This window comes from Aquila chrysaetos, chromosome 1 (assembly GCF_900496995.4).
Source record: "Aquila chrysaetos chrysaetos chromosome 1, bAquChr1.4, whole genome shotgun sequence".
In the NCBI taxonomy this organism is placed as follows: domain Eukaryota; kingdom Metazoa; phylum Chordata; class Aves; order Accipitriformes; family Accipitridae; genus Aquila; species Aquila chrysaetos.
In genome coordinates this window covers 81,305,970-81,882,685 of record NC_044004.1, presented here as the reverse complement: position 1 = coordinate 81,882,685, position 576,716 = coordinate 81,305,970, and the positions used below count along the sequence as shown (strand labels likewise).

General features: G+C 39.6%; 2 protein-coding genes and 2 long non-coding RNA genes across 37 annotated transcripts; 1 reads left to right on the top strand and 3 right to left on the bottom strand.

Moving 5' to 3' along the window:
- Positions 1-101,346: 101,346 nt before the first annotated feature.
- ANK2 (ankyrin 2) lies at positions 101,347-368,197 on the top strand. The gene is made up of 52 exons (XM_030020810.1): positions 101,347-101,488; positions 203,473-203,574; positions 217,579-217,677; positions 219,164-219,262; positions 234,661-234,759; positions 238,904-239,089; positions 239,565-239,588; positions 241,730-241,828; positions 242,984-243,082; positions 251,462-251,560; positions 253,675-253,872; positions 256,887-256,985; positions 257,157-257,255; positions 259,777-259,875; positions 261,007-261,204; positions 263,196-263,294; positions 263,862-263,960; positions 265,327-265,524; positions 266,388-266,486; positions 266,594-266,692; positions 269,364-269,462; positions 271,604-271,702; positions 277,171-277,243; positions 290,762-290,906; positions 292,805-292,816; positions 296,182-296,284; positions 296,902-297,005; positions 300,595-300,636; positions 301,545-301,580; positions 308,945-309,169; positions 310,879-310,977; positions 312,175-312,329; positions 313,273-313,484; positions 314,351-314,555; positions 316,417-316,513; positions 321,239-321,467; positions 323,971-324,096; positions 326,223-326,345; positions 327,888-327,920; positions 330,757-330,778; positions 334,552-340,326; positions 341,786-341,860; positions 343,966-344,097; positions 344,619-344,765; positions 346,150-346,429; positions 348,813-349,098; positions 350,892-350,984; positions 351,449-351,532; positions 353,162-353,338; positions 357,686-357,689; positions 359,993-360,102; positions 368,144-368,197. The coding sequence occupies exons 1-52, from the start codon at positions 101,408-101,410 to the stop codon at positions 368,195-368,197; spliced, it is 11,730 nt and encodes a 3,909-aa protein (XP_029876670.1). The 5' UTR covers positions 101,347-101,407.
- LOC121233171 lies at positions 304,403-308,401 on the bottom strand. Its single transcript, XR_005932032.1, has 3 exons — positions 308,168-308,401; positions 306,832-306,902; positions 304,403-304,820 (listed from the first exon to the last, which is right to left on the bottom strand). It is a non-coding gene; the product is annotated as an uncharacterized LOC121233171 (long non-coding RNA).
- A 12,851-nt stretch (positions 368,198-381,048) lies between the features above and the next one.
- On the bottom strand, positions 381,049-547,265 carry CAMK2D (calcium/calmodulin dependent protein kinase II delta). Of its 33 annotated transcripts, none has more exons than XM_030009396.2 (24): positions 547,085-547,265; positions 546,469-546,776; positions 545,399-545,493; positions 480,790-480,849; positions 449,781-449,835; positions 441,277-441,342; positions 438,552-438,624; positions 432,472-432,574; positions 426,338-426,421; positions 425,245-425,339; positions 423,580-423,702; positions 422,452-422,535; positions 421,693-421,735; positions 417,554-417,591; positions 415,965-415,997; positions 411,613-411,672; positions 409,979-410,020; positions 407,383-407,431; positions 402,408-402,491; positions 390,654-390,729; positions 389,379-389,473; positions 387,910-388,138; positions 383,627-383,676; positions 381,049-383,089 (listed from the first exon to the last, which is right to left on the bottom strand). In XM_030009396.2, exons 2-23 carry the CDS (start codon positions 546,534-546,536, stop codon positions 383,670-383,672), a joined length of 1,662 nt encoding a protein of 553 aa, XP_029865256.1. In that variant the 5' UTR covers positions 546,537-546,776; positions 547,085-547,265; the 3' UTR covers positions 381,049-383,089; positions 383,627-383,669. The 33 variants fall into 33 exon arrangements, with proteins under 33 accessions (XP_029865256.1, XP_029865164.1, XP_029865413.1 ...); XM_030009304.2 differs by having other exon boundaries at positions 546,469-546,769; XM_030009553.2 differs by lacking the exons at positions 438,552-438,624; positions 547,085-547,265 and adding an exon at positions 437,417-437,489 and having other exon boundaries at positions 546,469-546,971.
- A 4,866-nt stretch (positions 547,266-552,131) lies between these two features.
- LOC115340579 lies at positions 552,132-570,656 on the bottom strand. Of its 2 annotated transcripts, XR_005932031.1 has the most exons (6): positions 570,554-570,656; positions 562,411-562,544; positions 559,919-560,120; positions 558,722-558,843; positions 557,008-557,236; positions 552,132-552,458 (listed from the first exon to the last, which is right to left on the bottom strand). It is a non-coding gene; the product is annotated as an uncharacterized LOC115340579 (long non-coding RNA). The 2 variants fall into 2 exon arrangements; XR_003923100.2 differs by having other exon boundaries at positions 552,132-557,236.
- Between the last annotated feature and the right edge of the window lie 6,060 nt (positions 570,657-576,716).

Below are 576,716 nucleotides of genomic sequence, written 5' to 3'. Positions count from 1 at the left end.
GGCCGCCGCCGGGTCGCAGCGAGTGGCCGCGTCGCGGGGCCGGGGCTGGCGGGGCCCGGGCGTCCCCACCGGCCGGCGGCTGGCCGCGGGGGCAGGAGCGGGCTCCGCGCCGTGCGACGTGCTGGCGTTTCAGATTTGGCGTGAGGTGGCTTTGACATACCGGGAGCGGGAGGGAGGGAAGGGGAGGGAAGGAGGGGAAGAGGGAGGGCTTCCCTGCTCGGCGCTGTCACTTGCGAGCAGCAGCGGGAGGAGGGCTGCCTGCGCCCGCGGCTTGCGGCAGCCAGCCTGGGATCACCGGTTTTGCGAAGGGAGGCTTTCCAGAATGCGGCGCTGAGAAAGGAAATACACCAGCGCGTAAGTTAGCCGGGGTCCCCTTCCGTCTAGAGCAGTTGTAAGGGTGTTGTGTTTTTTGGCAGCGGCTTGGGTGGTGTGGGGTTTTCGGGTTGGTTGTTTTGGTTGGTGGTTTTTTTTTTGTTGTTTTTTTTTTCTTTTTTTTTTTTTTTTTCCTCCCATTGGTCTTTGTTGATGGCAACCCCAGAACTTGCACTCTGTAAGAAACCATTAAAATAAATAGCAGGGAGTGATAATCGGAACTCTTTTTCTTTCAGTAGAAACAGGAAGTCTGCCTTCTGGCAAAGTAATACGTCAGGCAGACGGGGGCATCGGATAGTAAGCCCCCGTTTGAACCGCTAGATGCGGAGAGGTTTTTCTGTGACATCCCGGAGCAGTCTAAGGACGGTAGATGCAGGTGCTCTTGCAGCATCTCTGAAAGAACTGCATGGAAGGGGGGCTTGCTTCAGCTGTGCCAAACTCTGCATTTCTGCAGTCCTTGGGTGGGAATGATCATTGTGCTGATTGGGAAGACACAGAGTGAGATTTGTCAATAATTCCTGTACCCTCTGTAAAGAGTTGTCTGAAAGAATTTTACCCTTACTGTGGTGGGAGGTGGTTGCTAGAGGAGATTGTCAGGGTTTCTGATTCTCCCGTTTAAATGAACAAGGGCTCGGGGGAAGCAAAATGTCCTCAGTTCCTGAGGTTTTCTTCCTTTTCTTTCTTTCTCCTCGAGGAGCCTGAATAGTAGACAAGCATGTTAAGTTCCTTGCTCCGTATTTAATTTCTCTCGTAATATGATCAAGCAACACTAGTTAGTGTTTCTGATATTAAACGACTGAATGTAGAGGCTGTTCATGTGAGGTGCTTTACTGAACGATTTACAGGCTTAGGGCTTCATTGGCAGCAGCGTACAGATTCTGACTGTGCAGAAGCTCAGGATGGAGCATTGAATAAGGCCCTTGGGCGTGTCAGCTGTTCCCAATACAGATTGTTTTAACCTTTGCTTTTGCTTCTAGCTTCCTATCTTTTTGTAGGGGGCGGGGAAGAAAGGAATTACCAGTGATGTAAATTCATCTTTCCTAATTTTATCTCGGTTATTTTACTCTTGTTTTTCTGTCCTAGAGTGTTGAAGAGGGAAAACACATTCTAAGAACATGCGTAAACTGCCATGAGTGACTTTATATGGAGTTGTGTCTGTGAAATAGTCCTGCTGCTGTTTGCTTGTCTCATTTTTCTGCAAAATGGGCTTGATCTTTGTGGAGATGTTACTGGAAGCAAAGTAGCATGTCGTAGCTGCTGGAAAATGCGTTCTCGAGTCTATGTTGCACTTCTTGCTCAGAAACCTCCGCTTTTTTTGGTAGCACAAGGCTGAAGAGTTGGTTAAGTATAGAAAAGCAAGAAAACACATCTTAATAAGCTCTTTTGCTATTTTATGTTCTATGTTACTTTATTTTTGCATTGTATATCGTTTTTATTTCCACATCTACGTGCTTTCAAAAGGGCAGAGCCATGCAAGGATTGGCACTTGATGGTAATTATCACTTGAGTTGAAAGAAAAACCAGTACTAGTCAGGTCAGCACTGGTATTCTAGGGCTTGATCTGAGGGCTGCTATGGTTGATAAAAAGCACTCCACTGACCTGGATAGATTTTTGGATCGGCTCCCCAGCTGCCCATCTGGGTAATTAGCGACTCTGGATTCCAGCAGGGTGTCTTGGTAATGATTCTTGAACTTGTTTCTAAGCATTTAAAAATAAAAATAAATCTTACCTTTCTCTTATTTCACTAAAAACCAGTACAAGTGAAGTATGGTTTTGTTATAAATCTTGCTTATGGTTTTGTCAGATTACTTCATTGGCTTGCAGCTATCTGCTTACCCTTGCAAGCTGTGGGTAATTCAGGGGTCTGGATGCAATCCTTGAATTGTCTTTTCAGTCTGCGCATTAAGCTACACTGATATGGGCAATAAATTATCACTTCCAATGCTGCTTGGGTATTTGGAGTGTAACTGGACCCCTCCTAGGCCTGCTACATTTGTAACTCTAAAGAAATAAGAAAAGCTTCTTGTTACTGAATGATGTCCTCTCCCACAGAGTGATTTACTCTGGTACCTCTATGACCATGTGGACTCTGTAATGCGTTTAAACAGCTGAAAGAGCAGAATTTTTGGTGTTTTTCCTGTCTTGCTCTCCAGTAGCTTAAATCAAGGGTGGCTTTGCTGTAATCTGTAGTCATGTGGATGCAAGACTGGAGTCACATTAATCCATTTCAGAAGCAGCAGGAGTGCACCCAGTTTCTAATGCTTTTGGAACCACTTTTTTGTGAAGGTTTTGAATGTAAATCATGACAAGTCCATGACTGGAAAAGAAAAAGGTGACTGTCAGACCATTACGCTTTGGAGGAATAAATACCAGCTAAAGTTTACTAAAATTTGTATTAGTGGGTAGCTTTAGTCTCATGTCGTAAACTGTTCTGTAAGCTCTGTATTTGGGTCTGTTTAATTGGTATCACTTAGGCATAGAGCAGAAGCAGATATCTTGTATAGTAAACAAAGCAGCAGATTTAAGTTAATGCTAATGTGTTTGCAGCCTGAGCCAGAAGCTTTTCAGGGTTATTATAACATGCTGGGCATACAGCCCATCTATCTAAGTGTCTGAAGGAGACAAAAGTTATGGATTGACTCATTGTACAAATCAGCTCATCTGAAAGTCAGATTCTGCTATTTGTTGCCATCAGTAATTTAGTCATATTAAGTATGGCTGAGGATGGATGGCAGTGTTGTCAGAATATTGAGATGGGATTTCTGAGATCCCAGGAGCCATTCCCTGCATCATGGCAGATTTCCTGTGTGACCTCAGGCAAGTCATTAAATGTTTCAGCCAAATAGCATCGATGATACTTCCTACTTTTTTACAGGGCACTGTGAAGGTTAATGTGTTACAACCATTTATGAGGGGAGCACGTAAATACAATATCAAACAAAACATTTGAAGAGCGTGTGCCCCATACATAACTAGCTAATATGTGCTTTGTAAACCTGTCCTAGAAATGTGGTTCATACTATAATATAGTTACATGTAAGCAAGCACAGCTAAGGGGGCTAAGTCTTAATTTTGGCAGTAAATCCTGAACACTGATTTGGGGCGACTATGAGAAGAGCCTTTGTTCAATGTCAATTACGAACTAGTATTCAGAGACCATTCCAGTTGTTAAATGTGACATTGCATTTTGTTGTGTTGTAACTATGACAAGATAATGCAGACTCTGACAAAGACTTAAACATGTAATTCCTATGCATCGGGGTTAAATTGCATGCAAACTTCTCTTTCTGTGACTGCTGCTATTATGATCTAAAATTCTTTAGGCATTTAGGTTTTGGAAGACTTAACTCCTGAAAGTAGTTCGGTTGCATTCATTGAGGGTGCTCAACCAAGTGGAAAGAATTTGGTTATCTTGAACAACAGAAACTCTGATATTCAAATTAAAATGTAACTTTGTATATCTTCATAACCTCAGCCGTTCCTTAGGAGAATAAACTGACAAGACCGTGTAGATCTTTGGGACATGTGTCTGCTTGGGAGCAAAATAATTGTTTCCACAGAACAACTTTATCGAGGCTGGTTAATTACACAGAACAGAAAGTTCTTAAAATCTGTGCAGAAACTTTAATTATAAGTTAGGCCTCCTAAATGGGTCATGATGCACAGTAATTAGTCATAGACTGTTTAAGATAAAAATGGAAAAAAAATCTTATGTCTAACAACTTATTATATAAATGGTGTTAGAGTTTTATGATCATACAAAATACCTACCAGTCATGCAAATGTGGTTCTGTTGCCTTTTTGATCCATTGCTTTTCAGCATGTATTCCCACTTTTGTCACAAAGCTCAGCAATGTTGGCTGTGTGGCTGCTGCAGAGGGAAACCTCACACTTGAGTGTTAACATGTGCTGGGCATTTTGAGCAGGAGGTGGGATGGACATGGTACTGTCTGTCTGCATGATTCTCATGCTCTTGAAGTACAGTTGTAGCCCAGGGAGCGCAGGGCACCGAGCCTTCCCAGCCTCCCTCGGCAGCGCTGGCTCTTTGGTTTCTTCCCCTCCTGACAGGCGTAAACTGTGTCTCCTTTCAGCCAAGTCCGCTAACATTGTCATCTGGAACGAGTTTATTTTTTGATAGGTTCTATTTGAAAGAATGTCAGTAATTGGTATATTTGGAGCTCAATGTTTTTACTTGGCTAGCTATGCCATTTTAGCTTTTCAGCCGAACACCTGTTCCTCTTCCAGAGACAACCATTTGCCTTCCCCCCCCGCCCCCGCCAAGATCTCTTCTCCATCCCATCTTCAACCTTTGCAGTGAAACCAGAAACTGAGACTTGTTACTTGACTGCTTTCCTGTGCTGTTTCATTGACCTTTATCTGGGCCCATAGGTTAAATTTCAGAGATGTTTATATCATTTGTTTTGGTTTAGGTTGCAAAAGTCTTTTCTTGTTAAACTAGTGGCCTGAAAATGCTTTTCATGTTGTTTCTAAAACTTCATTTCAACGTTATTTTGGAATGTCTTCATCTTCTCCCATTCCCTTTTTTTCCTGACAAAAGCTTTCATTTTGTACCTTTTCCCAACTTTGCAGTGTGGCTTGGAGAGAAGAAGAAAATGATTTTTAAAAATATGTATTTTTATATATATATATTTAAAATATGTACACATACATGTACATATATATAAAATAGAAAATTTCACTCACCATCTCTTAGCTCACTTTGAAAATTCATTTTGGAAGGTAAGGGAGAGAGAACTTTTTAAAACAAGCAACATATCTCATTAAAAACAAGGCAGTTAATTTTGAACATTTTCTACAAAATTCAGAAATCTTGAAATCCTTGGTTATCAAGATGACTATTTTGAATCTAAAGCCATTTCTCATGTGTTAGGAAAAGCATAAGATGATGATCCCTTAGTTTTATTTTGACCTATGGTATGCTGGTTCAACACATGCTGTTAAAAATAGTTGAGCTTTATTGTGATTTTTATTTTGTGGCTCAGCACAGGTTTGAGGTTGTAGTAGTCCTATAGTCCTATTCAAGTTCTTGAGCTTCATTGATGGCACTATATTTTTTTACTTGCCTAAGAAACATCTCCACTAGGCATTTTCCCTTCTGCTATTTGAAGTTCTGGAGAGAGAGCCTAATGCTGTTTCTTCTTGTTTTTTCTGGGAAAAGGTGTATGGCAGTGGTGAGCTTTTAACTTGTGCAGATTACTTAAAATGTTATGGCTTACAATTATAATCTACCTAGAGGGAAACTACAAAATAAGGTGCAAAGGAATTTTGCATATTGTACCTTACACAAAGTGTAGTTTTCAGGACGGTTTTGATATTAAACAGGAAGCACCTATTTATAAGAGCTCCTATTTTCTATTTGTTTCTTGAACAGTAAGTTGATGACTACCAGAAATAAGTATTTATCAATTTTTAAAAAGGTGAACCGATTCAAGAGCTGGTTTGTAAGTACAGTAATCAATGTTAAGATCTGAGCTGACATAAACATGGTATTATGGGCTCTTTTAATTTCTCGGTCTTTTTAAATAGCGACAGTGAATTAAAATCTTCATTGCCTGCAGTTAGAGAGCGCTGCTCTTTATACGTCTGTGCTCTGACCTGCAGAACAGCTGGGCTGATTTCATACCACATTAGCTTTGTGGTTCTGATCTGATGATCATAAAGACAAAAAGGTACAACCAGTCCTACAGCGTGGAGCTCGGTGCTCCGCAGCCAGCTGCTGTACCTGTGTTGAAATTCTCCTCGCTGTGTGAAGCGCAGCCGCTGCTGGCTGTTCTGCATGCTTCCTTGCTGTCGCCTGTGGGAGTGAAGTGTGCTGAACGAAACAGCTGAAGGCTGTGCTGCGGGGACGGGTGTAGGCTGCATGCCTGGAAAGGAAGATGTCAGTTAGGACGCCTTCCAGGATACTCCTCAGCTTTTATAGACATGCTGCTTTGATGCAGAGAGACAGCAGACACCTTTATAAATACAATTAAATCCATTAATCAAAGTGCTTCTTGCATTGGTGAGTTTTGTTTCGGTAAGTCATCTTCACTGGCTTGCTTCTTTGCTCTTTTGTTGGCCTGAGTGCTCACCGCTCCCAGGCGTTCACACACTTGTCAGCTTCCTACAGTTGACACATTAGGTTCTTTGCTATATGTGGTTTAGGAAGATAAGAGTGTTTCAGCTCTGTCTTTTTTTTCTGTAAAATGGATTTTGAATGATTGATTGAAAGGCAATAGGTGGAGTGCATACACTGATTAAAAAAAATTATCATGTACTATGGAACAAATTATTGGTTTAATTTTGAAAAAGTGTGGGTTTTTCTTCTGGGAGGTGAAGCAGTGTTCAGCTGTTAGTGTTCCATAATAATATCGGGTAATGGTGTACAAGCACTTAAAAGAAAAAGGTTTCTATTTCTAGTCTTTGAAATGACTCGCTAATAATGTAGAGCTGCGGCTACAGGAATTCCTATGGCATAGCGTATGCCACTGCAGGAGATGTCTGTGTTTGTCCTAAGGGATACGAAAATATCCTGTGTTTCTACTCTGATTTCTATACAGCTCTGTACCTTGAGGGAGTATAATGAGTGATCCTCTCTTAAATTACCCCCAAGCCTCTCTGCCTGCAGTCCAGCACAAGGCGCTAAGTATATTTTGGGTACTGGGGGCTGAGGGGTGTCCAGCAGTGAAGCGTGTGCAATGCAGGAATGACTTTCAAGATCTTCCTCCTGTCCCTTGCCTCATTTTGTGATTGCAAGAGAATGGTCATTGAGTAGCAAATAAAAATGTTTTTGAATATATTTAACTTCACAAACTTAATCTACTGTTTGTGGGGTGGTTTTTTTCTGGTTTTTAGTGCCTGAAGTGTGTGACCTTTACTGGGGCCCAGGTAAAGTGCTAGATTCGTTTAGACCTGATGCAGGGAAGTGCACGCTTGAAGTGCAGCATACACACAGGCTCGCTTATTTGAGCTGGATTTTAGCTTTTAAGGATCTGATTCTTAAGAACTTCCATGTCTGATTCTTTACCACCTCTGGCTCGTTTTGCTGCTTTTTAGACAATTGTTCTGTTATGCGCTCTTGTTAATTGCCAATTTTTGAGTTGTGTATAATCTTTGGTGGTGGTTCTCTGGAAAGATCTTGGCGTTGTCCAAGGGTTTTATCTTCTGATTCCTTTTGGGTTTTTCCCCTAATCAAAGGGGTAAAAACCATCAAAACATTTGATATATTGGCTCTTTTCCCCGCTTCATCTATATGAATTTACAGAGTGGTAGGTGCATCTTATACTAGCTTAATTTCTACAAATTTTTAACCTATATCTGAGTGGTGCTTGAATGACTATAGATCAAATGACCGTGGTCATGTTACTGAAACCAATTCTCAGCAATCTTGAGTAAAATGTGTTGCATTGCCAACTAACACAAAATATTATATTAGCTATAAAAAAGAGGATAAAACAGTGAAGAGATGATGTACGCTTGAGGCCTTTTTGTCTGAAGGAAGAGGAAGGAGTATGTAATGGGCGCAAAGCTTCCAGCACATTAGATTAGCGACTGCAGCAACTGTCTGCTCTAATGGTGGTCAGAACGCTTTAGACTAAATGCTTTTTCTTGAAAATCTGCTATTTTCACTAGCTGTCTGGACTCAAAAGGAAGTTTTTGAAGTCCAGGATGCTATGGTCTCAATGAAAGACGGGGAGAATCTCTCGGCCATGATTCTCTTGACCTCCATTTATTTTATGGAAGCAAAATTTGATTATGTCTGTGCGTAGTTGCTGTCTAAAGGGTATTAGTATCTGGTCAGTCCTCTGCTTGTCATAATTGTCCTGTGGCTGACAACATCTTGTCTCAGTGTCCTATAGCTTAAGTCTTAATTGCTGCAGCCTAAGCAAAAGGAAGAATGACTGCAAATTTTACAGGCTACAGGATGTGTATCCATTGAAGACTTTTTTTTTTTTTTTTTTTTTTTTTTTTTTTTGAATCATGTAGTTAATAGCCTCTGGCAGCATGTAGGTAGTTCCACTGTTTTCCTACTTGGCTAAAGCTGGGGTTTCATTTTGTTTTTAAAGGGCTTTTTCACAGCAGGAGTGAGGGGAAAAATACATTTGGACTATTTGAATATAAAATCCTATGAAAAACAATGACATAGAAACATGTTAAAACTTCAAGTATTATATGCTTGTAAACTGGCTAGATCATAAGTGACTTGCATTCTTTCACTACTTATAGGATGGTAAGCAGAGAGAGCGAATGGGTGACAAACCTGTTCTGTAATAACTTTTGAGGTTTCAAAACTTGCTTTTATATTATCTTGTTTTTACTTTTTTGCTGATAACACTAACCTAACCTTGATGGCGAAGGCAAGTGCTTCGGAGTATATTTGCTGTTGCCCCTTAAGGAGTTAAACTACACTGTCTCCACTTATTTCTCAAGAATGAGAAATACATTTGTGTGTGTGTATATACATGCATATTGATATATAACAACATTTTGTGTGTGTGTGTGTGTATATGGAATGGCAAGATGCGGAGGTAATGCTTTATTCTCTTCTTGCCCTTCTTTCCTTATCTCCTGTTCGTAAAGTCTGCTAACAGACTCTATGTACATAGTTCATGCTTTTCGTTGACATAAAGGGAATCTTATCAAATGGATCTGGAATCACCTTTCTTATGTACAAACAAGAATGTTCATGTCTACTACTTTCATATGACCTGCTTCTTGGAAGTCACTGCAGTATTGTATGTACAGTGTACAATCTGTGACTTGTATCCAACTATTAATTTGTATTGTGCACAAAGTTACTGAATATTTATCAAAAATTCACTTATGTTGAAAAATAATGTTATTGTGGCAACTTTCCATTTTGAGGAAACGAAAAGAAAAGATAAACATAATACGGAATGATATAACGGTATCAGTCCATCTTCCGAAATGTCCTTATGGTGTGAGTGATATGCACGAATTGATGCACTATCTTTTCTTTGTCACCTCAGCTTATCTTCATTCTTCTTATTGCCACCTGCCTACTCTAAGTGAGCATTTGATGTGGGTCTTAGGATGGTTTCGAAATGCAATGAAGTGAAGCTAGTCTCAGCTGTTTTATGACTAGAAGGGGGACAGTACATTTAAATGTATGAAAGACTTTATTTCATTAAATAGTCTTTGATGTGTGAGTAGGATATGCAGAATTTCAAGTTATTGTGAAATAACTGACCTCTGCAGTGTAAGTTAATAGATATGCTGCAAACTGTTTGGGGCATAACTATTCAAGATGTGTTTTTGATCATAAGATTGTGGTCACTTTGGCAGAGAATACTAAAATGAAACCTCAAAGAACTTGGAAAATACTACAATTCTGATCTTTGGGGCCAAGAGCGAAGACCTACTTGAAAACGATTTTAAATTGTTTCTGCTGAAAATTAAAATTACTTCTGTAAAAACTGAATCTAGTATTTAGATTACATTGCTGTCTGGATTTGATCACTCCACGTAATTAATGTCTAACACTAGCAGTACCAAGTAGAAGATAAGTGTGAAATTGTAAAAAAATTTTTTTTGCTTCTGCTTCAGTTGATATTAGTTAAAAAACCAAAAAGCAAAACACTGCAACGTGGTATTGGACGTTATGTGTGATAAACAGAATTTGCTGTTGCTGACTGAATTACTGCCAAATAGCAGTAATTTCTTAGGATTTGACAGCATAGTCTATTGTTTATCTATATCCTGGTATTTTATGTCCATGTTAATTTAATTCTAATGGGTATGTTGGTAATAACCACTGTAACACAGCATATTCAAACTCTTCCGTGCATTTTCTGAAAAAATCCATTGTTTTCTATGCTTATTTCCCCCCCTGCTGTACTTGGGTACTTGTGATTTGCTTTTTGAACCATTAAATGTTTTATGACTACACAATATCAGAATATCCTTAAATATAGGAGAATCTTTAGCCTTTCTTGGGAGCAAAGAAAATGCAAGCTATCTGTATTCTGCATTTAGTTAAAATATTTTAGCTACCGTTTACTTATTTCCTTGCTTCAGTGAGAATTAGCATAGGAACCACTGAAGTCTGGAATCGCTAAAACTTGATGAAGAGCTTTTGCCAGTGATCAACACAATGTTCCTAGAGAAATCCCTAAATGAGGTGAAGATGGTTTGATATCACAATTTCCAAACCAGTTAAGATGGTCATGTTTACTTTATCTGCTCAATTCTACAATCTCTGTTGCAATTTACTGGTTTTAAGCTAGGTTGATGTGTTCTACTTTAAACCGTGACCCATAGACAGCTTAAATATCAGGAATGGAACTTAAATTGAATAAAAGGAAGACATCCTAGTGAGCCTGTGCAAACAGGACAAGACTGATAATGTTAGTACACTCACTCACAGTTTTGTGAAAAGGGGCAAGATTTCTAAGGTGTCTTGAACATTAATAGTTTAGTTTCTAAATGTGCTATGCTGCTATTACAACTTTAACTGGCTTTTTGAGGCTGTTTTAGGCCTTCTAGTTGACTGTTAGTATGTATAGCATGTAAAGTCATCAAACATGGTTTTAAGTACTGTGCAGTGACAATTACATTAACATGTCATAAATTTAGGCCTTGTGAAATAAAATAACTTTAATTCTTCTCATGGGAAAGTAATCACTAGTTAAATGATAATCTCGATGTTTCAGAAATGTAGACCAAAGAATTCTTTTCAACTAAAGATGTGTTGGACTTCTAATAATTTTTTTCATTTAACTTTTTTTAAAAAAAAAAAAGTGTCTGTTCTTTTTTTGGCTCTCCATATACCTGTCTGCTAAAAATTATAAATATTTAGAACCATCTATGGCAATATGAAAGATTGTTTTAAACTAAATATTTGGATAGGTGGATTTTTTTCAAGATACAGGGCTGTTTGTATGTAAATAAACAACACCAATTGTTTGAACATCAGGGAAGGAACTTGCACCTGCCTTACCTTATGGTCCCAGCTATTTATGGACTCAACTTCCTTAAATTGGTCTGAATGATAGCATTGCTATTACTCTGTTGCATCTCTAGCAGCTTTAAAAAATTTTTTTTTTTTTTTTTAAAGAGGGGGTAGGGGAAGATGTCTGAAAGATATTTCTATCTGAACTGATTAGACCAAACATGCAGTTCAGAAATTTGCCTTTCATTTGCTTTATCTAGGTTGGACTTCTTCTGTTTTGCAGATGAAAGATGGTAGGTAGAAAGGGAAAACAAGCACTTAAGTGTTACAGCTTATGCAGAAATGAGACAGTTTTTAAATTTTATTGTGTTCATATCTTTATAGAGCTTTGTTGCAAAAGCAAGCATACTGTATGGGGAGGTTTTTTTTCTGTGGGTAGAAAACAAAGGACAATTGCAGCATCTTAAAAAGCTCACTTTGAGAAGTCTTTCCATTGTACATCACAGATAATGTTATCAATTTATTACTCTAAATTTACTACTCTTAAACTGGGAAAATATTTCATAGAATAATGAAGTATCTGAAATTGCTTAAGAGATTCAGACATGCAGTTTCTGTTAATTTAAATGGGAGCTGTGTGGGCTCCATAATCATTTAAGTAGCTTTGAAAAAACTCATCCTTAAAGTATTGTTTCTCTGCAGTAGTCAATGTCTGCTTTGTACAAGATAAAAAATTCTTTTTCATTGTACTGAGAGTTTACCTGAGAGAATAGAATTGCCATTTTGTACTTAACAGAAGTGTTATGAATAAGTACTGTGTTGTTTAAAATCAGCATGAAATATTTGTCTAAAAATGTCAATAAACATTGAAAGGTGATGTGACATTTTCATGCATTTTAAAGAGTAAAAAATAATTAAAACGTTATAAGGAGTGAACTATTACAGTTAATAGAAGAGTTGTACTAATATCTGTGAAATTTGGATCAGATTTTTGATTTAGTTTGGTGAAATATGCAGGAAAACGTGGTGACTTCTTATTAACCCCTCAATTTCTGTAACCTGGAATTAGGACACTAGTTTAAGATATGGAAGACCCAGAGCTGCTTGTCTCCTTGGAGAGAGCAGAAACTCCTTGTGAGTCCGTGACTGAGGTATATCATGTATTTACCAATGTTCCTAATATCAGGATTCTCCTTTTGAATTAAGACCTGTATTTGGGCAGAATGCAGATATGCCATGGCAATTCTGTCCTTTAGTGGAGGAGGGAGGGAGGATGGGATATGACCCAACTCAAAAGCAAATTTTGAAAGTCTTAGAGTTGCTGGAAAATAGCTTTGCCATCCTTTTCCAGTCAGGGCTATTTTGGTGGGTGGGTTGGAGAGAGAATAGTCTGCTTTTATTTAAGAACCTATGTTCCTGTGGCTACATGTGCCTCGGCAGCATGGAAGACTAAAACCTTTTGCCTTTGGAGTCACGGGAAGAGGGGAATAAGGAACATTCTGAGTAAGTGGAAAGCTTGGGGGCAGGTTTTCTGCTAATATCTGTAGCTTTCCACTGTCAAGTATAGGACTGCAAGCTACCTGGGCTGGCTTATATTTAGGCAATATCTTAATTTTTTATTTGCTCTTGGGCAGCCCAAGACTTCTGACCATGTTTGTCTTTCATTTGTGTGTTTCCATGCAGTTTGTGCATGAGCCATTCACATGGCTTTTGTGTCCTGTTCTGTGTCACCTGCATCGAGTGATGCTTTGAAATATTCAGAGTGCAGGTGTTTGGGTTTATTGACTGATATTTTGCATTGTATCATACTAGTGCTCCAGGGCCTGCAGTGACTACTGAGTATCTTTAAGAAATATTTTGAAGTAGAAAGGTCCTGCATGGCCTTGAAAGGTTCTTAGTCAGGGCAGAAGTGCCTGCATATCCTTGGTGACGTTCAGCTGCACAAACGTACCACAATAAGAGACTTCAGGAGAGTAGCATTAGATGCCAGAATGCCTGCACAGCCTAGTACTTCTGCTGGGGTTGTAAAGGCTGTGAAAGACAAAAGAGGAGGACGACATGGGGAGAGGCATATCTCTTCTTAGACAAACTGGTAGAGTTAAAAGCACATGAGCTTTGTCCCTTGTCCCGTCATCAGTGAGGACTTTGAGGTGAAAATATTGACATATAAAGAGACAGCTTCCATCCTGGATGCTGCTATGACAAATTTTTCTCCTGTGGTAACATTGTAGAACACAACTCTTCTGCAGTTAAAATTTACTATTGAAGTTCAGTTTCAGACTTCAAATATTAAAACAAAACTTTTAAGGACCGTGTGCCTGATAAATTTCAAGCTCTGTTTACTCTTTTACACTGATTAAATAAAAGGGGTAAAAAAAACCCCTAAATAATGGTGGAAGAGATACAGGGAGAAATGTGTACCTGTATCTACTAAGAGTTGAAGGGTGAGATTATGAGGGATGTATCTGGATAAGGAATTATTTTTTTGTGTGACCTAAAACCCATGTGTTTTTCTACCAAATGTTGAAGAGCAATATGGAAGAGACCCTGGAGACATTCCAGAGTAGTGTAATAGAGGTACAAGTTAATCTTTAGCACAAACAATTTAGTAACTGTTCACTCTACCAAGTTGCCTCTTTCTCTGTAGCTGTCTTGAGTGCATGCAGCCATTCCCAAGTCCATCAGGAAGGAATATATTAGTTTGTCAAAACTGAAGAATGAGATTAAGATCTGCTAGTTTGAACCAATATGAAATTTCCAACTATTTTGGGGGAAAAATTCTTGACCAACTTTAATGGAAGTTTCTCCATGAACACAGAACATTGTTTAAGAAAGTTACTTTAAATCTAAAAGTAAAGCCATTGCCTGATGTGTGAGATGAGGACTTCTCTTTATTGATCATGAGGAGATTATCTAAAAGAGGTGTTTGAGAGATGTAGGTGTGTGTATTCTTTCTAAATAGCTACAGGCACCCTTTTGAAAGTTGACCGCATATAACTTCTTTGTGGTAGCCTACTATTCCCTTCTTCTTGCAATAAAAAATAACTGTTATTTCAAATGGGTAAAGATAATCTTTTTGAATCATAAGTTTGCATGGCAAGCTGAGATATATGAATATATGCAGGGAAGCCTACAGAAGGTGCAAAACCCCTATATACTGGAAAAGGAATTTGACATTATTTTGGCAATAGTATATATCTGGTGCAACCTGATAGGCTCTTGCAGCCTTTCAGAAATGGAGTTCTCATCTTTTGGTAGCTTGTGTCCCTGAGAAGGACATAGAAATACATGTGGTCTTTGCATGTGTTCAGTAAGGTTTTGTGTGTTGTGTGTGGTGTTCCCCCCCCCCCCCCCCCCCCCCAGAAGTACACAGCACTGCTTTTATTGCTTGCTGGAATCAATCTCAGTTTTTTGGGATCAGAATAAGGGCAATGCTCAGGACTTTTGAATGAAACTCCTACTGTAAACTGTTGTTTCCTTCCTGGGTATTGGGAGTTACTAAATAAAGAGAAATTAAGTTTGTTTTAAATGAAAATTAATATTGTGATTAAGAAAATAATAATTAAGGAATTTAAGGAAAGATGTGTCTGAGAAGACAGACGAACAGTCATTCTTGTGTTTCTTTTGACTGGATAAAGATGAAATTTGACTATTTCGGCAGGTTTCTGTGCCAATACAGATCAAAAGTTTAATTTCTGAAACAGTAAGGAAAGCAGCTGTACTCTAAAGTCCCAGTTGTTTTCACAGTGCCGAAAAAAATATATAAAGGGAACTGAAGAATAAATATTGGGGAAATTGGGAATGAGTTTTAGAGGAATATTCTCCCTCCTCATTTTTAAAAATCTCTTCTGAAATTGTGTTGTCAGTTATATTTTTGTCTGTGGTGTTAATGTTAGCTTAAGAGGACATTCATTAAGATTTGTTCCACATGGGTACTCAAAAGGTTTTTGAAGTGTGAAGTAATAAATGGTGCATTTTGGGGTGGGGGGGAATGGAAAATAAAACACTTGACACAAGCGAGCTTGGAGATGTGCATGTCTGGCTCGCAAGGAAAGCACGCGGGTCCCTTCTTACTGCAGCTTGGTGCAGCTGGTGACTTAGGTGGAATTGCTCCTGGCTTTCGTTTCCTGAGGGAAAGAAAACATTGCCAGCTTTATTCCTGCTTGGCATTTTTGGCCCAATACTGTTCTTCTCATTTGGCCTTCTTTGCTCCTTGGTTGCCATCTTTGCTTTCAGTCTCCATTCATGTCACTTTCCTCCGAGATTCCCCAGGGGCTGGCCCTGTGATTTTGGCTCCCCTTTTGAAGAGGCTTCTGAAATTCTGGTGTTAAGTCTACAAAACCTGACCTGCTTGCAAATATTTAAATTACTGACAGAAGGAAAATAAAATGTATCTTATATGCTAAGGAGAGATGTCGTTGTAGTAGTTATTACCTTACTGATATTATTCCTGCTCTCATTGCTTCTCCTATCCCATGTCTCAATTCATGTGTTGGCCTATAAGGTGTTTAGAGGTGACCCTACTGCATTTTTTGGTATTGATGCCAATTTATTGACGATATAAAGTATCTGGAAGAAGTTCAGCTTTCAGCTTTAGTTTTTCTCTCTACTAGGCTGGCTGCTATTGTCTTCTAGAGAAAAAGCTCACTTTCAGAAGCGTAAAAGTTGATTAATAATCTAAGAACTTTATAAATTTTTATTAAGTTGGGAAAGAAATAGAGGCTTACATGTGAGTATAGGTTTATACTGTAGCAGAAGTGAAGTCCACTGTTCAAATACCAGTTCAACCAACCAAGCCATGAAAACTAATACCAGTTAAAATGGTGTGATTTAGTATTCTGTATTTGTTATGTAAAAGTTGATCGGGCTGATTTTATTGACCAGTTAATAGTTTTCTGTACTTTAAAATGCAGATATAATAAATTGTCTTACTATTCAAATAAAGCATATAATTTTAACTTATAGAACATAAATGCGAAACAACAAAGAAACTTTTAAATCTTTCTTATAATGTGTAATTTTTGAGCATAAAGCTGTTATTGCAAGTGTAAAAATCAATTAAATGGGAAATTGTTTTTCCAACCTGAAGGCATTGAAATAAATTATATTAAAATGAAATAAATGAAAGAAAAGTGGTTTGTGTACTCTGCTAACTAATGTAGAATGCTGCTTAATTAAAACAGTACAACCAGAAACAGTGATGCAGGAGAGGATGCCTCTATTGACAAGCGAACGCTTCACGAACAGTGGTGAAAGATTTCACCTGCTTTAGCAGGCAATGGAAGACAGCAGGAAACACTCCACTGAGGATGTTAGTGGCAAGAGGATCAGACCCTCAGGCCCATGCTACTGATATTCTGACTGGCCTGCTGTGGAGCTGGAATCAGAGAGACATGTGGCACTCTACAACCAGAAGCACAGCAAGTGTTTTCCTTGGATGCAAATAAAGCATACCGCGGTTATGGCATCACACAAGAATGCAGACATCTGACTTCCACGTTTTTGAAGTTAATGTAAAAAATATCAGATTTTAGGTGGCTTTCTGGCTGTTAAGGATAAAATAAATGGCAAGGCGTTTCTGAAGTGGTTCTGACATTTCTCCTAAAATACAAATTCTCCAGTTTGAAATCAAAAATAAACATATAAAAGTTGCTGAGCCTGTTGCATTATAAAAATGAGCACCATTTTGGTGGGCCTGGGTTCAGAAACCAAATGGTCTGCAGGTGCAGTGAGGTTCCAAACAGTTTAAAACGCTGTATTGAGGCTTTATAACAGATTTTTAAGTGCACATTTTCTGCAAGTCGCTTTGGAGGAGTTGCTTTCGGGTATTGTGTTTTCCCTCAGTGTACTTGAAGATGTGTCCGTATGAAATGTATGCCAGTCTCGGGAGGTATCCACAAAAGTGAGTTAGGTCTCTAACAAAGTCTAAATTTGTTAGCTTCTGTAACTGTTGTATGTCCTGGATGAAGGACTAGATGGATATTGGTGCCTGTAGGTTTTCAAGTTAAAAAAAGATAGTAAATCTTATCTAATGTTAATAAATACTGTCCTGTGTAAAACCTGATTCTGGGAGGTAAGGGTTATCTTCAGAGTGGATCAAAATATCCCATACCTCTCCCTGACTTAGCAGAACTTGGGGACGGTGCTGCACCTTTCAAAAGGATGTGCTTTGTTCTAGTGGCTCTCTAATTAGCGGAAAAAAGCAAATGGGAAATTCCTTTAGCACAGTTGGAGTGAATGTTGAAACACTTCATGCAGGGATGAACTCCAATTCATTAATGTACTGTAGGCAGCTTTCAATATAGTAATGCCAAAATCAGGGCTGCGTTGTGCCAAAGAACCAGCTATACCAGCGCGCTCTAAACAAAATCCAGGCGCCTCTTTCTCTGACCTTTGGCAGCCACTTAATTAAACCTCGGTGAGATTTAAACTGTTACTTTAAAATAATGCAAGAGAGTATCAATGCATCAAGGCAACATTGTCAGCATCCATTCTCTTGCTAACTAAACCCATTTGGTTTCCTGTTCTCTCTGATGGGGATGTAAAACTCTGAATTTTCACATAGGATTTTCTCTAATTTGGGTCCCTTGTTTTTCAGCTTGTGTCTCATGGTCTAATTGAAAGATAAGTTGTGTTTCTAGTCCTTCCTCCATCCCAGTTTGTAGCAGGTCAGAACCACAGTTTGACTTTCTAAGCCATTCTAGTTGTGGGGCTCCTTCTTGCACCAGCATCCTCTTAACAAGGTAGGACTTCATGATGACAAGGTTTTGGTTTCATGTAATTCCACAAACTGCCTAAGTTGGAGCTGTGTATTTTTTCATTCGCTATTGGGGGTTTGAAGTGCTACAAGCCTCCCAAATTGATTTTTGGGTATATGAGCTTACTATTTCTCTTCTGAACTTAAATGTGTTCTGAACTTAAGTGTGGAATGACTATCAACCAAAAGAATACAAAGAGTATGAAATATTATCTTGGTGGCTATGCAAAATGATGAAGACTTCATTTCTTTTAGTGGTGTGTTTCATGTGGTCTCTGACATGAGCTAGAAGTAGTACAATGTGTTTTGTTATGACTTCTGAGGAATTTGGGGTCCTAACAGAATATTTTGGAGGATCATCTCTCCAGTGTGGGGACTGTCATCCATTCTGATTAATTTTTTGCAGCTTTATTGCTGGATGTGACCAGATATCAGGTGATGCTTATTATTTTGGAAATAGAGGTAGCAGTAGAGTACAGAAAGGTATTCCCCTCCATCTTAGTAACATTTGAAAGAGGGACATGGAGTTTCACTTTGTCAAAATTCTGACAATGGTGCTCTCAGCTGGCAGGAGCATCCTGCTGGTCACTTAAGAACAGTTATTTTCTGGCTTAACTGTAATGAAAACGTTGCGTTCGTTTTCCTCTCCTCTTGAAATTCCCCCTTGTGCATTCACAAAGATACACTGCTGCTCCCTGCCCAGACTCCCAGAGAGATAAATCCAGCTTTTGTTCTACCAAATTCTTTCAGCCTGGCACTGAAAACGCCAGTGGCCTCATCTGATTAAATCTACTTCACTGCCATGCAACATGACAAATGCTTTTGGTTCAAGTTGAATGGTAAATCTTTTGCAAACAGGAAAAACAGTTGTCAGCTGTCACTGTTGTGGTACCAAACATGCATTGTGCTAGAACAAGCAGACAAAAAAGCCTATGAGGCGTACAGCAGATCAAATGGAAAACGTACTTAGGGTACATCCAGTTCTATTAAGACTTGAGTGTACTTTTATCAAGACTTGTTTAACAACAGAGGGGAGAACATCTGTCAGCAATTCTTAATGCAGAAAAATACTGTCTTCTGCTCTCAAGAAGGCCTAGAAATTGCCAAATTACATGATACTATATCATTTTCAAGATAGGAGGTTTTGAAATCTTAATTTGTTTTGCTTACAAATACAGCTTTTGACATAATTTTGTTGGGAAAAAAAGTTTAAAAGAAAAAAAGCTGTTTCAAGGAGCTCTGGAGAAAGCTATTTGGGTGCAGAGTGGTGGCTCTGCTTCAGAAATTAAGATGGAGTGGAACGGGGTTGAAAGTGATACCTGGGTGTTTGGCATGACCCTGTTTTTTTGAGTTCCTTGTGCAAAAGCACACACGTTTTTAAGACAATAGACTTATCTAAGCAGATATATTTTTCTGGCTAATGCAAAATATTTATTTCTCCAGTGTGACTGATGCTTAGTCACTTGTTATCACACGCTTCTGAAGACCTGCTGTGGTAGGTAGTGGTATCATTGTCCAATCAAAGGTCTCTGGGAATATTTCTTACTGTTCCAGAACTCTGGACCAAATCTTTCCAGGTCCTCTGTTTTATTATTCCTTCCCACCCCACTCCCCACTGAAGAAAGAAGTAGAGAAAGTTTGTTTATTACAGGACATGGGACAAATCGGGACATTTCTGAGTTTCATCTCTGTGTGTGTGTTCTCCATTCTATTCCTTGTTTTCTTTGATTGGATTAAAAAAAGGAGCAAATACTAGCTTTTTGCTTTTCTTAAATGACTTGCATCAGAATAAGTAGCTTTTAAATTAGAGCTTGTTTTAACCTCTTTAATCTGGAATATTACAAGTCAGCCTCAATGCTATGCTAATTTTATGCTTAATCCCAAACCAGATGAGATTCAATGAGATTCAGTTAGGTATCTTACCCTTCATGCAGAAAGTCCCACGCATGGTACAGTGCATGTTGATGCTTCTTTTGGGGGCTATTCTCGGAGGTTATTTGTTCAATCTTTTTTTTGTTTTGTTTTGTTTGTTTTTTTTTAAGTTAAATACAGGCAAAGTCCAAATAGATCAACTTCCAACAGAAGTTTCTGTTTTAAACCCAAGTCAAACAGCAAATGCTTCTACCGGATTCCAAATTCAGAGATTTCCTATCTGGGAGGTGGAAGGGGAGCAGCACCATCCTCGAATTACGGCCATCACTCTGAATTTGGCCTTCCAAATATAGGCCCAGAAATTATCTCTGTAAATTGCTGTGCTAACCGCTTTGTACAGTCAGACTGTGGTCATGTCTGCTTTGCTGTTTACAGGCAGACCTGCCTGCTCACTCCATTTTCCAGGCTGGCTGGACACCAGCCAGTTCTGACCCACAGGCATAATGTGCAAAAGGTAATATGCTGAAAGCATGGGGTAACCTAATGAAACTGGCAGGCTTTCAGAGTGGAGCTTGTTCCTGCTGCGGATGAGTCAAAACCAGGGGAGGTGGGCAGAGTGCGGCAGACACTACACCTTTAAATATGACAGCTAGTAGGCAGGCTGTCTAATGGTGAATGATAGCTCCTTTTTCTAGAAGGCCAAATATAAAAGGAAAACACGTGGCCTTTGCTCAGGCAGATTGTTCCACTTTTGTTCTAAGAGATGGTTTTGAGTTTTTCTTTTTTATGAAACACTTTTTTTCAGGGCGGGAGGGACGGTGGGTGGGGTGGGCAATGAAGGAAGTGTGTTACTGCTGCTCACTCATTCCTTCCCTTTTGACCCTATTCTTCCTCCTCACCTCTGTCTTAGGAAAAGATTTCATCCTATTTATGCTTTAGGAGTACAAAATGGAAGAGGTGCTGCAAATTATAATTTGAATTTCTTACCCCTGTGGGTTTTTTCCTGTTGTCATTATTGAAGGAAATAAGGGTTATTAGTATCCTTTGGGGACCCCTTGTTTTTCTAACTTATATAATAAAAATAATGAATTAAAAGATAATGAAAGAAAAATTGTGATGATGATGATTAAAATAGTACTACAAATTGTAATCTCTGTGTCTGCCCTATGGCACTTGCCCTTTACACCTCCCAGACCGTAAGGAAATTTTCCTTTACTAGGCTTTTCACACTGAACAAAGAATTGTTGACCTGAAGGTCGTAAGTGGCTTAATCCTCAAACTGTGTTGTGTGGAGCCATCCTTATGGCTGTATTTTTATAATATCCTAATGGCTTAGTAACTAGTGAGAGGAGTGAAATACCTATGCCTGTCAGCTGAAGAGCACTAAAAGTCCTATTTGGTCCTTAATATAGTAAGGACATACCTTCAAGGATTTGTATTCCTTCCTCCTCAGCTAGAGAGCTTTGTGACTGTCCATTGAGTTTATTTTATATTACAGGTGTTCAGGAATTGCTAGAGCTACCAGCTTTGGGGGAGTTGTATAAGTGAAATAAACCAGAAATTTTTGCCCCCTTGCCTCATGAGTTGTCATCTCTCCTGGCTCCCCAATAATCTCTTGTCATAGAGCAGGCAGTAACTTGCAAGTCTAGCAAGACTCAGTAAGGAAGTTTTTGTTTTTGTTTTTTTTTTTTTCCCCAAGCTACATTTATGTTCTGCTTCCTTTTTAAAAAAAATTAGATCAGCATCTTTATTTTAATTAAATAAAAGACTGCTAGCTAAAGCTTCTTGAGCACGTAGCATAAAAAATAGGAAGGAAGCCAAACAGAAATGACTGCTGAGATAATTTCATCTCACAAGTAAGGGCCCCAACTGTGCGTCCTTCAGCTTAGTTTCCTTAAACCATATATTGAAGTCTGAACCTGCTTGGCACCCAGTGAATGTCACAGTAAGCCACTCTGTTGCCCTGGGGCTCAGGAGTCCTTGTGATACCATGAGCACGGTCATGAGAGGACACCTGTCCTGAGAGAGCTAGTAAGAAAATTTTCTTGGGTCACATAGCAAGAAAGCTAGTGAGGTGTCTCAGAAAATGTGTCAAAATACGTTAATGCTATAAATGCAATAATTTGGAAATGAATTAGCAGTCATTCCTGCTAGGAGTTTTTTCAAGTGTTCTCAGCATTAATCTCTCTGTGCCCTCAGTGGAAGCAATAGTGTATACTTAAGGTGGACAGTTATCTAATTACTGGCCACTAATGAGTATCGGTAGTCTCTGACCCTACTCAGAGACATGAGGAATGTCAGACTGATTGATTATTCCCTCTATTCATTATCTCTCCTTTCTCCTTTGTTCAATATTACAGGCAAGGAAAAAACACCATAGCACTCACTGTTGCTGAAGATGGAGAACAACTTTCAGAGAATCATCTCTGTGTGGGATTTGTTTTCTGATGTGACTGCTCAGGTGCTGAAGCTGGCCTTATGCCAGCTGCTGCTTCTCTGTCAGGGATGAAAATCAGTGTGTTGAATCAGGGCTTAAGCAGGAGAGGAAGGCAGATGCAGTTTTTCACTACTGCGCATTGGTACTGCCCCATCTTCCGTGACTGGGTAGCTTTGTGGAGATCCTTGTTTGGCTTCATGTTCCAATAGTTATGAGCTTTGATGTTGTGATGAATGAGATCTCTGTCCCTCTCGAATGTCACTGTTGGAGAGAAAATAACAGGTTTGGAATTTCAATATTTCAAAGTAAAAAGAGCTAATGGTCTGAGTAATAGCTGCTAGTTTTATGTAGCCATCTTTCAAAACTGAGTATTCCATGATGTGGAGACCTAAAAGGTACAGAAAACATTGAGGTATTTACAATGTTGGGTCTCTAGTCCAAACTGAAATACATCCTAGCTACTTCTAGACACCTTGTCTATGTTTGGATTGTCATGTCGACATGACTACAGCAGAGCTTTTGCTTTTTTCCTTTTCTCTTTAATGCCTCCACTCTTGATTTTTTTTTTTTTTTTTCTTTTTTAACCCCCCCCCCCCCCACCAATAACTCAGTTGTGCCTGTGACTTATGCCTGTAACTTAAGCACATCTTGCACTGGGGGTGGACATGTGTGTCTCTGTAGGTATGCCTCTCCTAGTGTCAGTCTGGACTTAATAGGGTTTAACCCAGTGGCATGATTAGAACCTGAATGCTCTGGGTTTTTCTTGCAGGGTGTTGTTGGCATGTGCCTTTCTTGATCATTCTCACAGCTCTTGTTCAAGTTTTTATCATGCTGATGAAGGCAATGGTTGTCTTTGCCAAAATTAGGCTTTTGGTGTAGTGTGGAAGTGAAGTGTTACCATGAAACTAACTTTATGCTTTTGTTTTAACTTCTACTGGGTCAATTTTTTCATCTAGCGTGGAGTATTAGAGATATCACTTTAAGAGTTCTCCAGAGCTTCTTCACTCCCCACTTCAAAACAATGCTGTTTGGTTACTAACAAACTGTTGACTTGTCTCTCTAATCAGATCATAATATGAACTTACAATATTCATTGCCCTTCAAACAAAAGCTTACAACTGTTTGCCTTCTGTTTTCCTTGTATGCAGATATGTGCAAAGCCATTTCTTTTTTGGCTAGCATTCTTCTGATGGTGTTATAAGATGGTTTCTATAGAGCATGCTTCTCAGTGAGTGTGTTTTATGATATCGTGTGTTCAGCCCTGTCCGTTTGTTATGATGTTGAACAGCGCTTCCTCATTTCCTTGGACTTTGCTGTCGCTGTCCTGTTGCAGTCTAGAATCAGTCCTGGATTCCCATCTTCTGCAGCAGAGATGGTCTTCTGCTGAGGTGTTAGTTGGTCCTTGAATAAAGATTGTGGTGCAACGCTTGTAGAAATAGGATCAACTATAGCAAGTCCTGTCTATTGCATTAGAAAAATCCCCAAACCCGAACAAACAAAAACCCTGAAAGATGGTAGGGGTGACGTGAGGATATGTTGCCCAAGGATCTTTTCCTTGAAGCCTCTGAAATAATTTGTCCTGGAGCAGGAAAAATAAGAAGTGATTTGGAATGTTTTGTCAAGTTCAAAAAAGAGAACTCTGAAGGTGAGATGTTTCAGAAGAAACTGGTAGCAAGCCTATGATTGTCAGCTAGCCTGGACAAAGTCAACAGGTACTATCCCTTCACTAATGAAAGGTTAAGCTGAGGTGGAACTGCATCATGTAACTGTACTACTATTAACACTACATGTACTTGCATCAAAATAAAACAGTTAAAACAGACATAATGGTTGACATCAGTATAGCTCTTAGTAAACGGTTTCTAGGTTTTTCCACAAAATTTTTTGCTTAATGTATAGGTTGCATTAAGTGAAATTGGAATTAAGTACCGTTCTACATGAGGAGCAGAAATTTCAAATTGGTTTTTTGTATATGAGTTGCAACAAGATGGTATGGCAGGAGAATTCAGAGCGGCTCTGGAAAGAAAGATGTCATGAGCTCTTCTCTCTTGCTTGTTCTTTTTTATGTTCTTTTTATGTTGGAGGAGCAGATATATTCTATCTCCCTTTCCCTAAAGGATTAAATAGATTACTTTGCTACTAGTGCCTAGTTTTACTTCAGTAGGTACCTTGGATCCAGATATTACTCTTGCACTTCAGTGCTTTTAAGGTTAATGTAATCACAGTAAATGAAACCAAATACAAAATACTGCACTATAGCTTTATATATATAGTGTTTATATATAAAAAAGTGTGTGTATATATATAAAAGTATATTGGGTTGCCACCCCACTCTCAAGATTTAACTGGAATTTGCAGGACCATTAATCGGCTGTTAATACAAAACTTAGTCATTCTCTAAGGTAGACAGCTATAAGTACATGGTGGATTTAAACTATTCAAAACCTATTAAAATATCTTTGGTGATGCTCAGGGTTAGGAGGAAGAGAGAGTAAATTACTTTTTTGATGCAGTTCATATTCTTATAAATAGTACTGATGGCTTGAATGAGTTTGCAGAATTGGGCCCTGTAATGTTAAAGGCCCAATTATACACAACAGCAATTTTTTTTAGGATTTTTTAAAAAGTGAAAATATTGAGAAGAGCTTTGGACTTCGAAAGCCCGTGTCAAAGTGAAGGAGTTCATGCTATCGGTGCTTTGAATATCGGGCATGTTGTCCCTGACAGTATTGTATCCGTGAGCTGAGCTCTCGCTGCCTTCCAAGGAACCTGCACAAAGGCAGTGTTTGTTCTCCTTCTCCGTGACCCCGGTGACTTGGTGCCCTGCCAGGGTGCTGAAACCATTTGCTACAGAAAAAAAGAAGCTGGCTGTAGAGCTCTTGAAGAGGAGGATGCAAAGGCAGTTGGTTTGAAAGTGCTTTAACAGAATAATAGGTAAATTTCTTTTAATGCATCACTTCCAACAATTTAGGCAGTGGATAATGGTCTCAAGGATACAAATTAAGATTTGTATTCAATGTTTACTGTCCTGTAGGGTTCAATATTGAACTTCATATGTTAGAAATGGTAACCAGATGTGGATTTGAACCACTATGAGAGGGTGAAGAACTGAACGATGCTAAGTTAAATCTCGCTGGCTATGTTTTTGCTTGGAAAATACGAAGCAAAGGTTCTTACAGCTAATGCACCCCTACTCCTATGTCTCTGATAACTGTAAGAAGAGTCCCACTCACAAGAAGTGCACCAAGGACCATCCACTCAGTATCAGAATGCTATATATAAATTAAAATTATTCTGTCTTCTGGTAGGCAGTTGTTTTGGCTTGCAACTTGCTCTGTGTAATGGCTCTTTGGAGTGACTCAAAGGCGCCTCACTGGAGTTAAAAGCAAGATGAACTGAGCGAGCTCATTATTCCTGTCACTGCTCCAAGTTGCTTGATGTGATCTTAGTGATTTGACAGGATTCATACAACTTGCTCATGTATAATTGTTGGTGTTACTGTCACAAGTATGGGCCTGCAGTTTCTTCCTTGCTTCTTGTCTTTCCTGTCAACACATGCAGCTATCTAAAAAGCTAAGATTAAAGCAGTAGTACAGATTTTTGACTCTGAACTGAATGCTGTGATGGAACTTGGTCTAAAGGTGTGAAAACCACATGCCTGTTCCAAGCTTGAGTTCATATGAAGCTGTATCATCTTTCAGAAGTAAGTATACCAGGATTCCTCTTGTTGGTGGAGGAAAAGAACTTTTTGCCACATAATAATTATTTTTCTCTTAATTTCATTTTCTCCCAAAGCTTGCCTTTTTTTGTCTCTCAAGAGCTGAAAACTCCAATGAGAGACAAGAAGATCTGAGGCTTCAATTTCTGGTTTGATACGCACTTTTTGGTGTCTTTCCAGTGTGGAAAGTGCAAGAGTGAGACCAACTAAGCTGGAGGGGTCAGGGCAGCGATGTCTGAGTGCAGTGAATGTGTGTGACGTGAGCTCCTGGCCCCTCTCCAACGTCCTCCGTGGCCTCTCCCACACCCTGCCCATCCTGCCCGTTCCTGCTGGTCTTCTCTCCCCTGGCACCTGCTTTCTCTTCTCTCTCTGCCTTCGGCGCTGCGCTCGCCGCCGCCCTTGCCTTTCTCTTCTCCAGTGCTGATTATTAGTTCTCCATGCAGCTTTGGAGAGAAATGCGTGTAAAGGAATCCCACATATTAGTGTGCTAATAAGTATGTTATCTCACGTAGTGATTGCTTGCTCATCCTTAACTTCTGTTCCTCAGAACAGTTCATTCTTGTGTTTTCTTGATCTCTTTTCTTATGCCTCCCACCCCCATAAAGTTTTTTTCTGTGCTATCTTTGTTCTCTTGCCTGTTTACCTCCATTCTAAGTTTCCTTTTCCAGGCTTTCTTTTTGCCTCGATCATGATACCCACTTCTCTAAAAGCAGGAAAATGCTACTAGGCCAAGTGCCTGCTTCTCCCTGTCATCTGTCCTCTTTGTCCCAGTGGCCATATGCAGAAAGTTAAGGTATTAACCACAGAGACCCTGCTTATGGAAATGTACTTAGAGACATGTGGATATGCCAGGTGATATCCAGTAGCCAGAGACTATTTCCAAAATGTTTTAGGAACATTCATACAGGTGTTTTTTGTACATGGAAAGTCTCCTGTGAATCTGAAAAAAAACAAAGCAAAACCCAAACCCTGTGGAGAACAAGAGTTCTGTTTCTTCTCCTCTCTTTCAAGCACCCAGGCAGAGCTATACAGTCAGAGTGTTTGGAGGATCACTTCTAACGGTTAGACAGAGAAGAGACAGCTTCATCCATTAGCGCTAATCCTATTTCACAAGAAGCTCAGTGTTTAAGCTGTTACACTTATTTTCTCCTTGATTCATAGTAACTATTGCATCTTTATCCTCTAAAATTGGAGGAAGGTGTGGCTTAGAGTCTCACGGCTAAAGGTGTTACTATGACACTTGTTACTAATGTGGTCATTATTTCTTTCTCTACAGCGGATATCATATTTCTCTTAAAAAGTTAATATTAGAGAAGAAGAAAGCCATGCTTACCACGTATGGTAACATTTCTGACAGTCCTGTTGTTTGTAATATGCTGGTATGGTAATGAGAGAGTGAGGAGGGAGTGTGAAAAGACATAATCAGCTCTTCATACAAACGGTGAAACCCAACTTGCAGATTAGTCATTTTACATCTTTTACCAGCACTACTAGATTCACTTCAATTGCCTAAGGAAACAGTAATGTAGTTTTTAATGGCTCATCAATTACTCTGATTTCTTCACTGCTTTGACACACTTTAAGCATCCTCTTTCCCCAACCCAATAAATATTTAACTCTACAAAGTGGAGCAGCTCTGCAGGAAGAAACGGAGATGCCTGTCCAGAGTAACTTAGAGCTCAGTGATCAGGAAGGATTCTTGCATGGCGTGTTGGCATCATAAAGCTCAAATGCTTGTTTTACCTGATTCAGAGCAGGATCTTCAACATAGCACCCCCCCCCCCCCCCCAAACTCAAGCCTACAATCTAATCTAAGTATGAAATTTGCATTTGACTGGTTTAGATACAGAATGCTACCCAGGACCAAATAAATCTTTTCTTTTTTTTGTGGTGGTGGGGAGTGGTGGTGGGAAGGAGCGTACTCTTCAACAATTTTTAAGTGTTCTTGAAACAAATCTGTGGAGATCTACTGCACGCTTTGGCAGCAGCTGAGTTAAGAGAGGTGGTTCTTCTGTGGGGCAAAGCACACAACGAATTTTCAGAACTTTGTTGGTCAAGCATTTGCTTAACCGCTTTCTTGAACAAGTAGACGTTCAAACCATGTCTATATCCCATTTAATCATGTGCTTAAGTGCACAGAATTGGGTTACTTCCACAAGTCAAAGTCTTTAGCTATTGTTGTCAGCTAGAAGTAGTGACAATTGCAAAACCTGGGAATAGCTGAGACAGAAAAATCTAGGAGCAGTGAGTGACAGCTGACCTCAAGCAAGCATGCCATCAGCTTGACCTTGGCTTGGTGTTCCCTGAAGGAAGTGGTTGAGATGCCAAACTAAGTCTAACAGCTTATGTCCGGTATCTGCGCTAAAGGATTCCTGAATCAGCACAGGCTTCGATGCCTTGGGTTGCGAAGGTGCAAAATGAAGGACATTACATGAAAGAAATGGTATGGGATTCATTATCTGTGGCTGAGTCACCTCATTTGGAGTCTGTCTGATCGTTGTTTCCTGCATAACTACTTTTCACTGATAAAAGAGAAATGTACACCTCATTTGAGTGGAATGCTTGTGATCTGCAGCTAAAATGGGCAAAGGACAGCTGAGGTATGTGCATTCTTGATGATTACTCTTAATGCACAAGGGGTGCTTGTCTTGATTTCAACTGTTCTGGTATAAGCCCCAGGCAATTGAATCGGTGTAATGCTTGCTGAATGGCAAAGGGCAAAGATACTTTTCCACAGAAGTAAGCTTTAGCCATAGTACTTGAATTTTAATGTGTACTTTTTGCATGGGGCCCTCCCAACTTTTTAAACTGCAAAAAAGTCACTCAAGTTTTTGTTATTGCTCAAAATTACTTGTGGAACAGGTATGTGGGTAATCGTTGCAAACGACTGTAGGAAAACTAGCAATGAGAGTGCCTGTGATAAACAGGATTAATGTGTTTTCTTGCTAAACTTGAGAACCATGCTTCCTCTTAAAGGGGAAATGGGTGGGGAGAAAATGAACCAAACCTAAAAACTGGCACATTTTGTCAGGTGGTTCTAGTCAGATGGCAATAATACATTGAGCTGTCATTTTAAGGACAAAAGTATATAGTAGTACATTTTAAATCCAGCAAGTACACGCTGTAGTTAAGCACTAAGACTAAACATGTACATGCATATGGACTAGAGGATCAAAATTTTCTGCTTTGAAAGAGGATGATAATATGAGTTCTGCCAGGAAAAAAAAAAGTGTTCATTCAGAGGCATCACAGAGTAGGCTGACAGGAGGTGGAAGCAGCAGAACTTGTACAGTAGATGTCTGAATTTGGCAGTGGTTTAAAACTCAGTCTAAAATAGACTTAGTTGAGTACAGGCAGAATAATGTTGAGCCTGTACACTCCCTTCAGTGTAAGCACATTATGTGAAAAAGTGAAATTTCTATCTGAAAATTTTCAGAAAGCTTGGACAAGCATCTAATGCTGGGAAGTATGGGGTTATGATTACAAGAAATTCAGATAAGTTTTTGACCGAATATGAAAGCTATTTATTTGTTGTGGGTTTCACCTATGTTTCTTATAATTTTCAACTTGTGATATTGGTTAAGAAAATGTCTGAAAAGTCAGCGTATGGCAAAAGTGGTGGTATGGATGCAATATAAAATATTTTTCTTTTCAGAATCAGTGCTTATAAGGATATATTTTGGGTAGTTTAAGGAGCATCTAAGACAATCGTATCTTTTATAGTATGTATTGTAAACTTCTAAAAATATTTTCAGCTTGAGTATAGAAAAGAAGGAATAATAAATGCAATTCAATCATAGAAGAGTGATGGATGATGTGCACATAGGAGAAATAGGAGTTGAGATTCCTTTGAGATTTGCAGGTGTTGACACCTGTGGTTGTTGCCCAGTCCCCTTGTATGGGTTATGGAGGAAAACAGGTGCTGTCACCTAGATTTAAGCAAAGATGCTTCTGCCTGCATAGTGGTGCTGGGCACCTGCAGGTTGGTTCCAGGCTGCACAGGAGGTTTTTCTCATCCAGGTGCTCAAGCTCCAGGTTAAGTGCTTTTGGGTGAGAAGGGGAGGATGGGACCTCTAGGAGGTTCTGCACTCATGCCTGCCTGATTTGCAGGGCTGCTTTGGAAAGGTTTTGTTGAAAACAGATGCAGTGTATAATGAAATAGAAAACCATGTTTCTGTGGAAGAGAACTGTGAGCTTGTTGTGTATAGGCTGCTCTCGCTGATCCTGACTGGAGGGTGTAGAACTATTACTGGTTTGGGGGGCTTATACGTACAGTTGCTCCAGTATCTTCCAGATGAAACTTGAATTTAGTCGTGCCAATAGTCTTTGCTTTGCTGGGATTTCACTTTAGAATTGGTAAAACCATTACAGCTCTTCCTCCCAAGAATATATGCTTACGTGACTCTTTCAGGTTTTGATTTTTCAGATAAGTTTTTGGTTCTTTTCCCTTAAGCAAAAAGCCTGAAAGACATGATCCTCGTAAAGCAAGGAAGCAAACAAAAACTTAAAGTAAAAAAATTCATGCCCCTTCATACCAAACCCAGGTTTATGAGTTTGCAAACCAACTCGCCATTTTGACTTGTTGGAGACAGGAGCCTCGTGAGATACCTGCTTGGTAAATCATGTGTGCTGATCTGTCTATCTTTATCGTGGCTGTTATATATTGCTTGCTAGTGTTGCCAAATACTTTTTAAAAAGTGTCTATTCTGTCACAGAAGTTGTGCTTTAATTTGCGGTCATTTCTAAAAGTGCTTTAGGACAGCAGTTAATGTTGTAAGTAACTAAAACTGTTTGTGTACAGTGTAGGGAATGACAGGACTGCAGAATGGATTTATTTGTTTTATCATTTGGGCAAACATGAAGTACAATTCCAATCCCTTGTGATAATTTCAACTTAGTCACTTAGGAATTACAAATTTTGGCTATTTCTGGATGTTGACACTGTTACAATTAAGAATTTGAAGTTTGGGAGGGAAAAGCCATGAATACAACCATCCTTTTCTAAAATGAAGCATGGTAAAAGCAAGAAAAGAGCACCAACTTCTGAAATGATTTTGATGGCTTGGGAGGAAAAGGGAGGGCCAGTAAGGAGGATGAAATCATTGAGTAGTGAATGAGTGAAGAGGCAAGAATTGTTGACAGCAAGCTTTTTTCCTACTTTTTCAGTAGTAACTAGTAACTAGTTACTCAGACAGGCAGTGGCACCTACTGTTATGTGCTATTGTTTAATCTCCAAAGCCATGAGAGACTAATGACAGAACTGATAAGAAACTTAGTGGTTATAATATGGATCCCATTGAGATTGGTGGGAAAGCTGTACCTGGGTTCATAAAACTAGTCTGTCAACTAGAGTCTTATGGTTAGCTGTCTTGTCCTCTGTCTGCTCAAAATATGTTTTCTTGCCAGTAGCTGTTAAGAAGTTGCACAAATGTCTGCACCAATTTCTGTACTGAAGACCACCTTGGGGTACTTTTGCTGAATGTTTTATATTTCCATTACTGCGACTGCAATTATGACTTTTTTTTCCCAGAGTAAATACACAGAATGTGGAAATCAAATTGAGGGCCTCAAAGTAGCTTTTATTTAGAAATAATTTACTGGGAAGGAAAAAAGCAACAATAAGAAAAAAATTCTTAAATTCAATTACTGAATGCTTAGCTGAAGCAAAGTGGAAACGTGTGATGTAAACTAATAATATAACCAAAAGCCATTACACTAATAGTCTTGCTTAACTTACTGAAAACTTGCTGGGGAGCAGTGGAGAGCAAGGTATGTATTCATGATGGATTTGAGAATGTGGGAAATTAATGTATTTTTTTCTTTTCTTTTAGGTAAGTAACTGAAGGGGACATGAAGAATTGACAATTAAATGGCCAGCATGTTGCAAAAGGTATTTCATTTTAGATTGAAGAAGAATGCACAAATAATTTGAGTACATATTTAATGAGTATTTTCCTCTTTACAAAAAAAAATCAAAACCCAACAAACCTGATTAAATCTTCTTTTGTTTACTGGATGATTGAAAGAAGTAAAAATCAGCAAGCTCATGTTTGGTGTTCATGCTATCCTTAAGTGACATCAGCATCTAATGGGAAATGAGATGCTGTTCTTAACTTTTTATCGATGTAACCCGTGACAATCAACCAAATGCCAACCTCTCTGAGGTCCTTCTACTTCTCTGGTTGGCAGTGATGCTATTGAACATGCAGGTAAAGTGTTTGCGATGCTTCACTAGCAGGTCGCAGGTTATTTCCAGGTAACACACGCTGCACCATTCAGTAGTGGGATGTAGCTGTGGGCAGGGAGTCTTCTTGAGCTCTGCTTGCTGTGTCCCTATCCAGGGGTTTAATCCTTCTTCACTATCAAGTGACATCTAGACTGTCAGGAGAGGTCCTCACTGTGTCATTGCAGAGAAGAGAAAAGAACCTCGTTTTGCCTAGGTGGCTAAAATTATTTTATTTACTATAAAAGTAGTAGGAATAATAATGTGATGACTGGAATATGTAAGTATCATGCTTGAAATCTTTTTCTGCCCCATGGACTTTGCCTGAGGTCAGATGAGGTATTGCTAATTTTGCTGTTGGTCACTGGAAAGTCTGTTTTAGATGTGATCATAAAGTTGATAGATGTGTCACATCTGATTTCTAAGGGATGATATCATTAAGTAACTTTGAGAAACCTAAACTGGTATCTGGTCTCCAAACAGCTTCTTCCTTGCCAGCCAGATGGTTATGTAGGTATGCAAGGGCTTACCATGCATTGGGAAGCAGTATCTCTAAATATGCTGCTAACAAAATTCTTGAGCTTCTGCTGATGACACCCACACGTAAGGTTTAAAGCACACCCTGCTATATTTTGTTTGCAATAGCTGTCCTACTGATTATTTTTTAAATCGCTGGTAATCGATTATAATTTTGTAGCATGTTTGTTGTCAAATGCAGTAGTCTCTGAAATCCATCAGAAGTGTGTAGGTTGATGGGAGAGCAATGGTTACATGGAGTAATTCCAGTTAATACCTATTAGGGGTGGTAACATAAAGTTATTTGGAAGAATCTTTAGAAAGGCTGGCTAAAGAAGAATTTTGTCTTACAAAAATGTCTGTTTCCTAATTATTTCTGTTAGAATGAAAGTTGTACTACTTAACATTTTTGACACATTTTCTGCTGTTCCTCCTGACTTTCCTTTCTCTCCACTGGGATTTTACTGACATAGAAATGTCATGGAGAAACAAAGCCTTACCTGAAGCTGATTTAGTGAACTGGAGTTTGTGACTGTTTCAGCTTAAAAAAAACCAAACACCTGTTCAACTAAAACTTCAATTGCACTTGATTATTCTGATTTGCATTTTAAGCAAAAAGTATTTTGAAAGCTGGCATATAAATGTGTTGCAGCTAAGCAAGAAAACAAATCAATTTTTTTTTTCTCTTCTGAAGCTTGTTGTAGCTTTACTAGCTCACAGGTCCTTCTGAACAGAAGCACAGACGTACCAATGTGTAGAAGGTAGTGATGGTGGAGTTCTGCTTATTATCAGTGAATAAATGCCTTTGTGGGCACTAAAAGTTCTTTTAAGTCCCCAGGGAATGCCACAACATCGTTTTAGCCTTTTAGAAGACAAATCACTTGGCTAGCATTAAAACAAAATGCTGCCAATTGTGCCTACTTTAGAATTTTTCTTTCAGTTTGAGCAGCTAAACATTAAGAAAACCTCCAGCTATGAACCAGAGGCAAAACTTTCAGTAACTTGGGAATGATGGGTGGAGCCTGCAGCGCAGTATATTTGTTGCTTTCTGAAAGTGGGATTCTGAGCACCCCAGATCATTCACTTATTCTTGACATTTACCTTCCCCACTGTATGGATGCTGATGTGGAGGCCTGAGTGCATGAATGATACACCATTGCTTAAAACTGGTTTCAGGCTTTGAAAGAGCTAGGGTTCCCTCTTCAAAGTTGATCCTTTCAGTAGGCCAAAATGCATCCCACTTAAGGGAGTGGTTCCCCTTTAGTCCATGAGATGAGCTTAGGATTCATAGTATAGTGGAGACACAAGTGCATGGAAAATACAGTAGAGTACAACTTTTGCATAACTGGGATTTTTCTTAAGCAGTTATTCAGAACTGATAAAATCTATGTAAAAATCAGCACTAATTACTTGTGCACTAGTTTTATATGCCTAGCAAAAACATTAGATCTGATGCAATGCTTACTGAATACCTCATGTATTTGTAAGTGTAGAATTAATACAAGTTTGTCCCATATAGGTTTATGTCTCGTGAGTGACACTAGGATTGTAGGGAAACAGATATAATGATCTAAAAAGATGAAATTAGAGTGATTTGTTTCAGGTAATTTAGTTTATTACATTTGACATGTTACTGGGTCTCCGAAACATAACTGGAAGCTTCCTCTGGGTAACATGTCGTGTCCTGTCTGTCTTAATGATCATCTGCAGTGTGTTATTATTCCGTCGTTGTAACTATGTGCTTTCTATCAGAAGCCAGCAGAGACTGTGCTGCTGAGAAATACAAAATGCCTTTAATTTTTATGGGAATAATAATCTAATTTTATATTATGTCTTTGAAAGTTTTCAGAGGTCATCTCAGTAAACTGGGCATTGCTCTATGAGCTGCATCATTACCATCTCAAGCAACCTGCCACGTTGGTTCTTGAAGTACAGATGCACTTCCTCCCCCCTCCCCCCCTATTTTCATGTTACATATGTTTTTGTCTGTCGAGCCATATGCACACATTTAAGCTCTCAGTAAAGGACTTTAAACATTATAGTGAGATGGTACAGTTCATTTAGTTAAATGCCAAACAACATGGTAAGGTCAGGGTTTCTCAAAAGTAGGTCAAAATCCTCTAAGATTTCAGAGTGTCACTGTTCTCTGGTAACTTTGCCTTGCCTTTTAAAAACACAAGTTTCTAGCTTGTATGATTGTAGAGATACCAGTGGAAATATGAACTTTGTTCACATGGATTTTTCCCCAGTGCTTAACTGAGCCTTTGTACTGCCTGAAATGAGAGGTAGGTGTTGTCGTCTCTTTCAAGACGCTAAGGACTCAGCAATCAGACCTGTATGTGTGCGTATATATATATTTCTTATATCACAGAACAAAATGTGTTTATTTGCCATTGGTGGGTAACAAGGTGGCTAGAGTTGTGCTACGCAGCAGGGAAATGCTGCCCGGTCTTTAACTCTTCAAGCTTTTGATAAGAGATGCTTACTGGGTTTATGGCACATGCTCTCCACAGCTTTCCGTGGAGCCAGGCCGCAGAACAGGCATCACCCTTTTGTTCCTTTCTTGTCTCTGGCTCGGCTGTTAACAGCCACTTTTTTTTCTCATTGGTGATCCAGAACTGGGGTAATTGCTACAGCACCTGATAAAATGCTGACAGATGCAGTAATTTTTTTTTAAAACCAAGTCAGCTGGTGGGGTGTTCAACATCCAGCTTTACAAGAGAATCTGCCTGGAATCTCTTATTGATTGTCCTGATGGTTTTTCAACATTAGAGAACCCCAAACCTCTGTGAATAGAAGCTGAATGGCAACATCTGCCCCATCCTCTACCTGAGAGACATCTATTTTGTCTTATGATTTAGATATGATAGAAGAACCTCTTTGCAGTCAGCTCAAAATAGTTATCCTTTCCAAGTGATGCAGTTTCGTATCTGATATATGTCCAAACAAAGAACAGAGGTACACTGGACTGGATTTCTATTATTAAGGGGCATAAGAAGCTATTTTTTGGACTTCTCTGAGTTATAATACATTTTATTTCTAGTACCATATTTTTGGAAAAAGCAGGGATCAATAGATCTCCACTTCCTTGTTAGTAAGTTTACACAGGTGCATTGGAATGCAAAGGGGCTACTATGAGACCATGAAAAAATATACAACTGTAAAAGTGGTCACCAGGACAGCAGATCTCACTGGAGTGGCTTTCTGTCTGCTCTGCAGGCAAATACTTTTTTTTCTTAGGCGTCTTTTATTAACATACGTATTCCTTTATGAACTAATGGACTATACATTGTAGTGTGCAATTCCTACATGCTAAGCTTTTTCAGTCACTATGATTTCTGTTCCACGCTAATATTACAATCTTTTCATCCACTGGCAAATATGGTATTAAAATCTGAGCAGGACAGACCTAGCAGGGAAGGAAAACTCTCCATGCAGTTTGCTGCAAAACACGGGTACAGATTTAATGGGTCAGTGTGGTGCAAAGTTCCTGTCAGTGGCATTTATCTGCTGAAGGATCTGTCCTGGATCCCTAAAGACACAAGTTATAGCTGTGTTTGATGTGTCTTATTGTTTGTTTGAAACATCTGGTGAATTCTGTAGCTTGACAGTACACTGCTTATATTCATGCTAGTAAAATTTTGAAGAGTGATTTGGTGCTTGTAAGAATCACTGAAGTATTGAGACGTTTGGCAATTTGCTTTTCTGTTTAATGCAAAGAACGCTAAAGAATATTAGGCGGATACAACAGTAGTTAGTATTGATAACTGTAAGCAATATAGTGTCATTTTGAGTGGAAAACCCCATGCTTGTTAGATTCAGTTTCTGTGGAACTAAGAGGGTAATTCTGCATGCTAAATTCAAGTAACTTCAAAGGAGAGGAGATAAGTTTCGGAACTGGAGCAAAGGGAGGATGTAATTTTGTTTTCTGTTGTATGTCTGCCTGACTTACAAGAATTGGGAAGGCATTGTGTAATGCCTAATTAGTTTAAAACTATCTCATGGTTAGTCCTGATAACTAGACTGATAAGCATTGGGAAAGATTTCTTTACTGAAATGAATACAGAATTGGATCCTACACTTTGTTTTGGAAAGTTGAGAATTGGTCATGCTCTACAGCCTGGTTTTACCTGGAGAATTGTGTTGATTAACTGTGATCTATAATGGGATGCTTCCATATTTTTATTTGTATATGTTGGAAGGTTTGATTCATAGGTGCTCAGTAACAAATGCAATGCTACTTTTCCGCTTTACTTCAATAAGTAGTGAAGATCACTCTGTTATACTACAGTGTGAACAATTGATCATCTTACCAAATATTTCTGAGCCTGAGATGACCTCTTATCCAAGTTGATTCTGAGTACGCAGCTATTTGACTGTGTCACACGCTCTGTTGGTGGTATTTTCCTGTAGCTAACTCCATTGTCGTATTAGTGAAAAGGGCTGTAAGCGGAGGACATGTATGCTTGTATGAAGATTTTCAGAGTGAGCAATGGAAGTTTTAGAACTGGCAGAAAGATCTTATGTCTGCACCTTATCTTTATTTTATAATTTTTTTTTTTTTCTCCTTAAAAAGTGGATGCAGCACTTCAGGATTTCTTCTTTGTTTGTTAGTGTACATTAAAAGGTAAATTGCGTCTTCTGAGGTCTGTGTCTGAAATGCTTGTATGCACAAACACAAAACATGATGTCCCTGCCCGTGGCAGGAGGGTTGGACTAGATGATCTTTGAAAGTCCCTTCCAACCAAACCATTCTGTGATTCTGTGAAAAGTCAGTTTTAGCTGTACTCCTCCTTTCCTTCCAGCTGTGTTGCTGTAGCTTCATGTTTATTTTTGTGCTGTGTTTAAAAATGGTACAAAATGCATATCTTCAAATTCTCACTAGATGTACGGTGATTTTAAGTTGTGACTATTATCTGCCTGTTTGAATTTTCTAAGGAACTGATACCTACATCTGAAAAAAACCTGCACAGCATTTCACATTAAATGGTACTTTTGTTGGCAGCTTCAGGGCACATGAAAGTTTAAATGGGCATAATGAATAAATTACCCATTGACTTTAGACTGTTCCTTCAAAACAAGAATGAATGGTGTATGGTGAGTTGCACTGCTTTTTGCCCTCTTCCTATTTCTTTGTAGGTATGCAAGAGGCTTATTTTCTTCATGATTAATTTAATCCATCAGGATCTGGCCTGTGTTACAAAATGCAAGGAAAAGCATATTTTTATCGTAACCAAAATGAGCACGGAGAAGTCACGGTTATTTTCTTTTTATCTTCTTGGGATCTGTGACTACAAAATGGGAGAAATTCCGGAGTCTCTGTGAAGACTTAAAAGTATTTCACTCTTGCTATTGATTTTTACATGGAATGCTTTCAGATGCTGGGGCAATTAGCAGCTAAGCTAAACAGAGCTGAAGAGGGACTGCTCCATCAGAAGTTGAAACTAATGGGCTGTAAAGGCACACAGGATAATTCAAGTGTCCAGTAGTAGGTTTGAACCTAGACTGCCACCAGAAGGGGTGGGAGGCTGGATATGTTGGCCAAGGGCTGAATGATGTACTGTGAACGAGTATTAGCTGTTTTTTTTGACAACTGGTTCTGCAATCATATCATGTAATGCTTATTCAGCAGCACTACAAATTTTTATATACCTGTAGCACTAAACGGACAAGCTCGGTAAATCAAGCAAGGATAATCCCTGGTGTCTTTTAGAAGTTGAAATTCAACTATTTTATGCTGTTCTTGTCTCCAATTGGTCTTCTCTCCAGCTAGACAAAACCTTTTAGGAGGCAATGCTATGTCTTCTGCCCGGTATATTAACTGTTGCTGGGAGTAGAAGCTAGAACGTAGGTAGTAACAGTCTTAGATGAAATGTAAAGGTGGAATACTGTTGTCTCTGCTTTTCTCCATCCGTGTTCCAATCCTTTTTGTAGCACAGGTAGAGGTTGAAGATAGGGCCAAGGTATACAACTTTGTCAGGGTTTCAAACACCATGAAAGATTTAGGGGTATCAAAAGTCATCCTTTTAAGCTTGTGCCTATGTTTAAGTGTATTTGTATACTGGAGAAACTTCACTCTTTAGTCTTTAAGTGCCACTTAAAAATGCACATCTAATCTTCTGTTGATCTGAGTGCTTCATGACTGTCCTGTTTTCTCTGAAGATTGTTTCATTGGCTGTATTTCAAGAGTCAATGCAAAATCGATTGGAAGTGAGGTTTGTGTTGGATGTAAGTGTTAATGGTAGAAAGGTTTCCATTGACACGTTTGAGGGTGAACTAGGTCAGTCTCATCACTCTTTTTGCTCTAATGGACAGGGTAGGTTTTTTCCTTCATAAAGCATCAGTGGCATGTAGTTAATATCTCTGGTTTTATAAATCTTTGACTTCCCTAGACTACTTTACAATGGTGTGAAATAATAATTAAAAGAATTATAATAGCCCCAAACTTTTCATCTATTAAAAGGGAGCAAGCTGAAGTAACAAAATATTGCCCCCAATGTATGCCTCAGGTTAGGAACACAAAGCATTCCATGAAGTGTTATAATAGCAATCTATTTACTCCCTCACCAAACCTATTCTCCAGATTTACTTGGGTAGTGGGAAGGAGGGAAAGGGCTGACATATACTGCGTATATTTTAAAGTGACTGCAAACCTGCTCTATAGTTTTTACAACCATCTGTGGATGTAATGTCTATGGTTCAGAGGCCTGCATTGCTGCAGAGGTGGGAATGTAAAGGTAGAGGAAGTAATTTTTATTTCCTTTGCGTACTCGGAGCCTTTTAGCTGATGAAGCTGAAGAAAGCTGGTCTGCCTCATTGTCTGCTCTTGTTTTGCTCAGACTGTAATGTCACAGCAATTTGTCTCATTAGTTTTTAGCCACAAGAGCAAATTATGATCTGTTGTAATGGTAATTAGATTAACTAAAAAGGTCATAAAAATGATAGGGAGGCAGTTGTGTATTCTAAATATCAAAGCTGTGCAATTCAATTTGTTTTTTTCCCCAAACATTTTTAATTAAATATATTGAAGGGTGGGTATATATATATGTATGTATATGTACACGCATGTGAGTGGGTATAGAGTGTATAAGTGTACGTTAAATAAAACAAAGACCATATTTTTGGTTGAGTTTAGCAAATGTTAATGAATCTCTATGAATTCTCAGAGGGGAGTCAGCTGATGCGTTTGAGTTAAACTCAAAGCACTTGGATAAAATCCTGCACACTACTACGCAATAGACACTTTCTGCTACATTTTAGCTCTTTAATGCTTAGACAAACAGACTTTTTTTTTTAGATGGGAACTGGGTACTTTCCTAAAGATTCTGTTTACAGTTTGTTATAGAAGAGATTTTTAAGTGAATGCAAATAGAGGAATTAAAAAAAACAACTAAGTGTCTTTTGAGTGATGCAAAATTTAGGTCAGTGGTTATGAAGTTGCTGAGAACCTACAGCTGCACCTTCTGGCAGGAGAAATTTCTTGCAGGTGGATATGAGGTAACATGCAGTGGAAGAAGTTGCTGGGGTCCCCATTTAGTAACTATTCAAGAAAAGCAGTTAATGATTTTTGGAATGAGCCATTAGTTTTCCAAAACTTAAAAATGGAGTAGCAGCGGGAAAACCTGAATTTTGCCTTGTGTTAAGAATTGGACAAATACTGAAACAAAAGTCTGATGTAGGATCCTCCATAAATAATGTTCAACATTGGATGCCTGTCCTTAATGCATCAGAAATGGAATAACAGAAATCATTCTAGGAAGGCTAGTACCATCCAGGCGAGCACAGATGGTGTTTTCAGAGGAGGAGGAAGAAATGATCCTCCTATTTAGGAAAAGGTTAATGTCAGAGTACGTGACAGTTGTATTTATACCTCCCTGTTAGGAGGGTTAGCTGGGAGCTGCCATTTGCTCCGTATCTTCTCATAACTCTACAACAGGAGTTTGTCTGTATGAAGATTACGATCTCTAATGTGGCCAAAAATTTACAAAACACTCTACTTTGTTCTTGTTCCTCTTTCTATTTTGTTAACTGATGTTTTTAAAATCACTTCGTTGGTAGTAATAGTCTTGAAACTGTAAATACACTGTTAATTGATGAACTGTTGCTTGCCTTATTCTTCAGACAATCTGAAAGCATGCAATGAAATAAGCTTTGCCTGGGCATTCAGATCATAACTACATTTGTCATCCATAAAAGCTGAATTTCAAGATCAGACCCGAGGGTCTGTGTTTCTCGGTGTTCTCTCCTCAACAATAGCCACAGCCTGATGCTTGGGGAAGAGTAAGAACAGGGCAAGCATATCTCATACTTCCCATGAATCATCTCCCAGCCTCCAGCTGTTTTCAGCTCAGGGGATTTCCTGAGCTGGATATTGTCTCTGTGTGTTTAATAACCCTCAGTAGTTTTCTCTTTGACAAACTTGTCCCTCCTTGAGCTGAGGTAAACCCCTTCCATATTGCTAAATGAAGGGAAATTCCTGCCACCACCTCTATTCCAGCTGCTGGGGTGGGACATACGAAGCCTGATGTCTTAAATTCAGGGTGAGTAAATACGAGGTTTAAGAAGGAAAACAGTGATGTTAAAGACTATGGATAGTTATTGCTACAGTTGAAGTAGTGTGCTGAATACGGGCATATGATCAAGAACAAAACCAAAATGTTAAAAAAAGAATACTATGTACCAAAGACAGAAATTTGACTAGGCATTTGAGCCTTTGCAGTAGCTGACTGTCTTGTTAGTTCTCTTGCTCTCATAAGTATGCCTTTATGAAATATTAGCTTTCCAAAGGAAGCCATCAGGAAATTAATAACTTGGTAGTCACAGCTGGGTTAAAAAGTGAAGGCAAAATAGCAAGCTCTTACTGAGGCGCTCCATCCATTTTGTGTGCTGAATGATGCAGGGGTTTTGTGAAAAAGCATCTATTGATTCTGTAGCACAAGAAATTAATGTACTCTATTTTCTGATTTTTGGCATTACATGTTGTTCCCATCTTTCATTTCAAACATTGAAAATGATTTTTTTTTTTTTCCTTAGCTTCCTGATTTTAAAGTAACTTTGTTGAAGTGTAGAAACTTAGAAAATGCATCAGAAGTGGGGGACAGAGCCTCATCCCATTGAGTCAAACCAATTTACTTTAGCTAGGTCCCTGGCAAGGTAGGACTCCTCAGCAGTATAGCACAGCTTTCTTCCATATGCGCTAAAAGTACACCCGCAAGCGCCGGGACACTTCCACCCAGTCTGAGAGCCTGTGGCACTGGAGGGATAAGACAGGAACTGTACCACGATTGGAACTGTAGGGGAAGGTTTGGTAGCATCTGTAAGGGTATACAAAGTATTCTTCTTGCTTTGTGCCCTGTCCTGGTCCTCACACTTTCCTTGCGTGTTCTTCCCTTCTCTTCCTCTTCAGCCCTTCACATGCAGGGCGGTCTGTCCTTTCCCCTGATGCGTAGCACGTGGCAGGAGTATCGAGGGAGACCATCTTCCTTTTGCTCTTCTCTGCGGGAGCCCAGTGCCATGCGGAGCACTTGCCAGCTGTGTGCCCTGCTTGCAGGGGGCAATGTGGAGCGAAGCACAAGCACAGTTCAATAGTCAGCTGGGATGGAAGGGGACAGATGATGCTGAATGCAAACTGAATCTTATAGAAAATTATTAATCACCTTTAAACTTCTGTTTAAAGAAATGGCAAAATGATAGCGAAGTGCTCATTTCCAAGTGCTTTGCGAACTAGTAATGAAAAGCACTATACACAGGAAAGGCACTCTAACATTAAATGTAAGCTGTTTTTTTAGAGGCCTGGGACTTGCTCAGTTTTGGGTGAATTTTCATGGGGATGGCAGAAAGCTTATCCCTGACATGGCTGCCAGATTTTTAAGTCTGTGCTCCAAAGCATGAATATTCTAGAGGTTTTCTGTGAAATAAATGGTGGTAAGAATTTTCTTAAAATAATCTGTTCTGCACACACGATTTCTTTTTTTTATACGGCTAGACTGTCAGCCTGAGAGAGCCTCCAAGCACTGACAGTGTTTGAAGTTTTGTACAATAACAAGTAACTTGCCCTTATACTGTAAATTGTTAGATGATCTGCAAACATTGCTCTTTACACCACAGCAGTAATATCTGTTAGTGTATGAATTTGGTCTAGTTTGTCTAGTTCCTACTTCGGAATTTTTAAGATGACTTTTTGCTCTTCTTTAAACAGTTTCTGCTTTAATTGCTCTTGTGGTTTAACTCCAGGCAGCAACTAAGAACCATGCAACTGCTTGCTCACTCCTCCCCTCTACCTGTGGGATGGGGAGGAGAATCGAAAAAAAGAAGTGAAACTTGTGGGTTGAGATAAGAATGGTTTAGCAAGTAAAGTAAAATAAATAATAGTAATAGCGATAATAATAAAATATAATAATAATTGTAATGAAAAGGAATATAACAAAAAAAAGGTAAATAAAACCCAAGAAAATACAAGTGATGCACAATGCAGTTGCTCACCACCCACTGACCGATGCCTGAGCAGTGATCTGCCCCTCCTTGCCAACTTCCCCCAGTTTATATACTGGGCATGATGTTCTATGGTATGGAATATTGCTTTGGCTAGTTCGGGTCAGCTGTCTTGGCCATGCTCCCTCCCAGCTTCTTGTGCACCTGCTTGCTGGCAGAGCATGGGAAACTGAAAAACCCTTAACTTATTCTAAGTGCTACTTAGCAACAACTAAAACATCAGTGTGTTCTCAATGTTATTCTCATGCTAAATCCAAAACACACTGTACCAGCTACTGACAAGAAAATTAACTCTATCCCAGCTGAAACCAGGACAACTGCAAGTGGGAGAAATTATGAAAGTGCTGAGAGCTGGATTGATGTACTATGCGGCAATTTTAGAAGGAAGGAAAGCATAGTCCCTGAAACCTACATCTGGCCTTCTGGGCTGCAGCATGTCCTCAACAGCAACAGTGCAAGTCTAGTAATACAACTTTTATTTGTGTGCGACATCTGATATTTTCTAGATCTCCTTGGCAGTGCTATAGCAGCACTAGGAGTTGCTTGAACGTTGCTCTTCGTGCACCCTGTGGAATCATAAGCTCATCCAGCAAAACAACTGGGTGCTAGTGTTAGTAGGGAACAAGACTCTTGTTTAAGTAGTTTGGCACATCAAAGTATTACCAATAAATTATCACTGTTAAAATAAATATTGCCAAAAGGCATCGGTATAATGACAGGAATTGGATTTGAGTCATATGTGACTACCTTTTAAGGGCTGTAGCTACAGTAAAATACAAGTCCGTGTATTTACGTAAGTATTGTGTTGATTTGAAAGTATGCGCTCAAGCTGAGTCAATGAAGTTTCATTTACTTTCACACATGTATCGAGTATAAATGTTTTGACACATCTCCCATTGCTGTTTCTTTAAAACTCATGCTATCTGTCTTTGGGATATGCTCTCAGAGATGAGCTGCTCTCTCCAAACATACATGTCAGGGTTTAGTTTTGGTTTTGGTTTTTTTGTGTTATGTCATTAGTATAAAATTGGCTTGAAAATGATGTTTTTTCCAAGGTTTGGGGTGGTGGTGGTTGATGATTACTAAGTGTAGTTTTGGATGTGTGACAGTTCTTTTCACGGCATGTAAGTCAATTTTGACTTACTGAAGAGATGGGCACAGAGAATTAAGAAAAATAACGTTTAGGACTTATTAATTCTTTTCTTTTTTTTTTTTTTTTTTTTTAAGGAAATGTTTTTCATACCTTTCTTACTTTCTTTCATCTGGTTTTAATTAGTCTGTGCTGTTTAATCTACTTTATAGTTACTAACCACCAAAGAACAAAATGTATCTTACTCATCATTTCCCTTAAACTGGACTCCCATATTAAGGCAATTATAGCATATAACAAATTCTGTTAATGCCCAAACTGTGTCCGAGTCCATGCTTCAAGGGGAAGCCAAGTTATTTATATGGGACTGAAGTGCAACATTTCTCTGATAAAGGCCAATGTTCTGGAATGAAGTCTAAATGGGAACGATGGTCCCCTGCCAGCCTGTCGGAGAGTTGGGGTCATGTAATTTTGTCAGTAAGCCAGACAACAAGCCAGGGCAAGAAATAGCTTCTGAATAATTTTCTTTATCTGTTAACCAGTCAGGAAGCTGTAGCTGTGACAGTAGTGAAGCTAAGTTATTTAAAAACACTGATAATTAAGAGATTAGTAAGTGTTGGTTGCTATGCTGTGGAGCTTACCTTTTTAACTATTTTTTAAAGAATATCCAATATTTAGTTAATAGGTTTTTTCCTGTTTTACGTTTTAGTTTTTTCATTTTGCTCAGTAATAAGTTACTAATATTTCAGCAAACCAGACTGTGTTGTTCAGAAAGTGTCTACTAATAATTATATTAGTTGCTGGTGAGGGGATTGTTGTCCCTTGATTTTTTTTTTAACTCCTTAATCTCAATGGAAGAAGTATGTGCTATTTAGAAGAGGTTTTCAGCTGTATGATGAGAACATGGTCTTGAAATTGCCTATCTATTAATATGAATAATATCATGTGAATAATTTGTCATAACTTCCTGATGCACATTGATTTGAATTTTTTAAAGGGGATTTTAGTTCTTTAAATCACGAGGAGAAAAAAGGAAAATACTGAGGTATTTTTAGGTTGATTGCAAAACTGGAAAGCTAGATTAATTCATAAATAATGAATGTATAGAACGATTCTAGGATAAAAAGCTGAATGTGTGTACTTTAGACCAAATTCATGGAGCTGTACTCATTTACAGCAGCTGTCTCCAACCTTTCCTGCCTTTATCAGAAAATTGGTATGCTAATAAATGAAGTATAATCAGTCAGAAGACTGCAATAGGGTAACAGTGACTTAAGTGTTGAGGTTACCGCTGTGGAAAAATAGTCTCCGAGGATGCCTTAAAAATGTGCTTTCACGTATTTGAGTGCTCAGCAGTAACAGCTTAGCTAGAAACAGTGAGGGAGGCAGGTGAGCGGCCCTGGGGTCCCGGCGCATCAACTCGGGTGGCTGGGGCGGGCAGGAGGTCGCTGTCCTCAGACGCCTCCCTGGGTGGGCACGTGTGTGCGGGTGGACGTGTGTTCTTGGCATAGTGTTTGAGCAAGCTGAAATGATAGCTGCTAAGGGGTATTTCTTTAATATTTTAGCAGAACGTGTGCACATGTGAATACCGAACTATGGCTTTTATACGTGTTCATTTTCCCTCCAATGCTTGTTCTGCATGGCTTATGGCATTTAAATGGTCAACTTATAAACTCTGTATCAATATTAAAATACTGTTTTAAAGATTGCTTTCAGGTACATTAGGCAGCTAGACACCAGTGCACTTAAATGTTCAGTCATTTGAAATCTTAATTGAGGATCTTGTTCTCTTTGCCACTTCAATAATGTTTGCTAACACTGTATTTAAGTCTGGTAGGCTTTTTAGGATGTTAGATGTTTTGACTATTTCCACTTGCTTCGTTTTGTTGGGTTTTTTAAAATATGATCTTTTACAGTGACACAGAGAAAATGATGTGTCCAGCAATGGATATGCTCATGGGATCCTTTTTGTGGTGGATGAGCAGTGACTGAAGTCCGCATATGTATTTATAGCTTGGTATTCACACAGATCTGCACCTGGCAGTGCTGGGGTCCTGATATACTCGCAGACCGTTAGAGCTGTTGCCAGAGATGGTTACTTAACATGGTATAATCACTGAAGAGACTTGAAGGAAGACATTATTGCTGCCCATTATGTATCAGTTTCCAGCCTCCCGTGATTGATGGTAAAGACGGAGACCTGCCAGTCACTGGCTGTGGTCACTGCTAAATGAGCCAGGGAGAATTTCACTCAGGCTTTGCTTCTCGGTTCCCCTCCGCTTGCTGTTGAGGTAGGAAGTTCAGCCACTGCCCCTTTTTAATCAGGCTGCTTTCACACGCCCTCCCTGTCTTCGGCTGGTTGGCACGTAGTAACCATGGTGTATTTGTAAGGGGGGAATAAATGCGTGTAACTAAGATACACTGCTTGGGTTTCAGCTCCTGGTGCCTGTAACGTTAGCCCTGAAACCTAAATAATGGCTGGTAAGCATGGTTCTGCGGGGCTGAATTTTTGCGTGGGTTATCGGGGAAGACTCGTGTCACCCCACACCTTGACGGACTGGAGCTGGGGCCGAGCCATGGCAGCGCCCTGGGCAGGTACTGCCACCTGGGGGGGGGGGGGGGGGGGGGGGGGGAAAGCCGCCTGCTCTGTTGCCACCTCGATGTTATAAAGCAGCTTTATTCTGAGAGGTTTGAAACCGGAAGACCTATGCAGAGCTTCAAAATAATGACGTCAAATGTTTTGCAGCTTTAGAAAAATGGTCTTCTGCAATGCGTGAAGATCAGTGTTTAAAAAAGGCTTATCTTGGCTTGCAGTATAACGTTTTGCATCATTGAAACGTGGCACATGAGGTACCGGTAAAAATGTTCCCTCTCCCGTGTTGTTTTATCCTGTTGTATTTGTCTACGTCAGAACCGTGGGGGGAGAGGAAAAAGAAAAAAATACTAGTTGCCTTCGAATCGTCATCTTCTTTAAGGCAGCGTGCGGCGGCTCCGCTTGCTTCGTGTCCCTTTGGCCGAAAGAGGGAGGCCTTGCCTTCTTTCCTTCCTTCCCTCCTTCCCTCCCTCCTCCCGGCCCGGGGGCGGTTCCCGGGGGGGCGCCGGGCTGGGTCGGTCGGTCCGTCCCGCGGCGCGTTCGTCACCCTCGGGGTGCCCACCCGGCTCTCGACCTCCTGGTTTGCGGAGGCAACGTCTTCCCTCCTTTTCAAAGAACGATAATAATAATAATAATTATTGTTGCTCTTTGCTTCTCGTTAAAGGCAGGTTACGGATTTGAGAGGACTCTCTACGAAGCGGTATGAAATGCCCGTTTGGGGTACGGACGAGCTGATGTTTACAAGCTTAACTACAAGCTTCAGATGAGCTTAATTTCTGTGTGGTTACCCGATTAGCAGCTAAGTGTTAAGCCAAAATATTTTGATCTTGGAAAGAGTAAAATGAAGTTTTCTGTACACTTTCCACCAGTGCTCAAGAGAGGATGTTTTGGAAATGAAGGAGAATGTTATTGCAGAAAATGTAATAACACTTTTCAACCCCAGCTTTAGGATAGGTGCTTAAAATATGGCTTTTTAGCTGGAGGTACCCAGGCTTATAATAATTTTTTTCTGTTGACGAACTGCACAAAACCCCCTGTTCTCAGTATTTTTTGGGTAGATATGGGGAACTGTGTAGGCAGCATAGTGAAGTGGTTAGGAAAGTCTTGTAATTATGCCAGCTACACAAGGAGAAAGGCAGTTTTCTTACATTTACTTTTACCCAAGACTAATGTAGCCATAAGAAATTGTGCCTAAATGATGTTGCATTTTCAGTGGAGGTGTATGACCCATCTGTATGTGTGTGTTTCATCATGACAGCAAGCATCTAATTATGAATAAAATTTATACAGATTTTGATTTGATGCTTTATTGCCACCTTCTGCTCATCCATCTTTCCACCACACACTTGTGAGGCAGTAGTATGTTGCACTAGGTAACTTGCATTAGAGGTGACATTTGATTATACAGTGTTTTAAGGAAGCAGTGCCAAAAGGAAATGTCAGTTCCTCTTCTGAATTCCTGAATGCAAAGCCCTGTTTAAATAACACAAGGAAAATGTCTTCTGTAGGAAAATGAACGGTAGTTTTTATAATTTTGAAAACTAAGATGTAAGCCATTTCTCTGACATGGGGTAGCTCAGTCTGACTTTGATTAGCTTAAAAGCTCATGAATCACAAACTGAAGCAGACTGCATTTGTGTTATTGCTTTGTGAATTGCAGAATTTGAGACTAATTTAAACATTTGAACATTTTAATAGGGAATAGAAGCAATTGTATAAGTATTATTGACTCCTTTAAAGTGTATTGATTTGTTCTGAAGATTTCTACTTGGTGGTCTCTGGAAAGCATGCCCCTGAATGTTTATCCTGTCAGCATGTATGACTTATTATATGGCCCAAACACTTACTTTAGCTCCTCCTGCTCCATTAGGAGCTCTATTCAGGCAGAGGGAAATAGAAAATATCAGCTACCTTGGGATACTACTAGTAAAAATCTGTCCTTTTTAAAATGCTGGAAATAAGGTGCAATTTAAATTATAGCTGAAAGGCATATTGATCCTCTAGTAAAACTCAGGATACAGACGGAACAGAGGAAGCTTGATGGTGTTCCGAACAGGTACTTTTAGCTAGGACAATTAGGTAGGAAGAGTAGCAGCCTTAAAACTTCACAGATTCTGAGATCCATGAGGAAGCAGGTGTATCATTATACACTAGTTTCTTCTTCTTCCCCTCTTTTGGCATGGCTTACCTAGAAGCTATCTTGGTAGCAAATTCTTTTTGTCTGAACATGCTCAACACCTGCAGATTGTGAGGATAAAGAATGTGAAGTCAGAGTTGTAGAAGAAATAAATCTGGCTAGCTAACAAGTGTACTATGGAGGATAGCAGGTCCCCAACTTCATTGTATTTTATGCGTATTTATAAACAGTGCAAAATAGGCTCTTCAGGCTTAGAAAGGCAAATGGGTTACATCTTTGATAGAGATTAATGACCTGGATGTTAAAGGCAAAAAGAGTGATTTGCTTTGTTACGCTATGGTAAAAATTCCTGTTGGCTGCTGAAGCCAGCTGGATGCTGAGCTCAGATGCCCAAGTACCTACAGTAACTCAGACAATGGTGTGAGAAACATGCGAGCGGTCATTCATTATTTCCTGACAACTTTTTGTTCAGTTTGCCTTCATCCTTGGAAAAAAAAAAAAAATCTCTCTGCATCCACCTTGATGTCATTTTACCTAAATGAGTCTCTAAGCATGAAAGCTTTGTGCAAAGCAGGAACTGAGCTAAGCGTTGCATCTAACTTGCCCTGGCTTTTTATGTGGAGTAGGTGAGATTCTGAACACGCTTACAGTGTGAGTTTTTGCCTACTGAGGACCACGCTTGCTTTTGCCTGGACCTACAATCTTGTGGCCCATGTACTGAAAAGGCTGTAATGTAATGGCACTTACTGATCTGTGGTACCTGCCCAGGGGTGTGCACAGGTATGTATTTAGTTGTTTTGACTTGCTTACCACAGGCTATGAGAAGGGCAGAGTTATTGGTCTACTATAGATTATAACTTTTTATCTCACAGTAACTTATTCCTCTGTTGTAAAACTGATGCAAAACCCTTTTAAATCTGTATGCTATCAATTTATTTTAATTTACTAATTTAAGTCAAATTAACCTGTTTAAAAATGGTCTATATGAGTGCCCATGCACATGGCCCTGGCTTCTGCTTTGCTCTAGTGAAGAGTGGACTCCAGTCCACCTGGAACTTGAATGAACACTTTTGGACCTGTGGTTCTCATTCAGAGTTATCTCCCACAGGTGGGTTGCTTTTGCACAGCTTCACAACACTTTTTTTCTGAAATGGATTTATCAGGCAGATGCACTGAGGCACAGTTTAAAGTCCTGCTTATCGCTGCACACAGTTCACTGAAGCTTTGCTAGTCAAAGGATCCTTTGATAGATGGAGCTTGCTGGGTATGTGTCACTTTTAGCTTAAAGAACAAATCTTTAAAATTCAGATAAAGCCACAAAATATTTATTTGCCTGAAGGTGAACGTCCATATTAGTCATGGACATGTTGTATGTAAAAATGAGGAATGTGAGCTTAATTTTGCAGTACAGGTGGGATTTTGAGGTTTAAGAACTAGTTTAAGAACAAAAGATGCTATAGAATTAGTCTTGAGACAGATGCACCAGCTGTGTGGTTAAATAGAGTGTTTGTGTACATAGATGCAGTTATTCATAATCTGACCTCTTGAGTGGCCGCAGTTCAACCCACTTCAGCCCCACTAGTGTCCAGCTGCTTTTATTGGAAGGGTGGCATCTCAAAGAGGAAAAGGGCCGTTCAGTTTCAGTGCCTCAGAGGTGGCACATGATGGTACTTGTTACAGTTTTCTTTGATTTGCTATCTGTTCCATAGGAATTGAAGTGACAGGACAAAGGTAGTGCTTAGGCTGCTGGGCATCTCAGCAATGGACTAAGAGCATCCTGGCTACATAGTACATGCATTTTTTTTTCCATTTTTGTGGTTTTTTTTTTTTTTCTCTCATGTTTTCCTTAAGTGAAAATAGACAGGAAAAAGACATTTACTGAGAGCATAAATGAGTAATATCATATCAATAATTATTGCAGTAATGTAAAACAATATTTGTTTTGCAAAAGTTATATAATTACACATCTGATTGCTGGGAATTGGTCTTCAACTTGTCTATTATTAGGAATTATTTAGGTTTATGTGTTAGTTGTCAAAATATGACAGCATTTTTTCAGTGGTTCCTATTTTGGCTTTCTTTGCCTTCCTGCTTGGGGAACTTAAGTTTTGTATTTCTTGGGTTTCAGTTTTTGCTTTATTTTCATTTATATTCCACTATACAACAGCCTCGTAAGTATCTGGTCTTTACTGGTAAATTTTATTTTGAAATTATTTTCCTAACTCCTAAGAATTACAAATTAGATTGAGATTGTCACAAAATGAAAATAAGTAGGGAATCAAAAAGAGTCATTTCAGTTTTAGTAAGAATCTGGATTTTAGTTACGTTATGTTTGGGGTTGTTTTTACTTTTTTGTGTGTGTATTGTCAATAAGTGTATTTAAAAATTGCGTCTCACTTGCAGCTATTTTTCAGGACACTGTTTCAGAGTGTAATGAAATCTTGACATTTAGTCAAGCTTTGACATTTTCTGTTAGACCAGATTAAACCTTCCTTCGTGAAGGTGCATTTCAATAGACCAGAAAATGGCAGTCAGAGGGTCACCTTTATTTCTGATAATGTCTGACTTTAAGGCAACAAAGTAACATCGGGATTGAACTTGGTCTCTATCTGGAGCTGCAGAATGTGTCAAATGCCTTCATGGACTGAAACTCTGAAATGCCCTTTTACTTCTTGTTTTTACTGTAAAACTAAGTTCTAACTGAGTCAATTCAATTAAATAGAAACAGTAATTTAATTACTATGTGTACCTAATGTTCCCATCAAAGCTGTGGAGAGAGTTCTTCAATATAGATCATGTTTCATTTTATTTGTGTCACTGAAGTAACTCAAGAAGGAAGGCCTGTCCTATTAGAAAATATCAGCTACTTGTAAGGTAGCTGGGAATTTGCTCTGGGCAAACCTAAAAATTATGACAACCCAAATCTTGGATTGATAGCTCTTGGGGTTGCAAGCCCTTCTGTTCTTGTATCCTATGTATCTACACAATGGCTAAGAATTTCCTTCTCAGGCTCCACATTTCTTTACCCGAAGATTAGAAGAAAGGTTTGAATTAGGATGCCTCTGAGTTACTCCTGTTTTTCAAAGGCTGTATGTTAGAAGATGTCTGCTGTTGCTGCTGCAGGTGGACAACCAGTATTAAAAAAAAAAAAAAAAAAAAAAAAAAAAAAAAAAGCCACAAGTATCGGAAAGGCAGTGTATTCAAGCACATGAATTTCTGTGTGTGACTGGTGATTGTTTCTTGGCCTCCATTGAAACAATTTCTCTGTTTGACCAGGTTAGCTCAACCTTTATTGTGTGGATAGAGGTAGCATGGTAATATGAATTCAAACACAAGAGCATACTCTGTTCATCTGTATAGTTTCCTGAATTTGCATTATCTTCTTGCACACAGCTAGCTTCTGTCTGGGTGTGAAGAAACTTGAGTGTTTTACCTCTTCAGACATATGAATCGTCAGACCAATGTCTGCTTCCCTTCGATGCATTGAAAAGAAGAGTCTTCTGAATCATTATCTGCTTGACGCGTTGTGGTGATTTCTGTGGGCATGTTGTCTTCTATTGTGCTGCAAGCGCAATGTTCACGTCAAATTGTTTCATCAAAGTTGTCAGAAAACTAGATGAGGCCTCCTGTCTTTGGTTGTCTGCTTGGGCATTTCCTTAGGTCATTTCTAAGTGATACTGGAAAACTCCCTTATGATCATCTAGGCAGAGCAAACAGGGATTCCAAGTTACAGAATCTTTTTGCACCATGGAAAAAGCCCTAACTATATTGAAATGGAATTCTACAAACTGTTTCTGGATTAAGTTTTTGTTTAGGAAGCAGAGGAGGTGGGAGAAGCATTGATGAGCTTTTGATGCTCTGTCTCTGGGAACCTGCGTGCAAGCTGCTGTGAAGAAAATTTGTATTTAACTTTCCTGTCTCAACATGTAGGACACTCTTTTGTATCATATTTGCTGTACAGATGAGTAAGTATAATTGGATTCTGCAGTCTCGCTCCCATAAGGAATAGAAGGAGTTAAACATCCTCATCTGATGAGGATGTTATCATTCCCTGTTTATCACAGAGAGACTGCATCACAGATGCATTTTTGCGCATAGACAATCAAAAGGCCAGAGGAGGGCCCAGTCTGTTTCTGCCAAAGAAGTGCTTGTGATCTGCAAAACAAGATTGTTGTATGCTTTTAGTGTGAACTGAAGTAAGGAGTTGTGCTGTTAAGAAAGAGATGGCTGTTTAATGTCCTGGTATTTAACACTGAGGAGTCAGGATCTAAAAGAAGAAACAGACATGTTTTTGGGTGATACTTGCCAAGGCTCTTTGGGAAGGCAACAAAGAAAAAGGCAGAGAAGCAGAGGATTTGGCATGTTCAGGGACCGAACTTTCCTGGAGCTCTGGATCGAGTGTCTTAATCCAGTTGTTTCTCAAATTCCCAGTGATAAAACTGAAGAAAGATGTCAAGCTGCCTGCTAAGATTAATTTTATCAATGTTGATGTTCAAATATGTTTATTCTGCATGGGAAGTCTGCTTTGTGCTCTGTGTGTAGCTCTCTCTTCCCCTGGTTTCCTTCTGGGCACCCTTTACCCTGGGCAGTGTAGCAGCCACAGTCACACATCTTGCTTTCAGCGCTGATTTACACTGGGTGATGCTCCTCCACTGCGGCTTCCCACATATGCTTTGAAAAAGATTTTGTTGTTGTTGTTTTTGTCTTTGGCTGATAACATTAGCTTTCAGCCTGTTTAACAGGAAAGAAAATGCCCCCAGGATGCTGGTCAGGGACAGCATCCTATTGTGTGAAACACTTAGGTTGAGTCTAGGCCCTCCTGAAGTGAGGGACAGAGCTCTCGTGGTAGCAACGCTTTGTACAGGTTGCAGAATGAAACATTTGCTTGGATTTTTTGGATAAGCCAGTACTAAAATAGAGCAAACTTTCACCGTTTGCTCAGGTTTTATTTTAGTGAGTGTTGAGGTAATGTTTTCCTTCAGTGGAAATTGTGGAGTATATTCTTGCTGCCGATAAGAAATTATGGAAGAAATCTTTAAAGGACTGCTTGTGTCTGATGTAGGAAGCTCTGCCAGCGGATGGGTTTGAACTGCTGCTCGTTTCCTCTCATCTGTGCACTGGGTTGCTCATCAAGTCATTGCTGGGTCAGAAGATAAATGGCCATTAATGCTTAGGCTGTATCCTTGAACCTCCCTCTGTGGTTAACTCTTTCAGAGCTGTTTGCAGGTGCATGAAGGCACAGGCTTGCTTCAGTACAGCCTTGTCTTCTATTGGCAAAGCAAGCTGTGATAAGCGGATAGCTACTTTAGAGCTGTGCGTGACTTAGGAGTGTGGAACTAGGAAAAGAACTAATCAAGGAAAAGACAATAACACCAGAAATGGAGGTGGAAAAAGGATAGGAGTGGGGAAGAGTGAGGGCAAGATAGGAGAAAAAGGAAGAATGGAAAAACGTCAGGGGAAGAGAGAAAGCCCTAGACTGATCTTTTTCTATCTGTGATAAAAAAAACCATAAACATAGTGAAAGATTGACCAAGGTTCATCCTGCTTACTAATGCGTTACATGAGGGGAGTTGAAGAGGAAGAGGGCATAAGTCCCTGGAGTAACTATATACCTTATCCATAAACGAAAAAGGAAGAGTCTAATTCGTACTTAGTAATCATTGATGATGTGCTGTGGTATCTAGGTATGCATGTGTTAAAATCTTTTTCGAAGCTTTATCACTGTAATATTTCTTTGAGTGTAGGTCAGTGAATCCCAGTTAAGACCTTGTCTTCATTGCAGTGATAAATAGTGGACTTCCAATCTAATATGCATCTTTGAGAAATGTGCACTATGGATAATAAATGAAAGAAGGTCAATGGGAGAGTGACCACAGCAAAGACAGCTGACATCCACTATTAGAGTGCAAACCTATTCCCTTATATTTTAGAACAAACACTCTTCTTGTCCTTCTGTGTGATGGAAGGTCAAGAAAATGGCTCCTTGTTTTCACAGATGTGGCTCCTGGATTGATTGGCAGGGTTGAAAATCATGTCATATGCTCTTTTGGGCAGTTACAGACATCCATTAGGAGGCTTTGTGTGTAATGGTGCAGTGTGTGAGTTCTCTTGTTTTTTATGGTGTCTCAGTGGTCATTCCACATCTATACCTGTGAACTTGGCATATTTTCCAGACATCCAGATATTGCAGTTAATGGCAAGTCTTAGCATCTGTTTGAAAGACCTCAGTGTTTGCGATTGTATCTATCTAGTGTCTCTTCAGCCAAATGGGTGGGATTTTTCAGTACAGCGTTTTGAGCCCTAGATGGTTTCCCATGTTGTATTGCAGCTGTCAAAAGTGACAGTAATGAGTTTGCAGCTAACTACGGATCTGCCGACAGCAAGGGAAGAAAGGAGCTGCATAATTTTGTTATCCTGTTTACCTGTAGAGAGCAAATGCTTTATAACCTCCTCTCTTCATTGATACTAATATCTCTAGAAGCCCTTTGTTATATTAAACCTCAGCCAGTTGAGGATACCCCTTTGAGGCTCTAGTAGCTCAAATCTGAGCCTGGGACAGAGCTATACATAATTTCAGGGGTCATAATCCTAACATAGCTCTGCTTTTCAGTTTCTGTTCGGTTCTAGTCTTTAATTGAAAAGGAAACATTTAATCCCTAATTGTATGATTGATGCTATTCCTATCCTGTCCAAACCAAGCACAGTTCTTTCTTAGCAGTCTCAGCTTTTTGAATTAAAAAATGCTTGTCTTCTTATTCTAGAAACTTAGTTTTTAATGATTTTGGAGTTGTTCCTTACGTTATAACTTGAGTTGTGTGAGCCAAGAACATTGTTTTCTGGGAAGTCATTGGCTTTCCATTCCTAACTCTCTGCAGCATCACTCAGATTATCACAAGGCATCTGGTGAGATGGTGGCTTTCAGTGTCCTGTGGAGCCATTTCTGCAAATAATATGGCGTCTGGTCCCACTTTGTGCAGGTTGGCGGTAAAATTCCTACGAACTTCAACAGGGTCATTGTGGTTTGGGGGGGGGATTGTTGTGGGGTTTTGGTTTTCTGTGTGGTTTTTGTTTGGTGTTTTTTTTTTTTTTTTAAAGTTTTTTCCACTACTTTTTGTTTAATCTAGCCAGTTCTACAAGTGTCAATATGATACCCGCACTAAGATCTACAAATACATTTTTCAAACACTTTACATTTAATTTCTTACCATGGTGGATGGTAAATGTGACATCATTGTACTCAAACTGCTGTTCTTACTGCCAGGCAATTGCTGTGTTGGAGCATAATGCCGTTCTGGTGAGGTGAATTTGTTGATAGTTGTACTTAGAGGGAATGTTTAGTTGCAGTCACCCTACTTTCTAACAGCCTAGGTGCCTGAAGAGTGGACTAGGAGAGGACAGCGTTCTCCCAGCCGGCTTAGTGTTGTGGCCATTGATTTGCTGGTAGAGCTCCTGCTGGCATTAAAAATGCCGGAGCAAATCTTTCCCCCTACCCTGATAAGCTGAAATATCAGCTTTTGTGGGACTCCAGCCCCTTCCTCGACAGACAGGCAGCGAGGGGCAGCTGTAGGGAGAAGCGAGTGCTGAGCCAGAGAAGTGTGACCTTCCAGCATGGAGTAATTAATTCTCTGGTGTGGACTTGGCCAGTATGGCTACGTGCTGTCCTTCACTAAGGGCGAATACTCCACGAGCCAGTGCAGCTCGCTGCTTTTACCTAACCAGGAAATAACATGCTGTATACTGTGTGAAACAACTTTGTGGTAGGAAGTGGTGCCATCTAAGAACACTGAATCTTTCACTTGCTTTTTAAATTCTGAATAGGCAGTATTGTTGGATTTGAATGGAAATCTTTATGAATATATTTAATTGAAGATACCGGAGGCTTACAGGAATACAGAACATCCTATATATGTTAATTTGTAATTAAAATTCATTATTAATGAAATACTTATTAACAAATCACTTTTTTTAGCGATTATGTTATTAGACTTTTATGAATTTCTGAGTAAACCTTGTGATCAGGAGCTTGTTTGCTTACTTGGTTCTCTTTATTAAAGTAAATTTCCTCTAATAAAGTTTTTTTTTTTTTTCTCTCCTTCCTGCCCCCACCCTGTCATGTTTCAAGTCCTTCTGGATAAGGAAGGATCTGTTTATTAGGGTTATTCAAGGGCAATCTAGACTTAATTTTTATTGGTTTCTGGTTGGGAGCAGGAGATGGCTTAGTAATTTTTCAAGAGGAGACCTATGTATGTATAAACCCTGACCCTTTATGATGCTGTCAGCCATTTGGTAGAAGGATTAATTGACTCATAATATTTTGCACTATTAAGGATCCTGACACATTTTACAAACATGATCTTGGTTTTGTTCTGTGCTGCCTGCCAGCCAGTATCTCCAGTTAGTAGGTAAGGAAAGAAGGATGAGGAGATGTGTCTGTATAGAATGAGGACATTAGGCAAAAACACATGAGCTTTATCACGTAGAATTGGTTTCATCACAACCGTAATGCCAGTCTTTCTTTCTTCACACACAGTCACAAATCTAAAATTTAACTATTTTTTTTCCCTGCTGTTTCTTAAGTAACACGTGGCATGACTAAGTTGCGAATTACGCATCAGCGCTTCATTTTGTTTGCATTCAGAAGTATTTCACTGGTCAAGTTTTAGATGGATAAGATCTGCATGCAAAAAAGAGGAACAAAGAGGATGCCCTAAATCCAGATACTGTTTTCTCTCTGGATGCACGCAGGACACCCTTTGGAGATAAATTTTTTTTAAGGTGCTAGAATTCATTGGTCCTGCTCAATGTTTTGTCAGGCTGTACATAGATCTCTGAAAACTATTTGAAGATGTGACTATAGGAATGATTTCTTTTTTTTCCCTTAAATAATATTTTTGAAAGGTGTAAGTATATCTCAGATGTATGAGAACGTTTCAGTCGTGTTCAGTATGTGCCAAGAAGAAAAACAGACGCTTTTTTTTTTCTGTGGCAGCTGAGCTGAAGTCAGTGCTGACGTTCTTGTTTACAGCATGTCATCCTAGAAACAGACTATTCAGAAGATTTCTTGTTTTCTTTAAAGTCTAATATTTGAAGTCTTAATTGTTGTATTTCTAGTCTTGACATACTGAAATTTAATACTGACTTTGGGTGTTGGGGACTACAACCCTAAGATGCTAATGAAGTCACATACTGTAATTACTGGTTAGAAAATTATATGTAAAGTAGTCACTGACCAGAAAGGTCTGATGTATCACTCATTTTAAAGAGGGGGAGGGTTGGGGCTATTTTTTTTTTATTTTTTTTTTTTTAATGAGCTTTAGAGTTGTGTTTTTCAATCCCACTCAGTTTGAATGCAAGACGCCTGCTGTGGGAGGAGGTAATGGGAAGAGACAATGGCATCTGCGTTAGTTGCTAATCTTAACCTCTAGCTGTCTTTTCTCTCAGGATGCACTGTGCAGACAGAAAAGCTTGTAGGCGAGTAGGGAGCAAATACTTTTCCCCAAGTAAACTAATTGTATGCCAGACAGAAATCCTTCTGCCAAAATGACTGATCTTGCTTCAAAATCATTGCAGAATTTTTTTCAGCTTCCAAAATGGAGTAGGAGTCTGGTAGGTAGTAGCTCTGTTCATGTAAGCTATGACAGAATCCAAATAAATATGACAGGTCTGAGCTTTTAGTGGGTGTATGCTATGTTAGACAGTGCGAAAGCCACTCTGAACACATCTTCTTATGGGAAGCTCAAGTTCTTTCTTACTAGAAATTCTATGCTTTTTGGTACTCATTCTACATAAAAAGTTCCTAAATTAAATTTACATTTTGGGACAAGTGGATAAAATAGGGAATCGGTGCTAGGACTCACTGAAGTCTCTTAACTCAGTTTCCAAGTGCCCTGGTTATATGAGAGATTGTAGCTGAGGAAGACAATTTTCAGTAACAATTTGCTTGATGAATTAGCCTTCTTTCTTGATTGCAGATTGTCTGCAAACAGATTGCAATTTTAGCAAACTTGTTTGCTATTTATAATAATTTTGTGCATAATAATTTTTTTCCCCTGGAAATTGCTGTTGGTAGTAAGATTTACTTTGTGGTCCTGAGAGAATGCTGAGAGCAAACTCTTCCCATAAAACATCCGTGATAATCAAATAGAAAATGTGGGAATGCAGTTGGAGCAAAATCATACAGAAGTCACTGGGATGTTTGCATATCATTTTTCTCATTATTTGTTCAGCTGTAACAGTGAGTGAAAACTGACACCATCTGATAGCTCTTCAGTAGTCTGTGTAAAATGAGTCTGATAGGCTCCAGGGAGTTCCCAGCAGACGTATCCCCATCTCTTGGATAACCTCCACAGTTCATATTAATTGACAACCTCATTGCCGCTAGCTGCAGAGAGACCAAGCAATGGGCGGCTCTGGAGTCTGAAAAGTGTTTTCATGCAGGATTCAGTTCTTCTCAGAACTCACTGGGGAAATGCTGCTGAAACAGTGCAGAAAGGTCTGATACCACTTTTCCGACTGTGCCTGCTATTATATTCCTAAAACTGTTTTGATCTTCACGAATATTGGTATGATTTTTTTCATGCTTCACCATTCCTCCACATGCACTGTAATTTTATTTTGCTACCTAGCTATTTTCTAGGCAGAACCAAACCACTACCTTTTCTGTTGAGTTTGTTTGGTGGGGCTGGGGGAGGATTAGGGTAAATTGAATAGCCATGAAGGCTTCTATCCACTAGAACCACAGATAGAACTGGTACCAACTTCCTAGGTAGCTTTGACTTGGCAAAGCTATTAAAGAAGTTAAAGAACACACCATTCAGTTCTTGTCTGATCTTCCTGCTAAGGTTGCCGACAAAGACTGTGTTTGCAGTTGTATTTCTTATGACAGTTACTTGGAGTAATGAGAAAGAGATCACTAGCTTGTCACAGAATGACCCTGTCTTTGCATTGCTGAAGGAGCTTTGATCCAGCTATCCTTGCGTGGGTGATCCTACAGCCAGTTACCAATTTATTGAGCTATTGTGCCTCTTATAATTAAAAAAAAAAAAAATTGTATTCACATGATATGTATGAGAGTTGTATCTGTCCGAAGGTACACTAGGAAACATTTTATATTAGTTTTTTCATTCACTGTTTGGGTTGCCATAATAGACAACACGAAGTGTAGGCTGGAAAGAGGCCAGGAGACCCATCTGCTAAGAAAGAGGTATCTTTCTAATTACAGTCTAGTAGGCAGAGCCTGGGGATAATGACATACCTTTTCTCCTATGAATATTTTCATGAACTTTGCCTGTCTCAGGAGATTCCCTCAGTGCTGTGCTAAATTGGGTCATTTGTGTGTATACAAAAGAAAAGGACAAAAGATGGGTGTGTTTTCCAGTGTTACCGTAAAACTCTATCTTCTCACCAATTAAGTAGTAAAAGGATTTTGCTCGGATTTATGGGCAAAACAGTTGCTAAAGGTCAGGGCATTTTCTTGTTCTATGCAGGTATGTATTTTAATGCTCTGCAAATTGGATTTGAGAAAGGAAGTTTATTGCTTTGGTTGCTGTTTTAAAGTTTTCAGTAACTGTATACAGAATCAAAAGTATGTTAAAACATTCCTCCTGGAGTGACTACTAATGTGTCTATCCACCTGTTTATACATTTCTAATTTGACCACCTTGGTATGATCTCTTTGTCATATTTTAGTTTTGATTTTTAGCTTCAAGCAGTTTCATGGTTAAAAAAGACATGCATTTGAGCAGTGGAGTCTTCCTGCATGTTGGAAAACTAGTCCAAATGGAGATACTTATTAAAAATAAACAGAAATGGGTATTGCAGTGCATATATCCAGGTGACCTCCAAGGAAATTCACAACAACTCTTGTTTTGTTCAGGACAATAAAAATATCTGTAAATATGCATAGCTGCACGCATTCAGTAGGAAAAAAAAAAACAAAACAAAACAAAAAAAAACCACAAAAAGAAAACCCCCAACCAACCAATGCAACCTTGCAATCCTACTCTCTATGACCTCTGTTTGTTGTAATTCTGACTGCTCTGATTCCCAATGCTCATAAATATTCTACTGCATCAGAGACACAAAAGAAATTCCCTTGTAGCATTTCACATAAAGACCAAGTTTCTTAATAATTTCATATAAATAATCTTGCTCCTGATGATAAACACTAAATGCAGTAAATCCTAAGCGTCGTTTTGATTGGCTTTGTTGGTTTCCTTACTTTGTAACAGAACTAATGGGTCTGTTAACTACAATGGTTCCTCCATGTATTCCTGTATTACTAGCAGCAGTTCTCTTCTTACTACTTTGCTTTTTCATTTGCAGCTGATCACTCAGGGTTCAGTTAGAACTTAACACAAAGTTCAAAAATAATAATTAAATAAAAAAGGGGGGGGGGGGGGATAGAGCCACAGCTGTAGCAAAGCAATTTCTAATCTTCATGTGCTAATGGATCAGATCCTCTAGATGTAGAATCAAAATAGCTAATCTGCCCGTGCAGCTTGTGTCTTCTTGACACTTGCTGTGTTTCAGGACTTTTATGTTCATAGCTGGTCCTGCAAGATTACTTACAAAAGGTGTTTTGACAGGTTTTTGCTTTTTCACTCTTCCTGTGGAGAACAATTATACCATTAGAGTATGAATAAAATAATGAAGTGATTAAAAACACATTTCAGAGACCTACCCTGCACTTTTTATCGCTTTTATGTTTGACAGAAGAATTGAAAGAATTTCCATTTTGGCTCTAACTGCATGATTTTATTTTTGTCTTTGTTCTTCTGTGTGATATAATGCTGTCACTCGATGTTCTTTTAACTAATGTTTGCTTTGGTATTTTACAATAGTGGATTTTCTATTCTCACATTTTTGCCTCATTTCATGGTCGTGTTGCAAATTATTGTAGAAAAGAGGAGCTATTCAGTAGGAGGAGTTCTAAACTACTTTTAGCTCTTGTATTTTGAGGAAGTAGCATTTATTTCAAAATTTATAGTTGACTTAAAAACTATATTATATGCAGTTACATGTTTCCACTTGAAGAAATAATTAAAGGTTTTTTTTAAGTTACATGTAGGTTATGAATGGTGGTAAGATGCATAAATCACATAACTGTCTGGGGTAATATAATTAGCAGAAGTGTTCACCTGCTTGAAGCCTGTGGCCTAGAGGATTAAGTTTTTTTCAACTGGTCATATTCAATAGCCTTTACTCAAGTAAGTAATTCTATTGAAACTTTTTTTTTTCCCCCCACAAACAGCGTTCGGTGTTAATGAGATGTGCAGCATCAGACTCTCCACATTACAGAAACTACAACCATTTATTGTTTATAACAAAAATTAAGAAAATTATGATTATTGTGAGTTTTGTGCTGCTTGGTTCCTTTGCATCCTCATTGCAAAAATGTTTTCCAGACGGCTTCAATTTTTACTGTTAAAAGAAATAGCGAACCCTTTGGGGCACAAAGCACATCTTTCTGTTTATCCTACAGCTAGCAGCCTGGTATCACGGCTGTTGTAAAGGTATGGGGGAGCAGTTAAACACCCCTCCAGGTGCTTTTGTTTGTCTAGAAGACAAAATAGTAGAAGAATGAACTTTGGGTGGCTAATTCATTATGTATCGCTGTTTTCCAACAGCTGTGGTGAGCAGAGGTTAAGCAAACTTTAAATGTGGTGTTGACTTGTCCTCATTCTTTAAGAGCAGTCAGCTCTTTTTTTATTTCCATCTCTCCCATGTCCACTTAAACAAAAACCCCCAAAACCCCAACCAAACAAAAGCAAAGAACCCAAAATGCAAACGAATCCCAACCAAAGCACCACCAGCCTGACACCAAACAACCTGTGTCTACGAACGTTTTTGAAGAGGCCCCTGTAGCTCCTGGCAAGCCGGGTTTGCTGTGGAGAGGCAGCAATGCTGGTCCAGCACGGACTCTGTTCTCATGGGTTGTTGACAGGGGTGAAGACATCTGGACTGGCAGGCGGCCGTGTGCTTGCTCTCTGAGCTCTGCTGCTGGAACAGAAATATTTCCTAAAGATGGGAGTGTGGCCCAGCATCCATTGCGCCAGCCTCGCTGTTGTTTCACAGGGAACAGTCTAAAGCACTGCCCAGTAACGTCCATAACGAGCTGGCTCAGTTTGTGTCCCTGTATCTAGGATGACTGTTTACTGTAGCTAGAACGCCAAAATACTGCTACGCAGTTGAAGGGATATTTGGGTGTTTGTAGCTGTAACACTTGACAAGCAAGTTATTAGTGAAGACTCCACGCTGCTGGTGTGCAGCAGCATATTCTTTTGGACATTACTGTAGGGGTTGTAGATGTCCCTCTTGTAATACAGGGACCTGGGCATTTCTGTGATTCTGGACCACATCTTGATGACTGACTGAATGATGATTTCCATCAATAGAAATGAGCAGTTATGCACTGTTGTCCTATTTTTTTTTTAAATGCCCACAAAGGCATGCCTCTCTGCTACTCATAACTGTTGTTCTTACCAGTTTTTGTATCTATTTTTTAGAATTTTTGTCACTGGCCTCTTCAAAGAGGCCTGCTGCGGTTTTGTACTGCTGTTGCAGTAAGAGGGTGCTTGTCTTGGAATGAAGTGAGCGTCTGTTCCTGTAGACCCCCAGCATTACTGCAAACCTATCTAGAGACCTAGTTGGAAGCCTTTCTTGTGTTATTTAGCCTTAGTTTAAATACCTGCTGAAAACAAGATAAAGTAGAAGAAATAAAACCTGCTTCTGTTCTAATGGTTCAGTTACTTGTTAGTAGGAAACTCATGTTGTCTCAAAAGAGACTTTATAAAAATTGTAGGAGATTTATTTTAAGTCACTCTTGCAAGTTGTTTACAATATTTATTTTTTTTTAAAGGTTGAATAATGCCTCTTTATTTTGCAATTGAATTCAGGAGCTGTGAGACTTCAAACTGTCAGTGTTAACAGACTAATGTGTTTAAGGAAAAAAAGTGTGGTGATGTTACAATTTAATGAGATTCTCTTGCATTATATATAGTCAAGTTAACAGCTGATTGTTCCAGTCCATAATCACAAAGGGGAAGAGCCTGTGACCATGGGTTAAATTAATTTTGTGGTTTGCCAAGTTCAGTTTGTGTATGTGAGGAGAGAGCCTCTGTCAACCAACTTCTCATCTCTGTGGGTCTGTGAAATGAACATAGTCTTAATTTTTTGTTTTCTTAAAGGACTGGCAATCTCTGATGAAATAACTTGTTTGGCGTTTTCCATAACCAGTACAGGAGGCCAGATGCATCAATTGTGTAAAGCAAACCAACAACCTCATTCAGCACCCCCTGGTAATTTAAATTCGGAGGGAAATGAATTCTAGCGGTTTGTGTTTCTGAATTGCCAAAAAGTTACCTAAAGTATGAGTTATAATGAAGATGGCATTGGGTTGAATTCCCTGTTCTGTAACTTTAGCAGAGTTCTGTGGGTTTTTTTTAATTGGTGTACACAATAAGTAAGTGTATGTATTGAAATGGTAATACAGAACACGTAATTGTACATATGGGAGAATCTACTTATAACGTTATGACTTACCCTTCCTGCCATAAAAGCCTATGTCTTGAGCTTTTCGGGTGCTTAAAGAACAAAATGGTATGATACTTCTAAATGCCCAGAGTCAGTAGAAAAAATGCAGCTCTGTTAAGCAATCTGTCAGCCCTGGGAAAAATTCAATCAGCAGAAAGCGCTTAGCTTTGCTCAATTTAGCTAGATTTTAATGAAACGCTTTCCACTGTACACTTAGCTGTGCTATGAGGTGACTAGAAGAAAGCAAATAGGAGGTCAGGGAGCTCTCCATATTTTTTGATTTGGAACAGTAGCACAGTCTAATATGTGTAAAATGAGGCCAAGTTTGACAGCCCAGAGAAAAAGATGTGTTAAAAGCAACATGGAATAGCTAGATTGAAGTACGTCAACTCTGACTGCTCTACAGCATATAGGTGCTTTATGGCGAACGTTTTTTGAATTAATGTGTGACAAAGTTTTAGTGTGTGCTCCAATAGTAATGTATAAGACAGACATAAAACTGCTTTTTTGGTGTTCTATCTTTACACTTTTGTTAGGTAAATGAAGAATTTGAAAAGAAAATTTAATAAATGTGCCTTTCTACTAGACTTTGTAATCTCAATGCGTTATAAAGCATCTCCCTATGGCACTTGAGTGAGGTTTTTGAAGTTATTTAAGCTCCTAACTGCCATTCATTTTGACTGTCAATACAATATGTGCACTGGCACATATCCAGTAAGTAGGAAGACAAGGCATGGAATTACAACCTAGTAGTTTCTAATGATTTTGTAGCTGAGTGCATCTACTCTGATTTATAACAGTGCATCATCTTAAACATTAGGTCTGATATGCAGAGTAGACCGAATATTAAGATTGCCTATGAATAATACAGATATCTTTGAATTCAAATTGTGGCATATTGTTTGATTAACATGGTTCAATATTGTTAGTATTAATTAAAATGACAGGAAAAGCATATTCTGTCACATCTCATCTCCTCATTTTTGGTTTTGCAAAGCCACCTTTCAGTTCACAGAAAATCCATGTGTCAGGATTCTTTTTACAGGAAAGAAATTTTTTTTGTTTATTCAGAAAATCTACTTGAAGCCTAAGGAGCCCTCTGCTATGTTCTGTCATCTTACCAAATCAGTTTGGGTCAGTCACTGTACAATGAAATGGGGGGGGGGAATCATGGTCTTGTTCATTAGCAGTCTTGCATCCATAAGCACTACTTTTAATAGATTTTCAGGAACACTTTTGTATTTCTGCATAATGCTCCCAAAGCATCATTGAGGACAGATATCTGTGTGCACTATTTATGCAAAGTCCAATGTACTGACTGCTTCAACCCACCAATGGAAAACTTTTTAAAAACCCCACAGAAGAAAGATAGATAATATAGTGCAAGGTGAGTATCTGTCATTCCAATGGGACTTCAGATGGTTTAACCTGTGAATTTTTTTTTTTTTGTCATATGTATGAGATTTGAGTCCAGGCTTCTAGCCTTAACCTTGTTGAATAAGTATCTTCTTAGACATAGTACATCTTGTTCCTGGATGGAAGAACAGCTGCTTTATAAGTTTTCTCCTCAAATCTTACCAGAACTGGATAGAAGGTGATAGAGTTCATCTCTTCAGTTTGCTCTAACACATTTGGGACTTGTAGAGCACAGTGGTACAGGTACCAGGAGGACTTTGATGATTTAGCCCCCACAGCAGCCTCTGTATCCTTATCTTCTGCTTTGTTGATGGTACCACTCAAGTGGAACTTGGAAATCGGCAGACAGCAGCGTTGTTGTGTGATAGTCCGGTATGCCCGGTCTCAGCAGCCCCACTGTTGAGTAGGGTTTCTTCCACTGACTGTGAATGTCTACTGCTCTTCTCTCTGAGCAGGTAGCAGGTCAGCATCTGTGTTGCCCTTCAGTTGGTTCCTTGCAGAAGAAGAAGATTGTGTGTGCGTGAGAAGGAAGGGGAGGGCCGGGGGGAGCACACATGCTTTTGGGCCAGCTTTACAGGAGCGCAGCGGCACCCTGAACAGGACTGTAGGTGCCTAGTTGGCACCAAGTGACTCGCCCTTTGCGTGTGCTTTTTGGATTGCCTTTCTGATGTGTCTGGATGTGACAGAACTACGGGCTGGTTGCTGTAGTGTTGAACACAGGCTCAGGGCTCACCTGAGGAGCCCTGGGCTCAGAGGAGTTGTGACCTTTCACTGGAGCTGGTCCCCACAGCAGGCAGGCACTGGTATGTACCCCCTGGTAATGGTGAATAGGGAATGATGTTTATTTGTAAAGGCGTTTAGCTACAGATAATAGTTTCCTTACAGGTGTAATTACTATGACAAAAGGCTTGATAGCATAGCTTATATTTTTACAGATCTGGCATAAATTTTACTTAAAAAAATAAATAAATATGCAGTTGTACTGGCATAAAGTGAATCTAGATTAGGAATGCTTACTGGATATATAAACTAGATGATGGATATTTAGATACTCAATAGTAGTAATGATCAATGGTGATTTTTTTATTTTTATATCATCTGCCTCTGTCGGTAGCAGTTATCTGCTTTAAAGAAAATGCATAGCAGACAGATTTAGTGCTTTGATGAAAAATCTGGAGGCTTCTAGTCATATCTTTCTTGCCTTTCTCATGATTCTTCAGATACACTTACTGCTATTTATAGAGTAGAAGAAATAGGAGAGCCTAATACCATAATGATTCTTTTTTCCACTGTGTACATATGTAATTGTTCCTGAAGATGGCATTACACTTGCCTTTCTCACAACACATACTAGATAATGTCTGCTTTAAGATGGACTCGTCGTACTACTGGCTCATTGTTGAGGTCCATTTTGGAGAGATTCATACCACTTTCCAAATCCAATATTCTTTCTACTGTCATCTCAATCTCCTGAATACTCTGTAAAAGTACAGAGAAGAGGACTCACAGAATTCTAAAAATAAGTAATTTAATTACTGATATTGTAGGAGCTGGGCCACGGTTGTTTGAAAAGAATGTTTATGTCAAAACTTGCAACGTCAGCAATTTTAAAATGTGTGGGTTTTGTGTAGTATTAAGAATCTTCCTATAAACTCTACGGAGCCATTCAAAGCACAGTATCTGTTTCCCTGGGAGGATGTATAACAGACTCTGAAACAAGATGAGTAGTGTGTCAGATAAATCACAAGGTTTTATTTCACATAGCCACAGCTGAAGAAATAATCAAAACCAAATGTTTGTAGTAACAGGAAGTTGGATTTAAGTATTCTTAATTACGCTTAGAAGCACAAATATCTGTATGCCAATGAATAGATGGTTCTCCAGGCTTTCAGGAGGTTGGCTCCTACTATTTTCTTAGTTTCAGAGTAATGCATAAGAGTGCCTTCCAAGCTCTGTGCAAAGCTATAACGTACCAGTTTTCTCACCCGGGAGAAAGGTAGACGTTTTCTGATAGGCTTCTAGAATTTCTTTTACCTTAAGCCTGTGGCATATAGCTCATGTCCGTTACTAGCAGGCTGCACCAGACCGGCTTCTGTCCATAGGCACCTTGTATTTCCCTCCTTGGCCCAATGCAAGCACGAAGTATGTTTGGAAAAGCTGAATTGCACAAAGTGGACTGGATGAGAACTGAGGGGAAAATTTCCTTTCCTGCAGGCTTGCAGGAAAAGCAAAGCGCTGCTTGGGGAGGAGCAAGAGGGGAGGCTCGCTCCTCCTGCCAGTTAAGCTGTTCCGCTTCTCAGCTTATGTCTTACTGTGCTTTTTCTCTGATGTTACATGCCATTGATTCTGGCCATGAAAAAGAGAAGGGAGCAACTGGCTGAGGAGTTGCCAGGGACTGTAGGTGCTAACAGCTACCTTGGTCTTTGAGGGGAGCGTAGCAAAAAGACCACACATGGATGCCCTCTAAAGGCCTGTATTTTTCTGTCCATATACCGAAAGAAGGTACCAGGATTTGTCTCTTGAGCAGGAATTTAACTGAACATCCATAGAGCACAAAGATGTAGATAAAAAGCACAAAGCAAACAAAATGGGTGTAAGTAAATAACGTGAGCTTCTCTGTTCTTTCTGTATAGAAAAGCCCCCAGCTTCCAACCTCAGAGAACTGGTGCTGTGAGTTATGAGATGTAGCTGGCTTGGAAGAAAAGTAAAACATTTCAGAGAGGGACCAGGGTGAAAGATATTTATAAGTAGTATTAGATAATATGCAGTGGCATTGCATAAAAACTTTTTTTTTTACTATTTGGTCTTGGTTTTTGCAATTTGAAATACTGTCAATCTACTTACTTTTTCCCTATACTGTACCTTTTTATTTTGTGTGTTGCTATTTTATGGGTTTGTTGTCACTGCAAACGAGCCTGTTGTTGTTCTCATTTTATTATCTCTGCAATAACTTCACTGTAAAATTAACTTGGACTTGCGTGGTTTCTGACAAGCCTTTGAATTTTGGTATTAACTATTCATCATCAATATTCCCAAGGCTTTTGTTCTTCTGGACTTCTTGAGCATTACCTTACTCACTTTACAGTGATGTTCATAATTTTTTTTCCTTTTGAGAGTTCTCAGGGTTATGAACCTTGTGAAATAAAGATAGAGGAAGAGAAAGGTGTATTTCCATACTTGCAGAATAGTTTTATATATATGAAAATAATAATATTTAATACATCATTCCAAAACAAATACTCATTTCTGGGAAGCTTGAGCAAACTAAAGTCATAACTATTCTTAATTTACAAAATTCTCTGGGTAAAGTAGTCTAAGTCCATTCTTGTTATTGTGCATCAGGTTGACGTGGAAACACACCGGGACTCTTGATATTTGGCTGTTTATATATACTCTGGAGTAGGGGGTATATCTTTTAACAGATTTTTGTAGTATTGTTGTGATTTACTTCCTCTCTGCCTTATCAGGTTTTGTTTTCCATTGCATAGTGCCCAGAATGCTTCCCTCAGTCACCAGAAAGCTCTGACGGACTGCTGCAGCCGCCAAGTATAACCTGGGGACAGCAGGTTTGGCTCTGGACAGCTCTGTGCGAGCAGGTCACCAGCAAAGCACCACTGTTGCTTTGGTAGAGGTCTTTGTTTTATACAGATCCATATCATGAATGTGGTGAGAGAATTCAGCTTTTAGATGTAAATGTTTTTAAGTACCATTTTATTGCTTTAGCCATGACAAGTACATGCTACTGGAGGCATTACTAGAAAGCCTGTCAGTCTCGTTGACTGAGTCATTCTCATGTTAGTGGCCAGAGAAGCAGCAGAATGAGGTTTACTGAAACTGAGGAATGGAACTGGTTGGAACTTGTATGTTATTTGCTCCACATCTTAGTGTCTAGTTTTAGTATGAATAAAAATCATTAGCAACTTGCACTCAGCTCTCTTCTTACGGAGGAAAGAGCCATGGCAAACCTTGTAGCATTCTGCAGTGTAGCCACTTTGGACAATGCTTTAATATTTAGAAGTTGGAATAAGGAATTAATTTTGACTAGTTAATAATTTTGCCAGAATTAATGAGTATTTTTAGTATCAACTAAGTATTTTCTGGAATTGAACTAGGCTTATGTAAGTTTTTCTACTTCATTTACTAACCAGAACCTAGAATCTGTTGCTTGATTTTAATGAGGTTGCTTGAGTTGAAAAGGTGCTGCTCAGCTAAGTTATAGAATCTTTCTTATAAGCTATTATTATCTAAAGGTAAATCAATAGTTATTGATTATGGCATAGAGCCGTAAGGCCATTGGTGGATAACAAAACCAGGAACATTAAAGATGGTCTCTGTTTACAGAAGGGATCTTTCTGGCACATAGTCGATCCAATGATCTCAGTTCTATGCTTCTGCTTTCTGAGCATCTTGGCTTTGGTTTTTGAAGGAAATTTCAAAGTTAAATTAACTTGACCTGATAGGAGACTAGAGTGGCTGAAATAACATTACTCCTATAGACATATTTCAAGTAAAAAGTTTTGCATGAAGATTGTTTACCACTTGGGTAATCATAAGTAGGTAAATTATATCCTTGACCTGTTTCTGTGGAGCAATGCAGTTTTCAGTTACGCAGTACATAACATGCTGGCAAACCCTAATTGTCAAAGTTTTAGCTGAAAATTGTTAGGCAAAGTACAGCTAGATCAGTTTTCAGGTTATTTACGTGTAACAAAAGAAGCTGTCCTCTGACAACTGACATGGCTAAGGATCAGTTCAGTTTGAAACGAGGGGAGTGTGTCCTGGAGAATTCCTGCTTCTTTCTTTGGAGTTACTCTGTATTTCTGTGATAGCAAAATTTTGCCCTGTTTTTTAGTAGCATTTTATTCCCTGGGTTCCCTGCAGCAACTCAGTGGAAAGAATACATCAAAAAAGAAAGGAATAACATTAATGTTAATCTCTGTCATCTTAAAAAACACCAGGTGTTCCCCATTAGTATGTAGATGTCACTCCAAGGGAAATGAAAATTTACTTAAGAAATCTTTTGACCCAGAGTCAAATCTCGTGTGAGCCAAAACTGAATATACTATATCACCCACTCAACTCTATTTTCCACGAGCCTTTTCAATGTCTGGAGGGAAATTAGAGTGGGAAGAGGAAACTGGGGGAAGGGAAAACAGGGTCCTACACACCTCCTGAATTTCATTTTTTTCTGCACAGTTCCTTAAAGAGCCATAATCTTAGGGCAGGGTGGGGAGATGATATTGTTTCTTCCCCTGTGGCAGAACCATGATACCCTTAACCACAATTAATACCTACGAGTAAACTGTTTTCACCTTTATTGACTTATTGCATTGAGTAATTGGAGTGACTGGGCCCCACAAAGTCAACTGGTTTAAACTAGTGGAGATTTGGTAGAGCTTCTGGCTCGATGGTTTTGTATGGGTCCAGGAGTGAAAGAGGTTTGAACCAGGGACAGGAGGTTCCAGATCCTCCCTCCTTCCTCACTGTCCTGGGGATGCAGCAGTTGGGCCTTTCCTGACCTGCATTGCTGCGTTGGTTCTGCTAGTCTCTGCCTCTGAAATAACCCTGCAACATGCTGGCGTCTCAGCAGGATGTGCCTGCAGGGCATCAAGCTAAATGAAGCACCAATGTTAAAATAACATCAAGATTCACTGGCTTTGTGACAGAATTTATTCTTTTTCTACTTAAGTTCCAAGTAGAACAGCAGGCAGTTTCCTAGACACAGTAATATGATGTTTATGTGATTCATGTGGCCACATGATTAGCTATAGAATTTATTGTCTAAATTCCCTAACTATGGTATTGCGAGTAGTAAACAATTAAAATAATCAGAAACAGCAGTCTAGTATGAAGAAACAACAAATCCATCATGAGGTTTTAGTTGCCATTAGATTTTTAGGTCATCTGAGTTATAGCTTGCTGACATTAATAATACTACCATTGAATATTCTTACTACAAAATATTTTATAGCATATCATTTATGTGCCTTCTGCTTGCATGGAGGGATTTTCCATATAAAGGAAACTAAAGGCAATCCACTTTTGTTTGGTTTAATGAATTTTCTTAATAGTTGGAAGGTTTAAAAAGATTGCTGAAGTGCTGAGTTGTCGTTTGAATGTTTATTTATAGTTTAATAAGAGTGTAGCTGGTATCCTGAGAATACTGTCTACATTGTCATTTCATAACTGCTCTCCTCAGGATTAGTCTTTAAACTTCTTTTTTGCTTTGTAAACATCTTGCTACTCCACCTGGATATTTTTATTGTCTGATTTTCTTTGTTCTTCCAATAAGTCTTCCCGTTCTTAACTCTTTGCTTCACTCCTGCTCCTGCTGTGGCACCTGATGCTTCGGTTCGTCCTTGGTACCAGCCTGCTCTTTCCCACTTCCCGTGGGAAGCAGCCATCACGGCTGCAGACCGGAGAGTGGAACCAAGCAGGGCCCTGGCTGCGCAGGGAGCCCACCCCGGCAGAGGCTGGGGTTAGCGGGACTGTTGCCCTTGTGCCCTGATTCGGTGCTGTTTGGATGGAAGTGGTTCCCTGCAAGGCTCCCTCTTCATGGACTCCAGCCCTCTTTCACCTTGCAAGCAGAGTCACGAGAAAGATGGTAAAATACAGGACCAAATTATTAGTTTGTTCTGGTGATTTAATTCGTTTTACCTCACATCTCTGTTATCAAGGAATTTTTAGAATAATTCAGCTAAATACGTATAAAATCTTGGCCTCTCTCAGCTATATAGGGCATATCCCAAAAGAGTTTCGATAATAATCTTCCTGTATTTGTGTATTTATTTATTGACTTTGGGTTAGAGCTCAAGGCTTAACAGTTACTGAAAAACTGACATCCTGAAAAATTAAAATCTGCAGAAAAAACATTTAAAAACCTGGGGAGACCCCTATCTCTTCCTTTTAGCTCTTTGTTCTCAGAGAAGTATATTCTGAAAACAGAGCATTCATCAAGCACTGCAGGGCAGGGTTTTGTTTTGTTTTGTTGTGTCTTTTTGGTGTTGTTTTTTTTTTTAATACTCGAGCACTCCAGGTTAACATCACCATCCCGTGTTTGCTCCAAAAGATCTAGTAAGTAGGTCACTTACGGTCTTTTTGCAAACACAGAACTTCCAGAAAATAAATCTCAGGCTTCTGTCCAGTTTAAAAAATATTTTTTCCAAGTTATAAGTCTATGGAGAAATTCATATGAGCTCTATAGCTTTTATTTTATTACAGCTTAAGGTTTACAGTCTTAGGGGATAAGACTTAAAAACCCAAATCTGTTTCTTTCCTAACTAATAACAGATGGAGCTAAATTTGCAAAAGCATCTTCAAAGATAAAAACACAAAGCTATGCAGGTTTGCAGGATCAAACTCTAAACATGCTCCCAGAATTAGGAGTGATTTTCATGTGCGAAGTGAAATTATGTGCTTCACCTGCCCATAGTTCACAATACATTCCCAAAGCAAGAATGAAAAATATTTCTTCGTGCAAGGGTAAAAGATTGTTAGGAGTTTCTGCTTGTGGCTGGCTGCTTCAGAGAGATGCAGGTTGTTATGGCACTTGTGCTCTGCCAGTGAAGAAAGGGGATTTGCGTCAGCCTTAAAGTAATCCAGTACATAAAGGAGTCAAGATGACTTTGGGGGGGAAATTTCACTTAGTGACTGCATCTTAATTGTCTGTATTTTTTAACATTAATGCAACTAGTAGAATTTGGGACTGCAAGGACGTACTGTGGAGCTGGTGATCTGACCTAGTAAGTAACACAGGCCATGGAGTGCAGTTGTGTGGTGCTCACCGTGAGGCCAGTGATTTGTAATTGAACAGGCACGTGTCCTTTACATCATCTTCTCATCACAGTGTAAAGATAAATACAATAGTTGGCTGTCTCTCTTGCAGTAGTGTTTCAACTGCTAGTGACCTTTTCTGTTAACATATTTCCAGCCTGAATTTTTTTCCAGCAGTGATTATGTATGCTGTGCACGTAGTCAATGTTAAATTGCATAAGGAGCTGGATTTGCTGGACTCTTATTCAAAAAATTGCCAAATAATAACCTTTAATAGGAACAGTATGCCTCACTGAATTGCTGAAGGTTTGAGAATCTTCCCTTGCTAATTTATGGAGGTTCTTCTGTCTTTGCGTGAATACCGTATGCTTTAGAAATCCCTCAGTGGTATGCCTGATTTTGCTACCGATAAATGGGCACTCCTTTCGATGAAGCTCAAGGCAACATCTTTCTTGGAAAACCTGACTGTGTAAGCCTCGTTTGCTCAGTTGGCAGGGTCCAGAAATCAAGTTTACTATTTTGATCACGTGACAGGCAATGCACATACTCTGTTTTTTAAATCTGTGAACCTGTTAGTTACAGTGACTTAAAGAACCATTGCAAAATCTTTCTTTTATCTGTAAACAACAAGTATTATAGGTTAGAAGAATTAACTTTTTTCTTTGAGAAGAACGTATGTCAAAATAACCATTCTAGAGTTGGTGCAAGCTTTTCAAAGCCAAGTAACTTGTGCCATACATGTATTATTTTTAATATAGTGCTCCATTCAAATCCGTAAAAAAAATCCAATTAACAAGAATCTGAAATGATTTGGCCATCTGCTGGCAAGTAAATTGTGATTTTTTTTTTTTTTTTTTTTTTTTTTTAAAACCAAACAAATCCAACCAACCCCCCAAACAAAAAAAACCCACCACCCAAAAAACCAACAACAAATTAAAAAACCCCTCAAACCATAAAATGTTTCTGCTGCATTCTCTCTAGTGAGCTGGATATGACTGTAGCATAGTTTCCAGATATCCCTCCTTTGCCCCTTTCCTAGCAGCGTGCAATGTATGCTGATTATTCTTGATTTCTGGTGTTTTGCCATTTGTGTCTTGAAAGTCATCTTTGCCATTCGCATAGGAAAAAATTGCCATCATCTTAGTGTTAGGAAAAATAAAAAGGAATAAATGTTGTTCTTTATTTTCCTATGGAGAATTTTCAAGAAAGAATATATATGGTTTAGATTAGCATGCATTTGCACGTCTCCTTAGAACTTTGAGAGGTTTTTTTTGTTTTCTAAATGTTTCACTTTGGTTTTTGTAAGTCGGCCTTAGGAAAAGAAGCCTGAGGGGAGATTGTATTACTGTTTTCAGCTGCTTAATAGGAGAGAGACAGAGCCAGAGCCTTCTCAGGCGCACAGTGCTAAGACTAGGACAAGTGGCATTGGGCATGAGTTGCAACACAGCAAATCCTGATTATATACAGGGAGAAAATTTTTCACCATGACAGTGGTGAAACATTGGAAAAGTCTCCTTGGAGAGGCTGCGGCATCTCTGTTCTTGGGGATGTTCAGTATTTGACTGGATGCTGTCCTGAACAGCCTGGTCGAATTGGACCTGTTCTGAGTGGCGGTGAGATGAGCTCCACCAGTCCCTTCCAACCTGACTTTTTTCTACCACTTTCTGGTTCCTTTAATTTGGGACCGAATTCCCTTTGCTTTTTCAAAGGGCAGAGGTTTAATTTTCCTCTACTTGAACTGCTGGAATAATTAGTTTTAATGAATCTAGAATCTGGTTGGAGATTGTTATGTCAGATTTATATCAGTGAAACGAGGCTCGAGTTTCTGCCTCGGAAACAGTTGCCATGGTTCATTTATGTCTAATGCCGTGTACAATTTGCATCACTTCAACAACTTTATTTTCAACACAGTTTATTTCCACTGACCTCTTGCAATTCAGATATTTGGAGACGTTTTGATGTTGCTATACACAAACTGCATATCAGTTGTGATGGATGAAAAAGAGATAAATTTCCCACTGTGGTGCTAATGATTTGTGGAATCCATCACAGTTCTGACTGGAAGGATTGCTTTAGAGTTGCATGTGTGCAAATAGCCCTAGGAGTCATACTAATGAGCTCCAAATTTGCTTGAAGAAATTCTCAGGAGCCTCATGTGTGATTTCTCTGTGGGAGTTTCTATTGAAAATAAGCCTTCATGCATGATATGCAAATACTGTCAGGAGCGAGGGGCTACCTTCTGCTCCCCTGTAAAGTGGAGTAGTCTTGCTCTGCTAACTGCAGCAACTTGCGGAGGCAGAAAAGTCAGGGAGGCTGTAGGTAACCTTACTAACCATCTGCAGTGGGATGGAGCCAGGAAGGGAGAACTGCCCGGGAGATGGAGGGTTGCACGGGCGCGCTGGGCCAGCAGCGGGTGAGGGCAGAGAGCGGGCGCAGCTGGGAGGCGGGTGCGTGTGGACTGGGTCAAGAGGAATAACAGCTTTGATGCTGGAAAAAGACACTGTGTTAAAAGACAGATAAAAGAATAGGGCCAAAAATGGAGCCAAGAAATGGAGATTGGATGAGGCGTCCCCTAATTACTATGGGATCTTGCTGAAAAAATACTCTGTTCTATGGTATTGTGATACACAATATTGGTATACACAAAAGGGAAGATTTAAACTGTGTAATTCCAGCTTTCCTTCTGTTTGAGCTTCTAGATTTGCAAGCATAATGTTCTTTTAGCACTGTTTCTTTCAGTGTGGCATGAGTAAGTTTGTTTAATGCACCATACGCTGCTAATGGAGAGCTTTTAACATTTTCTCACCTTGAAAAATAGAGCTTTATAAGGAGATTATTGAAAGTAAGGAGGATAAATTCTGTTGGCTAGATGGTGGCATCTTCAGCTTTTATTTATTAAAAACACTTTGAAAAGGATGAAAAAGGAAAAATTGCCATGTTTAATATGGAATCTTTAAAATGTCTCTTTTCACCTATTCAGAATGAAAATGACCTGAATAAATTATGTAAGGATTCCTAACGTGTTGGTTCTGGCTCAGCACCATCAAAGTGACATAACTGTGAAAGGTTGTGTCAATTGGCATTTCTTTGGTCTTTAAAGAAAAAAAAAAAAAAAAGGCAGGGGAAAAAAAAAAAAAAAAGGTCTGTGTATAAATTGGATACCGCAATATATGCAGACTCTGCTTTGATTCTAGACTGAGAATATATTAAGCCCAACAGTTAATATGGTATGCTATGTGGAATCTCTTTTTTGTTTCTGGATTAAATTGCAAATATGATAAATTGGTAACTGACCTGAAGCACTGATATTTCTAGCATTTCCCTTTTGTTATCTGTACTTAATTTTGGAACAGAAAACAATGTATGGTAGTAGTCCAGTGTGTGGTCAGAGCACCTGCAACCACAGGACTATGCTGCTTGTTCTTCACTGTGGGAGGAGATCTGCAACCAGGACTTGCAGGCAACTGCTGAGAAGAAATCTGTGTCAGCTGTGATTTTCCTTTTCTAGGCTAGAAGGAAAAATAATCAGCTATATTTAGCACACTTGAAAGAAACCACAAAATCTGTCCAAGTAAATACAATATAGTTGGGTGCTTTGCAATGCCATGTCTTGCATCTTCCCAGGATCCCTCTGAATAGAAATATGCAGGAAATGAAAAAGTAAAGCACTAGCTGATATTTATCAAATCATCTGTGTATTAGCTAAGCATCTGGCAGAATTCTGCCTAATTTCCACTTGATAAAAGGTAGCAAAGCTGAAATGTCAGGCCTAATCTCGATTTTATTTATGTATGTTGAGGTCAAGCTAGTGTGATTCTGAAAATCTGATGAAAGTTTCCTTTGGTACATGTTGGTATGGAGTCAAGATCAGGCTACTTGCCAAGCTGTTGTTGTTCTCCTGCTATGTTTCTTGCTAATTGCAAATTTCATGGTGTCAAACTAGGGGTGCTTATTATTACAACAGGGAACATTTTGGAGGTTTCTGTTTAGGAAGGGAGCCAGAAATTTATCAGGAGCTTTCTTGTCGAGAAACACTGAAGTACCTCATTTAGCGACAGTCTTTTATTCTACATTTGTATTGTGAATGCATTTTTGGACCCGGATGTTAGTTGAGGCTTACAATTGCTATAGCAATAGAAAAGACTTTAACATGACACTGAGAACATATTTTTCTTGAAAACTGCCATTCTTTGGCTTTTGGAAATAGAGCCAAGAAGGCATTCTAAATTATATTTTTTTGTAGTTCGGTTCTTTTATTTCAGAATGTGCAGTTAGGTAGTACTTTCTGTTTGTTTGCTTGCATCTTGCAAGCTTTATATCTACCTTCGAAGAGACCTCCCTGAAGGTCTACTTTCATGTGGTTTATGCTTAGTAATGCATTGTTTCAAGCAGATGCAGTTTTTTTTTCTTTACAGGTCTTGTAAATGATACCTTTAGTGAGTACCTAACCAGAACAGAGCAGTTGGCCCATCAGTGCTTTGTGGTGCAGCTGTCAGTCTTGTCAAATTCACTGCTCTTGGCACCATCTAGTTTTTCTAGTGGTATAGCACATCCAGGTTTGGTAGTGGGTAGCAGGTCCAAATCTGTTTTTAAGTAGTAGCTGCTCTATCCGTTTCACTTCCTCCTCCAACTCTACTATGAGTACTATTCTCTACTATTCCCATTTTCATTCCCAGATGAAGTCCATAAAGCATCACCTGAGTGAAGGGTTGTGAATCACTCGGTCCTAAATTGAATCGGCATGAAAATTCAGATTTTATTTTGGGTCTGAGTACTCCTGTTTTTTGTCACTGCTGCTCTGAGTGAATAGTGAAAGCAAGCCCAGCCGTAAGTAGCAGTGGCAGCACGCAGCTTCTGACAGGAGTTGAAGGTGGTTGCCAAACACGGTATGTGTAGTTGGAGTAACATAGGTTTTGTGGTTTGTCAGTTCCTGATTTATCTTCAGATGGCTTAGAAGCATGCCTGTTAATACAGTTTGCGTAGTTCTGTACAAGAGACAATTGTTAATAGTGTTAGTAGTTAACTGCTTCATTGCTCTATGATATAAAACCCGAGATGATGTCTTGTGTGCATCTTCTTGTGATTTCAGTGATGCAACTTTAGATTGACTTTATCTAATGCTACTTCAGCACAGAGGAATGATAGTGAACTAGGTATGCGTGTAAAAAATAGTAGCGTGGATTTTTATGGTCTTGGAACCTCACAGACCCTGTTTGCATCCTGAGGATTTGAAAACATGAGGTGAGTAGGCCCAGCATGACTTTCCTTTCTCTTTCTTGGAGGCCGTCGGCTAGGGCCAGGGAAGGCCTGGCAGCGAAGGTCCTGCTCGTTCAGTAGGGAATTGCTCTACACACCCAGTGTAGAGCATATTGAAAAGGGCAATGCTGTGCTTCCTCTATGGTTCTAGCTGTCCTGCACAGAGCTTCCCGGCAAGTGCTATGGGGGCTAGTGAGCCCAGTCTAAGGACCATCCCATTGCTCACCAAAGTATTGCATTTTAGAGAAATAACGGTAAACGCTGGAAGACTCTCCAGCCCCTTACAAGATATTGTGGAACTGTAGGAGAAATACAATCAAAGAGAAAGTTAAGAAGATATCTTGTTATATCTATATAAAGCTGGAACCGAATTTCAGGATAGCGGTAATAACTGACCCTACTCAAAAATAACAAATGTGTCGTGTCTGTCCACCGCGCCTCCCGGAATGAACCAACATGTTTAACTGGTAATAAATTCAGTCTGCAATTTTGTGTGAGGATAATACACAGCGTAATTCACAATGTTCATATAATTCATGTAAGAATTTGAGTTTCACGTAAATGACATCTCTCTGAAGACGCCATGAGATTTAGGATCTTAGCTCACCAAGGTATTTCTGGAAAAGCTAAACGCAAAGTTACCTTTTCCTGGGCAGCACCCAGAAGCCAAGCTTTCTTTCCATATCCTCCCATTTGCAAAACGCACTTTGTACTAGCGTATCAGATGGCGTGTGTGGTATTTGCAGGGAAGGCACTTCAGTTCATGAGCTCGTGCTACTCTAATCGTTCTTCTGGTGATCGCTGGGGCTTTGGAAATGAGGTTATGCAGCTTAGTTTTGGAGGAAACCAGGGAGTGCTGGGGATCGAGAGTTATGAGCGGTTGCTAAGAATATCCGATCAGCCAGGATCGCTATGGCAACACTGTTGCCAGGATGAAAAACTTTCACTGCAATCAATCTGAATTCATAAGTACTGTTGTCTACCTATGTCGCATGGGAAAGTGAATCTAAATTTTCTGATCCAAAGCAAATCTTTCATTAAATCATTAAGGATCCATATTCTCTATTTGCTAAATAGTCTGGTACAGAGGGCAAAGAAAGCCTCTGTGTCAAGTCAGAGAGAGCTTAAGGGGCGAGGTCAGAGAAAGACATTTACAGAGATAACCATATGAATAATCAGATTGCATTTATGTTGTTCATTGGTTTGATGTTTACGTTTTTCATTCTAGGTGATGAGGTCAAGTAAGTCTCTCTTGATTTTGGACCAAGGCTTGTTTCTAGCTACCAATTCCTTCAGGTCCATTTTGCGTTCAGTCTCCTTTATGAGTATAACATTGAGAGATTTGGATTGTGATTACTGGTGGGGATTATTTAATGAAAATAAGCACACAAGCTGTAAGAATTTCTGTTATTTCTACTTGAATTTTACTGCTTACCTCGGTTCGCTGTTTTTAATGCAATTTAATTTCACAGACAAAATAGACTTAAGAATGTCTAATGATGTGCCTGCCAAAGGTTGACTTGCTTTTTTGGGATCTGATGTTCTACTTTCTAGGCTAAAGTTAGTCATAGCCGATATTTATTAGTGAGCGTCTTTGAGATTAAACAATTACATAACTGGCAAAGCATTTCACATCTTGCGATCAGTGCACTTTTCTATTTTATGCCAGTGACCACAAATTTACTGAGACTTCTGCAGCGCTTATAAACACATTGACATTAAAGTGATCCTCGGATATCTTTAGTTTGGGGGATGAGTGGATGAGCACAAATTGGAAAGTTTTTTTCAGGTCAGGTCCAGCCACAGAACTTGACTTGGCTTGTGATACCCATCACATGGATAATAGGAAATCTTATTTTCAAATAAACATGTTCATTTGCATGGAGCTTGAATATTCACCTACCCATGCATAGCCTAAATCCTGTTCTTAGCTTCCAGCAGCAGCTCTGCTCTGATTAGTGTTAAAGACAATCATTGCTTTGAAAAAGGACTTTCAGCTGGGTTAAAACTTAAAATTTACATTACCTGAGAAATTCTAACATATTATCATTTGTTGTTATCTGGAATTGGCACAAAATTGCTTTAAAAACCAACTAAGCAAAATAACAGACCTGTTCTATTTTGATGAAAAAATGCTAGCTTGGTTCTGATTAGGATTCTTAATATAAACTTAACATTAGATACTATATGTACAAGTGTATATATATTGTATGTAATACATGGTGTTTATATATATAAAAATTGTAAATTTTAAAGCTGTTAAAATTTAGCATGTTCTTTGCTGATAGTATTCTGTGTGAATACTGTTAATGTTTAAATTCAATTAACAAAAATTCCCAAAATTTTTGTTTCCACAGATTAGGATTTTCTAACAAAAAAACCCCAACCAAACAAAAAACCCCACAAGACAAAACACCTTTTAATCAGAAAACCTCAAAGCAATGGCTGAGTGAACTCTTCAGCCACACCTACAGTATAAGACCTATTTCTGCCTCACATGAAGTAGAAATCTTCATTTTCTAAGTAATTTCTTTTCTAGAAATATCCTTTTCAAATTGTAGATTAGGAAAGGGTTGATGGAAATCGTGCGTGCAAGTCTAGTCTCTAACTCCTCCAATTTCTCTTATCATTTACTGGTGCATATCCTCAAAACAAAGGATGCAGATACGTGTCTGATTTGTCTTTTTTAGACACTAATTTTCTTACTGCGGTACTGTTTTTACCCGTTGGAGGTAGCCACCTTCACAAGAAAGACAGATTGATCTGATCGGTCAAGATCTGGCCAGTCCAGTCTGTAGAATACCCCTGTTCTGACCTCAACAGCAGAAAACTGTGAACAAACCAATGAATTGCACCTAACGCTGTGGTGATACCTTTCTGTGCCAGCTCTCTCTCTGGTTTTGCTGCCAGTCAGTCTCTCGTCTTGTGTCACTCATGAAGAACTGACACTCGTTTAGTGTAAAGAAGTGGTTCAGCGTTTATGGTGGGTAATATTGAAAGCTCTATAGCAAATTACAGTTCAGTATATTGCAGGATATATCCTTTGGTAAGGAATTGCCTGCAGGCAGCTTCAGTGAAAGTACAGGTCAAGACAAAGATTAACTGTAGGCTAACTGCACACTGTAGCAAAGGCTTTCATGAAATTAGCTTATTTACAGGTGACACGCGTGAAAACTGTTGTCCAGGGTTGATGAGAGACTGCCATAATTCCCTATCGGGTTTCAGTACCTCAAACCATAACTAAAAGCATGGCTTTTAGCCTGAAATTTAAAACTGCTTTTGTTGGTTCTCTAAAGGCTCTGTGGTGTTTGAGGTGTACTAAAAGCTATTTTTTTTATAAGTGGATTTTCTTAGCCTGTTGGCAGGAGAAGTAGGTGAGTTAATGACTTTGCCGTGTCTTAGTTCTGTTGTGTATGTTTAGCTTGTTTCGAGCATCCTGTGTTTCAGGAAAAAGAGCAGCATTCTTTTACTGAGGTGGTATTTTTTGATTGACATGTATAGTTATCACTCTAGGAATTAAAGACAGAAATAAGATAGGAAGTATTATAATAAAATATATCTTGTCTGAAAGATAGCTGTGTGTTATTTGTAATGAGATTTCGTGTGTCTTCAGTTTCTTTTTTTCTATTTCTGTCCTTGTGTATTTTTCTTGTATAGACACATCCAACTGTTTATACTTAGAACAATTTACAAAAATTGGTTCAAAAGAATTGCTTTAGCCGTGTTTCATTACCAGGTAGAGAAGCGAGTATAATATCAGAAAAGTCCAACAGAGAGAGATGCAAAAATTTATTTTTATTATTTTCATCTAAGAAAAGAGGGTATGTCGAGGGCCCTGATGGGAGCATTTGTGTCAGTTTTCCATTGATCTCTTCCATTGCAACGTGTGCTGCGCTCAGGTGCTTCCCAAAACTGTTCAAAACACATTCAGCTGGCTCGTAGTTTTTCGGAAGTCACTGCCAGCTTCTATGATTTGGAGCAATCCTTCACACCTATCCACAGCCAACTGAATTCCTATCCTTGTTTCTTTCCTCTGGTAGGTGCCCCAGTCCATTAGTTAAACAGGAAGGTGAACTTAACCTCCAGAAGGAGATTGCCCAAATCCTTGTGTGTTGACAGAACAGGAGAGGAAAAATGTTGCTCCAAGTGTTTCTAGCTTAGTAGGCTTGGTTGTAGAAATACTAAAACAAAGGTGGAAGCAACTCGTGGGAAGAATGTCAGCGAGAGCCTTCAGTTGAAAAATCACTAGCACAACTTATTTGTTCATAACAAAATACAAATATTTTCCTTAATTTGGAGCTTCCCTCAAAGTCTGCAATGTAGGATTTCCCTGCCTAAGGTTAAATGTGTGCTTGTGTTCTTAAGGCTGTATTGCTGTTGGGTTATGTGTGTTTCTCAAAGCTGACGTGCGTGCATGTGACACAAAAGAAAAAGAATCACAAGGATATGTATGGAGATATCTTTGGAAAAATATATTATTTACTTGTGGAAAAACAAAAAAGGGCTGGTGCGACTACCTGTTTTTCCTTATTAATTCTGCCAATGTACCTCTGTTCCTATTCGCAAATTATTCCTGTTTTCATATTCAGGGCACCTGTTGTACACAAACTTGATGATGAAATTGGTTTTTTATGTATATGATGAAATGGTAGCGTTAAAATATTTTCTCTACAATATATAAAGCTCGTTACAGTTTTCCCTTGGAAACCTTGGCTCTAATTAGGGGGTGAAAAAAAAAAGGTATGGTGACTTGTTCGGTGGAGAGATGCCCAGGTTCATTGTAACATTAACACTGTAGGAGCAGGGAAGGTTTCTGCTGTGTTTTTGTTTCTTCATTAGACGAGTCATTATTAGAAGGTACCCTAGCCACCAATTAATAAAGAGTGTAGATGAAACACTCCCAGGAATTCTTAGTTAACAGTCATTTGACCAGCCCAGTAGAAAGCTTGTTTTCACTAAAATCTTGAAATTGAAGAAGCAATGATGTAAGCCCTTCAAAGGTTAGAGAATAAAAGGGGATTTTTTCCACCCTTTAATGAAAAGAAGCTTTTGTTAACAAAGGCAGAACTCAGAGTGTCCTACAGTGTCCGGGAGTGGGAACATGCCATTCTTTTCTCTTACTGCCGCCCCTCCACCAGGGTTTGGATTTCAGTAGTTCTTGCTCGTGCAGTGAGGGCTTTATTTTCCTCACACACTGCATGTGAAATTGCTGTGGATGTTAACAGGAATTGCACGTATCATCTAAGAAAAGAGGGTATGTCGAGGGCCCTGATGGGAGCGTGTGTGTGTCAGTGCTCTAGATGGTGCTCTGTGCGGGGAGAGCGCGCAGAACCGGTTTTGGTCGCTGCTGTGCTCCTCTTGGAGCATGAGAGCCTGCCTTGCACTGCCATCAGAATTCGTTGTAATTACAGTTGTGCAAACGGTATCTTTTTATAATTACTACCCCCCCCCCCCCCCAAACCAAAGCAGAACAAAAACATTGCAAGTTTTTCTAGTGTAAAGGGTATCATTCTGAGTGGGTGTGCTTTCAACTGCCAGAAGTTGCAGGGTAAGGTAGTAGCTGATCTACAGCAAAGATTTTCTACAGAGTTTCTGCGTCAAACAAAAAGCTTTGCTTTATCACACATGCTGTTCAGTGTATAGGTAAAGGTGGTTATATTTTTATCTTAAGGATTTATTAGAGAACTAAAGGCATGCAAAGCAAGCATCCAACAATCCAGAAGGGAGAAAACCAAAAGCATTCATGAAGTTATTATAATAATTAAGAATGGGGCTCTATGTGCTAGGCACTGTACGAATTTAGAACAACAGGCAGCCCTTTTCCTGAAGAGTTTACTGCCTAAATGGATGATTCACACACAGGGCAACAGAAGGCCTAGAACAAACAAGCTGCAGGAGGGTTGGTAAACAGTCACAGCATGTTATTATTAAACATATATATATATTTGGGTTCAGTTTTGCTAAAAGGGAAATTGCTAAGGGGAAACACAAGAAGATGGAATGAGGGAGAGAAAGGAAGAGTTTATAGGGTAAAAAATAGGACAGAAAAAAATGATACATAGGACAGGAGAAGTTAGACAAAAGTCAAAACACTTTAAATGACAAATCAAGGGAGGAATTGCAGCAAACAACAGGGTACTGTGTTTCGGGAAAGAAATATCAAGACAGTTTTTGATCTTCTTGAGAGAGGATTGTGCTGGCTCCTGTATCCCTATGTAAGACCCAAGAGCTGCCTCTACGGCCACTTCTGCTGGATGAATTTGACTTTAGCTGCCCACTCTTTTCTGGAGTCCGTTTTTTCAGAATTCATGGGGCTTTTGAAAACATGGTAGGGGAACAACACAGGTTCTAGATTTGCCCTTCTAAGTTTATGCCTACTAGTGTGAACCATAGGCACCCCTAGCCTCAGCAGACCTCAGGTTTTCCCCTCTGCCCTCAGTAGAGCGTTGCCCGCTGAAAGCGTATTTTCTTTCAGCAGTTCTTACATCTGCTGAACTTCTAGATCCCTGGATCCATTCTTCCTAAAATGCTCATCTTCTGATCAGCTTGACTTTTGCAGCTGTCGGTAGGGAGACATATCTGGTTTATATTCCGAAGCACACTGTTGATTGGAGAGAACAACAAAAAGCATCTCTTAAGGGAAGAAGTCCTGTTTTAATATAGAGCTGCATGTGGGACAACTGACTTGTCAGTGTTTTCTGTGTGAATTTGTCCCAGGCCTCTAATAATATCAGTAATATCTCAGTGTTTGATGTAGTTAAACTACCATGTATTAAGATGAGACAGAAATATGTAATGGTAATATTTTAATCTGTGTTTAAGAGTCCTTCTCCTTAAGGTGTCCTTGATGAAAGGACTCGATGCTAAATTTTCCTTTTGTATTGAACACTAGTCCATGACTTTGCTGAGAGCACATAACTTATGAAACCATATACTACAGTATGAAAACTGCAGAGGTGGTCTTCATCTGTGATCCATTCAACAGAGTACACTCACCCACAGGGACTGCTGGAAAAAAAAAAAAGTAAATAAAAGCCTTCACCAAGGCAATATTTAGTGTTTTATGCCCTGAAATGAACTTTATATTTAAGTATACGCTTTCTAAAGTGAGCACTTCTACTCCTATGTTATAAGCCATATATGAGATTATTGTTTTTTGCCTGCTGATGTTGATGTACAACTGGAATCATGCAGCAGTGTGGGTTGAAACCTAAGCTGGTTTCGTGTTTTGTGTTTTAAAAATGAAATAAGTGGAATTCTATATTGAGAAATTGTGCTCACCATTGGCTTTTCACCGTTTTTTACGGTAGCCTTTATTTCATTCAGATACACTATCTAGGTTCCATGCCAATGACAGCAGTGCAGACATTTGAATGAAACCAAGAAATAGAGAGTTACAAAACTTTTTTTCTGCATTTCTCAGATGTTAATCAAAACACTGAGTGTGTTTCTAACACCACAAATACAGCAGGGAAGGAATAAAAACCTCATTATCGAGTGAAAAATTAATGAAACCTTTTCTGCTGAAACAAATCCTGTGTGTTTGACATAAACCTTTTTAACTTCTCTTCTTCGTATTTCAGATAAAATTCTCTACCTCTGTATTTAGAATCTGAAAACAGTTGTCTATTAGCATCTCAACAATGTTTGTCTACGCTGTTAGGAAGTGAATACCTCATTTGACAATTGCTGAGGTTTATTAGTTCTGTAGGTGCTTGCACGGAATTGAAAGTCATTTTCTCGTACCAGTTTTTGGTTCTCAACCCATGTAGTAAAAAGCAAGAATGTGTTTGTAGAAACAAAGGGTGAAGAACCTGTGTAAGATAAGATACACATCTGCTGCAGTAAGAAATTAATCCTGCAGAGAAACTGGTTCTGACTCACTGCTAGAAACAGAACCAAGAAACCTGAATCATGCAGTCAGTAAAAAGATGTCTGGAGTGAGCGTTGCAAACTGTTAGACAAGACTGGTGCTACCTGGATGCTTTTTTTTAATGCTACCATGTGATTAAGGATCCTTTTCGTCTGTTATATGGTGGTTTCCATATTGTGTTGACTGTTGTGCTTGAAAGTGTGTATTAGACCCTTCAAATACGAATTTATGAAATTCAGAGTAGGTTCCAAAGTATGGTAGAAAGAAATACTGCTGAGTTTTCTTTCTATGAAAGGCTTATCACAAAGGAAATGAAAACCTATGGCTGCCACTATGTGCATTGATTTGCAAAATAGCTACAAACCAGTCTGCTTCTCCCGTAGCTAACTGCTCCCAGCTGTTGTTTCACATTCCAAATTTTATGAGTATTTTTGCTGGCAACAGGAAATATTTTTAAGTCTTTGCAGGATAAGATATCAATTTATTTTACATAAAATGTTTTGTTTATCTTTTCTGGTTATTCTGCAAGTGGAAATTTTGCATATGTTTCCAAAATGAAAATTTGCCATTACAGTTACAGAGAGTTAAAAATAACCTTTTTCCTAACTGCTATGTTAGCTCTGATGTTTAAATCAGATTAGGTTTCAAAGTTGTCTTTGCTATTGTAGCTGGTTTTCCAAGAAAGAAACACTGAAGCCATTTTATATTCCTTCTGTTCTCATTAAGAATCCTGATGTCAGTGCAGAAGGAAAAGAAGCTCTGTCATAAAAATGCAACAAATCATACCTTAAATGTATATTGCTTTTTTTAGTGGAAGTTACCCTTTCATATTATAATCCAAATTTATTTGCTACCTGTTGTCCCATCCTTCAGTTGTGTTCAAATATTTCAGGCTGTTTCTCACCTAATTGCACGTGTTTGTTGCTAACCTGCAAGCAAGTATTGCATTTATAACCCATAGTTAATAGACAAAATGTCTTTCTTCAGTTTCCTAGATTAACTCTAAGATTCAGTTCAACTCATTAACTTCATTGTGTTTTATCAATTATGTAGGAGGGTAGAACTGTCTTTGGGTTTATTGGCTTTCTGTTTTTCTTCCTCTCGATTTCATCGGTTTTCTTTGCACCAGTAGAAGATTTGTTGTTGTGCTTGGACTGACACCAGTATCTTTCATGCTCTTGTCTCAAGGTCAAGTGTATCAGAGGCTCTTGTGGCTGCAGCAGAGCTGTCCCTGTGCCGTCAGGCTCTTCAGGTGGCCTTGTTCCCTCCCAAGCTCCACTTTCAGTGACTTGTCAAGTTGGACTTTGTACCACATTGTAACTCCACTGTTCAATACCACCAGAATTGCAGCAAAGTAGTTACTATCCCAAAGTCATGCTTAAAGAAAAGTACTTATCAATTCACAAGATACACACCTTTTGGGTTTTTTTTAATTGACCAAAGTATGGACCATTTACCAAAATACTGTTGGTGGATAGTGTATATAACCAAAAATGTTGCGGATTTTTTTTTTTTTTTTGACTTGAAAGCTATTCATAAATGCATTGAGTTTAGCAAATAGTTTTGGAGGGAGAGAAAAAAATGTTGAATGTGATGCACAAAAATAGGGAAAAGAGGTTGCTTTCCCTGCTCTTGAACTAATGTAGATTTTAGTAGAAGTTTAGCTCTCGCTTCTAGAGGGAAATGTACTCTTTTCAGATGAAGTATGGATTTAAACAGCAAACCAAAGTTTTGTTTGGAAGAATACTCTGATAGTCTTTTTCTTCCCAAGTCTGTTTTATTGCCCCTACTGTGGAGTGAAAGGGTTTCTATCACACAAGCAGTAATTTCTGAAAAGCTTTTCAATCCTACTGTCTGAGAATCAACTCAGTTTTTGTGCTCTCCTCCTCCATTTCCCACAGCAGGTGTCTCAGACGGTGAAGATTTTGGACTTTACTTATGGGCAAATTTATCCTATATCTTGTTCACATTTGCAAGATGACCTTTGTCATCCAAAGCTTTGTCAGATTAATGTTTCTCCAGCACTGTTTTTTTTTTTTTTTTTTTTTTTTTTTTTTTTTTTTAAACACTGAACTGAGCTCCTCGTGTGCAGCAGAGGAGTCTAACCTCCCTCTGGACCCCATGCCTATTTTACACAGCAAGGAAAAGATTTCTCCTGACTGCCGAAATGATCAGATATAGTGAGTTAGGTTTGCCACGATACAGCTGTCTTGAGTATCTGTGTGGGCAGCAATCACGCCAACACAGCTTTTGAGGAGAGCATTTATTGAGGGAGACGATGTGAAAATCATCTCCGGTTGCTGTGAGTGGCTGATCTGGACACCACTGCCTCCCCAAAGCAGGCTGTCGGGGGGGCCCCACGCCACCCCACAGGCTTGGCTCCAGAGTAAACAGCGTTCTGGAGACTGTCCTGGCTCTTCGCTGCCAGAGTTTCCCTATTGAGGCAGGGAGTTAAAAATAAATGCATTCATTTCTTTATAGGCTTTGGCTTAAGATACTATAAACAGAAAAATTATGCTAAGATCGAATGTATCTGGGCTGTTCACAGTACGGCATATGAAGGAAAGACCTATTTTAAGGCAGAAGAATATACAGTGTAGCCATTTTCCTTGAATTTTTTTTTTTTTGCTATTGCTAGAATGATTCATCCTGTTACTCACCGTGGGAGGGTTAATTGCCACATTGTAAGAGAAATGCCATTTCCTTAAGGTGAATCCAAGAGAGTAGGACTGCTACATGCCGGAAACTAGCAATTTCTTTAGAGTAAGTGTCAGCTATAAAAGATGGTCTCTTCCAGTGTGTTTCAAAAATTGAGCTCTATATTGGGAAGTATGTTCTAATGTTAAACCCGATGTTTATACTTAAGACTCATCACTGATTTGATTATTAAATGTTATTTACTCGCAAGTTGTTATATATCATGAGCAAGTCCTGCCTGTCCAGTGCACCTTCGAAAGCCAATGACTACATATTTTGACGGAAGTGGCAAGGTTATAAAATAAGAAAAAAAAAATCAGTTTAGTAAGTATCCATTGTCTCTAGGAATGAACAGTATTTGTTTCTTGCATATTTGAGAATTTTGACCTAAAAGATTTATTGTTTAAAGATGATTAAATGAGGTAAAAAACTATGCAGATCTGATTTTTCATTGTTTTACACTTTATTTTGTAGGATAGGTAAGCTTACAGGCTGATGTATAAGGTTATTTTATATTTACACCACTCCAGCATGCATTTTAAGATCATCACGGTACAGAAAAGCACTTAAATGTGATTAAATGCTTCACTGAATTGAATTCACTAAATGTTGTACTTGTCTGAGGACAGAGCTGTAAAAGGGCCATCTGAAACTCAATTTCTTCCGTGCAATTTGCCAGCATAGCTCAGAGCAAACTCTGGGACCTATGGGGTCTTTTTTGTCGACCATAGATGACTGAGGCACAGAGAGCGCTGCCTATGTCCATTTGCTACAACAGCAAAAAATCCCATCACAGCCTGGGCCTCAGTTTGTCTTCAGTCTAGCACTTAAGAGCAAAACTGAGGACCTACTTGTATCTGTGCACCAAACATCTTATCTGAACACAAAGAGAACGTCTTATAAGTCGTATTATTTCCTAATATTCTGAAAGTGGTTATTTAAAAAAAATTTTTTTCTTTTTTTTTTTTTTTTTTTTACAAAATACAATACCTGTGGGTGAAAACAGGAAGTACTTCTGTTTTTTTAAATGTGTATTTCATTGAGTACAGTTCCAAAGAGAATATTTTCTAACAAGATAGATTTTCAGTAGAACAATGTCAGATTGATGTGCTGAAGTGTTCTTTTCCAGTAAGGGAAGAACAAATTTTTTGTTAAATTTTACTCCAGTTTTTGTTGCTAAATATATAGACATGCAATTTTTCTCAAAGTTGGAGGAAGTGTTTTTTCACTCAAGGCAAGAAACTGTCCCAGATATTTGACTAAAACACTTCGAAATGGAACATTGTAGCAGGAAAAAATGGGGTGCAGGAAGATGCCAGTATAGTCAGGCAAAGAATGGGAAGTTTTTTAGGGGAAAGCCATCATTCAAGGTCTCGGTATTTTGTGATACAGTGATTTCATTGGTTAAGAAAGCATCAGGATTTTCTCCTGCAGGCGTTAGTCTTTGGAATTGCGGCTTGGAGAGGGGCTCGTGATCAGTGCTCAGATGCTTTCAGTCCCACTTACCACAGAGGCTTACACAGTATTACCTCCTTGCTTTTGGGCCCAGAGAAACAAGACTGTGGAATAGCTTGAAGGAATCTATTGTCTTATAGTAATAATAATCACTGAAAACAAAGTCTCACGAAGAGCAGTAAAATCTTATAAAAGATCAACTGACTTAGCAGAACATCTCCACTGCTGTGCAGAGCTCAGTACTGTAAGTGGCTGCCTTGTGCGTCTGAATCATTTCCTTTGCTCGTCGGTGGACTCAAACTGCTGTTGTGTCCTGTACTAATAATTGTCTCTCCGGTTCACAATATCAGTTTATAATAGGATGCATTTAGTTATATCCCTGTGACAGAGTGGTATTTCACGGGGTCGGTGTATGGAGTTGAGCAATTGGGTAGCTTCGGAGCCAGTTGGCAAGCTCCTATGGTGTCAGGGATTTGCTCTAGTAATGATTAACAAAAGCCAAAGGAGCTGGTGTCAGTGTTGGGATTAAGTCAGAAATGCTCGTGGTTCCTCATCTTGCCTGGGGAATACATATTTTCAGTTAACTCACCCTTTCTTTTCTTTCTGAAATAATTCTTGCTGGCCCTTTCCTGTTTTGAACAAGTTTCTAATGATGGATTTGATATCATCAAGTGAAAGCTATCTCTAAGATATGAGATCACTGAAAATGGCAGTGACTGTCAACTCAGAATGTCTCACTTTGATCCTATATTATATTTGAGTCCTTTCTTATTTTTTCATATGTATACTTAAAAACTATGCTGAAATGAGTTAACTAAGAGTGCAGAGTTAAAAGATGCTTTTGCAACCTTTGTTGGCCCAGTCATGGGTATACATCATGATACAGTCTTCAATTACACATGCTCATAATACTTTTTCCACAGACTCCTGCTGTATTCAGTGCACAAAATAGATGACATGCGTTTAATGAACAGCTATTCAATAGCTTGTTTCCTTCTCATTGTTCGATTTGTGGCCCTCGGCCTTATTTACAACATGTTGTTCAAACCCCCCTTTGAAGATAGAATTATTATTCCCTTGGGGGCTCATCTATAGCGCTCATCAAAGTAATATCCAGAGTGTTGAAAAATAATTAATTTTCGTTACATTTCTGTTAAGTGAAGAGACACAAGTATTCCTATTTAATAGATGGGAAGCTGTAAGAGAGAGAGAGAAATGATCTTCGAAAGTTTTGACCGTTTGGACCCTTAGTTCAGGAAAATGGAGGCTTTTGTTTTTCAGAGTAAGTGTATTTCCTCTCACTGATCCCAGTTATAAACTCTCCTTGTGACTTTGACTATGCCTGAGAGTTTTTAACCCTTTGAAGAAAAGATCGCAAGATCTCTGAGTGTCCAGAAAATGAGAAACTTTCCTGTGAACAGCTTGTTTTTAAGCACCTGTCTTCTATTAAGTATGATGTTGGGGACAGATGTAGCAGCATGAATCCTGTTAGCTGGTGTGAAGTTCAGTTGCCCTAGCTGTGAAGCCACCACCCTGTTCCCAGTCCTAAAGTGCCCTAGACCATGTCTTCTAATTTCTCTTAAAAAAAAAAAAAAAAAATTTGCAAATCAGATAACAGATGCCCTCCGTATCTCTTGTTGATTCCTTGGTATAACCATCTAAGCCCTGACTGAGCCAGGTGGTTCTAGTGAAATAACAGATATGCAATGATATGATTAGACTATATAATGCATTAATACAGGTAGAATTAAGGTTACATGAGTACCATTGCTATTTACTTTTCCTTACTTCTGGAACAGTAGACAACCGTCTGTTCCTTCTTAGTAATAATGGCAGTAGCTTCATGCTCTGTATGTGGGCCACTACACAATTTGTCTAAAGAGTTTCAAAACATTTGCTGGTTGTAGATCTTGATCTCCCCCCCCCCAGTTTTGGAGGACACTAGGCTTTAGGAAGCACTGACTATTCTGTCCATTTCCCCTTTTTCAACCTCACAGTGTAATTTCTCTGCTCCTCCTGTGCCACTGGTGCCATTCCCAGAGTCAGTCCTGGTTCCGCTCCCCCGGTGTTGGCAATCCTATTACTGTTTTTGTGGTTTTTGATCCAAAGCACATGTATGTAAAATCTTTAATAGCTGCACTCTTTCAGATGAACATTTTGAGTTCATCTTGAGACAGTATCAAAAAAGCCTTAAATCGGAGGCGGAAGTTTGATCAGAATATTTTACAATAATATGAATGCAGTACCTAGCAAGAGAAGGTTGTATATAACAATCATAACTACTAGATGCACCTATAACAATTTCTATCTTAGAGGCTCATTTGAGTACCTAGCAAGAAAAAAAAATTTTCTTTATTTTGTTACTTTCTGCTGAAAATGATACATATTTCTTGCATTTTATGCATGTTAAATGATACAAGATACTGTATTTTATAGAACATGTGACATAAACATTTATTTTAATTTTCCTTTATAACTGATTTCAGATTTCATTTCTGGTAATCTTTGCTTTGCCAGATGAACACAAAAACCTCAACTCCTTTACTCCAAAAAAACCCAGAAATTAACAATTACCCAAAGAATAAAAATTCAAGGCATAAGGGAAGACTGCTTCTAGCTAGAAAGTGTCCGTGGTAAGTGTCTGGTTACTATAGCAATCGCCATGGAGCATGTGACCAGCATGATAATTGCAAGGTACTTAAGAGCCTTTTCTCTTGCATAAGTTTGATGTCTTCTAAACAGAGGTGTTATGCGAGGTCACATACACTCAATTGTAACTACCAGATGGATGGGTAATGCAAACAATCAATTTGCAGCTCCCACTGGGCAGAAAATGGTGCATCCAGTTCATAGATTTTAATTTGTTTGATCTACAGCACACTATAAGTGTGGAGAGGAATTTCTTCTCCCCAGTCTAACATTTTTTAAATCTGTGTTTTGACTATCAGTTTGGATGTGAATCTTTGCTGTGTACGTGTTTTGTGGAGCACTTCAAACTATGCAGTTGTACCTCTGCAAAACTTGGCTGACAATTATAATGCGGATAGTGCTAGAAATACTGTATAATCCCAGCAAATAGGAGGTGTTAATACTGAAGGACAAAGTAAGTTAGTGTTTCATTAAAATGACCAATTGTTTTAAAGTTAATTTTCTTTAGATGTTACTTTGTCTAGTGAGTTTAGTGGCTTGATGTTAATAATGCAGTCTTTCTAGAAAAAAAAAGATAGTGTCAAATTTGCATACTGCATTACTTTTTAATGGTATTTGAATAGGTAGTCTCAGATTTATTCCAGCGTATAGCACTGCTGATTTCACTTTCATCAGTGTTTAAAGGCTGTTGAGAATCCTATTTAAAAAATCTTAAACATTGATAGTATCTTGCTGCTTCCATGGAATGACACTTTCCTAGAAGATAGAAGCAACAAGGAATAGAGCCAAGTGATTAAATATATACTTTTTTTTTTTAAACACATATACAAGTTGTTGACAGTATCAAACTCAGATGTGAAATTTTCAAAGTGTGGGAATATTTACCTTTGAAAGAAGAACCTTTTCTGCAATACACATTTTCAGTATTACTGTGCATCATCAACGACGGTATATTTGATTGATGATGAGAGGGTACTAAGTATCGTTGCTTTACACCAAGAACACACAGCTAGGTATCGTCTTTGCTTTGCGATTGCTACCACCAACAGATAGTCACCTGGGGAAACGAGTGCACCCGAGTGTATTTGCCACAGAAATATCTGCTGTCTTTGTGCTGTGTGGAAACGAGCGATGGCAGGCCGCTGTGCCGTGCCAGCGTTGGGAGGCTGCAGAGACCCTCTGAGGGCGGCTGGGGAGAGGGGCTCCCGTCCTACTGCTGTCCACGGCCCGGGTGCTGAAGTCCGAAACGAGGAGTGAAGCGGAGCTGGGATTTTGCATTGATTTTCTGTTTCTTGGGTTTCCTTTTCAAACGAGATTTGTTAGAAGAATGGAAGTACACTTCAGATGTATTTCTTGGAAGGTGGCTTTGTAGTTCTTGGATGTCTTACTATTCTGAGAAGATTCATTCAATCGTAGCTATGTAATATAAATCCAGATTCAAGAAAGATCACTTAGTCACATGTTTTAGAAGCAAACTCTGTAACATTCCAGTAGTTCTTAAACACAACAGGTTATTTTTAATGGAAAATTGTGACACATGGTTGGAAGAATCTGCTTATTAGGAGATTAGTCAGAATTGCTAGAAGCAAACACTGACCCACCTCTGGTCACTGTGCCCCCCCCCCCCCCCTTTTTTTTTTTTTTTTTTTTTAAAGCTTGGGGTGTTTTTGTGAGTTATAATTTGGGCTAGAACCTCAATTTTTTTTCTTGTAAATATTGTTTATCTCTTCCTCTTCCCTGGTCCCATCCTCAACTAGGTAGAAGAAAATTAAGATTGTATCCAGCATTTTACTGGAGGTAACGAAGGTCTGGAATGATAGGTCCTGCTCGGCTCCCATAGTGGAGCAATCTGGATTCTCAGCAGGTCAGGCACCCACTTGTATTGCATCTCAGGCCTCTGTTTTCAAGTCATACTTGTGTTGACTATTGCTGTGTGTCCTCAGACACAGGTAGCCAAGGGTTTGTGGCCCTACGGTTAATCCGCTCAGTATCTGTCAGCAGTGGTTATTGACAAGTGGTTAAACCATTGGTCTTCCACTGTAGCTCTTTTTCCATACTGACAATTGGAAGATATGCTGGGGAAAATGAAATTAAATTGATATGAATTGCCCAGTTAGATCTTTCAGTTGTTTCATCCCCTCTGTCTCTGTTAAGAAATGAGTCCTTTCATACAGAATTGAGTGAAGAAATTAGGTTGCATCCACTTTGCATTAAACAAAATAATAAACATTTTCTGTGGTCGCTGAGTCAAGTTTTGTATCTTAGAAGCCCTGCTTGCTCCTTGGATAAGGATGATCGTTATATTAGTGGGAGATATTTTTTGTGTTTAAATGGTGATGGTTGGCTAGGCTGGATGAAGTCAACAATGAAACTCCCCTTGTCTTTATCAGGGCCAGGATTTCACTCAGAATTTTTACACAGAGCAAACTATAAGGGGAAAAAAAATAAAATGTGCCTGCCAAGTCAAAAAGGAGTGATTTGATTATCTGTTGAGCAGGGTAAAAATATTTTCCTTGGTCTCTTGTGTTTTTGTGTTTTTTTTTTTTTTTTTTTTTTCTCCTTTCTTGCACCTTTGTTTCTCTGCTACTGATTCTCTTTGAGCTGTATTCATTGAAGAGGGAACAATTAGGGAACAGTTATATAACAGCATGTAAAAATGCTTAATTCTGTGATATGTGTTATTTAACTTAATTTCATCATAAAAATAAATTGTTCAGACTCTTTGGTATAATGAGATAAATGCATACTTTAACTCTTTCCTATTACAGTTTGGCTCAGTGATTTCAGTGGTAAACCATAGATGGCTTTTTTTGTCCACCTCTGATTCGCTCTATTGTTCTTCCCTTATCAGGGTGGGACAGATGGAAGCTGAGGGTTCAGCTCAAGGTAACCACCAGAAACTCCTGTAGGGGCAAGTTGATAAAATCCCACATGATCATCTGTGGTATGCTGCTGAATAGATACAGAGCACTTACCGCACATGATATTTAGAGGTTTTGTGCCTTTTTTTTTTTTTTTAATAATGCTAAATAGAGAAGCAACTGACAAAACATAGGTGTCACCATTTTAAGAATTACAATATTTGCAACTACTTAACTGGAACACCTGAATATTTTAATGCCTTTAACAACTACTAAAAGCAATGCACTCTTCACAACAGCTGCAGAATCAAGGCTCTGTATTTCCGATGTACTCTGTATCACAGAACAGTCGAGGTGGGGAGGGGTCTCTGGAGATCATCTAGTCCAATCCCCATCTCAGATCAGGGTCAGCTAGGGCAGGTTGCTCAGGGCTGTGTCCGGTCAAGTTTTGAGTATTTCTAAGGATTGGGAATTCATAGTCTATATAGGTAATTCATTCCTTCACGTTTAAAAAGTTTTTTCTTATGTTTAAATGAATTTTTTGTATTTCAGTTTGTGCCTGTTGTCTCTTGTCCTGTCACCGGGCACCGCTGGGAAGAGCCTGTCTCAGTTGTCTTTATGCTCTCCCATCAGGCGTTTTTACACAGAAAGTCCTAGTTTAACTATAAGATAAGTTTCTAATGTTCATTGTTTGTTGTGATGGTGGATTTTCAACATCTTAAATTTAATGGATCTGCTTCTGTTGAATTGAGTGGGAACAGAGCTGGCCTCGTAGGATTGAATTTTTAACTGTGCAAGTAACCAGGAATGATAGCATAAGGAATGACTCTGGAAGAAGAAAAAGGTGATTTTCTACTAGGAAAGCATGACTTCTGTGATAGAAAAGGGGAAGCTAGTGACTGCCTGCCTGAGCTAGTTCTAAGCCTGAAAGTTTACATGGCAGCAGTGATCCAACTGCAGCTTTACAGAGCTCAGCGCAGGCTAGCGTCATCTGCCAACAGTTGTAAAAAAGGACCTTCTTCTCTGGCTTTGGTTTACATGCCTATCTGAATGCATTTGGGAGTAAGGGTCCTAGGTCTGGAAAACACCCAAGCAAAACTCAGTAAGGAAGCCCTTCCGATGGACTGCACTTACCAAATTGAAAGGATTCATTTAATACTGCTGCCATTACTGCTAATGTACTACAAGAAGCTTCTGGTAATGCTTGCAGAGAGGCTGGCCAGCACTTTGCTGAAGAACTTTCAGGGAGAGTTGCTTCACACTTTTGGTGCATAATTTCTTTTCAACTCCGTTACAGTAGATTTAAGCCGGGGTAGAATCCCTTTCATCAAAGTTGTACGAAGGGAGGTAATTATACATTGTTAACCTGAGAGGTTGTTCACGGGAATGCGATTCAGATGTCGGGTGGATTAAGGCACTTCAGCGAAGCACCTGGACTTAGGTGTAATGAATACAGTCATCAAAACAACATAACCGATGGGATATATCCATGGGAATTTTCCATGCACTAATCTACCTGATCATCTAAACCTTCTTTCATGGGAACTGCCTGATCATAAATTACTAGCCATTGATCCTGCACTGGGTTCTGTGGGTTGATAGATATGGGTTGGAGATACAACATCCCTTTTATAAACTGCTGAGGGTTGATCATGTATGTGACTGCAGCCCTTTGTTTCAAGTGAGTTAAAAATTACTTCCTGTGTAATTCCCCATATTAGAAATTTGATTGTGTCTACATATTTTTTCAGCTAATAAATTTTGCTTTGTCAAGGAAATGCAATCCATGTGCTGTAATTTTTTTTTTCTAACTGCTTTAAATGAAGAAGAATGCCTTCAGCAGTCTTGAATATTTAGGACTTACTGGGGTGTTTGGGCATTTCTTTGAGACAGCTTGTGTGGTTATTAGATCTGAGCTTGTGCAGTTATTAGACCTTTTGTCAATCCACACCATTCCCTGGTTGGTTAGGTTAGGTTGATTAGGTTTCATGCTGGATTTCTGGGATCGTGGGAATTAAAGAGTTCTGACATGTTGTTACTGAGCAAGAGCATTTGTTTGCTTTGACTACACCTAAAACTGTGTTGCCAAAGGTGAATGCCCAGGATCTGGGGATGTGAGCTAAGAGCAGCTAAGGTTAATGAGGTTGTCGTCCTTCAGTAAATTTGTACATGTGAGTTTGTGCTGGTTTTGTAGCTCTCATCAGTAAGTATTTGAGATACTTGTCGCAATAGGCTTTTCCAGTATTTTGTTTGTGGGCGCTGCCGCACCGTACACTTGATTTGACAGGGAGTGGTGTGGCAGTGGAACTCTCACGTACTGATAGAAAAAAAAGAAAATATCAGGTGAGAAATGTGCAGCTTCATGATGGACAATTCCAGGCTGGTTTCTTAATGCGAGGGATCCTACTCTGTAGTCTAGCTTGCTAGTTAACCATGGCTTAATTCCCTCTGTAATTTTACCCTGGCGTGGACTTATGTGAGGATGGAGTACGAAGAACTAGAAAACTTGCATGATGAAATTGAAAATCCTCAAACTGCCTTTCTCACTTCTTCCTCACACCTTAAATCCCGCACTTAGCACTGGCTGCCTCCCAGGGGTACTGGCCTTTTGCTACTCACGGTGACTCCCAGCGACTTCATCCTTTCACAAAGCATCAAGCACTGAGGAAAATCAGCTCCTCTTCCTGCCTGTCATGGAATTCTCCTGCAATCCTGTTTCTTTATTCTTTTCCAGCTTGAAGACCAAAATAAATATAGAATTAAAAATGCAGTAGCAAGTCCCATCTCTTCTAGGGACAGAGGGACAAGTGATGGATTTGGCTGAGAGTGAGATACTGTGTTCTTCATCCCATTTACATCACTGCACTGTCACCTCTGAGTTTTCAGAACTGTCATGTGTGATTTGTTTTCTTCATATTTACGTTCAGAAATATCAGTGATTTTTTTTTAATTTTGCAAGAAACTTTATCATAACAAGAAAACTCACAATATATCGTCACCACAGTCTTCAACAATCTGACTTAACCCAAGGATCACTTTTTAGTGGGAATAAACAAATAGCAGACAAAGACTGTAAAAGGCTGGGTTTTGTATGAAAACCGAGCTGGGGAGGGGGATGAATTTGTGCAAAATTGAACTAAAACGTGAAAGGGGACATGACCTCTTTCTTTAAAAACAGCATTTGTGTGCAGAGTAGGCTTGTTTGTAAATTAAAAGAATAACATCATCTTTACAGGTTTCACAAATGATTTCAATGAATGTCTGACGCTGATAACAAATGACTGTTGTACATCTTCCCCAAAATACTTGCTGTGACTGTGATTGTAGCTCTAATTATGGCATAACAGATGCAGTGTTGTATAGCACCCGCCTTCTTCAAGATTTGTAGCTCCCTTTACTTTTACATGAGTTATTTCTCTCTTTAGTGTAGAATTTACTACTGCTAGCAGTAACAAAGAAGTCGCTCTTAAAGTAAAAAAAAAAAAAAAAAAAAAGGATTATCAGATTGTTACACTGCTTACATTGTTTTTGTGCTGCAGATGTTCATTGTGTTAGCAGCCAGCGTGATTGTGGGAGTGCGTATTCATGCCTCGTTGGGTCCTTTCCACTTTCTCCAACCTCTCCTCTGCTGAGTAAGCAGTTAAAGTGACTTTTTTCTTTTGTTCCCAGCCTTCGCTACTGTTTGAGAAGGAGGGCAAGTTACTTGGCTGTTTTGTTCAGTTCTAAGTGGAACAGTATTATTTTTTCTTCTTAGTGTATTCACCAGAAGAAACACAAGAATACATTTGCAATTCTCACATGCATTTACATGTGAATGTTGCTGTGTTGTCCTTCCAAAAGAAGGAGGTGGTGATTTATTTTAGTAGTACAAACTATCGCCTTATGCTGTGCCAATCACACTGCCATTGTCTGTTTTAATACTGACAATGAATCATCTCTGAGATGTTACAGTCGTGGCCACACGCCTCGCTTGTGTGTGCGGGTTTTGGGATGAGGAGGGTGTCTGTGTGTGTGTGAGTAGCACCTCGGGCTGCAGGGACGTGGGATATGGGGGGAGTGCCCGGTGTTCCTTCCTTGACCACTGCCAGGCAGGGATAAGCGCTGGTGACTTCTCAGGAGCTGTTCTGTCATTTCTGAGGAAGGAGGACACAAGCCTTTCTTGACGGACATACCTTCTGTTGTGAGCCTCTTTCCTCCACGCTGCTCTTTGTTTCTTGGTTCCTCTCTTAAAATAAAGCAAATACCAAAGCTCTGCTCAACAAGTGTACTGGGCCAGGGCCGATCTGACACAATAGCGGTTCTTTCTGGCAGATGAACTAGAAGTGCATAGCGTGCATTTTTCAATGAGATTTTCACCTGTGAGAGAGCTCGTCTTGAGTGGGGAGAGAACAACCGGTGAGACAGTGACTGGCACCGGTTGCCCAGGGAGGTGGACGATGCCCCAGCCCTGCAACCCCTCCCTCAGGGCCAGGTTCGAGGGCGCTCAGAGCAACCGGATCGAGTGGAAGATATCCCCGCTCGCTGCAGGGGCGTTGGACTAGGTGACCTTTAACCGTTCCACGATTCCAACAAACGCTTCTCCCTCCGGAGCAGCACATCCCTCCGTCCCCGGCACCCGGGGGGAGGCCGGGGCACCGCCGCCCCGCCCCGCCGCCGCTGCCACGGCAACGGCAACGGCGCTGCGCCCGCCCCCGGCGGGCACCACCCTCGGCCGGGGCTGGGCGGCTGGAGGCTTTCATGGCACGGCTCGGCGCCGGCAAACCCGCTCGCTAGGATGAACGAGGAGGCAGCCCAGAAGAGCGACGGCGGCGAGAAGTGCAACGGCGGTAGTCAGAGGAGGAAGAGACCCAAGAAGGTGGGGCCGGGAGCCGGCGGGCAGCGGTGCGGGCTCGGAAGGCGGCTCCCGCCTCCCCGTCGTTGGCAGCGGGGCGAGGGCAGGGAGCCCGGGCCGGGCGGCGGGCGCGGGGAAGCCGCGCTGGGGGCGGGCGGGAGGGAGGGCTGCCCCGGCCCGGGGGAAGCCGAGGCGTGCGGCGAGGCGGAGGAGGGCTGCGCTCCCGGGTGCCTCGGGAGCCGACCTGCTGGGGCTCCGCAGGCGAGGGCGGTCTCCCTGGCCGGACGCGGGGATTGATGCCGTTGTGATAACCGAACCGGGTGGTTAAGCGGAGGGTTGTTGCTTGCTTGTTGCCGCTTTTTTTTTTTGGCAAACAGCCGTCTGTTTTGTCCAGTTGAAGTTGCTTTCCTTAGGCAGGGGATGCCTCTCAGCGCGGGTTCCCCTGTGCTCCCCGTAAGAAAGAGGGCACTTTGTTTTGACGGAGGAAATATAAAACCTGTGCGCGACGGCATCGGCTTGACTTGTGGGCTTCTGTCCCTTCCTCTTGAGGCGATACGGATGCAGGTTTATAAACCTTTAGTTTACTGTGCCGGAAACGTTTCTTAGATTGCGTTATAAACTAGCACGCAGAGATGTGTTGCCGGCTTTTTGTACCGTCTGTGGTAATTCAGCGATGCTAACGAAAAATAACTGGGTAAAAATGTGAATTGTTGAGCCACACCCAGTTCTTAGGGCACTTTCTCTGTGTGTTCGGTCTCTTTCGTAAATGGTTGATTTGCAAGGTATAGCGTGTCTGCTCCTTCAACCCCCTGCTTGAGGTAATTTCTTTTTAATGGCTTTAATTGTAGGTAACTATTTGTTTCTGCTTGGGTTTTCTCTCCTCTCGAAGAGCAAAGATGTCTGTGGTTCTGCATAATTATGACATAAACTGGTTTACGGTTCTTCCCCCCACCTCTTAATCTTAATTGATACAACATCAGTCACCCCGCTGAAATGTCTGGGACTACTTGCAGGATGAAGAAGAATTTAATCTATACAAAGTATATTCACCGATGAATTCTGCAGTCCCTCGTTTTGCATAGAATTTGCATTTTAACCAACGTGGTATATGAGCAAGACAAATTGCTACAAATGGAAATAATCTGTAGAGCTGCAAACAGATGCTTATTTGGGGACTTTTGCAAGGGTTTTGACCTGGTGAAGAAAAGCTGTTTTGTAATAGGTGATACTGTTAGGCCCCATTTTATCACAGAAGGAAGATTCTGTATGTATAATGGTAAGGGCATGAGATAATCCAGTCCAAGAAAGAAATTGAACAAAAACATCCTCACCCCACCCCATTGTGCTTGGAATATTGCCTGGATCTCCCCACAGTGGGGGATTTTATATAGCACGTTGGCCTTATATTTAAGCACAGCCGAGCAGCAGAGGGAATAACTGCTTCAACTTACCTCAGAATTTGAAGGGTTTATTTGTGGGGGTATTTAAATCCAGATGAGGAAGTAAAAATCAAATGATCAAGTGCATACCCAGTGTTTTCATTTGATTGTTAGATAACCTGGGAACAATGTCATACCAGGGGAGAGGTTTTGAAGACCTAGGGAATTGAAGTGGGTGTTTCCTTCTCCTCTTTTTTTATCCATGTATACGTGGTTTCTTGCTTTGCCATTGTTTTCCAAGTAAAGCAGCCCAGAGCCTTTCAAGGTTGAAACACAAGTATATGCCGCTGCTGCCAAATGAATGCTTAGAAAGCCTCTCTTATATTGAGTCTCCATATTCAGAGTCTTCTAACAGCTGATGCATCTTCCTTTTTCAAAAAACATAATGAATATTTGGGTGTCTTTTTACAGTTGTATTTTACAACCAGAAAATATTAATCGGGCATTTTTAATTGAGCGATTAAGAATTTTTTTGGCTTACGTTTGCCAGTTTGGATGCAATAGATGTTGGTGCCTCAGGGCTGGTATTGGATTAGCTCTGCTGAAGCTTTACCCTTAGTGACTTCATGAGGAAATACAGCTTCAGGCTTTAATATTCTTTTTAAATTCTAAGATTAATTTTTGTAAAACCTAAAAATAGATAATTTTTTTGATGAGAAGTAGACATCCTGGAATAGCCAAGAGTATAAGAATTCCAGATTGAATTCCTTTGCTTTTTGATTAAGTAGGCACAATTTCTTTTGGGAACAGAGATGAAAGTGCCAGGTGCAGGAGCTCCAAAATCAAAAGTCATGTAGCCTGTTTTCAGGTCCTGAACTACTTTTGCTGAACGAAGCTGCATTGCGCCATCCAACATGCCCTCTATCTGTTCTGTGGAAGTTGATCCCTTTTGTGTGGATAATTAAATATTAATTGAGCCAGATGAGTTTGATCTATGTATTGGGAGAGACAGAGGGAAATGCGTCTCAGATACAGCATTCAGCTGGATCTTCTATATTCCAGGAGGGTGTCCTAGCTAGGAAGCATTGTAGGGTTTTATCTAATTTTCAGCAGTACCCCAGGGTTTTTTTATGCCCGTGCACTTTAAAATGAAAAGGCTTCAGTTTCATCCTAATACAGGATAGAAAAACTTGAAATTTTGGTAACGTGGAGAAAAAAAACTACTCAGCCCAAACCAGATTTAATTCTTGTGGTGATGCTTGTGGCTTTGTGCATTCCAGTGAGTCAGTGGGCTGCCTTAATAGGTTTGTGAATCCAACGGTAGGGTTGCATCCAGTTTCCCTGTGGAACATTGCTTCCACGTGATAACTGGGATATGGTGAAATTTGTGTTCCTGGGAAAAAAATCATGCTAAATTTCTGTGTTTGTTTAGTTCTAGTGTTAGAGAGCATAGGATGCATCGTCCTGGAGGCAGAAGTGAACAGAACGGCCTTGTTCTGTTGCTGGTGTAACTGCACGGAAGCCCAGTGAGAGCAGCTCTTGGTGTGCATCGGTCCTCTCATCTTGGTAGCCGGTGTACCATTCGTGTTGAAGGAGTAGCGTAGCAAGTGAATATGAATTCATAATACATTAGTTTTTTGACGCCTCCTTCTGTGTTTTGCCAAGTGTATTGTGAAGTGTCCTAAGTGCCAAATTCCTGTAATTCCTCTCGAGGATGTTTTTTATTATAGAGTGTTTCAGATCAAAAATGACTGGTATTGGTCATCATGTAGAAAATGAAGCATATTCCTGTATCTAGTACTAAACGCACTGATGGCAAAGGGGTTTCCAGAAACCACAGGTTCTTACTCCACTGATCATAAAGCATACACCATTGATGGGTCGATGCAAAAATAGTCCATTTTAGCTTATTGTGGAATTCCAGTCTTGTCACTTGTATTGCTCATTATTTAAGAGAAATTAAAAGCTTGGTGTCAAGCTCATACTATAAAAAGCTCAGAGGAAGTTGTAATGCTGATTTAAGGGAAGACAAATGAGACTTCTTTCCTAACCTAAGCATCATCTCCTATTTTAAATGTATCTGTGGAAAAAATTAAATTGGATGTATGGAGTGAGGTACTTCCAGTGGAAGTTGTATACTTGCTAATGGAATCATTGCTGTGTACAAGTTAATACTTTTAATGAGTTTTAATTACTTAAGACTATTCATTCCATGCGTGTGGCAATTGAGACCCATTTTGGAATACAAGTGCAACGTTGGTCACCTGTGTTCAAGAACAAGAATCCAAATGTACACAAAGCATGCAGAGAGGGATTCTAGGAGAGAGCCTGTTTTACGCAAAGAATAGAAGAGCTTGGGTTTAGTGTGCTAAAGCAAAAGTCTATCTGAGGGGAAAAGGAAATGAGGCTCTTCAGCAGCCTTCTAATAGGTTTAATCAGGTAAAGAGCCAAGAGAAACTTGATTAATTATGGATGAGATGCGATTTCTCGAACGTATCACTGGACTAGATTCAACTGAAGGAGGTCCCTTTTGCTCCCATGTTCCTGTATTTTCACCTATGTCATTTACTGTGCCGTAATAATATTACATAACGGTTTAATTGATGGTAAACGTGGCTATTAGTTTTCTAAAATGTTTGTTTACCTGGTTATTTCATTCTTCCAGCTACCAAATTTAGTGGAAAATTGGATGCCATCAGAAGAAAAATTTGAACCAGTGTCCATCTCTCCCTAAAATCTGTATGGGGGCTTGTATGACAGCACTTCCAATCTGCTGGGTGGCATTTCCTTTAAATTGCTTTCATTTCACACTTGCAGAGTCTAATTTAGTCTTCTCTAGTTGCTGCTGTTTCCCTCACTATCCCATTATTACCGGTGACAGACAAATAGCTGTGACAATGCTGTTCTTTGCTGTACTGTTTGATGATCCAACTGAGACGAAACCAGAGTATGCCCCCTCTTCTAAGAACACGTCCTCTAGTTTTAGAAGAAAGAAGGTTTTCCTTCAGACGATACGCAGTAAACTGAACAGGCAGAAAGAGCTAATGAGGAAAAACAGTCTTTCGTTCAGGACCAGGATATCTAAAAGGCTTTATCACAAAACAAAAGTGGTAGTTATAAGTTAACCTAACTCACTGATGTTCAATATTTGTTAATTTTACTAGTAATGTAGCTTCTGTAAGTCTGGAAGGTTTCATTTTTTTTTTCAGCTGAACCAGTTTTAGAGAACTGGAACTGCCTTGCTTTCAGTTGGGTTAATCCAATTTACATGAACGTAAACAAGCAGAGAAATGGTGCTAGAATTTGCTCTGGAAAGTAGAGAATAAACGGAGAGAAAGACAAACTTATTTTTAGGTCATAGAGGTAAGAGACAGGTTTGTAAAGAGACTGGTAGGGATCTAACCAGACGTATTCTGAAATGTCTGCACTACATTTCAATATGGTTCGCACTATCGTAAATCTGACGCAACTCCGCTGATATTCTTGCATTATTGAGATCAGGTTTTGCTTGTTCTCTTTGCCTTTTCTTCCTATCACGGGGCTTCCAGCACATTTTGTGCCAGGTATAAAACTAACATTAGAGCTACAAATGCTTCGATGTGTCTTTTCTTCTCTTCTTCCCTGCCTGTCCCCTCGAGCTTTAGTTGCTATGTGCATTGGTAACAAAACGAAAATGAGGTGTCTTTATCCCGCTATGAGGTTAAGCACTTTATCTCTATGTCACTAGTTGCCACAGAGCAACCATCACTTTTGATGATTGCGTCAGCACAACGCCCCGTGCTTCTCTCATGGCAGCCCCATGGTGGTTGGCACTCTGGAGAAATAATTTCCATTTACTTACAGCAATGAGATAGGGAAAATAATGATGGGCAATACAGCTGAACATCTGGACTACGGCATTTGGTGTTGTTGTCGTGGTTGTTTTTCTAGCGTGGTAAAGTGTGTAAGACAGAGAGAGCATGTGATACTGGCCACGCGGCTGAGCCTGGCCTTTCTAGCTCTTTATGTTCTAGTGTAACAGGATCACTTCAAGCTTTATTGTGCTCCGTTGTATTGATGGAACAAGCCGTGAACAAGTCTTAGAGTTGACACAACTACTTATAAAGTTACGTTTATTCATTGTGGGCTTTGAAGTTAATATATATATATAGCGCTTTTAAAAATGTTGTTGGTTTTTTTTTTTTAATAGAGTAATAGGAAGCTACAAAGGGATGGAGTTAGTGTATTGGCAGATTTGTGCAAGTGTTAGATTTCACAGATTAAATACTGTGAAGGTAACAAGGAGGAAATCATCTGGATAAGAGTGGTGAATTTTATACAGAACTGTGTGAAGTGTTGAGCCTGCATCCGCCTGCCGTGCAGTCTGGCCTCCTGCTTTATCATTTGCAGTTCTTGCTCATTTTCACCAATGTTTGGCAAACATCAATTGAGTCAGAGAAGCAAGTCCCTTTTTCCCCAGCCAGCTTCCCTTTCTCCCTGCAGGGTGCCTGGGGCTGTCAAGTATCGCATATATTGTATCGCATTCGCGCATCTCGCAGCCTTGTCACGCGTTCCTGCGGGCCAACAGTGCCACAGGCTGAGCTGGGCTTTCAGGTGGCAGCTTAAAGCTGCCTGTCCTGGCTCTCTGGGGACATCGGGGTCCGTGCTGGAGGCAGCCACGTGCGCTCTGTCTGCCTCCCCTCCTCCTGGTTATGCTGCAGCGTGTGTATGATGGAAGAGCATCTGGGAGAAGGGTTTTAGCAACAAGATAGGTCAGTGAGAAGGTCTGAAACTTATAAATATACCCGTAGTGAGTGTTCTGTTTGGTCTTCTGTAGTTTTTTTTTTGGTTTGCTTTTTGAAATGTTACCTATTGAGCCAACACCGGACCATTTCTCTCTTCAGGGAGTCACCGTTCAGCGAGATGTGTACACAATGTCTGGCTATTCAGCTGACTTGAGCAGCAGTCTGGGGGTATATTGGCACCCTCTCGGGTTCTCTGCCTCTCTTACTTGCCTGTCCCTATCAGAGATGCCGTGTTTTGTGCAGCTGTGTCCCTGCGTCCACTGGGCATGGTATGTTTTTGTTGTAGATTGCGTTTCTGGCTAGGAAAGTTTTTCCACTCCACAAATTGAGACTGACATATGCAGCACGTAGATATTTAGGCTAGACATTGGGAACCCTGGAGCTCTGAAATGCAAGGAACAGAGGGAGGCCAAGAAAATAGTAAGATGGCTAGGGGCTCTTACATCCTCATTTATTTGCAGGAATTAATTATTTCAAAATCTTTCCTAGCTGATTAAGTGGGTTGCTTTTGTCCGGGTGACAGAAATTGCTGAGCTGAAAGTTTGAACTCACTGTTAGTATTTCTACACTGTGTAGGAATAATTCAGTATTTCCATACTTAGGTTCCAGTAGAAATCTGCTATACTGTTATTCATTTGGTGTGATCCTAGTCATTTTGCATTTTCTCGTTTACTTCCACTTGTTTTCATTGTGCTCTGGCACCAGATACAGGAGGGGAAAAAATGTTTACAAAGTAGATGGAGGTGGGCCAGTGTTTAAGGTTCCCTCAGAGTAGTTTCTAAAATTGCATGAGAGAGGCAGTGACTTGCTTCAGGTCACTTTTTTGTCAAAAATTCCTACTTGAAAATACATGTAATTAATTTTCCAATGAATCTTTCTCTCTTGTGAGTGTGATTTTGGAGGATGGAAATGTAGTATTACATCTTTGCCTTTTAAACAAAAAGGCAGTGTATCCTTACAGGCATTGCAAGTCAAATGTATGGGCATTGATTAGTCTTCCCCAAACCTTCTTGAAACAAAAATGTTCCTTGAGCACACAGCAATTTAGGGAGTGAAGGTAGATGCCTACCCATATTATCTCACCTGTTCTGTGGCTGCTTCTACCTAGCCTGCAGTTGGGTTACATGCAGGGAAACAAATTGTAACCTACTTCTATTTTCTCTCAGGTTAGCTCTCACACACACACACACACACACACACAGTTTTAGTCCATGAATGAAGTGCTCTCTGGAGAATAGGATCGGCTCCTAAGGAAACGATAAGAGTAAATGGCAGTAATTGCAGTTTAAACAGATTTTTAGGTTAAATAGCATATAGGTTTCTGCCACAGGCAAAGTATTTCAGAAGTGCTTGGTTGCTTTTATTTGTTTAATCCAGTCTTGGATGGCATGCGTTTATATTATGCTGTAGTACTGGATCTGAGCAAACAGACTGTATGGATTTAAATTGACACCAGGAATGCTCAGATTCCTGTGACACTTTAGCTTCATGATCAATTAAATCTGCTAATTGTTCCACTACTAGGCTTTCTTTATAAGGCAGTGTTTGAAGTATCTGTCGACATAGTCGAGGCAGTGAAGAACATTGGTGATAGTTTTGAAATACATAAATGAAAGTGTGAACTGATGAAGTTTATAAACAATTTATACCCTTCTATAGAAGATATGATTCTGAACCTTGTTTGTCTCTTCCTGTATTAAAAATTGTGCCACTTTCCTGTGACTGAAAGATTCTGCTAGTCCCTCTTTCTTCAATGTTTTAAACATCTAATACGCCTGGCAGCTTTCAATATCAGAGATCAGATGTCAACATACAAATGTCAAGAAACAGTGGCAGTCATTCATCATGCAAACCCTTAGAAGCCTAATCTGACTGTCCTGGTAGATACATTGCTACGATCCAATCAAAAAATGAATGAATAGGCGTAAACATCAGGAGAAGCAGGCCATGGGTTGTGTATGTATGCGTTTGGGTATGTGTTGTTATGCCGTATCTCAGCCTGTTTGTGCATGTTTTTTTCCAGTGCATGGCAACTGAACACAGTGGGCCATAGTCTCTGCTGGATGTCAGTGTAGGTTTGTTACAGCCAGCGGGGGCTCTGCCAGCTTTCATCAGCTGAGGATCTGGTCTCTTGTTGCTGTGTACCTATGCAACAGAGCAGAGTGTGGTGAATATCAGAAAACAGAAGCGCTGGAATGGGCGCAGATTTTCCAATCAATCTATGATTCATGCTCATTAGCTTTGAAACACTGAAGAAAGGCGCTTTATGAGCTGGCATTTCCATTTGCGCTTTAACTGCTTTACTCACGCTGAAGACAGAGTGATGACTACAGCATTCGCAAAAACAAGTGAAAGAGTAAGATGGGAAATACATTCTGTGCCTTGTCTAAAGGTCACCGCCCTGCCAAAGGCTGACTGCTCTGGTTAGAGATCACGGCCTCCAACTCAGTCATTGGAACGACTGATACTGTGTTATTTTGTGTAAAAATGCAAGTTAAATGGATTAAGTGTAGAGTTGAGTTACACATTTCCTTTGGTGTGCTCCAGAGTTGGGGAGGAAAGGTGTAAGTATCCTCCCCATGTACCTTGTGCTCCCCGCCTGAAAGACAAGCACAGCTTTTGTTGTTGCATTTATTTTTAATTAACTGTTTCTAATGGTGCAGAAGGTGTTTTCCAAGGAAGCCCTGGCACTTGCAGAGCTTGCGATCACTGTGACTGGGTTTGGAGGTGTAAGTGTGTGGGGGCTTATGGTTAATTATATTTGACACTGTGTATTTGTACACGCCTCTCTCCCCCCAGTTGTCAGCATAACTGCTTTTTTCACAGCAACATCACCAACAGAAGCAGCAGGCAATGGCTTTCAATTGTAAAACAGCTGCCATGAACTCATTATGCACTAATGTATACTTTAAGATGCAAGATTGTTCCTTTGCAGTGTAAGCTTAGGAGTGTAGCTGACAGCAATTAGGATAGTGGTGTACAACATGCAGTTCCTAGAAATCATTGTTATAAACCAGTTGCTACCTCTGAACAGAAATAATACAGTCTGGCTCATATTTATACGTCAGTTACATGAATGGAATCCCAATTTTTTTAGGGAATGAACAGAAAAAATCCTGCTGGAAATCTCTTCTGCACAATGTAGCCTCATGCAAATGGAAACCAAATACACTTAATTAAGAAAACAATCACTAAATGAAAGCGGTAAATACAATTAATGCAAGTCACTTTTTAATTGACATAATTGAAGTGACGAAGATACGGTTACAAACCAGTCAAGTATGAGTTGGAGTCAGTGAAACTTTATGCATTGGGTGTTGATGGTGGTGACCAGAGTTAATGGATCATTTGTGTGGGTAAGTGACGTTTGGACTGGGACCTTTGTTTATTTTCTCCCAACCGTCCTCTTGGGAGGATTAATGTGATGATGAATTTTTTTTTTTTTTTCCCCCCACCCCTGAAGGAGGGAACAAATGGTTAACCTTTTGCTGAAACTTTTTGAGAAAATAGATGTAGTTAATCTCCCTGAAAGAGAAGTCCTAGTTAATACAGAATGAAATCAAACACTTTGGATTGGGTTAGTTTCCAGTCTCCAAAGTCTGTAACGCAGCTGTAGCACTTGTAGTCTTGTTTAGAAATGAGTTCTGAAACAGATGGTGTTACGGGTTTGTGTTTTTCTGTTCCAAGACTGAGGCCACAGTTTGACGAGTGGTGTAAGATGGCGCTGCGACCAGTTGAATGGGGCATGGCTTGTCCTTCCTGGGAACCAGAGTAAGAAACTGATGTCTGTTTGACCTCCCTTCTTTCTTTCTGTAGAGGAGATGGGATGGGAAGGGATGGAAAGGAGCAACTGGGAGGGGAGAGAAAGTGGAGCTGTTTCTTGTGTGACAGTTTCAGTGCTTGACTAGATCATCAGAGAGAAAATTCTGGATCTTTTTCACTATTATGTACTTATAAAAAATGTTTATTGGAACAGTATGAAAAGCACATAATTATTTGGTGCTTTTTTCTGTCTAAAATGTGATTTGTAGGAATACAAATGAAATGAGAGTGCTATTTACATTACTGTAATGCACGGTTCAACCAAGTGAGGTTGGGCTGCCACTCTAATAATGGTGATATTAATATACAGTCATTTTCTCAAATAGCATTTTTCATCATTTCAGCTAATGTGCTTTATAGAGTAAAATTGGTATTACTGCCTCATGCTGTAGTCAGTCGCTTTGCAGTGGTTTGCCCAGGGCAGCCTCAGGTGCAAATGCCAGAACAAGGCTGAGAACCCAGTGATCCTCAGTTCTCCTGCCTCTCTTCCGCTGCTAGGGACCAGCTTCAAGGGCTTTTATTCCCCACATCACCCCCCCCCTTTTTAAAACCCTGCCTCTTTTCTTTGCTCTCTGTGCCTTGTACTTTTCACCTGAAGACCTTCTGAGCCCAAAGTCTTTTCTAAGAGGTTACGCAAAGCATTTGGGGACTCATTCAGATTGATTTGAACATTAATATCTTGAGATGTGCCCTGGAAAGCATACCCGTATCTTAGCTGCATTCAGACAAACCCCACAACTCATTTTTACAGCCTGAGTCAAAGCTTGCTGAAATAAATGGAAGGATTTCTGTTGATTTTAGTAATTTTACTGCCTTCAGTAATTTTGACTGCCTTTTAATGGCTTTGAGATTGAGACCATCAGGAATGAGTTGAATATTTCCTTGTTTACCCTTGATGTTTATGGCATGTAGCTACGTTAGTAGCTGAATTAGGGCTAATCTTCAATATACTTAGAGCTTGGATTGATAAATTTTGGGGCCAAGTCTTTAATCCTTTTCTGGAAAATTTTTCCTTATTACTTAGTAAAGTTGTCTGGATGGTTTTATTGCAGTAGTAATGATGACCACTAGTATATATTGATGTTTTTGGAAAACATATAATACCATCAGTCCATTTCCCAGCTTGTGCCATAAGATTCAGCAAACAGATACCTGTAGAAACATACAGATACTTATCTTGCTGAAGCATGTAAATTCACCTTTAAATAGAAAAGCAGTGGTCAGCTATGACCTACCTGTATCTCAGCAGTAAGGACTGAGTAAGTCTGTCATGTATTGCCTTGAGGTGGTGAAATGTATGGGTGGATTTTTTATTCCAGATGGTATTAAAACAGTTTCTTCTGGGGAGAGTTGATTATTTTCACTGATTTTTTTTTTTTTTTTTTTTTTTTTTTTTTTTTTTTAAGGACCATGCATCAAACAGCAACTCTCACTTCTGACTGCCTATCATCAATTCTTTTGTATTTCACTTTATGCCGTTGTCAAGACCCAGGGATATATTTCCCCTGTTGTAGTCCATAGTGAAGCATCAGTGCTCATCAGTGTTCCATCGCATGTGGCACTGAAGGATCTTGCTTCTTTTTGAAGGCATTATTAAACTTGCAAGATATGGCAGTAGCATGATTTTACTGAAGGTTGCTGGAGCTCTGGTTAATGAGCAGTAAGAAGAAAGCTGGAATTAGACGCCAGCAAGCACATTGATTAAATGAGCCATTATTTTGCTGGAAATTCAGTTCTTCTGTTGCCTAGTGTAGTATTGTCATTTTAAATATTGGCACTGAGGTCAATATGTGAACAATTAGTTTTTCCAGCAGTAAGGACAGTCTGTATAAATTTGTAACAAACATTAACATTAAGATTAGCGTGACATGATAACTTTAAGATTAGCGTGAATGAAATATGAATGGAAACATATAGCGGTGTGGTGGGAAACACCAGAAACAATTGTGACAAGAAAATAAGGGTTCAAAGAATAGCCTCTATTGGTAATGCAGCAAAATGGAAAAAACGTGCCATTTAAGTCCAGGCCAGAAGGACTGTGCTATGAAAAGCCCGCTGCAAAGATCACTTGGCCCCAGAAGACCCTGCATCCATTGACTGCAGGATAGCAAAAGAGTTGCTGCAAATCATATCTATCTGCTGCTTCTTTTCCTGTTAGCCCACCAAGAGAACAGACCTACATTTTAGACAGAAAAAAGGAAAACCAGACAACAAGCAGCAATGCTTTGACTTAGATTTATGGAAGCTAAAGTAAGCAGGATTCTTACCACCCTGTGACAAGTGTTTGACATGTAACGAGTACAAAAGATCTCCCCAAAGCTTGTTCACTGTCACCAATAAAGAGGTATGGGTGGCTGCCCTCCCTTGTCCTGTGTTGCAGGTGATGCTGTCCAGACTGCTCTGCACACCCACCTTGGTGCTTGTGAAGATGTGAGTGTAAGACTGCAAGTGAATGAAATTTGTAAGAAAATGAATAGGAGTGGTAAAACAAACTTACTTAAAGTTTTTTTAAAATAAGTATCAGGTTCCCTCTTCGTAGCCCACAGAGTTCTGTTTCACTAGTTTCCTACAAGGCTCCCACTGTTGCTGGAAATAAGGATCAGGTTTTGGAAAATCAGGCTGTGTGATTGCTTCTAAAATACAAACTGAGGTGCACGTTTATTGTGCCTGAATTTGCAAATTCTGATGCTACCTTGTTATGTCATACAAAGCCCCCAACCTATGAAAGGTTTAGTGTGACTGTTTTGAGGGGTTTGTTTCACGCAGTCAGAAGGTGACTTCAGCAAAATTGTTATGCTGTTCTGCATTGCTGAAAGCCTTCATCAGAGTTTTTGGTGTGCAGGTGTTGCAGTCGTAAGGATAATCTAAAATGTGGTACATAAATGTAGTGCTCCAAGGACAACAGGGAGGGCACATTAATTGCGAGAAGCTTTTGCAACAGCTTCACTTATGACAGAGATTTCATTTTAAGAAAGACAATGAGCTTCTCATTACAGGAGTAATGTCAAAGGATACAGATGATGTTATTGGATGCTTGTGCTAACTGAGAATAAGACTTGGGTTTCATTGTAGCTCTGTGTCGTGGTGTAACCCTAGCCAGCAATTAAGCCCCACGCTCCCCCGTGGTGGGATGCGGGAGAGAATCGGAAAAGTAAAAGCAAGAAAACTTTTGGGTTGAAATAAAGACAGTTTAAGTAGTAATGCAAAAACCGTGCACGCAAGCAAAGCAAAACAAGGAATTCGTTCACCACTTCCCATCGGCACTTTCTGTGTTCAGCCGTCCCCAGGAAAGCAGGGCTCCATCATGCGTAACCGTTACTTGGGAAGACAAATGCCATCACTCTGAAGGTCCCCCCTTCTTCCCCCAGCTTTATACGCTGAGCATTATGTCCTATGGTCCGGAATATCCCTTGGGTCAGTTGGGGTCAGCTGTCCTGGCTGTGTCCCCTCCCAACTTCTTGTGCCCTCCCAGCCTCCTCGCTGCTGGGGTGGGCTGAGAAGCAGAAAAGGCCTTGACTCTGGGTAGGCACTGCTCAGTAGTAACTAAAACATCCCTGTGTTATCAACACTGTTTTCAGCACAAATCCAAAACATAGCCCCATGCTAGCTACTGTGAAGAAAATTAAGTTTATGCCAGCCAAAACCAGCACACTCTGACATGTTTTCCTGTGATCGGTGTCCAGAATTTCAATCTCCCGTTGGCTGCGGTTGAGAGTAGCGGGAAGGGCAATGCTATGTGAAGGCAGCTGTTAGCATTAGATGAGTGTGGAGGGGACGAGCTCTAGAGCTGCCCTGGGGCTGCATTTGCAGAGTGAGGTTCTGATGCAGAAGAGCTACAAAGAAATTCTGGGTGCGGAAAACCCTTACAAATAATGGCAGGGATTATTCGGGGGCAGTGGTACCCGGTGCGATTGTAAGGAATGAAAAACTCTCTTAGGCAAATAAATTAGTGTACCAGTAGCTTTACTGACAAATGAGTAAATTTCTATTCTGAAGAGAATGCTGCCCTTTATGAATGTGGTTGTATGCCAAAACTCACTCTACAGTCTTTGTTTTCAGAACAGCAGAGAGAGTATATGTTTCAGTGTGTTTCAAAAAACTCTGGAGACCTTAGCAGGAAATGTCAGTATGATCCCTTCCCTCTTTCAAATTTCTTTTTAAAAGCATTGTTTCATTTTTGATCTCATAAATACAACTATAAATATAAATATTTGTGCTGTTACTCATAGGTAGTGCTGAACAAAATTTTAAAGTTCCATTTTAATTACATTTTGTCTTACAAACATTTCAGAACAGAGGTGGAAGAAACATGCTTTCTTTACATAGATCTCACTCAGCATCTGTTGAAGTTGACATGAATTTTCAGGTTTGGCCACAAACTAGGTTCAAATGATTGCTGAAGTCCTTTGTCCACTCCATGTGCAACGTGTCACTTCATGTAGTGCTCAGTGAATTTTTTTCTTAGGTTGTTAAATGCCTTCAGTGTATCTGTCTGCTCGAATAAAGAAATATTTCTTTATTGTTCTAAATGAAGAAATGTTTCTCTAGCCTCTGGGAATTTACTAACTGCAGAGGTTTCACAGCTGGATTGCTGGCACGTAATATAATATCAGTGAAATAAAATGGAGACCCACAGAAGAAAAAATTATGGGAAGGTTTTCAGGAAAATAACTTGAAATTCAGAAAGGAACAACTCTTGGAAAAGAACTGCATTTTGTTTCTAAAAAACAAACAGGGTTTTTGTCAGCAACTCTCCGTTCTTTAGACGTCATTTTGAAAATAAGGTTTATCGTTCTCTTCATCTCTTCTCTTGATATTTATAAAGAGTATGCCTAAAATCTCTCGTCTCGCTTGACTTGGCTGCTAGCCAAGTATTTAGTTCAGAATTTATTCAAGCTTTTGTCCTTGTGCCAGTTGCATTGTTACCCCTGTGCAGGTGCTGGGCTTCCTGATAGCAGGCAAAACAGCAGGTGGTAGCGGTCTGGGCATCGGTGACCACACTGCCAAAATTAATGAGCAGCGGCTCCACAACCCAGCAGCAGCTTCCCCGCTCACCTTTTCAGTGTTTAGTAGAAGAGGTTCCCTTCCCCCACCTCGTCCCATGTCTTTTATAAGATGACCTTTATAAATGTGAGATGTCTGCTAATTTCTGCGTATTTGATGCTAGGTCTTGATGTATGCGTTTTTATACAGGTCATGAAATTTTATGTCATTGATGTAAAGCACGCTAGTTGTAAAGAGTTGAGGATTCGTTCTGAGTATGAGAAACATAGACATAACATTTAGACATTATGCTTAACTGTTCTTTAGCGATCTTGATATGTACAGGAACAACAGTAAAACTACTAGCAGTATTAAGTTATTCGGTTGGTATAATGGATGTGTCTCTGGCAACAGCGTAATGTTAAAGATTTCCTCTTGAAACAAGATGTAGGTGCTTTCCATTTTGCAATAGTTATATTAACAAGGAGGAATTGTCAAGGAGACAGAACAGCATGATGGCTTTTGTTACTTGAAGTTTCACTCGGTCTCTAAAATCAGGGTTTGATCTAATATGATGCTGAGCTCTTGCTTTCCCACTGAGAATACAAAGTTGTGGATTAGGTTTCAAACATATATTGGGATAAGGGCTTAATTGCCCACATCCCTCTTGGCATGCATATCAACTGTTCATAGAAAGCAGTGAGCATCCAGCAGGGAATGAAAGAGTTCTTGGGTTTCAGGGACATGAGCAAATATGAAATTAAAAATGTATGTGCGGTTTCTCTCACCTTTTCAAGGCTTTGGTGTTAACCTTTTATGCAGGACAAATTGCAGAGCTCTCTCAGCTGCTCGGGCAGTGCCTCCAGCTACAAATATTTTGAAGAAACGTCTTTTATTATCCTAAACAGTTAGTTCAGAAGGGACAGAAAAAAGTTGCAGACTGTCACAGATGAGACCACCTCGCATTCAGTGCTGTGCTGTCACAGGGATAGCCTGTGAGTAATTTTACATCTGTAACATTCTTGCTAATTATCAGAATTTATGTTCTGTTGTGATGAAATATTTTAAAAATATCCCATTTTGTGTTAGAATATAAAGAAGAAATTAAAAAACAATGCCTTATGTAATAAATTTTCAGAAGACTTTAGGTATGGGAACTCAAAGCTCTTGTTTCCTTCTGGCAGTTAGTGACTGAGAGGGAGCAGGAACCGTGTCTGAATTGACCTCTGGGTTTGGAAATCAAAATTCCCAGGACTCCAGACAGCCAAAAGAGAGTAGCCTGAAGGTAGGAACTGCAGGTACCTGGGCTGAACAATGACCATAAGAGATAGGAAGGAAACGAGCAAGATTTGCCATTTTTTGAGTAGTAATCAATATAAATGGGACTTCTTTGGCAGGAAAATTCCCAACCAGCTCTCTGTGTAACCCCTTTGACTATATATACAGGTAAAGCACTAAAGCCACCTGTGCTTTCATGTTTAGTTTTAATATTTTTGCTGAGTCTGGGTAGAACTCACTTGCCACCTTGGCAATAAGGACTTGGCTGAAGCAGACATGATAGTGAGTTGCATTTGAAGGGAACCTGACAGATAAGGCTGAACCAGAAGACTGATGACTTCCTCAGAGTTTGATATTTGGGAATAATTTCATCCTGACACTAGAAATAGGAACTTGCTGATGAAATCTGCAGGGCCGAGAAGGGTTGAAGGCGGGAAGAATGAATAGTGCTCAAGAGGTGTTATAGAAGAGGGATGAAAGGTACTAGTATAAAATATCAGATCATTCAATTGTGGCCTAATAAAGTTTTCTGCTACAGTCTTGGATCTTGATGTTTTGGAAGTCAAAGGTGAGAAGGACCTTGATGCAATATAGTTGGTTGCAGGACAAAGATGAGCCACAAATTTGGAATAGGCACAAAAAGACAAATCAATGGTAATATCAAGTGTAGCCTTGTCAGTAGCGATCATGAATGTCAGTGGTGGTGTATAAAACACTGCTGACATCTCATCTGTAAGAATATGCAAAATTTGATAACCCAGACGTTACAAAGATGATCTCAAACTGGAACGGGGCAGAAAAGGCCGTTGGGGGGACTTGGGAAAAGGAGCCTGTTTTGTAAGAGATGAAAACATTGGCACAGACAGCAAATGGATATACGTTTTCTGTGATTAAATTTAGGCCTGAAGTCACAGTGTTTGTAACCATTTGAGTAATGAGCTTTTGGAAGAGCTCTCTGCTAAGAGAGTAGGGGCAAGTAAGTTCTTTATTTTAGCATGGAGTTAAATTAATGTATGGCTAGGAGTGGATGATGTGTTGCTTGCGATATCAAGAGGCTGGACCTGAGGACCAAAGACACCCCGTGCGTGTGAAGTCAGAAATCTTCTGGGAACAAATAGGTTAGAGCAGATGTCCCTGACTAGAAGACCTATTGTACTTTTTGTTTTGGCTGTGGGCAGCTGTTGTAGGCAATAGAGTGCTTTTTTTTTCTTTCTTTTTTTTTTTTTTTTTTTTCTTCAGGTTTATCAGGAGGCCTAATTCCTTCATGTCTGTTGAGTCTGGATAGAATCGAAAGGAAATGTCTTTATAGGTCAACCACTTGAGATAAAGGCCTTAATCCATGCCATAACCCAATACAGTTGAGGTCGTCTTCCTTTCCTACCTTTGCTGATATTTTTGTTTGACAGGGTATACTTGCCAGTCTTTTTTGCTTTGTTTTGTTTTCCTCAGTCTATCAGAAATCCTTTAGCAAGAGGTTGGTTGGTTTGTTTGTTTGGTTTTTTTCCCTTCATTCTGAGGGGCAAAGTTACCTGTAGTTCTCCCCCTCTGCCAAGGGTTTTTTATGTTGAGGTATACTAGTAGCATTTGAAATATATTCCTGTTGCACTGGTCATTTTCTAGGCACAGCAACTACCAAACACTTAGTCCTGCTTCTCTTTGCAAAAAGCCTGTTCTGAAGTACTTTAACAGAGTACTTGTATTTCTGTCACAGATTTGCAAAATCCAATCTTCACAGACCTAAAAAGTGAAGTCCCAATCACTGTCATTATGGAAAGTCTGTCTTTTAAAACAATTTTAAATTATATAGGCCCTCTTTCTATTGAGTGTTTTACTTTGGATTTTGAAATGCAGGAGGGAAAAACTGGGGTGAATAGAAAAATTAAATGAAGCCGGGTTCATCTGGGTAGAGTCCTAACACATACCTGCTGCGTGGCACTCGTGGCTGCTGTGGTGCTGGTGGCCGTTGCTTTGTTCTCTGTGCCTGCCAAGGCCAGGCCTGCTCCAGAAAATCTCCTCAGAAAAGAGGGATCGTATCATCTGTATTGATCCAAGTGCATGTTTTTCTACATTTGGTATTACATTTCAAGTTGTTTGGACTCACGGTGTTCAGAATAATACTGCCTGCTATTTTTCAAAATCCCTTTCTCCTTCTGTTGAGAAGAGGTGGCTGTGTCTGGGGCAGGCCTAGAATTTCAGCTCCTCCATAATGAGCGACGTAATTTCAGTAGTGCTCAATTAAGTCAGGTGGTGTTTTATTTGATAGTATGCCAATGAGGGCAAATAGCATTTGAATTAATTTGGACTGCTGCTTTAAAAAAGAGGAAGGCTATAAAACAGCATGCTATTTTATTTCTTTTGGTATTTAATGAGTTGATGGTTTGAAAAGTATCTAATTCTCTCTCGGGGTCACTAGTTTTCTTTATTTCTGTATTACAGCTAGCAAGATGTTATTGTTCAGAGTAGCTTAGGCATGACTTTTCAGCTTCTTATCGTCTACTCTGTATTTGCCTTTGTGTATTAATATGAAACCCTATACATATTAAATTCTCATGGTTTACATTTAAAAAAAAAAGTAATTCATATTTAAAAGGCCTAAGAGTTTTCAGAAGGGTTTACATCAGCTTAGCTACATTTATTTAAATATTCCCTGGTAGCTCAATTGGTACACATTTATGTGTGTACATCACCTCAGTATATCACTTGTATTGCTGAAGATGCTGAGAATATTGGGTAAGGGTAACCTGCTAATCACACCAAGTTTAAAGGATATTATGTCACGGAGACTTTTCTTAAATCCCAGGCTGTAATCTTTCAATTCCCTTTGGTAAAATGATATTTAAGTGATTTTGCGATGCCATTTTAGCATGAGTAATGGTGTTTTTGAAGTGTATCTTGGAGATAAACTCTATTATTTGATAATGGCTTTCATAGTGAGGTATGAACATGCTGATTTTGGTTGTTATTTGGAGACAAGAAGTGGAGAGATTGGCTTTGGATAACTGTAATGAAAGTTACAAATAGGGAAGACCAAGGAATGTTCAGAAATAATTAACAGCTTTCCTAAAATACTTACGTAGTGGGGATGGCAGGGGTGTGTGTAGTTTTTTCCTGTAGGCGATTTGGTTCAAGAGATTTCTGCAGCTCACCTACTTTAGGATCTTGTGCCATTTAAAACCATTGTTGTAAAATATGCGCCCGTTATTTCTGCATAACTGTCCAAACAGTGTATCAAGCCTTCCAAAGGGTGTCAAGAAGGAAGCAGTGTCTTCATTTTCAAGGTGAAAAATTCAGTGACAGAGCCTGGGGTCATGCCTTAGCAGAATGTTGAGTTTTAGTCTCAGCTTGAAAACATATTGGGGTACGCACCTACCTAAATGCTTTGCTGAAGTAGGACAGAGCAGTTCCGAGCTGAATTTGTTATAAATTAGCACCAGAATCATACAAGAAACCTGTAGCAGCTTTGGAAGTGGAATTCAAACCATCTCAGTTTGATCAGCCTCACTGTGAATTAATCACGAGGCTGGTCTTCCACACTGTATGCTTTTCACAGGGGAAAAGAGTTCCGGGAGTTCCATAGAGCTAAAATCATGCCCACATGCATGACTATTTCCTAAACCCTGTGACCAGCAAGCAGAGCGGAACCTCCACTTGGAATGGACGGCCTGGGAAATTTCATTGCCTTGTGTCTGGTTTTGGTAGCTGTTATGAGCAGGATCAGATCTATTCACCCGCCTCATAGAATAGCTTATAGATTTAGGGCGAAAGCCCTCTCCCACACAGCATCAAAGGGTACTGCCATCAACAGCTCTCTGATGAAGCCTCGAGGTGCTTATTTGCTCTTAGAACTTGCTGTGGGAATGGTGACATACAACGATGATGTATTTGGTCTCATTTTGCGTTCCCTGGACGCTGCAAGACGTGTTTTGTTTGCTACCCTGTGACAACTCCCGAGGCACGGGCTGTTGTAGAAGAGAAAACAGAAGAGAAAACGTAATATTTTTCTCTGAATGCTTATTTTATTGCTTGTGAAAAAAGGACAAAGTTTAGGGTGATAAATATTCAAGTTAAGGCTTTATGATTACTAATTACTAGGAAGAGCAGTTAAGTAAATAAATCTCAGTGACAGGCATGAAAAATTTATATGGCCAGTGGGATGACTGTCCTTTGTCGAGAAAGACTGTCACTGAACTCAATAAGAGTTTTGCCTAATAAAAAAAGACTAAAAGATCGGGTTGAAAATGTCTAAGTATTAGCATAATAATGCAAATTTGAAATCCAGTCTAGACATTTTTGTAAAACAACAAATCAGGTTCAGTGAACTTTAGACCATTGCTGTACAGCAAAATTGGCTTTGTCCTCCAACCGTATTTTCAGATATGGTGTCCTCATAAATCTAAATTGATAGCAGATTTTGAGAGTACTTAACTAGAGAAGCTAGAGAAATATTGGGAAAATAGAGCAAATAGAGCATCCAAAAGGGAGCAGTTTAAAATATTTCTGTTGCAGAAATTAGTAAATAATTCATTAATAGAAAATAATTAGTTCTGCTAAGAAGAGTTGTTGTGCCAAGATAGGCATTCAAAGCAAAATTTTCAAGTTCTGTCACAACCAGGTCTGAAAACAACATACCTCAAACTCAAGTTTCCTCTTTAAGAATTGTAAGTTTCTTTTGCTTTCCCCATAGGGTACCCGGTTGCATGTAATTGTCATCACTGGAGTTCTATAAAAATTTGCTGGTTTGGATGAGTGGCAACCATGTGGGCTCAACGCATTTGCATGCATTTCATCGATGTGGGTGTGTGTGGTTTTTATCTTGAATTTTAACTTGGGAGCATAGTGAATATGGTGGAATATTGCTTGCTGTTGACAAAAACATTATTGCTGTGAACAAGGCACTGTCTTCTTTCTACATATAAAAGCATTAAATGCAGAAGGGAAAAGCCAGCAGAAAAGAGCTGCTATGTGATCAGAATGGGTATTGGTGAGCTTTACAATTCAAACCCTTCTTCCTTGACAACATGGAAAAACACCACGTGAGAAGGTGCAACTCCAAGGGAAAACAATATTAATTTGCCTTTCAAGGAGGTAGTTAAGACGAATGGAGAACAATCATTAAGGGGAACCGGTTTTAGTGTGAGTTGGAAAACACTTCTTGGAAGAGCAGTGATTTCAAAGCCTGTTATCTCACAGAAAATTCATATGAGTATGAAGGATTTATAATTATGAACAAGACAGGTAAACAGTCTTATATGGTGGTCTAAATGGAAGTTCTAGTTCCAATACAGAGAAGGGTATTCAGTTCTTATACAACTTTATATAGTTCTGCCTGTGTGGCTGTTAAGATTATTTTGGCTCTTTGAGATTTATGTGGATTTCTGTCAGTGCTGTGTTCAGCACCTCTGAACATTAAGTCTACGGAGCCCTAATTTTTGAAGGGGTGGAAAATAATTTGTCAAGAAATGCAGTGGAGAGGAGATTCTAAGAGGGTGTACTAGTGTAAGCTACTCCATACTGGATTCTGCATCTGACACCTTTCTCCAGTGTACAGCATGTGAGATGCACCAACATCCCCTTGTGTTGGTAGCGGGATGGAAAGAGAGCTGAAGAATAAATCTGGATGTTACACCTTACTTTGTATCTTGGGTCTCCATTTCTCCCTCCCTTAATAATATACAATTGTAATGTTAACGTTAGAAGTATAACTTTGTAGCAGAAGATTTTTGTATATATTCGGTCTTACCTTGCAAGTTCTTAAATCCATGTCTTGCTTTCACTGTGGTGATGTCCGGAGAGGACGCTTCCATCTGCTCCGACTGTGGAGCACAGTTACCCATAGGTCCTGTGGATGTTGGATGTCAGTCCTAGCCTTAGTGCTCGTCTTTAGCGCTGCTTAAAACATCCTTCACGTTATTATGAAAGCATGTGCTTGTATTTTCTCAAATACTATCTTTAAAAGGATAAAATAGCGATGGTAGGTTACTGCACAAACATTACCAATTAAAGCTAGAAGATAGCGATTCTCAAAAGCAAACTGTCTTGTGAACTCTGAGCAGTAAATGTTTTAGCAAAATATTTATGGAAAATCGAATAATTTTTGTTGTTCTAGAAATTACAATTAAATAGCCCTTAAAAGAAGCTGTTCTCCTATGACTGGCTATGCGCAGTGCATAACTTTGTGGCATATCAAATCTACTGTGAATTTATAGCCTGGCAGGCAATCTGTCTTGCAAATGAATTTAATTACTGGCCACAAACTACTATTTGCACAGATTTTATTGGCCTCAGTTGGAGCTGAAGATGCTCACCTTCAGTTAAGGCAGCCGGTGCGTGCCCTGGCTGGGAGGAACTCTGCCATGCCAGGGCAGAGGCGTATGTGGGGAGGGCTTGTTTCTTTGTTGTTTTGTTTGTATTCCTTAACACGAACATTGGCAAAACATCAAATAAACAGAGCTCTTGCCCACACTGGGCCATCGAGCCTTTCAATCCCTCTCCTACGGATTCGGCCTCAGCTGTTTCTTTCCTGCATCTCTGTGAGCTGCTTCATAGGCAATGCTGGATCTGTAGGGCTACTACTACCCACTGCCTGAGGGTAGCTGGCTGAGGCGTTTTAGCTTTTAAAGAAGCATCTCTCTCAGCTATGTGGCTTACTGAGATAAATTTTAAGGCATTTTAATAACGTGAACAGAATTCTGTGCTCGTTTTGGCAAGCAACAAATAATTTTGTATAATTTGACTCAAGCAATATTTAAAGCTCATTTTTCAGAATAGGAAGACCCACTATATTGCTAGGCTTTTTAAAACAGTAACCCGTTGCAAACTAATGAACCTCTGCAGCAGACTTTGTAACACCCTCTGTGTGTCAACAAAGGGGCCAGAGTATGTTAACAAAGTGATCATCCATTTTATGCTGCAGGGCAAAAGCCACTTTAGATGGCACCAAAATTCACCTGACAAAAAATGATAGTTGGTGTGTGAAAGACACCAGTCCCCATTTTGCAATCCATGTAACACAGAACTTCCAATGTTCTGACTGGAAATAAAGGCGGGGGGGGGGGGGGGAAGACAGAAATGTTAAATTAATTTTTTCCTTTGTCTTATCTAAGATACTTTCTGTGTTGTATGTTAATTTTCTTGAAACAAGTGTCCAAATCAAAGGCAAATCTTCATAACTAAGACGTACACTGCAATTAGCATATCTGCAGCAGGCTTAGATTTTTTGCCTCTGATTATTTTCAGAGGAAGGCTTTTTATGTAAAACTAGGCAATGCTTTCAAAGAGACAAATGGAGTAAGAAGATATGTGTGTTTTGTATTTGTGTTGGAAATATCCACTAATACAAATAATAGATGACTGCGTAAACACTACCAATTAGAGCAGAAGAATATATGAAATCTGTATCATGGGGAAGAGTGTCCGTGTAGCGCCGTATTTCTGTATTATCTGTTCTGTTAGAAAATCCGAAAGACTCCACTGAGATTAGTAGAATTAGTGATTGATGTGTGCTTGTTTTAAAGAAACTTATTTGTGTAATTTTGCCCAGTTCTGATTTTTGAAGTTTAAACCAGCAGTGGAGAAGTAGCTAAGATATACCTGTAGAAGCTCTTGAGAAATCACCTTATGGACTCAGGGTTTTGGCAGTATGATGAATAGGGAAAATCTGATTCCATCCCCTTCTCTTTTAACTGATGGAGCTCCCCACCTATGTTTTACCTTCCAAGCTGCTGAAATTTCTGCAAACTCATCGTTTTTACTGAGGTTCTCGCTGTGGTTTCTGACACTGACCGTGTTCAGCCTTGAATTTGTGCCCATAAATTACACAGGGGGGATCCCTGTCCAGAAACACAAAACCATATTCCAAGTTAGCACAACAGGACAATGCGTGCTTTCTGAGTGTTACCTTCCTTTGCTGCTGCTGCGTAATTTCAGCCGCTTTGAAATATCTTCCTTCAACAGTGGCACAATTTGAGGGCTGTTGTTTTTGTCCACAGAAATGCTTTGTTGTAGGTCTTCATGTTCATGAAGAAGTCCTCGTGGTGTGCGACAGTTGCATCTCTGGTGGATTTATTAATCTTATCCCTTTTGTTTTCTTTACTCAGTTCTGAAACAAAGGTTGGGTGCTAGTTCCCAGGAACAAGAACCATTTTTGCACAACTTTTCTTTTGAAATATTTTTAAGCTAGCAGGGTTGTTCTAAATTGTGGTTTTACTGAGTAGGTTAATCCACTTGAGAAGCATGGTTATTTTTCCTGTTCTGTATTTAACTGGTATTTTGGACTTTGGTGTTTCTAGATAAACAGGACTTTCTGTAGCTAATACAGGCTTATTACCTTTCAAATGATTTGGAGGAATGGTACAGCCCTGTATTTTTCCTATGCCAAGAAAAGCTTTGACTTACTCTCTGAAGGTTCAGAATTTCTGTATGTAAGAACTGTGTACATGGCCGATGAAAGGTTTTTTCGATCCAATATCTCGTCTCTAGCATTCACGGGTCAGAGATGCATAGCAAAGAATGGTTTTCTCTCTTCTGCTAGCAAACATCCTTATTTTTGTAATTTTTATCTCTATCTATGCGATACCAGTTTGCTTATGAAGGTCCATTTGAAAGGCCTTATTAAAATAAAACTGCCCCCCGAAATTGTCATTTATTTGACATGATTGGTTCTTAACAAATTCATGTTGGCTGCTCCTTATGATCATTATTCCCTTTATGTCAGGGCTACTCCGATGTTATTGAAGTCCTCTGGGTAATTTTGTGAAGGTTATCCAATTTTTCCTGAGATCCAGTCAGCAGGAAGCTGTTTGCCAGTTCCAGTTCTGCTGAGCCATGCAGGTGTCATTAAGCCAGCTTTACAGCTGCCTGGGAGGCCAAGTGGACAATAGGATAGCGCAGGTCTTGCAGAAGTGTGACAGTCACCATGTACTTGAGATTTCAAAGGGCAAAAATGTTTCAGAGGTAGGTTAACAGAGCCTTGCTCAAAATCCTTACAATTTGCCTGTTTCATAGGGTTTTTGAGTATTTTTCTGTGTATGAAAGATGTTGGCTGATCAGTCAGAAACTCTTCCTTCTCCGCCCTTATCTGAGCTCGATGTGCAAGTCTATTCTTTGTGTTCCAGTCATCATGTTACTTAAAAATGGAGATAGCAATGCTCGTGGTTAATCACCTCTTCTGTCTTGCCCTGAGGAGGTCCCTCCACAGCATTTTTCCGAGCAGCAAATTGCAGCCTGCCACCAATGGCTTCCAATGCTCTTCTCTAGTTGCGTGGATCACCTTTCCCTGGGACTAAATACAGGTATGTAGGCACCTGAATAATGTCGTAGGAAGGCATTGTGCATAGGAACCTGATTGCTGGCGCAGATAATTTCTGAATTCAGGCACAATGCTGGTTCTGGGAGGTTTTTTTCTTAGTTCTAGGACTTTGGTACAAATTGCTGAAGCATACGGGTCAGATGACCAGACTGCCAATTTTCAAGTTGGGTTAAAGCAAAACTCAACCTCTGGTATATTTTGTTGCTTTCAAATTGTAACTATGTTTTCCACAGCTTGGTTAGCAATCTATTTGACTGCTATTGGTATTTATGCTATCTGAATCTTAAGACAAATGTAGACAAAGGAAATAAACATTAGTTACAGATGCTGGTACTGAGCGTACCCAGTTTATCAATATAAAGAGACTTTGTCCTTAAGCCTATTGTCACTCTGTCACCAGTTCCAGTCTCTTGAGATTTTGCCACATCAGTAACACTGCAGAGGATTATAGTAATTAGCCCAGTCTTTCAAAGAAAACTCTTCAGCCTCCTAGAACAGCTTGGCCAAATTTTGGATCAGCGATGTTACTACCCCAGAATGGAGGAGAATTACTAAGGTAGTATATCTCTGTTTGTTTTATAAATGACCAAATGTGTCTGACAGAGGAATGAAATTATATAGAAAGAAACTGTCCTAATTACCTGTCGTGGTTTAACCCCAGCCAGCAACTAAGCACCACGCAGCCGCTCACTCACTCCCCCCCCCACCCAGTGGGATGGGGGAGAAAATCGGGAAAAAGAAGCAAAACCCACGGGTTGAGATAAGAACAGTTTAATAGAACAGAAAAGAAGAAACGGATAATGATAATGATAACACTAATAAAATGACAACAGCAATAATGAAAGGATTGGAATGTACAAATGATGCGCAGTGCAATTGCTCACCACCCGCCGACCGGCACCCAGCTAGTCCCCCGAGCGGCGATTCCCCGCCCCCACTTCCCAGTTCCTATACTAGATGGGACGTCATATGGTATGGAATACCCTGTTGGCCAGTTTGGGTCAGCTGCCCTGGCTGTGTCCTGTGCCAACTTCTTGTGCCCCTCCAGCTTTCTCGCTGGCTGGGCATGAGAAGCTGAAAAATCCTTGACATTAGTCTAAACACTACTAGCAGCAACTGAAAACATCAGTGTTATCAACATTCTTCTCATACTGAACTCAAAACATAGCACCGTACCAGCTACTAGGAAGACAGTTAACTCTATCCCAGCTGAAACTAGGACAGTATCCACCCCTTATTCTATACCATTGACGTCATGCTCAGTTCCCATACCTTTAGTTACATCCTGGTCAATCATCAACACCTTATCTATCACTTTGAGACATATGAACAATGATATATATATATATATATACATACACAGAGATATCATTCCTTTAGTTTATGGGTTATGTTCATTAAATGTTCATTGAGTTCATTTAGTTTCCTGACTCTGGGCTCCATCCGTCATACCAGTCTTTCTGGGCAGGAGGGATGGTGCAAAGTCCTCTCAGTCGGTAGAGCAGAGTTGGGCTTCAGTGCAGTATGACGAGCAGTTGACATTGGACGCAGCAGGAGGATGGTGTGCACCGTTGGATTGTTGCATGCTGGAGTCAGTTCTGGTTCCATCACTACTGTGCTTCGCTCAGTTTTATCACAGTTTTTCTTGCTTGATCTAAGTGATTCTTACTATAGTACTATGGATATAGCATATAACAATTATAGTAATGATAATATATAGTAGCAGGGTTATATAGCAACTAGTATCATACAGTTTAATTCTGGCTATTCTCACCTAAAATTAAATCCCCTTGAGGCACACATCGGACTTCCCCATCTTTTCGCATCACCCACCAAGTGCACCCAGGCCCTTGAGCAAAAGCAATCCCACGAATGGGTTTACCTTTGCCTGAGGCAGGAGTAACCCAGACTGTCTTCCCTAACATATTTTTTTGTGTGCACTACAGGGACTTTATCCCCTTCTACAGTACGTAAAAATTCTGACTGGGCAGGGCCACCCCGATTGGCAGATCCTCTGGTGTTGACTAACCAGGTGGCTTTTGCTAAATGTGTATCCCAATGTTTGAAAGTTCCACCCCCCATTGCTCTCAATGTAGTCTTTAACAGTCCATTGTATCGCTCAATTTTCCCAGAGGCTGGTGCGTGATAGGGGATGTGATACACCCACTCAATGCCATGCTCTTTGGCCCAGGTGTCTATGAGGTTGTTTCGGAAATGAGTCCCGTTGTCTGACTCAATTCTCTCTGGGGTGCCATGTCGCCACAAGACCTGCTTTTCAAGGCCCAGGATAGTGTTCCGGGCAGTGGCATGGGGTACAGAATATGTTTCCAGCCATCCGGTGGTTGTTTCCACCATTGTGAGCACATAGCGCTTGCCTTGGCGAGTTTGTGGGAGTGTGATATAGTCAATCTGCCAGGCTTCCCCAAATTTATATTTCAGCCATCGTCCTCCATACCACAGGGGTTTTAACCGTTTGGCTTGCTTAATTGCAGCACATGTTTCACATTCATGGATAACCTGTGCAATAGTGTCCATGCTCAAGTCCACCCCTCGGTCACGAGCCCATCTATATGTTGCATCTCTTCCCTGATGGCCTGAAGCATCATGGGCCCATCGAGCCATAAATAGCTCACCCTTATGTTGCCAGTCCAAGTCCACCTGAGCCACTTCAATCTTGGCAGCCTGATCCACCTGTTGGTTATTTTGATGTTCTTCAGTGGCCCGACTCTTGGGTACGTGAGCATCTACGTGACGTACTTTTACAACCAGATTCTCTAGCCGGGATGCGATATCTTGCCACAGTGCGGCAGCCCAAATGGGTTTACCTCTGCGCTGCCAGTTGCTCTGCTTCCACTGCTGTAACCACCCCCACAGGGCATTTGCCACCATCCATGAGTCAGTATAGAGATAGAGCACTGGCCACTTTTCTCTTTCAGCAATGTCTAACGCTAGCTGGATGGCTTTCACCTCTGCAAACTGACTCGATTCACCTTCTCCTTCAGCAGTTTCTGCGACTTGTCGTGTAGGACTCCATACAGCAGCCTTCCACCTCCGATGCTTTCCCACAATGCGACAGGACCCATCAGTGAACAGAGCATATTGCCTCTCATTTTCTGGCAGTTTATTATACAGCGGGGCTTCTTCAGCACGCGTTACCTCCTCCTCTGGCGACATTCCAAAATCTTTGCCTTCTGGCCAGTCCGTGATCACTTCTAAAATTCCTGGGCGACTGGGGTTTCCTATGCGAGCCCGTTGTGTGATCAGTGCAATCCACTTACTCCACGTGGCATCAGTCGCGTGATGTGTAGAGGAGACCCTCCCTTTGAACATCCAGCCCAGCACTGGCAGTCGGGGTGCTAAGAGGAGCTGTGTTTCAGTACCAACCACTTCTGAGGCAGCTCGAACTCCTTCATATGCTGCCAATATCTCTTTTTCAGTTGGAGTATAGCGAGCCTCGGATCCTCTGTATCCTCGACTCCAAAACCCCAGGGGTCGACCTCGGGTCTCCCCGGGTGCTTTCTGCCAGAGGCTCCAGGTAGGGCCATTCTCCCCGGCTGCAGTATAAAGCACATTTTTAACATCTTGTCCTGCCCGGACTGGTCCAAGGGCTACTGCATGAACAATCTCCCGTTTAATTTGTTCAAAGGCTTGCTGTTGCTCAGGGCCCCATTTAAAATCATTCTTCTTCCGGGTCACTTGATAGAGAGGGCTTACAATCAGACTGTAATTTGGAATATGCATTCTCCAAAAACCCACAACACCTAAGAAAGCCTGTGTTTCCTTTTTATTAGTCGGTGGAGACATAGCTGCTATTTTGTTGATCACATCCATTGGGATCTGACGACGTCCATCTTGCCATTTTATTCCTAAAAACTGGATCTCCTGTGCAGGTCCCTTGACCTTACTTTCTTTTATGGCAAAACCGGCTTTCAGAAGGATTTGGATTATCTTCTTCCCTTTCTCAAAGACTTCTTCTGCCGTGTTGCCCCATACAATGATGTCATCAATGTATTGCAGGTGTTCCGGAGCTTCACCTTTTTCCAGTGCAGTCTGGATTAGTCCATGGCAAATGGTGGGGCTGTGTTTCCACCCCTGGGGCAATCGATTCCAAGTGTACTGGACACCCCTCCAAGTAAAGGCAAACTGTGGACGACACTCTGCTGCCAGAGGGATTGAGAAAAACGCATTAGCAATGTCAATTGTAGCATACCACTTGGCTGCCTTTGACTCTAGTTCGTATTGAAGTTCTAGCATATCTGGAACGGCAGCACTCAGCGGTGGCGTAACTTCATTCAGGCCACGATAGTCAACTGTTAGTCTCCACTCCCCATTAGACTTTCGCACTGGCCATATGGGACTATTAAAGGGTGAGCGAGTTTTGCTGATCACTCCTTGGCTCTCCAGTTGGCGAATCAACTTGTGGATGGGAATCAGAGAGTCTCGGTTGGTGCGATATTGCCGCCGGTGCACCGTCGTGGTAGCAATTGGCACTTGTTGTTCTTCAACCCTCAGCAACCCCACAATCGAAGGGTCTTGAGAGAGACCAGGCAGGGTAGACAGCTGTTCAGTGCCCTCCGTCTCCAAGGCAGCTATACCAAAAGCCCATCGATACCCCTTCGGATCCTTAAAATACCCTCTCCTGAGATAGTCTATGCCAAGGATACACGGAGCCTCCGGACCAGTCACAATGGGGTGTTTCTGCCATTCATTCCCAGTTAGGCTTACTTCAGCTTCCAATACAGTTAACTCTTGGGATCCCCCTGTCACACCAGAAATACAGATGGGTTCTGCCCCTTTATAACTTGATGGCATTAGAGTGCACTGTGCGCCGGTGTCTACTAGAGCCTTATACTCCTGTGGGTCTAACGTGCCAGGCCATCGAATCCACACAGTCCAATAGACCCGGTTATCCCTTTCCTCCACCTGGCTGGAGGCAGGGCCCCTCTAATTCTGGCCAGAGTATCCGGTATTCACTTCTCGTAAAATTGGCTCAGAAGTCCCTTCAAGAGGATCAGAAATAAGATCAGCCCTTCTGCTCTGTTTGGAAACTGGAGCGGCATTTTTCCTAGTAGAATCCCCTTTTGTGGTGGTTTTTCCTCGCAGCTCACGTACCCGTGCATTTAGGACCGAGGTAGGTTTTCCATCCCATTTCCTCATGTCCTCTCCATGATCACATAGGTAAAACCACAGGGCACCTCGCGGTGTGTACCTTCTATATTCTCTCTCTTGGGCAGAGGAGCGCTCACTCCTAATAGCTGAGACATTGGTCCTTACAGGTGGGCAATAGGACATATCCTCTTTGAATTGTTGGAAATCCTCGGACAGCTTCTCCACAGCCGAAATGCAGGCTTGTAGGGAGGAGGAGAGATTTTCTTCGTATTGACGGAGTTGGCGAGCCACTTCATCCACTGTCGGTGCCTCTTCGTCTTTCCAGGTCATTATTGCCAGTGAGTTGGCATAGGACGATGGTGCGCTCCGTACAAATTTCCGCCACATGGGTCGTGTGCATTGGACTTCGTCTGGATCTTTGGGTAATTGTGGGTTGTCCGGGTCATGATGAATCGTCTCTAGCACAGCTAATTCCCTCAGATATTGGATACCTTTTTCCATGGTGGTCCACTTGCTTGATTGACATATAACATCTTCCTTAAAGGGGTACCTTTCCTTCACACTTGACAAGAGTCGCCTCCAGAGGCTGATGGCTTGTGTTCCTCTTCCAATTGCCTTGTCAATGCCACCTTCCCTGGCAAGCGATCCCAGCTGCTTGGCTTCCCTACCTTCTAATTCCAAGCTATTAGCCCCATTGTCCCAGCATCGGAGAAGCCAGGTGATAATATGCTCACCTATACGGCGGCCAAAATCTTTTCGCATATCTCGCAGCTCACTCAAGGATAGGGACCGGGTTATTACCTCTGGTTCTGCCTCTTCCTCCTGTTCCCGTGATGGCCCTGGTTCACCTTCATCCTTTGCTAAGCGAGCTGATTTTTTATATTTCTTTTTCTGTACGGGGGCAACTGATACTGGTGCAGGTTGATCCACTGGTTCAGTTGCAGTATCACTCGCCGGGTTTTGGATATCCGCAGCGTCTGTCGCCAAGGTTTGGGTAGCAGCATCTGTCGCCAAGGTTTGGGTAGCAGCAGTGCTCGTCGCTGGGGCTGGAGGGACCGCAGTGCCTGTTGCCAAGGTTTGGGTAGCTGCTGTGCTCGTTGCTGCGGCTGGAGGGGCTGCAGTGCCTGTTGCTGAGGTTTGGGTAGCCACAGTTCTCATTGCCAGGGCTGGAGGGGTCACGGTACCTGTCACCAAGGTCTGGGTGGCCGCAATGCTCGTCGCCGGGGCTGGAGGGGCCGCAGCGCCCATTGCCGGGGTTTGGGTGACCGCAGTGCTCATTGCTTTGTTGTTAGGTCCAGAGACCTTCTCTTCCCCTTGGGGGTGCTGAGTTGTGTCGAACAGGGCTCGATAGGCATGGGCCAGGCCCCAGCACGTTGCAGTGATTTGTATCTCTCTGGAGCTGCCAGGGTGACAGCATACCTTTTCCAAATATTTTACTAGTTCTTCTGGATTCTGCATTTGTTCAGGGGTGAATTTCCAAAACACTGGAGGTGCCCACTTTTCTAGGTACTTGCCCATACTACCCCACACACCCTGCCACTCATAATTATCCAGCCTCGGGGCAGACCTCTGGGTGATCTTCTTAAATAGTTGTTTAACCTTAAACAAGAGCTGAACCACATTCAGAAGCATGCTAATTCCCAGCAGTAGGGCTAGGACCGTGCTGGTATCAACATCCCAAGAGTATTCAAATTTTTCAAAATTCCCAAACACCATTGTAACTGGACTGAAGGAGAAAGGAGAGGGGAAGAAAGGTATCCCACTCATAGACTGGTTTTCCAAGGAGGAAAGGTAAATGGTATAATTATTAATAGTTTCCCACAGATGGCTCCCGCAGTATAAAGGTGACAATGCTGAGTGCAAATACCGGATTAATTCCACAACTGATGACTTTATCATACCATAAACCAGTGTTATACAATACATCAAAGCAAAAACCTTAATCCACCTCCCACGGATGATAAGCAGGAGAAGAGGGACTACATACAGCAAGCGAGGTGATACATAACAGAACTTTAAAAACCAGAGCAACAACTCTAAGAACACATAAATCAACATAATGACCAGCGACTATAAGACCAATATAATGAATGCTTATAACAAATTTGTTTTAACGAGCTCTGGTCAGGTTTGTCATTATCTCAACCCTTCGGGCCCCACGTTGGGCGCCAAAATGGACTGTCGTGGTTTAACCCCAGCCAGCAACTAAGCACCACGCAGCCGCTCACTCACTCCCCCCCCACCCAGTGGGATGGGGGAGAAAATCGGGAAAAAGAAGCAAAACCCACGGGTTGAGATAAGAACAGTTTAATAGAACAGAAAAGAAGAAACGGATAATGATAATGATAACACTAATAAAATGACAACAGCAATAATGAAAGGATTGGAATGTACAAATGATGCGCAGTGCAATTGCTCACCACCCGCCGACCGGCACCCAGCTAGTCCCCCGAGCGGCGATTCCCCGCCCCCACTTCCCAGTTCCTATACTAGATGGGACGTCATATGGTATGGAATACCCTGTTGGCCAGTTTGGGTCAGCTGCCCTGGCTGTGTCCTGTGCCAACTTCTTGTGCCCCTCCAGCTTTCTCGCTGGCTGGGCATGAGAAGCTGAAAAATCCTTGACATTAGTCTAAACACTACTAGCAGCAACTGAAAACATCAGTGTTATCAACATTCTTCTCATACTGAACTCAAAACATAGCACCGTACCAGCTACTAGGAAGACAGTTAACTCTATCCCAGCTGAAACTAGGACATTACCACATTCCTTTTACTTTAGGACCACTTCAAAGAACAGGTCTTCATCAAGCTCTAATCAGCAGGATTCCTTTGACTTCCCGAACAGATCCCCATCAGGTGATAACAGAGGGCTGGCCTTTCATGAATTCCTGGTGCAGTGTAATTTTAAAATAAAACAAAAATAGGTAATGCCAGTTACAGTAGCTCAGACTGTAATGTTTAAAAAGGCATTGCTACTTCGTAGCTAGCTGAAGATGCACCTTCACCTTTGAATAATTTACCTGCTAATTTTATACAAGCTGCAAACTTAATTCTTATTTAATGTGCTTTTAGTGGGAAAAAGAAAGAAAGGAAGACAGTTTAGTAGTCATAACTTTGACCCTACAGTGGGCTCGCCCTGCAGCATATGCGCTCCTATGTGTATCAGAGTCAGTGCCCGTGCAGCATAGGGTATGGGTTTTTATTTTATGTGCGATACAAGAAATTTAATCTGTACATAAAAGTATGGCAGATTATCCACTGACTGTTGCTATTTCATCTCCTATGTGCTTCCTTCCTAGAGGAGTGGTTCAGGCATCAAAGTGAAGTCTTTTGTCACTTTTTGTGTTTTACTTTGTAGTTTAAAGCTGCTTATTTCTGGAAGAAAATCAAATCCTTTAATGTACATTTAGCCTTCAAGTGAAACCTGGTGCAGCAAAGCGTGGTTCATCAGGTTTACAAAGAGCACAGTGGTGTTCTGCATTTCTGCCATTTTGAGATGTGATCTAGTCCAGTGTCGTGATATAATTGGGATTTTTCAGAGAAGCACTTAGGCAGCAGGCTATGGATGAAAACTGAAGGGCTTCAAGAAGCTGTCTGTCAGTAGGTGATGCTTTCCCCCTTGGTAGTGCATGCTGCTCCAGGATATTGTTCATACAAGTGGTGAAGAGATGAACAAAACAATTCTGGCCACTTGTTGTAATCTCAAGTTTTATGGCTCTTTTGCAAGAGCAGGAGGTGGCTGGCTGTGGGCCAAACAGTTGATCACGCTCTGCTGATCTGACATGCCCCTCCAGTCGCAGCAGTTTAAGCTACTTTTGCTTTTTGCTGCTCTGCACTGCTGCCGCTTTCTGTGTTCTTGTTTGAGCTACTCAAAACTGCAGGGAAAAATCTTGAGTTGGCAAAGAAGGGAGGGGGTGCCTTTGTAGGCAGCTGTAAACACATTAACCTGCAGAAATACAAACTGGAGGCTAAATGCAGATAGTTTTGTTTTAAAATGATGGTAAAATAGAGATCCAGGTGAATAACGATAGTCAAATACTTGGAATGTTATATATATGTAAAGATCTTAATTGTGTGATACATACAAAAAATAACTGTATTTTACCTCTTGCCTCTCAGGATGTCTTGGCATGTTTATTGTTTTCTCTTGTACTTGGTTGGCCGCATGGGTTGAAAAGAGACAGATTTTCATTTATCCTTCGCAGATGGGGATGCCAGCAGTGCAGCACTGAGCAACTGACTCTTTTGCTGTGCTTGATATCTTAAATATCTTGGCAATTAGTAATGTAACACTGACTTTGTAAGTTGTCCTCCGTGAACATAATTTGGCCAAACTCCTGCATACGCGGCTTCGTTAAAATGAAGAGGAAATCTGTTCCTACCAAGCAATCTTTTGTTTGCACTGCAGTATGCAAACAAACCTGCAATTGCTTTGCCCCTTATGCGTTACCTCACCAAAACGGACCCCCTACTCCAACCCAGAAATAGCTATATTATGGTGGCAGGTAGTTTTGTTCTTTACTCTGGTATCTGTTTGGTAGCTCATTCTGTCAAGTGGTTTCTCTGCTTGGCACTTGTCTCAAACTGGAGGAAGTCGTGATGGGGAATAAAGCAGCACTGAGGGCTGCTTTTAGAAAGTGGTGTTTGCGGAAGGTAAATGTGTCTTGTTACAAGTGCCCTGCCGTGGTTCCTAAAATACATTCAGACAGAGCAGCACAGCTCAAGGTTTATTTTTTAATAGAACGTGTACTATCATTGGCTTCTTGCAAACATTGAAAAAAAATATTATGATGACACATGCTTTTTGAATTATTTTTCATGGTTATTGGAGCCAAAATCATCATTGTCCACGATGCATGTTTCTTGCATGGTAATTCTGTGGAAAAGTGCGGGAACAGTGTTTAGGCTTATTTATAGAGATATCCTGAGGCAAATCAAGGTAAAACAACAAAACAAGTGATATCAAAACGGATAACTTAGAGCATGTTAAGCAACCTGCACATAAATAGACTCACAGGTTGTGTGACTGTTTATGCCTCAGTGAAGACTGCTTTGAGGAGCTCTGGATACTTCTAGAGATTAGTATCCAAATATAGTTTTTGCTTGGGGATTTTTTTTTTTTGTTCCATCCCTAGGTTCCTTGTTAATTTTGAGTCCTGCCTGGCAGTGATTGCTGTTGTTGAAAACTATGGTTTCCCCTGCAGAAATGTTTCAGATATTTTTTGTGCTGTTCTCTCTCTCTTTTCTTCTTCTTTTTTTCCTCCCCATCTGTAAGCAAGGCCAACTTTTTCAGTGGAAAATAAATATTTTTGTGATCAGTGCTAAGATGCCTTATTAAGAGTGTTGTATTGACAAGTCATTTTCCACCTGAAAAAGTTTCAATAGGAATTTTTTATAACAACAGAGAGATGTTTAAATATGGAGACACTGAAAGTTATCTAAAGAACTCGGGAGTTTCTATCTGAAGCGATTTGGTGATCTGATTCTACACAGTGTGCAAATACCCATCCCAAGCACTAACGTTTCACTTCTCCCCGGGCACCAAAAGTCTCATAGCTTGGATTGCCTTTCTGGCTTTGTTAGAAGTGTCAGACTTGAGACAGGCTTGCAGAGCAGGATAGGAAGCCAATTATTTCTGGTTCAGTTCTGAGAAGTGCTTATTTCTGTCTGCATTTTGGATATAGAGTTGTCAGTTTGTAGGGCTGTTGGTGCCTTTAACAAGCAGTGAAAACTCTCAGAATAAAACTATTAATTTGCTATAACCTTCCTGTCGTGAAGTCTTGGTGCTGGGAAAACTGTGACTATTACATTAAGAGAAATGACCCCAGTAAAATGGATTGTAGTCGAGTGTAAATCGAGCGCTTCGAGTGCTGCAGTTATTTCATACCCACTGAAAACTCCTTTTGTTTTCAACCCCTCCGATTGCAGTCCAAGAGACCTCCCAAACACACGGTCCCCATTCAGCCGTGTCTGTGGTAACTTGTTGTTGGCGTCGTGTTCTGGGTCGGTTTCTGAGAAGTACAGAGACCCTGCCCCGCAGAGTTTGGGGTTTTGGCTGAAGTTCCCAATCAGGACGTGTACATTTACAGAAGAGTTGTCAGTCTGCTAATTTATGTACTTGCAAAATACAGATTTGCTAAGAGACCATTAATATCTTGCTGACATATGATAATGGTAAAGATTACTGGAAAGAAACCCTTTATTTTTGATGGTGAAGAAGCACTTTTGTAGTATTGAGAACAGTAGTAGCCCTACAGTTATTCCACTTCTGCACAGCAGCTTCTCTGCACCAAATCTGTCCCAGCTCCTCCCATCTAGCTTCCCACTGCCAGCTTTCAGAGAGAGTGTATTTACCCTTGCAGCAGGGATAAACTGAGCAAAGCCTCCATAAAAAAACCCAAACCAACACAATAGATGGCTTACTGCAGTGGATTACTAGCATTTGTTATATACATGCCACCTTTGTTATTGGGGAATTAGTGTGGTTAATTGTTGCTAAATGTAATAACCGATTTGAGCAGAGTTCAGAGTAAAAGTTCGGGCAAGGTCTAAAGGTATCTGGCTGCAAGGGCTCTCCCTTTCCACCAGAGTAAGTTATCACACCTGTTGTTATAGATACAATACAAAATTCATGTGGACTACTTTTATACTTATGGAGAGTATGAGAAGTCTAGAACAATTATTTTTTTTAAAGTGTTTTAAGCCTCTGGGTGGTTCTTTCAAAAAGCATAAGGTAAGAAGAATGCATGTAGCCTGAAGATGCATGCATTTAATTTTTACTTCTGTTTACTGTTCTCAAAATTGTATGTGTGTGTCTGAGATTTTTTTTTTTTAATTTTATTATTGATTTAAAGACAAAACTAAGATGACTTGCATACAGTCACAACACAGAAATGCATTGAAATCCCGGAGAAACAGAGTATCGACACTGTTCCTAGAGCCTAATTAGCTGTCACAACGCTGGGCCATGTAGTCTATTGCAGTTAGGAAAAAATGTTGTTGTGGTAAAAATGATTAGTTTAATTTAATTTGCAAAACTGTTCTAAGTCTTGCTCTTTTTGTACTGAAGAATTAGGACATGAGACACCAACGCTAAGGTCACCAAAGTGCATGTAGGTGTACTTGAGTTAATGTTTAAGGTACATAAGCTTACACAATGTGTATGTGTGTTTAAAAAACATTTACCATAAGCCAACTATTTTGGGCAGATTCTTTTTACCAGGTGAGTGATGCGGCTATGCGCTGTGTCAGTACTTGACCTAGCTGCTTTGGGAGTGGCTTTAATTCATCTGAATGAGCTCCTGTGTCACCAATGACTGTGAAATAGAGCTATCTTCTCACTTCTTGCTGCTTAGACTGAGCTGTCTTTCTTGCACATGCTCTCCTGGTATACAGAACGATGTTCACCGAGACTTCCCCCCACACATTGTTTGTTCTCGTGTGGATTCACACAATGCCTTTGCTTAAGCAGGAACATTTTGTTCGGCATTTGGATAACCCTTTTCTTCATCGGTGATGGCTCAGGAGAATTCTTCAGAGAAGTTCCTTGGTAGAAATAACAGTTTAGTATGAACCCATCTGCAGCAGTAAGTTTGCATTGTTATGAGGTTTTTTGCTCATGCTTGGCCCTGTGAAAGTCCTTCTAAAGGAAAATTCAGGAAGTTTTTTCCTTGGTGAAACATCGGCTTCTCATTTTTCCTTTACGAACACAATTCCTGTTAGCATCAGTGAAAATTATAGGGAGATTCTCCAAAGCCTTCTAAGTCAATGGAAGCCTTTCTTCGACTTAGTCGGATTTTAATTTGTAAGCATGTAAAAGGGATAAGAGATGCCTAATTATAATTTACTAATGCGTTTTAAGAATCTTGTTACAGCAGGCTTCTGTAGAAATATAATTTGATAGAGCTGGTAAAGCTGCAAGAACTCATTTTTTTTCTGGATTGAGTGCTGGGTCAATTAGAAGTAAGCTGACTTATGTATTGTTGTACTTTACGACAGCTCCGTACCCCAACTGTCTTGTTCTTGAGACTCTTTCCAGATGGCACTCCTTGATGGATCTTCATCCATCAGAGCTTTTGCAGAATTGGTTATTTCGGTCTTCCGTTGGGCCCATGACATGAGGGTAGCGAGCTCCCTGCCATGAACAGCTGTCTTACAGGGAATGGAACAGCTTAAGCCCAATAGGACATCCTTCAGAGGTTTCTGTGTTGCTCCACTGCTTTTTTATCCTGCTCAGTGATTATTTAGCAGAGACTTGTAAGAAGAACGGTATAGTTTTGAAAGACATGAGGACATTGCTGTGCTTTCATGATCTTTTATGTAGCAGCTAGGAAGGTACCAGTGATAAATGGTAGCTACTCTTTTGTGTAAAATGGGAGGGGATCATTGAGCATTTTCACAGACTCACAGAAAATTGAGGTTGGAAGGAACCTCTGGACATCATCTAGTTGACTCCTTGCTCAAAGCAGAGCACAATCCAAAGAAAATGTTAACTTTTGACTTAATAACGTTTGCGTGCATTATGTCGGTATGAGGACATGGAAGCTATTTACTTATCTCTCCAACAGATCATCAGCACCAAGTGCGTTCAGTATTCTCTGCATAAAATCTGAGCTGTGGTTATACCCTGCGGCTCGAAAGGCACCAAAGGGAGCAAAGCTGCCACAGCAGTTCTCTGGAGGCGGTGCAGTGCCTCCTTCACTGCCTGCTGTTCAGGGGACCGCTCACCGGATCTCACCTGCCTAAAGAATCATCTTAGCCTTTTCTTTCCCCCTGGAGTCTCTTTCTAAGTGTGCATAGGTGTCTGGTGAGCTATGCAGCTTATTTCATATAAATGGATAATTGATGCTCTTGCAACAGTTCCTTCCCAAATTCTTGTCCATTATTGTTATTTGTAGCACTACTGTGCTTTTATGTTTCTAGCACATCTACTGTTATCCCATGAATGCTGTTCTCTAATTCTTGCTGTCCTCGGACTCAACTTTGCTTACATATTCAAAAGGGAATCCTTGGATTGAGCTTTTCTATAACATTTAGCGTATCACTTGATACCATCTCCCACATCGCCTATTACAGTTCCAGTTTAGATGACATGTCTAGGAAAACGCATAATCAGATATTATAGTAGACCAGATGGCTAGTACCTACAGCTTTTATACTCTGCAGAAGTATCTTCTTAACATAGAAATGACTGTGTTCTTGATAAAGCAGTTTTGTGTGGACTATGTTAGAATGAATTTAAGGATTACATGGGAAATTATCAGGATTTGGGATGCTTGTATGAAAATCATGGCAGCAAAGTATTTATAGTTTTAAATTTTATAATGTAACATGCTTTACCTTTCAGAGCTTAAGTTATTGGCAAATGGGGAGCTAAAGCTCTCTAATAATGTTTCAGGTGATCTGTTGACTCGGGGTCACACTGCTGTATTGTTTACTCTGGTTTGATAGCTACAAGGTTATTTTTTCAGCCAGGAGGGTTAAAAATTACTTGAAGGCCGTGGTTCTTTCAACAAAAGATGAATTCCACAACAAATCCACTGGCCACAGAATGCACAGGGCGCCAGTTACAATTGATGTCTTCCAGATAACCGGACTGCTGCTTTTTTTTTTTCTTTTTTTCTTTATTCTGGCTCCATATCCCACTCTTTTCAAGCTGATTTACATCTCAGTTTTGGTCTTTTTTTCTGTCTTTTTTCTAGCAAGACTTTACTGATAACTTATTGTGATTGAGTTGCATCCATTCTTGTGGTTTTGTCATCTAACATCAGTCTTGTATTGTCATTGTTGTTTATGAGAATAGTGACAACAGTAGTGACAACATTTGCATTTTGAGTAGTGTGTAACAAACTGCCAATCCACAACAAATAATTAATATTTTTTTAACAATTCCTTGTAGATTGACCTTGCTTGATGGAGTTTATTCATAATCCGTTTTCTGTTCAGTTCCTGTGCATGAAATGCTTCGCTATCCTCCACATGCCCAAGTGAAGTGGAATTGAGCAGTTCAAAAAAGTGCAATGAGTATAGACTGTCATACCTAAAACGATTATTAGTTTTATTTCACTGAGTTCATAGCGTTTTATATGGCATGTGCTTAAGCAGTTGTTTAGCTAGGATATTTCAGAAAATCATTAAGACTGCCAAGATTCTTAAATATTTGCCAATGTGCGCTGCTGGACGAGTGACACCTTTGTATCCTTTATTTTCTGTCAGCTAATTTTGTTTTCTTCATCTGCTGATCAGTGAGCCATGTGATATATCATAGCTGACCCAATTATAGCATGAACGTTTTGGCTGATCCTTGATCAGGATCCTCTACTTCTTACTCCAGATTACTACAGAGTTCTGTTAATGCAGTGTGGCCTATTTGCAGTGTTACAGTACTATTGTTCCTTGAATGCTGAATTTTATCCAAGTTTTTTCATATCTATGCACACTTTTTTTTCCTCATATATATACATATGTCTTCGTGTGTGCGTATAGGGAGATGGAGAGACAGAAACAGGCTTCTGTAGGTAATGAAACAAAATAATTTACATAATACTTAAGGCAAGAGAATCCAGCCTGCAAGTACATTTTAAATCGGTACAAATTATACAGGAAGTTTACCAGGACTTGCACAGCTTCTGTCAGGAAAAAAAGTTCTGTGTCGTTATTCAATATCAATGAAACAATTTGTTTTATGATATTGTAAATAGTACAGTTACATGGAAGCTCAGACTATTTATGAGAAAGTAGGCAAAACAAAGGGAGAGGAGAAGTGTAGACAGTTTATTATTCTGTATATACGTTACAGTAAGTACTGTAATGTTCTGGATGGCATTGGACAGAGGGGAAAACACACTTTCTTCCCCCTACTTGCTGGCGAGTAGGGGAAAAAAAGAGTGTGGTGGGAAGTGGAGGTTTTTGCTAAAAAAATTAATCTGCATGGTGTTAGGTGCCTGGAACTTTAGTTTCCGCTTTTATCTGTGGGCATTAATATAATAACACATCTGCTGTCAGATAACTGTTTCTTACTTTTGTAGACATGTTTATCCGCTAAAGTTATCGGAGTCCTTGGCAAAACCACAGAGTGTATCGTTATACACGTTTTTACAGAATTTCAATGTGTTTTGCCTGAAGAAAAATAGAAAATGAGCAGATGAGCCAGAAATACCCTGCAAGTGTCTGTTCCCTCTCCAGCTTCTGGACCACAGTCCCTCCACGCTGTGTTTATACTTCGTACTATGCCAGTGTTTGCTGCGAGAGGCAGATTTGCAAAATTTGTAGGAGTGGCGCGTATTGATTTAGCAAAGCTTTTGTTATGCAGGTCCTTTCAGAAAGTCAGTTTGGAAATCCTGCAAACCTTATTCAGCTCATCCAATGTCAATCCGACAGCGTGCATGAGGATGCATTTTGCCCAACTTTTGGGTTTCTGCATGCAGAATGACAGCCTCTGTTGCTATGGAGACTGGGGCTTGCCGCACTAATGATCCGCGCTAACTGGCATTAATGATGCCGTGTAATCAGGGGTAGGGAATGGACACGCCAGCCGGAACTGAGGCCCATCACTGATCTCTGCTGAACCCATCTGCCGGTATCGACCGCAGCAAGTGAAGCGTGTCCTTGGCTCGCATGCTCCTGCCTTTTGTCGACACGTTTGCACGCTGCAGTAGCTGTGGCAGCGGCTCTGCAGGTCCCCAGGTGCCCTCGCTGGAAGTCGTGTGTATGCTGTGCTACACGGTGCACTGTGGCGTGCTGCTACCGGGAAGAGGGAAGGTATTTGAATTCAGGAAGGATGAACCTGAGCAGGCTTGCTGCCGAGCTGTCTCGATTTTCTACAAAGTACCAAGTGCAGCCTGGAGGTGGATCTGTCAAAAGCCCTACGGGCGGGATCGGAAAAGGGACACCCTGGGTGGAATGGGGCTAGAAGAAGGGGTGTGGGAAAATACTGCTGCATGGCAAGGCTAAGGCATTGGACAAGAGGTAAGATGATACTGGCCGCCAAAAGGCATAAGGAGATGTCAATAGATGACCCTTTAGTCCAGGAGCTTGTTTGGAAGGCAGGCAACAAACTGGCATTATGTACAGTGCTTGCTGATGGGTGATTTTTGCTTGCGAGTTCAGAAATACTGAGAGGCACAGAGGACCTTCAAGAGATTTGCTTGCTGCCAAGCATATGAATAAGGAGAGGCCTAAACTAGGGAGACTTACATAGGATGTATGTCCCTTATCTAATGATGGGAATGTTAAATATCCCCCCCTGTTGGATCAAGAAGATCCCTTCCTATGGAGATAACTAACTGTTAATTAGGGGACATGGTCTTCATCAGTGTATGTCCTCTGTAGATATATCACAATGCCTAATGGATTATCAGAGGAATCAAAAAAAGTTTCACGTCTCTAATTTGACCCCACTATCTGAATATGCAAGGTTAAAGCCCTGCACAATTCTTGAAAAATATAAGCTCTTGCCATACAGATTCAGTATTCACTGTCTGTAAGTGGTTTTTTTTTTTTTTTTTTTTAAACTGTCTCGTCAAAGGCACATTCTGTATTTCAGCAGTGCTTGTGTATCTGTGTACGTGGGCAAACGGTAATGTTGCTAGTGCTGGCTAGTGTTACCGTAGCCTGACACTTAATGTTTCAGGTGTGATAGGGTTCCTAAGCATTCAGACATTCCCAAGAGCAAGACTGGACAATTCTGCATAAAGATTAAGAAGTGCCAGAAACAAGGTGTGTGTGTTCTCAGATGCAGATTTCTGGTCACGGAGTTGTGCGCTTTTTCCGTAATATCTTTGATTTATTCAGGGCACAGGCTAGACCCAAGTTACATGTGAATCAGAGTTTAATAGTCAGGGGAGGGCAGCGTTCTTGCCTGGGTTGTGTTAGAAATGGGATGTTTGTGCTAAGACATGGGATCATGGGGAAGAGAGGAGAGCTGGCCATTTAGGAAATTGTGCACTGCCCTGGAGATGCGGGTTCTGACTTTCTTATTCTCCTCGGTCCTGCATGATGTTGCTTACATCAGAAAACTCAGGTTTTCAAGGGCTGCCAGCAGTTATGTGTTCCCTCCTTTTTTATTTGACAGCTTGACTTGTGATTCATGGTCTACCTGTAGAAATATCGAGCACCCATTATAGCAAATGAAGCTAATAGAAATGTCACTTTAGAATTACAAATGCTACATGTAATGTATATGTCCTGAAAAATAAGATCCAAAGTGTTGCTGGTGGGTGCAGCCAAAATTAGAGGATATGTTTGGCCTTGTAAATTGAAGATAAAGTGCCTTTCATTTCACAAAGCTATTCTTGAAAATAAATGTATCAGTACTTATTACAGATATAAATATAACAGAGAACTACAGAAAGGCCTATGAAGAAATTAATAATTTCATCTTCAGAGGTCAGGTTTATCACGCAGAATAAAAGTCCTTCTGCCACCCATTGAGCATCAAGGGAATATAAGCACTCAAAGCTTTGTTTCTTAAGTGTGTGCTGCCTGGCCTGCTCACTGAAAGAGACAGAGGTCTCATGAATATATAGTACATGATCCTTAATTACCAGCTATCTCACAGTGCATGCACATAAGGTGGTTGAATAAAGATTATCGTTGTAATTAGGAATTTTTTAGGTTTTAAGTGCTTGTCTTTGCAACCTAAATGATCTTACAGTACACACCGTTTCATGCACATTGGGCTAGAGGATAGATGCTAAAAATGTCAGTTTGAACCTTGTAACTCATTTGTTACAAAATTTGGTAGCCTGGCTTTCAGAACGCCCATTCTCTTAGTGCCTGAATTAGTCCAGATAGGTGGAATACACATGGCCGAAGAAATTGTTATTAACAAGAAGCTCTTCTAGCCATGCTCTTCGCAATAAAAAGGTGCACGTGGAATTTGGATCTGCCGTTCATCGGGATTTTTCTTGTGCAGTTGACTCCCTGCACTCGCTGAAAGGGTCCCGAGAAAGAACAGCAAAGAGCAACTCTAGGAGTCTTGTCAAGGAGCCTCATCGCTCTCATTTTCGCAGTGAACACCCGGTGTTGAGCTCCCAGAGCTCTGGGGTTATTTTCCCATTTGAGCCTGTAATGATGCAGAGATCACACAAGAAAAATGGCTGTAGGCGTGCCTCTTTATGCTCCTTACAATTAATAGGATTTTGCATTGTTTCCCGTCTGGATACCGTTTTCTTCCACAGCCCCCTCACACTTCTCCTAGGCTACCAGCTGCATCTTCCCCCACACGTCTCACCTTTGTTGCATTTCTGTTGTGGTGCTAGGTTGAGTACGTATTAGGCAGTTTAAGATGTTGTAGGATGTGAGACCATACATAGAATATTGCCAAACATATTTTTGTTTCTGTTGCAGGAGTTTCTGCTTTTCCCAGTATAGGAACAGGTTAAAACTGCAACAGTAAATGAATTGGGGAGAAGAAACTGAAGGGCAAAATACCAATAATCAGATTTCTTGTACTCTCCTGTACAAAATGACAGCTGAAGTGACTATTCCTGCACATGTGCACTTTGATGCGTGATTAATGTAGAAATAGTCCCCTTATACATGACTATGCAGCAGCACCTTATCTAAGATCATAAAAAGCAAAAGACAGCAGGAGTCTTTTCAAAGGTTACTGCAGTTTCTTCTCTATCCTCACAGGGCACTGTTTTCTCTCTGACTCTAGGAGATGATTAGGTTGTGGAAATCACCATTCTCTGAGGCACCTGTGTTGATGGCTAAATATAATATATTTTGCATTTGAAAGTGGAAGTTTTGTCCTTCCTGTGTGTTAAAAGACAGCATTAAATCCCAAATGCATTTCTGCTGATGGTAGGCAAGAAACCCCGTGCTGTTCTCTCTCATGTGGAAACTCTTGAGTTTAATGCTCTTCTGAATATTATGTGCAGAGTTACACCGTAGGTTGTGTGATGTAACCTCCTCAATGCGCCAGTATTAAACCACAACACAGCAGCAAATTTGGAGAAACGAGAAAGGTACCATGGTGCGAAAAAGCAGGAGGCACTCTGCTCTTTCCTGGGTGGTACAGAGGGTGGTGGAAACAGAGTGATTCATTTTAAATGCGATAGAAAGTCTCATGTGTCAAGGTCGTATGGCCTAGTCATGTTTGTGAGCATCTGTTACACTAAAATTAACACTAGCTTAATTTAGGGGATGGCTCTGATGAGCCGCATGCCGAGTTACGTGCCACTATTTGTGCTTGTTGCAGTGTAAAAGTTTTAGATAGAAAATGCAGCCGGGGAGCCCTGGGCGGCCGCTGCCAGGGAGAGCTCCAGGCACCGGGTGGTGAGACCAGCACCATCCTGCTGCCAGGAGGTCAGGGTATTGCCTGCAGGATTTCCTTGGATCCGCGTGTTTAAAATACCTTGGGTGTCATCATCATGACTATATAAAATTAAAGTAATTAAACGCTCTAGATCAGTCTCTCCTTAGTTTTACGGCAGGCTTTCTGCAAGGAGGAACTGGGGGAGGTTTGCTGTTTAGTTTTCCTCTCCCTGCTTGGTTCAAGGTGGGAGAAAAGAGAGCGGAGAGCCTTTGCCAGGAGCACCAGCCTGCCAGGGTTAGGGCCGGAGAGCGACGGGGTCACAGCAGTTGTGGCAATTGCTGCAGGCAAACAGAATTGCCATTTCTGTGCCCTGGACCAGACAGTCTGGAGGAGACCTTCCCCAAGAGAAGTGTAAAATTAGTGAACAAGTAGTTTGCTTTTTATTTCGAGCAGTAAAACCCAGTTGCCCAGTGGACACCTTTTTGTTCGTCTAAACTGTATTAAGCTATTAAACTGTATGAACTGTATCGAAGCCTGTTAACACAGTTTAAGGCAGACTGAAATGTTGGCTGGCACCCGGAGAGCAGGTCGCCTGCCTGCTTTGCCCGAGGCCGTCCCGGCTAGGAGGTTTGGGGCCGGCGAGGTGCGGCTGGTGGGGACAGCCGGGGCAGGAGTGCCACCGTGTGGTGCTCAGCCGGAGCTGGCCGCTCCTCTTACCGTCGCAGCCTCTACCTGGGGAAAAAAGAATTCGATTTATTGCCTATTAAAATGGATTCGGGTAGGGGGAAACAAAAAACCAAGCGTTAAAGCAAACCTGTCTTCCCCCTTCCCAGGCTCAGCTTCGCTCCTTCGCTCCCGACTCCTCTGCTCTCCTGGAGCAGTGCGGGAGGATGGTGCGGTGTTACAGGCAGTATGTAGTGGGTCCTCTCTGCCACTCCTTCCTTCTCCTATTTGAAAATACGCGTAACAAACTGCTATATCTGGTAAGACTGTAAGACCATTTCAAAATCTAAACATCCTTATCCTAAGACATGGACCTAATATTCCTATGTAAAATGCAACAGTTAGTACAGCATTGCTATAGATAATGAACGCTGTTCTCTGCTGGGTTGCAATACACCTCTGCATCTCTTTTTCTGTTTTAGTAATAATTCTACAAAATTACGTAAGTGCAGGGATCATGCAAATGATAAATCTTTCTGTTTTTTAAACCCAGCTTGGGGTGTAAACTTCTAGGGGGAGAAACGGGGAACACCTGGGATATGGTTCTGCAATTCTAGTTATTGTAAAAACTCCATATACCCAGGTAAACCCTTCCTTCTCACAAACCTCGCCTCTTGAGGGTGTGCAATTTCTGTTTTAGCTGTGGAAAGACAGAGGTGAAGCTTGCTTTTCCAGGACCCAGGACCAAAGCCCACTTGGAAACTATCATTTAACTCAGTAGAGACAAGTGTGGATCTGAGACTAGAATTTTGCTTAGCTAGTGAGCTTCATACACCCCTTGTACCTGCTTGAAACGGAGACGCTGTCTTCTGCCTGGGGGGTCCTTTTGTCTTGAAATGAATGCAGCGCATCAAAGGGGGGCTTGAATATTGCGAGCTAGACAGAAGAATGCGCAATGGCTCTGAAATACCTGAGAACAGAATTGCCCTTTAAGTTCACAGTAGTGCGTTTCTCTGAACCCAGACTTTTTTTTAACCTTCCTGAATTAAAAAATATTTAGACTCTTTGGCTCCTGTAGGATCTCCACCTGCTAGTAGTAGAGAAACATAACATAGTACTGCAGCATAGGCTTTACTTGAGTGCTTGCTGTTGTTTTGAATATCATTCACTGTTAGCCAAACACGAATTTCAGTCTCAGCTGATGAATTAAAGACTGATTTTTACTAAGAAAGCCCTTTGCAATGTGTCTTGGTGTCCTCAAAGAAAAGAGATGACAGCTAAAGGAGTGGAAGGGACTGGTAAATCCGCTTTGCTGGCTGGTTGCAGTTATGGAGAGGTGAATCCTAGAGATTTTATTGTTTTATTTAGGTTTGCAAATGCTTCCTTCAGTACGGAAAAGATGTCGTCTCAGGATATCTCTGCATTGTGCAATGGTGTACAATGCAGTGATCTTCAAGCCAGCACCAACAGAGACAAGATAAGTATGTCAGAACAAGGCTATAAATGAACCCAGCTAAAACATGGGGCACAACGTGCTGATGTGCCTTTCCTGTTTTTATGCCTGACCAGCATGCTCTACCATGCAGATGTGTTGGCTGACTCAGTACTTGTGACAGTGTGCTCCATTGCATGGTGTCGAGTGCCCATTGAAAGACTGGTGGTTAAGGCTCTACTTGGAGATTTTTGATTCAGAGAGGTTTCTGAATTCCCAGATGAATGTATTAGTGCCTGACTAGTCTGTTCTTCTTTTTTTTGGAGCTGTTCTACTTTACATAAATAATAGTGTTTTAATTGGGCCATTCATTCACTGAGGTGATAGGACACCTGGGATTTTGAATCTAGGTTTCTCATGTCCCCAGTGATGTGCTAAATGTTAGCTAGTGTTTGTCTTTGTTATTTCTCGCTGGAAAGTCCAGTATCTGCCTTTCCCATACAAGCCAGTTAACTCCTGCTTTGAAACTCATCTTCTGTAATTGTTAGTGTCATCAGAACCCGCATGCCTTGAAAGGTGTTCTCGGTCTGGCAGCTCTGTGCAGAGGAAGGAGGATAGCCTCTCTTCAGCGCTCTCCACACAGGTGCTCCAGGAGCGCTAACGTGGCAGAGTGGAATTAAAATGCTGCCTGTAATCCAGTGCTGTATGTTGTGGAGATACAAGCTTGTTTTGCTCTTTGCAGGGGCTTAAGGATGATAAATTGAGCTGTGAGGGACAGCCTGGGATGAAATATGTATTTGGTCTAGACCAAGACACTTACAGTTCTTTTTGTCCTCCTTTGACATGAAGTCTCTGTTGGCTGCCTTTATCTCTTTCCAATGTAAAGCACGGCTTTAACCCATGTGAATAAATCATCTGTCCTTTTGCAACATATATGCAAACTGATATGGCCAGCTCAAATTGAACTGGTCTGGCAGCCGAGGGGTAGTTTTGCTCAGATTTTTGCAGAAATATTTCTAGTACATTCCAGCCATGGTTCACTATCAACTTAACTGCAATCAGACAGATGTCTGATTTTCAAAGAAGATTCTGTGTATGCTCTTGGGAGCATCTTGTTCTACACATTGCAAACTTCCAGGGCTCCAAGCAACAGCATCCCATTTTTGACTTTCAGAGTAAGGTCGAGGAAATGGATAAATTGCCATACTCTTTATTCATTGTTTTTAATGCTACTCTTGGTGAAATGTAAAATTGCTAAGTATATAGTGATAGTCAAGGGGGATCATTTGATGAACTCAGCTGAGTTACAGCAAGGCTTCCAATTATATCAGGCATGTCAAATTACAGTACACTTTTGCAAGGATATGTTTTTTGGTAATGATCTCTGCAATGCATTTTCAAATCTCCGTAATAGCAAGAGGTTGTTTGGGTAAGTGGTTCAGACAGCTCCCTTTTTGTAAGGTCTTTATTCCCAATGCTCCCAAGAAGCCACAAAGTGTTTTTCAGAAATTATTCCTTTTAGAAAGACCCTGCTTTTAAAGTGAACATGATGATTAATCCAGACAGAGTGCTGCCTTTATTCTAGCTATGAATTTGGACCCATTCTTGTTAGTTGTTTGAGAAGACAGGCTCTTCGTCCTCATCTTCCACAGGAATTAATGGAAATCGAAGGCAATTCAGGAACAAATTTGTGGTAACGTATGCCTTTCTGTGTGTCAGACATCTCTTGATTCTGGGGAATGTTCTGTTTCACATAACTGAAGGTGTACCGTTATGGACAAGCTCTTTTACCTGGTGGGACAGATTTCACAGTAAAAGAAAAAGCTGTGCTTCAAATACACCTTCGTGTATTTAGCTTAAGACATACAGTTGCCTCTGCAAATTAGCTTCAGATCTAGAATGTTTTTGTGTCTCCAGTACAAGTTCAGAATCAGACCAGCCACTCCAGTTCAATGTGAACACAGTTCTGGCCTAGCACACTTATGCAGATCACTGATAAAATTGCCCAAATCATTTCAATCTATCAGTGTAAGAAAAAAATTTACTGAGGGCCACATTTGTGCATCTCAGCTCTTTGACGGGAAGCCATGCTGCTTCTTGACAGACCATGCAAACTGATTCCAGTAAACTTCCTACAGCCAGAATTGGTCTTTTAAATGTCTGAATGCTGCAGAAACACTAGCTGTTAAAAATAAGTACAGTAAATGTAAAAGTGAAAATTACATTCCATAGTCCTTGAAATGCCTGTAGATACGGGAAGTATGTACGATAGCAGTGGTCTCCTGTGCTTTTTGTGTCTATGAGAAGTTTTTTGTTATATGGTCCTATGAACAGGGGCCTGGAAGTTTAAAAATGAAAATTATATTACAGTATTACTTTCAGGAAGGACAAGGAAAAAGGCTAGTGTTTTGAAAATGAGATCTACATTATGTTTTTAAGTCCTAGAAAGACAATAAGCTACGTCCCCTGTGATTTCTGAGGAATTGATGTCTTTAGCTGTCTCAAAAATGACTGTTTTAAAATTGATATTATTTAGAAAAGTTATCTTTAAGAGGTTATGAAATGCTTTTAAAAGGTCACCTGGCAGGTGCTTACTACTATTAATCAAAGACCAGAGGAAGCTCATGAGGCAGAGCCCTTCAGCAGCGGGTTATAGCCTGGTCAGAAGCCTATGGCCTGTTGCCGGGTTTGGGTCTTCTCAGGTGCTTTCTGTAGAAATTCCCTGGAAGTCTGTCTCTTTGGGCCACCAAGGATTTCATGGTGTGTGTGATACAGGGAGCATCTCATGCTGTCTTATCCTGATCTACCCTCTCCTGACTGGTTGTAGAACAGTGGAATGGAGGCAGAACCTGTACGGGAGGACCTTCCTCTCATGGAGTTAGTCCTTTACCACCTCTTTGTAATTGGTGTCAGTGCATTTCATTTGGTTTTCAGCAGGATGCTACCTTAGGGGAATTTACAAGTTCATTAATTAAACCCTATCCAGCCATACCTGCCAAACTGTTTCAGAGCTGTTCAGAAAGTTACACGGGAAAATATGACTGTGGATAAAGATTACTGTTGGTGTCCTGAATAGACTAAACACTGACCGAACCCGGATGCTTACTGCAGCATTTGCACCTAGAGCAATGGCGTATTTCAGCCATCCCAAAACTTTGTGCTTGGGCGGCTGTAGCGCCGAAAGAACGGTCTGGAAACGCGGCTGTATCGCTGCCTTAGCATCACTTCACCAGGAGAGGGGGATCATTTGCCATTCCTTTCCCCAGGCGCTCGGGGTGGGAAACACGACGCTGAACGTTTTGCGCTTAGCTTGGCTCCATGTTTTCAACAGAATTAGGCGTGGGCCACAGTCATCGGCTGCGGCTTTCTTGAATTTGGAACCGCGTCCCCAAGGGTTCCCGACTCTCTGCTTTGCCTTTCCTGATGCTTTTCTACGCGCCTCCCCGCTTCTCGCACCGCGGCGCGGCGCTGGGAAGGCTGCGGGCAGCCCTGCCCCTGCGGGCGCCGGCCGGGCGCTCTCCATGGTGCTGCCCGCCCGCCGCCTCCGCCGCCCCGGTGCGCCCGGGGCCCGTGTCCCCTCACCGCACCAAGAGGCGTCCAGCCGGCGCTGCCGAGGGTGCCCGGGAAGAGCTCTGGGGGAGCAGAAGGGCCTCGTCCTTGGGATTCGCTCCGTACTAAATCCCTCCCGTCCTTTTTTCTGTCCTTGCCCGGTAAACGTGCGCTAATGGCACAGTTTGTCTGCGGGCCGGGGGAATTCAGTACGCCGTAGGTAATAATGCTATTATAGATTGGTTTGGTCAGGCATGGGGACCTCTGAAGCTATTTGGCTGGGGGGAGAGGCTCCAAAAGCAAAGGAATCTCACCCTTCTTTCTTTTGTGAGGAAAAGGTGAAAAACATCTAGCTTAGAAGAAGGGGTTAATATGTTAATGTGTTTAATATGGGTGTTAATTTGGGCAGTAGCTAAAAATAGTCTTTGAGGATCCTTAAAACAAAGTTTTATCCTGTGTTTTTATAAACAAGCATCAGACACATCTGCTCTTGTTATAAGCACCGGGAAATGTGCTTGAAAGACATCTTAAATGATATACCTCTTTGCCATAAGTATTTGACAAAGCAATGCATTATCTAACTCTTCCTTATGTTTTCATTACATCAAACAAGCAAAAGAGAAAGGAAACAGCATTATTGGTTTTAGAGCAGTTATACTAGACTTCTGTAGGTTGTTACTTAAGGCACATTATTGCTGATGTGTTTTAGAAATTGTGTAATTAGAATCTTTCTTATGGTTGGTTACGTGTAGTCACGTTCTTTTTTATGTCCACTCTTGTGGCCTAAACATTTAGGCTCCAAGCCTGATTACAGGTGGGGAGGTGAAATCTAACCATATCATTAGTCCTGATGGTATGTCGGTGATAGAAATGCCATTTTAGATAGCATATAGAGAGAGGACAGAAATAGGAAGATGCATCCCTTGGTCATACTCTTCTTCTTCCATACTTTGCAAACTGAAACAAACCGTGAAAGAGAATTGTTTGTTTTGTGGGTCATCTTTGCTTTTAGAAGGCTCGTTTTTTTGATCAGATGGCTACATATACAAATACATATACAATAATATTTCTATAAATAGCAATCACTTAGGCATTTGTTTTGATAGCTGTGGACATGTAAACTTTTAATTCAAGGTAGGTAGGGCCCATTCAAATGTGAATCCACGTGAGCTGGTCCAGCACGAAAGCGCAGGTACGTTTTTACATGTAACAGCAGGGATGCTTAAGCAGAGCTGATTATGTGCAGCATCTAGGTTGCAACTGAAAGGATTTAAAGTGGATGAGATCTGGGTCATGCTGGCTTAAAGGGTTCCGATGCAGTGGCAACCGAGTCATTTTTCCTGTTGTAAGCTCTTGTTGCCCAGGCATAATTATTTTTCCTATTGTTATCATTTTTAAAGTTATTTTTCTTTACATCACCCTGAAGCACTTAGCTGTGAGATAACAGAATTCTGTTTGCAGATCAACAAATGCGCCTGTTAAATTGGTTATACTACATACAACAATGTAGTCCAGCCACATTATTGTAACGGGATAATTTCTGAATGCAATCAACTATTACATCAGATAGGTCAATGGGGTTCTAATAAAGAGCCCTGCTTTTGACTCTTCAGGCAGCTCATTGGAAAGACTCCCCTGGTTTCTGGGAAAACAAGTAATAAGACTTTTTAATCACAAGTGGTAGGATTGATCCGTTAGGGACACAAGTGCAATATATGGAAGTACCTTTCAGCATATAACTTGCTTTCTGTCACTTTTTCTCAGATAGTTGCCCCTTGAGCTTGAAATACATCCTGTCTCTCAGAGCTAATGTAATTCAGCAGTACCTGGCTATAATGCAAATGCTCAGAAAAAAGGTGGAAAAAAGCCTTCCGAGAACAGACCAGATAATTATATGGGAAGGCATTCAAGCAAAAAAAATTAAAACGCTTATTTTTGTCATAAAAATCAAAAGCTTTAAAGTCTTAGCCACTCCCTTAGCTTTCCTGTCTTCTGGCTAGAGAGACTACATCTGGTCACCCAGAGGCAGCAGGTATCCACCTCACAGGGTTAGAGAAGGAGTATTCCCTCGGGGAGTTGGACCACTTGTCCGTGGCTCTAGAATGGTAGCTGGGGAGCAGGCAGGATGAACGCAGACCTCAACAAGCCGCCCTACTCTTGGCTGTGGGTGGCCTCTCTTGCGTTGTCAGCAGAGCAGAGACCAGATTGGCAAGCTGCACCTGCAAAAGATGGGGCCCTGCGTGGGCGAGTGGCTGAGCCCCTTTGCAGCAGATCCAGCGGATGTCATTGCAGTGGCTAGGGAGTGCGAGGAGGGAGCCTGAAGAACACACTGCGCGTTCTGAGAATCGGACGTGGCAGATCTGCAGCACCTTCAGGATGATCCCTTGGCTCCTTCTTTGCATTAATAGCAGCTTCTGTCCCCACAAGATCAAAACCGAACACAATAATCAAAGACGAAAGAAGGGAGGGCAGGAAGGCCAGGACACGAAGGAAGATGAGAAGGCACACTGCAGTGTTGAATTTAAATGATTGTGGTCCCGATCCAAAGTCCATTTAAATCAATAAAATGTCTGCTGTTGCCCTTAGCGAGCTATTGGGTGAGGCCCTGTTTGACTTAGTTAAAATAGAATGTGACGTCAATATTTTGAATCAATATAAAAACTAAAATAAGTGGAGCGATATTTAGAATTAATGCAACTTAGCTGTCACCAGAAAACTGCAAAATGGGTACTCTTGTCAGAAATATCTATCTCTAGTTTATTTAGGATTCTGATGAAAAAAATACATTTCTTGAATTGCCAACTTTGACACAGCTGGAATGTCTTTACCTCGTATTTGGGATATTTATTTAAACCGGAGGCATCGGTCTCTGAAGGGCTTTTCTAAATCCTATTCTCGGTGTTCAGAAAGTTGGTGGTGTGTGCAAAGCATTGCTTTGTCATGGCATGCCTTGGACAGTCATAAAGGATGACTGCAAGGGCTTTTATGATTTGAGAATGGCAATTATTTTATCTTGCCTTTTTTGCCGGTCTGTAAGCAGTTGCCTGTGACAATGGTACTTTGAATGTGTAGTTAAGCTGCAGAACTCTGCCTTAATATGTCATGGATGCTGGAAATTCAGAAAGGTTCAAAGAGAGACTGAACAAGTTCATGGAAAACAGGCTGTGAGGATGACTGCATAAATTGAAATGTCTAGTACAAATGTCTATTGGTCTGAAATGACCAGAAGCTGGGAGAGTACTTGAAAATGTCATACATCTGCCCTCTTCTACCCTTTGCTAGGTATCTGATTTTTGGCTACTGTTGGAGACGGAAGACTGTGGTCTCATCCCACAGGGATTGCCCTTATGTTTTTATGAGCAGACATGTAACCGTACTAGCTCAGGTTTTTATCTGTAATATATAAAAATTAATTTTATAAGAGTAGATTAATATTTTTCAGTAACTCTTTCAAGATGAAGGTATCTAAGCAGTATCTTTTTTTCCTGGTGCAATTATTAATTACATTTAAAGTTTGTCAGTGTTGAACTGAACACCTTCAAGAGAGAAACCTGCTGTGCAAGGGAGGGTATGGTATTGCAAATATTACTGTGTTATCTGTAATGACCCCTAAACTGACCATTAAACCTGTCAGTGCTGTGAATTATACCCAGGTGGTATAACAGAAAAGAAGGGAAAGACATTAAGACTGGTCTGATTTATGTTTATTAATATGTGTGCCATAACTTGCCCTTTATCATTTCTTCTTCTGTATTGCCTCTTTTCAATTAATAAAAAGGATGTAATCAAGGTACAGAAAACAGCCAGAACATAGTTTCATAGATCATCTTTTCAGTGCCAGTTCAGTACTAGAGCTTTCTAGAACACATTGTGTTCACATATTCAGTAACGTGACAGTGAGAGACTTTAGAGCCTTTTTTAACCTTAATATTTTTTCTTTCAGGAAACTATAAAATGAAACCTATACATTATGGATATGTGATTGCTAAGTCACTTCCAGGGTTATTGTACCTTTAGAATTAGGACAATTGCTACTGTGTGTGAGAAGAGTGTGGATTAAACAATAAGTGAGACAGGAGGCAATTTATAAATGTAGCATATAGTTCCATAGTTAGCTTTCTGCTTTTACTTTCCACAAGAATTATTTTCTGGTTTTTTTTTTTTTTTCTAGGAATATGTAATTCTGTAGACATTGAAATGGTTGAATATGCTAATGCGCACAATCCATCCAAATTGTTTTCAATGGTTGTATTAAGTACATTGTCACTGTACATTGGAGTGCTCTGGCACTCCAAGTATTTTTGCCCCTATCAAAAATATTCCGTCATTTCCATCCTCATCCCTCAAGAGGAAGTGTTCAGAGAAGAGTTTCCTGACCAGAGGGACAAGGATGCCTACCTCTGACATTTAACCTGGCTAGAATAACAACAGAGGGTAGGTTGACATCCATGGTCATGGGTGGAGGTGAGCTAATTCTGCAGGTCAGTGCTCTCTGGTTTCTAGGCCACGAACGGCTGTGTGTGCACATCTCCAAGCCTGATCTAACGTGTCCTGCCTTTCAGCAAGGACGAGAAGTTTAAATCACTGCACAACTCCTAAGGACAGAGACGGTTGTTGTTGTATCGTTGCAAAATAGCACGTAGATATGCTCGTTAGGTACTACGTACAAGTTGGGCAGTGCATCACTTTGGAGGGAACCTAATTCCCTTACAGAATTGCTGTCTGCCTTGTCCAGAAGAGTATTCCACAATGCTAGACAAAATGTTGAATTGCCCAACTTTCATCCCTACCAAAGTATTGCCTGGGACAGCCCTTTCCCATTTTTGGCTGTTTGAAACCAATTTTGATTTCCAGCTGATTTCCTGAATGTGCTAGCACCTTAGAACTGGAAAGAACAGTCTTGATTCTGGCTTTGAGGCATGAAAGGCGTTTCCGGCTCCATCACTTCCTCCCTTTTTTTGTAACTCTGGGAAATGATGAGAACAGATTTGAGTCACACTTTTTCGGCGTTATTTCTAGGCTTGGTTTTAACTTTGTTTTTGCACTGCTCGCCTGATTTATGTGGAGAGAGCTTCATCTTGAGGAGATGGACCCCTGTTAGTGGATATGCTTCAAGGAGAATAATCACTTACATCCTCTCCTCTTGTACTCAATTACTGTTGATTTTCATCCAGTAGGTTTCTATAGACAGAAAATGCTGATTTGCTCAGCAAATCATGTCTCTCTACCTGAAAGCTGGCAGTTAAAACCAAGTGCTGATCATAGCCGTGGCTAATAAAGCACCGCAGTGCAGGAGCTTATTGTCGCAGCTGGTGGGTCAGGTTAAAACAACAAAACCTGGAGACTGTGAAATTAGGAGATCAGGTCAGGAAGTTAATGATTTATGCCAATTTGTAAACCAGGCAGATAGGAGCTGTAACCCTAATTAAGTGCCCACACATCTGTGGATGTCGTGGTGAGGTTAGTCACTCAGAGCCTATTCACAAATCACACAGGACGTTGTACCGGTTGAACTCTTATAAGCTTTATTATCCCAAATGGGAATTTGTTCGATCTCATGAGTTATGTATTTCTACAGAGCTAATGATTACAAATGCTTTTCAGAGAAAACCCACCCTTTTTCTGGTACAGTGTTCTTTTTCTGTTGTTGTGCATCTGCCCACTCTCCCACTCCCCTCCTACATACCGTTTGTGGCAGCATCACTGGATATTCTGTTTTTCTTATGTAGCAGCTTCACAATACATTTTCCGTGTTTAGGGGGAAATTGCTCAGTCTCCATTTTTACTGAACAGATCTTGAAAATTTAATCTTCAAACTGATGTCTGCAGAAGGATTTATTTTTAAGATCTGTATATGCAGGGTGATGACAAGCCATTTTCTACTTTTGTTAGTAAAATCTTGCTATCTTAAAACAGAACACTTCTTTCCTGCAGGGATATTAGCTGTGTCAAGTATTAAATGATACATACTTTATGTTATTCTCCCCAGATTAGGTATGTTCTTTCCAAAATAATCCATTGAAAGTTACTTCCCCCCCCCCCCCCCCACGATGATGAAGTATTTTTGTGTCTCTTTGAGGTTAGGGATAAAATGTTTATGGGACGTAATAGCGAACTCATAGAACCGATCTGAAGTTCTTTGCCAGCGATCTTCTAAAGAATATTTGCTATTTCATTATGTCTTACTCGGCACCAGTTGTTCAATTCAAGCATCTGATTTTTTTTCTCTTATGTAGTGTGGGTTACAAAGTACCTGTGATTTGGTCTTATTTTCAAATTACTTGCTTAAGGTCCCAGGAAAAGGTTGGGAAGATGAACGCTTTTCCCAGTGTATCAAGAAGGTAGAGTCCTAAATTACCAGCTGTTCATTTCTGGTTTACAAGTGATGCTACCTGTGAGGTTCATGCGATGTTAAGAAGGCAAGGCAAGCTACAGTCCTATTAAAGAATCCAATTCTCTCCTTTATTTTATCCCTTTGGCTGTCTCCACCTGTCTCACTTTGCTGGTGGCTGTTGCTGCAGCTACTGCTTGTGTTTTAGCCGTTAGTTTTGTGTAGCCTAGTTTCTCACAAATGGGAACAACTGTGAGAAAATCAGCCTGTATGTACAGAGGATCCGGAAAAAGGGTTGGCTGGCACTCTGCACCCTGCTGCTTCTGATGTGTTCTTCTGCTAGAGAAATACATTTTTGATTGAATGCGCAGATCACTGGCTCAAACACAGAATAGATACCTGTTTTAAAAGTGCCTTTATAGTGCTTTGTAGTTTCTATATATGTAAGTACTTTGTGAAAATTTGGTCTTCGAAATTTGTGAAATTCTCAAAGTGAAACCTTATAGTAAAAGCACAAGCTATCAATAATGGTCAGTTCCATGGTAATAATAAATGGGTTTGGTCTATGTGAACTGAAAACAACCAAGTTCTGTGGGTACAAAAATACCGTGAGGTCAGGATTAGGCCTGGTCTACGAGCTGTTGTCACATGAAGAGCTCGCAGGACATCTGTTACTGATTTGGTGGTGCTGTATTCTAGTGAAATTCACAGTGCTCGGGTCTAGTGGCCATTCAGTCAAATTCAGTCTGAAGTCAAGGAATATATTGCAGAGGGAAACCTGACTAAGAGATTGCTGCTTTGATTTGGTGATTTTTAGTGCTGCCGCCGGTGAGGTCCCATATCCCTAGCTTCTCTGGGGTGGCTAAGCCAGGGATGCAAACATCTCTGCTGTGTCGGAGCGTCGCAGTCCTCCTCTCCCTCAGGACCTGCCTGGAAGAGGCCGGATCAGTGGGGCTGGAGGGAGTTGAAATGCGATCAGCTGTCTGCCAGAGACTGATGCAAAGGCTCTTTTTATCTACACGTGTCCTATTTTGATGAATAAATGCTTGACACTAATAGTGATAACAGTTATCCAGGGAGGCGGGAGTCGAGCTTTGATATGCTGGTTTTAGCAGGGGGATAAGCAGTGAGGGAATGACAGATCCATCTGTCTCTAATATTAACGCTATAAATTAACGTCCCAAACCCAAATGGTATCTGGGGGGGGGACGACAAGGGGAAGACTAATTAACAACATGTTGTCTCTGTTTCTTTTGGTCTCTGTTGGTCCGCAGCTATAATCATTCTCCATCTTCAACACAGGGTTTCCCAAGTTGTCTTAGGAAGCGTCTGAAAGCAGCTTTTGGCATAGAATAATAACGAACAGCACACTCGGTGGTATTATTTTTACCTCCGTGGAGTCGAGCTGAGTGGGGCAGGCTGAGCCCAGATTACGCTGCGTGCTTCCCCAAGCAGCGTCCCCCTCCTTGCTGCATTTGGTTCGCTGCTTAATGCAGCTCTCCTGATGCAGCCTCACGTGGCTGCATAAAGGCACAATGAGGACTTGAATATTGCAAGCCGTTTCCAGGCGGCTCTCCATGCTGCCTGCAGGTGAGCAGGCTGAGGCTGGTCTCTCTGAGCCCGGCAGCTTTTGCTCCTGGTTTCCTATTGACCGACTCAGCAGTAAGGAAAGCTCGTGAGGAGGAGAAGAGCAGGAAAGCGTATGCTGGGCTCCAGCGCAGACGGTCGCAGCAGCAGCAAGTCAGTAAGTCAGACTGCACCATTTTCTTCTCGCCCTGCATAAAGGCGATGTGAGAAGCTGAAGAGAGCTGCCCCCTCCTCCACCTGGTGGTGATGCTGAAGTGGAGCCTTCCTCCCAGTCAGAAGACGCAGCCTATCTGGAGGAACCCCAAAAGACCTTTCCAGTTTGGTGCTGTGTGTTTAAAGGCCGATTTTTCTTTCTTGTTTTTTTTTTTTTTTTTTTTTTTCCTTTATTATTTTTTTTGCTCACCGCTAAGTCTGAGGCTTCTCTTCACTTGCAGTCTCAGCCAAGCTGAAGCAGTTTCAGCCTGCTAGCAGATATTTGCCAGCTGCTCGCTGGTTGTGTATGTGTGGCTGCGAGCACTTTTGCACATTGCGTGTGTGGACGTGGCTCTCGTGCTTCTGAGTTATGGGTGCTGCAGAGGCTGGAGCAGAGCTGTGACCTTTTCTGGGGTGCTGGAGGAGGAAGAGTGGATTACATCGTGAAGTTCTGGCTTGCAGCCAGTGCCCTTGCGGAAAAAAATAAATCACCTGGATATCCGCGTGTGGTGGAAACGGCTTTCTTGAAGCTGGGGTTTTCCTCTCCAAAATGGCTCATGCAGCCGCTTCCATTAAAAAAGTTCGAGAGTCTGAACTCGAAGAGAGGGAGAGAAACCTTGAGAAGGAAAGGAAAAGGCAGCGGAAAATCTCTAGGGCAGATCGGAAACGCAAGGTATGAGGGGAAAAACAGCCCCCTTCTCCCTTTCCACTCCCCCGACCCTTCTCTCTCTGTGCAGCGCTTTACAGGTGTTTGTTGCCCTGTGTAATGCTCTCCCCTTCATTTTCCTAACCTTTCATATCATATTTTCCATTTGCATCCCTTCCCACCGTCTCCAAACCCCGCTGTGGACTTAGCCCAGCTGCAGTGAGGTTGGAGATTGAAGTGCTACCAGTCATGGCAGTTCACAGTTACACGGGGAACATGCAAATAAAGATGGCCATTGGCACACCAGTATTGCCTTCTTGCCTTCATCCCCAAAAGGGCTAGAGTTGCATGTCATCATTCAGGAGCCAGGCGTTTTGAGTGTCCAGCTGATCTGAAGAAGTTGCCAGGGAGGGAGGTGGCTGCGCTTGTGCTTTGCAGCGTGAAGGTGCAGTTCTGTACTTCCCGACAGCGTTTTTCCCCCATTTCCCATTTTTAGTTCTAGTCCCCGCATCACCAGCAATACTAAATGCTGCATGTAAGACCTGTCCTGTGGTGCTAGGCGTATCAGCTGAGTCGTTATGCAGTTAGGTATCAGTAACTGAGCCTGGGCTAGCAGCCGTGATTCAGTGTATTTACACTGCACACTGCAGGTGTATTTTTCTAGCTAGGGCCTGAAACAAGTCTGCAATGTGTTGGTTTTTTGTGTCTGTTGCTGGTGGCAATCTTTGATTCTGTTAAGGCATATCTATTTAGATGCTTCAGATTTTGGGGAGGTTTTTCCTAAATTTATAACTGACTATTGTTTTCCTTCTGTGTTAGAAATGGGGAGGGAATGACATCTCCGATTGCCTTGGGGCGGGGGGGGGGAGAAGAACAAAAAAAATTGAGAGAATTTATTTGCCACATCACTGTGTAGTTTCCAAGGACACAAATAATATACAGTAGTGGAGAAAACATTAAAAAACCTGAAGCTTCTGTTAAGGCTAGCTTTAGGACTGTATTACATTGGGAGTGCCTATGTTAATGCCTCCTCATTGCCATTTCTTTTCTCCTATCTCCAGAATCTCTATAGGTTGTGGTATGCATTAACTCATTCACTGACACCATGTTTTGATCCATTCTTCATAGATTTCTTCTGGAAGGGATAATATCCAGAGACATAATCTGTCCTTTCTTTTCTTTTCTGCTACATTGCATGTAAACACAGATCTCTCTGTAGAAAGAAAAAGAATAGAATCCAGCAATGTAACATTTGAATTCACGGATCCTTTTGGCAAATCTCTAGGATTCAGAAGCCATCTGCTCCCTTGGCATACCTGGGAAAATTTGAGTTCATTTTACATTCAAGCTTATGGATTTTCATATTCTGAACTGCATGACTTAAATAAAATTACCAAGGCTGTTTGATACCTTTGGGACCTCTGGATGTGATCTCCCTGACTTTTAAAAGGCTCGCTTTGCAGAGTTTATTAAGCTGCATTAGAATTCTCTTTATCAAAACAAGAATGTCATTTCTAATGTATGTAGTGCTTCAATGCTGGGGCAGAGCTGCTTGGGGCAGATTGTGATTACTATCCTAATCCCCTAAATGGGACACTGCAGCATAAGGTAGTTTTTGTGATTACATTTTTGATTGTGGAATTCTCTGCAAAACAGTCTCTTTCAAAAATTTATTTAATGTGTGGATGACCTTGCTGGAGGTGTTTTTTTTTTTTTTTTTTTTTTTTTTTTCATGTTTGCCCAGCACCCATCTCAGTTACTTCATCACAGTGTGTGTTGTTTTTCCTGATTTTCACATATTGTGTTTCATCAATGTGTTTGATTCAAATGTGCATTCTACTACTTTAATTAAAGCTGGATAGAATTAATACTGCCCCTCCTGCTATCTCTTTTTCCGGAGTGCTGCATATCCCTGACTGCCGGTAGACAGGCTCAGGCCGCATTCGTGTTAGTAATAATGTATGATGATGCAGGCTCCTAATCAGATTTTCAGATCTAGGAAACACCAGTAGTCTTTACTTAGAAAATACGGAGAATGCCTTAACGTTGTTTGCGTTTCTTTTTAAATATTCAGCGATGGCCTTCGCTCCTGTCTCCCTTTTACTGCGGCTGTACCTTGCTGTTACATAAACAAGTACTTTTCTGCACCCTAAACTTGCCTTCAGATGGTATGGGTGTGGGTTAGACCGGGCATCTTCCCTCTTGCTCCGTCTGCATGAGACATACAGGAACACAAGTATGAGTTTGTTTATGTTTGTATGTATACATGCTTACACTGTGCAGAATGCACAGTGTAGAGCACATTAGATATGTGAATATGTATACACACACACTCATGTACACAATATACACAAACCATATACATTATATATAATATTTGTATTTATTAATCAATTTAAGCGAGATACATATATCTGAGAGAGATATATATTTATATATATGTCACTTAAATTGCTGAAGAAAAATAAATTGTTAGACTGTGAAATGTGACTATCTCCTAGTAGGTGCAGAGCCCTCTCAGTATTTGTTGACTTCCTTGGAAAATGGAGGCTATGAACAAATTGTATGTGCAGGCCCAGGAGACACAAAATGTAAAGGAATATTGTCTGATTGCTCTCGGCACTTAAACTCTTTCTACATATGGGGAATAGGGTCTCAGCTTTGTGATTTATTTAAAAGCTATTGCATTGCAGTGACCGGATTTTCAGTACAACAGAGATCCATTTTGTTTGTAGGAATGATAGTGAGAGGGGAAATATGCCCACGTAAGGTATTGTGAACTGTGTTTTCAAAACCTCATTTGGATATATGCCATGTACCGATACATGCTGTATGCGTGAAGTGCTGATTTGGGATGGAAACTCTTTCTCTGAGCCTGGAACATCCTGATTATGCAAAAGAGGATAATGAAGGGCCATGACTTTAGCTCTTCCACTCTGCCAGCATGCTGGGCATCTATTAGTATTGTCCCACGCTGCTTCTAGCTTCCAGGGATACTGGGATGCTGCAGGGTGTGGGATCTTTGTGGCTTTGCCTCTTCTCTTGAGTATTTTGCTAAATGACGTTTTGCATTATGATCATCATCTGTCTTGATAGCAGCATTACAAACCATGGCTGTAGCTTCTGTGCTGTAGCTTCTGCTTCTGTAGGACCAGAATGTTCTTAAATGTCATCATGTCTGCTACTGGACATAGCTCTGGACAATAACAACTCCCTGGCCGTTAGCAGAGCTGGGAAAAGGGCCAGCATCAGCAGCATTCTTGCTCAGATGATGTGTTTGCAGTCCTTAGACATCTGTAGTTCTTTAAAAATTAACAGAATTATTCCACACCCCAAAATTGGAGAAAGGTGTTTGCGGGCTGAAGACAAATTTCAAGACTCTCTCCTGCATTCTTTCTGAGACTGACTTGATTGATTTTTAAAACCAGTTGACAAGAGTCAGCTCTGCTCTTCTTGCATTCAGGTGGGAAATTTCCACTTTTATGCATGCAATCTTTTCTTGCAATGTTGAAAACCACATACTGACGCAAATACATGGATGTAAACAAAAAAACCCAGAGCGGCCTGAATAGTTACGCGGGTACCCGAATGTATCAAAAGCATTAAAAGCCAGGTAGTAACACAGGAGGTGAACAGCTTAAAATACGTAGAATTTATTGAAATTTAGGCATGACTGATTCCATTATACCTAAATTCAGGATATGTAAGGCCCAGCTCCGCTTGCCTCGCAGTGTCTTTTGAGATAGCTGAATATGGCTCATGTTTTGCAGAGTGAGGAAAGGGAAACTGTGCGATTACGTGATGGTCACTCACTGAGTCAGCAGCAAAGCTGGAATTACAGTCTTGGAATCCAGCTTCCTAGCCCCTGGCAGTATGTAACACATACTTGTGTTTCCCTGTCTAAAATGCTTTTCAAAGCAGACAGAGCTTCCTGTCTTTGCATGTGACAAGTGTTTAAAAGATTTTAGAAAACCCACAAAAAATAAAACCTTAAACCAAAAAAGCTGTTACCGAAAACTGATTTTGCTGCCAAATAAAACTGATTTTTGAATGTACAAATATGGGAAGCTGTTGCCTGTTTACCCTTTTACCATCAGTGATGAGGAGAGAGTTTCACCTCTGGGCTCTGTTAGCAGTAGGTGGGTATTTATTTAGTATTTAAATACACAGTTTAAAAAAAGTTTTTTAAACTTTTATACCTTTTTTAAAGGCCAGCCTCGTGAGTCCAGCATCCTCTAGCATTAAATGTCTCACAGTATCTGGAATGTTCACCATTGCTTGCCAAAAGAGATTGGGAAACAATTGCATCTCGGTGAATTTTGTCCTTTACTTGACACCCTAGGCACTCTCAAAGCTCACACAGAGCTGCTGCTGCCAGGCAGTATGTGCAGAAAGACAAGGGTGGGGGAGAAGTGAAGAGCTGCTGCTGTCAGCATAATTCAGGTGTGTATGGGGAAGAGTCAGTGTTCAGTAAATGGCTCCCATCGTGTAGCTGCAGAAGACAGGGACTGTTGTTTTCCTTCAACAGCAGACCTTATTTCACATTTGCCATCTCCTTTTTCACAAACTGAATATCAGAAAGAACTCTGATGTTACAAAATTCATGTAGAAAATGATGTCACATTTGTCTCGGAACCAGGTAGAAAAGCCCATTTGAAACTCAGGTCTAGCTTCCGCAGGGGAAGTGGGTATTAGTCATCTGGTATGTGGGCTCTGTGCTGACGCTGGTAGCCACCAAGTTCATCCATTTGGAAAGGGCCAAAGCTTCAGCGAGGAAGGGAGGACATGGAATTAATGAGTGCTTGGGCGTGCTAGAAAAAGGTATCCCACGGAGGAAGTCGTGCGGAGGTATAGTTCTTCACTCTTGCTCGCTCCTACTTTGGTTCATAGATGCCAAACAGTATCTCACCTGGTGTGAACATGCCACAGGATCAGCGTAGAGTTTGTGTTGGGCTAAGGAAGAGAAAGAAAGTCTCTCCCTGTTTAACCTCTGTATGCTTGAAGCTTTCAAGATCTATTGCAGCTTTAACCTCCTGGTTTTGCTTTAGCACTGAATATGTCTTATCTGTTCAATGTTGCGTTCGTTGCCTTGGCAAACATCTTTGTGATTCACTAGGATTTCTAGATGTTTCAAATGCCTGTTCAGCCACAAAAAAAAAAAAAAAAAAAAAAAAAAAATCTTTTTGGTGTTTTGTAACTGAGTGTTTGCGTAGGTGGTGCCTATTCCTGATGCCCTTTGAGCATTTACCTTCTGGATCTCAAACTTCTGTTTTCATTATGTAGATATTTCTTGGCATGAAAATAAAACCCTACTGTTTGCTTCCTTGTAAAATGGAGCTTCTTTTGATGACATTGCATTTCATAATAGATTGGTATTCACTGCTTCAGTTTCTAGGTGTCCTATCTGAGGGGTGATAGGCATGTGACTGCAACACTGCTGAAGGTTGCAAATACTCGCCTGTGCAGGCACTCTGCGTTTAACATGCATGTCCCGTTCAGTACGTCTTTCTCAGGCGAGTTAGCTGCTAAGTTCACTGTGGGTTTAATCTAAATGAGGTAAACGAAGTGGGACTCTAAAATGATGGCTGATTAAGCTCTGTTCACCTTCCTGCAGGTACAGAATGTTACCGTAGCGCCAAGTGTCATTATTTCTCTACTCTTCTTTGAGACTTTCGCATTGCTTGCCATAATTAAACTGGGAACAAATACAGAATATTCTGAAATACAGCAAGCCAGGGGTTGTAATAGAGACTGATGATCTCCGATTCCCGTAATTCTGATGGGAAAGGAGCGATCTCCACTACAAGTTTAAACTTGCTCACCTTTATGTTGTTGTCTAAACATACCATGATTTATATGTGATTTTTAAATGTAATTTCCTTGGTAATTTTTGAAAGACGACATTTATTTGGTCTTAATATAAATCATGTGTAGACAGTATTTCCAAACACAGATCATTTACCTAAGTGTGGTTTTGGTATCTTGGGTAGATATGCCTCTTTGCAGCTTTATACTGCATTAATCCATACCTGGAATACTGGAGAAAATATTGTCTCAACAGACAGGATTGTGGGGTAGGTTAGTAGATAGGTATCATGAAATAAAGATAGTGGTGATAATTTCTTCTTGCGTATTAAGTGAAGAGAAGCATGCTTGGGCTTGAGTCTAAGGCTCGTACTGCACACACGTTGCACCCACTGGTACTTGTCCCCTCTGACTAGTCGGTGTGATGGGCACAGGAGTGGTCTGAATCTTAGATCCTCTCTCACTCCCTGCTACTTGTGCAGGGAGGCATGGGGTGAATGAGGGAAAGCGAGCTATATTATAATCCTTTCACAAAGGTTGTAATAGTTTCCCCCCTTATTTGCCTCACAAGAAGATGGGGCAGGAGGAATAATTGGGAGGGGGACATCTGACTTACTGGGGCCTCCAGAGCTGCTACTTGGGTGGCAGCTTGTGCACCGCTCCTTGCTGGTAGCTGGGGCTACAGTTCTCCTCTAGCCATGAGAAGACGGAGCGATACAAATATGTGTATATATCTCTTCGCTTCTTACTCCTACCTTCCTTCCTTCCCCTAATGGAGATAAACCATTGGGCTCACAGCTCCGTGGTGTCAGATACTGTACACAGGAGGAGGAAAATGTGTTCCTGGCACGCTCAATCCTTTTGCATTGTAGAGCCTGCTTTGATGCAATCCAATTTAATGGCGTACACTTTGGATTTTATGGCTGGATTGACTTATAATGTGATTGTTTCCATAAAGTTATGAAAGTATCCAAAAGGTCTAGGTTTTCATCTCTCAGTTTATTTCAGTAAAAAGAACTTTTGCTGAACTTTAAAAAGAGCAACCTAGAGCAGAAATGACAGCACCTGCCTATGGTGACTCCACCTATCCTGGTGTCTACAAATTTAACAAGTGTGAATCCTACTTATCAGGAACCATGAGTGATTAAAAAATTTGAGAGAGCATTTACACATTGAGGGAAATTACCCCGATAAGCTTTTGTGGCTTTTTGTTTGGTTTTGTTTATCTTCTCATAAAATGTCTTGTTATGTCCTTTAAGTTGGTGACAGTTTCTGCACAACTGAAAGAATTATTACATTATGTTTGGGCAGTTTTATGTTAAGCAATTAAAAAAAGAAGTATTTAAAGGGAAATTTTACAAATGGAGGTCAAGAGCTAAAAAAGTAATGTAGATGTCAGATGTTAAACTGTGAAATGTCAAGCTTTTAGGAGTCTGGCTTCTGTAATTTAATCCCTCAGGCTTTTCCATTGAACTCCTGGGGAAAGTTTGGCACCTGAAGTAACAGTGGCATATGAGCATTGAGAGATCACACTTTAATGGCGAGATTTGGAGCCATGCCTTGGTGTATATATTTGCCAACATATAGCGCATCCAGAGCATGGAAACAGTGAGTATGTCCGTAAGCAGTGTAGTAGGAGTATTGCCATTCAAACAGCAATTCTTTCCCTGAGATGGTGTCCACTTCAGGAAAGACTCACACCCCAACTGGAGCATGTTTCTGGGGATCGGGAGTGCGGGAAGCATCATGGGCTGCATCTGACCTGTGATAGAAAATGTTTTTCAGCCTTTTTGTTGCAAACACACGCATTAGTATTGTTTCAGAATTGAAACAAATGTGCTTTTATAAATATGTATTACTTGGTCAAGTATCTATTTGAATTTCTTCCTGTTTAGTCAACGTAGTGAAGATGGAAAGAAGAGTTCAATGTACAATTTGGGATGCTGTCTGATATTTAACTCCTGTATGATGACTTTAGAGCAGTTTTAAAACTACTTTAGTGCTAATGCCTTGTGAGTGAGTCGTTGCGTAAATTGGAGGTTAATGAGGTGGCTGGCAGTCATCCCTTCAAGTCCTGGTCATAATCAAGTAAGAAAATACAGATTTAGGAAGTGATCTTCATTAGTCATTCAGAGTCATGCTAAAGATATTGTGAAGAATAGAACTAAACAAAGTATAGATCTGCTATCAGTAATTAAGTGTTTTCTTGACCAATGTCACAGAAAACTTTCCCCTTTAAGTACTTTTCCGTACTCGTTTCCAGTCAAAATTTAGAACATGTTCCAAAGCAGAGACCTGAACTTGTCTTTATTTAGAAAAAGATTCCCTGATGTCAGAGAGAGTTGTGAGTTGTAGGTCAACAACATCAGTCCTGTAGCATTTTTCAGGTGTGATGAAAAAAGGATCTGTTCTTGTCCTAACAAAATGGTGTGTGAGTTCCTGAAGCTACTTTTAATTTTTAAGAAATTTTATGTATTTTTGTGACCTTGTCATCAACTTTGTCCAAACTTAATATTTTTTCTTCCTCAGAATTTTATCAAAATACTACAGCTGATAATAAAATGGATTTCCATACTTTATTGACTTGACTCTCTATGCTCACAAAATATCTTTTGCGTTACTTTTTGAGAATGTAGGTGTTACCTGAAGTATTTTTAAAAATAATTTCTGTTCTCTACATTGATCCCAATTCCTTTCCACAGTCATTGTGGCACTGGGTAGTTTTGTTTGAATGTCTGACAAGCTTCTCTTCCCTGACTGGAAGCTTCTTTAGGGGAAGATACACAGTTTGCAAGAACTGCTCTCCTATATTTGACTGCGTCTTGATGAACGCTCCTGTTAGCAACCTGTTAGTAATCCTTTAGCCTTAGACAGCTAAAATCAATGGGTTTTTTTCCTTGCCAGTCTGTGGAGATGACCAGGTGTAAGTAGGAGTAGATATCCCACACTGTTACACAACTGTATACAATATTGGAGCATATAATATGAATTACTGAAATCTGCTAAATGTAATTAAGAAAATTTCAGATGGTTCACAGAGTTGGCATTGTACAAATTGCTAACATGTTGACACTGTTCAAGGGTTTTCTGTCGGTAATTGTTTATAAAAGTTCCATACATTGGAAATAGATTTAGTGTTTTGCTGATAGCTTTTCAGGGATTGCTTCAAAACCCTGTTAACACTCATTCCTATACTAAGACCTTCCACATACGGATCAATACAGATTAATTGCTAGCTGCCCTTTTACAAGTGACTGAAAACAAAGGCTGCAATTAAAAAAAAAAAATCTGTAATTACCATCTATTTGTTGATGCTAATGAAGAATTTAGCATGTTAACCTCTTCAGAATATAGCATGTTTACTAGCTACTTAGGGCTTTGGAAAAGAGACGGTTTTAGGGAACTGAGCCTAAATAGGCTTCAGAGTGCACGTTTGAGAACTTTTCTATTTAAGGTCAGCTTCTCATCCTCTCGCAAAATTCCCACCATAGCTGGTGGGGATTGTATTGCGGACTCTGTTCCCTTTCTGATGAAGAGTGAATAGGAACAGAAAGCGAAAGGGAAATAACACTAGATTTAAAAAGTTACCTTGTTTGCCCATGCACTGAAAAAGTTCATTGAGACTAATTGTCTACGGAAGAGGTGGCTGGATCAGGTCATGAAAAACTTGTAGTGTTTCATATTTAGAAAATACTAATGTAATGCTATTGTTGTACGTGACCTGAGGAAGGGTGTGGATTTCTCTTTCCCTGATAATTCAGATCTGCATTCTCTTTTTTTCTGGGTGTAAAATAAAGCCAATGTTGAGAACCAGTGTTCACCCAAAATGGATGTAGCTCTTATTTCCCCAGGCTGGTAGAAAATTATTTCAGCCTATAAAATCATAATTGCAAACCTTTCTAGGCTGTTTTAAGTTTAATAATTTAAGCTTATTTTAATTATTTACTCTTTCTGGCTTATGCTATGTCAGGATGTCTAACAAGGACACATCACTCCTCAAAACCAGTGAAGCTGACAATGCAACAGGAGACTTGAACAGATAAAAGCTAGTTAGTGCCTCACTGCTCAGGCCATGATTTAGTCAGGAGCGGCTGGACCTTGTTGAGCCTTCTTACTCCCCTGCTTCATTTTCTTTTAAAGGCACCGATGCAGCAGAGAGGAAAGAAATTACATGCACCATGTTGATAATACTGTCACTGCTGTAGCAATAAGAGGCAGTAACTAAGATTTACTAAACAGTAGAACTTCAGGACCTGATCAGCTAACAAAGAATAGTTATGCTCGGCAAGCACTTTCCATTTTTGCTGATGAATGAGGTACTGGATATCAGAGCTGCCTGGGGGAAAGGAATTGTTGCTGTCGCCCACGTCTCTAGGCCTGGTAGACTCAATTCCACTTAGTTAAGTCAGGCAACAGTGTAAGTTATCTGTGTTTTAGCCTCTGCACAGGGTCTCCACAGATTTAGTATTAGCTCTGTTTAGTCACTGTTGGAAAAAGGTTATTGAAATAAGACTGTTGATCTCTCTCATTATAAAACTTACATTCTTGCACCGAATAAAAAAAAAAAGTACAAAACTTTAAGTAACAGCAAAAGAAAAAACCTGTAATTTTCCAAATGGTACCTATTTCTTTTTATGTTGCTCATGGAAAAAATTATGTATGGATAGGTATATTTTGAAAGTATTTTGGTAGAGTGACATGACTTTGCAGGAGCAATTCAGTAAAATTTAAACCGCTGATGTGAGCCTTAAATTGACATGCCAAGCTGCTGTGCGCAAAGCAGGCTTGGCTTTAAGGATTATGGAATTATTTTGCAAAATGGCATCTGCTGGAGACAAAAAAGTGAATTAGATTTATAAAAAAAAAGAAGTTATTTTGACTGGTCAGTGGCAATAGCAACTGATGTATAGCAGCAAAATTTTTTCTGAAGAAATGCATGAAGACTCCATAGCAACTAGATCAAATATGTGCTATAGTCTAAATACTGTCGCTGTGTTTTCTGTGAAGAAGCCAGCCTTCACCCACTGACACTGCACCCACGCTGTCTGCGCTGCTCAGCCTGATTGCGTTTGGCAAATGGCAACTTCAGCGAATGACCACTGCATCGGGGTTATTTTTAGGACGATGAAAAATTCCCTGAGTCGTATTTTATTTCCTTTTCTTGATTATTACAAGGACAACACAAAGGCTGCAGCATTTTCTGGAAGATAGATAAACCACCCAGTCGCTTCTTTGGTAATAATTTATTTACTAACTTCTCTTTCCTCAGATACACGGACTAGCAGTATGTACTTTAATAGAGCTGTTTCCCTGAAGCAGTGCATGGTATTACACTGGTGAATGATGAGGCCTTGAAAAAGGTTTCCCAAACAAGTGAAATCAGAAATAATTAATAGCTGTGCGCAGAGCTAGCTCTGCATTGCAGCATGAGTTCTCCCAGACTTAAGGAAGCATGTGCTTGGCCGTCTTCCCCAGTATTTCTACGAAAGCTTAGCCCTTACCCTATTTGTTTTAGTATTTGGTTCTCCTCCCTGTGCCTGCAGTGTGGCATAGCTGATGAAAAAGCAGTTACGGAAGGAATGCCGATAGGATACAGTTATTTGCAGAGGTAAGGTGCCAGGACCACCGATGCAGGGCTGTAGGCTCCTGCGTAGCTTCGAGTCACACTGAGGATTTGTCCCTGCAGCATTTATTTTTAACTGTTGGTACAATGCTCTGACGTGAAGCTTAGCGCATGTTTGCTCTTAGCAGTGCTTGGTAACTTCATTAAAATGGAGGAACGAAAGGAAATTCTCTAAGGGCAGCTTAGGAGGAACCAAGGTATTGCTTCAGCTTATGAACGTGTAGGTAGTAGAAAAGGCTAATTAACACCAGTTTCATGTTTATCGCAGTTTAGCCATTTTGTAAGTCATCTGGGTGGATTTAGCAGTGCATATTCCTTTATTTTGAGCAATAAACCATCATTACTTTGTAGTCTTTATTTAGTTGTAATACCAATCATTGGTCCAGAAGCCTGAAATGCAGGAAGCGGTATTTGATCCTTTTTTAATGTAGCTGATTAACCAACTTTAATATGCAATCTTAATGTTGCAAAACCAGAACGCTTGAGAGGAACCAGCCTCCTTCTGGAAAAGGTTTTTGAGATGGACAGGGATACTTTAGAGATAGGGAACTGTAATTAAAGGTTATAAGAGAACTCTTGGTTTTATAACAATATAATCTTAACTCATTGAATTCCCTGAAAGATTTGCTAATGATTTCAAGAGATTTAGGATTTTTTTCCAGAAGATTTCAAACAGGAGATAATTCACCTCATATTACATAACCATCTTAGTGCTTTATATTTTAAAATGTAATTTGTGAACGTTTGTTCAATTTCTGTAATATCGCTTTGTGGTAGAAAGAGAGATTATTTATGGTGGAAAATAATGTTAAGCAAATATACCTTGAGGACCAAAATGTTCTTTAGAGAAGTCTTATGTTCTGTGACCTGTTCAAATTACCATATTGTTGGCACGAGGAGAGCTTTGGTGTTCTGAAACTATTTATAAATTTAGTAACGTTCTAAAGATAATGATTGAAATAATTGGAGAAGTAGAAAGAGCTCGAAAGTCACAAATGGAATTAGAGAGAAATTTGAAAAGGCAGAGGGATAAAATGAAGGCCGTTTTTCTCAACACCAGGAACTCGAGATGTTCATGTGCCATCAATGTAATGCTTTTTTGAAGAATGAGTATGCTTGCTTCAGCCTTGCAAAGTAGCTAGTGCACTTCTAACCCACTTGAACATAAATTCTGAATATTTTCCTCTGGTTTTACTTTTGAAAGTAATTTCCAGTAGTTGAGGTCCTTCCAATCAATGGTCCTTTAAGTTTGCTTAGATAACTCAATTAAGCAGTTCAGGAAGGGCTATCTGCAGTATGGTTTGCTGCCTATTTGAACTTACAGTCTCCCCTTACTTCATAATAGCATATATGCGACTAAGTGTGGTGCAGTCCCTACAATGGCAAGATGCTTCTTCCAGTTGTATATGAGCTCCTGTGATAGTCATACTTTATACAGAGAGATAAATGCGATATACGTTTTAGTTCCTTTTTGTGTGTGCTGAGGTTATTTAAACTGTATTACGGCTTCTTAAATTGTTATGTAGTCTCTTATATCTTTGAATTCTTTGAGGTTATTAATACAGACACTTGTTGGTACTTAAAGCCCTTAGGGTTTTGTGGAGGTGGAAGACCTCTATTGTCAGTGAGAAATGGGATCAGAGAATGAATAAAAATCTTCGCTTCCTAAATACCGCTTTAGGGCATCTGTGGCTTTACCTAGGATATTTGTGCAAGGCTTAAAACCAGGTACATCTTCACTGAGCAAAGATAATGCAGCATCAGGTGGTGGTCGCTGATTAAGCAGGAATAAGAATAAAAGTTTTGCTACTTGTAGATAGTTTTTGTTTGACACGCGGAATTTTTCAATAGAAACCATCCTGCAGCGGACACACAGAAGAGTTATTCTAATATATATACATATAAGATATTTTAATTAATTTTTAAATAATACTTTTAGTCCTTTTTTAATGTGGGTGAATATTCAAAGGAGCCAAGAAATTGTTGAAGCATGCAGCTGAAGGATATTGGAAAAGCATCTGAGTCATTTCAAAAAAGCAATTAAGAAATTGTGCACAAGCTTCTGTCCCAATAGCATAATGCTAAATATGTAGGACGGGGTGGTGTTTAGCCCTTACACGAACAGAATTTCTACTATGTGGAGTGAAAGCTTGACTTTGCAGAGATTTGGTAAAAGTTACTAAGTGTTCATCGTTACGAAAGGTGAAAGTTGGTCCTTGTACTCCAAAGCAATTACATAGTCCTGCAAAATTGGAGCCGCGGCCTTTTTCTGTTCAGAGTTGGAGAGAGGGAGTTTTGCTTTTCTGTTTGTAACATTTTTACTCCAAGTCTAAGAAAAAACCACCCCCCAAATACTTAAGAATTGACGATTCAGTGACAGGCTAACATACTTAGAATTTTAAATTATTTTTACACCTTTGTATTCTTGCGTTTTCTCCTATTCTTCCACATAAAATATTCTGCATTGAAGAACTGAAGGTTTTCCTCATACTGTGCTAAAACTGGCATGTTCTTCTTGTGATGAATATGTGACTTCATTTTGTACTACATAGCTTATGGAGGGAGCTTAAGTAAAAGGGGAAAAAATTCTCTGATTTAAAATGTGCTGTTAGAAATAGTACATGTAATGTAACTGGGGGGGGAGAAAAAAAGCGTGTATTGGAAACATCCAGCATAGACAGAAATGTGGATGTCCTCACTGCTTCCAGGAGGGCTGAGGTTGCCTGACCATTGATCGACAAGGCCGCAGGTTGTAGAGAAGCTGGGTGACAGAAGTGCCACGGGGTTTTCCTCCTTTGATTTTTGTCCTTGACGGTCCTTTAGTGCAAGAGGGAGTTGGAGCAATGACTGAGAGAGGACCGCCTGGCCAGGGATAAACGGATCCTGTTGCAATCCAAAGGCAAAGATCGCGTTGACTTCAGTGGGTGTCGGAGCAGGCTTATAGAGAATGGATAAGAATAGCCAAATATTCGTTTAATCAGACAGCTGCTTCCCTTGTATGTGGTGTTGATATCCTCCCATAAGTGAGTCATCTTTGCAGTAATAAAAAAAGAATTTCCTTTGTCATTTTGAATGCAGTAGGACTTTTCAGGAGTCTCATGTAGGATCTGAGGTCTTTCACTTAATATTAATTTTGACTGGGAAACATTAGCCTCTTCAAGTATTTTATTATACAAAATCAGTTTGTTTTAGAGTATTGTTGCATAATATATGTACTTTTACTTACCTGGCTTTCTTTGGCTATTGTTTAGCCTGCAATATAAAATATTTTTTTTTCCTGTTATTTTTACTTATTCTGAATGTAAAATGCAAATTCAAGTGGGGCTTGTAGTCCGTCTGATGAAGACCCGGGACTGGCGGCTTTGTCAGTGACCTCCTTCATGACCTCATAGTGAGGTCTGAACCTGGATGAAGTTTGCCTTCTGTGTATGTAAAATGAAAATAATCGTACTTACTTTGCCATACAATTAATAATATTAAGGCAAGTATTACGATAATGTTAGAATGATTATAAATACTTATTGCTTTTAACTTCTACGAGACATTTTGCTTAGAAAAAGAGCCGCTTTACCAGAAATCTGGCAGTGACTTGTCAAAATTTGTAGAAATGTTTGCATCTACTGTTTCACTTTATCAGTGTTGATATCAATTATTATACTACTGATTTACAGTCATTTATACCTCAAATATAGATCTTATTTTGCTTTTCTTCTGAAAGATTATCTGGATTAAGTTCTTGAAGGTACAAGTCAAGTCTCATAGGAAAGAAAAAGTTTACTGCAGTATTCCACAAAATAGGTTGTTGCTTCAACTGAGACGGGAATCTTGGTTTCTCCTCTTTATTTGTTTGTTTATTTTAATTTATTGTAATCTCAGGTAGCAAGGAACATTATAAAGCACAATACCAACTTATTTTTTTAGCCAGTATAGGACAGGCTAAGGACCGGTTTAGCAGTATTTTTTTCTGTTGATAAGCACTTAAATGAACAAGTCCATAGGACTTCCCTGCTCAGGCTGGTTTTATGAAGAAGTGCTGCTCTCTGAAAGGCAGGGTAACAGGAGTCAGGTCCGGGTAAATCGGAATCTATTTCTGAGCCTGCCTATTAACAACTGCACTTACCTAATTGGAAACGTATTCATTTTCTACTGCATGTAATTGAGATTTTGTGTGTGTCTCCCATTTGGTGTTAGAAAGATGCTGTCAGAGAGAAAAGCTGGAAATCCAGTGTTGAGAGAAGGCGTTAGAGAGGGGAGTGGTTTGTGGAGGCTTGTGACCTATTTTCCGTCTTGTAATTGCTTCTGGGCCAAATCTTGGTGTTCGGCCATGAAGTCCAAATAAATGAGCTGTAATAGTGACACAACAGGGCTGGAGAGAAGTAATACAGATGTGAAAAGATGCTCCAAAATGGAGGGCTGCTGGATGTCATGAGGGACGTAACTCGCTGTTGCTTGATGCGAGTTGTGCTGCCTACCCCGACTCCGTCCACTTGCACGTTGGAGTCGTGGGACTTTGTTAGAGGAGAGTGGGAGACGGGCCATTGCTAAGGGTTTCCCCGATTCTTGGGGACACTGTAGGATATATAGGATAATTCAGTAACATAATTTTTTTGGTAATGATTAAATATTAGAGTTGGAATGTAACATAGAATTTAAAATGCTACTAGCACTTTCCTTGACGTCAGAGGTTTTCATTTTGAACGAAAAAGGCAGGCTTTGTGAAAGGTCATTTTGTAAATTTTTCTGTTTCTTGCTGGCAGTAAATCTCACTGGGTTTTTTTGTACATTAGACTTTTTTTTCCTGTTCATTTTAATTGACAGTAATAGAGTTACTCGCTTCCAATTTTGGTTCTGTTGTAATTATGTTTTTCCTAAAATTGAACTATTGGGTTTTGAGAGAATCCAGATCTTGTGTGTACCCTTTCAGGAAGAAGAGGCTGCGTGTTCCCCTACATAGCTTATGGCTTTCAAGCAAGCCACATGACTGTTTGTTCATCAGGTAGTAGAATCTCTAGACAGAGAAGGGGGGTAACTCATGTTTGCAATACAACTTACAAACCTGTACATCAAAACTTACAAACCTGTACATCAAAACCTATTACTTTTTGTAGCAAGATCATCCCTAGAGAAGGAGAAGAATTTTGAAAGTACATTAAATAGGATCATCATAGAGTATTTCCTTTATATGGTGTCCTTCTATAGAGGCTGCCACCACAGTTAAACAGGGGTCTGCTTACTAAATCTTCATCATATTAAACGTAGTATTGGCATTTGCGGTTTTATTGCTCCATGAGGACGCTTTTTGCGTGAATCCCATCTACTAGATGCTGTTACTGAACTGCAGGGTACCTGTTAAGTTCTTCTTCTTTATTAGTTCAGAATTTTGTCTTGTTGGCTTTTAGCAGGGTGGGTTTTTTTTTTTTTTTTTTTTTGTGAAAGGAGTTGTCCTAAATCCATGCTTACCTGAATTTGCTAATGCCTTAACTACAAAACTAATATGTATTTGATTGTCTCTTTCTTACGTGTTTATTTCTCGTAAGAATGCAAAGTTGTTCTTAAAACCTTGGATATTTTGCCTCATGTTCGATAGTCACAACAGTATGGGCACCATTAATGTTGTGCGTGCATCGTGAATTATGAATGGGAACTGAGGAAAGTTTTACAGCATTCTGAAGACTTCTCTGGAAAGAAACTTGTCAATTTTGTCATTGTGCCTTCTTTGGCTCTCTAATTTATAGACACCACTGTTTTTAATAGTCCTGAGAGACTACAGTACACAAGAATTTGCTTTGTCTTTTGTCAGTTGTTCGTAATCAGTCTCACTCTCACAATTTTAAATTTATGCATAATTCAGAATTACCACAGAATTTCTTTGATGAAGACTTGGTTACAGATGATATGCTTTTCAGTATGTCCTTTGGTGTTTCTATTAATTGTATGGAGGTTAGTTGGTTTTTTCCCTGGGTGGCATGTGAAGATGTGTTTTCAATCGCAAGATCTCAAACTATATATTTAGAACTGTGTATATGGTTGCAATAATGAAAGTTTATTCAGTTACATGGCATACTTATTTGTTTTTCATACTATTCTGCCGCTCGTTGGGATGATTTATATAACTATGCATTATATATAACTATAATGTTTGCATACAGAAACCAAAATTCTTGATTCTACTCTGTTAAAACACTTTTGATCGTAGAGAATTGCTTTTGGAAGATTGTCATCTTTTATTTATCATCTATTACTAACTACTTCAGTGTGGAGAAAGAAAAAATGTTAGATAGGAGTGATATAAAACCAAGCTTTCAAGTAGTTTGTTGACATGCGATGAGTATAGCATATAACTTTTCATTTCATGACTCACTCTTTCTTCAAAGATTGGAAAGATAAGCCCTTTAGGGTTTGCTCCAAAGAGGATGTCTTTTGATCTGCACCAAAGCCTTATCAACTTGTTAAAGCCAGAGACCTGGAGTCAGTAATGCTGGATTCTGTTGTGTTTCTTCAAGCAGCTAGTGGTGTGGTTAGCTTACATATTTTTTATTTATATATATATAAAATTTTATATAATTATATTATTTATATTTTTTATCTATATATATATATATATATATATATTACAGAATAGAAAAATAACACCGGTTTATGGGTATAGTTCAACTTTGCACAGCCAGGTTGTTTTCAATATCGATACTGATATTTTCAATGTGCGTGTGTATGTGTATGCATATGTATATATATGAGTGTCCATTGACTCATTAGTGTGTGAATTGTGGGGATTAGGTATAGTTTTCTTTCAGTGGCACTAGATAGACTTTTTTTGAATCTAAGAGCAATTTACTAAAGCAAATAGCTTGATATTCAAGATAAAAGTATTCTCTTATGCAGATTAATAGAAACACTTGTTATACCAGATGGATTTAATGGGCCCTGAGAAAATAGACAGGCATAGGATGCAAAATAATAAAAGAAACTGAGTAAATGAACTACTGGTAGGTACTTAAGAACCTATGCAATTATGTACAGCAGCAACCATTAATTATTATGGGAGAGTAAAAGCTAGAATCAGGGGTACAATGCTAACCCAAAATGTATCATTCTTTGAGGATTCCGTAAGGATGTGCTTTTTTTTTTTTCTTTAATTGACAAATATAGAAATGGAAAAAAAAAGTTGCTTATACATTTGATGCTTTTCCTTTTTTATACTTAATCTGGTAGGTGAGACTGAAACCTGTGTTTCTGCATTCTGTTTTCTATTTGTTGGAGCATTTCTAAGGTATCAAAGGCCTCAGTCTACATCTTTCTATTACCAGAATACATGCCCAGACAGTAGCTGCCTTTGAGACAAGAGGGTGCTTCTCTACTCAGTAATTTCAAGCAGTATTTAGAAATAATAGTTTTACACAGGCACAATTTCAAAATGTATTTAATATTAAAATAAATTATGCTTTTTTTTAGCATTTAAAAAATAAAATTATTTCCCTAGTTCCACAAAAGGTCTGATAAGACCATATAACTTTCAATTACCAGCTATGACATTTTGCATATGTTATAGTAGAAGTAGGTTTCATCATCCTGCCTAGGACAGAGCTCCAGGGAAGAGAAGTTAGCTACAGACCATTTTTCTGTTTGAAGTTTCAGTGCAAAAACATTCTAAGCTTGTGATAAGGTAACTTTTTAAGGAGAAAAATTACCTATTTTAAAACAGTACTGGTTTTTTTCAGTGTAAAGCAATGTTTAATATGAGAAAATTTATCAGAACCTGCACTTCTTTGTGTTCCAGATGGAAGACTCTGCGCTCTTTAATATACATGCAGCACTTTAAGTATTTTCACTCTCTCTTCCTTGCATGTTAAATTGGTTTATTAACAAAATAGTAAATCTCAGAGCAAAGCAGTTACCCTTGTCTCTTTCTTATTGCTGTTTTGCTCTGTTTTATTATAATTGATTAACCTCTCGCTTCCCGTTACCAGCATTGCAGATATTACTGCTGCATAAAGAAAAAATAGAAGGACAATTGACATTTAGACAGGAAAACATTTGGACTTCAATAAATGCTGGGCATTGGCTTGAATAAAGTCCATTTTAGTGAATGTCACCAAATGGCAAGATCTTTTGCAAAGGAAGAATTATGTATTTAACACTGTTACCTTTCATTCCTCATTGAAGTAATTGATTCTTTTAAACACAGTAAAACAAAAGATGCATCATGTGGAAAACTCTATTATGTGTATTGTATACCTATGTATATATATGAGACATACTATCTCTTACATGTTATAGATGCAATATATATTTCCCCAACAAACTGATTTTACATGAAAAAATGGAATTTTTGTCTTTGGAAGTTGTACGAAATTTGTAAGAAATCCAACAGAAGCGAGACCTTCAGAAGCACATAGGAAAAGGCTCAGTGCAATGTTTCTCCTAATGCAATGGGAGCAACCATATGGTGAATTCAGGGGGAAGGCAACGGAGTGGTACAGCGGTCTGTGGTGGGACTGTTTCTCTTCCTTCCGTGTTTCGGGAACAAGGACTTAAGAGACTGGAACTTTCAGAGAGTCAGCAGTGAACTCCTGCTGATGTGTTCGAAAGGGAAGGTAGGATGATTATCTTTGAGAAGAGGATTGAGGCCTTACTTGATATTCCAAATTGTAAATGAGAGAGCTTCACAAAATCCTACAAGATGGCTTCAGGCAGAATTAGTATCCTGTCTGTGTTAAGGAACAAAAATTAGAGCTAATCAAGGGCCAGATGTTTGAATTAGATTTAGAGTGAACCGCCTGAGACAAATAGGTACCAATTAGAGCTTACTGCCACAGAGGGGTATAAAAACATGAAGTTCTCAAAAAAGTTTCAATCTTGTTGAGAAGAAAAAAAAAAAGCTGTTTTAGGCACAAGAAGTGATAATATACTTTATAGTTGTGTTGGCACGGGTGGCTCTGAACTGCATTCTTAATTATCCCTTTACCCTGAGATTCATGTTTTGGTGCAGCGAAAGCTTTGCTGCATCACTGTTCTTAGATCACTGCTTCTAATAAGATCCCACAGTGTTAATCAAAGTGAAGTTGGGCTCGCGCAACTAAATTGATCTAAATGCTTCTCTGTGTTGGCCAAATACTGCGAATGCGTTTGAGGCTGTGGCTTTCTGTTATTTCCTGCATATACCATGTTTACGCTGAATAGCACATGCATGCATTTTTTTAATTTAGCAAAGAGCTGTGATTTTATAACACAACTACTTTTCCATATATATCAGCAAATACAAATATTGCTATGCATTAAAAGTACTTCTGCAAAACAAGGGTGGCAAAGATACAAGTCCACAAGAACAACATGGTTCTGCATTTGAGTTGAAATCAAGCAGGTATTAATTTCATAATTAACAGTTGTGCTTAGATTCCAGCTGAAGAACTGCCCATACAGTCCTACAGGTTTTTCTGCACTTGCTTGAGAAAACTGTGGTCAGCAAATTAAATAGATGAAGACCAGCTGATAAACTTTACATTGGATACTTCTTCTTCCACTGGTTTGACCCAGACTTTTAGTCAGCCACGAATTTTGCTAGTTTTGTGATTAGTCAACAATCCTTGTAATAGTTCCTGCGTGTTATTCAGTGTTTGATGTTACCACATATGTTTCATTTCTGACGGGTATTTCTCTTTGGAAACTGGAAGATTGAAGCAGGGCTGAGAAAGAAAAGAAATACTGACTGTGATTTCTATAGATTACATATTTAAACACTATGCATACTGGAATAAGAAGGTTACCTTTTGCACTTGCTTGCACTCTAACCAGTATATGAAGAGTATATCAGGCAGTATGCTGTATGTTTGAATTTGAACTGTCCACACTTGGATTTTTCTTTTGTTTCTTAAGGGTTTTTTGTTCCCTGTATGTTTTATTTGCGGAATGTTGGAGGCTGAAGTGGCTTGTGTTTGGAGAAAGGTCCCTGTAGATTCACCAGGGAGCCATAAATATTTCAGAATAACAGAGATTGTATAGCTTTTTAAAAATTGTGTATATTATATAATTCTTTGTTTTAAACCTTTTTACCCATGAAACAATCTTTCCCGATTCTGTCACACCTGTGCCCCTTCAGTACTGCAGGATCTGTAGCTGTGGTGATTAAAAACCAGGTTATCTCTTTGCTCATTCTCATAGGAATCCAAAAAGATACATGGTACTACTTGGATTAAGAGCTCTTTGTTGCTGTCTGGAGAGGATCGTTACGCTTAATGTGTTGAATGATTCACCATCTAAAGCACACCGAAATGATTTGTCCTCTTCAAAATGGCTTAGAATAGATTTTTTGCAATTGATTGGACTCAAATTATTTAAACTGAGAAGGATTTGCTGCTAGGTCCTCTGTAGCAGACAACTGTCCTTCTATAAAGGCTGCTCGGGTTTCAGGAATTATTTGTCGTGGCCTGTGTGACTGACATATGGTAGATACGAGAAGAAAGAAAAGGCTGAATTTTTGGGAAATAATGATTGCATCCGCGTCATTATTGTAAAACATAAAGGGGGCATAAATGTTATAAAGCCATAAATTATCAGAGTTTATAATCCGCATGAGCTTAAGATCAGACCCAAAATAATTGCCAGAAACAAGTGAACCATGTTGTACTTGACCTTCCCATAGAAGAATCCCTAAGAGTGAAGACTTTGCATTTAGGAAGCACTTCAAAGTTCAGGAAATCTCCTAGAAATATATAGGTCCCAGTACAGTCTTTTCTCTCTCTCTTTTTTTTTTTTTTTTTAATTACTATGTTTAACCATAAAAATGTAGTAGGAAATAACCTCTTTGGGGAAAGATTTCAAAATAATAAATTTGGGCATTTATGTCAGTAACAGTATATAGGTTGTGTTTTGTCTCAATACTTGGAACTCTCTCCCTTTCTTCATTTTCCCCTTTTGTCTTTTATTTTGCAGCACTAAATGTTTTTACAGTACCTTCTGAATTGTTATTTTAGCTACTGTGCTACACTAGGGCATAATTGAAACCTCTGCTGACAAACTAAGCTTTAACAGTAATGGCAAACAAGGATAAAGAAGCATTCTTCGTAGCAGCAGAGCAGTTTTGCTTTTGTTGCTGCATAGCAGCAGGTCTTAGTTGAGATTTTGCAAGTAGCAACAAATCCGTGGTTTTGTATTGCACTGTTTTTCTTGATGGCCAGTAGTGGGAAAGTCCAAGTATTTAGCAATGACTCCATTTTACTACAAGAATCTTTGGAAATGTGAAAACAGAAACTGGTGACAGAAGAAATACTGTAATTAGGAGAGTAAGTTCTTGTTGGTGATGACATTACAATCACTATATACTTATTTTTATCCTTGGTGTCATTATGAAGCATAATATATGCATAAGTATGATAAAAGTGCAATGTTACACGTGCAAAACAATTTCTTTCAATATTATTTTGTCTTGTAATATTCATCTTTTGGATGGTATGACTTCTTATTTTTTCACTTAGTGTTTTGTATGGTCTCAGGCAATACTGTCTGTGTTTATTTTTGGGGTTTGTTTTCAACTTGTAATTTACAGGACTTTCCAAGTGTTTTACATCTGTATTTCATCCTTTGGCTAGGTTCAATGTTTTTAGATATGGCAAACTGGAAATAAACCAGACCATAACAAGAATCACAAGTACATGCTGGTGTTTGCTGGCCAAAGGAGGTGGTAGTTTTTTTGTCAGAAGTTGTCTCATGCTAACATTTAAACCAAGCCAGGTACATAGCTGAGAAAAATATTTATAAAATGTCCGATGCTGTTCAGAAACAGGCATTATATAACATGCTAGACCTCACTTCTGTCAAACACCACCCTCCCCCCCAAACCCCCAAAACCAAAAGTGGGGGCATTCCGGTCAAGTTTAAAAATGAGTATCTTTACCCAACTGTATTTAATTTTATCCACAGCTGTATCTCTTCTAAATGTCAAGATTAGGAAAACTGTTTAAAGAAGTATAAAATGTAACCAAATAAGACTCCTGCAAATGTACTTAATGGCTGATTGCATGAAATTTGAAGATATGTTTTGCTGTGCTTAATGGAAAAGATCTTGCGAGATACAATTCCCAGAAGTCTGCTAAGGGGCTTTCTCTGTTGTTTTGTGTACTGGCTTTTTGTTGCTGAAAAGCTGATAATCTAACTGCTGCAGGCTTAGAAAGAGTTCAGGTGATGAAGGCAGAATGTTTCCCAAAGCCTATAGCATGATTTGAAATAGAGAAGGCAGCTGATAGTAGTCTTCATACGGTTCTCTATTTTTTGCAGGGAGCCCTTTATATTAGTAATGGTCTTTACCAAGGATTTTGAGCTTGCTGGTCTGCATTTTTTTGTGAATTCTGATCACTTTGCATTATTTGGGGGGTACAAAAGTGCAAAAGTTGCAAGGAGAAATTTCTCCATAGGGATGGAATTCTCTCTCAAGCAATAGCTAATGAGAGGGTTACAATGAGCCACCACATCGCCTAAGAATGATGCCAAGAGAAAGAGGCATGTTCCAAAATTGTGGTGAAGCAGAGAGTAGTATTATGACAATTTTCAATAAATGAACTAGGGCAAGTCCCTTGGTTGCTCTAAATAGTACCACAGTTCTTTGATTTGTTCCCCATTTTCTTGATATCAGACAGAATTCAATGTGTAAAAACTCAAAAGTTTATTGGCCAGGAGCAAAGCAAGTTGGCCATGTGGTTAACTAGGATCTGACTTAGGAAAGCAAGGGAGTGGGAAGAATGGGGTTTCTGACAGAAGCACGTTACCAGAATATTTCTCTTAAAAAATGAAAAACCTGACACAGTTAACGCTGCCATTTTACAAGGCTAACTTTGGGGAAAACCTGCCAAGATGAATGAACCAGTTTGCACTTACCACAAGTACTGTGGCAAACTTAAACACTCAAAAAGCAGCACAGCGTGATTTTTTTTTTTTTTTTTCTCCACAAAAGCGTGAGGGTTCTGTACATGTTTAAACCATGAGTGCAAGGCATAGACTGGAGCGAAAAGGTGGGTTTCTGGGTTACTGAGTTCTTCTCATGTTTATTCTATAGTATCAACATTTTGGGGGACAACAGGGGTCCTGTCTCAGTCAGCTGCTTGCTGTCCTAGCATCAGTGCTTAAGTATAGTATATGAGGTACTCCGCTCTCTTTATTATTAGGCACTTGAAAGTGTTTCTCAAGGCTTTCTAGTTAAGGGAGTAATTAAGGTTTGGAGTTAGTGTTGCAAAAAGGTCTGTTGCGCTGCTGAGGAGTAAAGGGTGTATTAAAATGTGGGAAAACAAGTGGATTCAGTGAATTACTTGCAGGAGGTTCTTAAAAAACTTCTGGTCCCCTGTGAAGAGACGCGAGGCAGCGGACTTCAGAGCAGTTCTGGCAGAGTAACACAGAGCAGGCTCTGACTTTTCTGTACAGAGGGGAGGACTAAGATGCTTTGGTATGAGCTTCATCCTTGAAAACCATGCCTTTGTGTTTTGGTTTCTTCACTGCTGCCTGATGGGATAGATTTGCAGCCCAAACAACAACAGCAAAAAAGAGCATGGGAACGTACAAAGATACTGCAGCATGTTCCTCAACAAAGGCTTTGAATCCTACATCATAAAACATATACTTTGTTAGAATATGATGTCCTAACCAAGTTTGGCAAAACATGAACATGTTTGTTTTCTGAGTAATTTGCCCTAATGACTTTGAACCATTTTGACAAACAACAGTAATATTGTTAAAAGGCTCTGGCAGAAAGCTTATCCATTGCTCTCCATCAGATGTCTACACAGATTGTTGCTTTCTGCAAGCATTATTTCAAAGGAATGCATGCTACTGGGTTTTTGCCACCCTTTGCCCTTGAGCTGATGCCTTGTTTCACTCTCTTCTATGTTTTCTAGCAAGTTCATTTCACATTAAATAGATTGCTCTATCCCAGGATTTTTAGTTCCAGTTTATGTTGAAATGTGTTAGTTATATGAACTTTGGTCGAGTCAAGCATTTGGTGGGATTCCTTCTTGCATCCTTTTACTTTTATAACTACATGAAGAAGTTGTGGCAATGCTGTCATAGGGTAGTGCCTTGGAAGAATTGAAGAAAATGGGTGTCAGCTGATTACGGGAAGGCTAGCCTTGCATGAAAATTTCTGAGATGTCATTGGTGTCAATTAAAGGCAGTGGCCGCTTTCAGCATTGTGGGAACCAAATGTCAAATGCAGTTGCCGTGGTGGGGGCTATGGTCATTCTCAGTATGGTCAGCTTGTATCTGAACCTGCCCATAGCTAAGAAGTAATGTGTGTGCATGTTATATTTTATTACTATAATGTCTAATTTGAACATGAGCTGAAGCCTGCACTTGTTCATTAGTCATTTTATATTTGAAGTTCAGGCTGTCTGAATGTAAGATTAAACATTCCATCCCTCGTATTTGCTAATTTCTGGCAAAAATGTTGTTGTCGGGGTCATTTTGTAGTTCAGGTTTCATTCAGTTCGGTACAAGTATATAATCATGTAACCAAAAGCAACAATGAATTTAACTATTTCGTGCATGTGTCTATCCAGCATGTATTCATACTTGTTACACATCATAGCACCGGAGGCTTTTCAAAGGAGCTGAATGATCCTATCCTGGAGCATTCATCAGTGAAGGAAAAATTATAGAGCTATTTTAAACTTACCTCACAGTAATTAACACAGAAGAGAACCCTATACCGATCAATAATCCTTAAAAGGGCGCTGGGGAGAGCTTGCTCTCTCTGATTATAACTGGCACTGCTGTGAAGGGTAACTGGGTAGAAATCAGTAGGAATCATAGCGTTGTTTAGGTTGGAAAAGACCTTTAAGATGACATTGAGTCCAACCCCGAACCTAGCACTGCCAAGTCCACCACTAAACCATGTCCCTAAGTGCTACATCTACACATCTTTTAAATACCTCCTGGGATGGTGACTCAACCACTTCCCTGGGCAGCCTGTTCCAATGCTTGGCAACCCTTCCCATGAAGAAATATTTCCTAATATCTAATCTAAACCTCCCCTGGCGCAACTCAACGCCATTTCCTCTTGTCCTATTGCTTGGTACTTGGGAGAAGAGACCCACCCCCACCTCGCCACAACCTCCTTTCAGGCAGTTGCAGAGAACGATAAGGTCTCCCCTCAGCCTCCTTTTCTCCAGGCTAAACAACCCCAGTTTCCCTCAGCTGCTCCTCATGAGACTTGTGCTCTAGACCCTTCACCAGCTTCGATGCCCTTCTTTGGACACACGGTGGATGCTACAGACTGCTGCCTGCTGACGTGTATTGCGGTATTACCAATAGTTTGAAACCCCAAAGAGAAAAATGCTGGTTAGATGTTACCATTTGTGGAGGATCTCTCTGTTTCTGAGGAATTTGGGGCTTAATGTTTCAGATACATTCCCAGTTCCACTTACGGGTTGCGTGTGCATTGCGATATATTCTGTGGGACTCTGTTACCTACAGACAGGCAGTCTGTCTCCATTACCTCCGTTACCTGCAGCTGTTACTGAAGCATTTGAAAACTGCTAATTATTTCTCAGCTAACTTTGTGGGGTTTTTGGTTTGGGTCGGGTTTTTTAATTCTGCAGTGGGCCTCTTCTGGGATAATGGGTGGATTCCAAAATGCAATCCTCAAAATGATTTTTATCCTACTGGGCACAATCGTGATAACTAACTCAAACCTAGAGGGAATATCCTTATTCTCAATTTTGGTGGGTTTTTGTTTGTTAGTTTACTTTGATTTTGTTTTGTTTTGGTTTTTTTTAATGATTACTATTCTAGCTAAAAACCCCCTAACTATCCTAAACCAAAAAAAACCAATAAAAACCCAAAAGAAGATCAGACATGATGTAGAGAAGAGCTGAAGTGATCTAGCATCAGAGATTGTCCTTTTTAGATATATTTGAGCTCCTCTGCAATCAAACCCGGGGGATATATCAATTCAAAAGCAAGCTCATCACAGTTATCTACATGAACATGAAATACCATGTGCATCACAGGAATGAAATGGTCATGAAATCTGTACTCCTCATACGTTTTGTCTTGATTTGTAAATATCAAATAGATGCAACTTGAATTAATCATCTTTTTGAGTTAGAAACTCAGAAGGCATTAGCAACATTCTGAAATTTTGTGCTTTATGTAAACAGAGCGAGACCGAGAGCGGTAGGAAAAAAATCAAAACATTCAAAGGCATGCAACTGGGTAATTCAATAACCCTCACATGTAGAGGCATTTCACTCAGTGGGACTTTAACTTTATGTGCTAGGCAGGCTGGCTGTATGCTGGAAAGCAGTTCCCCCCCCCACCCCAACGCCATTTACATGCATAGCTGGCCTGGTAGGTGTAAAAATAGACAGGCAGCGCCTGAATTGGAAATGGTCACCGACTGCTGCCCGCAGTTGCTGGGGTTTCGGGTTCTCCGTGACACAGGACGGCTTTGGGAGAGGGAGCCTGGTACGAGTGGCTGGGGAGCAGAGCACAGGCGGGATCCTCCTCCTGGATCGTCTGCTGTCCTTCGGGAGCACTGGACACCCTCTGCGGCGCAAGGGCAATCCCACTTGCAGGAGTTAGCAGAAGAACTGATATGGGCAATGCACCAATTTGCCAGTCTTGTCATTCAGATAAGGGTTTAAGAACACAAGGGAACTTACAGGATTTGGATAAAACCCCTGACTATTATGGATGCAACAGTGAAGAAAGTAAAGATCCTGAAGCCCTGGTAAGACTTGCCTGAAGAAAACAGGAATCAAAGGGAAAAATTAAGATCGGGGTTGCGCATGTTAGATTTGAAAAGGATCTCTGCTCAGCCTGAGTTTTACTTGATAGCTTGCAATATTAAGAGATCTGCTAAATGTGTCCACGTTCAAGCTTTGCTTTTGCTATTGTGACTGACTGTAATTAAAAAGCAGCTGTCGCTAAGCTGTGCGGTCGCTTACAAGTCTTGTCAGCTACCAAAAGGTTTAGGTATAAGGAGAGAGAACACCATCAGTGAAGCAAGTCTTTCAAATGAATGGATGTAATCAATTATCCTAGTTTACACGACTACTATAAATGATCCTGCATCGATCATTCTCAAAACTTGAACTCGGTAACTTTTTTATAAGCTGTTGTCAGTCCAGTACATGATATTATTTTGTGTTTGCAGTAGAGACAGAGCCCCACAGATCTTTATGCAGATGAGGGTTACAGTGAGTGGGACCAGGCACACGCAAGGGGGTCACGCTGATGACTGCAGGACTTGAGAGTTAGGCATGCAGTAAGTGATTGTAACAGTAATGTCAGCATTTGGTCTGCAAACCAGAAGAAAATCACCGATTTGAATACTTGTATAATGTCTATGGCAAATGAAGTGCCTCTTTGGTCTTTTTTTTTTTTTCTTTTCCTTTTTTTTCTTCCTTAGTTTGGGAAATTCATAATTAAATGGTTATTTCATTCAAAATTTGCAATGAAAGGAGGTAGTGTCAAAACTTCTGCCAGAACAGGAAGATCAGAAAACCTTTAATGTCGATATATCCAAATATTATGTTCTCCCATGTTGATCTAAAATAAATTTGTTCTCAGGTCAATATTATGCCTTGCACTGGCGTGAATTACTGCAATGCATTATAGGAAATGTAGTTGAGATGAGTTACAGTGTTCGTAAGGGAAGAGGAGACAGGAGGCACTCCCAGCAGCAGCTCACAAGAAGTTCTGCTTTGTCCTAGAAAATAATTTTGATGCTGTCTTGGTTTTCTGGTAGGAAATTTTTTTGGCTGAAATTTTCTGACCAGTTTTATTGCTTATTTCACTGACAACACAGTTGGACCAGTTCTTCAGAAACAAAACTTTCTTTGAGCTAAAACATGATATTAAACTATTTCTCTGAGCTTTCAGACAATTTTTTTTCTCCCACCAAGCAGGTTTTGGTTGAATTAACAAATAAGCTCCAACATTTGTGATGGGAAACATGTAGTCAGGGGGAGGGATAATGCAAGCACAGGACTTCCCGGGACTGGGGTGGGCAGGGCACATGCCTGCTTCCATTGCTGAATATGTGCATTTCTTTTCTTGTTTCTGGCATTATCATATTTCCCTTAAGGTGAGTGGCCTGAAGCTGTTTGCGAATGTAAGGAGGTTCCCTGTGACACAAATAAGCAAACTCTGTAACAGTTCTCTCTGAATGTACAGTCTCCAAGCTGCCCTTCTGCATAAGGTCGGGTCTTTGAGGAGGCAGGAGTGAGCCAAATCGAGCAGCATGTGATCTTTGAGTGTTTTTTGGGTTTTTTTTTTGGTTTTTTTTTCCTGGATACTTAGAGCTTTTCATAGCAGGCAGAGATCAGGCACTTTGATAATGTAATTGGTACATTTAATCATAAGATCTTGGCTTTATATGGCTCTGGTAGGGACTGACAGAATTGCTTTAGAATATCTGCCTTGATTCAGATGTTACAGTGCTTGGAGGATTACAAAGGAAAATTGCTCTATTTCCCTAAGAAGGTTTACAATCTCTCATTATAATTATTTTTTTGATTCCTTACCAAAATGTAAAAAAAAAAAAAAAAAAAAAAAGAAAGAAACAAAAAAAAGATGTCTGTGAATTAGAAATGTCAGCGAAGTTTTGTCCTGAAGGGAGAAATTGTATATTGTTTTTTTTTTTTCCCCAAACAGGAATATAGTATCCAGCACAATACTTTGTTAGCTATACATTTCTTATGCTTTTATATAGCTGTAGCCACACTCGCTGTCTTGGTTTATCAAAAAGGGTGCCACATCAAGCTGAATATGATGACTCCGTGAATCTCATATCAAGCTACAAGGTTCAGAATAATTCAATTGGTGTTCAGCCAACTCAAATGGCAGAATTGCTTTGCATAATCTAATCTTTTCTAAACTAAAACCAAATAGAATCTGCTGTTTCAGGTCTGTCTTGCTGAAGAAATCGGGAATGTGTTGGTTTGACTATCCCGAATTGTCTATAGGATGCCAAATAACTTTCTCAAATGGGGAGTAAAATTTTGATACTGAGTTCATATTTGAAATAACTGCAGCATTAAAAAAAACCCCAAACCATTTCATAATCCTGTATTGTAGATTTAATTACTTTTTTTTTGATGTGCTGAAACAAAGACATCTCAGATGACAAAACACTGAGGTTTGTCGCATTCACTGTACATGAGTCTCCCTCTTTACTTGGTTATTTAATTACCTTTATATTTGCTCTTGAAAGTATATGATCTAGTCTTGCTTTGTGGTGCTGGATCATGTTGTATTTCAGACTACCTAGGACAGACTGCTCTCTGAGTTTAAGGACAGGATCATTCTAAACTCCTACTGCATCATTCAGAGGAGGAGTTTTCTCTCCCTGCTCAAGGTAGTGGATTTGGCAGTGTGGACTTTTATGTCATTGTACAAGACAGTGGGAGAGTCAATATAGGGAGCAGACTGTGAAGCAGCGATGCTGAGAAGTGATAAGCAATTTGCAAAAACTTGGGAAATATCTGTGTTTGCAGAGTGTAGGATTCATGGTCCAGCCAGTGCCTTTCACTCCCATTACTACAGCAAATGTGAGTGAGTGCCTGGGATTGAAACTAGAAAGTTTTAAATACTTAAGCAGGCCAGAGCCATGTGTTATGGTCTTCTAAAACGGGGGCTTACAGGCAGTGTGAAATGCAGCCAAAGAGCTATTAATTCTGTGTATTTTAGACATGTACCTTGAAGTGGGATAAACTGCTTTTAGGAAGTATCCCTTTTCATTATTATTAATACTCGATGCCATAGGGAGCGTCTGGGGCCTGCTTGAATTAGAGGTGTAGCTTTCATACAGGTGAAGTTAGATGAAAGTGGTTCCTCTCTGCTGTCCAGAGCTGAATTGTTTGAAATTTAGGCCCAGGATTACGGGAGTTTTGTTTTATAGGTAGTGTTCAGCTGGGAATTAAGGATAAACAACAAGTGCTTAATATTATGACCAGTATACAAATGGCAAATGTCACAGTTAATGAAGAGAAGGGTTTTGCGTGGTTTAGATGTGCTTCAGTTGTAATTCCCCAGCTGATTGGGGATAAATTAATGTGAAGAGAGAAAGGGAAATTATCTGTGCTGGGTACGATGCTATTTGTATGAATCCTAAAAAAAAAAACAACAAAACAAACAAACAAAAAAACCAAAAACCAAACAACCAAAAAAGCAACCACCTCCTAAATGAAACCTGGTTTCTTCCCACAATGGACAAAGTTCAAAATTCTTCATTTACTGCTTCAGTATCTGTTTTACCTTTCTGTACAAGTAAGGTTGTTATGATGAGTTTTGCTGGCAGAACTGGCATTGAATTAGAAACTGCTGCATGTCAGTAACACCCTTTTTGTTTGCATCTATTTTAGTCCATCTCAAAGGAACACAAAATCATTTTTTTCTGTTTGTGGTACATGTAAGTTTGAATCAATGGGCAATCGGTTTGATTTTTAGCACTGATGGTGTTAGCACATTTCTCTTATTAGAGAATGTCCCCTTGACAGTAAGACAAGGGATGGAAGGGGATGAAAAATTAACAAGAGTGATAGAATTATCTGTCAACATTCTGTTAGGAACTTCATTACAGGTTAGGTTTTTTATTAAGCTCAGTTATTATTCTGCTAGATATGCTTGGAATGGCATCCTAATTCTTTCTAGAGGTGTTCTAGCATTATTACCTCTTTATTTAGGAACATCATTAGTAATGGAAACTTGCTATGGAAACCATTTAAAAGCCTGCCAAGTTCTACAGTTGTTACTAACACCTCAGAATCTCAATATGTGGTATACAGATGATCCTAAATATTTTTCCTTCCTTTAATATTATTCAGTTCCTTTGGTGGAAATCTTGTTTTCATATCAGTATTTAAGAAACTTCAGTAAATGTGTGTGTCGCTTAGAACTAAGACGGGTCTTGTGGTTCATTTGAAGATAACCTGAATCCTTGTTGTTTCAGGAGATGACTAAATGATACTTTCACTCAAAATCCAGCACAGGAAATTTTCCCATTAAACAATAGGATTTATCCATTTCTATTTTTAGAGTAGTTTAAAAGTCTTAGTAAAAGACATGAAGATTTTTCTAGTGTTTATGATTACTCAGACTATGGTAAAAACTTACACTCTTTAAACCCATATACTTTGGGGTTTGGTTTGTTGGTTTGGGGTTTTGGTTTTTTTTTTTCCTCTTCCTTCTTTTTAAAAAAATCCAGGCCGTGTTTTCCAGGCGCTTTTGAGATTCTATTTTTTAGATTCACACTGATGACTATAATTCAGACTTGCACACATTGTTTCCAAGCTGGGACTTATACCGAAATGTTTGTTTTTGAGAACGTGAATAGCCCAGTGGGACATAAGGGTTTACACATGCCTGAAGTTCAGCTAGTACTGAAGTGCTGTTCTGGATTAGAACCTAATTACTGATGTTACTTTCTATTTTAAAATCAGTATGGATTGAAATAACTTCTATCATTTCAAATACTGTTTTTGGAAGGAACATGCAGCTGGGCAAAAAAGACTTTTATTCTATTCTTTTTCATAGAGGACTATGCCGTTTTGCCTCAGTTCTCACAAATCCTTCATTGACATAATAAAAGTCAGCTGGCAGCGAGTCCAGTATGTCAAATTAATGAACGTAGTGGGAGGACTCCTACAGATGTCTGTGACAGCTAAGTATCATAAAGGGTTTATAGAAGACATTTGCTTCTTGGCTCAAGTAAGGGTTGATTTTACATTAGTTTTCTCTTCCTCTTTTGCTGCTGCTGTATTTGCTAATATTGGCCCAAACTCAGGAACACAGTTAAGCGTGTATTTAAATCCATCCTTTAGCTAATAACTTAAATCTGTTTAATTTGAGATCAATTGGACCTAAAGATGTGGTAAGAATTTTGAAGTGTTTGAAGCCTTTTGCCAAACGTAGCCCTTTATTCTTCTCCTGGTAAAAAAGAAAGCAAAACTGATTAGGCATTTGTACATTCCAGTGGAAAGAAAAGGGTGGCTGGATGGCTGGTATCCTACAAGCTCTGGAATTTCAAGGAGGAGTTGGCAAAAGAGTCAAAGGTGTTGAAATATAACAGCCAGCATAAAATGAAAGTCATACCTTATGGATAATTGGGAATTTTCCCATCAATATCAAAAGACAGAATAGTTGAAGCCTGGCTTTTCCATTAGTAAAAATTAGAAGGGTCCGTAAGCATGTAATAACTTTCAGTTGTGTCTGTCTGGAGCGATCTTGTAGCAGGAACTGGTATTCAGATAAAGCTGTTAGCTAGGCATTGTTTTCTCCTCCTTATGTTACTCAAAAATATATGTTTGTTGGGGTAGTGCAACAGCAGTAAGAAACTTTCTAAATATCAAATGCAGCTTTCTGAGAATAGCCTTCATAGTAAGACATGAAACTGCTACAAAACTGTCATATGCAAATATTAAAATTAGTGGAAGAAGTCTTTCAATTCAACAGTTACTAAAACATGTTGGAATTATAATACATTTGTTATTTTATGATGTGCATATATCATAACGCGTTCCTCAACCTAGTTTTATTTTCTTAGCTTCTTTGCAATGGCTCTTTCCATCTCCAGTCATACCAATGAAATTAATTTCTCAAGGACACTCTAAGTCTTGAATATTGTTGCACACTGTGTCTCCTTTGGGTTGCAGCTTCTTTGTCTGACATAAGAAAGCTTTTACCAGTATGTATAATAAACACAAACAACATTAGTCTTCCCGCCTACTTTGGCACGGTATAATTTTGGCTCCTACACATTCCTTAGTAGATCTCATGAGAGAATATTAATTCAGAGGAACACAGGACATACTGAAGGGGTCACTTCTGGATCTAGTCAACTCCATCAGAGGTTTCTGTGTCAGGCAATCATTTTCTGTGTTTAAATATGAGCAAGCTAGTTTTGATTTGAAATCGCTGAATGTTTTAAGCCTGGGTCGTATGCAGTGTATATCAGAAAAGCTTTTTCTTTTCTTGTAGCTATTTCACTGTCTTGTTATTACACAATACTTTATCTGTAAATAGTAATAGTCTTTATGCCAAAGTTTGAGCCCGTGTCCATACTGTATGCAGCATTACGGTGAGGGCAACTCCAGCCACAGTTCTAGCTCCGTGCCAGTAAAAGTGGTGCCGACTTCTCTGTCTCCTTCGTGACATTCTATGATTAATTGGCCTAAATACTTAAAGTGCCTTAAATTATTCAGGTGCATAATATGTACTTAAAAGAATATTTTTATTTTTCTGATTTATAACCATCATCATCGACCTAGAGAGATAGACCCCTGAGATTAAAACAATTAATTGCTAGATGCTATTAGCTACATCTTGGTAGAGAATTTTTAACTTGCTAGGGATCTCTTGTCTCTGAAAGCTTGTCTTCCTCTTTACACTTCACAGTTCCTGTGATTCAGCTTCTCATTGCTTAAAAAAAAGGTTAATTTATTGTAAGGTCAGTTGTGTCTTTTTCCTGGATGAGAAGATGCTTTAGATTATAAGGAAGAGATGTTTACTTAAGACTGCTGTTTTAGAATTGTGGGCTTTTCAGTTCAACTGTTCATTAACAAATTTTATACAACCAAAGGTACATAGCAGAATGAATTAGATCCGAAATGCCTATACATGCTTGAATGGGAAAAGCTGTGTGATACAAATACTTTTTTGAAATAAGAAAATTGGGCACGTTGTTCATCCAGGAATTTGGATACTGAAATTTCTTTAAGGTCTGTGATTTAATCTATCTTCCTTCATGACTTCCAGTAAATTAACAGGAGGGAAACATACATTTTTATAAGCAAAGGAATTGGCTTTGAAAGTAAAGCATTGTATTTATTTTCTTTCAGAAGATGAATATTATTTCAATAAAGTCTGGGAAAATATGTTTCCATTATAGCTGTTGTCATCTCGTTTAACTCATCTACCAGTGTTAGATTACTAAGCCTGTGCCATTGCATGTCCAAGATTTAGCTCACATTTTGGCATGCATATCAGAACTTCAGGCTGAAGACTCTGCTGTGGTAGTTCAATTAAAAAAAAAAAAAAAAAACAAAACAAAAAAACAAAACCAAAAACCAAAACCTTTGCCTTCTTGCAGTCATAGCTGCATCTTAGGCTTGCAGTCCACAATATCACCATTGTTCTGTTGTGATGCCTTTTGGAGATCAGCAGCCCTTTGCCCTCAATAAAAAGAAAATTCAGGGTACAAAAGATAAAATGTGAGCTGCTGCAAAACTAGCTGGCAAGTTTTACAGAAACTGTTCTGCAATGAAAAAGCATTCCTTTTGAAGTCCCACCTTTTACATTTGAATGCTAGTATGGAAAAAACTACCATACTGGCAAAAAATACCTATGTGATAAATGAGTTGAGTAATGGTAACGCCTCATCTGTGCCACTTTTAGAGTTGCACCCAATTAAACGCTGGCTGGTTTGAAGAGATGGTTTCTGAAATCAGAGAATAACTAAGCCAATCGGGACAAAATTTAGTGCTTGTTTCAAAGGTGGGAGCATAAATCGACTCTCTAGCAAGTATGGCATAATAAAAAATTACTGGAATGTGTTTACATATCTGTCGCTCCCCCCCCCCCCCCCCCCCCCTTAAGTACTGAATAACATCAAGAAGCCATGAAAACTTGAGTTTAGATTATGCAACTTTCCTTCTGCGGTGAGCTGAATTCTCAACTCCAGGCATTACCTGAATATATTGACATGATGAGCCATCAGTCAATTAAGAGCTTTTTAATGAAGAAGAAGAGGTAACAAGCCATTGGGATTTTACTAATAATAGAAACGGCTGTTGGACAAACTCTGCCTCACAACTCTGAAGTTTGTAAATGGCATTAACACTGTCAGATAACCCTGAATACTGCCATATTGACAATTTCTGTCTTAATGCTGATTTTATGTGCAATAGTAATACAGGATTCAATTTAACATGAAGGTTTTTATAACTGCTTATGATTTGAGTTTCTTGATTTACATAAAGCATACAAGTTAATAGCAGGTTTTGCTCAGGGCCAGCCTCTTCAAAAGTTATAGCTAAATAAATTTCTTCTATAAAATCAGTGCAGTATGTCCCAGAGTCAATGCTTGAAAGGTACGTCTAAAAGGGTTATTAGTATTCAGAGACACACTTCCATACACATACAAACCAAAAATGTTAAATTAAGGTGTAAAACTACTATTTTGTTATTATACATAAGTTTTGAGTTCTGTTTTTGCTGTCATTCAATTAATAAGCTGTATTTAACAGATGAGAGTTGTTCAGTAGGCCTTGTTGCTAGAGTCCGTTCTCCCACAGAGATATTTGTGATTATGGACAGGCTGAGGTCATTCACCTTATTTGCAGGGGGAAAAAACCCAAAGCCAACCTGCAGGAATAATTTTACTATAGACTTGATTTCAAACAAGTATTTGGATGGTTTGGATAATGTTAATATGAAAGCTGTCTTTTGAAAACTGAAGCCTCCTACTCCTCCAGTCTTTCCTCCTTAAGCATGAAGCTGGTTTTCACCAGCAAATTTGAATATGTGGAGAAATTCCTATGAGTTTGGTACAGCATATGATTTCACAATTTATTTTTGCACATATATAAAATGTGGCTATAAAATGCCTTTGAGAAACAGGCGTGTGCCATGCGCACTAAGTGATGTGGTATGCTATGAGACAGGAAAGGCAACCAGAGCAAGGACAGAGGAACCAGAAGGGAAGGTTTCTGACTATTTGAATAAAACACTAATTTCCATCTATGATTTAATTACTGAAATTTCCTGAGCTATATGTTTCAAAATCAGGTAAAATTCTGGCATTGCAATTAGCAAGAGAGAGGTTGAATCCACAGCCTCTCAGTCATTTTTTAAAAAAACATATATTCACTCGATCATTTCTTCTGTTTTCTTATGCAATATCTGACAACTAGCTACTTATAAAGAACACGTGTGCATTCTGCTGTGAGTGTGCTTAAGGTTATAGTGATTTTTTTCACTTTGTAGTTTCTTTGTTTATAGTACTCTGTAAAGTCTCATTTCTGGCTGAAATTATTTATCCTCAGTCGAAAGTTAAAGAAGAAAAGTTAAGTTAAAAGATAGGAGCTTTTTATAATGTTCAGTAACACTAAATATTCCTCACAAATCTATAGCATGTATTAGAACTGCATTGCAAACAGAGTTTTTTAAAAAAGTAGGTATCAAAGGCTTGTAGTACTGTTACTGCATATGTATTGCAAGTTGTGTTGGGTTTGTGGTATTTTTTTTTTTTTTACAGTGACTGTTGTCCTTCTCTTCGGTCAATACTTGGTATCTGTAGAACTGCAAATAAATAGTCCAGATCCAATCATGATTGTAGTGAAAAGAAAAATTCTCTATGGAGCTGTCAAATGTTAACTACTCTAAGTGGTGCATTTTTCATAGAGCACTTTGGATGTCTCGTAGTAGTACATTAGAAAAAGCTTGTTAAGTCCACAGACTGTGTGTTTGTCCCATACTGAAAAAATACCATCTAAGTATTCTTCAATCCTTCATACTTTATTCTAACAGCATGTTAATAACATATTGAGTAGATTGCCCAGCCATAGTGGCCACATGTAAACAAAGTGATCCTTAATTCTGACTGCCCTGAAGCGTGGGTGGCATGTAGAGATGCCAGCTGAGACTTTGCAAATTAACATGTCAACATTGGAGTTTCCTGGATTGCGAGCCTCTCGTTCTCATGTTCACATGGTTGCTGGTAGCTACGTAGAGGCGTACTTTTCTCTTGCAAGCCTTTCTTTTCCTTACTGGTAGAGTGCTTGCTTTTGAGTATGGTCTGCATACTTGTGTAAAACTCCTAAAAAAAAAATCTCAGGGGTGTGTGCACATAGGAAGAGATGATGTGATAAGTATCATATAGTGCGAAGGACTCTGGCTCCATGTTTTTATCTTCTTTCTTGTAAAGAAAGTGTCTTCAAATGATAGTTTGTTGACACTTTGTCTTCACCAGTCAAAAAACTGGTAAAGACCAATATGCCAGCTTCTGTGCCACTGAAATTCATCATGAATTCAACTAAAAATCTACATGTGAGGAAACAAAGTATGTCATGAAATTACTGAATCAATTGGAAGAGCCCACAGGTCAAAAATCACAGTTTCCTAGCATGGTAAGACTACAGGAAACTGCTGCTGTTGACTACTGAGACAATTTTGTCAAAATGGATTTGAATTTTTAATGTGCTAAAGTGAGTAAATTGCTGAGACAGCAGTACTGACAAAAATGCTTTTTAAAGGCCTTAAAAGAATGGGGGAAAGGACAAACTACTGATGACCTACCGAAAAATTAGAGTTGACAAACCAGAAAAGAAAATACAGATCTGAGTACTCCTAACTTCAGGACTTCTAAGCTTTGAAACACAGTGCTGCATCTTTTGAGTATTTCATGGAAGTGCTCACTAGTATGTGAATTTGTATACAAAGCAGCTGAATTGCTGCGTCGTTGTCTTCAATTTGTGTGTTCAAGTTTGATATAAAAGAGAACATCATGCAAGTCTGTGAGAAACTATTCCGAAATAGGGGAGGCCAGACTGTGAAGAGATGGGTACAATCATATTCATCTAATATGAGATCAGTACATGTTACAGTGAGAAGATTCATAAAAAGACAAAGATCATGTATGCTAGGATTTTCAAAGGCACCTAAATGAAATACCAAGATCTCATTGTGTTTCATGGGGATTTTAGCAGTTTTGTCCCTCTTCTGTTCACAGTCAGGCACTGTTACTTCAGAGTGAGAACATACACAACAAGAGATGCTTCTGGAATAAAACAGGGAGTTAATCGTGAAGAGTTAATTCATAATAACTCCTCATGTAGACAAGAAGTTCATATTCCACTTTGTGATCGATATTCAGATGTATGTAATGTGTCTTGAAGTGATGTGCATTGCAGGAATTTAATTTTGAGATAACAAAAGTATGAATCAAGGAAGTGGGAATCTATTCGGAAAGCGCTGCTTGCGTCGTCTTAGCCATAAACAAATGGAATATAGTCGTATGGTCTTAGCTACAATCTGAGCTTCCAGCAATAATGGAGAGACTTTAACATTTTTAGCCTTTCATGTTACTCTGCGTGAAAGAAAAGGAAGTGATGATTGATTCATCCCTAGTAAAATAGAAGTTGTAGATGTTCGTTTCTTGCATCGTTCTCCCTTAACCTTTTAAAAGTATAAAAACAGATGATTGCTGTTTTGCCATGGTAAATTATTGTAGAAGTAGTAAACCATGAAAAAAAATGGGGAAAAAGAAGGTAAAATGTGTGTCCTATTGAGGGCAAAGATGCTTTTCCCATTAATTTCAGGACTGTCCAGATTTACCCCTTGTGTGCTCAAATATTTGTTCTTCATTGATGTTTTTACCAAGACAGTTGATTTTTCAAGGACATTTAAATATTAAAATCCAATTTTGTGTCTCCATGTGCATATGCGCATCACGGGAGATGGTGCAATGCTAATAGCTATCCTTCGATCTTAAAAGGGATCTCTTTCAAGTACCTGTCAGAACCTGCTCCTGTGTCAAGCCTCATCCAAATGCTTGCCTGACTGAAGCCTGAAGCTATAAAAGGGTTCTGTCAACGTGAATTCCTGCGCTACCTTCCCCTTCACCCTGCTGCGTGTTTAGAAAGATGGTCTGTTTTCTTAACAGTAAAAGATGTGGAAAATGTGCTGAAGTTTGCTGGAAGGAATTTAAAAGGAAATATTTTTGTCTTGGCATGTAGCGCAGTTGTAAGAAGAATCATTTTGATGACATCCATCTGTTGCAGATTAAAATAGGTTGGAATTGGGGATTGTGAAGTGAATTAGTACAGTGTGTTAAGTAGGGTGATGGAAATAAATGCATTGAAATGGATTGGGTGACTGAAATTAATTGCTTTGTTGATCAGTATTAATAAGCTGAAAGTGGGAGGCTTTTAGGATATTCTTGTGATGTGAAAGAATGGCTTTCACCTGGTGTTTCTGACAGGGAGGTGCAATTAGATGAGAAACATGCTCCATTGGAGGTGTTTCAGTGGAACGCCAAGTACTAGTCCAATAGCGTGCATGCCCTCCTGTACCTCTCTAATCACATCCCCACAAAACAGGCTTTTACAGTTATTTATCTGCTTTTTGAAACTCACTCCTACTCTATTTATTTATTTTAAGTATGAAAATTGTTACTGTCTCTGTGTGCGTTCCCAAATGCTTATTCTGTTTAATCATTACTTCTGTTGCACGACTTTGGTTTTTTCCTCTTGGTATCTGCAGTTGCATTAGTAGCCAATTTACCTGTGAGTAGGTTCACGTGTGGGTGAACATCAAAGAATGTGCTGGTTTCAAATAGCCAATGTAATTTCATGTCGTAACTGTAGATAAAGGCAAGAGGGCTGACACATTTCACGCTCCCTTGCTTAACAGTACATCCCACAATCTGGCTAAAAAATGAAAACATGATTTTATTTTTTTTTAACCTATAAATGCTAATGGGGCTTTAAATGTGAACGTATGAATGCAGGCAGTTTAGGAGTGAGCGTGTTTACAACATTATCCTGGATTTAGATACTCAGGCTTGAGTACTTCATCCGCTTTGTTCTATGGTTAGCTACACTTGCAGCGCTGCCTGGTTTTGTGTGGGTTTTTTTTGTTTTTTTTTTTTTTTTTTTTTTTTTTTTAGCATGCTCCAATTCTGTGTCACTGGTGATAAAATATATCCATTGGACTCTTTTGCTCTTGGATATTGTTTTTTTGCCAGTGTGTACCTCTGTGTTAAGCCAGTGTGTGTGCATGAATAGGCACTGTAGTCATGTAACTTTTTATGCCAAGTACAAATCCAATGCCAATGTATGTTTTCTTAAGTAGCATAGCCAATAACAGGATTGGTCAATTATTTTCCAGAGTTTTGAGCATATATATATACATATATATATATAAACCCAGAAAACTATGGCTAGTAAGTTGATGTATTAATTTTTTTGTTGTTGCTAATATCAGTTACAACGATTTCTGGTTTTTTTTCTTTGGTTCATGCTTAATTTTGAACTTCAGCAATTATTGCGCTATTTTGCTCACTCTGACAGGTCTGCAGTTCTTTTGTGCCAGTATTGCCTTCTCCAAGTATGTATATGCTAATTAATGCAGATATAATGCAAAGTCAGTTTTCTTCACAGTTTTATTCTCCTGCAGCATAAAATGTGGAAACCTTTCACTGATGCTGAAGTTGTACTCTCTTTCAAGCGGGAGCTAACTAGAGAATTTTTTTCTTTTTATCTTTTTACAGTCTGACAGCAATGCAAGCTTTCTCCGAGCTGCCAGAGCTGGCAATCTGGACAAAGTAGTGGAATACCTGAAAAGTGGAATAGACATTAACACATGTAATCAGGTAAGATATTTGAAAGACAGAAGTTTGCAAGGACGAGTTGCACAAACCCCCCCTCAAAACCTATTTTTTTCAGGCTAGGTTATTTCATGCAGATGTTTTGATTCACGGCAAGCTATGTTTTCAGTCTTGTTCTTCAGTGGTATCTTTCTACAGGAAGCTGATAATGTCTATAAAATTGAGCTGCTTTTAGTAAAGCTTTCTGTAAGCCTTTTTGGGCTCCTCTTTCTTGCCAGTGTCCTGCAGGTATGGATATATGTTAGTGAAGTACCTATGATCAAAACTTAAGGTATGCTTTGGTAGTCTAACACTAATGGACCTGCTATGGTGAAGTTCCATTCCAATGGAAACAGTGAGCTCTAAATATAGTTGCATTCTTCAAAATACTCAAGTTATGCAAAAAAAAAAAAAAAAAAGTTCTAATTCAGGAAGTTATTATGTAGTATTCTTTGGATACAGGTAAATACTATGATAAAATATGCCTGGATATCAAGTTGAAGGTTCTCAGTAATTCTAGTTGCTTTCTTTGTAGAAAGCTACAGTGTAGATGGCCTGAAGCATCTGTGTTCAGCAAAACCCACCCCACTCCCAGTCTGCTTGGTTTTGTATTGCTGTGAGAGAGTGAGATTGAACTCTCTGTCTGAACAGGAGACTTGGAAAGCTGAGGCCCACCCATTACCCAGTTTTCTTTCCCATACGGAGAGTGTCTCATTCTTTTATTTGTCTGGAGCAGTGGGACTATGCCAACACTCATATTTTTTGCTCTGTTAGTTATTGCTGTTTATATATTGTATCCATTTATTAATTGTAATGAGGCATGCCCATGTAACGGGTATTCTTAATTTTAATGAAAGATACGCCTTTCTCTAGAGAACTTGCATTGCAAATAGGAGTTGAGGAGCAATAGGTATTACAACAAATAGATGAGCAGAGGATGGCAGTGAGATGACTGTGATTAATAAATTCTACAGCATGCCAGCTGTCAGGATTTGGGATTATTTATTTATTTTTAAAGCTATTTCAAAGACCTCTTTTTTGGCATTTTCACAGGTGTAGGGGTTTAAAAGAAAGTTCCAAATTTCCTGTTGCAAATGTTTGTCCAAAGGACAGTGTGGGCTGGCATCCTTGGCAGAGCCAAGGAAGAAGTTGAAAGCTGTGTATGAAAAATGGTATCCCTAGCTTACATGTGAAGATATTGCTTGGAAGTTTTGAAGTGAGGTGTGCTTGAATGAATAAGAGAAGTGAAGCTGATGGAGACTAACCATGTTTTTCAGGCAACAGTTTGCAAAGATGAATGCAGTACTGTTTGAGTGGATTTCAAAATTGAGTTGCAAAACATTTTTCAGTCACCTGAAGAAGTTTCTTGTAAACGTCATTTTTTTCATATTCAGTGTCTTATGTTTAAGCCTTGTAGCACAGGGACATTTTTAGAGTTTTGGGCTTCTACCAAGAGCAAGTGTTCTCTTCCAGGACACGCTCTCATTCATATGATAGTAATAACAATAACTTAAAAAAAGAAATTACGGGTCTAAATTTGTAACAGACTTTTTACTATTCTTGAATAAATTATCCTGGTCCTATTTCCAATATGTTGATACATGTTTCTCCAAAATAAAGAAATATGGTCTGTGTTTTCGGTTTTATGCTTAATTTTCAGGTCCTGTTAGTGCTTGGCTTGCTCATTAAATTAATGCAAATGCTGGGGGAATGGGATAGGAATTGAATAAGTCAAACCAAACAGAGCAGATGCTAGCAAAATAAATAGGTAAATTTGCACATTATCTGTGTATTTTATTAATCCTTTTTATTCAGATCATTCAGTTAATATTTTAGCAAGCAAATTTTAGAACTAAAATATTATTTGCTTGTACACAATACTCTATTAAAATCAGGTTTTTCAATTTTTTTTCCTATTTTGTGCTGAAAAGTATCATCTAAGTATCACTAAATAACCTAAAGACAGAAAAAGGATGGAAAGTATGTGCTTTACTGAAGAGAAGAAAGATAATTCCATTGTGAATCTAATGTCCCCCCATCATTCACATTACATTTATGTTTGATTTAATAAAAAATATTCCCTTTCTGGCAGAGTACGTTTCAGGTATAAGACATTTAGACCTGCTCTGCCCTTTGGGAAGTGTGTAGGGATGGAATATACTGGTACCAGATAGTGGAAAAAATTGAAGTAACAAATATTATTTTAGGTTTTGTATAGAGAAAACATCCATGTTGTCTTATGTCTTCTGACTGCTCTTCAGATTAAGATCAGAAATAATCAAGGTTTTCATTACTGTGTCCTGAGACACAGTTGTGGCTCCTAATGTAAATTGTGTCCATAAGCTGAGCTGCTAGTTGCCGTGGACATACCTATGATAAATAAGTAAAATATTTAGGAAATAAAGCTGTATTTATCTTTGGAATTAGTAAGGAAATGATGTTGTGACTCCATTAAGCTGTGACAGCTAATAAATTGCTCTCCAGGGCAGCTAGAAGGAAAAAGGCTGTTGAAACAGCACTTCTATGTTTTTTTGAACGACTAAGGTGAAAGGTACACATTTTCCAAGTCAATCATCAGACTGAGAGCTTGAGTTGTTTTCCTGCTCTGATACGAACGTGGGCTTTAGAAGCCGTGGATTCCTTTGGTAGCAAAGAAATGCTACAAAAGCATGGGTTTGCTTTGGTGGCAAGAGTAATAATCCCCCATGATACTGTAAGCCTTCATTTTTCTGAAAGAATTTTAACAAAGTCATTGGGGAGTATGCTCTGGAATAGTACCCTGCCAGCAGTGCTGATGGCAGATTCCTCAGTGTTTGGAATTTGATTTGCAATTACTATATCTCTGAAACCTTGGTGAAGAAATGAACCTTTTGTTTTTCTTCTTTGATATCTGGAGGCCACTTGTATGAAAATTATTAGTAAGTTGCTTCAGAAACCTGTAAAGGGATTACTTTGAAGGGGCAGAAAGAGTTGTGAGTTTTTTAAAGGTAGTATTCGTACATGTCGTGGTTTAAGCCCAGCTGGTAACAAATGATCAGGAAGCCGCTCGCTCATTCCACTCCCCCCCCCCACCCCGGTCCTGGTGGGATGAGGAGAAAATACAAAGAAAAGCTCATGGGTCAAGACAAGGACCGGGAGGCATCACTCCCCACTTATGGTCATGGGCAAAAGACAGGCTCAACTTGGGGAAGAAACAAAATCAATTTAATTTACTACCAATCAAACCAAAACAAGGATGTTAGGAAGTAAAACCCAACCTTAGAACACCTTGCCCCCCACCACTCCCTCCTTCCCGCCTCAGTTCCACTCCCGGTTCTCCCCCTCCTCCCGCCGGCAGCGCAGGGGACGGGGCTGGGGTCGGTTCCTCACACGCTGTCTCTGCCGCTGCTCAGGGGGAGGAGGACTCCGCACTCGTCCCCTGCTCTGCCGTGGGGTCCCTCCCACGGGAGGCAGTTCTCCACGAACTTCTCCAGCGCGAGTCCTTTCCACGGGCTGCAGTTCCTCACAAACTTCCCTGGCGCGGGTCCTTTCCGCGGGCCGAGCTTCAGTCACACGCTGCTCCAGCGCGGGCTTCCCCAGGGAGCGGCGGCCATCTTGGGGGGCATCCATCCCCCTGCTCCGGCGTGGGCTCCTCTCTCCCCGGGCTGCAGGTGGGCATCTGCTCCCCCGCTCCCCTCCGTGGGCTGGGGGGGACAGCCTGCCGTCTCACCACAGCCTGCGGGGCACCCCCTCCTCCTCCTCCTCCACTGACCTCGGTATCCGCAGAGGGGTTCCTCTCACATTCCAATCCCACCACTCACCGCAGGTTTCCCCTCTTAAATCTGTTCTCCCAGAGGCGCTACCGCCGCCGGTGACGGGCTTGGCCTTGGCCAGTGGCGGGTCCGACTTGGAGCCAGGGAAGCTTCGAGCGGCTTCTCACAGGAGCCGGCTCTGCGGCCCCTGCCCCGCTACACAAAAACCCTACCACACAGACTCAAAACAATACATCATCTTCCCTTGGCTTACTTGTGGTATACCCTAAACCTCTTATTATAAAAGAGCTTTGTACTGTTTTAACCGTCTCTTTCACATTTCTGGTGCATCTTTGACTTCAGTGGTTCAGTTCTAATGGAGACTTTCTTGGTCTGTTGTTTGCCTAAATGCCCAAATCCTATCTTGGCCTTCATAAAAATCTTAGAATTTTTCGCAGCTGTATAGTAGTTAGTGCATGACCTCGTATGTCTTCAGTGGGTTCTAAAACACTTCTTCGTTTTGAAGTTCAAAGGAAGCGGGAGGAGGTTTAGCACTCCACAGTGCCAGTCTCCTCCCTTAGGAGCAGTTGCTGGAACTGTAGAGGTAATTGATTCACCAAGAGCAAGACTAAATCCAATTCAAAATGTACACTCACGTAGTAGAAAGAGCACTGGGCAGTGTGGGCATTATAGAAATATTATGTACTACTTTATCACCCTCAAAGCATTATGGTCAGCCAGTTGATTTTCCTTAGCCAGCCCATGTGAAGCACCTGATCCCCTGTGACCTGAGGTGCGGAAGTCTGAGGTTTCCCTTGCTATTTTTGTGAGATCTCAGCCACTAAGTAAACACTCAGTGGGTGGTTATTTTTAGCTGACTAGCTAACTTGTGTCCAAGCAGATTAAAATCTTGTACCTCACTTGCATTAGCAATGCAATTCTGGTTACCCTCAGATGGTTAGAGAGTAGCCAGATTTCTTTACCTTGTTTCAGAAAAGTGTAAGCTTAAATATGTTTTTTCATTGGTTGATCTTAACAATAACATGAATTGTTTTATGTATTTTTATAAAAGACACTTAAATTTTCTGCTTAAAATACTACCTTCCTTTTCTGAAAAGTTATTACTGCTGTAAAAATACAGTTTAAGTTTCACTATTGATATGACTGTACTGTGATAGAATGTTTTAGTTTAGCTCTTTTGTAAGTCTGTCATATAAATCCAATTACTCTTGCTTCATAGTCTAGGGACCTACATTTGCAACGCTTATTTAGGTGACTAGCACCATCAAATTTAATAGGACTGTAACTGTGACTTAAAATAAATACGCAAGTAAGTGTCTGCATCAGTCCTGAAAAAAGTCTTGACATTCTAGTGAAATCCATGGCATTTCTTTGAAGGCAGACTTGAAAGCTCAGGCTGCGTGGTGTCCAGCTTTCCCCTAACTCTTAGCCAGATTTAATCAAAATGACCACTGACTGGACAGTGGCTATGAATTCTGAAAGTAAAATCACTTAAAAGTTGTTTTTAAACAACATTAAAATCAGTAAATCATTCAATAGAAATGTCACTTTGGCTCTGTTTTGTAACTCATGCATCATGAGATGGGCTAAAATTTCAGTGCACTGTCTAAATAGAAATTTCAGAGACTGTTCACCTTCACAGCCTACAGCGTCAGGTTCAACTCATTGGCAGCACAGTTTGTTCTGTTTGACTCTAACAGTGGAAGAGGAGTTCCTGGTAAAAAGATGCGGCTATTCAGGGAAAGGTTGGGAGTAGAGGAGAAGACTGTGAACATGCTGCCCCAACATACATTGACTGTGCTATCTGTCTTGGGCAGGGGTTCTGTGAATAACAACTATTCATGAAAGGTGGTGTTGGTGTAGCATCCCTGGTTATACTCCCATATCCTTGCACAGAACAATTATAAGAAAAACTCCTGTGCTTTGGCTACATTTGGGAACATAACGAGTGTGCCTATGCTCACTCATGACCTGCCTCCCCAGTTTCACCCCTGAGTCCTGGTTCCCTAGTCATCCACGCTGTACGTGTATTAGTTGGCTCTCGGGCTCCTTCTGACATACAGCAGCTGGTTTTCTCTGAGATGAGACCTGGGAGTAGTCCAGGGACCACTCTCTTCATGCAGCAGGGAAAGCCTGCGCTGGGCGTGCTGCGGCTCCTCGTAGCGCCCCAGTATGTCTGAGCAAAGGTGGATCCTGTAAGCCTTGTCTCAGGCCGTGAGCCATATTGTGCACAACTTACTCGTGGCGTTGTGCTAAAAAAAATAATTTAAAAAAATCCCTCTTCTTTTATAGCCTGTGGTACAGAATTCACGTTATTTCAGGAACTTTCACCCAGAGAAAACAAACACGTGCACGCTGTGTCTTTGGGATATGGTGCACCACATGGGACCAGGAGAAGACTGCAGGCAGGAGGCGGTGCGTGGTGTGAGGTGCCCAAGCTGCTGCAGGGAGACCTAGCGTGGACAGCACGTAAGCTGTGCTGTGTCGCGTTGCCTGGGGGCTCGGGCACAGGTGCACAGAGAGACAGCCCTGGCATAGGAATCCAGGGTGTGAGGGATAGATTTTCAAAGTTTCTTGGTGTTCTCAAGATCTCCAAGTCCTTAATACTGTGGAAAATTAGCTACATGTTCAATTTCAAAACTGTGTTTAAGTTCTAGTTAATTTAATTTAAGTATGCAGCTAAGTGCTAGTCTGAAGAAGGCTGTTTTCCTGAACTGGAGCTTTATACTATCCAAATGTTATCTATATCACCGAGAAAGCCTCCATAAAATTCCTTGCTCCTTTTCTGATACTTATATGCTGACATTCAGGCTGGATAAATGTCAAAACTAATTATAAAACCCACAATTGTGGCCACTATTTATTTTTGGAAAAAGGGTAGATGGAAGAATAAGAAATGAAATAATCTAAAATATTTTGAGACATTACCTTCCCTGCTGAAGAAAAGCTGCAGATGATTCAAGTAGGCATGTGTCAAATGCAAGTTAGGACACAAAAGTGAGAGCAGTTCTGTTGCCTGTGCCAAGGAATTTAATGGTGAGCAGGGTAAGAACTGGGGCTTTCCATGTGCTGCTTATTGAAAACATATAGAAAGAATCTTGTTATACTCTCTAGAAGAAAGTTTCCATTGAAAGACCTACTGTCGAGGAAAACACTTGCTGAGTTACATGGGACACAACCTGGCAAACTTCAAGTTCCCCAGTTAGGTGAGAGTAAATCTAGACACAAATTCTTATATTCAAATAGATCCAGCAAATTTTATGTTTTGCTTATAAGCACCAATATTAACAAAAAGGATCACCCCCAGGACAGAGCACAGTTAATATGATGATTACTTGGAAACGTTACAAATTTTTTTCCAGTGTTCATATTCTCTTGCTTGCTCTGAGAGGAATATGACTAGGATTGTTTCAGATTGATCTTCTGTGGAAAGTGCTTCCCATTTGCAGCTGGCTGGCAGAGCTCCTTTTGTACTGTACAGGTGAAATCAGAGCCAGATGAATGCAAACTTTAGAATAGATGCTGTGTAATTTCTTAGAGGCTTGAAATGGATACAGTATTCCTGGATGATAGATGGCACGACCACCAACTTTCAGGGTCTGTGGATTTGCACTGTGGTTAAGATCAAAGCCGGACTTATACCTGCACTTATTAGGGTAGAAAAAAGTGGTTGACTAGTGTGCAGAACAGAAAAATTGCATATTAACGTGATTTAATGAAGTAATTTTACCTGACATCTGGGTTGAGTTAACTCAGGAATTTTCTAGACTGTATGAAGTGTTTTGAGCTCTTGACAAACAGTACAAAACAAAAAAATGCTAAAATAACCCCTTCAGATCTATGAATAAAATTAATCTCTATTTTGGATTGTCTCAGCCCTGGTAGCCAGGAAAAACTTCTGTCTGTGCACTGGCTAATCTGTTTCTCTGAAGACATTGATTACTCTACGTGAGTTCCCAGGTACAAAGAATGAACTGAGATGGGCATCCTACCTCATCAGGACTAGCGAGCCCAATTTCTTAGCCTTCACAATCCATTGAGCACGAACAGGCACTTCAGCTTCTTGCAAACTCTGATTCTGGTGCCCTATAAAATTGCTTACAAAGCTTGTTGATAACTAAGACACTCAGCTTCTATTGATTAAGCATCACTGGTGTATTGTAAATTTTATTAGGAGTGGGAGCAAACTCCTCTTCTAGAGGTTAGGGAATGGTGAATAAGCCATGGCAGCTGCTGCTGCAGCCTTAGAGTTATTCCTCCTTCTCCAAGGGGTTTGAATGGGGTGTCTTTGTGGTTCTGTTCCAGCTGTCTAAGGGGAAAAGCTAACACACTGTGCAAAACACTGGAGGTGTATTTTGTTTTTAAGAGTGATATATCTGAATGCTCTTTCAAAAATGAAGCCTTGTATATGCAGGATTTTTTTTTTCCTCAGTATAATGCTATTTTTAGACTAGATCCCATCTCAGAAACCAGTACATAATGTTAAGAGTAAGCTTTCCTGCACGGAGATGAGACAAGAAAATGTTTGCTTTCTTCAGTTTTAGTGTTTGTTTCTCAGATCCTAAGTTTTCATAGAGATCTGTCTTTATAGATAATCAAAGTATTTCCCCAGTTTAACTGTTTCAAAAATCTGACGGAACTTAATGTTTCTGGTTATACAGAATACAGGGATTAGTTAGTTATTAATATAGTTATGCAGTTAATAATTAGTTATTGCTTAAATATGCTTTGTTGAATGCTACCTTCATAGCAAGGTAAATTACTATGGAATTGCTCACTTTAATCTGAGTTCAATTGCCATCATCTATTCTGAAAATTATAAATCATTTCTTTATTTCTGGAGAGAGTTAGAAATGTCAGGGGACAAAATTCCTCTGTTTTAAAAACAGTCCCTTTAAAAAATCTAATGACTGGTATTTTATAGGATGAAAAACCGATAGCCATTGGAAATCTCTGATTCCTTTAAAACTTTTTTCCTTATGTTTCAAATGTAGATATTTTAGGATGTGGTTACTATTTCTCGTTCATGTAGTAAGAGAAAACAACTTGCTTCTGAATCAATACTCAAAATGTTGACAAGCAAAATGAACTTTAATTTTACAGTATGCATTTGTGCACCCCACAGTTCTAGCAGAAGTTAGACCCCAAAATCTGACAAGTCTAAGGGTTCATCAGCTGTCTGATCTGTTTTGAAACAGAACTGGTAATCCAAAAGGCAATATAAAGTAATGTTTCCCCATCTTGTCTTTGGAGGCTTGTCAGTTTTCATGGTAATAGAGTTTCTTGAAAGGAAAAAACTGATGGATTTCGGCATTTGTTTTGAAGAAGTCTTCTGTATTCACAAGGAACGTATGTGAAGTCTGACACCTTGAACAGAAAAGGATTGAAATATTAGGTAGTTTTGGGGGGGGGGCCTCCAGCTCCCAGGCTCTTTAAAACTTAGATTTGTTTGGCTTTTGCTCTTGTTTTGTTGGCTTCTTTATAATTTGATCGGTGTCTTTATTGCTTCAGTTACAGCGAGACAGAGCACCAGCTATTAATTACTTCCTCATTTAATCCAAATGGAAAGCAGCTAACACTCCCAGTAGTGCTAACTATAGACTGAAGTAGCACTGTAGTCATAATGAGGTCGACAGTATCACATGTTGATGTCACTCAGAAGGTTAATTCATTTTCATGAATCCATAGGCTATAAAGCAACATAAAGGGAGAATTTTCGTAATCTGAAATTATTTTTCTTTTTTCAACCGTCCACCATCAAACTTGAGATGGCCATGCCTAGCTCTCTAATGTGCCCTTTCCCAAATCCTTCTTGAAAAGAGGTTGACCACAGGCACTTTTTACTTCCCCGAGAGATTTATTCAGAGGAGAGTTTGCAGCAACCTTAGACTGACATCTATTAAAGAGATGGAGAAAAGTATTTGACTTCAACAAAGACTATGATATTGCTTTTTAGTTTCAGCCTCTACTGGTGAGTGCAGATGCCTTCTTAACTCTGGCAAAACATTTAAAGGAGTTAGTATGACCACGCAGAATTAGTCATAATAGCTTTTTAATTTTCATTGTGTTTGTAACTTAAGCTTTGCTGTTGGCCTGTTGGTACGTGTACAAGCCTGTGAACACAGCATCAGTGGAAGGGACTTCATATAAGTGTATTAAATTTCATGATTCAAGAGAATGTCAAAACTTTAAAAAAATAGATTTTTGTATTGTTTTATTTTTGTTGACTTTCATGGTGTTTTTTCTGTGAGTTGCTTGAATGCATTTCTAACCTTGTGTGGCAAAGGCAAGAGTAATTAGAAACTCAATTGTTGGCAAATCTTCCAGAAAAGTGTTGCATCCCAACTTTCATCAGAGTCAATGGGAGTTATAAGGAGTCAGACTCTTAGTGTGAAGGAAAAAAGAGGGTTAATTTTGTTAATATACTTTCTTGCTTCCTAATGTTATTAAAGATAGTAAGTGCTTAATGAATACCTTCAAACAAAAGTAAACTTTAGGGAAGTAAGAATCATCATAATTAACAAAGGTTGTTTTTTTTAGTGCCAAGATCATTATATACTGAAGTAACGCAAGCAAATGTTCACTGGTATAAAGAATTTTTCCCCATTTCCTTCAAGCACTTTTTTTCCCCCATCTATACATTTTTATGTTCCTTATACTTCTTACTAAGTCTCATCAGCAGAAGGTAAGTAAAACTTTCTAGGACTACCAGGTTATTTTCTATACCTGTCACAGCTGAGCTTAGAAGGGAGGGTGTAAAAGCTCGCACTGTGCCCATATTGCAGCTTAGGTAGGCAGTTTGTCAGTGAAGCTGCAGTAATGCTAGACATCTGCTGCAGCTGCATTTTGTCTTTTTAATAAGTCAATACCACTACAGAAGAAGCAATCCTGGCCTTGCCCTCCCTTGGTGGTCATGCTTCCATGCCGTGCTCTCTCCTGAGCTCTGCCAAGAAGTTGCCTTTCCGTGGGGTCAGTTTGCTTTGGCATAACAGGGTTAGGCAGGAATAGTATAAGCCATTATTGCTGTTGGATGTAGCAGCGATCAGGATGATGTCCCAGAAGGAGTAAATGGCACAGCATGATCGATGCTGAACCGGGCAGCAGCTAAAGAACTTCCATTCCGTGAGGATCGCTCCATAAGGCAACTGAATGCAAAGGCAGAAGTAGCATGGACTTCCTTGGCTGATTTTCAGACAACATCAGTGAGACTTAGTGCCTGTCTTATGAGGAAAAAAAGTGACTGACTTTTGAGTAGCTTAGAAAAGGTTGGTGATTTCTATGATGTACAAGAAATCTGTGGGCTTTTCTGGTGAGGTGACAATATGTAGGGTGACACTGTAAGTGCTGTGAGCAGTAGTGGTATGTGTGCACGTTTGTAGCACTCTACAGGATACAAAACGTTGATGCCTCTAGCTCAGTGGTAGAGGAGAGAAAGAACTGAGGGAAATCGGGCTCTCCAGTGAAACACTTGAAGAACCAAGCTTGGGAGGTTTAGTATTGTGTTCTTCTATGAGAGTTAGAATTACAAATGAGCCTCTCAAAGAAAGGTAGTTATGGTATACGTATGCTTTATGGGCAGGAGCAGTCCCTATGCTGTAGAGTTTTGCTTAGCAGACAAGTAATTTCATCTCCCCACCCCAAAGTTTTTTGGTAGGCATGGGAGAGAAAAAGGGAAGTGTCAGAAACCTTTGTTGTTCTAAAATACAAGAATCCAGTTGACAGGAACGGAGGAGTTGCATAGATTAAATCTGAGCTTCCGTCATCATAAGTAGCATGGATCAGCCATGTGGGTTGAGAAATAATTACAGCATTGGTTTTGATTATGGAGGAACAAAGCTCGCTTTAAGGCTTCAGTCGTGCTGGCCCTCAACGTTTAAAGTGCAGTGCTTGCTTCTGCTGCTGCTTGCCGCAGCTTACTTTATTTAAGGAATTAGGGAATTTGAATGTGTACAGTAGGAACTGTATTTAGGCTATAGTTTCTTTCTGTAACCTTTTTACTGGACCTCATGTATTCATTTTGCTTAAGTTTTAATGAATATGAAGAGTCACATGTTTCAAAGAAACTCATCTAATCTATGCAACTATATTAGCTTTCAGCTGCTTAATGTGGTATCATTAGATATGTGTCTTAGATGTATGAATACAGGTATTTTAAGAGAATGCTGCTGATTAAGCAGCGAGACGAGCCTTGCTTTCTCCATACCTTGGCATATGGTAAACTAAAAAAAGACGTTTGCCCTCAACTTTTTGTATTCCGAGGCATGTGTGTGCACATAATTTGTGTGGGCCATGCAATATTGCTGGTTCTCTGCTGTTTGGTGACTTCAGTCTGCTCACAGAGAGTGAAAGAGGTTAATAACATGTCACAGCAATACATCAGTTGTGTACAACTGTAAGGAGTCAAAGTTACCGTTCATACTCTCCTAGAAAGTGTTGATGACTGAGTCTGTGAGATTAGATATGAGAACAGGTCTTTGTTTTCAAACCATGAGAAGAACACTATGTGTTTCCCCACAAAATACTATTTCAAAGCTTTCAACCGCTGTAGGTAGTAATTATGGTTATTTAATACTCAGCTGAGATTAAAAACCAAGGAAGATTAGAGCTTTATGAAATGGTTTCAGCCTGCAAAAAATTCACTGGCATGTACAGCGTTCCTCATCTTGATCATTATGGTCAACCTCACCGCATAATTTTGGCTAAGAATCTATCCTTGGTCCAGGGCACGGCACTACTGCCACCCTTGGGCTCTGCGGCTCAGTAGTAAGAGTGTTCCTCTGGAATAGGGAAGATCTGGTTGCTGCTGCCTTACCCGCACAGCGGGATTTGAAACCACATTTCTCATCAACGTTTCCTAACTACTAGGCTGCGTAAGGGTATTCTTCTTCTTTTGGCAGCTTGTGAATGTAGTCTTCCTTCAGTTCCTTTGCTTTTCTGGTAGCTACGCTTCTGAATTTGACCACAAAATCTGCCTGAGCGGCTTACGTGAATGTAGAATTAAATGGAGTTACTTCAGAAATGCATTTGGATTGCTGTGTCTGCAGCCATTGGACCCATTCCCATTAAATGCCTCCAGTGAAGTGCTAAGTGCTTTAAAATCCTACTGGGAATTACAAGCTTGAACTGCCTCTGTGGATGGACAAATAAAAGACCAGAAAGCTGCTTGTTTATTTTGCAATTTAAATGAGTATGAACTGCATAGAGACAAGTAAAGTGATAAAAATTACACAGTGCTAAACTTGCTGCAAGTTACTCAAATACCTGAGTATTGCTTATGATGCTTGCAATATGGAAAACAGGAGAATGCTGGAGGGCAATGGCAGTATCTGTTGCTGTCACCTGCCTGATGTACCATGAAAATTACCATAGGATTGTGAAAAATAGGTTGGCAATTCAGCTACAATAGACTGTCATTTTATATTTTACCCTTGGGTGGAGTAGGGATGCTAGGAAGAGGGAGATATGGTTTCCATGGCTGGAATTTCTAAGAGATAGAGTATCATACTCCTACTTAATGTGAAAAGGATTTAGATGCTAACTTTCTTAGGTTGCTTTTTTTGAAAATCCTAGCTCTTATTTCATTAATTTTCTTTTCCTTTTTGAATGAGGTTACAAAACCTCAAAGTTTAGTGAAGACTTGCTCATCAAAAACCAGCAGAGGTACTAAGTCAAGGATCAATATAATTTGCAAGCCACATGTAATCGACAGCCATTTTGTCCTAGTTGTGCTTTTGGTTTTCCGTTTGATACCAGTTATCCCAGAAGAGAGGAGGTGAGTCCAGGGTTCAGGACAGCTACATCAGCCTGGAATAATCGTGACTGAATAGACACATCCTGTGTAAATTTGTCTAAGTCCTGTGTTTTCTCTGTGTTGAAAATACCTCAGTCGCGCTAGATAAGGTTACAGTAAAGAGAAGGCAGATATGCACTCAAATTTTGTAATAATGGGCTTTGTGGAGATACCCAAGGTAGTAGTCTGGGGAAATGCGGAACAGAAAGGAAGGAATCTCTTATGGATACTTGCAAAATATGATTTGTTTTGATGTCTTTGTTGCTATGAGAAAAATGTTATTGGAGAAGTTTGTCACACAGTGCCTTGGCTTAAATAGCCAAGTCCAAAGTATCTGACTTATGTAGACAGTCAGCTAAGAGATGTAATAGTATTCCAGCTACTAATCTTCTTCTTATACTAGGGTAAGGTAGGAATGTGTATCTTCAGAACTGATATTTGTAATTGATATGGCCCTTGTGCTTACAGAATGGACTCAATGCTCTGCACCTGGCGGCTAAAGAAGGCCATGTGGGACTGGTACAAGAATTATTGGAAAGAGGGTCGGCTGTGGATTCTGCCACTAAGGTAATTCAAGTGTGTCTGTAAGTTTATTCACAAAAATAAAAAGTCAATTACATGGGAGAAATTCAGGAAAAAAAAAAAGTACAAAATAAGACAATAATATAAATACCTCACTGTTATTTAAAATGTTATTTCACTTATGGCTTGTGGGTCTATGTTCATTACTGAAGCTCATCGGTAGTAAGTGAAGGTTTATCTTCTTTGTACAATCTGTTTACAGGGAAAGCATTAAAAGGTTATAGAAATGCCAGATTTTTCATTATTTCTAATGACAGGTCACCATTATACAAAGAGTGAATATAGCTCAAAATAGTAGATCTTTTTCAAATCTGTGAAAACTGGTAATTGACTGTATCACATTCAGAGCCAAGAGTACGACGGAAAACACACCTGTGTGATAAGTTGTTTTGCCTTCAGCCTTTCCACAGGCAGGTGCATGCATGTGTCCAAAACATTCAATCAGTATGGTGTTTGTCTATGGGTGCTGATTTCCTTGTGATGGGCCAGATTTGTTGGCTTGAACAATGTAATGTTTGTCTCCTAGTGTCTCGTTTGGCTGGCTGTCCTCAGCGTTTGCATTTAGTTACCACCACCGTGTCCCTGTGGCACTCTCTTATTTTTTATGATTTCTGATGCGCAGGATCTCCATCAAGGTTAACACTGGTCCTCAGCTCAGAGAGCCTCTTGCTGAAGTTGTGATTTCCATCACTGATGGATAAACAAGTTCCCTCCTTCAAAAAACATCTTTAAGTCACCTGTCAGTGAAGCTGTTGGTAGAACCCCCAGGTTCTAGATAGGACTTTGGGGTTTTGGTCTGGTGTTATGAACCTTGATTCTTTAATAAAGCCATTTAAATATTGCTCCCAGGATGAGAAATTGGCCTGGAAAAATACAAAGCTCTTATAAAAGTAGTGGTCTACTGCACTGCTGCTGTTTTGTGAGAGATTATTTTTGTTGTGCAGTGCATCCCTTTACTTAAAGTTAACGCCTTTCAAAAATACGCATTTTAATTTTATGCCAACTAGAGAAGGGAAAAAAATATTTCTCTTCTGCATTTAAAAGGCTGGTTTCTGTTACTTAACAGTCAGATCTTCCTTTTGTGTCTTCTACTGGGAAATCTCATTTTACATGTGATTCACAGCTTGAATTCTAGGACTTCTAGATTTCAGCTACCTTCTACAGGACATGATCTCTGGATCTGAAGGAAAAAACTTGTTAGCCCCTACTAAACTTTGCCTAGAAGCTTGTCCCATGCCCCAATCCCATTCCATAATTTCACTCAAAAGTTTTGTTAGGATGTTAGTGTTACACAACCACTCAAGAAATCCTCATGGCTGCAACTACCAGTTCTATCCCCTGTGATGTTTATCAAGCATCCTGGAACTGTCAGGTAGATTTGTACTCAAAAAATGAATGTTATAAATAACTGCTGGTTGAAATTATTCCTGAAGAATGGTAATGTCTTTCATTTTTTCCCTCCCTATAACAGAAAGGGAATACAGCCCTGCACATTGCATCCTTAGCAGGACAAGCTGAAGTTGTCAAAGTTCTGGTTAAGGAAGGAGCCAATATTAATGCACAATCTCAGGTATGATGTTATTTTCCCTTCTCTCTTCTAAAAGTTATTTGGTGAGATTTTATGAGATAGATTGGAGATGTTAGGCCGTGATTCCAAACATCCAGGCCTGACCAATCAATTGAGGCTTACACTGGTAAGTAGGATAAAAGTAAATAACAAATTGAAGACATTATATACTCATTGTGTGATACAGGAACTTGCACTGTTGTTGACTGAAATATTTTAGGAATTCCTAGTGTGCTTTAATAAATTGTTTCAGAAATTACTAAAAATGGAGAAGTACTACCCTATATGTTTGAGTTGAATTTGGTGAGCAGTAACAAAGAAGAAAATTTCTCAAAGACTTGATTTATACAATTGCTTTTCATGGTTATTTGTTGGCTAAAAAATTGTATATAACTTATTTCAGGCTTCTGAATTGATTCTTTATGTGGTCAGAAAGAATTTAAATCATAACTTTGGAATTGGGGAAATTCAGCTTGTCCTGGCAGGCAAACCAACTGTAAAAACAGCCCTGTTATTTCCACTGACATGAAGCTTGTGTGCTCTTCCAAAACGTACCCCAGAACGTGATGGTGTTGCAGACACGGACCGATGGGCCAGGTCTTCTCTCCCTGGTCTGGGCAAGGCTGCAGTGGCAGCTGCCTGCCCGCTGTGATTTCAGAGCTGTAAACAGCATGCGCTAGATTCGCAGTGAACAACATACTGCATGCTAGCTAGGTGATGGTTTGTTTTCAGAGCTAACTTTTCCTATCTCCTCTGCCCTATAAAGAGATGCACTGTTAGCACCATAGATTAATTGACCAGTTATCCTAACACATATTTTCGATACCTATTATTTCCTCTGTTTAGGATTAGGAACAATTTGTCAAATAAATAATTTGATTAACGTTTGTAAATGCTTCCTTAACTATGGTAACTGTGTCTGTAGCTATGAAGAACTGAACAGATGGTATAGATGAGGACTATATATGATAAAGAAACTGCATCTTTCTGAAGCATCTAGTCAGCTTGTGACATTCTCAAAGTAAATCATTGAGCTAACTAACAGTGTTCAAATTGAGTCCTAGTGCGTCATTCAATGACCACAAACACCATTTTTGCACTAATGGTGTAAGCTAAGATGATGAGAAAAACAAGTTACGCTTCAGGGGTAGATTAATTACAAATTAAATTTTCCTAGCACTTACTGTCTATAGGCAAGATAATGGCCCTTAGCTTAATCTGGCTGCGATATGTGAGCAGAACAAGAAGAGAGTGATCTGATTTAACAGTGTAGCTAGGAGCTGCTTTGGTTGAAAAGAGTTTCAGGAAGCACAGCTGGGCCCGTGTGAGATGCTTTTCTCAATCTTCTTCTGTAGCATATTCCCTGATCGTTAGGAACACAGACAAGTTTGTAAAAGGTTTTGATTTGTCAGAGTCCATCCTAAGTCTGGCTAGCTCCACATCTTGCTTGCCCAGACCTGGGAAACTGGGACCTGGAGGGTTTTCTTGCTGTTTGATGTTACAAATTTATGTTGGACAGTGTAAAGGAAGTAGAGAGCAGGAGATGAATGAATAGGTTTATAAAATGAATAGGTTTGTCTGTACCTTCGTTACTTTTGAAAACAAGAAAGAGAAATTGAAAAGATCTTTAAGCTGCCTGACTCCAAGATTTTTAAAATATTTCCTTTATTATGCTTTTTGCCCCAAAGCAACTGCTAAAGAGCTCCTGATGGTCAATTACTCCCCATGCTCTACTTCTATTAAAGATAAGGAATGTTGTAATTCCATTGCTCAAAAATTTAGCAAACTCCTTTCGTAATGACCTAATTGGATGATTTCTTCATACAATTACCAGCCTTTTCATGTGTATAAGAAGATAAAGTAATGTCTTTAATGTTAGGATTTTGAGCCTGGTAGTAGAAATAATTTTAAGAATGATACTTTCATGAACATTATCCATCAAAAAGTCTTCATAAAGGCTTTTCCTTATGCTGGAAAAATAAATGAAGTTTTCTAAATAAAAAAAAAAAAAATTCCTCCCAGACTTGGAAATTGTTTTTACAGGTATTATTTTATACAGTATTCTAGTTTTAAACATGTTTATTGTTAGCACTTGATTAATCGAATGAATCTGATGGAGGACATTTTTTTCCTGGTACTGCTCACTGGTTGCTTCCAGACAGGATGAATTCAAACTGTTGTGATATGTATGTCCTGGATTTGTGCCACGTTATCTGAATTAAAGAAGTCCTGTTGACTTGAACAGGAGGGTGAGTCCTTAATGCCGTGTGATCCAGCTGTGGGGGCCTTTGGGTTGTGTCTTTCTGGCCTGCTGTGCTTTACTGGAAGAGATGGATAGTAGCTGCTTCAGGCAGGAGGAGATGTTCAGAGGCTTTTGCTGCTGCTGCCAAGGGGGCATTTCCAGTGGAAGGTGTCCCTTTGTAGGGACCGCTCTGTCACATGTTTTCCTGGTCAAAGCACTGTCATGAGCACAACAGTGAACGATTGCACATGGAGTGAGAGGCGCATGACCTAGATCTATCTTCTTTTTGGTAAATGTTGGATGCACTTGGGTAATATTTATTGATAGTGTTCAGCACTTGGAATAGTATTTGTGTGTGAACGTTCACGCACATGTTCCCATGAACATATGAATGAACCTATGTTGCCTATATGATGGGTGGAAAGGATGTATATTTTTTTAGTCAGGGCTCTGAGCAGACTCCTAAGAATTTGGTTCTAATTCTGATTTGCCAGAGTCTTCCCTTGGAAGATTAAATAAAAAAGTAATTTCTTTATGCCTCATGAATGGAATGAGGATAATGAATGCTGCCTTTCTACTCAAGATTGCATTGACATGCTCAAGAATCACATATGTCATAGAAAATAAATAAGTTAGCAAAAAATGAGAGAAGAAAAACAAACTTCAAAATTAATAAAGAACAGACATGTGATTTATGATAAAAGATCAAGAAAGATTCAAGCATACCTAACTACAGCTGGTCAAAAGAGAAAAATATGAAGTTATATACAAAAAAGACAAGAGAATGACTGAACAGAATATGCTTGAATACTCAAATACTAAGGGTTTTTGTCAGGAAATATGTCAATGATGAAAAAGTGGAGAGAAAAAAAACACCAAGAAAGAGCTTAACTGAGAAAGTCAGAAATGAACAAAAATACAAATTTAAGGTAAGCTTGACTAAAAAGTGAGAAATTATGACTGAAATGCTCAGTTTTTCTTTCTTACGTTTTGTCTCAATTGCATTTTTAAAAATAGATGCTATATTGTCACTCTTAAATCTTTTAGGAGCAGTTGTTGGTATTGAGGGTATATTACATCCTCTCCTTGGTATCTCTGTTATTTCACACTTTATTTTTTTTAGGCCCCTGCTAAATGCCATTTGTTCGTAGTGATTTAATGCCAATGAAGTTACTCAGGTTGCTCCGTAACTTCCTCTTTAAAGAACTTGGTATCTGTCAAGGTCATTCTCATTTCCAGTGATGACAATTTGTCATAGTGACAAAATTTCTTCACTGATGATAAAGTGATAGATAAAAGAGTATTCTCAACTCCAGCTTGTTCAATTTATTGTTTTTCCTTTCCTTTTCTCCATTAAATTGCATAAAAACACTGGCCTTTATCAAAACTTACCACCAGTGACATCTGAAGCACTGCACTGATTTCCCAGTTCCTTGCAACAACGAAATAACAGAATTATCTCAGAAAATGCTATTAAAAACATTGTACCCACTGAGATTACAAACCCATCTGTGCTATCTGAGACTGTTAGGCATGCCGGGCTTTGATTTTATGGATTTTGTTTTTCTATTAGATTACTTTGCTTTGCCCTTCAGTTTCATGTTGGCTTTCAGAGCTGTTAGTTTGTTCATCTTCCTCTTTTAAAAAGTCTGTTCCTTTTGAGTTAATATGTCATCGCTGCTATTTTTAGAAAAGTAATTTCTATTTTGATATAAAGCCTAATTGCACAGTGATTACTAATTGAATGACTCTGCTTTCACCTGCATGCACATCATTTGAGAGCTGACATCTTCCTTGAGTATGTGTCAGGCAAACGGTGAAATGAGGGCACACCTAGAAATGGCCAGAGATCTAGAAGTTGCTGGTTCTTTTTTGGCATACCTCCACCTAGAATTTGACAAGCGTGCAATCGTTTGGCTCAATTAGAATTGCCTTTTGCTACAAGTATTGCTGGAGAAAATGTATTTATATAATGAGTATCTACCTGTAAAACCTTCACTTGGTTGAGTCTGCTCATAGTTCTGTGAGCAGGTCTAGATACACATCATCAAATAAAAAATCAATTTCTGCAATTTCTCTTCTTGATTTGACCATGACTTTTGGTCACGTATAGATCTGACCAGACTGCACTCATTGAAAATACAAAATCTTGTCTGGGGACTGGATGGTACCAACTATAATGTAAAGTGGGTAACAGATCTACTGGGCTTGGTCCAGGCTATTCCTTTGAGCTTTGATTACGTTTCCTTGCAGAGCAGAAGAAGGTCATCCCTCGGAATGCTGTAATCTTTTGCAATACATATTCACTTGTGTGGGTGATCCTCTAGGTACTTCTGAGTTTCAGTAGGGAATTCAGAAAAAGTCCTCAGGGAGCGTTGAAATGTTTTGTTATGCAGAACCATGGAAGTGGCGTTGGCCACTTACCCCTTTCCCCTCCCCGTCACGCACTTTCACTGAGCCCAGTGGTATCCTCCTTTCACAACTGGATCACTTCTTTACCCCAAACCTATTCTTAGTTGTTGCTTGTGTGTTAGAGCAGTAATTCTTTTTTGTAATCTGCCTCCCAACGAGTGTCTACTTTTTTGACGTAGTAGGAATTCTTATGCCAATTCTTGATCTTTTTTTCCCAGGTGGAAGAAACATCACCAGATGTAGTCAGTCCAACCCTTCCCTTTGCTAAATTACCATTTGTGTCTATTGCTTTCTCTTGAAGTCAGATTGTATCATCTGACTCACGTATAGGCATCAGAGATGTCTGATAACTGGAATATTAGCCTGCCAAATGTGATGATACCCTGACTGCAATAATCTTAATAGCTGAATCTATCTGTAGACTGTCCCCTGCGGCAATGATGCTGAGCTGTTCTGACCACGCATACCTTACGGAACGGATCTGGCCTTCCTCCATTCCAAACAAGGTCAAAAAAAGTTAGCCTCATGCAAAGAGTTGCATCTCCTAGGATGAGGTGATTTGACAAATGCCAAGTGACTGAGGTACAAAGAGCTCAAAAGTAAAAGACAAAATGAGGAAATAAAATTCACTCCCGTTCAGTAAATGTAAGGGAACTATCGTATCCTGGAGTCACCTAAAGAAAGAAATTATTCCCTTCAATTTTAAAATTTCTGCAACTGAGTTTAGAACAGAATGTGTTCCCCGTTAGCTGCTAAGGTTGTGCTTTGGCCACTGCTTCATGTAGGGGCACTCACAAAAGGAGGAGCTACCTTTTAATCATCAGATTATTTAAAGTGACCCAGATACAGAAAGCAAGGATTAGATAAATCAGTCCTCCCCCAAGCTGATCTTGTTATTTAAAAGCCCGCTTGTTTCCTTTCCTCGATATCCTGCTCTAAGCTCATTGCAAACACATTAGCCAAAAAATATTTTTGCTTAAATTTCCCCCTATTATGGTTACCACTTCCTATTTCAGCCCATAGGAGATGCTATCATGACTGCTAGACTATTGTTATCTGGACTATTCATCAGATTGGAGCAATCCTTAGAGCTGCACAAAATTACCAGCCTGAATATGCTTTCCCAAAAAGGAGTGATAAGAGAGCTCGTTGAATGTCTATATTCAGTATTACCACAGAAGCAAAGGGTGGATTTAGATGATTCTCAGAGAAGTGATCAGCTTGTGTCTCTCAGGATGCCCTGTGATTTGCCTTACCAGAGATTGCTCTCTCCATGGTTTGTGAAGATAATCTTACCTTCAGAATGGAGCATATTTTGCAGAGTATTTGCTACTCCATTATGTCAAAAGGTTTTAATTCCACCAACTGGGCTTTCCGCTTTTATATTAGTATATTTAGACAGCCAGATTTTTAGCTGCTGTATATCAAGCGGTATCATTTAGCTGCAGTTCATCATTGCTAATGTAATAAAGGATCAGGCCCATTATCCCTTCACTGGAGGGGAAAAAAAAAGGAAGAAATGCCTTCTGGAGGATTATATGGATTTTGAGAGATGTAAACAACAGTAATACATTAAAACCAATGAAAGAACAGATATATTTCTTCATTGTGCCTTAAACTAGTCTGAGTTTCAGCTGTCTCTTACAGTGATTATCAGTTAATGATAAACAACCTTTGTTCCTGATCTTCAAGTATGATCTCAGGCATCTGTGGAAGTGGAGTTGAGCGGGACGCCTCTGCATGCAAGGCTGAAGCGGTGCTTACAGGTTGACACAGAATTACAGGATAAGAGTGTGAACATAAGATAATGATTGTTAATGTCAGCGCATTCATGTGGGACTTCCCCATTTCCCCAAATAATTCATACAGTTAAAGGAAAAATAACCCTATGAGGATGGCCAGTCTATGGTGTCACCTGCAGAAGAAGCAGCGTGGTGATCTGGAGATACGGGACTGGTTGGCTTTCTCTCAAAATCTGCTCCGAGGATCAGGAGCTCTTAAAAAAACAAAGGAGGGTACTGAGCCAGTTTGATGTCTGTCTCTGGGATCCCAGCTCCAGCCATAAAATAACTGAATGTGTCAGGATGTCAACCCACAAAGACTGAAAGCCAACTGAAAATATTTACAACATATGTCTTAGTCTATTTTGTTAACTTACAGTCTCTGTTGAAGTGCTATAAAGGGACGAATGGTCCAGGTTGGAAGATTTTAATTTAAACAAATAGTGATTTTTTTCAGCCAATAATGTGATACATGGCCTCTAATATTTAATCTTAAAATGCATGAACTTTAGGAGTCTGCAGTAAACCAACATCCCAGCTGGAAGAGTAAGGGCTCAGCAGACCAACATGCCACATTTCATTGCTACTGTAATGACACAGTCTGTGACGATAAGAGCCAGCCAGTGGAAATGTCATCTGCATATATTTATGAAAGTGTAGGTATAACTGAGTCACAACCAAGTAAATACAAGCATTTTATTTATAATTTTAGTGCAATATTGTCTTCCTTCCAGCCATCAACCATACAGGTAAAATAAATCGTTGGTTTCAGTACTGCTTTTCCTTTACCATGTTTGGAAGGCAAACCCCTAATGCTGTTTTGGATGACTGCCCAGAATTCCAACGTGAGACTCTGCCCTGGCTAAGCTTTTGGGCCCCAACCCATGCCCAGTATCAAGGTTATGTTTTCTTGTGCATGACTAATCTGTTCTCTTCCCATTATTTTCTATCAGCTGAGTTTCTATTACAGGTTCCCTCTTTGTAAAAAAGACATTTCCAAGACACAGAACGTCTTGATTTCTGCCTGGCTGCATTTCAGGCTCTGTTGTTGCTTTGCTGTTCTCATGGAGAAAATCGTGATATTTGAAGCTGCTAAAATAGAATGTTTGTGCTCTTTAAATTTGGCATTTGAGCTAGGAAGTGACTTACAGCAAAATACACTTCCCAAGAGAGGGGTTCTTGTAACGGTGAGGCAACAGGTGTCATAGTGCTACAGCTGGAGTTCTGTGTGATCTCTTGTGAATGAACTTACCAAGCTCATCACAAACCTGGACAACATCATTTATCCATAGGCTTTATAATTATTGCAGTGGTGTAAGTACAGAGTGGAAAACACTATTTATATTACTAGGGAATTAGTGAGACAGCTGAAGGGGTGGTACTATTTTCAGTGTAGGCTTCTGTGTCACTACATTTTTAAAATTTATTTATTACAAATTAGTTTTACGATCTATCATCTCAAATCCACAGTATTTAATTTAGCTGGGTGTTGATGTATCCAAAAGATGTTTTTACTGAATCTCCCTTTCTCATAATGTGGACATAGGACAAAACAAAAATTCCCTCCATGAAGGTGCTGTCGGCGTCACAAGAGTGCAGTCAGAGGGGCAGGGGGACAAGAGCGGAACACAGTGCACTTTCTTCCTCTGTCTCTCAAGGTTGAGCCAGATGTGAAGCTGGAGCAAATCACTTTTCTCAGAAAAAGGAAAGAACCTTGAATTGAACTGTTTTCCGCACTGGTGTTGGTTCAGCGCTTCTCCTTATGGTTGAAGTAGAATCAAACTCCTTGCTAGGCTCCCAAGGAGAACATAGAGATGAATATCAGACTGTCAGCTGAGTGTTGCAATGGTACATTTTACACAAATAGATCTTCTGATAAAGCATTTAAAAGTAAAATCGAGCAGTATGCAGGTAGTACATGTCGTACCTTAGCAGTGTTGATCTGAATGCTTGGTGGGCACTACACGCTCACTGGAGAAAAAAGTGGAGTAGTTTCCCAGGAGTTTTAGTTGTTTTCAACTTGTGAAAGCCTGCTAAAAAACAGGCTAAAAAAAGCCTGTTTAAATACAGTTGTTTTTAAAAAAAAAAAAAAAAAAATGGAATTTCTAAAAAAGTATATCTTATTACAGAGTTAATCAATATTTAGAGTTCCGGTTCTGATAGTAAGCATTTTATTTCTAAGCCTTTTCAGTCATAGCTGTAATAAAGGGTAGTTTCCTTCTATCCACCTTTGCATTCTCAATTTCGTGCTGCTTAAGCTGTCAGTTGGACAAGATGGTCTCTTCATTCAAATAGTCTCAATCTTTCTTTGGAGTAGCCCGCTTTTCCCTTGGCTGTATGGCAAAATGAGACTCCTTAGGCACCTTAAATTTGGCAACTTAAAATTACATACAGTGAATTTCCCTTCAGCGTATCTTTACAATTTTACAATCGTATATTTGCTTGAATATAAATATAGATGTAGTAGTCCAAATATTTCTGAGATTTTTTTTCTTGAAAAAGAATGTGGATTATATGTTTGTTTTATGGAAAATGTATTTTAATGGTAAAGAAAGAGTAATGTGAATAATTGGTAAAGTTACCAGTATATAAAACTTACGGATTTTGATGTAAGCTAACAAAAAAAAAGAGGCTTTTAAAAGTTAGAAGTACCTATCTTGATTTATCCTTAATTCACCCTTTTAGGCAGAGAATCTCTCCTGCTAAGATACAATCCTCTTACAAAGAGTTTATTTTTAGACTGGCTGAAAATAATGCTCTGAGCGTAACGCACAACAAAGTTCCCAGAATTGTGATATTGTTGATTCTATCAAGATGTGTGTTCTTAATTTAGCTTGCACTGTTGCACTTATTTGTAATTCTCATATTGTGTTGATTAAAATTAATTACTTGCTTGGATTGCTAGAGGTTTTCTCCCAGAATTCTAGAATGGCTGAGGTTGGAAGGTACCTCTCGAGGTCATCTTGTCCAACCCCCCTGCTCAAGCAGGGTGTCCTAGAGCAGGCTGCCCAGGACCACGTCTTAGACGGCTTTTGAACATCTCTAAGGATGGGGACTCCACCACCTCCCTGGCCAACCTGTGCCAGTGCTCGGTCACCCTCACAGTAAAAAAGTGTTTCCTGATGTTCAGAGGGAACCTCCTGTGTTTCAGCTTGTGCCCGTTGCCTCTGGTCCTTTTCCTTCCCTGCATAATGTTCTCTTGTTTGAGAGAGAATAACCTTTGCTGGAGTGGTTATTTCCTCTCCTGTGGAGATTACTGGAGACTGAGATTAAGAGGAACAGCGAGTGAAAGTAGAGTTACCTTCTTAGATGTCACTAGTTTAGGCTAACATCTGTGGGAAAATGGGGAAAACAGGGTGATGAATTGTATCTTGCTGAATAAAGGTTTAAATCAGGAACTTACTATTCTTGTTGAAGTTGAGTGATACTCTGAAGAGTAGAAAGAAATCCTGAAACAGTTATTGAACTTAAAGGCCCCAGGAATGATCATGATCTTACTGTCTAAAATGATATATTAACACATGACCATAAATCAGAAGATTTTATAATCTGTGTGAGCTGTTTCATGAGTAATCTAAGTTTGTCTTACCCTTGTCTCTTTCTTGTCTCTTCCTTTGTGCCAATATCTGTTCCTTTTGGGGACTTAAGTTCTAACAAGAGCAGAAAGAGAAGGAGGTACAGGGTGGAAGGCAGAGCAATTTCACAAAGGCTTCTCTTAGGTTACTTTAAGAGCCGGGTCCTATGAAGGAAACTCTGGAGTGACCCAAAGGAAAGCGAGCTTTTATAGGGGTAGTATTTTGTGCACAGAATGTTCTCTGAATGTTGCTTGAGAAGTGCAGTTGCAGAATTGTAGTAAAGGTTGCAGAAAAAGCCTAACTGATTTGGTTTTCATTTGTGACCCTGAGAAAATAACTTTTTCATTTCCTTGATATGAAGCAAAATTGGGGGGGGGGGGGGGGGGGAGGCTACCAAAGCACCAAACCAAAACCCCATGCAGTAAGATGGAGAGACAGAGGCAGCAACTGGTCTGGGTCAGGCAATCTGCTGATTGTGTTGACCTTCTGACTGGTAATTACATCTTAAAGAGTAAGTAGGAATGAGCATTTGCTGTATGTAAACTAATGCATTAGATGCCAGTTTTCTTGTCTTCCCTGGTAATCTCAGTGATCTTCTAATACAGTCTTAAACAGTTCCTCGAGGCCCTTAAAATAAAATAGATGTGTTCATCTGCGTTTACATTAGCTATTTAATCACAGGATATGTTGCTAACTCTCATGGGTCGTCGTAAAAGAGGCAAACTGAGGGCAGAGATAATAGATCTTTATTTTGTCTCTTTTCCTTATCAGTATGAATATAGATATATATGTATGGATATATGGTATATAGATACTATAGCTATGTAGATACTAAGGGCCGCATCTTTGTGGACAAGCATAGGTAGGCTAGTCATTCGAGCGCACTGGCTACTAATCAGAGTTTGGAAGATGTGTGCTTCTGAATCATTTGGTACTGCATGCAAAGAGTATGGTTCCTTGAAAGTCTGCCATAAAATAAAGCTTAACCAAGCTATATAACTGTTTGTATGATTTTCTAAATGCTCTAATAATCCCTCTGCTTCTTCAAACTGTGTTCTTCATTAGGGCTTGGGCAAAATTTAATGATACAAATTCTGAGTCATATATAGGCTTGCCAATTTGCATTAATAGCTTGAAGAATCATTGAGAGCTACTCATTTTCTCAAATTAGCAAGTAAATCAGTGAATGTAGTAGAAAGAATGGAGTATGAAATATACTCTATTTGTTTAGTGTTAATTTCTCATTATAACTTTACATTATAGCAGTAAACATCTTGCAGTATACATTTGTAAGGATAATGAAATCTGAGTACTCTGTCCTCGCTGCAAATACTCTGATGAAATCATTGTTTGAAAACGAATGTTGTATATCATTACAAAATTAATTTCTATTTTTTGGATGATGCACAAAATCTAAACATACAGACGTAATGTAATTACGCAGCCGGGCTTTCAGAAAAAGCAAAATAAAGTGCATTTCTCCTTTTCCAGGTCACACGTTTATATGCTACAGTCAGTATTTTTACTTTAATTCTGGACTGTGTTTATACAGTATGGGATCATAAGCTGAAGAAAAATTTATTGAAATAAAGATTCCCCATCCTGGCCCAATAAACTCTCTGTATCCCATTCCACGTGCTAGAACAAGGAAGGGAGAGGTCAGTCTCCTTTGCAATACGTCCACGGAGAATTGTTAACCAGAATGTTAAGGATTTAGTAGAAGACACTTTGGGGCAGTGAAACAAAAGTCTAGGGAAAACATTTTTTCTTCAATTGGCAGAGATTTGGGATCTTGAGCTTTGAAATACCTCTAGAAGCAGACCAGAGAAACCAAGTATTGGCATATAGCTCCTTGAAACTAAAAGATGAGAAACTGAGAAGGGGATTTTAGATTAACAAAGTAAAGGAAACGAAGGGAAGGATATGCTTTTGTTGTGGGCATTTCCATTTAACTGCAGGGCTGGCTGAGAGAGACAGAAACTTGCTGTATAGGATAGAGACAGACGGACACATCATAGAAACTATGCAGGACGGGAGGAGGCATGGAAGTCCTGGGGTCCAGGGGACAAATGAGAAGGAAGAGCTCCTGCAGGGCTAACACGTAATCCCACTGGGCAGAGCTCTGCCAGGGAGAGCGGTAGTATTGGGAACCCTAAAATAGGAGTTCTCTGGCCCAGAGCCAGAAGTGTTGAGGTCAGGAACACTGCAGTTGGAAGCTCTGAAACCAGTTCTTCACTGAGAAAGCAGACTTCACCCTGCTGCTGGAAAAAATCGGGCTTGACCTTGCCAGGGGGAGAAATTCAGGGGGAGCTTTTTCAGCGTGTCTGGTATAGGCAGTTTTGCAGATAGACCTTGGCATGCTGTTGCAATTTCCAAAATGAGCCAGATTTTAAGAAAATATATACAGTAGTTTTAAACTATAAATAAAGCTTGAAGAAAAAAAAAAAAAAAGGCAATGGTTTTATGCGCAAGAATTTCCTAACCCCCGATTGCTGTAGTTTCAGGTATGATTATAGCGCATGAGGAGGATATCCTTGATATAACGGGCACTCTTGGGGATCTCTGTGTGGAAAAGCATTTAGTATGTCTTGGTACTAAATGGTTATGAAGTCATATATGTATTGTTTATGGTCTCCTAATCCAGGATTTATTGTCCTGATCCTGTTCCAGAACTAGGGACTTGAGTTGATTAAAAAAATAAGATTCTTCAAAGCTTTTAAGCAAATTGATTTACTCTGGCTTGAAAATTCTCATATTCTCCAAATTTATATTAGTCCATGTGATCCTTGTATTCATCCATGTAATATTCAGTGCTGGAAGGATTTTATAAATGGTACTTATTACCTTTTAAAAAACTGCTACACTAGACTGTAATATTAAATACTGATGAGGCAGGTGGAAAATTACTATTAGTTATACCTAATACATTGCCATTTTGTTTCTTTCCGGAGTGGGAAGGAAAACCAAGACAGTGAGCCAACTCGGTTACCTGCAGTTTTCTCTGTGCTATTCTGTACAAGTGCAATCGAAAAGAAACCAATCTGTTGATAATTCGCACTGCCAGCTCAGTCCCTATGCCTGGCAATCCCCTGCCCTTCTGCACCTTTCTAATTACACGCTGAACAGCGTTCCTTCATTTTACGCTGTGATGAGATCTCTTATCTCCACCCTTGTAAAAGAGTTGTCTGAGGAGCAGCCAGGAGACCAGCACATGTCCCTGACTCGCCGGTCTCCCAGCCCCAGGGTGGACGTGGAAGGGGCTGGCTCGTTTGCCTTGTTTGTGCTTCCAGTTTGCTGCCTGGCTTTAGCAGTGATTTGGGAGGAGGGAAGCTGCCCATCAAAATGCAGTGCAGACTGACCTTATCGTTAAGAGGCTTTTCTTGATGTCTAACCCGAATTTTCTCCCCAGCAACCTTAGTAAACTATGCGCTTTTCTATTTGTTTTAGTCTCTGTGAGTGTGCAGAACAGACCTTTACCCTCCTCTTTAAAGTCTGTTATCTTGTTTTCCTTCAGTTTTCCCTTTGCAGGCAGAACACCACCAATTACTAGTCTTTTCTCAAAGAAAAATAGCTTCCCCAGGGAGATATATTTTTACGCCAGTGCAATGATTGTCTTTATTACAGCAGAATGAGCTCATTGACCAGTGGCCCTCTGGTAGACCACTGTGACCTCCAGATCCTTTTCTGCAGAATTCTTCTCTAACTCATCATTCCCTGTTTGCGTAGTTTGTTTTTCCTGCAATAGTGGAGAAACTTGTATTTGTCCTTACTAAATTATATTTCCAGTCTTTTCTCCAGGGTAACAGGAACCTTTCAAATTATGATCCTGTTGTGTGGTGTACTAGCAGACCATCTTGTTTTATGCTGTCTATAACTGTAATAAAAGCACTCTGTTCCAACCTTTACGTCATTACGAAGGATATTGGATAATACCTGCCAAAGACAGACCCCTGTGCAAAGCCACTCAAAATACATGCCACAGTTTTGGCATTGAACTGCTGTTAACTGTTCTCTGGGTGCCATTTTTTAATTATACGTCCTAAGATTGTTGATGGAAGTGCCAGAATATTCTGCAAAGCAGTATTAAAAGACTTGCTACAACATGTATGACATATATCATATGACATACACAACATAAATGACATTTATTGCCTGAGCAATCTTCTGCATTTGTAAATGCAGAAGGGTTTGTAAAGACATCATTTCTACAATCGACTGTTTTATCTAGTGACTGAAAAATGAGATTTCAGTTCATTAGGAAGTTACTGGAACGTTTCCACAGCAAGTTTGCTAGAAAGAATAATATTGGCTTCTCTGAAACAAGGTTCTTGGTTATCACAGTATTTGCATTAATTCTGACCACTTGTGTACATGCACAAGCTTATCATGCATTGCGACAGCACGCAAGGTTAAAAAAAAAAAAAATTGCATGTTTGAACTCTGTTTTATGGTTTATGTTCTAGCTGAAAGTGCCATTCCAAGACAGAAGAATGTTTTCAGAAGCATAGGTGATTATGTCCTCTTACGTTACATGGTAGTCTACAGAATATTAAAGAATTTTCTAAGGCCTTTTAAACAATCTTAAAAACTTTTAGAAGAAAGTTATTAATCAGGCAGACAGCTCACTTCCATGGCTGCCTTTTATAAGGATTTTGTATCTAATTGATTAAAATTGTTTGCATTAAAGTAGTTTAACGGGAAGAAAGGACTTATGTTTCTAATGAATTTGCCTGTAGTTGGATTAACTTAGAAAAATTTTTTTAAATTACTGTATTATCCAGAGCAGATTCTTTTAAGGACTCTAGGACATTTTAATGAATGTTTATAATTAAACGATAGATGAACTTACTGTATGGTCGGAAGCGCAGTTGCTACTTTGCAAGGTTGAGTTCCTTTATGTTTGATGATTTGCAATGTTTTATGTATTACAAAATTTTATGTAGTATGTTAAGCCTTTGTCATCTCTACTCAGCTTGTCATAAGGTATGGACTTTGTGGTCTCCAGGGGATGTTGTCTTTGGTTAAGTTAATGTAATAAATGGAGGAGAATCTTCCTTTCCTGTCAGCTTTCATAAAACTTTACTGCCAGCTTTACAGTCCCTGAGCATTATCAGCAAGGAATAGCTGTATTAATAATTAGCATGTCCATTGCATCCCTAAAATATGCATCAAAAGAAAACGAGTGTGAAAGCATGTAGAGTTCTGTGGGTTTAAATGACGTTAAACATTACCACATTAAGTTAAAAACTACAAAGTCATTCTACTTACATACTTAAAACATTTCAGTTAAAAAAGCACAAATGCATTTTTAGCTGTATATTTATTTGGGGTTCATTATTGTTGGTATATTCCGTTTCCTCATTACAATATTTTCTTTTGTGTTCTTCCTAGAATGGCTTTACTCCTTTATATATGGCAGCTCAAGAGAACCACATTGAAGTGGTGAAGTATCTCCTGGAGAATGGAGCCAACCAAAGCACAGCTACTGAGGTGAGGTATATTGTTCGGTTTTTTACACGCACTCCTACTTTGCTTTGCCTTTCTATTCAGATCGCTTAAAGTCAGAAGATTTTTCAAACAGAGTATTTTGAGAACTTTCAGACTTTCATTTCAGTGAGTTGTATTTATGAATCTTATCCTTTTTTTCTGCATGCACAGAAGACAAGGGTGAACTGTTCTGGAAGTGGTGAAAAGTCAAGGGATGAAATCCAGCCTGATTAAATTGACAGCAAAATTTCCACTGACTTTAGTGAACTCAGGATTTTCACCTTCAGTTTGTGCCCATTTCTCCTATCAGCTTCCTGGAGAATTTTCTGAAAAATGAATGAGGCTTTGAAGAGAGGTCCCTAGGGCCATAGAAATTATGGGAGGCCAAGGTCGTATTGCCAGGCAAATGGAGTGAATAGTAGATCAATCGTAGGCTAAGTGGAGACGTACAACATTTCATTTGAACAGATTTACGTCTCCAACAAAGCCCATGGAAACTCAAGCATCTAGGAGTGCCATCACCTGAGCAACGTGGCTATCTTTGTGCTGGTTTTTCATTTGCGCTGTAAGATCTGGGCAAAAATCAGTAAACAGAATATCTTAGCGTGTATCTCCTACTCTTGGCTCTACAAGGGGTCTTCTGGGGACAGTGGTTTGGAGGCTTGCTTCAGCTTCTTCCTCAGCCAGCTGAAAAGTGTGTGGAACATAACGTGAATACCATAATTAGGACTATGAGGACTGTGTCCGGAAGGGTGTCTGTGTATAGTGTAAAGTAGTACAGAAACACTTAGTATCAACAGTTAGTTGTTGACAAGCTTTCTTGTAGACTGGGTCTTGAGATTTTCGATGAGTTCAGAATATTTTCTGCATAGAGAGAAAGAGTGAGAAACAAGCAAGTGCATGCATAAAAGCAATGAGTGGAGTAGGCTCTCTGTGGTGCTGGGTTCACAGAACCATTCAGTTAGAAAGGGGCCTCAGGAGGTCACTTACTCCAACCTCCTGCTCCTGTTCTGCTAAGTGAGGAGCGATGGCAGCAGGACCTCCCTGACCAGCTAAGTTACTCTGATTCTGAGGCTTGTCTGTGGCTTTGTGTAACCTATGAATATTCATTATTGTCTGTGATTAGCATAAATTGGAAATCAAATGACTAACAAGGATCACATCAATGAGCTCAGCAGGCAATGTGCTGTTTTCTCATCGGACACTTTATTTCTACTGCCAGACCACGTGGGTATAAATATGCAGAAGGATGGTATTAATTGCTAGGTTCTGGATTTAACTGCAGTGCTGTAAACCTGCAGAAACTTTAGTGCAAGCAGGGCAGACACTGAAGTAAAAGAGACGAGATTTCATCTCAAGAGGAACTGAATCATAAGAACTTCCTTCTGCAAATGAGAGGATTTGAGGGCCATGGGGAAAATTCCTAGGTCACGAGGACTGTGCTCATTCTATTTCCTCCTCTTGTTCTCTTCCTGCCGAATGTTCTTTTATTCCCAGCTAAGGGGACGAGTGAACAGGCTCTGTGCTGCAGTGTGTTGGCTTCACGTGTGTTCTGTGGATAGGGATGTGCCATGTGAAGTAGTAATTGCAAAGTTCCTCTCCTGTCAGAGCTTTTGCTCGTGTTTATTACTTTCCCTAGTCTGTACAGAAACTTACCCATTCTGGATTGCCTTCACAACAGGTGAATTTGAAATGATGGTGCATGTATGCTCGCTCTCCTTTCCTTTAAACTAAACTGCTAGTGTTAACAGCTGCTTTACTGTCCCTTCTTTCAATGGATACTGTACCATTTGATGACAGCTCCTAAAATAATCCTCTCGTGGCCTGCATATATGGCGATCACGTTACATGTCAGCTTTCTGAAATATGAAATCCCGTGTGATTGCCAGGCAACGTGGCAGAAACACACTCCTTGTGAAGGAGCTGAGTGGAACTGTGGCTCTCCGGGAGCCTGGCCCAGCTACAGCCTACAGTCGCCTGCTTGCAGCCTTTCTCCCGGTAACTTTTACTGGCTGTGATGATCAGGTACACTGGAAGCTCATTCATTAGTTTACAGGAACTGTGAGGCCGAGATGGTTGTAATTAATGTGGCCTCTGCTTGAATACAGACATCCAAGCATCACTGGAACTCACAGTATAGTCTGCTTTAAGGGTTGGGGGAGGAGGGGAATCAAATGCCCCCCACTCTGAACCCGAGTCCAAGTCTGTCTTCTGCCATCAGAAAGGTCAGTTCTCGCTTTTGTAGCTTGGAAAGTAAAGGCTGTCTACCCCCTTATCGCTTAACTAGATAAGTTTTGGTTTCAGGTCTTGCGGAGTTGATGGTTTCAGTGATTCAAGTGTTACCGAAGGATGGCCTGAGCCACTCTCCGCTTTCACACGTGCCCAGAATTAGTCTCATGAATAGAATGAAGAATGGTACATTAAATAAGGTGGGATGGCAGCCTGAACTGAGGATAGCACCCAAATACATGGAGAAGGACCTTCTGTTTGGCATCAAAGATTGGCTGTCCTCACGTGGGGAAATGAAATGCTTTCTCCAAGCTCTGGTCAGCCCTGCTTTGCAGAAGCAATAGGAGAGGGAATGCAGAAAGAGTTGTGTCCTTTTAGAGAAGGATGGAAGATTAAGTGGTGCAAATCACATAGATGGTCTTGTCTGTGAAGCTTTGAAACTTGCGCTGCCTTTGGATATGTTTCATTTCTTTTAACACTTATATACATATATATACAAAATGAGAGTAAGGATGAGCTCAGTTTCACGGGGCCTCTAATCCAGGATTTGTTCTCATGTTCCCAGAGGCGAAAGGCAAATGCATTAAGCCTTTTCAACACCTAATGTAGCCCCAATCTCAGAATTATCTTTACAGTTCAGCTGTTTCGTCAGCTGTTCACCCTTTTTTAATTCACTGTACAGAATTTAATCTCTATTACAGACAGAAACCATAGTAGTATCGCTGTTACAACGCACCTACCCACAGTTCTACGCAAAAGGGAGTGAATGTTATTAGATTACTAAGGGGAAAAATTGCTTTGGCAATTCTTCACATGTTTCCTTCAGCATATGTTAGCTCTCATTCCTTCCTAACTTGTCCTTTATTATTTTATCATCTTTCCATATTCCTATTCCAAATCAATTCTGTCTCATTCCCGTGTCTTTTACAATGTATCTAAATCGGTTTTCTCACTTTCTGGCTATAATCAGCTCTTTAGTTGTTGTTCCTTCTGACCTACACATAGAAGACCTTGTTTTATTCCCTGCCCTTTTCTTTCGTTGTTACTCACCATGCCTCCGGTCACAGACTCAGCTGCTCTGTTGCTCGTGGTTCAGCTGCCCTCCGATCTAGCATGCAGTTACACCACATATGTGCTTGGGCAGCATGCAAGGCTGGAGCTAGATTCAGTTTTATAGTCAGAAGAAAAGATATGGGAGCAGGCCGTACTTCAGCTGAGATAGCAGGTTGTGACCATGTGACGCATTTTAAAGCATTGGCAATCCGGGGCATGTGTGGAGGAGCAAGACAATTTGAAAATAATTTTGAAACAAAGCTAAAACTGTAAATGAAAAGCAGAGATATTTTTCTGACTTTTTTTTTTTTTTTTTCCAAAAAGTATAAATAATCTAATGTTTTCCTGCTTCAAATTAGAATAAATTCTTAAAGATGATCTGGCTTTCTTGACTTATAGTTCATGTGTAACTTAGAACGGGGAACAGCAGCAAATGCATGTGAAGATATGCTTTCTTTTCGCAGAGACGTGAGGTGGTATTCAGAAACAGGTTCCCTGTATATTTTTCACATCTACTTTGTTCAGTGCTCACTAATCCCTACCAAAATATTGCTAAAAATGTGCTTTGTGCTCCATTTTAAGATTAGAAGTAATTAAGAGAGGTACTGAAGAACGATCCTTTGCTTGTACTTGACTCAAAAGGAGACTACTTTGAAGTGGAAAAAGTGTGCTTCTGACATGTTTGAAATCGTATCCGGGTTAAAATGTTGTGCCTCTCTTATCATTTCACTGGACATAGTGGTGCAGAGGTATAAAACAGCTGGTAATGTGCTTATCAAATTTCTTGTGTGAACAGCGCTGTGCAAATCACTGGAGCCGTACGTCCTTCAGCTTACTGAGCACACCTTGTTTTCTTCTCTACCAGGACGGTTTCACTCCTCTAGCTGTTGCACTGCAACAAGGACACAACCAGGCGGTGGCCATCCTCCTGGAAAATGACACCAAGGGGAAAGTGAGATTACCAGCTCTGCATATTGCCGCTAGAAAAGACGACACCAAATCAGCGGCGCTTTTACTGCAGAACGACCATAATGCTGATGTGCAGTCCAAGGTAACATGATGCTGCCGTAGAGGTAACAGGGTAGTCACACAGCTGAGTGCCGATGGGCAACAAACTTTACTTCCGTTGTCTTAACGGTTGAAGGTAATTTCTTCTGCGGGGAAAGACAAGTTGCTCGACCAGTATCACCAGTAATATATCTACTTTTGCAGTGTATAACCACATGGTAATTGCAAACTACTCATTTTTTCTGCTTTTTAGTTATACCTCCCATTTTTTTGGTAACCAGCTTTCTCATTATTTGTAAACCAGAAGACACTGGAATGGAAGCAGAATCACTGTTTCCTATTAAATAGGATACTGGTTTATTGCCCATGGGACCGTAGGTTGTATTTAAAGTTAATGCATGCTTGAATGGCTTTTCCCATAATTAACAGCATAACTCATTTCAAAAAGCAACATAGTTCTTCGTTTTGCGGCCAGTTTTTAATATTGTTCCTCTTTTTCCCAAACCATGCTGCATCAGATGATGGTGAATAGGACGACTGAGGTACCGAGATAAAAAATTTTTAATTACTCTTTCTGTTACTTATAATTTTCTCTGCTCTGTGGCAATATTTCTTTATTACTTAGTACTAAAAGTGAAGATACGACTCTCTTAATACATAGAAATTTGTGACTCAGCAAACCTATTTTTATTCATCCTTTGTCTAAGAATTTCTTTTTATTTGTGTCACTATTAAAGTAAACTTTTGAGAATTCACATCAGTTCAAAGAAGTCTGAAGCGAGTAATGGAGCAAAGAGGATAAAGATGCTTTTCTAGCTCAATTTCATTAATTATGAAAATGCACTCACTTGGCCTAACTAAATTAAGGTGTCTGGCTCAGCCAGAATAATGGCAAAATTCATTTTCCTTCTTTTACAATAATAAATATAATCGCATCTTCCAAGGTGGAAACCTGTTCAGAACATCTGCTTATTTTTACCATTGTTCTTATTAAGATCTTTTAAATAAAGTTTTGAGAAGTCCTTAAGGGATAGCACGTAATCAGAATTCACCTGCAGCAGATAATATTACATTTCTCATACGGATTCTGGAAATACCAATTCTTCAAGCACTTCCACTAAAAATCATGGGTCTGATTCGCTAGAACTGTGATTTTCCCCCTAAAGATTATTGTCACATTTAGGAAAAAGAATTATTTCCAAGAAAGCGGTCATTATTTGAATGCCTGCTTTTAAATAATGGCGTTTCTCTGTTAGATGAGGGCATGAATTTTGAATGCCCGCACCCGTGTGAAAGTGCTTCACACTTGGTGTGTGTGCACATGAGCAAGCGAGGCAGCTGGTGATGTGAACTGAAAGGGTGACAGCTTCTCTCTGGCATCTTCCCATGGGCATGTTCTTCACTACGGTAAATGGGAAGGGGGTTACCTGTCCTTCACCGGCCATTACGTTACGTCTCAGGACCTTGCGTTTGTCACACGGCAAACGTGTCCACGAGAAGGCAGTTGTTGATGCAATATGCATTCAATCTATAGCTTAACGCAGTATCGTATTTGTGTGCCTAATATCCTCAGTAGACACTTCCCTGGTAATTTATCACAGCAAGAAGACTATGAATTTAATGAGTGTTTGACTGTACCTTGACCAGGATCATCTGTGGGCTGACAAGGAAGTAAATGGAATTAGGGTAAAATAGTAGGCTGATTGCTGTAGCTTTTGGGAACAAAATTGATTTCAGAGTGCAGCATCTGCCTACATTTCTTTATTCCATGAGTAGTTTAAAATGATGATTTGTACACTGAAAGAAATGAAACCTAGTTGAAAATACAGTATAGTCTAGAAGCCGAAAGTATTTCTTTCTTCCTGTAACTAACAGTAAGATCTGATCAAATCAGTGTAACGCTCTTCAGGGAAACCTCAAAAGCAAGATCCTTTCTACTTGAATTACTCATGAGACTAAAAGCTTGCTCTGTGTTCTAGTTTCTGAAAAATTAATCTTTTTTTGCTTTGTTGTCAAGCAATTCTGTATCTCGTAGCTGGAGCAGGTTTCACTTTCTAATGTTCAAGAGGCAATAAGTAAATTGTGTTTTTTCTGATGTATAGATCTCAAAGCTTCTTCACATCCTTTGAGATCCAAATTGTATATAAATATAAATCATTATGATTCTTATACTATGCTACTAGTTTCTCATGTACACCAAATTCTTGGGTTTCATGTCGAATTACACTGTTTTTAAAAAAAAAAAAAAAAAAAAAAAAAGAAGGAAATATGTTATCAGTATTTCTAAGAGCAGTAAAATAAGAGTCCAACAACTTTTGTGGTCATTTGTCCAAAACCAGTAAACAGATGCAGCCCAAAAGACCCATGTTGCTTCCAAATACGGAAACTTCCTTTATTTTCTTTAAGAATGGCTAATATATTAATATTTTCTATGATGAAAGCTACTCTTCTTATTGGCCACTGATTCAGAAGACTGAATTGGAGAATGAAAGAATGAAGCACTTTTGATAACCTCTCATATGAAAACTGCACTGTCTGCCAGAAAGGTTGTGCTATATTATAGGTGAACTGGTAAAATCGAAACGATACATTTGTTTGCCAGCAGCTTTTAAAAATCAAGTTCTAGTTAAGTTGATTATCTCTATAAAATTATTTCTATAATAAGGGCTGTTTCCCTTTGTAGAGTGGCTTTACACCTTTGCACATAGCTGCGCACTATGGAAATGTCAATGTGGCAACGCTTCTGCTAAACCGAGGAGCTGCAGTCGATTTCACAGCAAGGGTACGGAGTAATTTCTTTCTCTTCTTAGATGTAATGGCCTACAAAAGTGGGAGTGTTTCTCTGTGTAATTCTTAGCCAAGAGTAAGTGAGGAGCAAAGTAATCCTGAAATTGTGTTGTGTTCAAAGATGCCTTTTTCTGCAGTAATTCTTAAAGGTTGCCTCCATGCAATGCGCCAGAGTCCTTGGGAGTTGAGTAGCGACCAGTATTCCCAGCCCAAGGAAGCAGGCTCCAGAAAGCTGATATTCTCACAATGTGTCAACTCAGTTCAGCTATTCTGTCAGTTAGAAATACTCCAGAAATATATGTAGGATTTACTGGCTTATTCATTATTTACTGTACTACTTTAATTTGATATTTTCACATATAAACACATTTTAAAAAAGCAAAGTAAGGTACATTGCCATTATATAAATGCAACAATAAAAGTACTAATTAATCATGACTCCTCTTTTATGGTAAACAACTGCAGAGCTACATAATATAGTCACTTTGCTGTTGTACGTTACGTAGTTTGAAGCACGTCACCTGGTGCTATGAAAACCTCTGGTAATCTGTACCTCAGCATAGCTACCGGATCACGAGTTTTCTGTTTAATTTTGCCAGATACACTTTGAATTAGTTTAGGCTTCAGCCTTTCAGACTGACTTCCTCCTGTTGCCATTCTGCAATAGCTGCTAATATTACCTCTTCCCTCTCCCAAAGTGTTTGCAAGGACTTTCAGCCTAAAGAGGATCTACTCCTGTATACTATAGGCATTACACTAAGAAGGTTCCTTTGTGTAGGAGTCACGCATTTGTGTACTCTGTGTACGTTGCAATGATTTAAATGCATCAGTGTTTTGTGAATATTGACTCATTAGGACTCTGATTTATGTTTGTTTATTTGTCTGACTCGGGGACTGTGATGTTTGCTGCTTTGGCAGGTGTGCTTCTTCATTTATTAAAAACCCCCAAACAATGAATAAAGATTCTTGCTTAGAAAGGAATTACTAACTCTAGCTTATATGGTGTGTGCCTAGCTCTGATGCTCAAGTACATTTTTGTTTCTTCTCTACAACGTGATGGTCTCATTTTTTTGTGATGCGAACACAAATTCACCGCCATTATACACTTTCAAATCCATCATGCTCATTGTTTGTTCTTTTCATGGTGTAGAATGGAATCACCCCACTGCATGTGGCTTCCAAAAGGGGAAACACAAACATGGTGAAGCTCTTGTTGGATCGTGGAGGGCAGATCGATGCCAAAACCAGGGTGAGTCTTTCTATTCCCTGAATATGATGTTGTCCCTTCTTGGGAATGGATTGGGAGTTTTTGCTTGCTTGGTTTTGGTTTTGTTTTTTTTTAAGGCAGAGACTGGGAACACCAAGATTCATAGCTAGGAATTCAGCTTCAGTAACTGTGTCTTGTTCTCTGTTCTTAAAGGGAGACATTAGATGTGGCTGTTATAAATGACTCAAAAAAAAAAAAAAAAAAAAAAAAAAAAGTTCAGCTGAACACAGCTCCAAAAATGTTAATCATGTACTCTTTTTGCAACTTGGGCCAAACTTAAATTGTGACTCCAAAAATAATTTATAAGTAATTTTTTTTTTTTTTAATTCAGAATCCTACCTTTAGTTTTCAGATTGTTATTTGTTTTATGTAGACTGTTTTCTATGCTATCAGACTAAAGACTGGAAGTATTGGTGATAGCAGGAGGCAAAAATACTGTTTCCTTTAGTCTCCTGTATAATCTACCTACATCATATAAGAAAAAGCTGATGAAACTGATCTTTTTGAGGAAATAGGCTTGTTAGTTGGTCCAACTTCACGTGACACAAGAACACGTGTGCTCCACAGCTTTGGGGAGTGGAGGGTCTGAACTCAGCTAAGGCTTTCAGTGCCTTGACTCCTAAATGCCTGTGCCAGTCATAGTATATGAGGCATAGTATGCCTCATGAAAACCGCTGTAGTGGGCTGACAGTCACTTTTTACTGAAGAGTAAATACTGGGAACTAGTAACCCACCCTGTGCCAGCAGCCACTCACCTCTTCCCCAGCCTAACCACAGAGAATTAGGTGACTTTCACTAGCTTCCTCCACCCAGTTGTCCTGTTGAAATGCCACAGGAATACTGTGCTCTTTATTTATGGGTGATTTTGCAGTCATTCAGGACAAAAGAAAAACCCATCAGTTTATATGGGCAGGGTTAATTATTTCAAATGGGATTTTGGAGTCACCTAGGAAAAACGTCATTTACGCGAACTGAACCGCACAGGACTTGTTCTTGAAAGCTGCTGGTTTTTAAGCACTGATCTGCAAAATTATATCTCCAAGTAATAGAGGATGTTTTAGAGCGCAGAGTTTAGAGCTGGACATAAGAGGCTTTGTTTAATAAGATAGAACGGTAGAAGAAGGTAGAGGATATTGCAGTCAGCTACCCTTGTGGTTGATTCAACCTCTGCAGTTACTTTGATATTAATTACATCAATCATTTGTTGCTTCATAAGCTAGGAAGACAATTGTGATTATTGTGTAAGTCTATATGTGATTATGATTTTGATTTCTGATTATTTATGAAATGATGTCTCTCTTGCTCTTTTTATTTATCGATTTATTTTAATTACTGATGATGGAAAATGCTGCCTCTCGTGAAGGTGTGCCGTAAATCATCCCTGGTCAAATTTTCCACAACAAGTACCTAAAATGTCATGGTAAAGAGGCATGAAATGGTAATAATATGCTGCAGTCAGGATAATCCGCCTACTCATAAGCACAGTAGTCATACAGAAATGGTCCATTTGGCCTGTGGAATGACAGTATTGAATTCATCTATTTCCTGTTCAGTATCGAGATACTCGTTTTAGACAAGTTGGCGCAGGTGATTGTAAAGGACATCTTGGATTTTAAGAGGTCAAGGTGTATTCCCTTTCTTGCTCACCCGCAAAGATTGACGTGCAGTTGTGAATGAAACTGAAAGAACAGGACTTTGCCCAACGTAGGTGGAAGGCGCTAATTTTAGAGTCTTCTCATTGTCTTGGCTTCCTGCCCTTTGTCAGCTGCTACATTAGTTCAAAAACTGCCAGCACAAAGACATCAGTGAAAAAAGGTATCCTAAAGCACACGTATCCCCGTTTGCACAGGCTCAGCAGCTTCCTCTTGCTTTCATCGTCTGCCTTCGCCCTGCTCAAAGGCACGCGCTGGTGGTCGGCTGCGTGTACTTCACAGTGGGGAAGATTCCAGAGCTTTGGTTTTGCTGCAGTGTGTCTGTGGCATGATCTTGTCTTCATGCCAGCTGTTTATATCGTCTCGGTGTCTTTTTCTTTTCCCTTCGCTTTGTCCGCATGCCTTGTGTGCTTTGCTATGGCCGTGAGTATGTAGGGTATTGAAGAGGTAGGTTGTGTGTCGCATGCCGTGCATACGTGTGTTTTGTACTTTAAAGGACAGACTTCCGCCTCCTCCACCTCGGTACTAACGCGCTTGCCTTTCCATACTCGCCTTTTCATTTCTTCTGAGGAACAACTGCGTTCTTCCAGTAGGTCAGATTCACTGCACTGAAAAACAGTGGAATTACATGTACTAGAATATTTCATTGCCGGATAGCCTGGGCTTTTATTCTTGGTCTCCATACCGCATCAAAATAAGCTCTTTGGTTAAAAAAGGACTCGTTGCTTTCACTTAGTTTATTTTTAACTTGCTATATTACATGACATCTGATGATGCATAAATTAAGATGCAAAAAACTTATTTTACCAGATTTTAGATGAGCCTCAGTACTTTAATTTTGCAGAGTTAATCTGTGAAATCTTTTTATGTTTGAAAATGTTCCATTGGAATGATCCGTTAGGAGCCCCTATATTGTCTAAAAAAAAGAAATTAAAATGTATGTTCTTCAAAGGGAGTAAATTATGCATGTGTCCTACTGTTCCATAGTTAATGTTGCATGTCAGAGGAAAGCCCTGCTTAATGCAGGAACTACATGTTTTTATTTTCTATACATTTCATAACGTATTTGCTGAAATTTTATGGCATTTCTCACTAGATTATACAGATGTAGAGTTGCTAGTAAATCTGCTCACTACACTTAAAATACTAATTTACTTAAATTTTTTTGGCAAGTTTAACCATTTTTCTCAACTCACTACTAAATAAGTTTCTAAAATGTGGAATTTAATTTCTTTTTTATGTTGTGTCTAAAGCAAAAATGTGAACTCCATTCCCAATTATATTAATAGGATACTTTTATTAGTACTATCTGTTACATCTGTGTTTGTGCTACTTCTGTTTACATACAAGCCTTATCTGGAGTTTTGTTTGCTAAGCAATTAATGGGTAAAGTTTCTTATGCTAAAACATTTCATATTTAAAATCTTAGTCAAACCTATATTCTCTACAAGTTTACGTGAGTAAGAAATTCAATGACATATGTATGTTTGTTTAAAATCTTAAAATCAGCTAAACTTCTGACCTGTACAAGTTACGATGGTAGACCAGTGGACTTGGGTTTCAGAAGCAATTCTGCAGACTGTGGCTTGGAATCAGTATGCAGAAACTTGTTCTCTAAAAGATGGCAGAACGTTCAATTTATGATAAAATCCATGTCATGTGGTCAAGAGTAACGTGGCAATTATCAATTCTCACTTTGAGAGAAGGAAAGCATTTACAGCCTTCCTGAAACATAGTAAGGATTATTACAGGGAGAATTATTTTAAGCATTTAAAAGCAGAGCAATTTCCATATGGCCAAAATATATCTATTTCTATTAAAAAAATATATTCTGATATAACGGGATAGTAACAGTAAGGATATGCAGGATATTGAAATCTTACTGACTATTAAAGGGGTTTACGAGCATTCTTTATGAATGCAGTTTTTGTAATATCTCTGTTTTTATCATCTCTATATAAATTGTCTAGGAAAAAAAAGAACAAGAGAACAAGAATGTGAGGCTTTTTTAGTTTGGGTATGCTTTTTTACATTTAAAATACAGTGTTATTCACAGGCCTTTGTCACTTTAGTGGTATTTCTATTTTTGTGGGACTATGCAAACACCCTTAGAAGGGGGGAGGAACACGTTCACCTGTCTCAGACGCTGAAGTTGTCACACATTTTGTGTTCTTCCTATTGAATCTTGCCAACATTGAAATTAAATTTTTTTAGCTCCGGGACTTTTCTTTAGACTCCTCTTGCAGGCTCTTGTCCAGAATATTTACAGTTGAAAAAAAAAAAAAAAAAATCCCTGGAATGAAACAGAGCGTCTAGTCTTGGAATGGAAAGCTTATTGTGTGGGAAAGTAAACATGTTGTGTGCCTGGAGCGTGGCAGCTGGAGCTGGAGAGGGGAGTAGATGTGATAATGGTCGGGAGAAAATCTGGTATGCCATTTGTGTTGGAGAAGGGCCACAGAAAAGAAAGGAGGCTCAGCTGGAGCTGAAAGAATTGGAACGTTGGTCACAGAGATGTATGATACCAACAGGAAAAGAAAAGGAAGGAAGCTGTGGGGGGGTGGAACTTGGATTTTGGTTTGGTTTGGGGGTTTTGTGGTGAATGTGCTCGAGACACCCCTTAACACTCGTCCTGGGAACCTATTGAGTTTTATTTGTAATAATGTCTCCTTTCACATATATTCATCCTGCCAAAATAGGCATGGCTCTCTGCTATTTCCACATGGTAGTGGGTTTCCTACCATAAAGCCATTGTAGCAGGATCCTAACCCTGTCTTGGCACTATGCTATATTTACAGTGGTTTTTTTCCTGCAGTAATGCTGCTGTGACATTTTCTCCTAGTCTTCACACATGCACAGACCACTAATAATTCATTGGCAGTTTTTGCCATTCCGAAAGCAATGTCAGATTATAAATATCTAATCACGATGCAGATATTTTCTGTAAAAAATATAGTAGATTCATACAATGTTTACAGGGGAGCGGGAGGGGATGTTGTACAGATTATCTAAGCAAGCTACATTGATGGTGACTATTATTTAGAATTATTTATGTCAATATCTTATTACTCAAGCAAATGCATGGTATTTTTTTTGCTGTATTTTTAAAATTTGTACATTGAACGGCAGACCTGGAGGAATACTTCAGAGCGTGGTTAATTATGCCAAGACTCTGAGAGCTTAGAGCAAGAGGGAGACTTGCCTTGTGCATTTTTATACAGATGAGGTTTCATAGTAATGAAAAATGAACAAATGAAAAGGCCTTTACTCGTGGAGAAAATTTAGACAATTTTGCATGTCTAACATACAGAATACTAAAATTTTATTTCACCCTTATAAAAATGAGAATATGCAGCTGCAGTTTAGAAGAATTCTTTGATAATTTGGCCTTTGATGTTCATGTGCTGTCATCAGACTTGGTTCAAATGAGCGCTGAATGTGCGCAACTGTCCTTCTGTTAAGATGCTGCCCCTATCATTTCCCATTGAGAATCTCTCGTAAGCACAGCTTTTTTTTATCTCAGTCTCTGGTAAGCTGAAGTAAAGCGTTTTAATCACTGTGAAATGCCCCAATAATTTATCTTCCTGAGCCCTGCAGTTAGGAGTCATGGACAGAATTCAGAATTAATTTTGCAGGTTAAAAAATGACCAGTGATTGATTTTCAAGAAAAAAAGGCAAAAGTTTACCTTCTATTTTCAGAGCCGTTTAAGAGGAAATTAGGAGTGATGGAATTTCATGGCTTCCATACATACAGAGAGGATTGTAGTGTCATTTTTAACAGTGAACCAGCTATTGGTTACATTGCAAAGCGTGAGCTAGGAGAGTGCCACGTACAGGAACAACAGGACACCAGGTGCAGGATGTCACTTGGAAGATGAAAACATTTAACTTTCCGTTATATACTATTTGGGATGAGGAAGTAAATATTGGACTTCTTCAAATATAAGATTGCTGAATTTCTTGTCTCCCAGCGCAGTGGCCTTTGTGTTTATGGGATATCCATTATCTGTGCTTCAGAATTTGTGTCTCTCTGACCCAGTGTTGTATGTCCTGTCCTGTCGAATGATGTGTTTGATATTTTGGTCAGCAAGTGTTCTTCAATTTACATGGTGTACCAGTTAGCAATGGAGTGATTAAAAAAGTACATAGGCATACTTCTGCAATGGACTCCAGATCACTGAGGTTCATTGCAAATAGATAATGGTGCAAACCAGGACTAATTTGGTATACCAGTTTGTTTCTTGATGTTGGCTAATGTCAGTTTGTCCTCATTGTATTACGTACTAATTCTTCTGGTAGAACAGCTCTTTGCAATTTCTCTCATCTTTGAAGAAAACATATAAGAAAAGATAGAATCTAAGGTATTAAGTATAAAATAATTTTAAAATATACATGCTGTTTTCCCCAGGGCAGAAAGAGGGAAGAGGGTTATATGGGAAGGCTGCAAAGCATATTGCTTCATTCACCTACTGGAAAGTGCACAGATAGTAAATGATGATGCATTTATAAAAGGTATGACAGGATAGAATAGGATAGGTAGCAAATTTTTATCCCTACTTTCAGAGGTAATTATAGATAAGAACAGAGGAGAAATCATGCTTTTTAATGATTTAGTTCTTATTTTTGTTTTAGCTAGACTTTCTTGTGGAGTTGATGTGTTTCTTAGCTTGTATTTTACTTCTTTCTTCTCCCTCTGGGGATTTGTCCTGTTTTTTTCAAGGGTTCCCACAATTCTACCTTTCTTTTGCTGTTTTATTAAATAGAATAACATCAAAGTCACTATGCAGGTAGGGAAAGTGAACATCCCACATGGATTGAAAATGTAGAGCACAAAAGGCCAGAAACTGGAAAGAAATACCAAATAAATACCTTTCCCAGAAATAAGTTTGGGATATATTCTCACCTTAGTAATGCAAAAGGGAATTATGGGTATGAATCCCTCTGGCAGCAGGATGAAAATATACCTCAGTTGTGCTTATAAAGGCTTGATTTAGGGGACACTGAAGTTTCAGTGCAGAAAAAAGAAACAGATCAGCTAGTGACTCCCAGTTCCTTTACATTCACCCAGTCTGCCAGGTGTTGAACAGGCTTGAATTCTGCTTGCGGGTTTGATCTTGCATCTGTTGAATTTCATTGCAAAGCTTCCCTGGGATTTAGTGATGCCTCTGCCTCTGAGATAGTGAGCGTCAAGGCGCACCTAACCCTGTCATGTGTTTCTGAAATGTGTCTGGAAACAGTAGATAAGTGAGGGAGAAGAAACTGAAGAGAGGACTTCAGTTCTTCACTGCAGGGGAGCTTTGTTGCACTGCTGACTCAGAAAGGTGCTCTGTGCTTTTGAACCTGAGGATGAGGGAGGATCTACTTCTTGGAACTACTTTTTGTAGAGTATTACAGGGCTATGTTTGCATAGCCAAAATGATGTTGCAATTGCAATGGCACTGTGCAGTCTAGAGCTGCTTTGAATTTAAAAATGTTAGTAGTAGAAATAAAAATATAGCAGTGTAGACTTCCTCCAAACTCCAGCAAGGCAAACAGTCTATCTGTGTATGAAGCAGGATCTCTAAGTCGTACTTAAGGCCATGATTTTGCATTTTTGCTACTTTTTAAACTTCTAAGTAATAAATCTGTCTCAGACCAGTATGTTCATCTTTTAATCAGGCTGTTACTGAATTCTTCAGAAAGCACCCTAGAATAATAGCATCTGCCTCATCTAAATGAGCAGTGTGTCTCAAAGGGAGAAGGCTTTTCTTGTGATTAAAAGCTATTACCATTTCACCTTTATAAACCTATCTCTGTTGAATGAGTATTGATGACTTGTCTGACTGCATGCCTGAACAATATCAAGGTCCAATGAGATGAAAACTTGGGCTTCTATATTTTATGTATTTTCTTTTTTCTGTCATTCAGCACTAATATCCTTTTGCAACCATTTTTCTTGCCTCATATTTCCTGTATTTTTCTGTATGAAGTCCAAACTGTAGCAGAATTGCCCAGAATGCATTCTCCTAACTAAATGTTTCATTGACACATCTTTTGCTACCACTGCCGTAATCATTACTGAGTAGCCTAAGCAAGTCTTTTGGTATAGGGTGGCATTCTGCAATGGAAAAAATATTGCAAAGTTGGTGGTTTCACAGCAGTTTTAGCAAAGAATTGTTAGCTCTTTGTTCACCGCTCAATTGCAGAAATGAAAGGTTTTGTTCTGTTTGTTTCTTTTTCTCTGTTTTAAAATCCTCTTTCTCCTGCTGCGTGTTTAAAAAAAACCGAATTCTGGAGTAAATTTTCCCATATGAACATTTCTTATTTCATCCCTGCATCAAAAGCGATCCAAAGGACAAGGACTGATTAATGGAGCATCCTTGGCCCAGCACACATTATCCAGGGAGGGGCAATACAATCTCAAAGCCATGCAGAGGAGAAGGAGGGGAGGAGGCAATGCATGATCACATTATCCTCTTTGATAAGAGATTTCAACACACAATGGGCTTCCTCTCTGAAACTGTAACCTTAAAGTGTCCTTTACTGGTGCAAGGAAGAACAGGGATGAAACTTCATATGTTGGAGCCAGCTTTAGTTAGGAGTCAAAAAAAAAAACAAACAAAGGAGCTTCTTCACACGCTTGTGGGGCTGCATTCCTGGAAGGCTGTTCCTCAGAGTGCCAGGACAGACAGCTGGGGATGTGCTCATTTGTTTTCCCTCCTTTTACTTTAAGGATGGACTCACTCCACTCCACTGCGCTGCAAGAAGTGGACATGACCAAGTTGTGGAGCTGCTGCTGGAACGAGGTGCCCCGCTGCTTGCACGGACCAAGGTGTGTGTCTTATTAGGTAGAATATGTTAACAGCTCTATGTAACTTTCCACAGAATTTTCAATGTCACCGAAAGGACAAGGAACATTTCTGTTCTCCCAAAGGAAATGTATTAATGGGTAGAATGATCCCAAATAAGGTTTTCTTACATAGTTAGGGACTATCCTTTCCAAATATATGAAACGGTATAAGTTTCTTTGCTCCTCTCTGTAACATCAGACTAAACACATGCTATACAGTGCTACTGCAAGCACTTCACTTTTGTTGCTTCCTAAGACCGTAGGACACAGAGATTGGAAAGCTGGGTCAGTCACTCCCGAGCGATGGTTCCTGGTATTTATTTTCCGATCCTTCATGTAAGCTAACTAGAACCTGTGACTTGCAGCTTCTCCTAGTTGTTTTCATGGACTATTTCAGACTTGGAAAATTATTTCAGTGTGTTCCTACTGATTTCTGAAAAGCACACATCTAAGATTAATGCATTTCCTACAAATACTGTCCCTTTGGTCAAACTAATGAGAGAAAGATACTTGTAGTATAATAGCAAACCCCACTGAGCAGCACTTCACATCAGTAAACTTCGGAGTGCCTGACAAAGGTAGCTGGTATCATTAGTTGGAAAACAGTGAGACACAGTATTGCAATGATATGCTTGAGGTCCCCCGGAAGATCAGGAGGGACGAACAATTTAAATATTAGTTTCAGACCATTGCACAGTTTACGGGGCCCCACTCCCTCAAACATGGCTCAAAACAAGGGCGATTGGTGTATTTTGACCCATAGTTATCCTTATTGGAGACTTAAGATTTTCTCTTTATAGTCTTTGGGAGGTTTTATCCCCGGGTTGCAAGCATATCAACTACATCAAATAAGGATGTGCTCAAGCTATGCATCCTTGATAGCACCAAGTAGTCCAGGTCATCTGTTTACGCAGGAGGGATCCACAGGGAGATCGCAATTGTAGGGAAAAGATTCCTTATAGTTTCACTGATTCCTTTGATGGGAGAAGGTGTTTAGGTGAACCTCATGTGTCAACACCCTCACTTCTCTAAGAGGTAGAGAGGCTCAGAAGAACAGACCCTGCCACATATAATGTGCACACTTCAGGCAGGCTTACCAGATGTTGCCAGTCAGGACAAAATATCAGCATTGCTGTGGCAGCATCTGGATGTCCCCACAGTGTTGAGAACTAAGCAGAGCAGAACTGTCCAGTGATTAACTCCCTCCTTCCAGGTGACAAATAAACAATCAGTTTGACCACACCAAGTCAGTTACCTCCTCAAGTCTGTATGTTATAGTCTACCTTCAAAGACGTAGTGCTTTTTAAGTATCTTATTGCATGTACAATGAAATTAAGTTTGAAAGCAACTTCCTCTTCTAACTTACAGCTGAAGCAGGTGATTCCAAACTGGAGACAGACAAATATGTAAATATAAAAACAATTTTTTTCTGAAAACAACTTGTTACACATATTAATAGCAACAATTCTCTTTCCTCTTAATTGTCTATCTTCCATGGACTTCAATATTTAGAAAAAGATCTATTAAAGCCAGACAGGGCTACAATACTCTTGCTTCCACTGCCCTTTAAGTGTTACGGTTTGAACAAAAGGTCCAACCGTGGTGGTGGTTGAAGGTATAGTTACCCAGAAGCTCAGGGGTCAGGTTTGTCAATATACTTTTTTTTTTTTTTTTTCATTGAGCACTTAAAGAAAAAAATATAGGTTTGTTAATAAATACGGTGATGGGTAAGTAGGTGCTTTTCTGCTAATTAACATACAACCTATGTCTTAGTGTTATGATGAGTATCCCCAGAACTGTCTTTTAAGGTCAAGATATGTTTTATTAAATCATGAGGCAAGACCCTTAGATTCTTTTGCTTTGATTAAATTCTGATTTTAGTTAATTATATGATGTTCCTCTAAAGTTGCCTGTATTTGCTGGAAGGGGAGGGGTGGCTATAGCTTTTTTCAGTTTTTCCTCCAGTCCATAGCTCAGATGTGGCTCTGTTTCAGTGATGGGGGTACTCTGCAAACTCCTGATGGCATCCTTCTAATATATGCCACGATCTAAGTGAGAGTTACTAGAAGTTACTGTTCTGTTTTCTTTTGCCGCAGAATGGACTCTCTCCACTTCACATGGCGGCCCAGGGGGACCACGTGGAATGTGTCAAACACCTACTGCAGCACAAAGCTCCCGTGGATGATGTCACGCTGGATTACCTGACTGCCCTCCACGTGGCCGCACACTGCGGCCACTATCGTGTCACCAAACTCCTTCTGGACAAGAGAGCCAATCCCAATGCTCGTGCCCTGGTAAACCTGTCCCACCTGTATAACAAAGCTATCCAGGGCAGATGAGTAGCTCTTACCGGTAAAGCTAAGTGAAAACTCTGTCAACAAACTCCACCGACCTTAAATAGTTGCAGTAACAACAGGGGTTGTCACACCTGCTGGTTACCAGTATTGTATCTCGTATCATTAGGCCTAGTCACGGACCACGTCCCATGGCAAGTGGCTGTAGTATCAGGTCTGGAAGCTCTACAGAGTTCCTAAAATGAGAGCCGTTTCTAGCTGATGCTAACATAAGCATTGGTATTTTACTGAATTAATAGTTTGGTTTTCCATACTATGTGATATGATACACAAATAATTTCTAAGCTTTCCTCTGAATCAGTAAGTTAATTGGCATGGAGAAAATATATTAAAAAGCTAATATTTCTGCATTTATCAAATTATGACATTCCCCTCTATTAGGTGCCACTTTTCTTCCTTTTCAAAAAACAGTTCTTCTGATGCTTACAGGAAAACAGGTATGATTCCTTTCACTCACTGCTCAGACCATTATCCCCTCACTGAGAGAAAAACGTCACATTTGGCTCTGGGAACATATAAAGCTTTCAAGAGTCTTTAATCTATCCAAACCCAGACAAGATTCCAATTTTCTCTAATAGGAAGTGTCCCCGTGAGCTGTTAGCTGGATGGAAGGTAAAATACCAATATATTACACTCAGTGGGGGAAAGAAAGAGACCGTGAACACTTGAGATACTTCTGCATGGCAAGAAGTCTGCCATTGCCTGCTGTATTCAGTGCCTCCACAGAATTTCCACCGCAGGCTAGTCTGATGTCTTCCCCAGCTTTTTGACTTAAATATGACCCTGTGTTTTTCTGTATAGGCTCCCCCCATCCCTTACTTCCTTGGAACTGACTTTTTATTGATGCATTTTTCTTCTGCCCTCTCATTTTTCTTGGCCTGCCTATACCCGCAAATCCTGTAACCCCTCTTGCTTCCTCTTCTTATGCTTTTCTTGTTTTGTCTTTCTCAGTATCGTGTTCACTTGGTTGATCTTTTTCAATGCTGTTTTCATCCTTTCTTGTTTTTCTTGCCCGTCTTCTGATTATCTTTAGCTGTACTTTCCTCAGCTACCCACACATACACATTATGTGCTAAGCCTCACATCTTCTTTCTTTCCTCCCATGACCAGAAATATACCTTCTGTTCTTCCCCCTCCCTCCCTCCCTCCCAGAGAAACATCTGAAATGAAAGGAGAACACCCTCAGGCCGCTGCCTCTCTGCTCTCTTCCCTCCAGACTGTTTTTTTTTTTTTTTTTCCTCCCTCTTGTTTCCTCTCCCACTGGGGACTTGTCGCCTCTGGCTTGTTTATAGTATTTAATATATTAAATGATGCTTGTAATTTCTGGTAGTGATATGTTTTTTCTGCCTTTTCCTCTCCCCCATCCAAACTGTTCCTCACTTAAATAGAAGTAGCAAAATTAAATCAACTCAGGCAGTAAAATTAAGTGAAAATAGGGAAACTTCTGAAACAGGAAAACTCCCTATGAAATATATTGAGAGATGTGCGGGAGGTAAAATATCTAATGGTTTTGATTCCTTCTTTAGAAATTGGAGAAGGCTAATAGTAGTAATAATATTCAGCCGAGTCCTGTGATGGAATAAATTTTACAAATAATTCATTTTCAGCTAGATTAAAAAAAAAATAATTGTTAACATTTGCAAAATGATTTGGGGATACAAGCACTATGTGAGTTCTCAGCTTTTTCAATTTGTATATGCTTTAAAGCACCTTCAAATCAACTAGTAATTAACATTTTCCTTAACAGAAGCTGACAGTAGAATAATCTGTCACATGCCTCTTTCCATGAGCTAAGATATCACTGATAAGTTCTGTTTACTGCTAGTTGATTGTTTAGCAATACTGATGCTTTTCATTAGAAAATATGGCAATTTTTCAACATTATCTAAGAATGTTACCTATGCTTTTAACTAAAATGTTCACATATGGTGAATAATGTGTTTGCTTAGCTTTAGGCACACACTTAACCTGCATTAACTATGATAGTACATAAAAAAAGCTGGAAGTCAAAGCATGTATTACAGCATAAAGTATGAAGACTTGCTTTGATTTGGCCCTCAATCTTACTGAATAAGCATTTCTGAAGAAATGAATATGAGCTGATGGTGAGCACAACACTAAACCTATTGTCTCACAATAAAAAATGCTAGCTTGCAGGCTTGATTGAAGATGTTTCCTCCCCACCCCCCTTTCATTCCTGTCCCTGCCCCATTTAATTTTAATTCAGATGAGGGCCGAGACCTTGCTTACAAGGCTTCATGACTCAGCAGGGCAGGAAGGGGGGCCACAAATACTTCAAGAGTGAACAGTTTGTGTCGTGAAAGCACGGCCGAAGTAGTGATTATTTATTTAAGATACCTCACAGAATGCGCACACACGCACAAACATCAATACAGTATACTGTAGATTGATGCATAAATGTAAAAATAAATACACGTAGATGCTTAGATTACAAGATATTCAAAAAAGAAAAATGAAATAAGGTAGAATCTGGAAGAAGTACTCTGTTCTTTTCCTAGAGAGGTATAGAATATGCTTTATAAGTTTCAAAAGACACTAACTGATTTCAAAGCGATCACTAGCATTTCTTATATTTTCCGTGTGTTAGGCAATCTTGGGAACCACGTTAAGTCATCCTTACATACACATGCGTGCAGCCTTCGGAACCACATACATACAGACGTGCACGCATACACTTGAAAGTCAGAACGGGCATGTCTGTATTTGGTTTTTGAAGGTGGAAGTTCAGTTTCTCTCCATTGCCTGAGAAGAAAGCAGCGGCACTGCTTTGTTCTGCCGCAGACTACTGGGAGATGTCTGTAATTCATAACCTGTTGTGCTTAAAGAACAATTGCTTCTGGTACTCTAACACTTCTGCTCCCACTGTGCCAGCATAGAGCTGTGTGGAAAGTGTAGCTGCATGTTTTTAACTAACATGACTGTCTTTTGCACAGAATGGTTTTACTCCACTGCACATTGCCTGCAAGAAAAATCGCATCAAAGTCATGGAACTCCTGGTGAAATATGGGGCTTCAATCCAGGCTATAACAGAGGTAGAAAAATGTTTCATGTCCTGAAGAAACATTTCCTTCTCTCTCTCCCTTTTTGCTTCTTTTTTTCTCTCTCCTCTCATGCCTCACTTTCACTTATGTTTTATTTAAACAAAGAAGCCCCTTCCCTACGCCCGTGCAGAGGAGTAAAACTGCTCTTGCTTTGTTTCGCAGTCGGGCCTCACACCAATACACGTGGCTGCATTTATGGGCCACTTGAACATAGTCCTCCTTCTGCTGCAGAACGGAGCCTCTCCCGATGTCACTAACATTGTGAGTATGGCTTTGACTAGAATCCTCTGTGCAATACCTCCTCCGAAAAGGGTCTGGCCTACCATGTAGGTCAACCAAAGGTCACATTTTAATGATACCTTCTGCCTTTATTGCATTTTAGGACAAATTATTCTAGCACCTTTAGTGAAGAGGGGAAAATGGTGATTGTATATGCGTTATAAGCCATCTGTGGTTTCATGTATTCTTCAACAATGCTCGAGTAGGTAAAGTTTCCCTTAGAAACAGACAAAGCTCACCAAATACATCCAAAACTGATTATAAGCCAAATCACAGGGAAGACTCTGTTTCCGTTCTGAAAGATGAAATTTAAGTCCAAATGGCTCTGATTTCTGCTTGCATAGCTTCACTGGCTGCCATGAAATTGTGTCATTTGTATCAGTGAAAGGGTATTAAATGCTTAAAACCTAACAATTAAACAAAAAGGAAAAATGTTAAACTCAAGATGTTCCTCTTATACAGGAAATTCCAGGAACTGGTGCCTTTTGAAAGAACATGCTTAAATCTAGAAAATGTGACCTTTGGGAGGTAACACAAAATGCAGAACCTGACTTAACATAGAAATCAGTGTTTGTATACCAATAGCCTAGTTACCAGGAACATAACAATAAAAAGAACATGGTAGTTTTCTGAGCTGTATTTCATAGATATCTTACTGTTCAAGTTTGTCAGTATAAACAAATATTCAACTTATGACCACCTGCACTTTGAAAGCAGCTTTTTACCAGTAAATAATGTTATAGATAAGTGTTCCCAACAACAAAACAACAACAAAAATTTAGTAATCCAGGTCCACTGGACTCATCAGTTTTTCTCTGTTAGAAAAATCTTATATGGAACCTAGTGAAAACGTTGAGCACACTGAGTTGTTTGCTTGAATCATTAGAACAGATTTTTCTTACTGCTTTCATACTTTTTTAAAGAAGCAATCTTTACATGAAAACTTTATTGATGATATGAAAGCCAGCAAGAAATGCTTGTGGAAGCAATTAAAAGTATTGTGTTACCGGACATTTGTGTGCAAAGTTTAACACTTTACAATTTATGTTACACAGGTGTCTTGGCTTTTACTTGGTAAGCTGAAGTTCCCTGTTGAATTACTAACTGTTTCCAAGAGCTAAATTGCTTTGCTAATGCAAGTACAAAAGGGTCGTTATAGAAATTTGATCTTTAGAGTGCGTGAAATGTAAAACTTACGCACATTTTAAACAGCTCATTCTTCAGGTAATGAAGTTTATATAGATGAAATTCTCTACTCAGATTTGTAGCTAGGGCTGTGGGATTTTGTTTGTTGCCTATTTACTAACCACAGCTGGTAATACAATGTTAATTTAAAAATGACAAGATAAATCAACTCCTGGTGAAGAGGGTTTGCTTTAATTAGGAATTCATAATAGTAGGCAAGCACAGGCTGCTTCTTTCCCTACATCTGGGCAAAGGACAAGAAGACATGATTCCTGATTCTGATGCAAAAGATCTCGACCAGAGCGTTCATTTTGGCAATTGCAGTTTAACTTGATAATCATGGGGGTAAAGCCTTACAACGGAATATACTCCAGCTCTAGAGTGAGGAGAAGGAACAATTAACACAAAGAAGTGATCAGTCCTGCTGTGTTAGCATAACATAACAGATAAATACAGAGCTCCTGGTTGCGGAACTGTCCCAGTACCTAATGTACCAGTTACCGATCAGCTGCACAGGGACTGTTTTAGTCCACTTTAGGACAGTGCAAAATTAAGCTAGAAACGCCACTGTCAAGGAATACTCATTTTCAGTGTTCCTTTGCAAACGTATGCAAGAAGTAAATGCTTTGAATGTATCATCCGTACTTCATTATCCTGATCTGAAATTCCACATCACTCCAGTCAGCTTTCCAAAATTTCATATTCTCCTTCAAATTCTGTGGGCTACAAGAGGCTCGAAACAAGATTCATTCCATAGCCTGCAGACAGAGCCACGCTGCTGAGCACAGATTTTACACATCTCATATGCTGGCTCAGTTGTGCACAGCCATTGCAAGGCCTTTTAACGCTGCCAGCTCCACACAGTGTGCAGGAAGAGACCATCTGGAAAAATATCCCTTTACATCTTGAGGCTCATGTGCGTCGCAATCCCTTGAGAGAGACAGGCTCAATATACTCTCTTATCTCCTGTGCGGCACACAAGCTGATGCACTGTTACGTAGAAAGCTGAGGAACATATGTGACCAGGGGAGTCTATATGGCAGAATTTTCTATAAGCCAGGATTTTCATTCTGACCCTCTGTAGTCTGAGATGACGTTTGTCTGGGATCACCGAGTTCGCAAATGAGAGCGTACCCAGGCCCAGTGACATGTACGGGCACACACCCTTCTGAACTGCCTGTTACTGCGTCTGAAGCCAGATTCTCAGCTGGCGGAAAGGCAGGTCTCTGCACGAGTTGACGTGGGTGGAATTTACACCGTCAGCGCCTTGTTTCTTCGCGGAGGTTTAGGACACTGAAATGCTTTTGCTTTTCTGCAGCGTGGAGAAACTGCGTTGCACATGGCGGCACGTGCTGGGCAGGTGGAAGTAGTTCGCTGCCTCCTGAGAAATGGGGCCCTGGTTGATGCCCGAGCCAGGGTAGGTGTTCTGCTTACAATTTTTTTTTGCTTTCTCTTACTCAAAAACATAGCTGAAGCGGAGGAGCAATTTCATTTTTATTTGATCTGTAACCTATTTATGCATAGATCTTCCAAAGAGAATGTGTGTGGTGGGCTGACCCTGGCCGGCAGCTCAGCCCCACTCAGTCATTCACTTACTGCCCCCGCAGCAGGATGGGGGAGAGAACTGGAAGGGCGAAAGCAAGAAAATCTCTTGGGTTGAGATGTAGACAGTTTAATAGGTGAAACAAAGAAAAAAAACCCACAAAACCAATCCCCCTGCCCCCCCAAGTGATGCAAAGGCGATCACTCACCACCTCCCACAAGCAGACCGATGCCCAGCCAGTCTCTGAGCAACAGCTCCTTTGGAAAAACTCACCCCCTATTTTTATAGCTGAGCTTGACGTTATATGGTACGTATTATCTTTTTGGTCAATTCAGGCCAGCTGTCCTGGCTGTGTCCCCTCCCAACCTCTTGTCCACCCTCAGCCTATTCCCTGGGGGGACAGAGGGAGAAACAGAGAAGGCCTTGGCGCTGTGTAAGCGCTGTCCAGAAACAGCTAAAACACTGGTGTGTTATCAACACTGACTTGGTCAGAAATCTAAAACAGAGCACTGTATGGGCAGCTGTGATGAAAATTAACTCCATCCTGGCTAGACCCAGTACAATGTGCCTGACTCAGACCGGCACTAGCTGTTCTATCTGAGCAAGGATGTGCACAGCCATGTCCTACAACTAAACATCAGAGGTTCTGATAGCAGTTAGTGCCAGATTTTGAAACCATGGGGACTTTTTGTATAGCAAGGTACAGCTGTTGTAAAACAAATTAAGAACACAAAGGGGAGCAAGTGATGCTCAGTGATGTGCGCTATCTGCTTGATAAAAGGAAAAAAACATGTTTTTCTTCATAGTTCTCTCTGTTCTAATAAGACATTGCTGAAGCTCATCGCAAAATTAAACTGTGAGCCCTCCATTACTGTCTTTTTTTGTACTATTACTTCCTATGATTTTTGCAAGACAAATGCCTAGATAGATCTACTGGGATCAGCCACAATATTGTGTTCAGGGTGGTTCTACCTGTGCTAATTATCCACTCGATTTGAGTTGTAGGAAGAACAGACTCCACTGCACATTGCTTCTCGCTTGGGTAAAACGGAGATCGTCCAACTTCTGCTACAGCACATGGCCCACCCTGATGCCGCGACAACTAATGGGTACACTCCACTGCACATCTCTGCCAGAGAGGGACAAGTTGATGTCGCATCAGTTCTCCTGGAGGCGGGTGCCTCGCACTCCATGTCCACCAAAGTAAGACAAAATGCTTTGTGTCTGTATTCCAGTAGCACAGGCAGTGCGTGCCACCGCACGCCTGTTCCATGAGGAATGTGCTTTCACATTGAGAAGTTGAACTAGTTTGGGTCTTCTATTTTGTTCTTACTTAATCAACAGCGATCCAACAGACTGAAGTCATGTATCAGAAGTTAATCAAATTTTGACATGTTTTTCTGTTATCTGAAGTTGGGAGTTTGGTTCCTGCTGGAGCCAAATGCAGATCATGATAAATACATGGTCCCAACAAGTTTAAAATGTACACAAAGTCCTTGTTTCTCTCTTTCCCATTGTGTTCTGGGTAGGGCTTTTTTGGCCAAAATTTTCAAAAAAGAAAAGGGGATGATGACGATACTTTTTTTTTTTTATGAACAGGCCTGCTTATTCTTCAGTACCCTGTGTATTTAAATAGTAGAATAATTCTGGTCTGTGCTAGCTGAAAGGAATGTTCCTAAAACATAAAAGTCAGCATCTGTCCGGTTGCATCTAATGCTGAATCTATTTTCAGTGGCTCTATAAATGACGTGTCATATGACACAATAGGCTATTTTGTCTGGTGTTATAAAAGAAATAGTCTGCAGAATTGTTATTGTTTTGTTAACTGAAAATGTTTACCAATAGATTCCTAACAGAGTGATGAACATGTAAGAAAATAGATAGCTGTGAATAGAATTATGTGCCAAGGTATCTTTTCCAAATTTATCACATGTGACTAAGTGAGAATCACTTAATCCTCACTGTTGTTTTAGGTTTTAAAAAAAGTACCCCCGATTTTGCCGCTGGAGCTTAAAAGGTATTTTTGAACAATGGGGTGTCTTCCAGGGTTTAGAAGACTAAACCAGCAATTTTCAAATTATGATCCATGGATTACTGGGAATGCTTGCTGTTCTCCTTTTATCCAGCTGTTAAATCACATTAGAATGGCTAAAAATACACTAAGTACTTTCCTAATTTCCCATATTGCTTTATGGCAATTGCTTTAGTACTGCAGGAACATTCTATAATTATGAATAGAAGATGTAGTCCACTAGATAATCTCTCTACAAACCTGTGATTCATGAACTGGAAACATTTGAGATTCCCTGACGTAAACTCTTTTTGAGGTGGGATTAATGGAACGAGACGATAATGATAATAAACATTGCACATCACTTATGTGTCAGGCAAATAGGTCATTGTAGCTCCCCTGGAATTACTGTCAGGGTGGCGGTGCAGTCTGCCACCTACTGTCTTGCATCCATGAGTTTTCCTTATCAACATGTTTTTTTAAATTAAAAGAAGAGGCAAAGAGCATGTTAGTTTGACATAGACCTCACACCTGTGCTGCACTGACAAGCGTTATTAAAACAAATAGAAAAGGACTGTTTTTAAAAGACAAGATTTTTAGTCTTGCCACAGCGTGTTTCCAAAACCACTGCCATTGAGTCAGGCGTGACTTTTTTTAGCTGCAGTTCAGAGGCTGCAGCAGAACTTAGTGACTGTATGGATACATGAGTCCAAATATAAACCGTTCTTCAACAAACTCTAAAGGAGGAATATGAAGTTTGGAGCTTTTCTCACTGAATTTAGTTGGTGTTTCATTGTTACTGGCAACAATTGATATAGGAAATATTTCTAAAGCTGTCATCACGAAACTAAAAAGTGCAGCTGGTTTGGAGTAGAAATTTGAACAAATGCCTTCATTGCCCACATGCACAGTGCATCTTGCTAGTAGAGTCTGTATCAGATAAAATATCTGCCTGCCTGACAGCATGTATATAGGAAAGAATAACGAAAGGGAAAGTATTTTCTTGTATTTCATGCTTCTCAAAGTGCTTTCAAGAGATGATGCTCTTTCTAGGTACGGCTGTTGATTCTGCGAGCTAGAATGTAGGTTGAAGAGTAAGCGCTTAATACATAGTTGTAAAAGAGAGGATGTCAGCATGACCTTTAATGGAAACATCTGCTTTTTATCTCCTGGAATTTTTCAGAAGGGATTCACACCTTTGCATGTGGCGGCCAAATATGGGAGCCTGGAAGTGGCAAAACTCCTGCTGCAGCGTCGTGCCTCTCCCGATTCAGCTGGCAAGGTACTGACGAGAAAGAGGGGAAAAAAAAAACCGTCAGCAGCGTTTTGGATACCTCCTTAAGAAAGAACTGTGTGAAACACGCACGCGAAAGAAGGCTGCAGCAGCTTTCGCATGGCGGCCTTGGCTTTGTCAGGGTCGCGTTCCCCCAAGGGTGACGGTTATGGGGGCCGCGCCACCGAGCGTGTCGGGTTTGGGTCCCAGGCAGGAGGGCGCGCCGCACGCAGCTCTGAGGGCAGATAAGTTTCCGTGGCTGAGGAAGCGCCGGTTCCGTTAAGCCGACCAAACTGTGAAAATCCTAACGGATAAACACGGAGCTCGGGGGGGGGGGGGGGGGGGCAAGGCCCGCTTTCCCCCCACGCTGTGGGAATCGCTTAGCGTGGGCTGCGGGGAGACGGAAACCAAGCCCGCCGCCGGCCGGGCCGCCCGCAGTCACCCTCCTTCCCCGCTTCTCCCCCGCGAACGGCCGGCCACCCCCGGTCCCCTCACGGACTAACGGCTCCCTAACGCCGCGCTCCCCCTTCCCCTTCCCGCCGCGAGCGCAGCCTAACGCCGTAACCGCCCTTACAGAACGGCCTCACCCCCCTCCACGTGGCCGCCCATTACGACAACCAGAAGGTGGCGCTGCTGCTGCTGGAGAAGGGCGCCTCGCCACACGCGACCGCCAAGGTGAGCGCCCGCCTGAGGGAACGGAACGCCTTGCCGCGGCGGCGGCCCGGCCCGGCCCGCCGCCATTCCTGCCCCGGAGGCGGGGAGGCAGCGCCTCGGGGCTACGGACGCGGCCCGAGCTGTGGGGGATTGTCGGCTCGATGGAAAGAAATGAAATAATTCCCCCAGGGCGCGGGGGTTGCGGGGGGGGGGGGGGCCTTGGAGGCGGTCGCTGCATGAGTGGGTGAGTGGCGGAGCCGTGCGAGGTTTTCCTTTAGCGGGAAGCTGGCCCTGGCTGGATGAACCCCCACCTAAATTAGCGTACGGCGCGCTCAGACCTTCGCTGAAAAAGAAGAAATACGTATGTGTCTCCCGGCCCGTTTTTATGTTTGTGAGGTTTAGTCACAGCTGGAAGTCACTTTAGTGTTATGTACTATTAGAAACGACGCGTATGTTCTGACCACGCGTACGGAGAATTCATTGTGGGGCTAGGAACAGTGGCATGATAGCACCGTGTTAGGCAAAGGCTACTAAAAGGGGAAAATAACGAGCAAATTGGTGCTGATACCAGAATGTTCTGCCTTGCATGAGGTTGCTGTTGTACACGCTGCCAAAAAACACGTCCCCTCTGTTAAGTGTCTGTATCAGAGCTGTTGTTTCCATTGCGGTGTGTGGAGAGCAGCAAAAGCTACCGTTGCAGTAGAAGAGTTTGGTACAGCTCCCTTGGAAAAAAAAAACAAAAAACACCACAGACCAACCAACCGAACACCTCCAGAGGGACTGTCTGCTGTAATCCAGAATTTTCTCCCACAGTGCGTTGTAAGGCAGTTAAAGGTGGGAAGTTGTCTTACTGCCAGAAAGTACCATCAATGCCATTCTACTTTGCTTAAATGGTTTATTTGATCAGAAAAACATTCCTCCCTATTGCTGTTTCCAGCCAGTGCCGTGACTGACACATGTATCAAAATTCCGTACGCAAACACACCTCTACCCACACGCTCCAAAAAAGCATAATGCAATGAAGAGTGTGCACCCATCACTCATTGCAGAGAATGTCACTTGTCAGTCAAAAGTGAATATTTACAACATAGGTTATTCAGAATGTAGGTGTCAAACTCGGGATAATTTGAAGGTATCAGCTGAACAGTCCTGCTCACCCTAGTGAGGGCTGGCTTTGTTCTAGTTTAGATGGTGAAAATAACAGACGGACAAAGTAACACAACAGCAGGGCCATGTGGGACATGTCTGGCCTTGAAAATTTAATGAACTCTCATCTCTGATAATAAGGGCTAATATAAAATAATACTGTTCTATGGTGCCTGACTTCTTAGGCTTACATGGCTGTCGTGTTAACTTTATTCTCATTTTGTTTCCTGACTGGTGTTAGAATGGATACACCCCTCTGCATATTGCTGCCAAGAAAAATCAGATGCAGATAGCTACCACTCTGTTGAACTATGGGGCTGAGACTAACATTTTGACCAAGCAGGGAGTCACCCCACTTCATCTGGCCTCTCAAGAAGGTCACACTGACATGGTGACCTTGCTTTTGGAGAAAGGATCCAATATCCACGTGGCAACAAAGGTAACTCACAAACAGAGGCAAAGTGCTGTGGGTGGGAGTATCTAGTAAAAAAATCCCATGGAGGACCTTTCCAGGTTTTTTTTGGTTTTGTTTTGTTTTTTATGATTGTACGTGACACCTTTTTGATAGAAAACAGGTTCCTCAAAAAAACCCCACTACTGTAGATCTTTATAGGTCACCAGATTTATCCAGGCATATATGTAAGTCTTAGTTACTTAAGGTCAAAAGCCTGCAGCTTTTGTTCATACAAATCAAAACAGAAGGCTCAAGTCTTTCGTTGTCTGGCATTAACGTATTGTGCTACCTAACCAATAAAAAACAAGGTGACTTTCATTTCTCTTACAAAATTTGTTACCTGCCTTGTTCACAGGCAAGTACTCTGTGCGTGATCACAGCAAGCTTTTAGTTGAAGGCTGCATCCATTTCCTTGGCGTCTTTGAATGGGATCTATTTCTGGAGTTATTTTCTTCTTTCTGACTTGTGCCTGCAGTTGTCAAGGTTCCCTTTCCCGTCTGAGGAGTGGGAAGCACGGTGAATGTGCTTCCCTGATTTATTAATGGGCTCTTCAGTTTCCCAAGTGACATTATTGTATAAAATCTGAGCGTGATCATTGACGCCTGAAGTTTTACTCTGTGCTTATGGTGATGTAATTGCTTTGGAGCTGTTTGTCAGCTGGAACAGGAGAAACGTCAACTCTACTTTGTTTAAAAACCCCCACCCATACTTAGAAGCTATAGTTAGGATCTCTTCATGTTTTAAAGATGAGAAAGTGGGAAAGTCTAGATTTCTTTTCTCATGTAAAGTAGGTTTTATTCTTATTTTTACATATATTTATTTATTTATTTTATATATTCTGCCTCTAGACTGGACTGACATCCTTACACCTTGCAGCTCAAGAAGATAAAGTGAATGTAGCTGAAATACTCACAAAACATGGTGCAAACCAAGATGCTCAAACAAAGGTAAATCATGGAGCGGCTACTGTCTCTAGTGTGCTGAAGGATGCTACCATTGTAAAAGGAATGTTCCACTGAGCTTGCAGTTTTACTTCTTTGTTCTCTTATTGTAGCTTGGTTATACACCTTTAATTGTGGCGTGTCACTATGGAAACATCAAAATGGTGAATTTTCTTCTCAAACAGGGAGCAAACGTCAATGCTAAAACAAAGGTAAAGAATTTTTCATTGCTTGTTTTTGGTCTTTATTATGAACCTGGTAACCAAGCACTACGAATAATACCACAGGTGCCTTTGTACTAGGAAACTATAATTATTGCGTGGTAGGTGTCAATATATGGTGATTCGTGGCTATAGTGGAATGCGTTCTCTCTGCTACATCTCATTGTGTAGTGTTCACAAAAGAGAAGTCAGACAACTGTTTGGGCATATGAAAGAAGGAGATAGAGAATCAGTATCATTGGTTTTTTCTTTTTACTTGCAAACTAACAAATGCGAGCTTGTTTCTGATCTCATTTACACGTGGTTTACGCCAGTGTAATGCCGGTGTGCTGCCAAACTAGTTAAGTAACAATTCAGACACTTTGAGGGCGATGCCAGGTTCTCTCCAATCTGCTGGGAGAAGAGTTGGAAGAATTACTGCTGATCAAAGCGTGGGTGGTATGACTTTGGGAGAGGAAGCAGCTGTGGTGGGGGAATGCAGTTTACTGAAGACAGGTTTTGGGGTTTTTTTGAGGGGAATCTGGGTACACTGTTACTGACCAGTTATACTGAAATGGACCTGACTGTCTATAGCCAAAGTCTGAACGAAATCCACTGGCTTCAGCAGTTTCTTCTAGTATAAACTGGTGGGCACAACAGCTGAATGTGATACGTTTTGTAGCAAGAATTGTGTATCTCCTGAGTATACACAGAGAGGTTCTGGTGACAGCAACAGTGTGTTGCATCCCAGATACCATCGCATCACCCTTATCAGAAAGAGAAGGCTAACTCAGGAGCTGCAGGGCTTCAGCTTAGTTAAAGCTGGCTTCAGGCAATAGCTAGCTACTAGCTTCAGATGGGATGTCTTGGGATCAACATGAAGAAGTCCATCGATATTTCTAGTGACATACTTAGTATTTGTAAGATCCAATCAAAATCATAGGCTTGTGGTCTGCTGGCCTCTCCGGCCAGCTCCTCTGACCCCAGCTGCAACCTATGGGATAGATTCATTTCTTAGAGTAGCACTATTTCATCACAGTTGTCAGAGGTCAATGTGGTAAGAAACAGCAAAGTAAATAAATAAAAAATGCTGGCCCACCCTTCGTGAGATCACCCAAAATCAATGGGCAAAAACTAGGGATTCCAAAAGAACAGGCAATGCTACTAGAAAAACAGCTGATAAGAATTAATAAAGCAGACACTAGCAGGATCCAAATTATAGCTGCCAGGACGTTCAGCTGAGGTATTTGGAGGCTAACTAAAGGGACAGACATACTTGCATCTTTAGTATTAAGTCTCCCTCTATGTCTAAGGGGCCACTGGGCCAGATTCTGATGCCATTTCCCCTGGGATTTCACTTACTCAGAATAATTTCATTAAAGTCAGCAAGTTTGTATGAGAGTATGGGGCAGTGGTTCTCCAAAATCTTGCGCCTAGGGACCAATAAAAATACTGGCAGTCTGTCAACTGTTACTGTGGACTCAGTTTAAAGAGCAAATCCATCCTAGCTGGATTCAGGATAGGCATGTTAAAGAACAAGTAACCTCTATTGCAGCCTGGTCTTTAACTAGAGAAAGCCTGCATGATGCTTTGTGCCATCTCCAGTGAAAAATAATACAGCTGAATTCTGTTTTTGAAGGACTGCACTAATATTTAAGAAAAGAGCCAATTTACTTTGCTCTACAACCTACAGTAAAATCTTCCTTCAATTTCTTAGTAGTCCGTGGATGCATACTATAATTATAAGAACTGTAACAATTCTGAACTATCACTATTTAATTAGTAGTACAAAGCATTACTTGCATCTATTCGTTTGCAAAAGAGATGAATCTCAGAGTGTGTCTTTCAGAGCCTGCCCCCAGGCTTTACATAAGTGTAGAGTGAGATCAACTTGGTGTTTTCTTCCAGTTTATTCTCTGCTTGCTTTCAAAGCCAGTTGCAAATGATTTTGTAAATGAATTGCCTGATTGGACTTACACAATACTATCTCAGATCAACTAGCTGAAGTACACTTCGGTTATGTTTCTGTATTATGTAACATTAGACTGAATCACTGGAGCAGATAAGTATAGTGAGTTAAGCGTGTTTATTAATACAGACGTTGTGTACATGTTTTTAAGTGTAGTTACAGCTTGGTCAAGCCTTTTGAAGGCAAAGCAAAGCTTAAATTGATTGACAGTTGTAAAAGGTATACGTTGTTAGCCTCTTTAAAAGCAAATAGTCTCAAATCACTGCTTTTAAAAGTTACATATTTTTTAAATTGGCTGAAATATTTTAGAGGCACATCTTGGGGCTTCTGTAGAAAACTAAGATGTGAGAGGAAGAAAAATGTCTGCCTCAGCTATGATTCTGTCCTTAGCATGCCGCTTTAACTTTACTGTTCCTCATTGTTCCTCCCTCTGATTTAGGAAATGAGGAATTATCTATCCTTCCAGAGATTGCTTATATTGTGAGATGAAAAATGCTTTGTGAATAAAAATATTATCTTCCTTTATCTTTTCATTAATCTGGGGAAGGAGTATTATTACTACTGAAGATTTATTATCTTTGGGTCGATTGATGGCATAATTTCTTTTTGAAATGTCTCAAAAGGAGCAGAAGGAAGCAAAGCAAAATGTTTAATCTAACTACTGGTGGTTGTTCTTTGTTTGTTTGCTTGTATCGTAACCAATGTGGACAACAGAATGGGTACACCCCTCTTCACCAAGCTGCTCAACAAGGCCACACTCACATCATTAACGTTCTTCTCCAGCATGGGGCCAAGCCCAACGCCATCACCACTGTAAGTCTGTGAAGTGCCAGTGGGAACTTGTTTCCCTGGACAGTTCTTTTCAGTCCTTTCTTAGGGCTTGAGAGTAAGCCTTTGTTTTGGTGAAAGTATTCCTCATGCAGCTGGTTGTCAGATGTGTAAATCTAACTTCCTCTTCTTTTCCTTATCCTCTTAAGGTAGTTCAGATCAGATCTAATTCATTGTGCACTAAGCTAAATGTGAGGTGGGGAAACTGATTTCTGAGCTGCAGGGTCAGGCTGGCTGCAGCTAGCTGTGTTGTGCTTGTTCAGTTGCCCTCTGCCTGAACACTTCCATCTGTAAATTGGTATCTTGATAAGAATTTTTCCATGAAAATTAAGGGAAAATCCGAACCTGGGCTTTTTTGAAGTTTTAGACCCAAATCTCTGTCCCTTTATCCACTGGATCTGTTTCAGGTTCTTACTGAGTTCACTGATGATAATGCCTCCTCAAAGACTGTCAATAACCTCTGGCACAGCTCCTTCTCTGCAGTCAGCCAGGAATGCAACTGTCCTATTTCATGTTGATGTTGTTATTAGTCACCTCTAATGGGGTAATCTTTAAAATGCAGCCAGAATGTCCAAAACTCGTGTCATTCCCCAGAGTGGATCAGGTTTCCACGTACATATATTGTGCATGCTTAAATCAGCACTGGTGCCCTCTTTGGTCCTGGAACAATCACACTGAATTATCTTCTGTGAAGTTATCCAAAATACCAGTTTATGCACCAGATCATCAAGCAAGAGACTGTTGTAGTCAGCTTCTGGGGCTGCAGGTACTATTGGGCATGTTCAACCAAAGGTTTCTTTACTTGTTTTCAGTCCTCATGTTGGGGCTGTTGTGCCCAAATCTAACCCAAATCCAAGCAGGGTCTCAAGAATGTGTCTTTACTGCACAGTTTGCATGTTTTCTCAGGTACTAGATCTGTTCTTGTCCACACATAGCAACCTCTGGCTTGAGATAAGAGAGAATTTCAACCTGAGACATCTGGCAGGGGGATGTGGGAGTGGGATACGAGCAGTTAATGTGCAAGTGACAGTAACAGTCAAATTATTTGTGCTGTGAAGATGCTTATCTATTCATTTGATGCTGCTGATCCACAAACACTGTGTTGCTTCGGGGTTGCTGAGCTAGACTAATACAGAAGAACGTAAATTATAGATAACTAAATCCAGTACTGAAGCAGAGAGAAGCCCTCAGGCTGGTATCCTGCGCACAGTGCAGCGGTGTCACGAGAGAAATCATTTCAGTGCGAAGAGCGGTACAGTGGCTTTCCATGATTCCCCCGGTAGGCCAGCATGTTGTCCTTTGGTTCAGTGCAAAATAACATAAACCAGTTCTTTGTGGAGCTCTTTACAAAGAATCATGGAACACATCTCTTCCTCCCCTCCCTAAGTTGAGTGACTGTGGACTGCCAATGTTCCAGGTGATGAAATGGAGATAAATAGGCCAAAACGCTTACTGAATTATCATTTTAATGTTCATTTGATGAATGGCACATCTACATATCATGGGCATTTAAACTGCAAATAAATTTACTTAAATGGAAATTAATTCCCCGCCCCCAAGCCTTATGTAGGTTGTTTTTGTGTTTGTTAAATTATTAGCTTTTGTGTACTTTTATTGGACATACGTTTTTGTTGTAAGGAGAAATAGAAGTGTATGTGGACAATACAGCTGTAATCTTGTATTCCCCAAAGAGGGAATTGTAGCTGATAAAGAGTTAACAGTTTCAACTGGAAGTGAAACTGTAACATTTTAAAATACTTTTTTTAGAAGAGTATTTCTGATGTAGAGCCATTTATGCAAAATAAAACATGAACTTCTGCAGACAAGACACATTCTATATAGTGGAATTTGAGCACTGAAGGGTTAAACCATACAGCACTTTTTCATTTAGAATAGCAGGCAGATGTAAGTATGTTGTGTTACCATGGTAATCAGGGCTATAGTCTTAAAGAAGTTACAAAGACAGAGTCAGATGTAACGGTAAAAAAACAGTGATTTTCCTAGGCTGTGCCTTGTTTTGGATGGAAATGCTGGCTCATGCAGTGTTGAGAGTGATCTCATTGGTTCACATCACAATCCTCCCTCTCATTGCGCTCTCTCTCTCCCCTTCTCTCTTTTTTCTTCAGAATGGTAACACTGCCTTAGCTATTGCAAGGCGTCTGGGATATATCTCAGTGGTCGATACGCTGAAGGTTGTAACGGAGGAGATTACTACCACCACAACTGTGAGTTGCAGATGCATTAAAATGTCTCTCTTCGTTATTCAGAATGTTGTCTTTCTTTTCTTCCCTCGGACTCTCCCTGTATCTCTTTCCTTTTTTTGTTTTCTGGTTTTAGCCCCCCCTTTCTGTTGGATTTTTGCAAAAGTGCTACAGGGCTTTCAGTGTATCTTTTAAGCATGTGGAAGTGTGTGCAACACAACAGGCTTCACTGAGCTAGGTAACAAAATCTACGTGCATGCAGATGGAAGACAACTACTCAAAACCAGAGTTAAACTTTTTTCTAGATATGGCTCTGAGCTGCAAACCCAAACTTTCCAGAAGTTTGTGCATTGTTGTTAGATCCTTTCCTGTTTCACTGTTTCTCTTTTCACCTCTCCTTTTCAGTCTGTCCTTACATTTCCACACTTTTGACACCTACTGAGGCTCAACCATTGCAGCACACCACAGCAAGCTTCTTAGCATTTGGACTGTACCAGCCATGGACTGGTGCCAAGCTTAATGATGCTCCCTAGATGGCTCTGAATCACATCAATCATCTTTTTACTCAAGTCACTTTCAGTTCAAATAGATCCCGTTTTTCCAAAATATGGAAGAATCTTTCCTTATGTGCTTGGTCCTCTCAGTCCTCCACACTCTTGGTAGTTTGTATTTTGACTTTGGAATTTGCGAGTAGTATGTGCGGAACATCAGCAAGGTGGTACTGTTGCTGTAAGCCAGGAAAAACTGATATATTCTGACACTCTGAGAGGGGAATGTTTTCTCTTCTTGGACTTTTACCTCCCATGTACAAATGTTTTAGCAGGTAGGAAGGGAGAACATTACAAATAGTGCATCATTTAAGAAATTAATTTTAATTTAGATTTTCATTACTGCATTTTATCTTGAAGCACTGCTTTAGGATCATGCTCCTTTCTTGTTGTTTTCTTTTTAATGCAAGAAAGATTAGCAGTTTAGAAAACCTATCAGATGTAGATGTCGTTTAGGAGCTCGGAGCCATAAAAATGCACGGATTACTTGAGAGGTGCCACTGCCTAATCAGGGAGAGGGTTAGAGGAAGGGAAGAAATCCAAAGTCTCTTGTAAGGAAATGGGAAAACAATTTTGTCACATGCTGACAGCAAGTCCCACTGATATTAACCGAGGAAGATGGAATAAAAGTAACATGGCATCAGGTTACAAATAGAGTGAGGCATGATTTATTAATGACCTGCGAAGATCACACTGAGTCAGGTTCGGACAAGGAATTCCAGTGAATTCCAGAAGTCTCGTAATAAAGAGCGTATGTTTTTGCTGTTGTTTATTTCATGTTCTTGTTTAATCATATAGCACATCACACATGTATGTGCATAAACAAATACGTATCTATTCAGATATCTAGAAAAATCTAGGTAAAATTCTTTGAGAAACTTTAGCTCTTTTCAAAAGTATATTTCTTTAGCCTCAGATGACACCTTTGCTGTTCACTGTGCTGTGTCCTGGCACACTTTTTCCATTTATGCCTGATGCATATTGTAACTTCCTTTGTCGTACATTGTGTTGCACTGTGGAGCCTTGTACCTTGTCATATGTAAATATTAGATGCTTTTTAATAATAGGGATTATACTATGAAAAGACACCTGTGAGTTATTTACTTTGGGTAAATGTTTCTTTAAACTTTGAGGGTAATGGAGTTTTCTGCCAGATACCAGATGCTTGGGGTTTAGGGCTGAATCAAATACTGAACCTTACTTGCATAGTTGACCTTTAATGCTTGCATATAAGAGAAATCTGAAATCTTGAACTGTGTCTGTGTACAAAGCACTGCTTTTAAAAGTCAGGTGGGAACCCTAGATAAACTCAGCAGATTTTTCAGCTCTGAATTTGTCTGAATCCTGTACCTTAGGGATATATAGAATATAAACCTCTGGTGGTGGTGGTCATGCTGGGGAATGTTGATTAAACATAATTTAGAACAAGTCCTAAAAAGGAGGGAAAATAACAGGCACTCCCTGCAGTAAAGTTCTCCAGATGGTGGGGTTGGTGTTGCCAAACCAGAACACAGCATTTAGCACTGAAAAAAAGGTGCTGTCACCATAGCTACTTCATTCTCTAAGGTTGTAGCTGAGTGATGCATGGAGGATGTTAGACAGGCTGATGCTTTATTGATATTCAAGTCACTGGCATTTGAAACAAGGAAAAGATCTCCAGTGCCAAAGCCTTTGGTCTAACTTTGAACAAATTTTCCTATCCTTGCTTTAGTGTTTTTATTAGTGGAGCCACATGAATGTAAAACAATAGAGAGACTAAAGTGCATTTATTTTTACTCACAGATTAGAGCTGAATAGGAAGAAAATCAGAATAAGCTAGACTTTCAAAGGTTTGCTACGCAATCGAGTTTTGGGGTATTTATACAAACAGGCATAGTCTTCCTGTGGACAAATGAATATGTGAGGAGCTTTGAGGTTGTTTACAGTATACTGCTGTTAAGTAATCGCTGAATGTACATATATGTTTATATATCTGAATTATTCTATGCCACCAAATGAAAATCTGGCCTTACAATGAAAGTCTTAAATACAGAAGCCTAAAGCACATAACTGAATTCTCAGTGGCACTAAACAGTAGGGAGTTTGAGAAATATACATTGAGCAGTTTTCAAAGTGGGGCTAGATATGGATTTTAAATGTTGAGGATATTCGACATTTCTAATGTGCCTATCAATTAAAAAAATTCTAGTATTATATGAAAAGTTCATTGAAAAACATTAATTCTCAGCTTCTGTTGGAATTGATGTAGAATTAATGATTCTTGCTGAGTTCAGTGTTCCAGAGATAGCATTGCGGATTTTTTGTTCTTCTGAAACATGCGTGTGCGTGTGTACACATGCACACTGTCTTGATTCTGTTTTCCAAACTTTGTTTCAATTGTTAAATTATGTAATAATTTTCTCTGAAGGGAAAATCAGGAAGTAAATAAAATATCATTACTTCTCTGTAAATAAATAATAATGTCTCAGCGCCTTAGTCAAAGACTAGATTGTTATTATATAGGGGCCTGTAAAATCCTAATTTATGAATAAATTGATATCGTGATAAATAAACCTTAGTTACTAGGGTCTGCGGATCTAAGTTAATAGAAAGACAATATACAATGTACTTCTATACCTGTAGCTTGTGGACTAGAGTGTTGTAGCATCCTTTCACTTCTGTGTTCTTCTAATCAAATGGATTTTGTACATAAGCTAAGGTTGGGAACCAAGTTTTCTTAAATAAATTTTGGTCATAGAGCAGATGTACAAAAACTAGCATTTGTGACTCCTAGGCGGACACCTTCTTTCCCCTTTCTTCAGAATTTGGTCACCTCCTGCCTTTGTCTTTTTTCCCTGACTTTTCAGTTATTTTACGTGGGGAACATGTGAACTGGCAATAGAGAATTTGCAGTACACTTTGTGTAGATAAAATTGCAATGCCAATGCCAAATACAATGCCAGTCAATCGGTACTCACGTACAGTGCTTTCCACTTCACTTGAAAAATATACAGCCTCCTCCACCTGGGTTTATTTCTTTAGCCCGCTGTCAGTGATCTTTTTTTCAAATTCACAATGTATTTGTTAACTTACTGCTATATTGTTGAAGAGATGAGGTCAACGTCACCTGAACGATAGCATCCTCCCCATCTGTTGTCGCTGGCTTTGTCACCCTACCACTGCCTGACATTTCTATCTGAGGAAAGCCATGGGAATGCAGGGGGGGAAAGTCAGACATATTGGTGGAGGCATTCAGTGAATATAGACTAATTTTCAAAACAGAACATGCAACAGAAGTAATTAGTTGTCTTGAATCACGGGTAAGAGTGAATTTAGGAGGCCTAATTGGGATTGCCATTTGAAGCAAAGGGCGTTGTTCTTTCCCTGTACCTCAGGAGGGTGACTTGAAAACTGCTGTTACAGTTAAATATTTTTCAAAAATGTAAAGCAGACTTTTAAAAAAAATTTCCAAAGTAATCACACTGTTGTTAACTTTGTTAATTATAAAAGTGCAGTACCTTACAATAATCAAGAATTCTATCTTTGTCGGTTGTTAGAGAAGTATAAAACAGAATTGGGAAATACCTAGTAAGTTTTGTGCAACAAAAACTGCTGTTGACTTCACTGCTTGATATCAGTGGGCACTTTCCCAAAAGCATATTGCATAAGGGACTCAGGATTTGGCTGACATTAATTATCCCTTGGATTGTATGCTCTTTCACTACTTCTGCATGTAACGTTAATTTATGCTTGATAGATACCATCCACAATAGGGAGTGAAGTACTACCTCAGTGGGAGTTTCACAAGACACATGGCCTCCTGACATTCTTCTCCATGCCAAAGGGGCACATCTGCTCCTACATACCTTAAAGGGTGATGTGTTGAATCCCCTCCACAGCTCCCCAGTTCAGCTGACTGGCTGCAGATCTGGGTGGAGCCAGGGAAATACTTATTTTTCGGTTGTGACTAATGCTGTTCTGATCACTGCTCTTTTTTAAGTCCTTGGCATTTTGTTTCCTGTATCGTAACACACTGAATAGTTTCCTGCAGGCAACTTTTTCACACCTTGCACTTCCTACAATTTCTCTCATTATGTTCTTCATCTCCTTCTCCAGTGTGATGCTAAAAGGATGTCATCATTCTTGATTCAGTAATTCAGTACCTCTGAACATCATCTGTTTCTTCCTTGAAGTCATTTATGAAGATAAAATCATATATAAAAAAAAAAATCTTCCAGTGTTCTCCTGCTCTGTGCTCTCACGCTTAAACAGTGTCCTCCCAGCAGTCCTCCATCCATACTTGCCTTTTGTATCACAATATTTTAAGCTTTTAGGTGCACAAAATATATCAGAACATTCAAATAACATCTTTTCCCCTGTATATGTGATGGATATGTGATTTGGGCGAATATACATGATTTATGAAAAGGATATCATTAATATGCAGTGTAGTCGCTTGGGGGGGGGAGCAAGAAATGTTTTAAGTGATCTGTGTAAATCCTTCACATCTTTTTTTAGTTTAAAAATTTCACATCATTCATAACTTCATTTCCAAATGCTTTGCGATTTAATAATTTCCATATGCCACATACAACTTTCTGAAGCTCTTCTGTAGACATTACCTAATTCATTTTAAAATCATCTTGGAAACATTGAGCTGAATTGTTCTACATGCACCATTTATAAATAAATTTGCTGAGAGCCTTCTTTTCTTTTCTTTTATTCCTCTGACCAGTTCATTAGCTTTATTTTTTTGTACTTTTCTGCCAGAATAATTGTTACCTTATACAGCACTGAGAATAGGAACTTCTGGAGTAAAGATGAAAAATAAAGTTAGGGGAAAGGGAAACACATTATAAAATGTCTCAGCGGATCCCACTGCTGTTGCTGTTGAAAATATACTTCTGTAAACTGTGCTGCTTCTTTTGGTGTTTAATTGGAGGATTGATGTTTCTGTCTTTGCAGACTGTAACAGAGAAGCACAAGCTAAATGTACCTGAGACAATGACTGAGGTCCTGGATGTTTCAGATGAAGAAGGTGAGCAACTTTGCTAAGTTCCCATTGCGTATCACTTATGTAACCTGTAATATAGGCTCAAGATAGCTGCTTAAGTACTTTGACATCTTCATTTTGCAGTGCTTGAAATAAAGTTCTATGTAATGGCCTTTTTTTAACGATGTAGTCATTATGGCATTTGAATAAAGATGCCAAAGTTGACCCAACCCAAAGTCCTGGACCCCTACCTCTTTTTCAGAAAAATCTTATCTGAACCAAATCAACAAATGAGAACATTTCCCCATTTCAGATTTTAAAAATTAAATGTAGAGCTGTCCCAAAGCTGGGTTTGACCCTCCCATAAAGAGGAATTTGAGCAGTAAATTTTTTGGAACAATGCCACCTATTTCAGATGCATATATCTAGGGGTTCTGCCTAATTGGAAACATTTGTGTAAGAAGATGCATAACGTGGAAGGTGAGGGGACTGTTCCCTTGAGGGAGCTTTCGGCACATGCGAAACACAGATACGTACGGTATGACAAAGTAACAGCGCGCTAATAAGTTTGGCACTTTGGTTTCAGAGTCTGTTATATGTACAGACAGGAGGCATATGTTGTACCACTTAGCTAAGTCCCAAGAAAATTTCTGTGAACTTCCAGAGGAATTGAGAAAGTACTGCGGTTTTATACAGCACAGAATTAAGGAAACAGCTTAAAAACATCCCTTTCTGAAAGTTCACAAATGACTTCTTACAAATTTTAATCACAATGGCATCTGATAAATAGAAACACATTTGCAAGAATTTTCTAAGTTCTTTTTTACTCTTGGAATTGTTAATTAACATTACAGTATCTTACATACACCATTTAATGGTTATTATTTCATGCAAATAATTTGTAGAGTGACTAATTTTAAGAAGTCCTAGGAATTTAGGAACACAGGTTACAGACTTGGGTTTTTTTCCCTATTACGAAGAACACAAACGCACTTGTGGTTCTAAGTGGTACTGGAAGTTAATGGCGTTCATGTTCCTAAACTGCTTGTATTACTTTTTGAAATGGGATTTATGCTTATAAATGAGTTACACTTTTGAGAAAATATGACGTTTAGGCTCCAGATATAACTTTTTTTTGTGATGCTTGCAAAGCTGCAAGCAAAAGCAAACAAGTGTGATTCGAAACAAATTATTTTTTGCTGCATCGTGATCAGTAAAATTATTTCTCTCAGGCATGTTTTCGCTATATTTTCTCTGTTTGAAAAACATTCAACTACTTGTGTAATTACTGTGATAAATGGCCTTTAAATTGCTTTCAGCCTTACGTTCACTTCGTTGAATTTTCTCCCAGTCTTTTGAACTACCATTTAACCATCTTTAAATCCATGAAGCCTGGTATGTCTTTCTGCTTCTACACGATTAATACAGGGTATTCCTTTTTCTCAAACCAATTTATATGTTGTACAGCCTTTAAACATTCTGATGATGAACGCTTCAGCGATGGTGAAGCATATAGTGGCACAGGTGCTGTTAGCAGAAGTTCATGGAGTAAGACTTAAAAACTTCCTCTTTTTGTTTAACTTGGAGTGTTTGTTTTATTTTTTGTGTTGAAGCAACATGAATATGCTTAATCTGGGTGCCTAACACTGCTCCTTTTCATTACTTTTGAAGTGTGACTGGGCGTGGGTTTCCTGAAAGGTGGGAGGAAGAAGGGAAGCCAGAAAACCCAAGATTTATTACCTGTATCTTGAACATGTTGGCAGAACTTACTGTGGCAATCCAGCATGACTAATGCTCTCCAGTGTTTTGAATTAACATTCTCTGCTTTCTGTTACCATCTGACACCTACTGTTTGTCAATAGGCAGCAGATACGACATGGGTACTCTGGCACATTGCTGCTCTAGTCTCAGTACTGAGCACCCATACTGAAAGTGCCTCTGTGATCCTGCTGCAGGTCGCTAAGCAGGTTGGTGACAGTTAGAGCACTTCATGCCGTCGTCCTTGTAAAATCTGTTTCTACAGGCAAAGCATTCAGGATGTTGCGAAAATTCTTAACGCGGATGGTACTTGTCACAGGAACTTAAAATTGCTGAGGGCAGGAAGACTGCAAAACTTCTTTAATAAAGAGGATGAACCTTTTAGTGATGGTGTAGTCTTTATAAGAGGCTAGCAATAAGGTTTCTGTAATGCTGTGTTCTTAGCTGCTTTAAAGTGACACAATATGTTCTGAAATAAATTAACGTGACATGGTAAACCTGCCCATTATAAAGTTGAACACGAGAAGAGTACTTCAGCAAGTAAGTATTTCAGGTCCCATTGTAGAGCTTGTTCATCACTGGTGATAAGCATTTTGCATTTTGCCTGGGAAGCAGTTATATTGCATAATTGTATGTTATTATGTTAATAATATAGTATTGATATTCCTCAAACAAATTCAAGTGCAACCTCCAGTCTTAGCAGTAGAAAATAAAGGACAATATAATCTATCAAATAGCTCAGCTTGGTATGTAAGGTCCTGCTCTGTGCAGCCTATTTTAAAATATTTTGAATGGACTGAGAGTCCCACTAATCCTTCTTTCATTTTCATCCAGCATTTTTATGTTTAGCAATTGTACTGTTATTCAGAATTCTTTACCTTTTACTGTACCTGAAAATAAAAAAAATCTTTCCTTCGAACAGAACCAGATTATTATTTTTTTTTAAATTGCATTTTATTTTTTAATTAGGTTACTGATTTTTAGATGATAAGTATCAGAGTTAAGTACAGAAGCAGGTGTGTGTTGTCAGGGAAAGAGAAATACCCATGCCAGTAACAGACTAGATGAAATTGGATTCATAAGTTTTGTGCAAGGATCAAGGAAGAAGTGAAAAAAAGGAAACTTCATAGGCTAGCAAAAACATGATTATAGAGAAATCCTACTTCACCTGCTGTGTAAGCCTGTTATGTGGTCCTACATGTATCAGATATTCTGTGGCATTAATAAGTATATCCTGCTTTGTGACCATCAGGGCCAAAGATGTATCAGCACAGTTTTATTAAGTGGTTTATTCATACACCACAGAAATACACACATGCACATGTGTGTAACTGCTACTTCCTCTGTTTGTACTGTAGTCTACCATGAAGACCATTTCAGGATCATTGTCCATTGTTATTTGCTTAGCACTGTGCAGAGGTAATACAATTACTGTTCAGAAGGTGATGGCCTGATCTTGCAAAAAAGATTAAGAAGTGCTTCTCCTTAAGGATGGGCATTACACTACAGACTCCCACAGGCCTAGCTCTTAAGCAATGTGATTTCTGAAACCCATATCCATGCCAGCAGAAATGCTTTAAAGTGTGGATAGAGTCGTACTAAAAAAATTGTGCGTTTTTGTCTTTGTATTTGGCTTAGCTGTTCCTGTTGCTACAAAGTTTAGTCCCTTTAAAACTGTTGCCACAAAAGAAACAATTTGCACCTGAGGGATCTGGCAGTAAAGAGCAATTACTGTAAAGCATCTTGTGAAATGTATTGTAGTGACATCTACAGAAATAGTGAAGTTAAGCACAAGCAGATGTTTCTGTGAGGGCTGAGTTAGTGTAGACACACAGGAAAATCTAGAAAAGGAGGCAAGAACCTTTTTTTTCGTCTCCCATATGTTAATATTGTATTGAGGAGCATATTGCTGCTCCTCTGTACTCATTTCATGTGTTATTTTTGTGGCGAAAGAGCCGTACAAACTGCCGAAGGTTTATTTTTGTGACTCCCCTCTGAGATAGTACAGTCAGTACAGTGCTGTACATAGAGGATACAAGACCAACCAGTAAAACAGGTTGTCAAAGAGCTCTCGTTTGTGTTTGTCTGGGCCTCTTCATCTCCTACCCTGTTTTTAGTCCAGTTTATTTTCAAAAGCTCTGGTTTCACTGTCTTTTTGAGACTAAGTTCTGGCTGCTGCAAGAAGTTGTCATAGCTCTAACCACACTTTCCCACATCCTCCATTATGTCAGCACAAACGTTTCACCGTGTGGTGAACCAACCCAGAGACCTGATCTGTCTGAAAATTAATCTCTTAGTTCTGACAAGTTATTTTTCGGCCAGACTACTTTTGCAGGCAGAAGGGAATAGAAGGGCTGAAGTAGAAGGTGAGACACCATTGTCAGAAGGCTACCATAAAGGTCATTTCACACCTCACAGTAATTAATGCTGATGTTTCAACTGCGGAGAAGCGATAGACAAATGTTGAGCGAATGGTCATGTGCAGATAGTCAGTGGAGTCTCAAAAAACAGTTGGAATCACAATATCCAAAGAACAAAACCATCTCTTTCATGAGGGATGCTTGTCTAAAAATTGCTAAAGAGTCAGCCCTATGCCTGGTTGAGACACAAGGTGATGTTGTTGGCTTATTTTTTTTAAACTTTGTGTTTCTTTAAAAAAAATTGCAACTAATTAAGTCATCTTAAAAAGAAGGTGATTAGGACATTGAATTTGCTGAAGTGTTTCTAAAAATGGAAACAGTGTCATCACATGTCCTTAAATAATTTATGAAATAAAATATGCATTAATACCTACATACCATAATGGCCCAGTGTGAGACTGTTGCTTTTTTCCTCTCACAGAGTTGCTCATTTTTCTCCTTTTTAGTTTTAAAGCTTACTCAAAATTGGGATACTATGTCATTCAAACATACTTACAGTAATAGTACGTGTGTAAAAGTGGGGTTTGCTATCCCTTCATCAGTGTGCATCAGTGACAAGGTGGCATATCTGTGAACAACTGCATCACTTAGGGACATTAAAAAATGTGATTGGAGATTCCAGAAAGCAGTTCACAGCTAATCCATACCCGATTACCTCAGATTTCTGATTAAAAAGAAAAAAATCCTTTTTGTTATTGAAAAAAGTTGTTTTCAGTGTAGACAATTTTTTCCAGTGTAGAGAAACTATCAACAAAGAGAACTTTCAAACTGCTTAGTAAGTCTGGTTCAGATGTATGCTCACAAAGGACTGAGAAGTTACTAATTTACAGACAGACACTCCAGTAGGGTTCAGGAATTTGTTTCTGCCACTGTTGATTCCTAAATGACTCTGTGGAAGTCACTCCAATTATCTCGGTCTTTCAGTTATAGAATGGGATAACAACAAGCTGCTTTGCCTGGTGCGTTAGGAGCTGTGAAGAAAATGCCACGTATATCTGTTTATCTACCTTTGTAACTGCTTGCCTGGAACTAACTGGCCACCTAGTTATTGTTATGAATGTTGTTATTATTAAATGATAATGTGCACTGGTACCCACGAATATTCTCTTGTCAAAGTGTATCGCTTCATATTTGTGGTAACTGCAGCTCACACTTTGATAAGCATACTGAATTCCTTAATAGTATCTATAACAGCAGTAAACAGTGTTAAAATGTGACAGTGAATCTCCTGAGTGCCTCTACACACGGCCTTAGAGTACATTAATAGTATGGCATAGATGTGAAAAATGAGCAGTTAAGTCTGGGCAGAATTCATTGCTGTTGTACATGCACATAATTCCACTGAAGTAGTGGCTTAATTAGTTGGAAGACTTGAGGAATAACTTCCCTTAATTAAACCTGGAACTTAAAGTTGCAGCCAGTAACTGTTCTTGGTTAGACTTAAGGAAGTTGCTGCTGCTGCATGTTAAAACACTGTAAATTCAGAATAACATCACTGAATTAATTCACACTCTAAATTAAGCATCTTATAACCAGTAGTATAAAATGTAGGCCAAAGTTTGTCGATTTACAGAAGTAAATCAAGAGCTATGTGTTGAAAATTTAACTGAAACTTTCTTTAATGAAAAGAAATCTGTGCTCAGAAAGAAATAGCTGGTGAATAAGACTTGATTCTTAAAACTTATGATAACCTGCCAATGTCTACCTCCCATTTCTTAGAAACTTGTATTCTTTAGATGCCCTGTAAGGTTTGTTATGCAAAGAGTTTCTTGCTGGTACATTTTAACGTGGTCATCCAAGATGAAGGAAGATTCTTCTCTGGAAAGTTGCTTTTCTTTACATGGTATTGTTGAGATTACTTATAATTTCCTTTTTGCTTTTGCCTGAGCAAAATTTGGATTTTTTTTTTTCCTTCTAAGTGCCAGATATACAAATGCAACAGGAAATCTGAAAATTGGTTGCCTTTTTTAATTTATCTCTTGCCAACACAAAAGGTTCCCAATGTAATGGTTAGCTGCTCCGTTTTTCTCTTACAAATTTATTGACATTGTTGCTAGGAATCTGAAAAAAAAAAAGTTATAATGAAGTCTTACTTGGATTTTTTCACTGAAATCTTTCACAGAGAAGATAGCTTTTTTTTTTTTTTTTAAATATCTGGTATTGTCATTGGAAATAAATTATTTTATTTTTGTTGGAGTAGAATTGCAAAAGATTGCTCACTTGTCAACATTTTAGTAATGAAAAATAGGAGATTGTCATTAGGTCACAAAAAAGTTGGCAAAAGTTTTAAAAAACCTGCTGTATTTCATTTGCATCGGTATTGTTGTCAAAAAGTGGAATTGACCAGATTAGCAATAATAAATAATGTCAGTGATGTGTAGGCATGACCCAAACTACAGACACAGATCTGTTAGTGCAAAGAAGGGATAATGCATGGGCATGACCAGGAGACACTACTGTATTTACTTCTACATTATTTCCTAAATTGTTACTTTATGAGCAGTGTTGCACACTGAATTATTTTCTTCAGAGATTGAAACTATAGGCGGGACCTACAAGAGCCTGTTCATTGAAGTAAATAATAATCAGCATGTTAGAAAGGGGAAATGTATTTTTGACTAGTCTTATCCATCTGATCTAAATCTGTCTTTAAAGCTACTGGGTATCATTCCCACTCATGATTGATAAAACCTGGTTGCTTTTACATTTACATTAACCTTAATTAGCTGAAGATTCTATGGTTGCTGACAGTACTTACAGATATTTTGTAGTCAAAGTGAGCTCTACCAGTCAGAGGAGCATTTCCCATTCCGTGGGCAGCAGATGTCTTGGGCTATTGTTCCCTGGAACAATGTGGCTGTGAAAGATGACTTGTGTGTCATTACATAACATTTTACACATATTTTTAAAAGTGCTACGTAAGATAGTGGTACTTGCCATGTGAATTTCAGAAAGGCAAAATTAGTAAATACTTTGTATTCTTGGGAAGGAGGAAAAGACTTTTTTCCCCTCTTTTCACTTTAATGCATGCAGAGTCTTGGTCAGCAGGTTTGTTGGGAGTCATGGATACCTGTACTAGACCAAGCTTTCCTTCCTTAGTGCCCAAGGTGTTTCATATTGTGAGGTAAATTCCTATTTCATAGGAAGCGTTTACCAGGTTTAGGGTGAATTTTCCTCTTTCATGAGAAGAAAGCAGTGTTCTGATGGAACAAAAAACTAAATCAGTTCTCCATCAGTTTCCCCAGTATATTCTTTTCATGTCATTTCCTGCCCAGAATTCCTTGTGGGATCTGCTTTATCGCTTCTCTTGATACTATACAGAGAAGTCATTCAAGTCCCGGTTTTGACTGGACATGGTTTAGTAGCCCCACCACACCTGAGACTTTTCAGCATGCCAGTTAGTCTCAGTGACCTTCCGAGGCTTCTGTGGCTTAGGGAGGTAGGGATAGTTTTTTGTGGTCCAATTCTAAAAAGGCAGTGCTTTTATTCTTTGTTATCTAGATCCAACATAACAACTTTATAAATACCATAGTAGCCACCTGTGAAACACTGGAATTAATTTTGCAGCAGGTTAATTTGCGAGAAAACAAAATCAAGGCGTCTTCCCCTACCCGCAGATCCTGGAGGGTAGACATACGGGTTTTTTTCTTTTCATTTGCTTCACCTTCAGTCTTTCTGCAAATGCTGCACTGAGCTACTAATAGCTGACATGATGATTCATGTGAAGTCATGTATCAATATATGAAACCCTGCATGAAACCACACATGAAACCCTGCTTTCCTGACTGGCTAAAAAGAAATAAATTAAAAGCATTAGCCAAAGTGTAATTCAGGGAAGCTTCTAGTGTGTGTGTGCCATTAAATAGAGGATTGAATTTAAGGAGGTGAAGCTGTCCAAGGAAAGTGTCAGATAAACTCTGCATTATACATTCCTTTAAATGTGCTTCAGGACTTACATATTCCATAAAAAATTGTGCTTGCCATAGCTGTCCCTTCTCCATCTGTTACTTTTAAGGAGCAGCACTTATGTGGGGAGCTGTAGACTTATCTGCATGCTGTAGAGAAAACAATAATTTTGGCAAACTCACATAACTGTATCTGGCTTTAAAAACAACTATTAAAAGCAATTTCTGGCAGTTTCTATCACAGCTCTCTTTCTTTTCTTTCTTTTCTTTTTTTTTTTTAACTTTTGCCTATATTTTCTCTATGTTTTGTGAAAAACAATTCCAGAGCAATTCTCGTACAATTCTCATACAATACAAACAGTCATTGTATTTTGCAAGTCAGTTATTTAGCAGGAGAACTATAGGGAAGGTAGGAACTGCCTTTGTTGAGGCTTCCCTAAAGGAGTTGACTCTGTAGATGCATATCCAGAATGGTGTGGTGAAAATTTTAAACCTGCTTACTTGATCAAACATTTGCATAGCTCCCTGATATCAGAGGATAATTTCTGAAAAAAAGCTAGTCTGTTTTAGAAATGTTAATGAAACACTTTGCTAAGCTGAGAATTGCATGTGGCTGAGTGCTTCAAAGCTACTGTCTTGTAAATGTTACTTTGCATTTAAAACACTTTCTTGATCTCAAAGTGGTTCATGATTGTGGCTTGATTGAATCACTTAGGTAGGACATACCACTCCCTTTTGTAGAATTTAAGAAAACTAAGAAGTACAGCAATATCAGTGTGGGTCTTCAGTTTTGATGGTTTGGTAAAATCCTGTGTATTTAGCCAAACTGTCTCTGAAGGAGCAGATATGTAGTCTCAGCATGTGGCCTGTTTCTCTTAGTAGTCCATTAAACAATTTATAATGCTCAAAACCTGTGTTCAAACACATGAAATCATCAGCATCAAAATTAGCTTTTCATTTACTCTGTACTACTCGGAGTAAGGCAAATATTTCCTGTCGTGACTGGCCAGTCAGATCTGCCCAGGTGCTTCCCTTCCTGCTAACAGGTATCTTGGAAATTAGCAACCGAGATCCATTGCTATGTTTGGATATTACGGGTACATGATACACAGAAATAATGAAGTCAGCATACAGTGTAAACAAAAAAAAAAAAAAAAAAAAAAAATAAGAGGAGCAGACCAGTAAGAGTCATTATACAAATACTGCTGATTTGAGCAAAAAGTTAATTAGTTGTGGATTTTTGTGAGTTGGTTGGTTGACTCTATTTTAATGTGGACTTTGGAAACAGTTCTGCGTGGCTTTGACAGTGACTGGCAATGGAGTTTACTCTTGCTCCCCAGTCTAGAGGCAAGCAGAAAAAACTCTAGGCAGCTGCATTTTAAAAGATCTTGGGGAAGGTTCCCATTCATGCTTTGTCCATTTTTTGCCTGCCTAACTAATGGGTATGGGCAGCTCCGTCTGCTCGTCGTAGGCTAAACTGCAGGCTGCCTGCTTCGTGGTTGTGTGAGGCTCCGTCAGATCCCCGTGAAGCTCTGCAGAATGATGCCAATGCTGCTATTTTAATTCAGTTTCTGTGGCAGCAGTGTCTTAAAGGTTCAGGGTCTTCCGAGTTAGTGAGAACTAGCTGTTTTTTCTGGAGTGCCTCTACAGCACAAAACAGCAGGGTGGAAAGTTCCTCAGCTAGTGTCACCTGTGTTGCACACCATGGTGCAGAATTGTGCGGGGATGCCTGCTCAGGTCAGCTGCATGGCACTGCTGTTAGCAGTGCATTTTCCCAGATGCTTAGGTTTAATGTCTCTCTTTTTCACCTCTCCATTCCGTTTTCATCCTTTCTTTCCCTCTCTTGGATCCAATCCTGCAAAGTGCTGGGTCTCCAGTTTTGCAGAGGAGGCCACTTGATTTAATAGTTCTTGTAGGTGGCCAACACCTCATAGAAATGTTTAGCACCTTGTTTAGCAGGCCCATATCTCCTTCTCATTTTTTCCTAGTAACAGGCCTGGAACCTGCTAAACTTAGGTTGTCTTTGTGATCCCTTCTCCCTGCAACCTGGCCCTTGCCAGTCCCACCCTTGTATCCATCTTGCTTCAAGTGATCTCTCTCATTTTTTTTCTATCCCCCTTCTGAGGAGAAAAGAAAAATCCCCAAGTGTTGCAAACCTGTACAAAATGTATGCTTTTGGTAGGTATCGAATCTTGTTCCAGGGCATTAGTTTGGCCACTGGAAACAGATTAATGAACTAACCAGACTTTTGCCGAGAGTGCAGTGGGACCATGATGCTTGATGTGTTTTGCTCTGGAAAAGCTACCTATTGGGAGTTACTTGCACTCTGCAAAGAAAAAATAATAGCAGCGGCAAGTTCAGGGACTCGGCTATCAGCCACTTTTTGTTTAAATATAAACAGATTCCTAGGTTTAGGGGTTTAATTTTTTTTTTTTTTAATTTTTATTTTTTTACTTCTTGTTCCTGTGTCCTTACCAGTAAACCCCCTGTGTTTCTTTTAAGAGAGTCCAAGTACTTGATACTTCCTTCTAGGGCATTCTATTTCCTTTCAAAGCTGCCCTAAAGAAGATGATGTTACTCAGAAATGCAGATTTGGACAAAATTTTTAGAGATATTTGGAAGATGGGCAGTAGTAGTTATGAGGCCAAGGCTGAACAGGAATGTTTTAATTGGGGCACAGTGCAAGGTCACCCAGTGTTTTATAGTGTGTTTTCCCCTGTCAAGTAAACCCCTGAAAGTGCGTTGGTGTCACTGAAGAAAGGAAGGTGTTCTTTCAAGTAAACAGAAGATAAGTTGCTGAGTGGGTAACTCATTGAAATCCACCTGTAAGTTCATAGACTGCCAGTGCAAATCATGGAGCATCAACGTCAAGGGCTGTATTTGTCATGAACTGCGTAGTAAGTGGTGAAAATGTTATTGTCGTTAATCTGATGGGGAATATGATGGCAGGTGAATCTTTTCTAACATGATTAAAAAGGATAATTTCTTCTACCACCACAAAACTGCCATCTGGTAAGATTTGCTGTGTAAAGAAGCTCACGGTCAGCTGAATATGTAATTTCTTTTCGGCGGATAACACGTCTGTGTACATTTGAATTGACCGAGACTCAGGAATATAGCCGTGTGAGATCTTTTAATGACAACACAATATTACTGGCAGGATGAATGAGTGCTTGTTACACTCAGACTGATTCCCTTTGTGTATGTGCAATTGCCCTGCAAAGCAGGAATTAAGACACTCAGGTAACCACAAATGTATGAAATGTTACATTGCTACACAATCATTTAGACTTAAATACGTATTTTTTTCTCTTCACATACTAGGAGGCACTACTTGTTTTGGGAGTTCATCTCGTTAAGGAAAGATGGAAGGGTGCAAGGGGTTGGTGGGGAGTGACTTTAACTTCTAGGTCACTCACTCAAGACTAGTATGCTAGCAAGTAAGCTGTGTTACCAACAGATGAATGTTCTGAAGACATTGTGAAATATTCATGGATAGTCTTATTACTGTTTGCAGATGTTCACATGAAACAGCTAGTGTTACTTAGACCCATTATTGACAACACTTAGATGAGAGGCCAAAGCTTGAAATAAGAGTAGAGTTCGGATTTTTTTTTAAAGGATGTGGGTGTGATGAAAGTGGTGAAGATTTTGCCTTTGTTTCTATTATAGATGGAATGTCTGGCGTGATTATAAGTATCTAGTTTATTTGACATATAACTTGAAATTCCTTTTACTGTTTGATTAACAGCATTGCCTTAATATCTTCCAAGTTTCACTAAGCCCCGTGCTTTACAATGTGACATTCCCAGGAAACAGGAGGCATCATCTGTCAGAAGACAGGAAACATGCAACGATTAAATGCATTTTATTGTTTTCTGTGAAACTGTGCCCAGTTTCTCCCTCTTCATGTGGGCAGATGGAATTTTCAAGAGCTTTTGTTGTTATACTGAAAAGATTTAGGCCTCATTTTTACTTAAAATATTTGTGTATACAAAAAATCTTAAAACCCCAAAAGATTACTTAGTTTTAGATGACAAATTATAAATTATTTATTTATTAGCTGAAATATCAAGCTAGAAAAACTAGCTTGATTTGTTTCATGAAAAGAAATATAAATATTTTTTCCTTTACTAGTGAGCACAACTCCTATAGCTTGTAATACCAATAACTTTTTGCGGGGGGTGAGGGGGAGATGCTCTACCAGAAACAGCAGCAGTAACAGTAATTGGTTTTTGTGATTTTTGCATTCTTAAGACTTCAAATCACACAAGTGGCAACTGTCCTGGTGCCCAAATGAATTCTGTTTGAAACAGTACAGATACCACTTACCTAACCTTTACAATGCTTCGTGTTTCTCAGCATATCGGGGTGAATTACTGCAGGTGGAATGTGTAGCCCCTTGAAGACTGTTCCTGTGTAACAGTTGCGGTCTCCTTCATGTCACTGAGCTTCAGGTTCTCGTCGTTTGCCCCTGCGGCTTAGAAAATGAGAAAGTTTGAAGGTATCAGTGGCCTAGGGTCATGTTGTGCGGCTCTGTGGGCCACACCAAGCCTCTGGCAGGCTCATGCAGTAGTAATTAACCGCTGGGAAAGTGACTGAAATCTCCAGGCAGAAACTGTGGAGAGAAACCGTGTTGCAAACGGGAATGAAAAGAAACATCTACATGTTGCTTGGCAATGTCATCTGTTTTGTTAGTCTGCCGGGGAAAAGCAAACTGTGACTTCATATAGACAGAATTTCCTGGGGAAAATAATTTTGGACCGAAAAAAAAATTAAACCCTGTTCCTCAGAGTATATGCAAAAAGCTTACTGTGTCAGATAGCCAGTGATCATTTAGGCTTTGATTCATGATTAATTACTCTTCTGATTAGTGATCATTGCCATCTATGCATGTGAACTAATTTCCAGTTTCTGGATATTGCCATGTTTTAGAAAAAAAGAATTTTTTTGCTGATCACAGAATGATGTTGGAATATGGGTGAGACAGCCTCATATGATGTCGAGTTTGGACAATGGAGAGTTTAAATTAGGATTTGCATATATCAGGCATAAGGCCACAGAAAACACCTTTTCAGCTGAAAACACATAGTTTACAGTCAAGTAAGTAGTTATATTTAATCATAAACTGTCAGGCTGTGATACAGTATACCTGTGACCAGAGCACTAAAATGGATAAAGGAACAGAGAGACCATGCTTTAGAGAGTAGCAAAGAAATTTGCCCCTTACCAGTATGTGCAACAGCAAAAAATTAGAGTAAATCTAATTGATTAATCACCTTGATTTCAACTTTTTTTTTTTCCAAGTCTTGTTTGATGTGCCATTTTCATTAAATATATTAATTGCTTGTGGTTTGCAGTGTTTCCTGAGTGGAAAATGCCTTCGTGTTTATTGTGCCATCCAGCTGTTGGATCCCAACATGTAAATGAAATCAAACTTGTGTGTGCTTATCTCTATCCCTTCTGTGATTGGTTTAAAGGTGATGACACAATGACAGGAGATGGAGGAGAGTACCTTAGGCCAGAAGACCTCAGAGAACTAGGAGATGACTCTTTACCAAGCAGCCAGTTCTTAGATGGTATGAACTACCTAAGGTACAGCTTGGAAGGAGGACGATCTGACAGGTATTTGGCTGGACACGTATCTTTTCTCATGATAATTCTGCACGCATTTTGTTGTACATGTTTGAAATCCCTTTCTTGGGGTCTTTCACTCAAGGGAGACATGGGATGTGCTTGTCAAACGTTTCTTTATTAGGGATGTCAGTGTGGCAGTCACCACTTTGTACAACCTGTCCAGAAATGAGTACATTTGGCACTAATACTGTACTTGGAGTCTAATGAAGAATTTGTTTGTGATTCTTATTTGGTTCTTGAGAAGACATAGCTTGCTTTATTTATTGTCTCTGCGGTCAGGCAAAGGAAGAAGAGTATAGCTGTCTATGGAAAGGGTTTATGAATCATCCCCATCGCCTCCTGTCGTGAGTCAGGGGATGGGTGGATAGGTGGACAGGGTGTTTTAGCGTTAGGTGAGCCGACTTTTTAGAGAAGTTTACTGGCTATGGATATAAGAAAAAGAGCAATGGACCTGGTCATTCTGCATTGGATTAGCAGTGAGTGTATTGTCAGCAAGCACATTGACTCTTTCTGTTTCATCATGGTTGAATTAGCAGGAAAGAGAAGCGTTTTCCTTCTACTGGCACAGCACTGTATTTATGTTGTAAATAAAAAAACCCAAACCATTAGAAAAAAGAAGGTGTGTTCAGTCCAGGAAACTTAGTCATTTGCTTATATCTAAGAAGTTGAACTTAAGCCTAGATGTATTTGTGGAATAATAATGCCTGCAGCTTTAATCTTTATTTATTTTATTTTATTTTAGCAATGTCACTATAGTGTACAAAAAATACGGAGTTCCCTTTTTAAAATGAGAGCCTTTACTAGTGAGCAGAAGTGTAGACTCAAACTGGCAGATTAACACCCACAGTACTAGTTTAGAATAGGCTACCCGGGCATTCCTGTTTGAAAATGACAATGTCTAGTGTAAATCAGTAGTGTCTCCAGACTTACTGCCTTTAGAATTGGGATTCACTAAAAGGAAAAAAGAAAAAAGTTGAGATCTTGGCAACAGAAGGAATTTTTAACCTACCTCATTTTCCAGTCTTGGTTGTTATGCTGGCAGCATTTCTGAAGCTCAGTGAAATCAGTAGGATCCGTTCTGTTTACTTCAGTAGGCTATGAATTGCTCCTGGAACAAAAGATGCCAGGAAACAGTTTGGTTTGCCTCACAGCATGTGTAAAGCCCTCATCATTCAGGTCTTATAAGCTTGGAGTCTTTGTTGGTTTTTAGACAGCTCCAGTGAATCCACTGAAAACAAAGTGACTGTGTGGCTTTTTAAGTCTCAGAGGATGTTTATGAACTACATCAGAATGCTTAAAAATCAAAACCTTTTATCACGCGCTTACAATGGTACAAAGTTTTGGGTTTTTTTTCTATTTTAAGATGTTTTATAGAAATGATTGTGCAGGCAAGTGTTAAGCTAGTTTCTGTTGCCATTTAGAATGTTTTAGCTTTTAAATACTGTCAGTGGATTTCAGTAGAAATTCACTGGCATGTAATTGATGTGTTTATTTTGTGTTGTATGAAAATTATTTCATATCCTGTATCAAGCATGAATATATTGAAATGAAGCAAAATTATAAAGGGAGAAAGAATGAAAGAAAAAAGTACATCTTTCTAAATCCATGGTCTCATTTTCTGTCACTGTCAGGTTACTGGTTTTAAGAATTTTCACAGACACTGCTTAAATTATTTTGCTTTTGCTGTAATGTGATTTTCATTGCATTAAACTGACTTTGGTTTTTCAAGAAATTCAGTAAAGCAAAACAGTATTAGCAGTCTAGACTCATGCTATCTTATGCATTAAACAATTTGATTTAAAAACATATCTTTTTCTTTTGTAACCATCTTCCCTGTTTATTTTATTTCTCTCTCCCCTTCATTCTTTTTCATATGCTTTCATTAGCACCATGCCCAGGTAGGTATTACACAGCATGAAAACACGTTGTCTCTCTATCCTTTTATGGCACCTGTCTCTGTTCATCCATTTTGGAGGCCTGCTGTATGCCGGAAAGTTGATTTGGAGAACCAAATGAACGACGCTGCTGTTGGAGATACAGTCTCAAATGATTATGATATGTAGTGGTGAATATTGATCCAACAGTACCCTCTGTCTAGAAAGGTCATAGTATGACATAGCCGCTGTCGTACAGAAACTTCCCTGATTCCTGTACAAATACTGTTAGCAAGCATCAGGAAAATTGCACTAGATCACAACAGCTGGTAGCTGTCTTTCTGTCACCATGCTGCCGGGGAGGTTAGCTGTCTTGCTTCTCTGTGTGGAGAAACAGTGGTAAAATAAAAATTAAAGACAATGGACTACACTAGCTGGATTCTCCTGGATATTTGAGAGCCAGAACTGATTTGGGCCATATCAGATCACCACGATTTGAAAAGACCCCATTTCATTTTCAATCCCTTCCACCTTTCTGGTCTATGACAGGTGTGACGAAGCCTTTTGTCTTTAAATAGAGAAATGTTTTCAAGGCTGATTGATGCAGTTTTCAATGATACCAGGTTCTTTTCCCAGCTTCTGAAACAACATATACTTCTCACAACAAGAGATATGCTCAGCCGGACTAGAGATTGCTAGAGGTCTGTCTAGGCTGGCAAGTGGGTGTGTACTGCAGCATGGCCTCCCAGTCATCCGGATTAGAAACTTGGCTAGAGTGTGCTGCTCTTACTTTCTGGATACCACCTGCGCTTTATTCAGGGCTTAGAAGAGGTGGGTGACACATGCCCGTGCATTACCTAACACGGGCAAGAGGCACTCTTATGTTCAGGAGCTTTGTAGCATTCCTGGGTTCCACAGTTCAGTCTCTAGGGCTGAGTAGAGTGCTATTGACCCCACAACCCCCAGATTTGGAAAGAATCTGTATTTAGACATTAGTTTTGTCTCTGTGTTTTAGGTGTTTTGTTTTTTTTTTTACAGGATTCCTGAAGACTTATTACAATAATAAACAATAAGTTCTGTTCAGTGCTACTGCACTTCCATAACTGGACTGTTGTTTCAGTCAGTACCTTTATTTCTAAGTCTCAGAAGTACAGACCTTTTAACGACTGGTTTGCTCTTCATTAAGCTGGTACAGCACACAGAAGAGGGGCTGTGTCATCTGAACACTAGTTTTGAAATGGAGTGTAGTAGGAAATCTAGACTTCTAATTTACTGCAGACCTCAGTCATGCTTGAGCATACCTTGCCTGTAGGTAAAGTCCATACCCTCAACTTATTGGATATTTACTGGAGCTTATGTACAGGTACTACATAGTGGATATGTACTGAGCTACTTGTAGTGGTGGTAGTAGCAGTGCTGGGTACTTGCAGGAAAATATGGACAAAATCACCATACAGATAACCAGTCAAATCTAGTACATGCTTCCTTTCATTCAGTATCTATCAAGGACATGACATTAGCTGAATAGCAGAACCTACAACTTGGATCGCGAACCTCTTACAAGCGTTGCATGGCACAGCGAAGCAGTTCTGAAAGTGTCAAACATTGAAATGAATAAAGGATAATGATGGCAAATGGGGTCTGCCACTGAGGCTTATTTTTCATCCAAAGAACAAATGTTCACTGAAGTACTCTTGTTATGAACAAGCAAGGTGTACTCTGCCTACCCAATTCACACTAAAATATGTAACCAAAATACTTTTCAGTCAAGATTCCCTTTCATAATTTTTTTCTGAAATGTTATATGCAGACAGTTAGGGTGAACTTCTGTCCCTATTGAAATTTTGTTGGTTGTTTTAATGGAATCAGAATTTTATTCCAGAAATGCATAATTCCAATAATACCATCCTTACATGTCTCACCTTTTCCACTTGTCTGGGTGAAAGACATTTCATGACATGTAAGAGAGATTATTTATTATTGGATTGTTTTTTTCTCAAGACTTTTCTAAGGCTGATACTTGCATAATACCTATCTTTGCTATCAGTTTTGTACAATCCACCTAGTATGCTAAATAGGCCACTGGTGTAAGTCAGTGATCAGGAGCATTGATTATTCTTCAATGTCATGTATTTCTAAGAAAAATAAGATAACCATTTGCTTCTGAAAATGGATCAAAAAAAATTACTGAGTGAATGTGGCCATTGTTAAAGAAGGCTGACTGATGTGAATCAGAATCCACAAGATCTGCATTTAAAGCACTTGAATCTCATGTCCATAATGTACACACGACTTTTTTATTGCTAACTACTGAAAATGAATTATCCCTTAAAAATCTGCGTATCTAGATAAACAGCCTATTGTTCTGATCCAGTGTGTTAGTCATTATGAGTACTACTCATGGATGTGTAAGCCATGAAAAAACCCTGCTTCTTTCAGTTATATGTACTATATTCCTCAAGATACAGACCAATATCACAGAGTACACGTGCAACATCTGAAGGTGGTTGATCTGTTTTTAAAAATCACTATTGTAATACTGCTGCTAGTAAATATTTAAGGGACAAAACTAGTGGTATTTGGTAGCAGAAACCCCATTTACCTCAATATGTCCTTCTGTGGTGTCTTACTTGTCTTTTTTTGCTTTTTGCTAGTGGATTCTGCAGTTACATTCTGAGCCAGTGCTTGGAAGCAGCTTATTTACTGCCTTGCATCTCTCATTGCTACAGCAACCAGTTTTTTTGTAGAGCTGTGTGTACTTACAAAGAAAACAGTGCTCACATTTGGACTGCCTCTCTAAAGATGCTGTTGGCATACAGAGGAAGAATTTTGTTTTACACAGGAGCTTGCGGCTGGCCACAATTCACCTTGCTGTGTGTACCTTCCAGGGGACAATATCAAGCTTACTTATTTACAGTTTTAAGGGGACAGAGTAGATCATGACAAAGCTTCAGAAAGTCATTTCAGCTTTTCTTCAGATGTTAGCATAGTGGTTTGCTTGTGTGACGTAGCAGAAGAGAGAACGTCTCCAAAGAGCCATACTTAAAAGAAATTTATGCCCTTTATTATAAGGAAACTATCAGGCCACAAAGCCAATTACAAAGTATTCATGAGTATAAAATGAACTGTCACCTAGATCAGTCTCTAGGTTCTGCATTTTGAATTAAATAATTCAGTCAAAAGACTTTGTGGCCCTTGGTCAGAAAGGTAGCATAACACAGATTTGTAAAGCTGTTTTTCCCCCCGTGACTATTATCTACTCCCCCTGGAAGCTGCATCATATTGCTAATAGCACGCTTTTTTCATTCTCCCACTCGATCTATCATGACACCTTTACAACATCATCTGTACTGCTGATATATTGCTATGGCATCCAACCAACCTACCAGCCTGCGATCCTTCAGTTCAGACAGGTCCCACACATTGAGCCATGCCTCCTACCTGAGGGACAGTGCCATGATTGACGATACGGTTGTAATCCCCAGCCAGCAGGTAAGCAAATTCTCTTAAGTTCACTTATCGGTTGGATAAATACAGAAATATAAAAAGATTGCAGTTTAGATTGTACTAGTGATACCACGTCGTGTGTGCTGTTTTGTTTATTTTAATATAAATCTCTCATTTTTATTGATATTTTATGGCCTGTGCAATATTAAGCGCTATTTCATAATAAATGGATAAGCTGTGTGAATATAGTACAGGGATGGTCTTTATAATGTTCTCCATTTTAACTGATCTTTGAGTGATGCTAACAGCTATTGGGCTAAATATTCAGGTGATCTAATGAACTCAAGGCCATTGCCCTCAAAGATACTATCCTGAAGCATGCTTGTAGTTAAAAAAAAAAAAAAAAAAAAGATTTAGGAAATGCCATTTTGGTAAATCACAGCATTCATTTCACTGGGACCACTAACATATGATTACTTTGAGCAAGTACAAAATGTTACGATAAGGGGTTTCTAGTATCTTAATGCAATCATTACTCCTTTGTTTTCTTTTTAAAAAAAGTTTAAACGCTTTAGGCACTACTATGCAAAATACATCTTCTTATTGTTTGGTTGATAAACTGATTTTATTGTAGTAAAAAGGAGGGTTTTTTCCTTACCAAGGTAACAACTCTGGCCAAAGAAGCTGAAAGGAATTCATACCGCTTAAGCTGGGGCCCTGAAAACTTGGACAATGTGGCTCTTTCTTCCAGCCCTATTCATTCAGGGTGAGTGTATCAATTAGCATTATACCAAAAAAAAGAGAAACAGAGTACCTGCAGTGGCAGCAGCTTCAGCTAATGCTTAACGAGGAGTTATATTTTAATTCATTGCATCCTAGAGCTGTCAATAAATTGTTACGATTTCTTAAGCTCTGACAGTCAAGCAAGCCTGAGTACCAAGACTATCCACTGAAAGCATTGCAAGTCAGTGAGCTTTCAGTCAAGTTCAAGAGGAATGAATAATTGACACGCGCGCACACACACACACGCATTTGTGTGAATTTTACGGAGAAATAAATACAGTGCCTATTTAAAGTTAGTAATAATTGAGACCAAGGGCCTAATCGCTCCTGATGGTGAGTACTTCCTATGCTAGTGAAGTAGTTTAGGTAAGCACCAACTCTAGTGTTTGTCGTGATTACTGAAAAAAGAAGCCAAGGATTTTAAATTACATGAACTGTGTAATAGACAAGAAACCTAAACATCGTGTGCTTTACACATATTTGGCCACTATGTTCATGTATTCTCACAACTGACTCTTTGTAATAAGCATTTGCATTTAGGCAAGCTCACTGAAATGGAATAAGACGGGTCAAAATTCAGGCCCAGCCGAATTCATACGTACAAAACTTATCCTGGTTGGCCTCAAAATCTGTGAGTGCATTTGCTTTAAGTGCTCTTACAGTGTTTTAAGTAATTTTATTCTTTACACTGAATTCTACACTTGTGTCCTGCAGTCACATTTGATGAGGCACATGCAGGTGCACTAATAAGAAACTGGTGTCACAAAAAAGCATTGTATTTCTGCAGAGCTGTGTTGTATGCAGCATGGCTGGACATCACAAGGAGAAAGATTTTTTGTTTTGTTTTGTTTATTGTTAATCTCAAATGAGTTTGCAACAATCTGACAGTCCTTATCTTTCATAAAATAACACGGGAGTCTCATTTGGAATGACAGGCAGTCCTGGTCTAGAAGAGGAACAATACTTTTATAACTGCGATTGCAAATTGAGTGATTTGTGACATATACGAGAAGTTTGTTAGCTGATAGCAGGATATTTGGCTGTGACCAGTGTTGTTTGGATTTGCTTTTCTTGAGCTCTAAAACTAACAAATTAAATGAAAATACTTAATGTGTACAATATGTATGTGTTTATATATATGTCAGTATGTAAGCTTTAAAATTGTTTTGGTGGTTTATTCTAACCCTAAATAGTTTACAGGCTTTTTCCAAAGGATGTGTTACTTTTCACTTTCAGAAAGGTAGGTCCTTTCAGTGACTGCAGAGGATGAACTAAATACTTTCTGGAAAGGTGGCATTTTTTCTTGGATGTGCAATCATTTTGTGTTTTTCTTTTAAAAAATATTAGTGATATTTAGATCTTTTTGGATGACCAGGGTGCTAGCAATAGGATAAGAATGTCTGATATTAATAGGAGCAATGCTCCCTGCAGCCTTCTATGAAATAGTGACATTTAACATAAAACAAATTATGTTCTCCTTTTTATACATACCAACTAACTTGCCACTAAATATCGTAATAAAGAAACCTGTAATAATGATTACTCAGCCTTTGGAAAAGACTGTACAATGCTTCACTTTTATCTTGCTTAGATTTGTGCAAGTCATTAAGTTTATCATAAATTGTTGGGGTGCATCTTGTTTACATCTCTTTTTTAGGAAAATACATTAAGTTTTGCTTGTAAGACCTTAATTTAAAAGTGAAACAATTGTAGAAGTACTGTGTGCATGATTGTTGCATTCACTTAGCTGGAACAACAACAAATATTTTTGTCATTCATACCCTGCTTGTCACCTACACCCTCCTTCATACACAGACACACACTATTACTAGGTTCTTATGAACTAGCAACACTGCTGACATTTCAGGTGCACGCGCTGAAGTAGTATCTATCTGTCATGAAAGAAAACTCCTAGTGTTTGAAAAGAAATCCTGTAGAAACATTGTTAGTGGCTTTAAGCAAGGGTATGGCCTTGGTTTTGCCCAAGACACTGGAGATGTATTGAGTTCAGACCGTGTTTTTATAAAGTAACACATCAGCAAAGTATTGGACAGTAATTTATTTGCCACAGATGATCTTAATTTTGTATTCTGTGCAATCTGAGAAAAAAATGACACTATTCTCTCCCTGCACTACTTAAGTGGCTAACCCCAAATTGTTGTTGGGTTCTTACTGATCTCCCATTGTAGGGAAGTGTTTCTGTGGATCATAGTGTAACACCCCCAAGCAAAAGGATAAATTTATAGAGAATTGTTCTCTTGGTGTGGAATTTCACAGGCATGTAATTCAGCTTTTGTGTAACTAACCAAAACTTCTCTTGCCTGAAATTTCAGAAGGGGAAAATGTTTTAACCATCCATTTGAAATTTATATGTAACTATTGTTTCAATACGTTGATAATTTCATCAATAAGGAAAGAAAAGCAAGATATTTGGTCAGAGTCTTTGGCAGCCAATTTGAAAACAATAAAATAATTCTCTCTCAAGAGGTAACAGTCTTTTGGTGCTCACAATCTCAACATAAACATCTCCTGGTCATTTTACACAGCTAACAGTTTCCAGATAGTTTCATACATTGGCTGAAGGAAAAAGTATAAATTCCTGCATTTAAACTTCCTTTCAGCAAATCAGATTTGCTTCTCCTGATAAAACTGTCTGATCTTACATATTGAGCAATGGTAAGGATCTCTGAATATGCCAGGAAGTTTGGGTGCTAAATATGCAATAAGATAGAGTTTTATCTCTTTGCTGGTAATATTAGGGGATATTTTGTATAATTTCCTGCTGAAGTGTTATGAGAGACAGAACTAATGCCTACATAAATGCAGATGTGTTTCACAGTTTTAATCTCATACCTCACAATATCCTGTGGTGGAAGAACACACATGTTTTGATTAAGTTGGGAGGCAAAACCCCACCAAACAGAAAGATTTCTTTTTACATGCAGCATTTAGACATTGCTTGACATTATCATACTCTTATGTCTCTAGCACCCACAGTAGTTCAGTGTGAATGGTAAAGATAAGGCTGACTGCAAGATTTTGAAGTATAAATAAACTATGTGCAAAATTATGTTGTTTTCATACCTGGATTCTGATGATACAGTGAAAAAAATGTCCACAATTTAGTTGTATAGATTATTTTTCTAAGAATTTTACTGACAAATATGTAAAAGTATGGTAGATAAGAAGAGAGGCAAATCTGACATATTGTCAGGAATGTGGCATTGTGAGGAAGGAGCTTTGAATTCATGGTTTGATATTAACTTGCTTTTGTGTTCTAGAGCAAGATATGTAGCAGCTCTGCAGTTTTTCCACCTCTGACATGCTCACAGTAAAACTTCTATTTAATGAAAGATACTGATTTCTTTTATATAATTTGATGGAAGAAGTCCCTATTTGACTAATAGATGATCCAAGTGTATCAGTACTTGTATCTGACAAAATTAAACAGTTGGGATATTATTAGTGAATTTACCTTTCTGCAAGTTGTTGCTTCCATCAGTGAAAAAGGGAGCAGGATGAGGGAGTGGGCAGCTTGAACTGTGACAAATAATGTGAATTATCATTCTTAGCTGCATGTCTGCAAAAAAGGAGACTGGATCCTTGCTAACAAGGTAAACAAAATATATTTCAAGTGTTGTATTTTGAATCCATAATATTGTTTTCCCCAGTGTGAGATTAATTTCCTGGAAATAGTTATGGAAACAGGACCTGGCAGCGACCAGCTGATAGTCATTTCTAAAATCTGAAAGTCTAAATGATTTCAAATTATACTGTAGCCTTTATGACCTTTATTCAGAAAGTTACAATAAGGAAAAACAGCAGGTGTGTTTCATTAATAGCAAATCGCTGTTCATGTCAGTGGAAGAAAATGGCAATGGAGATATGTATAACAAAAAGCGACATCAGAAATCTCACTGGCCATGTGAACACGTTACTCAGAGCCTAAACAGGTCAAACTGAAAGTTTGAAATCTGTCATTTGGTAGTGCGGAACAAAAGGAGGACAAGAAACATGTTGAAACGGAAGAAAGTGGAGGACAGACTGTATTGATAGGAAATTTGAAGAAAAGAAAATCATGTTTTATTGTGTTATCAGAAACACTAGCTGGAATTACCTTAGATACCTTACCCTTTGATATACCGTGGTCCAAATTTTAGATGTGGATATCTAAACCAAGCAGCATTTCCCCTAATCTTGTTCTGAAAGATTTATTCAGACTCTAACTGTACATTTTAGGTATCTGACTTCCAGTTTGAGAATGTATGTAGAGAAAGCAGATCACTCTAGCTTTATTGCTGTAGTAATGTTAACTATTTGTAACAAAGGATGTTTATGTAGGCTTATTTTCCATACTCACTCCTACCTTCTCACCTGCAATGAATATGCATATATGTGTACATGTTCACGTGTTTAATTTAGAGATCTGTTTCATTTTTCCAATATTTCAGTATTTCATTTAACTCATTCTTTTTTGCCCTTTCTTTTCCTTTTTGATATTAAATCATCTATTCTATTGCAGATGCTCTTCTCCATGTCTTGATCATGACAACAGCAGGTGAACTTCTGCATAATTTCTTCCTTTAATACATTGCACTTCCTACCCACCCTATCTGTCCTCCTCTCTTACCTCACTTCAGGATGCTTTAGTGTTTTGGTAGGGCATGTTAGCCAAGAGAAAAAAAATAATGTACTCTGACTAGCAGTAATAGTTACTTACACATGGCCCTATTTTTCTTCTTATACAGTACATGTCCACTTTCTCCCATCTGCTGTGTCCTCTATAAGAAAATAATACTGGACACATAAGTCCACTGCAAAAAAATCTTAACAAAGCTCCTTATGCATTCTTAGATTGTTTTAACCATTGTTTTAATTAACAAGACATTCTCTCTGTTGGTGGCATGGTTTAATATTATTAAAAAGAAGGAAACGTGCCCCCCCCCCCCCCCCCCCCCCCCCAATCCAACACAAACCACTGTAGATAGGTTTAGTTTCAACTGTTGTGTTAGTAAGTGGGCCTTTTATCTCACTTGTCTATGTAAAGAATATTGCAGAGCCACTCCCTAGGCCACATTTTCTGAATTGTGCCACCATATTGGAACTAGTAGAGTAACAGCACAGACCCAGTATATTTAATTTTTCATGCCATATGCGTTTTTTGTGTGACCTTGGTTGATCAGTGTTTGAATCGCTGGCACATTGCATCCCGCACAGAACACCTGAAGCAGTACCTTCCCAAAGGAGATCATCATCTTCACTTGGCAAACTGAGTGTTTATTGGCACAGTACCTCTTCATCTCCTTTACCGTAACCGTAGAAAGGTGAAAATCTTAAATATTCCGCTGTGCAAAATTATTAAATGGCAAAATAAAAACCCAAACTACAAACTCATATTTTTAGGTCATGTCACTCAAACTCTCTCTAGTTGACTAATGCAGTGAAGAGAATGTTACCGTAAGTTAATACTCTAGTGGTTTTCAGTGTAGGATCATGTTTTTTGTCCTCCTCCAATGTGCATTTTGCCTTGTTTATATATGGCATAGTTGCAGCCTGATGGAAAGCACACTGAGGTAGTTGAATGAGTTGCTGTTGACGTCAGCAGGAGCCGGATCAAGGCCTTTTTTCTTAATTTCAGACTCTCTATCAGTTTTCCTTCTCCAGCTGAACACTTTACAATGGCTGAAGCACCCTGATTGTTTGTTTTTGCTTCTTCACACTGCGACTAACACTGAATGCTGCTATCTCCTTGTTTCCCAGTTTCTTTTAAAAATTAAGATAAATGTATGCAGAAAAGTTCTTAAATTTGTCTACAATGGATGTGTGCTCTAGTTAGAGCTTTTTATTGTTTCCTGCTACCTGATGAGAGCATGTGTGCCTGCCTAGCTAGTTTGAGAGAATAATCATACCTGAACTGAGTGTATGAAAGTGGTGGTGTATTGATTTTGCCTATTCTGGTTTTGTGTGTTCAAAGAACTATTGCCTGTTCTAGAAAGACACTTCACGATGCTAGGTTTGCATGGCTTTTCCAATGATTCTGCAGAATGAGAAAGTGCGTTTGAGTGCCAACATGCTTGCATTTGCAGCCACCTGAAACCGTGACTCTTCAGCAAAGCTATTTACATAGCAGTGATTCTTCACAAATCACACAATAAGTATCTTCTTTCACCCCCCAGCGTTTACGCATACATTTTTCATTTTACTTGTTCATCCTGCTATTATTTTTCAAATGAGCATACATGTAGAATAAAACCCAAGTTAATTCCATGTGAATAATATCAGCAAAGGGAATAACTCAGGCTCAGATCCAAAATACAAATATTTCCTGAAAATACACAACTTTTTGTCCTTGTAAGGTGGATAAACCCAATGCGCATATATATAGTCTGTGTTTTGTTCGAGTGGAGCCATTAGAAAACCCATTGCTGTTTGCTGTGCTCTCTGTAGAAGGCATGGAAACACCCTGAAAGATTTAGGGGCCTTCTAGATATGTCCTCAACCAGGAGGATGCTGTAGCAAATGTTATTTGATATAGTTACCTTTCATATGGCAAGTATGTAGTTTTTAATTGCTCTAAAATTAAAAAGAATGAAATGGCCTCTCTTAATTTATGAGTAAGTATTGCTAAATTAGAGGAGAATGGATGATGCTTGATCTAACTGCTAACCATGTGTTTAACAGAAGCATGTGTAGACTCCCCTGCAGTCTATAACTTATTCCTAGAAAAGAATTACTTTTGTTCTTTATTTTTTCTTAAAACAAACAAACAGAAAAATCCTGATTTCCCCTTCATTTTCTTTTAAAGTAGAGAAGGCAACGATTTCCCAAAACCTAATTTGTTTCATTGATTTGGCTATTGTATTGGACCTCCACCTTGCTAAATCTCAGGAAAGCTCAGTATTGATCCAATCTGCAAGACTGTCAGGGTCATGTTTGTGTCACGCATCATTTCTAACTGAACCTTTAAAACTGGCAGAAAATGAAACTTACTCAAAGGCCGTCTTAGTACTGAGAAAGATCATCTCATTGTTGCCCTAGTCACCCCGACATACAAATTTTGACTTTGCTGCTTTAACCCATAACCTGCTTTGATTTTTGAATCATCACTTAATTGAAATTTAAGTTGTTGCCATGGATTGCCAAGGTAAACCGAAGTCACTGCTAAAGAAGGATGCTTCTCCTATGTATAGTTATTATAGGAAGTACATTTAAAACATGTTCTGAAATAGGCTTTTGCTGATGGAAAGTACATGTAATTTTGATGCATTGCTTGATCAACCAGTTCACTTATTTTGGCCACTTTTGTTTTAAATGGCTCACAAGAATGTTTTCCTACTTATCAGCTGTCCAAAAGTTTTCTCCTATTTGTATTGTTTTCCCTCTCCTCAGTTTCACCTCATTTCTCTTAACCATAGTTAGTCCCTGCTAAGGTTTTCCTTCCCCTATTACGCCATTTTTAACCCCTTCTGAAAACTGTAGCTATTGTATCTACATGGAGTTCCTGTAAGTTATTTTGGGTTTTTTTACATTTTCTTTAATTTTTAATGTTATAATAAATTATCACAGAACCACGTAAGGAAGATTTATCAGCCTAATTTTTTTAGGATGCCTCCTTTCTTCTCCTCTTCCAGTGATAACCTCTAAGAGCTTTCTGATTCCCTTTAATCCCTTTTATTAACATTTCTGCTCCACCCCCCCCGCCTTGAAGTCTTCACAGTCATTTGTGTTTCTCTTCCATGAGCCCTCTCCTCTTCGTTCTCTGTACGTAGATGGTTGGTAGTGCTTGTAGTGGTGCTTCCTGCAAATGGAACACGGAGTAAGCTCTGTGTTTCCCGCTTAGCCAGAAGTCACTTTTTGCACCATCCAGTTAGCGTGAGCAGAGGGTGCCCAGCGCCCTTTGCAGAAGGAGGATCTTAAGAAGTTTTAAGTCAGAGCAGGGAAGATCGATGCAAAGATTGAATGGGTGCCTCTGAGGGATGGTGAAGCAAAGCACTGTCTCTCTGCATGCAATAAGAGAAGCACCCCTGCACCTAAGCTTCAGGGAGTATATATGATGTTAGGGTTATTCATATTCTAGTATTACATATTATTTTCTTCTTGACCATGGGAGTTTATAATGAAAAGGTACCAATTCCCAGAGCGATGGCTCAATCTGCCAATTATTGCTGCTAGTTTTGTTTGTTCATTTGAGTACGGTCTCTTCCTATCTCAGTCTTGTCACTTAACAACATCTGGTAAAAGAAACATTAGAGAGAGGAAAAATAATGCGTGTGTGTGTGGGCAACGAAATAATTAATTTGCGGTTTACATTTCCTATATATTAGTCATACAATTTTTTCACTTTCCTAATTGCACATTTCAGAAAGCATGTTTTATGTCACGCCTTCGTTTTGTCTGAATTATTTGTATATTGATATACACAGTCCTGCAAAAGGGCAAACCTTTTCCAGTCCTGGAACAGTAATGTCGCCATCCAGATGCCCTATTAGGTAGCAAATAGGCAGAAAAAGAGGCTGCTATGATTCAGAAAATGCTTTGTTATGAATTAATTGCTTGACTCTATTACATATCCAAAATTATGTGAAACATGCTGATTTAGAAACAGGGATGAAAAGAAACTGGATTAAATAAGTGGATGAAAAAATGAACGTGGCAAAAAGTTTGGGAAATAAACAGGGTGGTATGGGGAAAAAGAACGTATTTGTACATTTTGTGTCAGCTCTACAAATCCTGCATCAGTGTACTATCCTTTCAGACTTTTATGCCACGGCTCTGGAGCTGAGGAATTTTCCCCTTCAGTTTCTTTCTTTTGCGCTATATTCGTGCTAGTTCTCCAAAATTTGTTTTCTGGACATTTCATAGTAGTATATAGGTGGTTTTGTGAACTGGCTCCTCCATATTTAGTATGAGGACTAATCTTTCTATGCTGTCCTCATACTAATCTATGTTTGCCTGAATTTGCTGTCCAGCAGTTGAAGGGTACTTGCAGTTTCTTAGGTGGTTTCAGACTCAACCAGAAGTCACAGAACCCTTCGGGAATCTCCCGTTTCATCTAGGGGTCTGTTTCAGTGATATGGCACAAGTCTATTTTGTGGTGTATACTGTGATGAACAATCCTGTTTGCCAGATTGTGTCTCATTCTTTAGTAAATACATTAGATCTTTTTTATGATATAAAGAGTTGTTTTTACAGTGCATAATAATAATGTCCTACTGTTTTTATCCTGATCATTGTTGTCTTTGTGTCCACCTTCCAATGATACTTACATTTGCCTGTTTTTCCACTCTTTGGAGCGGTAGTTGGTTTCAGTGACAGCTGACTGATAGACCTTGCCATAGATTCACTGACAGACCTTTCTCTGACCCACCAAGCACGTTCAGTAAACTTAAACTGAAAGAAAGAGTTGCAACTTTCAGGCCTGAACACACACAGGTATCCCTTTGCATCTCGAGTGTTTACTAGAGACAAATGCCACACTCAGTTTTTAATTGATCTGTGTTAGATCCCAAGTTTTGCAGGTGTGGGAACACAAGGCTATGACTGTGTGTGAGGTGAGATACCAGTTTGTTACAGATGGTCAAAATCAAGGATGACCACTGCTTTTTCAGCTTTTGTATTGGTTCTACACCGCAAGCTAGTTATCTTAATTGGGTAACGTGTGCTTTATGAGAAGGCACTGCTATTTCAGCACTCTGCTTAGCTTTTTGTTAGTCTGAAAGGAATTACTATACGGAGAAAGAGCACGATATTAAAAGCAGCAGAACCCATTATTGTGGTCAGAAGGGAGATTACTTGATTTGGACCCTTACCTTTTGTGTGTACATACTCTTCTAGCACTTAACAGTGGTTTTGGCATTGCTGAGACACATGGGGAGATAAGCTAAGAAGGACATAAGACAGAAAGATGACCTAGCACTAATATTTCACTAATGGACAGCGAAAGAAGGTGATCCTGTTGTTAAAGTATACAGTCTTGAGTATTGTGTCAATAATGAAAATAATTGAATCCTAAAAATTGTATTCATGACAGCTTACACAATGAGAAATGTGAATGCTAATTTAATTCAGTAAGCGCACTCATTAGCTTCTGGTAATTGTCGGGGTAATATTTCTGTTGCTCATAGTATTAGCATCAAAATGTGAAATTCTTCTTCCAGCACTCAGTGTTATTAACTACCTCTAATGCACCCATTATGACAGAGACTTGGACTGATTCTCTGAAACATAATTCAGAACCACTTTGATAACACTACTTCATACAGTTAAAGGAAAACTGCAGTGCAAGCAACAGAGCATTATTGCAACAATTGAGCATTTAGTATCTCTTAAGCTCGTCTTTCATCTGTGCTTTAAAATGTATAAAGTATGTATTTTATGAAGGAAGCTCCCATTTTTCTAAATTAATCCCCAGGGAATCAAAGCTGTAAAATGTTTTCATTTTCTTTTTTTCCCCCTTGTTAAAACCACAGAAACACCAACCTCTAAGGAATGAGATAATGGTTGTACTACCCAGACTTTTACACTAAACAAAATCTAGAGGTATATGAATGGCAGTAGAATAGGAGACTGCATGTGTGAGAAAGACTGGCATCCGTGGTGCATGGTGTGCTTCTGACTGGCGCTTGTGGCTCCTCTCCATCATCCATTTTTCTGACTTGCACGGTGTGTTGAGTGTTGTGTTTTTACAGCATGTGGAATTACTTGTAGCTGTGTGGACAATGAATGGATGCAATGTTTGTTGCACAGAACGGTCAAGGGGACAGTGGAAAAATACCTGTATTTGTTACTCATGTTATAAGGGCTTTTCTCTATTGCAGGTCCTTCAGTAGCATTTCTGCGACTCCCCATGTGATGATTCTATTTTAGTGGCTAGAAGTAGGCCTGATACCATTCTGTCTCATCTAATTTTCACTTCCAGCAACCTGACATTCCCATCCCACATCAGGCATGATCCTAAGTCATAAACCAGTAAAAAAAATTGAAGTAGTTCTACACCTTTCCCAAGAATGTTCCCAATATTTGTAACAAACCTGTCAAAATCTACCTGTTGATTATATATGGAAGTATAAAAAGTTCAGCATAAAAGAAATTCCATGAAATGTTTTTCTCCCTTTCAAAGAAAAAGAAATAAATAAGATAACTTACCTTGTGCTAGAAGAGGGCTCCCTGTAGATGGCTTTCTGCAGCTGTAAGTTTTCCACTGGGACATTGTATCGCTGTGCAAAGTAACACAGAAAAACAAAAATCCATAAATAAACCTCTTATATAGTGACTGTAGCTACTGTCATCTCACCAAAATCCAAAATTTGTCTTCAAAAATAATGACATGTTGGGTTTTCTATACAAATAGGTGCTAGCTCCACTGATGTATTAGGAATTGTATCCACACACTCCAGAGCGAAATTTGATTTTTTTTTAATCCATTTTTGTTGAAAATTAGTTTATCAAAAACCTAGAAAATTATATAGATAACCTAAAAAAACCCCAACAACCCCTCCAATCAGAATTGGCTTTACATTCTTGAGTCATAAATAGTTTTCTTCAGTAAGATTTGCTTGTAAAGTATTTAAAGAGTGCCAACTTTACAATATAGATGCTTGCAGGTACAGAGTAGTGATATTTGCACTTGACTTTAATAGGTACACACACATGTGCTCACATTTATTAGTGACTGCTGGTATTTTTACCAACAGCAGCACTGTAAGACAAGACTTTCTGTGAAGAACTCTTAGATAGCACTTGTCAGTTTAATTAATAAATTATCTTAGCATGATTTGGTGCTTCACATGGGAGAAAGGCTTTTTCTAATTGTACATCTTGAGAAAGAGCTATATTTACATAGGTAGTTTGTCACGTATGTGGAACATACCCAAAGGAATTTTGGTATGTTTTGTATCTAATTTTTGTCCCCTGATTTTTCAGCTTCCTAGTTAGTTTCATGGTGGATGCTCGTGGGGGTGCCATGAGAGGTTGCAGACATAACGGACTACGAATCATTATTCCGCCGCGGAAATGCACTGCTCCAACACGAGTGACTTGCCGGTTGGTGAAACGCCACAGACTGGCCACCATGCCTCCTATGGTGGAAGGCGAAGGTCTGGCCAGCCGCCTGATTGAAGTTGGACCTTCTGGTGCTCAGTTTCTTGGGTAAGGGGTGCCATATGGCCTAAAGGAAAATGTTCGGTCTATTTTCATGTCTTTGCAAGTTGCACTGAAATGGTTCCTTTTTCAAGACTTGAACAGGAAAAGATGTTTGTAACATATGGTAACAGACTGGTCGTGTGAAATACAAATCGGTTGTTAGCTAACAATTCACAAAGCTTTTACGCCTTTTCCTTTGAAAATGGATATTTTAACCACTAGCGCTAAGGTTAATGTGCTTCCTTGGATATAATTATTACTCAGTGTTGTGATATTATAGTGGGAAGAGACCCCTTGGCAGCCAGAAAAGGGAGTTCATACTGTATTTAAGTAATCTACATACACGGCATGAATAGCACAGCACTGATCTAAAGCCCAAATGTAAAGCCTGCTACATATACAACACAAGTTACAGCTGCTTATTTTAGAGACTTGCGTTGTGTTATCAGTAATTTGGACTATCAGGGAAGCACAGTGCCTTTGATTTTTCTGGGGTTGCAATTGCTAAATTAAGCAATAGGACAACCCTGGAATTTTTTTGCCATTTCTTTTGTCCTATGCTGCAAAACCCGTAGAAAGATCAGATTTGTGTCTGCTGCTGAGCTTCTTTTAGCAATTTTCAGCTGAAAGCAGCAGTTATCCACACTTTTTTTTATTTGTTTTACCGACTGTTCTCCCTATCAACTGTGGCATCCAAAAGTGGATGATTGAAGGAACCCCTTCTATTACAATAAATAGCTTCATTCAGAAATTGGGGTGGGGGGAAGTGACTCTGTAAACAGCAATAGTTTAAATCCATTTTGAATGAAATCCGTTGCTTTAAAATCCTGTTGTAACAGGCAGTCATCAGAGCCACTATCTTCGTTAGTGCTTTTTCTAAAAGATTGAGCTTAGAGAAAAGAGAGGAAAAAATGTTGATAGGTAGTTTTTAACTGCCCACTGCTTTTACATGGAGTGTGAAAGGAGAACATATCCAAGACATGTTTTAGCTACTTCGCTGTTGCTCTAATCTGGTAAAAAAGCAAGAGCAGTTCTGAAACACTGCAAATGTGATGCTAAGAGCAAGCCAACCATTCCTTTTGACAGACAGGATACCTCTTAATATCAGAAGTAATAGCAAACAAGCTGGCTAATCAGATGCTTTGTACCACTTATTCTTTTCACATCTTGGTCACTTTTAAAGAGAAGCAGAAAGAAATCTAAAGAGCAGAAGAAATATTGTGCTGTCACATTCAGTCTTCCCATTATCTTTGTCACACACAAATTGACCTTAAGTATGTCTCCCATTTTCTTTTTAATGGTTTCTTTATCTAATGAGAATGTCTCACCTGAAAGACTAGGATATAGCACAGTTTTATTCATTCTTAGATCTTTACGCCTTTCCTGCAAGCGTTTTTCTAGGTGTTGTACTGGCAGTGAAATCAGACAATTACTGTACTGTTTGCAGAAATGCATTCTAAGGTCCAGCTCCTGTTCCCATTGAGTTCACTGCCAAAACCCCCCATTGTCTTCCCATAAGCAAGAAAAGATCCTAAATTAACAAAACTAATTTTGCTGATTTTGATCACCAAATTGTCATCGCTAGGACGGAACCTTATTCAGTGTACAGCCTAATTCCACTCTGTGGACCAGACAGTGGCACTGGCGTTCTGGCACAAAAAATACATAAAGTTTATTTATGTTCTTTCTTTCACTGCTGCTTTGGATGTACTCAGTAAACTTCATCTGCCTACGGCTCCTCCCCCACTTAATGAGGGAGAAAGTTTGGTCAGCCGAATCCTTCAGCTGGGGCCTCCTGGGACCAAATTCCTTGGGTAGGAGAGACTTGAAACAAATTGATGGATGCTGACCTCCCCATTCTTCTCCTCCTTCTGCAATATGATTTTTTTATGTCATTATGCCCATGATATCGTCCCTTTCTATTATTTGAAATTTTGTATACCCAACCTTTAGTGGACCATTTTTCAACCCTTGTGGTATGTGGTTTTGTTTTGGTGGTATGTTTGTATCTTTTTCTTAAAGTACTGTGGCCTTCATTTTTGTTTTGGCATGAAATCTTCCTAGTTATGTGCTTGATGTCTGTAGCAAAGCAACCTGGATTGGGACCAAAAAAAAGGAATCTACTGTAAATTCAAAGATGTTTTTGTATCAAGGACTGATTATTCAATAAGTTATATGTTGGATACCACCAGTATAATAGAACACATGACATTTACTATGTACATGGTAACCTGTGTGAGTCCTCTAATTAGAGAAGTGTATATACAAATATATTTGTATTTTCTCTGTTATTTCTAAGAGTATGTATGTACATGTATATATAAATACAGATATATGTACACGTGTTGTATATGTGTGTGTATATATATGGACACATACACTGATAAATACATCGACATCTGCTTGTAAGGCAACACGGCAAATTCTTATCTCTTATACTGAAATAGAAACCCAGATGATCTCCTCGGACCTCCTTTATCTCTCCCAGAGTGTAAATCGGGAATAAATTCATTGGAATATATAGAGTTACAATGAAGTAAAATTGGCACAGGATACAACTGCCTACTGATTGCAATGGAATTATTCTGATTTGCACTAGTATAAGTGAGATCAGAATTTGTCCTACTATTCATATACGTTACAGTAGATTCTCTTTGAAATGAAGTTGCACAGGTTAACCCAGACAGTAGTGACACCTATAATGAGCATGAGTTTTTTTATGAACCTGCAAAACAATCACCAAATTTCTAGCTAAGCACTATTATCTTACCAAATATCATTCGCACTGTGGAAAGAGGTGAATGCACTTTTTAATCTGTCCTTCAGCATTTACTGGGTCCCTGTAAAAATCTAGTATATGTTAGTGACCTACTAGTTTAGAATTATGCCAAAGTATTCCAGTGAAATAGGTAGAATTCCAGGTCACTTTGTAGCAGACTGAATAGAGTTGCTGTTAATCCTGTTTCCTCCTCTCTCCCGTGTGCATTTAATGCGCTGTGTTGCTGTGCCAGGCCTGTGATTGTGGAGATTCCCCATTTTGCTGCTCTGCGTGGGAAAGAGAGAGAGCTGGTGATCCTGCGCAGTGAGAATGGGGACAGCTGGAAGGAGCATTTCTGTGAATACACTGAGGATGAACTGAATGAAATCTTGAATGGGATGGATGAAGGTATCCAGTGTGACCTTTTTTATTTATTCTGCTCCTGCATTACTTCTGTAACTGGGGGTAATAGCTTTTTTCCATTTATTCTATTTAGCACCTCATGTTTGGTCTGCCCTAGAATTTCTGATGCTACATTCTCCAGATACTTCACTTCAGTCACACTGGAGCATAATCATGTTCTCAGTACAGGAGTCAGCAGAAGCACTGTGTATTTGTGCTTACTGCCTTGCATGGTCTGCTGAAGTAGTGGGACAAAACAAAATCTACCATCACGAAGCTGACAATAGATGCTAGACTTAGGTTTTCTACTGCTCCTTTTCATAGTGTTGAATGAAAAGCTTCCATGGCAAACATCTTTCCAAAACAAGGCAATTATCGTACTAATCCTTTCCAAGCAGCTACATGTGTGGGAGGAAATGTCAGTCATGGGTACTCTTGCTTTCTCAGAGAACAGAATGGCCTTGGGCTGTCTAGGATCTGCAGAATTTGTTATTAATTTTGATTTTTTTTTTTTTTTTTTTAAAACAAAAGTCAACAAGCCAAATCACATACTTAAGGCTGAACTCATACTTTGGTACTTTTTTGATTTGGAGTTTAGTTTCCTGGATGCTACTTCAGGCCATAGTGTAAACATGTAAAGTAGAAAGGGGCTTGGACCAATCCCTTTGCTTGTTTACCTGCTGATTTGGGGGATGTGGTCAACACGTTCTGAGTTTGCTGTCTTAAGCTCCCTTCAGTTAGTTGTTCGGTCTGTCTGTTCCTTTCTTGCTTTCTCTGTTTTAACTGAACTTAAAATACTGGGGTATGGTTCCTTTTCCCCTTTCATTTCTAGACAAAATACTTTTTGTAAGTTGCAGTTAAACTGTGAAAAGCTTGAATGCATTTTGAAGTTCGCTGTATTGTTTCTACGATATTCTTGTCTTCTGACCATCTTCTCTTTTGGCCTCAGTACTTGACACTCCAGAGGAGCTTGAGAAGAAACGTATCTGCCGCATCATCACCCGAGATTTCCCTCAGTACTTTGCAGTGGTATCCCGGATCAAACAGGACAGCAACCTTATCGGACCTGAGGGAGGTGTGCTGAGCAGCACTGTTGTACCACAAGTGCAGGCAGTCTTCCCGGAAGGGGCTCTAACCAAACGAATTCGCGTTGGCCTCCAGGTACAATGAAACAATTACAAAGCTTATCTCTTTTTTTTTTTTTTTTTTTTTTTTTTTTTTTAGTGTAAAATCACCTTGTTTGAATGGAGAGCCAGCATATGCAGCTTATTATGTTGTATGTTGTTGTCTAGAATGCTTCTTGTAAAAATAATAATTAAAAAAAAATCTATGCGGAAGTCAAAGCTAGTGGTAAAGCTTTCGGTATTCCAGTTAATTCAGATTCCTGTCTGTTAAATGTCTATATGATCTTGGGAAAAGCACCCAGTTTTGATGGTGATGGTGATATATTAGTGTAGGTCATAGAACAATTTCTTAAATAGTTCTTATGAAAGGCATCAGAGAAGTATGAAGTGCTCTAATAACTAGGTCAAATGTACAGATTCTCAGCATGAAGTAAACCAGCCTATCGGTTTGCTACTGAAAGAGGGGGAAGTCCTTCCCCTCCCTCCATCCCCTCCTCCTGCTGCATGCATCCACAACTTACCTTGGCCAGGAGACTGTGCTTGTTGAAATCCCTTGTGAATAGCTGTAGGTTACTAAAATAGCTCAGACCTTGTTCTAAGAAAAAAAAAAGGAGACAAGGGAATCATTTGCTGCTGGTTAAGTGTATTAAATTAATGCTGTAAAGGGTCTGACAAGCACCAAGAAGGGGGATAGGAAAAGGAGGAAAGTGTGGGAAAGTTGAAAAAGGGAGTTTTCCCCTTCTCACTGGCCGTCAGTTCTTCTGTCTGCAGATTTTTGTGGGAAATTGTGCCATTTACTGTACTAACTTAAGGGTTTTGTGGCAATATACAGACCCAGTTCTTTACATGCTCATTAACCTGTTTTCAAGTAACTATTCTGTTATTGTGTTTTGCTTTGGAAAGGCTCAACCTATGCATACTGAGCTTACAAAGAAGATTTTAGGCAACAAGGCTACCTTCAGTCCTATAGTCACACTGGAGCCCAGGAGGAGGAAGTTCCATAAACCCATCACCATGACGATTCCCGTCCCCAAGGCCTCCAGTGATGGGATCATGAATGGTTATGGAGGTGACACACCCACTTTAAGGTTACTATGCAGCATAACAGGTAGGATGCGAATACTAGAGCTTTTTATGCGCGTCTTAAAATTGTCAGTCGTTGTGGGCTGTGTATGTTAAACTGATTATACACATGGGAAGCTTGGTGAAAACCTGACTGGGATGAGAGGCTGTAAAAATAAACTACTTTCCAAACAATTACTTTATAGCAGAAATAACATTTGTTGTTTGGACTAACAAGAGATGTGTAATATAATCATAGACTTCGGGTTTGGTTTTTTTTGCATCTTCCTTACAGTTTGTTTCTTGAGAACCAACATACCTCTGCCTAGCAGAGTAAGTGTAGTACAGACATAATGTTGCAGTATGCTTCAAAGGAAAATATTGGAGTTAAACACTTTATACTTGCATTAACTCCAAAGTTATTAGCATCTCATTCAGGCTTAGTTAAGAGGCAGAAATGAGATGCGTGCATTTATTCTGTTTAGAAGGTCGCATCTTTCTTAATTTTCAAACTCATTTCAAATACCAACCCAATGTAAGATGCATTACACCCTGAGATGTGCCAATGAGTTGTTCTGGAGAACAGGTGCTTTTACAATTTCTTCATAGAAAGGTGTTAGGTAGCTGCTGAAATAGCAGAAACAACATCTGGTCAACAAAGAAGTATTTGCATTTCCAAGAGAGCGAAACAGTGTTTATTTAAAGAGAGAAGAATGGTCTCATTTATAAAGAGGAATTTGGGTCAGTTTTTGGATGGACAGTAAATCTGCAAGGATCCTCTAGAAATTTTCAAAAGGGAAATTAGATCCAAGAATGCTTCATGAAAAGGAGAAAGAAGCTATTTCCTGAAAACTAGTATTCCTTTACAGATACAACTTGGTTTAAGGTTTGCATAAAGACTGTACTGCGTGGTCAAATGGATATCTAATGAGTCAGCTGTAGGTGAGAGGAGGAACAGACATGCGTTCTGACTTAGCCCTGGTTATGCATAGTTTTTCCTTTAGTTCTTCATATGTGCTTTATAAATATTTGTAACTGCTCTTAGAATAAACACTTCTATTTCTGTTTTCTGTAAGCTCAGGGTGATTTTAAGGTAACTGGAAACCAACTGGACGTTCCTCACCAAAAGGTGAGGCAGGGACATATATTGAAGAACTCAAAAACACAGCTGCAGGGTGACAGATTGTGCCCACATTTTCAGCAGCATGGGCCAAATAGGAAGCTGGCAACGTGTGCGACAAAGAGGACAGAAACACTTAATAGACTGATGGGAATCCAGAAGGCTGTCTATTGTACAGCATGATATGGAGGCGCACATTTCAACTGCAAGATCTTCCAGGGAGCTTGTCAGACAGATTTTTTTCATAGGTTTTCATAGCAATGTGCAAAAGAAATTTCTTAGTTATGTACATACTGGACCCGAGTCTTTGAATTATTTGAAAAAGAAGTAGATTATAGAAATCATGAATTGTAGTTGTCACTATTAGTAACATTATTATTGTTTCCCAGGTGTAACAGTACAGGTTTAACTGCACTATATCTGTGCCAATTTTACCCCGCATATGTGAATAGTCTAAACCAAACAGAAATAATTTCTAATAAATTACATCTCTCCCCCTAACCCCCCCCCCAAAAAAAAAAAAAAAAAAAATTCTAGCCTCTTGTAACATTTCTGGAGCTGTGCTACAGGACTCATGATTTGAAAATCATTTGGGCACTTTGTTTTCTCAGGGGAAACCCATACAATCCTACTAGCATTAGTGGAATAACGTCGACTTAAAAAGGCATGTCTGGGATTATTACTGGTTTCATAGCTATTAAAAACTCAGAAGAACGTAAAATTTTTCTTAAAAGCAGAAAGTTGCAGACTTGGTTTTAATTTTTTTAAAAATCTCTTACCATTTCAGGAGGAACCACCCCTGCCCAATGGGAAGACATCACTGGAACAACACCACTGACATTTGTTAATGAATGTGTTTCCTTCACAACAAATGTCTCTGCCAGGTATCTATACAACAAAACATGAGTTTCAGTGCTTTACATTCAAGTGCATGTCTTTTTTCAACAAATATTTCCTTTAAACTATTTCAGTTTATGTAGTAGAAGGAACATAGATATTTTGTCTATGCTGTGAACAAATTGGCAAGGTATTTGGGAAGCCCTGAGCCTCCTAGTCCAGAGAGATGATGTTCAAGAGCTGTAAGCACTACAGTCTTTACCAGCTGCAGAAAGAAATTGATGTTCTTGTCATTTTTATCTCGGCCATTAGTCTTTGCAGTCAGCACCTGCTGTGATCCCAGAAATGAATTGACATACTAATTTTTCTGAAATAGTAATCTGAGGGACAGTTCAATTTTTAGGTAGTTATAAAAAATCTTGTTTCATTTTGAATACCTGTTCTCTCCCCAGACGCAGAAATATGCAAAATTCCATGGAAACAGAAATCCCTTATTTGGGTAGCTCATTATACATCTTATAAAAGATGTTACTTCCAGAATATCCAACAAATGAGAAATCAAGCAGAAAGGCCTGTAGGTGTACCAAACTGTGATCTAGAAGAATCTCTTCCAACCATCTGTTCTTGTGATGAGATTCAAGTGCTGTCTTTCTGAAAACAGAATTTCGTATTAAAAAAAAAAAAAGTATGTATGTATTTTAGTTTGTATACTGTCCAAGATTTATGTCACAGAAATGCTCAGAAATCTCCTTCTCTGTAACAGGACATGCAGTCCATGACCTGGAAAGTATTAAATTTAGGATGGGTAGTTTAAAAAAAAAAAAAAAAAAAAAAAAACCAACAAAAAAACCTTGAGTAAGTTGCCCATGAAATTCATTGAATTTCCTTCAGTGCAAACATTCCGTGTCCAGAACAGTTATTACTATTAGATCAGGTTTGCTATTTAATGAATTAATTAAAATAAGTGCAGCTCTTGCAATCCAATCTACAGTATAACTTTAACATTAGGCGAAATAAAGTATTTTTCTATACTTTCTCAGTTCAGAAATGGCTTTCTTCCCATTAAGTTGGATGCTTTGCTTATGTACGCTGCTTTTCAGTTCAACTAAACATTTTTCTTTAACAGCAGTGACCACAAGAGGGAGATCTTAAAGTGTTTTAGCTCTCATCTGCTACCTGCAGTGCTCTGTTTAACGGGATAAATTAACTATTAATTTAAGAACCAGATGTGTTGACTAGATGCAAAGGTTGAGAGGTCAAAGTCCCTAAAATTGTGAAGTCCCCAGCAGGGCTACACCTGAAGCACAGCCAGAATGAGGGTGATAGTTTATGGAACTACAATACGTATTAGTAGTGGATGTTTCCTAATCCTGATGATGGCATTAAAATTGATTACTATTGCTAATGGTCTGTCATATAGGCGGGGTCCCATGTAGAGATTTTAATGGGTTCTACCTCTTCTTTTTAAGCTAAATGAATGTTCAACAGACTACTTGAATCCAAACATGATTTTAAATGCTGTTAAAGTTAGAAAATGGGATTTTTCATGTATTTACAGTCAGAGAATTAATTACCTTCTTTGCTGAAGGACAAGCTAACTTGAATTTCTTCACTTGTGCCCTGGTGTAAAAGTGCATCTACCCTTGGGCCACGCTGAGAATCAGCTGATTCCCGACTGTTTGCTATTCACAGTAACTTGTTTATGTCGAGTTAAATCATTAGTGATGGAGAACAGTTTTCCCATTCATAAGACTAGCTCAGTCGGAGCTTGGGAAAGAGATACATTTGTCTAAAATACACGTGAATTAAACTGCAGACTTTGAGGCATAGCTGTTTTCCATTTCCTGAGCCGCAGCTTTTTAAAAAAATTAGTATCTGTTTGGGCTTTTTAGCCCCTGGTGTATGACAGCAAATCATTTGAGCATATGGTGATTTCTCAGAGGATACAGCCTCTCCAGTTTGAGTCCAGCATAGCATAATTCTCCCACACATGAAAAGGAAAGTATCAGTATGCAGAGCCTTTATGTACCAAACATGCCTTCTGTCTTTCAAATGTCATCAGCCTGTTTTTTAACCAGTGTGTTTGCTAAATGTTCTAAAGATAAGCACAGCATGAAATTCGCTATTATTGAACTGCAGATGAGTAAGACCAGAGAAATCACACTTGAAAGGTATGCTTTGTGGGTTATAATACCATATAATCTACAGTAAGTAATAAGCCCCCTGTAGATTATATCAGCTTTTGAGGTGTCTTTGACCTCTCATGACTTCCGTCTCCATCCTACGGGTGTCAAACTCAAGCATGCTTTCCACCCACACAGTGAATTTTATTTAAAATAAATGTCATCAGCTCCACAGAGAAGCTAAATGAAGTGATATTTGAGAAAGAAGGCAATACGCGTTGCTCCTCCTAAAATGCTTGGTGCATTTCTGCTGTAACGTTTTGGGAGTAGAAGTAAAATTATTTTAAATTTTAAATTTAAGTGAAAGTTGTTATCTTTGCAAAATAACAATTCAGTTGTCTTGGCGAAAGGCTTAAGGAAATTCTGTAAATTTTTATTACTGGGCAATGTCGTCCTGGCCTGAATGGCCCAAGGAAAGGGTAAAGAACCTGTAGTTTTCAGTAAAGTGGAGGGTCATTTTGTCACAAGAGGACCTGTTCTGGAAGCTGAAGTTCTTGACCTGAGTTGCAACTTCCATGGCATGTTTTAAGTAACTGTGCATGTTTGATAAGTTTTGAGGTGGTTTGTTCCAATTCACATGCACTAGCAATACTTCGTAAAAGGCAGATGTTCATTTGTAATAATTACGTTGGTGAAATCGGACAACTTATGACCTCACCCTGTAATCTTAAGTATTTCTCTGTCATGGTGGTACCTGAATGAAATAGCGGTGGCAGATCCTTCCTTCATACCGGGCGGAGGAAGTAATTTATTCCAGTAGCGTTTGCCTGTTGCTTTGAACCTGTTTACGTTTGACTTGTGGTACATGTGTCACAGACTGGGAACCACTGGTGGAGAAGATTCAGCATACACATTAGAAAGATGCTGTCAGTAAAACCGCACGTTAGAAACCACGATGAATAGCGAGTCAGTGATGATCACAGCCTCTGTGAGGCAAGGGTAGTAGGAATCAGATGCAGACACATCTGCTTTCAGGGTCTTCAAAATATAATATGGCTCAGCCTTAGAAATATATATATCACTGGTCTTCAATATGCATAACAAAAACTTACCACAAAATCAAAGTTAAAAGTCCCTGACTAAATTCACGTAAGAATAATTTCTGATTTTACATGCAGTGTTACACAGTGGACAACATCATTTACATTCACCTAAAGACCCTCAGTTTTTTATATTGTATGTAAGGAATGTATTGCTAACCTTTAAGCTAGATGGTAGAAATAAAACAAGTGTTTTGGGCAAGGCAGCTTTATATTTCACCTGTTAGAGATGGAGGTCCAAGAACAGACTGAAGGATTACCAACATATGCCAAAAGCCGTTTCAGTGTCCTATTCCTCATCAATAAAATTCAGGAAACTTTCACAGCATCCCTGTCACGTCAGAAGTTTGGACACAGTTCACTAACACCCCAACATGGTATACCGATGCGTCCAGCACTTAACAAACAGGAAATTGTACAATGCTTAGGAAGATTTCAGAGGGCTAAAGAGAAAAGGATGAAATTGCCCGCTCTGTAGTTTAACAATTTGGTCATAACCTTGAAGAGAAATGGCACGCTCAGCATATGACTAGATACAAGCAATTTTAGTAAGACTTTTATGGAATATTACTCTCTTCTGCATCATCAGATGTTTAGCAGCAACCAGCTCTCAAAAAGTACCTGTATTTCTCTAGATGAAAGGCACATATTGTAGAGTCACAGTTAGGGGGAGATCTGTACCGTACACTTTCAATACACACTTCTCTACTTATATTCTGCATAAAAATCAAATAATGACATGTGATAAACAAGAATAAATTGAGAGGCCTTTTGGGCAGGTCTAGAAGAATGGCGGTAAGAAAGATCAATCACCACTTCAAATGTCATCAGAAACCGTTGAAAGTGATGGAAAACAGAGACTCCTGAGCTTATTCTAGAAGAGATTTATTTCTTGTAAGAGGCAGGAAACATTTGATCGCATATTCTCACTATAAGGAATCAATTCAGATGAAAACAAAGTTAGGCCATAGTCAACTTGAATAGAAGAAAAAACATTTATTGCATACTGTGATGAATTTCCAGAATTTCTTGATTTGTTAAGCCATCAATAATTGTTTAAATATTATAAATGTAAATGTGATATATATATTTCATAAACACAATAATATGGAAAGGTTCATGTATTTAAATCTTCAGAGAAGGTGTACGAGACTGCCACAGGACAAGTGAACTTCTTAAAGCCTTTAAAAGACAGTCATGTGCTTGGAAGCAAATAAGCTTCCAGCTGAGTGAGATCTTATCAGAAAGGCAAACAATGGCCTGGAATTTGTGCAGCAGGAGACCCTGTGAAGGGTTTGCATCTGGCATTGAGGAGAGCAAGTTCTGGTCCAAATACTTTCCCTTTTGATTTTGCTTCGTGCTCCTAAATGGATAGGGGGTACCATGAGCATTCTTAGGCCATTCTTCCCAAATGGTAGCTATTTTTTTTTTGACTTGTCATATACAATTGGTGTGGTTACCAGCTAATGCTGCCATGATGGGAAAACACATCATCTTCTTGCTTAAATCCTTCTGTGCTGATTATGCAATTCTTCACTTTGTTTTACAGATTTTGGTTGATAGACTGTCGACAGACACAAGAATCTGTTACTTTTGCTTCCCAAGTGTACAGAGAGATTATCTGTGTCCCCTACATGGCCAAATTTGTGGTGTTTGCCAAGTCACATGATCCCATTGAAGCACGGTTAAGATGTTTTTGCATGACAGATGACAAGGTGGATAAAACTCTAGAACAACAAGAAAATTTCGCTGAAGTTGCCAGAAGCAGGGATGTAGAGGTACCGTACAAGAATCTTAAACCGATTTCTCCATTTTCTAATGTCTGTTTTTTTGCTAGTATTTTCTGCCTTCTATTTGCTAGAAGTACTAAAAACTAATAGTGCCAACAAGTACTGTCATGATGCAGTATCATGCATCATGCTAAGATGGAAACTTTGACTTCAGTCAGATGTAAGTGAAAAGTAGCCGCCAGATCTGAGCGATGAAATCCTATTGCCAATGGGCAATTGCTGATCTCGTAGTCCACAGGGTTGGTGGGAAGGTTACCTATATTCAGCTGACTGCATTTGGGTCTTCTGGTCAACCTCCCAAGGTGGAAGGTAATTGTGCGCTTCACCCACAAGGAAATCCGATCAGCTGGTTATCAGAAGTTAGAAAGGAATTCCCTGTTGGACTTTGGTAATACCATTTTTGCTTTCTCCATAGCATCGTTGGCATTCAAATAAGACATCCGATGTGTTCTCAGGGTAGTCCTTGGCAATTAAAAAAAATAGGTAGCAGGAACCTTAAGCTGGATTCAAGGAGATAGTAAATATGGGAGTGGGCTGGTTGAGTCTCGGCTCTCTGTTATGGGACTAAGGCTTAGAAAACCTATAGCACAAAACTGAATTGAAAGAATTTGGTTTCCCAAGATGCTTTTTTTTTTTTTTTACGGTGGACCTGTTAAACAGTTGTACTTAGAATCTGGGCTGATTTTATGCCAGGAAATCACGTAATAAAATGAAGTTGGGCGTTACCATTTAGTCCAGCAGTTTCAGGTTCTTTGTCCTCCTGTTCCCTGGTGTCAGGGTCAGCATTTCTTTAATTCAGATTCAGAACTAGAGCAGCTACTGCCAACTAACTATTATGAAATCTATTTGAGATGGCTAGGTATGCAAGCAGGAGACGTTGCTCATGGCTTTTATTAAACAAAAATGCAATAGTTTTTAAGAATTTTGCATAGCTTGTCTGGGGTTTCAGGTGCACAACAAGACTGAAGACGTGAGTCAGTCCACAGCAAGCTGAAGAGGTAGTGGATAGGTGTTGTAAAGGCACTTTTTTCTCAGCCTAAAACTAAGTTCTAGGGATGCAGGCTAGCTGTAAGTTCAGGTATCTCATAGTCATTTCTGTGGTGGCCCACAGTGATTACTTAGTTTTAATTAGCTCTGTAGCAAACTGCCAGGAGACACCTTGAATTTTTTAGTTAATAGCTTCCTCTTAGAGGAATGTCTGAGTAAAAATGAGTTTTGAGGGTGGTGTTCTTTGCTGAACAGTTATGTTCCTGAGCCTGATACTAAGTGGGTGTTGCGAGAAAAGGGGAGATAGTCAAAGCCAAAAAAGACAGGTAAATCTCAACTTCCAGTAACTCCATAAATGAGTTATCGCTAACCAAAAAGGCAGTCAACAGTAGTCACGTTTTGTCAGCATCTTTGCATACCAAGAAGTTAAATTAGCAGGCTTGATTAACATTCTGCTTTACAAAAAAAAAATTAAATCTGTTGCTGAACAGGCTAAAGCTTTCCTATGTGGAATCCTGCAAACTACCTGCTAAATGCAGTTTTTCTGGCTCTGTCAGCTTCCTCAGAAGGGATGACAAATTGAAAGTGCTTTACCTAGATGTATGGTATATTCTTTCGCTCAGTATAGTCTCTTTTCCAAAAAAATTTGTCCTCACTGTTCCGGAAGCTCTGACGGGCATTTCTTGTGCAGAGCAGCTAGATAAAATATGGGCTTATAAAACTGAATGACAAGGCTGAATTTCTGGAAAGTAAGGATGAGAAGTTAATGTAATGGCAATTTGAAGGGAACATCTCCAGAACTGGTAAGGTGAGATTTAAACGTGTGGAGGGGCCATAACAATAGCAATCCAAAGACGTAGGCAGTATCACTATATAGGCGTTTCAGAGAGGCATTTACCTGAGGCCTGACTTTCAAAAGCTCTAGGCCTTTACAAATCCAGCTGAAATAAATAGAATCTACTGATACACACTGTCTTTGCCTGCTGCAACAGACTGTTGCAAGCATATTAAGCACACAGGTAATCTAAGTTAGAAAGTTTTTGCATTGGTAAAAAGGTCCTCTGCAACTTTATGGTCTTCCCAGACTGGCTTATTATCCTGCCAGTCAAAACAAGGACTTTTGATTTGATTGCTGAAGAAGATATTTTTTTGACTGTTACGATGAGGCCAGGTTAGCAAAGAATGCTAAAATTAGAGCCTGTAAAAAAACCTAATTAAAATATAGATTGAGAATTTGCCCAGATTCATGACACTAAATACTCATTTTGTCATTTACAGTGTCATGCTATTGTTATTGAATTAACAATGTATTCTATTTGGAATTTAATAATCTGAAATGTTTCCACAGATTTAAGCTAACTGAACATAACAAATCTTGTAAATGCTGACGAGTCCTAGCAATTTAAGAAATTGATGGAAACTACCGTAGAATTATGCTTAAGAAGAAATCCTAACCACCTCACTGTGATTGATTGCTGCTTTGATTCTTTTTCATTTCCAATAGGTATTAGAAGGAAAACCCATCTATGTTGACTGCTTTGGCAATTTGGTGCCACTGACTAAGAGCGGGCAACATCATATATTCAGTTTTTTTGCCTTCAAAGAAAACAGACTTCCTCTGTTTGTTAAGGTAATGTTATAATATGAGCTATGGATTATATTTTTATTTTTTGTCTACTGCGGAGTTTATTGTAAACTTAGCAGACTGAAGAACAGTTCCAAATTATTTTATGATAATGGATTTAATGTTGACTTGGGCAGTTAAAACAACCGGAAGAGGCTACGTAAAGTTTAGTAAATTTTTCCTCTAAATGTAACTAGCTGTGCCTGTGTTCTATTATACATGCATGTGTCCACAGCATTCTTTCAGATACCAAAATGGTACTTCTACGAATCCTGTTTTCTACCTAATAATCTAATGAGCTGATCAAGTTTTATCTTGTTTGTTTTTCTGCACCATGGTTCAATATATTGCAGGAAAAAATGTGGAAACTGCAAAAAAGTGTCAGAAAACATTGTAGAATTGGCAGAAACCTATCAAAATATGATCGTTGTACCCTACACTTGTAAATGTGCATATGGGTGTAAATACAGATATAACTGTTCTTCAACCAACCATCCTCCCTTCAGTAGCAGTGCAAACCTTCCTTGGGAGTACAGTAAGAAAAGCATGGCTCCTTTTTGGATATTTCAAGTCATGGTTTTACCATATTTTTGAGAACAAAGGAAAAAGGAAGCAATTAATTTTGATAAATTCCCATCTGTAACCTCATTTTAACCCTGTAGTATGTATTACTGTACTATTCTATTCTAAAAACTTTTACGTGAGTAGGAAAGTTTGTAAAACAAAAGCCAAAACAAGAAAACCTCTGTTCATCCAAAATTAACTAACGCTTTAGCCCTGGCTATAGAGCCGGCGACATAAACACCGTGGTCCACGGGCTCACCTGTATTGTTCATGAGATCTGCAGGGAGCAGTAAGTCAGGTAAGAAAGTGCTCTCACTCTGGTCTCTGCTAGGAGCAGAGGGCTGCTGCCACCGAGCCACCATCACCTTCTCTTCCAGAGAGAGAGATTCAGAGGGCACTGCAAACCTCTTCCCACAAACCTTCCCTTCTGCTGGGACATCCCAACTACAACAGAGGACACTATTACCATTACATAAAATAGTTTGAGGGAAATGCTTTATGAATGGAATCTTCCAAACAGTGGAGAAAATCAACGCCCTCCCTCATTGTATTACATTTGCTGTATGCTGCTAGACAACTTTTAAACTCTCTTCCTCCTTTCCAGCAATATTTTGTAAGCTTGTTTTAATGTAGAACTTCATCTATGCCACCCACCTACCTTTGGCTTTGCGTGTTTTTCTCCGTGATGGATTTTCCAAGCTATGTTCAAAAACATGTGTGTCTTTGCATCTAGTATTTTCAATCTGATAAAGTTAGTACACATCTATCTAACTGTATCATTTTATCAGTGCAGAAAACTAAGAATGAGGTAATGCTTTCAGTTGTGTTTCTTTTGTGGTATCGTACATAATCCTCCTGATATTATGTACAAAAGCTAAAACTACATCACTAGTATCTTCAGTTCTAAGTGCTTACACTTGTTTCTACTAACAACTGAGAAAGAGATTTTTTTTTTTTTCAGATTCACTGCAAAATCTTAAAGTATGGCGTGATGTAGTATCTTTTGTAGATAATAACGGTCACACCTATAAATATATTCCAGCAAATTTCTTCATTTGAACACTAGGATTTATCAATACATTTGAGAAAACATTTTGCAACAGAAGAAATTGTAAATGTAATCTCTAACTGTTTTCAGCCACTGAGCCAAAAATGCTGCTTAGCAACAACTAAAACAAGTGTGTTATCAACATTAGTCTCATACTAAATCCAAAACACACTGTACGAGATACTAAGAAGAAAATTAACTCTATCCCAGCTGAAACCGGGACATACTGGAATGTCTCTGTTCTTTTACGACTGTGATTACAGTGTCAGGACTGCCTTTTAACTAAGTGAGTTTCTAATGTGTTAGCATGTACATGCTTGTGTCTTCTCTTGCTTTGACACGCAAATACATCCGTATGTACGTTTACAAACAAGCAGGAAAAAAAAAAGAGAAACCACATTATTTTTGCTTACATAGACTTTTTCTGCCACATCTAGCCTCTTTCTGCTAAAGGAACAGGGAACTTATACAGCAAAATAGCAAAATAACAGATTAAACGTCTGTCTGTTTGCCCTACCAGGTGCGAGATACCACTCAAGAACCCTGTGGACGATTATCATTCATGAAGGAGCCAAAATCTACAAGAGGCCTCGTTCATCAAGCCATATGTAATTTAAACATCACTTTGCCCATTTACACAAAGGTACTGTGAAATTATACTGTTCTGTAGTCATCAGCATTATAATATAAACAAGAAATGAGTAGGAGGGCAAAATATCGTTAAAGCTTTGTAGTCAGTTATTTTAAAGAAGAATAAATACCACCCAAGGGCTTTCAGTTTCTTGGGTTTGGTACTCTTAATGCCAGTGTTCAAAGATGTTATCGAATGTTTTCTGAGGGCTCAGAAGATAGGACAGAAGGGAGATGAAAATACAATTTGCACTACATAGCTCCCGTGGTTTCATTTGGTGTTGCACAAGACCTATGCTAATCTGATTTCATACAGAAATTTTACCCAGATTCTGTTCATGGGCAAGACAGATCTGGGGCTCAGTGAGTACCGCTACGTTCATTTTTTGTCTTACTGAAGGCATCCCAGACTGTCTAACCATGTCTTCTGACACCTCTTTGGAGATGAAATTGCCATTCATACCTCTTTCACAAAGCGTAAGGATAATGTCTGTAGATAATATCATGTTGTTAAGGTATGAAGTACAGAAGGACTGAAAATTATTTGTCATGTTTTTCATTTGCCAATTTGCAAGCTAATGGGCTTTGCAATAGCATTTCTAGTTAACTGCCTTGTTTATCTGTGGTGATAGCGATAACAGTGTAGCAGATGAGCTCTAGGATTTGCAAAGCTTATAGCAGTGCCAGAAATATTGACTTGGACTAGATTTTAATATTACACTGACTTCTTCCTACGTGTGATCAAATCTTTCAAGAATCTTTGAGTACGTCACATCATGTAAACGGTCTTTCTTCAGAATATTGTTATAACAGCTCTTAATGTATCTGGGGAAGAAAACGGTCCAATATCAAGGGCAGAAAAAGAGGAAAACTCTAGTGTGAGTTGGTATTTATAAATAACAAGATTGAGACCAGTTGCATGGGAGTGCCCTTGATTTCTGTTTAAGTGAGATCAGATATTAAGAAGCACTTGTTTCCTTAGAAAGAGTCAGTTTATTGCTATTCTGTCATAACTCAGATTGTTTACTGTCCTTCTCAGATTAGGAGCTGCATGCCTTTTAGGAATGTATTAGGCTGTTTGCCCAAAATCTTGCCTGTTGGTGTTCATTTTTTCCTCAGCATTTTTAGCATATAATGTAATCTTCGTTATAGCATTTTATATGTAATTTTGAAGTAACACATCTCAATGTATTTTAACTTTAAATGGGTAATGTTCTTAACTATTTTAAGTAGTTAGTCATGCTAATTTATGGGTGCAAAAGCATGTATATATTTAAGTTTTGGTACAAATAAGGGTCACTAGAAGTCTAACATCCAGAAGCAACTTTTCTGTTTGTAATTTGCTTGATTCTGTAGCCTTTTGTGTTTTAAACCAACAGTTTAGGTCTGCTGCTTTTTGACCTAAGAAATCAATTGCAGAAATGTACTCCATTTTCTTCTTTTCTGTTAAATGTTGTCAGAAGTTCTCTTTTCCTACTCTCTTCTTCTAAAAAAATTGCATTTTGCCTGCTCTGTTTTCCCCTTCTCTTTTTGCATGGCATTTTGGAACTGAAAGGAATCAGAATCAGATCAAGAACAAGAAGAAGAGGTAATGTTGCTGTAACAGCATGTTATTGCTTATGCATACTACTAAAATACAGCTAACAGATACAGCTTAGAAGATTAAATCTGTACCAAAAGAGGCATATCAATCATTAGTTCAGTGCTCCAAAAACAACGAAGAGGGGTGCACTTAAAAGGATCTCACACAGGCCCACTTTGGGAATTTACCGAGCTTAACTTTCCCTACGTTAAAAGTTTTACTGGTTCAGATGCACTGATTTTAGAGGTGTATAACGGTTGATTTTGCTTTCAAAACAGTTTCTTGGTAATTTAAAAATTATTTTGCTCGAGAGTAAGCCATACAAGTGTATTTCTTGAACCTTTATTCTCTGCAGCACAAAAAAGGGGAAATGGGATTGGTTTTTCTGATTCTGAGAACCATCCCACATCCTAAAAATAATGTAGGGGTGCTACTAGACTTGTCTAACATATTCAGAACCAGTGGCTCAGTGGCATAGTATACTTTTTATTAATACCTCCAAGCAGGGTCTGAATATGCTTCCTCTAGTTTAGTGGTGGTGGGTAGGGGGGAACAGAGGCAGAGGAATAGACCTAAATATGACAATTGCCTCCATCCGCGAGCTCCCCAGTGTTGGGGGGAGTCTGGGACCAGATTGCAATTGACTGCACCACCCGTATACCCGAAAGGGCTGCAATTCACAAATCTTGTCCATTTATAACATCCGATAGACTGGATCTTACAGATTTCTGTGTTGGATTACTGAAGTCCAGTCCAGAATCAGTGGTAACCCAGAAGTTACGAGTAAGTTTACCCCAAGTAAAAGGTGTAGAGTTTTCATCTTTAGCATAAACTGGAGAATAGCATCTTAATGGAGAAATGTGGCCAACTCTCCCCCTACATTCCCAGCCTCCTTCTGGCAGGTAGAGCTGTTCCTTAAGGTCTGACCCCTACGTGAATGAGTAACATTAGAAAAGCATCCCCACATTTTGATGATGTTCAGCTGTTGGAAACAAGTAAGAGTGCCGGCACTGAGCCTGCTCCCCAAAGATGATAGACTACTTTTCCATGAACTGCCAAACAGAATTCAGAAGTCTTGTTGCATGGATTGCAGTTTCCTATTATCATACAGAACTATTTACCACTCCTGTTTCAGTGCTGAAATACAGGCACTGTCAAGTGAAAACGTGACCAAGGTTTTTAAGCTAATTCCCACTATATTCATTCAGAAGGTAACATTTCTTATCAGGTGATCATTCAGTTTGGTACCAAAAGCATGAAACTGATTCTTTTAGCCTCTATAATGCTGTTTTTGCATTCCCAGTGAAGTCCCCCAAAGTTGTTTTTAACACATCTATGCTCTGTAAAAGCAGTGTAAAGGATATTGAAAAATCATTTTTCCAAACATCGTTGACGACTTACATTTTTACTGAAGCACAAAAGGACAACCTCTTTGATGGCTAAAACCACCTTCCATTTTAAGGTTTTTTTTTGTTTACTTTATTCATTTTTATGTTAATAATATTAATTAGTATGCTGACATAATTCCAGACTGATTTGAAGGATTTTAAAGTAAGGGGAATTAAAGTGTCCTAGGGTTCCTAGGGTTACCATGTACGGCGATCTGTGCATCAGAGGAATTCACACTATTATGGATCTGTAATACACACTTCTAAGTGTGGAGTTTAATAACGTGAGCCTAAATGATTGCAAGGCATGTATGAACATGTAAGTGTTCCAGTGATTTACTTGTATTCGTTTTCAGTTTAGGGAAATGCAGGAATTAGTTAACATTTTCGCTGAGACAATATATTGCATTTATCTTTATAAAGAATACTTTTAAACAAGTAAAACCTTTTCAACACTCACTAAAAAACTATCTTGGGGGCTTTAACCTACACAGTATATTGTATCAACAGAACCGCATAACTGATTTTCATTCCCCACAGTCATCCTACCATCCCAAGTTTGTAGAGGAAATTGAACGTTTAGTGCTCCTTCTAACTTTACGTACTTTTGCCTATCTAAATTTATGCAACAAAAGTCTTTTTTTGCTTGTGTGGACAAATGATTGTGCTAGCAGGACTGAAAAAAAGTCAAACTACAAGGCAACTTCAAAAACATGCTGCTTGAATTTTCATAGTCTGACATGGCATTTTTTTTTTAAATGTTTTTTTTTGGCAAGGGCTATGTTTTCTTTTGAGTAACAGTAAAATTGTAGGGCTTTTCCAGTCTATACCCAAATACCTCTGAAAAATAAAAAAGATGGCCTCTGAGGGCCATCACTGCTTCCATTTAGAGATTTCAATAGCTATCGGTGGCATCAAGTCCTACTTCTTGCCTTAGGCAGGAGCAAGTCTGCAGTCATTTCTGCACCTGCTTTTTTCATCATCACAAAGTACAGACGCAAAAATGCAAACCGTGATCTTAGAACAAACATGTACAATGAAACTATGTATAAAGCTTACTAGTTCCCTCCCAGATGGGACATATGCCTTCACATGACCATATTGGACTTTCTTGCTTTAGACAGGAAGAAATAAATTAAGAGCAATGCAACAACATACCCAGTAGCACAAAAGTCCTCTATACTGCTAGTCACATTTAAAGAAAATACACTGCAACATTTTGCATTTACTCTTGACCGTAACTATAGCAAAGTAACCATTTTTCTGTTATTAGAAACACTAAATAATACCGTGCTTTTACCGTTGTTTTAAATCCATTCTTGTTTCCATTTAAGTCAATGAATCTCTGTGTCTCCATACATCTAGTGGATTTGAACCTGTACCATTTCACTAGTGACTTTATATATATTGATTGTATTTGAACTTTTAAATTTCCTCCTTTTTTTCTCTTCCAGGTTGATGTGACTTCAGAGAAAAGTAAGATTTTCCTTTTTTTTTGACAATGTTATAATGCAGTTTGTATGAAAGATGGTTAAGAATAAAGATAAGCATGAAAGAGAGCTAAGCTTTAACTGCTATTGCTAATAACATCAATATTTTAAAAATGTAATAGAAAATTTAATACCAAAGCAGCTATCCAATTAAATACATTTTAATGTATAAATTAACAAGTAATACAGTTTAAAACAGTTCATCTAAGCATTTACTTTCCTTTGACATCCCTAGTGATCCTGCTATTGCTATTTTGCTTGTATGAATGCTCATGCCTCCATTTTTTTGTTTTGTCCATTTGTTGACACACATTGTTGCTTCATATTTGAGATAAATGACAGTATCACTTTTAATGGAAGTGTAATTAATACTCCAATATATTTCATTAAGTTCATGAAATGCAACCATGCAAAAAAGTGATACTGTCCAAAGTAATCAGGCTGTTAAACCCCCCCCCCCCCCCCCCCAGCCCTTTACTGTGGTGAAATATGACTGTTAAGCTTGGCACAGCATATATACCCTTTGTATATACAGAATCAGGCCATTACTATTAGAAACTGAGGGTGAGTGGTTCACAATACCAAAGATCTCCTCTAATGAAGATGCAGATCAAACAAATATGTATTCAGTCTCAAGAGTATCTCTAAGAAGAACTGTTTTCAAATGCAGCGATTTCTTAAATCTGTTTAGGAAAAGAATGACTTCTGTCTTGGTTCTGGGTTAAAGTGCAATGCCCTGCCTTTTATTCTACATGGCATTTTGAGGGTTATTAATTCTTGTTGTACTACTTACATGTTTTAATTGGAAGGACAACAGCACCATGATCCTGAAGATCAAGTGGGTGGTCATTCCCCTATAATCTCTAAGGCAGAAATGCTTCATCTAGAGAATAAAAGACATTAGGGTGACAAAATGGCTAATAATGTGGTGGGACATAGTATTCACCATGATTAACAACATTATTAATATCAGATTTTTGCTCTAATTTACACCAGGAGGACCAATTTTATCAAGGTGGAAAAGACACACCATAATATAGTCAGCAGAGTGGAACTGCAGTTGCCCCATGACACACCTTGGCCCTGGGAAATGGGAGGTGAATTCAGCAGAACAGTAAAACGTACAGGTGAAAGAGGGCGTGAATGCTGCCGTTGCCACACACTTATTTACTCAATGCAGTACAACCCCCCTAAGGAAGGTGGCAAGATGCACGTTTGCTGAGGTTGCTCAGTTGTGGCTGTCACAGACTTGTCTAAATTCAATGTAGCATAGAGCTAGAATTTTGGATGACTCTTATACTGGACAAATGAAAACACCAGTCAGATAGCAATTTAGTTTTGCTCCTGCTTTGGCTTAATGGAGGATTAGTTTGAGAATTACGTAGAACAGCTGTAGGCAGGAGAGTGAGAGAGAGAGAGAGACACTGTTCCCAGGAATCATTAGCAGTACAATTAACAGACATGAAAGAGACAAACAAGTGCCTGCTTAAAGACCACTGAAATGCCTCACATCGTGATATCCAAATTGCTGGAAAATATACTTCCAACCAAGCAACTTCTTTTCAGGTAGTTAGCCCAGTTCCCTTATACTTCTGCTAATAGTCATCCTTACTTTAAATAACTTTTAATTGCAATGAGGTAATATAAAAGTGACTGATTTTTTGGCCAGTAGTTGTACTGTTAAGTAAGAACTAGGACTCACGTGTGCATGTCCTTGGTTTGGGAATAATTATTTACATAAAGAGAAATGGATTTAAGAGACAAAGCAGAAAATCTCACCCATGTCAAAGTAATGCCAAATTCACCTTCACGAATAGACCTTAAAGGTGTCAGCCAGAACCAGGATTAGAACTGGTGTTTCTGAAAAGCGTGTTAGAGACTTTAGCTTTTGGCAGTAGAGTCAGTTCCTTCCTGGTCTGCTGAAGAGTTAAGGCAAGTGAACAGCTCTCATGAGAAGAATCCAAAAGAACGAGGGCAAGCCAAGAACATGACCCAGAAGAGCTTAGCAGTTAGAGGTACTTAGTTTCAAGATCCACTCTGCTGAATCCAAAACAATTTCCCCCTGAGAAGAGAAACAAGTGACAAAAATCAAACAACAAAACCTCCAGAACACTATAATAAACTGAGATATTTTTCAGCATCTTTTGTTTCAGCTGTTCTACTTAGTCTAAAGAATTTTTCTCAGAAACAAACATTTGTACTTTAGTTTTTAAATCTACACAGTTACGAGACAGCATTTTGGTGTGCGCTAGACAGTTCACGCTAAAACCAGCAGCACCAAAGCACCAAATTTCCAGCACCAAAATCGGCCCCAGAAATCTGGTTATAATTAACGTACAGCACAAGCATTTAGCATTCATTACACCCAAGAGAATAGTGTAGCAAAATGGATATTTTTTGCAAAGAAATACAGATTATTATGTATCACTTAGGTTCTCCTTATTTGCATTACTACTTTGACTTTTAGACTGGGGTGCAGCAATGTGTGAAGTTTGGTGTGATGTACTACCTTTAAAAGAAAAATGTAAAATAGAATTTCTAAGCATTGCATTCTGTTCATAACTTGCTTCAGTCCTCCAATGTTTCATTCTGTTCAATATACAATTTCTAGTAGTCCCTCTTGAAATGAAATATTCCCAGCAGGCAATTATGGCATAATGGCAATTACCTACACCCAGCTTACTGTATGTTGATTGCACAGATTAGACAAATATTTCACCACAGTATGTTTTACAATATTTTCATGTACCTTTAATTTATATGATTGATTTTTAGAGCTATTGTTTTTTAACTGAAGCTACATACCCAGCAGCATTTGCAACACCTTTGCTTTGCATGGAAATAACTTGCCTTACATGAATTGTATGTATGTGTCTAGTGTGACTGTCTCTGGTTTTTGGTTGCCATACATTACATTTTTTAAAACTTTGAAATCACTTCTAAGTTGATTCACAGTTTTTTCTTATTATCTCTCCTTTTCTTCTCTGTCTTCTCTTTCCTCAGTCAATTCATTAGTTGTCAATGAGGATGTTCCAAGGAAAGGACCATGCCTCTTAAAACAAAAGAATGTTTGTTTCATTGTTTAGGTGTGAAATCCCCTTAGATGAAATGCCGGTTTGCAGCTGATTCAGATCTCTACCTATTTGATCATATTTTAGATTACTGCAGAATTACTTTTAACTTTTTATTTTGGTCACTAAGAAAAAAACCTGTTAACCCAATGTTATTCTGACAGTTTGCTAACACTGGCTTTCTCTTAGAGGAAATCGACTTTCAATCAGTTCTAATGCTTTCCTCTTTTTTTCTTGTTTATTTTTATTTGAACATTGATCTGTAACATCTGAACAATCTTGAGATGCCTATCTTTGTGTAACTTCACTGTGTTTCTTCTGTTTTTAATTTTAAATTTTGTTGTTGTTTTGGTTTTTTTAGTGGTGTCCTGATTTGGTTTGTTACAGCTTTGATAATGTATGTGTGGTTGTGCTATACTGATGAAGTTAAGCAAGTTATTTCCTGCCATTTTCCTTTTCATTTTTGTTTTTTTTTTTTGTTGATTCCCTCTCCCCACCCCCCCCCTCCCCTTTGTTAGCTTTGCTTTGCTCTTGTACCCTCAGATCTTGTGGATCCACCATTCCCGGCCCATTTTGTTGACCTTCCTACCACTGCAACCAAAGACTGTCATTTTCAGTCCTGATTACATTTTTCAATCTCTATTTTTGATTTCCATTTTACTTTCAATGTTTTTCATTCGCATCAAAGATGACGAGACAGAATCTACAGAAACATCTATCCTGAAAAGCCATCTGGTTAATGAAGTCCCTGTACTAGCCAGTCCAGACCTGTTGTCTGAAGTTTCTGAGATGAAACAAGATTTGATCAAAATGACTGCCATATTGACAACTGACCCTTCAGATAAATCAGGCCCCATTAAAGTGAAAGATCTTGGAAAACCCACTGAAGAAGAGCCAGGAGAGCCCTTTGAAATAGTTGAGAGAGTGAAAGAAGACTTGGAAAAAGTAAATGAAATTCTGAGAGGTGGATCCTATACCAGAGAAGAACATGTTTTGCAGAAGTCCCTTTCCAAACAAGAACTTGTAGAAGAAGAATGGGTCATCGTCAGCGATGAAGAAATTGAAGAGGCCAGAAGAAATGCTCCTTTAGAAGTCACTGAACCCACCTGTGTAGAAGTCAGGGTAGACAAAGGGACAACAAAAATGGAGAAGCCAGACATGACAGGAACGGTAGATTACCTTACAGAGGATTTAAAAACATATGTCTCTCTTCATGAGGTACAGCCACAAGCCTTACAAGAAGACTTAGTAGGAGAGAGATTTGAAGCTGTAGTAATAAGCAGGGATTCTGAAAAAGAAGGACAAGAATCTCCAACAACTGAAACACTAAGTCCACAGGAGGAACACAAGCCAGCCTTAGAAATTAAAAAGCCAGTTAGGACAAAATTAAGAGACAAGCAAAAGCCAAAGGAAAGCAAGATACACGGCAGCGAAGAACAACCAGGACTAAAGAAGCTCACTTCGGATGAGTTGCTCGGCGAGGAACCTGGCTTAACACTGACAGCTGCTCCGGAGGCTAAAGCTGTATCCCCTGTTATAGAGGAAACTCCTATTGGGTCAATAAAAGATAAGGTTAAAGCTCTTCAGAAACGAGTAGAAGATGAACAAAAAATACGTTCAAAACTACCTGTCAGAATTCAAACAAGAGAAGGCGCTGCTGAGAAGGCTTCTAAAAGACCAGTACAAGTCAAAAAGCCAGTAACACACAAAGCACAACCGCCTGTTTCACCTTCTTCTAAGACAGAAAGACTTGAAGAGACCATGTCGGTTCGTGAACTGATGAAAGCCTTCCAGTCGGGTCAAGACCCATCCAAGAATATATCTGGACTGTTTGAGCACAAATCTGTCAAACAGAAGCAACAGCTCCCTGAGAAGGAAACAACCCGGAGAAAAACAGTTTCTTCACAAAGCGAAACGAGGCGAGTATCAAGCCACAAGACAGAAAAACAGAAGGACAAACAAAGCACGATATTAAAAGCAGAGAAAGAGCCGCAAACAAAAAGAGGAAAAATGCAAATTTCTGCTGCCGAAATTACCAAGAAAGCTGTAGGTAAGGACCAGGTAAAAGAGCAGAGCAGCAAAAAACAAACTGAACCTCTCCCTCCAGTATTTGATGATGAAAGTACCAAAGATACAGCGGTTGTAAAGGGCAGGACTTCTGAAGACCAAGGAGATACTGACTTCCAGATCAGCCCTGACAGAAAAACCTCAACAGACTTCTCTGATGTCATTAAAGAAGAACTGGAGGATAATGACAAATATCAACAGTTCCGACACCTTTCGGTGACAGAGGAGGGAGAGCTTAACTTGGAGCAAGTACTGACCAGTCCTTTCAGTGTTGCTTTTCCCACAGACTATGTGAAAGATGGATTCCTTCCTGCTCTTTCTCTGCAAAGTGCTGCTTTTGATGGGAGCTCAGAGAGCCTTAAACACGAAGGTGTGGCTGATTCTCCAGGTAGCCTGCTCGACGGAACCCCTCAGATCAGCTCTGAGGAAAGTTATAAGCATGAGGGTCTGGCAGAGACTCCAGAAACAAGCCCTGAAAGCCTTTCGTTCTCACCAAAGAAAACTGACGGGCAAATTGAAGAAGCTAAAGGAACAGCTAGAGCAGACACAACAGCAGAAACATGTCCTCCGAAGGAACTCTCGCCAAAGGAAGATGAAAAAGGTATTACTGAAAGACAGCTAGCTGCTGTTACTGAGACTAGTAAGTCTCAGTCTGAGCATGTATCAGAAGAGCTTGTACCTACAGCCTCTGAAGAAGAGGCTGATAATCTTAAAGAAAGTAGCTCAGCTTCCATTATGAAAGATATTAGCAGGGATAAGGAATCCAGAACCACTGCACATTTAACTAAGTCTTCTGAAACACATGACACTGCTTTAGAGAAAGAAAAAGATTTAACCTGTGAACGCCGTGTTGTGGTTAGAAGTCCCCAGAAATTGGAACTTTCACTTGCTAGCCATGATAGTGAAAGCTTTAGCCCAGTTGCAGATGACTCTCTGGCTATAAGTCATAAAGACTCACTGGAAGCAAGCCCAGTGCTAGAAGATAACTCATCACACAAAACGCCTGATTCTTTGGAGCCCAGTCCTATGAAAGAGTCTCCCTGCCGTGATTCCCTTGAAAGTAGCCCTGTAGAACAAACAGTGAAGGCTGGTATTTTGGGGCAGGGTCCTCTTCAGTCTGTTCTTAGCAAAGGAGAAACCTGCCCAGAGCTGGCATCGGTGCGTTCCAGGATTCTCCGTGACCCTGAGGGAAGTGCTGATGATGACAGTCTAGAGCAAACATCCCTCATGGAGAGTTCAGGGAAAAGTCCTCTTTCACCTGAAACTCCTAGTTCTGAAGAAATTAGCTATGAAATCACACCTAAAACAGCAGACTCACAGGCACTGTCAAACATACCAAAGTCAGCCGTGATCCCTGAAGTCAGTGAAGAACCAGAGGACGATTCCGAAAGTGAACCGAAGAAGAGATTCACCCCTGAAGAGGAGATGTTTAAAATGGTGACCAAAATCAAAATGTTTGATGAATTAGAACAAGAAGCAAAACAGAAGAGAGATTTCAAAAAGGATTGTAAGCAAGATGAATCTTCTGTAGTTGCCGATTCAGAAGCTGCATGTGAAGCTGAAGAACCAGAGTCAACAGCTGTAGAAGAAAAAGATATACCTACAGTGGTGATGTCTGCAGCTGAATCTAGAAAAAGTTCTTCCTCTTCAGAAAGTGAGCCGGAATTGACTCAGCTAAAAAAAGAAGCCGACTCAGGCCTCTTAATGGAGCCTGTGATCCGAGTGCAGCCACCCTCACCATTACCATCCAGTATTGACTCCAGTTCTAGCCCTGACGAAGCAGGTTTTCAACCCATTGATTCAAAACCATGCCCTAGCAGGATAGGTGCAGTTAAAGCAGAACAGGATAAGCCAACGGAAGATGACAAAGAGGAACCACTTATCCTTGGGGGCAGCTGTAAGGCTTCCCCAAGAGAATCAGGCACTTGTCATTCTGATGGTTGTGCATCAGCAGAAACTGATGGAGCAAAATGTGACAGTACAGCTGACAGTGAGACAGTTAGTCCCAATGCCCCAGTCACGCAATCTGGGGGTACTCTGTGCCATTCCGTTGGTGACAGTTCTCAAAAAGAAGTTCGTGTTGAGCCTTCATTAACACCACACCAATACGATACTACTGAAAAAGACATCAAAACCACTGCGTTGTTGACACAGACAGATCTCGTTTCTACAGGAGCTGTGCCTGAGAAAGTAGAGGATAGTTCTTGTGGACACAGGACCACCGAGTACTGTGTACCACTAGATGACAAACTGGTTGAAGATGATACCACTGACCATTCTGCTTTGGGAAGTGATTTGGGAAAAGCAGATACAGATTTTGAAACATCTCAAAGAGATATTCATGCTGAGGAACACTTACCAGAGTATTCATCCCTTTCCACTGAAACAGTGGTGCTTGAAAGTTGTGTAGCAGATGCTGCTGAAAGTAGTGCTCCTTATGTAGTAAGCCCTTATGAAAATGTGTCTTCTGAACATTTCTTTAGTGACACTGAAAGTCAGGTAGGATCTGGTAGAAGTCTGCTATCTAGGGAAAACTATTCTATTGAAGAAGGAAAAGATCAGACTGGTGAAGCTTTACTTAGCAGAGACACAGGTGGTGAATATCACTCTTCAGAGGAAGCATATACGGAAATAGAGCCAAAACCAGAGGATGCATTTCAGAAAATGTCACAAGGGTCTTCAGCATCAGATTCCGCAAAATTAGCTGAATCTGCCCTTGAGGATGTACGAGATGAAACGGAGAAATTGATCAGTCAAGTTGTCATCACTAAAACTGATGTGGATTCTGACATGTGGAGTGAAATCCGTGAAGATGATGAAGCTTTTGAAGCTCGGGTGAAAGAAGAGGAACAAAAGATATTTGGGTTGATGGTAGACAGGCGATCACAAGGCACAACACCTGATACAACACCGGCCAGAACACCCACCGAAGAAGGGACGCCACTTAGTGAACAAAATCCTTTTCTTTTTCAGGAAGGAAAGTTGTTTGAAATGACTAGAAGTGGAGCCATTGACATGACCAAAAGGAACTATCCAGATGAAAGCTTTCACTTCTTCCAAATGGGGCAGCAGCCTCAGGAAGAAGTTTCTTTGTCTGAAGAAGTGAAAGAAGCAGCAGAGGTGGAATCTTCTAAGCTGAAGGGCTCACCAGCTCCATTTTCACCTTCCGAATCAGAGGACTCGGATATACAAGAAAAAGATACATTGAAATACTCACCCCCAGCATCTGAGTCTAGTGATAAATCAGAAGAAATGATGGGTGAAGGTGTCAGCACAGGCACCACAAAAGCAGATCTTAAATCCAGAATTCCAATTAAAATGGGTATTTCAGCTTCTTCAAAATCACCAAAGAAAGAAACTGCTGCCTCTGAAGCTGAGCCCCTCTCCAGAACGGAGACTGACACGGTTGATAGCAGTCAGGTGCCTTGCCCTATGTCTCCTGAGCAGTCTGTAGAAGACGAATTGGATTTTTCCAAAGTCACTAGATTAGTTTGTTCTGAACAGGGTGAGGAGTCCCCAGACTCTTCACCTGAGGAACAGAGATCTGTGATTGAAATCCCTACTGCTCTAATGGAGAGAGTGCCTTCTTGTGAAAGCAAATCCAAAATTCCTGTAAGAACAGCTGCTGCTGCATCGCAACCCTTGCAACAATCAGAAAACGAGAGCCTTCCCACAGACGGCTTTCTAGACAGTTTGCAGTGTGAAGGAAAAGATGACCAAGCGAAACCAAAGTCTAAAATTCCCATCAAAGCAGCTTTCCAAAAAGCTGAACAACAATATACATACACAGACACATCTACCCGCAAGCTAGAGTCACCCAAAGCTCTTGATGTGACAAACAAACTACCTATGAAACAGGATAACCGAAGTAAATCCGAGTCTGATGCAAGTATTCCCATGGACCCAAAGACTAAACGTTCAATAAAAGCTAGGAGTTACGCTGAGGCAGAAGCAGAGACCAGGGAGAGGGAAAGAGAGATGAAGCTCGAGCTAGACTCAGATGAGGCAACAACAGCAAGACCCAAGGTATTTTCATCACGGTTGCCAGTTAAAAGCAGAAGCACTACAGCCTCCCGCAGTGCTTTTAGTCCCACAAAAGAAAGTAAGGAACATTTTTTTGACCTATACAAAAACTCCATAGAATTCTTTGAAGAAATTAGCGATGAAGCTTCTAAATTAGTGGAGAGACTCACGCAGTCAGAGAGAGAACAAGAATTAGTTTCAGATGATGAAAGCAGTAGCGCCCTAGAAGTTTCAGTTATTGAAAATGTGCCATCCAGTGAGACTCAGCAGTCAGTTCCTGAAGACATCTTTGACACCAGACCCATTTGGGATGAGTCTGTAGAGACTCAGATTGAACGTATCCCTGATGAAAATGTCCATGACCATGCTGAAGGTATTTGCCAACGACTGGGATTCCCTGTGCGACGCATGTCATGAATTAAACTTTTTGCTTTTTTGTTTTCCTTGGCGTGCGTGCTTGTGTGTGTACGTATGTTTGTATACACGTGTAATGTGTGTGGCATTTTCTTTTAGGCTTTTGGTGGTTAGCTGTGTGTTTTGTTTCTCCCCCCCCCCATGAGCTGTGTTTGGTTTTTTGTGTTGTGTCTGTATTTTTCTTGTCTGTGAAACAATCTCAAGATTGCAAACCATGAAGGCTTGTGGGAAGTGTTACCTTAATAAACAAAAACACTTCTAAAAATATGTATTGTTTTACCATTAAACTGATTGCTCAGGTCATGCACATTTTGGCTTTTGGCTTTCCCTGGCCCTACTCTTCACTATTAATTTTTACTAATAATGAAATATTTGGGCATTGATTGAAACCAGGCAAATTCATTTTCTTTTGAGTTGTTACACAAAGAAATCTGTAGAAGTTTTAAACAATTAGGTTTTTCATGTTCCTTTTTTTGACAATCTGCATCTCAAGAAAGTTCTGTTTTGCCAGTAACTTCAGTACAAGTTTTCTGGCGTTTGGTTTTCCTCTCACCTACTTGTGTACTACTATTGAGTAGCCACGATGGAAATCCAGTAGCCAAAATGAGAGATGCATATATCATTAACCCTAAGCAATTTTCTGAATCTGAGATATCATAATCCACATATGCTTTCAGGGAAAAATCAAAACTCAAATGCTGCCATCCTCAAATTAGCTTTGGGGATGGGAGGAACAGTCAGTCTCACTGTTACCAAAATAAGTGAAGACTGGCGAATGAACATCTGGTTTTTCCTTGCCTTCATTGTAAGTATTTTGTATCACTCCCTAGTTGAAAGAGGGTTGAAGACGCTTAAATTAAAAATATCTCCAATACAAACCATACTATGAAGTGCCATATAGACTGCTTGAACAAAACTTTCCCTACACCAGAAAGAATGTAATTAGAAGCACCAGTGCAGATGAATTTTTCAACCTTGGCATTTACTAAGGAGGCATGGAAAATTATGGCTCTTGACTCAGTTAAAGTCTTCAATTTAATGTTAGAATGAAGTTTTAGAATAAAACGCTTGACCAAGATAGGGATAGTAGGCACTTCAGTCCTGCTTTAGATTTTCACATGAAAGCCTAATTTTCAAATAGAAAATGTAGATAGATAGTCCTGTGCTTTTTGAAAAAATCAAGCATTTGTTGTGGTTTGGTTTTGTTTTTGTTTTTGTTTTGTTTTTTTTAACCTGGGGATTTACAGTCCTCACTTTAGTTACCCAGTTGTAACAGCCTGTGCACATTTAGAGTACAGCAGTTAGGAAAAAAAAAACCAAACCAAAACAAAACAGCACTTTCCCTTCTTGGGCTACATCACCTATGAAAAAGGTTTTTAACTTGTAAAAGGCAACTTGTGGCTCTCTTTGACCTTTAGATCAACAGGATGATCAGGAGAGGACAGAGGAAAGACTGGCCCACATTGCTGATCATCTTGGATTCAGCTGGACAGGTAAAATGCATGTCATCTACTCCTGAGAGAAAGGAGGGGAGCATTCCTCATTTTTTCATGTTTCTTTCAGATGATTTCCTGATTATCTAGAGACATTTTGTAGAAATATTTCAGTAGCTTACTGTTTTCTGGTTACTAAGATACCTATAGCCTATTAGGTGAGAACTCAGATGCAGAAGTAAGGCCTCTGTACTTGCTGTGGCATCTCCAGAGGGAAAACTCCAAGGATGAGAGTGTGACAATGAGCTAGCATGTTACCCTACTCTTTCTTGCAAAATGCTACAACTCTGCGTAGAAGATAAATCAATACAGGAATAAAAATCATATGCGTCCTGGAACTGCTGAGCTGTAAGGCCACTATAGGGATAAACAACATCAGCTTCTTTTCTACAGAACTTTGCTGAGGAAAAAGGGATAAAAAGGGGACCTCTTTGTAACAGTCACTTTAATATAGTGGATTTAATAGATCTGAGACAGTTAACGCTACTGGGGACAAGTGAAAGTAACACAGAATGAAATGCAGATGTCTATCACTGAAAATCAGCTCAAAAGTGTTTACAAAGAAAAAGAGCTGTGCAGAAACGTAAATGCTGTGTCAAACTGTGCAATCTAACAAAAAGTTGCTGCAGAAAAAGTTAAATCAGGTCTACTCTTTTTTGTATCTATCCCTGGAGCAGTACCATGGTCCTGAAAATAAGCACAGCTCTAGGAGTTAAAGAAGAGCTGTATACCAGAGAAAAAATGTTAAATCCGTGATAACAAAGATGGTGCTCTATATTGTTTTTATAAGCATCCTCAGAGCACATGCAAAATATCACTGATACTTTTGCTTATCTTACTCACCTCTTCCTTTCCTGTCCTCTATTTCAATCCATAGAGAAGGCTGAGACCGTGTGTCACGCTTCCCAAAGTGGATTATCTTGAAATCAGTAGGACTTGCACCTGTGTAATGTAACAGATTAGGAATCTGCTGAAAATTTTATATAAAATAATAGACAGTTCTGAAAACAAAACTAGAAAAAAATGGAGGCTCATCAAAATAGACATTAATGTTTTATAGCATTTTAGAGAGGGCAGGGTAATACACCTGCATAAACATTCCTGCCTTATATTATGGTAAAGATTACTGTGTCAAATGTTACTTTGGGGGATAAAATAGTAGTTGGTTTTTGTTCAAACTTATTTGACTAGCTAGGATTTGAATCTAATGTGTCGTTACTGTATATTTGTTGAAGTTTACATTTGCAACAGTTTATAAGCCAGCCTGGAAATAAGGTGGCTTGGGGTTAGGGTTCCCTCCACCCTGTTAAAACATTACTCCCTCCAAAATCAAGTCCATGCCACTACAGCGATAATGATAATGGAATAGAATATGAATCCTTATTTGTGAAAGAAGCAGAAATCTGAAGATCAGGAGTAACAGTAGGAATCTCACAAATTCTCCATGGCTTTAACTCATTTGATGACCTCTTTCAACATTTGCATCTTAGTTTGTTGATGGCAGAAGGCTGCCCCTGGTTCTGTATACAGTAAAGATGTTACAGACCATTAAACCATTTCTCTTTTCTGGACTGCAGTCTGACCCTATGCTATGTCAGAAAGACATCAGTTATTCTTAGTTTCACCTTTTCAGTTTTTGGTTTTCAACTGTAATTCAGAGACATTTACTTTTCTTTAAATGAAGCCTTAAAATGAAGTCTTTTACTAGATTTTGATCAAAGTTTCTGAAACAGTCATCATTTTAGAGGATAGAATCTGCTAAGCATGGTGCTCTGCAGCTAGAAAAATATTTTTCTCTGCTCGTGTGCTATTTCTGCAAGCGCACTCTATTTGATAGCTTGTCACTGCCTCCGAGAACTAGGAATGGTAGACACAAAAAATAAAAGCTCACACAGACCCATCACTGCTAGGCATAATACATTTCTGACTTTGCCATGAACTTCCTGTTTAACGGTGTCTCTAAATATAACACAAGGTACATAGAAGCAATGAGAATTTGGTTTCAGAAAAGTTTGTAATCCACTTTGCTGCTGACAGCCGTAAAATAGATGTAAAGTAGGGGAAAAAGAAAAAGAGAGCTTTACAGAGATGGATTTCTTTTTCAGAGCTAGCAAGAGAACTGGATTTCACAGAGGAGCAAATTCACCAGATCCGAATTGAAAACCCTAATTCACTTCAAGACCAGAGCCATGCACTCCTCAAATACTGGCTTGAAAGGGATGGGAAACATGCAACAGGTTCGTTTCCAGTTATAGTACATACAACTGTCTCCAATTTGCTAGCTGGGGTGACAGATGTGTGTTATAGTCACAAAAAGAAAATTCAGGTAAAGTTTAGGCTATAGAAAGAGTGACCATAATTGGACTTAATTTTTTTTTTTAAGCTTGTCTGTGTAACATGGCATATCATAGGATTCTCAGAGAAAATAGTTTCATCTTGGTCGTTTGAGGGCAAGGCAGAACATCATCTTCCAAAGAAAGAGTGGAAAAAACACTGAAGCCTCTTTTTCCTAAACTGAGAAATTTGGGGGGAAACTAAACAAATTTGTTAAAGGAAAAAACAAAACGAGTGGTAATTTTTATAGGCAGCCCTTCTGTTAATTTTACGTTTTACACGGCCATGCTTCTAAATGCTTCTGTATTTTATATATGATATTATACTGTTCAGTATCCTACATATGTCCTTCATATGGAAAACTGAGTGGAGAGAGCATGTGAAATTTTTAACTCGGCTACATGGTGTCGTTCTAATGCCACAGATACAAATCTTACCCAATGTCTTACAAAAATCAACCGAATGGACATTGTTCACCTAATGGAGACCAGCGGCATAGACTCCATGCAGGTCCACGGCACTCGCACGTACGCAGAAATTGAACAAACAATAGGATTGGACCATAGCGAAGGTAAACATTTCCTGATCCAGGCTGCCCTGGTTATCTCATCTAAGCACTAGTTTCTGTTCTGCAATGTTTGACTAGGATAATCTGTTAACTCTTAAGACTGAGCACTAGAATCTCATTTTGAAAGCACAGATAATATGGATGAATGCAAGCGTGACGTCACACAGGTCACTATTTCACCAGTTACAAGATCTCTGCGTTAGCTGATTCTTATAAAGCAAATAAAGGAATGTTGTCAGAAACTACCGCAAATACTTATGCCCAGTTTGTTGGTTTTTTTGGTTTTGGTGTTGTTTTTTTGTTTTTTGTTTTGGTTTGGTTTTTGTTTTGGGTTTTTTTTTTTGCTTATAGAAGTACTTCCATATAAGTTAAGAAGGTTGTATTAGGATTTGACCAAGATTTGTAAAAGGAAAACTACTCCATGCTTTGGAAAAACCTTTGGATTCAAGTATCCAGGATATTGTAATTCTGCTATGAATAGGGTTGGATTTCTTGAGTATAAAAGTTCAGTAGATTACATCAATGGTTGTAAACTAAAGAAATGCCTCCAAATTATGTGAAATAAAATCCTCTTTTCTGGGGGTGATACTTTTACATCTTTAACTTATTATTGAACTAGTAGCTCGGTAAAGTATTAGACAGCTGCAAACATCCCATCTGTAAGAGAATGCAGGAATAGAAGGTTGTTTGCTATAATTAGCATTCTAATATCACAGCTGATTAGTTTTAGAACATTGACCTCCATGTCCAGCTCAAATTCAGTACAAGCAGTTACGTTTTCCCCCCAAGCTATTGGTCAGAGTTCAATAGGTTCCTAGCGAATGTGGCCCATAAGGAAAAACAAAAGCCCAAGCTTGTGCCTTATAGCCCGTGGAAGAGAAACGCATACATTATTTTATATTTTTTGCAGAATGAGAGGCCTTGCTTTGAGATGAGGGGTTGGGGGTGGGTAGATGTGTTTATATGCTTTGAAGCACATAAATTAGCTAGTTCTTGTGCCTAGTCCTGTATGAATTTCTTTGTCCGTACTTGTTATTTTTTCCATAAGCAGATGAATAATGGGGGGGGAAGTCACTAAGACCTGTTCTAATCTGCTGGAAAAAATCTGTTGCAAATCTTCTTTCATACTTCGAGGGTTTCAAGATCAAGAGATGACTCTAGGTAAATTTCTGGGTAAATTTTATTTTGCCTGTTACTGTCAAGATTCATTATTTGGCAATAGTAGTTGTAATCCAGTGTTCCTCCAGCTACTTAGAGAGGTCATGTCCTCTTCCACTCAAGATGTCTAAAAATTTCAGGTAATGTGGTCCATCCAGGGATTTTAAAAGGACTTCTTGAATTCTAGCAAGACTTGTAATGACATTTCTCATCTCTCTATTTTTTAAAGGGTTTTCTGCACTGCAAGAAGAACTGTACAGTTCAAGACATAAGCAAGAAGAACATAGAATATCTAAAGACAGTGAGCCAACTGAACACCCTCCAATTGTCTCCGAGGAAGACGTGTCTGTCAGTTATTCTCCTTTTCAGGACAGTACTCCCAGGAGTGAGGCAGAACTATCAATGGCTGAGCTCCTGAGACAAGCACATAAGGAACAAGTAGAAGCTGAATTCTCAGGGAAACCCCAAGATGTGCCAGAAAAACCATCTGCTTCACAACGTGAATATTTGTAAGTGTCAAAAGACCAGAATGAAACCTATGTGGAACGGATTATCTCTTCTCTGTGTAATAAGACAATTTTACAGTTTTCTTTGAAACATAGGAACTCACTAGAATTTTCCTCCAATTGTGTGCACCAGTTCGTTACTTCCTACTGCAGGTTTGACATTTTAATCCATGTGGAGGAAGCCTTAAGGATTAGGAAAAAAAAAGGTCAGTTTGTCACTGTGAACACAAAGCAATAATCTAGTCTAGTACATATGACAGAAAAGAGGGATAATGTAGAGGTCGGGTCTTTTGGCAAACTGTATATATTTTTCATACGTTAGATGGCAAGTAATGTTAAACTTAATTAACGCTAGAGGGGCCTGCCTTCAACTTCAGGATGGTTTTTTCAATTGAGGCAAAAATTTTCCAACTTAATCATTACTTACAAAACTCATAACCATGTATTAGGAACTCGATTTTTAAAAGTAAGTTTCAGATGGCCAAAGGAACAGAAACAGGGTTATATACAGACAGGACAAAAGTAATTGAGGGAACAACACGTGGTAAGGTACGGATTTAGAAGACCTGCACAGCAAAGCCTTGAATTCTGATTTGGGGCTGTCAGTGGGGTTGGTTTCATTTGGAAAGGAACTTGAAAAGGATCACGTTTCTTTCTTCCCACCATCCCTTATCATGTGCCCACACTGAGAACTCTATGCAGGGTCGATTCAGGTATTCATAGGCTAGCAAAGTATCAAGGATCCCCTTCCAAAGAAGTGACTTTTCTGGGAGTTATTAGCTTTGATGTGGAGATGCAGCCCCAAACAGTCAAGGTGCAGCTGAGTCCAGCAAATGGTCTTATGAGGATTCTTTTGCTCAAATACGCTTTACACCCAGGAGAGAGTGTCGGAGACAGAAAACAGCATGTAAGGTAGAGGACTTATTTGGCAAATATACCACTTCCTAATGATTTGCATGAGGAAATGAATGTTTCTGAGGAATGGAGAATACATTTGAGACAATATTGCCAATACTAAATCAGAGTAGTGATGATGGGAATATCACTACACTTCATGTCTACTTTGAACTAGGAGGAAAATTGGGCTAGATTTAAATTGTTCATAAGGAATGCGTACCAAGAGGAATAATATGTATAGCCTGGTGAATGGGAAAAAAAGGCTGGATCAATACTGTTTAACTTATACTACAATGAAACCTTTTCTTACTTAGAACACAATTGTTTCAAGGGCAGTAGTTGGAGGAACACAACAAATTGTCAAAACCCAACTTGTATCAGGAAAAAAAAACATATACATGCAAGTTATTCTATTACTGTTATTATTACTGTTATCTACTTATGGGATTGGTTATGGAGAAGGGAATCTGGAGTCCTATTATTAAAAATTAACAGTTTCCTCAATTAATTTTTAGGATGAGAGGGGAAAAAAGCAAGCGTGTAAATGCTAGCTTCCAAGCATCTCAGATATTTCAGAAGGGGAAGATTTAATTTTTGCAGGCTCACTATTTTTCAGGCTGTAATTCCACTAGTTTTGATATAGTTGTCTTTTTTCTTTTAACCGATATACACAAAAAGAGAAAAGTCAACCTCAGAAGAAGATTCTAGGTGGTGAAGCGGGTAATGTTTTCACAATTAGTGCAAATCAGAAGTGACCTTTTCAAGCTAGCATCAGAGTTACAAGGTTACTTGATAAAACACAGTTGGATGAGAGCTAGCTGAAGTAATACCTGAAGTAATACCTTACATATAATATACTTAATACCTGAAGTAATTCACCCATATGCAACACAAAAATATTGCATGTACATATGCTTTAATGTATTACCTTTATGTATGTTACTATGTAACATATATAATAATACGTTTAAATAACTTGGGGCAGCAATTAAGTCATAGCAATGTTCAACAGTGAAAGTAATATTACAAACAAAATAAGATAATATGCTAAATTTCTGTTTGGTAAGGCTCCAGAATTCTACATAAAAGTTGGCCTCTCCTCACCTGCAGCTGTGTAGCTTGTAATTAATGTAGTAGTTGCTTTACATCCATCTGTACTGATCCAGTCTCTTTTCCCCCCCAAACTAATAGGTAATAGGTAGATTTGTTGAGAGCACAAGTGACAGCAGAGTTCACATAAATCCTTTACAAAGACCAAGTTTTGCAGAATTGGGTGCAATGGATGTGGACATCCATTTGGAGATTTTCTTGGGTTGGGAAGATGAGAGGGATTCCTAGCCAGATTGCTCTGTAGTTACTGTCAGGGAATATCAGTTATTTCTAGACTTTGCTAGACGACAGACAATATTTAATCAGTGCATAATGTTCCATTTATGGGGATTGGAAAGCACTGCGTGGTAGTAACTTCCCTTGAACCTGTAATTCACAGTGTCACAACTCCAGGAACAGAACAGTCTGCAGCACCAGTAACTGGAAACGCAGCAAGCGAAAAATCTGCACACCTCAGTGCGGCAAAGGAAGAGAGAGAAAAACCATCCCCACAGCCCCCATCGTCTGCTCAGAGAGGTGACTCTCCCATCATCCAAGAGCCCGCGGAACCCCAACTCCACCAGGATGACCTCTCTCCAAGGAGAACTAGTCTAGTGATAGTGGAGTCAACTGATGAGCAGACAGAAAAGTTTGGAAGAGGCTATGAAGAGGAATCTTTAGAAAAGGTAAACAACAACTTTGCCTCAAAGTACTTGACACAAAAGAACCCCTTTTATGTCTCGCTCATTCCTTAGGATGAGAATATTTTTAATCAGCCTAATTAATCACGGTCTGCAACTGAGTCTTTTCTCCTTTCCTCAGTGGTTATAAGGGCTAGCTATAGTCATTTGTACAAAGGTTTTCAAAGCTGAATCAAAACCCAGATCCTAAAGTCTAGACTATAATTCGGCTTCTGCTATGCTTATTTGTCCTTTGGTCTGTGACAGTTATGTCTATGCACTTGAGAAAGAATTAGTGTAAATAACAGGTGCAGAAACAAACCACGTACAAGTGAAAGCTGAAAAACAGATGTACTGAAAGACAAAGTAATAATGTTAAAAGCTTATGGAGAAAGGCAAGAGTAGCTCAGAGCAGCATGAAGAATGACATGAAAAATACTGTAAAGTTAGCGAGATGGAAAAGAGGCAGCAGGATGTATGTTGCAGAATACTAAGGATGCAGCAGAAGAAAAGAACTTGAGAATGGTGTTTATGTAGCATGCAGGCAGTAAAGAGAAATGGATATAGGAGATGTAAGAGAAGAACAAAAACTGTGTGAGGTAGGTTATTGGTTGTGTAAGACAAAGGAACCTTATGGCAATGTTTGGAGAGGGGAAGACTTCAAGAGGCAATGAAAGAAAGCAACTATATGGCTTTTAGTAGGAAATTTAAATTCCTTGGCAGATAAAGGTTTATTCTTAAACAGCTTGTTTCCCCTGTTCTCAGTGGAAGGCATAATTGGGCAGGAAATAAGTTTTATCAGTGAAGTTAGAGCAGAAAAAGCACAGTTCTACTTAAGCAGAAATTGTTCCCTGTTTTGACATTCACCTAGAAACCCGCTCTTCTTTCTTTGCTGTTTATGTTGGCAAAGGTACCGTGTCTCGAATGAATTCCAGAGCTCTGCCTCTGGGATTTCAGAAAAAGGTGGACTATCAAATGTGTAGGATAACTCAGATGTTGAAAGATTAGCTACAATAGAACTCAATATAGTGGCTGCTGTAGGAAAGGCTGCCCTCAAAGATAGTGTATTACTTTTTCCCTCCTGTTCTTTTATTAAGCAACAACCACTAGCACCACCAAAAAGAAACACCACCCCCCCCATCTATTTTCCCCTTTATGCTTTTATACTGTTGATATTTCCCAAGTAGTTCTTTTCAGCTACTCTTCCCCTTCTGCTTAATTTAAATTTTTAATTCTTCCCTATGCAGGAGAGGCAAGAACTTAAACACTTGTTACTAATTTTTCTTGATCTTTCCAGTGCCAAGGCTATTGATACATTGTCCTCTAGTTAAAATTGTTTAGTCCTACTGTCTATATGCTGCACTACGTACTTCCCGGTATGGAGGATTAAAAGGTTTTCATATAATTTCTGTGTAATTAATACAGAAACCTTATGCAATTTGAATGAATTCCAGAGTTGGTGTTAGTAATACCTTCTAGTCCACCTGCAACGATGTCATGCCATAAACTTCAGGCTTGCCCCTGGCAACCTTAAGAACACTAAGAGCATCCTATAGAACTAGTACCGCACAGATTCATCCTTCTTTTTTCAATATGCTAATGAACAGCTAAGGTAGAGTCAAGTGGCCAAAGCCTCCCACCCCACATCAATGTTTCACAGATTACAGTCAGGTAAGAGGCCCAAATCCTAAAAGCAAACATTTTCAGAAGTGAAGATGGTTTTACATAAAAACAAGACAGGACCTGTAAGTACTGCTAGTACCACGTACAACAGAGCACTGCTTCCATGCTTCCACTAGGAGTTAGCAGAGGAGTTAGGTGGGCTGGAGACCAGCTCGGACGAGGACGAGATGGTCACTACCAGGGTTGTTCGTCGCCGGGTGATTATTCAGGTACCGAGTGTTGAACGATTGCACGAGCGTGTGGTGACTAGGCCCTGGTAACACCGTCAGGCATGCTGCTGAGACAACCACTTGGCTGATATTGCACCCGAAGCTGGAATGCTCCTGAATAGCGCATGGGCGTTGGATAAGCCATTCCAATACCTTTTCTGGAAGGGAGCATTATAGTAATACTGCTAACCCAACTCTAAGTTCCATTGGGTGTCTCAGTAGGAAGATGAAGACTTCTCAGCCCCATACACAACACTGTCAACTAACATACATTTGCCTGTCCATTGTGGCATAACTTTTCTTTGCATGCTTTCTAAGTATTTATTTGCAGAACAAATTTTTTTCTAACACTTCTCAATTTTTATTTTTTCGTTCTTTAACCAATTAACCATTTTTAAAATTGCTTCTTTAAAGTTACCTACATGAAGGTCTTACTTCATAAAACTTTGTTCTTTGTCATACAGGCTGATAGTATGCCTGAAATGCCACCAGAAACAGTCACAGAAGAGCAATATACAGATGAACATGGCCACACAGTGGTAAAGAAGGTATTGTCAGTTATGCCCCTTGCTACCTTCTTACTGTCTTATAAAAGGAAGTATAAATACATTCACATACAAGCCAAATTTTGTTTTGTGAAGGGGCGTCATTTTTTAGACTACAGCGTGGAAGGAACCAGAATTTTTGTTCATGAGAGATTCCAAAGTTTGAAGAATTATTTTGATTTGCAAGATCATTCTGTGTTACAGTTTATAACTTTAAGCCCACTTAAAGCCAGTGAAAATTCTGCATAGATCCACATTTCTGAGAAAAAGTTTAAAAAAAAAAAAAAAAAAAAGAAAAACCACAACCGAAAAACCACACCACCACAATTTTATCTAAGATCATGTTTGCTCGTATTAATGACACTAATGGAGGGCTGGGTCTGCAAGAGTCGTCTAAATCCAGACTTTAGATCCTCAAAACGTCCACTCAGCTGTGCCTGACCAGGTTCCTAAATTTCTGTGTCTGTACATACGATTCAGATTTATGGCCCAAAGAACATAGGAAGTACTTATTTGTGTGATGGCCTCAAAATAAGCATTTTCAGACCATGCTTATAAAAGTGAATTCTGCACAGCACGGAAGTGGAAATTCTGTGCTCCTTGCCTTATCTGACAACTCAGGGCTTAGAGAATTGGTCTAGGACTTGGCTGAATTCTGCTGGTGGCAAACTCCCATCTGTCATCTCCCAAGAAAACGTCATAGACCCTCAGCTGGATAGCATGTCTCTGGAAGCTGTTTGAATTCATATTAAAATAAACAACCCCAACCAAATATTCCTGGGCACGTTGTGCAGGAGTGAGCATGAGTATATTCTTCTGGGTAGGTCCGTGCCTGGGAGGGCACTGCCCCCACCTCTGTGACTATTTAATAGAGGTGACCCAGTCTGACTGAGCATCACAGCCAATAAGCTTTTGGACAGAGCAGGAGGTAACTGCTTAAAGTTACCTTGTCGAAAGGGGCTGGGAAGGTGGACAAAACCGTAGAGCTGCAGGTCATCCCCAGAGGGATGCATACCCATCCTCCTGAGAAATTTATCTCATCTTGAGCCCTGTAACTCTCTTCTGCTCCTCTTTGTTTGGCTTGCCAATGCTTTGAAAGCTTAAGCAGCAGATTAGTCTCTCAAGTAGGTTAAATCCAGCTTACTAGTTCAGCAGTGGTTAGTACCAGCAGTGTTACTACATGGTGTCCAAGTTCCTCTGTGAATCTACTTCTAAGCGTTTGATAGCCAAGCTGCTAACCTCTTACTTCCCAAAGCCTTTTTGAAAATGCCACTCTGAAAATGTTTTCTAGCAGTTCTGTGGTTGTAAAGTATGTTTTCCCTCTGAAATACTGTACTTCTTTTCCTAATAATAACTACTGCTTTAGAGGGTCATTCCAATATCTATATTGTGCCCACTTGTGAAGTACGTTTATGGAAGCTTTGCTGTGTGGTAACCTGAGTAGGGCAGATGTGTCAACTTGCAGCTTTAGTACAGGTACTTTTGAGTATATGTGTTAAAGACTAAAATACTGAACCATCTGTGTAGGTTTTTCTGCATAGGTAAGAATGCCCCTTGAGTAGAAAATACTATATAGAGAATAAGAAGGAATTGTTAATTCTTTCAGGACAAAGCTCTATTTCATTCCTTCAGGTCACTAGAAAGATCATCCGGCGATACGTTTCTCCAGATGGCACAGAAAAAGAGGAAGTCCTAATGCAAGGAACACCGCAAAAACCTGTCACTGTCGAAGAAGGAGATGGCTATTCCAAAGTTGTAAAACGGGTTGTGTTGAAGAGCGACAGTGAAGAGTCAGAGGTCAGATCATCCGCTTTCCTTGCGATGGTACAAAGCAGCAGTACACCAACAGCATACTTTGTAACTACATCTTACTCATGCCAACAACACTCAGTTTTGAATGATACTTTTAAAAGTTTCCTGGCAGATGGAAAAGCCTCGGAAGAAAGACCAGGAAAAGTGGGGGGGGGGGGGAAGGCGGCGCAGAGAAAGAAGGCAGCTTTCTCTGAAAATAAGTCAGGATACAGAATCTGTGATTTATGAGAAGTACCAACTTGATAAGGAAAGCAGCTTTGTACTAAGATGACATATAGATAAATGGCAAATCTCTACATGTTATTATAACTCTTAGTCTAATAAGGGAAGTAGCAAATATTGTAATGAAATGATCTGATGTTCTCTAGGTTTCTAGAACTAAGCCCTTCTAAAACTATACAGTTATATTAGGTTTAACTTACTGGTGTGTTCTTTGCTTGGATAAGAGGGGAGGAAAGGGGAGGAAAGGGGAGGAAAGGGGAGGAAAGGAAAGGAGGAAAGGGGAGGAAAGGACCCCAGCCAGCAACTAAGCAGCATGCAGCCACTCAGTCACTCCCTCTCCTACCCCCCGCAGTGGGATGGGGGAGAAAAATCAGGAAGAGTAAACCTGGTGGGATGAAGATAAGAACGGTGTAACAGAACAGAAAAAAAACTACGCATGATAATGATAACACTAGTGAAATGACAACAGCAATAACAAAAGGAGTGGAATGTACAAATGAGGCGCAGTGCAATTGCTCACTCACTAACTGGCTGGTCAACACCCAGTTAGTCCCCGAGCGACTATCCCCCGCCCTCACTCCCCCCAGTTTATACACTAGACTTGACTTCACATGGTATGGAATACCCCGTTGGCCACTTTGGGTCAGCTGCCCTGGCTCTGTCCTGTGCCAACTTCTTGTGCCCCTCCAGCTTTCTCGCTGGCTGCGCTTGAGAAGCTGAAAAATTCTTCACTTGAGACTAAACACTACATAGCAATAACTGCAACCATCAGTGTTATCAACATTCTTCACATACTGAACTCAAAACACAGCACTGCACCAGCTACTAGGAAGACAATTAACTCTATCCCAGCTGAAACGAGGACAGGAGGAAAACCGAGGAAAGCCTACTATTTACACCTTAGATGATTAAGCACAGAGAATGTTTTAAAGGAAAGAGACATGGCTGTACCCCACCTGGGGGCTTAGCCCAAGCCCAATGAATCTAACCCTACACTTCAGGAGGTTTTCTGTCAGGTCAAATTTGCTGCAGTTAGTGAAACCACGTTGGGAAACAGAACTTATACTCGCTTTCTAACATCTCTGTATTCCAAACCTTTCAGTGGTTCTGAAGTTGAAATATCTCACAATTTAATCAAAACTGATACCCAGACCCAGAATAATCCTGTGACCGTTTTATCGCTACATCTGACATGTTTATTTCTCCCTCTGAGCATGCACATTTGCCTTCATCGAAGCTAATCTCCCTGCCTCATCCCAAACGATACACCAGCTCCTGCAGGCACTGGGGGAAAACGGGCTACTGTTCGCATTAGCCAGTCCTGTATCAGGGGGTCTGAGGGAAAGCAGTGCCTGCACCGCGAAGCACGCAGGTAACCAACAAGAAATGAGGGAATTGAGAACACGTTTTCAGACTTGTAATACACTGCTGTAGGCTTAAGAACATTCTTCACATCAATGTCTAAAATAAAGTATCTGCTATGCAAGTGCTCCAAAACTCTGCCTTCGCACACACATACCAGCTCTAAAAGCGTCTCTTCCCTGACCATTTTACCATGGTTCTTTCTTTACCCAGAGTGATTTTTGGTGACTGAGGATGGATTCTTTTCATTCCAGACCTGCTCTAAATTACATCAATAACGTAGCAATGCAGGTGCTTATCCAGGGTTCTGGTTTAAAAATCTGATTGCTTCTATATTATACTACCCTCTTCTCCCTACACAGAAGGCTTTACAAATTAACAAAGTCACTGAGCACCACTGATGCATTCAGGGTACAAGATGGACAGTTCTCAATAAACAATTATTCTTTTTAGCCCTGTTTCCTTAGTAAACTAGGTAGCAAACAGACATAATAATTTTCTAATCCTACTTTCAACCAGGAGTTCAGCACAAGACTCAAATATTGCAAAGACACATTCTGTTGTTGCTTTTTCTATGGCTTTCTACAACGATAACCAAGTCCTTCACAAATGTTATCTTCACAAAGTCACACAGAATAAGAAATACACAGAAAGAAAGCTTGTGGTTAAATTTTGGGAGACCAGGTTCTGATTCTGCAGCTGTGATATTCTTTCCCCTTTCAAAGAGAAAACAACAGGGGAATTCTCAGTGGAGACAGAGGATACAGTTCTTAATTTCATTTTCCACATTTCTATCTTTGGTGTAAATACATAAATTAATAGCAATCAAGCATTACATGACTGCATCCTTTGCTGATACAAATTCAACTGATAGTCTAGACTAACTTTCCATCAGCTGTTGAACATGCATATAGGGATATGCAGAGTACTCATCTTTAACTCTCTCACTGCAAGGTTGTGATGTTTCATGCTTCAACTCACTCAGAAATTCTCCTTTTTCCTCAGATACCTCTGCTGTGCATAGACACATCAGATGTTAAAATGATTGTGTAATGTCGTGCTACTTAACAAGTATTTTTAGTTTCTTTGAGGTTGGTTTGTTAGAACAAGATAGTTAAGTAACAAAGACAACTACAAAGAAGGTACCACGTTTTGATCACTTGGTATTCAAGAGCTCTCTTTATCCTACAAGCTATTTGAAAATACAGCCAGAAAAAGGAAGGGATACAGAACACACTTTCACTCTTCTCCTCCCCTATTCCTTCTCACAGGTGAAAAGCACGTGCCTCTACTTGATGATGATGCTGGTAGAAAAGCCCAATTAAAGTTCCAGAAAGGTTGAACTACACATGGCATGGTGGAGTGTTTTTCTTTAAGCCTACAGTAAGGTGCAACTACTGCAAAAACACTTATTGAACTCGGAAAGCATTTTGCATTGCCCTCCTGAAATCTTAAAGTATCTGTACCATGCAAAAAGTATTCGTCCACACCAATTTTCATGGGGAAAATCAAACTAAAGTGCAAATCAAATATCTCTGATAACCACAGACACACATAGAGTGAGGCTTTCCCCACCCCTACCCCCGAAGTCCAAAACTAAAGCTTAGCATCCAGTTTTAACAAATACCCTTTTTCATCTCTTTTTTCTTGCAATCCATGAATCATTGAACAAAGTCAGATTCGTCTCAGTTACAATGCTGAAATTAGACAGACGTAATTCAAACTGTGACACGCTTTTTTTTGCTTACTTGCCACACATAGGAGAAGTATGATTTATAGCAGTTAAATTGTGGAAATTGTGCGATACGGTTCTTCTGCTCAATGCACATGAACTGACTTAGACAGGGCCTGAGCCTGCAATCATTATCAGAGAGACAAACTTTGCATGATCCTGGAGGGGAACGTTTCGCCTCTCTCCCCAAAAGACCCTGAACCCTAGGTGCTGAACAGCCTTTGCTAAGGCCTGAACACTACTGCTCAATATCTGCATCATGAATGATTTCCACTCCAGGACAGAAATACCAGATAGTACCTCTCAGGTTTTGGTTCAGGCTTCAGTAACTTATTCTTCACATACATAAAAGCATGTGTGTCTTCTGCAGATTTCCATAAGGCAGGTTTTACTGTCTCCACTTTGCCAGCATTATTTCTGGATTGCTTTCAAAAACTAAGGCCAAATTCTTCTCACAATAATTTAGAAAGAGGAGAGCAGACTTCATGTCACCAGTTTGACTCAATCCTGTTATCCAGCAGCGCTCTAAATCAGCATTCCAAGAATATTTGAACAAATAATTGCTTGTGTAAAGAACTAAACCTGGACAAGTACATCTCAATCAGAGAAAGCTAAAGACATTCGGAGATGGTTTTGCTGTTACTAACGAAGGTAAACTGTGCTTCCATCTCTCCACAGTGGTACCCGAATAACAGTCACTGACCTCCCATGGCACAGTATCTATTGCCAGTAAGGAAGTGTGCTAAGTGAACATCACGTAATTGGCACACAATCTGAATTTCATTCCAATACACTAAGTAAATTATTTCAGCATTTATCAATCCATGAAAAATTTGTACAAAGCTAATCGAGCAAATTATTTTCCATAAACGGCATGCCAAGGTTTATCCAAGAGCCTAACAACATATGAATAAAGATTTTCACACTTTTTTTGCCCCATGTAGTCTGACCAGGATGAAGAAGAGCATGTGTAACATATGGGAATAATCAATAGCAGACAAGACACACATATTCATAATTTCTTTGAGCTGTGTGAACACTTACTCCAATCAGCACCTCATAAGAATCACAGAACCCAACTGCTCTATTTATTTTGTTTTGTTAAGGTGTGGGCAATTCTGAAGATCCTGAAAAACTCAGGCATTACAGTCCTGGCACATATCCAGTAGAGATCTCAATAATAATACTGAAAAGAATTATGCTCATGAACAGCATTTCAATAAAGAAGGAATACGAGCAGCAGCACATTTGCCATGAAAGGGCACCTAACACTAAGCCTTTGAAAATGAACCAGTACATTTAAATAAACTGCTCTCATACTGTGACTTAAATATACTTGAAGGTTTTCAAAAAATGAAACACATCATTTAAACAAAGCTTTGCATACACCAGTTGAATATCAAGTGCAGGTGTCAGCCAGCACAGGAGGAAGCTTGCCTGGCAAACAGGTGCTCCATTTTCTATGTTTAAAAAAAGCTTTTAAAATGAAAACCTCTTACTCACAGCACAAGAGGTAGAACAAACCAAACCACGCTTGCTGGTGTATTAATTTCAGATTGTTTTCTTTGCTGTGTAAGGTTTAAGATTACCACCCCTAAGGGCACATAGAGCTTTTTATCTAAGTTTTTACAACAAAGTAACCTCTGCAGCAAGACCAGACCACCACTTTCCTAGCAAGAATCGCAATCAGCAGAATAACAACTCTTAACAAAGCATCCACAGATCTTCACCTCCACCTGGCAGCCTCCTCCCCTGCTCCCAAATCGCACCCCCCCCTACAAAAAACCAGGCTATTTTCCAGTCCTCGGCTACCGTATCTCCGCTGTGCGCAACAGGGCCCGTCCAGCCAGCACTCACCATTTGTAAACAGCTCACAGGAAAATCTGCTCGCCCCTTTGAAGGCTGAAACACACCAATTCCCATCATGAATTCCAGCAGGTTCCCTCGCTGCGATGCTTCCCTCTAAGAGCAGTACAAAGACAACCTAGAAAGATCCCTAACTTCTCAACAAAGAATCCGGCTTCCACTGCACTTTAAAGCCAGCTGGGTGGCAGCTACCCTGAGAGGGAACGAGGAACAGCTGGCTCCTTACCCTGCCTCGCTCCCCCAGGTGCAGGCGATCACCAAACCCAGGGCCAGGCTGGGGGGCCCTCCGGGCAACCCCGTCTGGTGGAAGAAGTCCCCGCTCGCTGCAGGGGGGGTGGACTAGGTGACCTTTAACGGCCCCTTCTGACCCAAACCGTTCCGTGAAAACTTAGCACAAGGTGCGGTTACACTTGCTCTTTGAAACGGTGAAGGAAAACAATGATAATTTTTTTTAAAAATCACCACATGCACATATATATGAAGATATTGCAGCTAATGAAGCCTGAAAACAGCCGAGTACGCTCTGGGGACAGACTTACAGATTAGAAAGTGCCACAGTGTTCTCGAACAGCACAATATTCTTTCTGAGCCATTTCTAACTGGTGCCGCAGGACATATTTACTCCACGTTGGCGTTTTGCTTTCAAGAGCTTTGGGCCGTCCGCTCCAACCTTTAGCAAGTTAACCCATCTCAGACAGAAGGTTTGTGTCCCTGCTGCTCCACAAGCGCAGCCGCGAGCACCGTGCCACAGGTATTTGCCAGCAAAAAAGTCAGCAATCCTTAACTAGGCGCCCCACCACTTCGGACGTGCTCTCTCTGTTACGGTTTCAGGCAAATCACTAGGCCGTTGACTCGGTCCTGCCACGAGGTCACGCCAACCGAATGGCATCTGGAAAACTACCGCGCATGAGAAATTGCTGGGTGAAGCAGATAAGCGAGTGAGGAGCCGACAAAAGTTCGGACAATGCCATGAGGGATGCCTGCCCTTCACGGGGGCTTAAGGGGGAATGAGGACCTCACAGGTAATCACAGGGGAGTACTGGGACCTCAGGGAAAGCAGATGCTTGTGAGGTAACCATATCCACGATGCCCTCTAAGGGAATAATAAAAACAACAATAATAATACCACCAATACAAATTATTATACCATAATAATAACATCATTATTATTATTGTTGCTGTGCTGCTGTTGTTGTTGTTATTATTCCCTCTAGACAACAGCATCAGAAATATCAAGTCTGGGTATGGATCTAGTAAAACTGGGACCACCCAGGAAAAAGTAATCAGGGGCAGGTTATTTACTCAGCAGGGGAGCAAGGCAGAGAAAGTGAGGTATAAGGATGGCAAAAAGGAGGGTCAAGAAATGGGAAAAGGGATAATACGGTCACACGAATGGGGCCTGCGCTTGATCTCGGCAGGTGCAGCAGGACAATGACACAAAACCTGTGCTCCCGAGCCTACCGAAAGAGTCGAACCTGCTTCTGCGGCTGGGAGGAGCAGAGGGGAGGGGGGAAGGCAGGCAGGATGCTTTCCCTGCCCAAAACGGCAACACCCAGACAGACGGATCCCGTTCTCATGTGTTAGTGCCCATTATTCCCGGCCAAGTACCCACCACTTCCCACCGCTCTCACCCTTCCACCAGCGCATCTCATTGCTTTGTATTTGGGCTTGTCAAATTCAGCAGCATTCAGTTTATTTTCCACCAGAACACTGGCATTTAACACAGCTGCATAAGCCTTTTTAATGATAGCCTGCAGAAAAACAGTCCTAGGTGGTTTCTGGGGGTTTGGGGTTTGTTTCTTTGTTTTTGTTTGTTTAAAGTAATTAAAACCCACCATATTGCAATAACAACTGTATGGAGGCTAAATTCCAAGTTGTGTTTTCAGGCACAGCAAGGTCTTATGATCTGCTTAAAATAAAGTTTTGTTAGTTTAGCATGCCGATAGATGATGCTTCTCCCCTATGCCAAGCAGAACACTGTATCTTAGCCACGTGTAGTGATGCTGCCCCTCTGTTTACACGATCGCCAGTAGTGTATTATCAAAACCTTCTTGATAATTGGAAATGGTTTTAGAAAACTGTCAAGTACCTGAGAAGACAAAGCCCAGCTTCCTGCAGCTCAGCTTTTTCTTCTGAGGTACTTGACAGTTTCCTAAAACCGTTTCCGCTTATCAAGGTTTTGAGTGCCTCCTTAGCTGCAGACCAATGGCTCTATTTAATAGTGCTTTTAATGATAGCCATTGGCAGGCAGGCATGATTTTCCTTGCTCCCATCTCGCCAAAAGCCAGACAGTCTAGAAATATGAGTCTAAACAAATGAGCCATTAGTGCCAGCTGGCTATTTCCAATTGAGTTATATTTTTTCTATATTACATTATATTGTTGCCTAGAAGTCTTTACTTCCGCTCTTAATTTCTCTGGCCAGCTTATTTTATTATCCAAGTGTCACGATCCAACAGCATACAGCAGTGGGTTTTGTGCATTTACTCCAAACACGCTGAAAAAAAAATTGACACTGAAAATCTCAGAGCCATTTCTCTGAGGTCTTTGCAACAAAGAGTCTGAAATACATACACATTTTAGAGGGGTGGCTTTAGTTATGGGCTTGCCCGACAATTCGAAGACCCCAGAAAAGCTGTTGCAGGTTCTGAACACTAAGTCACTTGAATATTGCACGGTGTCCAGGCTCTCTGGCTAACTCCCAGATAGACAGTATTTCAGTGTTGAAGAGAAAGTCCTGTGCAGGGACAACACTTACAAATAAATATGTTACAAAGACAGGAAAATGACTGATCCTGTGGGGTGCAGAAATACTTACACAGGAGGAGACAGGTAAAACTGTATATGGGAATTCAGACCCAGTTTGATAGTGACAGGACCTCTAAATCTCTTACCAGTTTCAAGCTCTTAGCCCAAGTCTACAAGCATCTTCAGCATCATTTTGCTATCAGACTTGAATTAATATTCAACAGAAATTTTTGTTCAGTACAGATCCCTGAATAGAGCCCCAAATTTGCACCAGGGACTGCATCACAGTCCAACTCTCTTTACTGTACTAAGCCTTTACACCACTCATTCTCAGCACTTCTCTAACCTCCCCTTTCCATTAGTTACAGCATGCATTTTATCTATTTGTTAGAATTTCTGACACTGCCTCAACTTTTATATCCATCACTAAGAGAATTTTTCACCTGTAGGTTGCCATTTGCCAGTACATGATGTATTCCTGTGCATACCTTGAGGCATTAGTCTAGCAACATTAAAAAAAAAAAAACAAACAAACACCCTCTTTGCAGAAGCTACTGAAATCACAAACATAGTATACTCAGATGTTAATGATCAAAATTACCTTCGGCAGTTTTGGATGGGCTCCAAAATAAAACTGCTCCCTCTATTTATCAGAGGTAACCAATTTCTGCCCCCAGTTATCACTTAGTTGTTTGTTAAGCTGACTGGAGGAAGGTCACTGAAATGAGATGCTGGAACACAGCTGTCTGCAGAGATGTATGATCCCTTGGTCTTTCACAGATTCTTGAATTAAGAATAGAAACGAACAATGCTGCTGAAAAGAAATCTTTTACAAGAAGTCAGCTGGTATTTTTAGGTTATGTGAGCAAGAAAAATGGTCAGACTCTCACACCAACTTAGAGAATGAGTCTTATACTTTCACTAGAAACGCTTCTAGGTTCATTATAAGTTTCTGAAAATTGTCTCCTTTTTCTAAATAAAAAGTGGGGTTTTTTTCATTTACAATGCCTATAATTTGGTTGTGTTAGTCTGGAGCTTTCCTCTGCCCATCAGTACCTACGATACCTCAAATGGTTAAGCACAGTTCAAAAAAGATGTGTGTCGTAGAAGATGAGGCGGCCTACGCTGTGGCTGTATTCTCTCTATATCGTCACCTACCACTAAATCAACACTTTATTATTTGACTGTAAAGGAGAAAGAAGGGGAAAATTACAGTCTAAAGAGGAATCGGAAGATTCGAATGCACTATTTTTCTGCCTCACACTTCCATTTTCTCTCTCCATAACCACTATTTCATTCCCTGAAATCAGACTCTTATAAGAAGTTGTAGCTCAACTGTAAGAAGTATTCCTTTCTAGAAACTTCTCAAATGTTATCCTGAGTTATGAATCAAAAGCGTCTCATTTCTCACTCTTCTGACCTAAGCCGACTCCTGAGAGGAGACAGACTGGCTGGCAGCAGTGAAGCAAAATGAATGTTTCCCATAGATACAAATATGCATTTATGTAGGTTGTGCTCAGATCTTTCATCATCATAGCTGCCGCTGGTGACAACAATAAAAAATGGGTACTCAAATTGTCGCAGAATTGATGAATGCCTCCTCCGAGGTTATTTTCCTGTAGTGGGACAGCTGATCACACCGGACTCTTGCCACAGAGTGTAACATACAGTATGCATTATTTTATGAAAATCAGCAGTTCTGGTCAAATCCATTTGCGCATAGCTCAGATGACTTGACTGCAGCCATACAAGCTGTGCACCGAGCCCTTCTGCTTGGACAACTGAAACCGTGAATTATCTCAAAAGGACTTAGACCCTAATAAGCTCTGGCTTGTAAAACCAAACTTGGCTCAGTTTACTTTTCATTCGTACCTTTTAATTTTCTTTGAGGAGCAACAGGAATATAGTAGGCCTTGATTATTTTCATAGCTCCCACAAAGCACCCCCTCCCCCAAATTAGACGGAAGTTGTAAACTGAAGAGATTTCTTTCACGTTGTGCGTACAGAAATTCTATCATCTCCTGGAAGAGGGATGAAAGTGTAGCAAATGGAAGGAACCAACTCCCAATAATAAAAATATATCTAAACTATGTTACCCAGCCCACTTTTCTGAAAGGTAATAAAAAATCAGCATTGAGCTCTGCAAGCAAATGCTAATGAAAGGATGAAGGATATAAGTTTTTACTGCCCCTAACTCCCCCTTTCAATCACACGTAATTACAGACTGAGGACACCAGTTACTTGGCTGGTCGCCTCTAACTGTATTAGCATCTGGACTGCATCAAGCATTTTCAGCCAGTAGAAAGGAGCTAGCTTCTTTGTAACAACAGCCAAATAACAGAATCTCACAACAATGACCTGGGTAGGAATACAGATTTTTTTTGTGCTCAGGGACCTGGAGTAGGACCCAGAAAATTTGGTATCATCCCCTAGTACAGGTAGTGGAGCTATCGTGGGCTGGTCATTAAACTTCTCTTATCCTTTTGTCAGCCCTTATCTGCAAACAGAATGCTACAATTATCTGGCTTCCTTTGTCTTGCCTCTTCACAGAGGAATGGTTTTTTTTCATGTCAGGTGAAGTGATGACAAGGACGATCCTTCACTGTAGGAACTCACTGAATATCTTCAAACTGAAGTATTTTGTTTTAACTGAAAATTATCAATGTATTCATTTCAGTGGGAACCAAGAAGGCTCCTTGAAATGGTAAGCTTGAAAAACTCAATTTAAATTATCGAAGAACTTTAAAAAAGTCACTTCTGCAAAAATATGTAACAGACAACCTTTTGTTCTGCTTGAGACTCTGCGTGCGTGAGGGTGTGCTGAAGCATTACATTTTAACCGAGTCACTGTAAAACTGAAACCTTGTCATTACATCTTCTCCATCAGTCACCACCATCTCAATCTCCCCATTTGTCTAACTGCCAGGTCAGAAAGATTCATCTGGCATCTAAATATCAGATCAGGTTCTTTTTGCTTTTGTAGGTCAGTATCAGTGGCAAAAAAACTTAAGAACTTTGGTTTTGGGGTTTTCTGGGAGGGATTTTTGCTGTTTTTTTTCTTTTTTTTTTAATTTGCCTTTTTTTAGGATGTACAAAGAAAATATGCTGCTAACGTTTTACAGATGTATTGGCTTTGAACTGCTGACAGATGCAGGAAGTTGGTTTTAGCTAATATAATTAACTAGTATGACCTTCAAAACTCACAGGGTATTAGCACATGCTCTGTTGAGAACAGCGGTACGTCGCTGCCACCCTCAATTCGAGTATTGCCCTCAGAATGGTGTGATGTGGCTTTTCTCAGTTTTGGGAACTGCTGCATAATTTCAGTTGCCAGGATAGATGTGAACCTTGCTTTTCAGAAGGAACTTACTTGGGACACCGCCTCTTTCCCATTAGCTTGGAAAGCAGAAATGTTCCCGTGAAGAGGACTTGGAACGCGAGCAAACGCCACAAACCATGACATGCTGCATGCCATGCAGTGAGCAAGCGTGAGGCTAAGCTCTCCTTATAATTCTGGCCATAAATCCTTCATACGCAGACTGTAATCACTGTCATTCAGGGAATGAAACTCACCCTTGTACCTAGAAAGCCCTGTCATCAATCAACTTTGTCACCTTGGGCAAATTATATACTGTCAGTTTTTTAGCCATAAAACTAGGTAGGCGATGCTCGCCTACCTTCAGTCACATAGTAAGGATTAATTAGCTAATGTTTTTAAAAGCCTCCCAGTCAAACACCGGAGTACAGCAGTACTACACCCAGCAACACTGCCTACTGTTCCAGCTGCTGACTGCCCCAGGAATCGGTCTCACATAAAAGAGAGAGACAAAAGGTAAGCAAAAAAAAAAAAAAAAGAGAATGGAGGGAGCAGCGTTTCAGACATAGACGTAAATGATTCAGAAAGAATGATTCAGTTCGAGGAGTGGCAGATGTTGTCACTATGTTTTTCACACGATAAATGCCATGTGGTGATAACCTCAGGGTTTCTTGCAGGGGGTGGGGGGAGGACGCAGAGGGTTTGGGACGGAGGAAGGGAGGGCACAAGCACTGGGCAGCGGAGGGAAGAGGTGAGCATCCGAGCGGAGGGGCAGGGACCAGCAGCGGTGCGTTTTGACAGAGAGGTGAAAGGATCTGACGAAAGAGAAGTCTCGGACTGCTTTCTCCTCTCACCATCAAAACGTTTAGATCTTCGCGCCAGCTACTCCTCCTCAGAGATGAGCGGTGTGAGCTGCTAAGGCCTTCTAATGAAAACAGTGTACTCCACATCCCTCTGGCTCTTCCACTTTCTCGAATATCCCCCTTACATCCTTTTGGCAGACAGCGTAAGACTTGTGGGATGTAACGTAGCTCCGCCTTTTCGTGTGTGAAAAGCTGGTCTTAACCAGGAAACAGTGCTTATAGAAACGTGTGAATGTGGTAAGACTCAAACACCAAGATCCCCTCTTTAACTATAGAGGAGAGAGTAAACGTTCTCCCATGCTGCCTCCTAAGTGTACCTCAGGGTCCTATCTTGAGAAACTTGTTGCAAAGAAGAGATCAGCAAAGCATCAGCTGAGGACTTCTAAGCCCTTGTTACTTGTATCCGTTCAACATATTGAAATCATCAAACGCATCCCTTTATTGAAGTAAAGAGACCTGTAATGTTTCCTGCCCTCAGCTTTGCATTAACTAATCCTCACTGCGTTTTTCAGCCTTTGCGGCACCTTCAGTTGACAGGTGCCCAGGGAAAGGGATCCCTTCTGGTGTTGTCATTTTGACCATTTTTTTGAGCTGCACTGAAACACAAACTAGATCCTTTCCTACTTATTTTTCAGTGAATAAAACAGAGAAAGGCTGTCTCAAATATTCACTCAGTGGTTACGGCACTGACATTGCACAAGGGACACTTACACTCAGATTCCTGGCCTGAACGACAAAAAGCAAAACCTCCTACTTTTGTCTTCCAGATCCCCGTCAAAGTGCTCTACATCCAGGCCCTGAGATCAGGATGGTGCTGCGCTCGTCTGTCTCCATCGCAGAGTATTTAACTATTTATACACAGTGGTTTGGTCCCAACAGGAGACTGAAACAGTGCCTCCAACACCAGATCACAGAATGATGTGCCAACACCTATCTGTTTCCAACCATGTGCACACAAAAATCACGTTTGATGAAACACAATTTTCATACCAAATGAACTGTGTTGCTGAACTCACAGATCCATTTCAAACCACAGCGATAACTTTCACAGGCATTTCACTTCAGGTCTCATCAGGGGCCAGCACAGGCCAGCCTTGCCGTGCTCATACTTCTCAGAGCGTCATGACACTTCATCAGTTAAACGCTTCTATTGAAGGATGAATGGGTTGCACAATAAAATTCCCTATTCTCTTCCCCCATTTTAATCACTGCCCTAAGTAGTTAGGGCCAAATTGAAAAAAAAAAAAAAACCCCAAAACACCACCACCAACAAAATACACCCACAACCTATTACTGCTCTTTAGAAGGGATTTCTTTGCGTGACTACTTGCTGTACACATTTTGAAAAAAAAATTGGTTTTGTTTTTGACTACCAGCACGCAGGAGAATTCTACCATTCTAATGAGCCACAAACGTGCAGTTTTCCAAGTATCACTGGTGATTTCGGATGCCTCAAACTATAATCAGAAACTTCTTCAATCATGTTGTGAAAATACTGTGACCTGGAGATACGAAGAAAGTTCCCGCAGGTGATCAACAGAAGCAGACCTTCGCTGCGTCCCTCTCAGATGCTGGAAACTAGTTAATACTCCCAGGTTCTTAAAAATACATACATGGAGTGTATTTAAGCCTTTAACTAAAGGATAATTTTGTTCAACTTTCACAGAACCCTTTAATCCACAGGTTCTCCAGGGCCTAGAGAAACAGTCTGAAAATTACCAATACAAAGAATGGCAATGAAGGCATGGAAATGGAAATTGCGACATCAGTGTTAAAAAGTGCACATATCTACACCATATTCTACAGGCAGCCCCAAGGCCAACCAGAGGAGCAGAAATAAAGCCTGCAAACAGAAGGCCGGGCATGCTACCGATCCCTATTATTATGAGTAAAGGTGCTCTGCTGTATTCAAACACCTGTTTAGAAAAACTTATCAGTACAATAAGATTTAGGGAGCGCTGCCTGTGGGGGTTTCGTAAGTTACCTTGTTCAGGCAGCTGCTAGGAGACAGAAAAGAAAGCAAAGCTGTCAATTATTCACCTAGAACAAACACTACCTGTCACTAATCTGCTCTCCAAACAATTTCCAAATTAATTTAATAAATCATCTTTGTAACTTACTACAATGTATTACTTTAAAATATTTACTTTTGATCAAAGCCAAAAGAATATCCATATGTCACTGTAAAATAAAGTTAAGCTCCCTAAGCCTACCTCCGATGATGCAGTAGTGATATGAACTACTAGAAAAAGAAATACGCACTTTTATAACTTTTGATAGTATCTTTACCTTGGTTTGGCAATACAGTGGACTGATGACTTAAAATTTTGGTAATATAGTGGGATATAAACAAGGCTTTTTGCACATACAGTTTTGCTTTGGTTTTTCTTCCTCTGTAAAGACTTACTTGGAGTTCTAGTATCCACATGAGAAACAGAATTCATCCACAAAGGTCGAAGTAGTGAGTTTTCCATAACTTTATTTGCCACAACGAACAAGGCAGGCAAGTTTTGGCATGGCCCAGCCTCTGTACTTTACTCTCAAGTAAGTTTTGTTTAGAAAAAAAACAGAAACCACCATTATTAGTTTCAGAGCTGCTGATGTGAAGCATCTTTACTGCTTCTCACATGCATGCAAAACCAGGAAAGAAATCCAAAGATTGATGTATGAAAACATGTTTTTCCTTGGTTTTAGATAAGGTACCTGGAGAAAAACATCTACTATGCTGAATCTAATGAGCCCTTCTGAGGGGCCAGGCTATCGCCTTCTCCACTTGGAACACAGTTTGGCCGGCCTTATTAAATATTTTTGTTTTCCTGCACGAACTGTGACCCAATGGCATTGGCTGTGAATGAGTCCAGTGAGTGACGAAAAAAGAGCTGCAGATTTTTTCCTTCTCTTAATTTGGGTTGGTCACTCTTTCCTCCCACTGTGTAAGTGCTTAACAGGGGCTTGCAGCAGAATTCCATTTCCTGGGGGTGATCAGTATCTCACTTTCAAATTGAGAATGTCCCAGTGCCTAACACTTGCTTTTGCTTATATTTTGAGGCAAGTCACTCTTGACAAAATGGACAGCTTAGCACTGCAGGGCTACAGGCTGAGCTTCTTATCATTACCACACAACACCACATGGGAACTGGATCTCTTTTACTCAACAGCAGCCAGTAATCTAGCGGTTTGGGCACTGCCAGAAAAAGGGAAACTGGCTTCTGCTCTCAGGACTATTTATGTGTTTTATACTCATCTTTTCTTGTTGCCATTGCCCTTGAGCTGGGTCACACCAAGCTCTCAAAAACTAGGTAAGAGCCATACTCCTTCCACTCTCATGGAAATGTCCATCTACTGTGGTTTTGAGGCCATTTTTCGGAGCCAGTCTAAGAACTCATGTTCTTAGATTAGAAAGTATTGGTTCTCAGTTTCTGCCAATGAAAAAGCTGATTTTTAAAAAATTATTAGTAGTATTATTATTAAGGGCATTTTGTAATTATCCAAATTGTCACAGCTTTATCCTGTAATACAGTTTGAGTTTGAAGAAACCTACTTTAGAGCTATTGATCCTCCTCTATTGCCAGCCAAAAATAAAGCACCTGAAAAAGGGCATGATATCATGGTGTGAGACATATTCACAGAACTACCGATGATAAGGGGAAATCCAGTTAATGCGTGCTGTGGGGATGACTAGAAAAAACAGGTGTGGGAAGCAACATAAAGCTTTGTGTTCCAAACTGTTAATCTGGAACTAGAATTAACCTACTGGTAGGAAACAATAAGTGGAATTTTATGGCAGTCAGTAACTGAGGGAGAAATCACTATTTTCATCAACTTTACGTGAAGACATGTAACTGTACACAGTTAATTTTTTAAGTTGTTCACCTGCTCTGGACCCTTGACCACAAACTAGTATGTTGGTAGATATGCTGCATTCAATTACTTAAGAAATAATGGCACATACATTTTCTCCAGTGGTAAAACCGGTCTAAGAATCCTATCCTTTCCCACCCAAAGCTTATTCTATGTAACTCCTTTGTTATGCTGATGCAACCTCTTGTCAGGTAACTGTATTGGAGTTTATTCTCCCCATAGCAGCCCTCGTAGTGCTGTGCTCTGCATCGGTAGCTAGAAAGGTGTCGATAACACACCAGTGCTTTGGCTACTGCTGAGCAGCGCTGGCACAGATCGAGGCTGTCTCTCCAACATTTCTGCCCCCCTCAACGGCAGGCTGAGGCTGGGCAAGATCTTGGGAGGGGGCATAACCAGGACAGCGGACCTAAACTAACCAAACAGGTATTCCATACCATATGACGTCAGCTCAGATATAAAAGCTAAGTAAAAGGAGACGGAAGGGGGGCATTTTTGTCTTCGGAGCAACCGCTATGCGTGCTGAAGCCCTGCTTCCCAGGAAGTGGCTTGACATCGCCTGCTGATGGGAAGTAGAGAATAACGTCATTTGTTTTTCTTTGCTTTCACTTTATTAAGCTGTCCTTACCTTGACCCACAAGCCTTTGGTTGTATTTTCTCCCCGCTGTCCAGCTGAGGAGGGGGAGTGATAGAGCGGCTTTGGTGGGCACCTGGCGCCCAGCCAGGGTCAACCCATCCCAGTCCTTTTTGGCACCCAACGTGGGGTTCGACAACGGCAGTTTTGCATTAAGCGTGCCATAGCTAGTTATTAAGTGGCAAGCTCCTGTGCAGGTCACGGAGCTTGTTGCCCGCTTGCTTATCTCGATTTTGCTGAGTTTGGGAACATGGTAATGCAAATAACGGCTACGTGCTTTGCACTGGCACTGATGGCTTTACTATGCTGTGGGAACTATCTTGTGGGGAGAATGAAGGAACTTGGGACCATGCTAATACAAATAATGGCTATGTCCCGGCACTGATGGCTTTGCTGTGTTGTGGGAGCTATCTTGTGGAGGAGATGAGGGAATTCATCTCCCTCTCCCTACTGGGCATTGATGTGGACGGTTTTATTATGCAGGCTCCCGAGGTCCTTGTTCACCCTTATGTGAGCTGTTCAATACTAATAATTAATACTGGTGGTATATTATGGGTATTGTGGAATCTGGTCTCGTCCTGGTATAAGAGAAGACAAGTTTCAGGTGAGGCAATACTGAAACGTGCTCTCCAGCGACTGGTCCCTGGGTGGCAGGGTACATGGAAGGATTTGGGCAGATTCCTAGGATGGTTATCACCTCCCATAATCCGGGACTTTACACCCGAACAGGCAAGCAACCCTGGCCAACTGGCGTGCCACCTGATAGAAGGGTGCCTCGCCTATCCCAATGAAAACCAGCAGCTTCTCACACTGTACTGGGGCCTGGCCTATGCCTACCGAGCCATAGTTCAACACTCTCAGAGGACCACGGTTGAGGCAGGGACCCAGACTGCATCTGAGGACACCATGCTCGAGATAGGGACCCAAACAACAACAACAACAACTACAGTAATTGCCCCAGTAGTGAAAAAGAAACAGTGGACAAGGAGATCAAAAGGTCCATATCATCGATTAGTAAGGGAAGAAGAAGAAGAAGAAAGGTTTAATTTAGAAGCCGGTCCTTCGACAAAGAAATTGGAGGAAGGAGTGAGAGAACTTAAAAAGGAAGCGGAAACTACCCGGTCCCTGACCTCCTCAGAACTTCGAGACTTGCTGCAAGACTACAGCTGCCAACCAGGTGAGTGGATTGCTACCTGGCTGCTCCGATGCTGGGATAATGGGGCCGACAGTCAGCAACTGGAAGGCAAGGAAGCCCAACAGCTGGGATCCCTCGCTAGAAACCGTGGAATTGAAAGAGGAATTGGAAAAGAGGCAGCAATTTGCAGTCTCTGGAGCTGGCTCTTCTCAAGTGTGAGGGCAAGATATCCGTTCAAGGAAGATCTTGTGAACTCCTCAGGAAAGTGGACTACCGCAGATGAAGGCATCCAGGACCTGAGAGAGTTAGCAGTGCTGGAAGTCCTCTACAGTGATCTAGATGATGAGGAGGTCTCCAAAGATCCAGAGGATGTCCTCTGCACACAGGCCACGTGGAGAAAGGCGACTCAAGGTGTCCAGCATTGTACTCTAACAGCTTGGCAGTGATGTATTGCCCAGATATAGAAACACCAACTGTGGAAAAAGTGTCGTCTTGGCTCCAAAACTTTGAAGAAAATCTCTGCGTCTCCTCATCCCTAGAGGACAGTGCCTTGGCTGTTAGGGACGCTCCAAGAAATGAGTCCTCTCCTGCCCCCGTCAGAGGGAAAGGGAGCCCAAGGCGTATGCCACGTGGTGCACTCTGGTTCTTCCTGCGTGACCACGGGGAGGACGTGAGGAAGCGGGATGGCGAACCCACCTTTAAGCTGGAGGCCTGTGTACGTGAACTGAGAGGGAAGACAGCCGTTAAGAAGGGGTCACCCGAGAAGAAGGCTGTCAGCGTAGTTGCTGTAGAGGCCCAAGAAAGCAATCGGCAATCCTCCAGGCATAGAAGAACTGAAACCACCTCCCTTCATTCTGGTGAGGGGACTTCTGGTCTGGCACCGCAAGGGTCAGACAGTGAATACTCTGATGAGGAACAGCAATAGAGGGTCCCTGCCTTTGGCCAGGAGGAGGAAAGGGATGACTGGATATACTGGACTGTGTGGATTCGATGGCCTGGCACATCAGACCCACAGAAGTGTAAGGCTTTGGCAGACACTGGTGCACAGCATACCCTGGTGCCATCAGGGTACAGGGGCACAGAACCCATCTGGATCTCTGGTGTGACAGGGGGATGCCAAGAATTGACTGTATTGGAGGCTGAAGTGAGCTTGACGGGACAAGTGGGAAAAGCACCCCATTGTGACCGGCCCAGAGGCCCCTTGTATCCTTGGCATAGACTACCTCAAGAGAGGGTAGTTCTAGGACCCAAAGGGGTACTGATGGGTTTTTGGTATAGCCACTGTAAACACAGAGAAAACCAAACAGCTACCTACCCTGCCTGGCCTCTCGGAAGATCCCTTCATTGCGGGATCACTGCGAGCTGAAGAACAGCAGGTGCCAACTGCTACCGGGACGGTGTGCCGGCGGCAATATCGCACAAACCGAGACTCCCTGGCTCCCATCCGTGAGCTGACTGATCAGCTGGAGAGCCAGGAGTCACCAGCAAGACTCATTCACCTTTTAATAGTCCTATATGGCCAGTGCAAAAGTCTGATGGAGGGTGGAGGTTAACGGTAGATTATCGCGGCCTGAACGAAGTGACACCGCCACCGAGTGCTGCTGTACCAGACACGTTAGAGCTCCAACATGAACTGGCATCAAAGGCAGCCACGTGGTACGCTACAATTGATATTGCCAATGCATTTTTCTCCATTCCTTTGGCAGCAGAGCGCAGGCCACGGTTTGCTTTCACGTGGAGAGGTGTCCAATACACCTGGAATCGACTGCCCCAGGGGGGGAAGCACAGCCCTACCATTTGTCACGGACTAATCCAAATGGCACTGGAACAAGGCGATGCCCCCGAACATTTACAATACATAGATGACATCATCGTGCGGGGCAATGAGGCAGAAGAAGTGTTTGAGAAAGGAAAAAGAGTAATTCAGATGCTTCTGAAAGCTGGTTTCACCGTAAAGAAAAGCAAGGTCAAGGCACCCGCACAGGAGATTGAGTTCTTGGGAATAAAATGGCAGGATGGACGCCGTCATGTGCCTACGGCTGTGGTTAACAAGATAGCAACTATGTCTCCACCTGCTAATGAGAAAGAAACACAAGCTTTCCTAGGCCTCGTGGGGTTCTGGAGAATGCATATTCCAGGTTATAGTCAGCTTGTGAGCCCTCTCTATTGAGTAACCCGCAAAAAGAACTATTTTGAATGGGGCCCGGAGCAACAACAAGCCTTTGAGCATATCAGACAGGAAACAGCTCGTGCCGTAGCTCTTGGCCCTGTCCAGACAGGACCAGATGTACAAAATGTACTCTACACCGCAGCTGGGGAGCATGGTCTCACCTGGAGCCTCTGGCAGAAAACACCAGGAGAAACCCGAGGTCGACCATTAGGGTTTTGGAGCCGGGGGTACCGAGGATCAGAAGCCCACTACACCCCGACTGAAAAAGAGATACTAGCAGCATATGAAGGGGCTTGAGCCGTGTCAGAAGTTGTCGGTACAGAAGCGTATCTCCTCTCGGCACCACGATTGCCCGTGCTACGCCGGATGTTCAAAGGAAACGTCCCCTCTACACACCGTGCAACTGGCGCTACGTGGAGTAAGCGGATAGCGTTGATCACGCCACGAGCTCGGCTGGGGAAATCCAACCGCCCGGGAATTCCGGAAGAGATCACGGACTGGCCAGAAGGCAGAGATTTTGGAGCATCGCCTGAGGAGGTGGCTCGTGCCCAAGAGGCACCACCATACAATGAGATATCAGAAGATGGAAGGCGTTATGCTTTGTTTACCGATGGATCCTGTCGTGTGGCAGGGAACCATCGGAAGCGGAAAGCTGCTGCGTGGAGTCCCGCACGACAAGTCGTTGAGGCCACTGAAGGAGAAGGTGAGTCAAGTCAGTTTGCAGAAGTGAAAGCCATCCCACTAGCCCTAGATATTGCCGAACGAGAAAATTGGCCGGTATTCTCTCTCTATACCGACTCCTGGATGGTGGCTAATGCCCTATGGGGGCGGCTACAGCAGTGGAAGAATACCAATTGGCAACGCAGGGGTAAACCCATCTGGGCAGCTGCACTGTGGCAGGACATCGCTGCCCATGTAGAACACATGGCTCTAAAGGTACGTCATGAAGATGCTCACATGCCCAAAAGCCGTGCCACTGAAGAACATCGAAATAATGAACAGGTAGACAAGGCTGCCAAAATAGAAGTAGCTCAGGTGGACCTGGACTGGGAGTGCAAGGCTGAGCTATTTGTAGCTCAAGGGGCCCATGACACATCGGGACATCTAGGGAGGGATGCAACATACAGATGGGCTCGTGATCGAGGGGTGGACCTGACCACGGAGGCCATTACACAGGTCACTCACGAATGTGAAACGTGCTGCAGTCAAGCGAGCCACCAGAGTAAAGTCTCCGTGGAACAGAGGGCGGTGGCTGAGTTTTCGATATGGCGAGGCCTGGCAAATTGACTACATCGGACCACTGCCACGAACACGTCAAGGCAAGCGCTACATACTCACCATGGTGGAAGCAACTACTGGTTGGCTAGAAACATATCCTGTAAACCATGCCACTGCCTGAAACACCATCTTAGGCCTCGAAAGGCAAATTTTATGGCGACACGGTACCCCAGAAAGAATTGAATCGGACAACGGGACTCATTTCCGAAATAACCTCATAAGCTCCTGGGCAAAGAAACACAGCATTGAGTGGGTGTACCACATCCCCTATCACCCAGAAGCATCCAGAAGAATTGAGAGATACAATGGACTGTTAAAGACTATGTTGAGAGCGCTAGGCAATGGGGCTTGGAAGCATTGGGATACAAATTTAGCAGAAGCCACTTGGCTCGTTAACACCAGAGGATCTGCTAACCGTCCTGGTCCTGCCCAAACAAAACCCCTACATACTGTGGCAGGAGATAAGGTCCCCATAGTGCACATGGGGAAGTGGCTGGGGAAGGCAGTGTGGATTTCTCCTCCCATGGGAAAAGGCAAACCCATTCGTGGGATCGTCTTTGCTCAAGGACCTGGGTGTACTTGGCGGGTAATGCGGAAGGATGGGGAGACCCAGCGTGCGCCTCAAGGACATTTACCTTGGGGGAAAAATAATCTGTGATGTGAGTTGTATGTTGTAGGTAGTAATGTAGCAGGAATGACCTGAACTGCAGAGGAGTGAACTTCGCAAGGAACCAGGTGAGTGCAACGGAGACCCAAACCGAGCCGGTGTTGGGTGCCCAACAATCGAACATATTGCTTCTCCTGTCCTGACTGCTCATCTTGACGGATGGGGCCCAAGTCATAACCTGTTTGTGAACACCTGGAGGAGTGGAAGAAGCCCATGGAATATCTATCTGTTAAAGGACAGGGGATAGTAATTAATAAGAATGTATAAATCTGCATGTTGAGTATAAAAGCGGTTTAAGTATGCAGTTTCAGTTTTAAGTGTTGCTAAGAAGGGATTTCAGCAATGAGAATTAAATACAATGGTGTGGTTAGAAGATATGTGTATTAAATTATATGGCACCTGAGCATGACGCAAATGGTATGGAATAAGGGGTGGAGATTGTACTGGGTCTGGCTGAGATGGAGTTAATTCTCCCCATAGCAGCCCTCGTAGTGCTGTGCTCTGCATCGGTAGCTAGAAAGGTGTCGATAACACACCAGTGCTTTGGCTACTGCTGAGCAGCGCTGGCACAGCATCAAGGCTGTCTCTCCAACATTTCTGCCCCCCTCAACGGCAGGCTGAGGCTGGGCAAGATCTTGGGAGGGGGCATAACCAGGACAGCGGACCTAAACTAACCAAACAGGTATTCCATACCATATGACGTCAGCTCAGATATAAAAGCTAAGTAAAAGGAGACGGAAGGGGGGCATTTTTGTCTTCTGGAGCAACCGCTATGCGTACTGAAGCCCTGCTTCCCAGGAAGCGGCTTGACATCGCCTGCTGATGGGAAGTAGAGAATAACGTCATTTGTTTTTCTTTGCTTTCACTTTATTAAGCTGTCCTTACCTTGACCCATGAGCCTTTTGATGTATTTTCTCCCCGCTGTCCAGCTGAGGAGGGGGAGTGATAGAGCGGCTTTGGTGGGCACCTGGCACCCAGCCAGGGTCAACCCACCACAGTAACCTTGCAAAAATAGACCAGTAAAATGATCTGAGTTAAAAAACCCATCTCTTTAAAAAACCCCAGCTTTCAACTGTGATCAAAAGTGGGAATAAGTATCTGGAGCGGGGAGAGGAGGCACCTTTTGAAATAGCATTATCCTGGAGAAAGATGTAAGACTGCAATGTGAGCATCAACATTTGAATACGCCAGAGACTCTGGAGACCAGACTTTTGAAACAAAACGGGAATTCAGCATTCAGGCCTTCCAGCCCACTAACTCCATCCCAAGGAGAACCTGCTCCGCTCCAGATGGGCTGTCAAGCAGCCCTTCTAACAGGAACTCCTACACAAGGAAAAATAAATATAAAAGCTACACCCCTTAGCAATGCCTCTGGAACCTGAAGCAGGAACAGGGGCTACGCCCAAACTTGTGATTGTAAAAGTGCTGCACAACTCCTACCCCTTCTACAGCAGTGCCTACATCTCATGATTTTTGAAGTGTCCAAGGCACTTACGATTTCACTTCAGTGTATGCCCAGCAGCAGTCACAGTTGAACCGCAGAGTAGCCATGCTCTCAGGTCATGCTAAATCTCTAGCTCAGGCCAGGGAGCAGATCTTCAGGTGCCCATTTTGCCTGAGGAACTTAACCAAATAAGAGTGCCGAGAACACGCCAAGCTCCTGATGTTCACGAATCCCTGCTTTGGGGCACTGAGAAGCAAAGGCATCACCTACAAACCTTGGAAATGGGGGCACAAGGAAACATACAGCGTGAGGGTGAAAACTGAGTTCAAGACAGAGATTTTCTCACAAGGGAAAGAAAGTTCAAGCTCGACACAGCACAGAGGCTGTGCAAGGAGAGCTGCTAGAAGTGAATCCTGTTAAAACAGGACACTCTGATAGTTCAGGGACAGATGGGTTAGTAAGGTATCACAGGGAAAGGAGAAGAGTACCCTGGGTAGGAAGGACATGCCTGCAGAGCAGGAGGACATTGGTGACAGACAACATGAAGGCATGTTCCAGGGATACGTGGAGAACCAGGGAGAACTCAAGTGCCAAATCTCACCCTGTGTCTACCAGCCCTTACACTGGGCTCAGTTTCACAAATCCCTCTCACTCCAGGCAGAATTCAGATTTTCTGTGACACCCATCAGAGTGATGCTCCTTGCGCCTAACATCCTCTGTCACTTTGCGAGTAACAGTAGCACAGATCATGAGCTGCCTCCTACACCAGCCTCTGGGGCTCCTACCATTTTTTCTCATACTCCATGTAATTCTCAGCAGATCCATCACCTAGCAGAGCATGCTGGGATTTCTTTGGTACAGGGTGTTAGAAGTAGTGGCTGAGAGATTCACAAAGTCACCATGGAAAGCACATGTATTACATCCTCCAGAAGAAAACACATGCTAAAAATGGGGCAGTAGGCCCTACCACCAGTACTTGAGGTAGCATCGCCACGTCTACACAATATTGACACCTGATCTTTGCAGTTGCTTCGTTCTACGATAATCCCCCCAAATGACTTGTGCAAGGGAGGCAACAGCTCAATAGTCCACGAACATCTTCCTTCACGAATGTGTTAATGTACTTACTTTTTCTTCACTGAAACTGTTAAGCACCCTTAATCCTGCCATCGGTCCTGGAGCTGAACTCTGGCTTCTTGCTCTGGTACTTACCCCCTCTCCAGGGCATAGGACACGGCAACAGTTGTATATGGTGTTTAAGTTGATGTCTTGCTGTAAGGTGACAGGTGTGTGCTTGGGAGCACTCTCTTCTCTGTCTTTACTAAGGGTTTGACTTCTGTTTAGGTACCAATGTTTGGGCAATAACTTTGCTTATAAAATGAACTGTCAGGCACACAAACATGGGCTCTTACCTCCACTATCAGGCTGCTTCCTTGCTAGTATGGTCCCTTGACTACATGTGTTACTTAATGATCTGTGACTGTCAGCGCCTCGGTCCTGGGCAGCTGTCTTCTCAGAGAGCCAATACCGAATGCCTGAGAAGGGTGGGAAAAGGAGTGGTGAAAGAGCGGAGTGGTCTCTTCCTTCCCAGCTCAGGGTTGTTTTGCTTGCCACAAACTCTCTCTCAATGCAGCGGGCTGTTAATTAATAAACTTCACTCCCCTCTCCTCCTGTACCAGCTTGCTAGGACATTGGGAAATACCTGACAGTGAGCAGGGTACTCTGTGATACACACTGCTGTTTCTTCTGCCCTGACATAAGAAAGCATCCTTCCACTATTGGCTGAGTTCAGGGAATAGCAGAAGTGAGTCATTACAAGACCTAGGCCCTTAGCTGTCACGAGGTGTGTCAGATTCCCGAAAAATTCTACACTGCAATTTAATGCAACTTTTCAGAGGATATTTTTGTGGCTAGGCAGACTCAGCCCTTGCTACTCAGCCCTTGCTATTTTAAGGGAAGCAACTTTGTCCCAACCACTTGCCACGTTCAGCTATCTAACTTCGTTAACTAATTAGAGGTCATTATGATGACAAAGGCTACATGGGCCAAATTCCCAGTTAGTTCATAAGATGGTCCAGCCCCATAGCTGGGTGCTGGCAACATCTTTAAGGAAGAATGAGACATTTCTGTAAATAAAGAAATACTGCTCTCCGCTCTCTCTTCACCTTGTAAACCCTGTTTTCTATCAGCTTGTCTTTTTTGGATTGATTCTCCTCCCCTCACAGTCTGTGATTACATGTTCTCCTCTTCCCAAAACTTACTGTCTGCAGTGCCTTTTGCCTGGGCTCAGAGTCTGGACAAGAACATGCTGGAAACAAGCAGTCTTGCACTGCTGTTCTGCAGCATACGAGCACGCAGAATTGCTGCGTTCTCCTCATTTTACACGCATGCTGTCTTGAAAGCAGATCCTGCAACTTGTTCTGCTCAGCCACGGGTATCTGTGCAAGAGAGGGAGAAGACAGGAAAGGCTTCTAGTCTGCTATCGTAGGATTCCTTTCATGCAAGGCATAGATAGTCCTCATGACAGATAAGTCTCCCCCTCATGGCAATCAAAACCTCCCTATACTCCTGTACAGGCATGTCAGGCCTCTACTACAGCGGCTCTCCCTGCAGGAACCAGACCTTTAGCAGTTAGACCTTGCAGCACTGAACTAAATTTTAACCCATTCACCCACAGCTGTCTGAATTTTACCAATAATTTGTTAGGAGGAAAGAAACTGAATCACCTGAAGCAATTTGGATCAATTCTCCAACTAATACAGTTAATTTTTTTTACCAATGGCCTTTTCTTAAGATGAGCTATGTATAAAGTATGACTGTACAAATTTAAGAAGAAAGAAAGAAAGAAAACCCCTGAAATGAACGAAGTAATTCTGTTTTCTGCAAGCACACAGTCCAATGAGATGATCCACTACAAGGGATTAACAGCACACTGAAGAAACTGTAAAGTTAATCTTTGACACAATGAACTCCAGACTTGATACACAACTCTAGGAGACGTTTATTTTCTTAACTGTGTCCCGAAAGCCTGTTTTTAGAAAACTGAAACAATCTGATTCTTCCAGGTATGTGTATATAGCGTACATTCAACACCCAGCAAATGGACATTTTCAGCCTCTGAAATATTCTGTGTTCCCTGCTCACATTAACAAAGTGAATGCATGAAAGCACTGGGCTCCCTCCTGCTCAGAACAAATAGCATCTTCTTGTGCACGCCTAAATAGAAAACATCATTACAAATCACCACCAGGAGGCAGTGTATTAAAACATTTGTGCTATAAAAGGACATCCACAACAATAAAAAAACCCCAAACCGCAAAAAACTCTGCCCCCTCCCAAATCTTCAAACTGATATTTAGCAAATGTATTCTCCCCATCCTCCTCCTCCTCATTATGCTTTATATGCTGATCTCTCTTCTTCTCTACATACCTGAAATTAGTAGCAATTCCACTGTTGTCAAACAGCTTACTGCAGGCGCACAGTTAAAATGGAAGTCAAACTGATTTCTGGAATAGCATTTAGTGGAAAAAATGAGTAAACAAGTAGGTAGAAGTGATATGACAAAATATAAAACCTCCCAACAGACTAAACCATTTTTGCTTCCTCTGGGGTTTACCAAAACATTCCAAACCTCTGAGGTCTCTCCTAACTATTTTTCTTTTTGTTTACAAATACATCGCAAAATGCCACCCAAAAGGAAGCACTGAAATTTTCACAAACCCAGGAATACGCTCTCGCTCCTTCGACAGGCGGTACTCCTGGATCACTGCCACACCAACGCCGCTGCTACAGGTCTGGCTTGCAACTACGCTGCCCCTGGCACAGAACCAGAGAAACGATCCAGCTCTGCATTTCATGACCCATGAAAGCTGGAAGTTGTCTCCTCTCCTCCGCCCCCTCGGTCCTTCTTTTCTGCTGGTATAAAGGACTATTCTCAGTTGGGGCTCAACACAGGGTAAGAGCCTAAAAACACTACAGATGTATATGAAAGCTTTTAAACTGGTACGTTATTTTAAGTGCTACTTATTTATGAACTTTAATGCGTTTTACAGTTTGCAATGCTAAACATACAGTAACTGCTCTTACAGCATCTTGTGTTACAGGCTAAGCATATGAAACACAGTAAGGGAGCTACAGAAATGTGCAGACTACCTAAAACATTTCTAAATATGGACCTATAAAAGCAAATCTATCAATAAAGTACAGCATAAAAGCTGTGCAATTGGGTCCTCAGGAAAGGCAGTCCAGAACTAACCAAAAGACAACGAAAGCAAACACTCGTATTTTCAAACTGCAAATTCGGCTCGTAAGAAACTGCATCTGTGTCTCTGACTTCTTAATCCAAACAGACACCACACATTTTCCAATGCAAAAATCACAATTAATTGGGAAATTAAAACACAAGCACAATGTCAGCAGAAATCACAAATTTATTAATCCTTAAATATATCAATCATTTACCATTATGGCAAGAAATATGTACACTGTGTCCCATGGTAAACTGCAGTGTTCCAAAATGACAGAAGTGTATAATTCAATTGTGGTGGAGAGAACAAATCACAATTTCCTCACGTCTTGGTGTGGAAGACAAACTTGGTCTACAGTAATACGTCAACACCACATGCTATGTTAAAAGTATAAAAAAAAAACCACCCTACACCTAATTTGTTAATTTTAAATACAGTTATGCCACTTATAGCCGCTTCACAAAAAAAAGTAAAGAAATTATTGAGAAAAAAAATGAGGCCATTACTTTTTTCACAGATCCCATCGGCAGGTTAATATGGCTCAACACATTTATTGTAGATGCTTATTTTAAATATATATTGTTTAAAATCATGTAGTAATTATCAGAGAAGCTTAAATCCATCTACCATACATCCACTAGTAACAACATCAAAATGTTTAAGAACTGCTTTTGATTAGTAATCAACACAGAAAGGTGAAATGATACAAATTAGGAAGGGTTCCCATTTTAAAAACTCCAGGCTGCCGAGTTGTAAATTTTTAACCGCTAAAAAGGATATTGATTGAGATATCATGCACTATACAGCGCTGCAGAAAACAGTTAGCCCTGTTGGTAACAGAACAATTAACAAAAGAAAAAAAAGAAATAACCGATCCCTGTATTTTTCTATTAAAAAAGGAAGGGAACAAACCTAAGTGCTTGCAAGGACGTATTTTCACAGCAACATAAGGGAAGCAGATATAGTCCCTATTACAAAGCTTGTGTTCTGAACCGACACCGAGAGCATTCCCTGGGCAGCGTACAGGCGTTCGCAGCAACGGATGAGGGGCCAAACCAAGTTGGTAATGCTGCGAAGACTGCTGTCCTTGATACTGTACGCTGCACAAGGATTTTAAGAAACCAAGAGCAGATTGAGGGGGAAGAGAGGGGAGAAACAAATCTGTGGTAAAGTGTTACAATCTTATTAGAAAACCGGTGTATCCATAATACATTTCCAGAGAAGCAACAGCAGCAGTGTAAAGTAAGTAAACTCTTCATACTAAGCTTTTAAGGCCTAATATTTCTCGAGTATATTAACCACACAACTGGTCTATAGCTGAACCAAAATTCCGTATTTTTTAAAGCCTCCTTAAAAAATTTACAGTACACCTAAAAGCGATTAAAAATCTTTCTCTATTCTCTCATCTTAATCCTCAAAACCTGCTCCTCAATCATCAGTTAGTTCCCTACAATTTTTCATTTTGCTTAATCATCCAACAGAAATTTTCAATTAGCATAGTAAGAAAGCAAAGGTAAAGACTCAAAAGAAAAAAAAGAAGCTGCTGGCTCACCGGAACATTGACAGTTAATTCTGAATTGACGAAGCCAGCAAATGATGAGAGTTTTCCAGTTTACACAGACTAATAAACTAAGAAGGCTTCAGCTGGTACAAAGCCAAGATATTATCACTTCCACATTTATCAGTGATTTCGTCCATCTACATGCTATAATAAAAATCTGTTTTACAGCAATGGAGCTGCCAGCGGAAATCCTAACCATTCCTACCAGAACCAAAGCAAAACCCTGGGACTCAGGGGAAAAGGAGGAGTCAAAAAACAGTTCTTAAAAAAAGAGGGTAAAATGTACTTTTTTTTTCTTTTTTTTTTTTAATAAACAGGATAATTTTTAAAGTTGTCTGTCAAAACTTGGCATAAATGGAGAAAGTGACAAATGTATTCTGTATCTACTGCTGTCCAGCAAATATTTTTTTTGTCTTTTATGCCTTGTTGTTCTCTATTTGCATGGAACATTACCTTCATTGAAATGTTAACAGTGTACAGATGGAATATACAGCAACATGGTGCATCACAAATGTGTTACATGAAGAACCTTCACAACTTCATGCACTCAGAAACATGCATGAAGAGAACGGGATGGCCAAGATGGTAATCAACCAGGTGCGTTGGGTACAGAAAATGCAAGAGCGGCACCGCTGATATTTTTAGCTACGAGGAAGGAGAAAAAAAAAACAACAGATTGCAATTACTGAAGTAACATCACTACCAGATAACAATACATGCTCATGTGTTAGCCAATACTATTAAAAAAAAATCTTCTCAAGATCATTTAAGACAACATTGTGAAGAAAACCCGGGGGGGGGGGGGGAATGCTCAGGCAAAGCATGCTTTTATTTCTCAAAACACTTTACAGACATTTTCCATCTTTACAACATGCCAGAGAGGCTGTTAAAATAAAAAAGGAAACTGAGGCAGGAAGCAAAAGTGCCTTAACCGATTTGTTAAAGGAAGGAGGGCAGAATTCAGATGTGAATCTCTGAGTTTAACTTAGTTCCTCAGCATGTACATTACAGACACTGCCACGGACTGAGATTCTCATACAAAAATCGAACCAAGTAACAAGGAGGAATCAGATGTCGTTTACATGCAAGACATGCTAGAGCCATATGCAAAGAGAAAACGAAAGAAAAGGAACACAAAAGCAAGTAGTTAACTAACTCAGCTTATAATATCATTTGTATTACCGTAGCATCTAGGGGCCGAAGTCATGATTGGGATCCCGCTGTGCTAGGCACTGTACAAACACAGAACAAACTCTTTACTTAAGTCTTCCTGCTGTTCGGTATTTAACTTACGAAAGTATATGAAGGTGTAAGTGTGATAAGTGAGGGACTATAAGCCTGGGAGCCTCAGGTCTGAATTTAGGTTTGGGAGTCAGTTTTAGATCCAATAGCCCTTTGACTGCCCATATCATGCAGGTCCACTCTCTGTGTATATGCAGACACAGTTCTGCAGAAACACTCTACCACAAGTTCTTAAGAATGGAATACAGAAAAAAATTTCCTACCATCAGTCATATCACTCAGAGAGAAGCAAAGGACAAGACAGAAACCAAAGTTTGTCTTGTCTGACTTGCAGAAAAAACTACAAATAAAACTTATTTGTAAACTAAAGATACATTTGTGCTCATATTCTTTTCCAAATAAATTGTCTGCATAAGGAAACATTTCCATATACCTGTAACTACCAAAGAGCTCAGTTCTTTCCTTAGATTTATGCACACTCCTTACCATAGTTCTGAAAACAAGCAAGCTACTGTGCTTGCAGCAACTATTTGACATAATCTAGGATACGGCGTTTGCAAAAGCAGATCACAGCTATAATTGCTTTTGCAAGTTTATTAGATTTGAAATTCTTCTTCAGACTTTGTGTGTGAGATACTTTTTTATTGTGGAAATGCCATTATTAACTGCTGTGTATTGGTAATAATTAAATAAATAGCTGCAGACTGTATACATTTCAAATACGAGAAAAGAAAGGAAGGATAATCTAGAACACTATTTTAATTAAATTTCTTCTGTAGTTTTCCAAAATGGAGTTATTGGTACACTGCTGCTCTGACTGGGAAAAGTAAAGGTGAAGTTCAAGGCAGTCTAAAAGATGGTCAGGATGGGTTATAGAAGGCAAGTTCTAGCATGGCGCTACATGGGAATCTACCAGTTAAACCTGAGAAGATGGGGATTAAAGAAAGAATATGTAAAGTAACTAAAAGACACGTGAAAATGCTTGGGCTGAACAGGGAAATATCAGCCTAAAGGAGACTCACTAGTCTTTGCAAATGACCTGAGCACAAGCAATAGGATTGATCTCACATAGTATACTTACACTTAGAGGGAAGGCACTATAAATACAAAGGAAAACAGGAGTATTGTGCAAGAAGAACCAAGTAACCTTGAGGGCTGGGTAATCCAGAAATGTCACGTGTAATAATAGGAAGTACAAAGCTGCACGGTCAGCAAAAGTTTCTATATACTCTTTGGATGGAAATGACAATTGAGGATTAATACATGGGTGTCTTAGATGATCTGCTGATGTGATGTAGATGACAAAAGTGCAAAAATCACACCAGAACATAGCAGGTGTGGCGTTCTCAACAAGGAAAAGAAAGACATTGTGAATTTAAATAAAGCCCTGACCACAAGTGTACACGGTATTTCAGAAGAACCCAAGCTAATGAAAAGACAAACCTCAAACCAGAAAAGACAGTGAAGAACTATTAAGGTAGTCAGGAAAATGGAGATCGTATCAAAAAAAGCCAACCAAGTTAGCATTGTTTATTTATCCTATGAAAATAGAAGGAGGGAAGTAATCTAATCACCCTTCATATAAAACAGCTCATGTCTGCATACCTATCCCCAGTATAGGAGAACAACAATGAATTAAGAATAATCAAGGATACACTGAATACAACTAAAATTAATACTGGAAAGTAAGGTTTCTAACCATCAGACCAATGATATTTTAGAACAGTGATATGAGCAAGTCCAAAAAACCTGCTCTGAATTCAAGATGAGGGTTAGGTAAGGGATTTATATGACATTGTTGCCAGTGCTACATAGGGGATACATATCTAGGGCTATGTTGCAATCTCAGAGCATCTCTCCTTAAGCCTTAGCCATGCTCTAAGGCTTTGAGCCGCTACTCCTCCTCTGACCTTTTCAGCTTGGATACCCTCTCACAATCCTGAAATTTCCTCTGTCTGACCCCATAGGCTCAGAACACCCGCTGAAATAGATGCAACCCTGAAGTCTCAAAAAAATTACCTCTCAGCTTCTTCTCCTGCGATCCTTAGCAGAAATCCTTATCTCTATTACAGAGCATGAGCAGCTGTAAAGAACTGACATTACACAAGTCCTAAATACTGGCACTGCTTCTGAGAGGCAAATCTCAGTTCTGTATGTACGACTGCATTCCCTTGAGATGTGCAGTCTGAAGGGCCAGGAGTCGCTCTGCGGCAGCTACTGCATGTCCTTTATATTCCAGAGAAACTACCTCTGGCGAGTGTTCATAGGAGCAGTACGTGTCACAGCACACAGCAGCCCATCGCACAGGTACAAGTTACGTGAACTAAGTATTAAGGCTCCTGTTACAACATTGCACCTCAAAAGGAAGAAGCTGCAGAAGCTATTCAGTGTATCTCTATGAAGTATTACTGAAAGAATTATCGCAAGAATTATTTGGCAAATTCTATAATATTCCATGAAAATAGTAATAAGATGGCTATTTTGTTGCCTTCTGGTTTTGGTGCCTAAGAATGAGTGTTATAAATTACCTTTTCTCTTTAGGGTTGTTTCCTATAAATATGGTTAAATTAAAAAAAAAAAATAAATATTGACCCCCCACCCCAATCCTTCTCAAAAAACAGGGGGGATGACAGGGGGATGGGACGGGACACCAAACAAAAGAAAAGATTAAATAATTGTCTAGTCCAATTAATTTCATTCTGCTATAAACATTTACTGTCCAGTGTGCACTGGGACAGGTGAACCTGTTTCACTTATGCTTTCTGACTCTACACATACCCAGCTCAGATCCCTTGACAAAACAGTCCTCTATGAAAACATCAAAAATCTGCGTAACACTGCATTTCAAGAAAATGTAACTACTCTTTCAATATTATCTCTTGAAACACTGGCAGTGCAGCTGGAATGTGAAAAACAAAGGACGACATGGTTCCTGCTCCCATTGGTTTCACATCTTTAAATAAAATACAATAGTTATCACGAGATAATTGATTACTTTTTTCCTAAATTAAAAAAACCAAAAACCCACAACTAAAAATTTCATCCCCACTGAAGTTTAACACTTCATTCTATCATGTTCCTTACTTTATCTAGTATTATTTCATATGGGAGAATAGTGTTGCAAGTAAAATATGGGTCATGATGAAGTTTGAAGGATGAAATCTAAGCTCTTAACATCCACACCAGGAAATTTAGCCACTATCCACATTAAGACACCTCACACGGATGTAATTACAACCTACAAAGAGGGCTTGCACCTGAGCAAACCACGGCCTATACCAGTGCTGCCTGATTTGGAAACAGCCTAACCTAAGCCAGAAGTCAGTGAGGTCACGCTCCGAGGGACACAGCAGCATTAGCGAAGGCTGCAAGCAGAAGAAAAGCAAAGGACTTGAGCAGAACCTCTTGAAGGAGCCGTGACTCTTTATCCTGTTATTGAAACTATAAGCGTGCTGTAATTTACACTGCTGAAAGTCTGGCTCAAGGAATTCAGGTTTGCGCGCGCTGAGCCATGGCATGACTCCCAGGGTATGAGAGGGCATGCAGAGATGCCCGAATGAACAAAAGAGAGATCTGAGGCTTACCCACACAGATGTCGTAACTATCAGACAGTGACTGTTGAGCAGTTAAGCAAAGAGAGTGTGGGGAAAGAGATAAGAATGTGATAGGTACTTGTATGACTTAATTTACAAAGTAAATACGTAAACTGGCTCAAAATCAACTTGCAGTGAACATAACTACGCCTGAGTAAGTAGAGGTGGCTGGAAATCGCAACAAATATTACTCAAACTTCAGTTTTTCAGAACAGTGATACTTTTTTCCTTGAAACTTTCCGATCAGCTCTAACAGCTCCATGTATCCTATTGCTTTTTATTTTTTCAGGTTTTCCTGAAATTCTATTTCAGGTTTTCCGATCCTATTTTGTGTGACTTGTATCAAGCCTTATCTACATTAAAACATTTTTCTGCTCTTCAAGCTGTCAGTTCAGGGACTGAGTTGGATCAGTGGGCATCACAGTTGAAAAAACAACAAAGAAAGCATTATTTTAAAAACATTAGCACCAACTATATGCACACTACTGAATAGAACACACACTGCGTAAATGACCACAAGAAATTGTACTATCAAGAGGATGGTTTCATAGTTTTTAAGGCCAAAAGCAGCTATTAGACTATCTGATCTGACCTATGTAGTTTAAGCTTGTGATCTGAATTGTTTCTTACTTGATAGGTACTGTTGGTGACCCTGAACGGTGAAAATGAACGTTCTGCCACTTCCCATCACGACGGTGCCAGACCCGTGTTTCCTCTGACTGCATAGTCTTTGGCATCCCACTTCCATCCATGTACTGTGTGAGCCGTATATATGCAATGCAAGCAGCGTCGTCACCCACAAGGTGGACATGAGGATTGAGGATAATGGTGTGGATTGGCTTATTACTTTTGGATAAAGCTAGGAAGCAAACACACACATAGAGGATAAATTAAATTTTCTCTATGTAAGCCAAAATAACTCATCTCACCCCATTTTACAAAACAAGAATCTCAAGCTTAGCAGATACAAAGTAATAATTATTGTTTACTGATAATCACGACTGATAACTAGCTCAAGTACACTGTAGAAATGAGCACAGTCACAGCATAAAGTATGTTTTCCCCTTTCCTATGAGGAAACCAATCAAATGTTTAATAGTATATATTATTTAATCCATGTGTGTACATGGATTAAATAAAATGGGGGCCACCATCTTGAGTTTCCCAATACTTCAGTTTCACTGCTGTATCTAGTTTCTAATGACATTTGTACTTAATATTTTCAGTGAAAATAATTCAGCTTTTAACTCACTCTTGTGACATATTTTATTAAGTGCTGATATCTATGAAAACTAAAAAGCTGCAGTAATGAAAGGAAACATATTAAGGAAAAATATGGCAAATGCTGTTTTGGAGATGGAAGAGAATTTAGGAATACAATAATCCCATTTTATGCTCAGACATTTCTCAAGAATTACTGGATAAGCTGGTATCTTCATTTACAGTATTTTATTTCCTGTTGAGTCAAGTCTGCTCTAAAATGGTTACCTACATTACACGATCCTCCAAAACTTTATTAAATCCACTCTATAGGTAATTTTTCTTTCTTATACCTGGCGTGATTGTAATATATATACATATATATATATATAATATATATTGATGTTTTCATATACACCACCCCCCACCCCCCCCCCAATACAAAAAAGACAGCCGATCAGATCCTCAGCAGTACGGACTGAGTGACTACAATGTCTTCCCCAATACATCACACACTCACCAGAAGTGCTGACTGTTAGTTGCAATCACCGTAATCACACGATTTAGTGACCTTTCTTTTAAGTATACTCACAGCATGGTTTTCTCATTTCCCCAATAGAAAAAAAATGTATGAGAATTACTTATCTATGGTTTGTTTGTTTTTTCTTTTATATATCTTGACTTTCTCCTTCCAAATACCTGAAACTTTCCTCCACTCTCCAAGGTGTCCTATGATGTGTGAATGAGCACAGCAAAAACAGACAGAAAAACACGTAGAGCAGAACTCCCTTCCCCTGCCCAAATCAATTAACTCCCAGACCAAAATGCTAACTAGACTGGGGAAAACACAGTCACAAGGAACAGATGAAGATTCACAGATATGAAAAAGGAATGTTTACCATTTTCAAAGTAAAACCGGTGAAAGTCCATCCCTTCTACTAGATTACCCAAAGCTTCAGGCTCAAAAGATGTAAGGCCCGGATCACAGATTTTTCTGCGGAAAAGAGGAAATTCTGTAATAAACACATGCAGTTATGCAACACAACTTCGGAGAGATTACTTTTCAAATTTTTCTTCATTCCCCTCAGACTTGTTACTTACCTGCGCCACCACACTGGAAAAGAACAGAACTTAAATGGGGAGAAGTAATGGAGTTCTGGTTTCACCTAAATTAGTAAATTTGACAGCTTACTTTAGGTGGACTAGATTTCATATAAACCATCTTTTGACGAAAAAAAAAGCCTGCCAAAGAAGGCTCCACAAGTCAATGGTATTACAAGTAGGAATTTTTACTTGTGACTCTGAAAATTGCCTCTGTGCAATCCAAAGGATACTTTTAATGTCTCACGTCATTATTTAAGCAAGATTTAATTTTTTTTTTAACTGACAAAATTTAGGTAAGAATTTGAAATAAGTTTCCACTTGACATTTGTACAAATTAAAACAAAGGTTTTAATGTGATCATACCAAACAAAAGTTTAGTGCTGGCAAGCCTTTAAACAGGACAAGCAATGTCACTGTTGAACTGTGAGGCTTGTGCTGTAACAGGATAGAATCCACTCAGAGAAACACAAGAGACCAAAAGAAACGCTGAGAAGGGCTTTCCTCTACTTTTGTAAATTTTTTTTCTGAGGTAGAAAGAGAAGAGAAGCAGTGATGGAATTGTGTCTTTGCAGAGAAAAGCTGAGAGAGAAAGCGGTCTACTTTTCCCCAGCAAATTCTCGCACAGTGCTCAGCAGAGGCTGGTGGACTAAATTCCACGTGGTCTTTCACGCTCTGAAGTACAAATAGGATTCTAGCTGATATCGGTCTCTACATACAATACAAAATTTCTGTTAAAAGACGCTTCTACTGTGTTTCTGGATTCTAAATCACAAACATGACTTTACTTTCATACACCAAGAGAGATCACTGCATATTTTGCATCAGGATTATGATCTTGTCTTGGCAGAGTAGTACATTAGATTTATACTAGCAGCTCCTCTGAAACTGGCATTTGTAAAGGCTCATATAAAGCCAGGGCAAAGCAGCAATGAACATATCTTGTGTTTCTTGGGGGCATCTGAGAATGAACTTCAACAATACATAAATACAGACACACACACCCTCGGATATAAATATACAGCGTCCAATACATCAACTCTCCTCACTCCCTCTGAAATGAGAAAACTTACGTGTAAGCTTCAAAGTCCCCATTGTTGATAGCTTCAATCAACTGCTCAGTAACCTTGATAATCTCCTGCTTACGAGCTAGAGAGAGACACAAATACAACTCTTAAAATGGAAGGCAAAGTGGAAGGTGACAGCTGAAAGGCTGTCAGAAGAACAGCCGCAACAAAGGTATTCTGTCATTCCTCAGCTGGCACAATGGCCATTTTTCTTCCTTTTCTATGACCAAAGGACATGGTGTTATATTGCTGCTTTACACTGATTTGGCTTCAGTGTACTCCTGTATTCACGAGGAAATTAAACACATGTCAAGATCAATCCTCTTTCCTATCATGCTTGTATCTTCTGTCCTTCACTGAAGGATCTGCTGTTTAAAAAGCAAAACAAACCCAAACCCCAACTCAACTTCAAATTAAAGGAAACTGATTATTGTTTTACAAGCGATGCTCTAATGTTTCATACACACATGGGGCCTTTACCTTTTAAGTGTCTAATGCTGATTTTCAGGAACCTTTGTAACACGGGATGTTCGCTTTGGCCAAATGTGTACATTTAAGTAAAGAGGAATTTAGGCCCTAAGCCTATAATCAAGGTTGTCCGGTGCAAAGCTTGCGGATTACATATAACGCATACACATCCACACGGGTCTAATTACAACACAGTGTCTTTCAGCTCTGACTTCGGTGATTGTGCCTATCCTTTGCTTGTAAAATGCTTAACGGAGCTGTATTACAATTAGCCTCAGTTAGATCCCTCGGTGATAGTACAGTACATCTACTACTACTAATAAATGCTAAATAGTAACAGAAGAATAATACATTAAAAACAAGCAGAATATGTATTTCTAGTAAGAATATTCAAACTCAAGCAGTGTTTGCATATGCTTCAAAGGCAATAGTATGTGAAACGGTTTCTCCTTTATCTGTCAGTCAAGAAATAAGCTCGCAGTTCAGTATTTGTTAATGTTGATCTAAGTCACACTCAAACAGTGCAGAGTAAACAAATTCCTGCATGGTGGTACGGTTATTACCAATACCAGTTACTCTAGGAGGGCAAAGTTTAAGAGACTTCATCAAGATGGAAAATCTTACTGAATTCACTTTGAAAACTGACTTCTACTTTTAAAAACTTGGGGCTTTTTAGGAACAGATGTTTACATTTTTGCACTGTACATTTCTCATTTGGTAAAGTTCAACCTTATACGGATGAAGTTCAACCACAGTGGCACTGCTCTCAAATAGATTTTTTTTGTGAGTTTAATGCTAAATGGGTAAGGGAGAGAGATTTTACCGATACGTTCCTGAGGATTTAACTTACATTCAACTCCTTACATGAAAACTCAGAAAATCCATTTGAAAGACCAAGCTTGAAATAAAAAGAAATGCAAGGAACCAGGCTGAAGTAGCTCTCTTGTGCAAGCAACAGTTGTAATTCTCCTGCACGCTCCTACAGGTGGACTAGACTATTAACACACATGCAAATATGCTTGGAATGTTAAAACCAAAGTACTGAGCTCACTCACATTCTTCTTGGAAAAGAAAACGTTGGGGAGCATAGACAGAATGTAAGTCTCCAATGCTGTACTGCAAAGAACTGGCATCGTGGTGTTAAAGAACCTTTTAATTTATTTTATGCTCCACCGTCTCTTTTAGTAAGTGAATACCTAATACATAAAAGCACCAAGAAGAAACCAGCAAGGAAAGAAATGATGGAGAAAAAAGTGGATATAAAGGTCAAGCAAGGCTGGCTGTGAGTAGCTCTTGACTACTAGATAGCATGACGGGTAAGACTATTTCAGACTATTTCAAGTATGAATTGCCTCATTTTACACAAAGCTTGTGGAAAGAACAAAGAGTCTTAATGAAGAGATGTTTTGACTGCAGATCAGCAATGGCTCCATTGTTATATGTTTAAATGACATAGACCAAACTGTGGACGTTGTATGGCATTGTCAGCACAAGCCAAGTGGTAGGATGGTTGAGTAAGAAATAATGGTGCAGTGTTAGAAAAGGCTGGCAAAAAGAAATCCGGAATATGCAGACTTCATGCAGTGATGAAATCACAAGTTTTGCATGCTACCTCTCATATACATATACATATAACTAAAGGATCTGATTAAATAGCCCGGTAACACATTCCAATCAGAGACTAGGAAATTACAGACTATTAAATCAGACAGTGGCAAATGAGGTAAAAATCTCTGATGAGCTGCTACATAATCATGAGATCATGTTATTGGATAATTGTAAATGTAAGCAATGAAAATGTCTACAAAGGTACTGTAGTTTCCACATGCAAGAGACATAAAAGCACATGAACACGTAATTTTACTTTCACTTGGCTAGAGACAATTGGCAATATTCCCTTTTTCACTAACATCAGTCATTTCTTTTTGAAGTTTTACCAAAAGAAGCCCACAGTTAACTTAGGTGTTATACATACTCTGACAAGGAACAGCAAACAAAAGTGAATATCTGAATATATTCTATTACACAACATTCTGTGATCCAAGCCCAGAGGCTGATTAAGGTGTTTTGTTTTGTCTTAAATTAATGGCGTGCAACAGCTCAATTTAGTTGGATGGTAACCTGACTCCCTGGCATCTATTCATGCCTTCAATAGTACGAGTTAAGGGAATGTGAATGACAAAAGTTTCTTTCTGCAAATCTTTGAGATTTTGAGACTTGATTTCAATCGGAATGCGAATGGAAATTTTTGCTAACATACATTTAAAAAATTGTTTTGGGTCAATCAAAATGTTACGCTTCAATCATGCCTTTGATGTTGTACTACATTACAAGATGTAATTCAACATCAATCCAGAAGGAAGAAATTGAACCGTATTGCCAAATTTATCTTTTTCTTGGTTATTCTTCCAAACTAAATTTGCAGTAGAGCACACGTTTTCATGTGGTCTTCTGATAGAAGCCACCTAATATTACCGAATATGGTTCCAGCAAAGTTTCTGTGGGCAGTACTAACACCTAGTATAGCTCTGTCTGCTGACCTGTCCATGGAATATAAACCACATCCATCAGGAAGCTCTACAGGCCAGCAAAGTAAGTAAAGGAGATTAAGGCAGTATCACTGGCTCTAATCAATCAGTGTCCAACTCCAGCACTAGCATCAGTTCTTCCAGTACTTGTGGAAAGACTTCACGGTTCATGATGCAGACCGTCAGGAACAGAAAGATGTTGCCAAATCATCTGCCTTCTAACTCATTTCTCATTTTTTTCCTACAAAATTACAAGCACCACGTGAAACTGTATACGAAAGCAACTATGCTACTCCTCGCTTTCAGCAACACATGAATAATTACACACATACTAGAAAATTAGATTTCTTCCTATTTAGTGATCTGATATGCAATCTCATTGGCAGAAAGTGACTAAGAGCCAAAGACAGAGATGGAGCATAATTTAGAAGCTGGAGTTCCAGAAATGATTTATCCTGTGTGCAAAACCCTCCTCATTCTCAGCCCTTACTCATGTGAGATCAAGAATGAGCATTACAAGAAAAAGATGGTCAAGACAGTATGAAATATTCAATAACATCGGATATCAAAGAATAATTAAAAATCTCAGTAGCCACTGTGATTTTACACAAACCTCCTACTGGTTGTTTTTAGGGATCTTTTTTATCTTTATAGATAAGTATTTTATACTTTCTATGCAGGTACACATGTGAGTGCAGGGACACAGAGTACAAATAGAGACCAAAAGTATTTCAGCCTATAAATACATTGTCCAGGAAGCCGAGGTTTAGCCTCGGAGGAAGGAAGAGGAAGGAGACAGCGAAGAACTGGAATACAACAAGCGGAAAGCAGACTGAGAAGCAAAATGTAGCCATGACTTGGTGGCCACATGAATAGAGTCAAACACTTGCGCTTTTCCTTAGCGCAATAGGGAGGGCACTGAAGATGAACTAAGGTGAAATGGATACGGATAGGAACAAGGTCTTGCTATTGCAGACAACGTCTGACAGAAATAACTAGCACTTAATAAAGTGGTAAGAAAATTATGAAGTTTTCATTATAAATTTTATGGACTCCATGTAACATATGCTCTTCCAGACCTCCAATTTCTTTTTCCATCTAAACAGACATTACAAACTACAAAAGGACAACAAGTGAACACGCGAGGCGTTAGGGAAGAGGCATCTGGCCAGTTCCCATCTGCCAGATAACTGTCACTTACAATCACCATTTTCATTTGATTTTTTTAATATTTTATTTTGATCCAATAGTAAACTTTGCTTGTATTGAATTCTAGGAGAATTATGCTGTTTGACGTACAGTGGCAATTTTATGCTATTATACTTTTTATTTGATGTGCAGTAAAAACTTCCTAAATAACGTACTTCAGCTTTGGTTAAAGCCAGCCAGAGATCCGTACGCTCTCTCACAGCGTGATGAGACAATTGGACTGAACCAAAATCCGTGGTTTCTTTGCCGTTATGAGCTGCTTGTTTTACGGCTGTCTCATTCTCTCCCTTTAAAATATTGTCACGTGTTCAGAGTGCAAGGACTATATCTAGTCTTATGCCATGTAAGAGTCTGTCTGACAAATGACAAAAATACTCTATTTACAGGAGGAAAACTCAAAAATGGCAATGGAATTCTGGTAAAACTGGTTCAGCTACTTTTTCTAGGGAGTGTGGTAAGAGCCTATTGAAAAATTAAAGCCTGACCCATCTATACTGTCTTAGAATATGGCAATGGCTTTCTATGGCATAAAATTATATAATCTTAGCAAAAATACATTTGGTGTTTTTAAAACAACTGAGGTGTGAGGGAAGAACATCGTTAAAAGAAGTCAAAGGTGCTGAGTCGTTTTCTTGAAAAACAAATAATGAAAAAGACCGCAGATAGTATACCAGAAAGCTACCATAAAATGGCAAACTTGTGTGGAAAAGATGGTAGCTTCTACATTCTTTGCTCAGAATACCAGTGAAGTAAATACATTAAAGACAAGACCATGGACCTACTCTCTAAATATGACCTTTAACCCTGTAGGGTCAGTGAGTTAAGGTACTAAGATATTAGCAGTTCAAAAAAATATGACTCCTGCTTTGGCGAGTGGGTAGGTATATGACTAATACAAAGGCAGCTGAAACAAAAACTTTATGAAAAAGAGCTATAAAAAGACCAAATAAGAAGAAAAGAACAAACCAGAACATTTTCTAACACTGGCTAAAATTACTTCTGCAGCACTGCTGTAGTACATATATTAACTTCAAATCAGTTATTAACTTCTAGCTGTATTTCACTACCTTTTTTCCCCACTCAGCTCCGAAGTGGGGATAATCCTTCATAATTAGAGAACATCATTAACACTAGTGTCTAAAGAACACAAAATAATTAAGAACACCATTTACTCAAAAAACTTCTAACACTATAAATGCCTTAAACCTACAAGGTGCAGTCTCACAGCTAGTAAAATCAAGTATCACAGGAAAAAAAAAAGTACAAAACAACAACAAAAATGTTTTTCGAGGAGGGCTAGAAAAACATGGGGCTTTTCTTCCCTTCCTGTAGCCCCAAGCAACATTTTTAAACTCAGCCTACAAGAATCACACAGAAACGATGGATATTTTGGTATTTTAATTGCAGAGAGAAAGCGCAGAATAAAAATGCACTGTACATATTTGAAAATGAAGTCCTCAGAAATACACGTACCAGAAACTTCATGTTTTGTGAAACACAAAAAAAGAATCTTTGGTAACTGATTGACCACCATATTACCCATGAATTTTTTCAACACTGCCACCAGTATTTTTGTTCTGAAAATGATAATTTAGAACACCTTACGCTTCATTCAGATATTGGAGTATCTTTCTACTGTTGTCAATACTCTAGATGATTGACTATGTAATTACTATACTGGAATGGTTATCAATTACCCCCACTGAGCTTACAGAAGTAGGAATACACTTTTTTAATTGTTCTTTGATGTATTTCTTTTAACACAAAATAAACCTAGGAACAGTCATCGGACTAGCGAAGTATGGAAACAGTATTTTCGGTCCTTCAGCAAACAGCTTATCAAATAAGCGCAGTGCAGGCAGCACTTGCAACAGGGCCTGTGAAATCCATAGCAAAGACAAATCACCTTCATCTTCCAAATAATACCCAAATCAGGGAACCGCACACCCCTTACTACTGTTTGCTTTGAAACAGATAGTGATGAAATCCCTGCTAAGCAGTAAAGCACCTTTCCAGAAGAATGAGGTAGCCTCATGTTTACAGATTAGCGCACAAACTCAAAGATGATTAAAATGACATGCTCACATGTTGTTTCTCAAGGAAAAAAACCCTTAAAACTTTTCAACTCGGTACTCTTAACTACATATCTTGGTACACATCAGACTGCATTAATCTCGCAATATTTTGGACGTGTGTAAGTACAGACAAGTGAGTTTTTTCTCTCAACCCCCTCCCTTACAGTCAATGGAGAGAAATAAGCACTTTGAGGGCACAATTCATCCTATCCTAAAATAAGTATTTAAGACAAGTATGACTCATCTGACCTATTTGTGTTGACTAAATGGATTCTAGACAACTAGCTCAAATATAGGTATCTACATTGTGGAGGATGTCTTAATCTGGGGAGACAAATCCTACCCATTGTGCTATCATTTTAAAACAGTACAGTCCTTATCAAGGTGACATGGGTCTGCTAAAATTCAATGGCACAGTACGGAGGAACCTAGCTTCATTTCTAATCTGAACACCGTCCCAACAAATAGACAGAAAGCATACAGCCACTAATGTTATTTCTGTACCCTGAAAACAACCAAAGTTTGAAACAAGAGAGGAAGAGACTAGAAATTTAATCCTGTGTTGTATAATGAACTCTGGCTATGAGGATGTACCAGATATCATTCAACTTTACAGCACAGACTGCTACCCCAGAAGCGGAGGAATACAGCAAATGTCACAAAATGTTTTTCAAAACCATTCTCTTCACACCAATATTTGAAAATTCTCTGCTGATAATTTCTCTTACAATATATTGCAAGAAAGTGAGTTCTGTGAAGAAAATAAAAGAAGGTGCTGCATGAATAAATGACTGATTGAATCTTAGATCTACATAAAAAATACCTAGACCCTCAGATAACAAGGCAAACTCCAGGGGAGTTCTCATTCAAGAAGTTTATCAAAATTTAGTGTATGTAAGATCAGAGCTTATCTCCTACCCCACCGCTTAACCTTCAACTTTGATATGAACTAAGACATCTGAGTTGTCATCTTACATGTAACATTGCTTTCCTAGCGCCTGCTGATTCCAAAGATTCACTCTGATTCATCAAATTATGATATGGGTGGATGGTTTGCAGCATTTTTTTTAGGCTATCGACTGTCTTTCCCCTTTCTGAAAATCTGTAAGTCTACTATTTGCCTAATGAAAAAAACATTAATTCATTAGATATGTAGGCAAATATCTGAAAAATTATCCCAGCACTTTCCACCCTATACTGACAAAAAAGACCAAACAAAATGAATGCATCTCCTATGTAAACCTTTATTGTAATGTGATGTTAAGCAACTTATCGTATGGCCTATGTAGTTTCTTTTTATTTATATGAAAATAATTATTTCTAAAGATGCTCCCTCCTTGGAGCTGCCATACAATTACACTAGTATTTATACTGTGTGGCAAATGACGGCAAATGTTTATTTTTTAATGACAAATCACTCACAGTCTCAGAACAAAGCTATATCACGGTCACTGCACTTATGGTTTCTCAACATGTCACATTAATCATGGAATCTGGCTGCTGTCTCAAGAAATGATATTTAAAGTCTTGATAACTAAGATGTTAACAACCTTTGCCACTGTGCACATTTTTATTTAAACTGTGCTCCTACCTAATCACTCTACCAATTCAGAGAAATCTTGTTGTTTTCCACTTGAAAACCAATAATAACCCTCAATTCTACATCTCTTTCATTTTGAATAAGCTTTAAAAAGCATTGAGATGTGCTGAGATCATCATCATCATCATCATCATCATCCCCAAACAGTAATTCTAAGAAACGTGGCATTTACCTATTTTACTCATAGGAAAACTGTGTTACCTTTAAAAATATATTCCTCAATATCTTAAGCACCTAGGGGATGTTTTGTTCTCCAGGACCTACTTTAACTATATGATAATCCTTCTGCAACTTGTCTTTTCTCAACACACCACATTTACATCATCTTTTTCCCATGTCTCTGACAGCAGATTAAAGCCTATGAAGTTTACCAGCTAAGAAATCAGTATTTTTCTTGTTTATGATTATAATGTATACCGATAATTATAATAATCGCTACTTAACAACAAACAGAGAGTGAATTACACGGAACTAACACTGTAGACTACTGTGCTTCCCACCTTCTTATCACTGTGCTGTCATGAAATAGCTGTCAGGTACGGGTATTCACCCAGCTAATCTTTGGAGCCCTTCTCATTTCCCAGACACTTTTGACATAAAGAAACCGCACATGCCTCTGACCACCACTTCCCATCCTAAACTTTGCAGTCTGACTTCACTGTATCATTTTTTTCTTCTCAATTCTCAAATTTGCTCTTTGAAAACACTGACTTGAATTCTACCATGATGTAAGTTAAAAATCATAACCATGTGAGCCTATATCATTGTCTCCAGCAAGCCCTGTAACTCCCATGTAGTTTACCAAAAAAGTCTCAGCAGTATTATCTTTCACTGTTTTTTTAATATTGCTCATGGATAGTGAAAATTATTCATTACTATTGCAGTTCATAGCAGTTATCTTCTTTCTGGTGAATGTAAGTCTGCCAGATGTACACAACTCCAACAGCCTCTATACAGCAATATTACAGAGACCTCTATAATCTGTATCAATATTCTGAAACAGATTGTTAGAGCTATCCCAACAAAAACTCCACTTCAAAATGATGTTAGCACAAACTCACCTTCCGTTAGCCACAACAGCAGTTTTTACCCTAATAGCCTATCACGTTCCTAATGTCTTCTCTCAGCACGGAAGTTCTGTTTACTTGTACTTCCATTAATCCTATGCTTGACAGACAATAACTACTTTTGGTTTTCTGATTTTTCTCAAGCCACAGGACCGCTGATTCCTATTAAATGTACGGCTACAGAAAACACAGCATATCACAGCCATTTCTAAAATCGTATTATACCAGAATCACGCATTTTTAAAATCATGTTGAGGACAGGTGAGGTTACGGGGACTTTACCGTTTCTTTGGTCACTAAACTTAGTTATTTAAGGAAATTAAATATTCCCATTATCAGGATGAAGTTATTTTGAAGCTTCAGAATAAAAAAATACAAGCAAGTCTGGTGCATATTCAGATACTGAGTTAACTTCTGCTGCTTTGCCTACTAGTGTTTTGGCAAATTCTAAATTTCTAATCTGTAAATAATTTAAACAAAACTGAGTTGTTTTGTAGTAGTACCATCATGTCTCTACCAAGTAGCTTTACCAAAACAGTTTCACCTAATACTTTTCCTGCCTCATAGCAGATGGTTGTTTAATTTGATCATTGTAGCATTCTTTAAACTGAATTCTACCTGCACTTTTTTACAGGATTTTTGAGAAGTTTATTCTGTGGAACAAAGTGGCAAAGAAGTGTGCTTGCTTCTGAAGTCACAGAATGAACAGAATAAATATGAGATCATTCACTTTCTTCAAATGTCACTGTATATACATACTATGCCATTTCTGCACCACACGCTTTCAGGGAAACTCAAATAATCTACTTTTTTTAAGTATAGCGGTATTACCTCAGGTGCCTCTCTTCCTAAATTTGGTAACAGAATTAGTAATGAACATCTACGTTTAAACATTAACAGTGGTCTTAACACTATTAACCACCCAATGAAGCAGGAAACGTGAGGCTGCTAGCATTCAAATCTGAAAATGTTGGGTACATAATAGATTTTCTGGGGTGTCCTGGTTTCGGCTGGGATTGAGTTAATTTTCTTTCTAGTAGCTGGTATAGAGTTATGTTTTGGGTTCAGTATGAGAAGAATGTTGATAACACACTGATGTTCTCAGCTGTTGCCAAGTAGTGTTTATACCAAGTCAAGGATTTTTCAGCTTCTCATGCCCAGCCAGCAAGAAGGCTGGAGGGGCACAAGAAGCTGGGAGGGGACACAGCCAGGACAGCTGACCCCAACTGGCCAAAGGGATATTCCATACCATGGGATGTCATGCCCAGTATATAAGCTGGGGGGAGTTGGCCTGGGGGGATCGCTGCTCAGGAACTAACTGGGCATCAGTTGGCGGGTGGTGAGCAATGGCATTGTGCATCACTTGTTTTGTATATTCTAATCCTATTATTATTATTATTATTATTACTGTCATTTTATTATTGTTGTTATTATCATTATTAGTTTTTTCCTTTCTGTTCTACTAAACTGTTCTTATCTCAACCCATGAGTTTTACCTTCTTTTTTTTTTTCCCCCCAATTCTCTCCCCCATCCCACTGGGTGGGGGGGAGTGAGTGAGTGGCTGCGTGGTGCTTAGTTACTGGCTGGGGTTAAACAATGAAATGGGGATAGATATACTGTGGATGAAATAAAAGCCTTACGGTGCGTGTTAGCTTTGAATGTTATACAGGTCCATGTCTTCCCTACTAATTCCTCTCTTCTTTAAGGTTCTGCGCCGTTTGCGCTGTTGGTATTGTAGTTCTAGTTTGATATACAGTCATCTATATATTGATATATACTAACCTGCTCCTCCCTCGGAATGAAGCTACTCTCTCAACATTACCTGTCAACAGTCGTGACAGGAGACAGCCCATCATCCTGGGGACCGATTCCCCTCTCACCTGCATTAGTTGCACCTAGCAAAAATTCCACTCAAATTTAAAATAAGGTTCAGGCCAATTGCACACAGCCCGTGTTTCCAAGGGCCCATCTGGACCTCACCTTTACCAATGCAGCTACCCATTCTTAGTACCAGTGCAACTACCCTGACACACACAGGACGCAGGATCAGAATCCAGCAAGCAGAACCTACATTCCTAGAAATCATTCCCCAATTCAACCCACAAGATCCCTCCACTCTAAAGAATTTCGGAGTTAATTTATAAACAAGAAATACATCTGCGCAGGCCATTTATATTCTGACACTATACAAGCTACTAACACAATGCCTTTATCCTCTCATCTTTAAACTGCTCAAACACAGCCTCCTCACCCTAAAGTTTTCCTTTACAGTTAATTGGTCACTAATCACCACAGATCTCCTCCTAAGCAAAGCATGAAACTTTTCAGTTGTCATGAATCAATGCTGCAGGCTAACAGCTGTCACAGCAGCTTTAAGGTTGGTTTATCAATAGTGATGCTAAAGAAAGTATAACATACTTTATATAACTTTATACTTTATAACATACATAAACGTAACAGGTAATTAATCTGGAGACCCTATACAGGATCCAAGCCAGAGGCGAGAGTGAAATCTATCTCAAAGTTGAAAACTACTGCAAAGATTACCTCTGCAAGATACAACTTGATGAAATACATACCTATTTATACTGCTGTTACAGCTGATGATAATATTTTTACAATTAATAAAACCTGGCCAAGAAATAAGTATCTAAAAAAATATACTCCATACTTTTGTAAACCCTAAGAAAAGGTCATTCCTAGATCAGACAGATCACAGTATTTACCTTTTTTGTGCTACTGTCAGATGATGGGAAGGGAAGAGAAGGAGAGACAAAAGACATCATCTGAACAGATGAGTCTCTCAACTTACACAGTAGAGAGGAAGGAGTGGAGTGGGAGAGCTCAGACTCAAGCGAATGACTCTCTGAGTTTGCATTTTTCGTGGACTTGCCCGCTGAATTGATGGAAAGAAACACAACGTATGAACAAACAAAGATGAAGAGGTAGAGTGTGATCAGAGTCCTCAGCAGGCACCGGCAGCAGGAGCGGCCGCTGGGGCACGGCAAGGGTGGTGACCAGTGAGATGAAGAAGCAATGGAAGAGGAGGAGTGGTGGGTGGAACATAACCTCTCCATGTCACCCTCCTTTGTGAGAGCTGTATGAGGGTCAAGTAGATGTGAAGGAAGAAAAAGAGAAGGCCAAAAGAAAAATAACGATAATTTAATTACAAGCAACAAGAACTTATAAAATCTTTGAGCACACAAACAATGTTAATGATGTACTTTTGGGAGGCAGTGTGGGTGCCAAAGAACAGTTGTAAAGGTTGTAGCCATAAATGACTCTGTTCAGATGCCAGCGCAGATTTATCCCTCTATCCAGGACCAAGATATCCAGGGTTTTGAAAGAGCTTTTAAAAAAATGTTCTTAGAAATTTGAAGATTTTTCTTCAGGAAAGTATGTTCCAAATGGATTAGTTTAAATTGGTTTCTTTCTACTGTTAAATAAAATAAAAACAACAGGTATAAAATGAAATAAATTAGCAAAATAGACGAAAATACATGCCTCCTGAATGGTGAATGTTTTGAAGCGATCTACAGATGTATTAAGTAGCACAGATTAGCCAGAATTTACCTAATCTACACTCAGCAATTTTTCCCATTGGGAATCATCATTCTTACTAGTGCTTTCATTAATTCATTTCCAGGGGCAAAAAAATACCATGAGAAACCTAGGTTTCCTGACCATGATAAATTTAACAACTCAGCTTTATAAGTCTGTGTGCATTGCTGGCAAAAATAACGATGGTATTCTACAGCATTACTGAAAAAAACCTATCAATCTCATATCAAAGAGATGCTGCCAAAGAGTTCCAGCCTCATTACTACAGGAAGGAGAAATCCCACAAGCAATCCCAGCAGAAGGCATTGCCTACGGTCCAGTTTTCAGTATGTTGTTTCCGTCCACTCTTGTCCTTGTATTTTGGAGTGATCACCATCGTGCAGATAAGACTGTGATCAATGGTTAATGTCAGGAATTTATGTTAGCAAGGAACCTGAACTACAGCTTCAAGTAATTTCAGACTCAGATTCTAGAAATGGCTTATTCCTTGAATTATTAAAGCTCACTGTTGTTTGTCAAGCACTTTTTCTAGTAAAAGAAGTATGTTCCAGTCCTAAAAGATGTACACGCATAAGCAAGACAGTTATAGACACTAAGATTTTCAATAAATAACAAATTAAGAGTAAGTCTGATTTTACTGTCCTCAAGTTAAAATACCTGCCTTCAGAAGTGAAAATAGGGTGAGATCCTGACATGAGAGGAGAATGCTGTATGCATTCCTTCATAGGTATGAGGTAAGAATATGTTCCTAAAGGCACGTTTGTGATGGCTGATTTAAGACTTTTTTTAAGTGCTACCTTTCCTTAATGAATCGTAACATTTGTAATACTTTGTACAGACACGCACATGCACATACACTCCCACAGGGCACACAAAAACACAACTGTGCTGGAGGTACTATATCCCACACAGACTCACATGATTCATACAACTTTAATGCAACCTGAAAGAGTCAAATCAATAAAAAGTAAGAAACCACTTGGTGCAGAGCTGAATATTTTAAATACGTGTGGGCTAGTAGTCTGTACAAAGGAAGGAACCTTGTACCTGTTTGTGCAAACTCTGCACGGTGTTAGAATAACAAGCGGAGGAATAAAATGCATAGATTGCACATCTTTGCAAAGAAGAGTCATTCTCTGGGGGTGTGGGTCATACTGCAATACTATAAAACATGTTCTAATACTACATTTCAGTTACAGAGTGGCATCCTCATTTCCCTTCTCCTTCACAGGAAGGAGAGAGCCTCTTCCCATGTTGTAGTCCATGCTGCGAAGAAAAGCAAAAAGATTTTTAAGGTCCTTTATCACCTAAGGTGGGAAACATTCCTTCTAGATCTCAAATTTGATGACAAACATCATCATGAGCATACACATAAGGACCCAGACAGTCAGTAATCTGAGAGAATTCTCTCTGCTTCCTCCAAAATGCATTCGTCCCTATCAGTATCTTATCTCCAGCTGCAGCCAGCTCCTGACAAGAGAACAGCTTTCTCACTGTTGTCGTAGAAAATCTACATCCAGAAGTCATGTTTGGTGTAGGGGGAAAGTATCTTTCCTAAGTACCTTGCTAAAGCATGAAGCTTGAGCTTATAATAGCTGTCAGGGTGGCAGGACTGCTATTCCCTGAATCATTCTAGAAATTAGACCCTAGGGGTGCTGTTAGCTTTAATTTATAATAAAACAATTTGAAAAGCAGCCTCTGGTGGAAAGACTGGAAGTGTGAGAGGAATATTAAAAAGTGAGAAACAAGCAAGCTTGCAAGCAATTAATAACAGGGAGAATATAGTTGTTTTTTAAATAAACAGAAAATGAAATCACAATACACTGGAACAAAATGTGCACCTGGTGTCTGCTGAACAGGGTAGCGGTACCGCCGGTTGTTAGGCCATGGACCTGATGCTGAAACAGCTGCATCAGTGTATGAGGTTATCGTGATCATTCCAGAACGTCAGCAGTTCAAAATGTCATTCTCGGTGGGGAGAAAGCATCCCACCTTCGCACCAAAGCAGGTGAAGAGCAATACAACACTACTCTGCCTCCTCTTCTGTAAGCACAGTTAACATCTTTCAGCTAGCTCCTCCTTCTGCAGCCTCCCGAAAATACACAACGCAACACTCTCTCTGGAGTACGGCCTCAGCTCATCTTACTGGCTCATCCAATTTATGCCCTTTGTATCGCTATTGTGTAGCAACAGGTCAGGAAACAGAAAACTTCATCTGCCAAACATTTTACATCTGTCACTAAGCTACAGCAAAGAGAAGGACACAGCTACTATCTTGCCTCTCAGACGTGTGATTACTGCAAGATCCTCTTTTCTGTTTGGGGAATGAAGTGCATTGTGGCCATCCAATCTGCTCTGAGCTGGGATACTACAGAATCATATAAAAGAATTAGGCAAAAAATTTTCATTGCTGTTTTTCTTATAATCGTATTCCTGAGATACAATTCTGTGCGCTAAGCTTCAGACAGAATTTTATAAAAATCCTACTGTTACAACATCATGTTAAATCATCACGCAGAGGCCCTATAATTAAATTATTCATTTCACGAGGTTAGTTGCTAAACTACACATAATGGTTTGAAGGAAGAAACACAAAGTGTTATGAATAAAGATAAATTACACTGTATTTTCCTCTGCATCAGGTGCAGATACCTGTAATTGTTCTCCGAGCCATTACTTCGCATTAACTCAAACCACTATCACTAGGTTGTTATTTAACGTGAGCGGGTACTGGCTGTTAACGCACCCAAGACCGTGTTCAAGAAGAGGTTAAAAGATTCACTGAAACTTTGAGACCAAAGTGCTGACATCAGTGACTCAATTCGCACTAACTGCACCTCACACAGTACTGTAAGTCACAATTTACGGCTGCGTTGCTACTAGCAGATAGAAAATCTTCTCTCCACCGAGGGAACACCAACTATGCAAAAGTAGAGAAAATTACCGCAGCACAGCAGACTGGAGATACTAGCCCGTATACCAGCTGAGCTCCTCAGCCTTTCCAAAAGCAGTGCGAAGAGCAGCAGCAGAAACAAGACGCTGGGCTCTGCCACAGGCTTGCTCTGCTTTCCTGTGCAAGCCTGAGTTAAGCCGCCATGACTTAAATGCCCGATGAATCTCATATGGAGCATAATATAAAATCTGCATTTTCAACACCACGCTCCTTGGACAGCCACTACCAGCAGACTGTGCTTTCATGTTTACGCTATCAATTCATTACCCTGGCAATACTGGTATTTCACCAAACATGCACAGCACCTGTTCTACCAGTCAGAAACTAAGCACTAGATATTTTTGATACAATTCTAACTACTTTATGTTTGAACCTCTTTAAATTCTACAATGTTCCCATGCTCTTCAGAGGCCAGCAAAGCTCTTTAGCAGATTTACTTTGTATTTTAGGGCACAACTTTGCTAATACACGCTTTTAACAGCGACTTAGGCATTATGCTACTTCCAACATAAAGCAAAGCCCATATTACAATGGTTTCTCCACATTTTATCTCTGGCTTGCGTTTCACCTGTACGTGTAACATTGTTCTTTGAGGCTGAAAAATAATCTTTTCTGTGAACCAGAGATACACAAACCTAACTTGTTTTTTTTTTAAAAAAACTTTGTTTTAAAACACAATGTTATTACAGTAAGGACGAGTAACATCACAGTGTAATATTTAAAGGGGAAAAAAGGGAAACAAAAACAGTATCTGTGAAGTTACAGAACTAACTTTATAAGAAAATAATTGATTCTAGTTTTTTTTAAAGAATAAAAGAAGACTGAAATAAGTGTATGGACAGAACATAAGAGAAACATGAAAAAACACTGGCATCTGAACAGAATAAAAATTAAAACAGTGACATCAAACAGCAAACCCAAAACACAAATGCATGCTAAAGTACATAAACTAAGTAAGAGTTACAAAGCACTGAGTTACACATTTTTAATCTACTACTATTATTACTGGAACTAGTATCTTAATTAATAAGCAGTAATTTTATATTCTTCATTCCAAAACATCATGGCAAATGGTGTTTTGGGAAATGAAAAATCAAAGGTAAGTCTGAAACATCTCAAAAGTAATGCAGAAGAGGACAATATTTTTTAAACACGGAAAAATGGTATTCTCTCTTAAGATTCATTAGGAGTTTCTGTGTTTAATGACCTAATGAAACACATTCACGTAACTCATGTTATTGCGTCTCCAAGCATTTCAAGCTCAAAATCATACCTTTCACATCCTCATCTTCAATGGTTGTATTGGAACTCTCTGTTGACTCCTGTTGAGAAGTAAATATATGCAGAATGTATAAAACAAGCCAAGCCGTATTTGCGTGCCTTTGAAAATTACAGTTAGTTACAGGTATCATGCAAACGCTTGAAGCAGGGTGGGATGTAATTCACAAACAAATGGTCACACACTGATTAAGACGTTTCCACCTGAAACTGATGTCAAACATTGCCATTCTCTACAGTAGGGAACATAAATACATTTCCTGCTGTCTAATGCTTTTACTTCACAGGAATGTAATGGAAACTTTTTTCTTTAACATCCAACTGTACAAAGTCCATCTGAAACATCATATGAATTACCTCAGCCAAGTAGGAGAGCTTGCCATTTTAAGCTTAGTGATTAAACCAACTGTGCAAAATAAGTCATTCCACTCCTACTTTTAAATATGCAGACTTCCGCATGCTACAATTTACAACTGTTTTTCTGCTCATATGACTGATGCAATGTATATTAAAACAAAGTATCCCAGTGATTTTAAGGATATTGGATCAGATTGTGTCATTTTTATACTGGTTTTGTGATCAAAAATTTTTTTTAAGGAGATGGGGAATTGATAAATATACAATAATGACTTTGACAAACTAAGGTATCTTTGTAGTAGTATTCTTCAACCAACCAGTCATGTAGAGGAATGACTCATCTATCAGACAGTTTATACTTCAGCCACCACACTGTTAAAAAGGCAAGGACACTGTATCTCAGTCTTTCATGAATTACCAGAAACAAGAAATATTATGGGCAAATTCAACAGGGCACTGTCAAATCGAACAAGTACACAGTTTTAGAAAGCTGGAAAGTTTTTAAACTTGATTTTTTTTAATCTGTATACTTTCTTGAAAAGTAGAACCTATATATATGTACTTATTAATTCACAACTCAATAGTAAAAAGGATTAACTGGTCTATTTTTATCTGAGAGATAGAAGATAGGACTGGTATTGTATTCAACTCTTAAAAAGATTTTACAATTAAATCACAAAAGGTAGATTTGACAGTGCCCTTTATTTACTCTGTCCTCACAAGGCTGAGCCAAAGGAATGTTCAAAATGGTTAATGCATTACTCAGAACGTAAAAAAACCAGAACATATGTGCATCCATAAATAAAACCACATGAATTAATTCACACACACACAAAACTGAACAAGTCACCATGCTTTTCCTGAGCTGGCTGGTGTTAAGACGTTTCACTCTACACAGATGTATCATGCTCTAATAACTTAAAATATTAGATAAAGTACTTATAAGTAAACAAAACCCCCACACAAATACAAGTTGTAAACACCATGCACAAGCTCACACGGCAGATGTAGCCTGTAATACTGAAGCATCCACTCCAGTTGCCATACTACAACGATCAGTCTTTCAGACAAATTTAGGAGTAACTCTCCACATTAAGTGGTTTGCTCGTTTGCTGTGACCTTTTGGGACATTGAGTATCTTAATTGCTAAGATTATATAACGAAGTCAAGTAGATGTAGTCATGCCAATATTTTATCTGGGTTTTCTGGTCTTTAGTGGACTTCAGCGATAAGGATTAGACTAGTGTTCAAACACAGGCTGTTTGTTGCCTATGAGTTTAAACTCGGGGAGCTGAAAAAGTAGTAACATGAAAATAAAAGCTCTATGTTCGACAGAGGCAAGGTACATAAAGGAATGGGATATACAAGCACAATACACACCATCAGCACTTTCATGCTTGAGAAATGTCTGCATGCGTTATTTTTTCACTCAGATTCAATCCTTCTCATATGAAATAACCACAAGTAGTTAAGACTAGATAAATGAAATGTCAATTCTTTAAGTCAACACTGTAAACAGTGAAATTTTTATTGAAGAGTAAATTCTTTCCAGGAAACCTAGGAACATGTGTTATATGTAAATGATGATATTTCCTGGCCCTTTTCAAGTCCATGCATGAAAAAAACAAAACAAAACACATTTTAGGAATCAGCTGCCAAATGCAAACATCACAATACACAAGAAAAAGAAAAGAGCATGAAGAAAACGTATAAAAATTAAGACCTCGTTGTCACTTGAAATGTTAAAATTTTTTCGAAACTGCTCAGTGATGTTATGGGAAAAAAAAACATAGTCCTGTGCAAAAGACACGTCACAACATGGTGTATAAGCATGCTGAGAAACAGCAGATGGAATAAACTTAAATGACGTCTTTATCTAAGGTGACAACTGCACATAAAACTCGTCAGTATAATCTCACCACGCTCTGAGAACAGAGTTCTTTGGTTTTACTTAGACTGCAGCATTTTTGGCTGAAACGATAGACACACCACACTCCCCGAGCCTGGCTGCACAGGGTACTGAACTCTGCCAACTGCTTCAGAAGCTCAGCAATCAGCAGGACACGTGTAGCAGATGAACACACATGAAAACAGGCTCAAGAGACACCAGGTGGAACAAATGTAGGAATGAGATTTTCCTTGATAAATTCCTGGAATGGCCCTATTTTGCTGTGGAGGAGTGGATGAAATGTGTGGTGTGGAAAAGCAAGATGGAGTTGATTCTTTCTGAATACCTTATTTCCATCAGGGTTGTGGATTACTGTAGTTTGGGGCTCCTGAGCGAGAACAAAATAAAGAGAGAAAGAGTTCCCGTTGGTAAATACGTTCTCATTAGTGTGAGGGAGTGCAAGAAGAGCCAGCTCACAAACGCTGAACACTGACAAGAGCTAAAACAAATGTTAACTGTTGCCAGAGGGTGAAACTGGATGTCTCAAATACAGATTTCCTTAACAGCAAGCCAGCAAAAAAGACCATCTCACTTAATGCAGCAGCATGCAGAGACCTTATTCATGACCAATGTATACAGGGCTTTGAAGCTCTGGAGACCTACAGAGGCTCTCTTTTGCACAAGGGCATACTAAATGTGTTGTGTGTTTTCCTGTCCAAGCCAGGCCAGACAAGAAGGCCAGAAAACACCTCTTTTCTTTAAGCACGTTTGCTTGTATTAGGACTAAGTGATCAAATCAAAATACAGATGAATCGGTAAGGATTAAGGACGAGATAACTAGCTCTAAAAGCTACCATGTTTTCAAGACGTAGGTTACTACCAATTGCTGCCCTGGCAGAGCAGCATAAAAGCAATCGAAAGAGATCTTTGTGTCATTTTAAAGCGTAATTTCACCAAATCCTTTTCCCTAAAAAAAGAAAGACTGAAATGGCAGTTAGCCAGCATACTTTCAGCAAGGACTATTGTGCATGGCTACGTCTGGGAACAGACTGCCATATACTCATGCACGAAACCCGTCAACTGGTCCTTAGAAATTACATAGCAATGTATGCTTCAGTGCCAGTTGCACAAAAAAACTCAAGAGGAAAAATCTCTTCCAATGTGTGTGAATTATCTGCATTTTCAAAGCTATATATGCAGGCAATAGGGGAAACAATACTTCACAAAATTAGGTACTTATGCACTGGCATTTATGTTTGTCAGCCCTCCGATACATGTATGCCTAAGGAATAGGAGCTACTAATAAAAGCAAGACTGCAATAGAAACATTCATGAACAGCACGCCAATTAGTAATACGTTCCTAACAGACCTTATTAATGAGTAATGTGTCCTGCAGATTTAAATGTAAGAGAAACAAGCAAAAATGCTTAGCACTAGATGCCTCTTGATCCCCGAGAAGACTTGCAAAGTCCTGCTGAGTTTTAGGAAATATGGAATGAAAATCTGAATAAGGTCTATTTTATGGTAGCCTAGCAATAATCCTGTTAGCTCTCCTTGATATCAACATTTATACTAAGACAGAGCAGAGAAAATAATAGAGCTGCTTTTTTTTTTTTTTTTTTTTTTTGTGCAAAAGGTTAGCATTAAAAAGATGGAAACAGTCATCAGGCAAAGAGCTAAGAGCAACATAAAGCGCATTCTATTCACTTTCTGGCACAGCATGCAAAAAATTCAACTACAGTTACAAAGGCTATGACTCTACCGCATCCAGCTTCCATGTAACTTTTTCTATTAATAAACACGCTCTAATGGACTTCCTCACAAAAAAAAGAAAGCATAATTCAAACAAAAAGTTTTTCCAAAACCTGTTTTTAGAAAGCAAACAGAGTAAATGCATGAAAAAGCAAAAAAGAAGGAAGAACAAACAGAAGACAGTCAAAAACTTCAAGATAGCATGAGAAGGAAGATTCCAGGTATACCAGCGCCGGGGTAGGAATATTTTCCTTGGGGCTGGTTACCACGTTCGTTTTGTTGTTTATCTGTAGGTATGCAGAAAATAGAAACAGACAGGCCTTAGAACTCGCGGTAGGCACCGTATCTATATCTCTCTGTATAGAACATCTATATACAGATATAGATATCTATATATAGATATAGATATGGAAATAAAGAATCACAGAAAGATGAACTTATGAACTTGAAAGAACACTAACGATAGGTCCGATAGCTAGCTGCAACTCCTCCAAACATGCTAGCTACAGGTTTTCAGATGCACTATATGAAGGTCTATGTAAGGTATAGATGACTTCAGCTGTGACACTTAAAAAGAACAGAGCGCCTTTATGTAGCAGCTAATCACATATAAGAAAAATAAAGAATTAATATGGGTTTGAAGAAAGTCCTAAATAGCCATTGCGATTTCTTGACACGAGACGGTATTATTAATATGTGATTATTCGTAGCTCTCCAGAAATCTACAGATTTGTTCTATTGGCTTCTGGGAACAGATTTGAATAAATATAACTGATTCCAGATCTGAATAAATACAACTGATGCTAGAAAGAGACTGGTGCCCCTTTAGTTTTTTTGGTGTTATTTGAGACAAAATTAATTGGCAGCTGTGATTTTTTGCAGTCTCAAGAATCCTGCAGTAACTGTGTATCAGACTTTCAATTTTGGTACAAGAACCTGAAAATGTAACGTTTCACGCTATAGTTATCTGTAGTCTTACACCACAAATCAGTACTTATCTGCTTAGCTTTACATGTAGGTCATCACGTTAATTCTTAAGCTTAGCATAGTACTACACCTTTGCAAGACTTTTGGCTTTTACTTATACAGAATTTTAACTCAAATTAAACTGTTTAGCAATAAGTTTAAAGGTATCTGATTCTTTAAATCCATTTTTAAGATTCAGCTTTCATAAATACCGTGGTATGAAAAGAACAGAAATACTGAAAATAATGTACCGAGCCACTTTTTACATGCACTAAGAAGCAAGATTAAAGTATAGTAAAACTAGTTTGAAATATGTAATTTTTTTTAAACATTAATTAAGAAAAAAATATGAAGTACATTTTGGTCACGTCTAATTTTACAAGAGCAGTCCAAAGCGGCATGCAGAACTGGGTGTACAGATATATATTGCCTGGAAAGACTTTGATACAAAAAAAAAAAAAATGTTCTATTGAAGCTTCTAGTCACAGTACTTAATAATAAATGTGCAAAATAAAGGAAAAAAGTCCAAAATAGTTTCATTAATGGATTTTTGTAAAAATGTAATGAACTTCTTCATTTAAAGAAACAAACTCTAGCTATTTTGGGGTCAAAATGTGGTATTTTTTCTTCTAAAAGAAAACCTTTCTAAACCAATTAGAAAATGGCGATATGCTAAGTAACATATATGAAAAGGCATAAAGAAAGAGGAAGTCCAAGAATAGTGGACCCAACTGAGCTCTGTATGAAACATCTGACTTCTGATTGAAACTTCCCGATGACTCTGTAGTCTCAGATGAAGTATTCAGCTTCTCAGCATGCAGGCTAACATTTAAGTTTTGTCTGTGCCAAGGGCTTTGCTAAATTTGAGCCTTCAGAAGTTAGCACCACTGGGGAAAAATCACTGAACTTCAGGTCCTCAGCAGTTTTTGATGCTTATTTTAGTTTGGTACAGGTGTGGCGGCTGACTTGTTGATTGCAGGAATTAACCCTGCAGCTGAACTGAATCTTACTTATGATATGTCTAGATTATGGAAATGTCAATAGGATTTGCATTAATTAATTACAGATTGCAAATTTCCTTATCTTAACCAGCATTTAACTGGCTTTGAAGAACATAAAGCAGTCTCTTTAGTTAACGTCAGGGAACACTATTTTGACACTAAATGTTATTTAGTAATATTTGTGATAGGAACCATTCTCCCCTATAGAATAAATATAATTTTCTTTGATTTAAAATCAAAGTTCACAGTGCTTTACAGCAGGAACATGAAAAACTTTTTTTTAACAATGGTCTTTCTACAGAAATTGTCATTAAGAGAAAATACGGGTCATTATCGAGTTCCAAGTGTTTAGTTTATGCCCCAACCTGGCCTAGTTACTGTCAAATAAATTTCATTTATCTATTCACAATTACAGCCATAAGTTGCAGGGGTGTCTGAACTCAAGGCAGTGAGAGAATAAATACCTTTGTGCATACAGTCATTCATGGGGAGACATAAGTATTAGCACATGTTTTATGTATCAACTAACTTAATTCGATATTTATGGGACTGTGAGATGGGCAAAACCTGAACTCCTTACTCAGGAAAAAACTTTTAAAAAAACCCCACCCACTTTAGTAAATGAAAGTTCTACAGGAGAATTGTGAAATAGTGTGAACACATACAACGCTGCTTGACGGCATACCACATCATCCAAAACAAGAGAAAAACCACATTATCAAGTTGTAGAACTGCAAGTTCACATTTTTATGACTGTAGTCATCAAGAGACTACGAATAAAAAGGCCCTAACAAAAGGCAGATAGACATAAAGAAAAAACATGAGGAAAGAAATTAAGATTTCACCAGATTTCATACAGTCCTGTTCAGTAGTAGCTTAATGCAAAAACATAAAGTGATATGCCAAACGAATGCTTGTTGTTCAATACATAATGAAAACAGGTTAATCAAATTTCAGTTCCAATTTTGCCTGAGTAAGGAGAGCAGGCTTGGGTCCATACTCCCTTGGTGAAAGTCCTATAAAAATAAACAATATCCATTACAGCTACTGCTGAAAACTGCAGGAAATATATTCAAAACTTCTCAGTAAGACATCGAGAATACAACATTCATTAGTAAAAGCAGAAAGAGATAATGTAATTCAAAATACAGTTATTTCTTCTGTGTAAACAGAACTTGGTAAAACCCTCTGAAACTTAAGAGAGAAAACAGCAATAAGCCTGTACAATTTCTCTCTCTTGTAGAACACGTACATGTGCTTTTATTAATGTATGAACACACATGGTGTATTTTGCATATATTTTTAACAGCAAAGGGAAATGATTCCAAAAGGAGTAGAATATTTTCATATGAATCAGTTATTCTAAAGTTGAATTGTGCTTAAGTGGTGACCTTCTATTTGTTGCAAAGAAGGAAAACTTTTATACTAATACATCGCTTGTCAAAAGCCGCTCTCTTTAGGTCTGACAGTAGTGCAAGACAGACACACACAAACGCTCCGAACAGCTGGGCATGACTGTAGAATCATTATTGGTCTTTCTTCAATATATTATAAAAATATTTTAGGAAACAAAACCTGCATCTTGGGACTTAATCTTTCACATGGTACTTCTGTAACAAAAAGTTACAGCACCCGTCACACTGGGGACACTAGAAATATCCCCACAGTACCTTTCCGGTGACCCTCATTTGGACACTGCAACCACTGATCCTCTGTCACTGAAATCTATGCTCACCCAAAGAACAGACTATTTACCTGTGTAACTACATGTCTGCTCAGACCTGACCAGCAGTTTTTGCCTTTCAAGGAGGATTGTACTTCCCAGTGAAAGTTGTGGCTGAGGGCTATTTGCCTTCTCTCTTACCGGCAGCAGCAACAGAAGCTGGCTGGGACATCACAGCTGGTCATCATGAACATCTCAAAAGTCAGATTCAAAACCATAATAAACAGGAGTAGAGTAAGTTGCTGTGTGGGATCACAGAGGCCAAATGAACGCAAGACTGTAGAGTAGGTTGAGGAGGAAGAAAAGCTATTGAGACTGACTGTCAGTTGGGACATCTTGTGACAAAGCCCTGAGCTGTGAAGGAAGTTAGCTGGGAAACTGTAGTATGGAAAGGCTGTGAAATAGCTTTTTTTTACTCCTGAGCATTTAGCATGGCATCTTGGTCTACAGTGGCTCAATTAAAGCGATACTATTTCACTGTGCAATGTGGTTTGTGTTACATTTTATGATATTAATACTATTAGTTTTTAAAATAAGGAGGTTTTAAAAATTAATAGAAGGCTGTTATAAGATTACTATTTTGTTACTATTTTTATTTACTAAGGACAGCTGCATTGGCCAATGTTACATCTACTTTTTTGTTTTCATATGTCCCCAGGTTAAAAAAAAAACAAAACAAAACAAAAAAACTTGCTTGAAAGAACTGCAGAACAATTCACTGTGGATGGCATATAGCAACTGCAGGCTTAAAATTCACAAGGTTGTACTTTAAAGTCTTGCAGCTTCTCACAGTATGTTAACAAAACTAAATGCAAGTGTTTGATTTCTAAGTGTGAACGTTTCACAGGAGGAAAAAAAAAAAAAAAAATCTGTCGATAAAGATCCTCACCATCATCTGAACACTCGAACTGGACTTCCTTTTCTGAATTGACCAGTCAGAGAGAAAGGAAAAGAAGAAAATGTGACTGGTTGGATTTGAAGTATCAATGCATGGAGTACAGTATATTTCTGTTTTGGTTTTTTGTTTGTTTGTTTGTTTATTTTTTTAAGAAAAAGACAGCTTAAGCTGTAGGAAGGGGTGGAAAAATGCTATGGAGTATATAGTATCTCAGTAACGGAAATGACAAAACCAGAGTTCCCCAGATGTAAATTTACTCCCTTTGCTCCACATGACCATGCAGACAAACAGCAGACACATCAAATGTGCCGAAAACCAAAGTATCAAATCCCAACAAGTGTAATTTAGGCAAAATTTTGGCAACAATTGTTTCCGATATTATAATCAAAACTGAGATATAACAAATACCATCGTAGACCTGTAGGAGGAATGATATTTAAAAAGGAGAAGCTGGTCAGATAGAGTACGTAAAATTTATATATTCCACAATTAAATATGTTAAGGGTTTTCCACAGGAATGATAGAATAGTACTGAATGTGTGCTTCTCCATATAACTAGGCTATCTACCACTTGGAAGTACGAAGCATTGAAATCGTAGCGTACTCACTTCATTTTAAGTCAGTCTCATGATTTTTTTCATAGGAAAAGTGTGCATATGTGGGAGAACAGGAACAAACATACTATGAATCTGGTATTTAAGTATACAATGTTTTGTTAAAGTAAAAAGTTAAGATTAAATAGAAAACTAAAATTCAGGTCAAAGACACACTTCTGAGTAAACACACGGAGCACAGAAGAATATCTTTTGAATCATATAATGAAAGCTTGAGGCACTTATTTTAGTCTTCAGGAGTCCTCTGAGAAAAGAAATAAAATATTTTTCATTGCTGAGTGCTTTTTTTTTTTTTCTGGCTGTTTTTCAAAGTATTTATCCAGAACGTTCATTTGTGAAGCATCTCTCCTCCTGCAGGATCTGGTGACATGAGAATAGGAGCTCTAAATCATGTATGAAAGCTGCCAAAATGTTCCCTTCTTAGCAAGGTTTATTAGTCAGGATGAGCTGATTTGTTGAGATAGTAAACCCCTCAAGTTCTGCCAAATATAGCAAGTACATCTGGCAGAATACACCTCATGTGGAGCCAAGACTACCAGTAAACTTTTAGTCTTCCATGAAATCTAATGAAAAGTCAAGGGTAAACATGGAGGCAATAGAGCTGCAGATAAACAGTGATACCTAAAAAGCTAACATGCCCACCACTAAATCATTATTCATATTTATCAGCTAATTAATAACATTGAGTCATTAATTACACAATCATCCTTCAGTAAAATAGCAAGAAAAGCATTTTCTCCAGTAGTTTTCAATCTTCCACTTATTAAAATGCTTGTTTTTCAATATTTATTTCATTTTTTTTAAGCTTCGCCTACTAACTTTAATCACTTCAAATACACAGTAAGAAGCACTTGTTAACAAATTCTATAAAGGAAAGAAATAACAAGGATCAATTCTAAAAACTGGCAGAAGTTACAGATAGGTGGTGACTAATAAAATATATTTTAAAGCACGTGTTTAACCTACCTTAACTCCATCCGGCTTTTTCAGTAAACTCTTCGCTGCTGTAAAATGAGACAAACAATTTCAGTGTCAGGTGGCTAACACTGAGGTCAACCAGCTGCGCAGCAAACCCCCATTGCTTCCCAGCTGCAGATACATTTTCAGCTTTTATTTCCCCCTTTTGTTGCTCTGAGTATAGAAAACGAAATATTTAAGCAACTACAAACACTTCAGATTATAATTCATCTCTTTTTCCATTGATTAAAGCTGTAGGTTAACTTACTTATACAAGGAGAGACCTCCTTGGGTGGCATAGAGGAAATGGAAGCAGGGTGAGTGTAGAAGCAGCAGCTTTGGATACGTTCATTTTTTCAACTGGAGTATGTTTACAATTGTTGATAGGGATAGTTTGATATGACTATGAAAAAGTACGGTTCTGATGGCACAGACTTTGATCAGGTGTTTGTAGAGCCCACTGGTACCTTAATGATGATATTAATATGACACTGACATAAAAGTAATCAATATCAGATCAATAAGGTACCTAAAGAGCCTAGTGAGGTACAATACTACCTATTCCACCTAATGAAAAGTAAACTGGGTTTTAAAAAAGCACCTCTGAGCGATGGTTCTTTGGGGATTTCCCACCATGACAGCACCAGTCACCTTGCGTGAAAGGTCAGGAAAGTTGCAAATAAGGAAGAACAATCTGCTAGTGAGGTGGTGTTTTGGAGCAGTGCTTCCTATGAGTTAATAACAACAAATGGTAGGCTTTGCTTCAACTTCTAATGAAGAAAACCTGTTATTTTCCGAACCATGTTGCACACTGATCAAATTTCTTCAAAGCACTGGGGACTGTTGGACAAAACTTCACTTGCTGTAATGTTATCCATGTGTTAGGCTTTAAATTCCACCACTTAAAACTGGCACCAAGAACGGGGCTGAATCATTCCAATTTACTAAATTTAGAGGGCTAACATGCAAGCAAGCACACCTGAAAACATTTACAGCAGAAGTACATGGTGGGTGACCTACGAAATTCAAATAAACGATTCACTAAAGCGTAAATGCTTCATGACTCACTGCCAAAGACTTGAAGAATAATAAATTACAAAACAAGCCTGGCAATTTTTGGGGGTTTTATTGTTGTTTATGACCCAATCTTCCTATCAGAAAGTGTATCACAGCTTAGGTTGTAAGAAAGTGCTGTTCTATATAAGTTGTTTTGCTTAGAAGTAGGAAGCCTTTTTGCAAGGGAAATGCTGCAGCTAACAATCTGGCATAAGCAAAGGGAGACAGTCCTGATATGGCGCTCCCATCATTACCAGCATCCTTCTCTTTAAAACAAAACAACAATAACAACAAAAAACCCCAAACAATTAGACCTTGCAAGCCTAAGGTTGCTCAAACTAGCTGAGGATATTTGAGTTATTGAGTACGTGGTTTGAACTTGAAGTTAATTTCTGAATTTGTGGATTATTCTCCGGCTACATCTGCATTAAGTGCTCATTTAGCTCTGGTTCAGAGTACAGAAAACGTAAGATCACCTCGGAAACTGTACAGAAATAACTAGTGTCCATTATTGTGTTGTTTACATTAAAAAAACTGGAAAGTGAAGCCAGGTTAATGTTTATAATTTCATTAATGTATCAGCCCTCCAAATGCAGTTTATTAATTATGGACATCAGCCAACATTACCATTGAAACTGTCACAAGGCCCATGATTTACAACTAAAATGAACAAAAAAAAATTTGCCTGTATTATGCAACAGGCCCATTGCAGAAACATGTAAAATAATATTGAAAATAAACTGGTTTACGTATATTTTTGAGACAGGATACGCCCTGTTGCAATGTGTACTTACAGGACCTGATGCAACATGGCTTTAGATTTTACACTACCACAAATATTGTGGGCACTCCATTAACTTCAGAAATTCATTCAGAGAAAGCAAAGGGGAGGAGCCATTTCTAAAATCTAAGGCCAAAAAACCCAGGAGTCCATTGCTTTCGAAGCCTGTTTTATACCATTAGCCCTTACAAAAACATGGGAAAACACAAATTAATTCTTATAGGCTGCTGTTCATAACAAACTAGGTCCTTTTGCTAAATTTGTGCATAAAACTTCCGAGTTCTTTTAATGCTTAACAGACATTACATGTTATATGTAAACAATTAAATGAAAGCCAGTAAAATGAGGGCACCAAAAGCAATAACTACAAGTATTGTGTTTATGGCATTGCCAGCGTGTCCTTCAGAATGTGCCTAGTATGGATTATTATGCACTATTTTATATTATAGGACGTATTCCATACTCAACTGCCTTTGTTGGTTTTGGCTTGGAATGTATTTTTAATAATAATTTGATGCATCTTTCTTTAAGCACAGATACTGCATACAAATCAAATATTTAAAGAATTTGCAGTAGCGAAGCAATTAGCATATTCTAAATTAAGCCCACAATGAAAGATTTCTTGCAACTACAAGCAATAGCTATAAATAAAACCTAAGGCAGCGCTAATAGGCCAGAAAGCAGACTGAAAAGAAATGGTGTTGTGACAACATGTAGAAATTAAAGTGATTTAGAACAACCAGCAATTTTGATTTAGAAGAGGAAAAAGATGTTCCTTTCACGTGCTGAGGGTCTTACCTCACAAGAAATATACATTCCACATAAAAGGAAGAAAGAAAAAGGAAAATAAAACACTTTTATAACCACATCGTTATGGACAAATGACCTTCAAAAGCATGCTTTGCAATGAAATACAATGAATAAACAACTTGAAAAAAGTAAAATGTCAACAAGGAAAAATACGGGTCATTATGGTGTAAAACAGAGATGATAGGTGAAAAAAAATCTAAAACAAAGCCAAAAACCCTGTTTGCTTTTCATGATGAAATACTATTTTAAAATTACTTCAGCTTTTTTTGGTTCATGAAAGTTGAACTTGACCCTTACATATATGGACAGTGACAGTTATGAAAAGTGATGAGAAATGATGTATTTGTTTCATAGTTAATAAGAATTCATTTTTAGAAGATATGCAGCCTACAGCATTCCCACCTTTAAAATGAATTGGCAGATACTGGCAATTCATTAAGCATTAACTGAATGTAATTTACGTAAATGTAGTCTTCTGTGTTACAGGTGTGTATTAAATATAGGAACTTAACTAAGAAAGAAAACTGTATTTCAAGTACTATGCAAATTGAACAAGTTGTTCTTGCATTCATGATTATGTTATTTATTTTGGATGATTCAGTGCTTATTATGATTCAAAACACGCCCAAAGCACTATCATGTTTTTGTCCATAAATTAATTTATGTTACACTCCAACAGCTACATCACAGAGTAGGAGGATATGTAAAATTACTGATTTTTAAATTTGGCATACTGTTTCACTATTCACTTGAAATCTCAAATGGCAAAATGAAAAATTCAGCATAGCATCAACATTTTGGCAATACTACTATAGAGGACAATTCTAACTCTACTAACAGCAAGCTTATTTTAGCTTTTGCTTTTAAAATTTCTAAAATTCAAATTTTAGATCTTTAAAATTAAAAAGATCTAAATCTCCAGGGATACCACTACAGAATTATTTCATAAAGAGGAAACATCTCTTGTTATATCAAGCTAGGCATTAGAAGAGAAGGAAAAGAAGGACTCATTTTACTACGTTTCTTACTCCTTAGCAAAGCAATAAGGAATGAACGTGGTTTGGGGGTTTTGTTTGTTTGTTTTTTCATACAGGATGCAACAGAATCCTGGAATGACATTTCAAGTATATAAAAATAACTAAGTTTTTAAGTGCTGTTTGGTGATACTTATGCATGTGGAGCTATCTGCATCATTTTCAACTTTCTTCTACCAAAATAGAAAGGAAAACACTGTCTTTTCACAGATAAACACTAAATAAGTAAAGAGAAGGAACTCACATCCTACTGAAAAATTATACTGTCATCTACAAGAGATTCTATCTGGCCCAGATAGTTCAAATTCTCTTGTTCGCTTCTGCAAGGGAAACAACTTAAGATATATCGCACTTAGATGCTCCTGAATAACAAAGATCTTTCTGTACTAATGAATCCTCGTTAGATCTTAGTCATCTCAGACATCAAAACATAAAGACCATATTAATCTGGAGCTCAATGAACATACCTGAGAAATTTCTGGTAGCCAGCATAGTTGTCAAAATGGCCCCCTGTGTACACATACATTTTCTCAAATTAGCATCACACTTGTATAAAATTCTGAATGTGAACACGACACAACAAAAAGGAAAACACACCCGTAAATTACATCAAGTACTAAATTAACCCTGAAAGAATGGATTGTCTGTGCATTACCTATCATACGTAATGCCATGAGTGCATAAACTGTAATTTAATCACACACCTGTCGGCAATCCTGATAATCTCAAATATTTACCAATCGTGAGTACGTAACGCACAAACCATGAGTACTCACAGGCACGGTAATTATCAGAAAAATACATAGCTGAATATGAAATAGACTTTACTAATGTGCTTAGATTCTTTTTTAGGTAGGAAGAGGAGTTTACTTGTAATGTGCTAATTAAAAAAGTTCACACCTGCAAAGTTATCCTGTCTGGTCAGGAGAAAACAAAGGATAATCTAGAAGAATAACCTTAAGGTTTTTCCTTCAATGAAGTATTTTTCATGTGTCTAAATGAAGATGATTGTTATTATCTTGAATCCAACAAAATTATGCTATGTTCTATTCACTTTCATGAAAAGTTTAAAATCCTCGTTCCAAAAGCTGATCATCTATCAAATAGTTCATTTAAGCACAATATTCAAGAAAAAGCTTGCTTAGGGACCATTTGTTTTACACATGGAACACAAGCCAACGTTCTTTCCAAAATTAGCTATTCATCCTTGCAGTTTTCATTCTTACCTTTAGTTTTCTTCTTGCATTGAATTTCTTCAAGCAATCTACAGTCTCTTGCCTGTGCATCATAGAGGCAACAGTAGAACGTTGCTAAGAGAAGAAAAGAATCATTTTAACGCACTCAGACAGACATCCAGCATTTTATTTACTCTACAACATACATATCACAACCTACATGGTCCAAAACTTGGGCCTTTAATTTCTACCCTGTCTGACTATCTCTTTGTGCAGGTTGCTACACATTTGGGAAATTTCCAAATCAACAAAACCAAGGTCTCATTTTACTCGGCCTTTTCGACGTGTACAATCCTCTTGAAAGAAACAGGGACTAAGAAAAACACAAAATCTTAGAACTTAGGTTATGCAGTATAACCATAATTGAAGTAATATACTGAATTATGATTTTGGAAAATATGTTTTAAAACAAGAAGGAAACTTTTCTTTAACATTAGCGACATTAGGTGAGGTACAGCAGCAGGAAATATTTCAGAGAAAACTCAGCGGTACCTGCATTTTCCCTGTAACTCAACTTTATTTGTACCACAATTTTAAAGGCAAGATAAATGTGGCCTGCTGGAACGAATAAAGAATTGAGAACCAGCTAGATGTCTCACTGTGACTTTCAAAGTATCAGCCCAGACTACCTGCAAAGTCAAAGTGTAGAATGTACTGAGAATTGGAAAGTCGTCCTGGATCCAGTAACAGACAGGCAGCCTCTGCTACCCGCAAATTGACTTTTAAAAAGTCCCTTAATTTCCTGCCTTTACATTTCATGCTTATTATAATGGTTATAGGGAAATGAAGATGTAAAGCATTATCTAACTCAACGTTACTTTCTTGTACGTGTTTTTCTCTAAGAATCTAAAATAACGCTCTGATTCTGGCAGTGAACTTCTGCACCACCAAGTCAAAGCAAAGGAGTTCATTTGTGCTAAAATCTTACCCCAGGCTGAGACCTCAATATATGACACTATTGACTGTATCTGTATAATTACAATTTTACACTCCCCTAGTTATATAGCTGCATGAGCGAGGACAAAAATTACTCTCTGAACACCTTCACTACATGCTGAAGTAAACCATAAGCTGATTTGTCTGACAAATTATCCTGTTAAATTGGTGGAAATTACTTACACAGATCCATGGATGCTTTAGTGCTTCTGATGCTGTGATACGTTTTGCTGGGTTGATGGTAAGCATTTTATTGATAAGGTCTTTTGCTTCAGGAGTCACTGTATCCCATTCTGGTGAGGGAAACTTAAGAAAAAAAAATATGTATGTGTATATTATCTTGTACAAACTTTACACCATTTTACCTAAGGATTTTTACTGACACTGTTTCTGTAACATTAATTGCTAGCACAAGTAACCAGTTTTAAGGGGAAAAACGCAGTTTTCCACAATTAGAAAAGTTTGAATTAGTTGGTTTTATAAGTAACGTTTTTCTCCTTTACTATTTTGACCTTTTATTTATTTGGTTCAAATTCACAGCATTTCTGTATTTACAGTAACATGATGCCAATTGAAATTCATAGCGTAAAATAACAATGGCAGACAGAATAACAAATTCCAGTCATCTCAGAGGCATATGGTCTTACAGCACTTCATACAGTCCTAGTTTCTCTTTTCGTAAAGACAAAAATATTAAGCATTATTATTCAAACTCCTTGTTTGCTTTCTTTCAATGTAAATCTTAACGCTAACTGTACAGTTATGGTATATAAATCTAACTAGTTATGAGTTTAACACCTCCCTGCTCAGCAAAATATTTATACATGCACTCAAAGCATCTGCTGAAATGCAAATGGAAAGAAAAAATGCCATGTCTTAAACTGCTTTTGTGAACAGACCTTAACCTTGAGGGTTCTGTGTTTTCCACTATTAAAAATACTTATTCTTAGACAACAGGAATCTGGTATTATCTAAGCACAGTACATCACAAGTATGTGCAATGCAGATGCATAGTTCAGTCTCTGCACTTCCTCTAGTCTTGCCCTCTCGGCTGAAATCATAATTCCCCACTGTCACCCTATTTGTTACTGTATGATTACTTGTTCACTAGGAAGAAGACTTGACAGACTGTAAGTTTATTTTCACTAAAAGGCCATAGCATAACAAATCCCTTTTCAGTCATCGCTGCCTAGGACTGGATTCAAGTAAGAGCTTAAAAATTATAAGCTTCTGTCTTTTCCTCTTCATCATTTACAAATTACTTAAATCTGAGGACCAACAGCCTTCTGTCTGTTTAATATAATATAAACGGACGATGTTGCAAAATTCATAACGTCACCAAATCATCAGTTCTTACTTACCAACAGTTGTAATGCTTTTTGCTGAATACACATAGTTAATGAAACCATTCCTTTTGAAATGCTGTATAGCAGCTTGTATTTCCAAAAGTGGGCAACACAACAGCATTAAGGTGTGTATTTAGGAAGCTTAAGACTTCTTAAGAACAATTTAGAATAACTGATTGCTTGAAGTGATAAACCACAAGGAAAAACACAGGCCCTTGGGAGTTCACAGAGTTCTGAAAAGGCTTGTCGGGGTAACATAAGCTTGCATGATTTATACAAGGACCAGACAATGAAAGCTTGGAGCCACAGGGAAATTAGATTTAAATTCTCACAGGATGTTCCCATCCCAGTAAGGTTCATGTTTCTAAAGCAACATTTACTGCACTGAGTGGCTCTTAACCAATTAAAAAAAATAAAAATTCTAATTTCACTTTTCACTCCAGAAAACTCCTATTTAGAGGTACAACTATAAATAATTGAATAGACAGAGTATGGTACATACATCATAAGCACCAGCCTTGATCTGCTGGTAAAGCCTGTGCTGGTCTTCATCCCAGAAAGGAGGATATCCCACCAGGAGGATATACAGAATGACACCTGCAGAAAATTCACAGTAGTATTAAGTGATTTCAAGAAACAAACCCCAGAAATTCATTTTGCACCTGACAACCACGTAAAACAAATCACTCAATAGTATTATCCCAGCTACTGAAAAATGCTGTCTATTCATACTGGAGAAAATAGTAAATGTAGGGTTCACAAGATAACCTTCTATGCAGAGCGTGGGCAATAACGAGTATCTGACACAACATCAGATCAGGAACACTGAAAATGTCTAGCTAGCTGGAGAAACAATTTTCAGTGATCATGGATGTTCTCGGAAAATGCATTTTTTTACCTCTAGTTTTATCATGGCTTGTACTGGTGCCTGTAAGATTGTGTTTTAACTAATCTCAGGCAAATAAAATTTGGGCAACTGAATTTATCTGTATAAATATATGGACAACAGGAAAATAAAAAGTCCATCTGCTAGTCTTACAGAGATGATTCACTATGACTAAAGAAAAGTGCTTTCATAAATACGACAAAATAAGCGTGAGTAGAAGTAAAATAAGGAAACCACCAATTGTTCTCAGCTAGGTAGCTGCCTCTTGCCAGCACCTGAAACTACACTGTTTCAAGAACTGGGTGATAAAGTAATAAAGTAATTGCCCTGTACTCCAGTTCACAAAACACTTTAGTTTCATAGTTGAGAACTGCAGTTCTAGTATATTGGTCAGATCAGATTTCAGGCTGCTTGTGAACCAAAACTAAGGCCCAGCTCACAGTATCAATTGTTATGTTTTCTAACTAGTGAAAGTGTGTTGTGTAGACATGGCCAAGAATGCCATGATATCACAAATGATTTAAAAAAAAAAAAAAATGAAGCTAGTAGAATAACAAAAAAACCCCAATGACCTCTTCTAAAAATTAATATTGAATTTTACTAAATACATATTATCCAATGCAGAATAGAATGTATTCTGGACATCATCTCTCTCCCTCAAAATACTGTACAGTGGACTGAAGAATCACCTTTCAGAATAATTTCTTACCACATGCCCACATATCCACAGGTTTTCCATAAGGATCTTTTCGTAACACCTCTGGAGAAAGGTATCCTGGAGTACCAGCAAAGCCTGTCAAAAGGCAAGGCAATGATTCTCAAAAGCTGTACATGCTCCGCAAAAATCCAGTGATTCTCCTCTCAGTCCACAAGACACAGGACACTATTTCCCAAGCCATCGACCGCTAACAGCTTCATTTTGAACTTTTCTTTTTAAGACAAATCACCTAGAAGTAACAATAATGGGAACGCTTATGCAGACTTGGCACATCCTTTTCTGCCACCACGTCTGGTAGAGGCGAGGGGACAGCAATAAGCCAGCTGGTTACCCAACTACACTAGCACTCCAGATGCAACGGTGGTGTCAAGAATCCGGTGACAGTGCAACAGGGGAAGGTTTCCAAAAAGATTACAAGATAGATGACAAAATTTCTTTCATGACTGCTGAACTACTGTGAGCTGTAGCGAGATATCCAGTACTGAGGTGCAAATACATTTGGCTCAGGGTCAAGGTCAAAAAAGTTAGCGTGGGGAACATTATCTGAGTGATTCCCTTGGAGATATTAATTCAAAGACAGAAAATTCACACCATGCAACCCAAAGACTGTTACTGTTTGGGTTTTTTAATCATTAGCCTAATTTAGGCTATTTTAAAATAGCCCCACACTATGAAAATTAAGACTGCAAACATGACTTGCATGGGATTTCTGGGAGTCCGTCAGCTGTGAAGACTGCTACCACAGAGTACTTCCGCTGACATTTATGGGGAACTAATTAACAAAACAGAGGGGCAGCTAAGCTACAGTGTCGTAACTATAAGGAGCATTTCAAAAGCCCTATTCCATCTTATGGGAGGACAGATTTCTGAATAAACAACATCTAGTAGGGCTAGATTTAAGAAAAGCTTACGTATGGAGAGATCTCTCATTTAGAAGAAAAAAAGAAAGTAAAAACACTGTTCCAATTTCTTCACACAGAAGTGGAAACTCAATTCAGCCAATGCCAGATGGTGGCAAAGTAAATGCTCAGAGATGTTCAGGATTAGCTTTCACAAGAGCACAACTGGCTTCTACTTAGTATGAAGACCACCAACTTAGGGCTCAGCCTTCTTACAGCCTTTGCTGTTTGTATTTCGCACAGCCCCTTCTAATACAATCTCTCCACTGCAAAACTAATTTCCGTGAAGCCATTTCACTTCTAGAAACCTCCTTACAAAAGCTTACAAGAAGCATCTCTGAAGTAATCTAGTCTTTAAAATTTATATGTTCTTCATTCTTTATTCATTACCAGCAGTGCTGCTTTCTCTTAAGAGAAATGCAAAATGTAGTTATAAATGTAGACTTTTCTTAGGACGCTGTAAATGATAAAAATTTAATGACCAATAACATTCTGTACCATTTCAGTTAGTATGTCTGTTCTTTCAAGCATCTTTGCCTAAAATAAATGCTTGGGAATTCCTGAAAGGCGAGAATTTGGTGGCTTTCATGAAGGACCACATGTCATTTCTGACACACCACACCGGATCCCACAGAACTTATGAGAGATGGTGATAATGTATAAAGGGTACAGCTACAGAAAAAGGAATCCTTCGCCCTGCAGCTGACAATCATTTTAGAATGGAGGAGGAAATGAAGGAACACATTCTGTGTGTTCTACTGAGAACATAGCTAAAATATTTTCATGAAAAATAAGCTTCGTTTTTACAGTCTCATGATATGAGATCTATGAATTGTTAGAGTACTATCATACGGGAAACACATCTTAAACTCCTTTGAGAAGCTGAAAAATATACATTCCAAGTAGCTTTAAATAGAGTGACGTTTCATATCTCTTCTTGGCTGTAGTGCTCTACTTTAATATTTTTGTTCATTTTTAAGGGGAAGTAAAGTTGTCTCGACTTTCAAACTTACCATAGCTCCATAAACATTACTACACATCACTTGAAAATAAACTTTAAAGCAAAAATAAATATAGTACTTAGCTAACTATCTCTTGATGAAGATACAGAATGGGTCTGAACAGAAATAACTGGTATGGTTTTAGTACATATTCTGAAGTTGTTTAAAGCAGCAAACACAGAAGAGTACACAGTCACGATTTCAGTGAAAACGAAAAAACATACTGAAATTGTTAACTGTTATTTATCAGGTAATCCTGTAACTGGTCAGAGGGATCCCCATACAAGTGTGTACTTTTCAGAAAACTATTGCTAATAGTAGTATTTATTTTAGCTAAAACAACTCGCAAAGCTAGGAACCGTTTGTGACTGTACAGTGTCTAGAAAAGACTGCATCACCTTGTGCTCCTATCATCAGATGATTTAAATAAGTATCCAGAGGCCCAAGACAAATGCCATGCTTTGACTTCAGTGGTGCACGGGTACATGAGATGGCATGTTACTCAGCCTAATTAGCTTACAGTCTCAAAACCCTCTTATGCAAAGATTACACATATACTTAACTTCATAAATGGTGAGCACGTCTCTGGATTGAAGGTTAACTATAATCCCATAACATAAATTAATGCAGAGAGATGCATCTTAAACACACAGCAGAAGAGACTACTGCTCTACGATCTGCCCTACGCTCTCATCAACCCTCTGCTAGACTTATAGCCTTCTCATGCAAGTAAATGGCACAATAAACCATGTTAGTTAAAACGGTGTAAATTGTACATCTTTGCTAACATACCTCCCTTTGACTCAAGAATAAAAATTCAAATGAGCAGTCTGGTGAGAAGATATGGAGAAGGTGGCAGCAAGGGGCAAGAGAGTAAGCGTAGGGCAGTAGCCTTCTCTTCATGCACAGCTGGATCCACAAGACTAACTCTATACAACCTAAATTTAATGCAACTAGCAAAGTAATTCAGTGAAGCTACTCAAATGACTTAAGTGGTGCATATTTTGGTCCTAGTTGGAGGGCTGGACTTAATTTAAGGTGAGATGCAACTAGGACTAAATCTAGCTACCAGCGAGTTAACTGCAGTACTTCCACTGACTCGGGCAATGAGCCACCTGCCTGGGTGAGTCAGTGGAGCCCGTCTGACACTTTCCCAGTACATTAAACACCTGCTAGCAGGGTGGGGTGTTTCAACTAAACCCTGTAACACTTCCTACAAACAGGCAAGGAACAGGTTCCTTTTACAAACATCCAAACCAGGAAAGTATTCTGTTGTATCCAAACATACAGAGCTCCAGCCAGTTTCCTGCTGAGGCATAGCCATGGTTTAAGCAGAAAAGTGACCGTCGCACCAGAGGACTACACCCAAAAAAAAGAAAAATAAGAAAAAAAAAAGAAAAACATACTCATGCAGAGCTATAATTAGAATCAGAGCACTCCATGAGTCACTAAGTGCTGCAGAATCCAGTGGAAAGCAGAAAAATCTTCTGGAAGGAAGCAAGAAAAAGTTCAAAATGTTGAGCATATCGGAGTTCATGTTTTGCCTTGTTAAAGCAGTCATAAAGATGAAGGCAGGCACTCAGACCATTACAAAAAGGTTTTGCAGAGGAAGTTCCAGAAAAGGTACACAACCTGCTAGTCTTACCGAATAGCACAAATTTAAATAAAGAGCCACATTAGACTACTTACTTTCTATTACCTCGCTGCCAGCTTACTTCTTCCTTACATACATATTTTGAAGACATTCTGTTCAACCTCCTTTCTACCAAGTTCAGCATGCCTCATGATGCTGCAAGTCTAAACCAAGCACTTCACAAGAACCAAATGACAAAAAAATAAAGTGCAAGATTGTACAGGGAATTGCAACCTCCTGTGCATCATCTGCAACCATACAGATGTATTACCTACAGATAATATCCCTGAAGTGAAGTTCATTCTGCTGATTTTTTCTTGAGAAAAACTTTTTTCTTGTTTCCCGTTTACCTGGTGTTTTTGTCATTATAACAAATCACTTGTGTTTTGTCTTATTTCTGTTCCACTTCTTTTGTACTGATCTATTTGTTAATTTGCAAGAGCAATCTCCTCTGTCTTTTGTGGATTACTGAAATCCATTTATATAAAAGCTGGGATTTAAAACAACAGGCTTGCTTATAAAGCTACCAACATATGTCCAACAGTACTGCCTGTGCATCCACACATAGTTATATCCTAGATTTCAAACACACAATCTCTGAGCCCACTGCTTCCACAAAATCCTTTCTGCTTCTATTCTAAGCTTTGACAGCAAGCTCACAGTCATTCTGTTCAATTCTAAACTGCACTTTCTAGCTGCTGTGAGAACAGGTAGCTGCTATAAATATTTTATTCTATATTTTTACCTCCTGGGATTTACAATACGTTTTTTCCTGTGCTTCACATCTGTTCAAATAGGTTGGAATGCAAGGTAGACGTATCATGTTTGTACATGTCCTATTATTTAAAATGACCAGTGTTAAATCTTTCACCATTTTCCTTTAGGCATCTGTTAACAAACAACCTGCAACTAGCAATTTTTTTTGTAAATTAACAACAACAACAACAACAACAAAAAAGGAATATTTTAGTGGAACTGGAGAGAAGTGCATAATATTTAACTCACTACCCCCTATCCTCTTCTCATAACCTGAAGTGGAGCATCGTACAGGACACGTAAGATATATTCCAAGGTATCCATTCTGGAGATCTGGTTTACCCTGTCAGTTGCCACCTTCAGGAGGGCAGACACCTCCCCTTTCCAACATTTCAAGAGCAGGTCTGAGGCACAGAATGTGCTCTCTTCTGGTGGTCACACGCACACATGGACTTTGCTTCCACATTCCCATACATCTTTTATCACCTTCACCATCAAGCAAGCATACTCTTGATCCCTTCCAGACGAAGATAATGTTTTCAAAATCACTGAAGTGGCTGAAAAACTCCAGTTCCAGCTTCAGGAGATGTTTGTAAGCTGTGGATAGACAACTCTTTCCAGACTATTGTGCAAGGTTCCAGATGCTTTTAACCACCCTTTACCTTCCTGGGTTTATGCTCTCCGTGATCTACTATGCGAGCTGCTTATATATTAACGATTGTACATTTTTAATAAGCCAGCTTATTTTGACCTCAGTGGGTCAAAGAACAGTTTTATGAACAGTTTTACTTGCAGATGTGAAGGGGCAGTCACCTCTAGGACTGCAATATTAACAGCTGGGACAGATAACTTGTACTGTCACAGCAACATCTAGATGTGGATGGCTGTCTACAGTCTCAGGTACTCAATTCCCGCCCCCCCCCTTTTTTTTGTTCAAGTCACATTCTAAAGCGCTTCAAAATAAAATTTGCCGGTATTTCCAGTTGACAAACAACTGTTCAGACAAAATGTTTCAATGACTGGGAAGGTACACTCAGCAGTATTAACCTGCAGTTTTACTCTTCAGTCACCCGAGCACCTGACTGGAAACCACCCACCTCCCTCCCAGGCTCTACACCCATATTTCCCTCCTGTAGATACACAAGGGAAAGCAGGGGAGAAGGGGCTTGTGTACCCCTACCTCTCAGTCAAACTTACAGGCTGACAAAAGCTAGAACAAGCCAGGAATCAGGAAACCTAAGTTTCAGGGTCAAGAAAGTCAATGGCAGTTAGACTACATGCTAAAGGGACATTTGTAAAGCTATATTTACTAGAAGCATGAATTTAAAAACCCTGTACCTCCATCCTACCCTGTATCAGTACTGCTGTGCTGGCAAATCCCTGGTATGAATACAGCTGTGCCAACAGAAGAGACCTTTTCCAATTTATTTTATGTCATTTGGTAAGGTGATTTACCTTTGCTGGTGAAGAGGAGGCTATGGGGCAGAGCCACTTCTTGTCTAAGCGAGCTCTGAGGTTTGGAAATGTAGCCACAGGTCATTTTTGAAGTGTTGAGGGATTTTTGTTTGGGTTTTTTTTTTCTTGGCGGTTTTCTTTTCTAAACAAATAAGGTCTGCTGCCAAGCTCTGTTTAATTCGGTGAGACATACAGGTAACATTCTTTCTGGAGAAAAAGGTCTAAAGTGTAGTCAGATGTAGAGACTGAACCATGAACAAAATACCCCTTAAAGCTACGTATTGAGTAGTCACAGAGTTGCCTGTTTTACACTAGGGTGAGAGCTAGGCAGTTTGGGAGGCTTAATGAATAAATGGTGAGAAGAAAAAAGAAATTACTTACCAAACCAAGCCTGTTGTTCTCCTTGGACTTCTATAGCCAATCCAAAGTCCGCCAGTTTTACTGCTGCTCCCTTGGATTTGCTAGCTAAAAGTAAGTTCTCAGGCTTTATTCAGAGAGAGAAAAAAATTGAGATGAAAAGATAAGTAAATATATTTTAGACAAGTTTTCACTTTTTTTTTTTTTTTTTTAGTTATGGTAGTCTGGAAAAGAACAAATACTTAGAGGAGTGAAAAAGAGAAAAAAACCCGTGCATTTTCTCCATGACAATGCAAAAATTGCACTTTCCATTCCTACTTGGAAAGAACCACCAGGCCTGTAAACAGCCGTCATGATCCCATGACAGCAAGACTAAGGAAAGGACAGCGTGCAGATCTACTAGACAAGGAGGTCGGCCAGAATGGTCAGATGGAACTGCGACACCTGTTTGCACGATAGGACAATGCAGAGACTCCCAAGAGCTCACTACTGGAAAAATGCTGCAGAAAAACCCCAAAAGACACATATTCTTTGATTACTAGTCTAACCTATGCAGTTTGCAGGATTAGGCATCTATAACTGTCAAACGTCAATGTTTTGCATGACAGCTTAACAATAGCAGACATACTATTATATTTGTATTTAGAGGGCAGGTGTATTTACATTGCAAATGTTTCAGCAAAACCAGCATGCCCACGTTTGTGCTTGCGGATAACCTATTACAAATAACAATGTAAGTCTGCAAAAGTTCCCACTTTGCTTTTTTTTTTTTTTTTAAGGTAGATTGGTCACATCTGAAATCAAATGCTACAGTACACTCACACAATTAAAAGTAAAGGATTTGAACATAACAATGGTGTTCATTCTACTGTTCGTAATGTATCCTTTTAACTTGATTTAGCAAATATATCAAATGCAAATTGTCCAAAGATAACTTTATTCTCTGACCCTTAACTTTAAAAAAATGAACCAAAAAAACCTTACAAAATACTACAGAATTCAACAGATTATTTCAGCGACCTCTATAGTATTTTCTTGCCATTTCTTTCTCTTCTATCTCCATTATTTTTAAAAAAGGTTTTGTTCTATATTTAAATAACAACAAAACCTCACTGTCAAGGGTATGGCTGTGCCCCTTCCGGAAACAATTTTTTGTAGTGATCTATCGCAAGCAAATTCACTATATCCAGTCTGGCACTGGGGACCCAATCCTGCAAACTCTTAACCGCATATTTCATTTTAAACCCAGCAGCAATGATATAGGTTTCCAAGGGACTATTTATGTGATTACAGTTAATCCCATGCAGGTACTGAGCTTGGGAACAATTAAGATCATAAGCTACTTTCAGCAAAAGCTATCTTTAATACAACTGTCAAGTATCCAGCAAAACATGCTTGAGCTAATTAAGACCTCAACCACCGTGATACTTCCATTAATTAACAACGCAACTGACCCTGACAAACTCTTTAGTCTAAAGGTGTTTTTTTCCCTCTCACCAAACTGTAAAGGAACATTTCTTCAGCAATTTACAAACACCATTCTGCCACTCATCCCTTTGTTGCTATGTCATAGAAAAGACACTATTAAAAACCTTTCATTAATAGTTACTTGATGAAGCTTCTATTTCCACATTTTTTAAAATTGAGATTAAGGTCTCTCAGAATAAAACATAATCTTTATATTCACTTAAATTATCGTTAACAACTACAACTGCGGTATATAAAACACTGACTGAATAGCTGAGGACTCTTCTCTAGGTTCATCAACACCGATCTAAGCAGCGTCACAGTGCTTGTCATTTAACTACACTAATTTCAACATAGAGTCACAGTTCTTGAAGGTTTCCTATCAGAGAGAGAGAGAAGTTTACAGTAATTACTTCCTGGAATGCACTTCTTATATAAACCTCTTAAAGCAATGGATGATCCTATTTGGTTGTGACCTTCAGCAAGCCAAAAGCAGTGAAATGCCTCGCCCTCTGGTTGAAACACAAGCACTAACCTACCAAGCGCATACCACTCTGCAACACGTGATTCCATTCAAAATAGTAGTTTTGTGTTTTCTGCTGCTGGGTTTTTTGGTTCTTTGGTTTGGTTTTTTTCTTCTCCCCCCCACCCTTGGGATTTTTTTTTTTAAATTCCATTACGTGTCTTTACTCTGCCAATCAAAGTGCTCTGCAGAAATACCATTATACCATTGCCATAGATGAGTATGTTTCAACAGAAGCTGAAGCAGATTTCCTGATTTACTCCTATGCCAAAGACACAGCCTTTTGCACAACGTTGTGTGGGACTATGCGCTTAAACAACATGCAGCTGTCATTTCAGAATGACGAGAGGCATACTAGATAATTATCATGCATTAACTTAGAATGACTGCAATTACTTGGAAAACATTAACAGCCCAGCGTGGGCCACTCAGGGCTCGTACTTTGGATTCAGTAGTGTCACCTTGTGTTACCGGTAGACTGGCTGCAGTCAAGCATGTAGAATGGCAGTGTTAACTACTAAAATTACTTACAAAGAGATTAACATGATTTATGCCTTATTTTTCCAAAGGTCTTTAATTCTTAAGAGATCAAGTACTTATGCCTCTGTGTATTTTTCCTTGAATATAACTAGAGCATCTGCTTTTTGGGGGGGAATGCAAGACGGTCATAATCACAGAGTTCCACAAAAGCAGCAATGCTGCTGACTGCCAAGAACTGGAATTCCTACACGGAAGTGCACTTTTACCATCTGCTAAAGACAGACTGCCACTAACAGGTTAATTTTTTCTGGATCTAGGATGCACCACCATTCTGACTTATACCAAGGATTACAAACAGAGCAGCAACAAGCACTTCTGCAGGTCCCAATAGGCTGCAAAAGGTCCTCTCTCTTTGCTACTAAATTACGCTAAAAGGAAAGTTAAATGAGATTGTCCAAAATCTCCTCCTCTTGTTGCCCTCCCCACACCTCATTATCGGAAAAAAATCCATCAAGTTTTGCAGTTTAAGAATCCACGCCAGGCCAGAACCGTCTTCTACATGTCTTGAAGTTCTGGTCTTGGGCCTTGGAATCTTCTTTTCAGTACAGAGAGTTCTGCTGGGATTTCACCAGTGTCTTTCACTTCACTCTGGTGTTTTGGGGTTTTTTGGTTTTTTTTTACCACAAAGCAGTAACTGAAGAAGGATGGCTTTCTGCTTCCTGAAGTTTTCACTTTCAGAAATGAAACTGGGTACTACAGCTTGGCAGAAACATTTTTTCTCACACTGTTTTTCCAATTCATTCTGTATTTGCCACAGTAAGAACTCCACACACGGTCTGGAGCAGGGAACAGCTAGATTTAATGTATTTCCAAAGAAAGTTATTTTGTGTGAATGTATTCAAAGTACTAAAAAAGCATTCCTTATTCTGTCAGCTTGCATGGCTACAATCCTTTTTTTCAATTCCTTTTCATGCTAGAAGCATAGTACTGCGTGTACGGTGAGGACAGGAACCGCTGGAGCAGCTGGATGAATTTGACATCCTTTCATTTGAACTTGTTCCATGCTACCCAGCTGCCACGCAAGATTTATGGATTGGATAGAGACTTGTCAGTCTCCTGTTGTACAACCGTGACACAGGAAAATCCAGAGGCGCAAAACGGGTAGAGAATTTTGTGTATGTGTCTTTGAAATCCATCGTGCTCTCTGAGGTTCCAAAGCGTAACCCTTTATGTTCCTACAGGACAACAACAGAGACTTTGTAAATTCAGACAATGGCTATAACAGTTGTTTATTCGGGAGTGAAGGATAGCAAGAAAGATGACGGCATTCTGATTCCAACGTTATTACTAATGATAACCACCAGAAAACTCCTATCCTGGGAGGAAATTCCTGCTCCCCATAACTCACTCAGAAAGGAGAATAAAGAGACAAAGAAGCTGTGCCAGAAGGAATTAGCGTGTTTCACTGCCTTAGCCCACATGCCATTTTTTCTCTGCCTTTGTAAAGAATCTGGTATTTCAGACAGCGCACTTCCATTTGATTTGAAAATAAACAATCTTCTTTTACTCAAGGATCTTGAAGGCCAAGTGCCCAAATTAAGTCCTCTCCCTTATCCCCAAGGCTACTTTACTACCAGCTTTGAGACAGACTTGTCTCTCTGAGCTTCCCAGGAAAAGAAAATGATCTTTACTTGTTTACTTGTTTCTTTCCACGCTAACATGCTTTAAATGCAGAAAGCAGATGTCTCCAGCCATTTGGATATGTACACGGCTAAGAAAGAGGTAATCCTCTTCTCAACACAAGAGTTTTCTTTCTGAAGCTTCTATCCCAATGCTACCATTTGTCTGGAAGGGACTCGACTCCTCAGGTGGTCATGGCGAGAACACTGTAGAAATTCCCACTTTCTAAAGATGTTCTGTAGCCCAGCCATCATCTGGAGGAGAGAGAGGTCTTTGTGCCAGCAATCTCACAGCAGCTGGCCTTTCGTCACTAAGATGCGTGACACGCAAGCGCTAGCGTGCTTCCCAGAAGCACTCCAAGTTATGCTGCTGAGAGATGGGAAGTTCCCCCCACACCCTGCCCCAAAAGCTCCGGGTGACGGAGAGGAAGATCACATATTCAGCGAATACACGAAATGCTTGAGAAGCAACTACTCTTCTCCCTGGTACTGACAACAGGTGCCAACAGACTCCGATGGCTGTCTTCGCAGCCCAGATCTGGACACCTAGGTACCGGCAAGCCTTGAGCAGATTTTCCTCCAGTGAATGCTAGCGGCTCGTTCTCGTGCATAGGTGAAGTGAAGTTAAAAACCAAAAAAAAAAAAAAAAAGAAGAAAGAAAAAAAAAAAAAAAAAGGAGAAAACCGTTGACATTTCCCCTGCTGAAGGCTCTGTTTCGCTAGGGTTTGCTGCTCTCCGCTGCCGCATGGCGGAGGGCCGCCGGGGCGGAGGCAGGCAGCGGCCCCGGCTAGGGAGGGCTCGGCGGGGCAGCAGCACTCACCTTGAGGTCGCGATGGACAACGCCCATCTGATGGCAGTGTAGCACAGCCTCCAGGATCTGCTGAATGCAATGACTGCATGCAAACACCAGGGGCGCGTGTTAGTTCCAAGCGTGCACTCGCCGCCCGCACAGCCAGGCGCCGGGGCGGCGGCGCGGGGGGGGCGGCGGTGGCGGCGGCGGCGGCGAGGCCGAGGCCGAGGCCGGGGCCGGGGCCGGGGCCGGGGCCGGGGCCGGGGCCGGGCGGGCGCCGCGCTCCCCGCTCCGCGCCGCCCCGCTCCGCTCCGCGCCGCCCCGCGCCGCTCAGAGCACGACGGCCTCAGGCACCGCCGCTGCGGGACCCCGCACGGTGGCGGCGGCAAGGGGCCAGCCTCGGAGACGTGCTTCGGGTCGGCTGCTTTTTTTGGGGGGGGGGTCAATTTAGTGTTTTGGGTTTTTTTCTTTTTTAAGGACAATTTGAAACAGGAAAATGGTCGGAAAAGCGTACGAATTTCGCCAATAATTCGTTGACGAGGTCGCGTTAAATATTTGGCATCCTCTGCACGTTTTCCTCCTTTCCTTACCGAGAGCGCGCTCAGAGGCGTTTGAAATTGTAGCGGCCACTGAGGTAACAGAAAAAAACCCACTCCGAGCGAGGTGTTTTAGGTAAATGATTAACTTCTCGCGGTCCAATTTAGTTGGCAATTAGCATCACTTGCCTGAGGGTTCGTCATACTCTAATGCAGCAGTGTGCGACCGGTTGTTCTGCTACTGCAACCCAGGGTCTCAGAACAGAAGTGGCGTTTAAATCTGCAAGCTGACATACATCACAGCCAAAGTTCACCTCCATGTGCGTACACAGCGATACATGGACAGCCTTAATAGAATACCAGACACGTTCGACAGCACGGGGTAAAATCCAGCGCCTTGGAAGGAGACAGTTTTTTTGGCAACCATTCCCCCTTTTGCCATGATGTATATTAGGCCTGTAGACTTGCAAACTGGAAAGAGGCGTCATGCATTATTCGTTCGTCTAGTTGTTTTGAGGGTGAGTAGGATAGGCAAGGGAACATCGCAGACAACCCACCCTCTGCCCCTACCCAGCGGAAAAAAAAACCCCAAAACTCTTATATCCAATTGATGGGCACCAGATACTGACCTTCAGGTCTCTGTGAACTATGCCATTTAGATGACAATGATTAACACTTTCTAGAATCTGCTGTATACAATGACTGCAAAGATACAAGGGCAGAATGGAAGGGAGAACATTTTAAAGGCACATAATCACATTAAATACAAAATAAAATAAAACTTAAAAAAAATATGAAGAACAAAAACAATTTTACACCTCCTGACAAGTCTTGATTGCACATTGAACTGGAACAAAACAATGTTCAATATAGAGGTATTTCCAGCTCTAACACATCCAAAAACCAAAGCAAAACAAACAAACAAACAAAAAAACCCAAAACAAAGAAAAAAAAAAACCAAAACCAAAACCAAGAAAGACATTTAACATGGAACATATAACACCTATGAGACAGAATCATTAGCTTGTATTTTCATTCAGCAGTATGGAAACTTCTTCCAGTTTCCGAAAACTGCTATAGGAAAAATAAAGTGGAGGCAATAAAAAAATTAGTGATATGGTTTGGTTTTTTAAAATTTTTTACAGTGAAGTTAACATTACAACGAGTGCTGAAACAAGAAAATGCTCAGAAATGAAATGATAATACAGAAAACAAATGAAACAAAAAAAAGTCAAAAGCTAAGGAAAAGCAAAACATTTCTCATTTTGAACCTAACGGTTTCTTAAAAACTACTAGTAGAATAAAGCCAAGTCATTCAAAAAGGTGGCATGCATTTTCATGTAAAGTATCATCAAGAACTAGTTTAGTTAGGAGTCGCTCATGAAATGGAAATCCACATTAAAAATGTAGACAAACGTTTTACTTTGGTGCTTCAAATAATTTAATTAGCACCTATTTTTCCATGCCCAGGTTTGCAAGTTTTGGCCAGCCTACGATGCCAAAAAGCACAACTATTTATCTTTTAGAACACTGGAACTTTTTCAGGTGTTTTTCGGCACCACAAGAGTTTATAGTTTTTTTTTTTTAAAGATATCCTTGTGGCAGAAGTCAGTGACTGTAAGAAATAGGTAGTAGTCAAGGGCCAAGGATTTGATACTGCTCATCCAAAATGTTTTGACTGTGGAATTCAGAAGGAATGGTCATAAATCAGTAACTGGAGCCCAAGCCTGAAAACCCTTTCTTATGCGAGTAGTTCACAACTCACTGAACTGGACTGCTTGTGTGAGTAAAGACTACTTGCGTGAGATAGGGCTTGCAGGAGCAGACCAGTATTAACAGTCCTAGGATATGCATCTATAAAGTCCATTAACTACTTCTATAGGGATACACACACACACGCACTATATATATAGATATATATATATATACTCACACACGAATATATATATATAAATATATAAAAACACAGAGATGCCTGATAACTAGGTACTTCACTTATTTGGTCAAGTTTATACTGAATATATAAAATGCATATATATATCCTATATATATATATATATATATATGCACAGCCCCTTCCAATACATCATAATTCTAGAACAGAAAAGAGATTGTTGCAATTTTTCCTTTTAAATCACACGTATCTTAAAAACACACAATGACACCATATGCTGGCCTTTGGCATCAATATTAGAAATTTTGCTTGAATCACACAGCAGGCAAAAAAACATTCAAAAATTTTTTAAACATAGACCCTCTCCTTCCACTCCACCTAAATTATTAATGTTGTTTTCTCTACTACAGTGTGTTTTGCTACGTGTTGTTCCACATTTAAATGCTTAAAGTAATGATGTTTCCACCGTTCCTACAGAAATTAGTAAGAGCAATAAACAGTGGAAGCTTCCTAATACTTAGAGTAACTTCTTGTTTGTTCATTATTATCCTACCACTGTTGTTAGGGACACTTAATGCTTTCCGGTCATCTGCCAATTAATTCCAAATGTAAAGGAATAACTGAAAATTATACGTACTAAATATGGACCAATGGTGGTGTGTGACTATGAACACACAAAAATATGAGGGTTCTTTAAATTTACTTTGAGTTAAATTTTCTGTAAAGAGTGAGTGTAGTGGTAGAACATATTTTCCTTAAAGTAATTGACCACAATGTTTAAGATTCATAATTATATGAGAATCTTTAAGATTTATTATTATATGAGGGCAAACAGATTCTGAGATGGGAAAATGGCCCTGATACTTTATGTCAGCACGCAAATTATGATAATCGTCAACTTATTCTTCAAGTTTTTCAACAAGCACTTGCAGAAAATTGCTAGAGATTTCAAATTTGAGCTCAGACTATGAGATGCACAGTATAATTGCTTATTGATGAAACACAACAAAATGTTTAAATATGAAAGGAAATTAGTACTTCTGGACTGAGAACAAAAATTATATTTAATGTAAAAGTCTTTCAAGACCATCATATATTTCAAATTTTGATCAGCAAATGTAAGAATCCCTAGATGAAATAGCTGAAATGTTATGTCCAGTTTGCAGAGGAGAAAACTGGGTGAGATTTTATCAACTTCAGAAGTTTACAAAGATTTTAACAAACTGAGATCCAATTTCAGCCTTTTCAGACCCAGAGATGTCAAGACTTCATACGAGTTCACCACCACACAGTCGTGAGCTCAAAATGCCAAACTGTGCCCTTCCAAGTCTAAGAGAACTCTAGCGGAAATTCTAGAGTCTCACAGACAGTGCTAGTGAAACTGATGCCAAACACCATGAGATATTTAAGTAACTAACCTAGAATTATTAAAGGCAACATTAGAAAAACAAATTACTTACCTGGCATCTGCTTCACTATAATATTCTCTTGCAACTATATCTTCAAACAATTCACCTCCAGTGACTCTGTTAGAAAAAGCAAGGTGAGAAAGGAGATTTCAGAAGTGAAAACGTGCATCTTAAATTAACTTGACAGGGAGAAGTCAGAGAGAAGTAACTGAAACATTTGTACAGAAATGCAAGAGGTCTTGACCAGCAAGATGAAGGAACTAAAGTCGCAGGTTTGTCCATCCAAATCATTACATGAATAAAAAGGATGTGGTGGAAGAGCAATCATAACCTGAAAATAAAAGCAGCAGCTTAGTGGGCAAGATGCCATACATCAGTTAAGTTGTGTCAAGAATAAATAGTAAAACTGCAAGAATAAAGGGAACTGACCAGCAAGGAAAACTGTGGCTGAAATTCAGAACAGTTGAGGATAAATTGAAAACTGCAGCGTAAGGCAGATTTAAGAAAGGAGAACATAGTAATGCTAAAAAGAGAAAAGGGACTTTAAGTGTAGGTCAAAACACAACAGAGGTGTACCCATGTGCCTGAGTGGCTTGCTTTTTGTGCTTTTGCTAGAAAGAGCATTACCGAGTTGGACGGAGAGTATCAGTAGAAGCAGAGTACCTTAATCAGTTTAATGGCAGATTTTTTTCCTAGAAAATTTTCAGCTACCTTTGTTGAAAAAGTAGGAATAGTTTAGTGAAAGTGCCACTTAAAATAATTTAAGAGGTATTAATAGTATGAGGGAAGAACTGTATGATCCAGAGGACCAGTAACAGAAGCAACTGTGTATGGTTGCACACTTAGGATTTCACTGTACGACCAGTGGCTTAATAGTAGGAATTGGTTAAAAAGAAATAAAATCGTGTTGTTGTAAGCCAAAGATGACAGTCCAGAATGAGTCACCAGCAGGATGCTGCCACGGTCTTGGAATGCATGTGAAATAGGATGACAGCAGTGTCCTTAGATACAGCAGTAAAATCCCTCCTCGTACCATACACAGTTCTGGTCACTCACATTCAGAAAAGGGAACTGAAACAGCAATATGAGCAGAAAATTGCTACTAGGCTATCTTCTCAGAGAATCAAAGTCAGTTTAGCTTGGCAAAACAAAGTTTAAGAGGGATGAAAATAAATACTGAAGACAAAGCATAAACTGTGCTCTCCATAGAGGAGAGCTGTAAGGGACAATATTGGTACAGTTCATAAATAAGCATATAATACCTGTGAATAAATATAGGGTTAAAATCAGGAGAAGTTTTCTAACAATCATAAAACTGGTGTAATTAAACAGTTTTTAGTAAAGTAACTGAGACAGGTGCTCTATTTTTAAGATGAAGACTGATGAGCTTTTAAATAGAATTGTAAAACTCAGCTGCCTGTGTCAACAAGAGAGTGGACTCAAAACAGGAAGACCTTTCCTGTACCGTCACATTTCTCTTTTATGGAATACACTGGCATACTTTCACAGCTACATGCAAATCTTCATATATCCAGATGCTGTTTTGAACAGTTGAAAACAGATGCAAGCCTTGAAAACGCACACAATGTGGAGCACCCACGTGAGCGCACAGCCTAACCAGAGCACCTAAACACAGCCTCAAAGGACAGGAAGGATGCACAGGTTAGTCCGACTCCGGCTTTCCAAAACCCTGATCCTACTGATATGCCAACATAAGTAATTCCTAGATGGGAGATCAATGTTCGTATTTCATTACTGTTTATGAGTGTAGTGAACTTTCATATAGCACATTATATTCTCAATAAATTCCCAAATGTAAAAGCCAGAGTGGGCTACAAGGTGCTTAAAGATTAAGATGCTTAAAAATCTATACTGCAATGAATACAATCATTACTGAATACAATTAAGTTTAATAGGATTAAAAAATTAAAAATGAGGATACTTTGAATCTTCAGAACCATAACATTCATTTGCAAATTGCTGTACTAACAGTTCGTTGTAGATCCCAGTTACTCAGTCACATAAGATGACGACAGAAATGACCTGCTCAACCAGCAGCATAGCTCCTTTCTCCAAGGAGGCCAGTTAAAAACTTCATTTTCATGTTTCCATTTACATTTGGGCTACATCTTCCTTCTTCTGAGTTTACACCTCACTGACTTTCCAAAGTAATCACTTTCAAGTAACGGAATGCTATTATGTACAAAAGTCTGCAATAAAATCTGGAGGAGGTAAAATAGCTGGTTGCCTGATTTGTACTCTCTCTCTCTTTTTGTTTTTGTCTTCTACCTTCCAGAAACTGGCTTTGGTTGCTGTTACACAAAATGTTTGATTGATGCATATTTTGACAGTCTTTGATACCTCCTTTTTGCATATATATTTGTCTACAACAGTTCTGGTAAAGAGGAATAGTTCTCCCTTTGTGATGAAAGAAAAAACAAAGCATCCTTTGATCTTATTCTTCCCTAAAACACTCATTTTTGATCCAAGCCAAGAAAGAAAAGAAAAAGCTTTAGTCATCAAAGTGCGTTTCAGTGGGAGAGAACACCAAGCTGATGCTTGTTCTTCTTAAGCACAGAGAAAAGATGGGGATATGCATTCTTATTCGCTGACACTAAACATTTGCTTGGCATTCATAACCATTGTTAAACGATGAAAAAATAAAAGCAAGAACAGAGCAGGTGAATTTCACTGACAACTGAATGAGTAGTCAAGAATTCCCACGCTCTGTCACTCTGAAGGATACATTAGGAATAATCCTCAGAAGACAGATAAATGGCCATAATGAAGGAGGGTAGCACAGGGAACTAAGAGAGGCCAGAACTCACTTGCATCTCCTGAGCCTCTGACTCTTGAGAAAATCGTTTTAGCTGTGTTAGTGGCCTTTGCTCACTGAGCATACATGGGCAATGTGCCCTTGCAGCAAAAAAGGTCAACTGCACAGCCAGCAGGTTGAAGAAATCAATTCTTCCCTTGCATTTGGTACTCGTGAGATCACACCTGGAGTACTGTGTCCCCTTTTGGGCTTCCCAGTATGTGAATGACACCAACATAATGAACTGTGTCTAACGGAGGGCCACCAAGACCGTTACAGTTGGAAGCACGTGGTGAGGCTGGGATAACTGAGTTTGGTCACCGTTACGACAGGAAGGTTCAGGGGAGATCCCATTGCTGTCTACAACTCTCTAATGGGTGGATACAGAGAGACAGCATGAAAGGCAACAGACAAGCTGAAACACCTGAAATACCAAATATAAGAATTTTTCTTTCCTTATTGTTATTATAATTATTCATTATGCACTTGTTGCTCAAAGAGGTTGTGGAATTTCTATCCTTGAAGATGTTCCAACCTTGACAAATATCTGAGCATCTTGATTCAATTGGACCTTGTTCAAGAAGGGGGTTAGACCAGATAACCTCTAGGGATCCTTACCAACCTACATTATTCACTGATTTTATAAATAAAGAACAGAGCAGTTACCAATAAACTTTTTATGCTCTATACAGTTTAATACAAAAGTGGCTACAAAGCGTTCTACTCCTTATTAGATGTCACTTTGCTAGGTGGATTTTCTCCCCCCTGTATCTTCAATTATGAAACATGATGGCTAGGGAAGGACCCAAGATACCTATCATGAATACAAACTACACACATAGAAGAGGTCCTTAGTTATGAGGTTCTCCTTGGCTAGCGAAGGCCATGACCTGAAACAAAAGTGTGATGTACTCTTTGGAGAATGCATGGCTCTGTGCTACTGCTCTGTTACCAGTAAGGGCACCGAATAGCCTTACATGGAGAGGTGTTCTGAAATCAGAACTCTTGGAGGTTTTGCCAATCAACAGAAATACTTAGGCTGATCTCTGAAATCAAATTACAGAAGGAAATTAAAATAGAGGACTTACTTATAATTTGACTGCTGCTTCTGTTAAACGTTTAGGGTTTTTTTTTCCCCTACGCTGAAACAATGAAAAACTGATGTATCGTACCATTTGGGTGGGGTGGGAATCATACACAGATTCTAGTCTGTGTACTTAAGTTAGAAGGCAACTACCAGCATAGTTAGATCTACAAATATATCCAGGTAGGCTATATACAATGTAAGTGAAGACTGTAAAGCAGAGGGTAAAAAGTAAAAAAACCACAACTTTGGGCCGTCACTATAAAGCTACATGAACAGCTGCCAAGCTACTTTCTCCCCACAAGATTAAAATGGGAAGTAAATGGAACTCAATGCCCTTCTGATACAGATACGTTGTCGACTTCAGTGACGTCTTATTTCGTGACAGGACATTCATTACATGAGCTCTAGTAACTTTCAGGGTACAAATTAAAAGCCACTGGTTCTCACAAATTATTATTAATCTTTCGTAATTTTCTGAAGAGCATACTGAAATGACAAATAAAGCACATGGGTTTGATTAAACAAAAGTACAAGCAGCATGTAGAAACACCAAGGCCCTCTGCACCAGGTATGTCTTTCAGAAAAACTGCAGAGAGAGGGGCAAGCAGAAGGATTCCAGGTACAAAGGATGCTACTTCTATTTACCTCTCAGAAGAGGTACCGTTAGAAGCAGTTTTCAACTGCTGCATTCAACTGACTTTCTATACTCACTAAAACAAATTACTGCATTTATTTACAGTGTTAAATGCCACATTTCTTTGTTGCAAACATTCGTAACACCATATACAAAAATATGCAACTTCATGTACCACATTTGACCGATTAGAAAATTTACAAATATAAGAAGGTATTTAAAAGGAACTCCCAAATTAGCAAAGGTAGCTAAAAAAGCCTCTGCTGATGATCACACTGGCGTTGTTTCCTCCCATTTCTTAATTCTTAAACTGCTTTCACAATGATATCCTTTTTTACATTTATCTGTGACCTTTCTACTTCCAAAAAGAAAGGTTCAGGGACTTACCCTAGGCAAACATTGTTCTGCAATTAGGCTTTTTTTTTTTTTGTATTTTTGTTTCTTCTACACAGTACAGTCCCTCCACTTGGGATTCAACAGCGACACAGGGTTCTAAATGTACCAATTGTTGCATCTCATCCAGTGCATTAAAATGGGAGACACTGAAAAAAGAGAATCTCATTGACTTGCACAAGAGAGTCTTCAAGTGCTACAGCTGTTTCCATTCAGATACAGCAATTAATACTGACAGAATTGATTGGATTTTGAACTCATCTAGCATCATTAACGCTGAAGACAACCTCATTCGTGCTTAGCAACTGAAACGGGCTGATAGGGACACGCAAATCCTAACTACAGTTGCCTTAACCAATAAGGGAAGAGGAGCAAGAAACTTCATGAAGTCCATTCCTGATCTTACTATGCAGATTTTATTAATCCGCAAATCACTTCACTATACCTAGTGCGAGAAACATAACAGGAGCAAGTCCTTTGCTTGGGAGAAGTATCACAGAAGGCTGCCTTTGTTAATTTTCTAAAATAAGTAGAAGCCATATTGGTAGATCAGTAAGATGCCTCTGTTCCTTGGCAGTGACATCAACGAGACCTTGAAAATCACTACTTTGCCTAGTCAAGTGCAAAACTACCACCATATTCCAGAATGACATCACCATGCATATATTTCAGAGATGAGGAGTCAGCAACCAAAGATAAATTTTGTGTGTGGATGCGTGTGTGCGTATGATATGTCAATACTTCAGTGCATCTACTTCTCTTATATGCAGGGCTTCTTACAGGAAAACCCCGATATCGCATTTTGTCAGAAAGCACATATTTCATTGTTCAATGTCCAGTTTCCACATGGATTTTAAAAGACTTCCACTAGACACTAGAACTCCTCACCCAGATGCATGCCTGTCACAGAGCACGTTAATCACTTTTTTCCACAAAATAAAAGCACAGCTATCACTGAGGTATACAAGCAAAGCAACAGGCTTCTCCTTCGATTTGCAGACATCTCTATGACATTAATTCAAAAGAGATTATTAGAAATTCAAAATAGAAGGTGACAATGATTGGTTTTTTTTTATTCACAGAAAAAGCACTCTTCCTCTTCACTTTATGATGTGGGATGCAGTCTAAAAGAAATTTCTAAAAAAACAGTCATACTGAATCCCACACAGTCTGAAAGAAATCATTAAGATAATGACATAATGATATGCGTGGGTGGAGTGACAGTGTTACACCACAGTCAGGCTCCTGTTGAATAAAAATTAAATAAATAAATAAAAGCATGTACTTGGCCTTCATATTAAAGAAGTCCATATGGTACCTTTTTTTGTGGCAAGTCTTTTATGTACATTTAAACAAGCCACTAACCCACATATTTTTAACTGCAGTAAAAGATGAAGTTTCACTAATAAATAGTATTAGTGAGCATTAAAGCAGTAATTTCTTAGTCTGAATTAAAAATGAACTGTGAACAGCCATCCTTACTAATTAGGCAAAAGTTCTTCAAGAATGCAACATGATGCTTTTGCAAAGACAACTAACAGTCAGTACGGTCACTACTTCTACCACTTAGACGTTTTCTTTTTTGCAAAATAAGTCATTTTGACAAAAAACCCAAACCACATGATCAAAACATAAAAAGCTCTGTGTGTGTGTGTGTGTGTGTGTGTGTATACACATATATATATATATGTTGAAGCCCTCTTTTTTTGAAGAGGATGAAAAACAAAACCATGTGGACCGTTCTAGATGAACAGCATACATTTGAGTCTGTTCCTATGTTTGTCCTGAATGGGACTGACAGGGAAACAGAGGAAGTTCGTGCCAGTGCAGAATGCCTCCTGCAGAATCTAGCTTTCTGCCAAGACAGTATCTTTGGGTTAGGTATTAATTTTTGTTGCAGAAAACAGACTTCTATTTGTTCTGTTATTATCAAGATACAGATAGTGGTATCTACAACTTTGAAGTTGTTCAAATGCCTTCTAGTTCACATTACCATCATAATCCCCTGAGATATGTCTGGCGTTATGTATTCAATTTAAGGCAGAAGTGGACTAACTGCAATTACAGTAGGCCATAGTTTCTAATAGTACAGTAGAACAACAAAGAAATAAAAATGCCACCAGTTTATAGAAGGGATACTGTCCCTAGAACTAAGAATTCTACATGCACTTCTTGGAAATATTCAGGATTAAGATGTTTCTTCCAATTCCACATAGAAAGATTTCCTTTGTAGCCCTTAAAAAAAAAAAAAAAAAAAAAAAAAAAAAAAAAGGCGAAACAAACCCCAGTGCATGTCAGAGAACAAGTATGCGTGTTGTGCCCTAGAGCTATTTCCAAGTCAACAGTCAGAGCGCTTACCTGGGATATATACAAATCAGATACAAGTTCCTATTGAGCCCAGTTAGGATTTGAGTACTGAATCCTGAATGCCTTCACTGCACACAGGCTATTTAATATTTTTGTATTGCTAGTCTGAAATCTAGTCTTGAAGAAGTCTTCACAGATTTCTTTAAAAAAAATTAGGTCCGAAAATAAAACAGAATGTAACCTGAACATGAAAGCACACAACTGATTGTGAAGATCCAGGTTCTAACTTACCTATGCTGAATGCAAATATTTCAGTTTGTATGCTTAGAAATGAGCTATTTCACAGTTCTAGGGGAAATAATGTATTCTCCTCCTAATCAGCAAAACCACGTTGGGCCTAAGAAAGCTCTTGGGGGCGAGGGTTGGGGGGTGTTGTTTGTCAAAACCATCAACTGCCCTGGAAAAATATTCAGTTGAAATACGTAATTTTACTTAAATAAGTCAGTTCTGCAAGGCAATTCCTAATAATTCATGTTTGCCCATACCCAGAACCAAAAGCAGTAACTTTTCAAGCGAGCAGAAAAGTTTGCCTGTCCCAGGGAATAATGAAGAACATCAGTGTCTCTTTTTAAGTTAAGAGTCCGAGACACATCGTTCATGTTGCCACCATCCCTTCTTCCACTAAACAGCCTATCTAGAAGAATGAGCTCCACATACGCACAGTCACTACATGAAAAGCTCACAGGACTGAAATTCCTGAAGCAAAATGGGAAATAAGTAGAAAACTTCCTTTCTATATGCTGGGCATTTTACATTCTGAATGGTGTCAGAATGAAACACTCTAAGTATCAGTAAGATATGAATCAGGAGTAAAATACTGAAACAGTCTTTCCCTCTAGGAAAGTCAGGCTTACCTTGCAATCCAGCAATGGAGTTTTTCTGTAGAGAAACTATTCTTCCATATGTTTTTTTAAAATGTTTCCTTTACAGACAATTGGCTTGGAGTAAATTATTTTTTTCCGAGTCATCCTTTTCATGCAACTTTTACTTACGTACCTATATTTTACATTAAAATCCATTTCAACCATGGCCCTACTTATTCAAAATTCTTAATATGGAATTCTTACAGTGACACTTACAAATCAGTTCTTGCACATGCAAATGACCAAATACATTACTGTCCTTCCAGCTCTGTTTACATCTATTTGTCCAACTCACTGCACCAGAACCATGCATGTATCTTGTGAACTTGTATTTGCATCTAAAACTTTGAATACCACATCCCCAACATGCTAAACATATGCAAAACACATACTTACAAGTCAAAGACTAAGTAATGGAATCCTTCTTCTGATATGCTGTCATGAAGCCGCACTACAGAAAGGGGGGAAAAAAGATAAACACCAGTCATCTTTTTCATGTCTTTAATGTCTGTCTTTGATTTTGGGGCAGAAGGGAGGATTATAATTCTACTGTAGAGCTGGTATTGCATCTGTGTGTGTTCTCATCTGTGGGGTTTTTTTCTTTACCCTCAGAATCATCTTTTTCATAAGGTGAGATAAACAAAGAAACCAAAAGACTGTATGTGCAGCTTGTTGTACAGTTATTTTTAAAGGAGCTCTGCCTTTGCTATGCCACAGAAGAACGCTGCAGTCGTTTCCTACCACCTCCTGCATGTATGGGCACATACACACACACTGCACCTTGCCTTTGCCCTTCATGCTGAATCATGACTAAACAAGTACTAAAAGCACAGTCAGACTTCATCTTAATATACTGTATCAATATGATTCAACTACTTTTTTCCTAAGCAGAACCTCCGCTCAATCTTTTAAATAGTATACACAGGAGTCCCCAGTCACGGGACTTAATAAATTATTATCTTAAAACAGTATTCTTAATGTGATACACAACTATTTTCTCAGCTGTATTACATCTTAAAAGTTTTAAACAAGATGGGGGAAAAAAAGAAGCCACAATTAATCATAGATTTCAGCAGAATAACAAACTTTAAGGGCTATGTTAACGAATTCCATCATCAGACAACAGATGCTAATTTTGAAAGAGAAAACATCATTGCAAACAAAAAGCATTTGACTATACTAAAATAAACGGGGTCAAAAAGGGAGTAAGCTATATTCCGGCTCATATTTCTATTACATACATATCTATTTCCCTCTAATCTTCTGACCTGCCATCCACTTCAACCACATGAATGGTGAAGAGCCACAAAGAGATAAATCTACTGGCAGACTGATGCCCACCAATCTACGCTGAATTTCCACAGTGGCAGCCAACACCACCGCTGAGAGACTAAAGCGACGGGACTGGGACTAGCCGGACCCCCCCGGCTGCGGGTGCTCAGCCAGACCTACAGACAGCAAGGGTGGGCAGGAAGAGAAAAGGAGCGAGCGCTTGGGGGTGTGACAGCTCGGCAAGGTAACTGCCTCTCATTAAATCACTGTGAGGAGCGATTTCTGGAAAGATGTAAGGTGCATGAGAGGACTTGCCAGAAGCAAAAGGATGTGATGTCTAGAAAATAGTCATTAGCTTTTCCAGTGCTTGTCACAGCCAACAAACTTACAGCATCCTAAAGATTAAAACCCCACATCATGTTTACATACACCTATGTATCCATATCTAAAGTTTTCCCTGAAAAAGCACTAGTCAGCTGCAGAACCTTCACTTTGAATTTTAAGAATTCAAATCACATCATGGTAGAACTATGAATTGAGTCCTGCGGTTCTTCTTAATTACTTTAAATGTAATGGCAATTTCCAAAGCTAATTTTCCCACAACACGTGAAGCTTTGTCAGCAGTTTGATCCAAATCATTATCACTTACAGAACCAAATAAAAAATAGCAGGGTACCCTAAAACTGCTTCGTGTTCAAAACTGAGCTGATGAAGAAAGTGTAAAAGAGAAGGATTTTCAGATTTCCCTAGATGGTAGCTTTATGTATTTATCATTTTTTATACAATACATGACATTTAAAAAAAAATAAGATCAAATAAACATGACTTTTTTACTTAATAATATTTAGCCCAGGGAAACATCTTGTGTTTACACAGTACTGAAGAGAAAACCAGCTCTTGGCTGACTCACTGCCCAGAGCTTGTGATGATTCAGAAGAGCCAAGTAGGTCTAAATCAGAATTTGTGGTTTTGGCTGGTTCTACATTCTAGATTTGCCTTGAGTTTTTACAAACTGCAAGCCTGGAGCATAAAAGACCAAGGTAATACATTTCTGCCCCCCCCAAATCAACTTACTTTCTGGTTGCATTACTTTGAGTTGAGATTTCAATACCCCCAAATGTCTGGTCTTTAAAGCAAATCAAGTGTGAGATGAGACACCATGAGACACTAGCCTAGAACAGTACCCTGAAATTTCTAGTTCAGAACAGAGACCCCTAAAACATCTGGCTTTTGAGTACACTACTTTGTACAGTAGCATCAAAGATACTACTCATGAATGAGTGCACAGAAATGGGATTTAGTACAGACCCTTGGGTATGTCACAGAGATGCAACATAGCCCTAAAATAGTAAATTTTGGAGTGCAGCTAGTATGTTTTGCATATACCTCTCCAAAAAAGTTTTTAAAACTTTTAAAGATTTAATACATAGCAAATTGTACCTTTTGATAGAAACTGCCTGTTCCTGAAACAGATTCATAACAACTCAAAGCATGGTTCTTCTGTGCAGACTTTTTAAATTCAAAGCAGCATTCCTCTCCTCGCTGCTTGCTAACAGCATTCTATTCAAACAGGCAGAAGCCTTCATATTCCATTTCCCATATCATGTACGGATATTGAGAACTACCAAATACTTCTGGTGAGGCAGAGTATTTGCTGCCAACTGCTTTCAAAGAGCTCTGAAGCATGTAAAACAAGCCAGATTTTTGAAACATCTTTAGTGAATTGAAACAAAGTATTAAATCTTAAAATTTAGAAATTAAATCCACCTTTAAAGTATTACTTTGGTATTAAAACCAGACAGTCTTGGCTTAAGCTTGTGGCTAGAGAACAGTCAACAGCCTATATTCATAGGCATACTTACTCTGTTTTCGTGGTTCACTCCTACTGTTCCAGCATGGATTTGCTAGCAACCAGTTGAAGCAAAGGACTGTATTTTTAATTACCGCTGTATTTTTCAAACACAGAACGACTTGCTTACACGCATTTATGAGAAAGTCATCTCCTAGGTAAGAATGAAGTCAGCATGAACCTACACTCCTTAAGGCACAGTTTTAAAACTGTGACCCTGAAGCGACAAAGTCATAGGAGAAGAATAACCAAAGGCATTTCATTGCCTTTGGTTCAAGGCAGTACAAAACCCCTCTCTTGCTCTTTTTTTTTTTTTTTTTTTTTTTTTTGGTAAATAATCATGTCTACCACTTGTACTGCTAGGAATATCCATATTTAAGCCTATAAATACTTCATATTTATACAGACTGAAATAGACACACTATTACCGCTATTACATATAGATACCAGAAGCTCCGTACAGAACAGTAGCATAGTCCTACTATGTCAGAGAAGAAAAATACCTTACTCAACACCACACAGCATATCAAAACTAGAGCCAAGAGTACACGTTCTATCTTGGATAGAGGCATCTGTCATACTCCTGTCACTAAGCAGACCGGCCCAGCACCACGTGAAGGAGCTTCTAGAGCTTCGCTGCCTGCCTGAAAGGGGAGGTGCTCGTGCTTTGTCACGTCCTTTTCTAGAAGAGGGCTTCTTTGTTCAGTGTCACTGCAGAACCATAGCTCCCTTCTGACTAGAAAAGGATTGCTATTTGAGATGATGGATGACGTTTTTTCTCAGCCTGGTGAGGCTATTTCCTTACTAGCCAAACTCTAGTCTCACATGTCCATGGGGATATCTTCTTCAAGGATCATGTTCTTTCTTTTTCTTTCTTCCCAAATGTCTGAATCATAGAAGTGAGATGGGATAAATCTTTCTCTGAATCAGGATCACATGCCCCAGATTGTCTCTGAAAAGGAAAACAGGCTGAGGCAGCCAGTGAAGATCAAAACTGCCTTTTGGCAAGTGCTTATGTTTGCTGCTTGGGTCAGTTCAGATACAGTTCTATGCCAGTAAATCTGCTAGGTGAAAATCCCAAATAAGCATGGGCGGAGGAGAAGAATCTGTGGAGAAGACAAGACAGCCTGACAATCCGGAGTAAAGGGTGCATGACAGCACAGAGGCAAGTCCAGCATAGGCCAGACTTTGCTACTGCATTCTGCCTGCAACTCAGCTTTTCACTGAGAAAGACAAGGGCTGTCATGATGACAATTTAAGAGGCTATTCACAAAGTTTAAGAGGTGATTCACTACAAAAAGTACTCGTGTATTCAATGCAGATATATATAGTTCTTTACACAAGCGTATCAGGCAGGATTCAGGCACGACAAACCAAAAGGCAGCAATTACAAAGATTATTCATCCAATATAAGAACTCCCAGCAGTAACCCACACTGCAATTCCTATTCCTCCAGAGACATGAAAAGCATTCATGAGTAGAAACAGTTCCATTTATCTTTTTTGAAAAGATTACAGTTAGACCTAATCATTATTAATTGGAGTTGTTTCATGAGTGCTGTCATGAACAAACAAGTTATATGGCAGAAAGGACACGAGTAATTTTTTTGCTCTCCTGCCTGCTGTGGCACTACGGTCATCTCCTCCAGTGGGTTACAGAGAAGGTGTTTAACATCCTTTGACAACAAAGTTGTTGCTCTTCAGAAAACCGCTTGAAATGCCTGATAGGAATCCAGGGAGCACACAGCTCTTTCTTTTGGAAAAATACTATAAGCCCACAAAAGATCAGGAATATTCCTTTGGCTTCAGCACCAATTTTCATCTGAAATACTTTCCGATTACCACTCTGTGATAGTCATTATAATAATTTAAGGGAGAACTCCTATTGGCTTTATTAGCTTTGTATTTAGCCATTAGTGTGAGCAAGTTCCAATCAGATAGAAAAGTAAAATCATCTCCTTTATTTGACTTTTTGTGCTGAACTATAGTATTTTGTGTCCATTTTACAGAAAACAGCTTGATATAATGGCCAAGCAACCTTATTATCTCCTTCCTGAATTTCTGCCTTTAAAGAAAAAAAAAAAAATCAAAATAATAGTATTCCACATACTTTCAATGAAATTCTTCCAGGTAATTCCAGCTAATTCAAATTCTTCCAGGTAAGGAGACAAGTCAAACAGCAGATAAAGTCAGATAAAAATTCTTCAGGATAAAGATATCTTATCTTATCTAAAACTATTGCCTAAAAAATTTATTTTTGTGAAACTGCTGGAGTGGTAATTTTGATAAATTTGGTATCTGATTTAGTTCACATTACAAAGACAAAATATTTGAGAAGACTGAACTTCAAACAGAAGTTGCAGTCCATGGTCAGTACAGCAGCTGCACAAATGTGCATGGAGGTGTCAAACTGCCAGAGTGCCGCTCATTAGGGAAGACTCTTTCCACGCAATCCCATTCATCGTGTTTATTAATGGAGCATGGAAAGAGATAACATAGTTAATGGTAATGTAGTTAAAGACACTCATTTGCCCTTTGGTGCTAAAGATTAAGATCTATGGACTCCCAGAAGAGTTAATCCTGTAACTGTGAAGCTAGATGTCTCAAATTAGTGCACTGTTAGGAAGTTACAGGGGTCATTCGTCAGCAGTGCAAGTTTAAAATGGGTCTGAAAGTCACAAAAGCCTATGTTGTATTTGCTGAAATATGCAAAAAATTTCTTCAAGTTCCTGCCTTCCTGCAAGAAGAGTGAAAACGGGACAGATGTGCCTTTCCTCCTTGTTCACTTCCAAAAGTGTACTGGAGTATTTACGCAGATCTTACGCAGATCACTCTTATTAGAAAAAAAAACTTTAAAAAATGAACTTAATTACTTTATGGAAGGAACTTGATGGAATGACTTAATTTAATCTTGGGTTTTCTATGAATTGGCATCTGCCTGCCACTAGGTATGGGATAAGCTGTTGCATTTGAAAATAACGAGGTAGAACAAAACCTGAAAAGACTCAGTCACTGAAAAGGTATAACCAGCTATGGTTTTTGGTAATATTTAAACCACTCAATTTTCTATTTCAAAACACTTGTCTATAAGCATTTTCTGCTCTCTCATCTCTGACAAAGAACGCCTCGTGCTCAGCAAAACCGCTTGGCTGAGAAGTAGAAGATCTGCAGTGGCTTAGCACTGTCGGATCTTCCTGCAAAGTCACCCTTTGTCATCTTGTCCTGTTCTACTAAATAAACCAAGGTGACGAGGAAAGGAGAATAAACCTACTGCTAGAACTTCATCAGAAACTCACAGGAATGCCAGTGCAGAAGTCATTACAGCAGTGCCAAGAACTGAGACCAAAGTAAAAATTCATCCTATAGCTTTTAGTCTAGATCCCAAGCTAAACATGAAAAACATGAAACTGCATATGGGAGCAGAGCTGCGGATACAAAAGCTTGCAAACCACTGCTCAGGAGTGCTGCTGTTTGCGCTGATCAGACATCTGCTCCCTTTAAAAAAAACCCCAAACGTCTTCACTGCAACCTCATTCTCTATACCTCAACGCTCCACATTTTTCTATCAGTGTCACTACTTCCTCTCTTTTGATGCATGGTATAAATAATCTCTGCTGAGCAACCAAACTCCCTAAATCAGTGGTGCGTAACACAGGCAGCTCCTACTTTGTCCAGCTTAGATACTTCTTTGAAAACAACCAATTACAAATATCAGTGAAACCTAGTAAGAAAGCTGGCTAAACACTCGAGTACTCGGCACTGCATCTGTGCTACCATTAACAGACCAATGCCCAGTGTCTAAGTCAGGCAGCTGACAGCTGATACGGGACCACAGAAGAGACCACGCAGACATACCCCCTGTATGGAGTGAAACAGAGCCGGCAGCTGTGTGAAGCAGAGGTCCTCCGTCATCTGCTGAGCCACAGAAGTGAGGGATGCCCAAGTCACAGAGCAGCAGTTGGCTCTTGCCATGGGTGATGAGCAATGCTCCTCAGGGTGCAGGGTAGTGTCCTTTTCCCCCTGCTCACATTTCAGGAGCTCAGAGTCAGAAATTTAGGCAGTACTCTTAAAGCTGAGATTGCTCCTTACGCTTATTCTTCCTTATACACCATGAAAGCCTGGGGCCCTCTATAATAAAGCTGCTCAGTTGCAGTAGAAAGAACTTTGCAAATATTAATAAGAGCCATTACCTAACAATCTGAAATATTTAGAGGCTAATCTGGTAAGATTACTACAGTAGCAATGCTCAAGGGTAGCTGATTTCTCAAAGACATTTAACATAGAGTAATGCTTTGCGTATCTAAGAAAATAATCCTCCCCCATGCTGTTAAATACACAAGCGGTATACTGTAATACTTACTATCATTAAATGACTTTATGCAAGTCAGCAGTGCTGTGTATGCTATTAACAAGTCTATATTCAGCAACAGTGAATCAAAACTATATAGCTTCCAAATTAATTCAAAAGATAAACAACTTTTTATTAGAGTGCGAATTCACAGTTATTTAGGGTCAACAACTTGAGAAAAAAATTCTATTAATCTGCATCTGTACTGGTATAATGAAAAATGATGGAAAAATAATTAGGCAATTTCATATTTGGAAAGAATACATTTGTCCCCAAGGCACTGTAACAGTAAGTGTTAACTAGGATGAACAAAATGCCATATATGCTAAAAATACTCATTTGTGACCAAAACCCTCCCCCATCAAGGCCCTCACACAATAAACCTCTGTATTCTGATTAAATGCCAGGAATATTCACTGCCTTCATTAAAAACCCTCAAGTCTAATGCGTGCTTGTAAGTCAGTTTGCTGAACTGTTAACCTTGGTAAAAGATTCTTGCTACACAGAAAATAAAAAATTACTTGCCAGAGTAGATAGAAGACCAAATTTTGAAGTGAGACTAAGTAAATCCAGGTACTGATGTCAAAGCAGATGGCCTCAAATTACCAACTGTTTTGTCATGATTAGACTCTTGCTTCATTCCTGCTGGATGAAGACTGACAGTTTAAACAGGTCATCAATACATGTTGTGGGATATGTCAGGAAGAGAGGAAAAAGAAAGAATGCTTTAGAAAAAGTATGTTTTGTGATCAGAAGAGGCTCATTGAGCTACTAAATGCCCTAAAAAAACCCAAGCAGCTTCTCAAGTCTTTTAACAGTGATGTGTAAGCACAGACAGACCCGCAGGTCTAGCTTGTACGTGTGCTTCAGGCACTAAGTGCTAACAAACTAAACTTAAAAGAGAAAACCCAATTCAGCCTAAACATCAGAAATCTAGCTGCTAAAAATAAAACATCCCAAATAAAATTAACTAATTAAAAGAAACGTAAACAGGTATTCCAAAACACATCATTCTGCATTAGCAGTCTTCAGGGAGAGAAGTTGTAATAACTCTGACACTTTTTTCTTTAACCAACAGATTTTTGTTGCTTTTCAGTGCACCGTAACACAGGTATGTGTGCACACAAGCACAGAAGAGTATTGTGGAATCATATCCTATATCCTTGAAGTTAAAAGGAACAGCTCGAGTTACATGCCTTTAACTATTCATATATGAAAATAGTAAAATTGTATATAGTTGTTTAACTATAAAAAAAAAGAAACAGAGTACTAAAATGTACACCTGTATCTTTATGTCTTCATTTAATATATAATCACATCATTTACTGGAAATCCTGTATTTCAGGTTGAGCTAATTCCTCTTTGCAGTTAAAGCCGTGATTCTGTAAGTTTAACAAGATTTTTTACAACACAACAAAAAGCCTTACAAATGTCATCAGATTAAGCCTTAGGAGGATAGCGGCATGGATTAAAAGAAAGTCTGACACAAATTTTTGCTAAGAGCAAACTGATGTCTCAGCTGCCAGTGTTGATGCTTTAAGCGCTAACATTTTTTAACCATTTTAGCATTCATGAGAACATGTAAGAAGAGGGATAATGACAATTCAGAGTGTTAACTAATAAAAGGACAAGCTGTAACATAGAGATGTTATATTAATTAAAATTAACAGGTTCGGAAAACCACACAGCATACTTTAATGGAGGGAATGTAATTTGCTTAATTTTTCTAAAAGAAGGGCCTAGTTATCATGTTAAAGCAAGTCTTCTTCATAGACCAGCGATGACAAAATTGCCACAATGGTTGGGCAGCTCATCGATTGCCAAGATCCATTATGAAATGATGTACAGAGTTTTAGTAATTCAAGAAACTGAAGTGATGGAAAAGATCAAATGTAAAACTGAATGAAATCTGCTCAATGCACAGAATCTAACATCCTAATTAGACAAGCAAAAGAGTCTATTAATCCCTGCTGGAAAGATACAGTTCTGTATCTTTTTGATAGATACTTCTGCCAAATATAAATGTGGCAGAAGAAAGCTTTCAGCTAGATTCTGAATGCATCACAAGAAAATAAAACCTCAGACAGAACTGCCCTATTGTCAAAATGAGGCTACGTCCCTTTTAATATTTACAGTGATGGCCAACACTGAAAACAGATCTATATAAATAATATGTAGGACCTACATGTCTACAAAATTGGATATTGGGGGTTGTAATCATTGGGCAGGACACAGCCTCCCTTCTTGGCTTTCCTCTCTTAGAACACATTAAATAGAAATATAAACAATTTATATAGTGACAACGCAGAGAAGTATGTTTGTTTATTTTTTTAAATGCTCACCTTTCATGATGAGGAGGCCCCAAGGTATTTAAAGGCATCAGCTTATGAAAACGAAGTCACTACTTTAAATATTTTAAACAAAAAGGAAAGCAGAAATTGTAATTCTGTGGCATGACAAGAAGGACCACAGAAAAGAAATGCCACCTACTCCACTAGAACCTCTCATAAAGGACCAAGGCATGCACCAAGCAGCTTTAGACAATGTTGTCAAAGCAATTAGCACTGTATTTAAGGCACCTTTAGTAACAATCACTTTTAGAAGACCTAGGCCAAATTCTTTCAGTCAGTATCAGCAACTACTATAGCTAAATTTCCTAAAATTTTTCATTTTTAGCTTTTTTTTTTTTTACCCAATTGTAAAAGCTTATTCATTAGTTTATCAGAGTAGATCATCAAGTAAAACCAAAAGGGGATGACTGTGTATTCAAGGTAACTTAGTAAAAGTCTTCATTTGAAAGTTTATTTGAACTGTGATAGCTTATAAAAGTAAGAAAAGATAAAATATGATCTTTACTGATCTTCATGTTAGATATTGAATTTTTTTTTAATAACTGAGCAATAATCCAATTCTTGTAAGCAATTTTAATTCAGAGACCACTCCTATATAACTATCCTAACAAAGAATATTTGTAATTAATCTGAACTATTGATTTGACCAAGGGCAATACTGAAAATGTAGTATTTATATGCACAGTCACTGGTTTTTGGCCTCTCAATGCTTTAGGAGAACAAGGGCCTTAAAGTTTTAAAACAGGTCATCCTGGCAGCTGGACATAACTAAAGCATGGAGCTATTCTCCCCAAGATTATCGTTCAGATCATTATACTATATCTACTTTGTAACACTATGGAAATGCAGGAGGGTTGAAGAATCAGCTCTGTAGTCTGATAAATATATTAAATGCACTGTAAATGGCAATCTTGCTGTTAGAAATTGCATGCCAATTTACCCTAACTGAATTAGTGAAGCTACAACAAACACTATGCATGCCTATCTCCGAAGGCTGACTGAAAACTTGACATTCCTGCCCACTTCCTACCCCCAAGATGCACAGAATTTTTCATTTTACTAATAACACTAAAAAATAATTTTCAGTCTACAAAAATTAAAGAAAAAAAAAAAATCCCAAACCAAACCCCAATACTGATTTAAAATACATTCATTTTGTTGAAGGAAGTATTTTCAGATTTTTGACAAAACAGGCATTTTCTGTGTAAAGCAGTTATATTACAGAGAAAAAAATTAAACAGAAAAATTTTCTTGAATGCATTTAGAAAAGCATCCCAGTCACTTTGGTGGAATACGATCAATAAACTTTGGTAAAGAGGATGTTTGTAAACGAACTACATTTGTGAGGAATTTAATAAACTATCATGTAAAGTCACAGATACCAAGCTGGTCTTTTGCTATTTAATGGAATGCAGACCTTAATTATTAAGAATTTAATTTCCCCCCAGCTGTGATAAAAATGGCCACAGAAAGTATTCTGCTTCATTGCACCAAGGCACTTAACCACTTTAAGAACCTGACCAGAACAAAAATCTGTAACAAATATGCTTATACAAATAAAGAAACACATGTAAACATTTGCAGAAGTCCTTTCCATATGGACTGCATCTGCTTTAAAAAAAAAAAAAAAAAAAGAAAATAAATTCTGCATGCAAACTTGTTTTTCCTGTTATACTTTCATATTCTAGTATTCCAGCAGGTTCCACAGCTAACAGAACCTGCAGACAACTTGCAACATCCCTCTATCACCCCCATCCCTTTCACAGTTACGCAAGGCTGTAGCTCTGCAGTGAGCCAAAGGAGATGACAACTTAGATGTTCACATCTTTGAAAACCCCCTAAAGTAACTCAAAAGAACATATATATACACAATTGCAGTTTGACCCATTATCTTAATAAAAATGGTTTCTCCTCTGATTTCTGTATAAAACAGCTCACGACGACCGGGAGGTCAATAAGCCTATTCAATAATCTTCACAGTAGATTCTAACGTAAGTGATAATTGTGCAAACAGATATGTGTTTTTATATCACATTATTCATCCTAGACATAAAAAACTGCTCCGCAAACTGGCTTTTTAAAGTAAATAAGGAAGACTAATTATCCCTACGGAAACAAACCCCTGAGACTTGTCATCAAGGAATCCCAACTGATTTCATTTCCAGCTATAACAAAGAACCAGAAACATATTTCCATGAGGCTAAACTTTGGAAACTTCCCATTTCCTATAATACTTCTGAAACAAGAACAGGCTTTTGGAGAGAAAAACATAACAGAATGAATTTTACTGCTAAAACATTACTGTGTGAGGGGACAGAAAACACAAGTGCACTGGAATTGCCTCATTCAACTCCCAGTGACATCCCACTGCCAACTGTGGAGTGTGAACCAGGGGAAAAAAACCTCTCTGCAGGCTGCTGATCTGGGGAAGCTGGACTCCGAGCTTCATTTCCCTCAGCCAAGAAGCCGGTCCCTGAGCCCAGCATGAAGCATCCCTTTCCAGCATCCAGGAAATGTCAGAGCAAATGCTCTGTAATGGACCCATTTCCAGGGCAGGGGGAGAAAGGAAAACCCTGCAGGACTTGTTGCCTGACATCCATGTGAAACTGCTCCCCAACCACTCTCTGAAATGAAAACACGCTGGGATTCCTCTCCCCGTCAGTCAAGGCAAATCTTTGAGATGAGGAAGCAATAGACAAGCCACGTACCACTTCAAATAGGAAGGCTGCGTGTCCTGGGAATCCTTGGGAACAAATGACTTTTGAGATTTAACAAGTTATGCACGTAACAGCATAACGTGCGAGGAATGCTCCTCTTTCTCTTGACTGTTGTGGGGATGGGGGTACAAAGTACTTCCTACGCTCTGGCCTTAAATATATGTTAATATGTTAGACACTGTGCATAAAATAGGTTGAAAGTAGTTTTTCAGTATATAGACATAGATGTCAAAATTATCACTACTGTCACGTTGATCTCCTGAAAATACATAAGTTCAGAAGAAGCTGCTACTGTGCTTTGTTTTTTTCATAAAAATTACACTTAAGGCCTTGTAAACATTAACTACAAAGTTCATTTTACCTCAAGCTGGAATAAATAATCTTTCAAATGGAAACTTTAATATTCTTCTTATTACAAAATACAAAGGGATTACAGAGAGCCAAGAGAGACCTCAACGTTATTTTAGCTTCCCTGGTTTTCCCAGCAGGAGGACAGAGGCCGAAGCAAGAGCCAGCCGCTCCCCAGGCAAGAACGCCCCAGCCCTGCTGCTGAGCACCATCGCCCCTGTTACCGCCATCAGGGAATGTAAACTAGAATAGCCCCATCCCATTTGATTCATGAACAAATCCAAACCTTAAGTTCTGACAACAAAAAGGATTTAGTTGTCTTACGGTATTTTCTCTTTTGCCTTTAAAGCTTTAACTTATTTTCAAATAAAGTTGTCTTGGGGAATTCTTGCCATCCCTCTCAGTGGGAAGATGACAACAGAATATACCAAGAAACTTTATTTTTCCCTTATTTATTATGTTGGCATAGAAACAAAGTTTATACTCTTTCAATTCAGCTTAAAACAAAATATCAGCTAATTTAAACTGAAACAATTTCCCAGTTTACAGAACAGTAGATGGCCACAAAAAAATAGCTATATCAGTTTAAAAATAAATCAGCTTTTGATTAAGTTGGGGCAGCTTTTATATGCAGATAGACCTAAAACTCTACCCCCTACGTGGTAAGTTTAACCACCATTAAGTACCATTGTGCTAGAAGCGTTATATCAAATTTAACTCCTATTGCCAGTCCCTCATGAAAGATTACACATGTTTGATCATTGTCTTTGTGGACAACAGAAATCACCGTGATCTTGAAATATTCCAGATTTGCAATGAAGATCATGCATTGTATCATTATCTTTTCCATAAGACCGGGAAGTTTAAAACAAATGAATTACATTATAAATGTAGTCACATTTTTTAGTGAAGTGGTTATAAACATTAGACAAACAGATCTGAGCTCATTTTCTGAAGACCTACACCCAACTATCTTTACGCAGTACAACCACCAACAGTGCACACCAATTCACTTAATCATAATAGGTACCACCTTTTGAGGGCAGCTGGAATTTAATGACTATTTATTTAGTTTGGTAACAAGACAACGAAATCACTTATCCTCTACTACAGGCACCAAGACAAACTCTAAGCACTTTTCAGTGCAATACTAAATATCAGAATATGGCATTAAAATGGGGATATGAGTATTCTCCCAAATTAAAACCATAAGTAAAAAAAAAAAGCTAAGATACCAAGTCAACATTATCTCTCAATTATTTCTTGATTATGCTGTATATTATTCTAACGCACAGTAGTCCTCAGAGATCAGAAAATGCTGTATTCTGAAGTGATGGCAGCATTTGCAGGCGATGGACCTGCTCCAGCAAAAAAAGTTAGTTTCAGGACAATAAAGTCAACTTCGCAGAAGAGACCCACACTGCTACTAAAATACATACAAGCTTTCATTTCCTTAGGAAGCTCCTGACCTGCCATTATTGGAGACCAGGGAAGTATTCAGGGGAATTATCACTACATGCATCTCCACAGTCTTTCCCAGGCTTCCACAGCTACTATCAGATACCAGACAGACCTGCTTTGATCAGATCCAATGCAGCCAGCCGTTCCTACATGTCTCATGTGAGCAAAGGACCAAACGCAAACAGAACACTCCTACCTTTTCAGGTTTTGCAACTGTTAGTGTATCTTGCTACACACATTTTCTTGCAGTTTACGTCTACTTGGCTAATCTTTCAGTGCTGTGGACTGGTTCATCACATAGCTATATATGGCTATACTTCTTCTTTGTAGATGATGAAGGCTGTCTGAACATGTCTGTAAGACGACCTTCTCATTCATAGAATGCGAATTAAAATAACGTCTTCCAAGTGAACCAAGGCAAAAGGAAACATCTTTTTGCCCTATTATCATTTCACATTCTATATTTTGGGGAATGAACCTATTACTTACTTATGTTACACAGTAGCACTGTAAATTTAGCCTCTCTGTGCTTTTATCTGATAGCTTTTTTTATATCTGTGCATGAAAATAAGGCTAAAGCCACTTTCATAGGATTGGGTCCCAAAATTGTGTGTTATCAACTTCAAGGAAAAAGACCTAAAATGGATGCAACAGACCGAAAACATAATTATAATCACATCTCTGTCCTTGGTGTCCTTTTTCACAAACATCAGTCCTGAATATCCTGAATGTGAGCAATATGATCAACCCAGAGATCAGCTCTATGCATACCACTGCAGCAATGCATACCACTGCAGTCTGCGGTACATAAAACTCAGATGTACCCTCAGACTTGAGATTACCCAGTCCTTGTGCAAGAACTTCTTTAGGGTAACAACAGGGGAAATGCAGGGACTACGTTTTTTTCTCGCATCAGTTTCCTGAGGAAGCCATAACTATTCTGAAAAGAGCAATTACACAGGTTTTATTAGGACCTGATTAGTTTCTCATGACAATATATTGGTTACTACGCAGTGAAAACTCCCTGAACATACGGGGTCAGGGAGCAAATAGGCTCACACTTCTTTGCTAAATATTAAAGTAAAACTACGCCATTAATTTCTCCTGTTCTAACTGAGCATTGTGCTAGGTTAGTACACAAAACAGCAATAGCCTATGGTAGGTGGAAGAGCTTACCTCCTCTGAACAAGCAGCTGGGCTAGAGCTTCCCACAGAGCCAGCAGCACAGAACGGGAAGCTTCTAGCTAACACTGACTAAATCAAGATGTTTCCAAAGATTATTGACTTTGCAGAAGGATTTCTGCTGCTACTTCCTCTTCTCTTAGCAGGGCATGATTTAGCACACATCAATTACAGATAAATACTTTCATTTGTAATTGTTATAGTTACAGCATGTTTCCTAGGGCATGTCTTTATGGCAAATGGGAACATGGTGTAGAGATATCCAAACTGACTTTAAACAAGCTGGTGTGTGCACCTCTGTTAGTTTAATTGTATCAGCATGACTTATTTAACCTGCTCTTCAACAACAGCAAAACCAAAAAGCAAGCCTAGGCATCTTTACACTATGCCACAGGTTACAGTGAAGATGCAAAGTCTGTTTCTTATACTCACTACAAATGTGAAAAAGCAGACTGTGTGATAAGTCTCAAGGAAAAAAATTACGGTTACATAAGTGGTCTCTTATTTCTAGCTATCTGTACGATGCTGCCAACATCCATACAGCATCAGATGTAGTGAACAAAAATTTCCCATAACCCAGATAACCAAATGTTTCTACAATCAATCAAGACAACATATAAGCAGTAGAAGATTTCAGTAACTTAACAGAGCAGAAGACTGAGACATTCAAAGTACTATACCAAGACAGGGTGTTTCCATAATAATCCCACTCCATCTCTATCCACTGGGCTAGGCTCAAAGCCATCTGTATTATTTTCTGAGTGAATGCGGCTTCCCCCTCTATCAATTAACTATCACAGTAAGTCATGCTACCAGAACTGAAGACAACTATAAATTACTATCATTTTCCTAACGTGCAAGTTTACAAGTGAATGATGATCCTAAATGATTGAAAGGGTTTGTTTTACAAAAAGCAGGGAATGCATATTAGCTTAATAGATGACAAACTTGAGGCTTATGATGAGAAACTGCCATTGTCTTTTAATCACAGTCTTACAATAAATGGAAATTAGCAAGTTTGTCCTGTCCCATGGGACCATTTGTAAGATTGTAATTAGCTCAGTGAAAACCCACATAAACTTGGATGGAAGAGAAGCTGCAACAGAGCGCTGGAAAGCCAGTCTGTCTGTATTCACAAAGCTAGACTACTAGTTGCAGTTGAAGCATCTCTCTAAATATTCCTCTTATTTAGCACATCCAGTAACTCCCAAAATGTATATGCTACAGAAGATAGCTGCAAGCCATTTAGCTTTAATTATGACTTTAGATCATCAACCAATTCTTTCCCAGTAATGCTGCATAGCCAAATTCAACATAATCCTAGCAATAACACCATCAATATTAGACCAAGTAAAAATTGATGGAATACAATTAAATAACCCTCAAGGTCACCTGATAAATAAATGCACAACAAATAAATTAATCAAAAAGCACTACTTTGATGATACAACTGCTGATACATGAGTGCTATTCACTGCCGTGCAGCACAAGAGCAGAAGCTGTGGATTTGATTACAAAACAATACCAGAACATCTTCAATATACAAGTATCAGTAGCAGAGTGCCATGCTTGGCCCAGCGTGGCTGTAATGAGAAGTTGGATGTATTTAAAGGAGACAGACATCTAGAGGACAAACTAAAATTAGAAGCACATTCCTATGGGCAGTCCATGAGAATACTAACACTCTGGTGAAGCCACTAAAAAAAGAACTTCCAAATTTGGAAGGTGACTGGGAGGAGAGAGGTATCATTAAACCCCTATCTACTGGAAAAAATCCTGGATCAGCAGTTTTGTGGGAGTAATAAGGTCTTCGGTGCAGAAATCTGCAAAAAAAAGACTGAACTGAGCAATTACAAGATATTTACCCATTGCCAGCGATGGAGGTTAGCGGTATTTGCAGGACAGAAGCATTCACTCTGTGCTAGGTTGCAGCACATGAAAAGCCGAGAGACCAGTCCAGCTAGCATCCCTTGGTATGCTGTGGCTTTGACAGGTACTTCCAGGAGCAGAGCAACACAACAGCCTCCCGTCACGATGAAAAGTGAATTTGTGACTCTAAAAGCAAACACTTGGAGGAGCGAGGAAATCCTAAAGGACACCTGAAACATTTGCTACAAGACAGGGAATAGTTAAGGGGACAGCTGTCAACCTGGAACTGATCGATTCTGTCCCCTCACCCTCGAGCTCAAGGGGAAGATCAGCCAGACTGGCACCAGCCACTGGCACACCGCTGCCACGCAGGGGGACAGTAAAGGGTAACATCCCAGCAGAGCTACGGACACGCTAAGCTTAGCAGGCAGTCCTGACTCCCGGTGAGGACAGACCTGTGGCTGGGGCCGGGGCGGAGGGGGGGAGAAAAAAAAAAATCATTTTGCTGTGGTAAGTAGTTTACAAGAGAACTCCTCTTAGGAAAACACAGATGTAGACAAGAAGCTCTTCAAAATCTAGACGTTTTTGGTGATTTTTGAGAGATGTACTGGCCAGCAGTCTCTAGCAGGCAGTTGCAGTCATCACTAGTATCACCGCAGTTACACAATCTGAGCAAGGAAAGAAACTGTACTATGGTTTTTCCTCTCTCATGACTTTTCCGGAACACGACACAGGGTTAATTTGTACTGCCACTACTCACAAGGTGCATTTGCATAGACAGAGAACACACCCTAGGTCTATGTTGCTAAATAAAGAGCCATGGACTGATGTTCAGCCAGCCTCCTAGCGTCACAGCAGTACACAGTTTCACTGTGCTTTGTTCTTTATCTTCTATGTGAAATTTCAAATTTTTAGAAAGTAACCAGATTTTCGACGTGCTGTTCTCAATATATTATAACCAAGATATTATAAAATCTCTTACTGAATGGGCATTCCATTGGTAGAGATGCAAAAGATGTATAAGAGGCAAAAAGCAAGAGGAAATAGGGATTTCTGCACGTGACATGACAGTAGACAAATTCAGCCTATAAAATGTACTTCCAAATGCACGCCTTGCAACCAATTAAAAACTGCATTCCAGAAAGTCAGGCCCTGTTTACAGTTTTTAGTCAAATTACACTTTCATTAAGAATTTATGTCACAATATTTAAACATGAAAGCGGATGTATTTTTAAGAAAAGAACAAAAACATCCTAACAGGGATGCAGCTGTATTCAAGAACATGCACTTTTCATTCCAGTACCCTGTTTCCTGATCAGCAGGAAAGATTTTAGAGAACGACATACTGCGAATGCCTTGCTCCTTGCCCTAAACTATTTTCTTCTGCAGCATCTTGGCTGGGAAAGCATCCTAAGACCAGACTAATGCAATGCTCAGATCTAAAATTATGAGCACGAAAACAGACCATACCCTGAATTACATCGTACCTTGTGCCTTTGAAATAACCTGTGGCATTAACTTTTTATTTCAGCCCAGTCTTAGTACTTAGGACAGCTTAGTTTGTTGCTAGCTATTATTTCTCTCAGGCGTTCTCCAGCAGACAGCCACCGTGATGCGTAGGGGTCTACAGGTGGCACATGAGGAGGGGCTGGGCCGGCTCTAAGAAGGGAAGGCTGGAACACATGTCGCTCCTGCCATCAGCTACCAGAGGAGAGGCTGTCAAAATGGCAGAGGCGGCCTTCTCCAGGGTGCAAATGGCAAGACAAGAGGCAACAGACACATGTTGGAGTATGGAAAATCCCAGTTAGGCATAAAGACACTTTTATTTATTTATTTATTTAGTTTTGTTGACAGGAAGGTGGTCAAACACTGGAGTGGGGCCCAGAGTGGCTGTGCAACCTCCTTCCCTGGAGATTCTCCAAACTCAGCAGCACAGGCTCTGAGTAACCTAATTTTACTGGACATGGCTTGAGCAGGGTGTTGGGACTGGATAGCCTCCAGAGATCCCTTCCAACCAGCATGATTGCATGATTTATGACGGTGTTTTTCAGGGGGCAGGGTATGTAAGTAAAGCAAGATGTCCGGGCAGATGGGAGTAGCCCTGAGCATCGCCTCTCCTCATAAGCTTCCTGGGTTTGTATCGTCTTTGCAAGAGGAGCAAAGACATCCCTAAGCTCCCCAGTGAGATCCCGAAGCGCCACTCCCGATTTATGAACGCTTAAGTCAAAACATGATCCATGATCCAAAGTCAGGAGACCTTTTTTTCGCCTCTTGCCGCTCCTAGCTCCGATCTCCAGCCTTCCCCCGTTCCCTCACTCAAGTGCTTCCTCCTCCCCACCAGTGGGTCATGCCACCCTTCCTCCTTTCCCGCTCTCTGCCCCCATGTCTGAATTTATCCTTTTCTGCATGTCACAGGTAACTGAAGTTGAGACAGAAGAGAGGAGGGGTAAGGCTGGAACTGAGCTCCGAGGTGGTCCCAACAGCCAAACACTTTCTCCTCAGAGAGACCTTTTCCAGAAGCAGGCACGTACCGATTCCTCCCACCAGCCTCCCTGCTGGTAAGGGAGACAGCCCACCCTCCTTGGGTTAGGATGCCAAACACTTCAAACGGGCAGATTTAGGCTGCTTGGGAAACAAATGGTGCCCAAATGATAATTCTCTGTTTTCTCTTGGGCAAAGGGAACAAGCCGAGACAAAAGTGTCCCACAGAGCGAGTTCAGCCCACAGCCACAAATGCCAAGGCTGGAGCTAGGTTTATAATGGAAACTACCCAACAACAATTTTACCACCCATACAGGAGCTGCACTAATGCCATCCAGACAGTGACACCCATCCACACTACGGAACATACTGTAAACATTTTTTCTGTTTGGGTTTGGTCCCGTATCCCCCCCACCTCAAATAAGAGGCTGACAATATTTTTTTCCAGCATTTGGGTATTGATCCAAGAACCAGTGCAGAATTCACTTATTAAATCATCTACACTGTCTGTACAAAGCAAAGGGAACAGAACATACAATATCCCCTAAAAATGCTCTAAAAATGTCTGTGCTAGCTTTACTGAAAGAAAAAGCTTACTTTAGCTTAAGTAGTAGAGATCTATGTTTTTGGAGGAAAGGGTCCAGAGGAAAATTACATATTTGTGGTTTAGCTGGGAGCCATGATGTCTATCCGTATGCATAACACGTGGTTGCAGATTCATAATAAACAAAGCTTTCAAACAAACAAACAAAAAAAGTAAGTTCTCAAAGATTCATCCTCTGTGTGCAAAAAGAGAGCAATTCATTTTAATCTAGCTTATTTATATGGTTCTTGAAGTCAGCAATGCAATTATGAAACGCTTCTTTCCACAAAGCATATATAGAAAGTAAAACAGAACAAGAGATCAAAATACAAATGGGAAGTGTGGCAGCCATCCTAGCACTCATCCCCTGCAGCAGGTTCCTCAAGAGAGATGTTTAAATTCCACTTCCCGTTTCTGTGGATTACTCTACTTTACATTTAAAATGACTGGCTACACAAGCATAACTGACTTTATGGAAAGAAAGAATGTTTAGAAGAATCTGGACACACTATGAAAAGAATTTTCATGCATTTAAGTAAATGTACAAAACCAGCTATAAGAAGGCAAGGAAAATCCTTCAAGGTCTGGTTCACACTTGATTTATACTTTATCATTACCTATTTTGGTGCAAATTATGCATATACTTTCTGAGGCAAAAAATGACAAAATTTGTGGCAAATCTTAGTGAAACCTCATTTCCTTGGTATATTATGGATGTTGCTACAGTTATCAGGGATATTACAACCAGCAATGCTTCACTTGAGCTAGAATAATCTTGTCCTCCATTAAAAGGAAAGAGAATTAACCTAGTGTGGCAAAGAGTAGTGCCACTGTCTATAGTAAAAGACATTTTTATGCTCCACAGTAACCCAGAAGAGTAAAACCTAAAGATTCAATGCCACCTTTACCGGAATAAAAGGATTATGCTGTAAATGAAACACAGACAAAAGCTTTAGCACCTAATAAAGCTGCCTTCACACTCAGACAGACCACATTATCTGACACTTAATATGTTACATGTTGAAAATGGCTGACACACCGATTAGCACTAAACAACTTACAGTATTTTAACTATGGTTTGGGTTTTTTTTATATTTCACTTGCTGTTAGGGCTGCCAAGAGCTCTACAGAAAGCCCTTCCCCCACCAAATGCTTACAACATCAGAAGTGAAAACTTTCAGTCTCTTTATCTTAAACATCAACCCTGCATTCACAACTTCACCAATAAAAAAATCAAATGCATAGTAATAACAAAAACTACTGAGAAGAGAAGGACTGCAGAAAAGCCATTTGCAACAAAAACCATGAGGCCCTCCTTGTGTGTTTTGCCTGGTTCAGTTTCATTACAGTACATTTAATTTTACAAATAGCTACTACAAAACCAGCTTCTGTATGCTGTTGTTGCACTTGACTATTCAGCTACACGCTGTAGCCACAGCTGAATTTAAACACTGAATCTGTTATTTTATAATACTCATTAAATTGGCTTTTACATTAAGTATGAAATCATGTTATATCACCAGTTTATTTGGTTTCTTGATGTTTTATTTTAATTCTCTCAAGGACTATGGTTCATCTTATTCATCATGGAAATTACAAATTTAATTAATTCAACAGAATGGATGAGATTTAAAATTGTTGAAATGATCAGCTCATCTAAGCAATAAAAATAATTAAAGTAAGTGAGATCCTCTACATGGATCAGTCCCACAGATTTCTGGTTTCACTGAGGTAAACAAAAGCTTTTGTGTGTGTGTGTGTGCATGTATACATAAAAAACTATATATATATATATATTTATATCCATAGATACAGTTAATATATTCCTGAGGACCATGTTTATTGAGCGTAAATTCATACAGTGGAGGATTTGACTTTCACTGCATTAGGAAAGATGCACCAAACCTGAACGGGCCTGACTTTTATTCCATATTTGGTTTATATAGTAACTCAACTAATGCCAGCTGAGCTACTCCTGACTTTGCCACACTAAGTCAAATGAAATTCAGAAAGGATTTACTAAATCCACATTTGCTGTATATTTGTGTGAATTTATGTGAAGTCCCATGCACAAACTTGGTGAATATAAAACATAAAGGACACATTGCCTTGCATAAAGGACAGAGAAAACCCACATATCTTTAATTACCCTCTGTCCAAAAAGGACAAGACAATATGAAGTTTCATTAGAGAATTCATTTCATTCATTTCAGAATATTTCTCCCCCACATGAAGGATTGAACAACTTCTATGCTCGTGTTTTGCGCTACTGCGGGGAGAGATGAGAAAAGCCCAAAATGCAGGCTTTTCCTCCTTTACTTCAGGCAAAAGAGTACACTCCTGATTAAGTAAGCTGAACACAAGCACGAAGAGTTTCATGAGGAGCAGTGCCAAGTCTGGGTGCTATCAATTTCCTCAGCAATTCATGAGAAGTTCCCAGCTCAAAGTATGGAAACCAGAGCAGACTGCAAACAGACACCAACACATTCATGAAATCAGTTTAGTGATTTGGCTTTTTTGCTGGTGTCCCAGACTGTCCTGCATCTAGCCTGCCTCCTGACCTGATGCAAAGCTATCCTTCCTTGGAAAGATTCTGCTCCACATTCCCATATGCTGGTACAGCTATAGCTCTCCATAGAAGACAGACTTTTCTACCCTCCAAAGCACGGCAACTCATGCTAGTCGGCAATGCCACAGCTCCACTCCAGCCTAGGCTACGCAAGCGGATCTGCACACAGCTGGCTCAGGCCTATTAGAGCTGACATGGCACCGTTTCTGCTCGGCAGTCCTACTTACCTCTAAATATCCTGACTTACAAAGCCATTCAGGGACAACCTGTCCTGTTGCCAAAAGGACTTCATTTATCACCTGAAGGGCTGCCACATGTCAGTAAAATCTGCTGTGGCCTTTCGGGAAGGATGAAGATTCATCAGAGTCAGACTTGAGCCTGATGTAGTTGGCTAATGGATCCTGTCTGCTTGCCATATCTTGTACAGTGTCCATAAAGCAAAGGGAAGGAGGCGACAGCAGGCAGGGAGCGATGTGCTGTAATGAAGCCAGACATGTTAGCGCTGCCATGTGAAAACAAGGAGATTCTGGTTATTTACATGATCCTACTGCACTGCACATACCATTCTGCTGTGTGTAGCTTTTGACAAGTGGGAATGTAAAGACAGCAAAAGCCATTCCAGTAGCTACAGAGAGAGACAGTGTAACACTGATTTAGAAAAATACTACCCAAACTCAGCACAAAACCTGCAAGAGCAAACTCAACCTGGGAAAAATGCCACATTTTTACCAGGTTTGAATCAGCGGTTTTCCAGACTCGGTCAGGACTTGCATCATCAGGCTAATGCAGTTTTTATCATCTTTTGGGACCTTATAAACAAAAATTACCCAAGTGGGCTCTAAATCAACATCAAAAGTAATAATAAGATGGTGCAACAGTGTTATACTACCAAAAATACGTGGATTGCTACACTAGAAGTCACAGTGCTAAAATACAACTTTACCTAAAGTTAAAAGAGGACCAAGAAATCAAAGTTTACCAAAAGAAGATAAAGGCCAGAAAATGGGACAATGAAAGTGGATTTCTTGGTAAATTTTCTTTCCAAAATTCTAATTAAAAATTGGAAGCATTAGTACACGTAACAGCTGTAAAATTAATAGTTACACAAGATGACAAATCCTTCGTGGGTATTTGTTCAGTAAAGGAGGTAAGCTTTTAACATAACTCGACGTGTAATCTTACAAAGAAAAAGCACTAGGATCTCCAAACAGTAAGGCTTAACCTACATTTACATCTTTCATTTTAAACTCTATTATGTTAGCAAGCTGTAATAAGTAAAAAAGAAAACCTATACAGCACTGATGTTGTTACAGTCATCTCATCATGGTAAGAACCTGAGAAATACAGCAATGCTGAAAATCAGACTAATGTTCAAACTACTGCAGCCCAGCACAAACTGCTGGAGCTCTGTTACTAAAGGAACTTGAGCTACATTTGCCTAGAAATTTCCTACCACAATATAACAGAAGCAGCAGGCCAGTTTACTCAAGAAATGCTGGAAAAAGACAAAATACCAGTATTGCCAAAGACTGATCAGGAAGAAAGGACTCCGAACCCCCACAAAGTTTTTTCTCAAGGCCTCAAAGTTCAGCTAATGGATTTTGCATCATTTTAATTCTCACACAAAATTCAGTGGGGCTCGCTTTCTACTGCGATTACTTTGATACAAAGAACTGAGGTGAGAAGAGGCAGAAGTCACAACATAAGCAATGAGTATTGCTAAGGAATAAGTTGTAGGTGAAAAGGATGAGGAAATCCTGTATTTTTTAAACAAACCTTCATATATACGTTACTTAAGTGGGAAATGGAGATTTGAAAAAGGAGAACAGGAAATACTCTTTCTAATCCACTTTCCCTTTAGGCTTTTTTCCTACACCATTCATTAGGCATCATGACTACATCGCTGGATAGAGAAGAAGAAATCATGGATTTCTTCAAATTAAAAAATGAATAAAATAAAGAGATGAAGAAAAGCTAACTGAATTAGTTATATGCAAAGCAGTGTCTCGACGGCTTTCAGAGATATCCTGGAGTTATACTTGTATGTGAAGTGAAAACCAGTCTTCAGGGAAGACTTCTGTGTCACTTCTGTGTTGGATATAAACGTAACCAGTAAGGACTGTCCAGCTTCCTAAGCACTACAGAAACAGAATCATTACCTTTCAGTCTTTCTTCAACAATACTCAGCTTTCCAAAAATAATGGCCTGTGCATAGTTCTGAATTCCAGGACTATATACATCTTCAGTAATAGACGGTACTTAGCATAAAGCTTAAAAAAAAAAAATCCACACTTCGAGTCAGAAAACAGCATACCACTAAGTTATTCTCCTAATTTTACTGCCAAAAAACTAATGCCTGTGTTTAACTTCATCACCATAGTCATGTTTCTTTTTGCCTTTTGTTTGACAAATAACATTTTCTGGTTATCTTGGTAGACCTCCTCAAATCACCCCCTTTACCTAGATCATACTTATTGACATGTGGATGTCAAAGCTCAGCACAATACTCTAGAATTGACTTCTGTGGGCAGGTACAAAATAAATACTATTTTCCTGTTTCTGATTGTTACTTCCATGCATCGGAGAATAGTATTGCCCCTGGGTGTTACAGCATGCCGATGAGATTTGTGTTCAAGTAGTTATTTCCTGTCATCACAGGCTTTTCAAAGTCATTCCTTTCCAAGATGCAGGCACTCCTCTTAACACTGACATACATTTTTTGTTCTTAGATATGTAGGCTCACATCTATTGGCTGTAGAGCTCCTTAGTCGCACCATATCAAACTGATACCACTTCAATTTCTTTTTTTAAATCTGTTGATAAAAATATTGAATGAGACTTCTTTAGAACTCCGCCACAGATAATCCCATCATATGAGAACTACCATCTTACATTTTTATTGTGGTTATCTGTTTTCTTAATATCCCTAATAAGGAATATGCTGATTTTACATAATAAAAAAATTAGCACATAACACAGCGGTAGAACAAATGCCTTACAGAAGGCCGTTTACACTAGTACCTACATTCATGACTTCGTTAAAAGGGTATCAAATGCAATGGGCAAGATCTGTTTCTTAAAAAAACAAAAAACAAACAAAAAAATAATTGCTGCATCTAAAAAGCATTTTTCAAATGACCGTATGCTCCTATAGGCTTAGCTATGCATAAATACATGTACCCCTATCAAGCTACACAACATCTGTATATCAAAATGAATTAACAGGGATTTCTTCAATTTGTAAGGATTTGGAACTGCCAGATAGCTGGATTTTGATTTAGTTAGCTTCCCTTCCTGACACATGTCTAGTGAGAATAATCATCAGCAATTTAAATTTTCATACATGAATTCAGAACTTGGTATCTTACCCTAGTACAAAATCATTCTTTCAGTAGAAATGCCTAATAAGAATTAAGCTCCCTCAGTACACACTTAAAATACTTTATTTGTGAACGTTTGGTAGGTATGTTGATTCCTGAAATAATATTCCGATGTCATAAATACTTCCAAAAAGGCAACAGAAAATGTTTGTTTCCTCTCAGGTTTTTTTTTTTTGTTTGTTTAACATTTTACAGTGACTACCTGGGGAGATTCAAATCAAGAACTGCAATGAAAGCATTTTCATGTGTGTCACCGTAATTTCCAAATTTCAGAGTTTTATCCTTTTGAAAGAAAGCATTATGATTTAGCTTTCAATTTTTCCCCATATGCTGTGCTGTTCCAAATCTTTTGTTCAAATTCTACATTTAAAACAAAATTAAAACACTCATGTCCAATTTTAAGACTCCTCTCCCAATACCAGAGGAACTTCTGAGGTTTAGTGCATATTAATATATACTAAAATCGAAAGCCTTTTTTAAATGTCATCCTAAGATTTCCTAACTGCATAATGGCCCACATTTAATAAAACCACCATCAAATCAAGATATGAAATGGATATAAAAATAGTATTGTTGGGAAGCTAAAAATAGGTATGTCGATTGTTAAGAAGTTTAGTCCTGAATTCTTTCTTATCCTGCTGAAATAACTAAATATTTTTCTAGTTAGGTACTAATTGGTCACCTACCTTGGAAATACAAAACCAGCAATCTGTAAGAGTTTTCGATAATTCTCTATTTTCTCTGGAAAGATAATGGGAAAATATTTCCAGTGCTTTAGAATTTTTTTTAAACTCTGTTTCTCTAAAGAAGAAAGATCTCGCTCATGTGAAAACTACAATGTGTTTACTCACAGGCTGAAATCTAAAAATGTGATTCACCACAGCTGTGTTGCCTTACTCTGACTGGAGGGGAAGTATGAAAAAGGTGACTAAAAAGGTTTTTTCACCCTAAAGTATCTGCTACAGTCTTAAGACTTGAAAGATAATTAACCGAAGAGACCATACAACACTCTAAAACTGAGTACTATTACGTATGCATTATTTTAGAAATAGAGTGTATTGGCTTTGTGTGGCAAGGTTTTGGTAGCAGGGGGGGTTACAGGGGTGTCTTCTGTAAGAAGCTGCTGGAAGCTTCCCCTGTGTCCGACAGAGCCAATACCAGCCGGCTCTAAGACGGACCCGCTGCCGGACAAGGCCGAGCCAATCAGCGATAGTGGTAGCGCCTCTGTGATAACATTTTTAAGAAGGAAAAAAAGTTGCAGGGGACAGAAACGGCAGCCGGAGAGAGGAGTGAGAACACGTAAGAGAAACAACCCTGCAGACACCAAGGTCAGTGAAGAAGGAGGGGCAGGAGATGCTCCAGGCACCGGAGCAGACGTTCCCCTGCAGCCCATGGTGATGAAGACCATGGTGAGGCAGGCTGTCCCCCTGCAGCCCATGGAGGTCCACGGGGGAGCACATCTCCACCTGCAGCCCGGGGAGGACCCCACCCGAAGGAGGCTCCTGGCAGGACCTGCAGATCTGTGGAGAGAGGAGCCCACGCAGGAGCAGATTTTCTGGCAGGACTTGTGACCCCGTGGGGGACCCACGCTGGAGCAGGGTGCTCCTGAAGGACTGCAGCCTGTGGAAGGGACCCATGCTGGAGAAGTTCATGAAGAACTGCAGCCCGTGGGAAGGATTCGTGTTGGAGAAGTTTGTGGAGGACTGTCTCCCGTGGGAGGGACCCCACGCTGGAGCAGGGGAAGAGTGTGATGAGTCCTGTCCCTGAGGACGATGAAGCGGCAGAAAATAACGTGTGATGAACTGACCGTAACCCCCATTCCCCGTCCCCCTGCGCCGCTGGGGGGGGGGTTGGTAGAGAATCCGGGAGTGAAGTTGTGCCTGGGAAGAAGGGAGGGGTGGAGGGAAGGTGTTCTGAGATTTGGTTTTATTTCTCATTATCCTACTCTGGTTGATTGGTAATAAATTGAGTTAATTTTCCCCAAGCTGAGTCTGTTTTGCCCATGACAGTAATTGGTGAGTGATCTCTCCTGTCCTTATCTCGACCCACGAGCTCTTTGTTATATTTTCTCTCCCCTGTTCAGCTGAGGAGGGGGAGTGATAGAACAGCTTTGGTGGGCACCTGGCATCCAGCCACGGTCAACCCACCACACAGAGTTAACCTAAAACTGACACCTTTACACTAAGTCACTTTTAGAAGGGATATTTAATCAATCTAACTAGGAAGAATAAGGAAGAATAAACCTGAAAGAAAAGTGAAAGGACTACTGAATTCTAACTTCAGAAATCTGCCATCCTGCAACAAATCTGTAATTCAAAAAGACAGGTAAAAAACGCTACATTGGAGGAAAATAAAGCAAGCCACTGAGATCATCTTTAGAAACTGCCCAATCAATTTAACTACATCTCTGCTTTCCTATAGAGATCACATTTGAAAATTTTTTACAATTTTTTCTTAATTTTCTTAAATTATACATGCTTATTGTTAACATGACAAGTTCCTTTTCAAAAAATCTTTTATTTTCTGGGCCATTAGAAATTATTCCATGGCAGTAAATTCAGGAGAAAATATAGATGAAGAGAAAAGCATGAATTTTATATTCATGGATTTGCTAATATTTTTTAAACATGCATACTCTTTGTCATACACATAGTGCAAGTAAAACCTGTTTACAAGGGTTAATCTTTATCATTTTGAGACATATAAAACACACTATAATCTCTGCTGTTACAGCTGAGTTACCTTACCCTGGTATACTTCCTTTTTCGCTATTAGTGCTTTCATGTGATGTAGTATTATTACCCACTAAAGATGACTTTTTTAAAAAGGAGATGTGTTAGTGACCCAAGAATAAGAGATTCGGTTGGATACCGGCAGCATGCACCTAGAATGATTTTTAGGGTTGACGTTTAGCTGGCTGAGGGCATGACTGCCGGAGAAGGGGTGAGAGCAAACCACTGCCAGGGCCGGGCTGCAGCCCAGCAGCCTCCAGTGGGCAGCCCCAGGGCGAAGGAGAGGGTAGGCACCTGGCCGAGGCAGAGACTGACAGCCAGCTCAGCATGCAAACGTGAACCTCTTCAGCCCAGTAGCTTACGTGACAGACTTCAGAGGCTTTAAATTATTACTTTCGAAAAGAGTTACCTTTCTAAGTTTACAAAAACGGTTTCTCAATTTCAGACCACATTTATGATCTTCCTCCAAGAGAGAAACCAGATACAAAGTGGCCTTCACTCAAGCAGTTATGCAAACAAGGAACTATTGTAACCACACTAATTGGAAGAGGTTTTTTTCAGGCAGATACACGGGCAGGGCTGGCAAAACAGCTGACAGTAGAAACGGAATGACAATGACAGAATATAACACCTGCTGCCAAACCCTGGCATGTTAATTCCGAGTCATGAAAATCTTCTCTTAGACAGACCTAGAACATGGCATCTTTTCTGAAACAGGAGTAGAAGAATTTGTCTATAATCCTTCGACTGAGTTGTGCACCTTGGTGCAGGTAATGATGCGTGGAACTTGTGCTGACTTACAGAACCCTACCTGCCTGTCACCAAAGTTGTCATCTCCTGTTCGCATTTCAAGTCATATGTTCACAAATATAAACATTGTATATGGAATAGCTGGTCTGCTACAGAGGATCTGGACTACATCCTAATATTGGTCCAAGCTACTCAACAAACTGAAGACATGCAATCGCATGAAATCAATCTAGGCATTTGTTTCAACTGAGTTCTTCTGCGCACTTCGGCTCTTCATCAGTTTACTATTGTTTTTTATTCATCTTCCCTGGCTTGTTCAAACTCACAAATATACTCTAGTTACAGCAAGGCACAGGTAAATTACTCTAGAGTCAGACCAGCACCATATGTGTAACCACTGCTCTCCGTAACTGCAGAAGAGCTGCACCTCCTCCCTGCAACAAGTGTGTCTTGCATCACTTTACAATGCAAAACTTTTGGCTCGGATAAAATAACACAGATAACGCTACTCTTTAACGAAATTTGCATGTGAAACCTCTAAGCTTTTGAGACTGCATAAGAGAGCTTTTTCAGAGATTCGACATTTCATTTTGAACTGTGGTACATTTGTTTTCAATTTATGATTATTATTAAAAGGAAGGAGCTGGTTCTTTCCCAAGCATGAAACAATTATATTAGTCTAAAAATGTCACAAAGACCACTATTTGTTGGTTAAAAATGAAAAGGAGAAAAACGAACTACATGGGGGTAGAGGAACAAGACGGACAGGAAAATCCCACCCTTCTGCAAAAGTCTTGGGTACAGCAAATACTCTTATGAGACCGACCCTTGGCATATAATTCAGTGTCTGAAAAACCCAGATACAACTCCTTAAAGATCAAGGTACTTATCTGTTTCTACTGTTTCTAAAGCAAGGAAACGGACACACCCACCCACCCCCACACCCACCCCCCCCCCCAAGTATCTTTTTTTTTTTTTGCTTTCCATGAGCACTTGAGTAGAAAACATACAGTTCTGGAAATAAAAGGAGTAGATCTTTCTGCATCTACCTATCTTTTCTACAGAAGAACAGACTCTCAAACACAAAATAAAAGAGGATAAAATAAGCACCTCAGTAAAAAGAACACTAACTCTATCGACACTGGTCTGTGTCATTTTGCAACATATGCTGTTAGATGAAATCCTGCAGGTCTCAAAAAGTCATGAGCAGTACTGGAAATAACTCCTCCTACACACTGCTCAAAAAAACCCCAAACACCTGGCATAGATAGCTCATTGATGGCAGAGCAATAGCTCAAAGAAGATGAGAACAGTACAAGTTGCTTTAGGTGATCTATTGGGATATTACACCCCAGAGTAGAATTAGAAAGGAGCACCACATTATAAAGAACTAGTCTTGCAGGGAGATATTTCCACTTGACTTCTCTGAGCTGGTATTTGTATTTGTTATTTGGTATTTTCCCCTCAGTTTTCTAAACCGATATCTACTGTATAAAGCACTTAAATATTCCTACCAATATTGGGATGCTTCAAGAGGCGACAGATTCTAGCTTCTCTTTCCAGTTTCTGGTGATCTGAAACAAAGGAAAGCAGAACAGTTGCTTTAGTATGAAAATTAACATAGTTCAATGTATTTGCTTTACAGAAGCAAAATAATACATCATCTGATGTGATCTTTAAAAAATACCTCCTTTATTTAGATCCATTAAGATTTTAGATTCAAACTGTTTATAATATTGAATTAGGCTACTGCATCCAACCACGTCTTTGATGGACTACCACAGGCAGTTCCATTAGAAAAATCAAGCTGCCGATTTATTGGGGAGAACAGGAAATATTAATGCCATAACCTGTAATTATCAGGCAATAAACCACGTTACAACATTATTCAAAATATGGACAACCTGAACCTCTAGCATTGCCTTAAATCCTACCTGTTAACTGCTTTAATGATACCTAGTGCACCAGGTACACAGTTTGACACGTGACAGCCACCCTGACAGAGTGCCAGCATTCCTGCCACCACGCACTCCCACCGCAATATGATGCTACAGGAACTTCCGATAACTAATGACCAGTTATTATTTTCCCAGCCAGGCTAATCTCCTTCTCAGGCTGCTTATTCATTAACCTGAGGATACCCTGAACATGCAGGTCCAGGTGTACCATCTGTTGGCTCCTCCTCTCCTCACCATTTGATTTTTTTAACCTTCGGATAGAGCAGCAGGCTGTAGGTCTGAACTTCTACACCACTGAGCCCTAATGACACTTCTGGAGATAAAATACTACTACCTGCATCAAGCTCCAGTTTACTTAAGCTGCTTTTTTTACATAGCACACTTTTATAATATTTGCTCCAAACACTACCATTTATAGTACTACTTCTGCTGCATTTTGGTTAACGTTAAGTAATATAGTACTTGTTTTATAGAATACATATGAGAGTGTTGGGGGGTGCATAAATTATTTATACTGGAAATACCTGAAGATCTTCAGGTATGCTAAAATGTCCAGTGTCAGGCAGTATCCCACAGACACACACACACAGAGGTAATTCAGGCAATAACATACGTAATTTGGAGATAATAAGAACAGCCAGCTACTGCCTACTGTAATCCTGTAATTCCAACAATTCTTCTAGTGCATTTATCCTCGTTTTCTGCAGCATAATTTCTATGGCTGCTAAGAACACTAAGCTTTTGTCAAGAGGCAGAAAAGCAGCACAGATTCAATTTTATAATATTAGCTAAAGATAATTTTTCAAGATTAGAAGAGAAATAAACTGTAAAATGTTCTTGGAGATGAGGCTCTTTTGCTATTATTTTAACTAGCTCCAATTTGATATCCAAGGATATTATAATAACCAATCCCTCTTAGGGACTCAAACTTCAAACGTCACACAAGTAATTAGGGTTGTGCTATCTCTGCAATCCTAATTAACCACATTATGTTTGAGAACACTCCTAACAACTGAAAGGGGCAATTCTTAACTGTCCTTCCACCCCATAAAAACAGTAGTCCGCACAGTAAGTTTTGAGTTGAATAACCAGCATTTACAGAATACAAAAAGTTTAATCTACAGAAGAGTATTAGGCATCAAAATACTACAGCAAGGATCAAGAAGTTACCTGTTTTTGTAATGTAACTCTTACAGATCTATTATGGTATCTGTTCTCTCTCATAATACCATCAGTGTAATTAGGTTATCTTTCCACGTCACTAAATCATAGTCCCTCTGATACCAGTTTGACATCAGAGTCTACTGGACAAGAGACAGAATAGGGTTCAAGAAAAAACACACTGTAAAACCCTTCCTTTTCGGTGCTCGACTCCACCAGCCTCAGATTGCCTCAGCACTCCTCCTTTCACCTTTCTCTTCTGTGAGGAGTCCTAATGTTCCCTGTTCAAGCTGACCACAATCCAGAAGCTTCTCCTTCCTAAATCAGCCAAAGGGCAACAGGAAGATTTGCAGTCACATTTAATCAACAGGCAGTGACCAGGCTCTGTGGAAAATGCACTTCCAGCTCTACTCTTTCCAATCAAGCATTGGGTGCTACTCTTTTTAGAGATTTAAACTAAACATAGATCACCACAGTCATCCTCAAAGCGGGAAAACTAAATTCTACACAGATGGCTGTGCCAGCATAAGGGAGACGGGGTGGCACAGTGCGACAGCGAGGATGGCCAGCTGCCTCTGCTGCTGCCAAGAAATTCTGTCTAATGAAACCGCAACTTTACTTTCCTGAAGATAGCTCTGGCTTCAGCCTGCCCACTGTGGAGGTGCTCTATACGTGGCTCCTTAAACAGGACAGAGAGACCCTCTGAATGAGTGAGGTGAGAGCAGAAGGTGCAGATGGGAGCAGTGGGTGTGTAAGGGCAGGCGGCGGCGATCCCGGGTGTTCACGTTGGTCCAGGAAGACACGGCCTCCCTGCTGTGAGGATTGCTTCACGTGGAAAGCATCAACAGCCCCGGCGTAAAACACGAACTGTGGTGGGAGCGATGACCACAACCTAGGCATCTTCCCACCAGGTTGGCAGCTCAAGTCACAAAATTACTTACATATCCTGCTTGTTCCAGTAACCATTACTATCAAGGATTGAACTGGGATCTTGAGTGCTGTTTCTCCTGCCACTGACTGTGTTCATTACCAGAGAGTCAGCTTCGGCAGCCTGTTTGCACAATGCACTGAACAATCGGCTCCTGATTGCACACACAACCTCCTAAGTGTGACAATAATATGAATAAAATGACAAAGAGTAACAATTCCAATCCTTTGGGATACTTCAGTGCTTATAAAAGCAATGATGGCTAAAGGAATATATCAAAGACTAATTTATTGATGAACTGTGGAAGCTGGGGTTTGGGAGGGGTGGTTGGTTGTTTTGGGGGGTGGGTTGGGAAGGCGTTTGTTTTCTGGGTGGTTTTTTTAAGTAAACTGTTACCAAACAATTCAACTCCTACTACCCTCCTGCTGCACTTAATTAAAATGTTCTTAAAAACTCGGGCAGGATACCAAAGGTTTATACATATAGACCGCAAGCGTCACACTCTGGCAAAGCATAAGCCTGGAACTCTGAAGCTAATTAACGGCAACCAAGCTGACCTCTAAAAAGCGCCATAAAGCCTGAAGAGCACAGTGTGCATGGAAGTCAGAAAATGTAAAAGCTTATTTAACACACTCAAGAAGATGACTCTTGACCACCGTGTATAAAAGTGCATGGGGATAATGGGACAAGCCGGGCAGGAAAATCCTAACCTTCTCCTATGGAAGATGTCTCAGGTGTAGCACGTACCCTTACAGCACAGAGACACTTGGCATACAACTCTGGTCAGCTTCTTAAAGCTAACATCACACCAATCTGGGTGAAGCAAGACAGACTGACCTATTTTACATAGATTTGGAAAGCAAACCGTTAAATCATATCAAATCGTAGTAGCAGAGATACACTAAGTCTCCAGCTCTTGTGACAGATCTTGACAACTTAATATCAAGTAATTGTCCTCAATGAGCACTATTTTTTTGGTAATTCACTTCATCCATTCAAGTGTTTTAGGCATAAGCAGTAAAGACTTCAGTAAGCACAATTAATAATGTCAACAGAGAGGTCATTAACAAATAGCAATGAATTTGAATGCAAGAAGTCCTGTAAAATTTTGTTCAACTACTGCAACAAATTTTAAATTAGGACAGCTTCAAGACATAGAGGAGGGAGGGACACGCTGTCATTATCCACCAAATTTCATGCATTAAAACCAAGCAAATCTGTATTTGTGACACGAGCACTACCCTGCAACTCCAGCAGAAGGGATACTAGGAGGGGCATGCCAAAGCCCTGTTCCAAGAGGAACAGAGCACCAGGTTTCACACACAAACTGGCTGGTGACTTACCAACACAGACCTGACATGTAAAGAAACACACAAAAAAACCCAACAACAACAAAAAACAAAAAACAAACAAACAAACAAACAAAAACCAAACCAAGAAAAACCACAAACAAAAAAACCCCAAGCAGTACCATAATGGGATTGCTCAGAGACATCATTTTTTGCAGAAAACATAAGCAGCATTTGTATAGGGCCTTTTCATTAATTGAGAGGGAATGTAAATCAGAGAACCACTGACTGCAAGAAGAAAAAGACAGCAGAAATTGTATTTGGTATGAATGTTAAGGAAACATCAAAATATCCTGGACACAGCTGTCAGTAACACTTAAATGCTGTAATAACAAAAAAGGAAATACGAGGATATTGATAGAGAAATATATGATGTAAAACTAAATATAAAGGTACATTATTTACTTTTACACTCTTGTGATGGGTTGACCCTGGCTGGTTGCCAGGTGCCCACCAAAGCCATTCTATCACTCCCCCTCCTCAGCTGGACAGGGGAGAGAAAATATAACAAAGAGCTTGTGGGTCGAGATAAGGACAGGAGAGATATCACTCATCACTTACCGTCACGGGCAAAACAGACTCAACTTGGGGAAAATTAACTTGCTTTATTACAAATCAACCAGAGTAGGGTAATGAGAAAAAAAAACGAATCTCAGAACACCTTCCCTCCACCCCTCCCTTCTTCCCGGGCTCAACTTCACTCCCGGCTTCTCTACCAACCCCCCCCCAGCGGCACAGGGGGACGGGGATGGGGTTTACGGTCAGTTCATCACACGTTGTTTTCTGCCGCTTCATCCTCCTCAGGGACAGGACTCATCACACTCTTCCCTGCTCCAACGTGGGGTCCCACCCACGGGAGACAGTCCTCCACGAACTTCTCCAACATGGGCCCTTCCCACGGGCTGCAGTTCTTCACGAACTGCTCCAGCATGGGTCCTTTCCACGGTGTGCAGTCCTTCAGGAGCACACTGCTCCAGCGTGGGTCCCCCACGGGGTCACAAGTCCTGCCAGAAAACCTGCTCCGTGGGCTCCTCTCTCCACAGATCCGCAGGTCCTGCCAGGAACCTGCTCCAGCGCAGGGTTCCCACGGGGTCACAGCCTCCTTTGGGCATCCACCTGCTCCGGCGTGGGGTCCTCCACGGGCTGCAGGTGGAGATCTGCTCCACCGTGGACCTCCATGGACTGCAGGGGGACAGCCTGCCTCACCATGGTCTTCACCACGGGCCGCAGGGGAATCTCTGCTCCGGCGCCTGGAGCATCTCCTCCCCCTCCTTCTTCACTGACCTTGGTGTCCGCAGAGTTGTTTCCCTTGCATGTTCTCACTCCTCTCTCCGGCTACCGAATCTGCCTATCCCAACTTTTTTTCCTTCTTAAAAATGTTATCACAGAGGCGTTACCACTATCACTGATTGGCTCGGCCTTGGCCAGCGGCGGGTCCGTCTTAGAGCCGGCTGGTATTGGCTCTCTCTCGAACACAGGGGAAACTTCCAGCAACTTCTTACAGAAGCCACCCCTGTAACCCCCCCCGCTACCAAAACCTTGCCAGCAAAACCAATACAACTCTCTGAAAGTAAAAGAGATTTCCAAAATCAAATAATGATAAAGTAGGCACTAATTCAGTTGTAGAGATTAAGACAAACACACAGAGTTCTGCTGGTTTAGCAATTCTCTCTATAATAAAGGGGAAAAAAAGTCACAATGCAAAATGTCAGCCTCTACAGGCAGAATAATTAAAAAAATAAATACAGAAACATATAGCAAATATACTTGCTCAGGGAAATCCAAGTATTTCGTTTCTACATTGCAAATCTAACTTAGTATGTTGACAAAAAAAAAAATTATTAGAAAAATAAGCACTATCCTGCAATACGTCTGAAACAATTAAGCCAGAGTAAGATCTTTTGAAGGCAAATAACATGCAGTTTAAGCATGTTTAAATATCAATTAATTAGAAAGGAGCTCTTCTGTACATTTTGCCCTCTGTTAGGGATGCTATTCTCATTTTCTTTTTCCATATTTAAAAAATACACAAATGAAACACATAACAAGCTAGCAGTTTTCACTCAAATCACACGAATTAAGACATAATTTTTTAATACAGTATTCTTTGCTAAAAGAAAAGTTTCCCAGACTTTCTGAAGCCCACAGAGATGTACAGCAAAACTCAGCTTTCTCTCTCTGCAATAACTGTACTTTTTAAAATAAAGTATGTGAACATTAAATTATAATATTTACTATGATGCAACCACAATAAGCATCACAAATTTCCCAAAATATTAACTCTGGAAAACACAACTGTTCGGAATGTAAAAAATATGCTACAATTGAAATATGGTGATTTAACCCTTAAAATTATCATGTGTCACAACAATTGCATGTTAAGGTTAGTTCTGAAAATACTAAGAAATTAACAAGTTTAGAAAAAGTTGCTATGGATGACAACTCTTAGAGTCAATAATTTACCATCATATGTTAGAAGTAAATTAAAAAGCTCAATCCTTACTGCAAAGTGTCCAGGTAGTTCATATGTATGTTTAAAACAACTATAACAGCAGATTTAAAATAAAGTATAAAAAGCAAACTCCATCTTTAAAATAGTTAGCACTTCCAAGTTTGTAAAACACTTTTTAAATCTGGAGGGGAAAAAAAAACAGGAAAGGAAACTTCATCACTTTTTCTATAATTTGTACTTCCCAATATTTTCAGTCAACTTTAACAATAAGAACAACTGAATCAGTTCTACATATGTTAACAGTTCAGATTATTTTTATACTCCCTTAAGAAGTATGCAGTCTTCTGCCCAGAGGTATAGTTCTTGAGCTAGTCATCACTTGCCAACTGAACCACCATAATTCTCCATGAGACCTCAAAGCCTATGCCACTTGCATGAGAAAATTTGTCAGCTTAGCCCTCTTCTGTGTTTACTTTATTGTTAATTTTTTTTAAAAAGTAATTTTAAATTTCAGAAGTTCAAAATATAAAAAATTCTTTAAAAAAAATCTGCAAGATAAGCCTAAAGTTCTTTTATAAACTTTAACTCTTCCACTGAGGTTTTATGTTAAGGTTTTTAAATTCAGTTGCAGCAAGTTTGAAACACAAGCACAGACATATGCAGTTACAGCATCTTAATGCCTGTCAGCTTTGGCCGTAACTTAATCATGGATTGACCAATTGCCATATCATACACAGCACACAGGGAGATGACCTGAAATGCAAACTAAACTAAGCTTGTTTTAGAAGAAAGATGGAAATATGATACGTGTCTCCGGGGGGGGAGGGGGATAAAAATCAAGGGACATTTGGTCATTTGGCATAAGATGTCTATCTCTGGTGTACTACCAGCTCTACTTTAAAAGGCTATTCTGTACTTACCTCAATCTATATTTACAGGATTAGCCAGCATAGCTAGAAACCTAGAAGGTGTCCAAGAGTCTTCTCTGAAGTGCTAAATACATCCTATGTTGACTTTTCAGGAATAACACAGATATAATAAAGCACTTCATCTCTGACTTTGAATCTAAACACCACAAATTTCTTTGCTATTAATTGCTGTAGCACAGCTTCTGAACTGACACCGTACATGATTAATTTCTCACATACACTAAACGTTTTCATTGGTCATTTAACTGTTATCACACCACACCTGAGAACACTCTGAACCCACAGAGCAGGCACGTACCACCTGGGTAAGGCAATCTGGAGTACTAACCCATACAATGCATGACAAACATGACACAAATGTTCCTCCTGCTTCCATGCACAGTCAGTAAATTAAACAAGATGAAAAAAACAGACAAGTAAACATGACTTCACAATTTACTAGGTGAAATAAACTCTCAGTGACAGAGCATAAACTAGATGGAGCTCTTTCATTTAACTGGAAACAACTTATCGAGTCTAAACCTGCAAGATTCTGGTAGCCCTTGGCACCCACTGATGTCACTGAGAAGTTAGCATCAAATGCATTAAAAAAATAAAGGGTATCTCTACATGTTCACGTACTGAAATACTTTGAAACAACAGCCATTGTAATTGAACAACATACTTCATTTATTCAACTACATAAATTCTTCTTGCATACTGAACTTCACATTGCTAACTCTGCTGCTTCAGATGGTACACTTCTCTGAAAAAAAATACATTTCCCCCACAAATTAATAAATTAATACAATTTCTTAGAGACAAACCTTCACAGTGTAAGGCCTGCCAATTAAAAGCACCCAATGAATACAATCGTTACTCATACTTTCACAGCTTACGTGTCAAAGCAAGGACGTGCCCCGTGTGTCATATGCCCTCAGTATTCAGTCAGAGGTAGCTGTGCCTGCGGAGACTGCTTCAGACTGTGCCTCAAAACAAGAGGATAATTCAGGAAACGATCACGTTCTAGTAAAAGGATAAGCAGCACACCATGCTGAGATCTGTTTAATATTCAGCTCTCATTTACAGACATAATATTGTGCTCAAATAACAAATATTAGAGCTGAACATTTTCAAGTATGAAGATAGGCTAAATTGTTACTGCACGACTTAAGAACAGTAACTGTACTGATTAAAAAAAGCATGCCTGGTATTTTTGTAAATCACAATAAAAACATCTTACTGAGGTACGCTGCTGATGCAGCGTATTGCAGATGGATGCACTGCAATATATGAAGGTTACGTCATCATCATTATTATTATTATTGATTGCATTGTAGTATTCCCAGACTTTCACCCCCAACTTAACTAGTATATTGTCTGGTGCCAATTAGGTGGTATCTGGTGTCACATAAATTATAATAATGAGCTCCCTGCATTTACCTCATTCAGTTGCTTGTGTCAGAGTAGTTGTTATACCTGTTATAAAAGAAAATGCTAAGTGAATGGAGATACCTCACACCATCTACATTGTGCCATGAGCAGCAGAAAGAGCATTAAATACTCCCTGAATCAGGGATTTAAGTGGACATCAAGGTCCAGAAGATGACAGCTGCACTTCCAAAGAAATAAAGTAATCCTTAGCATTGTTAGAGGAGTGTCAGGAACCTTCTGAGTAAGTCCGCAGTAAGTTTTTGTGGGGGGGACCAAATGCAAATTTAACCTTGTGGGGTACCCAAGAAGACGATTCGCCTTTAAAGTCTGCATGCTTCTTCTACATGTTTCAGGAAATACTGTGTTCCTTCCTCCACTCAGCTTATTTACAAGTACATCCAACTGCAAGCGCTGTACATAAATATCTATTTGTGTTATGCTGTTTTCAGCCAGGTTTCAATTACTGGTGATCTGAAGGTGAATGTCAAAGGGCAGGTCAAACCGAAATACTTCAAGCACTCAGCTCCCAAACATCTGAAGCGTAAAGAAGGTGTGCCGCTGCACCAAGAGTTGATTAGGATAGAAGTGTCCTGCCATGAAGAGTACTGCCAGAGAAATTACCTAGCAGGCAGCAAAATCTCACTAATGCTGAGAAAGTCTGTGGTACCATCCAGCATAAAATGTTTATGCTACAACAGTATCAGAGGAAAAGCTCTAGAAAAAATAAATTCAACAGTAGGTCACTTACTAAAAACAAAAAGTTAATTCCTCTAATATTTGACAGTATATAATTCATCAGCTGAAACTGTGTTCACCTGTCAGTACGAAAACGGAAAAATGATTATCAGTAAGAGGAAGCCAAGCTTTAATGCCAAACTTACAAAAAGGGAACACGCAAGTACGTTTGTATACTTGCTTCCTTTGCTCTCATTTAATTACCTATACTTGATTACAAAAAGGTCTCCTACACTATCTACATAAGAAACTGTAAGAAAATTAAATGAAAAATACAAAGCAGCAGCTCAAAAAGCAGCAAAGCAAATGCAGAAGAAGGAATGGTCTATAAATTCCAGATTATTTTATGAAAGCAAGTCTCCATTTGTGAACAACGGCATCTATCACAACAACAGCTAGTTATCAAGACTGGAAAAAGATCACTGCCTGTGAAACATTGATACAATCAGAAAGAAGGTAGCAATGAGAATAATAGATTTTTATTTATGGAAAAAAACCTTGCAGCCAGCTACAAATAACTTTAATGGGACACATTGCCAAGAAAAAGAAAAAAGAAAAAAAGCTCTAATGCACTGAACCATGAAAAATTCAGCCTTAACAATAACAAATGAAACTCTGTGAAACCTGAAACAAACAGAATATGGATGTGTAAAATTTGGGGCGCTGACAGACTGTATGAATGTAAAGACTTGAACTAATCCTAATTCATGTGACAATACACTAATAGACCAAAACCTCACATTACAACTTAATGATATCTGCATCAGAAAATCAGACTGTCTGTAGAGTTTATTTTAGGCAGGCAAATAAAGTAACAAATTAAGTGGTATCAAAATTTACTTTCTTACAAAAACTTACATACATAGACTATACCTGTTTCTTGGATTAAGTCATAATATATTTTATAATTAAAGAGGGATATAATTAATGTCTTCGGCATAAATCTCTTCTACTACAGTGTCATGATTCTTAATCCAAAGTGCTGATACTGCATGACCACCCAAATTGAGCGTATCACTGTGGCAGAAATGTCTACCGCTCATCACCTATCTACACAGGTACCTAAAATTCAAACTTCTCCAAAGCAAAGCCTCCTTCTATCGATAATCTGTACTAACTTTTGTGGGTTTTTTGTTATTTTATTATTAGAGCTTACAGTCCACAGCGAACAATGTAAGTGCACCTCCCCAGTGCTAACTTTTCTATCTTTCAGGCCCTTCTCATTGTCTGTACATTTCATTTTATCTCCAGTATTGACTGGATATATTATTATTCAGTGTGAGATGATGTAAGTTTTCTCACACAGCTTGCTTAATCTTTCAGAGGATGGTGTCTACAAGCTGCTTTCTACTCTGTGCAATACAGTTCAACACTTAGCAGTTTTTTCCATGTTTTTCTTCAGACAGCTAAATGAAGAGAAAACAAGGAGCTCTAAGTCCCAAGAGGCTCTTCAGATTGCACTGCAGCATACCTTAAAGCCTACCTCAGACCACCTTGGCCCTGTTACATTCTCCCATGGAAACTGGAAGACGACTGCAGAAATTCTGACAACAGGTTGCACTAGGACACAGCTGTACTTTCTTTCTGGTATTAGTATTATTTTGAGTGAAAAGAGATTTTCTTTTGCTCACTCTCCTTCACAGAAAAACAAAGCTCCTGTTAAAAGGAAACTTTGTCATGCATTAAAATCTCTCTCTTCTCTTCATGCTTTTTTTTTTGTTTCTATTAGAATTTAAAACTTTATTGTCGCAGAACATAACCTCTGGGCACCTAAAATCTCACCAGAATAAGCTCTTTTATCTCAACAAGAGAGATCAAGAGACTATTCCCTGAGCCAAAAGGTGTTTAAGGTGTTTGAACTGATAGCGAGTCAAGCTTCAGAGAACTTTGAGCCTGCTTAGGAGATGAAGCCCTTTGCTAGAAACTTAAGCCCTGCTCCACATAATTTCTAGGCAGTTCAGTTGCCAGGTAGGGCCTCACCGTCCAACCATTTAGCAGTTTCCGGACTGTGCAAAGACATACCTAACACCTGGTGATATTTAGGCAGGCAGCTGCTGAATGGGAATTTTCATGGGCACAATGCAGGTGCAAGGCACCTGAGGTCTGCTTACACCCTGTGCCAGATCTGACCCTTATTCACCACATAGAGGACATTTGTAAGATCAAGGGTTTAGAACTGAAACCAGCTTAGCAGGTCTGTGAATGTTTCACTGAGGAACAAAACCTTTCCTTTGTGCTCCTCTATCATAGGAGCACCGGATTTGTTTTAACCTATGTGAGGAAGGGAAACATGTAAGTGGGCTGACCCTCTCCCTACCAACGTGCGCAGTGCACAGTCATTCACGTACGTTCCAAGCCACGCACAGGACACAGCTCTGAAGGTCTCCCACCCCGGACCGCGAGCACATCTAGAGCTGCTACACACTTTCATGCCAAGGCCTCTCCTGCTTTGCACCGGCTCCCTGCGTTCTTATTTTTCATCAAATCAGTCAAAAGAATGTATCTTCCCAAAGTAGAAGTCCTGGGGCCAGTTCACAGGCTGCGCTGACACTGTGAAGTGCCAAGGCCACGTATACGCACAAGAAAAAGCGGACTTGCAGCAATACTGCCCTCCTCCCAGAGCCTGGCCATACACGGAACAGTAGGCAGACCACACTTCCTCACGGGAACACAGGTTGTCCAAACAAACCTTCCCCTCTCACTTTTGAGGAACAAAAAGGACTGGCTGGAACCAGTCTATGGATGGCATTGCTACAATGCCGTGGCACAGATGAAGTTAATCAAGCTCTTCCTTGAGAAATAAATGTGCTGTGTGTAGTTAAAGTATGTAAAATTGAAATGTTAAGCTTACGATAAACCCTTCCATGTGTGCAGATTCTATGCCAAAAAAACCACACAGCTGCAAAATTTTTTTGGGGGGGGGGCAGGGGGAAGCATCAAAGAAAGCTTACTTTTCAGTACTACCAAAATGTCAAATGTGATGCCTGGGTGACCTGAAACAGCAGCCATATTCTTTCTACACATTTTTCCCTGGCAGTTATGCAAACCAAATCTTTGTAACTCAGTGGAGGAGTGGGGGAGACACACAGAGCAATACAACTCCCCCCCGCCCCGGATTTTGTCAACTACTCTGGCAACTATATAGGTATCATGGAATGTAAATATTTGTGGTTTAAGGGTATATTGTGTAAGAGGAATGCTGTTTATACACAATCTAACTGCATCAAACACATTTTTAAAACTCTCTCTGAGGAAGTATTAAGGTTCTGGACACAGTCCAGTTCTATTTCTTAGAACTGATAATTTCTGTAAATTGAAGTCATTAGTGGGGACCAACAATATTACTAAGCCCTTGACTGAGCTGGTTCTTATGAAAGATAATTTATAGACCATTAGCAATTTGCAACCCAGTCATTTTCAGCCTGTAAGATAAAACAAGAATCACATTTATTCAAATAATAGTACATCATGCAGCCCTTTGAATTTTCCATTATTGAGTTCATGCTACAGAAATGCTCACAGATAAACCTCACTTACCACCTCCACTACTCTTAAAGAAGGTAAATGCTAAGAAATACAGTCCTTGAATTCCCAAAAGCACTTTTTCAAAATGAATGCTCTAGCATTCACTACCTGCTCCTGGGGAAATATTTGAAAACACAGTTTTTACTTATTCCTCTCTTCCTAGTACTTATAGCTAACAAAGTGGGGCATTCTTACAATAAACAATTACAGACAGTGAGAGTCTCATCTGACCCACCCCTCCTAATGTTTCCTGAACAGAAGCACACACCAGGTGTTCATTGTTATGAAGACATCTTTTCCATGGATACCCGGGTCCATAATGGATAAGAGTATGTAACAACAATAGCAGAGCCAATTCTTTTATTAGGCCATTGGTCAAAAGCATCAACAGACCAGAAATCAGGGCACAGAGTATGCCTCCAGTTATTTCTGTGGCTATGTTCGCATACACACTTCTATTCAACCAGGCTTCTGACTATCAAGGAAAAGCAAAGTCTATTAATCCAAGATGCATTGTAAAATGATGAATAAAGCCCACACCTGTTGATTTTCAAATTCTGCCCCAGGGCTTTAAGAAAACAAAAGGCACATTTGTGCTCAGCTGTGAAGGCGGCCAACAATAGCAGTTTTCAGTTGGCTAATGTTCCTGTAGGGCTTTCTTCCACTTCCCACCCACTTTCTATGTTAATAGTTTAGCGTTCATAGTGTGTGCTAATTTAATAAGTAGACACGGAGACTTCATTCCTACCTACAAAGCACAGATTACAGAGTCAGAGATGGTGCAAGTGTCTTCAGGCCACTTTATCAAGACACTTTAGCCCTGATTTCTACGACAACTCACCAAAAAAAGGCGCAGGATATTCCTGTGTTTCTTCTATTTCTAGCACCGCTGCTGAAACTGAGAAGCATGTGATTTACTTTAAAGTGAGGTGACAAAAAGAGTAAAGAGAACATGTGACATTAATAGCAAAGCAGTGAGCCCAGAAGATTTTACTTTTTTGTATGATGTGTGTTTAATGATGTCCAAAATTAACAGACAGAAGAGACCAACAGAATGATTATAAGAACACAGACTGGATTTTACTCAAATGTTGGGAACCTTTAAACAGCTCTTAAAAGCATGCATTCACACAGTGCTGAGTTCAAGCTAATAAATCCTTTTTCTTTTTTTTTTTTTTTCCCCCCTTTTTATACTCTAATTTGTTGTGGATTTAAACAGCCAGCTGGTGATTCACTCACTTCACTCTTCTGAGAGAAGTGACTTAGAAAAGCAAGAAAAACATTAGTAAAATTCTGAAACTGCTGCATGGTCCCAGCAAGCCACACTGGCACAAGTGAGAACAACTTTAAACAACAGTCCCTAGAGAAAAAAAAGTAGTTATTGTTTATATGCATTTTGCCCATTTCTGGATTAAATACCCTCATCAGGTTAGAGGAGATAAATCTCCACTTTTTAAAATAATATATGTATTAATTTATGGTTTATATATTTTATAAAAATATATGCACAATTAAACATAGTCATTTTATATATATTATATATTTTAGGTATTATATAAACAGTACATGTTCTGAAATTGAGTAATGTGCTGTGAAACTCTTCAGTGCCAATGTAAACAGAAAGGCCCTGAGAGCCAGTAAGTGCAAGTTTGATCACCTAGTCACCTACAGCTCTTTGCCAACCAATCTTCACCTGACATTTAACTCTGTTTACAGTGTGTCCCATCATCTCTCCTCTATATCACCTCTTTTATTCTGATCTTCTGCCCAGAGCTGCATCTTGTACGATCTCCCTAATATGTCCTCATGCAAGACTTACATTTGCCGTAACAGGAAAACCTGAATGCACTTTTCATCCTGAATCTTCTCCTTACTACCTCTTTCTGTCCCTACTACAGCAGTATGTTTTCCTTTATGACTCAAACTTGCAAATTCTTACAACCGATAGTCAGCCAAATCTTCTTCAACCCTTCCTCTTTTTGGACCATAATTTGGTTTTGGCAACAAGTCTACGTGCAAGACCTGAGTATATTTAAAAGCAGTACAATGAGGCTTCTTTGAGACTGACCACTTACTTTTGTTCCATATTGTCTCAGTTTCCCACTTCTGGCTGGAACACTGTTACTTTACCCAGTGCAGCCTCCCAGAACTCTCCCCTCATGTGGCACCTCAAACCAGCTGCTCCCCACCACTTTTACCAGGTGACCCTCCTGGAGTCCCTCAACTGACTTGGCACTTTTTGCATGATATTTATATACTAGGTTTTGAAAGCTCTTCACATTTTGTCCTTGCAGCCCTTTGCTCTCTGCATTTTCCCCTTGCATCTCTAAAACAAATGGATGTCCTTCGTCTTGCAAGCTGGAACTCTTCCTTTACTTCACTGCCCTCCTTTCATTTTTGGTTCTCAATTTTAGACTGTATGCCCTCTACCTCTAATTTTTTAAATTTCTGCTGATAAATATCTGAGTACATATGGTATTTCTCATTTTGTCCTATCTTCTATTTTCCCCTGGTTTGTTTAAATTTTTTTAGGCTTCTCAGTCATGATTCATATTTGAGTAGTTCAGACATTAAACATGTCCAGAATATGCAAGCTTACTCCACTTACTGTCAGCAGGAGTTAAAGGAGAGCATGCATGTAAGCGGACCAAAAGCACTGAGACTGCTTTAGCACAACACATTTCAGCCAAATGGCAGCTTCCATTTTTCAGATTTTACAGAGAAACACGTAACGATTCAGTAATTAGAGTTTCCGGGTGCTTACCACCTTTTTTGCATTGTACAATTTGACAGGTATGGAGAATGAGATTAAAGGAGAGCAATTTGAAGAAAACTCTAAATGTCTCATACATTGAGCTTCTGAAACTAATACTGAAATAATTTGTAATTACGAAATGCTGCTGAATCAGCACTTCAGTGCCATGAAGCATCTGCCTGAAAGCCATTCTACATATCCCCTTGTGCTAGCAGGTGTGAAAGCTATATGACGTATTCACAAAAATCACAGATTTGGTTTCCTGATTCAGTCAGAACTGCCTGAAGTAAAAGGAGTATATGCAGCACAAGTGAGTCAGTATGTACAGCTAACGGAAATGACAGCTTTATCCCACATGGGCGACACTTCAAACTTGGTGAGCAGCTTAATGCTTAGTTGCTTTTAAATGGAACTTGATAAATTTATTAGATTTGTATAACACAGCCATCAGATGGCTGTGTTATATTAAGTATAAAGGTTTTATTTTCCAGTCCTATGTTCCAACGAGTCAAAATGAAGAGAAGTTGGCCTGCAAAACACTAAATCCTTGAGTACTTGCTCCCACATAATTTCATATACCCTGTTTATAATACCAACACTGAAAATTCGTGTTATATAACTGCTCCTGAATGAATAGCTCTAAACCATAATTAGGGAAATATTTTTTCCATTTCTTAACTAATTTCCTGCAGAAAGGTTTGCAGTAGGTTTGCAGAAAACAACAGTATCTGAAATTCTTAGGAACTGAAAGCAAGTTCAGAAAAACACATCATATACAAGAGATGCCTGGAATTTGAGGCATCGACTCAGCAGTCTAACAAGCACTAAAGCATCTGCTTGCCCTCAAATACTTCACTGGAGAGGGATGGGCTTGAGTACATACTTGAATGCCTTGCTGAACTCCAGTCCTACAGACCCCATCTTAAAGAGGAATAGTTGAACCCATTAAATCCATTAAGAGCATTATAAACTCTGAACAGACTTTTGTTTGACAACTAAAATTTTGAAGGCACCTTCAAGTATCTAGGCTTCTAAAATAATGCTGCAAGACATACATGAGACATACTAATTTTCCCTCCAACTGTTGATAAAACAATATTGTCTAACAGTAAAAAGGAAAAAAAAATGCAGCTTACTATAAACCCCAAACCCACTGTCAGCTACATCAATATGTAAACTATGGTAGCAAATGATTTTTTAACTTGAAATAAATCATGACCTACTGACTGACACTAGCTCATTTTAATATAAATGAGCAATTACTCCATGTAAGACACCAAGTCACAATGACTGCCTAGGATATCCACTCGGCTTGGATAGATATGAGTAAGTTACTGATTTTGAAGCTGTTGCAAAGACCTCTTAAACAGTGCCAAAGGGAAGAACTTATTTTTAGAAAGCATATCAATGATCACCATCTTTTGCCTTGATGTCATTTCTAGAACAAGACAGTGCATTAATTGTTTGGGAGGGAGAAACTTTTTTTTTTTTTTTTTAAGCAGCAGATGACCAGTGAGGATGTTCAGTTCACTGCTAGCTTAGAGACACTGCAGTATTCCATATTTAATAGAAAGGAAAAAGAGAGGCCAAAGACAGAAATTCCACTGTGCAGAAAAGGTCAACAACTTTTATTTCTAACATTTCCTGTAGTCACTGTTACTTTAAAACTGAACATTACACATAACTTATTCTACCAGAGACTAAGGGCTTCTTTTATGCAAATCCACTTGAAATCACTGACATTTATCTTAATAAAAGCTCATGGACTTTAACCCCCTAGGAGGAAACGACTGTAGAACTAGAATCAAGTCCAAAAAGAACAAAAACAATGGTTTGGCAACTATCATTATGACTCAGAGGAAATTTATTAAGCACATCAAAGCCAAAGCTTTTCATAAGAAAAAGAAATGCTAAGAATACATAAGCACATGCCTACAGGAATATTTCTTCAAAAATAACAGTAGGCTGTAATCGTACTATAGGACTAAAGATACTACTGCGTTAATAAAAATATCCTAATGACTAAACCTCAGTATTTACCAAATACTAGGTCATAAGTAAAGTAGGTATTTATTTCTACATGGGCCGTAAAAAGCTAAAACAGTAATAATAATAAACTCAAAAAGGAGTGCCACATTAAACAGTAAGTTGATTACCTTCCTTCTATTAACTTATTGTAAAAGAAAGAAGTGGTTTACGACAAACCCACCATATAAATTTTTTCTGCTCTGCCAAGTTACTAAGTCTTTGCTCATAAGACTAACAAATCTCCTCTTCAAATACCATGTGCATGAATAGGTCTTAACCACCTGAAGCTTTATATTACAGCAATCTTCAATACGAGGATTCTGATGCCATGACCTCCAAGCTACGTGAGTATGGTCTTATTTTGAAAGTGGATCACCTTGAGATTATTTTTAGAATCACTTTCTTGTAACTCGATTCACTGAGTCTGTAAAAGCAATTTTAAAAAAACCCAACTCTTAGTCTTGCAAACGCATACTAATAGAAGATAGCACCCAAACAGAGTCTTTTCTCATAAAAAAATAAATCTCAGAGGATTACTGTTAAAGTACCACCACAGTAATTTCCGTGAATGCTAACTGGTGAATCCTCTATTGAAGGTTAGTGGTCTAATTTGTATTAATCTAGAGTTTTGTCCCTGAGTTTGAATAGATCTCTTATTCTTTCAGTTTGATTTTCTAACAAGAATGCAAACCCACCGTAATTGACTGAACCATGAAAACACAAAAGCCTCTAATACTTGAAACAAAGGATAAATGCCCCAATCCTCCAAGTGTTTTGCCTCCTAACTCCTAAATTGTCTAATTTCAGTAAGACATTCACACCTCAATAGCTTGCCTAATTCAACAGTTGCCATCATTTCACTCTTTCTACAGACAGTGAATGAAGATGCTCCCAGGCAAGTAAGTCTGAGGCTTTTTTTTTTTTTTTCAATTAAGGTGGGGATAAACAGGATTTTTAAAAACAGCCACAAATAAAAGTAAAGCAAGCATTACTAGATATTTAAACCTTTGCTTTTGACAAATTTCTGGGGTTTATTGTGTAAACAAGCTCTCTTCCTTAAACGTGTGCTTTCATTAGCTTCTGCACTCTGTGCCATACATCATATCCAGAAGGTAATCAAAGGAACTGTAAGTATACAGAAATCCTGTCTCAGATTAAGCCATCTAGTGCTGCAAGCAGGAAGTCCCATGAGGCAAGCTATCCTCTTTAATGGTCAGTGGTTGCACGAAACCTGACTAAAGGCATTTAAGCTTTTTCCCACTATTAGAGCCACCAACACTTGGGTATTTGCACGTGTAGTGTTAATTCCCAAGCTGCTAGCCTTTTCCCTAGCTACTGAGCTTCTTGGGAAACGCTATAAAACTGGGTTATCTCTCTGTTGGCAAAACAAACAGGCTAAGTAAATAATTCTGTGCCTCAGGAAAATAAAAAGATCCTAGACTACGTAGAGCATGAGAGAGAAACAGAACTGTCAGGAAAAGCTGTCAAAGAAGAAAAAGCCAATAATCCTACTATGCAAAAGAACACTTGATGCATTTCAGTTTCTTGTGGTGTCAGGTTCATCCCTGGTACAACTTCAGCATTGAAAACATGATCAATCTTTTAAAACCACATGCAACTTTCAGGGATAAAACAAAGCCAGTCAATAGGCCATTCTAGATAATGAATGTTTATCCCTTGTTTCTGTAAATAAAGAAACCAGGGAAGATATTCTAATATTCCAGAGAGTCCAAATGCTGGCACAGTGACTAGTATTAACTATCTGAAAAGGTGAGAGACTGGAATATCATTGATATTAACTGTCTGAAAGGGTAAAACTGGAATATTTTAAATGGTAAGCATTGCATAGTATTCTATTGATATTACAAAAGATAACAAGAAAGTAATACAATTGTGAAATTACTGAATTTAATTAGCCTGATGATTTAGAGAAAACAAGTATATATGAATGTATTTACAGCAACATGATTTGTTCAAAATATCCACACTGTCACTTTAAGTCAGGAATTTTATTATTCTGATTACAGATGGTATGTTTGAGGTGTTCTATTGCCTAACCCTAATCACTGATGCAAGTATGTCTTTGAAAAAAATCACAGCACAGGGCTCTGGCAAAAAAAGCAAAAGCCCATGACCCCCCAAAACAATGCAGCCCAAACCACACCTGAACAACAACAATAAAATGTAATTCAGAGTCAAATGGAAGAATTTCAATTTACTCAGCAGCAAAACTCTCGACTAGATAGAGGTTATTTCCAACAAGAAAAAGTGGTGTTTTGTTCAATTCCAGTTCCCTCTAAGCATCAGCCTCTGGTATTCTCATTGTTTTTTCTAGGATCTGCTGCGTATCTGAATAAGTTTCGTGGCAATACTTTTAATTATGAATGTTATGTGCCACTGTTATTAAAAGACCAAATTTAATGTGGCTTCCATGGTAGAGCTGAATATTCTACTTACCATACACACTTTTCTGCTAACTGAATCTATTGCAGAAAAAATCCTTCTCTTCTGAAACTGAGGTAAGGGAACTGGAGAAGGGAAATAAGCCAGCCTCCAGTTGTGTTATTTAATTAAAACTGCCACTTCTAATTAAATTGCTGGCAAAGCGCTGGGGAAATAGTACCAGTGCTATACCAAATTTATAAAACAGAAATTCATTACTCATATACTATATTTGCCCACAGCCCTTTCAGCTAATTCCAAGAGCTCACAGCCAGTATGCATATTGAACAGCTATAGGAGATGGAAAGGCTTTGTAGTCCAGCATAGAAAAAGGACCACAGCGCTTCCACCACTTCTAAAACATCCATGAGAACTGACACAGAAAGCATTGGTAATGCACAAAAGCAAATCTCAGCAATTTCTGCTTCTTCCTGATACAGCTCATCAGTTTCAAAACAAAATCTGCATTTTAGTGCCTTCCACCACCTGTCACACAGCTGGACGTCTTCCAATTTTGAGGGCACAGAAACCTGTGGCTGTATTTTTTCAGCTGCCTATAGCCTTTGAGAGAACAAGTCTGTGACAGGAAGGTAGCTTATAAAACAAACTCATCAGAATAATTCATTAACAGACTCTCTCCTCTACTCTGCACTGGTGAGGCCACACCAGCTGTGTCCAGTTGTGGGCTCATCAGTAAAAGAGAGCTAAGGAGCTACTAGCAAGAGTCCAGTGAAGGGCCACAAAGATGATGAGGGGACATGATCATCTCTTCTACAAGGAAAGCAACACCCACCTACAAGAAGGGCCAGAAGGAGGATCCAGGGAACTACAGGCCTGTCAGTCTGACCTCAGTGCCAGGGAAGGTTATGGAGCAGGTCATCCTGAGTGCCATCACAGGGCATGTATAGGACAACCAGGTCATCAGGCCTAGTCAGCACGAGTTTATGAAAGGCAGGTCCTGCTTGACTAACCCGATCTCCTTCTATGACAAGGCGACCCGCTTAGTGGATGAGGGAAGGCTGTAGATGTTGACTACCTAGACTTTAGTAAAACCTTTAACACCATTTCCCACAGCATTCTCCTGGAGAAACTGGCTGCTCATGGCTTAGATAGGCGTACTCTTCACCGGGTGAAAAACCGGCTGGATGGCCGGGCGCCAAGAGTTCTGGTGAATGGAGTTAAATCCAGTAGGCGGCTGGTCCACCAGTGGTGTTCCCCAGGGGTCAGTACTGGGGCCAGTTCTGTTTAATATCTTTATCAACGATCTGGATGAGGGGATCAAGTGCATCCTCAGTAAGTTTGCAGACACCACCAGGTTGGGTGGGAGTGTTGACCTGCTTGAGGGTAGGAAGGCTCTACAGAGGGATCTGGACAGGCCTGGATCAGTGGGCCAAGGCCAATTGTATGAGGTTCAACAAGGCTCAGTGCCAGGTCCTGCACTTCGGTCACAATAACCCTGTGCAAGACTACAGGCTTGGGGAAGAGTGGCTGGAAAGCTGCTGGGCAAAAAAGGATCTGGGGGTGTTGGTCGACAGCTGGCTGAATATGAGCCAGCAGTATGCCCAGGTGGCCAAGAAGGCCAATGGCATCCTGGCCTGCATCAGAAATAGTGTGGCCAGCAGGACTAGGGGAGGGATTGTGCTCCTGTATTTGGCACCAGTGAGGCCACACCTCGAATACAGCGTTCAGTTTTGGGTGCTGGAGTGTGTCCAAAGAAGGGCAACGAAGCTGGTGAAGGGTCTAGAGAGCAAGTCTTAGGAGGAGCAGCTGAGGGAACTGGGGTTGTTTAGCCTGGAGAAAAGGAAGCTGAGGGGAGACGTTATCGCTCTCTACAACTACCTAAAAGGAGGTAAAATTTCTTCTTCAAAAGGGTTGTCAAGCATTGGAACAGGCTGCCCAAGGAAGTGGTTGATTCACCATCCCTGGAGGTATTTAAAAGACGTGTAGATGTGGTGCTTAGGAACATGGTGTAGTAGTGGACTTGGCAGTGCTAGGTTCACAGTTGGACTCAATGAGTTTAAGGTTCTTTTCCAACCTAAATGATTCTATCAAAGGCTTAGAGAACTGGGACTGTTTAGGCTAGAGAAGAAGCAGCTCAAGTGGGATTTGTCAATGTGTAGAAAATACCTGAAGGGAAGGTGTAAAGAAGATGGAACCAGGCTCTTTTCAGTGGTGCCCAGTGACAGGCAATGGGTACAACCTGAAAAACAGGAGGTTCCCTCTAAATAGCAGGAAACACTTTTACTGTGAGGGTGACCAAGCACTGGCACAGGTTATCTGTCCAAGGAGGTTGTGGAGTTTCCATCTTTGGAACTATTCAAAAGCCACCAGAACACGGCCTTGGGCAGCCCCCTCTAGCTGGCCCTGCTTGAGCAGGGGTGTTGGACCATATGACCTCCAGAAGTACCTTCCAACCTCAGCCATTCTGTGATTCTGTGAGCCCTCAGTGTGAAGAAAACCTAGGTGCTGGACATCCCACACCAGCTGACTGTTATGAACATTTGGCTTCAGTGTCTTCAAACACAAGCGTTTCAAACAGAGATCATGATCCTCATTCCTTGAATGAACATTTTCCAGAAAGTGTTCCAAAGTCTGCATTTATATTAAACCAAGCTCTTCAATACCCATTTCAAAAGACAACTACCCATTTAATGCCACCGCAGGAACTAATAAGAGCACATGCATTCCTAAAGCCCTCTCACCTCCTGGTACATCAAGATTCCACTTGTGCAACCTAGTAGATGTTTCCCATGTTAAGAATGCAAAGAAGTTTCCTGCTTAGGTAATTTTTATTTTATTAACAACATTCTGACTAATCTGCCATGAACTTCATGCTCTAAGATGTCCAAATTAATTGTAACCACTCCACACCTTTACACATCATACCATTTTCTGATTGCTTAGGTAACTACATGTGAAAGCAAGCTATCTGTTAGCTAAATAGGATGTCCATCATGACAAGAATCTCGCTGTCAAGGAGACCAGGATTAGGCTGATAGCAGAAAAACCTTTAATTCCCCAGACTGTGGTGTGGACAGATGTTGATTTCTGGCTCTTTCTTTGCACCTACTGAAAACAATGTGCAACAATATCTACCACTGTATTGGTTTTGTGTGGCAAGGTTGTGGTAGCAGGGGTGGGGGGGTTACAGGGGTGTCTTCTGTAAGAAGCTGCTGGAAGCTTCCCCTGTGTCCGACAGAGCCAATACCAGCCGGCTCTAAGACGGACCCGCTGCCGGACAAGGCCGAGCCAATCAGCGATAGTGGTAGCGCCTCTGTGATAACATTTTTAAGAAGGAAAAAAAGTTGCAGGGGACAGAAACGGCAGCCGGAGAGAGGAGTGAGAACATGTAAGAGAAACAACCCTGCAGACACCAAGGTCAGTGAAGAAGGAGGGGCAGGAGATGCTCCAGGCGCTGGAGCAGACGTTCCCCTGCAGCCCATGGTGATGAAGACCATGGTGAGGCAGGCTGTCCCCCTGCAGCCCATGGAGGTCCACAGGGGAGCAGATCGCCACCTGCAGCCCGGGGAGGACCCCACGCTGGAGCAGGTGGATGCCCGAAGGAGGCTGTGACCCTGTGGGAACCCCACGCTAGAGCAGGCTCCTGGCAGGACCTGCAGATCAGTGGAGAGAGGAGCCCACGCTGGAGCAGTCTGTGCCTGAAGGACTGCAGCCTGTGGAAGGGACCCATGCTGGAGAAGTTCGTGAAGAACTGCAGCCCATGGGAAGGATTCGTGTTGGAGAAGTTTGTGGAGGACTGTCTCCCGTGGGAGGGACCCCACGCTGGAGCAGAGGAAGAGTGTGATGAGTCCTGTCCCTGAGGACGATGAAGCGGCAGAAAATAACGTGTGATGAACTGACCGTAACCCCCATTCCCCTTCCCCCTGCGCCGCTGGGGGGTAGGTAGAAAATCCGGGAGTGACGCTGTGCCCGGGAAGAAGGGAGGGGTGGAGGGAAGGTGTTTTAAGATTTGGTTTTATTTCTCATTACCCTACTCTGGTTGATTGGTAATAAATTGAGTTAATTTTCCCCAAGCTGAGTCTGTTTTGCCCATGACAGTAATTGGTGAGTGATCTCTCCTGTCCTTATCTCGACCCATGAGCCCTTTGTTATATTTTCTCTCCCCTGTCCAGCTGAGGAGGGGGAGTGATAGAACAGCTTTGGTGGGCACCTGGCATCCAGCCAGGGTCAACCCACCACAACCACAAATACAGCTGATCAGATTTTCCTCTGGGATCTGCCCCCTTTTTGCTCCTCAAGCAACACAAAGGGGAGAGTATCTGCAAAGAAGCAGAAAATTTCCTTTTAAAAAGGGAGGTCTCTGTTTCCATCTTTGCTCCGACTGGTCACTTAAATGAACGCATCAATGATGAGAAAGTATTATACTGAGGAAGCATTAGTACGCTGTGCAGCATCAGTCTAGCCCAGATACACTTTAAGTTAGCTGTCTATCTTTAGAGCACACTAGGGCTAAAGCACCTTTCACAATTAGCAAGTCTTAAATAGCTTCCTTGCACCACCCTTTCATTTCTGCACAGTGAGTAGTACAACAAACTCCCTTATGCTGTGCAGCAGAACTGAGTGATAGTGCCATGGAAAACATTACTCTGAGTTGCCTGAATTTCACATTCTTGAAGTCTGATTCATAAACTGTATTACTGCTGAACTGTGTGCAAGGTTATTATGCATCATGTATGAACACCGTTGTTTCCAGTCTTCATCCACCTAGCTCCCACATGTACAATACTGCACGTAAAACCCGTGCTATGCAAGGTAAATGCTAAGAATCCAACTGTGGCCTGGAGGTATGACAGAGCACCAAAAATCTTAATTACCACTGGAAGTATTAGTAGTGCAATTACCTCCTCCACAACAGTGTCTGCTGATATCTGCACATTCTTGAATTTAGTCCTGAACAAGGACGAACACTCTTCAAAACGTAGATTTTTTTTTTTTTTTAATTAAGAATTTAGAGGAGCTCTTGCTCAGAAAAGAGCTAATAGGCACCTCAGTAAACATACAAAGCCAGATACTCGCACCCTTCATTGGCAGAGGGCCAGGCACTGTAGTCATTATTCTGGGAGAACTCTCACTGATGGAACTGGTCCACAGCGCACAAATTATGAGTCATGCTACAAAAACTTGGCTCCAGTAGTTGTTTCCCATCTAATTAAAATTCACTCAAACATCCTACAATCTGGCTTTAACCATAACAATATCAATATCTGTGCCTGCTGCCAAAAGACTGTTCAGCACCACAAACTGGCTCCAGAGGTAGCGCATATACAGAATACTGAGACACTGAAAATCACCTATTTTGTTGCCTCTCTCCTCAAGGGACCCAGTTACAGGCAGCCAGAAATCAAGCTGCTGCATTTTCTTTTTTTTTTTTTTTTTTTTTTTTTAAAGAATCAATTGAAGCAGCAGTAGCACAGTGTAAAAGAAACACATACGCACAAAGTAAACTGTTTCCATATATTTTAGGCTAGCCTAAAAGATTTATTGAACGTGGCTTGCCTTTACTTTTTCCTCCTACAGGGTTTGTAAAAACCCTTCTGCTGCCTTTTATTTTTAATTGGATGTTTTGAAACAATGTTTAGTTCATTTATCTTTATTGGTTTTATTCCTACTTTAACTCTCCTGAGAACTTCCTCAATTGCCACTTTTCTTTTTAAAATGTAGTCCAAAGATACCACTGAAGATTTGGTGAACCGTGCAACTGTCAGGCATACAGGAATAAGACAACATACTACATAAAGATTTTTCTCTTGCGAAAAAGATACATTGGGTTTGTCTCTTTATGCAACCTTGTGGATCAGGCTACAACCAAAGCCAGTGTCACTGTCACGTAATATCGTCAGATGGCTGCTAAAATGAAGTTATACTTAGTTTCTTCAGTGTGCACTAAGAACCACTAAGAAAAGAGATTAAAATACTTAATATTATTGTCTGGGCCTTTGAGGAAAAAAAAAAAATAATCCAGTCATCATCAGCAGAAATACACAAAAAGTAAATACATTCCTATTGAGAATAAAAACCTAACCCAATCTTTTTATCTATAATATAATTGAAGTACAAAAGACTTGGAAGGAAAGAACACCTTTAAATCCCAAATTAATAGAAGTTTCTTTTACAAGCCCATGCGCTCACTGAGACAGTCTTACCTTTAAAAACAGACTAGTGTTCTGCTATTTTAAACTAATGTTCTGTGCTCTCAGAGAATTAACTAATATAGTAATTGAAATCCCAATCCATGAACACCTCCTGCTTAATGTTAAAAAAACAGAACAAAATAAAAACTACAAAAAAACCCAAAGGCATAGGGATGTTGTGCATACCTAAACACAGAAAGCAGCGTGCAGGAAACACAAGCTGGTAGTTACTTACACCTTCTGTTCCACGTCCACGATTATGCTTCAAGTCCTCACACAGGCAAGTGGTAGCTGAAGGTTCAGCAAGTTGGGTGAAGCCACTGACGCTCAGTCACACTTTGTTTCAAGTAACTTAGAAATGCACTTGGCTGAGGAGAGAGGAAAACTACCTGCTGTGTCTTTTCTACTGAAACATGTGGCTTAAGAGAGCTTGCTACATCATTTAAGGAGGGGAGGGGAAGCTTTTTCTAACACTGACATATCTTAAGTTCTGTGGATTGCAGGCACATGAACAGTGTTAATGACTCATGTCTGAGATACAGGCTGATAGTACATTGGTGTATATACTGCCAGCACTGAAGGCTAGCAAGAAGAAACAAACTGCTAGACTGTAAATGCTATTCTTTAGACCTGTAAAAATCCAGAGGCAGGAAAATGACTCTTCTATTACTAGCAAGTATCTTATTCTGGAGCATGAACATTTCTCATCAACTGTGATGTTCAAATTATGCTACTAATTGAATTTTAAATATTAGCCACTGCTGTATTTCATTCAAGGTTTTGGGCACAGTTGCCCTCACTCCTGACCCCCTGCTGCTCCCAGCCAAGCTAGCCTTGAAATGGTCATACTGTGACCATTTCAACAGAGCTGTAAGAGAAACTATGCCAGCATGCAAAAATATTTAGGTATTGTCACTTTACTAACAAAAACATTAAGAGTTCACCTTAGCAAGGGCCATGTAAGAATAGCAGAAATACTTCTGCCAGGCTTTCAGAGATACTGTTCCATTTTCTACCACTGTCCATTAATCATTACAGGTCAAGAAAAATCACAGTCTGCATAGAATAAGAGCACAAAGTCTAGTGAAAAGACCACTAAAATTTACTGTGCAGTTTCACAGCACATCAGGTTAAGTATACATAAGTTAAACTTCAGTCTATTGGGTTTCAGTGCAAAACCAGTAAGCTTCCCATTATGTCTACCACAAAGCACTCTGTCGTACAATCTATTTGGAATCAAACTGACTTGCTTTCTGTACCTGTGTGAATAGCCTGATGTCCTATACCGCAAAAGAGTCACAATCAACTTAATTTATCTACAAAATAAAGTTGAGGAAAACACCTCTCTCAAAAGGAAAAAGGTATTTGTTATTTGGATCCCAGTTTCTCAAGATAAAATGTGAAAATTTTATGTGGCTGAGGGGAGACCTTATCACCCTCTGCAACTACCTGAAGGGGGGTTGTAGCGAGGTGGGTGCTGGTCTCTTCTGTCAGGTGGCTGTTGATAGGACGAGAGGAAATAGCCTCAAGTTGCGACAAGGGATATTTAGGTTGGATATTAGGAAAAATTTCTTTACTTAGAGGGTTGTCAGACATTGGAATAGGCTGCCCAGGGAAGCGGCTGAGTCACCATCCCTGGAGGTATTCAAAAAGCGCGTAGACAAGGTACTCCAGAACATGGTTTAGTGGGCGTGGATGACTGTTGGACTCAATGATCTTGAAGGTCTTTTACAACCTAAATGATTCTATGATTCTATAAAATATTATATCATCAGCAATCAGTGAATTAGATAGCCATATGGGAAGTGACAGATTTTGGAGGCAAGATTTGCATTTTCCTCGTAATTCTCAAGCTGGAACAGGTTTATAAAAAGCAAAGTACAATTCTGTATCCCATTGCTAGGGCTTCTCTTTCCCACCTACAGGCTTTGGGCCTACATCCACTTTTGTGAATTTAGAAATGTCTGTCCCACATTCGTAAACAATCCTACACACAAGTTAAAAAAAAATAATAAAATCACTGCTTCATAAGTGCTATATAATCAGCTGTGGATACAGAGGCAAAACAAATTCCTATCTGTCTGAAGAGACAGAGTGTTTTAAGGTTCATTAGGAAAGCTACATAAAGGCAAGCTACATAAAGGCAGTAACAGCAGCACTTGCTTCCTGCTAGTTAAAGGGCTTTTTCAGATTACAATAATAAAGAACCAAATTTTAGCAAAGTTCTCTTCCAGATACTCATTTTTTTTAATCTATTTTCTATATAGTCACTGAAAATATTGGTGATAAGAAGGAAAATAACAGGTATGAAATTAAGCGGTTAAGATCTTATGCCTACTTTTGACAAAACTGCTTAACAAAGTGTGTTCCACTTTGCAAAATATACTAGTTTTTTATTCCTCCTCTACTAATAAGACAAGCTATTTCCTTTATTATTAAAAAAAAAGTACAAAAACCAACCAAACAAAACCCCACCCAAACCAAACCAAGCCTCTTCTACAGATAAAAGCTATTATCTGCATTTCAATGATAGGGAAAAAACAAGACAGATTGAATATTTTAACTATAGTCTTCCACTAGGTAGAAGACAGCAACACAGAGAACTACATTTCAACAACCTAACAGTGCCACGGAACAATTAACCAAAATTTACTTCCAGCCAGAAGCATAATATCGTACGAAGACTTAAATATTAGCAAAATTCCAGGTTGATAGTGTCACTGACTTCTGTAATAAATTTTCCTCAGTTCACAAACAGCAAATTTAATAGTCAGATCTCAAGAGGCAAGCGGAGCGATAACCTTTCTGCCTTGCTCATTGCTCTTACAATTAAACGCCAACCTGAACTCCTCCTCTCTTCAACTCTCCAGGGTCTAGTGTAATCCAGAACACAAAGTAAATCCTGTAACTGTTTCAGAACTTCAGTACTAGATACAAAACAAAACACACACACCCCCCCCCCCCCCCCCCAAAAAAAAAAAAACCAAAGAAGCCCCATTTTCAGTGCAGGAACATGAAAAAAAAGACTTTTGCTGCATAGAGGAATCACTCTCAACTGAGGCAGAATAAGCTATTTGCCTATAACATCTTTTCTCACCATAGTACAATTTCCTTAGGAAAAAACTTCTCGTCTGTAGTCTCATTTATTTATTTTTTAATATGGAATGCCACGTTCTCAGAAAGTAATTGATACAGACATCTAGTAATTTGTACTTCATGACTAACTACAGTAGAAAAAAAAAAGTCAACCTTGAAAATACTCTCCTGGTTCAAGTGCGTTTTAAAACGTCACAGTGATACAGGTATGAAGCAGCTAAGGATGTGGAATTTGCAAAGACGAAATGACTGAGCAAGGGTGAAGTGCTAGCTCAAACATCAGAAGCAGGCAAAAAAGGCAAAAGCAAACCACAGACATGTTAAGAGCACAGGGAATATGAACAAATCTAAGTGCTTGACTGCATAGTAACCACTGAATGGCTTCCACTTCACCTATGCACCTCAAGCTAGAGCTGGAGTAGTCTCAAAAAGAGAGTATTTTCAGGCATTACAGATTCTGCATCCACTGTGAAACTGACTCTTCACTGTATAAACTTAAATACTCCCAACTGCCTGCAGTGAAAGAGATACTCTCCAGTTATCTAGCACCAGTCTGACAACTTGTTACTAAACCCATACCACAACTTAAGAGTTCACTGATAGCAAATCCACAAATCCACTTAGTTGGGACTAAAGAACAACATAACTCTGTTTTGACCATCTGGTACAGCAAGTTTTCCAGCTTTAGTAAAATTGGCTTTCTTGTTGTCCCAGCTAATAGTACTGAACAACCTTTTTGGAGTCAGGCTTCAGCGCCAACACAATATACGTGGACGTATAACCAGGGAATATGCTTCCTCCCCAGATATTGCAGAGACTTGACCAAAATCAATTACGGATAATAAAATCCAGACTATTTCTTTGAACTTTAAAATCACTTTAGACAAACAGCTTTTGAGAAGCATTAAGAAGGAACTGCAGAAAGCTACACAGACAATTATCACTCTCTCCTTAGATGTATTGTATGCATTGAAATATCTCAACCTCTTCTAATTTTGAAAAGACCTGCAACAGCTTTTGATTCAGTTCATTGGCAAACGTGAAGAGAATATCTAGATCATAATTAATTTGAAGACAAAAACCTAGGATTATATCTGTATGTGTATAAAAAAAAAAAAATAAAAAGGAGACACACACACAAACATTTCCCCCCCACCCTCACAGCACTGTTTTCCCAGCACAGTAGAGGTACACAGTAACGCACAATCTTACATAAAGAAAAGGCCTGGCCACTAAGAATTTAAACAAGCAAGACTTTTCCCTCAGGGAAATTAATCTATAAAAACTCAAGCAAAAACTTAAAATAGAAAGAACAACTGCAAAGCTAAATTATTTCAGTGACACAAACTACCAACACTGCCTATGGCACTAAGCGGTCCTTTAAAAAATACATTCATTCAAGAGCATTTTAAGCAACCTTGGTGTAAGTGCAGTTTTGGTAATGTTGTGACATTTCTTTCCTATTGTTTTCATTGTTTTGCAATAAAATTAATGTTTTTCCCTAAGCAACTTTTGGTATATATTTTAAGTAAGGCTGCACCACTCCTAACATTGGAGTTTTCATACTGAAAGCATCTGATTGCAGTATTCATGAAGGCGTGAATTCTGCAATAAAAAAGAAAATTTCCCAACTCCAGTGATTTATAAGCCTGAATTCAGAAACAGTGCTCCTGAAAAGCGCTATTTTACAGCTTCAGGTGTAACCAAGAAGTGTTTTAAGAAGCTGCCGCCCGCTATGTGCAGTTTTAGCAACTCATCTTTTAAGATTAAGACGCATTTATTTTTACCCACTTAATATCTTCAATAGACTATGAAAATCAGCAGCTTGGCTGCAAGTAGCGCATTACTTAAATGTGCAATTGCTTTGTCAAAAAGCAAAACAAAAATGTGTTAATGAGGCTTGTGTTTTCAGTAGCTATATACCCACAGGAACATTTTAATACACTAGAAGGCTGAAACAGAAGCACTGAAATACCTCAGTAGGACTTGTAAGCACTCACAGCTTGAAGTGCCAAGCAAATGAAACTAAAAGAGAATCAAGGGAAATCGATGGTCACAGCCCTTGCTGAGCATTCTGATGCAGAAAACACGTATGCTTTTGAGTTGCCAGGGCAGAGACCCAGTATCATCTACAGCAAGGGAGGCACCAAAATATCTATGACATTTGAGTCTCCTTTAAAACATAATTGAACTTTCATACATTCTTGGGTTGATCATTTTACTCTAGAACACAGTATTTTAGGCAAGTTAGATATTTTGCAACTGATCTTTGAAACCCAACACCCACTGCTTTTGAAATCACAAGAGAGAGATTTAAGAAAACAATATCACCAACTGCACATAAAAATCTTACCACAGTTTCAGCATCCTTACATAGCGCTGTTTTCCATTATGTTAGGGCATACCACCCCTCTTGCTCCCCTTCACCTGCTCCTTCCACCTTTTTGAACCACGAACTCCTCTTAAAGTTTCTACTCTAGCCAAATAAATCTCCAAGTAAGCCTCAAAATCTTCATTCACAAAATCAAGTTTTTTCCAATCACATGTTTTATTACTTGATGTCTACCCATCCAAAATTCAGGATGAAAAAGTGGAGAAGGAAGGGAGGCTGCTCTTTTTCTTACTGTTTTGGGGGGTTGTCCCATGCTCTTTACCATGCTCACTTAATGGTTCCAGAAAAGAACCATTCAGTGGCACCTTCCCTCCACTCCCTCAGCATTGTCTCTGTCACTGAACACCATATAGATCGTAGTCCACGGGGTAGTTAAAAACACATTACGAAAAGCATATGATGTACATTACAGTCAGTGGAGGTTCACAAATAAATGGAAGTTTGCTGCTTCATATAGGCACACTGAGACGCTATACCCTCACAGTAACACCTGGCAATATACTGAAGTGCTCATGCACGCAGGGACATACACACAATTCAAGTTTCATTTATAAATGTTAGGGTAAATAGAACACATCACTTGACAACTCGCAACAGGTCAATTCTCGGTCACAAGCATAGGCATTTAGAGACAGTTCTCAACACAGAAATCTATAAAGGACAGCAAGTACTTACAAAAGCACTGTATCTCTACATAAAGTTCATTCTGGCCAAGTGCCTATTTATGCATTCCTTTATGTGTCTCTTGACTCTCTCTCACAAATACTGCAAACACAACTTAAAGATTTTCAAACCTGACTATTGCTGACAAAAACATGGAATCTCAACGCTGAAGAAACAAAGCCACAGATTTAAAAAAAATCTAAATTTGGATTTTAGGGTGTAACTTTGTGCTCAAAATTGAAAGTGCCAATTAATAAATTCAAGATTTAATGCCAGAAATAAGGCATTCAAGCCAGTAATTATCTGTGTTAAGTATAACCAGGATAGCATTCCGCTTGGTAGCGTAACAACACAGAGAATACAGCACATTCCATTTTACTGCTTTGATACTACTTTGAGAAGAGCTTTATAAAAATAATGGAACAAAGTAACTTGCACTCCCTTGGCTTCTACATCCATGCAGTCTTTGCAGCAGAATTAACATTTCTCTGAAATGCAATCTCGTTCCAGAATTCAAAAATCAACTTGTATTATTACCAAAAACAAAACTTCAGCAAACAAAACTGTGTCTTTATACTTCTGCCTGCAAACAACATTCTCTGTGCAACTGACTCCTTATAATGTAAGAAATCAGGCCAGTATTTTTACTGCTAAAGCACCTAAAAAAATCACAGAGGAAAAGTTTTGAATATAATTCCCTGCAGTAGAAACAGGAGTGAAAAGCAGCAGAGAGGTATTACTGCCCCTTGAAATAGCACTCTTGATTAACATGCTTTATTCAAAACTGACTAATATTAATCAAATTACTCTCACCAACTTCAAACGTGCTCAAAGTGAGTTATGAACCCCAAAGCTCCCTTTGAATGATCCAATAGCTGAACCACTAAGAACAGTTATTCTCTTATTTTTCAAATACTGAAGGGCAAAATAAACTCCAAACAGACACACAATTTTAAATGGAACCTCTTTCAAATTCCCACTTAAGAGTACTCCATTTGAAAAATAACTAATCATAGCTGTCTACAGTTACAAAATAATGTTTCTCATCGTGCTGTCCACATTAAGTCACCAAAGAGTGATCTGAAGCACTTCCAGGACAAAGCACTGCACAGCTAGTTGACTCAACATATCAAGCTTGGTCACAAGTGCTGATCAAATATTACCACAAAACTACATCACATGTCTCTGCCTCATTCCACTTGTGTGCCTTGCAGCTGCCTGACCCAGCCATTCTTCCCCTCCTGAGAATTAACGTTCCCAACACGTACAAGGTAAACTTCCTGCACTGCACCATGACCGATACACAACTACTTAGCCAGCCGTATTGACAAAGAAAAAATGGAAGACATGTGGTCACTCTCCTGAAGATGGTTTTACTCTCCTACTGCCAACATCACTGCAGATGTGTTACACTTAAAAGCTTCAACTGACAGGTGTTACATTGCCACATGACAGTTCTGCCTAACTTTACTGAGCTTCACGTAACACTTACGGTAGTTAAGAATGTGTTTAAAAATAAAAAAATGCACTCCCACAAAAAAGATTCAGTAAAGACCACAAACATGGACAGGCAGGTAAGAGAAAAAAAAGCAGAGAATGGAGGAAAAGTGCACAAAGACTTAAAGGAGAAGAGAAAGGATGGCTGACTGAAAGACTGGAGAAAAAACAGCTCCTGCCTCCAGCTTCAAAAAGGACGAACAGTAGTTTTGAAGCAGGGGAACAGTTTCAAAGCAGTGCCAATGGTCTTTCATGGCTAGATCAAAAGAGAAAAGGTTCCCCTGCTCTCCTGAGCATCTTCCTTTTACTGTTGTTACACATGGCTATATAACACTTGTAAAACCAGACAGATTTTAGAAATTTCTGAAGCCATGTTAAAGTACAGAGAGAGAAACACGATTTCAGGACTCCACCATGTCAATAGTGTCTTCCACAGATATTAGTCAATGGTGCTGAGATCCCTATGGATCCTTGCTTCCGCTACTGAGCATTCTGAAAAAGTGAATTTAACTATGGGGAGAAATGCATCCATATAGATATTCAGGAATGTGTTTTGATATTAGGGGAAAGGCAACTGGGAAGATTTTAAGAAATCAGGCCTAAAATGAAAATCTGTTATGTTTCAGACTCTGTTTGATCTGAAAACATCTTTTTTCTAATTAAAAAAGCTAATGACTAAATACATTTCTAGTTTGGTATGACTGGTGAGGTCAGAAGACAGTTGACAAAGAAAAAATCATAGCACCTCTTGGAGATTAATGATCAGCTCTAAGCAATCAAATCCAACCAACAATTATTTATAAATTAATCCAAATGCATGACAGCATTCCTCTACCAGGATGTTGAATTACTTCGATATTATGTGCCTGATTCCTTTCAGCAAATGTACGATAAACAAAATTTGTAATGCTGTGGTACTGAAAACAGCTAAATTCTCAAGTACATTCATTCCTGGAATATCGCCCTCTCCAAGGATGCCGCAAAGGTGTGTCACGCTTCTGAGTTACCACGTAGTGTTTAAAACAGTGTTTCTCAACGTTTTTTTATTCATGTCACAAGCTTCTAAGCATAATTGCCTTTGCGCAGCTCTTCATCTTTGTTTCTGTTCCCTGTTTCCATTTCTCATCCTAAGGAAGATAAGGTAGTTTGGAGCAATTACAATTGGTTTCATTTTCACAACCAAGAGGAACTCAGCTTTTTGCTAGCAAGGAAAAGGAAGGGATGCATTCTTCTCAGCTCACCTTCTCCCAACCACCTTTGAATCCACTCGTGACTGACCCCTAATCCCACCACACCAGGTGTCAGAACACTTAATCTGACAGAGACCACTGTCAGCAATGCGTCATCTTTCAGATGTATAGAATACCTCAGCTGTAAGTTGCCTAGCAAAATAAAAAATTATTTTAAACCAGAAACTTCCTGTGTCACACTTCCAACTAATAAGCATTTTCTCAATAACACCGCCAGCGAATTTATGACCAGCTGTGCCTTGAAGGTCTCAAGTTGAAATATGAAAGAAGCTTACTTAGCATGTAAATTGCTGACCACACCTTGCATGCTGTCATTTCACTAAAGTAATACAATCTCTTTTAGTAATTATTAGACTTAACTTCAGTTAAGAAAAAGAGGGAAAAAAACCCTTCTGGATTGCCTCAGGGATGACACATCTTGAAACTCAAGTAATTCAACTACTAAGTATTGGAAGTTCATAGCTTCTCTTAAAAAGTCCCCTTACAAGAGGCAGTCTGACTTAAGTTATCCGTTCTGATGATCTTCCTAACTAAATTGCATACATATCAAGTAAGGCATAAAAAAAAAAACTATACAGACTTAGAGTTTCATGAATGAAACGAATGAAAAGTATGTGTGGCTTTATATACATGTATGTGTATGTTGTTTCTCCAGCCACAGTGGCAGGGACTTCCCTTTCACATCTTTGATGAACACTCTACTCATTTACAAAGCCACTGCAGAAAAATGACACGTTTCCTAGGAGGCATTGCAGCCTGGTACAGCACTGTAAGGATAACACCAAACACACGAAACTGATGTTACCAAGGTCTACACGTAAGAGGTTTTGGTTCAATATAAGCTTGCACTTCAGAAGATGTCACACAAGAAAAGAACTTCCTAGATTTCAGAGGGGTGAGATATAGATTAAATGGCTAACTGGCTAACCATCAGCTATAAATTATGAAGAGTAACTCTTCTATTTATTCCTAGAAGCATTAGCATAGAAGATGAGACTGTTTTATTTGATGCCATACAATATAATGTTATTACTAGAAAACAAATCTTAACTGCTACAAATTAATTTTAAACCATAATATTGAAAAAATCATGTACAGCTGACCTGTAATAAGTAATCCAAACTCGATTACCTAGGAAATTCCCCTTGTAAAAGAATACAGTAACTCAGTGATGTCCATTTTCATTTAAAAAGCAGTAAGACCAACATTCAACTGGAACAAAACATACTTCTTACTCATTTATGGTAAAATAAGGTAATCCAACAATAATAAAAAAGCCGTAAGGCCTAGCCAATTGTAATTCGTGGTCAGAATGTCATTTAAGGTATGCAGCATTATGTCCTATGACCAAAGGGAAAGAAAAACACTAGTAGAGAGGTATGATCAGCTGATGTGACTGATTTAATTACAGATTTATTTTGTATATCTAATTAATCAAACAAATTATTCAAATCCCTTTACTCTGGCAGAAGATGAACTACTAAATGGGTGAAGAGGGAGAAACACTACCAGGAGCTGAAAAGATAAACAGCTGCAGATTAAAAACTAACTTCTCTGCTAACAAAAGCATGATAGACCAAAACCTACAATGTTGGCAACAGACCACTCTGCAGAAAAGGCCCATGGAAAGTAATATGTGAAAACAGGCAATTTTGACCAGAACTAGGCCAACAAGTGTTCAACATAGTGAAATTTTCCAGACAAAAGCTACAAAGAGTCATAAAAAGGTCTCATTTCTCACTGCATGAAAGATATGGCTGTTCTGACTGCACATTTCAATTCTCTGCCTGAAGCAGCCACTGTCTGACTGACCCGCATCCATTTTATTCCTTCGAAAAACGTCCAGGAAGTTTTGTGCAGGAAAGAAACACTACATAACTCAGTTAATTAAGTAATTACCTTTTTTTTTTTTTTTTTTTCCCCTCCCTCCAGACTAATGAATCCAAGAATAAATTGGTCCCAAGCTGAACTTCTCCTACGGTGCAAGGCTGGTCAGCTCACCTGAACTCTCCTATGTAGTTCTGAACTTTCACTTGCACATACAACTTCCCTGAGTTACACATAACTAACCAATCTTTGCTCACATTCCTATTAATTAAATACTCTTGTATGCACATACTGCTATAAATAAGGTCTTAAATATTCTTTGTCAATCAATATTTGATTCTCTGGGCTCATTTACTCCATCTAAACAGCAGAGTTAAAATGCTTACCCCTTCCAAGGCCACATAACTATTTTTCATCAACTATTTTACAACATGGTAAACTTCAGAAATATTTAGGGCTATCATTTTGGAGGTTCATAATGTTTCTGCACCAAGCCAACCAACAGTACTGGAAGCAAAAACAGCAACTGGACACTAAAGAGCTGCCTGCATGCCAAAACATGCCTGAAACTCATTCCTACGCACAACTGGGTGCAAGTTTCTGGCTGCTGGCTGAAGACCATGCAGCTGAAGTATAGAAACTGTATTACTTTTGTATGCAGCAGTTCATAGATAATGGAGGGCATCAACTGCTGTATATAAATTTCAATTCTTGTGTAAGCTTCCAGCCACCTAAGCTCTATACTTAGCTTTTCACAATTAGATTTTTTCCTTTATTTAAATAAAATAATGTCAAGCTCTTGCAGTTAATTTGGCAACCCTCATGCAAAAAAGTTGTCCGTAACCCACTAATTTCATTGCATTGATCAGTATTTGCCTTATTTGCAAAATTAATATTCTAATTCATGAAGCCAAATGACCTGTGGTTTGATTACACAATGCTAATTTACTCTAAAGTATGTATGTAACTAGACATTATTAAACAACACATTTCCTTCGCTATTCTCAATCTGTCAGGAGACTTTCAAAAGCTGAGAAGTTTGGGCACCTTTAGCATTGCACGAGTGTTTTAATGTCTGATCTGATGTTTGCTGTACCTAAACCGGAGACTACCACAAAGAAACGCAAGTTGACCTTTTGGTCCCAGTGTAAGCAAAACAGCTGTACAAACCCCAAATTAATAGTTTTACACAATGTAACATCATCAAATGAAAGAAATGAGTACTTAAAATTCAATTTAATTTAATTATATAATTAGTTGATCTGGACAGCATTTTATTCATGTCCCCACTTGACATGTTCACGGCTATTTTAAATACAAACAAGCTTAGAGAAAACACATGGTAGTTATTGTTTGCTTTGACGTTGTTAAGCAACTGGAAGTTTATCAGGTTTCTACAGCCAATTAATTGTCCATCCTAATTTAGCAGAAAGCAAGATGAATGGGTCAAATCCTCAAATAGCTTTAAGCTCTGCACATAAGGCTTTGCTCGCTACTACCAAAGAGAACTCTAGTAATTCTCATGGGGAAAACTAGACTAAATAAGAAAACCCCACTATTGTATTGAGAATTCCCTCTGCATTTGTAGTTCAGTTTTTTCAGTGGAGAAGAAACATGGTCCACCAGGACAATCTAAGCTCTTCTCATGTAGGAATCCATCAACAGATCCAAATGGAAACAGTAACAGCCTATCCGAATTCACCATGTCATGCTGCAGAAAAGCAGGAGCAGAGTACACATAAAAGAAATCACTTCGCCCAATACCACCATAGCTGGGACTGCTTTATGTTAGTGTGTGCATGAGTGCCAGCAATGAGTGACAGCTTTACGAGCTTTATTTTTACTTTGTTAAGCTACAGAGGGAGAAGGGCCATCACTATATATAACACATTAGTATAGCTTAGGAAAGTAAAGCAGGAACTAAAGTTTGTTTGTTTTAATAGGAACACATTGTACCAACTTATCAGTAAACACACACCACTCCACAGAGCCCATCATCACATTTTCTCACGATTTTCGCAAAAGATTACACTGAATTAGAGCAACATTAAAAAAAAAAAGCAACACAAAACCATTAAGACTACTTTTTCTTTTTTTTTTTTAAATTAGGTATCCCCCTAAGAAAAAAAAACCGTAAGCAAAAAAACCCCTAAGCTCCACAGCATTAACCAAATTGAGCTTCTGCATGTCACAGGGAAAAACAGCTTGCAAAGTTACACAGGAAATACAGTCTCATCCTGAATACTTCTGATTCCTTCAGAACCTATGTAGCTCTTCAGGTAAACTTAACATCCTCCAATCCCTTCTAATTTCAAAGCGGTATTTCTCAACCGCTAAGCACTACATGGGGATACAACTATATCTCTGGCGCTTATCTAAGTTACCCAATGTCATGAAACATCCTGAAAAGGCTACAGAATTCAGTGTACAGAAGGATACTGAAGCTACAAATCAGGTGCAGCATGTAAGAGAGTAATGTAAAATCATTGCTCCATGGTTAACCTGGTGTAAAATTAATAAAAGTTCTCCCCCAGCCTTAAATATTTGTTCAGAGTGTAACAATGTGACATAATATCAAACCATCCCTCATGGAACATTCTAAGTTCAGCCTTTCACTTCTACATTACTTCAATAAACACGTGAGATTTAAACATGCTTACCTTTTTCAAACGCCATCTTCCATACTCCTTATCCCCACTTTTATTTCTTCAGTATTGAACTACTTCAAGAACTTTAATTTCCAATTTCCCTCAGCAAAGAGAATACCAGGCTACAATCTGACAGTTTGCTTAATGGGTTGGATACTGTACAGATAGCACTTCTATTTAAAGATACATTTTTCATTGCTCACTCGTATCTCAATTTAACATATCTGCAGTTAGGGGTCATGTGTCAATATTTCTGCTTATAGATCAAATTAAAGAGTTCAAAAGGTTTAATGGGATGCAGAAGGGATTCCAGACTGAACAAAATTGTCCATTTATCAGTAACAATGAGATTTTACTCCTTTATCTCTTTTCTAATGCTTCTAAAAATATGAAATAAAAATCTGAATTTTAACAGATAAAAATAAAATGTGTATTCTGATGGCAATTAAACATTGCACATCCATGTGTTTTAAAACTTCCCATCTACAATCTTAATTATTTGTGACGTAAGGCTTCAGCACATCAGAGTGCTCTCAAAAGGATGTTCACAAACTGGCTACATTTGGCTTTCAATGCACTGGGCTAGTCTAACTTTGGCCTTAGCAGCCCCAAACCTCTCTGACAATTCCCTGGTACAAATACTTTATCAGCTACACTGATTTTGGAAATGATATTCCACAGGCTTTCAAAAACCCTTCTGATATCCCATTGAAGTAGACAGGTGTCTTTCTATTTAAGTGATACACAAAAAAGTTTTCACTGCAAAATCTTAAAAGGAAGTTGAAGCCAACAGCTGAAGAAAAAAACAAACATCATGTAGCAAAAGAACCTGAAAGGACTGGCCATGCTTACTACTACACAGCAGATAAACCCAACAGCAAAAGAAAATAGTGAAGATCCAAAGGAAAATCACCAGGAGAAAAATACTGTCAAAAGCAAGTATTTCAAATCTGAACTCAATGAAAACAACTCAAGTATCAAAAGGACTGGGATGCCACCCAAGGATTCAGACCAGGTTTAAACATGGAGGACTTTTATGCTCAAAAACCATTCCAGGAGCCACCAAGAAAAAGTCTCCTTTAAGAGTGAGTTAACCTTTGATCAGAAAAGCTTGTCTAACATTCACTTGATGTTAAAATTCTTTGGCTCTTCAGATGACTCTAGAGATTAGCACATCAGTAAACAGCCAGTAGGGTGAACATATTGAAAAGCATTTTCATTAAGGCTAGAAGACTTGTTAAGGTAGCTTTGTTGAAAATCACATTATGATTATACCCAGAAGGGCATAAAAAACCCCAACAAAAGCAATAATTATTACTTTTAAAATTATGAATTGTCACAGATATCTGGGTAATTTTGCCTGCATTTAATCAAGCTTTTGGGGATTTGGAGGGACTTTTTATTTATTTGCCTTTTTAATAATTATATCATCTTGCCATTCAACCTGAACAGTTGCTAGTATGAATGCGCGCGGTAGTAGTAGGATAAATATGCCTAAAAAATGTAAAGGTGTAAATTTGATTTATTCAAATTAAGAAAAAAGGCCTCTGGTAAGTAACCTGTAAAAAAAAAAAGCCTACAAAGCTAAATCAATCATTTAGCTATAGTGAATATAATGGCAATTTTCAGTCACTGGATATCAGAATCACAGGGTTCAATACTTACACTGAAAATTTAAAAGTACTTACATTCCCTTCCACATAAATATTGAAGAATGTGTTACTCCTCTGCTCTGCTTAATAGCTTTGTTTTACATTTGGCTAGTGCTTCTTTATGACCTATAAACATAAACTGTCGGGGTGGGGGAGGTAATCACTTAGCTTTGAGTAAAGGACAAACTAGGCAGAAATTCTATTCAGTTCCATTCAGTTCCTTACGGCTAAGTAAAATTTCTTCTTTAATACCCAAAAGAACATTAATCCAAAAATATAGCAGTTTCTCCTCCAAGTTTAAAAGGAGTCAACAACTCATTCTGCCCAGATAGAAAATAAGAATGTTCCTCTTCAGAACTATATTCAGTTCCTCCACAATATGCAAGAACTACAGTTTCCCATTCATTTCCCTCCATGAGCAGTTCAGCAAGATTTTGGTTCACAATTTGGGCGAAAGTTATCAAAGCTTCTTGAGGAAGTTCCTCAACAGTCCATTTTCCTCTAGAGGAACTGTTATTTTTTGGTTGCATTTTTGGTTTTGTGTCCCCCCCCCAAGGGGAACCCCCCTCTTCCTCTTCCAAATCAGAAGACCTTGCTCAGCGTGTTTCATTGCACTTCTGAAATTTTCAACTTCACAAATCTCTTCACCTCTTGACTTTTTCAGACAAAGATTCTACTTCACCTAATTATCCCAAAATAAGCTTTTCTGTCTTATCCATGTCAAAATTTGTGAACTTAACAAGGTACTCATCCAGAGGTACTTAGCTTCATTTACAAGTATAAAACACAGAATTGTTTTATCCAAACTCACTAGACCTTCTTCGAAATTACTCTATTACCCAGTGATATTCTATCATTCTAAGAGAAATAACAGAAACCAAGGCTGCTGCTTTAACAGTGAAAAGCTTCATAAAGAGACTGCATACTGCAAAGTCTGAAAGCACACAAAATTATTTACTAGGTAGCATCACTGAAGCCTTTATTACATTACTACTTTTAAAACAAGTTGAACGGCAACGACATTTTTGCTTTGGGCAAAAAGACAAGAACATGATTCCTGGTTTTGCCAGAAAGGTAAGAGCAGCTAGGATAGACTTCTTTAAAAATAACCTAATATTAATAGCTTAGCAAATTTTTTAAATAATGGTTTATGCACAGACATAATAGCTAAAGAACTTCCTCAGAAGATTTGTACATCTATGCAGTAACTTATGATAGCTTACAGGCACACTTAAGTATGGAAGAACAGTAGCCTGAATATTTAATGTGAAAATGACCTTAAGCTATATGAGAGAGACTTCCCAATAAAACCTGAAGTGATAATTTCTGCTTTTCAGTTAAGTAGCCTTTTCAGAGATTGTTCTTCTCTTTTACATGTGCTTTTTACTGTCCATCCAAAAAGCATCATTTGATTTGAAAGCAAAGTCATCTTTTCAAAGTTTCTTGTGAAGAGATGGTATATGTAAACATATACTAGGCAACTATAGCAGAAAAACATCCTTTCTATGTTACAATCTGCCTCCTAGAATGAATGTGTTCTTGTGAGTAATTCTGTGCAGCACAAGGACATTTTCTATCCCTTCAAAGTTGATTCCATAGTGTCATGGCAAAGCATCATAAGGAAAGTAAAACAGATAATATGCTTTCACAGCTTTCCAACATCATAAGTAAAAACCCCATGCTCTTGTTCCATCCTCGCCCCCTCTATTTGCTTTTTTCTCCTGCTGCATTTTCTTTATGTTCATAAGCCATCTCTGTCTCATGTAGAACGTAGAAATGTAGGAAGAGGGGTGAAAAAACCTAGCAGGGCCATTGCTCAGAAGAAACAAAATATTCCATAGGACTCTATAAGAACATCTTGCAAAATTTAAAGACACCCAATAGCTGAATTTCCCTAACAACCAAATGAGCCTGTAAAAGCCTATATAAATATCCATTTCAGCCCTCTAAGAAGGCATATGTTGTTAATGCTGTACCTATAAATATCTTGAAGGAATAGTTGTAAAGGAAAAGGCCTGTGCAGACTAACTAAGGAGCTTATCAGACAGAGATAATCCCTTTCAGGAGCACGCAAAGACATTGAGAAAGGTGAACAAGCATTACAAGACCTGTATTTCATGGAGAACATGTGGCACCTCTGTAGCAGTACATCTGAAAACTAGGAACCATGGCAAGCATCCTGCATCAGACTTTCATTAAGAAGAGCTCAATTTGGTTAATCTCCTCTGCACGACACCTTCTTCACTAACAGTAATTGCGTCACTTACCAATCTCACTGCAAACAGGAATACATCATCGCAGGCAGGGGCACGGCTGGCTTCTCCAACAAGTATTTTGCAGCAGTTAAGCTGCACATTATTCCCTGACTCACAAGAAAAATTCTGTCAGAAATAATATTGTTTAAAGAACACTGTAGATGTTTTATGGTCATATGACCAAACAGTCATTTTTAAATAAAGTGTGCCAAATCTGAACAAAATTAGGACAAAAAGCAAAACAGCCTTTCACCTTTCATCACCATTACCCTTCTCCCCCTAGTAAAAAATACTTAATATTTTCAACATCAATTACTCCCAATTTTTCCACGGAGTTTTTAATATTGATCAAAGCATTTCATCCTCTGAGTCTTAAAATGTTGAATATTGCTCTAGCCTATTTTTAGTCAACTAATGGCATAAAAATTATTCCATTTAAAGAATGTTTTATTACGGCATATGAAAATAAAGACCAAGAAGTAACAGAGGTTAACGCAGTATTATATAGACACCAGAAGCAGTTCACTTCTGAAGATAAAAGACTATTTAATCACTTGGTTTTGAAACATCTTAGAGTAAAACAGACACCTACATTTCCCTTCCGCGTGTTGTTAAAATTCAAGAGATGCTAACCCAAACCAGGACATTCTGTACTACACCTCAGCGCTTTCAAATTTTTTATGGATTTTATACAATAGTGTTTATAAGTGAAGCTTATAGGGACTGTCACATTTGTGCCGTATCAGCAGCAAGAGAAAATACTACTCATCACTGTAGAAGACCCGTAACATGATTACACACCCGAAGCTGTAGAAGCTGCAATAGGCAGGCAGAGTACAAGCAAGGTGCCAAACACGTGTATCTTGCTTATTACTCTGTTAAACACCGCACAACTATTTCAAATCTCTCAGTCTGCTTCCCAGTGCTACCTGCAAAGAATCTCCCCCTATGTCCCAAAAGGAGAGGCAAGAAACAGACATAAGAGTTTAACAGGAGAATGATTTAATCAAACCAGTAATCAGTTTACAGCTTACACGGAGAGTCCACACAACAGCATGCAGAAACGACAACTAAGCTATGTTATCATCCAAGGACACAAACCTCATTTCTCTTCCTTCCTCTCAACTGCAAACACCCCACGTGGCTTTTTAGTTAAGGGCCACGTTCTAATAAGATTTTCAGTACTATTATAAAAAAATAGTACATAAGGGCCACGTTCTAATAAGATTTTCAGTACTACCATAAAAAAATAGTACAGATGTTCAGTTCTATTGTTAACAAATTGCAACTAGCTTTCTCTGCCTCTTGATTTTTATAGTAAACATAAATAATATCCTTCAAGTCTCAATTACTCTGGTAATTGTTCCATGAGTTACAGATATAGAGAGAGAGGTAGAGAGGTAGAGAGGTAGAGAGGTAGAGAGGTAGAGAGGTAGAGAGGTAGAGAGGTAGAGAGGTAGAGAGGTAGAGAGGTAGAGAGGTAGAGAGGTAGAGAGGTAGAGAGGTAGAGAGGTAGAGAGGTAAAATGTAACATGTCAAATTAACCAACCTACCAACTGGCATTATCTGCCAAATCTATCACATACACTAATTACCTGTGCTATTAATATCTATCTCTTTTCATTAGAACTATGCAATCACTGAGCAAGCCAAGATGATCAGTATTCTGGGTTTGAAATGGATTTGAAATTATGATTTAGCAGAGTATGTAAACACAAGCAGACTTCAGGTATGTTTAGTCCCATGGATTATTCACAGGCTTCAAGATATATAATTAATTACCAGCATCTGAAGCTTCCTAAGTAACAGTTTCACCACCTCACAATTTTAACATTATGTAATATCAAATTTCACTAATATTAAAAACACTATCACCAAAGTCTTCAGAAAAATGACAGTGTATATCTCTTTCTTGAAGTAAGCCGCCTTTCTTCCCAAGCTACTACTGAGTATTCCATATAATACAGAAGATTTCTATATTACTAGTATTCTAGAGGTGGGAAGATACTAGCTCTGGTTCTTCACTTCAAAATTAAAATTCCTCATTTGAAAGCTCTATGCAAATCATTTATCAAACAGCCTGGTAGCAAATACTTCAAAAATCTAAAACCTAGTGCAGCTCAAGAAGTAGAAAGTATACAGTAATTCTGTGGTCTAAGATTGACTGGCTGGATATAGACCAGATTTTGGTGGAAAAATGTCACTTGGGACAATTACTTTTAATTTTATTACTACATAAAATAAATCAGATGTTTCCTTTCAAATCTACCAACATGTCTTCAAGAATAAAAAACCAACCAAACAAACAACAAAAGAGTAGTCCTCCATCTAACAGAGCAGCATGATTTACACTAGAAAACGAGACGTCTGAGATTTGCTCAAAGAATACCCCTGGTAAAGAGAAAGCTTACACTGGCAAAAACTCCCCTCCCAGGAAAGGTCAATCACCTTCTAAATAAATAAATAAATATTTGTATTTAAGTGTAAACAAGATCTACGTGAAACCTTCATTGCAACTACTGAATCATGGAAGCATATTACAGAGTTTCAGGTGCTATTTTAAATCTATAAAGTAGGTTATGTATTAATCGAATGGTTATCTGACAAGACTACTTGTACAAGTGTTCTCATAGCCCACGTCAGAGAAAACAAATTCCCCATGTGCACTGGAGAAGGAGCAGGAAGACAAACAGTACTTAGCACTGAGCGTAAAGGAGAATGAAAAGGGAGTTTTGAACAGACTGCCTGAAAATTCTTTCCATAGTCCATTTACTAGAATCAGCGAATACGCTCTACTCATCAGAAGAGTTAAAGTTATCTTTATTTGGCGCAACATCGCCTGGATGAGTGGCAGCAATGCTATACATACATAAAATGTTTGTGACATACCCTGCAATTTTCCTATCGGCTCCAGTGTTAATGGGGATAAAACACTGACAGACTACTTCTAGTGGTCACTTGCTGTGTAACGTCATTCCAAATCTGAAAAATTTACAAGTTAAAGTTACATGCGTGTTTTTAGAAAGGAATGGAAATTGCAATTTTACTGACTGCCACCTGTCAACATTAGAGTACAGATTTCACCCACATGTTCTGACCAATTTAAACTCTCCTTGGATTCAGCTGAAACTCGTGAAGGGATCACCCTCAGAATCCTGTGCTTGGTTTGACACAAGATGCAGTGTTACTAACACATAAACAGAATTACTGACACCATTTCAATCATTTGCTCATTTTTTGAAGACAAAAGGCAATTCTGAAATTAGCCCTCTATACTGTGAATTTTTATCATCTTCCCAAGGGCAATTCTCTGGTTCCTGATTTAGTTGCTGATGTTCAAGGGGAATCACTGGAGAAGTACACAAGAGTGAAAAATATAATATGCTATTTCCTAAAAGAAACATCAGAAATCAAAAGTTAAAGGAAATACTTGGTCTCTTATTGTAATTTCTTTGGCAGAGGGCACAAGAAAGCCATCTGCCATTTTAATAGCATTGCCTCCCCATCTGTCCTTGGCACTGTGCAATTGTATAAATCCAACAGTTTCACAAGTTAAAGTTAAATCTACTGAGACAACGAATCAGAAAAATGCAGTTCAGAAGAAAAATTATGTATCATTATGGTGACATCAAACACAGCCCACCACAAAGAGTACGACAGAAACGCAGTACTAAGCGTTGGTCGTGACACTGGTGATAAACGCAGCAAACACAGTCATCACGGGAAACAACTACGCTGCCCTACCCTGTGGCTCTGACAGACATGGGGAATTACGCTGAAGCTTATAGCACAAAGATCAGATAAAGAAGAGGTCATCATGGATTCTTCTCAGATCCCCACCTTGCTGTGCTCCCAAAGCTTCACAGGTTTTTGCCATGGATGATTACTAGGACATTAAAAGAAACTCTTACTAAGCTGTTGCACGGTACTCCTTTCTAACTACCACCTCTGCAGTAGGGAAAGACATAAGATTTCACAAAAATGACAGTTTCTGGTTTTTTTTTTTTAACTTTTCAACCTGTTGTCACCAAACTGCTATAATGATTGCCGTTTGCCATTTGTCAAAACACTAAAAGTTTCCATTTTAGACTACCTTATTAGTGGGGTGGGGTTTTTTTCCTTTGGTTGACAATAAAAAAAACCAGTGACATTCAGGTAATGGCAACAGACTCACACCAAACAAATGAATGGAAGATTTTTTGATTTTTTTCTTTTTAGTTCTAACTCCAAACACTCTCAAAGGACTGTAGATTCTCCAGTAAGTTATTTAGTCCTACAGAAAAAAAAAAAAAAAAAGATAAAAAAGCCAAGCTGACAAAGGTTTATGTTTCAACTGAATGCTATAAGCAGGCAATAAAACCGTAACTAATTATTTAGGCCTTTGCACATTTAAGTACGAAGCTAAATTTTTCCACCATCTTTAAAAATTGCTTTTCCCCTTTTATAATCAACCTTTGCAAATTTCCAAGTCAATTAAAGGAAGAACATTACAAGTACTCAAACCAACTCTGAGAACTTGATGACAGGTTTGACAACATCGCTCACTCCTGCGCAGCCTTTCATTTTTATATTAGGCAAGAAAGCTTAGTCATTAAGGAAAACTTCAAGTGCATTTGCAATGCTTGTCACTCAACAATCCACCACAGAATATCAATTTATTTAATAAGAATCAGGCTGAAGTAGCAATGGACCATTTTATTCAGCTGTTTCATACAAAGTCTCATGAAAATACAAAGAATCTTCCCATACTAATAAGGTAAAGGTATCACTGTAAATAAACAATTTAAAAAGTTAACTACATTGTAAAGTCTTATTCTGCTTTATATTTTGATGTGAGATCAGGCAAGATAAACCTTTAATAGTTTACTACTGAATACTCTATTAGCAGCAGATATTTTTTCTTCATGCATTTTTCTTTAGCTCTTATACTAGGATGGCAGGATAATGGAATGCCAGGATAGTATCTTCACTTCTCGAAAAGGCAAAACTACCAACCAAAAACAGGTTAAAAGAACATCACACTTTCCAGATAAGATAACCAGGTTTTTTTCCCATCCAGATTTGTAATCCTTTAAAATAACCATGAAGTTTTCTCTCTTGGTGACTATTATCCATGCCAATGCTTCCTCTTCTCTAGAACCTCTTGTCTTCTATCTGGCAGGTAGTCCCTACTCACACAATGTCAACAGAAGAGCCCCTGGTACACCAAGAGATCCCAGCTGGCACCCCACATTGTTTCCACATGATTACAGATAGGTTAAAACTGAAATTCAGAAAGCTGAACTAAAATTAAAGCAGCATGGATTTTTGGTAGGAATGGGTAAATGTTACCGTGAAAGAAAAGCGACATTCAGAAAATGCTACCACACGCTAAGGATATGTTTGCAGTATTAGAGCAGACTTGAGTTCAAAGAATAAGAGTGTTAAATAAAACCAGCGCAAACCTAAGCTCAGAAATACATTTGTAAGTTTCAAGAAGAGGTCTAGTGTAAGTGTACAGTTTGCAGTGGTACTAACTGCACATTTAAGGTGCTTAAGTGCTGTACATGGAATTACTTTGGTCAAAATGTATGCCAGAATTGAAATACATCCAAAACCTAAGCACATCCAATTCAAATAAGCATGCATTTTAAAAGATGATTTTCTAACATTTTAACTACCAAGAACTTTTGTTCCATTGACTATTCACATAACACAGAAAAAAAGCACATTTCAAGCAAAAGGAACAGCATAGAGTGTTTAAAATAATCAGATTACTGTAATGAGATTGTAAGGGCCCCATCTCATAGAGATGGGATGTAACAATTTCAATCCAAAAAACACAAACACAAAACCAACCAAAACAAAAACAAAAAACCCCACCGAACTTACACATGCCAAACTCAAGAGGCCTATTTTATAAACCTTCTCAAGCATCAGACTTAAGAACAATTGTTCTCAAACCAGGAGCTATTTAATACCTTAACAAAATTGGTGGAATAAGCGTGCATGAGAAGGATATATGAATAGCACAGACTCAAACTATCCATATCCTTCTATTATCTCACCAGAAGCTGCTAAGGATACAGATACTAGACTAAACATGATCAAGTTACAGCAGTTGAAGAAAATTATTGCCCACGAGTGGAACTTCCTGACTGTATGCAGTTAAGTCTGCCACAGTTGCAAAATAAAGCGCATTAGCTTAAACATCGTCTATTGAGGTTCCCAGACCCAGTCTATACGCAGTTTCTCCAATGGTTCCTTCACACACTCTTTTCTTGGCAAAGAAATAATCAGTATGTTAAGAACATGGAGGCGGGGGGGGGGGGGGAATCCTTCAAAGACAGAAAACATCAAATGCAAATGCTTGCATTCTGTACATCCCAGCATGCAAGTCCAGAAGCAGATTTAGTCTGCAAATACCCAAAATTCACACAGATAATTTTATATAGCTACGTATCATGCTGTCTTAAGTACCTTCTGGGTAAAATTAGTAGTAAAATTCCCAAAGGAGCTGACAATGTCTGCTTAATAAGACAATTGTTGAGTTTTTTACCTCTTATTTTGGAGCCACTTTGAGTAATTCAGATTGTTGTTGTACATGTCATTCTCACGCTGAAAATGCATTTATGTAAAATAATTAAAGAGAATTTTTTTTTTCCCCAATCACAGCTCGGATTATTCAGTAACTCTGTGCTATGAAATACAGATTCAGGTGGGTCAACTTCAGATATCTGAGCTTTGATGCATTACTCAGATTTCTGGGAGGAACGCGATTGTAGCTTTAGGTATATAGCTCTGTTCGCATTCCCATAATCCTATTTTTCTATATAGAATTCGCATGGCCTCCCAAATATTGAAGAGACGTAAAGAATATGCATCTGATTCAATTGACTTCTGCTGTTGAAATCTGATAATATTAGTATTAACTTGGTATGACTGTAGAATTGTATTACTTACTAAAGGAGCCAGTGCTAATTCTGAATTACCATAGACTTGTTTCATATTTCTTGTCTGTATTTCAATACTGGAAACAAGCTATTATCTCCTCCCCCCTGCCTTTCTGTAGAACTGTGTCTTACAGCTTGCAAAACATCCTACAAGGGAGCATTACTCTCTTCTCTTTGTAGAGATTTCCTTCCCTTCCTCCTTCAAAATGAGGATAGGATGATCCAGGACAGGAAGGGAGCAGGGCGAATATAAACAAATTTTCAAAACACTTTACTAAAAATAATCAGTTTTGTTTGTTGTTTTGGTTTTGAATCTGTCTAGTATCAGTTTTTGATTGATCATTATTAAGATTTGTTAAGTAACAAGCCCAACATCAAGGGACACACTTCTACTTTAGAAGTTAAATCAATGAACCTAAATATTCACAAGAGCAAGGGAGCTTCATACTCCATTCATTTAAATACATACCTCCCATATTTATAAAAACACTACTCAAATCAAAAAAAAAAAAAAAAAAAAAAGCTTATGCCAAACAGCATGTGGCTTTATGTGAAGCTTTCTGGTTTACTACTAATAAATCTTTTTGTTTGAAAACCTGTTTCATATAATTTTTAATAAAAATTACTATTTTCTGCATAGGAAAGTCAACGTAACAGATGCAAACCCAGGTACTGAACTCATGAATGCTTACACTTGTTAGCAAAGTTCAGTATGTTAGTTGTCACATTTACCTGAATTGCTAAATACACAACCACTGTTGATTTATGTAAAATCACCTCATTTTCAAGATCAGATTGTAGAGACTTGATATAATTATAATGAACTTTTCTGTTCCAAAAAGATACGTTCACCAAGTTCAAGTTTTTAAACCTGCCTACTTAGCCCTTTTTTCCAGAAGCTCTAGATGCACTTCACCATGGAATTGGAACTGGCATCAAGTGCCCAGCTCCCACAGAAAGCTCAGGGAAGCGAGGTGCCCTCACTCACCATGGTCTCTATCAGTTCCTCTCCCAGGAAAAGCTCTAACAGGCAGTTCCACAGAGCACCAGCACACTTACATGAGACAAGCAGCATCTGAGTCCTCTTACACAACCCCTCAGACCAACATATTCACTGGTAACTGCCACAATTTCCTCACAAAAAGCTGTAAATACAAACCAGCCAAGAGAACTGCACAGAGTGCAATTCATTTAACCAGAAACTCGTATGTTTTCCCTGTTCAGGAACTTTCTGCTGTCCACTATCATAACTTTATGAAACACCAGCTGTCTATAAACTAAAGTTTGAAAAACATTAAGGGAAGGGACCTCTAAGGAAAAAAAAAAAAAAAAAAAAGGCCATGCTATGCGCTCAGAAAAGCCTCAAAATCCATATTGAGCTAGTTAGGCATTTTTACACAATATATTTTATTGACTGAACTAGTCAACAACAATTAGCAGCATTATGAAAGTGTTTCAGTTAATTTAGTGTGAGAATCAATAGAACTTTTCTTTAAACAATGAATTAAGCTGCTCTAAGTACATTTGCACAGTCTTCATTTTCTTTAGCCATTTTGTTGAATAGATGAGCATCTGTGGTTGCAGAAACAAAAGTCAACACTCAACAGAAACTATTCCTAATTTAGCTTCATTTCATGGAGCTATTTTCACAGCAGTTTCCACCCAATCTTGCATAGAGGTGAGAGTAATGGCAGGCTGTAGAAAGCTACTATGTCAGAAACTGAATAACATGCTTGTATGGAAAGAACTGGTTTCTGACTTAGGTCTTAAATATGCATGATCTTCAGAAACTGTAGCAAACCGAAACCAAACCAAACCAAACAAAACCCCAAAAAACACAAACACAAACCAAATCAAAACCAAACAAAAAAAAAAACAAAAAAAAGAAAAAATCATCTACCTACATCTATGCATATCAGTTACTACTTGGGTACTGCTCTAAAACATTACTCTGGGGAATTTTTCCAGGCAGGAATCAATGCCTCCTGCAAGGCTCCATTGTTTAAGATGTAGAAACACAGAAAATGAGACATCTGGGGATTAGTAAAAACCGGGATTATCAAACTAGCTTTGAAATTGGTAGGAAACTGGTAAAAGGGGTGACAGGAAATGTACTGATGAAAGGGAAAGCTGAAGTGAAATTACTAAAGAGGTTCCTTCAGTATCAGTCTTAGAATCAGTCAAATGAATCTGTAAATAAACACTGGAATTTACCAGACAAGATCCTCCCATGCAGACACAGGTGATTACTAAAAGCCACTCATGAGACCTCACCTGACTTTGTTCTTTTTTTTCTGGTCAATCCAGTCCCCCATTGGAAACATCCATTTATATTTATTAGCTTAGAGCATACATAAGGAAGAATGGCCATAATAATTGCAAGTCTGTCATACAGGAGGAAGCCAAAGGAAGATTGCTGTTAAAAAAATAATGGAAACAAGACCATCCTTGATAAATACACTGATGAAAGATGAAGAATTCTCCGAAGCACAACCTAGGCACAGACAACAAACACTGTCCATGAATAAAGTTGGGCTGTAAATCAGAAAAATCTTCAAAGTAAAAGAGTGCAGTACTAAACTCTCCCTTCAGTAAAGCAAAAAGAACTAAGCCCCACACCTCCCCAGTTAATTCTAAGATAGAGCTTGATTACCGAATGAGATTGTTTACTCTGTTGAAGGACCCAACTTCACCTTGGATACACTTTCATTTTATTTCCCATTTTTCCCCTAAGGCCAACCCCTGGTGATAGATGCTCAAATGGTCTCTTATCCTGTAGAAGTCTGACAGTGGATAAATGTGATTTCAAAGTAGAAGGTATCAGTTTTAGCTAGACTGCATCTGTTACATGAAACAGGAAAACGAAGAACAGACCAACACCAGAACACCAAAAAAAACCCAAAAAACCCCACCTGATTCTAAATTTGACTTTGAGTATTGGTAAATGACCAATCCCTACTATTCAAAACTACAAGAAGATAGTTGGGGACTGAGGGGAATCAACCCCATTTAAAGGAAAAAGGAAATGTTTTTTCAAATATTTTGTACATTAAGGAGTACAAACTTTCTTGAGATGTAACAACTTCTTGAGATTTATACCGCTACACTGTCCTGTGACCAAAATAAAACTAATTCTAAAAATGTGGACTGAGTATTAAACCTCGTGATTTTGAGACTTAAAAAATCTCCACGTATTACAGATTTAAAATACACCTAATTTGTGAGTCCTTGTCCCCTTACTTCAGGTTGCCTAAAACCATCTCTGAGATACAGAGCTTACCACTACTACTATGCAAGGCTAGCTGCGTCATCAATCTGGTCCCCAAAACATCTGTAATATTAACAGACATCTCCTAGGAGGTGGGATGGACCACACATAAGCAACTTCTACTGTGGGAAAATTAATCTCATTAGTAAACATGTTTTGATTAACATGGCATTGAAAGCAATTTATTACTTAATTTAGAGAGACAAATCATGTTAACCACAAATAAACAAAAATTTAAAGACAGCAATTCTTGCCCTCATTACAAGTAAAATTACTTTAGTTAATAGGTCTTCTAGCATCAAACATTCTCCTACAGCAAACAAGCCAGCTGGGTACACACAAGCTCTGCTGGATCTTTTTCTGCATCTAACGTGTGCGCAAGCACATGCACACAGAGCGCTATACCAGTGGCCCTTTTTCTCTTCCTTCCCCCCACCAAAATGCAACAGCTACGAAAGATAAAAAACTCCTACCGGTATAAAAGAAATGTCACTGGGTTTTGGAAGCTCTTCCATCCAGCACCAGTACCCATCATCTTCCAAATCTTATACTTCTCCAGTATTAAAAGACTACTGGGAGGCTTTAATTGAAAGAGTGAGCAACTAGAAATGGTTTTAACATGCTAAAATTTACTAAGTGTAAATGATGAATATCAGCAGGAGCACCATGGAAAGAATGCAGAAATTTGATGGAAAACCTCCCCCCCCCCCCCCCCCCTTGGGGTAGTGATACTAAAAAGCCCTGAAAAAAGGGCAGGAGTTCATGCCATGATCAGCAGGGCATTTAGTCCCATGAGCATGTATCAATGCAATCCTAACAACAGTTTCATAGCTGTCCATGCTGTGTAAAGAAAGCAAATACTAAGCCATCTACCTTACAACTGAGTTTCATTTTTTAATTTTAAAAGCAGTATACACAGTATAAAGAGCACCAAGGTGAGCTCTGTATTTTCACAGCTATAGTGTTTCATAAATAACCAAAACAGTTTTTGAAGGTTGCTTTCTGTACTGAAATTTACTTGCATCTTGGAGACATCTTTCTATTAAAAAAAAGGTGGAAAACAAGTCTTGAAGTGAGTTTTAATAACCAAAGTTCAGCAGCACCTGGAGCTGCCCCAAGGGAAACTGAAGGTCATCTGCCCTAGAGTACAAAATCCTCCCTGGAAGGCAGTACCACAGCAACAGAACTCTGTCCATGTTACACGATATTTTAACTGAATATACAATACATCTTCACTTACTGAAAGATATGAATAAAATCAGCTAAATGAATAAGGTTTCAAGAGAAATCTTTGAATTTGGTGACTATTTATTCTAATGAGCAACAGCCTATTAAAACAATTTCTACAAGAAGTCTCCCAAACCAAAACCATACCTAAGCACTAGCTTGAAATGCTATGCAATACAAGTAACTTCAAGGCCTCCCTTGACTGATTAAATCACAAAACTATCTCTCCAAGAGGTTAAAATTTAATGAAAGCTTAGGCTTGGCAAATCCCATCAGATTGTCAAATATGGATATTATGTAGGAACCCCATCTGTTCATGCAGCAACATGAATATGCAACGTGACTGTTGCTGCAACACTTGCATTCACATTGCGGAAAATTTACAAGTAAGCAGTTCCTGACTATAATTAAATCAGAACAAAGTTCTGAAAACACATGCAAGAGATTGCTTGCCACAAATATGAGCTTCCACGCTGTAAGTTTGTGTTTCTCTTCCTGTCACATGCTGAGATGATGAAACTTTACAGCGGAGGTGTGTTATCCTTTCCACTTACATCGAGGTTTGTTAATCTTCCTCATTGGGCAAGGTACACTGCTCATTGCAGAGCAGGGAAAGGAGAGTGTGTGGAAGACCGCTTTCTGCCACGTGACCCAGCACGTTGGCCATAATGCTGTACAAATCAATTAACAGTTTCACAGGTAAGGAGAGCTGCCAGCTGGAGGCCACAGGGTTGGACGAGTTGTTCGGAAGGGCTGCATATTTGCCTGCAGACTATACACGTAACAACCGTGAACTAACTTTACCATCAGGGTTTGATATATTCTTCAGTATACCATACATATGTCAAGATTCACGCACAAGCTCACTCAATCCAGCAAACGTCCAGTTCACACCATTTTTTTTTTTTTTTTTTTTGCTTATAGATCAGATTCTGAAGTTTTTATTTCTGCACATAACAACATCCGACTGAAGATGGGTTTGGGTAAAGTGCTACATTCAGTGGAATGTAACCGCAGCCATGCTTTCCACAGCACTGCCAATTGTGTGTTGGCAGAGTGAAAACTGATGCACAATAAAAAGAATCAACTCCCTATACAGCACATTTAGGATGGGGGAGAGGCTGCCCAACTGACAACCCAATTGAGTGATTTGGCTGTAACTGAGCAAAAGAAACCACATGACCAGTTGTGAACTTTTTCAACAAGCATGCTCTACATTCAAGGTGAAAGTGACTGCCAAAACATAAATTAATTCTGTTTTTATGGATGCCAGACAGTTCTCTTGGAAAGCATCCGCAGGATGTTAACTTGTTGTAGCTATGTATAAATTCTTGATTAGTGGTAAGCATAAAAAAATACCTCCCATTACAAGATGAAACGTTTGACCAGCAAATACCCACAGCTTCACATTTCCATTATTAAACAAAACCTACTTTGTTACTTTTGAGAGGTTTGGGGGGTTGTTTCTTAAATGAAGCCTACATGTTTTACTCTCCAAGTTTCCTGCGAAATACTTGCTACTTACAAAAGGTCAGGAATTCACGTAATAGAAGCTACCTCAAATCACCAGGTAGCCAAAGTTCCTTTCTACCAAATACAACCAACTTAAACCAACAGTTGCATAGACTTACCAGTAACAGCCTGCTCAGCATATTAAGTATCATTCTCTAGACTTGAAAACCTAATTACAAAAACCAAATATATGCTGTAGCGCAATTTATGCTTCTCAATTTCCACAAAAGAGGCCCTGGATTAGAATAAAAGCTAAATCAGGGATAAGATATATTTGCAAATTTGTGTAAGCTCCTCCTCCCCAGCTTTTTTGACTCTCAGCTACAGCTCATGCTTCTACCCAGTGGCATCTATAGATGCAACAGATTGAAGAGAAATTAAGTAAACACTCAGTTTAGCAGAATATATCCAGCAGCTTCCAATCAGATGCAACAGGAATTAACAGGGCTGCAAAGCTTTAAAACGAGTTTTCCAATTCAAACAACAGAAACTCAATGCGTTTCAGAACAAGCTGACAACAATCTAGAAAATCACACTGGGTAACAGCACAACTGTCTCCCCTGGAAGAAAATACTAAAACCATGCCACACAAATTCTCGACTCTTTCTGATAGCATGCACAAGACATTTCTCATAATACTAGGATTAAACAGAGAACGAGTCTGCACAAACATGCACACAAAGATATACACAGAGCTCAATACATACAAGGAATAAACAGACAGATTGGATTTCTGTGTCTCTCCAAAACATAGCAGATGTTTCTTCAAATTCAAGGCATAATTATTTTTAATAAGGAATTAAACAAAAAAGGAACTACCATCTTTAAGTTAGGTTTTTGTTCTCTATTAACCTTTTCCAATAAACAGAGGAAGTTATGTTTCTCACATAAATCTTTTTAAAATGCCCACGATATCTTTACAAAGCATTTGACAAATGTGCAATAAGCATCTATGAAAGAGGAAGCTAGACCCTGACATATGAAACACCCTGGCCTACATTTCTCCAGAGGTCAAATGAAGGACAGATACATGAAAAGCACTATTTTGGCAGTATTTACATTTGTAGAGCAAAATATTTAGCTAACTTAGATTTCAACCTCTCAGAACAGGCACTTCGCAATTAAATGGGAAAAAAAAGCCTTCTGTCTTCCAAGCAATAGTCAAAATGCTCACCATCAGAAGGAAAAAAACCCACAAACGCCCAAAACCCAAACCCAGACCTTGGAATCATAAAAGTGTAAATAAAAGCAGCAGAGATGACTTCACATACCACTAATCATAACCAGAGAAAGTGAATAAATAATCTTTAGTATTTGGACAAATATATACCTACATATGGTAGGACTTTCACCCTGTAATACCATTTTTATTTTAGTTAGGTTTTAAGACCAAGAGAGGGTTTGAAATTAGGTGCAGAACAAACCCTCAGAAGTTCAGTCTCAGTTCTTCCAGGAACAAGTGTAGTTCTACCTTGCTGTCAATGAGAACAGATGCAAGTTGCTTAAATACCTCAGCTGACCTGCAGATGCAGGTTGCAATAAACATAAAACAATGTTTTCTATGTACACTATTATGTGCAAACAGACAGAACCAATCTACAATAAAGGTTAAGTGTTTACCATTGTGCTTATTTCCTTGTTTCATATTTGACCAAAAGCTTTAATTTGGAAGTACGATTTGGACGTAAGTAGTAAAACATTACCAGGGAACACAACTTCTCTCAGACCAGGAGGAAAAGAACACATCCATATTTCAGTATCAGAATGCAGATTTGGAAGCTGGGTAAATATATTCAGTCCATATTTTCCCCTGCGTCTAGTTCTCCCTTCTCTCCCAACAGAAGCAATTCTGAAAGTGGAGCTGTTCAGATGTGCAGTTAAGTCTTCAGTTTGCAGTAAGCGAGCACACAAAACAGAGGCAAGCATCGGTGCCAGAATTTGCAACTTCTGACAAAGAAATGGCAGGAAAGCAGTAGCCAAGTAAATGCCCCCAAATCCCTTTGTTAACATTTCAATGGAAGAGATACGAAAACGGAGAGGGGGTCCAGGCCAAAGTAGTGGTGCACAATGAGAGAAAATGGGAAGCTCCCAAGAGGGACAGACACATTCAACCGATTTATAATTTTAGGCATGCTTAATAATCTTGGAGTTCAGACAGAAAAACATCTCTTACGTACTTCCCCCCCTCCCTCCCCCCTGCCCCTCGCCATTGAGCTTGGTCAAACTGAGATGACAGATGATGCAAACACCTTTTTAATTCTCCATGCCTCCCCCGAGTTATTTTACACATTGGATTTGGGTCATGTGTCCATTGCCAATTAATGGTTACGCTTCCACAAACTTCAACTTTCAGGGTAACTTGTAAGCACTGTTTTTAGAGTATCACTTCAAACTACGAAGCTATGCGTCAAGGACGTTTCTCTGAAGCATATGACAAGAAGAGCAGCAGAGTATACTAGAATTCCTTTCCCCCATCCTCCAGGTGGAAATATGTTAAAGCATGCGCTACAATTTTAACTTTTTCTAGCACATACCTCCCAGTAATAACACCAGCAACAAGCTGTAATGATAACAAGAGCAATACATGCATCATCAAATTCTGATACAATGTAAGGGCCATCAGTGTATGAGCTATAAAGAGAATCTCCTTTCGCAAGAGCAAATACAGTCACAACGGAGAGAGAAAATAAATCCTTTGCAAAGAAAACCAGAAGTGGCATTATCGAAATCGTATTGTATTTGCTATGGATAACTTAACTATGAACTGCCAGGAAAATTAATTTCAAATCTACTTTAAACTGTTAGAATAAGTTACTATCAACCAACACTTACCACAATGAGTTTCAAAGTCCTCATTCTCACTGGTATTTCAAAGCTCTTCAGATTTTCACTAAGAACAAAACGTAACAAAAGCTCCAAACCTTCAAAACAGAACACCTAATCATAAATCCAATTTTCTAATTTTATTTTTTTAAAAATAACACTCTCACAAGCGCTCTCTACTACTCTGAGCTTTCTGAATGAACTCAATTTTAAGAGATAGAACCTGCAGCCTGCTAAATTATGGTAATTTGCAATTGAAACAAATACTTGCAGGTAAACATGCAAACATATCCATGTTGTGATTTAACATGTACGTCAAACTGAAAAGAATGCCATGACTAAGCTGAAGGACAGAAAGAGCACAAACGTTAAAAAAGGGCAACCGCATGTTATCAGGTAAGCCTTCTTACATACTATGGAAAAACATTTTAAAAATCACTCTTAAAACATGGAGGAAGGCAAACATACTGCTTCTTGACAGGTAATTAACCTGAGAAACAGACCAGAGCAAGATACTGAAGAAAAACAGCTAAAATCCCAAGCTTAATTCTTGTCCTCACAAAGACAAAGCCTGCTTCACTGGCAACTAAATGCCCTTAAGGACAGTACTCTATGTGTGGGAATAACTCCATATGTACGTAAGAACAGAAATTAGCATTAAAAATACATGTGTTATAATAAACTTGCACAGGTAAATATGCACTTCAGACATTAAGATCTTTAGCTAGATTAGGAAGAATTATTTTCTCCTCCTATGGAGTACAGGAAGCCTTATTAGAGCTTGCCTTCCTGTAAAACATCTGGCACTGACTGACACAGGCTACCTGACTAAATGAACCGTTCATCTAGTGACACGACAAAAACGTTTCTCTCCATGTCATGAAAAACTACACTGAAAAATACTACCCTATATGCTTCACATTTCATTCATCTCCGTATTGTATTTTAAATCACTTTAGGGATCATGAGGTGCTCTACTTGGACAGCTTTAGACACTGCAATACTCTTCCCACGGCAAGATTACTCAATGCTGCCACTAAAATACTGTTCCAAAAGGGTGGGGTTTTCAGCCTCCTCACCCATCAGAGCTTGTTGCAGGGAAGTGCAATGGCTCTAGTCACCTCTGGCTATGCCTTGCATCTGCAGTCACAAGCTTATAGGAAATACTCTCCTCTTTAAAAAATAGGAAGATGCTGGAAAAGATTTGGGAAATTTCCTGCTAGGAAGGAATATAGATAACCAGTGAAGCCTCCAAGACTTAAAGCTCAAAAGCTAATGGAATGGCTGGTCCCTGAAAGCTCACGAGAGCTTTTTCACAAAGAAGTGATAACCTCCAGCTGATTCTTACATTACTCGTAATAAAATGTATGCCGATAAATAAAGAGGTTTGTATTTCTGCTGCAGCAATCCAAGGGCTGGGAGAGGTGTGTCTAGGCAGTATTCACAAAAGCACCCTGGAGAAGAAAATGGACTGGAACATCATCGTCCTCTCACAGATGCCATCAAATTGCCACCAAAGGCACAGTGCTTTTGGCCACCGCAGAGAGACTGTCAATATGAGTTACTGGCAAAAATTACACCCGGTGAAAATACATTAGTAATTGATCCTTTCAATTATTATCAGAGAAGCAAACACTTGTCTAATTCTTTTTTTTTTTTTTAAGTCAGAAAAAGTGGCCCAAACCTGTTAAGACAATGGGATCCGTTTATATGAAAACAGTTTGGATCAAAGCCAGAAGACTCTCAGAAGATAAAAGATGTATAGATAATGACAAAAAGGAAAAAATGATTTGTTAATTATTTGCTATTTGGAACAGACAGGGGAAAAGTGAAGTCACCTCACAGAAGTTCACTTTTATCTATATGGCTTCCAACGCAAGAAAAACAACACACAGAAGCCCAGAACACCGCACTTTAGAAACTGAGTAATAAGCAAATCCCAACAACTTCATCAGATGAAACGATACAGAACCCAGAACCAGCAAACATACAATCTTCACTTTGTTCTTAGTTTTCTGTGTGCTTGTTCACTGTTGCACTTAATTTTAGAGGGGTGCTACATACCTGCCCCCCCCCCCATTTTAAAAATCATCAGCATAATCAAATCATGGAAGCCCATCTACAACATACTCTACTGATACAAAACTAGCTGTTGATATTCTAATATCAATTTAATACTTAAAGTGACTTAGTAAATGCCAAGTCAAAGCTCAGAACTTTTAAGTTCAGCTTAAGACTACTTTGAGAATATATGTTATTCTAATAAGCAAAAGCATTTTTACTATACTGAAATAAAGAGATTTAAATTGCAAGTATTTATTATTTCTATTACTAAAACCAGAAAAACATGGGATTGGCATTGCCACATAAAGTCAAATATTTAAAATCATAATTTCTTTTTAAATGTTTTTATTACATTTTGGACTACAATTTGTAAGTAAGAGCAGAGCAGATATAAATAACTGATCATCAACTTAAAAGCACAAAGGTTACTTCTGCTAGAACAAGGGTCATAGCTTCCTTTCCCCTCCAAAGCCCATGCCTCTGCACACACGCAATTAGTCTGAAATTTCCCTGTAACTATACGAGGAAACAGACGAGAACACACCTTCACCAGCGTAAGTCTGTGACCAGATCAGTTGCTCAGTTTAGAAGGACTACTAAAGTAAGGATTCAGATAAAACTCGACGAACATTTATGGCTGAGGTGAAGGAGGGATGGGGAGACAAATGCTGTTATGACTGGGCTGAAGCCAGTTGAATAACTTTTAATTTCAAAGCTACCTTAAGGAAGTTTCATTTAGTCTTGACTCCTCCATATTATACATTGAAACTATCATACATTGAAACTGCTCTTCTTCAATCTTGCAAACAAGAGGCCCAAATTCGCCACTGAGCTTAAAAGACTTCCAGAGAGCCAGGCAATGTACAAGGGATACGCGTTTCCAAGCCAAGAACTTCTTACCTCTGCTCACAGATGAAGCTGCCCCAATGAACAGTCCTTTAGATTTACATCACAATGGGTATTTCAAGCAAGAAGTATGAAACAAAAGCCAACTGCTACCTCATCATAAAGCAGTTCAGATGTGAGTAGAATGAAACTTACAATTTAGATTTGAAAAACAGTGTCTTAGTTATAAGCTGTATACCTATTATCAGCCAGGAGAAAGTATCGCAGTTTGAGGCTTTTTAACGTTGACTTTTTGCACCACAACTGCAATTAAAGTGCACCTTTCTGCAATTAAAGAATTGCCTAATAACAATCTGAAGATTTCCCCAAGAAGCTTGCTCTTCAAAAGGTGTTTAGTGGATTTCAAAAAGCTAAAAACCAAAACAACCACCACAAAAACCAACCAAGCAAATAAAAAACCTCAAATACTTCTGGGACCTCTGAAAATAGAGATGGAAACGCATTCCCTGCATTCATGGACGTGGCATCACAAGCATTCTGATAAGAAAGGGTATTTCACAGTCCTGCTTTGAAATGTAACCCCTTCCTTTATGGGGTTATGTGCTAAACCTGTAGAAAAATCTTTGTGTGAATTTTGCCTCATTCCATCTTAGGAAGCCAATTCTCCCAAATATGCTTCCACTCATTAATGAGCTACACCAAGGACAAACTTGGTCCTGCATGAACGGTCAAAGAAGTACAAAAATTAAAACCTGAAATATAGTACTTTCCAAATGACGACTTCTAAGGAAGACAAAGTTTTTATTAATCTAGCCTAGCATTTCAAGATTTATCCCATCATAACTAAATCCCATGGCACATAAGTAACTGGTGCTGATCTTGCTGCAGCTTCTCACGTTGAAAGGTACTTAGATCTATGAAATCACACAGAATGTGGTGGTTTATTTTAAGCATCAAAATTCAACAGATCACGTTATTGTGCCAACAAAAGAAAAACGGAAGATCTGGTTTAAGCAAACTTGTGAAAATATTTTCTCTCAAGTATTACCGTTTTCTTAACTTAAAATCCGTAACTCTACAAAGGAGTATTTTAAATTTAAGTACCTTCTGAAAAATAGAGGAGAACAAATCTCACAGTGAGAATATGAAGATTAAAATTCAGGAAAAGGTAAAAAGTAAATTTTCACATAACTTTCATCAGCTGAAAGAGTACTGACACAATGTTGAAAGATCTTTATCAGAGAGCAGCATGTTACCAGAACATGCCATGATGTCATATGTGATATTTTATATCTACATTTAATTAATTAATTCAAAATGCTGTTTACTGCAGTGATTCCTTTGCGTCAAAAGCAAACCAGGCCATAAACAGGTTCACACTCTGACACTGTTTGCTTATACACTTCCATGTTCTTTACCACACCACAAATTCATATCAAAACACACAAAACATCAAGGGAGAATAATCCGTAATGCCCAACATCCTAGCACAAGCACTCTGACTTGAACTTAACAAGCAATTGACATATCAGCATTAAGGCTTGCTTTCAACAACAGTAACCCACAGTATGTGTGTATTTACCTCAAGTGTATCATAAAGACATATCCACTGACACTGAAAATAACTAGGAAATATACGCATGACACGGAAAGTATAAACAAGCTGTACAGCAGGTATTATGGTTGGGTGGTAACAATAACACAGTTAGTTCATCGCTTAATCACAATGACTTGCTTCACAAATGATTAGTTCATAAAATGATAGTTTTCTTTCTTAACATAATTTTCTTCTCATAACAAAGTTTAGTATGAGGTAGAAACACACTTTTTCTCATGCATTTATAGTCAGATAGGCCTCGATGTTCATGTTTACATGCAAAGGAAACAGAATTCACTAAAGCTGTAATATTTAAAATAAAAGCTGTAACGGAAACTTATTATTTCCCAACCTTCACCAAAAAAAAATCGGCTCGCAAAATGCTTGCAAGCTGATATTCAAAGTTATTTAGATACTAAAATGAAGACGTTGCACTATGTTAAACTGTTTTAGTATCTGTACATCTTTTCTTGAAATGCGTTACACCAACCTCAGACCTCCCTGCAGTCAATCCATGAAACATTTAACATAGAAAAAAAAAACAAGGACCAAGGAAATGAAAAAAAAAACAAAACAAACACCCAAAACAAAACAACAAAACAAAAACCCAAACCCAATGAAATTAAAAAAAAAAAAAAAAAATTAAGAAATGTATTAAATCATTTAGCTATTTTTAATTTTTAATGCTTGCCATAAGAATAAAAAAAACGGGAAGGCATCATAAACACTAGGTTAAAATATACCCACCCCTAGCTGAAAGCTTTTTGGTGTTGATAATTTTGGCCGCATACTCTTGTCCTGTGGTGATTTTCATACATCTTCTGACGACGGAGAACGCCCCTCTGGAAACCAAGAAGCGGACAAAGTGTCAGTCCAACTGAAACACTTCACTGCCATTACCGGCGCGAGGGTTTTAACGGGTTACAGCGAGAGGTGTGATGTCGGCAGGATTTTAAAAAAAAAAAAAAAAAGGATTTTCAGAGAGTGCCGGTCAGCATTGATTTTATTCACCAAAACAGCCAACTCTGGTCAGAAACGCGGGTACAAGCCGTATAACCGAACCGATCCCCGACTGTAACGGGCGGAGGGAGGGCACGTTTTCACTACCCCAAGGCCGGCATATACCCGCGGCCCCGTCCCCGTCCGTCCGCCCGTCCGTCTCCCCCCCGCCCGGTGACACCGGCGCCCCGCCGCCCGCCCCCGCCGGGCCGCCAACATGGCGATCGGGGCCGAGAGTCGCCGGCCCCGGCCTCGCGCCGCCTCCCGCCCCGCCGCTGGGGGGCGCCGCGCGCCGCCCCGCCCAACGGCCCCTCAACCGACCGACCCCCCTCACGCACGCACACACACACACACACACATACACACACACCTAATAATAAAAAATAATAAATAACCGTAAGGCACCTCCCGCACCTCCGGCGTCGGGAGGCCGAGGGCAGCTCCACGCCGCCCGCCCGCAGCCTCTCGCCGCCCCGGGGCCGTACGTACCCGGGGGGACGGGCGGGCGCTGAGCCCGATCCCCGCAGCCCGCGTGTAACGCCCGGGTGTGTGTGGGTGTGTGTGTGTGTGTGCGTGCGTGTGGGGGGGTGGTTGTGCCAGGGCTCTCCCCCCGGTGGCCCTCCGCTTTCAGCACCGGTAAGGCGGCCCCCGGTCGCGGCAGGCCCCCCCCCCCCCCCTCCACCGGGGCTCACGCACCGAGCCCTCACAGCCGACGGCGCCTTCCCGCCTCGCCCCCCACCCCCCCGGCAACGCCGGTTCCCCAGCCCCGAGCCGGCTTGCCCCAACGGCGGGGCGCGCCCGGCGGTCTCCGTCCTTACTTCCCGAGCTCCTCGAAGAGCTGGTACTCGTCGGTGAACCGGGTGCAGGTGGTGGTTGAGGCCATCATGAGGACGGGCGGCCGCCGGTACCTCCGGCGGCCAGGGACGGCGAGGCGGTGACGGCGGAGGGGCTGTGAGGCGAAGCGAGGCGAGGCGAGGCGAGGCTCCGCGCCGGCTTCTCCTCCTCCTCCTCCTCCTCCCCGCCGCCGCCTCCTCTCGTGACGGGGCTGCCTCCGCGCCCTGCTCTCCGCCAGCTGGCGCGTCCTCCCCGCGCAGGTCTTCGGTCTTCCCTCTCCCCTCCCTTCGCCCTTTGGGGAAACAAATAAATAAATAAGTGCTTCTCTCTCTCTCAAGCCCGCCGCCCGCCGGGGGAGGTGGCGCCCAAAGGGAAAGCAAAACCGGGGCGGGGGGCGCCGCCGCCGGCCAAGGGGTGCCTCCGCCTTCCGCTCCCCCCCGCGGCCACTGCCAGCCAGCGGGGCCGCCGCGCCTCTGCCCCGTCTCCCGGTGCCGTGCCTCCCCCTAGCGACCCCAGCCCGCCGGCCGCCGCGGCCGCCCCGTCGCGGCTCAGCTTCCCTCCCGCCCCGTCGGGGACGCTTGTAGAGAGGGGAACCCTCACACTGCGGCCGGGGACCCGCGCTGCGGCGGGAGGCGGAGGGGGGTGGAGACGGGACAGCCTTCCCCTCTAAGCCCCGCTCCGCCGCACCGGGGACGGCGGCGGGAGGCGCTCGCGCCCGGCGCCGCTCGCCCTGAGGAAACGGATGCACCTGCGCCCCGTTCCTCGGCGACCGCCTGACGTCACAAACCGCCCGGCAGGAGCCGGTGAAGGGGGGGGGGGGGGGGGGGGGGAGAAGAACTGTGTGGAACGGCGCCGCGCGCGCGCGCGCGCGGCTGAAGGGGCCGGTAACCCGGCGGGAAGCGCGCGAGGCCGGAGGCGCCCGGCGGGAAGCGCGCGAGCCCCCGCGAGGCCGGAGGCGCCCGGCGGGAAGCGCGCGAGCCCGCGCGAGGCCGGAGGCGCCCGGCGGGAAGCGCGCGAGCCCCCGCGAGGCCGGAGGCGCCCGGCGGGAAGCGCGCGAGCCCCCGCGAGGCCGGAGGCGCCCGGCGGGAAGCGCGCGAGCACCCGCGAGGCCGGCCGCGCGCGGCGGAGGGGCCGCCGCGGGGGCGGCAGCGGCGGAGGGCGCCCCGCCCACCAGTCCCCCGTCCCCTTGGCGTCATCAGCGGCCCTGCCCGCGTGCGGGAGGGGAGGGGGACAGTGACTGCGCCTGCGCGCTGGCGGCGGCAGCGGTAGCGGTCCCGCTGTGCCCGGCCGCACCTGCCGGGTCCGGGGCTTCCAGGGGAAGGCTCCGGTCCCGGTCCCGGTCGCCCGGCGGCCTCAGGGCACCGCTGGGCCCGTCCCCGGCCTCCCTTGCTATGGCCGGGGCGATAAGCGGCTGGTTGGCGGGGACGCGCTGCCGTGCTTGAGGCGGCGGGGCGGTTCCGTGCGTGAGGCGATGCTCCCTGAGGGAGGCGATGCTCCCTGTGAGGGGACGGCGGGCTCTCGTCGAGGCCTCAGCGCCTCGCCCGGGGGGGGGGGGGGGGTCCTGAGAGAGGGACAACGGGCATAAATAGCTTCGCGACCACTGACTGTCTCCTCAGGCACGGATTCACCGTGAGACAACCGGTATTTCACGGTGAAGTTAGGGTCACGCTGAGCGCAGGTGGTGTCTCTGCATCCCTTGGCTCGTTTCTGGGGCCAGCTCCCTCAAGCCAGCCGTCGCAGTCGGTCACCCTGGGTCCGGGGGCAGGTCCAGCCTGAGGGATCGCGAGCGGGCACGCGAAAGGAGAACCGATGACCGGGGAAGTCACTGGAGGCGTCGGCAGCTCGGAGGAAGGTCAAGGTGTAGATGTCGGCCATATAGCCTTAAAGAGACGTGGAGACGGACGTGCGGCGAAGGGAGCACCGTCACACACCAAACCCAGCACTGCCAGGGAATGAGAATAACGCAGTATTTGCTGCATAGATAGAGGGGAAGGGTTGAGAACACAAAGCAGAGAGCACATGTGCGGTGATGAAGATAAAATGTAATAGTAAACAGCTGTCTCAGTTCTTTGACCTTGGGCTAATTTCTGGCCCAAATAAGGGCAGGCTTCTCTGTTAAAATAGCACGCAACCGCATCATCAAAGACCACGAACACAAAACGGGGGGTCACCAGGCCATCTGAGTTGTACTGAAATTCAAGAGAGAGCTCTGCAAGATACTTTAAATGTGTTTGATTTTGAAGTGTTTGGAATGTAATTGGTTTCATGTTTCTGAAAGCAATACTAGAAACGCTGTTGAAATAAAGCGTTTGTGTGTTGGAATTGGGGGGGGGGTGTAAGTGAAAAACATATGTATGTTTAGATTATCCATAAGATTTCCTTTTCTAAAACATTTTAAGTAATAGTGGCAGATGAAGAAATGCTAGTTGTTGGAACTATAAAGATTTTCAGAACCAAAACTCGCTATTTCCCAACTTTGAAATTTTTCCTTTAAAAAGCTTTTCAAATGCGTATGTGCCACCAGTGCCTTTGTAACTGCACTCTTATTTCTGGCCTAGGCTTTGCCAATGATTATTTCCTTCGCTTTGGGCAAGTTGTATCATTTTGCTTTTATTCCTTTCTGATAAACTAAGTGGTGGTGAGATAAGTTACAAGCTAAATTAACATCTGCACAGCGCTTTAAACATTTAAAACGTTGAGTATGTCAGTCTATGGTACAACTAGACCTCCATTACAAAAGGCAGCATGTAGCTGTAGTCTAAGTAAGTAGCCAGTCTAAAGCATCTCAATCTTTATTTTGATACGTGGGAAGACAAGCATACAAAATATATCCACAAAGGTTTCTTTTACTTTAAAGCTCCAGAGTTTCTAGAGTCAGGATCCAGAGCTGTGATCTTGTAGGAAGAGTTAAAAAACCGCCAGCTCTTCCCTGAACTAACGTGAACCCTTGTGTGCATACAATGTGAATGCATAAGCCTATGTACGAGGGTAATTTTCCTCTGGGTGAGGCAGCTGCACCTCATACAAATACACTAAATTCACGGCATAAAGGCAGCAGCGAAGGAAGTCTTTGAAACTTGTGAGCAAGTACAAAGCGTTTACTCGGTGAGTTCCTCTCCAGGGAAATGTTATGTGCAGCAGTGCGAGTACGAAAAGACTGGAGGGTGTTTCAATTTAGACCAGCAACTTTACACTGAAGCAAGAATGAATCTAAGATCAGTGGAAGGGAATATGCATTAAAAAGTATTCAGAACGGTAGCATATTTTTTAGTTCCCTCTAACAAAAATATAACATGTGAGTTGTGCATAATTTTGTATATATCTGCATAAATAATGCAATCAGCAGTACTGAAACCCCAGAGTGGTCTGATGATTATAAGTATTTATGAGGGCATGTCTGCCAGGTTCCTTATCTATATATACATAGACATCAAAATATTAAACATATTTCCCTGCCCTATGTCATTTTTTCTAACAGTATATTCTGACAACAAGCATTTGGCCACAACAGCTGTTAGTACTGTGCCATTTACTATTTAATAAAAAACTATTTAGAAGAAATTATTGAAGTCAATTCATTTTCTTTTCTTGCTGTTGTTTTTGTGGGTTTTTTAATGACATTATAAGGATGCATGATCCAAAATGAGATTTAAAAAAAAAATTCCTTTTGTTTTTTTTCCCATTTCCCAATCTGAAAAAAAACCACAAACTTATTATAGGAGCTAAGGAAAGAAAATAATTGTTTACAAGATCAGTATCATAGGACTTGGAGAATTTCCATCAGGAGACATACTAGGGAACTGATGAATAGCTTGGAAACACTTCAGTTCAGAGGGTTTTTTTCTTGTTACAACAATCATCTCTTAAATTTAGTTCACTCTTGAGCTGAAACAAAACCATAATTTGTAGCTGCCGTTTAAGCACTCCATACGTTCTCCAAATTCTTCCTGAGTAGACCAAAGCAGCCAGAATGGCAGCCAAGGATCTGGCCCACTAGGTCAACTTCTAAAAGCTGGTTAGAGCTTCAGGTTTCTCTTAAGACCACAGAAACAATTAATCTGTGGTTGATCTAGTGGATGCAGAAAGTCAGATCTCAATAATGAACCAAAAAAAGGCTTAAGAAACATCCCAGAGCGTGTTTCTCTTCTCCAGAAGTTTTTTTAAGAGAGCAGTAAGCAGTTCAAGTCTGTAAGAAACTGAAGAGCTGTTCCTCTACAGTTCCTGCAGTTTAACAAAATGTTACAGCTCAGTGGAATGAATTATATATTCAACTGTAGAATCTGAAACAACATTTATTGTGGCAAAGGAAATTGTGTTTGTTTTAAGAGTTTGCTATTCAGCAAGGTCTTTGCTTCATATGGCTTTATTTTTAGACAGCCAAAGTGAGGTTTTCATTTTATTTCTGATCTTGCAAATACAGATTTTCAATTTGCTTATGTTTTGAAGGAGTCAGAGGGCTTTCAAAAGGTCATTCGTGTAGACTTCTCATTATGAGGACTGCTAGGAATACTGCATATTTAGTTTGCGAACAAATCCAACAGCCATTTACAGCAGAGGTCTAGACAGAAAATGATTACGTGAGTAATCTTGGGTTCAGAAAAATACTCGCTTTATGATCAGGTGGTCTTGAACAGAAATCCTTGGTCCTTCCCAAGGTCACACGTATTCTTGTGGCAAAGCGCTTATTGCCTTGGGGCAACTGATCGAAAACATTGAAGCAGTTACAGGTACATTATTGCAGTAAAGCTGAAAACCTGTACTTTGATCAATAAAATATCCCTATCTTGTTGATTTAAAATGTGATGCAAATGCCTCCTTAATAGCACATTGAAAGGATTGTCATTTTTCCACAGAGGCTCGCATTGATAATGCATGAACTGGCCAAGAAGGTGGTTGTGGGCTTGATCTAAAGAGCGTCACGGAGGTGAAGGAAGCTGAGATCTGTGGAAAAAAGCACCAAAGCTAAACATTTCTACTAGCACGATCAGCAGGGAGGGCGGTGGGCAGGAGTACAATGGACAAGTCCTAGGAGAGGTGTCAAACTAGGAACAAAAAAGGAAGAGAGAGTGCTGTGTGGGAGCGAGAGGAAGGGAGAGGTGTTAGACAGCAGATGGAGAAGAGAAATTCGACCAATGGACCTGTGGCTGATGGAGTTACATGGCTTGTGTAGTGAGAGATGAGAAGAGAGACAGAGTAAATGAGTTTTATAGCAGGAATGGAGAATCACAGAAACATAACAAATGAAGAGGACAGGGAGCAAAGGCAGAAAACTTTTCCTAAGAAAAAGGAGTAAGTAAAGGGAAATTGAAAGAAAGTAAAACAGTTGTTAGGGTCAGAAACAAAAATAATTGATGTGAAAGTGGATAGAAAAATGAGTATCTGAAGACAGCAGGAAAATGGAGAGAGGTTAATCATTTAAAAGGTCAAACAGGTATGTGGAAACAAGATGTAAGAACAGGATAAAAAAAGGATCAACTGTGAGAAATCACACAGAAGACAATATATGGGTTTGCAGTTCATTGTAATAGTTTGAACTGGAGGCAACAGATTTCAGGTCAGTACAGAATTATCTGTTGCACCGTATGTTGTGTATCCCTTTTGTTTTCTCACTGGCGCTGTTCAACTTTCCTAAATAAAGCGGGGGGGCAGAAGCGCTGGTAACATCCCCTGGTCGGCGTGCCAGAGACTCAGTCGCTGTAGCCTATCATTTCCAGGTGATGACGGTGGCCTAAGATGTGTCCTCATGTCTTCTGCTGCAGCAGCTCCCTCCCAGACACCTTCTGATCGGCGCTGACTCCAGAAACTGGTGCCAGTCCCAGACATCCCAGGTCTCCAGTGAGTCGTAAAGAGCTGCGGTGCAGCTGCTGAGCAACCTGCCCCAGGGCTTGTTTTCTTTCCATGGAGAAGCTCTCCTGCTCAGTTCCTTGCTGCAGTTGTTCCACCATGTGTGCGTAAGCACTCAGAGAAGTAGATCCTTGAAGGTTCCCCAAAGAAAATTAATTATTTATCCATTATTTACACTCCTGGCAAGCACCTTACTACCTGACTATGGCAGTGTGTGTGCTTGCTCTTATTCTCCTGCTGGAGCACTCTTACGTAGGATTAATTTACTCTTCAGTGAACCAGAAAGATGTTGGCAGAATAACTCATTTGATAGCTCAGTGATTCTGTCACGCTCTTGGTATGCAGGAGACCAGAACTTCTCTCTGGCCTAAAAAAGCATTACTCCTGACAGACTAGGAGGCATTGCTGGCCACTTAACTCCTACCTCTAGAAGCACTACAGGGAGAACTAGGTGAAAAATTAATGCGGGGGGATTTTTTTAATCTTTGTGTGCGTGTGTGTGTGGCAAGGACAAAAATACAGGCTTAGCAAAACTGAGCTGGTTTAATTTGTTTGCGTTGGAAAGGAAACAGAAATGCTGTAATAGGATATAAGTTTCATCTCAGAATTTTAAATAATACATTTTTCTTCTTTTTTATTGGAAGGTATTTTTAATTAAGAATGTTCCTTTAAAATAATGCTTTTGAAGAGAGTGATTTCTTTTTAATGCACTTTAATTTTGAGCTGAGTAATTTTTTATGAATTCCTAGCAAACAAAATATTACATTATTTACACAGCTCTTCTTACAAGTAAGTAGCAGAGTCAGCAACGCTCCAAGAATTACACCTTTTGCCACTGACTTGCATGACATGGATTTGAATGATAGGTATTATTAAAAAAAAGGATACTTCAAGCCATGAAGGGATTAGTCAATGGGGCAAGGACTGGAAGGTGAGAAGGAAGAGCAGAACACAGAAAAGCATGCAGAAGGTTGCTATCTTAAGCAGTTAATGACTGAAACAATGTCAATGGGATGCCAAATTCAGGAATTCAGTGACAAAGTCAGCAAACACCACTGCTCTAAGCAATAACATTTTGAATGCTCAGATCTAACTAAGGAAGGACCAGTGATTAACTGAAAGTGTCCAGAATCCTTCAGTAAATGTATTATAAACTGTAACATTTAGGAGCATTACCACATAGTTACAATATATTTTTAAAAAAGGGAAGGGAGTACTTCTCCTTCTCAAAATTGAGCCATTGACCAGCTGGATTATTGTTGGTTTTGTCATCAGTTATATTTATCTGTAGGCAAATCACCCTTCCCGTCTGAGTTGAATAAAGACTTATCCCAGCAGCTACTCAAGTTAATGGGATTCTTTCCCTTGCTTTCAGTAGATCACCTGGTGGATGTGGTAAAGAGAACAGCTTGGACAAGTTGAGCTGTAAATATTCTTAAGCAGACAGGCCAGCTTACAGTCTGCCAAGATTACTGCTGAACCTCCAAAGTCATTTTGTAGAGGGAGACAGAAAAGATTTTTCCAGACTGCACTTTTCTTCTGGGCACTAGAGCCACAAGAGCCCCCAGACCAAATTCTCTAAGACCCCACTAGGCTGTAAACTGCTTATCCGTATTTGCTACATACAACATCCAGGAGCTGACATCCCAAATGCTGTCAATAACTATATATCGGGGTGTGCACACACACATCCACAGTTATGTTGCAGTTAGACAGTACAGTGAGGCACAGATAAGCACAAAAAAAGAAATTAAATGGTGAAAATTTTCCAGACAGCAAAAATATCTCTGATGTTAATTTTGAGAATTAAAATTGAATGATTCTGAGACGCCACTAAAGTGGTCTGGATTTTCCTCCCCATCAGCTGGCTAACATAGTTTACATTTAATAACTTTAAGACTTTCTTTGTTCAGAGTTGCCAACATTAACAAAAAACTGCTCTGGTCTGAAACACAGGAGTGACAAATACAGACATAACTGTTACAAATTTCTCTGAAGCTCATACAGACCCAGACCTCATTAAATTCCTCCCCACTCTCCTTTGAGGACGAATGAGAAAGAGATCTCCCACATAGAAGGGTCAGCCGTAGGTAGGATGCCAGGGAGATACATCATGTTGACAGAGCTCCTTCCAGGGAAAGGTAAAGGAAGAGAAACAACACAGCTCACCTGATCAGACCCCAGAAACTCAAGTTACTTTTGGAAAATTGCTCATGAAATCTGGTCTGTACAAGGGTATATATCTGTTCCTGACAATGCTGATTTCACACGTAGGAGCAGTTGAACTCCTTCAGCTGAACTAGTATTGACAAATATAAGCAGATCAATCATTTAATTGAGAGACAGCTTTAGGGTCATTGCAACCTCACTTGCAGAGTTTCAGGAGGCATCAGGCCTCCAAAGTGTGAGCAAAAAACCCAGCAATGTTGGAGGTGGTGTGCTGGAGGAGGCGGCATGTGTGGCAGAAGCTGAAGGAGCAGAGAAGGGATGTTCTGAAGAGTGAGTGCTGGCTCCGATGTGCTTCTCTAGCTTCCTCTTACCTATTTTCCAGGGTTTTGTTTGTTTGATTGATTTCTGTGGTTGCTTTCCAAATGTTTCTGGAAGTTTTAGCACCAGCCTTGAGCCCTGTGTGACTGGATGACTCAGAAAGGATAAATATATCCCCTTCCAGAGTTCCCAGAGGTTTGTTACTTTTGGTTCAGTGGTGATAGACTCTGAGAAATACATGCATTTCTCTGGTGTGGTAAGAGGTCTGATTTTAGTGTTACCTTGTCATATAAATTCAAGAGAAATATATGCATCTGGAAAGGCTGGCTATGACAACCTCAATATCGTCAAGATTATGAATTAACTATGATCTCAGCTGACATACTCCATAGGAGCTCACCGGTCTACAAACGAAGTCGAAAGCACAGGAGTCTGCATTCGCTCCTCTGCTGTGCTCCCCTTGCATTAAGCAAGCTCCATAAAGGCATCGGAGAATGCAGGCAACTCCAAAATGCTACAAACCCACGTGACTACATGCTGCTCTTATGAATCCGGTACCACAGCTCCCATAAGAACTGGAACAGGAAGAGGCAATGAAAAGGAATGGGAATAATACGATGTGCTTCAGTTTTTCCTAAATCAGCCCAAAGCCTGCTGGATATTGTGGCCAGTTAATCACAACGAGGAGCAAACCCTCGGCTGGTCTAACCAGGGACTGAAACTCAAGGATATATAACAGAAGTTCAAGACAGCTCCATTCATTTGGTAGAAACCGCACGCAATCTTTTAAGTTGTGCTGAATCTTTGTTCTAAACGCTTTTTGGTGATTGTTTTCTAAGTATTTTCAGGCATTTCCTCAAACAAATGAGGGAGGTGACTCGAAGGAATTTCATCTACCATGCGTTTTAGACTCAGAGCATCCTTTTGATGAAGAAAGTTAAAGAAGTAAATCAATAACAGTGTCCCCTGCTTCCCATACACAGGCATTCCCAGCACTGGAGACGAAAAGGCTTTCCAAGAGAAGGTGAGGTCAGAACTAAGCAGTAATGGAGTTAATCAGAGCTGAGAAAAGAGGCAGGCTTCCATTTTATGGGGGAAATGAGTCAATGTTGAGATTTTAGAAGTACAGGAACATTCTTGGAGTGGTGAGAAAAGAGAAATGTATTGATGGCAATAGTTTGGACAGATGGAACCGAAGAGGGGAGAAAAGATTTGGTCAGAAAAGGGGAAGATCTTGAAAGAACCAGTGCATAGGCTAGTGTTGAGAGAGTGCTGACTAGGAAGAAGGCTGACTTTTGAGAAAAACACAGTTGTAAGACTTGTGGAGGCTTTAGGTATGAGGAGAGGAGAAATGCAGTAACTGGTTTCGTGACCTGGACAGCAGGGAGTGCTAACAATAAGAGAAAAATGAAAGGAAATAAGAATAAAGGTACGTACAACGTCCGAACAGCTAGCCTGTAGACTAATTTAACTTTGTCAGAATGCCATTTCTTAGGTCTTCACATGTTGTACTCAGCATACTTCAGAATACTCAGAGCAACAAATATATTCTTATTTACTGGCCAAAAAAATATCAAGTAAAAATGATTCCTTGAATTAAGTGCAAATTGTCTGAATCAGTTCACCGGGACAAAACTATTTGAATAACAGAAGTTTCGGTTTCCTTTTCAAGAGGAGTTACTTTGCAAAATGTCAATTGGTAATGCAAGAAACCCCCTTTTCTTTTTGTTTTTATCTTTTGTAAGAGTGCCAGCACTTCCCAACATTTCCTTTACTGTGTTATCTCGAGCTCCACAGAATGCTCACTGTTGTAGCGCAAAAGATTTTGGGAAGGGCACAGCTGTGAATGTGACCACTGTGTTTCAGTTACATGTAACATGGTATTTGTTCTCCCTGCTTTTATGGCACAAAAGGCTACTGTAACAATATGTACCGTTCTCTGGTTATTGAGCAAATTAAAGACGAGCCTGTCAGTTCTCTGCCTATGTTGTCTCCACATATACATTGAAGTGCAAAGTGTTTGCTTCTTGCTTACGTGTGGGTCAGTTGAGGGCAAGTATCTTCTCCAGCCTAGCCATTCACCATCCCCTTGCTCGAAATGAAGAGAGTCATTTCACAGTGGAACACTTGACCAAATGAGAGCATTTCCAGGTAAGGCAAAATCAGCAATTTCAATATTTTTTTCTGCTCACCTTTGCAATTCAGAAGCAGCATGGATAGCTTACAGAAGGAGTGAAGGAAGAAGGCAGGCCTTTCCCTTACAGCCATCCGAGTACAGTCCGTCCTTAGAGGGACACCAGCAGTTCCCATGCAGCGGCCCTTCGCCGAAGGGAGCGAGACGAAGGGTGACCTTAGACAGAAGGCAACGCCATACGTGAGCCTCCGGTGCAATCGGAATTAATAGGCAGCTTTATTAGACACCTGTTTGGAAAGAGCAAATAATAAATAACTGGCCCCGACAGCTACTATGCCAGGGCGCATACGTACCCGCGGAGCACCATCTGAGAAGCTCAGAGGCTGTGGCTCACCAGGTTTGGGTGGGATGGGCACCCCTTGGGTTGGAGATTCTAGCAAACAAAGTTGTTGCAAACAGCTTTCAGAAATACCCTGTTACAGGAAGGAACTTCAGCTCAGCCTGGGTTTTTGTCAGCTTTACAGCGCTATCTTCCTTTCAATGTGTTAGCACTAAGTAACTTGTATAAATAATCAGAAGGAATTTTTCACACGTGGAGCACCAGTTTTTCTCTTTGAACTGTGAAATATGATGGATGTGGTACTATCATTTTTATTTCAAGCAAAATTGATAGCCAATACTGGGCACAGAAACCTGCTGAATTAGATTAATCTCCTTAATTATATCTAAGCTTTGGCTCAAGTAAATATTTTTCTAGTAATTATTATGAAATATAGTGTGATTCATACCTCGAGTAATGATTGGACATACGCAATGTTTTCACGTATGCTTTATGTATACCTTTACTAGTTATTTTGTCTGTAAATACGGATTTAACACATTAATCACCAGAACTAATCGGCTATCTTTTTTTTTCTCTACTTTTTTTTCCTGAATACATCTTACCACACCTCAGAGTACTGGTTATTGGGACAAAACAGTACCAGAAGTGCAATGATAGCCACAGTCTGTACTGCAGGAGCTTGGTAGTTTAAGATCAACGGGAATTACTCGTGTACAGTCTGGTTTTTACCCTCACTTACAATATGTGAATATTCAACACCATCTCCTCCAGTTGACACAAGCTATAGGTAAGCTCCTTCCCCATCCTGACTTCTGTCTAGAGAATCTTTCTGATTCAGAATTGCAGGGAGGTCTTTCCATTTATGGAAAAAAAAAAAAAAAAAAAAAGACTGGTAAAATCCAGAGGAAAACAAAAACTGGTATTTCCTGGATGATATCCTGCAGAGAAGTAGCTTCTCAGTTTCTCCATTGGAAAACCATCTTTCCTTCAGCTCATATTTTTTTCCTCTGTGATTCCACCTTCCACGGCTAAGTACCACAAAGGAGAAAAGAGCACCTAAATAGCTTAATCACCCTGGAAGGCTTTTCTGTCCCAGCCTTAGTCATGCTGTAGTCACGACCTAGCTAAGTGTTTCTTCCTTTGAACGACAATACCAGAAGGCCCAGGAACAGTTTGGATTTTTAGCACTCTGTATCAAAGTGGTGTCACAAACAAACGACTTCTCCATGCAAACGAGTAGTCTGACTGCAAAATTATCATTGGAAATTACTGGTCCATTCACTTCTCTCATGAATTTTGGCCATCAGCATAAAATGCCAGAAATCAATTAAAATACGACCGACACATGAAATGAAGTATATATAAACCCAGCAGGAAATGGTAACAGTTATTAATAGACAATAGGCAGACAATAATTCAATGCACTCACCAACAAGGAAGCTTGGGTTGCTGTACCCTGGGAAAGACAGTGATCTGCAGTATATACATAGAGCAGACTGTAGCTAGATGTACCATCACTGCAGGTAGGCAATGCAAAGGGCGGAAAAAACACTATTACAGAGGAAAAAAAGTGACATCAGACATAGGAAAAAATTTCCCATATTTAAACATCATTTCAAGGTAACTTTCAAATATTTATAAGGTATTTAAAATGTAAACAGCACTTAAAGATTTAGACAGTATTTGAAGTATTTTAAAAGTTTTTGAAGTATTGTAAAAGTATAGATTTATACTAGTATAAACTGAGGATAATCAGAGGACTGTGAATGAACTTTGTAGGTCTGATGAAGTCTGCCCTACAGTGAAATGGGTGACAAAGTAAGTTTGTATCCTATTGGAACCCTTCCATACTACCACTACAGAAATACAAAATAGCGTTACTACTCAGAGGAGCTGCTATATCCCTCTTCCTTCCCACCCAAATGACGTTACGGAAGAGCAGTAACAATACAGACAAATTATACTACTAGTGAAAAGATGTGTTTAAGAGAAAACTCATTTCATGTGATGCGTAGGAGTAGGAAAGCATGCTGGTACTTTATTTTAGGAGAATATTTTGGTATTATTTGCCACACTGTGGTTCCAAAATACTCTAATGAAGTTAATAGTCTGGAGAGATGTGTGTATGTATATTTTTATATGTGTGTGTATATATATATATATGCATACTGATATATATGTACACACACACATATAATGGATAAGAGATTTCTAGTTCTTGATAATTAACTGGATACATGTGGAAGACATCTGGACCACCCAAATTCCTGCTTGGTTTCTATAATGTCTTGTTCCTTTCAACAGTTGCTGAATCCTAAGTTATCACCACTTTTTAGGCACGCTTGCTATAATTACTGTGGTGCTGGGACGCTGTGCATCAAATCTCTATAAGCCCTTTGGCTGCTTCCTCTGGGTGCTTTAACAATGAAGGAACTGAAGTAGAGTTTTCTTTTATTGATATAAACCCTTCCTAGCACACTGTGCTGGATAAATCAGGGTTTTTATCATCACCTAGACAATGTAAAACGACAAGGAGCGGAAAATAACATGGAGTCAGCATGGCTGAGTATAGTATCTGTTGCCAGATGAAAAGCAATATAAAAGAGCATAACCCAAAATATCCTACCAGTTGCAAAACTGCTGCAGATGACAGAGGCAATCCATGTGATGAGGTGCCTATAGCTGTGTATACGTAGGCTGTGCCTGGCTCCTGCACGCTGCTATACCCGCTCTCTGTGTCAGGGGCTAAATTCCTTTATGTACAGGTCATGATGCTGCCACCGCACCCTGCTTTCCTCCTACGCTGCTGCTACCGCTCTCGTAGCTTCCTGAAATTTAAGAGGTGACTCAGTTGGAAGCAACTTTATGTATTTCTCTGCACAGACATGAGGATGTGTGTTTGTAGATAGACAGCTGAAGTGTTCCATTCGATTGCTTGTGTGAGAATCCCGGGCTCCTTCATTAAGGACGCAGTTCTGGAGTGACAGCCTTGATTTAACATCAGCAACAAAAGGTTATAGATAACACTGATCAAACAATAATTGCTGGCACTGTGCATGTTGAGAGGTAATTTCATGGTCAAAGATTAAACCAAGAGGCATTAGAGCTGTGCAGTCTTGACCAAGAATTTTCATCCCTTTAAATATTATTATATACATGTAACTACAAACCTCTGGAGGGATCCTTCTTCTTATAGGCTCTGTTTGCTGCTGCATTTGATGTATCAAAAGGAAAATAACCTCACAACTATTAGGCAGTAGTTGGATTTCATCAGGAGAAGTTCCTGGTGCTGTACATTGCGTTACTGATGCCCAGCGTTAAGAATAGAGGCACTGCACAAAGGGCCACCCCAGATAAAAGCTTCTCTCCTAATGGAGTGCAATTTTCTCTCCTTCTGTATGGCAGGGAACAAAATGTCATCCCCATTTGTTTCTCTCTTTTTTTTTTTAAAAGTTACTTAAAAAATGTCAAACTGTGTAGGTGCATCTGTATTGTCATTTACAAAAGTAGAGATCCGTGCCTAACCCTAGTACATGATTTGTATCAGTGTGTGTCACACAGATACTTTCTGCTCGTTCTTTCTCCTTAAAATATATTCTGTTTGTATTCATTCAAAGCCCATTTTTTAAATGAAAAAAACTTTCTGAGATTTCACAAGGCACAGAAACAGGCCACTTTGAATTTTTTGTCAGTATTTGCAGGGCAGGTATTAAAGAACCTTACTTTAAAGTATCCCTTTGAACAGCAGATCTGTTGAGTGATTCACTTCCAGCTCGTTTCTGCTAGAATTCAGATAAATGAATTGATTTTTTTTCCCCCCTTTTTAATCCTATTTGAGTTTTGAAAGATTGGTAATTATTTAGTCTTTGTTTCATGTTACGTACTGCTAACCATGGATTTGTTTGGGGTTTTTAATGTTGTTTTTAGAAAACAGGAGGTGTCAAACCCAAACTAGGTTTCATAACAATGCCATTACATAACCATCCAATTAGTAGCTTGTTTGCTGCTATTAATAGCAGCTTCCACATCTAAATCGCTTTGTGTAGTGCTACAATAACTGGCAAGAAGAGGCTTCACATTAGTTATTCATTCTCAGAAGAGAATAAATGAACTTCATGGAGATTTATGAGACGCAGAGTAATGTGCTGTTTATTAGTTGCCAGGCTGCTGCCTGTTCAAATGCTGTTTGCCTTTCCGGGCTCAGAGGAGATGTTCAGACCCGGTGGACTGCTGTTGCAAGCCTCGTATGTCCGTAGATATCTTATGTGCATCTCATACAAAAGGCTACGAGAGACAGAGCTCACACCAAGGTAGTCTGAAGCCAGGAGCTCTCTGAAGTCTTTTTCTTTGGAACAGTATCTATAATTTGGTATAATGTTGCATGTTTACGTTGACTGACGTAATTAACTCTGCAGTGATGGTGATGTTTAACTGTGGTTCAGCTGGAGCTCTACCCCAAAGTTCGTTGTCATTGTCCTCCATTCCAGCTGCTTCATAACGTCAGCTATGGCTGGTTGGACGTTTGTCACGCTGCCACCACTCGAGCACAGACACATACACAGAGGAATCCGAATTATCTTTCAAAAAAGCTCGACTGGAGTTTTGATCATATTAAGCCACTTGAGCTGCTGACCACAGAATCTGATCCAGAACTTTTTGTAACTTTCTGTACGAGACTTTTTTTTTTTCTAAAGGAGAGATCAGATATGATTTTTTTTTTTTTTTTTAAAAAAAGCTACTATAAGAGTTGCAACATGTGAGCTAGTTTGATCTTACCTTCCTCTGTTCCTGAATTCCAACATGGAAGTAATGAATTTGTGAAGACATTTTTCCATGGCCTGATGAGAACCTCCCACTCTTCATCACAGAAATTTCCTTTGGGTCAAATTCAGATATATACGTGCTTCTAAAATAATTTCTTCTCCTGAGGTCCACATTCTCCTCTCCTTGGTGTATCTTGCTCCTGAATTTCAGGCTGTTTGAGGTATTGTACCTCTCATGCTCTCCATCTCTTCCCTGGATCATGCTCCCCATCAGCTGCTCTCTATGGGGACATGACAGTCTCTTCCACTCCTTTTCCCTAGGCACAAGTTGCTTCAGAATTAAGGATTTACTTACATCAGTACAAAATGAGTTGCATAATTAATGGTCTTGACTGAATATTGATTCAGGTTTCTGTTTCTGCATTGCTTCCTTGTTGTTGTAGTTGTTCTTCAGACCCTCTTTATTTGACCTACAGATATGTGTCCTCCCTGGGGAAAAGAAAAAAAGAAAAAAAGAGAGAGATTTCCAGAGTCACCTACATGAGTTAGTTAAAATACAAAAAGAACATGCACATTCTTTCATGGGCATATTGAACCATACAGTGTAAATCACTAACAACGTTTTTTCTTTGGTCTGTCATTTCATTTCTTCCTACTATCCATGTTACTGCTTTCCTCTCTCTTACTGTAAACTATTTAAAGTTAATAGTCAATGTAAAAGGTAAAACTGAAATATGAAAATGTGTAATGTGAACTCTTTTTTTATGTCTCTACATAATCTCCAGTGTTCCGCACAATAATATTTTTCTTGTATTTTTCTTCCAATCACAACAATATATTAATTTTGTACGTTCACATACGAATCATCCATTTCAATGAGAATCATGATATATTTGGGCCTTTGTTACACATTTATATACCTGCAGAATATGCAAGAGTCCCAAGTGACTTGTGTACAACGACGGTGAAGATGTGGCCTCTTCACCTTTCACATTTATGGCTAACTCTGCATGAAGCAAGTTATGGCTCTTTTGGGTTGCTGGTGGGAAAGTGGAGAAAAAAATGTTGGGCTGAAGATGAGATTACAGCACTTTTTGTACTTTCACACTGAAGGTACAACTACTCCAATGTGTGAAAATGAACAAATGTACAAATGGCAAGCTGAAAATCTGATATTGCCATTAATGGAATGCTATCTTTCGGTATCTAACGGAGATAAAGCTTCCTCGTGGCACAAAGTTACTTCTCTGACTGCTCACAGAACAGAACTAAATGCTGCTCCAGTGCCTGACTTTTTGCCCACTGTTAGATTTCTGTCTTCCCGACAGGTAGAAAACAGCGGTCAAGTTTTCTTTCTGAAAAGGCTTTAAAAGATATTGCCTTGGTTTTGACAAATTTCATGTAAAAAGGGGGATAAACCTAAATTAAAAGCAAAGGAAGATTTGAATAACGGATTTTCAAAACTCGGTAAGCCATTCAGAACTGGAACAGTCGGAACAACTCTGAATCCTGTCTGAGTTTCAAAAGAGACATTGCAGGGATTGCATTAAATTAGGCCGCTATTCTCCCATTTTGCTGAAAAAATGAGTGTCATTTTTGTGTTGAATACCTGGGCATGATAAGCTTTAAAAATGGCTGGCAAAGTACTTGGCATAGAAAAGCAGGCTTCCCACTTAAACCCAGCGAACCAGATTCACCTTTGGCGTAGATCTGTCGAGTGAAAGACTTACAGAAAAATGACTGTGACCCATTTTGTTTTATAGAAAATGGGGATCTGATGCTCTCAGATAAAGAATCGTATATTGTTGGAGTGCTCAAAGCTACTTATATGAGAGAAGATTGCTTTATAAGTAAGGATTTGTAGGATCAAACTAGCGTAAGAGCATAAGAAATGCCCTGCTGCATCAAACCATCAGCCCGTCCAGCCCCGTGTTTTGTCTCTCACAGCGGCAGAAGGAAAAGCCATGCAGGCATCGGAGCACAGAGCCTAGTCCAGTGCCGTCCCCAAACCACATGCACAGCTGACTTTTATAACAGTACAGATTATATATTGCATATATAAATAGTCAAGAGGGGATGGGAAGAGAGCGAGGGGATAATGTGAAATTTTCCCATTCACAGAGAGCTATATTGTGTCTTGGAAGATGTCTCTTTAACGGAACCCATTCAAAGCACTCACAAATAGTTCATTCGATAGTTTACTGAATTCTTGATACGAAGGTAACTTCGGCCACTGTTATAGCTGCCAATTTGGTAAAACACACTAGTAGCCCACAGTAGCCTTCATGTATATGCATAGAATTGTCTGGCTTGCCCTCCTAGACAAACTAATTTCTTATTGCACAGCGGTCGTCTTTGCCAGCCGTCACTAATGGGCTTGTTAGTGGGAGCTGCAAGTGATGGGCTGTTCCTCAGCCTCGACCATCACTTCCCTCAGCAGCAGCAGCAGGCCAGCTGGCTATCTTGCAAATGAGAGAGGCATCACGTAAGCTTTTGGGTGCCTTGACGCTGGCTTTATCTGCTTTGTATATAGCACCGATAGTATTTCAGACACAATTAAAAAAATACCAAACCATTCAAGCTGCATTTCATCTGGCAAACCTACAAGTGAAGGATTAATATGCCCCAAGAGATTCTGAGAGATAAAAGCTTTGTGTTTAGTTCAACAGCCCTGCCAAAGGGTTTAGAAAGGCTGCTTCTGGAGCGTTGAAGTACAGCCCTCATCTGCATTTATAATTTACCATCTCTGGAAGTATGAACAACAACAGCTTATGAATAAACCCACCCATCATCTGTAAAAGAATAAGCTCCTCCATCGTGTAAGATTGCTTCTTTACTTTAGGATGTGGAGATGGGACTCTACTTGTATCGTTTCTTTTATCACCTTCCCAGTCTCAGCTGAAAAATAATAAGACACCTATTTGACCTTGAAACCTCTGACTTGAGGAAAAGATATTTTCTAGATGATTAAAGCAAAAGAGTTCTATGCAGCTCTCTGCCCTCCCTGCAGTCATTTTCAAGGTTTACTCATTTCTTTTCAAAGCAAAAAAAAAAAAAAACCAAATTAAAACCACCAAGTATCAGTAATGGCGCTGGCTTTACCAATTACATACATTTGGGGAAGTTCACAGAAACATTACAAGTTTCTGATGTGAAAAAGACAATAATAAGAAGGAGAGGGCTTCAGCTGAGACAGACACTTTCTCATAGTGTGTTGTTCTTAACAGGTAGGGTTGAATATCAGTCCCTAATATTTCTCCCAGTACAGCACATTTGCTTTGCCTTTCAGACTTTTTTTTTTAAGGTGGATGAATATGTTTAATAAGTGAACCACTCGTAAGGGAATTATCTCCTGTGTCTCTATAGAGGGAAGGCATATGCTTTTACACAAATTATTTATAAGCAAATGCCACAGTTGACATTACGGGCATTATAGATACTGCTCGTCAGTGCAAATTTTTAATCAATTTGAAAATTTAGGTTACAGTAAGCTAGTGAATGGAATAACACAAACCAGGGAGATTCAAGGTACAAGAAGCTCCCAGTGTTCCTAATGATTAAACAGGAGGCAAACTGCTCAAGATCCAGATGTTTATCTTTTGATGTTCCTAAGACAACACCGGCTGCTCTTCTCAAAGGTATTTTCATCGTATCTGAGTTGCTAGGTTTAGTTCAGAGGTGACTGCATGAAACGTAATGGTCTGTTTTATGGAGGGAGACAGGCATGGTGATCTATTGATCTCTTCTGGCTTTAATAGCTGCGACCAGAGAATTTAAATGTTGCCAGCAGGTAATGAGTTTATCGCCCAGAAGCTGGCTTTTTAGGGGAGCCTGGGTTCAGTCCTGCCTGTGATTAATTGCTGGCTTTCCAGCCAAGCCTTCTGGAGAGGTTATCTGCTGAGAGCTTGAAAACTACCTGGTCATCATTAAAACTGAAAGAGCTCATTTCGAAAGATAGCGGTAGGGAATGAATGGGCTCCTGTAGGAAATCCTGGATCAGAGAAAATAATCCAGTTGATATGCAATTCGAAGGTATACAATCTGCAAGGATAATCATGTAGGAAACAGATAACCCCTGCAACAGATCCAAAGCCAAGAGATGATTGGCATGTTAAGCTTGTGGCCAACATTTTTAGTTAAAAACTAAACATAAAAAACTAAAAATAAAGAAAAATATTTTTAAAAATTAAAAAAACAGTGTAAAAAAACTGGACTGTATTTCCTATTGAGCCAGGAAAAGGTTTAGTCTTTCTTGAGAAAAAATATTAAATAATTGAAGAAACACTGAGGGTACTGCTGTACAGAAAACATGTTTATAAGATCATTATATATTTGTATAAAGGACTATTTTCAGCTTATGAGTTTTATATTTAGATAAGTTTTCTCAGTAAAGGAACATCCAAGTATTCTTGATAGGGTTTTTTAAAGATACTGGGGGGGGGGGGAGGATTATCTGTAAGAAATTTTACACTGAAAAAACATGAATAAATTGATTAAGATAATCTATAGCGGCCTAAAACAAAAAGATTGCTTGCCGCCTAAAATGCACAAATGCATAAGATGAGTTATAATGCTACCAAATTAATGGCCTCTGAGAGAGTGAACAGGAAACAGGCTGATGAGAGAAAAGTGTCTAGAACAAGTGTGTTTCTATTTCATGACATCAACAACAGTCTGTATTTGCTCACTGTCCCATCTTTAATTAATTTAGAAATACTCTTGCTTAACTGAGTATTTGCTAGTTTGTTTCTTTTTGATCAAATTCATAAAAATGAACAGAATAGATTGAACCTACGAAATTGCAATGTGCAGGACAACATTTGAGGCAACAGGAAATCTCAGCAAGAAATTTATGAGCTACTTGGTTTTCTTTCCGATTTTTCTTATCTGATTCCTTTGCAGGGAAGTGGGCCTACAGGCCTTGTCTTTGATCTAGCATGCCACACACAGGAATTAAATGTATAAGACTAGAAGGATGCTTCTGGGCCATTTTAGCCTTTAATAATATGGCCAGGCTTCACCTCTCATCTCCCTCTGCTAATCAGATTAAAATTCTACTCCATGCCAATACAACATTAACAGTTAGAAAACTTTGCTTAATATCCAGCCTATACATATCCATTTTCAGCTTGGAGCCATTTGTTCTGTTCCAGTGTTGTCCTTTAATTTCCATTAAGCTTGTCCCCAAATGCTGTTAATACCACTTATGTGTCGAGAGTGCAATTGCATCCTCTTTCCATCTTTGTTTTTAGTCTCTGATCAGAAGATAGGTTTTCCTTTTCTCTCTCATCCTCGAATCTTCCCCTAGCAGCTGTTCAGATTTTATTTTCTCTTTCTCAAATACGGTAAAGCCAAATTCTATGCATTACTTATAATTACATGTCTAAATCTCATTATAATTATGATTGGGGGGGGGACATCTCACCAGCCCTTCTCTATTTCTGCTTAAAATAGAAACCCATATTTATATTTGTATCTATTCTGATAAATCTTAGTACCACAAATCCCATATAACCATCACCTGAATAAAATAAAGCCAAGCCAATCTCCACATAGTTGTTTCCAAGTGATGATGGAACCTAGATTCTCAGACATCCAACTAGAGACAGCCAAGATTCAATCCAAAAGTCCCAAAGAGGAGACTCCCCCTTCTCCATGGAAGAAAAGAGAGTTTGGACTGTGGCATGAGTAGAGCAGAGCAGAGCAGAGTAGACCAGATTTTTGACTCATCAAAGTTTTTCCTCTTACCTGTCTTCTGCTTTCACTCATGAACAGTGATAGACAGAAAAAATTGTTTCTGTGGGAAACAGTTGTGTTTCCATCCCCCATTTTGTTTAAAAAAAACCAAACTACATAGTGGTTTTTTCCGTTTAGTGAACTAGTAGACCAGTTCACTGTATATATATTACATACATATACACTGATATATATCATACTGATCTATTTCCTAACCGATCATTTCTTAAAAATAGTCTCAAGTTTCTGCTGTACAGCTTGTAATGAAATACCAAGGCCCCAAATCCCATTTTTTTCTGACTTTAGCAGCGTATTACTGTATTTCCAGGGGAGATATAAATGAGTTACAAAGTTTGATTGTGCAATAATAGCTGTTCAGGGATTTACAACCCTTGCTATCTCTTTGTTACAAAGGTACCTGCCAAACACGTGAGATTTTCTTTCAGGAAAAACAATTAGCCATGCACAATGAAATCACGGATTACTGCTATTTTGGAACTTTTCCGAACTTTTGGCAGGGTTGCTCTGGAGACCCATATAACCTCTCGCTGCAAGCCTCTGGATGGTTGGGACCCTATAAATATCAAGGTCAAGAACAATCTCTGCTTATAATTGTCCAAAGAAATACATTTCTGGCTCCTTTCATGATGTCATTGACCTTGAGAAAAATAATTGCTAAGGTTAAAACGCCTCTTGGTGATCTGTCGAGCAGTAAAATTGCTTACTCACAGTCATGACAACCCCCCCAGGGCCAGTATTTGTGACCTGCCAACTGCCTGATTGCGACTATTAGTTTTGGAGGTTGGATGGTTTAGGAAAGATTAAGCTAAATTCTCTGCATTCATCTCAGATTGAGAGGAGAAATGCCACTTTTTTATTTGGAGATGGATCAGTGGAAATCATTTTCAAATACTACTGATTATTCATGAGCTGAAAACAATCGCTAATTCCTTGCAGCAGCAGAATTTACTTATTTAAAATGAACATCATTGTTCAGAAATAACTCCCAAATTACCATCTCATTTGCTTTCCCCAAAAGGTATTAAATGTGATCAGTGTGCTCATATAGGGAATCAAACAAATGATAGAAAATTAGTCTGTAGCAAACAGACTGACTAATAGGAGTTTTGAAGGGAATGAAGAGATGCACAGGGGAAGTTTGCTTTCTTGACTTGGTTTTGGGCTGTGCAAAAAGTATCTCAGAAGGCTGACCTGGAGGAGTGGAGTGCAGATTTATAATGTGCAACCATGGACTGCTGAGCATCCCAACCTGAGAGAGTTTAGCATGTCTTACAATGAACTGAGATTAATTTTAGATTCTGCAGTAAAATATAAACCAGCAGGAGTACGAACAGTCTTCCTTGAACAGGGACACGTGGCTGGTGTACAGGAGTGTTACGTTTCTGGAACTAACAGGCAAATCTGTGTCGATAATAGTGCGCATTGGCATTTATGGCCTTGTAATTACCCAGTAAAATTTCAGACAGCTCAGAACAACATGGAAGAAAAGAATATGTAAAGGATCCTATTAAAAATCCTCCCTGTCCCACAGGAAAAGAGAAAATCCGTAAGTGCACCATTGGCTGTGTGAAAAGTTTTAAGGTGTCTTGGATAGTTCTCATGTTATGGTGAACCAAGGGTACACTGGTAAGGAGACCCTTAAGCCAAGACAGAATGGAAAAGTAGGAACAGGAAAGAGATAGCAAAAATCACTTAGCAGAGGTCAAGATGACAAGAAAAATACCAAGGAGTTACTTAGCAAAAGTGAAGATGTACTTTAAATCTATTGCAGCGGATCACTAAAAACAATTGGAATTTTGCATTAGTTAGCATGCATCCATTTTAGCTACTATCACTTGCATCTGGTGGGGTTCGGGGGGGTTGTTTGGTTTTTTTTGTCCTTTACAAGTGAACTGTTAAATCACTGGTTGGAGGCAGAACCAAGTAGGTAAAAGGGAAGTGAGATCAGTACCCTATAAAAATTGTAGGTAATCATGTCCTGAGATGACAACAAACTGGACACTTACCGTCCTGAACAAAACTCTACAAACTGAAGCACAAAGAGGAAATCATCATTAGTTTCTGCTACAAGAACATCCTTGAGCACTACGCGGAGGAGTAAGTACCTATCTATAGTTTGACAGCAGCCTCAGGCCTCTACTACTGAAACAGCCTTAGGATTTCTACAAATTAGAGAGCAGTCCCCAAACTCAAAAAGCCATTTCCAACACTGAATAATGGTACATTTTAGTTGCTGTTTATGAGACAGTTTTACAAGCCAAAAACAATTTTATGCAAAATGAGGTGTGAGAAAAAAGAATTAAACTGAAGAAAGTGACAGACAATTGAGAACTTAATAGAAAAACTTCTAGTAGGTGCCCCCAAAACCACAAGCTTGGGCTGAAAAAGAAAACTGCAGGTTAAAAAGTAGCCTGGCTTTGAAAGAAACAAAAGTCACAATAAAGCGAGATAAGTATTTCTATTTTCATTTCCCTGGAAGTCAGGGTGCTCCTTTAAACAGCATACTCTTTGTTCCCAAGCACAGGCTAACCCACGTAACAGAAGGAGGAGACAGTGATAGCAGTGAATAGAAGTGAAAACTTGCACTTTAAAGGAAGGGGAGCAAAGGGCACAAAAATATGTATATGGCAAGCAGAGTTGAAACACTGAAAGCTTTTAAAATGTGCTCTTGGTCCCTACGCTGTCCATGGCAGTTTCAGACCAGTTTGGCAAGCAGTAACAGGAATTAGCACTCACACCACCCCAAAAGCACTTTGTTTCCAGGAGTTACATGATCAGCAAGGTGAGAAGTTGTGAAATATCAGGGGTAGGTTGTATATTAGAAAGCAAAGAACAGCAGCCTTCCTCTTCTGAAAAGTGAAAATGAAAATGTCATTTTGAATATAGAAAAATACAGACGATTTCGGTAAATACGTCTGTCTGGTAAAAAGGCCCAGTGCCTGTTTCGAGGTTATTAATGCCAATGGCAGGTTTTTGAACCTGCCAATGAGTAAAGACACTCCTTTTCTTGCTTGATGTAAGGGTCTGTCCCTTGGACAGAGTAAGATTTTACAGTGATGCCACTGGGTGACCTTCAAAGCTGTCCTTTCCAGAAAGAACTGTAAAGGATCTTCCGATATACCGGAGTCTCGAGTACAAGGTTAGCAAGAAAGCAACCCACGCAGTGCTTGGCCCAAGCTCCATCCTCTTGCCTGAATCAATTATATATAAATTCAATTGGACTCCTATGTTCTCCTCGTCTCCTCTCACAGCCTTTCATCAAACAGTTATTTAAAATAAATATTTCCTTCCTCCACCACTTGCTAATGTTTGCCGGCATTAGCTGAAGTTGTCAGCCCAAGGTGAGAGTCAGCTAAAAGAAAATCATAGAGCAGGATCACAAGGCTGCCCATTTCTTCTGAACTTGATGCTTTATTTCAGCAATTCTGCTGGATCCCACTCTTTCAAACCTTTACATTTCTTGCCAGCTCAGAGGCTCCAATTTCAACATTTTCTTTACGGTAACTCCTAGTTGTGGCAAGCCAAATGTACATATTTTTCAACATAGATAAACCCCCTTCACTCGCATCTGAGAATAAGACTAATATGTGAGCGTTCAATACATCTTACTATTAACATGGATATAAACAAGGCAGCCAAGTCAATAAATTACACGAGATAGGCTTCTCCCAGAGGACGAAAAGGAAGTAAATGAATAAAGGTACATATGTTAGGCGAGGCTGAGTCCCTAACAAGACATCTGTGGAAGGGAGGGAGAGAATAAATCTTTTCCTTATTCTCAGTGGAACTGCATTAATCTTGCCTCAATTAGTCTTTTCTTACCTATTGCTTTTCCCCCATGAGCAAGCAAATAAAAACTGTAGGAAGTACAGAAAGAGGAGAGCCACAGCCAAGGCAGAACGTAAAAAAAAAAAAAAAAGCAGAAAATTATTCTTTCAGAGCACAAGACAGTTAAGATATTGTGATTAAGCAAAGCACAGCTCCTCTCTGAACAGTTTATGACTTTACACAGCTTACGCACTACATTTTCTCTGCCCAGAGCCAAACAGCTAAAACTAATCCTTTACAGAGCGTTTTATCAAACAAGGAGGATGAGGTGACTGTCGTGAAGAATGGACTCTCACTTGTAGAGCCATTTTCTCTGTCAGTCACTGAGTGCTGGTACCTTCTTAACACAGCCCTAAGGGCAAAGATCTGTTTATTCCCCCCTCCCACTCTATTCGCTTTGAATGTCTGAAGAAGAAACATATTCCATTTTCACTTACGCAGTGTACAAGCTGTATCTCATGTTCAGTAACAGAATGACACAGTCACTTCTTATGTTCAGGGTGCCCGTTTCACTCTTACATATGTAGAAATTCCTGTGGGCTGTGTAACGCAAATGTTTCTTCATTGTGGAAGTCTCTTTATAAGGTGCTGACAATTAGTGATCTGCTAATCTAATAATACAAGAGGGTATGCTTGTACCCCCACAGTAGACCAGGCGAGAATACCAAGACGCATTCATGTGTGCCTTAGGTGTGTGCAAAGTGTGGATTTAGAGCAGACCTTCACAGGCTTCAAAGAGTAACCTTCAGAGCCTGTACTCTTCGACAATGTTGAGGCACATTAATAATCTCTTAGGAGCAAATGAAACAGTATGCAGAAACAGCAACAAAAATTATTCACAGATTTCTTATCCAAATGCTGTTCACATTTGTTGAAATCCCATTCTACTGCAGTCAATGAGATCTACCTTTTCTATTTCTGGTAAAAAAAAGACTATATATATCTTCATCTGTCCATCCACCTAACCATCATCTTCTGACGTATCATAGCACCACAAATCCCTATAACCATCGTTGAATTAACACCACAGGTAAGACCCAGCTAGTACGTTCCCTCCTCATCATCACGCATCCCCTGGGAGAGCCTGAGCCTGAAGCCAGGCAGAGGCCCCAGCCCCAGGCGCAGCCGCACGCCCGAAAAGCCAGGGCTCTGGACAATCGGCAAACTTTCTCTAGCCCTGACTGAACCCTCGCCGTCTCGGGAAGGTCAGCTCTTTCCTTCTGCCTTGCTTTGCGATTCCCACGGCCCTTTCTCATCAGTCCTCTGCGCGCGGTCCCGGTCTTCCTTTCTCATTTCCCTTCCATTGCATCCCATAATCCCTTCCCAGGTAAACTGCCCTGAAGCAGAGGAAATAAGCCCGAACACCCATCGGTTTTACTGCTACATCACCGTTCTCCTTGACTTGGCCTTCTATTACCTTCCCCACCCAATTTCTATTTACAGCTTAAACTCTTTGAGGCAGGACCTGTCTCATACTCCGTGTTTTCACAATGCCTAGCACAACAGTGATCTAGTTCATGACCTTCAAATGGTCCTTTTTTTTTTTTTTTGTCCTTTGCTTATATAATGCATATGATTCATTAATATGAAGTCTCCCGTAACACAGAACATCTGTTTTTGTTTTTTATTTTTTCCTTATTCTGTGAAGTTGTCAAGTCAGCTTTGGGATATTTTGTCTAAACTTGATCCTTAGAAAGTTGATGTAACTAGCATGGGAAATCCTTTCCAATTTCATCTTTTGGGGATAATCCCATGTTGGTAGATGCTATTTCCTGATTAGATGTTTGTGTTAGGAGAACATCTTTCTTCATAGTTGTGTCTTTCATTTAGTTTTGAGAAAGATAATCCTTGGCTCATTAACACTTTCTACAGACCTGTTGAGCTTGGCAGAGTTTTCTTTCCTTACATTTCACAGGAATTTTTTCCCCCTATGTATATTCCCTTGAAAGGTTTCCTCCATCTGTTTGGTATTTTAATGCTTGGACGAGGCTCTGTATCTTGGGTGATGTGGCCATTTCTACACAGGGCATTATCTGTTTTACCTTTAAAAATGTACTATCTTTGCAAATTAGAGGGTAATGATTTATAGCCCAAATGCTGCTAACTCTCTCATTACTGGTCAAACAATGGCTTTTTTCAAATGTCAGATACCAGACGGTGAAGAGAAATTTTATTTCCTCTTCTTCCAAAATTACCATTTGAGCTAGCAGGGGAAAAGTGAGAAGAGGGGAGAGCTGGACACATGCTTCAGATTTTAAACATATTTGGTTTTAATCAGCATTTAAAACCTGACCAGTTCTATAGTTAATTGCAATTTTTTCTCCTATTTTGGTCAACATTTCATACTCTGAAATCCAATTCAAAATTGACAAACTGTTTACTACTTTATAAAGAGTTCATCGGCTTTTGTCTTTAAGATGTAGTGATGTCAAAATAGAATTGGTAAGTTATGCTTTAAGATTTTAATCATGAAAATTAAGCTACATTGTAAAAATTGTGTTTATATTTTTTCTTAGCAAGGAATTGCTATTGCTACAATTTCCTTGTAGCAAAGTGTTCTGTTCTAGGAAGATGAGATAAACAGCTGAAAAAAAGTCTATGGGATACACTTCATAATCCAGAATTTTATGTATAGCCTAGGAACATTACCTACTATAAAACACTGCATCATGTAAGAGATAATTAGTACTTCTATTACATCTATACAAATGGATACATACATTTTCATCCATTGTCTGTCTCTACTAGATTATTACACCGCTGATGACACAAGGTATCCTATGGAAAACACACTTGAAAAGTGCAGTTTGTAGCAGACACCACAGAGTTGGTGAAATTTAGCTCAGACTAAGCCCTGTTTGATGTGGACATGGGTGATACTTCTAAAGGGCTGAAACTTAAAAAGATGTTTCCTGTTGCTACAACCTTCACCACAACCTTTGTTTTGATATCTGTGTTTTATTCTGAATACATGCAAGGAGCAATACACCGTGTTCAGCTGGAGTCAACAGCATCTATACAGTGACTGACAATAGAGTCCATTTTATTCTCTGAATGTCTCTGATAAGACTTGCTCCAACTAGATGATAAGGTTACATGTGTGTTTCTTCTAAATGAAATTGTTATCCGTCATGAAATCTTTATAACAAACTTCACAATTTTAAGTCTTTATCAAGATCTCTCTTGAATTTTACTTGAATATATATTGAGTAACTGTTAAATATTGGGCATTTATAAATTGCCTTGACCTTGAAAGTAACCATGTATTTTACTGGGAAGCAAAGTAATTGATTATGATAAAAACCATAATAACTATGTAATTGATTATAGAGTGGAAGACATCTTAATGCATATATCTTGCTGTCACAAAAAAAATTCTGTGTAGACAGAAAGAAGAAGAAAATGATAGAAAACTCCTATCTGAAAAATGCACATTATTGCTACGCTATGAGCCACAAGATTCAAGGAGTACCTGACATTCCCTGGAGAGATGAGAAACTGAATAGATTATTCATCTGCCTTTTCTGCTGTATTTGCTGATACAAAAAGCTGTATGAATTTGCTGTTCAAAGAACAAGGAAAATGTTTGTTTTATTCTTACAGTTAGTGTTGGAGATTTTAGTGTACGTTCTCATTTTGGTAGCAAAACTATTGTCACTTCAAATGCACCCACCTTTTGCCTGTTCTCCGTAAATGTCCTTCAGGAGTAATGAAAATGTTCTGTCTTATTTTTGAGCAAACCATGGCAATATCTTCTGTTCATTTCTGTTCCAAAACTTCCCATTAGTGGAATCTGAATTCCTTCTTTGCTACCTTGATGGAAAAGGACAGGAAAAGATTTAAAATTTGTTTAAGTAATTTAAATAACGGCAGCAATTTTTCATTTTTCTCAGCTGCCTCAGCCAAAGCTTATCCTCATGCTCCTCCAAATACTTGTATTCTCCCCTGCATATTTAGCTGATGCTAGCAGATGCTTAGCCTGCATGTCAGCCCTCCGGGGATGGAGCCATAAATGTCTTCCTCAAAACTGCATTGAGTACCATTCCCCTCACAGCAAAACTTAATGACTTCGCATAGGAATCAGAAAACAAATGAGGCCCCTCACTAAGAGGAATTCAGGTTACAGTTTACTTTCTTATCCTTGCTTGAACTCAGCCTTCTGCAACCACTGCAAGGCTTTCTCTCTTTAAAATTCATGTATTCTGTGCATGGTGCTCGCAGCATCTTACTGACAGGGATGAAAGGCAACAGGGCAAAAACAAGCCCTGAACAACCATTTCATTTGATCACCTTGTATAGCGTAGGTCTGTGACCAAAAAAAGGGTATGCTTTTCCATTAAACTGAAAGCAGACAAAAACAAGAGGATTGAATAAAATAACTCTAACCTATGTGAAACGAATGGCCTGAATGGACTATGTACTGTTCTTGTTGAAAGTGGAGAATTACGTTTATAGCAGTTGGCATACGATTGGGTAAGAGTTGTGGTGTTAAGTGTTTTGTCAGTGTTTACGGGTTGGGGCAAAGCTTAAAATGTGCTAGAAAGCAGAGGGTAAATGAAAAGATATGAGTTCTGTTGTGGGTTGGGTTTGGTTTTTTTTTCCCCGAAAACTCAGGTTTAGAGCTAATCCTATGCTTTATGAGAACCTGATTCACGATTTCTGCATCATCGGGTTTGGCAGGACTCAATGTTTGTTACCAGTGCAGTGTTGCTGTGAATGCTGCTAACAGTATCCTGAGTGGTAAAACAAAAAAGGATGAATGATATGTTCTGAAGATTTAAAATTTACTAAGGAAATTTGACTTGAGGAAAACATAAGAACATATCTTCTATTCATTTTGGTGACATACATAAACATGAAACTCAGGGAACAAAAAAGTTTGTTTTGTAAGGTTGGATACACTGTTAATAATAATTAAAAAAATCACATTATAAATCCCAGATCCTCATGTAATGTAATTCACTTTCCTTCCACTGATTTAAGCAAGTATTAAATCGACTTAAAGGCAGCTATGTCAACTTCTATCACCAAGGGGTTTGGTTCTGAATATGTAAGAACTTGGTTTCTTAAAGTCTT

Bases quoted from the DNA above. Each gene is read 5' to 3' on its own strand.
- CAMK2D (XM_030009396.2), bottom strand. From the start codon at position 546,536: ATGATGGCCTCAACCACCACCTGCACCCGGTTCACCGACGAGTACCAG. The intron at 480,850-545,398 runs GTGGGTATATTT...CCTTTGTTTCAG, and splicing joins CAAAAAGCTTTCAGCTAGGG to ATCACCAGAAACTGGAAAGA. The intron at 425,340-426,337 runs GTAAGAAATTAT...AATTTTCTGCAG, and splicing joins TGTGGATATGTGGGCATGTG to GTGTCATTCTGTATATCCTC.
- ANK2 (XM_030020810.1), top strand. From the start codon at position 101,408: ATGAACGAGGAGGCAGCCCAGAAGAGCGACGGCGGCGAGAAGTGCAAC. The intron at 263,295-263,861 runs GTACTGACGAGA...CCGCCCTTACAG, and splicing joins CTCCCGATTCAGCTGGCAAG to AACGGCCTCACCCCCCTCCA. The intron at 269,463-271,603 runs GTAAGTCTGTGA...TTTTTTCTTCAG, and splicing joins AGCCCAACGCCATCACCACT to AATGGTAACACTGCCTTAGC.